The sequence below is a fragment of the Podarcis vaucheri genome, assembly GCF_965113315.1.
Source record: "Podarcis vaucheri genome assembly, chromosome: W".
In the NCBI taxonomy this organism is placed as follows: Eukaryota; Metazoa; Chordata; class Lepidosauria; order Squamata; family Lacertidae; genus Podarcis; species Podarcis vaucheri.
The window spans coordinates 11,440,519-12,017,234 of record NC_138757.1 but is presented as its reverse complement, the minus strand read 5'-3'; the positions used below and the strand labels follow the sequence as shown (position 1 = coordinate 12,017,234).

At 45.5% G+C, this 576,716-nt stretch overlaps 2 protein-coding genes, 1 long non-coding RNA gene and 1 pseudogene across 5 annotated transcripts; 2 read left to right on the top strand and 2 right to left on the bottom strand.

The window, feature by feature from the left end:
- Positions 1-187,094: 187,094 nt before the first annotated feature.
- On the bottom strand, positions 187,095-467,448 carry LOC309523324 (large ribosomal subunit protein mL41 pseudogene; annotated as a pseudogene). Of its 2 annotated transcripts, none has more exons than XR_014224653.1 (2): positions 466,982-467,448; positions 187,095-187,111 (listed from the first exon to the last, which is right to left on the bottom strand). The product of XR_014224653.1 is annotated as a large ribosomal subunit protein mL41 pseudogene (transcript). The 2 variants fall into 2 exon arrangements; XR_014224654.1 differs by lacking the exon at positions 187,095-187,111 and adding an exon at positions 306,644-306,657 and having other exon boundaries at positions 466,982-467,447.
- Positions 231,696-234,901, bottom strand: LOC309523389. Its single transcript, XR_014215340.1, has 3 exons — positions 234,775-234,901; positions 232,222-232,573; positions 231,696-231,796 (listed from the first exon to the last, which is right to left on the bottom strand). It is a non-coding gene; the product is annotated as an uncharacterized lncRNA (long non-coding RNA).
- LOC309523317 (zinc finger MYND domain-containing protein 19) lies at positions 279,536-289,019 on the top strand. Its single transcript, XM_082207118.1, has 6 exons — positions 279,536-279,773; positions 281,087-281,146; positions 284,899-285,005; positions 286,247-286,387; positions 286,901-287,081; positions 288,312-289,019. Exons 1-6 carry the CDS (start codon positions 279,723-279,725, stop codon positions 288,453-288,455), a joined length of 684 nt encoding a protein of 227 aa, XP_082063244.1. The 5' UTR covers positions 279,536-279,722; the 3' UTR covers positions 288,456-289,019.
- Positions 467,449-481,173: 13,725 nt separating the features above from the next.
- On the top strand, positions 481,174-552,532 carry LOC309523279 (patatin-like phospholipase domain-containing protein 7; the record flags this gene model as incomplete). Its single annotated transcript, XM_082207064.1, has 10 exons — positions 481,174-481,300; positions 496,551-496,622; positions 505,292-505,379; positions 506,394-506,476; positions 540,757-540,888; positions 549,982-550,070; positions 550,194-550,334; positions 550,982-551,141; positions 552,289-552,369; positions 552,494-552,532. Exons 1-10 carry the CDS (start codon positions 481,265-481,267, stop codon positions 552,530-552,532), a joined length of 921 nt encoding a protein of 306 aa, XP_082063190.1. The 5' UTR covers positions 481,174-481,264.
- Positions 552,533-576,716: the final 24,184 nt, after the last annotated feature.

Genomic DNA, 576,716 nt, shown 5'->3' with positions numbered 1-576,716 from the left:
CGTGGAGTCATGATGGACTTTGTCTCCCTGGCAGTATCCCAACAACAGGTTTCGGGCCCAGATTCACGGCACTTACAGGAGAGTAAGACTGCGAGAGAGGTATGTGGGGGAAAAGCGTGGAGTCATGATGGACTTTGTCTCCCTGGCAGTATCCCAACATGAACTGTACGGTCATGTTTTTGTACAGCTGTAAAGTCAGAAATAAACTGTAGAAATGTAGACTTTCTGGCTATCTTCTTTCTCCTGCTGGTATGCAAAGGGGGAGAAGGGGGTGTGCATCTTCCACGCTGGGAGATGTCGCCTATCACAATCTTCCTGGACTTGCGGGGATGCCAGCCAGGGCAGATCACCGGTAAACAAGCTCCGGGAACCTGCGAGGGGGGCCCAGTCTCTCCCGAGGGGGCTTGTTTTCCAACAGGTTTATCGCCTTAAACCCACAGAATCTGGAGAACCACAGTACAAGGCTAGGTTAGCTGCCAGAGGGTTCACGCAGCAGAAGGGACTGCATTACACTGAGGTGTATGCTCCTACTTCCAGAAGTGAAGCTCTGTGCATGCTCTTAGCCGTTGCTGCACAAAGAGGTTGGAAAGTGAACCACTTTGATGTGGATGACGCCTACTTGAATTCAGACCTCCAGGAGGAGTTGTGCATGCTTCCTCCTCCAGGGTTTGAGGCCAAGGGGCAAGGCATTGTTTGGAGATTGCATAAATCAATTTATGGTTTACATCAATCTGTCAGAAATTGGAACATGTGTCTGAATGAAGCCTTAGAGCAGTTAAGTTTCAAGAGAAGTGTTGCGGATAGCTGCCTGTACCTTAAAGGGTCAGGAGAGACACAGGAGGAGGTCCTGGTCTTTGTTGACGATCTTCTTTATATGGCCCAGACAGGTAAAAATGTAGAGAAGTATGCCAAAGAGCTTGGTAAATGGTTCAAGCTCAAACATCTGGGAGCGGTTCGGACTTACCTGGGCGTAGAGGTAGCTCGAACCGAAGATGGAAGTTTTTTGTTCTGTCAGAAGGGTAAGATCGAGCTGTTAGTTTCTGTTTCTCACTGTGCAGCTGCTTGCAGTCACAGGACTGTGTTTACATTCCAGCGCTTCCAGACTCTTGGAAGTCTCATGGGTAGGAGACGGGATGTGACGTTAGTGTGGTTTCCTGTTTCCTTTGTTCCTTTGTTCCTTTGTACAGTTGCTCTCTGCTTCTCACAGGGAGAGGATGTATATTTCTTTGCTCTCTGCATAGCTTAGTAATAAAGCATAGCATGTAGCTCATACCTATCTCATCCTTCCACTGTGTTGTTTTTGATGCTCTGCTGGGAGGGCTCAGAGGAAGATGAGCCTTATCAGCTCGGACGAATGGAGCTGCCAACATTTTTGGTTATGGGCCCAGAGGAACGGAATCCAGATGACGAACGGCAGAAGAATGGAACGCAGCTTATCTTCTCTGCGTGTCAAGAAGATTGATGAGAGGTATGTGCTCTTGCCCCGGGAAGCCTAGCCTGCCATTCCCTAATTAATGGCAATAAGGGGTGGACTTTGCACTTTGAAGCAGCAGGAGGAAGGCCTTAAGACGTGTGCTCTTGGAAAGCAGCTCCTGGTAAACAGACAGAGTCTGCTTTAAAGACACAAGATGGCCAGTGCAAGGGTATCAGAGGCTCTTGAAAACACGTTTGGAATTCCAAAGCTCAATAAAACTAATTATCAAAACTGGGAGCAATATGCAGAGGCTCTGCTAAGAAAAGAGGGTCTGTTTAATGTGATAACAGATCCCCACCCCAGCTCCTGTAACTGATGAATGGAAGGCTAAGGATTCCAAAGCAAGGGGAACTCTGACGCTTATTGTGTCCCCTGAAGAGCTATGTCTTTTGCGTGACAAGGCCTCAGCCAAAGAAATGTGGGACAGTTTGCAAGAGTCACATTTAAGAACAGAGGCTGGAGCTTCTTTGTTCTTTTATGCCAAGTTGCATGATATGGCACTTGTTGATGGAGCAGACGTACATGCTCCCCTAATGGAAATGCAGAATCTAAGGCATGAGTTGCAACAGCGTGGAATCACCTTTCCAGAGGCTGTGTATTCCTTCATGATTCTACATTCTTTGGGTTCAAGTTGGGAAGTGATTGCCAGCCAGCTTGCTGTTTTGCCTACTCCTCAGCTAACGGTAGCGCATGTTACTGCTGTGGTGTTAAATGAAGCGGATCGCCGTAGTGCTAGCTGCATCACTAAGGGGGAGTCCTCACAGACGTCATCCCAGAATGCAGTGCAACCACTAGATGGCGTCAAAGCTTTGAAGGCAGTGAAATGCTACTCGTGTGGACGTCTAGGCCACGTGAAAAGGGAGTGCAAACATCCCAAGGCCTAGGCAACAGAGCAGCGCAGCGAAAGCTCAACGCGTGGAAAAGGCAAAGGCAAAGGTCCGATGTCCAGGACAATGCAAAACAAGGCAATGGTCTCACGCTTCACTCCAAAGGTCCAGAAGACGTCTAGATCTTTCTTCATCATCGACTCGGGAGACACCAGACATGTTTGTCGAGACAAGCACCTGTCCATGTCCTTTACTCCGCAGGAAGGTGTGATTCACCAGGCGGATGACCGCACGATCTCCAGTCAAGGCTATGGAACGTGCTTCACAGCTTGGATGCATCGATACGCAACATTCTTTTTGTTCCAGATGCTGCACACAACCAACTGAGTATTTCACAGCTGACTAAACAGGACATAGGCATTTCCTTCAAGAAGGGGAAGTGCACCATCACCAAGAAAGAGGACTTTGTATTGCATGCTGATTATATTGATCGTTTGTTTGTATTGCATTATGATGATTCTGTTGATGTTGTGCAGGAGGAAACTTGTTGTATTGCAGATACTAACAATGTTTTGCATGTATTCATGATTATCACAGGAAATTTGGTCATTTACACTTCGAGGCAGTTTCCAAAATGCCTGCCTTAGTTGAAGGTATGACTATTAAACCCTGCAGGTACCACATGAAGTGTAAGGAATGCGCAGCAAACAAGGTCAAAATGGCTGCAAAAGGTAGGGTGTCTAGTAGACAAGCTACAGAACCATACCAGGTAGTGCATGCTGATGTCGTTGGTCCACTAACACCCTCTTTGGGTCGAGCCAGGTACTTCATGGTCCTCATTGATTCATTTTCCAGGTATATTCATGTGTTCAATCTCAAGCAGAAATCAGAAGCGTTTTCTAGGTTCAAGGAATTCTGTGCTTGGTTGGAAAATTTGCATGGTAAAGGTCAAGTGTTTGTTTATAGATCGAGGGGGAGAATTCACTTCTCAGCAGTTTGAAGCTTTTCTGACTGAGAAAGGAATTCAACATGATTTGTCCATGGATGAATGGACTTTGTGAAAGCGCAAGCCAAACATTGCTTCAAGGCTTGAAGAAGAGTTTGGATTTGATATCCTGCTTTATCACTACCTGAAGGAGTCTCAAAGTGGCTAACATTCTCCTTTCCCTTCCTCCCCCACAACAAACACTCTGTGAGGTGAGTGGGGCTGAGAGACTTCAGAGAAGTGTGACTAGCCCAAGGTAACCCAGCAGCTGCATGTGGAGGAGTGGAGACGCAAACCCGGTTCCCCAGATTACGAGACTACTGCTCTTAACCACTACACCACACTGGCTCTCCAGTGAAAACCTTGCTGCATGATGCCAAGAGAGTTATTGGGCAGAATCGCTCAGCTGTTTTGTTTACACTTATAATCACAGATTATCATCACCGATTGGTTGTACCCCCTATGAAAAGATGTTTGGCAAGAAACCATACATCAAGCACATGAGACTTTTTGGTTCTGACATGTGGGTTCACACACCACAAAGCTCCAAGTTAGGCAAACGTGGTTTGCATGGTATCTTTCTAGGATATCAGAAAGGTTATTACAGAGTAATGATGACTGACTCTAAGACAATTAGGCTTACTAGAAGTGTTGAGTACAATGCCAAGTGGGGGGAGAATGTGGGAATTTTCCAGTGTTATCCTGATGACAGTGAAGAGTCTAAGGATAAACAGCAGCAAAACCCCACACCTACTGATGAAGGTTCTGATTCTGAATCTGTAACTGACTCAGATGATTCAGAGGATTTCAAGAGTGCTAAGGCCTCTCTGTGACCCTCTGAAGGCTCTGATCAAGAATTAGAGCAACCACTGTTCACTATAGGCCACTTTTCTTCTAAGAAAGAAGAGGAGAGCGCTGAAGACTTACGTCTGATTCACAGGTCTGAAAGAGCCACAAAAGGTAGACCTCCAAAGAGATTTGCTGATGAATTTGCTAAAGTAGCTAAAGCTGTAACTGCTGTTAATAGTTCCAAGAAGGTATTTGAACCTTCAAACTTCCAAGAGATCCAGGCTTTGGATTCAAACGATGCTGAGCCATGGTTAACTGCCATGAAGGCTGAGCTTGATTCCTTAGAGAGGAACAAAACATGGGGGCTAGTTCCAGTAGTCCCAGGAATGAGGCTGGTTAGCAGCAAATGGATATTCAAAGCAAAGACAGATCAGAATGGCAAGATAGTCAGACACAAAGCCAGACTGGTAGCCAGAGGTTTTTCACAGGTACCAGGAGAAGACGATCACGAGACCTACTCACCCACTGTGAGATGTGAGAGCATTAGGCTTATGCTCAAACTTGCTGCAGAAGAGAATCTGCACGTTTCTCATCACGATGTGAATACAGCATTTTTGTACGGAACCTTAAGTGAATCACTTTATATGCTTCCACCTGATGGCGTACAGGTAAAACAGGGATTTGTTTGTTCTCTGAAGAAGTCCCTATATGGTCTCAAACAAAGTGCATGATGCTGGCACTCTAAACTCACTGAACGGTTATTTTCTCTAGGTTTTCAGCAAGGTAAAGCTGATCCATGTGTATTTGTCAAAAAGGAAGGGCAAAAGAAGCTGTATTGCTTGTTTTATGTTGATGATATTCTTTACTTTTGGAAGGATGTCAAAATGTACAATAGCGCCCTAGCTCAACTGAAGGAGCACTTTGACATGAAAGATCTTGGTGAGGTATCCAACTACCTATCTCTGGAAATAGAGAGGGACCAACATGGTAATATTTTAGTACACCAGTCACAGAAAATTGCTGATGTGTTAAGCAAACTAAACCTGATGGATGCTAACCCTGTAGACACACCAATGACAACAGGTTATCAGGTAGATGATACTGAAGAAGCATTTTCTGACACTACGCTGTAAAGAAGTGTGCTAGGCAAACTAAACTTCATTGCCAGATGTTCAAGACCTGACATTGCAGTTAGCTGTAACTTGCTAAGTAGACAAGTCAACAATCCTACGGTTAAGGATTGGAAAGCTCTGAAACGCATAGCACGCTATTTGAAAGGCACTATGCATTACAGACTGAGATTTAACAATCAGAAGTCTGGTGGTCTTGAGATATTTGCTGATGCGAGTTTTGGAAGTGACACTACAGACAGGAAAAGCACGTCTGGAGTTTGCTATATGTAGAACCAGGGTCTATTTGATTGGTCGTGCAAGAAGCAAACAACAGTTAGCTTGAGTTCTTGTGAAGCTGAACTGAATGCACTGTCTTATTCACTTGTGGATTGTGAATGGTTGTTACAGTTGTGTAAAGACATGAGAATTCCTGTCAAATATCCAATCCAGGTTTATCAGGACAACAAAGCATGTTTGGCTTTGCTGACTTCTGAAGGTTGTAAGCAAAGCACGAAGCACTTGCAATTGAAGCTGCAACATGCTAGGGAATGTGTTCAGAAAGGACTCGTAACGGTGTCCTACATGCCAGGTAATGAAATTCCTGCTGATTTATTGTCCAAGGTTGTTCCAAAGGATCAACACTGTACCTATGTACAGAAATTGGGTTTGTACTGAGATTGTACTGACACGCTGCCCAGTGGTGTTCACAGAAAGGGGGAGGATGTTAATTTCTGTTTCTCACTGTGCAGCTGCTTGCAGTCACAGGACTGCGTTTACATTCCAGGGCTTCCAGACTCTTGGAAGTCTCACGGGTAGGAGACGGGATGTGACGTTAGTGTGGTTTCCTGTTTCCTTTGTTCCTTTGTACAGTTGCTCTCTGCTTCTCACAGGGAGAGGATTTATATTTCTTTGCTCTCTGCATAGCTTAGTAATAAAGCATAGCATGTAGCTCATACCTATCTCATCCTTCCGCTGTGTTGTTTTTGATGCTCTGCTGGGAGGGCTCGGAGGAAGATGAGCCTTATCAGCTCGGATGAACGGAGCTGCCAGCACGAGCAACTGCTTGAGAAGCTTAGAATGTCTGAGTGTGCAGGAATTAGGACACCCATGGTGACTAGTTACATGAAAGACAGTCAGCAAGTAGAACGTGCTGCGTTCGAAAACGCTGAGCTCTTTCAGTCAGCTCTGGGTAGCCTATTGTATCTATCCCAGTGGAGCAGACCTGACATAGCATTTGCTATCAATCTGCTCAGCCGGGAAGCTTCAAGCCCAAGTGTGCAAGCCTGGAATAGTATCAAACGGGTGCTATGTTACCTACAAGATACCAAAGACTTCTGCCTTAAGCTGTTGGCCACGAGCGACGTCAAGTTGACGTGCTGGGTGGACAGTGATTGGGCGAATCTGGCAGATAGGAAGTCCGTGTCCCGCGTAGTGGTGAAATTCGGGAACTCTTTGGTTGGGTGGAGGTCCCGGAAGCAAAGTCTCATAGCGCTCTCATCCACTGAGGCTGAGTTCAGTGCGCTTTCCGAGATTTGCAGGGAGTTGGAGTTCTATGTGTGTTTGGTTCAAGAGAGAGAGCTGTTTGCCTGTCACTATTTTGGAAGACAATCAGCCCTGTCTGAAGTTGGCAGAATCTGGGCAGTTTAAGGCCAGGACCAAGCACCTAGACATCCGTTTCCAGAATGTGTGTCAGAGTGTTTGGGTGGGATTAGTTGCATTGAAATACTGTCCCTCTGCCCAGACCCTTGCTGACGGTTTTACGAAACCATTGACCTTCCAGCGTCATGGGGAGTTCTGTGAAGGTCTGTGTTTGGGGTAAGTGGTAATGCTTATTCCCCCAGATGCAGGGCAAGAGGGTGTGTGGAGTGTATAGGGTTAAACCTCCTGAATGTCATACATCTGGGGAGGAGCTTCCTACGTAAACAGAAGCTGCAGTTTCTTTGTCTGTGAGACACAGTTTCACTTTTGTTCGAGAGAGAGAGAGAGAGAGAGAGAGAGAGGCAGCATGTGTCCAAGCTCTGGTGGAGTCGTTTGTTATTTTACCTGCTGATGTAAATAAAGTCCATGCAGACTTTTCCTTCTTCTCACACGGAAAGCAATCGTTGCTTGCTCTGCTGCTGCCTAGCAGAATTTATGCACAGAGGAAACGTGCTGAACAGGCAGCCTTTCCAAAATAACGATCCCCCTGTTCTTTTTAATATCTGAAGAAATTAATTCTGTTCCAAGTTTCTTATTACTGTAATACTCTTCTATGTTTTCTGGCCACAAGTGTTTCCTGCAAACAAATTACGTCCCATTTTTTCTTCTTTGGGGTGTGTTCTATTTTATTTCTCTTTATTTTGTTATTTAAACCATTAACATTCCAATAAATAATGTTCAAGTCCATTAAACTTTGTTTATTTTGTAAATATCAAATTTCAGAACAATGCTACAATAATCAGTTTGTTCTTATCTTTCTATATTTACTATACTCTGCCTTCTCCTATTCTCGTTTCCATTTCTTCTCTTTCCAGCACAGCTTCACCTCCCAATTCCTTCTTGTACTTCCTCCAAAATTTATGCGCCTCTTCCACTGATCTAAGGGTTTTCCCTCTGTCTTTGAAGGTGAATTATCCCCTCTGGGAATTCCCATCTAAACCTTATCGATTTGTTCCTTAGGGCATTCACCAGAATTTTATAGTTTTGTCTTTTTTTCAAAATCTCTTAGGTAATTCCTTGGAAATTGATATATTCCTCTCATCAATTAGTAATTTACATTGACTTCTTTTTTGTAGTATTTTATCTTTCAATAGCCTTGAGTTGAGGAATATCAAACAATCTCCCGGACCCTTGTACGTTCTCATTCTTTCAGATCTGATTCTGAAGATTTTATCAATGTCCATTATCAACACTTCATCTTGAGCTCCCAACCATTTTGCCAATTCTTGAATTATTTTGTTTTTGATGTGTTCATCCTGGATTCTGGTACTCCTCGAAGATGCAGTATAAGTTCTCTTTGGTGTATTTCAAGAAGGGCTACCTGGTCCAATGTCTCCTCCTGAGCTTTCTTTAATTCTGTCATTTCATCGGTTATTATGTCCTGGTTTTTTCAGTTCTTTGTTCTCATTTTGAATTTTATTGGTACTTCTTCTTGCTTATTAGACGTGCCTTTATGTTCTTGTACTGATTTATCTAATTCCTTGTTTTCGATGGTCAACTTTTAACTGACCTGAAAGATCCATTATTAGTTTTGATATTATTTAGGGTAAAGATGGCCTCGTTAGTGGTAGCATTGACTTGAGCTCCGCATCAGTTGATGCGGTTTTTATTATTTTTATCAGTCTTTTATTAGCTTTTATCAGCCGCAGTATTTTATCTCTGTCATTTGGCAGCTATTATATTCACAAAGCTTGAGTTAAGGGCTTGAGTTAAAAGTCTTAGAGAAAGTCTTGGAGAAAGCATTAATTAGCTCCAGCTCAACTAAACCTACCAACTACCTATCAGCAGGAGTGGAGATTAAACACCCTATCAAGGGAGGACGCTGAGCTTCCTGATTTACAGCAGAAATTAGTAGCGGCTCTATCTCTGGGAAAATGTCTAGGAAAAAGAAGCGACTGGCCCCATCTCCACAAGTGAGCCCACAGCAGAAGAGCAAGCAGAGTAAAATGGATGATTTTGTAAGAGCACAGTACTCAGAACCTACTACATCAAATAGAACTCATTCCCAGGTAGGTGGGGATGCTTTAATAGGTGGAGATCACCCAGGAGAGAATGCTGAGATGAGCGCTCATGAACTATCCCATGAACTACTATCTGAGGGGGCACCGCTCTATGCAGAAATACTCACGGACCACTGTCTGCTGACTGCAAGAACAGTGGAGGAAATTAACATCAAACTAGAAAAGGTAATGTCTCTCCTGACAGAGTTGGTGCTTCTGGCAGCCAAAAATGGCTCACTCAGTACTAAAGAAACCGGCCACAGTGTTGCCCTCCCTCTAAACCATCGTGTACAGGGGTGTAACCGGTCTGGACTTGATAACCGAGAGACTACAAATAGTAAAAACAACAAAAGTGAAAGTAGGGACCTGATCCTACAAAGCACTCAAGTAGCTCTCGATATATATCCTTTTAATGGTATGCTGCCTTACTGGAAATCAATCGACAGTGTGAAGAGAAACTTTAAGCGTTTACTAAATATCCATTGCAACACTCTGATCGCGATAAACTTGCTTTGCACGGACCCCCAGCACACTAGACTCATGCTGACATTTTCTGACTCAGCTACCCCTAAAATGCTCCTGAAATATAGGGCCCTCTTACAGGACTGTAATATTGAGTTGAGGCACGTTTTTAAATACACAGAATGAAAACAACTACTGCCAAACTTGTCGTATAGCCGGACCAACTCCAAGCAATCAACGCCCTCTCTGCCAAAGGGCTGTCGCCATAGGGCCATGATTCATTTGGAAGGGCCGTCAAGGATGGATATGTGCAGTGAACCCAGCCGTAACACTCCCTTGGAGAGGAAAACTTTAGAGCAAAAAGGCCAAACACAAAAAGAATGCCAGCCCAATCTAGATAATTCAAAGATAGGACACTCCATTATGCCTTTGGCAGATCCAGAATTTCACCACTCTTTACCCCGGCTGGAATCTGATCAACCAATGCCAAGTGACGCTCCTCCCAAGGGAAATGTGACACACAGAAAGCCAGAGACAGATTTAATTGTCTTTGACGAAGACCCCCCGATGGTTCCAGCAATTCAGATAACACCGTCGATGCTGGGAAATCGGGAAAATGCTGCAACTCAACCCCGAGAACAACAACACTGTGCATATCCTAAGAACGGTTGCATCACTACCGAACCAGTGGGAGAGCTGATAACAATTTCCCCACCACAATGAAGCCAAGCCAGTTATGGAACGTGCAGCCTTAACATTATCTCGTGGAACATAGCGGGTTGGGCCAACAAACTAGGGGATGAGCCATTTCGTGAATATATAACGTGTTTTGACATAATAATGCTGCAGGAAACATGGTCAGCTGACAACATAGTTCTTGACGGCTACCACGCCTATTAAATCAAGACCTCTAAACCGCTCGGAAGGGGACGACCGAGGGGGGGCCTAGTAACTCTGGTTTCCACTCAGTTGGCGTCACAGGTTACTGAGTGCTCCGTTTTTGAGCAGCTGGCACTGGGGATCACTTTGCATCTGGAATCCAAGAGTATCATTCTTGTTTCAGCTTATATCCCACCATATACAGTGCAAAGACAGATCGAGAGCACATGGCGTAAATTTCATAGTTTCCTTTATTCCCTACAAATTAAGTACCCCGGATCGCCATTTTACCTAATGGGAGTTATGAATGCCAGAATAGGCTCAAAAGATGATAGCCTGGAAATAAAATTCCTAATATTAAGAGAGCTAAAGGAAAATAGCGTCCTCTTTCTAAACCCACCCCCTCGTAGACATTCGAAAGATTGTCAAATCAACTATGCTGGCTTTTGCCTGGCTTTTTTTACAAATAAGTCTTGACCTTATCATTGCTAATGGGGCGCTCCCCGGGGACAGAGAAGGCGAGTACACATTCATAAATACAAATGGAGCCAGCATAGTAGGCTACTGTCTCACTAACAGAGAGGCCTTCAAATCAATTAAAAAATTCAACATAGATAATAGGACTGAAAGTGACCACCTACCTCTAATCGTCTCCACTACTGGCCAAAATTCAATTCAGCGCTCTTACACAGAACATGAGGAAATAGATAAAGCAAATGATCCAGCATTGCGTAGAAAAAAATGGACACCTGAGATAGCAATTACAGTTGAGAATAGATTGAATTCACAAACTGCAATTAAGTTAAGATCAATTATAATAAACAATTTATCAATAGATTCCTGCCTGATGGCTTACCAAAATCTCATCGAGTCCTTGCAGGATGTGGTCTCTGTCAACATAAACTCAGCTGGCAAGCCACGCACTGCTAAAGGGCGCTGTTCGTTTGACCAAGAGTGCCGCACAAAGAAGGAAGCCTTAAGGAACGCTTATTTGGCCTATAGAAACGCTGGACTAAATTACTTACCTCCATCTTATTTCAAAATCAAAAAAGAGTATAAAGCCCTTTTGGCCTCAAAAAAAGGCAGTCTGAACAAAATTCCTGCTATTGAATGCCTCACTAAACAATGAAACTAAACTCTTTTGGCAACTTGTCTCCGACTCAATGAAAAATAGTTCTTCAGCCCCCAGCTGTGCCATTCCAGCTCAGGTTTAGGAGAACCACTTCAGAAATATATTTATGGAAAATTCAAACCTCCGTTCCAGCTTCCATGATGATGACAGGGCAGAATTGTCACTGCTCCCTCATTGGAGGCCGGTTACTGTGGAGGAAGTCCATACATTAATTGGGAATCTGAAGAGCGGAAAGGCTCCGGGGAAAGACTTTATCCCAGCGGAATTGATTACATCAAACTAGCACTGGTGGGCTCCGCTTCTGGCAGCACTTTTTACGGTAGTAAATAACTCAGGTAAAGTACCATATAGCTGGAAACATGCTATAGCAGTCCCAATCTTTAAGAGAGGCCACCCAAATGTACCCTCCAATTATAGGCCAATTAGCCTGCTTTCAATAATTGGGAAGCTGTATGCCCGATTCCTCAGTAGCAAACTGACAACTTTTCTAAATGAACATAATATACTATCTGAAGCCCAGGCAGCCTTTTGTGAGAACCATTCAACATCAGACCACTGTCTAATGCTGTCCTTCCTAGCTGAGAAGTATACCAGGCCTCTACAGGGTAAACTCTTCATGGCCTTCATGGATCTGAAATCAGCGTTTGACTCCATCCCCAGATCCCAGCTATGGTCCAAATTAAATCTGATTTTGCAGGACAAACGACTCCTCTTTCTTATAAAAGCCCTGTATAATGGAACCAAACTGCAGGTCTGATGCGGTCAGCAGGGACAGTTATCAAACAGTATCGAGATGACTAGGGGGGTGAGACAGGGATGCATTTTAGCCCCCACATTGTTTTGCCTATTCTTAAATGGCCTAGAAGAGAGCTTAATGGACCCAGATGGACACCTTCCAAAAATAGGAATGAGAAGGACCCCCTTGTTGTTATATGCGGATGACGCGGCCATCATCTCAAGTTCCAGACCAGGTTTGAATTATCTGCTGAGGAAAATTTCTGATTACTGTTTTGGAAATGGTTTATCCATTTATTATGAAAAATCTAAAATTTTAGTTTTCAAAAGAAGCTTCTCCCGGTCTAAATGGGTGCTGGATGGCCATAACCTTGAACAGATCAAATACTTCAGTTATCTAGGGCTCACATTCCATCATACAGGATCTTGGAAGCACCACTAGCAAACCTCCCTTCAAAAGGTGGAGATCACAAAGCTAGCCATACTCGGATTCTTTTTCACAAAGGGCGGCAAATGTGTTCCAGCATTCTTAAGGGTTTTCAATGCAAAACCCGTTTCCCAACTCCTGTACGCTGCAGATGTCTGGCATAATGGGGACCTGCCAAAGCTAGATGGCTTTCAGGCAAAATATCTACGATCTCTGCTGCAGGTACCCAACTGTGTCCCCAACTCCATACTTCTGTTAGAAGCTGGTAAATACCCAATTTCTACTAAAGCGTGGTGGGCTGCCCTAAAACATTGGCTCAGGATTTCAGTGTTTGATCTAGGGAAGGGTTTGTACCAACACCTGACCAATGAGGAATTTGTCAGCAAATGGCAGAAAACCATGGCTAAAAAAGCCACCTCTATTGGTCTGTCACCCGCCCCCCCCCCCCAACTGTATTACTTGGGTTATGAAGGTGCCCTAAAGACGTTAAAGCAAAGATTATGGGATAATGCACACAGTGATCACACACAGTCTGTAGTCCGCTGGCAGTAGGAGTACACTATGGGCATGTCTTTAAGTTAACATCTTACATTAAAAACATGACAGTACCAAATTATCGAAGGATTTCAACAAAGCCAGACTGAACGTCTTTCCTTCTGCAGTGTTGGGTGGCAGATTGAGAGGAGCTCCCTACCAGGACAGACTTTGCTTGTGTGCTCAAGACATAGATTCCATAAAACATATTTTGTTGCACTATGCAAAATATGAGCAAGCCAGGGCTGAACTGATATTACCCTTGCTGGCACCTTTCCCAGGAAAATCAGAGGCTCACTATGTCAGGTTCCTATTGGAAGACTGGACAAACGCTAGAACATTAGCAGTGGCAAAGTTTTTATCAGTGGTTGCAAGAACCAATGATCCCTATATTCTGAACAAAATGCTTGTTTAACCTCGAGGTAGACTGTATGAATTGTGTATTGCTTTGTAACGATTTGTTGGATCTCTGGACCGTAATAAAGGTTGATGGTGATGAGTTTTGAATTTTGTTCTATCTTAATGTCCATTGAGTCCAGTTTATAATTTATGGCCATGTGCATTCCAACAATTAATTCTTTCAGGTCAGCATTTGGGTCTATTTCAGCTGTCGACTGTTGCCTTCCTTGTAAACCTGAAGTGGTGGTTATTGTAGATTGTATTTTCTTGGTATTCATTTTAATTTCTTTATTATGTACAAACGTAGTCAGGCTTGTTTAAAATAATTCTATAATTCTATCAATGTAATCTTTTAAATTGGGAGTTGTAATCCAAGGAATTCCTGGTGGGTGTTATAGTTTCTATTACCTCATTTCATAGTTCCACTCTATCTCCTTATTTTAATTTACTTTCCCCCTTTTCTATCAATCTAACCAATATATTCCTCCCTTTCACCTTTCACTGCTAGCTATAATCTATCACTGCTTAGCTATAAGCAACATTGAAAATTGATTTATGAAGTATTTTACTTGTGCAAGATGGGTCTGTTTGACAGAGAATAGTAGAACCTAACAGTTAAAAAAGGAAAGAGGAAAAAATATTAAAAGTGCAACTTCTTTTTCCTCCACCAAGTGGTGCAATGTTCTTATACCTTTCGTTGATGAGATGGGGGTTAGTCTTTCTTTGAGTCTATCAGGGATCTTTTCGGTTGTTGTTCCGTTTTCGTATTTCCGGTTTCTCTTACACAAAGAAGATGATTCAGCTTTTGTTCCCCTCCATCTTAGTTTCCTCTTTCTCCCCTGTTGTTTTCTGTCTTACTTCCTTGTCCCCTCTACACTCTCCTGCTCTTACTCAATTTCTTTTTTTTATTATAAAATTTTTATTGGGTTTTCAGATTTTATACAAGACACGACACAGACACACAAACACAAACATGCATAATTTCAAATCCTTACTTTCTTAACCACTTTCCCTGACTTCCCCGCACCTCCCCCTCATACATCCTAATTCCAATAGTTAACTCAGCAAGTTCTTATCTCCCACCTTTACCTTATTATTATTGTTTTTTTAACTAAATTCATCTTCATTAATCAAATTTAACTTATACCTCAATTTGATTCATAAAACTAATCTTTTACGTCTTTTTCTAAGGTCGACCCAAATTCCCTTCCACAGATTTCCCAATTTTATAATAATTACTAAACATACTAAGAGAGAAAAAACAACATAAAATTATACACCCTTTGGATTCAAAAATTCTCCCCTCCCCTTTCCCGGTTTCAATCCCCAAAATATGTCCATAATATCAGTTCTCAGCCTGGATTCCTCACGTCCGAGGCCTTCAAATCTCTCTCAGTCCCTCTCTGCCGGTTTTGTTGGTAGTCCTTTATGTTGGTCATCAAGTCTCGGAGGAGCTCTATCCCAGCAAAATCCATGTTACTTCCAACCAGTCCTCCATTTTTAAAAGCGGAGCCCAAATCATGTTTCTTAAGTCCAAATGTCCCAAAAGCTCCAGCTTTTATCTTAATCAGATTTGTAATCCATATTTCTTCCGATCTCCCCATGAAGAGATCACTCCATTCTTCATTCTTAATTTCAGTCCAAATTCTCAGTGTCCAAATCTTGTTTTCCTTGTAATTCTTTTTTGTAGGCCTCTGGTTGTCCCTTTCCACCTGCAACACTTTGGCTCCTCCTTCCTGCTCCTCTAAATCTGCAGATATCTCTTCTTTTTTTTTTTGCATTTTTTAAATAAATTTTATTATTTTTTATCATTAATACACATATACAAGCATACAAACATGCATTTCATACAATCTTTAAAAATATTCAAACATACTTACACTCAATCCCACAAATAGTTCCTTTCCCCATCACCATCCACCGACCCTTCACCCCACCTTTGTGTTGACTTCCAATCTACTCAATTACAATATCTTTCCACTTCTATTACTTTCTTTCACACACCTTTACCCTAATTTCATACTTCTTTTTCTATTACACGTTGTTTTCCATCTTATTTGATATTTCAGTATTTGAAACGGAACTTGTTTATTCTAATAGGAGTTCTGATTTTTCGATATGATTTTGCAAGTATCTTTTAAACACTTTCCAGTCCCTATCTATCTTTTCTTTCGAAATCCTTCCAATTTCTTCCATTGTTTTGGATATATTGTAATACTCCAATAATTTGGCAAGCCACTCTGTTTTTGTCGGTATTATACCACTTTTCCAGTTTTTCGCAATCAATAGCCTTGCTGCTACTGTTGCGTATAAATATAAGGTCTTATCTTCTTCCTTTACGCTTCCTGGTACTATTCCCAATAGAAAACCTTCTGGTGTTTTCCTAAATGAGTATCTAAACATTTTTTTCATTTCATTATATATTGTTTCCCAAAATTGTTTGATGTTTAAACAATTCCACCATATATGTATCATAGTACCTTTTCCCGTGTTGCATCGCCAGCAGATATCGCTACAGTTTTTATTCATTTTTGCTATTCTTTCAGGTGTTAAATACCATCTATGTTGCATTTTAAGGTAATTTTCTTTCAGTATATAACACATGGTGAATTTCATATCTTCTTTCCACAATTTTTCCCATTGTTCAAACATAATGTTTTTCCCAATGTCTTGCGCCCATTTAATCATTGATGCTTTAACCAGTTCATCCTTTGTTTCCCACTCTAAAATCAGATTATACAATTTAGATATATTTTTTGATTTTTCTTGTATTAAATATTTATCGAATTTTGATATTTCTTTTTCAAATCCTAACTTTTTGTCTTTTGCTAATCTATACTTAATTTGAATATATTGAAACCAATCACTAATATGAGCTTTAATTTCTGTGTAGTCCTTTAATTCCAATTCCCCGTTTTCTTCCTTTAATACAGTTTTATAGGTAGCCCAATTTTCTTTCATATTTAATTTTTTCACTGCGACAATTTCTGCCGGCGATGCCCACCAGGGAGTTTTCGGTTCTAAAAGTCTTTTGTATTTCTCCCATATTTTATATATAGATTTTCTGATTATATGCCCTAGGAAGCCTTTATGTACTCTCACTTTTTCATCTATTAAATAGGCATGCCATCCAAATCTTGTCTCTACTCCTTCTAAATCCAATACATCCGAGTCATCTAATTTGATCCATTCTTTTATCCAGGTCAGACCCACCGCATCGTGATATAACTCCATATCTGGGAGACCAAATCCTCCTCTCTCCTTCTTATCTATCATTATTTTGTGTTTTATTCTTGGTTTTTTTCCTGACCATATGAATTTAGCCAAATCTCTTTTCCAGTTATTAAAACATTTATCTCCTCCTAGTATTGGGATACTTTGAAATAAAAACATCATCCTTGGTAATATGTTCATCTTTATTACCGATATTTTCCCTAGTAAGGAAAGATTTAATTTTCCCCATACTTTTTATTTCATTCCATGTTTTCCCATAGTTCTCATTACTTAAGTCTATAGTATTTGTTGTTAAATTTATTCCAAGATACCTTATTTTCTTTTTAATTTCCAATCCTGTAATTTCTTGTAATTTCACTTTATCTTTTTCTTCCATATTTTTCACTAGTATTTTGGTTTTCCCATAGTTTAATTTGAATCCTGCTAATCTGCCATATTCGTTTATGCATTCCAATATTCTAGGTGTACATTGTAGGGGATTTTCTGTTGTGATCATAACATCGTCTGCAAAGGCTCTTAACTTATATCTTTTTTCACCAACTGCTATTCCTCTTATTTGGTTGTCCTGCCTTATTTTCTTTAATAGAACCTCTAATACTATTATAAATAACATTGGGGATAGGGGGCATCCTTGTCTTGTACCTTTAAAGATGTTGATTTCTTCTCCAAACTCTCCATTAATAATAATCTTTGCTTTCTGTTGGTTATATATTGCATTTATACCTTTTTGGAATTTTTCACCTAAACACAATTCTTTTAATAGTTTTTTCATAAATTCCCATGAGATTTTGTCGAAAGCCTTCTCCGCGTCGATTGAAATCAGGGCTGCTTGTTTGTCTCTTCTTACTTGTAGATATTCCATTATGTCTATTATATTTCTGATATTATCCTTTATTTGTCTACCTTCCACAAATCCAGCCTGATTTTTATGTACTATTTTCCCTATAATTTTTTTCAACCTATTAGCCAGTAATCCTGTGTAAATTTTATAATCGGAATTTAACAATGAAATGGGTCTATAATTTGAGACCAATTCCAAATCCGTACCTTGTTTTGGCAGAAGCGTTATATACCCTTGAGTCCAAGAGTCTGGAACATTCCCCTTCTCTACTGCTTCCTCTATTACTTCTTTTAGTGGGTCAATTAATTCATTTAACATTTCTTTGTAGTATTCTGCAGATATCTCTTCTAATTCGGCTGCAGAATTCTCTTGAGTCAAGTCGTTAACGCAGTCAACAAATTTGCTTACTTTAAAATTCAAGGTCGTTATGTCTGTAGCCATAGCTGTACTCTGGTCTTGTAACCTTCCCACGAGAAGGAACATTCTTTCCAGCTCTGCCTGTATTTTTCCATCTGTAGCCATTGTAATGTCTCAGAACCCCCTCTAGAGGGATTCTAGTTACTTGGTAATCTTTCTCCAACAATCCAGTTACTTTATTAATTTATCTTCTTTGTTTCCAACAACTTAAGATCCAATGTATCAAATCCAGCCCGCAGAGATAATAAAAAACAACTTTTTCTAGCTTTGACAGCTCGTTTGACAGCTCGTTTGACAGCTGTCAAACTCCTTATGTCTCCTCAACAGGCGCGCTCGCGGATCGCTCCCGGATCCCGGGGGGTTGTACGTCGGCTCCTAAAATTCAGTTCTTATCTTCCAGCACAAAACTTCTAATGCCAAATCGTGAAATTAATAACTTTTATCTCACAAAGATAGAAATAGTCTCTCGACCTTAGTTATCCGATTCTTGCTTTAAGTTGTCTGCAGGACGGGGGGGGGGACTTCCTTTTAGCGCTTCCCCCGATCGTACCGAATTCAAAGAGAAGGAAATTTTTAAGTCCAAATTCCGTACTACTCACGGGTTGTTTCTTTTACAGTCCAAATGTTCAAGGAAAAAAGTCAGCGCTCTCCGGCCATGGCTCGCGGCTTCACTCCATAGAAGAAGCGGTCTACTCACAGCACCACGCCACTCTCCGGCCCCCACTCCGAAGCCTTTAAAAAGGCTTCTTTGCGGGTTGGGGGGCGCAAATGGTGCCTGCCGAGTCACCAGGTCCACAGGCTTCAGCGCCTGTGGTTTCTAAGGGTCCCCGCGTCGCCGCCACGGCAAGACCCGTCCTCCATGGAGCCGATTCCCTCCGGAGCTCGGAGGGAATCCGCCATTAGCCGATCGCGCTAACCCGGAAGTCCGCTTTTACTCAATTTCTAGCCCAATTTTAATCACTCTTGTCTCCTTTTGCCTTACTCCCCCAGATTCCCGATGCGATCCCTCGTCGTCCTGTTTCTCCCGACTCCCAAGTCCTCCCAGTCTCTCTCCGCCACTTGCCGCTGCCTCTGCAGAGCCCCATGTACCTCTTTTTGCATTTGCAAACCTTGGAAAACCTTCACCGCCATTAAACTTCACATATTTGTCTTTCTGCCTTCCGCTTTCCTCTTGATTTCTTTCTCTTTATACTCCGTGCTCTGTCTATTCCGACTGTCCCCTTGTGGGTTAAAATTTTGTATTGTCCTCACCAATATCTAGGCTATTTGATATGCTTTTGCCACTTATTGGTGCTATTTTTCGCAAAGCTTTCCAAACACAACTTTAAAAGCCGCGCAGAGGTGGACTTCCTTTTTCTCTCCCTCGTGCTTCTGTTTTGACATGAGTAAAGTTCACCATTCTTCTTCTTCTGTTGGTAATATTGTAGATTATTAGGAGTATGGGTTAAAATTCCAGTTTTAATTTCAGAGAAACCTGATGCTTTCTCGCTGGGGTCCTAAGGCATCTCACAGTTGGGAATGCCCCCCTTTTTGTGCCGGGATTCTCCCGTCTTCTTTCACTTTTATTGTGCAGGAACGACAGGAAATCCCTTCTCGCGCTGCTTGGTGCCTTTTGGGTTGAGACCTCCTCCCAAACATTTTTTTTTGGGGGGGGGGAGTCAGCGTCGCTCTCGCTCTTCCCCAGTTCCCGTTTACCATGATTGGGTGTGCTCCACTGATGCAGAGCACTTTCCCTTGACCCGCCATTGAGCGCACCATGCCGGAAGTCTCATATATAAAAACATCATAAAACATTTAACTTTTTTAAAAAACTTCCCTATACAGGATTGCCTTCAGATGGCTCAGGGGATGGAGAACTCCATACCCTCCAACCTTGCAAGCAATCCTATTCGGAATAAGGTAATTTCCCTTTAAAAACGGGAGACGTTGACAGCTATGAGACTTTAGCCAGGTGATAGAAACAAAACAGCAGCCAGTAGGCCTGATCTTTCTTGTTGCAACAAGAGTTCCCACTGCCACAAAGACAAAGCAGCCAGAAGCCCCGATCAATGGTTACATCCGTATTTTAAAGTTTTCCATAATACATCTCAGGATGCATAATCAAGACATCATAGATATGTCACAGAAGTAGTGTGGTCTCAGATAGAACATGAGATCCAGGCATACCCCTGTCACACAAATATAGTCTTTCACATTTACTCCCATCCCAGTACAAAGGAAAGTATTTGCAGCTCCTTGGTCCCTGAGTCAAATCAAATACACCCCTTTGTCTTGTCTGGCTTCATCCCACTATGGGGTGGATAGGCATTGTGATTGAGGTGGTTATCTGTCTGACACTCTTAGGGCAGGATATCACTGGTCATGACTCCTTGGAAAGGCCCTGCAGATGTGACTGTACATCTCAGGAATTATGGTGGGCTCACTCACCCCTCCCCTTATACCTCACTTCCCGGGTCCTAAATGCCATTGGAACTGAGAAGATTGATACAATGAGTGATTTCCTATGAATTTCTAAAGTTTTCCCATTGAGCCAGTGCATAAATACATTTATCAGTGAATCGCCAACAGTCCCTTCTTTCCTGCTCCCAAGAGCTGGGACTCATGATTTAACAGTTTTTAAATGGAATTATGTATTGACAAGACACTGGCTTTTTCTGCCATCTATTAATTCCAACTCTGGGGAGTCCAACTTTCCCTCCCACCTACCCTCCACACTTTTTCAATATCATGCTGGAGGAATATGTTGACCTGACTGATATTTTGGGAAATGGTTTGCCCTCTATACAATTGGACAACTCTGTAGGAATAACAGAGGCGCTGGGAGGTTGAATGCAAGTGAGCGGTGCAGGAGCAAGCTGGCAACGTGCTCCAAGCAGGCTGCCAACTAGCTGTGCAGAGGCTCCTTTTATTAACAGAAGTCAACAATTGGAAACAGTAGTGAAACCACTCTGAACATGACGTATTTCCATCTAAGAACATTCCCAGCATTATCATATACATGTGTTAGCAGGTGTTTCCCTAAAATGTTTTCCCCGATACTTGATTACATCTGTGTCCCCGCTCATGTTCCAGCTAAGCGTTATGTCTAGTAACCAAATCTGTGAGAGGACAAACGGTCTGGGGAAAACCCATCTTCTGGCCAAGAGGCTAGAGTTCAGGGAGAGTGGCTGCAAGGCTCCTTGGCACACTGTGGCATGCCGGGTGCGAGGTGTGCCTCAGCACAGGTGGAGCGTCACTCCCACATTTCCCCTTTCCCTAAATATTAAGAGACGGTGTATTTTGAGCCCGAATTGGTAAGGGCCAAAATGTGAGGCCCAAAGCGTGGTTTGCAAAGCTGGAGCAGAGAGGGTCATGACGTGGGGGACAAGGCAAACCTTGCAAAGTTGAAAAATGAGGAAACACATTGTATGAAGCAACATTCTGAGATCAGGCAGATTATGATCAAAATGGTGTAAGCAAAAACTTGTTTAAGCCATGGAAGATCAGGAAGCCAGCTAGTGAGCCAGCTCCACAGTTCGTCAAAGCCTTCATTGGCAAAAGCAGGCATAACATGAAAAGAAACAGCATGGAGTTGGCAGTAAGCTGGCCAAATATATGGCAGCTAATAATGAGCCTAATGCCTCTGGTTGTTCAGGCTCAAGAGGGCTGATGTTGTCCAGTGGCAACAAGGGCTTTGGTGTCACCCTGAGTGACTAGACGTGGTTCTTTCCTGGTCTGCACTTGGCAGCGCCATGTCTCCCTCAGGTGGTGTTTTTCCAGCATCTCCTGTAGGGTTAGCTGGAAGTTTGGAATTGGATTGGTCAGGTCCTGATGCCAGGCCATGCTGGACAGTGGATTGGACTGCTGACCGCACACACCAAATTGGAACTCACAACGGACCTGTAGGGGTAAAAGATAATAGCATAGCCCTGCCCCCAGGTGATCAGGGCCACACCACTCCAGATCTGGTAGCTGTTGACAAAATAGGTTGTTAAGGTCAAGGTCCTTGGATTTGCAGAAATGCCTGTCTGCTGGTGCAGAAACAAGATGGTTAATTGAAAACAACAAAGTGTTTAATTTATACTGAAATTGCTTAGGGTCCTGCACTTCCCCATTTCCTAATTGTTTTTTCCAAAAGGTGCCTTCAGGGAGCATTGACAGGTTTGACCTGTTGAATTCACCATTGCTGCAGTTTCAGATCGCTGGCGGTAGCCCAGATCAAACCAGAGAAGGTATCTATGGTGACTTGAACCGCAGAATTAGGACTTAACATGTGTTACAGACATCACATCCATTTGCCATAACTGCATGAGAGGAGAGGCATTTTGGAACAGTGAGGACAGGTGCGAATTAAAGCCTGTGCAAAGAGCAGTTTGAACTGTTTTGCTAGAACCTTTGCAGATTGATGAAAAAAAAATGTAACGTCCACTTGGTCTAAGTATGAGGAAGTTACAGTTAGCTCTCACAAGGCAGCATCTGCTCGGGCATTTCCTGCTGCTAAGAGCTCAGGCAGATTTGACACGCAAAGAAAGAAAATAAACGCTTGAGAAATTAGCTATACAAAAATGGCTATCTACTATCAGCGCAGACAGAACAGCTGGAAAAAGCTAGAAAGGCTGAGAGCCGAAGAGGGATGTGCTTTACACACCAGCTTGCATTCTCAGAAAGTTTGCAGCCCCTCGTGTTGGACTGCCATTAGTAAAGAGAGTTATGGCATGAGGGATTGGCATTGGCTGACAGAGCTGGCGAACCAGGAGAGGAAAACACTGAGTCACAACTGTTCAAAGATTTTTGGGTGAGTTCTGCATTAAGGTTATTAAAATCAGAATTAGTGAACTGCAGGGCATGAGACCATCCCTTTTAGGGAGGTATTAAAATCAGCTAAGCATGTGCTATGTTTTTCCAGTCATGGAAATGATGTCCGAGGGTTTTAGCAACTCAAAAACTGTAATGGTGCTGTGGGCAACTTATAATGGTTGTGGAACTTCCGGTTGATCACGAAGCTGAAAGCAAGCGGGATTTAACCCTCAGGGGAGAACCCAGCTTTTCAGGGGGGAAAGGGGGCATTTGCATAGGCGCTGCAAGCCCCCAAAAACCTCAGAAGGCAAATTCTGAGGGCAGATTCCCAGCGAGCTGAAGAGCAGTCTCTCCGCCAGCCAAAACACTCCTTTTAGGAGTGAGAGAGTTGCTGAGATTGAGACGCTGGCGTGGGTCACCATATTCCACTCCCGAGAAGCACAGCCTCAAGCTCGCCCAGCACAGTGATCGACTCCAAAGGAAAAGAAATCTGCATTTGAATTGGTGAGAGACAAAAGGCTTTTAAATTTAAAACAATTTGGATGCAGCAGGGTAGTAAAAAGGAGGTCAGCCCCGTCTGGGAATTGCATTGGGATGCAGGACATTCCTACGGAACAGAAAAGGCCTGATGTTCCCTACTGTGGAATTTATTGCTTTAAAGTAAACACATTTGCTGGAAAAGAGGATTATATATAATAAACTTAAAAGAGGTGAAAGCCTCTGTTTGTGGATATTATTGATCTGTCCAGAATCTCTGCTTTGGCAGGAGGAGAACCACCTGAAAACTTTTACTTTCACTTTTAGTAACTGCGTAGCAGAAATTAAAACTTTAAAGTGCAGCCTTTCTTTCTAACTTTAAATGGTCCAAACCACAGAAGCTTGGAGATGCTACTGGGACCAAATTGGAAGTAACTTGGATATTTATTTATTTATTTATTACTTTTTTACTTTTTATTGCGGCTAATTTAGAGAAGCGTGGAGTGGAGAGTAAAACAATAAATCAACCCCTCCTTTCCTTCTTTGTGTGGATTGTTAGAGCTAGAGGACTGGCGTCTAGAGAAAATTTCCTATCCTCCTTTTGATAAATACACTGTCTTCCCTTCTGCTTTCTGGATAATTTTTGGATTATTGGATTGGCATCTTCTTTATTTTCCTCCTCTTTTGACTGGTAGATTATTGGTCTGCGTGTGGAATTAGGCTGACAAGCAGCTGAAGAAGTGTTTTGGTTTATATTTGGTTCTATATTTTCCTTTGTTGGTGGACAAGGGTTGTTTTTTCCCCCTCTCTCATTTTTATTATTAATTATTAATACCACTGACTTCTAAGGATAGGCCAAACAAGAGGCAGAAGGCAACAATTTATATCTATATTTTAACCTTCAACTGGGTGGTTTTGGGGCTCACTCACTGAAATTGTGGATTAGCTATTTAAGAGGCAAGGAAACTGCTGTGGTGATATCTAGTGGTGAAAGGGGGAATTACAATTAAGTAATTTCAATTACAAATTTACAATTAGTTATAAAACTACAATTAAGTAATGGCAGAAAAAAAGAAGGTAGGAGATGGAGGGACACCACTAGAGAGGAGAGCGTCAAAACAAGAAAGTGAGAATAAAAGTGAAATTTTGAAAATGTTTGCAGAAATAAAAAAGAACATAAAACAGTGAAAAAAATATTGAGACAAGACTGCAGCAAATGGATCAAAAATATGATTTGACAGTTGAAGAACTGAAAGGCCAGTTGAAGAAAATAACAAAAAGAACACAAAGTTTGGAGGAAAGAATGAAGCGGATAAAGCAAGAAGTAAGATATATTAAAAAAGAAGAGGAAAAAGTTAAGACAGAAGTTTCAGAAATCAACAAAACACAAGAAGAGTTATGGGATGTGATTGCTATGAATGAACTGAGGCAGAGAGAAACAAATTTGAGATTGATATCTGTACCAGAAACACCAGGAGTAAACATTTTGGAAAAATTAATAACAGAAATTGCACAATGGCTAAATATGGAAGCACAAGATGTGGCAAAAACAATTCAAAACACATTTAGGATTAAAACAAGAACAACAAAGGTAAAAAAATTCCCAGGAGACTGTTTGATTATATTTAAAGATAGAGAAATGAGAAATCTGATTTTGCAGAAGAATAGAGAAAAAAGATTATGTATTGATGGAGTGTTTACAATCATATTTAAAGACGTCCCACTTCGGTTGTTAAAGAAACGCGACCAATTTAGGACATTAACACAGATTTTGAGGAAAAACAGTATTGAATTTAAATGGGGATTTCCAGAAGGAATCTCATTCTACTATAAGGAGAAAAAAAAAATAAATTTAAGAATGTGGATGAGACACACAAATTTCTGAGATGATATAAAGAGTTGGGAAAAGGAGAAGAGGCAGCAGCAGCAGAACTAGAGGGAGAAGACATTAATAAATCAGAAGAAAAGGAAGAAGAAGGAGGAGGAGGAGGAGGAGGAGGAGGAGGACAGGTTTAAGAACCTTAAGAACTTTACTACAAAGGAGGCCCAAATGGCATTGATATTATGGACATGGAATGTAAATGGTATTAACAATAAAAATAAAAGGAGCAGAATTGGACATTTTTTGTTAAAAAAGAATTTGGATATTATCTGCTTACAAGAGATGCATGTAGCTAGAAAACATAGAAGAGTACTGATCAACAAAAAATTGGGAAATGAGTTTACCTCATCTGATAAAAGTAAGAAGAGAGGAGTGGTGATGTATATAAAAAATAAAATAGAGTCTCGACAAATCTTTAAGGATGAAGAAGGCAGAGTGATAGCAGTACAAGTCATCTGGCAAGGTGAAAAAGTGATAATTGTCAGAATCTACGCACCTAATGGTAGTAAGATGGAATTTTACAAAGAGTTGGAAGGAAAACTGTTTGAATTTATGGATCAAAAAATTATAATTATGGGAGACATGAACAGAGTAATCTCATTGGAAATGGATAGAATTAGGAAAAAAGAGAATATGAAAGAAGGGAAGTTACCAAGGACCTTTTTCTCTATGATAGAGAATTGTAATTTAATAGATGTTTGGAGACTGAGACACCCATTAGACAAGCAATTTACATATTTCTCAAAACCAAATCAATCAGCTTCTACAATTGACTACGTATGGCTTTCCAGTGAATTAACACCCAGAGTAACAAAAATAGAAATACAACCAAATATATTTTCGGATCATAATGCAATTAGATGTGAAATAAAAGAATTGGATGTAAAGACCTTTTGATGGAGATTGAATGAAAATTTGTTAGAAGATGAAAAAATTAATGAGAAGGCTCAAAAGATGATAACAGAATATTTTGTAAATAATTGTAATAAAGGAACTAAAATAAGTGTTGTAAAGCGGTTATGTGAGGCTTCTTTATGCAACAAAATAGCATCAGGAATAAATTTAGAGAGAAAGGACAAAAAAGAGATCTTAAATCAGATTATGGAAAATGAGAAAAAAACTAATAAAAAATCCAATAGATTTAAGAATTAATCAAAATATTAAGATGCTACAAAGCCAAATTGCAATGTTAATCAATCAAGAAGTGGAATGGACTATTAAAAGAATGAGAAAAGAATTTTGAACATGCCAACAAATCAGGTAAATGGTTGGCATGGCAAATTAAAAAAAGGAAAACTCAAAGTACAATAAATAAAATAATATTGGATGGAAAAGAAGTAGAAAATCCGAAAGAAATTAGAAAAGGATTTGTTAACTTTTATAAACAACTGTATAAAAAAACTGGAAAGGAAGATGTAAAAAAGACAGAGGAATTCTTGAAACAGAAAGGAGTGCAACAAATTCTGACAGAGAAGAAGGAACGGCTAAATGAAAGAATAGAGGAAGAAGAAATTAAAGAAGCAATAAAGCAACTGATGTGAAGAAAGAACCTTGTGATTATGAGGTTTTAAAGTTACCACACAAGGAAATAGTAATGTGGAAAAATGCAATGAGAGCAGAAATGAAATCTTTAGCAGAGCATAATGTGTTTACTATTGAGCCATTGCCAGAAGGAAAAAAGGCAGTGGACTGTAGATGGGTGTATAAAATAAAGCACTTGGCAGATGGTAGTGTTAAGTACAAAGCTACGCTAGTAGCACGAGGCTTTGCGCAAAGAAAAGGTGAAAGTTTTGATGAAACCTATTCTCCTACTGCAAGGAGTGAAAGTGTACATTTATTGCTAGCTATTGCAGCACAAAGTGGGTTTAAGGTAAATCATTTTGATATTGAAACAGCTTATCTTAACGCAAATCTGCACGAAGAAATTTTTATGTATCAAGCACCAGGTTTTGAGGCAGGCAAACAGAATTCTGTATATAGGTTACACAAAGCAATTTATGGGCTCAAACTATCAGCTAGAAATTGGAACGAATGTCTTGATAATGCTTTAAAAAATCTTGGCTTTAAAAGAAGCTTAGCTGATAACTGCTTGTACACTAAAGGAAAGGGTGATAAACAAGAATTATGTTTGTCTTATGTTGATGATTTGTTTTATTCTACAAAAAATGATAAGCAAGTGGAAAAATTTGCAGAACAACTAAGAAAGGAATTTAAGTAAGAGATTTGGGTCCAGTAAAAAATTATCTCGGTCTAGAAATTCAAGGACAAACAATGGAAGTTTTTTGTTGAGTCAAAAAGATAAAATAATGGAATTACTTGAAAGAAAGAATATGCAAAATAGCAAGGGAGTAAAAACCCCAATGGAAATACGTTTTTTCAAGTATGAAGGAGAATGCACAGAACCAGTAAATCCTGAAATGTACCATTCAATAGTTGGAAGTTTATTATACATTTCATTGTGGAGCAGACCAGATTTGAGTTATGCAGTTGGAATACTGAGTAGACTAGTAAGCTATCCCACAGAAAATGGCTGGAAGGGTTTAAAACGTGTTTTCCAGTATTTAAAACATACACTTGATTATTGTTTAAGATTATCATCTTCAAGGTCTACAAAATTGCAGTGTTACTTTGACAGTGATTGGGCCAACCTGCCTGATAGAAAATCCATTTCTGGCATGGTGTTTCAATTTGGGGATTCCTTGATAGGTTGGAAGTCCAAAAAGCAAGGAATCGTGGCCACATCTTCAACAGAGACTGAATACTATGCTTTATTGGAGTTGTGTAATGAAATAAAATATTACGTTCAAATCCTCAATGACTTAGATATACAATGTGATTATCCAGGTCAATTATGGGAAGACAATCAAGCTGTAATAACTTTGGCTGGGTCTGAGCAGTTTAAAAATAAATCCAAACATTTAGAAATTAAGTATCAAAAAGTAAGTGAATATGTTAAACAAAACCCAATAACGCTAAAATACTGTGAGAGCATGCAAAATGTGGCTGATATATTTACGAAAGCACTAACTTTTGAGAAACATGCACAACTAGTGACAAAATTAGGAATTGTTGTGCATGATGTATAAATATGTTTTGTATATGTTTAAAGTACTGTTTTGCTTTCTGTTTCTGTTTGAATGAGAGGGGGTGTTGGGAGTCATTCTGCAAAGAAACAGTAAAGATGTTTGTACCTTTAAGAACTGTTTATGTGAGCTCTGAACAAATTGGGTACAGCTGGTCATGACTATAAAAGGAGGAAAAGTTGCAGTTTGAACTTTGCCTGCAAGGAAAAACACCCACAAGCTTTGTTGTTTTGTAATAAAACCTTTATTTAATTTGGTTTTATACTAGTCTTGTGGTGTCATAACTTCTGTCATCTGCCACCAGAGGAAAAACCCCCTCTAACAAGACAGGCTTCCAAACCCTATCAGCTAGTCCACTCAGACCTGGGTGGAGCAAGGTACTTCATGGTGTTAATTGATTCTTTTTCCAGGTACATTCTTGTGTTTATGCTCCAGCAGAAGTCAGTGAGGAGATTTCACCCCTCCCATATCCAAGAATCTGCTGATGTGCTCTGCTGATTCTCCAGAGAGGAGGGGCAGTTTCTGCTCTCTACTTATTCCGCTCCAGCCTCACATCAAAGTGTCGGGGAGAGAGAGACTGAGTGTTAGAGAGAGATCGTGTGTATAGATAACGCTGCTGCTAAGAGCAGCTGCAGACACTCAGTGCAGTTCAGCATTTTCGTTTAGACCTCATTTAGCTCTGTATATAGTTGTGTATTATAGTTGTAGATAGAATAAAGAAGATATTCTACAGAGCTGCTCTCAGAGTGGTTTATGCTCTGCTATACTCTGCTGTGCGACAACTGTCTTCTTGTGGCAGTGAATCCGGTGCTCACAACTCTAAGCTGTGAGTCCACAGCACTTTGACCTGTTCCTGTGCAGAAGATGGTCTCTGGAAGTGCTATCCAGCTCGCCTAGCCCAGTCGGGGCTGAAGTGGATGAGTCCAGTTCGTGGCACTGGCTCAAGTGGCGACGCTGACAGTCAGAAGTGTTTCCTAGGTTCAAGGCGTTCTGTGCTTGGTTGGAAAATGCCCACAATAAACGCATTGCTTGTTTATTTTCTGATCGAGGTGGTGAATTCACTTCTCAGCAGTTTGAAGCTTTCCTGCCTGAGAAGGGAATCCAGCACAACCTCTCAAGCCCCAGATCTCCATGGGAGAATGGACTTTGCGAGCGAGCTACCCAAACTTTGCTACAAGGCCTAAAAACCTTGTTGCATGATGCCAATCTCCTTGATCAATATTGGGCTGAAGCTTTATCATGTTTCTTTTATTCGTATAATAGGAGACTGTCATCACCTATTGGTTGTACTCCCTATGAGAAGATGTTTGGTAAGAAACCTTACGTCAAGCACATGAGAATCTTTGGTTCTGACATGTGGGTCCACACCCCACAGAGCAGCAAGGTTGGAAAGCGTGGGGCACATGGTTTGTTCATTGGGTACGAAAAAGGTGCACACAGAGTATTCATGACTGACTCTAAGACCGTGAGGTTCACAAAGAGTGTTGAATACTGTCAGGGTTACTTCCAGATCCTAGCTCACAGAGGATCACGCTAGCCAGCGATCGTTAAATAAAAGTCTTTATTGAGTTACAGTCTCCATTCTCGAGCTGCTGCGTGCAACCCTACGTCTTATGCTTAGATCGGCGAAGCTCCGTCTGAGTCTCCGCCCCTTGCGCACCAACTTAATATCCTAGCCCTGCTCCACCTTTTCCGCCTGACAGTTCTCCTCTGGGTCCCTCTGCCCCCCTGGGTCTCTTCCTTCCGGGATTCTTCTGACGCTGACCCCCCTGACTCTCCTGTCTCCTTGCGCCGGGCTTTAGGACCTGGCTCCCTTTCCGGGCTGCCTACTGCGCCACCTTCCTGTGCATTTGAACTTGGCGCGCGCGCCCAACCTTCCACTTTCCGTCTAACCGTCACTTCGCTCCCCGATGAAGGTGTGGCCACTCCTGACTCGTGCCCTCCCTCCTGTTGCGAGCTGCCAGCGCTTGCTCCCTGGCGCTCTTCCTCTTTCCTACTCTCTGGCGGTGACGTTGGTCCCGATCTCCAACTGCTCCCCTCTGAGTCCCCTCTGGCTCTTTCTTCCTGGGGTGTCCCCCTAGTCTCCCCCCTTGCCCTGGCCACTGGTGCTCCTTTTTGTGAATCTTCTGATTCACTGGAAAGACTCGGAGATCTCGGGTCGTCGTCATCACTCATCCTTTCTTCTGCCTCCTCCCCCTCGCTCTCTGTTTCCTCCCTTGCCCTCGCCTCTGCTCCTGAACCCCTGACATCCATCCCCCCCTCGAAGCCCCCTCTTCCCCCCTCCCCTCCTTCCGGTGCGGGAACTGGGTGCTGCAGTGTCAAGGGGACGAATGTCGGGTACAGTTCGCTTCCCGTGGCGGGCCTCCATCCGAAGTCTTCCGGTTCTTCCTCCCTGCTCTCGTCGACGACGGTCACCTCTGCTTCCATCTCTGTGCCGCCGTGCTCGAGACCCTGGTCGTCCCCGAAAACGTCCATGTCCGTCTCTCCCTCGCTTCCTTCTGGAGGCGTTGCTCGTCCTGGACCCTCCAGCCACTTCCTGCGCCACTGCTCCTCTGGTCGATCATCCCACCAATACGAGGGTTCTGAAGCAGATCCCGAGGGCGACCCCTCCGGGGAACGGGCGTCTCGTGTCGGTTCCTCATCCGAGTCGAACCCCCGGAACGTGCTGGCTGAAAGCGTGGGCGTGAAAAGCCAGTCGTCGAAAAAGTCCGCTGGCATTGGCCTATGGGGGAAGAGGGCATGAAACTCTTCCTTGAGCAGAGGTTCATCTAAAGCGTAGCCCGGCACCCAGCTGTTGGCACTGGCCGGGGTGCCCTCCTTAGCGAGAAGGTATTCTACCCCCTCTTCCCCCCATCTGGAGTCCAAAATCTCCGTGACTTCGTTGAGGCGCACCTCCTGTGCCACTCCCCGTTGCCTGGTTCCCTCTCGGAGCGGACTCGGCGCCGTTCCGGGTTCCTGAAACCTGTGCGGTGCCTTGTAGGGAGTGAGCACCGATCTGTGGAACACCGGATGCATTCTGGAACCCTCCGGAAGCGCCAGCCTGAAGGCCACCGGGTTGACCTGCTCTTCGACTTGGTAGGGCCCCAGTTGCTTATGCCCTAGTTTCTTCTTGGCCAACGACCTGGCCGGCACTGCGTGGGCTGCTAACCAGACCCAGTCTCCCACATGGATCTCTTCGCCAACCCTTCTGTGTTTGTCTGTCTGCACCTTGTATGCGTGTTTGGCCAGCTCCAGGTGCCGCCGCAGCTGATCGTGGACCTCCTGCAACTCCGACGCGAACGCATCTGCTGTCTGCGGCTCCCCCTCCACCAGTCTGTCCAGTCCCGGGAAGGTTCTGGGGTGCCTCCCGTTGTTGGCGAAGAACGGCGTGACCCCCGTGGACACGTGCTTCGTGTTGTTGTAGGCGAACTCGGCGAGCGGCAGGTAATCCACCCACGTCGCAGGCTGTTGATTCGCATAGCATCTCAGGTACTGCTGCATGATGGCATTGACCCGCTCCGCTTGCCCGTTGGTCTGCGGGTGTCTCGCCGACGCCAGGTTGATCTTGACGTTTAGGAAGCCCATCAGCTTCTGCCAGAAATTCGAGATGAACTGCCGCCCGCGGTCGGACAGAATAGACCGTGGCAGACCGTGAACCTTGAACACGTGGTCTATGAACAGTTTGGCGGTTTGTTCCGCCGTGGCCACCTTCGCACACGGGATGAAATGTGCCATCTTGGAGAACAAGTCCACCACCACCAGCACGGCCGTCTTGCCCCTCGAGCTGGGCAGATCCGTGACGAAGTCCAGGGCGACTCTCTCCCATGGCTCGACCGGAGTTTGCAGCGGTTCCAACAGTCCGGCTGGCGGTCTGTGCACTGGTTTGGCCCTCTGGCAGGTGTCGCACCTCGCCACGTAGTCCGCGACCTCCCCTCTCATTCCGGGCCACCAGAAATCCCTGGCGACTAATTCCACCGTCTTCTCCTTGCCAAAGTGCCCGGCAGTGGGCGCGTCGTGCAGCTGATGCAGTACCTTGGCGCGAAGTTCGTCTCCCGGCACGTAGATGGCCCCTTTGCGGATGAGCAATCCATCTCTCAGCTGGAACCCGTCGGTCGCTGCCGTGCCCCTTTGCATCTCTGCCATCTTTGCTTGCGCGAAGGAGTCATTCTGCAACGCTCGTCGCACCGCCTCCAGGTCCACTGTCGCCGCAGCGCACGCCCACACTGTTGGTGCGAAGATGTGCATGGCGGCCGCTGGCGTGGCGTCCTCCAGATACTGTGGCTTACGGGAGAGCGCGTCCGCCATGATGTTGGTGTCCCCCGGGACATACTCTATTCGGAAGTCGAAGTTCGCAAAGAACTCAGCCCAACGTATCTGCCTCTGGTTCAGGAACTGTGCCGTGCGCCAGTGCTCCAGATTCTTGTGGTCCGTGCAGACCTGCACCGTGTGCTTGGCTCCAATCAGGAAGTGCCTCCATGCTTTGAACGCTGCATGAATAGCCAGCAACTCCCTGTCCCAGATGGTGTAGTTCTGTTCGGACTTGCTGAGCTTCCTGGAGTAAAACGCTCCGGGCCTCCAAACCCCCTGCGGGTCCTTCTGCAGCAGGACTGCTCCGACGGCCCTGTCCGAGGCGTCTGTTTCAACTCTCATCGGCCTGCTGGGGTCGACATGAAGCAGCTGTTCCTCCGACGCGAAAAGACGCTTGAGTGCCTGAAAGGACTGCTCCGCCTGCGCTGTCCAGATGAACTTCTTTTTCTTGGAACTGAGCGTGTCCGTGATGGCCGCTGTCTGCATAGCGAAGCCTTTGATGAACTTGCGATAGAAGTTTGCGAAGCCGACAAACCGTTGGACCTCCTTCCGGTTGCGTGGGCTTTTCCAATCCAACACCGCTCGAACCTTGGCGCTGTCCATGGCGAGCCCCTTGTCAGACAACTTGTAGCCCAGGAAATCCACCTCCGTCACGTCGAACTGGCACTTCTCCAGCTTGGCGTAAAGCCTATGTTGCTGTAGCCTGCTCAGCACTTCCCTGACGTGTCTGTCATGCTCCTGCTGCGATTCCGAAAAGATCAGGATGTCATCCAAGAAACAGATGCACGTCTTGTAGAGGAGCCCCGCCAACACGTGATGCATGAAAGCTTGAAAAACGTGGGAGCCATTTTGCAATCCAAAAGGCATAACTCTATATTCGTAGGTGCCCAGGGGCGTGAACATGGCTGTCTTCCACTCATCTCCTTCCCGCATGCGAATGAGGTTGTACGCCCCTCGCAGGTCCAACTTGGTGAACACGCTGCCCTTGCGTACTTTTGCGAGGAGGTCGTCGATTCGGGGCATGGGGAAGTCCGATGGCTTGGTGACACTGTTCAAAATGCGGTAGTCCACTACGAGTCTTTTTTGGGGCGTGTCTCGCTTCTTCACAAAGAATACAGGACTGCCCCCCACTGCCTGGGACTCTCGGATGAAACCGCGCTTCAAATTATGATCTATGAACTCTTTGAGTTCCTGCAGTTCGTCTTCAGACATGGAATACAGCTTCCCTTTGGGCAGCGCCGCCCCCGGCAGCAGGTCAATTTTGCAGTCATATGGTCTGTGGGGGGGTAGCTTGTCTGCCTCCTTCTCGCAGAAAACCTCCAAAAATTCTGCGTACTTGTGGGGAATCGCTTGCAGCGTGCCTAGCAGTAGCTGTGACTCCTCTTGCTCCCCTTCCTGCTGGGGCATGATGCAGTGTTCAGCACAAAAGGAAGAGCCGAAGGTCAGCTGCCTCTGGTACCAAGCCAGCGTCGGGCTGTGCTTGTCCAGCCAACTCATGCCCAATACAATAGGCGTGTCCGAGAGTTGAGTGACGTTGAAGCTGATGATTTCCCTGTGATTTCCAAGCCGCAGCACCATAGGTGGCGTCTGCTTCACCACTTGCCCCCCTAACAGCTCCCTGCCATCCACCGTGACAACCTGCAGGGGCAGCGTGGCAGGCAGCAACTGTATAGCGTGCCGGTCGACAAAGTCCTGCCCTATGAAGTCTGCATTGCTTCCCGAGTCGACGGTGATTGGCACGTCCATGGTGATTCCATTGGGTAGCTGGAGCGATGCGGTGAGCCTCACTACTGGCTTGGGCGGGAGGGGGTCCATGGGCGGTAAAATCTCTGGGGACTGCTTCACTGACACGTCTGGCTGGGCCCCAGTGCCTCTTCCTCCAGCCAGACATCGTCGTTTCCCTGCTGTGGTTCTCCGTGCTGCGTTGCTGCAGTCACCATTGCTGAGGCTGCAGTGTGCTTGTGGAGCCTCCGGGGACACTCTTTCGCCATATGCCCTGGATCCTCGCAGATATAACACTTCCTGTTCCCTCTAGGAGGCTTCGCTTTCACTGGTGCCGGTGCTAGGGCTCTGGCTGCTGACTGAGCCCTTGCACTCCCAACCTCCATCGGTTCCACCCCTCCCCCTGTTGGAGGCGTGGATTGCGCACACGCTGCTTCTCTGGGAAGGAAGGAGGAGCCTCTGGCTGGTTCGCGCCCGCTGCGCCCTTCGTCCCTGCTCCACGGACGTTCTTCCAGCCGCACCCCCACCGCCAGCGCCCTCTGAACGATCTCCTGCGTGGTCCGGGGTCTCTCCCCCCTCGCAATCTCATCTTTAACCGAGTTGTGCAAGCCCTCCCAAAAAAGGTCTCTGACAAATACAATCCTAAGTGGAGGGGAAATGTGGGAATTTCCCAGTCACTCAGAGGATGAAGATGATGATGAGGTTGAAGAGAAAGCTGAGGATGATGATCAGAGTTCGGATTCCAGCTCAGTGGGCAACGCTGCTGCTGTTGTCAGAGACAGTGATGACACAGCAGACTACAAGAGCGCAAAGGCCTCAGTCAGACCATCTGATGCGTCTGACACTGAACTGGAAGAACCACTGTTCACCATTGGCCACTTTTCTCCTAAGAAGGAGGAGCTGAGTGCAGAAGACTTGCATCTAGTGCGCAGATTTGAAAGGGCCACAAAAGGCAAACCTCCAAATAAATTTGCTGATGAGTTTGCTAAGACAGCAACTGCTGTTCTTAGTAGCTCAGAGAAGGTGGGGAGCCATCAAGCTTCAAAGAGGTGCAGGAGTTGACCTCTAAAGAGGCTGAGCCATGGCTTAATGCCATGAAGGCCGAAGTTGATTCCTTGAATAGGAACCAAACCTGGGAGCTAGTCCCAGTAGTCCCAGGAAGGAGGCTGGTTGGCAGCAAATGGATCTTTAAGGCCAAGACAGACCAGCCTGGCAAGGTTGTCAGGCACAAAGCCAGATTGGTCGTCAGAGGTTTTTCACAGGTACCAGGACAGGATTACAACAAGACCTACTCACCCACCATCAAGTATGAGAGCATTAGGCTAATGCTCAAGATTGCTGCAGAAGAGAAACTGCACGTTTCTCCTCACAATGTGAACACAGCTGTTTTGTACGGGATTTTGGGGGAGGAACTGTACATGCTTCCACCTGATGGAGTGCAGGTACAGAAGGGAATGGTCTGTAAACTACGGAAGTCCCTATATGGTCTCAAGCAGAGTGCCAGGTGTTGGAACACAAAACTCACTGAGACATTGCTTTCTCTAGGTTTTCACCAAGGCAAAGCTGATCCATGTGTGTTTGTCAAGGAGAAGGGGCAAAACAAACTGTATTGTTTATGTTTTCTTGATGATCTGCTTCTGTTTTGGAAGAATCAGGCTTTCATAGAATCCTAGAGTTGGAAGAGACCCCAAGGGCCATCGAGTCCAACCCCCTGCCAAGCAGGAAACACCATCAGAGCACTCCTGACATATGGTTGTCAAGCCTCTGCTTGAAGACCTCCAAAGTAGGAGACTCCACCACACTCCTTGGCAGCAAATTCCACTGTCGAACAGCTCTTACTGTCAGGAAGTTCTTCCTAATGTTTAGGTGGAATCTTCTTTCTTGTAGTTTGGATCCATTGCTCCGTGTCCGCTTCTCTGGAGCAGCAGAAAACAACCTTTCTCCCTCCTCTATGTGACATCCTTTTATATATTTGAACATGGCTATCATATCACCCCTTAACCTCCTCTTCTCCAGGCTAAACATGCCCAGCTCCCTTAGCCGTTCCTCATAAGGCATCGTTTCCAGGCCTTTGACCATTTTGGTTGCCCTCCTCTGGACACGTTCGTTTGTCAGTGTCCTTCTTGAACTGTGGTGCCCAGAACTGGACACAGTACTCCAGGTGAGGTCTGACCACAGCAGAATACAGTGGCACTATTACTTCCCTTGATCTAGATGCTATACTCCTATTGATGCAGCCCAGAATTGCATTGGCTTTTTTAGCTGCCGCGTCACACTGTTGGCTCATGTCAAGTTTGTGGTCAACCAAGACTCCTAGATCCTTTTCACATGTACTGCTCTCAAGCCAGGTGTCCCCCATCTTGTATTTGTGCCTCTCATTTTTTTGCCCAAGTGCAATACTTTACATTTCTCCCTGTTAAAATTCATCTTGTTTGTTTTTGCCCAGTTCTCTAATCTGTCAAGGTCGTTTTGAAGTGTGATCCTGTCCTCTGGGGTGTTAGCCACCCCTCCCAGTTTGGTGTCATCTGCAAATTTGATCAGGATGCCCTTGAGTCCATCATCCAAGTCGTTGATAAAGATGTTGAATAAGACTGGGCCCAAGACAGAACCCTGTGGCACCCCACTAGTCACTCTTCTCCAGGATGAAGAGGAACCATTGATGAGCACCCTTTGGGTTCGGTCAGTCAGCCAGTTACAAATCCACCGAGTGGTAGCATAGTCAAGACCGCATTTTACCAGCTGCTTTACAAGAATCTCATGGGGCACCTTGCCTTGCTGAAATCAAGGTAGGCTACATCCACTGCGTTCCCTTCATCTACCAGGCTTGTAATTCTGTCAAAAAACGAGATCATGTTAGTCTGACATGACTTATTTTTCAGAAATCCATGCTGACTATTGGTGATCACAGCATTCCTTTCTAGGTGCTCACAGACTGTTTGCTTAATGATCTGCTCCAGAATCTTCCCTGCTATTGATGTCAGACTGACTGGGCGGTAATTATTTGGGTCCTCTCTTTTCCCCTTTTTGAAAATAGGGACAACATTTGCCCTCCTCCAGTCTGCCGGGACTTCGCCTGTTCTCCAGGAATTCTCAAAGATGACTGCCAGTGGTTCTGAGATCACATCTGCCAGTTCTTTTAATACTCTTGGATGCAGTTCATCTGGCCCTGGAGACTTGAATACATCTAAACTAACCAAATATTCTTGTACTATCTCCTTAGTTATTCTGGGCTGTGTTTCCTTTGCTGAATCATTTGCTCCAAATTCTTCATTGTTTTCTTTATCGGAGAAGACTGAGGCAAAGAAGGCATTGAGGAGTTCAGCCCTTTCTGTGTCCCCTGTTTGCATTTCACCATCTTCTCCTCTGAGTGACCCCACTGTTTCTTTGTTCTTCCTTTTGCTATGAACATACCCATAAAAGCCTTTTTTGTTGCTTTTAACCTCTCTAGCAAGCCTGAGTTCATTCTGTGCTTTAGCTTTTCTGACTTTGTGTCTACACGTGCTGGCTATTTGTTTGAATTCCTCTTTGGTGGTTTCCCCCCTTTTCCATTTTTTGTACATATCAGGGGATGATTAGCTGCTTGTGCTTAAAATGGTGCCCCTTCAGAGTTTGTGCGGCCCCACAAACCTCTGTGTGTGACAGAGCTCCTCAGACATGTCTGCTCTAGTCACTATTAGAGTCCGACAGTGGCTGTTTGCGGAAACGCCTCCAACAAAGAAGTTCCTTAACGGAAACACGTCTCCTGGACTCACGACGTGACAGCTTCCGACGAAGCATGGGTCTCCCTGCAGTTGCTTCTGACACCTCCCCACTATTTTCGCTGGACGTGTCTCTCACCCCTTTCTCTCCCCTGCTTCCTGCCTGCGTTGCTGCGTCTCTCTCAGTATTACTGAGATCCTCCTCCAGAGACCCCGCGCTCCCCCTGCTGGTCCCTGCTTTGGCTGTTGAGTCTCTCCCCGTCTCTGGGAGCCCTATCACCTCCTTTCCCTCTGATGTCAGTTCCCTGACATCCACCTCCCCTCCAGGGCCCCCTTCCCCCCCGCCCCCTCCCTCTCCTCTGGGCGGTGAGGAGCTGAAACCCCGAAACGAATCCTCTTCATCTTCAGACGTCTCGAACATTTCCCTCCATCGGTCTTCGTTCCGACTCGCTGAATCCTCCTCCACCTCGGAATCAGAGAACCCCTCCAACTCCTCTTCTTCGTCGGTGGTGGCGAAGTATTCCCTCCGGAACCTCGCCACTGGCTGGGGTTTACGAGGGAATCTCTGATGAAAAGTTTCAATTAGAACCTCGTCCTCTACATCCTCTGCCCTGACCCAGGTGTTTTCCGACTCCGGTTCCCCTTCCCACATTACCAAATACTCTACTTGCTCTCCCTTCCACCTGGAATCTAGAATCTCCGCTACATGGTAGCTGTGTTCTTTTTCCTCCATCGCTGGTCCCCTATTGACCCTCCCCTCTCTGTCCCCTATATACGGTGACAGCAACGATCTGTGGAACACTGGGTGCAACTTCATGTGGTTCGGTAACCGGAGTCTGAAAGCCACTGGGTTGACCTGTTGCGTGACTTCAAATGGGCCCAGTCTTTTGGGTCTTAACTTCTTACAACCTCCTTTAAATGGTAACCCTTGGGTGGACAGCCACACCTGGTCTCCCACCCTAATGCTTTCCCCTTCCCTTCTGGTTTTGTCTGCCTGCCTCTTATATTCCTCCTTCGCCCGGTTTAAATTAAGTTGGAGTTGGCGATGGATCGCTTCCATTTCTTCAACGAACTGTTCTGCTGCTGGAACGCTCCAGTTCTCCCCCTCCCCCCCTGGGAAGGCTCGGGGATGACACCCGTGATTGGCCAAAAAAGGGCTCATCCCCGTGGACACGTTCTCTGCATTGTTGTAAGCAAATTCTGCCAACGCCAGCTTCTCCACCCAATCATTCTCTCTGTCATTAACATAACACCTCAAATATTGCTGGAGGACACCATTAGCTCTTTCCGCCTGCCCGTTGGTTTCTGGATGACGGGCAGTAGAGAAATTAACCTCTACATGCAGTAAGCTCATGAGCTTCCTCCAGAACCTGGAAGTAAATTGTTTCCCTCGGTCCGAAACCACCCTCAAGGGGGCGCCATGCAACCTAAACACATTTTCCACAAACAATTTGGCGGTTTCTTCTGCTGTGACCGCATGTGAGCAGGCTATAAAGTGGGCCATCTTGGTTAACAGATCTACCACCACCATAATGGCTGTTTTCCCTTTGGACCTGGGCAGATCAGTCATGAAATCTATTGCCACTGCCTCCCACGGTCTTTCCGGCGTGGGTAGTGGTTCTAATAAACCTGCCGGCGCCCGCCTCTCCCCCTTGGCTCGTTGGCATCGGTCACACCCTCTCACATACTCCCGTACATCTTCCCTAACCTTGGGCCACCAGAATTCCCTGGTAACCAGCCACATGGTTTTGTGTTGCCCAAAATGCCCTGCTGTGGGGTTATCGTGCAGTTGCTTGAGTACCTTTTCCCTCAATTCCCCTTCAGGTATGTATAACGCTCCCTTGTAGTACAACGCCCCATTTCTCTCCTCAAAAACCCCGGGTTTGTCTCCCTCCCTCCTAAGACTCCTGAGTTTGTCCTGGGCGTATTCATCCTGCCCCGTTCCCTCTACCAGTTCCCTTTGCCCCACCAATGCCGCCCCACACACCCAGCGGTCCTCGGGAATGACATGGGTCTCTTCGGGTGCACCCTCTCCCTCCAAATATTCAGGTTTGCGTGAGAGAGCGTCCGCCCTAACGTTCTCCGGGCCTGGTACGTAACAAATCTCAAAGTTAAATTTGGAGAACTCCTGGGCCCATCTCAACTGCCGTTGGTTGAGCACTCGCGCAGTTCTCCAATACTCTAGATTCTTATGGTCCGTGCACACTTGCACCTTCTGTTGTGCACCAATTAGTAGGTGCCTCCATCTCCGGAAGGCCTCATAAATTGCAAGAAGTTCCCGGTCGTACACCGTGTAGTTCCTCTCAGACTTGTTCAGCTTTCGCGAAAAGAAGGCACACGGTCGCCACTCTGACCCCTCCTTCCCCGGCTGCAGAAGAAGCACCGCCCCTATGGCTCTGTCCGACGCGTCTGTTTCGACCCTCAGCTTTTTTTGTAAATCCACATGTAGAAGTTGTTCGTCAGAGGCGAAGGCCCTTTTCAGTTCCTCAAACGCTCGCTCCGCCTCCCCCGTCCAAACAAACTTCTTTTTGCTGCTGAGACAGTCCGTGATGGGCGCCGTCAGGTGGGCGAAGTTTCGGATGAACTTACGATAAAAGTTTCCAAACCCTAGGAACCTCTGCACATCCTTCTTGGTCTTGGGTGTTTTCCATTCCAGCACCGCTTGAACCTTGCCGGGGTCCATGGCCAACCCCTTATCTGACAAGCGGTACCCCAGGAATTCCACCTCCTTGGTATGAAACTGACACTTCTCCAGTTTCACCCACAGTCTGTTGGCTTGCAGCCTGCTCAACACTTCTCTGACGTCTCTCACATGTTGCTCCTCATTCTCCGAATACACCAACACGTCATCTAAGAAGGCCACGCAATTCTTGTAGAGCAAAGGCCCCAGTACGTGGTTCATGAAAGCTTGAAAACACGCGGAGCCTGTTTGTAATCCAAAAGGCATAACTAAGTATTCAAATGCCCCCAAAGGGGTGAACATGGTGGTCTTCCATTCATCCCCTTTCCTTATACGTATCAGGTTGTACGCCCCCCTTAGGTCCAGCTTTGTAAAAATCTTTCCCTTCCGCACCCTGGTCAAAATATCATCAATCCTGGGCATAGGAAAAGCCGCCGGCTCGGTCACTGCATTTAAGGCCCGAAAGTCACATACCAGCCTCGGCTTGTCCGTGTGTTTTTTGTCCACAAAAAACACTGGGCTACCCCCCGCTGCCTTGGACTCTCTGATGAAGCCTCTCTTCAGGTTCTTGTCAATGAACGCTCGCAACTCCTGCATTTCCCTGTCTGACATGGCATACAACTTGCCTACAGGAAGCTGTGCTCCGGGGAGTAAATTGATCTGGCAATCAAAGGGTCTATGCGGAGGTAGTTGGTCAGCTTCCTTCTCGCTGAACACGTCGCTGAGATCAGCATACTGTGGTGGCACCTTCCCCTTCTCCATTACTTCAGTCCCTGCCAGGGTGGCTTGGGCCCCTGCTGACCCCTTTTCCCCCCTGCAGTGTTCTAAGCAATGTGCGGAACCGAAGGAAACCACTCTTTGATGCCAGCCCACCAGCGGATCATGTAGGGCTAGCCAGCTCATTCCCAAAATAATGGGAGCACCTCCCAAGGTGGCCACATTAAACGCTATCAGTTCTGTGTGCCTTGCCACCCTCATTATCATTGGGATGGTCTGCAAGCTGACTCCTCCTCCCAACAGTTCCCTGCCATCGATCGTGGTCACCTGCAGGGGGTTGCTTAAAGGGATAGTCTGTATCTGGTGTTCAGCAGCAAACTCCTTGCTCATAAAATTGCAGGAGCTGCCTGAGTCCAACAGTGCCTTTATTTTTAGGGGGTGTCCATTTTGCAGCTCTAGCGACACTTCAATCACTAGAGCAGGTCGAGGAGCTTCTGGCACTGGCACTTGGGGAAGGGGCACTTTCACTGCTCTTTGGCCTGGCTGCAGTGCCCTGATGGCAACCAGGCGTTGGCTTTTACCTGCTCCGTTTCTCCCTGCTCTTCCCCCTCAACAGCTCCCACCATTCCTTGCCATTCCTTCCTCTGGGGGCAGACTCTGGCAAAGTGGCCTGGCTGTTGGCAGAGATAGCATTTCCGGGCTCCCTTTCCCTCCTTCTTCGCCCCCTCACTGGGCTTTGAAACTGCGCGCGCGCGGGCTGTTCCGATTTCCATCGGCTCTGCCGGCGGGAAAGCTGGCTCAGGAATGTCTGGAATGCGTAACTCCTTCCAACGTTCCCCTCTCCCTTCCCGCCTCTCCAAGGCTCTTGCCTCCTGGCGCGCTCCAATGGTCAGCGCAGATTTGGTCAGCTGATCCATAGACACCGCCCTGGGGCTCCTGGCCAGCTCGTCTTTCACAGCTGAAGAAAGACCTTCTTCAAATAGCATCTGAATGGGTGCTGCCGATAAATCCCACCCCAATCTGTGAATCAGCATGGTAAATTCAGTCCAGTACTCACGGACAGATCTGCTTCCCTGCTTGCAAGCCATTAACTGTCTGCGCACCACCCCTTCCTCAATGTCGCTGGAAAACATGATATCCATTGCACGAAAGAATTTCATAGTGTCCTTTAGGATATCGTTGTGCGTTGCCATCAGGGGTCGAACCCAGTCTCGCGCGCCCTTCTCAAGATGCCCAATTACAAAAGCAACTCGAGATTCCTCATCAGGGAACTCATCAAACTGGACATTCAGGGCATATTGCATTTCAGTCCTAAAGGCATGGTAATCCTTGGGGTCCCCCCCAAACTTCTGCACCAATCCTGGTACCTTTCTGGGGAACTGAGTGGTTCTCCCCTTCTTGTCTGCATCTTGAGCCCTCCTCTCCTCGAGCCTCGCCGTCTGCAGCGCCAGTTGGACCTCCAATGCTCGGTATCTTTCTTCCAAGCTTGGATCAGCTCCTCCCCCTGCTACTCCGGCTCCGGCTGGGTCGCTCATGATGCTTTCTCCTGCACAGGCAGCGTACAGAGACTGTCGGACTGCTATCAGGGGATGATTAGCTGCTTGTGCTTAAAATGGTGCCCCTTCAGAGTTTGTGCGGCCCCACAAACCTCTGTGTGTGACAGAGCTCCTCAGACATGTCTGCTCTAGTCACTATTAGAGTCCGACAGTGGCTGTTTGCGGAAACGCCTCCAACAAAGAAGTTCCTTAACGGAAACACGTCTCCTGGACTCACGACGTGACAGCTTCCGACGAAGCATGGGTCTCCCTGCAGTTGCTTCTGACACCTCCCCACTATTTTCGCTGGACGTGTCTCTCACCCCTTTCTCTCCCCTGCTTCCTGCCTGCGTTGCTGCGTCTCTCTCAGTATTACTGAGATCCTCCTCCAGAGACCCCGCGCTCCCCCTGCTGGTCCCTGCTTTGGCTGTTGAGTCTCTCCCCGTCTCTGGGAGCCCTATCACCTCCTTTCCCTCTGATGTCAGTTCCCTGACAGTACACATCCTTTTTTAATCTTAACTCAGTTAAAAGTTCTTTAGATAGCCACCCTGGCTTCTTTAGGCAGCTTCCATGTTTCCGTCTCATTGGTATTGCCTGACGTTGTGCTTTTACTATCTCCCTCTTAACAAACTCCCAGCCATCATGAACTCCCTTTCCTTTTAGTATTGCTGTCCATGGGATCTCACCCAGCACTTCCCTAAGTTTTATGAAGTCGGCTTTCTTAAAGTCAAGAAATTGAGTCCTAGTATGCTTGGCTGCTCCTTTCCGTTGTATAGTAAACTCAGAAGAGCATGATCACTCGCGCCTGATGATCCTCCCACTTCTACCCCACTAACCAGGTCATCAACATTGGTTAGGACCAGATCTAAAATGGCTGTTCCTCTTGTTGCTTCTCCCACTTTCTGGACAATGAAGTTGTCTGCAAGGCCAGTGAGGAATCTGTTTGACCTTATGCTCTTGGCTGAGTTTGACATCCAACAAATATCCGGGCAATTGAAGTCCCCCATTACTACTATCTCCCTTCCTTTTGCATGCTTGGCCATCTGTTCCAGGAAGGCATCATCTATGTCCTCCGTTTGGCTTGGGGATCTATAGTAAACTCCCACAATGAGGTCTCTGTTATTCTTCTCTCCCTTAATTTTGACCCAAATGCTCTCACTTTGGCTTTGAGGTTCTAAATCTTGGATCTCTTCACAGGTATACACATCCCTGACATATAACGCCACTCCTCCTCCTTTCTTGTCTGGTCTGTTTCTCTGAAACAGATTGTATCCCCCCATTTTTACATTCCAATCGTGGGACTTATCCCACCAGGTTTCAGTGATGCCTATTATGTCATATTTAGTTTGCTGTACCAAGAGCTCAAGCTCATCTAGTTTATTTCCCATGCTTTGCGCATTAGTGTACAGACATTGAAGTCCATTAATCATTCCCCCGTGTCTCTTATTTAAGGATTTTTTCCTCCCACCACTAGGTCTGCGTGCTGTTTGCTCCATTTGGTCTATGACATTTGGATGATCATCTTCATCAATTGATAGGCTCCTACCTTCAGGAGCACTGTCTCCCTCCCCCACATTAGTCAGTTTAAAGCCCTCCTGATGAGGATTCTGATATTTTTGGCAAAAACATTTCTCCCAACTGTTGTGAGGTGCAGCCCATCACTTGCCAGCCCATCACTTGCCAGATTGCATAGGTGCAGATGACAATGCAGGCTAATGACACAAAGGGCTTGGTTTTTCCTCTTCGCAGCTGTGCATTGCCAAGTATAACAGCAGCCCTTCTCCTGACTCAGTGTTGTACCAGGATCTTGTTCTCGGAAACAGCCAAGGTGTGGAGCCTGGAGATGTCCTGGAGATCATTTTTATAGGCTGGCAGTTCCGGAACAACCCTCTTGGACATGTGAGACCTGGCAGAGGGGGTGGCTGGGGATGATGGGGGTTGAAGTCTATAGCAGCACTGCATGGTCACAGCTTTCCCACTCCTGGTTTATAGTTTGCATACAGCCCTTTTCTCCCACAACCCCCATCCTTTTGCCTTTCAATAACATTGCAAGGAAATTTCCCCTGAAACAGGAGAGGGACTTGCTGAGGCTCACCCAGCTTGCTTCACAGCTCATTGTGTATTTGACCCCCAACCCCAATGAGCTCTAGCCAGTGCTTTTCAATAGGGGTTGATTGGGTGTTCTCCAGAGGTGGGGCCTTTACCAGCCTTGCAGCCCTTTCTAAACTGGGGTGCCGGGGAGGGTACCCAGGACCTTCTTCATGGGAAGCACATACAGTTAGGCCCTGAGCTACACCTGTCTCCAAGGACTAGATCCTATTTCTCAACCTCATTTCACCCAATCTGCAACATGGGAAACATCGCTAGGTAGGGGATTCAACATAGAAAGCTGCCTGGTTTAAATACTGGAAAATACGTTTTAAACCCTTCCAGGCATTTTCTGTGGGACAGCTTACTAGTCTGCTCAGTATTCCAACTGCATAACTCAAATCTGGTCTGCCCCACAATGAAATGTATAGTAAACTTCCAACTACTGAATGGTACATTTCAGGATTTACAGGTTCTGTGCATTCTCCTTCATTCTTGAAAAAAACTATTTCCATTGGGGTTTTTACTCCCTTGCTGTTTTGCATATTGTTTCTTTCAAGTAACTCCATTATTTTATCTTTTTGACTCAACAAAAAACTTCCATCGTTTGTCCTTTGAATTTCTAGGCAGAGATAATTTTTTACTTGCCCCAAATCTCTTACTTTAAATTCCTTTCTTAGTTGTTCTGCAAATTCTTCCACTTGCTTGTCATTTTTTGTAGAAAAAAGCAAATCATCAACATAAGATAAACATAATTCTTGTTTATCACCCTTTCCTTTAGTGTACAAGCAATTATCAGCTAAGCTTATTTTAAAGCCAAGATTTTTTTAAAGCATTATCAAGACACTCGTTCCAATTTCTAGCTGATTGTTTGAGCCCATAAATTGCTTTGCGTAACCTATATACAGAATTCTGTTCACCTGCCTCAAAACCTGGTGCTTGATTCATAAAAATTTCTTCGTGCAGATTTGCATTAAGGTAAGCTGTTTCACTCACTGGAAGGACAGATTGTGAAGCTGAGGTTCCAATACTTTGGCCACCTCATGAGAAGAGACGACTCCCTGGAAAAGACCCTGATGTTGGGAAAGATGGAGTGCACAAGGAGAAGGGGACGACAGAGGACGAGATGGTTGGATAGTGTTCTCGAAGCTACCAGCATAAGTTTGACCAAACTGCAGGAGGCAGTGGAAGACAGAAGTGCCTGGCGTGCTCTGGTCCATGGGGTCATGAAGAGTCGGACACGACTAAACGACTAAACAACAACAACAACAAGCTGTTTCAATATCAAAATGATTTACCTTAAACCCACGTTGTGCTGCAACAGCTAGCAAAAAATGTACACTTTCGCTCCTTGCAGTAGGAGAAAAGCTTTCATCAAAGCTTTCACCTTTTATTTGCGTAAAGCCTCGTGCTACCGGCCTAGCTTTGTACTTAACACTACCATCTGCTAAGTGTTTTATTTTATACACCCATCTACAGTCCACTGCCTTTTTTCCTTCTGGCAACGGCTCAATAGTAAACACATTATGCTCTGCTAAAGATTTCATTTCTGCTCTTATTGCATTTTTCCACAATACTATTTCCTGGTGTGGTAACTTTAAAACTGCCTCATAATCACAAGGTTCTTTCTTCACATCAACAGTTTTAACTTCTTGTATAGTAAACCTTTCTGGAGGTACCCCCTTATTGCTTCTTTGTGATCTTCTAACTTGAACACTCTCCCCCTCTGAACTATCTTCCCCTTCTGATTCATCTTGCTCAGGAGAAATTGGTTCAGCTTTAGGAGATTGTGTACTGGGACCCTCATTCCCTGATTCCTCATCACTAACACTTTCAGAACTTTCTTTAATTTGTGGCTTTTCTTCCTCAGATTTCACAAATTTATCTGTATCATCTGAAGATAAAACAACTTCTGAATTTCCATGTAAATGAGCCCAACCATCTTGCTCACAAAACTCTGCATGTCTTGATATCACAACTCTGCCACACCCTAGTGCAAAACGATACCCTTTTGACCAACTTTGATAGCCAACAAACCTAAGTTTCTTTGCCTTGGGTTCTCCTTTCCTTCTCTGTCCTTTTGGGATGTGAACCTCAAGCCCAACAACCAAAAGTTTTAAAATGGTCCAAAAAGGGTTTTTTTTTACATAAAGCAAAAAATGAGGGGTATTGTTTATGGTAGAATGAAACAATCTGTTCTGTATGTAGTTAGCACAGAGAATTGCTTCCCCCAAAAACTTCCTGGATAAGCCAGAATCACATAACATAGAATCTAGCATTGTTTGCAAAGATCTTGCGTTCTACAACTTTATCTTGCGTTCTACAACTGAATTTTCTTCAGGTGAAAAAGGACACGATTTACGGTGACTAATACCACGCTTTTTCAACCATACCTGGAGGGCTTCAGACATGAACTCGCCTCCACGGTCACTCTGCAATTGGGTAACTTTGTAGGGAAACTGCCTTTCTATATAGTTGACCCAATTTTTAATCAGTTGACCAGTTTCACTTTTGTGTTTTAACTAGTATACCCAAGTATACTGGCTATAATCATCCACAAGAACCAGAAAAAACTTTGCTCCTCCTTCAGATTCTGCAAATGGCCCACAAAGGTCTGAGGGTACTAAAGCATATGGCTTCTTGCTAATTCTATTACTTTCAGGATAAGACCCCTGCTTACTTTTAGACTCCTTGCAGGTATTGCAGTCCAGAAAAACTGAACATTTTTTCATTTTAATTCCCTTACTTAATTCTGGCATTTTTGCAATACTGCGGAAATTGGCATGCCCCAAACGACGATGCCACAGATGCTGGCACTCATCATGCAAGGCTTTATTACAGGCTTTAACACATGCCCCAGACTCACTTATTAGCTGGTCTTTCAAAACAAACCATTTTTAGTGACGCTGTAACCACTTTTCCAGCTTTCTCTATTTTACAGCCTGAACTAGAGAAGGTTACCTTAAACCCCTGCTTAACAAGACTTGTAACTGAAAGCAAATTATTTTCTAAACTTGGTACACATAAAACACTGGTAAATTTGGTGCTTAAACAGTTAATATTCACACTACCCTTTCCAGCTGACTCATGCACTGTTCCGTCAGCTAGTACTACATTTACAGATTTACAAGGTTGCTTTTCTACAAGGGCTTGTGCAGACTTAACAAAAATGTTTGTCGCTGCTGAGTCTAAAATCCAGTCTTGCTCAACGTCATGACTGGTGCCTCGAACTGCTGCAGAAACATACTGGACTCGACTCTTCCTTTCTCCTCGCTTCCCAGCAAACGCAGGCCGCCCTTTTCTTGTGTTTTCTCCCACAGACACAGTGCACTGTCGTACTAAATGCTTGGTTGACCCACAACGATAGCATCTTCTGACTGTGAAAGCTGCTTCCTCTGCGTGGTCAACAACCTCTTTAGGTTGCCACTCCTCATCAGTTGCATATCTTTTACTGGACTGCCTCCCATTTCCGTAGTTATGGTGAGGGGTTGTTGCCTTCCTCTCATGGCGTCTTTCCTCCTCATCAAGCAAACACCCAGTTAAGAAATGCATTGTTAATTTGCTTTCTGGAATTGCCTCCAGAGTCATCACTAAATTATCCCATAGCTCAGGAAGTGAAGACAGCACAATATAAAGCTTTCTCTGCTCAGAAAAAAGTTCCCCAAGTTCATTTAACTGTGAAAATAAACCACGCATTCTTTGAAGGTGTTTTGAAACACATTCACCTTCACTTAGTCTGGCCCGGTACAGAGCTCTCATTAGAGTAATTTTGCTGCCAGCAGTGTCTCTAATGTGTATCGCTCTCAGTGCTTTCCAAATCTCACTTGCTGTTTCAAGGTCTCGCACATGAGATAACTAAGACTTCTCTAAACTCAAAATTAAATTGGTATAGGCTTTGTCCTCAAGCCTTTGGTCTGCTTCATCTACTTCTTCATCCTCATCTTTTACAGGAGGGTTAACAATAACAGTCCAACATTGTTCTTTCTTTAAAAATGCCTGCATCTGTAAACTCCATGACATATAATTGGACTCTCCCAGTTTCTCTACTGGAAAACATGAAGCTCCCCCTTGAGCTCCAGCTCCAAGTCCAGCCATGGCTCCACCCAGCTTCCAGCTTTCCACTCAGTCTTTACTCACACGTGGCTTGAAGAATTGTTCAGCTCCTGGTCTCAAACAGACACTCCCTGCCCACGCCTTCACACAGCCAGCTGCTTGAGAAAGGCTGAGTTGCTTCCAGTCTCTGGGTTCTTTTCACACTCTCTCTGCCCACTCAGGAATGTGCCCATAACCTGTTAGAGGGGGATTTTGACTGGTGGCAGATGACAGAGACTGTGACTGCATGAGACCGGTGTAAAACCAAACTAAATAAGGACTTTATTTCAAAACAACAAACAGCAAAGCTTCTGGGTGTTTTCCTGCAGGCAGAGTTCAAACTGCAGCTTTTCTCCTTTTGTAGCCATGGCCAACTGCAACCAATTAGCCCAGAGCTCCCAAAAACTGTTCTTAAAGGTACAAACATGTTTCTGTGCAGAATGATTCCCAACACACAGGCCCTTCAGGCTCATGCCCCAGCTCAGCTAGTTCTGGAGGCGGGGAATCCTGTGCAGGCTGGGATCCCTCAGGTTCAGCATCCGAGTCTGAATCCCAGGCCATCACAGCCTCTTTCTTTTATATCTGTAAGTGTCTTATGTTTAATCCTCGGCCTTTTGCCCCCCCCAGACAAACTTAGAAATACCCTTCTGCCATTTTTTGAGGCAATCATCTTTTACCATTACTGGGACTGTCTGAAAAAGAAAGAGCATTTTTGGCAATACAGTCATTTTCATCGTTGCTATTTTTCCTAGTAGGGAAAGGTTAATTCTGCTCCATATTTATAAATTCCTTTTTATCTCAGACCACACTGTTTCATAATTGTCTTTGTAAATACTTATATTTTTTGCTGTTAGCCATATCCCTAAATATTTTACTTTTTTATGAACTTCTATCTTAATACTTTGCATCAACTCTTTTTTTTCTCTTCTTCCTTCAGTTTTATTTCTATTTAATTTAAATCCTGCCACTTCCCCAAATTTTTGAATCTTTTCTATAACTCTAGGGGGAGAGTTTTTTGGATCTTCCACTGTAATTACTAAATCATCAGCATATGCTTTCAATTTAAAATCACTTTTTCCAATTTTTATCCCTGTGATCTCTTTATCTACTCTTATATTTCTTGCAAGTACTTCCAGGACCACAATAAACAACAACGGTGATAGCAGGCATCCTTGTCTGGTTCCTTTTTGTATCTTACATTCATCCATTATCACCTGATTTACAATTAACTTAGCTTTTTGTTCTGAATATATTGCTTGTATTCCCTTTAGAAATTTAGACCCACAATTAATTTCTTCAAGCAATTTTTTCATAAAATCCCAAGAAACATTATCAAAAGCTTTTTCAGCATCTATAAACATCATTGCTGCTTTCTTTTCATTTTTTTACCTCCAGGTATTCTATTACATTCAAAATATTTCTCATATTCTCTTTCATTTGTCCACCTGGAAGGAATCCTACCTGATCTTGATGTACATACTCATTTATTTATTTTTTATTCTGGTAGCTAAAATATTTGCAAATAATTTATAATCATTATTGTCAGGGAACTGCCATCGGCTCAGGGGAGAGAGGGGAAAAGCCGGATGGATTACAGAGAGCCCCCAAAGATCGTGGGAAGCACGATCTGTATGCGCCGGGAGAGACATTGAGGGCCAAAATACTTAGGCAGCTCCATGACAACCCCACAGCCGGGCATTTTGGGCAGCATAAGACCATGCTACTAGTCACCAGACAGTTCTGGTGGCCCAAGGTAAGGGAGGATGTACGAGAATATGTCTGGGGGTGCGACAGGTGCCAGAGGGCCAAAGGGGAAAGAACCGCACCAACGGGATTACTGGAACCCTTACCAACACTGGAGAGGCCCTGGGAGGTGGTGTCCATTGATTTTTTGACAGATCTGCCCAGGTCAAGGGGAAAGACAGCAGTGATGGTGGTGGTCGATCTACTGACCAAAATGTGTCATTTCGTGGCCTGCTCTCATGCGGTGTCAGCAGAGGAGGCAGCCAGGCTGTTTGTGGACCACATTTTTATTTTTATTTAACAATAATTTTTTATTGATTTTCATTAAACATACATACATTATACAAATAAATCCCACATATATCTTTGGCTCTGCTGAGTTTCAGACTTCCCTCCACCCCTTCTGTAAGTATCATACATTTACTTACATTGCATATTCTATTTGTTTATCTGGTTGACCATATGCTGTTAGAGTTAATCTAACCCTGCCAGTGTCTTTAAGGTTTTACAATTGTTTCTTATATACACCAAATATTTACTCCAACTTTCTTGAAACTTCTGTTCATCCTGGTCTCTTAGTTTATTTATTTTCCTGGTCTCTTAGTCCATTAAACATACATACATACATACCTTATACAAATAAATCACATATTTATCTTAAGCTCGGCCGAGCTTCGGACTTCCCTCCATTCCTTCGGTAAGTATCATATAATTTGTAACACCGCACATTTTGTATATTTTACTTTATCTACCATACGTTGTTAGAGTTATTCTAACCCTGCCAGTGTCTTTAAAGTTTTACAGTTGTCTCTTATATACATCAAATATTTACTCCAACTTTCTTGAAACTTCTGTTCATCCTGGTCTCTTAGTTTTCCTGATATTCTGGCCAGTTCTGCATAATTCATCATTTTAACCTGCCATTCCATAATAGTAGGTATAACATTCATTTTCCAATTCTGGGCCAGCATAGTTCTTGCTGCCGTTGTGGCATACAGAAAAAGATTTTTGTTTTTCTTTTCGATTTCCTTCCCTGTCAGTCCCAATAGAAAGGCTTCGGGGTTTGGGGGGAAAGTATACTTGAAAACTTTTTAAAGTTCATTGTAAATTAATTCCCAGAAGCCCTTCACTTTACCACAGGTCCACCACATGTGGTAGAGGTCTCCCTCCGCCTCTCCACATTTCCAACATTTCTTGTTTTTCATTTTGTACATCTTTGCCAATTTTTACCGAAGTACGATGCCACCTGTCAGGGAACTGCCATCGGAGGAACAGGTGGGGAGAGGGCTCACAGAGGCTGGGAGGGACTCAACAGCTGAAGCAGGGACCAGCAGGGGGAGAGATGGGTCTCTGGAGGAAAGTCTCACGAAGGCTGAGAGAGACGCAGCAGCTAAAGCAGGAACTAGCAGGGAAAGGGGAGGATCTCTGAGGGAAAACGAGCAAGAGGGAGGGCTCAGGGACACGTCCAGCGAGAACAGTGGGGAGGTGTCAGAAGCTCCCATAGGGAGACCCATTCCTCGCAGGAAGCTGTCACGCCGCGAGTCCCGAAGACGTGTTTCCGTTAAGGAGCTTTTATGCTGGAAGCGCTTCCGAAAACAACCATTGTCGGAATCTGCAAGTGATTAGAGCAGACATGTCTGAGGAGCTCTGTCACACACAGAGGTTTGTGGAGTTGCACAAACTCTGAGGGACTACGATTTTACGCACAAGCAGCTCATCATCCCATTTCAGCATTCCGACAGTCTTTGTAAGCTGCCTGTGCAGGAGAAGGCATCATGAGTGACCCAGCCGGAACCGGAGAAGCAGGAGTTGGAGCGGGTCGAAGCTTGGAAGAAAGGTACCGAGCGTTGGAAATCCAACTGGCGCTGCAGACGGCGAGGCTTGAGGAGAGAAGGGCTCAGGATGCAGACAAGAAGGGGAGAGCCACCCAGTTCACCAGAAAGGTACCAGGATTGGTGCAGAAGTTTGGGGGGGACCCCAAGGACTACCATGCCTTTAGAACAGAGATGCAATATGCCCTCAATGTGCAGTTTGATGAATTCCCTGACGAGGAATCGCGAGTGGCTTTTGTGATTGGGCATCTTGAAAAAGGGGCGAGGGACTGGGTTAGACCCCTGATGGCAACGCATAATGACGTCCTAAAGGACACCATGAAGTTCTTTCGTGCAATGGATCTCATGTTTTCCAGCGATATTGAGGAGGGAGTGGTGCGCAGACAGCTAATGGCTTGCAAGCAGGGAAGCCGATCTGTCCGTGAGTACTGGACTGAGTTCACCATGCTGGTTCACAGATTGGGGTGGGACTTATCGGCGGCACCCATTCAAATGCTATTTGAAGAAGGCCTTGCTTCGGCTGTGAAAGACGAACTTTCCCGGGGTCCTAGGGCGGATTCTATGGATCAGCTGACTAAATCTGCGCTGACCATAGGAGCGCGCCAGGAGGCGAGAGCTTTGGAGAGGCGGGAAGGGAAGGGGGAACGTTGGAAGGAGTTCCGCATTCCTGACATTCCAGAGACAACTTTCCCGCCGGCAGAGCCGATGGAAATCGGAACAGCGCGCGCGCGCGCAGTTTCAAAGCCCAGTGAGGGGGGAAAGAAGGAGGGAAAAGGCGCCCGGAAATGCTATCTCTGCCAACAGCCAGGTCACTTTGCCAGAGTCTGCCCCCAGAGGAAGGAATGGCAAGGGATGGTGGGAGCTGTTGAGGGAAGAGAGGGGGAAAAACCGGAGCAGGTAAAAGCCAACGCCTGGTTGCCACAGTCGGGGCACAGCAGCCAGGCCAAAGAGCAGTGAAAGTGCCCGTGCCAGAAGCTCCTAAACCTGCCCTAGTGATAGAAGTGTTGCTACAGCTGCAAAATGGACACCCCCTCAAGATAAAGGCGCTGTTGGACTCAGGCAGCTCCTGCAATTTCATGAGCAAAGAGTTTGCAGCTGAACACCAGATACAGACTATCCCTTTAAGCAACCCCCTGCAGGTGACCACGATCGATGGCAGGGAGTTGTTGGGAGGAGAAGTCAGCTTGCAGACCGTCCCAATGATAATGAAGGTGGCAAGGCACACAGAACTGATAGTGTTTAATGTGGCCACCTTGGGAGGAGCTCCTATTATTTTGGGGATGAGCTGGCTAGCGTTACATGATCCGCTGGTGGGCTGGCATCAGAGAGTGGTTTCCTTTGGTTCAGCACATTGCTTAGAACACTGCAAAGGGGAAAAGGGTTCAGCAGGGGCCCAAGCCACCCTAGCAGGGACGGAAGTAATGGAGAAAGTGAAGGTACCACCACAATACGCAGATCTCAGCGACGTGTTCAGCGAGAAGGAAGCTGACCAACTCCCCCCGCATAGGCCCTTTGACTGTCAAATCAATTTACTCCCTGGGGCACAGCTTCCTGTAGGCAAGTTGTATGCCATGTCAGACAGAGAAATGCAGGAGCTAAGAGAGTTTATTGACAAGAACCTGAAGAGAGGCTTCATCAGAGAGTCCAAAGCAGTGGGGGGTAGCCCAGTGTTTTTTGTGGATAAAAAAAACACGGACAAGCCGAGACTTGTGTGTGACTTCAGGGCCTTAAACGCAGTGTCAGAACCCTTGGCTTTCCCTATGCCCAGGATTGACGGCATTTTGACCAGGGTGCGGAAGGGAAAGATTTTTACAAAGCTGGACCTAAGGGGGGCGTACAACCTGATACGTATAAGGAAAGGGGATGAATGGAAAACCACCATGTTCACCCCTTTGGGGGCATTTGAATATCTCGTTATGCCATTTGGCTTACAAGCAGGCTCGGCGTGCTTCCAATCGTTTATGAACCACGTACTGGGGCCTTTGCTTTACAAGAATTGTGTGGCCTTCCTAGATGACGTGTTGGTGTATTCTGAGAATGAGGAGCAGCATGTGAGAGACGTCAGAGAAGTGTTGAGCAGGCTGCAAGCCAACAGGCTGTGGGTGAAACTGGAGAAGTGTCAGTTTCATACCAAGGAGGTGGAATTCCTGGGGTACCGCCTGTCAGACAAGGGATTGGCCATGGATCCCGGCAAGGTCCAGGCAGTACTGGAATGGAAAACACCCAAAACCAAGAAGGATGTGCAGAGGTTCCTAGGGTTTGGGAACTTTTATCGTAAGTTCATCCGAAACTTTGCACACCTGACGGCGCCCATTACGGACTGTCTCAGCAGTAAGAAGAAATTTGTTTGGACTGAGGAGGCGGAGCGAGCTTTTGAGGAACTGAAAAGGGCCTTCGCCTCTGAAGGACAACTTCTGCATGTGGATTTACAAAAAAAGATGAGAGTCGAAACAGACGCATCAGACAGAGCCATAGGGGCGGTGCTTCTTCTGCAGCCAGGGAAGGAGGAGTCAGAGTGGAGACCGTGTGCCTTTTTTTCGCGAAAGCTGAACAAATCCGAGAGGAACTACACGGTGTACGACTGAGAACTTCTTGCTATTCATGAGGCTTTCCGGAGATGGAGGCACCTGCTAATTGGCGCACAACATAAGGTGCAAGTGTGCACTGACCACAAGAACCTAGAGTATTGGAGAACGGCACGAGTGCTCAACCAACGGCAGTTGAGATGGGCCCAGGAGTTCTCCAAATTTAACTTTGAGATTTGTTACGTGCCAGGCCCAGAGAACGTTAGGGCGGACGCTCTCTCACGCAAACCTGAATATTTGGAGGGGGAGGGAGCACCCGAAGAAAGACATGTCATTCCAGAGGACCGCTGGGTGTGTGGGGCGGCATTGGTGGGGCAAAGGGAACTGGTAGAGGGAACGGTGCATGATGAATACGCCCAGGACAAACTCAGGGGTCTCAGGAGGGAGGGAGATAAACCCGGGGGTTTTGAGGAGAGAAACGGGGCGTTGTATTACAAGGGAGCGTTATATATACCTGAAGGTGAATTGAGGGAGAAGGTACTCAAGCAACTGCACGATAGCCCCACAGCGGGGCATTTTGGGCAAAACAAAACCATGTGGCTGGTTACCAGGGAATTTTGGTGGCCCAAGGTCAGGGAAGATGTGCGGGAGTATGTGAGAGGGTTTGACCAATGCCAGCGAGCCAAGGGGGAGAGGCGGGCACCGGCAGGGTTATTAGAACCGCTACCCACACCTGAAAGACCATGGGAAGCAGTGGCAAAAGATTTCATGACTGATCTGCCAAAGTCCAGAGGGAAAACAGCCATCATGGTTGTGGTAGACCTGTTAACCAAAATGGCCCACTTTATAGCCTGCTCACATGCTGTCACGGCAGAAGAAACCGCTAAATTGTTTGTCGAAAATGTGTTTAGGTTGCATGGCACCCCCTTGAGGGTGGTTTCAGACCGAGGGAAACAATTTACTTCCAGGTTCTGGAGGAAGCTCATGAGCTTACTGCATGTAGAGGTCAATTTTTCGACTGCCCGGCATCCTGAAACCAACGGGCAGGCGGAAAGAGCCATTGGCATCCTCCAGCAATATTTGAGGTGTTATGTCAATGACAGAGAGAATGATTGGGTGGAGAAGCTGGCGTTGGCGGAATTTGCCTACAACAATGCGGAGAACGTGTCCACGAGGATGAGCCCCTTTTTGGCTAATTACGGGTGCCATCCCCGGGCTTTCCCAGGGGGGGAAGGGGAGAACTGGAGCGTTCCAGCTGCCGAACAGTTCGTAGAAGAAATGGAAGCGATCCATCGCCAGCTCCAACTTAACTTAGACAGGGCCAAGGAGGAATATAAGAGGCAGGCAGACAAAAACAGAAGAGAAGGTGAAACCATTAGGGTGGGGGACCAGGTGTGGCTGTCAACCCAAGGGTTACCATTCAAAGGGGGTTGTAAGAAGTTAAGACCCAAAAGACTGGGCCCATTTGAAGTCACGCAACAGGTCAACCCAGTGGCTTTCAGACTCCGGTTACCGAACCACATGAAGCTGCACCCAGTTTTCCACAGGTCATTGCTGTCACCGTATAAAGGGGACAGAGAAGGGAGGGTCACTCGGGGACCAGCAATGGAGGAAAGGGAACACAGCTACCATGTAGCGGAGATCCTCGATTCCAGGTGGAAGGGAGATCAAGTAGAGTATTTGGTAATGTGGGAAGGGGAACCGGAGTCGGAAAACACCTGGGTCATGGCAGAGGATGTCAATGACGAGGTTTTAATAGAAGCTTTTCATCTGAGGTTCCCACATAAACCTCAGCCTGTAGCGAGGTTCCGGAGGGAATACTTTGCCACCACCGACGAAGAAGAGGAGTTGGAGGGGTTCACAGATTCCAAGGAGGAGGAGGATTCAGCGAGCCGGAACGGCGACCGATGGAGGGAAATGTTCGAGACGTCTGAAGATGAAGAGGATTCTTTTCGGGGTTTTACCTCCTCACCACCCAGAGGAGAGGGAACGGGAGGGGGTGAAGGGGGCCCTGGAGGGGAGGTGGATGTCAGGGAACTGCCATCGGAGGAACAGGTGGGGAGAGGGCTCACAGAGGCTGGGAGGGACTCAACAGCTGAAGCAGGGACCAGCAGGGGGAGAGATGGGTCTCTGGAGGAAAGTCTCACGAAGGCTGAGAGAGACGCAGCAGCTAAAGCAGGAACTAGCAGGGAAAGGGGAGGATCTCTGAGGGAAAACGAGCAAGAGGGAGGGCTCAGGGACACGTCCAGCGAGAACAGTGGGGAGGTGTCAGAAGCTCCCATAGGGAGACCCATTCCTCGCAGGAAGCTGTCACGCCGCGAGTCCCGAAGACGTGTTTCCGTTAAGGAGCTTTTATGCTGGAAGCGCTTCCGAAAACAACCACTGTCGGAATCTGCAAGTGATTAGAGCAGACATGTCTGAGGAGCTCTGTCACACACAGAGGTTTGTGGAGTTGCACAAACTCTGAGGGACTACGATTTTACGCACAAGCAGCTCATCATCCCATTTCACCACCTATATATCATTTCCCATATATTCTCCTTCAATGCTTTACAGGCTGTAAATTTCAAATTTACATACCATAGTTCACACCACATTTCCAGTTTAATGTTATGTCCAAAATCGATGGCCCACTTAATCATGGCTTCTTTTACCTCCTCATCTTTGGTATATCAGTTCAATAAATCATACATTTTTGACAATAATTTGTTTTTACCTTCTGTAATGTCTATATGAAATTTTGATTTCTTGTCCTCAAATCCCAACCTCTTTTTGTCTTTTTTTAATATCTCATTAACTTGGTGGTACTGTAGCCACCCTGTCAGTAAATTCTCTACTTCTTCATACGTCTTAAGCTTTATACCTTGGTCAGTCTTTCTAATAAACTCTTCATATGTGGCTCTCTTTCCTTCTATGTTAACTTTCTTAATGATTAATACTTCTGTTGGTGATATCCACCAAGGGGTTTTTCTTTCTAACAAATTTTTATTTCTTTCCCATATTTCATACATGGGTCCTCTGATTATATGATTTAAAAAACCCCTGTGGACTTTCGCTTTATCATACCACAGGTGCAAGTGCCACCCATACCTGTTGTTGTATCCTTCTAGCTCCAGAAGGTCTGTGTTTTCTAATTTAATCCAGTCTCTTATCCAGATTAAGCATGCTGCTTCATAATAGATACTCATGTCTGGCAGGGCGAAGCCACCTCTTTCTTTTTTATCAACCAAGATCTTCATTTTTATTCTTGGCCTCTTTCCCTGCCAGACAAATCTTGCCAGTATTTTCTGTCACTCTTTAAATAGTTTTAAGAATAACATTCTAGGTAAAACATTCATTTTAATCACTGATATTCTCCCTAAAAAAGAAAGTATCAGTCTGTCCCATATTTCTAAATCTTTCTTAATAACTCTCCACGTGATTTCATAGTTATCTTTATACAGGTTTATGTTTTTTGCCGTCAACCATATTCCCAGATATTTAACTTTCTTGACCGCTGTGATACCTGTCTCTTGTTGCAGTTCTTCTGTCTCTTCTTTGCTTATGTTTTTGACTAACATTTTGGTTTTGTTCTTGTTGAGTTAGAACCCCGCTACTTTACCAAATCTTCTATTCTTTGCAGAGCTTCTTGTATACTTCTCTTTGGATCTTCTATGAATTATATTTTTATTGGTTTACAAATACAAAAAAAGAAAAAAAAAGTTGTACATTCAAACTTCTTAATTACCTCTTAATTCCATTTTTTGACTTCCCTCAATTTGTCTGAACTTTCTTCATTTTATAACTTTTAACACAATCCTACTTATTGTTATTTATTCTGGTAGCTTCAATTTCATTGTTTATACTTATTATTAGATTTTCACATCACAGAGCTTCCTTAAAACTTACAAACGTAATCTGGTTATCACTTAGTTTTTGCAAATATTGAATAAACTTCTCCCAATCTTCTGTAAATCTTTGATCTCGTTGATTCCGAATCCTTCCTGTCATTCTGTCCAATTCCACATAGTCCATCATTTTGGCTCTCCAATCTTCTATCGTAGGCAGCTCCTCTTGTTTCCATTTCTGGGCCATCAATATTCTTGCTGCAGTCACTGCATATAAAAATAACTTCTTCTCTTTCTTGTTTATCTCATTCCCTGTAATACCTAGTAAAAACGCTTCTGGTTTCTTAGTAAATGTATATTTCAACATTTTCTTCAATTCATTATAAATCATTTCCCAGAAGCATATTACCTTCTTACACTCCCACCACATATGAAAGAAAGTGCCTTCTTTTTCTTTACATTTCCAACATTTGTTACTTATCTTATACATTTTTGCTAACTTTATGGGGGTTATATACCATCGATACATCATCTTCATGACATTTTCTTTTATAGCAGTGCATGCAGTGAATCTTAAACCATCTTTCCAAAGTCTTTCCCATTCCTCCATTTGTATATTATGTCCTATATCTTTGGCCCAATCAATCATCACAGATTTTACCTCCTCATCCTTCGTATACCATTCCAGCAATATCTTATACATTTTTGCTAAGCTCTTACAGTCATTATTTAATATGTCAGTCTGAAATTTGGATTCTTTATCAGCAAAGCCCCTTTCATTTAAATCTTTTCTGAACATCTCATTAATTTGAAACAAATGCAGCCAGTCATTCACATAATTCTTGACTTCTTCAAATGGTCTCATTTTCCATTTTCCTTCACTTTTACATATTAATTTCTCATATGTTACCCAGCCCTCTGTCATATTGACTTTCTTCACGCTCATCGCTTCCAGCGGTGATAACCAATAAGGTGTTTTTTGTTCCAACAGATTTTTGTATATTTCCCATACTTCAATCAAGGACTTTCTTATAATATGATTTTCAAAACCTTTGTGAACCCATTTCTTATCGTACCACAAGTACGTGTGCCACCCAAATCTATTATCAAAACCTTCTAAGTCTAACACATCCGTATCTTGTAATTTTATCCATTCCTTTAACCAACAGAGGCAAGATGCTTCATAATATAATTTCAGGTCTGGCAGGGCGAAGCCTCCTCTTTCTTTTGCATCTGTTAAAATCTTAAATTTTATCCTCGGCTTCTTACCCTGCCAGATATACCTTGAAATTTCTCTTTGCCAGTTTTTAAAAATTGCTGCCCCCTTGATTACTGGAACTGTTTGGAATAGAAATAACATCTTCGGTAGCACATTCATTTTTATCGTTGTAATTCTTCCCCAAAAGGAAAGTTTCATTCTTCCCCATACCTCAAGGTCCCTTTTAATCTTATTCCAAGTTGGAACATAATTGTTCTGAAACAAGTCAATACTCCTGGGGGCTAACCAAACCCCTAAATATTTTACTTTCTTAACCACTTCTATCTCAGTTTGCTGCTGTAATCTATTAACTAACTCCTGATCAATATTTTTTGCAATTGCTTTAGTTTTTTTCTTATTCAACATAAATCCTGCCAATTGTCCAAACTTATCAATTTCTTTCAATACTTCCGATACTGTATTCATAGGATCTTCCAAGGTTAATACCAAATCATCTGCGAAAGCTTTAACCTTATATTCTTTTCTGCCCACCTTTACCCCTTTAATTTGCTCATTACTCCTGATTGCCCTTAAAAACACTTCTAAGACTGCGATGAACAACAATGGTGATAAAGGACATCCCTGTCTTGTGCCCTTGGTTATCTTTATATTTTCCGTCATCACATTATTAACTATCAATTTAGCTCTTTGGTCCGTGTATATAGCCCTAATACCATTTAAAAACATTTGCCCTATTCCCATCATTTCAAATTTTTTTAACATAAATTCCCAAGAGATATTGTCAAAAGCCTTCTCAGTGTCAACAAATATTAACATAGCCTGTTTGTCATTTTTAACATTCAGATATCCCATCACATTAATTATATTTCTAATGTTATCCTTCATTTGTCTGCCTGGCAGGAAACCCGCCTGGTCTTTATGTATTAACTCCTTCAAAACTTTCTTCAATCTGTTTGCTAATATGTTTGCAAATAACTTATAATCATTGTTCAAAAACGAGATTGGTCTGAAATTTTTAACTTGACTTAAATCAGAGTCTTGCTTGGGGATTAGAGTAATGTACGCTTCTTTCCATGTCTCTGGTATTTCTCTATTTGCTAGAATGTTATTCATAACTTCTTTCAAAGGTACAAGTAGGATGTCCCTTAATTCTTTGTAATATCTTACACTCAGTCCATCTGGTCCCGGCATCTTTCCAGTTTTCATATCTTTTATTGCATTTCTAATCTCCACAAATTCAATCTTCTCATTTAAATGATCTCTTTCATTTGTTGGAATTTTCTGCACCCCTTTCTCTTTTAAATATTCCTCTATTTTTTTATATTGACCTTTTCTTTTCTCTTGTATAAATCTTCTATTCTTTGTAGAGCTTCTTGTATACTTCTCTTTGGATCTTCTAGGGTTAAGACTATATCGTCCGCAAATGCTTTTATTTTGAATTTTTTGTATCCAACCTTGATCCCTTTGACTTTTGAAGTTTCTCTCAATGTCTTATTAAGAACCTCCAATACGGTTATAAACAACAGGGGTGACAGAGAGCACCCCTGTCTGGTCCCCTTAGAGATATCAAAGGTTTCCGATACGTTGTTGTTTATAATAAGTTTGGCTGTTTGATTTTGATATATGGCTTCTATACCCTTTGCAAACCTTTCTCCAATTCCTATAATTTTTAAATTCTCTTTCATAAATCGCCAGGATACATTATCAAACGCTTTCTCCGCGTCAATGAAAATCAGTGCCGCTTGTTTATCAATTCTGCTTTCTAGATATTCAATAATGTCTACTACATTTCTGACGTTATCTTTCAGCTGTCTTCCCGGTAAAACACCTGCTTGATCTTTATGAATTATTTTATTTAGAAGCCTTTTTAATCTTTCCACCAATACATCTGCAAATAATTTATAGTCATTATTCAGTAATGAAATAGGTCAATAGTTTTTAACCTCTAAACCATTGGTGTCTTTTGGGGGGATTAAAATAATATAAGCTTCTTTCCACGTACTTGGGATTTCCCCCTCTTTTAAGATACTGTTCATAACATCACATAATACTGGTATTATTTGATCACTTAGGGTTTTATAATATTTGGCTGATATGCCGTCCGGGCCTGGGGCTTTCCCGATCTTCATTTTCTTTATTGCTTTTCTAATTTCTTGTTCTGTAATTGTCTGATTTAGTTGCTCTCTTTCTTCTATTGTGATTTGTTGTAGTTGATGTTTTTGTAAGTAATCCTCTATTCTGTTGTCGGCTTCTTTCTCTTATACAGTGGTACCTCAGGTTAAGTACTTAATTCGTTCCAGAGGTCTGTACTTAAACTGAAACTGTTCTTAACCTGAAACACCACTTTAGCTAATGGTGCCTACTGCTGCCGCTGCGCCGCCAGAGCACGATTTCTGTTCTCATCCTGAAGCAAAGTTCTTAACCTGAGGTAATATTTCTGAGTTAGCGGAGTCTGTAACCTGAAGCATATGTAACCTGAAGCGTATGTAACCCGAGGTACCACTGTATAAGTCTTTGTAGTATTTCTGGAATGCCCTTCTTATCTCTTTGGGGTCTTCTATTATCTTTTCTCCCTCTCTTATTTTACATATTATATTTTGTTTTTGTCTTTCCTTTAATTGCCATGCCAAATATTTTCCTATTTTCTTAGCTGAATCAAAATTCTTTTGTCTCATCATTTTGATTCTCCATTCTACTTCCTGGTTCACCACCATTGAAAACTGAGCTTGCAACATCTTAATATTTTGTTTTATTTTTTCATCTCTTGGCTTGGTTGTTAAAAGTCTCTCGTTCTCCACGAGGTGTGCCAGAATCTCCTCTTTTTTCTTTTCTCTCCCCCTTTTTTGATAACTATTTTTTTGAATTAAGAAGCCTCTCATAACAACTTTACTTGCATCCCATACTGTTTCTATAGGTGTTTCTTTATTCAAGTTCCAATTAAAATATTCTGTAATTGTCTCTTTCGCTTTATTTATTATCTTCTGATCATTGAATAGGCTTTCATTCATTCTCCATCTGAATGATGAAGGATCTTTTCCTCTCACCTCCAGATACACCGGGTTGTGATCAGATAAAGTCCGTGGAAGAATTTCTGATTTAACTGATCTCGGGACTAATTCCTTAGATGGCCAAATGTAATCTATACTACCACAGCTTTGATTTGGATTCGAGAAAAAGGTGAACTATTTTGTTGTGGGGTTTTTAAGTCTCCAAATATCTATTAGTCCCATAGTATCCACCAGGTCAAAAAACGATCTGGGTAATTTACCCTCATTTGTGTCTCTTTTTCTTATTGATCTGTCTTTTCTTATTGATCTGTCCAGATCTGGAATAGCCACACCATTAAGATCTCCCATTAGTATCAGATGTTGATCCAAGAAATCTAACAGTGGAAGTGAGGAACAGGTTTAAGGATTTAGATTTGCTGGACAGAGTGCCTGAAGAACTATGGGTGGAGGCTCGCAACATTATACAGGAGGCAGCAACGAAAACCATCCCAATGAAAAGGAAAGGCAAGAAAGCAAAGTGGCTGTCCAATGAGGCCTTACAAATAGCAGGGGAGAGAAGGCAAGCAAAATGCGAGGGAGATAGTGAAAGATACAGGAAATTGAATGCAGATTTCCAAAAAATAGCAAGGAGAGACAAGAAGGCCTTCTTAAACGAGCAATGCAAAGAAATAGAGGAAAACAACAGAATGGGAAGAACCAGAGATCTGTTCAAGAAAATTGGAGATATGAAAGGAACATTTTGTACAAAGATTACCATAATAAAGGACAAAAGTGGTCAGGACCTAACAGAAGCAGAAGACATCAAGAAGAGGTGGCAAGAATACACAGAGGAATTATACCAGAAAGATATGGATGGCTCGTACACCCCAGGTAGTGTGGTTGCTGACCTTGAGCCAGACATCCTGGAGAGTGAAGTCAAATGGGCCTTAGAAAGCACTGCAAATAACAAGGCCAGTGGAAGTGATGGTATTCCAGCTGAACTATTTAAAATTTTAAAAGATGATGCTGTTAAGGTGCTACACTCAATATGCCAGCAAGTTTGGAAAACTCAGCAGTGGCCAGAGGATTGGAGAAGATCAGTCTACATCCCAATCACAAAGAAGGGCAGTGCCAAAGAATGCTCCAACTACTGCACAATTGCACTCATTTCACACGCTAGCAAAGTTATGCTAAAAGTTCTACAAGGAAGGCTCAAGCAGTATGTGGACTGAGAACTCCCAGAAGTGCAAGCTGGATTTAGAAGAGGCAGAGGAACCAGAGACCAAATTGCAAACATGTGCTGGATTATGGAGAAAGCTAGAGAGTTCCAGAAAGACATCTACTTCTGCTTCATTGACTATGCAAAAGCCTTTGACTGTGTCGACCACAGCAAACTATGGCAAGTTCTTAAAGAAATGGGAGTGCCTGATCACCTCATCTGTCTCCTGAGAAATCTCTATGTGAGAAAAGAAGCTACAGTTAGAACTGGATATGGAACAACTGATTGGTTCAACATTGGGAAAGGAGTACGACAAGGCTGTATATTGTCTCCCTGCTTATTTAACTTATATGCAGAATTCATCATGCGAAAGGCTGGGCTGGATGAATCCCTAGCCGGAATTAAGATTGCCGGAAGAAATATCAACAACCTCAGATATGCAGATGACACAACTTTGATGGCAGAAAGTGAGGAAGAATTAAAGAACCTTTTATTGAGGGTGAAAGAGGAGAGCGCAAAATATGGTCTGAAGCTCAACATAAAAAAACCGAAGATCATGGCCACTGGTCCCATCACCTACTGGCAAATAGAAGGGGAAGAAATGGAGGCAGTGAGAGATTTTACTTTCTTGAGCTCCATGATCACTGCAGATGGTGACAGCAGCCACAAAATTAAAAGACGCCTGCTCCTTGGGAGGAAGGCAATGGCAAACCTAGACAGCGTCTTCAAAAGCAGAGACATCACCTTGCCAACAAAGGTCCGTATAGTAAAAGCTATGGTTTTCCCAGTAGTGATATATGGAAGTGAGAGCTGGACCATAAAGAAGGCTGATCGCCGAAGAATTGATGCTTTTGAATTATGGTGCTGGAGGAGACTCTTGAGAGTCCCATGGACTGCAAGAAGAACAAACCTATCTATTCTTAAGGAAATCAGCCCTGAGTGCTCACTGGAAGGACAGATCCTGAAGCTGAGACTCCAATACTTTGGCCACCTCATGAGAAGAGAAGACTCCCTGGAAAAGACCCTGATGTTGGGAAAGATGGAGGGCACAAGGAGAAGGGGACGACAGAGGACGAGATGGTTGGATAGTGTTCTCGAAGCTACCAGCATGAGTTTGACTAAACTGCGGGAGGCAGTGGAAGACAGAAGTGCCTGGCGTGCTCTGGTTCATGGGGTCACGAAGAGTCGGACACGACTAAACGACTAAACAACAACATCACCTAAGTTTGAGTAAAAGTCCGCTTTTTTATCATAAGGAGCATACACTCCAACTAGAATTATACTTTCCCCTTGAAAAGTTTAGAAATGCGTTAACAAATAGAAATTTTACGAAAGATTGACAGAGAAACTGAGGGAAGTCAAAAACTGAAGAATGAGTGTTAAATTATGTGTTGACTGTATAAAATTGTTTGGAAAATGAATACAAATTATTTTTTAAAAAAGAAAAGTGATTTGCACTATTATCACTCTCCCATCTTCATCTTTATAAATTAATTTTGGGTCATTTTTTTCTTTTATATAGAACACCACTCCTCTTTTTTATTTTTATCTGAAGCAATAAAGGCTTTCCCCAATCTTTTATTACTTAAAATCCTCTTGTGTTTTCTTGCAACATGAGTTTCTTGCAAGCAGATTATGTCAAGATTCCGTTTAATTAACCCATGTTCAATTTGTTTCTTTTATTTTTATTGTTAAGTCCATTAACATTCCATGACAGTATTCTCAGAACCATTTTTATTTAAGTAACAACCAATGTAAAGTCTAGTTTAAATCTGGTGTTCTTTGCTGTCGGTCTCTTCCTCTTGTTCTTTCCCCTCGTCCTTCTCCTTCTCTTCCTCTTCCTCCTCCTTTCTTCCTTTCTCTTCCTCTTGCTGTTCTCCTTCTGGTCTTTTCTTCTCCACCTTTCCCAACTCCTTGTCATATCTTCTGGCAAATTTCTCAAGGTCCTGATGACTAGATAACTTAAATCTCTTTTCTTTGTAATAGAATGAGATCCCTTCCGGGAACGCCCATCTATGTTGAATTCCTTTTTTTTTAAAGCTGGCCCACTAATTGTTTATAATTGTTTATAAATATCTCTTCGAAGAAATCTGGATGGAACCTCCTTAAATCTAATGATTGCCTTCCCGTCAACATACAGGTTTTTGTTATAATTTAATCTCAATATTTCATTCCTCATATCCATAGAATTAAACATAACCAACACACCCCCAGGCAATTTCTTCCCTCTCGCTTTAACAGATTTTACCTTTATATGAAATGCATTTGCTATTGTGTAGCCTATATCCTCTTCTCTCATGTCCAACCAGATCACTAGTTCTTTAATTAGTTTAGCTCTTATATTTTCATTTCTCTCCTCAGGGATCCCCCTAAACTTCAAATTTAATTGTTTCTGCCTCATCTCTAGCATCGCAATATTGTCAAGTATTTCTTCTTGTGTTTTACCTATCTCCTTTACTTCTCCTCTAATCCTGTCTGTCAGGGAACTGCAGGCAGCGAGGGAGGAAAGAATTAGAGGATACAGGGAATGATCTCCACTGCTCAGTACTGAGTCCTCCTCAGAAGACAGAGAAGAGGATAGTGAGTCTGGGGAGGAAGGGGTGCTTCAGAGAGAGGGGGATCCACGTCACAGGGGAAAACGGAAGGGGCTGAGCCGTTGGCTCTGTTGGTCTTGAGGGAGAGGGAAAAGAGAAAATAGTTAGAGCAACGCGTCATGAGAGACGGGTCGCTTTGTTTATTCGGCATGTAATCTTGTCTGAAGAAAATAAAGAAAGGAATTTATGGCTGGCTGCCGGGAGTGTTTTTCTGCTAAGTGCAGCAACGCATGCAGCTGGCTAGCTGACACTGTCTGTCTCCCTTTTACTCTCCTTACTGTTAGTTTCTTTACTTTACCTGTCAATTCTCCCACCACCCCCTCCAGTTTTTTATCTAATGTGTCCTGAACTTCCAATAACTTTTTCTCAATATACTGTTCATTTTGTTTAAATTCCTTCCTAATTTCAACCATCAAAGTTGCTGAGATAAGATGGCGCCCGGCACACTTCCCCTGTGTCAATGGACGCCTGTGCCGATAGAAAAAACCTGAGCTCTCTTTGCAGCTCTTAGCAGAGTTCTGCAGCAGCAGAAAGTGTTGCCTTGTGTGTGGATAATAAATCAGACTGTACGCAGGCTTCTTACTAATCTCTAACAGCCTTTAATGAGAAGAAAAACATCATAAATCAGTCCCGGCGAGAGAGCAGGCATCCTTCTCGCCTCTCAGCCAAAAATGAAAGTAACTCACACACAAAGAAAGATTCCCGTATGTGAACATAACCACGCCTCAGAATGTGAGACGTCACACAGAACTGTTTACCCCTGTAAGTTCTGATTCTCCTCACACAAAGTATCATAGTCTTTAATCTCTTTCCCATTCATGCCATTCTCCTGTCTAGATGGTCTTCTTTCCACTGGTGTTCCCACTCCTTTCTTCATTTTAACACAGTTACTTAATCAGCTATTTTACTAACTAGGGGTCGCAGGTTTAAATATACAGTTTTCCAGTCCAATTGCAGTTCCCCTCTTTCCCCACACAGTGGCAGCAATTTTAATAGTCTTTCCTTAAACAAAGTTACTTTCGATTTCTTTGTTCCTCAAAAGGTATTTCTTCTTTCACGTGGCTGAAAGGCCAGACATGGGAACTGCTATAAAAAAACAGGAAGTCAGACACAGGAAGAGAGGGAGAAAAGCCCCCAAAACGCAAAAAGGGGAAGGGAAAAAAGATACAAAAGAGGAAAAAAAGAAAGGGGGGGGGAAATGAAAACAAAAGACCCCCCCCAAAAAAAAAATAGTTTGAGATGTTATATTCCAAGTTTAGGGTCTTCTTTTTTCCACCAGTTGTCAACTCCAGAGTCTCTCTCCAAGGGACCGATAGTCAGATAAAGTAAGGCGTACTGTCTTTCTTCTCACCAACAACGTGGGGGAGTGAGGAGGGGAGGAAAGGGGCTCAAACGTAACTGAAACAGTCATTCACAGCGACCCCAAAATCTCCCCCTTTAAACTCTCACCAGACGTTTCCGACTTTCCTCAATGCCAATCCGACATGTAACACCACAGAGTCTCTTCTTAAACGCGGCAGAGGAAAAAAGTAAAAAATCTAAATGGTGAGCATTATAGTCCCACCTTCTGACCACTGGCACAAAGCGCTCCGACCGGGACAATACAAAGAAGCTTTTTTTCACCTTCTATATCGTTATCTCCACGCAAATCCTTGCCTCAGAACGTTGTATCCAAGGGCTTTCTGCAACACTCACTTGGTGGCTACTTTCTCACTTTCTCTCCTCTCCCAGCCTTCCGCCATACGCCATTTTCTCCTTACTGCCGGGCGGACTCCCTTTTTTTGCCCCTCAGTGCACCGAATCTTGTTACTTTTCTTCAAGCAATAACTTTCCTCAAGCAATAACTGCTTTAATTGTAATCCAAATTCGTTTCTTCGTTTGGAAGTTGGCCGCTTTCACTCGAAGCATGAGACTGCACAGCGCGGGGTCTGCTGCTTCCCTTCCGTGCCCACAGCTCAATCCCGTCTCCGAGCTTATTGTTTAAAGCCCTGTACTGCTCGAGACCCCCCAGAGGGTTGCCTCGCGCTTCTTTTCATTGCCGCTCTCATGCGGTGTCAGCAGAGGAGACAGCCAGGCTGTTTGTGGACCACATTTTTAGGCTGCATGGGACGCCATTGAGGGTTGTATCCGATCGAGGAAGACAATTTACCTCGCGGTTCTGGTGGAAACTCATGAGCTTGCTGCAGGTAGAGGTGAGCTTCTTGACGGCAAGGCACCCAGAAACCAACGGCCAGGCCGAAAGAGCGAATGGAATATTGCAGCAGTACCTACGCTGTTACGTCAGGGAGAGGCAGAGGTAGAGAAAGGCAGAGGGTAGAGAAATTGGCGCTAGCTGAGTTTGTGTATAATAACGCTGAACACGTGTCCACAGGAATGAGCCCCTTCATGGCCAACTACGGGTGTCACCCCAGGGGCTTCCTAGGGTGCGGAGAGGAGGAATGGAGTGTGCCAGCGGCGGAGCAATTTGCAGAAGAGATAGAGGCTTTGCACCAACAACTCCAGCTAAATTTGGAATGGGCTAAAGAAGTCTACAAAAGGCAGGCAGACAGGCACAGCAGGCCAGGGGAGGACATAGGGGTGGGGGACAGGGTGTGGTCATCCCAGGGTTTGCCCCTAAAGGGAGGTTGCAAAAAATTGTAGCCTAGATGGCTGGGGCCCTTTGAGGTAATACAGCAGGTTAACCCAGTGACCTTCGGACTGAAACTGCTGGACAGCATGAGGATACATCCGGTGTTTCATAGGTCCCTGCTTTCGCGTTACAGGGAGGGGTGGGGCTTCCCAGGGAGGGAGGGAGGGGTGCCCACCCATCCATGGGCAGAGGAGAGGGAACACTGTAATGAAGCAATGGAAATACTCGATTCCGGGTGGAGAGGGCACCAGGTAGAGTACTTGGTGGCCTGGGAGGGAGAACCCAGATCCAAAAACACGTGGGTTCCTGCAGGATCCATCACAGAGGATTATCTGGTGGAAGAATTCCATGGTTTGTTCCCGCATAAGCCTAAACCCCAAGCTAGGTTCTTGGAGGAGGAGTTCGAACCCACTGACGACAAAGGTGACTTCGTAGGTTTCCCTGCCTCTCTCCCTCCTCCCCGGCTCATCCCCCCGGCTTAGCAAGCTGAAAAACTTTGCTGCTATTTAGCAAGCTGAGTGAGGAGGAGGGACAGAGAGCCTGCTTGCTTTAAAGGAGCCAACCCTACAGGAGCCGCTTACACTCGTGTAAGCGGCTCCTCTCCTCTCCCGCTTTGCTCCTTTAAAGCAAGCAGGCTCTGCTTCTCTCCCTCCTCCCCCCGGCTTAGCGAGCTGAAAATCTTTCCTGCTATTTAGCGAGCTGAGTGGGGAGGAGGGAGGGACAGAAAGCCTGCTTGCTTTAAAGGAGCCAACTCGTGTAAGCGGCGCCTCTCCTCTCCCGCTTTGCTCCTTTAAAGAAGCAGGCTCTCTGTCCCTCTCTCCTCCCCACTCAGCGGCTCTTCTCCCGCTTTGCTGTTTCAAAGCGAGCCACGGAGGAGGGAAGCATTCGCTCCGTAACACGCACAGACATTTCCCCTTACTTTCTAGGAGGAAAAAAATGCGTGTTATGGAGCGAAAACTACGGTATATTGCGTTTAGATTTCCAATCTTTCTGCATTAGATATCTTCACGGTTGCTTAAAAAAGAGAGATTACTCTTCCCATATCATGGGATGCATCCAGTAAAACAACCTCTCATACCCTTTCAAAGCCTAACAGTGGGATTTCAAAATGGTGGTGAGGGCTGCCACATCCCCTGGGCAGGATTAAGCCAAGGGGACCAGAGCTCAAGCAAGATCCCCTAAGAGCAAGCAGCTGGTTTGTCCTTCTCTCCCCCGCTCCACTGTGGCTTCCTTTGTGTGCCTGACAATGCATGTCAGATGCTCAGTATTTAGGCCTTAGTTAAGGGCATATCAGCAGAGTTTTTGATCCTTAACCATCACTGCAAATAAAGTACTTCTGCATGAAATGCATAGTAACTGTGGAACTCCCTCCCACAGGAGGCAGTGGTGGCCAGCAACTTGGATAGATTTAAAAGAATATTAGACAAATTCATGGAAGAGAAGGCCATGCATGGCAACTAGCCATGGTGGCTATGCTCTGCCTCCACAGTTGGAGGCAGTAATGCTTTTCGATGCCACAGGAGGACTGAGTGCTCTTATGCTCAGGTCCTACCTGCGGCTGTCCCATTGGGGCATCTGGCTGGCCACTGTGAGAACAGGATGCTGAGCAAAATGGGGCATTGGTCTGATCCAGCAGGGCTCTTCTTAGGTTCTGATGTCAACAGCATGTCTCCCACCCAACCACTTGGCCAACATTTGGGAGTCAGCATCACCGGAAACGTACCTCTAAGAGTTCACATTTGGATATGTCAAGTATATCATCAGCTCCAGCTTCCTTTGCCTGTTGAGAGACAGACAGGTGAGCTGCGTTTGCAAAAATCAGAAATAAGATAGTTGCCGGTCTTATCTTAATTGCTCACTGAATGTAATCAAAGATATATATATATATGTATATTTAGGGAGGGTCATGCGAGTAAGCCCCACTGCGCCCATGTTGCTTACAAGTTTCAAGTTGTCAGAGGTGTGCTCCAAGCCCTGCCAAAAACTTTGAGGAAGGGCTGTAGCTTGGTGGCACAGCATTTCTTTTGTATGCAGAAGGTCCCAGGTTCAATCCGTGGCACCCCCAGGTTGGGTTGGGAGCATCCCTTCTCTGAAAACCCTAGAGAGCCACTGTCATTCAGTGAAGGCAATACAGATGTGGTGTCCCAACAGGGTGAGTCCCAATCAAAGGTGGGTGTCATGCTTCGACAGTGTGACTCCTCATCAGAGAAGAACCAGGAGGCTCCAGCCTTACACCAAGCCCTGGGTCACACTCCATCTGGGGGTGAGGAGTGATGAGGCCTAGGACAGATGACCAGCACCAGGGGTGAGTTTGGCCTCTGGCATTGAGGTTGGACATGCCCTAAGCCCAAGGGAAAACCTTAAACACCAGGTCCATCCCAGTCCATCTGTAGAAGTGCCCAACTACAGGCAAGGTCTCCTTGGGATGTAAAACCATCTTCTCAAGCAGACCCCTGGAACAGGAGGGAGATGATAGGATTCAGCTGAGGTTGGGGTGTGCTTACACCAACTCCAGCTCAAAAATCAGTGCAGGGCTGGAAGAGCTACTAAGAATGTTTATATACCAGCTCAGTGCCCTGCCTGCTAGCCAAGCTTTTGCCCAGGCCAAACCTGATCTTGGAGTGTTCTGACATTGCCTCTCACCTGATCCTTGTTGGGAACTCTGTGTTGGTTTCTGCTCTCTTCACTGTGCAGCGAAGTGCTTGTCACAAGACAATGTTTACATTCCACAGTCAGAGTACTGTTGGGTTTTCCCACGGGAATGGGAAGCTGGATGTGACGTACACTGGTTTCCTGTTTTTCACTGTTCTCTCGGTGTTCTTCTTTCCGAGGAGAAGGACGGTTGCTTCTCTGCTCCAGCAGAGGCAAGATGCATGTTTGTAATTTCTCAACTTTGAACTGAAAATAAAGCAACTTTAAGCATGTGGCACGTACTGTTCATCATTCCGTTGTGCAAAAGGACTCTGCAATAACAACATTTTGGTTATGGGCCCAGAAAGACGTAAATCAACATGAGTCGGAATGCCGGCAGAGGTACAGAGGAACGGATCGCGTTATCTGCTCTGCGCGTCAAGTTTGATTGATGAAGGTATGTGCTCATGCTGCCCGGAGCAGCCTGGCAGCCTGCCAGTTTCTAATTTATGGCTTTATGGCTGGACTTTGTACTTTTAAAGCCGTTTTGCCGCGATACAGTTTAAGGCACAAGCTCAAAGGCTTGGATGGCTGGGGAAAACGAAAGTACTTTTTAAAAGTGCTTTTGGAAGAAGCTGCAGTACTGTGACGCAGCTTGTTTAAAGCAGCAATGATGGCTGATGCAAAGCTGGTTGATGCTTTTGGGATTCCTAAGCTCAATAAGAAAAATTACACGGAGTGGGTACTTTATGCAGAGGCAATTCTGCGGAAAGAAGGTCTGTTTAATGTTATTACAGACAACCCCCCAGCTCCAATTACAGCTCAATGGGCTGCTAAGGATTCCAAAGCGAGGGGAACGCTTACGTTGATAGTATCCCCAGAAGAGCTCTGTCTGTTGCGTGGAAAGACCACAGCCAGAGAAATTTGGGACACTTTGAGAGAAGCTCACTTGAGGACAGAAGCTGGTTCCTCAATGTACTACTATGCCAAGCTGCATGGTATGGCTCTTGCTGAAGGTGGAGATGTGCGTACACACCTGATGGAGATGCAGAATCTGAGACATGAGTTGCAACAGAGAGGACTCAACTTTCCAGAGGCTGTGTATTCCTTTATGATACTACATTCTTTGGGTCCAAGTTGGGAGTCCGTTGCCACTCAGATTGCTGTTCAACCAACTGCTCAGCTCACAGTAGCCTATGTTACTGCCGTGATCCAGAATGAAGCAGATCGCCGGGGTGCTAGCTGCATGGGTAAGGGGGAGTCTTCACAGACGTCATCCCAGAGTGCAGTGGAACCACCAGAGGGCGCCAAAGCTTTGAAGGCAGTGAAATGCTACTCGTGTGGACGTCTAGGCCATATGAAGAGGGAATGCAAATATCCCAGGGCCAAGACAGAGCAGCGCAGCGGAAGCTCATCGCGTGGAAAAGGCCAAAGCAAAGGCAAAGGTCCGGTGTCCAGGACAACGCAGCACAAGGCAATGGTCTCACGCTTTACTCCAAAGGTTGCAAAGGTCCAGAAGACGTCTAGATCTTTCTTCGTTGTTGATTCAGCAGCTACCCACCACATGTGCAACGATAAGAGACTGTTCGTGTCTTTTACACCGCAGGAAGGTGCGATTCACCAGGCGGATGACCACACGATCCCCAGTCAAGGCTACGGAACTGTTGTTCTTCACAGTTTGGACTTAGAGATACATGATGTACTTTATGTTCCAGATGCCACACACAATCTTCTCAGTGTGATGCAGCTGAATGAACGGAACATTGACGTTTCCTTCAAGAACAAGAAATGCACCATCACAAAGAAAGACGATTATGTATTGCATGCTGAATGTGTTGATCGTTTGTTTGTTTTGTATTGTGATGATGTTGTGCAGAATGAGACTTGTTGCATTGCAGGTTCTAACAAAAGTTTGCATGCAGGATGTATTCATGATTTTCACAGGAAATTTGGTCATTTGCATTTTGAGGCAGTATCTAAAATGCCTACCTTGGTTGAAGGTATGACTATTAAACCCTGCAGGTACCACATGAAGTGCAAGGCATGCGCAGCAAACAAGGTGAAAATGGCTGCGAAAGGTAAGGTGTCTAGTAGGCAAGCTACAGAACCATACCAGATTGTTCATGCTGATTTAGTTGGTCCACTATCGCCCTCTTTGGGTGAAAATAGGTTCTTCATGGTTCTCATTGATGCATTTTCCAGGTATATTTACGTGTACAATCTCAAGCAGAAATCAGAGGCTTTTCCAAGGTTTAAGGAATTCTGTGCTTGGTTGGAAAATGTGCATGGTAAGAAGATAAAAATTCTTTTCACAGATCGCGGGGGAGAATTCACTTCTCAGCAGTTTGAAGCTTTTCTGACTGAGAAAGGAATTCAACACGATTTGTCCAGTCCTCGCTCGCCATGGCAGAATGGACTTTGCGAAAGGGCAAATCAAACATTGCTTCAAGGGTTAAAAACCTTGCTGCATGATGCTAATCTTCCAGAGAGTTATTGGGCCGAAGCTCTCTCATGTTTTATTTACAGTTACAATCGCAGGTTATCTTCAGCGATTGGTTGTACCCCCTATGAGAAGATGTTTGGCAAGAAACCGTACATCAAACACATGAAAATTTTTGGTTCTGATATGTGGATTCACTCACCACAAAGCTCCAAGTTAGGCAAACGTGGATTGCATGGTATCTTTCTAGGTTATCAGAAAGGTTCTTACAGAATAATGATGACTGACACTAAGACAATTAAGCTCACAAGAAGTGTTGAGTACAATGCCAAGTGGGGGGAGAACGTGGGAATTTTCCAATGTTATCCTGATGAAAGTGATGAGACTGAGGATAAGCAACAACAACCCACACCCACTGATGAAGGTTCTGATTCTGAGTCTGAAACTGAATCGGATAATTCAGAGGATTTCAAGAGTGCGAAAGCCTCTATGCGACCCTCTGAAAGCTCTGATCAGGAATTGGAAGAACCATTGTTCACAATAGGTCACTTTTCTCCTAAGAAGGAAGAGGAGAGTGTTGAAGACCAAAGGCTGATTCGTAGGTCACAAAGAGCCACAAAAGGCAGACCTCCAAAGAGATTTGCTGATGAATTTGCTAAGACAGCAGTAGCAGCTGTTAAAAGCTCCAAGAAGGTATTTGAACCTTCAAGTTTCCAAGAAATCCAGGATTTGGATTCTAAGGAAGCTGAGCCATGGTTAAACGCAATGAAGGCTGAGCTTGATTCCTTAGAAAAGAACAAAACTTGGGAGCTAGTTCCAGTAGTTCCAGGAATGAAACTGCTTGGGAGCAAATGGGTCTTCAAAGCAAAGACAGATCAAAATGGCAAGATAGTCAGACACAAAGCCAGATTGGTAGCCAGAGGTTTTGCACAGGTACCAGGTGAAGACTATCACGAGACCTACTCACCCACTGTGAGATATGAGAGCATTAGGCTTATGCTCAAGCTAGCTGCAGAGGAGAATCTACACATTAGTCACCACGATGTGAATACAGCGTTTTTGTACGGATCTCTAGGTGAATCACTTTATATGCTTCCACCTGATGGAGTACAGGTAAAACAGGGATTTGTTTGTGCTCTAAAGAAGTCCCTTTATGGTCTCAAACAAAGTGCACGGTGTTGGCACACAAAACTCACTGAAGCATTGTTTTCTCTAGGTTTTCAGCAAGGGAAAGCTGATCCATGTGTATTTGTCAAAGAGGAAGGGCAAAAGAAGCTGTATTGTTTGTTTTATGTTGATGATATTTTATTCTTTTGGAAAGATGTCACAATGTACAATAATGCCCTAGCTCAACTGAAAGAACACTTTGACATGAAAGATCTTGGTGAGGTAAACAACTACCTATCTCTGGAAATAGAGAAAGAGCAAAGTGGTAACATTCTAGTACACCAGTCACGGAAAATTGCTGATGTCTTAAGCAAACTAAACCTGATGGATGCTAACCCTGTAGACACACCGATGACAACAGGTTATATCAGGTAGAAGACACTGAAGAAGCATTTTCTGACACTACACTGTACAGAAGTGTGCTAGGCAAGCTAAACTTCATTGCCAGATGTTCAAGACCTGACATTGCTGTTAGCTGTAATTTGCTAAGCAGACAAGTTAACAATCCTACTGTTAAGGATTGGAAAGCTCTGAAACGCATAGCACGCTATTTGAAAGGCACTATGCATTACAGACTGAGATTTAACAATCAGAAGTCTGGTGGTCTTGAAATTTTTGCAGATGCAAGTTTTGGAAGTGACACTACAGACAGGAAAAGTACTTCTGGAGTTTGCTACATGTACAATCAGAGTCTATTTGATTGGTCATGCAAGAAGCAAACAACAATTAGCTTAAGTACTTGTGAAGCTGAACTAAATGCACTGTCTTATTCACTTAAGGATTGTGAATGGTTGTTACAATTGTGCAAAGACATGAAAATTCCTGTCAAATGTCCAATCCAGGTTTACCAGGACAACAAAGCATGTTTGGCTTTGCTGAATTCGGAAGGTTGTAAGCAAAGCACAAAGCACTTGCAGTTGAAGGTGCAACATGCTAGGGAACATATTCAGAAGGGACTCGTAACGGTGTCCTATATGCCAGGTAATGAAATTCCTGCTGATGTATTGTCTAAGATTGTATCAAGGGATCAACACTGTACCTATGTACAGAAGTTGGGTTTGTACTGATATTGTACGAACACGCTGCCCAGTGATATTCACAGAAAGGGGGAGGATGTTGGTTTCTGCTCTCTTCACTGTGCAGCGAAGTGCTTGTCACAAGACAATGTTTACATTCCACAGTCAGAGTACTGTTGGGTTTTCCCACGGGAATGGGAAGCTGGATGTGACGTACACTGGTTTCCTGTTTTTCATTGTTCTCTCGGTGTTCTTCTTTCCGAGGAGAAGGACGGTTGCTTCTCTGCTCCAGCAGAGGCAAGATGCATGTTTGTAATTTCTCAACTTTGAACTGAAAATAAAGCAACTTTAAGCATGTGGCACGTACTGTTCATCATTCCGTTGTGCAAAAGGACTCTGCAATAACAACACTCTGCTGGTTTGGTTCCCCATTCCTGGTGGAAAGACTCTTCTGCAGAGTTTTCCACCAATAAGGGGCATGTTTTTCTGGGTGTGTGTGTGGAATAGGCACCAGCTGATCCCCTGAGGATCTAGGGTCTAACCCCCTAACACCCCCCCCCAGCTGCATCATCCCAGAGTTGGCATAGTTTTATGAAACAAATTATCACATGGCAGCAGGGCTTTTATACTGTGGATCTGCTACATCCATCCAGCCTGCTTGGGATTCATCTGTAACAAGGGACAGAAAAGACGAGGTGATGACATTCTTTCAAGGTTCCAGAAGATTCCTCAGAAGCCTAGTGGAGCCCCCGCTAGCCTGAAGAGTCCCAGCAGCAGACCTAGCTCTGGCCGACTTGCCAGGCACATTTGGTACTCAAGGCGCTTGCGAGTTTCATTGCTAGGTTTCCTTTTACGGAAGAAGAGCGGCATCTTCCTCTTTTCTTCCCTTTATCCCAATTCAGAGATTGAAAAAGGAAACGAAAGGCAGGAAGGCAACCACAACCTGAGCAACAGGAATTACATCTCTGTCAGTCTGAGAAGAAGCTGCTCATGTAGGACGAGTTCTGCTCAAGGTGCCGCCCTCTGGAGAAGTTGGGGGCGGGTGGTGGGAGACAATAAATCAAAACACATTTATGAATTTTCTTTTTCATAACCCTTCTGTAGTTCAGGGGTGGAGAAGCCTTTTTTGGCTCAAGGGCTACATTCCCTTGTGATGAACCTTCCAGGGGCTGCAGTGGTGGGGTGTAGCCAAACAGATACCACTTGCGAACCTCCATCACATAAAATTGGCCAGGGTGGTGGTGGTGGTGCAGAGAGGCCTGGCTTAAGGGGTATGTGGCCTGGGATGAGTGCAGAGGGCCATACAGACACCTAGAGGGCAGTATTTGGCCCCTCAGTTACACAAGCTGGAACATTTGTATAAGAAAGAGGAGGGCAACCAAAATGGTCAAAGGCCTGGAAACGATGCCTTATGAGGAACAGCTAAGGGAGCTGGGCATGTTTAGCCTGGAGAAGAGGAGGTTAAGGGGTGATATGATAGCCATGTTCAAATATATAAAAGGATGTCACATAGAGGAGGGAGAAAGGTTGTTTTCTGCTGCTCCGGAGAAGCGGACACGGAGCAATGGATCCAAACTACAAGAAAGAAGACCCCAGTCAAGCTTGCTAAGAGATACCATTTGTCTAATAACAAATGTTGGAAGTGTAAGGAGGCTGAAGGGACATTCTTTCACCTCTGGTGGACCTGTCCAAGAGTGAAGGCCTTCTGGGAAATGATCTATAATGAGTTAAAAAGGGTGTTTAAGTACACCTTTCCTAAGAAACCGGAGGCCTTCCTCTTGGGCATTGTCGACCAAAAGGTGTTAAAGAAGGACAGAACGTTCTTTATGTATGCAACCACAGCAGCAAGAATTCTTATCGCTAAACACTGGAAGACTCAAGATTTGCCCACACTGGAAGAGTGGCAAACGCAATTGATGGACTACATGGAATTGGCCGAGATGACTGCCAGTATCCGAGATTTGGGAGAAGAAACAATTGAGGAGGACTGGAAAAAATTTAAGGATTATCTGCAAAAATTTTATAAATTATATGAACTATAAAAATTCGCATGATTTGGAATGGTTAGCTCCAGCAACGAGAGTGATGTTTTATGAAATTAGATAATATCAATGAAAGGTTTAAATGTTTAAAATGATATTATGTTGGTTTGTAAAGTAATTGGATAATAAGTAATTTAAATTTAAAACGTAATATTCGAAAGTACAAAAGAAACACATGAAACAAGGTAATAATTTGCCGATAATTTTTATTGTTGGGAATGCATTGTGTGGGAGATGTGGGGAAGTCCGATATAAGACTGAAATAAGTTTGGAAATAATTGTCTTTTTTCTTTTTCTTCTTTTTCTTTTCTTTTCTTGTTGTTCTTGTTTTTTTGTAAATCTGACTGGTTATCCTTATCTGGAAAAAAATGCAATAAAAAAATTTTATTTAAAAAAAAAAAAACAAACTACAAGAAAGAAGATTCCACCTAAACATTAGGAAGAACTTCCTGACAGTAAGAGCTGTCCGACAGTGGAATTTGCTGCCAAGGAGTGTGGTGGAGTCTCCTTCTTTGGAGGTCTTTAAGCAGAGACTTGACAACCATATGTCAGGAGTGCTCTGATGGTGTTTCCTGCTTGGCAGGGGGTTGGACTCGATGGCCCTTGTGGTCTCTTCCAACTCTATGATTCTATGATTCTATGATTCTATGATTCTATGATTCTATGATTCTATGAAAGGGGTCAGCCACCGATAGCCACTGGACCAAAATGTGCCTGTAATCCTTCCACTCCCAGTATGATAAAGGCAACTAACTCCTGCTGTGTGTGTGAGCTTCCACACACATCCTCACATGCAGGAAAGGAGTGCATAGCTGTCAACATTTCCCTTTTTTTAAGGGAAATTCCCTTATTCCGAATAGGATTCCTCTCAAGAAAAGGGAAAAGTTGACATCTATGGAGATAGTGGCAATGCTGAAGACTGCCATTGTTTTATCAACAGCCTGGTGTTACGGTAAAATCTGGGTGCGAGGCTGCTCTGCCACCCAGCTCATCGGACTAAGTCCGCGGGTCCCTGCGGAGGAAAATGAGCTCAGCCGGAGACAGGAGCAAGATGCAGAAGATCCAAGTTTATTGCGCAACAGGTTCAAGGCGAGATTGAACAGCGAGAAAGGGGTGACATGGACTTTTAAAACTTCCCTCCATGTCCCAGAATACAGTGCAAAATATATCACAGTTACATCATGAATACATTAAGAAGAGGTTGGGTTACACAGATGACATCATGAATACATTAAGAAGAGGTTGGGTTACACAGGATAAACATATGGAGGAGGGAGGGGGGAATATGCAGAGCTGGAGATATGCGCGGATAAGCACATCCTGAGTACCGGTGATGAGAAGACAATGGTCCATGTATGCATAGTCTGCCACCTGGCATTGTCCAGAGGAAAGGCTTGGCAGAGTGATTTGACAGGATTAGAGTCTTCCTGAGAGTATGTGACACCTCGCTTGAGGGATTATGGAGGACAGGGGAGGTGTCATGGAGTCCTAGAGAAACTGAGCCGATTGGCACCAAAAGCAAGAAAATTGGTGTTGTGGTTGATTTTATATGAATTTTAAAAGATTTTAGTCCATTTTATATTGATAATTGAGATCGGAAACAAAATGGATACATTGTAGTGAGATTTGACACTTATACGAGTTCACAAGTTTCGATTCCATTGTTCTCCCAGCAGGGAGCCGTCAGCAGCTTGTCAAGAGGTTAAATGAGGCGTGCAGGAGCTCACTGAGCTAGCTCTGCAAGACGAATGCATGGTTCTGATTGGGTAGAACGCACCCATTCAACAGATAGGAAATACAACTTTATACGGTCTACCCATAGTAGAAATAGAGCAGCAGGGAAGGCATAACATGTTTGGGCTTATTTCGCCCGTAATAGCGGATCATCGTAGGAAAGGGGAGAAGGCACTTTATTTATGGGGGCTTGGGGTAAAGTGTGGTGCTTGTGCAACGGTGTGGGGGCTGAGGGGTCCATGTGGGGCTGGGTGACCTTGAGGTCATCACCTCGGACCCTCTGGTGACCAGCGGAAGGGGTGAAGAAGACATGCCCCCCCTTTCCGTATCACTGGCAAGGTAGTGGGTTAGAAAATCTACTGACAGCTGGAGGAATTGGAGCAGACCTTTAAAATTGGCAGAGCTGAAAAGGAAAAGGGGAAAGAAACTCCATCCGCCCTAGGGGGCGGAGCCTGCACTCACCGCCACAGCTTAAGAGGCCTGAGGGAGGCTTCCGGGACACTGCTGCTGCTCTAGTGAGTGCTGGGTGGGCTGCTCCCTTTCCTGCCAACTCCATCTGGCCTAGGGGGCAGAGCCTGCACTCATCGCCACAGCTTAAGAGGCCTGAGAGAAGCCTCCGGGACACTACTGCTGCTGCCTGCGTGAGTGTTGGGAGGACTGCTCCCTTTCCTGCCACTTCCATCTGGCCTAGGGGGCGGAGCCTGCACTCATCGCCACAGCTTAAGAGGCCCGAGAGAGGCTTCCGGGACGCTGCTGCTGCTCTGGTGAGTGCTGGGTGGACCGCTCCCTTTCCTGGTAACTCCATCTGGCCTAGGGGGCAGAGCCTGCACTCATCGCCACAGCTTGAGGGCCTCCATCAAGGCCTCCGGGACACTGCTGCTGTTGCTGCCTGCGTGAGTGTTGGGAGGACAGCTCCCTCTCCTGCCAATTCCGTCTGGCCTAGGGGGCGGGGCCTGCACTCACCACTACAGTTTAGAGGCCTGAGCAGCTACCTGCAGCAAGTGACAAAATGATTTTAAATGTTTTAAGTGCTTTTAATTTTCTGCACCTTAAATGGTGGTTGTTTTTTATAATTTATAATTTTATTTCTGCTTGCAGTTGGTTAAGTATTTAGTCAGGGTGGGGAATAGTTTAATTTTAGCACTATTGTTTCTTGCTGTGCTTCTATTTTTATTATTCTGTTAAGTTATTATATAGTTTGTATTTTACCTTTTAAGGGGAAGGGTCAGGGCTGCCTGGGAGTGGGCCTCAGCCAATAGAATGGCTGGGGCAGGTTCCACAGGGGGGAATGTATTGGGACACCCGATCTCAGTGATCACGGGCAGGAGGAGGAGCTAAGCTAAGACCAGACCATGTCATTACCGAGGAGGCAGGCTTAGTCGTTGTTTGAGGACTATCCCTGCCTCCAGGTCTGGTCCTGACCGGAAGGATACTGGAATCAACAAGGGAAACCCACATGACCTGAAAGTGTTGCTGTGCAATGCCAGGTCAATGATGAATAAAATCACTGCCATCCACGACCTGATTGTGGATGGAGGATTTGACCTGGCATGTGTGACAGAGACCTGGTTGGATGAAGCAGATGGGCCTGTGCTTGCTGCTACTTGTCCACCAGGTTTCTCTTACGCACAGCAACCCAGGTCATGTGGGCGGGGAGGGGGGGTTGCAGTGATTTTTAGGAAGTCATTAGTCTGCACCAGGCGTCCTATTGGGAAGACCCAGTTCTCTGAGTGCATGTTCTGGAAGTTGGGCAATAGGGGCAGTACAGGATTCCTATTAGTGTACCGACCTCCCCGCTGCACCAAGGATTCCCTGCCTGAGCTGCTTCAGGTCATGGCGGATATGCTCCTGGAGACACCTAGCTTGGTTGTCCTGGGGGATTTTAACATCCATGCCGACACGACCTTACAAGGAGCCGCTCGGGACTTCGTGGAAAGCATGGCCTCCATGGGGCTGTCCCTGAATACGTTTGGCCCAACTCATAGCCGCGGACATGCCTTAGACTTGGTGTTTACCTCTACGGATGTTGGTGATCTGACATAAACTAAAAGCGAAACAAAAGAAGTGCCATGGTCAGATCACTTCCTGGTGCAACTGGACTTCTCCGCAACCCTTCCCCTCTGCAGGGAGGTGGGACCAATTCGGATGGTCCGCCCCCGCCACTTAATGGATCCAATTGGCTTCCAGAGAGTGGTAAGGGATGTTTTATCCAAAGTTGATGGCCTTTCAGCTGATTCCCTGGTGGCCCGCTGGAACGCGGAGTTAACCAGGGCTATTGACTGTTTGGCTCCGAAGCGCCCTCTCCGATTGCATGGAGCCCGGACAGCCCCGTGGTTTCCCCCGGAGTTGAGGGTGATGAAACAATCGTTGAGACGGCTAGAGCGCCGGTGGTGGAAAACTCATTCTGAATCAGACACGGGCTAGAGCTCAACGTCGAGCCTACCAAGTGGCAATGGTGACAGCGAAGAGGGCCTTCTTCGCCGCCTCCATTGCATCTGCAGAAAACAGCATCAGGAGACTTTTTCAGGTGGTTCGCAATCTATCGGAACCACCCGCACCATCGGGGCCTGGTAGGGACCCCAAGATCTCCTGCAATGCTTTTGCAAAGTTTTTTGCAGATAAAGTTGCTCAGATTCAGAAGGAGGTAGACTCCACCGTTGGAGCAGGGCCAGGGCGGGAGAGTGCTAGAGTTCTGTCTAGTCCTGTTACATGGGATCAATTCCAATCTGTTACCTCCGAGGATGTGGACAGGCTGCTTGGACAAGTGAAACAGACCACCTGTCTCCTTGATCCTTGCCCATCCTGGCTGATAAAAGCGAGCCGGGAAGGGCTGGGTGATGGGCTCTGTGGGGTGGTGACTTCAGCCCACATCCAACACTTTCTCCAATGGTGGCTCAGGGAGCCACAAATTCAGTGCTGGTGAAAGGGCATAGTGCCCTCAATGGAAAGTTGTCATTTCCCCTCCAAGGGGAAAAAATTCATTGCATATGCTCAGGGGCGTCAACCATAACATCCTTCTGGACCGTCTAGATGGGCTGGGAGCTGGGGGCACTGTTATACGGTGGTTCCGCTCCTTTTTCCTGGGCCGTGTCCAGAAAGTGGTGGGGGGGATGTGTTCAGACCCCTGGGCTCTCACTTGTGGGGTGCCTCAGGGTTCCGTCCTCTCCCCCATGCTTTTTAATATCTATATGAAGCCGCTGGGAGAGATCATCAGGGGGTTTGGGCTGGGTGTTCATCAGTATGCAGATGACACCCAGCTCTACCTCTCCTTTAAATCAGAACCAGTGAAGGCGGTGAAGGTCCTGTGTGAGTGCCTGGAGGCGGTTGGAGGATGGATGGCGGCTAACAGATTGAGGTTGAATCCTGACAAGACAGAAGTACTGTTTTGGGGGGACAGGGGGCGGGTGGGTATGGGGGGATTCCCTGATCCTGAATGGGGTAACTGTGCCCCTGAAGGACCAGGTGCGCAGCCTGGGAGTCATTTTGGACTCACAGCTGTCCATGGAGGCACAGGTTAATTCTGTGTCCAGGGCAGCTGTCTACCAGTTCCACACAGGCTAAGACCCTACCTGCCCGCAGACTGTCTTGCCAGAGTGGTGCATGCTCTAGTTATCTCCCGCTTGGACTACTGCAACACGCTCTACGTGGGGCTACCTTTGAAGGTGACCCGGAAACTGCAATTAATCCAGAATGCGGCAGCTAGACTGGTGACTGGGAGTGGCCGCCGGGACCACATAACACCGGTTCTGAGAGATCTGCATTGGCTCCCAGTACGTTTCCAAGCAAAATTCAAAGTGTTGGTGCTGACCTTTAAAGCCCTAAACGGCCTCGGTCCTGTATATCTGAAGGAGCGTCTCCACCCCCATCGTTCAGCCCGGACACTGAGATCCAGCGCCGAGGGCCTTCTGGCAGTTCCCTCATTGCGAGAAGTAAGGTTACAGGGAACCAGGCAGAGGGCCTTCTCGGTAGTGGCGCCTGCCCTGTGGAACGCCCTCCCAGCAGATGTCAAGGCAATAAACAACTATTTTACTTTTAAAAGACAACTGAAGGCAGCCCTCTTTAGGGAAGTTTTTAATGTCTGATGCTGTACTGTTTTTAATATTCCGTTGGAAGCCGCCCAGAGTGGCTGGGGAAACCCAGCCAGATGGGCGGGGTATAAATAATAAATTATTACTATTATTATTATTATCCCACTGAGCTGACAGCCACACACAGCACCGCTGCCTCGCACCGTGTATCCAGGCTTCAGCTCCGGGACCCAAGGAACTCAGAATGGCAACCGACAGCAGCTTATCGTCGTTCAACCCAGCATCCAGAGACTGGGAAGCGTAACTAACTAACTAGAGGGCGATATTCTTCAGCATCTGTGGAAAGGAGACATTTGAAATCCCCCAGGCTCTCCTTGCACCTGAAGACGTCGCTACTGTTCCATACAAAACAATAATGGAACGACTGAAGGGGCACTTTTCGCCGCAGTCCTCAGTGGTGGCTTGATGAAATGCCTTCTACGCAAAGCGGCAAGCCTCTGTGGAAACCATAACTGGGTTTTGTAACCTCTCTCCGCCAAGCCGACCGGTTCTGCAACTTCTCAGAGTTGGAGAACATGCTTCGTGACCGCCTCGTCAGTGGCCTGAAGGATGAGAAGCTGCAATGGAGGAGGCCCTGGCAACGGAAGCTGCTGAGAGGTTGATGCAAGAGGCACGGCCGAGCCTGCCGTCCCAACCAAGGGTCCACCACAAAGACCTCACCGACGACTCAGGATCTGACAGGGAGGAGGTGCACCGAGTACAGCAGCGCACTCAAGCAGCGCACAGACCACAGCTGCCTCGACGAGAAGGAGGGAACTGCGCAAGCTGCGGGGAGAGTCACAAGAGGAGGACCTTCAGGGTTGCGGGTAACCGGAGACGGAATGCCACAGGAGAGACTTGGTCTACGATAGGGAACAGGCCGGTGAAGCGGGCGTCCAACTTCCGCGAAGGTCGAGAGGGGTGGAGATGGCGAGTGGAGAGCCAAACCAGGTCACCGACGCGAAGTTCCGGCCCCACCTGGCGGTGGCGGTCGGCCTGGGCTTTGTACGCTTCCTTGGCCTGGTGCAGTTGCTCCACCAAAAGCTGTTGCTGGGACTGGAGCTCTTGAAGCCACTCCGTCACCGCCGGGACCGCGGATGCCGGCAGCACCTCTGGAAACAGCCGTGGATGATAACCATAACTGGCCTGGAACGGGGTTTGCTGGGTGGACGCATTCACCGCGTTGTTATAGGCGAACTCCGCCAACGCCAAGTGATCGACCCAGTCATCCTGCTGGTAGCTGCAGTAACACCGGAGGTACTGCTCCAGCACCGCGTTCGCCCGTTCCGTCTGGCCATCGGTCTGTGGGTGGTAGGCTGACGAGAGGCAGACCTCTGTCCCGAGGGTCTGGTGTAATGCTCGCCAGAACCGGGATGTGAACTGAACTCCCCGGTCGGACACCACGCGCTCAGGTAGTCCATGCAGGCGGAAGACATGCTGAAGGTACAGCTGAGCAGTTTCCTTGGCTGTGGGTACAGATGGACAGGGAGCGCAGTGTACCATCTTGGTAAAATGGTCGGAGAAAACCAGAAGGCAGGTACAGGCACGAGACGAGGGTAAGTCCACTATAAAGTCCAACGAAACCGTGTGCCAAGGGCGCGGTGGAACTGGCAATGGCTGAAGTAGGCCGGGGGGTCGCCCGGTAGGACCCTTGGCGCGACGACAGACATCACAACCAGCAACGTAGCGAGCCACGTCAGCCTTCAGGCGGGGCCACCAAAATTCACGACTGACCAGATGGGTGGTCCGATACCGACCAAAGTGCCCCGTTGCTGGGGCATCATGGGCCATCCGGAGAACCTCCAGCCGTAGTGGCCCTGGCGGGACGTACAGTCGACCGTGGTGCAGCAGAAGGCCCTGATGCAGGACCAGCCCCGGATACTGTGGGCTGGACCCTTCAGCCAGCTCCCGGAGACGATCCTGGGCCCAAGCGTCGACCCGCTGCTGTTCCCGCACCCGAACCTGCAATGGCTGCGCCTCCTGGGTGGCCAGGAATGCAGCCGGAGGTAGGATCGTGGTGGGTTCTGCTTGCTGTACCGTGTCTGCGTTGTCTTCAGGTTTCCGGGACAGGGCATCCGCCTTCTGATTCTGAGAGCTAGGGATGTAGCGGATCCGAAACTGGAACCGGGAAAAGAACAACGCCCACCGGATCTGTCTTTGGTTCAGCTTGCGGGTGGTCTGGAGGTACTCCAGGTTCCGGTGGTCGGTTCTCACCTCCACCGGATGTCGTGCCCCCTCAAGATGATGGCGCCAGACCTCAAAGGCTACCTTGATGGCCAGTAGTTCCCGCTCCCACACAGTATAGTTACGCTCCGCTGGTAGGAGCTGGCGGGAATAGAAGGCACAGGGTAAGAGTGGCGCTTCAGGACCAATCTGTTGAGACAAGACAGCACCGAGAGCCGTACTGGAGGCGTCAGTCTCCACCACAAAGGGTCGAGAGGGGTCAGGATGTTGTAAGATTGGTGCCCTCTGGAAACAGGCCTTCAACCCCTGAAACGCCTCCTCTGCCTCCTTGTCCCAGGAAAACGGCGTCTTTGGGCGCAGTAGCCGGGTCAACGGGGTGGTGCGATGAGCATAATCAGCGATGAAGGTCCGGTAGTAATTGGCGAACCCCAGGAAACGTTGTAGGTCCTTGCGGTTCCGGGGTGCCGCCCATTCTTGAACCGCTGTCACCTTCCCCGGGTCCATTTGCACCCCATCCGGAGAGAGCCGGTGACCAAGGAAGTCCACAGTCCGCTGATGGAACTCGCACTTGCTGAGCTTTGCGTACAAACGGTGCTCACGCAAGCGTTGCAGCACGGTCCGGACATGTCCCTCATGGCGAGCCGGGTCACGGGAGTAAATCAGTATGTCATCCAAATACACCACCACGTACTTGTCTAACAAGTCCTGAAACACGTGGTTGATGTAGCGTTGGAACACAGCAGGCGCGTTGCACAAACCGAACGGCATAACCAAATATTCGAACTGCCCGTACCGGGTCCCAAACGCTGTCTTCCACTCATCCCCGGCTCGGATCCGAATCAAGTTGTAGGCCCCCCGGAGGTCCAGCTTGGTGAACACCTGTGCCCCTTGCACCCGCTCCAGCAGCTCCGAGATCAGGGGCAAGGGGTACCGATCTGGGACGGTAATTTTGTTCAGGGCTCGGTAATCATGGCAAGGGCGGAGTTCCCCACATTTCTTCTTAACGAAAAGCACTGGTGCCGCGGTAGGCGAGGTGGAAGGCCTAATGAACCCACGCTCCAGGTTCTTGCGCAAGAAGTCCTGCAAAGCCTCGCGCTCTGGCTCTGTTAGAGAATATAAGCGACTCACTGGTAAAGGCGCTCCGGGTTGGAGGTCTATGCCGCAGTCAAAAGGCCAATGCGGCGGCAGCTGATCTGCCCCCCGTTCCTCGAACACGTCCTGGTAGTCCTGATACACGGCTGGGAGCGTGGGTGCTGCCTCCTCTGAGGGCGCGGCCGCCAGCGTCCCGGATTGAGCATGGGAACATGGGTCTGGGAAGTGCACGGTCCGTTTGACCCAGTCAATCTGAACGTTGTGGGCCTCCAGCCAGTCCATCCCGAGCACCAGGGGGAAGCGGGGCATAGAGGCAATGTCCACAGTGCGCAACTCCCGGTGCTGCTGGAAACACAGGACCAGGGGCTGGGTCTCCTGAGTAACGGCACCTGAACACAGAAGTCGTCCGTCAATCGCTTCCACCTGGACCGGTACTGGCTTGTTCCAAAGTGGCACCTGATGATGGGCGGCAAAAGCAGCGTCCATATAGGAGCGGGTTGCCCCTGAATCTACCAAAGCATGGGTGTGGATCCAGGGCCCACCTGGAGGGTATAAACGCACCGAAACCATAAGATGTTGCAAGTCCATTGGTGCAGGCCCATTCTGCGCGGTTTGGGACCCCCGGTAGCTAGGGCCATCAGCTACTGGGGTTGGCGGTTTCCCAGCGGCTGGCGTTTCTCAGGGCAAGACCGAGCGAAGTGTCCACTTCCGCCACAGTAAAGACAGAGATTTCCCTCCCGACGCCGCGCCTTCTCGGCGGGGGAAAGGCGTGGCCGCACTGCCCCGAGCTGCATAGGCTCCTCCGTTAAATCAGTTGTGACCGTGGGGCTGCCGGAAAAAGCTGGTGCCGTGAACTGGAAGTGTCGGCGACCCCGGGCCTGACGACGATCCTCCAACCGGTCGTCTATTTGTAGACTCCGTTGAATGAGAGTGTCTAGCGTGGTGGGGCGTTCCATTGTGGCCAACTGATCCAGTACCTCGTCCGAAAGCCCTTCGAGATACTGGTCCCGCAGTGCCGAATCATTCCAGGTCAAGTCCTGTGCCAACAGCCGAAACTCCGTGGTATATGCGGCCACCGTGGACTTGCCCTGTTTCAAACGCCGAATCGCCCGGTTGGCTTGACTCCCTTTCTGGGGGTTGCCGAACGCGGCCTCCAAACGATTGCAAAACCCCGTATAGTCTGCCAGCAAGGGGGAGTCTTGCCTGAGTAACGGCAACGCCCACTTGGCCGCCTGGTCCTTTAACAAACTAATCAAAAAGTGCACCTTGGTGCGGTCGTCAGGAAAGTTCCGGGCTCGCCCCTGAATATACAGCTTGGCCTGGGCCAGGAACATGGGAAAGCTGGCCGGGGCTCCATCAAATTTCTCAGGCAAAGCCACTGGATACTTGCCAGGCGCCGGGGCGTCGGCCCCAGGAGCCGGTAGGGCTTCCAAGCGTTGCTGAAGTGCCACAACCGCGTCACTGAGCTGCTGCACGGTGTGAGTCAAGGCCTGGTTCTCCTGGGCCAAAGTCACCAGTGCAGCCGCCTGGTCAGCCATGGCCTCTGGCTCTTCCCAAACGCACCCCTACGAAGGGGGAGTGCGGGTGTGGTGGGAGCAAACTGTGCTGGTCCCGGGGGTAAGGTACCGTGAGTGTAGCAGAGTCCACACGAAGAGGGGCGAGGTCCGATGCAGAGAGCCGGGCGGGGAACAGGAACGCTGGAACAGAAGGCTGAGCAGGTAACAGGAACGCCGGATGGTCGGGTACAGGAGGCCGAGCAGGGAACAGGAGTACTGGATACTCAGGAACAGGAAGCCGAGCAGGGGACAGGCGTACCGGATAGTCAGGAACAGGAGGCCGAGCAGGGATCAAGAACACAGGAAGGTCCGTAGCCAACAACGACATTGCTCCCGCAACCTGGGGCCGGCCTGACTGGGCTTTTATCCTCTTCCAAGGTCAGGGGCGGTCCCGACCCCCAGGAGCCCCGCCTCCTCTGGCCTTAAGGCGAGCACTCCTCCTGGGGGCAACCAGTTCCCTTCGCCTCTCTGCCCTAAGCCTCTGCAGATCAGGAGAGGCCGAAGGGTTACTGGGCCCTGGAGGAGGCTCACCTGTGGCCACTGAGTCATCAAGCCCCTCTGGGGCCAGAAGGGCTTCACCTGGGGCCAGCTCCTGATGCACTGCCACAGGTGCAGGCTCCTCAGCATCTAGGCCTTGCCCCAGTTCAGCCGGCCCTGGAGGCGGGGACTCCTGTGCAGGCTGGGATTCCTCTGTTTCATCCTCCGAATCGGAATCCCAGGCCATCACATCCATAATCTCGGCAAGGGCCTTAAGGAAACTGTGTCCTAGTGGGGGTCCCAAACTCAGGCTGGCCCCATTCACCCTCCGGGACTTCCAGAAACGTAAGGTCCCCACAATGGGGGTGGGGACCTTCAGGGTGCAATGTCAAGGGCGGACGCGGCAACTGGACTTGTTTGTGGTCAAGGGCCCCCCTACGTTAGCTTACTGGGATTGGCATGGTTTGGACCACTGGGGTTGGCCGTCACCGGGGTGAACTGCTCTAGCTTACAAGTGGACGTGGAAGCCATATGCAAGGAATTTTGGAGGGTTTTCGATGGGAAATTGGGACAGTATACGGAGCCACCCCCATTGCTCTACAGCTTGACCCCGCAGTACGACCTGTCAGGCTCAAGGCCCGCCGGGTCCCATTCACCCTGAAACCCTGTATAGACGAGGAATTGGACCGGCTTGTGGAGCAAGGAGTGCTGGAGCCGGTGCCTAATGCCCCTTGGTAAACCCCGATCATCACACCCGTCAAGCCTAATGGTTTGGTCCACATCTGCACAGACTACAAATGTAGCACAAACAAGGCCCTCACGGCCCATTCATCCCCACTGCCAGTGGTCAGCCATGTCCTTGCCACCCTGGCTGTGTCAAATTTTTTTGGCAAGCTGGACTTGGTCCAAGCATATCAACAGCTGCCGGTAGATGAGGCCACAGCAGAGGCACAGATGATTGTGACGCACAGGGGAGCGTTCAGGGTAAAGCGGCTGCAATTTGGTGTCAGCGTGGCACCAGGCATATTCCAGAATCTAAAGGACTCTCTCCTTAAAGGGATTCCTGGCGTCACCCCCTTCTTCGATGATGTGTTGATTGCTGGGCCCACACCAGAGGAGTTTGAGGACCGCCTCCGCACCGTTCTGCACCGTTTCCAGACGGCGGGTCTCAAGGTGAAGCGGGAAAAATGTCTACTAGGAGTCCCTCAGGTGGACTTTCTGGGATTTATGGTGGACGCAGAAGGGGTCCACCCGACTGGTTACAAGGTACGGGCCAGCGCCCAAGAGCAAGACTGAACTTCAGGCCTTCTTGGGACTATTGAACTTTTACCATTCCTTCCTTCCCCACAAGGCGGTGGTAGCGAAGCCCCTACACAGACTCCTGGACAAGCGGGCCCCTTGGGTGTGGGGCCAGCACCAGGAGGCCGCATTCCAGGCAGTCAAGGACTTGCTCATCTCAAACTCAGTCTTGGCACACTTTGAGAGGCTGCCGGTGGTGCTAGCATGCGACGCCTCGCCCTATGGCATCAGCACTGTCCTGGGACACCAACTCCCGGATGGAAGAGAGGTGCCGGTGGCATACTTTTCCCAGACACTCAACACAACCGAATGGAACTACTCGCAAATCAACAAGGAGGGTCTGGCAATCGTGAAGGGAGTAAAAAAAATCCATGATTTCTTGTACGGGCGGCCCTTTACCGTGGTGACTGACCACAAGCTGTTGCTTGGCTTGTTTGCCCCTGAAAAGCAGACCCCCCAAGTGCTGTCTCCTCGTGTCCTCAGGTGGTCAATTTTCCTTGCCAGCTACCAGTATGCACTGATTCACCGCCCTGGGAAGGCAATGGGTCACGCGGATGCCCTCAGCAGGCTACCACTACCGGAAACAGGCCCCGACCCAGCACCCACGCAAGAGGTTATGAACCTGGAGCTGCTTCCCGACCGCCCCATTCAGGCATAAGAAGTTGCACACCATTCCAAGAAAGATAGGGTCATCTCCCGGGTCCTGGACTGGGTGTGGAGGGGATGGCCCTGTTGTAATATGAGAGCTCACCAGCTGCAAACTAGCAGCACATTGTTTTCATCATGTGATTCTTATGATGTGACTGAGCGTGAGACAGGATGTTCAACGCTCTTCTCAAGGTTGTGTTCTCAGTGTAACTTGAGACCTTCCTGTTGTTGCTGCAAAGGAGTGAGAGAGTTGTACGGAGGTTTCTGAGAAAGCAGACATGTTTTGTACAGTGTACAGTCCGGGAATAAAGTAGAATGAGTCAGACTACTTTCAGACTGTCTTCTTTCTTCTGCTGAGATGCAAGGGGAAAGGGAGTGTGCATCTCTCAAAAGGGAGGTGCCGCTTATGGTTGATCTCCCTGAACTGACTGAAGACCAGCCAGGGGCAGATCACCGGCAACAGGCCCCAGTGCCTGGGAAGAGGAGTCAGTTTTTCCCAAGGGGGCCGATCGCCAACAAGTGGTAGCAGAGGATGGCCGTTGCGATTGCGTCAATGTCTGCCAGTTCCTGATGGATGGCTGCCTGATGAACGCGGATGGAGTGCTTCTCCGGTTCATCGAAGCTGCTGTTTTCCTGCTGTTTGTTTTTGGATTAAAACACAGCGAAAGCCGAGTTCCTACATTCCGGGGGAGAGCTGTTTACCCTGCCGGTAACCGCCAAGGAACTGTGAGTACTCTGTACTGATTTATGGGCTCGTTAAGCCTCTAAGAGAAATGCAAGCCGGAGTTGAGCGGTTAAGGCTCAAAGGCTGTTGCTTGCTGCCAAGATTTACAGCTAGTGGCTGATAGCTGTTAATTGGGATCAAGATGGATGCCAAACTGGGGGCTGGGCTGCCCTATCCACCACCGTTAACAGATGGGAATTATTCCACTTGGTCTCTAAAAATGCAGGCGCTGCTCGAGAGACAGAGAATATTTGGAGTTATTCGAAATCCCATTCCTGCTGCACCAACAAGGGCCTGGAATGACTCTGACATGCAGGCAAGGTCTGCAGTCGTCTTGTGTGTAGGAGACGACCAGTTGGTGCACTTTGCTGATTTGCCTCACGCGAGGGACATGTGGCTTGCTTTGAGATGTATACGTACGCGTGAAGCAGCTGGGACTGCGCTGCTGCATTTTGAAAAGCTCACAAACTTTAGACTGAAGCCAGATGGGGATCTTCAGGCACATCTGAAGCAGATGCAGTTCTTACGCCGACAGATGGCAGAGCGAAATTTTCCACTTGCTGAAGCTATCTTTTGTTTCATGATCACAAACAGCTTGGATCAGAGATTTAAGACTGTTGCAGGTCAGCTGAGTTCACTCCCTGCTCAGGATCTGACAGTGCAGCACATTTGTGCCGTTTTGCTTAATGAGAATGACAGATTAGCTGCCATTGCTGTTGCTGATGGGGTGAGTGAAGCTGCCAGTGCTGCCCCCACTGTTCTTGCTCAGGAGGAGCAGGCTGTAGCCTTAAACGTCATTCGTTGCTACAATTGTGATCAGGCTGGCCATTTACAGAAGAACTGTAAAAAGAGCCGTGTTTCCAAAGGAGCCAAAGGGAGCTCAGGAAAGCCAGAGGCTATAGGCAAGAGTCGTGCCAAGTCTCAGGCGAGGCCTGCCAAAGCTTTGATGTCACCAAAGGCTTCATCATCGATTGGGAATGTTTTTGTAATTGACGCTGGAGCCACAGAGTGTTGAAACATCGCCAGCCCGGGAGCTGTGCCAGCCTGCTGCTAGCCTCCCGTACATTCTCCAAAGGTGAAGCTTCGTGATCATCCCTGGCTGCCGTTCAGGAATCTTCCTCTCAGTCCAGGGCGACCGATCAAATAGGCAGCCTCTCTCTTATGAGGAAGCATACCAATTTCCCTTGTACAGTGACAGAAAGGAAAAAGCAGTTTGTAGTTTCAAAACTACATTTATTTACTGCAAAACAACAACAACACAAAGGACTGCATGTCTGAGCAGCCAAGCTCTGGGTTTTGCAACACAACCCTGCTCTATCTCAAGAGCAGAAGGGAAGAAGAGAAACTCCTCCCAGCATACAGTGAGTCAGGCTGAGAACAGAAGCTGACTTCCTTTCTCACGCTATGAGACAGCACACGTAGAATCATAGAATCATAGAATCATAGAATCATAGAGTTGGAAGAGACCACAAGGGCCATCGAGTCCAACCCCCTGCCAAGCAGGAAACACCATCAGAGCTCCTGCCGTTTCCTGCCAGCGTGGCAGCTGGTGGGTGCTGAAATCCCAACACAAAGCATCTGACAGGACGGCGAAGTTTGTTCTCGACGTATGAGAATCAACGCTTCACTGTGAAGCAAGCCAATGGTCAGGAAATGGAAGCAACTGGAATCGGGACTGTATTCCTGAAAAGTCTGAATTTGACTATAAACAACGTTCACTTTGTCCCAGGTTTGGAGTTCAACTTGCTGAGTGTATCTCAGATGGCAAAGCAAGGATTGGTGATATCCTTTGATGAGAAGAGATGCAGGATCTTCATGTTGGAAAACAGCCCCCTCAGGAGAGGCTGACCTCCCTCTCAGGTTCCCGGGGCTTGTTTACCGGTGATCTACCCTGGCTGGCATCCCCGCAAGTCCAGGGAGATATTGATAGGTGACATCTCCCAGCGTGAAAGATGCACACCCCTCCCTCCCCTTGCATACCAGCAGGAGAAAGAAGAAAGTCAGAAAGTCAGAAAGTCTATTACATTCCTACGGTTTATTTCTAACTTTACAGCTGTACAAAAACATGTCCGATCAGTTCAGTCTCCTCCAAGCAACTCAGTAAGACTTCCTTCACATGCGCAATAGGAAGGTCTGATATTACACTTAGAACAAATCCCTGTGAACCGTCCTGATAAGAACTGCCTGGTACATTCTTTCCCAGGACTAGTCACATCATGTGATGTCAACATCGAACTGCTTGTTTGCAGCTGCGTTGTACTCATATCCCAACATACTCCCCCATATGATTCAACGTTAGCTGCGAACAAAGCTTAATCCAGAGAAGAAAACAAACAGTTGTTATACACGTAACAATCCCCTGTTGTTTCAGTTCCACCTTTGGAACTACCTGCCACTAGTTTCACCAGTGTATCTCTCTGGTTGTCTGTTTTCCAAGGGATGAGTGCTTCTGCATTACCTTGGCTAGGGAAAGTAGTATTACGCTTAGCAACTCCTAGTCGTGTCTTTGTCTCTGACTTAGACATACCTTTAATCTGGCTTGAGTTGTCAACAATAGTAACACATGCAACAGCTGAGTTAGCAAACTCTTGAGAATACCTCTTGGGTGGTATGCCCTTTGTGACTCTCTCAGACCTGCGAATGAGGTGCAGGTCCTCTTTGCTGACTGGTTCATCTTCTGTACTTCTTGGAGAACCACGCCCAACAGTAAACAGTGGTTCAGTTACTTCTAGTTCTGTCTTAACCTGTGAAGGTCTTAGACAGTGTGTGTGAACCCCTCTCAATGACTGTCAGCAGAACTCTATGAGCTCTCTGTGTCACTTTCAGTATCAGAATATTCATCTGAATTGTCATCAGTGGGAAATATGTGGAGAACCTCTCTCTCTTGTCTCGGAGTGCCCTCTAGAAACTTTGTGAGAATCACTTGACCAGATTCAGACAAAATTACTCTGTAGAGACCCTTTTCATAACCCACAAAAATGCCTTTTGCATGCTTAACCCCTTGTGGAGTTTCCGTTCGGACGTGAGATCCAAAAACCTTAAAATGTTTTACAGGAGGTTTCCTGTGGAATAAGGAGAACTTTCCATACCTTTTGAAACCTTTCTCACCCAAGTATAAGAGAATGAACATAAAGACTCAGCCCAGAACTCTTGTGGCAAATGTGAACTAAGCAACTGTGCTCTCATGCCATTCTGCAATTCCTTGTTCACCGTTACACACACACTCTTGTTCCATGAAGCTTCAGATACAGCAACCTTATGCTCTATTCCTTGTTTCTCAAGGAAATCTTGAAAATCTTGTGAAAGAAAAATTGGCTTTTCATCTGTGAAAAGAAAATCAATATTAGCATCATGAACAGTCTTAACCTTGTTAAAAAACTCCTTAAAACTTGCTAAGGTTTCTTTTGGTGATTGCAATACATATATCCATACATATTGAGAATAGTGATCAACAAACACAAGATAGTATTTTGCATTGCCTCTAGAGGGTGCTAAGGGACCAATTACATCAGCATACACTCGCTGAAAAACACTGTTAATCTTTGTTGCCTTTTTATCCTTGCCTCCTTCCGATATACCTGCAAGAGAAAGCATTTTAGATTCACATGCAGTGCACATTCTGTAATCACTCTCATCAAAAGTCAACAGATACAGTCCGTCTTTCTCTCTGGCAGAAAGAGACAGCTCCCCGTCTTTAAAGATTTTGCAACTCTGCTTATCATAGGACAACACCAGTCCTTTCTTTGTCATCTGAGAAACACTCAGCAAATTGAACTTTAAATCAGGAACAAAATAAACATTATTTATAGTCAAGTTCAGACTTTCTAAGTAGACAGTCCTGATTTCTTGACCGTTGGCCTGTTTCACAGTGAAGCGTTGCTTCTCAAATGTAGAAAACAATTCCCTGTGTGACGTGAGGTGCCGGGTAGCGCCCGTGTCCAGAATAAACGCGTTTTCAATCAATGAAGAGGCTTTCGGCGATATTAAAGCCTTTGCTGGTCTTGCCTGCGACTTGGCACGACCTTTGCTTGAAGCCTCAGGCTTTGCAGAGCTCCCTTTGGCTCCTTTTGGCTGACGTAGCTTTTTACAGTTCCTCTGAATATGCCCAGTCTGGCCACAATTGTAACAACGAACAACGTTCAGAGCCACAGCCTGCTCCTCTGAAGCAACAATTGTGGGGGTGCTTGAACTCCGAGCTACACTCCCCCCATCAGCAACAGCTATTGCAGCAAGGCGGTCTCTCTCATTCAGAACCACGGAACAAATCCTCTCCACCGTAAGATCCCAGGCAGGTAGAGAACCAAGTTGACTTGCAACAGTTTTATGATTATTAACAGCTTGAACCGGACTTACAAAACAAAATATTTCTTCCTGAAGAGGAAAGTTTCTTTGCGCCATCTCCTGGCGTAGAAGTTTCATCTCTGTCAAATGCACCTGCACATCTCCATCAGGCGCCAGTCTCATGTTTGTGAGCTTTTCAAAATGCAGCAGTGCGGTGCCAGCGGCATCTCTCTGATGAATTTCCTGTAACGTTTGCCAAACCTCGCGTGCAAATTGCAAATCTGCTATATGCACAAGTTGATCATCCGAAACACATAAAATGATAGCCGATCTGGCTTTCACATTCTGAGCTTCCCAAGCCCTTGTGGGTGCTGCTGGGATGGGATTTTCAATTACTCCAAATATTCTCTGACTCTGTAGCAGGGCTTTCATTTTCACAGACCATGAGGAATAATTGTCATTTGTTAAGGGGGGGGTGGATAAGGCAAACCCGCCCCTTTCTTGGTATCCATCTTGATTCCAAGTTTCAGCTTTCAGCTACGAGCTGAAAAATCCAATAGCCTGCTAGCTGTTTACAAGCTGCAAGTCCTTGGTAGCAAGCTCCGCATGGAAAATTCCTACCAACAGCTCTTAGCAGCAAACAAACGCTGAAAATTCCAACAGCTATTTTCAGCCTCCGAGCCTTGCTTTTGGCTCCGGCTTGCTTCCCTCTTTGCCTTTGAAGCTAACGCGGCCGTAAATCAGCTCAAAGAGTACTCACGATTCCTTGGCAGGCACTTGGCAGGTGACGGCAGTTTTATCACCTCCCCCGGAATGCAAAGAATGTGGTTTTTTCTCGACTGACTTCCGGTCAGCGCCATCGGTTAATGGTGGATTTCCCTCCGAGCTCCGGAGGGAGTCTGCTTTGCGAGTTCGGGTCCTGCCGCTACGGCGAAGCGGGGACCCTCAAAAATTACAGGCGCGGAAGCCTGTAAGCAAGGAGACTCGGTGGGCACCATTGCGCGCCCCCCCGAAATCGCAAGGGAGCCTTTTTAAAGGCTCCGGAACGGCAGCGGGGGTGAAGCGCGGTGCTGAGAGTCGTCACCCAGCTCGTGAAGCGAAGCCGCATCGCCATAGCCGGAGAGCGCCGATTCCTTCCTGACAATTTGGATTACAAATTAAAACCCGTGAGTAGGACTGAAAATCAATTTGGGATTTACAATTATTTCAAAGAATTTTGGCCGGAAACGGGATTGGTTTAAAGCAAGGAAGTCAGCCTTTCCCGGACTGCAAAAGTATACAGCAAAGAAGGTTAAAAGCTGCAACCATTGAAAGATCTTTAAGAACTAAGTGAACTAGACATTGACCTTAGAAATCCCCCTTTAGCTGGCAGGAGCAAAAGGGGGTTGAAATTCAACTTTAAACCTGCGGGAAAAGGGGTTTAAAAACTTTTACCGCTGTGTCAAACTCCCCTGAAACGGACTGCCTAAGTAAGGATGCCGGAAAGAGAACTGTCAGTGAGTTAAACGGCTACTTGGAAAGTTACTTTGTTTTAAACTATTGGGCTCTGGAAAGTTACTAAATTACTGGTCTGCTAAATTTTGAAATTACACTAGGAAATTGTTGCAATTGACTTTCTGGAAAATCTAGGGGGATTGATTAAAAGACATATTGTTTCAGAAGCTTTGGAAACTCCCCCCCCCCTTAGAGGATACTGTTGTAATTGCTGCAAATTGGACTTTAACTATCAAGTTAGTGGAAATTTCCTCTTAAAAACAACTTACAGACGTGAGAACGACCTTGACTGGGACATGAGCGGTGCACCAGAAGAGACAACAACTAGATCTGGCAGAGCATATAAGACAAAAACTTTACAACAGCGTAGAGTTTCGGTTTCAGGCACCCCAGTGGCACCAGCTGCAACTGGACAGACAAAAACAATAATGTCATCAGACCCTGTGACACAAGCTTTAGTCAAAATAAATGAGTCTTTGGAATCTCTGACAAAGCAGGGAGCGGAAAACAGTAAAAAATTGACAGAGCTCTCTATAAAACTTGACCAGAATACACAAAGTGTCAATGAATTAGGGAAAAGAGTGACTTCTAATACAGAGACTATTAATAAAATTCTAGAGGACTCTGCCACTATACGTAAAATTGCAGAAGAAGCCAAAGGTTCTGCTGACGAGGCCAAAGTCTCTGCTGATGCTACCCAGGAAAAAATAGTACCAGTTTGTAAAAAGTTAGAAGACCATGAGTTAGCTCTGTCTATGCTTGAACTGCAAAGGAAGGAAAGGAATTTAAGATTGAGAGCAGTACCTGAAAGTGAGAAAGATAACTTGGCGGACTTCCTTTCTAAAGAATTTTCGGATTTTTGGCAACAGGAGTTGGAGAAGGAAGAAATCAAGATAGTGTCTGTGTTTAGATTGGGCAGAAGCCAAGGCAGAAAGAAGCCAAGGGATTGTCTGATAACCTTAAGATCAAAAGAGGAAAGAGACAAAATACTGAATCTGCATTATCAAAGAACCCTTGAGATTGAAGATTCATTTGTGGAGATTTTTAAAGATATACCAAAACAGATCCTGGATGTAAGAACACAATATAAAGAGTTGGTTGGTCTGCTGAGAAAGAACGAAATACTTTTCAGATGGGAATTCCCTCAAGGCCTATCTTTTAAATTTAAAGGTAGGAAAATCAGAATAAGATCAGTTCAAGACAGAGACCAATTTTTGAACGACAACGGGGAAGACCTCCTGAAAGGAGCAGTGGGAGTGGAATCAACATCAGAGACAAAAGAAGCAACAGACATTTTGAACCTGATGTTTGGACTTAAATCACCAACAGAAGAAGAACTACTCGGAGCGACAGGAGGCAAATAGTTTCAAGATGGCTCTGCAACTTTTAAGTTGGAATTGTAATGGTCTGAACCTCCCTCGAAAGAGAAGAAATGTGTTTTATTTATTGAAAAAAGAACATTTGGACTTGATTTGCTTACAGGAAACCCATGTGACAAGATTGCATAGGAAACTACTCATCAACAAGAGATTAGGTCAAGAATTTATATCATCAGATAAAGTTAAGAAAAGAGGAGTGGTAATCTATGCAAAGGAAAAACTTTCTCCGAAATTGATGTTTAAAGATGAACAAGGAAGATATTTGGCAATTGAAATTCAAGTTCAAGGTGAAAAAAATTTGATATTAGGGATTTATGCACCTAATGAAGGGAAGTCGGAATTTTTTAAGAAGTTGCACGAGACACTATTGGACTATTTGGATTATAACTTAATCATGATGGGAGACATGAATGGAGTAGTATCTACAAATATGGACAAATCACAAAGACAGGTAATCTCCAAAGATGGGAGACTACCAAAGACCTTTTTTGAAATGACTGAAAATATGGACTTGATTGATATTTGGAGAATAAAGAACCCTCTCGAGAGAGAGGGAACTTTCTTTTCTGAAGCTATGATGACCTGGACCAGAATCAACCAGATTTGGATCACTAGTGGGATGGTTCCAAAGATTAAGAAAGTGGAAATCTGCCCAAAGACTTGCTCCGACCATAACGCCATAAAGATGGAGATGAAATTCACAACAGCTGGTTCATTCAGATGGAGGATGAATGACACCTTATTCAGAGATGAGGAGATCTACAAAAAGGTTCAAAAAACATTGAAGGACTATTTCGAAATAAATTTAAAAACAGATGTGGAAAAAAGAGTAATCTGGGACGCAAGTAAAGCTGTGATGCGAGGATTTCTAATACAACAAAATTCAATAAAAAAGAGAAATCAAAATGAAAAGAAGGATAAGATCTTGGAAAAGATAAAAGAAGGAGAGAAGAAATTGAGATCTAAACCAAAGTCCCAGGAGATTCTGAGAGAGATTAAGCTATATCAGACACAATATATGGAATTGATGAATCAAGAAATAGAATGGAAGATTAGACAAATGAGACAAAAGACATTTGAATCTGCAGATAAATGTGGTAAACTTCTGGCTTGGCAATTGAAGAAAAGACAGAAATTGAATACGGTTACAAGCCTAGAAGTTGATGGAAAGAATATTTATAAACCTAATGAGATTAGAAATTGCTTTCAGAGTTACTTTAAAAAATTATACTCACAAGGGCCGCAGAAGGAAGAAGATATAGATGAGTTTCTTAAGAAACATGGATTACAAAAAATCTCTTATCAAAGTAAAGTAGATCTAAACCAGAAAATAACAGAACAAGAGATAGAAGGCGCCATTCAAAACATGCAACTGGGCAAATCTCCAGGACCAGATGGGTTGACTTCCAGATACTATAAAGCTTTGAAGGAGTGGTTGTTACAACCTTTGAAGGAAGTCTGCAATGAGATTTTGGAGGGGAAAAGGGCACCAGAATCGTGGAAAGAAGCGTATATCACACTCATGCCGAAAACAGAGACTGAAAAGACTCAGCTTAAGAACTACCGCCCTATATCATTACTTAATGTGGATTACAAAATTTTTGCAGACATTTTGGCAAAAAGACTGAAAAAAGTATTGGTGGAAGAGATTCATAAGGACCAAGCAGGCTTTCTCCCAAAAAGACATTTATCAGATAATGTGAGGAACATAATAGACATTTTGGAATTACTAGAGGTGAACATAAACACTAAAGCAGTTCTGATATTTGTGGACGCGGAGAAAGCCTTTGACAATATTTCTTGGAGTTTTATGAAAAAGAATCTTCATGGGATGGGGGTAGGCCAAGGATTTGAGAATGGTATGGGTGCAATATACTCTGAACAAAAGGCCAAGTTAATTGTAAATAATGTCATAACTGAAGAATTCAAAATAGAAAAAGGGACACGACAGGGGTGCCCAATCTCCCCATTACTTTTTATATTAGTTCTGGAGGTGTTGCTAAACATGATTAGAGGTGACCAGCTGGTTAAAGGGGTACAGGTCGGAGCTAAACAGTACAAGTTAAGGGCTTTTGCAGATGATCTAGTACTTACTTTACAAGAGCCAGACACTAGTACGAAAAGGGTTTCAGAGTTAATTCAAGAATTTGGTCAAGTTGCCGGATTTAAACTGAACAAACAAAAAACTAAGGTTTTGGAGAAAAATTTAACAGTCATGGAAAGGGAGAAGTTCCAGAATGAAACAGGCTTGACAGTGGTCAAGAAGGTGAAATATTTAGGGGTTCATATGACATCTAATAATCTGAATTTGTTTAAAGATAACTATGAGAAATGTTGGTCAGAAGTTAAAAAGGATCTAGAAATACGGTCAAATTTGAAGCTTTCCATGTTAGGCCGAATTGCAGTTATAAAGATGAATGTATTGCCTAGAATGTTATTTCTGTTTCAAACATTGCAAATTCTTGACAAGATGGACTGTTTCAAGAGGTGGCAGAAGGACATTTCGAAATTTGTCTGGCAGGGCAAAAAGCCCAGAATAAAATTTAAGATTTTAACGGATGCAAAGGAAAGAGGGGGATTTGCCCTGCCGGACCTAAAATTGTATTATGAATCAGCAGCGTTCTGCTGGATGAAAGAGTGGATGCTCCTTGAGAATACAGATATCTTGGACTTAGAAGGTTTTAATAACGTATTTGGATGGCATGCATATCTATGGTATGACAAAGTTAAAGTGCATAAGGCCTTTAAAAATCATATTGTTAGAAAAGCATTATATAATGTCTGGATCAGATATAAAGATTTGATGGAAAACAAAACTCCTAGATGGCTGTTGCCATTGGAGGCTAAAGCTGTGAAAAAACTCAATATGGAGGCCAAATGGCCAAAGTATTGGGAAATTTTGGAACAAGAGGGTGATAAATTGAAACTACAGAGTCATGAGAAATTGAAGACCAAAGTGCGAGATTGGCTCCATTATTACCAAATAATGGAGGTTTATAAACAAGACAGGAAAATTGGCTTCCAGGTGGAGAAATCAAAATTAGAAACAGAATTGTTAGAGCCCAATGCTAAGAATTTGTCTAGAATGTATAATTTGTTGCTGAAATGGAATACACAAGATGAAACAGTCAAGTCAGCTATGATTAAGTGGGCACAGGACATTGGTGATAACATTATGTTTGCAGACTGGGAACAGTTGTGGACCACCGGTATAAAATTTACGGCATGTAATGCCTTAAGAGAGAATATTATGAAAATGATTTACAGGTGGTACATGACCCCAGTCAAGCTAGCAAAAATATACCATTTGCCTGATAATAAGTGTTGGAAATGCAAAGCAACTGAAGGTACCTTTTATCACCTTTGGTGGACGTGCCCGAAGATTAAGGCTTTCTGGGAGATGATATATAATGAAATGAAAAAGGTGCTTAAATGTACTTTCTCTAAGAAACCAGAGGCCTTCCTCTTGGGCATTGTCGGCCAATTGGTGCCAAAGAAAGATAGAACTTTTTTTATGTACGCTACCACAGCAGCAAGAGTACTCATTGCAAAGCACTGGAAGACTCAAGATCTACCCACTCTGGAAGAATGGCGAATGAAGGTGATAGACTATATAGGACTGGCCGAAATGACTGGCAGAATCCGTGACCAGGGGAAAGAGACGGCGGAAGAAGACTGGAAGAAATTTAAAATTTATCTTAAGAAACATTGTAAAATGAATGAAAGCTAAAATGTCGAGGTTTTAGGGGGGGAAAGGGGTTTACAGCTGTAAAAGATTAAGTAAAAGAAAAGAATAAGGGATAAATCTGATAAAATTAAGTGTTAGGATTTGCTGAAATAATTTTGGGAATTGGGATGTAGAAAGGGGAGGTTTGGGGGAGTCGACGAAGTAAGGTTTATGAAAAAAGGATATGAAATTATACATGTTTGTTTCTTTATTTGTTTGTATTGTCTATAAAAAATTCTTGTAAAACCAATAAAAAAATTTTAAAAGAAAGAATGTGTCTTTCTCTGCTTGTTTTAATCCAAAAACAGCAGCCTTTTCAGTGAACCGGAGAACTTTCAATCCGCGTTCATCAAGCAGCCATCAATCAGCAACCGTCAGGGGTCCGTGGAACGTCGTAAATCAGCAAAAACGTCTCCACCGGGTGCTCCAGCCGTCCTTAGCCGTATTATTGTAGCCTCCACCATCTGCGTGCTACCACTTGTTGGAAAAAAGCCCCCTCAGGAGAGGCTGGCCTCCCTCTCAGGTTCCCGGGGCTTGTTTACCGGTGATCTACCCTGGCTGGCATCCCCGCAAGTCCAGGGAGATATTGATAGGTGACATCTCCCAGCGTGAAAGATGCACACACCCTCCCTCCCCTTGCATACCAGCAGGAGAAAGAAGATAGCCAGAAAGTCTATTACATTCCTACGGCTTATTTCTGACTTTACAGCTGTACAAAAACATGTCCGATCAGTTCAGTCTCCTCCAAGCAACTCAGTAAGACTTCTTTCACATGCGCAATAGGAAGGTCTCATATGACACTCAGAACAAATCCCTGTGAACCGTCCTGATAAGAACTGCCTGGTACATTCTTTCCCAGGACTAGTCACATCATGTGATGTCAACATCGAACTGCTTGTTTGCAGCTGCGTTGTACTCATATCCCAACACTTCAAAGACGGAAAGCTGTATCTTTCTGCCAAAGAGGAAGATGGACTGTATCTGTTCTGTTTTAATGTTTCTGATTACAAAGATTGTAATGCATGTAAAACTAAGATGTCTTATTTTACAGGTTTTTCCACAGGTGCCAAAGACAAGATGTCTGCGAAGGTTACCAAAGCTTTTCAGCGGGTGTATGCTGATGTAATTGGTCCTCTACCGCCCTCTAGAGGCAAAGCAAAGTTCTATCTTGTAATTGTTGATCATGTAACTCAATATACATGGATTTATGTATTGCAGAAACCACAGGAAACCTTAGCAAAGTTCAGAGAATTTTGTGATAAGGTTAAGTTTGTTCATGATGCTAATGTTGAAAGTCTTTTCACAGATGAAAAGCCAATTTTTGTTTCACAGGTTTTTCAAGATTTCCTTGAGAAACGTGAGATAGATCACAAGATTGCTGTCTCTGAAGCTTCATGGAAGTGTGTGTGTGTAAAGGTGAACACAGAGTTGCAGAAAGGCGTGAAAGCTCAACTGCTAAGTTCACATTTGCCCCAAGAGTTCTGGGCCGAATCGCTGAACGCATATTCTTACACGTGGGTAAGAAAGGTTTCAGTAGGTATGGAAAGTTCTCCTTTTGAGAAACTGTTTCACAGAAAACCTTCAGTTAAACACTTTAGGGTTTTCGGGTCTCATGTGCGTGTGGATACACCACAGGGAATCAAGGGTGCCAAGGGCATTTTTGTGGATTATGAAAAGGGTTACTACAGAGTAGTACTGCCTGAGTCTGATCAAGTGATTCTCACAAAGTTTGTAGAGAGCACTGGAAGAGAGGTTCTCCACACATTTCCCACTGATGTCAATATAGACGAGTATTCTGATACTGAGAGTGACACAGAGAGCTCAGAGAGTTCTGCTGACACAGTCATTGAGAAGGGTTCACACACAATGTCCAGGCCTTCACAAGTTAAGGGTGAACTGGAATTGACAGAGCCACTGTTTACTGTTGGGCGTGTTTCTCCCAAAAGCTCCAAGGAAGAACCAGCCAGCAAACAGGATCTGCACCTCATTCGCAGATCTGAGAGAGTCACAAAGGGAATACCACCCAAAAGGTACTCTCAGGAGTTTGCTAACTCAGCTGTTGCATGTGTAGCTGTGCTTAACAACTCAAGCCAGGTTCAAGGTTTGTCCAAGACAGAGACAAAGCCACTCCTGGAAGTTGCAAAGGGCAACACAATTCTTCCTAGCCAAGGTAGAGCAGAAGCTCTAGTTCCTTGGAAGACAAGCAACCAGAGGTTTGCACTGGTGGAACCAGTGGTGGGTAGTTTCAAAGGTGGAACTGAAACAACAGGGGAATGTTATGTGTATAACAACTGTTTGTTTTCTTTAGATGCTGCTTTTGTTTTCGCAGCTCGATTTGCCTCATATGGGGGAGGATGTTGTAATATGAGAGAATTCAGAATTCTACTGTAAGCCAATCAGGTTGTGGATTCACTTCTATCTGGAGCAGGATTGGGTGGTTCCTGCCAACCAATCATACTGCTGCATTGTTCTAGGACCAATCAGACTGCTGCATTCTGAATCCTATTGTTCTAGGACCAATCAGACTGCTGCAGTTTGGATCCTATTCAACTCAATACATAACACCCCTCCCCTCTAAGTTCCAGTCCTGCCCGGGAGGTCGCATTCATAGTCCTCAAGGTATGCCGGCGGCCTACGTGTGCGTTGCGGCCTGGGGTGTTCCCTGGTCCGGGCTCCAGGTTCTGGCTCGTGTTCCAAGGATGCTGGCTGTGATGGGGCTGTTTCGTCTGGTGCAACCGGCTTGCTCAGTCGTGGTTCTGGTTCCGGTGTCCTTTCGGCCTCACGGGTCCTTTCTGTAGTTACTGATTCTGCCTCTCCTGCTGGCCCCTCCTGCTCTATGGGCCTCACTGCCCCACTGTTCCCTTGGGACTCCTCTGACCTGTCCTCCTCCTCCTGGTTTTCTCCCGGGAATCATCGCCGTATCTGGTCGCAGTGGCGGCGCCAGCATTGCCCCCCATCTGTTAGCACCTCGTACGACACTGGGCCAGTGACCCTGGTGACTGTGGCGGGTACCCATGCTGGGCCTGCCCCAAAATTCTTTGCGTACACTGGGTCCTGGGCCTCGAAGGTCCGGGGGTTCCTGCCTTCCCCCACCACTACCTCATCCTGAGCTCTATCGGGGTGAAGGCGGTCCAATCTGATTGCAAGGCGCCGACCCATTAGTAGTTCAGCGGGGCTCCGGCCAGTCGTTGCGCTGGGGGTGCTGTGCTGTGCTAGAAGGAATGTGGCAAGGCGGTACTCCCAGTCCCCTTGCGTCATGCGGCGAAGGTTGTCCTTGGTGGTCCGCACCATGCGTTCTGCTTGGCCATTGGTGGCAGGGTGGAACGGCGCAGAATGGATGTGGCGGATGGTGTTCTGCGCTGTGAAGGTTTGGAATTCTCCTGACGTAAATGCAGTCCCGTTGTCTGAGACGAGAGTGTCAGGGAGCCCGTGGGTTGCAAACAGCCTGCGTAGTACCTGGATGGCTGCGGACGTGGAAGTGGACGGTACCAGTGCGAATTCCAGCCATTTGGTGTAGGAGTCCACCACTATGAAGAATGTTTTCCCCTGAAAGGGGCCAGCGAAATCCACATGCAGGCGTGACCATGGAGCTTGGGCGGACTCCCAGGACTGGACCGGGGCCCTTGGGGGATCTGGGCGGGATTCTTGGCAGGTCTGGCAGTGTATGACCCAGGCCTCTATCTCTCCATCGATCCCCGGCCACCACACATAACTCCTGGCAAGGGCCTTCATTCTTACTACCCCTGGATGTGTCTCGTGAGGACCCTTTTGCGGAGGGGCTGGGGAACAACGACTCTGCTTCCCCATAACAGGCACCCCTTGTGGGCTGACAGTTCATGTTTGCGGGTTGTGTAGCCGGCGAATTCTGGCCCGGGGCTGCTGCTGGGCCATCCCCTCCACACCCAGTCCAGGACCCGGGAGATGACCCTATCTTTCTTGGAATGGTGTGCAACTTCTTGCGCCTGAATGGGGCGGTCGGGAAGCAGCTCCAGGCTCATAACCTCTTGTGCAGGTGCTGGGTCAGGGCCTGTTTCCGGTAGTGGTAGCCTGCTGAGGGCGTCCGCATGGCCCATCACCTTCCCAGGTCGGTGAATCAGTGCATACTGGTAGCTGGCAAGGAAAATTGACCACCTGAGGACACGAGGAGACAGCACTTGGGGGGTCTGCTTTTCGGGGGCAAACAAGCCAAGCAACGGATTGTGGTCAGTCACCACGGTGAAGGGCCGCCCGTACAAGAAATCATGGATTTTCTTTACTCCCTTCACGATTGCCAGCCCCTCCTTGTCGATTTGTGAGTAGTTCCGCTCCATTGCGTTGAGTGTCTGGGAAAAGTACGCCACCGGTACCTCTCTTCCATCCGGGAGTTGGTGCCCCAGGACAGCGCCAATGCCATAGGGTGAGGCGTCGCATGCTAGCACCACCGGCAGCCTCTCGTCGAAATGTGCCAAGACCGAGGCCTGGAATGCGGCCTCCTGGCGCTGGCCCCACACCCAAGGGGCCCGCTTGTCCAGGAGTCTGTGTAGGGGCTCCGCTACCGCCGCCTTGTGGGGAAGGAAGGAATGGTAAAAGTTCAATAGTCCCAAGAAGGCCTGAAGTTCAGTCTTGCTCTTGGGCGCTGGGGCATCACAAATGGCCCGTACCTTGTCCCCAGTCGGGTGGACCCCTTCTGCGTCCACCATAAATCCCAGAAAGTCCACCTGAGGGACTCCTAGTAGACATTTTTCCCGCTTCACCTTGAGACCCGCCGTCTGGAAACGGTGCAGAACAGTGCGGAGGCGGTCCTCAAACTCCTCTGGTGTGGGCCCGGCAATCAACACATCATCGAAGAAGGGGGTAACGCCAGGAATCCCTTTAAGGAGAGAGTCCATTAGATTCTGGAATATGCCTGGTGCCACGCTGACCCCGAATTGCAGCCGCTTTACCCTGAACGCTCCTCTGTGCATCACAATCCCCTGTGCCTCTGCTGTGGCCTCATCTACTGGCAGCTGTTGATATGCTTGGGCCAAGTCCAGCTTGCCAAAATTTTTCGACCCAGCCAGGGTGGCAAGGACATGGCTGACCACTGGCACTGGGTATGCGTGGGCCGTGAGGGCCTTGTTTATGGTACATTTGTAGTCTGTGCAGATGCGGACCGAACCATTAGGCTTGACGGGTGTGACGATTGGGGTTTCCCAGGGGGCATTAGGCACCGGCTCCAGCACTCCTTGCTCCACGAGTCGGTCCAATTCCTCGTCTATACGGGGTTTCAAGGCGAATGGGACCCGGCGGGCCTTGAGCCTGACCGGTCGTACTGCGGGGTCAAGCTGTAGCGCAATGGGGGGGCCCGGATACTGTCCCAATTTCCCATCGAAAACCCCCAAAAATTCCTTGCATATGGCTTCCACGTCCACTTGTAAGCTAGTGTGGTTCACCCCGGTGATAGCTAGCCCCAGTGGTCCAAACCATGCCAATCCCAGTAAGCTAATGTAGGGGCCCTTGACCACAAGCAAGTCCAGTTGCCGCGTCCGCCCTCGGTATTGCACCCTGAAGGTCCCCACCCCCATTGTGGGGACCTTACGTTTCTGGAAGTCCCGGAGGGTGAATGGGGCCGGCCTGAGTTTGGGACCCCCAGTAGGACACAGTTTCCTTAAGGTCCTTGTCGAGATTATGGATAGAGTTGAACCCGTGTCAAGCTCCATGCGGCATGGGGCCCCCTCTATCTGTACCTCTACATAAATTTTCTCTATGTTGGGGTGGGGCAACTGGTATACCTGGCAGTCCGTGAGCTCCGTCGAGTTGCCTTGGTGCGTTGGGCCCCGGGACCTGGGGCTCTTGGATTGGTCATCTGATGCCTGGTGTCGGGTGGGCCGAGCCCGACACACCCGGGCGATGTGTCCCGATTTTCTGCACTGCCTGCACTCTGTGTTGCGGAAACGGCAGGTCCTCCTCTCGTGACTCTCCCCGCAGCTTGCGCAGTTTCCTCCTTCTCGTCGAGGCAGCTGTGGTCTGTGCGCTGCTTGAGTGCGCTGCTGTACTCGGTGCACCTCCTCCCTGTCGGATCCTGAGTCGCCGGTAAGGTCTTCGTGGTGGACCCTCGGTTGGGATGGCAGGCTCAGCCGTGCCTCTTGCGTCGACCTCTCGGCGGCTTCCATTGCCAGGGCCTCCTCCAGAGCGACCTGGAACGTTAGGTCCTTCTTAGCGTAGAGGCGTCGTTGCAGCTTCTCATTCTTCAGGCCACCGACGAGGCGGTCACGAAGCATGTTCTCCAGCTCTGAGAAGTGTGGTGGCCGGGGATCGATGAAGAGATAGAGACCTGGGTCAAACACTGCCAGGCCTGCCAAGAATCCCGCCCAGATCCCCCAAGGGCCCCAAGTCCAGTCCTGGGAGTCCGCCCGAGCACCATGGTCACGCCTGCATGTGGACTTCGCTGGCCCCTTTTAGGGGAAAACATTCTTCATAGTGGTGGATTCCTACACCAAATGGCTGGAAGTCTCACTGGTACCGTCCACTTCCACGTCCGCAGCTATCCGGGTACTACGCAGGCTGTTCCACAGCACCTTCCCTCCGCTTTGCTCAGGCTCGGTGTTGAGGCTCTCCCTAACATCTCCTGGTCCCTGCACCTCCTCCCCACTGGAGGCGGGGCTTTCCTCCTCGCCAGAGGAGGAACTGCTTTGCAAGATCTTCGGAGGCTCCCTATAACACAACTGCCCTTCCACCTCTCGCCTCTGAGCTGATGATAGTTCCCTGACAGTTTCTATTGGCTCTACCCAGAGCGAGAAAACACCTCCCTTCTTAAAGTCTCAGCCTGCAAGCATGCTAGCCCTAGGATTTTCCCTACCCTCTGCATTGGAGAAATTGCATCCAATAAGCCATTTTTCTTATGAAGCTCTGCAAATTCATGCAACACTATAAATGAATAGCCTCCTCATCTGTAACAACACACCAAGCGATATTGGTAGATAAAAACAATGAAGTTGTTTGTGGTAGGAAGTACGTAACTCAGACAGAAGAGTTTCTAATCCTAACTAACTAACTAGTCAAGGGGAAACAAAGGCTTGTGCTTTTCTTCTCAGAGGATAGATCCAAGATGGCCTCTAAAAAATGTTGAGAACCTCTTCTGGGGTCTTCTGGGGTCGTGCGACCACCTGGAGCAAAGAAAAGATCATTCAGCTGATGCAGGTTGGGATCTGAATGCTCTGCAAGAAGGCTTCCTGGCTACCCCTGCCCCAAGAGCCTGTCCTCCTGCCCCTATGCTTTTAACACAAGAATGCAAAATCTGTGGTCCTGCATATGTTGTTGGACCACAACTTCCATAATCCATGAGCCTTGGCCATGTTTACTGGGACTGTTGGGAGCGGGAAAACAACCACATCTGGAGGGCCACAGTTTCCCCAGCCCTGGACTATGATGCATGTGTTACATATTTGTACTCCATAAGGCCAGCTTCTGAGGCTCTGCTTGCTTTACCTACCATCACGGTCCCTCAGCTCTATAAGCAGGGCCTTTTTAGTAGTGACCCTGTATTTTTGATCCTAAGAGAAATATGTGATGTTTGCCCTACCATGTTATCTGTTGCTGGTTTTACTGGTTACTTTTAAGCTGATCATGCCATGCAAGAAATACAGTACTTGCTTCTGTCAGTCCTCCTGCAGGGCTCTGCAGATTTGTCTACCCCTCAAGGCAATAGGTATTGCAAGTGTCTAAAATAAGGAAGACAGAGAAGCCCTGAAATTGAGAGACAGTGTGGCACAATCCGAGGCGGAGCAAGGAGGGTGTGGCCCGCCCCAGGTGCCATTCCTTTGGGGGGTGACATTGCCTCCCCGACACTCGCCATGGGCGGCGCCCTCCTAGGACACTCGAGGTGGCCGGCGCCCCCCAGAGCCTTCTGGCAGCTGGCACATCCCATGGGACGTGTGCCCCACCCCCTGGGACACTAGCCCCACCCCCTGGATGCATGCCGCTCTGGGTGCCGGAGCAGCTAGTTCCACCTCTGGGCACAATGGCTAGACCTGCAATGAATAGACTTGCATTCAGAAATCTTCTCAGACATGAAATGCAATGGTTGATCTTTGGTCAGTTACTGTCTCTCAGTCTAATCTACCTTGCAAGGTTGTTGTGAGCTAAAATGTGGATTTTGTTAGTTCAGATTGTTGGCATTTGTCTCAGGAGACTGGAAAAGTGTGCCTTTAGGGATGAAGTGAAACTGTTGAAAGGTTACAATGCCTGCTGTGGCTGTAGAGACCAATACGGGAAAGACAGGTTTTCTTGCTACTGGGGCAGATGAAGGCTTCTAGTTGCCAATTCTACCTTACAGAATTACATTGAGACTGCACTATTGGTTTCCCTATTGGGCACCCACAAACCAATGGGGAGAAAGCCTTGGATTGCTCTTCTCTCTCTCTCTCAGACCTCCTTCCTACTTACTGCTTTGCTTTCTGAACTGAATTTCTGGGAGGAACTGTGCTGAGCTAGTTTCCCTGCTCAGGGGACCCCTGAGAACAAAACACAAACAACAAATGAGGAGAGGCTGTCCCAGCAGCGGGAAATGGAACAAAAAAGTAAATGCCACTACTGGTCCCAGTAGTGGGCGAAATCAGGCATTTGCTGGATCCCACCATTTTATTTAGCTATACTAAAAATAATGAATTAGTGGATATATGGAGATTAAAAAACCCATTAACAAAACAATTCACATATTACTCAGAACCAAACCAAAGCTGGAGCCGGGTAGATCAAATCTGGACATCAAAAGAATTAACCACAAGAGTGGTGAAAGCTGAAATTTTACCAAAGACGTTATCAGATCATAATGCCATTACAATGGAATGGAAGACTAAAGACCCAACAGTTAGGAGGTGGAGAATAAATGACAATTTGTTAGACGATATAGAAATATTAGAAAGAACTAAAAAACATCTAAATACTTACTTTGAACCAAACCTAAATAAAGACACAGACATAAATGTAGTCTGGGATGCAAACAAAGCAGTTATGTGAGGATTCTTTTTGCAACAGAACTGTATTCAAAAGAGGGAAAGGGAAAAGAATAAAGTAGAAATATTAAATAAAATAAAAGATATAGAAAAGCAGTTGGTTAGGAAACCAGAGGACCCAAAATTAAAACAAACAAATAAATTGTTGCAAATGATACTATCTATGATTATAAATCAAGAGGTGGAATGGAAAATTAAACTACTAAAACAGCAAATTTTGAATCAGCAAACAAAACAGTGAAATGGTTAGCTTGGCAACTAAAGAAAAAACAAGGACAGAAGATTATAAATACAATAAAAGACAATAATGAAATAATAGACAATCCCAAAGAAATAAGGAAAGTGTTCCTTAAATTTTACAAAGAATTACCGTATTTTTTGCACCATAACACTCACTTTTTTCCTCCTAAAAAGTAAGGGGAAATGTCTGTGCGTGTTATGGAGGGAATGCCTACGGGTGGCATGCCTACGGATTTTCCTCCTCTAAAAACTACGTGCGTGTTATGGTCAGGTGCGTGTTATAGAGCGAAAAATACGGTATATAAAGCACCCAAAGAAAACGAGAAGATAAGAACTTATATAGGAAAACATAAACTGAGGGCAATTTCCCAAGAAAGAAGAGAACAATTAGAAAAACCAATATCAGAAGAAGAGATTATAGATGCAATTAAGCAAGGTAAGACTGGGAAGGCCCCAGGGCCGGATGGCATACCAATTAAATATTGTAAGAAATTAAGTCAACAATTAGTCTCCACTCTAAAGGAAGTAATGAATAATATAATGGAAAAAGGGCAGATTCCCAAGACATGGGAAGAAGCATTTATTCCCCTAATACCAAAACAAGGAACTGATCTCACAAACGTAAAAAACTTTAGACCGATATCATTGCTTAATAATGATTATAAACTGTTCGCAAATATACTAGCGCAGAGATTAAAAAACATTATGCCGAGACCAGGAAGAAGAAATGGTGGAAGAAGACTGGAAGAAATTTAAAGACTATCTACAGAAATACTGTAAAATTAATGAATGTTAAAATGATGTTGGACTGAAAATAAGTGGTTTTGGTATTAAGGCTAATAAGAATATGTAAATATAGATAGTTATATGGATGAAAATATATAGTTATAATAGGTTAAGAATATAGAGTAAAGATAAATGAAAGAGAGTAAGGATTTGCTGAAAGGACTTTGTAAACGGGAATACAAAAAGGGGAGGTGTGAGGAGGTCAAGGAAATAAGCAAATGAACTTAAAGATAATGAAAAATGGATTATTTCTTTTTAAAGATATTTTTCTCTTCTTTTTCTACTTTTTCAACTACCTGGGTTTTTTTTTTTTTGTATTTTGTATCACACTGTTTTTCTTTTCTTCTTTTCTTCTTTTTCTTTTTAGGTTTCTTTTTTGGTAACTTCCTTGTTAGCTTTCGTTTCTTTTTTCTTTTTTTCTTTTTTGTATGTGTAATTGTTGGTTTAATTATTTTTAATTTTTTAAAAAACCTATGTTCAGTGTAAAATCTCAATAAATATTTTAAAAAAACAAAAAAACATTATGACTTCATATATACACTCGGATCAGGCAGGCTTTTTACCAGGACGGCAGTTAAAAGACAACATAAGAAATATAGAAAATATAATTGAATATTTGGAAACAAAAATAAACAAGCAGGCTGCATTAATCTTCATAGACGCAGAAAAGCCGTTTGGTTTTTATGAAATACAATTTAGAAATGATGGGTTTGGGAACAAAGTTTTTAAGAAGCATAGAAGCAATTTATAAAGATCAGAATGCAAAACTTATTATAATCAATGGAGTAACAGAGAACTTCCATATTACAAAGGGCACAAGACAGGGTTGCCCATTGTCACCCCTATTATTTATTTCAATACTGGAAGTATTACTTCAAAACATAAGAGAAACAGGGGAAATTACAGGGATAAAATGTGGAGAAAAGGAATACAAAGTTAAGGCCTTCGCCGATGACATAGTCCTGACATTACAAGAACCTCAAACTTTGATAGTAGAAGCATTAAAAGTAATAGAAGAATTTGGAGCAATGGCAGGATTTAAAATTAATAAAAGTAAAACAAAAATGATGGTAAAGAACATGAATGAGGAACAACTAGACCAACTACAAAGCAAAACAGAAATAACAACGGTAAAGAAAAATAAAATATTTGGGTGTTTGGCTCTCCCCGAAAAATACAACCCTATTCAAGGATAATTATAAAACAACATGGAAAGAAGTAAAAACGAAATTGGAAATATGGGACAGATTGAAGCTATCCTTCTGTGGAAGGATAGCAGCTATTAAGATGAATGTCCTACCAAAAATGCTCTTTTTATTTCAGACCATTCCAATTATAACAGGACAAGGCCAATTCAATGAGTGGCAAAAAGTGATCTCCAGGTTTGTATGGCAAGGGGAAAAGCCTAGAATAAAATTCAAACTTTTAATGGACAAAAAAGAAAGAGGAGGCTTTTCACTACTGGACCTCAAAATATATTACAAAGCTGCATCTATAATATGGTTAAAAGAGTGGTTTAGTTTGGAAAATACAGATATATTAGATCTGGAAGGTTTCAGAAACAGATATGGGTGGCACGCATACCTTTGGTATGACAAGGTCAGAATACATAGGGACTTTTAAAATCACATCATAAAAAGACCACTATTTGAAGTCTGGAGAAGATATAAAGAGTAGTTCGAAAGAAAGACGCCATGGTGGCTGTCACCCCCAGAGGCTTTTTCACTGAAAAGACAAAATATGAAAGGAAAATGTTTGACCTATAGAGACATGTTATTGGAAGAGAACAATGTAATTAAGATCAAACCATATGAGGAATTGAAAGATAAACTGCAACGTTGGATGGAGTACCATCAAATGGGTGATTATCTTCTTAAAGGATAAGAAAACAAGAGGGTTTGAACAAACAAAATCAATATTAGAAACTGCAGTACTACAAAATAACAAAAAAGCACTGTCTAAGGTCTATGAGTACCGTATTTATTAGAATGGCACACAAAAGACGAAGAAATCAAAAGTGTCATGATTAAGTGGGTAATAGATGTAGGCCACAACATTGAGGATGAAAAGCGGATAAAATTATGGAATATCAGCCTAAAATTTACAGCATGTACATTGTTAAAAGAAAATCTGTTAAAAATGATGTACAGATGGTACCTCACGCCAATTAAATTGTCAAAGATGTATAAAGCAGGAAATAAAAATTGTTGGAAGTGTGGGGTGAAAGAAGGCAGTTTCTTCCACATGTGGTGGACTTGTGACATAGTGAAAACGTATTGGGAAAATATATATAACAAATTAAAGAAGATTTTTAGGTACACGTTTGTGGTAAACTTTCACCCCCAGCCACTCACTCCTCCCTCACCTGCCTTTGCTCTCCGGCCAGACCAGGTTTCTTGAGCAGGGCTGGCAGGCGTGTTTACTTTTTACAGAACAGGACAAAATAACACCGGTAAGGCTGCCACCACTCCCTGTATCCCGGGGAACCCAGAGCCACAACCCAGGGAGAAGGCTGTGCCCCATTGTTGCTGGTTAACCCCCCTCCACAAGCTGTATCCACAGACCTGCAGACAGAAATTCTACGGTGTCGGAGCCAGCCGTTATACAAATGGTGCTTTTTAAGCATAAAATAAAGACACAGAGGCTAGCAATCTTTCCATAGACGGAGGGCAGCTGAATCATGCTTCTTCCCCTTCCTCCAGTCCGTTTATTCTCCTTGTTCCTCTCCAGCCGCATGGCTGCATTCCAAGGTCTCACGTTACCTACATCCGGTCAAGGCTTTAACCCACCCACAAACCATATAGGGTTAGACTGCCCAGAGGAAATACAACTCCGTTTAAGTCAATACATTCCAATGTATTGTAAATCTCAGAGTGCTGGTCAGCCGAGGTCAGGGAGCACCCTGCAATATTACAAGCCTTTACCATGGCTATGACTCCCACATGCCCTCTTTCTTTATTTAATTAATCAGTACCAATACGGTTATATCGAGAGCGATAGGCGACTCATGTGAGACCAGAAGCGGGCCGCGGACTGGAGAACCAGGCAGTACATATAGAGATTATAGAAAGAATACATTGTATACAGCAACACAAAATAATGCAAATAACTACTATAATGATCACTAAAATCAATAAATGTCGAAGCCAACTTCCATCCAGAAGCAAAGAATATAAGAATTCTGATTCCAAGCTGCATGGTAGCTTCCTTTCTAGTTTATTAGCCATGCACTGGTGTCACTTCTATAGCACTGAGATTGGTCACTGTATGTTCCTGCAAGAGAACAAGAGCTATTAAAAGTGAAATTCAATGTATATTGACAGTTTGGATATATGCCCCATGATTCTTTCCCCTCCTTAATTTGAAAATAAATGGGTGCAGGCTCATGGAGGGTCAAGTGTACTGGGGGCCAAAAAGTTTGCTTAGGGGATATAATATTTGTAAATTGAAAAGATCCATTGACAGGCACATCATGAAGCATTATGCCTGAATGACTCTCAAAAGGGGCGGCATGTGCATACATAACCAACATCTAGAAGCATGCAATAAACTGGTAAACATAATCATATCTTGTACAAAAATATTATCCCTCCATATCTTATGATAATTTTCTACCCTAAAAGTCTTATTCAACAATGCTGTTCTTATAGTTCGAAAGTGGCTGAGCCGTGGATGCTGCCAGCCAGAGTAGGATTCAGGCGACAGCTGCTTGCCAGCCAATAAGGTGAAATATGGTGGTTTCAACTGGACTGGGTCGTCTGCTTCTCTTCCTTGTATAATGGTGCAGCAAAGGATGGCAAGGCAAATGGTTAGGAAGGCGCATTCACGGTTAAAGAGGCCCGCCATGGCCGTACGCATCGAGCTGGAACCCACAAAGGCTTGTCCTCGACGTCCACTGCCGTGTACCCTCGTCCCCACGTGATCAGCGGGACAGGTCCATGCAACACAGGATCAGGCAAGCGTCGGTACACCACCAAGGGGCGGGGGAGTGCCTCCTCCTTCCTAAAATGCAATTAAGCGGGGGTATGGGTCCTAAGATGTGGATATAAAAAATGGTTAGGTACACAAAGAACTTGGAGAACAGCCGAAGGGATATCTGCTGTTGGTATGCTTCGGCCGCCAAGCTGTTTAAGCAATAGTGTTTTGAACGTCAGGTGTGCTCTTTCCACCTGCGGAGTTAAAGGGTATGCCATGAGTTAATTTCACATTCCACAACATACAAAAATTCTGAAAATGTTTTAGAAATATATGCTGGACCATTATCAGTTTTGATGCGCGCAGGTTTACCCATGACTGAGAAACAGCGGATAGTGTGCTGAATGACATGCTGAGCTGTTTCCCCCCTCATAGGCGTAGCCCATATGAATCCAGAGTGGGTGTTCACTGTGAGGTGAACCTTGGAGAGTGGAGCCAACACAGGTGTGTGTGTGACATCCATCTGCCAACACGCCAATGCAGACGTGCCCCTAGGATTGACAGCATCAAAAGGAATGGCCAGCTGAGAAGCACATTGGGAAACTATATCCCTTGCTTGGGCCAAGGGAATAGAAAAATGCTTTGCCAATGGTTTCTCAGGAAGGCGAAAGGTGTTATGACATAGTACAGGATCAGAAAAGAGAGAAAAGGTAGAAATGTCCCTCAAAGCTGCATCTGCTCTTGCATTGCCCTCTGCTAAATACCCTGGGTGCGATGTGTGGGAGCGAAGATGTGCAACATAATAAGGGAACTCTCTATGCTGAAGTAAGGCCTGCAGGCCAAGAAACAAGGAAAACAAGTCAGAATCCAAGGAAGGAGTTATATAAGATATTGGTAAAATAGCAAAAAGGCGATATACATACTGAGTATCCACAATAAGATTGAAAGGTTGAGTAGGAAAGGATTGAAAGGTAAGAATCACAGTTGCTAGCTCTGCTCGCTGAGCAGAAGATTGTGGAGGGGAAAATAAACATTTCCATTTTCCTCCCTCCTCCCATGTCACCACCCCCCTACTTTTCGTTCCATCCATGAAGAGGGTCAATGCAGAGGGGAGAGGTGTGAGACACAAGGGGATAGCCAAAACATAGGTGACCTGTGTCAGAAATGTCAAACGGTCATCCTTTGGAGGGTTAAAAATGATGACACCTATAAAATCAGCTAAAGCAATTTGCACGGCAGCATTTGTGATCAAAAAATGCTGCTGTTCAGTCTGTGAAAAAGGTAAATAAATTGAGGTAACATCATAACCGCTTAAGGTTATCGCTTGTGAACGTCCTTTGATAACAATGTCTGATGTGGATTCAACTACGGAATAAATGTTTTTTGGTGGGATGTGAGGTAAATGTAACCATTCTATAATGTGGATTGTCTTCTTATTTTCAGTCTGAGCATATAAAATTCCTGTTGGCAACAACTGTGTAGCAAATACGGCCAGGTGCAGCTTGTGTGCAGAACCTCTAGGTGGCGCATGCGGAAAGGTTTCAATGCTTCACCCACAAAATGTTGACAAAGTGTAGAGGAGTTCCGCATGCCTGCAGGACAATCCACTGATATCATTGTGAATTGTGACATACTGGCAATGTAAAAGCAAACTGTTCCTTGTCTGCTGGAGCCAGTGGGATGAAGATGGTTCAATGTGGCCGAAAGTCAATTGTTCAGAAATAAGCTGTTCAGAAACAAGATGGTGCCATTGCTGCGGATTTTTCCTTTTGGTGGAGGCCACCGTTCTACCCACACTGAGGTATCGGTGATCCTGGTTTGCCATGCTGGAAACGTTGTATCGGTGGCTACAGGCTGGTTTTCATTGAGCGCTGCTGCCAGCAGATGGGCCTTGTGGGTACCTACAGACTGACAAATGCGAAGCATGGCTGCTGTGTCTGTGGCAGGATTGTGTGTTATCGGTCTCAATGCAACTTTACAATCCTCTTTGGCATTTTCCAAGGCCAATTGTTTGATAATTATTTGTTTGGCTTCAGGATTTTCAATTTGATGACTCACTGCTGTATGCAGTCTGTCCATGAAGGAAGAATATGATTCTCTTGCCTCTTGCCTGATTGAACTCCACCTTGATTGAATACTGGTGGGTTCTGGGATTTTTATCATTGCTTGTTTAGCAGCAATAGCAGTATCCCTCAATAAGATCTGCAGCAGTGTGGCTTGTACTGAAGCCTGAGCGAAAGGATCACGCCTCATCATGGCATCTATGATGTCTGCAAGGGTAATATTTGGATTATTTCCCCTGATTTGTTGTAACAAGGCAGGAGCATCTGCATAGCAAGCAGTTTCCCATTCGTGGTCAAACAAAACACCAGCTGATGGGGGTAAAACTGTACGTGCCAAAAGCTTGATGTCATCTGGAACCAAAGGCTGGACTTGAGTTCCTGCTGGAGCACCAGCAGGGGGCATAATAACAGGGAATGCCATAGTATCCTGAATTAAGGAACAGGCAACGACTGCACGTTGAAAATGGGTAGCTGGTCCTGCCTCTGAAAGATTTGGATTATTTCCAGCCAGACCACGGTATTTTTGCAGGATTGGGTCCTCTGGTGAGGAACTGTAGTCCGGAGGTTTGGGATCTGGAGCTGCTGCTGGCAAGGCAAGTGCTGGTAAAGCAAATATCGGAACAAACTCTAACACTGCAGACTCTAACACAGCAGGCTGGATTAAGGAAGCTGGAGGTTGTGATGGCAATGCAGCCAGGGAGATATTTTTTGGTGATAAAGAGCCCATAGCGTAATGAACCTTGCACCATGCATTTAAAATCCGAGTACTGATGCTGGAGAGCCCATGAAAATGTTCACCAATCTTGTCCCAAAGTTTCGATTCCCAAGTCCCATTTGCAATTACACCCAAGTCCCAGGGAGAATGTTCATCAATGGCCAGAATGAGCTGTATCAAATCACCCTCAGGAACTTCCAATTTGTTGGAGGAGAGGAGAATTTGTAAGTCTTTTAAAAATTTCTGTTGGGGAGTAGTCAAAGAGCTGCCCATTTTTCAAAAATCAATATAATAGAAGGGATCAAACTCACCGGGATCTTTTTAAGATGATTAGCGCTTGCAATCCTTGCCGGACGTAGTGAGCCGATGATAACCACTGCTTGGATCGAAAATCCTCTCACAGTTTCTTTTAAAATCCTCTTAGTCTGCCTCAGACTGTTTTCTTTAAGTTTTCTCTTTTCTTTAAGTTGCCTCACACTTTTAAGTTTGCCTCACACGGGGCACCACTTGTCGGAGCCAGCCGTTATACAAATGGTGCTTTTTAAGCATAAAATAAAGACACAGAGGCTAGCAATCTTTCCATAGACGGAGGGCAGCTGAATCATGCTTCTTCCCCTTCCTCCAGTCCGTTTATTCTCCTTGTTCCTCTCCAGCCGCATGGCTGCATTCCAAGGTCTCACGTTACCTACATCCGGTCAAGGCTTTAACCCACCCACAAACCATATAGGGTTACACTGCCCAGAGGAAATACAACTCCGTTTAAGTCAATACATTCCAATGTATTGTAAATCTCAGAGTGCTGGTCAGCCGAGGTCAGGGAGCACCCTGCAATATTACAAGCCTTTACCATGGCTATGACTCCCACACTACGGTAGAGCGTAACCAAGCGTAAGGCTAGGAATTAGCTTTTCCCCCGGAAAGGCACACAAACCAAAAACAGTTTCTTTCTTTAAAATTTATTTTAAAAGAATATAAGAAAACATGCTAAAAAAGCAGGCACTTCTTTAGTAAATTACAGGCAAGAAAATAAGAACATTATAAAGTCTAACTAACTTACATACTCACAAATGAAGCAAAGAGAGAATAGTTAGAGTCCTTTCAAAGTTCCGCATTCAGAGGCTTTCGCAATTCTCCATCACAAAGGATGTAAGGACAGCTACTTAGATGGAACATCAGCAGCCGGGCAATTTGCGGATTGCAGAGCGTGCTTTCTCAGCCATTCCCAAGATCTTTTATCCCCGATTTGCATGTGGCATCGGAACCCCCAAAACCAAGTATAACTCCTGATTATTTTTCAAATTCTCCAATGACCGACTTGCGGGCTAATCAATCTAACTTCTGGCAGCTGGGCCAATTAAGAACCCAGAGCCTAAATCAAAGGGGTTCCTCCCTTCCGTGGGGTTTCTGCAGATACACATTCCCAGGCAATCAAGGCCAGATAACATCACTGAGGGAATGCACATAACTTCGGACCCAGGTGTCAAACCTTCCATTAAATCAGGGGTTTCCTTTCCCATAATAAACCTTTCACACCTTGGGAGCCTGTTAGTCTGGGGTTAAAGGGACAGAACTTATTTCCCATGGTCCTTGTGGCTTGTTGGTTACCCACAAGGCATCACTCTCATTGCTTGACCAAGGAATCGCTTCTACACAAACACTAACTTTCCTACAACGTTTTTGAAAAAAACAGAGTCATTCCTGTTGGGAATGGTGGGAGAAGACATTGGCAAGAATGACCAAAAACTGTTCTTATACACAACAACAGCGGCGAGGTTATTGCTGGCTCAGGTATGGAAACAGCAAAAATTGCCTACAATAGAAGAATGGCAGTACAAGGTTATGGAGTATGCAGAAATAGTCAAATTAACAGCAAAAATTCGACATCGGGGATAAAACATATCAAAAAGAATGGGGAAAATTTATGTTATATATAGAGAAGATGATGTGAAATAGGGAAACCAGTAGAATTAAAATAATATCTCATAACGGGAAAATACAAGAAATTTACTGGATAATAATATCAAAATGAATTAAAAATGTATATTAGGACTATTATTGAACAATATTTGTAAATGATTATAGACAGACAACAAGAATTTTTATATATAGAAAGATTTTTTTGTTTAAGGACTGTAGTGATCAGGTGGGATTGCTATGAGGAATTATAACAAATATAGAGTAAGTCATCTGTGTCAGCAATGAAAGCATTGCGTTGACTGGGTTTAAACTATTTTGATATGATTCTTGATCAATCCACACCACTGCATCCCTGTTCCATTTCTCTTTCTTTACCAGTCACGTACACTGCCAGTTGCTTCGCCAGGCAGGCATCCTGGATCATCAAAGACAGTGGGCAGTTTCTTTGATGTAGCTTTTCTGATATGTTAATCTTAGGATGTTAATCTTAGGGCCAGGAAACAGATCTCACCTGAAGGTGATAATGATCGCTGTCTTCCTGGCCATCCTTCTTATCATGCAACATATTTTTCGCTCTATAGGACGCACCGGACCATAGGAGAGGGAGAACAGGAAAAAAAATATTTCTTGTTCTCCCCCTTTAAAACAAGGTGCGTTCAAGGTGCATTCACCCAAAGCCTCCTGAGCGCAGCGGGAATTACCGCTGCGCTCTGGAGGCTTCAGGCGGCTACCTTGGAAACCTGGAGAGCGAGAGGGGTCGGTGCGCACTGACCCCTCTTGCTCTCCAGGCTTCAGTGAAGGCAATCCGAAGCCTCTGGAGCGTGGCAGGAGTTCCCGCAGGGCTCCGGAGGCTTCAGGTTCCTTTCGACCTGCTCTTTGGTGCTGGCGGGGGGAAGTGCTGCTTTCCCCCACCGCCAGCCTCAAAGATCCCTGAAGCCTTTGGAGCACAGCGGGACCTCGCACTGCGCTCCAAAGGCTTCGGGTTCCTTTAGCTGACCCAAAGCATTTGGAGCGCAGCGCGAGTTCCCGCTGCACTCCAAAGGCTTGAGGCTTCGGGGACAGCGTTTGTAACCTCCGTAAGGCAGCAGGGTGAAGGCACCCCGCTGCCCTGCGGAGGCTTTGCACAGTCATCCCCAAGCTAGAACAGCAAGACGGAGCGCTCCGTCTCTCTGTTCTGGCTTCAGGGACAGCGTTTGTAGCCTCCGCAGGGCAGCGGGGAGAAGGCACCCCACTGCCCTGCGGAGGCTTTGTGCAGCTAACCCCAAGCTAGAACAGCGAGACGGAGCGCTGCGCAGCGCTCCGTCTCCCTGTTCTGGCTTTGGGCTTAGCCGCGCAGCCTGCATTCTCTCTATAGGACGCACACACATTTCCCCTTAATTTTTGGAGGGGGAAAAGTGCGTCCCATAGAGCGAAAAATACGGTATATTGCTTGTTTATCATCTCTGGGGTTGCCAAATGCACTCCTTTGTAGTTCTGTTTTGTTTACCCCAAAAGTATGTGTGCTTAATTAGTTTTGGTAGTTTAACTTTTTCCCCACGTGGGGTTTGTTGAAATGCTCAGAAGAATCCGATTGGTTCTTACGAACACTCTGTAAAAGTTCTTTTGTAAATGGAGCTTCCGGGTAGTCTTTGCTCACAGACAGATGCGTCTCTCCCACTTTGCCAAGGTCGGGAGGTACGCGTTCGTTAGCAGAGCTAGAAGGGGGAGCTAAGGCTAAGCTGACCCCGAAGCCTTGGAAGGAGATTCCAGGGTGATATGGCGTTGCTGCAGCACGAAGAAGAGGACCCCCAGACCATTTTCAAGCTCCTAAAAGCTGCGCAAGAAGGGGGAGAAGGGGGAGAACGTCTTCGGTGCTAGTTCCTGCAACCCTCCGCTGACGAGAAGCCCGAGCCCGTGGGTATGTCTGTGGCTACACTTCTAACAAACTGAAGCAAACCTAAATGATTAGCCTATTTTACTTACTGAACTTGCTAATTTACGATTAAAACAATGCGTTTGAACCTAAAACAAAGTGTTTGAACCTAAATGGCTTTTCGCAACTGACCAAGATTTACTTACAAGCTATATCAGACTGGTTTTTTTTTTTTTTTTAAAGACGTCTATTCCATTAATACCTAAGACGTTTTAGCCATCTTTTCCTGCTGGAGTTATGAACAAAACGAATATCTGTGGCTTCATTATTGTTGCGACAGAAATAAACCAAGAAGTCATGAAGAAGAAATAAAAAAAAGACCTTTCCCAAATGATGAAAATATAAAGAGGTTTCCAAACCCTTCAGTACAAAATTAACTGTTGTTCACAAGTTAGTTTTCAACTGTCTGTTTACGCTGGCAAAAGGAATATAAGAGCCAGAGACTCTCAGAGAACGGTGGTGAATGAGAGGGTGATTGATTACAAAGTTATAAAACTGTCACAAGACTGATAAGCATCGCCTCCCCTCTCCCACAAAGTGTTGCTATCCTTCCTTTCTGGCGGTTTTCTGTTTGTCTTTGGCTGTGGACTGCTATGGACGCTCAATGGAGTATAAATCAATTTAACAACAGCTAAGAGTACTTCTGCTGACTCACGCGCTCCGGCATTTTCTTAGACCGACATTTTCCCGGTTTGAGGAACGGAAATGAATTGTATAAGACTGACATAGACTGACATAGATTGAGAAGGGGGTTGAAAATTGCAGAGAGGGAGCGACTCAAACAGCGACATCAGCTGGTGAATAAAAATTTTGCACTCTTTTGAAAAAGACGTTCCTCTAATAAGACTTATAAGAGCAATTACAGGGATTTTTGCAAGATCTGCAACTAGTGAAGATCCTAAAGCACTGCATCATAATCTGCTGAAAGAGACAAGGTTTCATAAATTTTTATAGACCCTATACCCCATTACTGGAATAGCATTCCTGTTGCCTCTGGAAGAGTAACATCTAGAGAGAACTTAGTAGCACATAATATTATTGCATTGTACATTATTAATTGAAAATACTCCCCAGCTCTTTTCTTATTATTTATATATACTTTTTGTATTTTCTTCCCCTCTTTATTCCTTTACAAATTATAAATTGCATTATTATTATTACTTTCTCTTGCTTTATTTTTCTCTTACCCTCCCATCTTTTCTTTGTTTCTTTCTTTTGTAATTTTCTTTTTGGGTATTTTTGTTTTGTTTTGTTTGTTTTGTTTCTCTGTTTGTTTCATTTTTGTTGTTTTTCTGGTTGAGTTTTTGTGTGGTTTTCTTTTTTTTTTTTAAATTTTTATATATGGAATTTTATTAATAAAAAATACATAATTTACATTATATTACAAATATATTCATACCAGAAAATCCGTCAAAAAGTCAAAGAATAACAGAAAAACACAAAAAAGAAAAACAGGAAAAAAAGAAAAAAGACAAAAGACAAAAGACAAAATTACAAATAACAGAGCTTCCGTCCAACTCGGTCTTGGAGTTACCAAATCTTATATTACTTCTGCAGTACTAATAAAACAATTATACATCGATGATTCTAACTATCGTCTACTGATAAATTATTTATTCCCTGGGTATTTTCAAAATAAATTAAAAACTTATTCCATTCGTCTTTATATTTGCTTGCGTTATTTTGTCTTATTTTTTGTGTTAGTCTCGCTAGTTCAATATATTGATATAACTTCAATTGCCACTCTCCCACCGTAGGTAAATCAGAGGTTTTCCATTTTTGTGCTATTTGGATCCTCGCCGCAGCCAGGGCATATTGGAAAAAAGTTTGATCTATTTTCTTTATTTCTTTACCAGTCAGCCCTAAGAGAAACAACTCTGGAGTTTTGGGGAGGTTATACTTCAGAATTTTTTTCATTTCGTCATGAATTTGCTTCCAGAATTCTTTTATTACATCACAGGTCCACCATATGTGAAAGAAGGTCCCAACCTTGTCTCTACATCTCCAGCAGGTGTTATCAACAGATTTATACATTTTTCCCAGCTTTGCTGGGGTCAGGTACCAACGGTACACCATTTTCTCTAAATTTTCCCGCAGGGTTACACAAGCTGTAAATTTTACACCTTTCGTCCAAAGTGTTCGCCATTTATTATAATCTATGTTATGACCGAGGTCTTTCTCCCATTTTACCATAGCCCCCTTTACCTGATCTTCCTCGGTGTCCCATTCCAATAGTTGTTTATACATTTTTGAGAGGAGTTTATCATTACTTTCTATAATTTCAACCTGAAACCTCGATTTTTTTCCATTCATACCCAATTTCTTGTGCTCACCCCATAAAGCGTTAATCTGATGAAAGAGGAGCCATTCTTTTATTTTGTCTTTCAATTCCTCATAAGGCTTCACCCTCCATCCTATTTCTGTCTTTTCCAAAAGATCCTCATACGTGCATCTTTCGTCCGCCATATTTATTTTTTTTATTTTAATGATATTGGTTGGGGAGAGCCACCAGGGGACACCTTTCTCAATCAGTTTTTTATACCTCCTCCACACTTCCAATAATGGGCCTCTAATTATATGATTAGAAAATCCTCTGTGGGCCTCCCCTTTCTCTTGCCATAGGTAGACATGCCACCCGAATCCAATATTAAAACCCTCCAGATCTAAGAGGTCTGTATTTCTGAGGGTGACCCACTCCTTTATCCAGCAAATACAGGCTGCTTCATAGTACAGCCTAATATTCGGGACTGCGAATCCGCACCTTTCTCTTGAATCTGTTAGATATTTCAACTTTACTCTGGCCCTCTTCCCCTGCCAAATAAACTTGGTCAGGGTTTTTTGCCAGTTCTTAAGGAGGGAGATGCCTTTAATTATCGGAATATTTTGAAAGAGGAATAACAATCTCGGGAGGATGCACATCTTGATAGCCGACATCCTCCCTGTCCATGAGAGTTTTAATCTGTGCCAGGTATCTAGGTCTTTTTTAATATCCTGCCACACCTTATTATAATTATCCTCAACCAGGTTTATATTTTTAGGTGAGAGCCAGATTCCCAGATATTTTACTTTATTCACAGTTTTAATGCCAATCTTTTCCTCCAATTGAATTTTCTCCTGTTCAGTCATATTCTTTGTTAGGATTTTTGTTTTCTTTCTGTTTAATCTGAAACCGGACAGCCTGCCAAAATCCTCCAGGAGTTCCACTACTCTACTTGCACTGTCCACTGGGTTCTCCACAGACAGAACCAGGTCGTCAGCATAGGCCTTTAGCTTAAATTCTTTCTTCCCAATTTTTATCCCCCTCACATTCACTGCCTCCCTTATTCTATTTGCAATTACTTCTAAAACCATTATAAATAGCAGGGGGGACAGTGGGCAACCCTGCCTTGTGCCCTTCTTGATCTTAAACGGTTTCGTGAGATTGTCATTTATAATCAACCTAGCCTGTTGTTCTGAGTATATTGCCCTGATACCTTTCATATAAGGACCTTCAATACCTGCCTTACCCAAGCATTGTATTAAGAACTCCCAAGAGACGTTGTCGAAAGCCTTTTCGGCATCTATAAAGATTAATGCTGCAGGGACATCTATTCTCATATCTAGATATTCAATAATGTTTAGTACGTGGCGGACATTTTCTTTCTGGTGCCTGTTTGGGAGGAAGCCCACTTGATCTTTATGAATATATTTCATTAAAAGCTTCTTAAGTCTGCCAGCCATAATGTCGGCAAAGATCTTGTAATCGTTATTAAGCAAAGAGATTGGCCTGTAGTTTTTTATATCTGTTTTTTCTTTCTCTGTTTTTGGAATCAAGGTTATATAAGCCTCCTTCCACGAGGCCGGGATCTTCCCCCCCTGAAAGATGCTATTGATCACGTCTTTTAAGACCGGGGCTAGGTGTTCTTCTAATGTTTTATAGTATTTTGCGGAGAGACCATCCGGCCCGGGGGCTTTCCCAATCTTCATTCTGCTAATGGCCTCCTTAACCTCATTTACTGTGATCTCCTTATTCAGTTGTATTCTATCCTCTTCTGATATATATTTCTTTTCATTTTGCTCCAGATAGTTTTTGATCTCGTCACTGTTTTCCCCTCCTTTTTCATATAACTTTTCAAAAAATTGGATAAACCTGTTTTCTATTTCCCCTGGGTCTTCTATGATATTATCCTCCAATATTATTTTATTTATCACATTTTGTTTCTTTCTTTTTCTTAGCTGCCAGGCAAGTAACTTCCCCATTTTATTTGCCGACTCGAAATAGTTTTGTTTTGCAAATTTAATTTTCCACTCTATCTCCTGATTTAATACTGCTGAGTATTGAGATTGTAGCACCTTGGCGGCACGATTAGCCGCTTCGTCTGATGGGTTATTAATTAATTTTTTCTCGTAACTTCTCAGTTGGGAGAGGATCTCCTCTTTCTTACGCTCCCTTATCTTTCTCCTGTAATTATTTTGTTGTATTAAGAGACCTCTCAGAACCGCCTTACTGGCGTCCCAGACTACATCTATAGGGGTTTCTTTATTCAGGTTTAAATCTAAGTATTCTTTTAAAGTACCTTTAATTTTTTCCCTCACCTCTTCCCTGTCAAATAGATTCTCACACATCCTCCATCTATATTGTCCCTTCGCTTCATTTTTTATTTCCATATCTAAAGCGCAATGATCTGATAATGTCCTGGGATAAATCTCACATTTCTTAACTCTCATGGAGAGTGTTCTCGTCACCCAGATCTGATCTATTCTACCCCAGCTCTGATGGGGTTCGGAATAATGAGTAAACTGTTTAGAGGTCGGGTTTTGGTATCTCCAGATGTCAATTAGGTCTAAATTTTCTTCCATGTCACTAAAAGATTTCGGCAGTTTTCCTCTGTTCCATTTTCCCTTCTCTGTGCTCCTATCCAAGTTCGGCGCTGGGACGCCATTCATATCCCCAAGCAAAATTAATTTGTGGGTGTCCAGTTCTAATAACATACCTTCAAGTTTCACGAAGAACTCTGCTCTATTTGTATTCGGAGCGTATACCGTCACAACATTAATTTTTTCCCCCCGAAAGTTTAATTGAATCCCTAGAATTCTTCCCTCCTCATCCTTGCAGATCAGAGTCGGTTCCCATTTCTCTCTAACGTATATTACTACTCCTCTTTTTTTCCTAACATCAGAATTAATAAAGTCTACCCCTAATTTTTTATTCACCAGGATATGTTTGTGCTTTTTAGCAATATGGGTTTCCTGAAAGCAGATTACATCGTACCTCTTATTTTTCAAAACTTTCTCAATTTTATTCCTTTTAACTTTCTCGTTCAATCCGTTTACATTCCAAGATAAAAATTTCAATGAGTATGCTATGATTTACCTTTATCTGCTTCCCAACCTTTAACCGTATTCGCAAACTATAATCTCTCTCCTTTGTTTCCTGAGAGCTCCCCCTCTTCTGCCGCCTCCGCTCCCACTGCGGCCTCCTCACCATCTTCATCTGATTCCGCTGCCTCCTCCTCTACACCTCTCTCTTCCTCAAATCTATTCCTTATCTCTCCATCCTCTTTTTCCGATCTATTCCTTAATCTATTCTCTGTCTTCCCCAACTCTTTTTCATATCTTCTCAAAAACTTATCTGCCTCCTGTCTGTCCAGCAATCTAAATTTTTTCTCTTTATAGAAAAAACTAATCCCTTCCGGAAATTCCCATCGGAATGGAATCTCGTTTCTCTTCAGAGCTGCTGCCACTTGTTTATATCCTTCTCTTTTACGAAGTAGCCTAACCGGTATTTCTTTATAAATAATAATAGGCCTTCCATCAATTCTTAGCCTATTGTTGTAGCTCTTTCTCAAAATTAAATTTTTCATTTCCAAAGAATTGAAGATCACCAGGCAGTCCCCCAAGAATTTGCTCACTCTCAGATGATTGGGCCTAGTCATTCTATATACATTATCTACAGTAGCTGCCACCTCTTCTTCCCTTAAGTTTAACCATTTGGAGAGTTCTTTTATCATTTTTCCTCTAATGTCTTCATTTCTTTCCTCTGCTACTCCCCTAAATTTAAGATGGAGCTGTTTTAACCGCATATCAGCCATGGCTAGGTTGTCCCAAATCCTCTCTTGAGAGATGCTTAGTTCTCCCAGTTCTTCTTTTACTGTGTGGTTTTCAACTTGTGTGGTTTTGTCTTGTTTGTTTTTTTGTTTCTGTTTTTTGTTTCTGGTTTTTCCTGTTTTTGTTTGCTTTGCCTTTTGCTATCTATTGGTAGCTAATGCAGCTGATATTAGCATCAGATGTCATTAGCTTTGTTGCAAGGTGAAAGAAAATCCAAATTCTATCAATTCCTGGAAGAAAAAGTCATAGAATATTTAGGGGGGGGGGAATTATATTATTAGGAGATTTTAATGGAGTAGTCAATCCAAACATGGACAGAACAATAAAGAAGAAAGAAAAGAGGCAGAACAAACTCCCAACTACATTTTTCCAATTAATAGAACTCCTGAATTTGTTTGACGCTTAGAGGTTTAAGAATCCAACAGAGAAAGAATTTACACATTATTCAGAGCCACATAAATCGGCGGGACAAATCGACGCAATCTGGACAACAAAGGATTTATTAAATAATATTACAAAAGCAGAAGTCCCTCCAAGGACAATTTCAGATCACAGCGCGGTCTGGGTTAACTTTAAAGGAAAAGAAGAAAAGGTTAAAAGGTGGCAACTTAATGAGAGTATGTTAAACGATGAAAAAACTGTACAGAAGGCCAAGCAAATCTTAGAAGAATATTTTAAGTTTAATTTAAATCAAGGAGTAGATCTAGAGACGGTTTGGGACGCGAGTAAAGCCGTCATAAGAGGCTTCTTTATCCAACAAAACAAATTACAAAGGAAAATAAAGGAGAAGAAGAAAATGGAGATCTGGGAGGAAATCAGAAAAAGGAAAGGATCCTTTTCCAAAAACCAGATGATGAACTAATTAAGCAAAGTATAAAAATTTTACAGATGCAATTCTCCATGATAATAAACGAAGAGATAAAATGGAAGATAAAATGGTTGAGACATAGAAATTTTGAGTTTGCAAATAAACCTGGCAAACTTCTGGCCTGGCAATTAAAGAAGAAAAAGGAAGATAGAATTATCAATAAAATTAAAATTGAAGACAAATGGATTCAAGAACCGAAGGAAATTAGTAAAAATTTTGCTAGTTTTTTCGGAAAACTATATAAAGAAGGTCCAGAGACTCTAGAAAAAATAATTTATTATTTGGCCAAAAATAAACTACCAATAATACCTAAGGAAAAAACTGAAATCTTGAACTCACCAATAACAGCTATGGAGGTGCAACAAGCTATACAGAGATCAAAATTAGGAAAGACACCGGGCCCAGATGGTCTCCCAGCTAAATACTATAAAAAGTTAGAACAAGCATTATTTCTTCCCATGAAAGACCTAATGAATAATATTCTGGCAAATGGAAAGCTACCGAAAACCTGGAAGGACAGCTTTATTACTCTTATCCACAAACAGGGAACAGATGCCTCAAACATGGCCAATTACAGACCCATTGCACTGCTAAATAACGCTTACAATATATTTGCAGACATTCTTGCAAATAGATTAAAAATGGTGCTGAAAGAGATAATTCATAAAGATCAAACCGGATTTCTTCCCGGACGATTTATGCAATCCAATATTATATGTGTGATTAATGTATTAGAATATTTGGATATTAAAATTGATAAACCAGCAGCTATTATGTTGGTGGATGCTGAAAAAGCTTTTGACAACGTGTCCTGGAAGTTTATGAAAAAATTAATGGAAGAAATCGGACTGGGAGAAAATATATGTAAAGGAATAAATGCCATCTATTCGGAACAATATGCAAAATTGATCATCAATGGAAGAATTACTGAGGAGTGCAAAATAAACAAGGAAACCAGACAGGGCTGTCCACTGTCGCCACTGATATTTATCTTGGTGATGGAAGTCTTGAACAATCAGATAAGAAAGGATCAGCTTGTTAAAGGCATCACTCTGGGAAACAAAACATATAAAATTAAAGCTTTTGCGGACGATTTACTTGTTATGACTGAAAACCCTAAAGAAAGTCTGAAAAGAGTGCTGGAATTGATTAAAGAATTTGGAGAAGTGGCAGGCTTTAAGCTGAATATAATAAAAACAAAAATACTTGTTAAAAATGTAACCACAGAAGAAAAGGACGACTTAGAAAAAATATTGGGCCTGAAAATCTCCTCAAAAGCGAAATACTTGGGTATTTGGATCACCCCCAAGAACGTAAACTTATTTCAGGATAATTACACCAAAACTTGGTTAGAGATTAGAAAAAACTTTGTAACCTGGAGTAAATTAAAATTAACATTTCTGGGTAGGATTTCCATTATAAAGATGAATGTGCTTCCAAAATTAATCTTTTTATTTCAAATGATTCCAATACTGGGCGAAGCAGGTTGTCTCAAGATATGGCAAAGAGAAATTTCCAAATTCCTGTGGGAAGGGAAGAACCCTAGGATTAAACACCTGATCTTAATAGACATAAAAGAGAGAGGAGGTTTTCCCTTACCTGACCTAAAACTTTACTACGAGGCAGCCTGTTTCACCTGGTTAAAAGATTGGTACACGTTGCAGGATCCGGACCTCCTGGACCTGGAAGGTTTTGACAACCGTTGGGGATGGCACGCCTACCTGATATATGGAAAAGCAAAAAATCATACAAAATTTTGCCAACCATATAATAAGAAAGTCACTCTTTCCTGTATGGGAAAAATATAAAGACCAGATGGAGCCTAAAGTCCCGTGGTGGACTTCTCCAATAGAAGCCATAGCAGTAAAACGGAAAAATACTCAGGAAAGCTGGTCAACATATAAAACACTTCTAAAAAATGAAGATAACCAAAAAAAATTTAAAAAACTTTGAGGAAATAAGAGAACACATTTCAGACTGGTTCCAATACCATCAGCTATTTGAAAAATTTAAATCTGACAAACAAAAGGGGTTCTCAACAGAAATTTCCCGATTCAAATCTGATCGTGTAAATTCTAAAAGAAAAACTCTTTCCAAAACTTACCGACTCCTCCTTGACTGGACAGTCAAGGAGGAGGAGGTAACAGTGGCAATGGTGAGGTGGTCCCAGGATTGTGGCCATTCAATAACCATGGCCCAATGGGAAAATTTATGGAAGATCAATTGGAAATTCACAAATTGTTACACGATTAGAGAGAACTTTCAAAAAAATGCAGCATCGATGGTATCTAACACCATGGAAATTTTCAAAAATGTATAAAAATGTGTCAAGTAATTGTTGGAGATGCGGAGACTCAGGAACATTCTACCATATGTGGTGGATATGTAAGAAAATACAGGTATTCTCGGAGAGTATACATGCAGAACTGCAAAAAATGCTAAAGAACTCTTTCAATAAAAAACCAGAGGCCTACCTCCTGGGAATAACAGATTTGGATATTCCACAAAAGAGGAAGGGTATCTTTTTATATGCGACGACGGCAGCAAGAGTTTTGATCGCAGCAAAATGGAAGAGTAATGAAATCCCCTCCATACAAGATTTTTTTAAAAAAAAATAATTATTGGGTTTTCACAATTTACACAAACACAAACAATATACAACACAGACATACAAACACAGAAACAAACACATGTAATTTCAAATCCCTAATTTCTTAACCACTTTCCCTGACTTCCCCACACCTCCCCTTCCTGCATCCCAACTCCAATGATTAACTCAGCAAGTTCTTATCTCCAACTTTTACCTTATTAATATTTTACTTACTTCTTCTTAATTAACCAAATTTAGCTTATACACCTCAATTAAACCAAAATACACACCCTTTACATACTTTTCTAAGGTCGACCCAGTTTCCCTTCCATGAATTTCCCAATTTTTATCATATTTACAAAACAAAATAACAAAAAACAACATGTAATTATAGACCCTTTGGGTTCCAAAACTCTCCCCCCCCCTTTTCCGGTTTCAATCCCCAAAGAAAATCCATCAATCCATCAGCTCTCAGCCCGGATCCCTCACATCCGAGGCCCTTAAATCTCTTTCAGTCCCTCTCTGCCGGTTTCGTTGGTAGTCCTTTATAGTAAACATCGAATCTCGGAGAAGCTCTGTCCCAATGGGGTCTACGTTTCTTCCAACCAGACCTCCGTATTCAAAAGTGGAGCCCAAATCATATTTCTTATTCCTTTTAAGTCCAAATGTCCCAAATGTCCCAAAAGCTCCAACTTTCACCTTGATCAAATTTGTAATCCATAGGTCTTCCGATCTCCCCGTGGGGGGATCTCTCCAATCTTCATTCTCAAATTCAAGCCAAATTTTCATCATCCAGGTCTTGTTTCCTTTGTAATCCATTTTTTCAGGCCTCTAGTTGTCTTTTTTCACCTGCGACGTTTCACCTCCTCCTTCCCACTCCTCTGGGTCTGCCCATATCTCTTCTTGTTCAGCTGTAAGATTTTCTTGAGTCAAGTCCTTGGCACCATCAACAAGATTTTTTACTTCAGAATTCAAGGTCATAACATCTGTGGCCTGTAGTTTTTCATCTGCAGCCATTGTAATGTCTCAGAACCCCTTCTAGAGGGGTTCTGGTTACTTAGTGTTCTTTCTCCAACAGTCTGGTTACTTTGTTTTTATTTTTTCTTTATTTTCAAGCGACTTAAAGTCAAATGTATCAAAAATAACCAGCAGAAATGACAAAAAGCAAATTTTTCTAACTTTGACAGCTCGTTTGACAGCTGTCAAAGTCTTTATATCTCCTCAACAGGCTCTCTCACGGATTGCTCCCGGATCCCGGGGGGTTGCACATCAGCTCCTTAAAATCAGATTTTATCCTCCAGCAGAATACTTATAGTGCCAAATCGTGGAATTAAAAACTTTTGTCTCGCAAAGAGAAAGGTGGTCTTTCAACCTTAGTTATCCAATTCTTGCTTTAAGTTGTCTAAAAGACGGGGGGCGGACTTCCTTTTAACGCATCCCCCGGTCGTGCCCTCTATACAAGATTGGATCCAAAAGCTGACAGAATATGCCGAATTAGATGGTTTATCAGAAAAAATAAAGAATAAATCAAAACAGGAATTTGTTTCAAAATGGGTGGTTTTCAAAGAATATCTGAAAAATAAATATAGTAGTTTAAATTCTGTTGCAGCATTTGAGGAACTTCAGTAATAGTTGCAAGGTAGATATAAGAAATTAGATTTATTGAGAATAAGTTTAATTATGATAAAAGTGTGTATTGGCAATCAGTAATATGAATTTGAAATATGGAATAGATGGGAGGTTGGGTCTTTAGTGTTAAGACCAATAGATGTTTTATTGTTTGCTAAGAAAATTATGTGTCTATGGTTATTTTTGTAATTTGTGTGTAATTTGGTATTTGGTGTGTTTTTTTTCTTTTTTCTTGTTGTATAAATAAAAAACTTAATTTTTTTAAAAAAGTTATTTTGTGAATAAAACGACCTGGGCCGAAGGGTGGAGAGACGCAGAGATTATTATACGCACCCCTCCCAGAGTCTTGCTGGTTCAAGCCTCTGTGTGTATTCTTATTAATCAGAGTTCAATCCTTCCTTTGCTTTGAGAACGCCACAGCCAGTGGACCTGACGGAATAATTGCCAAAGTCTTCAAAGTGGGTGGAATTGAACTTACACAACAACTTCACAAGCTCATGGGGGAGAGAGATCCCAGCAGATTTTAAGGATGCCAAAATAATCAGTCTCTTTTAAAAAGGTGACAGAACGGATTGTGGAAACTATTGAGGCATCTCTTTATTAGCTGCAGCCGGCAAAATTCTTGCAAGGATCTTAGCAAAGCATCTCTTAACAATATCTGAAGCTACCCTTCCTGAATCCCAAAATTATTTTAGACCTTCTAGGGGGACAATAGACATGATTTTCACCACTTGACAGCTTCAAGAAAAATTCAGAGAGCAAAGCCAACCTCTGTATATGGCGTTTATTGACCTAAGGCCTTTGACACTGTAAATAGTAATGCCCTGTAGACTGTCCCTCTGAAAATTGGCTGCCCAGATAAATTTGCGAACATCATTCGACTCTTTCATTATAATATGACAGCAACAACTGCAGATAACAATGGCTCTCAAAGTGAACCATTCACAGTGGGATCAGGTGTTAATCAGGGTTGTGTTATTGCCCCAACTCTATTAATTATTTTCATTGCCATGATCCTACACTTTGTCAAAGGGAAACTCCCCACCGGAGTAGAAATCATATATCGATCAGATGGAAAGCTCTTTGAGTAGGCAGAAAGCAAAGCGTAAGGTTACCGTAACTTCTGTCACATTTATTTTTATTATTTTTATTATTTGTTATTATGAATTTTGTGCACTGATTATTTTTATTATGTACCGTATTTTTGCTCTATAAGACGCACCTGATCATAAGACGCACCTAGTTTTAGAGGAGGAGAACAAGAAAAAAAATATTCTCTCCCTCTCTCCTCAGTGCCTCTCCAGCAAAGCGGGAGGAGAAATGGAAAGAGCTCTGTTTCTCCTCCTGCTTTGCTGAAGGGGTGCTGCGCAACTTTCCTTCTCTGTGCAGCGCCCCTTCAGTAAAGTGGCAGGAGAAGTGGAGCCCCTTCCATTTCTCCTCCCACTTCGCTGAAGGGGCACTGTGCAGAGAGGGAAAGCTGTGCAGTGCCTCTCCAGCAAAGTGAAGCCAGGAGAGCAAGAGGGATCGGTGTGCACCGATCCCTCTTGCTCTCCTGGCTTCAGCGAAAGCAACGCGAAGCCTCCTGAGCACAGCGGGAGGCTCCCGCTGCGCTCAGGAGGCTTCGGGCGGCTATCCCTAAAGCCATGAGAGCAAGAAGGATCGGTGCACACCGATCCCTCTTGCTCTTCTGGCTTCAGTGAAAGCTGTGCAGCCTTCATTCGCTCCATAAGACGCACACACATTTTCCCTTACTTTTTAGGGGGGGAATGCATCTTATAGAGCGAAAAATATGGTATTTTGTGCTTCGTATATTGTAAGTTTCCATGCAGTTTTGTGCTACGGCTATGACGTTCAGTAGAGGATCATAACTAACCTCTACTGGGTTGCTGGGAAGATGAAATGGGATAACCCTGTGCAAAGCTGCAAACAAAGCAAAGTGACCTTACCAGTTGCAGTCTATTATGTAATGTGCAATCCAGAAAGCGGTTGTTCCATAATACTCACATGGGCAGCCAGACCACAGGAGCTTTCAGCCAGCATCTTCAGGCATTCCTCCCCCAGCTCCCTGGAGAGGTCGGCTAGCTCTACTGGGTGCATCAGCTCTGTGAGGACATCAGCTTGTCAAGTATGTCACCAGATGCCAAGGAAATAAACAACTATCTGACTTTTAGGAGACATCTGAAGGCAGCCCTGTTTAGGGAAGTTTTTAATGTTTTTGTTTTCTTGCGTTTTTAATACCCTGTTGAAAGCCACCCAGAGTGCCTGGGGAGGCCTGGCCAGATGGCCGGGGTATTATTATTATTATTATTATTATTATTATTATTATTATTATTCTGCATAAGGGAGGGAATCTAGCAGAAACAGCCACTGAACCAAAAGGTCCTACACAAAGGAGAGAATCTTTTCAAAGATCTGAAAAGTCCAACAGTTTTTCTTTTAGCACAGACCCTTCACCATTTTACCTGCAAAACAGTGCTTGGCTGTGATTCAAATCTAAATCCCTCCCTCTCCCTCTGAGCATCACTTGCCATGTCAGAGTCCAAAAGTAGGGATATCCCTCCGAGGCTGAGCTTCCAGACTTGCGGGTGATCATGTTGCAGCCAGGTGAGCAGGTGGTCCAGTGCTTCCTTGCAGGGATAGACCCACATATGGTAGCTAAGCAGCTCAAGAGACCCAGAGAGAAAGAAACTCTCTAAATGGAGGTTTAGACAGGTTCTCGTTTTATCCACCATCTGTAGTCTTACAGCTGGAGAGTTGGATCCAATTATGTTTTGCGCTAAGCAAACCCACTGAAGTGAATGGACCTAAGTTCATCATGTACATCAAATCCAATGGGCCTACTCTGAAGAGAACTAAAACTAGAGACAATTTGGAGGCTCAAAGTAGCCTTGACACGAGCCACAGAATTTTTAAGGTAAACGAGTACATAGTAGGGGTGAGGTCCAAATTCTGAAGGGGGCATGTTGGGGAACCCCCACTGAGGTTGCCGTCTACATTGGGGTGGGCAGCTGTCTGCTATCTGCATCCAGAGGAAAGACTTTAAATGGGGAACTTTGGGAACGATACTTCTTGGAGCCAGCCATAACAATGTTACTGGAAGGCCTTGTGTAGGAGATTACAATTGCCCCTCCACTGGTAAAGATGCCTTTGCTACGTTCTATTGGGCAGAGACCTTGCTTGGCTATACAGTCTCTTCAATGTAGCCAAAGATGACATGACTGTGGCATGGGGATCAAGAATGGGGCCTTGGGGAACTCTCTGCTGTTGGTGGGAAAGTGTCAGAGGCTTAATGCTGGCCAGCTGGCATAGATAAGACTCCGGGCTCCCAGCCAGTTCCAAACTATTTGATTTATTTGACAAAGTTCAAACGTACATCTCCAGCGTTACAATTAACGTCCTTCCCTTGTGCGCAGTTGCTCCCTCTAATCTTACTTCCTCCTTTTCCGCACCCAGCATGCAAGTCTGTGAAAACTCCTCCCCTTACTTCCTCTGTGTACAGCATGACTTGTCCCAGGCTCATCCTCCTCCCCCTCTACGTCAGACTGACTATCAGACGACAAGCTGCTGATAATCTCTTTAGGCTCTCTATAACTGCTGGTTTCTGTCCTTTCATCTTTTCCCGTTTGCCTCTCCCTGACAGAAAGAAAGAGTCAAAACCAAGCAGGGGCCTTCTTGCTCCAGCCATTTTCTCCTGTGTCAGTACCCCACACCAGAACACCAATAACCAAACTGGAAAACCACATTTACAAGGCTTCCCCAGAAGTTGATACTTCCAGAAATTATGAATAATACAGATCTGCCTTGACATGCAAATAGAATCAAATTCCTTCCTCATCCTTGCTACCTAGTAGCCACCTGAAGGATAGTCTCCCTTGGAAAATCAACCTGGACCAGAAAACACCAGAAGCTGAAGGAATTTGTCCCTTGAGGAATTCCTCACTTGAGGAATTCCTGGGCATGCAGGAAGTTGACAGCTATCAGCAGCTGTGGAAAGTAATGGCGCACAGGTACCTTGTATTCATCCATCCTGATGGTGTGCAACAGGTTGGTCAGGTGTTGCTGGAAGAAAAAGAAGTGCAAGTCACTTTCCCTGCTTTTCTGCAGAATACAGAAACCCCTTGATATTACGCTGGGGAGAAGAAGCCAGAAAGCAGGGAATTTGTCCTTACCACAGTGGTGGCAGACTCTGCCAAGGGGGTCTAATGCATTGCACAAAACAAATGAAATACCGTGAAAATCCCTGAAACGAGAAGTAATCAACTAGAAATATTATCTTGTGGAAATAAACTAAGTAATAAAAATCAAAAAGCTTAAGGAAAAAATTAGAAAACCTAAAATAGAACAAAGCCTTAACGGGATGCTGGCTCAGAAGGAAATAGAAAAATCATAAACTTTAAATGACAATTTTTTTTTAAAAAAAAGGGGGGGTAGAACCCTCAAAAATTCTGAAGTATTATAATCCTAGCTTGACCTAGGTAAAGCAAAGCGCAGTAATAAAGGATTGAGGACTCAAAGGTACAGATTCTAATAATGAATTTGCAAAAAAGGTTTGAAAACCTAAAGGGCAAGTTTTAAACAAAGCCCAAATTGAAGAAAGCACAGTAATAAACGGTTGAGGACTCAGCTGTGAAAATTCTAGTGCTGCTTTTACAAAAAGGTTTAAAAACCTAAATGGCACAAATTCAAAGAAAGGAATACAAGATAAGCTGTTTTAGATTTTAAACAAACTCAAGAACATGGCTGAAATGCTCCCATGGTCTAGATGTTACTGCTGATGTTAAAGACTGATACCGGATGTTTCCAATCACAGCTTTATACACTATAGGATGATTTTTATTTTTTTTTAAGGGACAGGCCATCTTGTTAAAACAATGGGCGGGGTTGGTAAAGTTTGGAAAAAATAACAAGAATGATATTGAATGGAGTTGTAGAAAATTATAAAAATGAACTAAAGTCAATATAAGCATTGAGACCTGATGGAATTAAGGAGCCAAATCTAAAAATCCAATAAATTTCTTTCTGTAATAATTTCTTTCTTAAGATATCAGTGTTTGCCTCAGGAGTGTAATGTTTACAAATGATAAACCATCTGAAATCCGTTGCCTTATGTTTAGCCTCTAAGAAGTGAGAAGTAAGCGGTGCTTCCAACACCTTGTTAGAAATACGATTATTATGCTCTAGTATTCTAATTTTAACTGTTCTTGTAGTGCTGCCCATGTACCAACGGTCACAAATACATTGAATTGCATATACCACTCCACAGGAATTACAGTTGGTAAATGCTTCCAGTTTGATAATGCTGTTGGTTCCAGGTATAATAAAATCTTTTGTCTCCATTGTTAAACTACACGCTGCACATCTTCCGCATTTAAAATGTCCCTTTATAGCGCAACCTCACACCCCTTCACAGAACTCCACATGATGCTGGAAGCTCAAGGGTTTAGTAAACCCATCTGTCAGGTTCCCTTGGCTCGAACAGTACTTCAGCCATATTAAACCTGCCTGGACACTCTGACACACATTCTGGAAACGTATTGTCAGGGAACTGACATCGGAGCAGAGGGGAGAGGCGGGGCTTCCCAATTCTGCAGAAGAAGGAACGAGTAAGGGTAGAGAGAGAATGTCATCTGGGGAAGAATGTCCAGGTGACACCAGGAAGAAGGAAGAGGGAGAAAGCATCTCGGAGGATAGGCTCCGAGACTCTGGCACTGAAGGCAGTGAAGAGAGTGGAGGGGCACCACTGGGCACGCCCACTCTGCGCAGAAGGGTTACGCGCAGAGAGGAGAGGCGAAGGTTGTCCGTCAAGGAGCTTTTATGCTGGAGGAAATTTAGGAGACACCCACTCACGGATTCGTCGAGCGACTGAGCAGCAGCAGCACCCAGGCTGCTCAGTCAGGGAAAGACACAACCAACCCCTAAGCAGTTTGGAACAGCTAGAGGTTTACACACAAGCAACCCCAATTCCCGTGACAGCAATCCGTGAGTCCCTTACGTTGCTTGTGTGCAAGAGCACTGGGGAACAGTCATGAGTCAAACAGAAGGAGCAGGCGCAGGAGGGGGAGCCGGAGGCGGACAGAGTCTTGAGGAGAGAAACCGAGACCTGGAGAAGCAACTGGCTCTACTAGCGGCGCAACTGGCTCTACTAGCGGCGCGGCTGGATGAAAGGAGGACACATGATGCCCAGGGGAAGATTACCCCCATTGCAAGAAAGGTACCGAGACTTGCGCAGAAGTTTGGGGGCAACCCCAGAGAATATAACGCTTTTAAGACAGAAGTGCAGTATGCGTTGGAGCTGCAGTACGATGACTTTGCCGACGATGGGGGAAGAGTTGCTTTCGTGGTGGGGCACCTGGAGGGGCGCGCCAGAGATTGGGTTCGACCCTTAATGGCAGCGGAGAACGCTGCCTTAAAGGACCTAGAATCATAGAATCATAGAGTTGGAAGAGACCACAAGGGCCATCGAGTCCAACCCCCTGCCAAGCAGGAAAAGAACCTGAGAAAGTTCTTTTCCGCGATGGACCACATGTTCTCGAGCGATGTGGAACTGAGTGTGACACGCAAAGAACTGATGGGGTGCAAACAAGGGAACCAGTCAGTGAGATAGTACTGGTCGAGATTTGCTATGCTGATCCATAAACTTGGGTGGGATCTGAGTTCGGAACCAATTCAAATGTTGTTTGAGGAGGGCTTATCCCCTTGGGTGAGAGACGAACTTTCCCGCTCGCCCCGCCCGCAATCGATGGACCAGCTGACCAAGTTGGCGCTCGCTGTGGGAGTCAGACAAGAGACGCGCGCTCTGGAAAGGCGGGAAGGGAGAGCTGAGCGTTGGCATGACAACCGGATTCCAGACATGCCAGCGTCGGCAGTGCCGCCCGAGGAGCCAATGGAGATTGGAGGAGTGAGCGCGCGCGGATTTTCAAACTCCAGCGAGGTGCGTAAGAAGGAGGGGGAAACCAATAAGAGGTGTTTCCTATGCCAGCAGCCGGGACATTTTGCCAGAGCATGCCCTCGGAAGAAGGCGTGGCAAGGAATGGTGGGGGCAGTGGGGAGTGAGGAGGAAAAGAAAGAGGAGCCGGGAAACGGCAAGGCTTGGCTGCAGGAAGGAGGGCACAGCAGCCAGGCGAGCAAATAGAGGTGGTGCTAGAGCTCCCAAACGGACACCCCATCAAGGTGAAGGCGCTGCTGGATTCAGGCAGCTCTTGTAACTTCTTTAGCAAGGATTTTGCGCTAGAACACCAGCTCCAAGTGGTGCCTTTAGAACATCCCCTGCAAGTAACCACGATAGATGGGAGAGAACTTTTGGGAGGGGATGTAACCCACCAGACCCCTCCCATGAAAATGACAGTTTCCAGACACACTGAGACCATTGCCTTTCACGTAGCCACCCTAGCAGGACCACCCATCATACTGGGAATGAGTTGGCTGGCACTGCACGACCCAGTAGTAGGGTGGCACCAGCGGACGGTCACCTTTGGGTCAGCTCACTGCGTAGAGCATTGCCACGGAGGGGAAACCTCGAGGATGGCAGTAGCCAGGGTGGCAGGGATGGTGGTGGGGAAAAGGGGAGAGTACCACCTCAGTATGCAGACCTGGAAGAAGTCTTCAGCGAGAGAGAGGCAGATAGACTACCCCCTCACCGGCCCTTTGACTGTCAAATCAACCTACTTCCAGGGGCGCAGTTACCAGTGGGTAAGCTGTATGCCATGTCTGACAGGGAGATGCAGGAGTTGCGGAAGTTCATTGACAAGAATCTGAAGAGGGGCTTTATACGTGAATCAAGGGCGGTGGGGGGCAGTCCAGTGTTCTTTGTGGACAAAAGAGACTCCAAAGAATTACGCTTGGTCGTAGATTACAGGTCCGTAAACCGTGTGTCGGAACCTGTGACCTTCCCTATGCCCAGGATTGATGATATTTTGGCCAGGGTGAGGAAGGGGAAGATTTTTACTAAGCTGGACCTTCGGGGGGCGTACAACTTGATAAGGATGAGGGAGGGGGATGAATGGAAAACCACCATGTTCACCCCTCTGGGAGCCTTTGAGTACTTAGTTATGCCCTTCGGATTACAATCAGGATCCAGCACATTTCAAGCTTTCATGCACCACGTGCTGGGGTCCTTGCTGTACAAGAATTGTGTGGCTTTCCTGGACGACGTACTCATCTACTCAGAGAATGAGGAGCAGCATGTGAAAGATGTCAGAGAAGTGCTGAAAAGGCTGCAGGAGCACCAGCTGTGGGTCAAACTGGAGAAATGCCAATTCCATGCACGAGAGGTGGAGTTCCTGGGCTACAGGTTGTCAGCCAAGGGGCTGGCAATGGACCCAGGCAAGGTGCAGGCCGTGCTAGAATGGCAGCCTCCCAAGAACCGGAAGGATGTGCAGAGGTTCTTGGGGTTTGCAAATTTCTACAGGAAGTTTATCAAGAACTTCGCCCATTTAACAGCAACCATCACGGATTGTCTCAGCAGCAAGAAGAAGTTCGTATGGACGGAGGAGGCCCAAGGTTCCTTTGAAGAGCTTAAGAAGGCATTCGCGTCGGAAGAGCAGCTCCTACACGTGGATCTGCGGAAGCCGATAAGGCTAGAGACGGACGCATCAGACAGAGCGGTAGGGGGAATATTGCTCCAGCAGGCAAATGGGGAGTGGAAACCGTGTGCCTTCTTTTCCAGGAAGCTTAACAAGTCAGAGCAAAACTACACAGTGTACGATCGAGAACTGCTGGCAATTCACGAGGCTTTTCGACGGTGGCGACATTTTCTCATAGGGGCACAGCACAAGGTCCAGGTGTGTACTGACCACAAGAACCTGGAATATTGGAGAACGGCAAGAGTGCTCAACCAACGACAGGTGCGGTGGGCTCAAGAGTTTCCCAAGTTTAATTTTGAAATTAGGTACGTGCCCGGGAAGGAAAATGTCAGAGCGGACGCCCTCTCCCGCAAGCCCGAATACGAGGAAGGGGAGGGAGGGCCAGAAGCACGTCATGTCATTTCCGAGGACAAATGGGTGTGTGGGGGAGTGTTCGTAGGGAGGCAAGAGCTGGCCGGGTTGACGAGGGATGATCAATATGCACAAACCAAAATGCGAGAAATTGGTATCTCTGGGGAAACTCAAGGGGGGTTTGAATTTAAGGACGGAGCATTGTACTATAGGGGGGCATTGTACGTACCTGAGGGGGATTTGAGGAGCAGAATACTCAAGCAACTGCATGACAACCCCACGGCAGGACATTTTGGACAACATAAAACTATGCTACTGGTCACCAGGCAGTTTTGGTGGCCACGGGTGAGAGAGGATGTGAAGCAGTATGTACGAGGGTGCCAGGTTTGCCAGAGAGCGAAGGGGGAGAGGTCGGCACCTGCGGGGTTACTGGAACCCTTACCCACACCAGAGAGACCATGGGAGGTGGTATCAATTGACTTTATGACCGATTTACCCAAAGCCAGGGGGAAAACGGCAGTAATGGTGGTAGTTGATTTGATGACAAAAATGTGCCATTTTATTGCGTGCTCGCATGCGGTGACTGCAGAAGAAATGGCCAAGTTGTTTGTAGAGCATGTTTTCAGGTTGCATGGCGCACCCTTGAGGATTTTATCCGACAGAGGCCGGCAGTTCACGTCCCGATTCTGGAGAAAGCTTATGAGTCTGCTGGACGTGGAGGTGGTTTTCTCAACGGCCCGGCATCCAGAGACCAACGGACAGGCAGAAAGAGCGAACAGCGTGATGCAACAATATCTACGCTGCTACATCAACGAGAGGGAGAAGGATTGGGTGGACAAATTAGCGCTGGCTGAGTTTGCATACAATAACGCAGAACATGTGTCCACAGGGATGAGCCCGTTTATGGCAAATTACGGGTGTCACCCCAGGGCTTTTCCAGGGGCAGGGGAGGGAAGTTGGAGTGTTCCCGCAGCGGAAACGTTTGTGGAAGAGATGCAGGCTTTACATCAACAGCTTAAGTTAAACCTGGAGAGAGCCAAGGAAGTGTACAAGAGGCAGGCAGACCGGCACCGCAGGGAGGGAGAAAACATAAGAGTGGGGGACCAGGTGTGGTTGTCCACCAAAGGGTTACCGTTCAAAGGAGGGTGCAAGAAGCTACGGCCAAAGAGGCTGGGACCGTTCGAAGTAGCCCAGCAAGTTAATCCGGTGGCCTTTAGGCTCAAATTGCCATCTCACATGAAGCTGCACCCTGTGTTTCACAGGTCCTTACTTTCACCGTTCAGGGAAGGGAGGGAATGTCTGGGTCAGCAAAATGAAACACCCCGGTATCCACAGATGGAGGAAAGGGAACTCAGTGGACATGCAGCTGAGATTCTCGATTCCAGGTGGAAAGGGGGGAGTATTTGGTGGCATGGGAGGGGGAGCCAGCTGAGGAAAACACATGGGTCCCAGCAGAAGAAATGAGGGATGAGTACCTGCAGGAGGAGTTTCATAGCAGGTACCCGAGAAAGCCCAAACCACCAGAGAGATTCTGGAGGGAGCAATTTGGCACCACCGATGAGGAGGAAGAGTTTGAGGGTTTTCCCGCCTCCGAAGAGGAGGGAGGGGGTTGGCCCGAAGAAGAATCCGACTGGGAAGGTTGGGAAGAGGGGAGAGACAGCAGCAAATGGAGAGGGGTGTTTGAATCGTCAGATGGAGAGGAGAGTTCTTTCCGAGGGTTTCCTGCGTCACCGTCAGAGGGAAGGACGGGGGGAGGGGAGGGCCCTGGGAGGGAGGTGGATGTCAGGGAACTGACATCGGAGCAGAGGGGAGAGGCGGGGCTTCCCGATTCTGCAGAAGAAGGAACGAGTAAGGGGAGAGAGAGAATGGCATCTGGGGAAGAATGTCCAGGTGACACCAGGAAGAAGGAAGAGGGAGAAAGCATCTCGGAGGATAGGCTCTGAGACTCTGGTACTGATGGCAGTGAAGAGAGTGGAGGGGCACCTCTGGGCACGCCCACTCTGCGCAGAAGGGTTACGCCCAGAGAGGCGAGGCGAAGGTTGTCTATCAAGGAGCTTTTATGCTGGAGGAAATTTAGGAGACACCCACTCACGGATTCGTCGAGCGACTGAGCAGCAGCAGCACCCAGGCTGCTCAGTCAGGGAAAGACACAACCAACCCCTAAGCAGTTTGGAACAGCTAGAGGTTTACACACAAGCAACCCCAATTCCCGTGACACGTATGTCCAAATGTTTGGTTCTGGACTTAAACTGTCCAGACTCTGCCAACTTAAGACAAGGTTGATTGTCTTCCCAAACAGTGATGGGCAAACAACAATCCCCACAGATCTCTTGGACCAAACACCGGTAGAAGTCCAATTCCCTGCCCAAATCAGACAACGCACTGAACTCAGCCTTGGTAGAGGAAAGTGCAATAAGACTTTGCTTCCTGGACTTCCACCCAACCAGAGATTCCCCAAACTTCACTACTAACCTAGACACAGATTTCCTGTCTCCAAGATTTGCCCAGTCGCTGTCTGTCCAGCACGTGAGCCATGTGTTCAGCTGACAACGTGAGGCAAAAATCTTTGGTATCTTGCAAATACCTCAGCACTCTCTTGATGCCAAGCCAGGCACTCACACTGGGCTTTGTAGCCTCCCAGCTGAGCAGATTCACAGCAAACGCTATGTCCAGTCTGCTCCACCGAGAGAGATACAACAGACTCCCTAGCGCTGACTGAAACACCTCCGGGTTTTGGAACTCAGAACGATCCCCAAGTTGACTGTCCTTCACGTAGCTTGTCTCCATGTGCGTTCTGATCCCTGCACAGTCAGACATCCTGAACTTCTCAAGCAACTGCTGAATCTTGCCTTTCTGACTGAGCAAAAACCTTCCATTCTCAGATCTGTCTATCTTAACTCCTAGGTATACCTGTACTGAACCAAGGTTTTTGAGCTTAAAATGCTTTCTCAGCTCTTTGGCAAAACCTTGCACTTGTTTACCTGTCTGTGACGCATATAAGATGTCATCTACAAACACCAAGATCAACTCCTGTGTCTCTCCTGACCCCTTCAGGTACAGGCAGCTGTCTGCAAGACTCCTTTGGAAACCCATGCTTTCCAAAGCATCATTCAGACACATGTTCCAATTTCTGGCCGATTGTCTCAAGCCATAAATGGACTTGTGCAGTTTCCACACTGCATCTGGATTATTGCCCTCAAACCCTGGAGGAGGTAGCATGCACAGATCCTCCTTCAGATCTGAGTTCAAATAAGCCACTCTGAGAAAGATTTATTGCTCGGAGAGATAAAGTCCAGCAGGCTTCCCTGCGCGCAGTACGCATTCCAGACCTCCGAGCAAAGCAGAGTAAACACACAGTGTTCAGGATCTTGGCTTTCTGTCTTCTGTGCATCGGTGTTCATAAATCAGGCTCTCAGGCAGCTTTGCTAAACTAAAAGCAGTTTATTTACAGCGTAGATCAACCATTATCTAGCAATGCACGAAGCATCGCACAAAGCATGTCTGTACCGGACAAAAGCGAAACCAGACTGAACAAAGAACTGAGACCCTCGGAAATGACGCAGGGTCTCTCCGCCCCACAGTAGGGCAGGACGCATACTCTGAGCTGTTTAACCCCGTAGGCTCAGGTTCTCCTCACGCCCCCTCTCGCCCTGCACTACTGGGGGCTAGCAAGTATCACCACTACCCCAACTTCAAACCACCACAGAACTCCCCATGACACTGGAAGCTCAAGGGTTTAGTGAACCCATTCGCCAGGTTATTGTGGCTTGCACAGTACTTCAGCCGTATCAAACCTGACTGGACACTTTGACACACATTTTGGAAACATATGTCTAGATGCTTGGTTCTGGCCTTAAACTGCCCAGATTCTGCCAGCTTCAGACAGGGTTGCTTGTCTTCCCAAACAGTGATGGGCAAGCTACAATCCCCACAGATCTCTTGCACCAGGCATCTATAGAACGCTAGTTCCCAGCACAAATCTGACAGTGCGCTGAATTCAGCCTCAGTAGAGGACAGCGCAATGAGACTTTGCTTCCGGGACTTCCACCCAATAAGAGAATCCCCAAACTTTATTACCATCCCAGATACTGACTTCCTGTCATCCAGATTTGCCCAGTTGCTGTCTGCCCAGCACGTGAGCTTCGTCTCACCTACTACTGACAGTTTGAGACTGAAGTTCTTGGTATCTTGCAGGTAACGCAGTACCCACTTGACACCATGCCAGGCACTTACACTGGGCTTTGTAGCTTCCCTACTAATTAGATTGGTAGCAAATGCAATGTCTGGCCTGCTCCATTGGGACAGATACAACAGACTACCCAGAGCTGACTGAAAGAGCTCAGCGTTCTCGAACTCAGCGCATTCTGCTAGCTGACTGTCTTTCATGTAGCTTGTCTCCATGGGTGTCCTAACTCCAGCACAATCAGACATTCTGAATTTCTGACTGAGCAAGAAGCTTCCATCCTCAAGCCTAACTATCTGCACACCCAGGTAGATCTTTACTGCACCCAGGTTCTTGAGCTGAAAACGTTTTCCAAACTTTTTGGCAAACTTCTGCACCTGTTTGTCTCCCTTTGAGGCAGATATGATGTCATCAACAAACACCAAAACCATTTCCTGTGACTCTCTTGACCCTTTAAGGTACAGGCAGCTGTCAGCAAGACTCTTCCTGAAACCTAGCTTCTCTAAGGCTTCATTCAGGCACAAGTTCCAATTTCTGGCCAATTGTTTTAAACCGTAAATTGACTTGTGCAACCTCCTTACAGTACCTTGCTCATTGCCCTCAAACCCTGGAGGAGGAAGCATGTATAGATCCTCCTGGAGGTCTGAGTTCAAGTAGGCCATATCTACATCAAAGTGATGCACCAGCAAACCTCTTTGTGCAGCAATGGCTAAGAGCACGCACAGAGTTTCACTTCTGGAAGTAGGAGCATATACTTCAGTATAATGCAGCCCCTTCCGCTGCGTGAATCCTCTCGCTACTAGCCTAACCTTGTACTACGGTTCTCCAGTTGCTGTGGGTTTAAGAAGGTAAACCCAGCAGCTACTCACGGCCTGTTTGCCCGCTGGCAACTTCGTGAGGAAGAACACTCCTAGAGACTCCATTGAGCTCATCTCCTTCTGCATTGCCTCATGCCATTTCCTGGCTTTTTCCTGAAGTTTCTGAACATCCTCAAAACTCTCAGGATCACACTGTGCCATACCAACCCACACATTTGTGACTGTAAACCTGTCAGGAGTTTACCTTTTGTTGTCCGAGTTGAACGTCTCAACCCAACTTCAGGTACCCCCTCTGACTCACTAGGGCCAGCTAGAACGTCCTTGGCATCAGAGAGCTCCCCCTCTGGCTTACTGCGCCATCTAAACTTCTCAGCTGAACCTGTGGGAGAGGAAGGAGCACTCCTCTGTTCAAGCTTCACAGCTTTAGGAGAAGTTCTTCCCTCTACCTGCTCTGGGACGGGACTCTGTGCCCCAGCAGCAGGCTCAACCTCTTCCTCTTCTTCATCAGCAGAGTCAAGCAGACTCTCTGAAAGAACATCAGGGTTCCCATGTATGTGTGTCCACCCACTCTGCTCACAGAATTCAGCACTGTTGCTGAGCAGAATCCTGGACTGATCGCCTGTTGGATAGGCAAATCTCCACACCTTGGTCCCTGGCTCATACCTACAGAAAGTCATATTTTGGGACCTAGGGCCACCCTTTCTGCATTTGGCCTTTGGTGTAAGGATCCAAGTCTCGCAGCCAAAGACACGGAAGAAATGCACCTTGGGCTTCTTGCCGTGCAGCAGGAAATAGGGTGTGTCCCCTACAACAGTTAAACGACCTGTTCAAAGTGAAGTTGGCCGTCTTCCAAGATTCCCCCCAAAAGTGCTGGGGAAGCCCGGCATCAAACAGCAGCGCTGCGGACATTTCCTGTAGCGTTCTGTTCCAGCGTTCTGCAATGCCATTCTGTTGGGGACTGTGTGGAACTGTCAACCTGTGTTGTATTCCCTTCTGGCGGAAGAAACTTTGCAGAGCAGACCCGGTGAATTCCACACCCCGGTCACTCTGAAAATTCTGCACCTGTGTGGAAAACTATAGTTCCACTGCCGCAATCCAGTCTCTGATCAGCGGCGCAGCCTCACTCTTGTGTTTAATCAGGAAGACCCACCCATTTCTCGAGAAATAATTTATCAGCATGAGCGCATATTTGGCCCTGCCCAGACTGGCTACTGACATAGGGCCACACAAATCTGCATGCACCACCTGAAAAGGTCTAGTGGTCATCCTTTCAGACCTTGGATAGGTGCACGTTTTTGTGAGATTTTGATCAGCTCTGGCCCATCTTGAGCTGATACAGGCTCGTCTTATCTTGAGCCCAAGCAGAGTGTAGTCCAGCAACGAAAGGATAAGCAGGTATCGTGCTACATGCTAATTGTTTTATTTCTCATCTATACCAAGAACACGCAAACTTACATCTTGCCTCTGTGAGAGCAGAGAAGCAACTCCTCTCGACACAAAGAAACCGAGAGAACAGTGAAAAACAGGAAACCAGTGTACGTCACATCCAGTCTCCCATTCCCGTGGGAACCCAACAGTAACTCTGACTGTGGAATGTAAAAAATTGTCTTGTGACAAGCATTTTTGCTGCTCAGTGAGGGAAATAGAAACCAACATCCTCCCCCTTTCTGTGAACATCACTGGGCAGCATGTTCGTACAATCTCAGTACAAACCCAACTTCTGCACATAGGTACAGTGTTGATTTAGATTTAGATTTAGATTTAGATTTAGATAAATTTATTGTCATTGTCCATATATACACAGTATACACAACAACGAAAATCAAACACCCACCCAAAGACCGGGTTCACATATACATTTGCACGTATCTCCGAACTCTCATCCTATTTAAACATAATCTATAAAACATAACATAATCCAGAATATAGCATGACCTATTAAAAGCATAACATAACCTAAAACCTATCTCATTCCTTCTACTCCCTACTTACTAAACCTTGCAACTGGCCCTGAGATCGTTATTTAGTGCAATCAGAGCTCTTGGATAGAAACTATTCAGAAGGCGTGTGGTTCGTGTTTTCATTGTCCTATATCTTCTGCCCGAAGGCAATAGTTCAAAGAAGTTGTGAGCAGGGTGGGTGGGATCTCTCAGAATATTATGTGACTTCTTCAAGATGCGAGACGTGAAGATCTCATCCAGGGTTGGTAGTCGGAGCCCAATAACGTTCTGGGCAATTTTAATTGTTCGCTGTAAAGCTTTTTTATCCGTTTCAGAGCTGCTCCCATGCCACGATAATATACTATAGGTTAAGACACTCTAGATGGTACTATGATAATAAGACAGAAGTAGGTGCTGGGATAGATTCAGTCCCCTGAGCATTCTCAGGAAATACAACCTCCCCTGCACCTTCCTCACAACCATATTAATATTTGCAGTCCATGAGAGGTCCTCCGAGATACAAATGCCCAGGTATTTAAAACTACCAACCCTCTCCACTTCCTCGCCATTTATGTGCAATGGTAAAAATACACTTTTCTTTCTCCTAAAGTCAATTATGAGTTCTTTGGTTTTTTTGGTGTTAAGCATAAGATTATTTTCTTTACACCATTGAATTAACCCCTGTACTTCTTTCCTATAAGCAGTCTCATCGTTCTCACTGATGAGCCCCACCACTGTTGTATCATCCGCAAATTTGATGATTGTGTTGGACTTATACAGTGGGGTGCAATCAAATGTGTACAGAGAATAGAGAAAGGGACTTAGCACGCATCCCTGAGGGGCTCCTGTGCTTAATACTAGAGTAGAAGAATAGTAAGGTCCCATTCTCACTGTCTGCGGCCTATCAGTCAGGAAATTCCTTACCCACAGACAGATCTTCTGATGTATACCCAAGTTGGTCATTTTAAGAAATAACCTGTCTGGCAGAATTGTATTGAAGGCAGAACTGTAGTCCACAAACAACAGCCTTGCGTAGGTTCCCTGTCGTTCTAGATGACTCAATACAGTATGGACGGCGATGGAAATAGCATCATCAGTAGATCTGTTTCTTCTGTATGCAAACTGGAACGGGTCTAAAGTGGATGGAAGACTAGCCTTAATATAATCTAGCACCAGTCTCTCAAAACATTTCATAACAACAGATGTTAAGGCTATTGGTCTATAATCATTGAGAGATACCACCACTGACTGCTTGGGGACTGGCACTATAATCAATGTCTTCAGGCAGGTAGGGACAAAACCCTGCAACAGGGATAGGTTGAAAATGTCCGTAAATACGCTGGCTAATTCTGCAGCGCAGTCCCTAATAGCCCGTCCCATGATTCCATCCGGTCCAGCTGCCTTCCTGATGTTAATGCTCCAAAAGGCACGTTGTACGTCACAGGTCTGTAATAAAAGTGGTTGTCTATCAGTAGTAGTTTCTGATGATGTGCTGGTGGCCAATGCTGTAGTGACGGTAGTTCCAGTTCCCTCCTCAAAGCGGCTAAAAAATTGATTCAGTTGATCAGCCAGGTGCGCACTGCTGCTAGCCAATTCGTTTTTAGTATTTTGCCCTGTAATTTGTCTCAAGCCTTGCCATACTTGACGAGGGTCGGAGCTCTCAAAATGTTTTTCGAGCCTCCGGCAGTACATAGCTTTGGCGTTCCTAATGCCCTTTTCAATTTGGCTCTAGCTTCTCTATACTGCTGCGCATCACCAGAGTGAAAAGCAGCATTTCTTGCCTTTAACAGAAGATACACATCCCTATTTAGCCAGGGCTTGTTGTTAGGGAACACCCGTATTTGTTTGGTGGTAGTGACAACATCAATGCAGCTTTTAACGTAGAACAGTACTGTTGAAGCATATGTGTCCACATTATTCTCCTCAAAAAGCGACCACTCGGTGCTCCGAAAGCAGTCTTGGAGTTGCTCAGATGCACCTACTGGCCACACTCGTATCTCTCTAGTTGATGGTCTAATTCTGCGTACGAGAGGTCTATATGATGGTATCATAAGTAAGGATATGTGGTCTGACTGCCCCAAATTGGGCAAGGGCTTAGTCTTGTATCCATGCATGATGTTACTATATACTCGGTCCAAAGTATTTCCCCCCCTAGTGGGACAATCAACATACTGGTGGAACTTAGGGAGCACAGTCCTTAGATCGGCTCGGTTGAAATCACCAGCAACCACAAGTGCTCCATCCGGGTGGGCCCGCTGCTGTCTGCTAATAGCAGTTAGCAGGTGGCCCATAGCTGTAGTAGTGTTTGCATCAGGAGGTATATACACCGCTGTTATTATAACAACATTAAACTCACGTGGCAAGTAAAAAGGGCGGCACTTCACCACTAGGTACTCCAAGTCAGGAGAGCAATGCGTGTCCATTTGTTTAATGTCCGAGCTCCCGTTGTTGTTTATATAAACGCAAATTCCTCCTCCTCTGCTCTTCCCGGATTTGGCGGTTCTATCCGCTCTAATTACTGAGCGTCCTTCTAGCTGCAGAAGTCCCTGTGGAAAGGAGGGATCCAACCACGTCTCTAAAAGGACCATAACACAACAGTCCCGGATACTTTTCTGCCGAGAGGTAATAAGTTCCAACTCCTCTACCTTGTTGGGTAAGGATCTCACATTTGATACAAGGAGACTTGGCAATGCAGGCTTGTGGGGATTTTTACCTAGCCTCACTCGTAGTCCAGCCCTGCAACCCCTCTTCTGCTTGCGCCCTCTCCGTTTTCTTTTCTTTCTGGCAAGGAGAGCAAGGGGAGTATCCCAAGAATGTGCAAGATATGGAAGCTCTCTGATAAGCTCAGCTGGAATGTTATAGGTTGAGACCTCCTGGTTGCAACCTTCCCCTCTGCCGATACTTAAGAGCTCTTGACGACTATAAATTACTTGTGCCTGAGTATTCACAGTCCATAGCAGCAATAAGTTGACAAATAAAAATAAAACACAAATCACTGAATACCGGTCTTCGGAGTGCCGAGCCGCTGCAAGTGCTTGCGCCGCCATCTTAGCAAGATCCCTTGATACAATCTTGGACAATGCATCAGCAGGAATTTCATTACCTGGCATATAGGACACCGTTACGAGTCCCTTCTGAATACATTCCCTAGCATGTTGCAGTTTCAATTGCAAGTGCTTCGTGCTTTGCTTACAACCTACAGAATTTAGCAAAGCCAAACATGCTTTGTTGTCTTGATAAACCTGGATTGGACATTTGACAGGAATTTCCATGTCTTTGCACAATTGTAACAGCCATTCACAATCCTTAAGTGAATAAGACAGTGCATTCAGTTCAGCTTCACAAGTACTTAAGCTAACTGTTGTTTGCTTCTTGCATGACCAATCAAATAGACCCTGATTGTACATGTAGCAAACTCCAGACGTACTTTTCCTGTCTGTAGTGTCACTTCCAAAACTTGCATCTGCAAATATCTCAAGACCGCCAGACTTCTGATTGTTAAATCTCAGCCTGTAATGCATAGTGCCATACTTCAGTGAGTTTTGTGTGCCAACACCGTGCACTCTGTTTGAGACCATAAAGGGACTTCTTCAGAGAACAAGCAAATCCCTGTTTTACCTGTAAACCATCAAGTGGAAGCATATAAAGAGATGCACCTAGAGATCCGTACAAAAATGCTGTATTCACGTCATGGTGAGAAACATGATTATCCTCTGCAGCAAGCTTGAGCATAAGCCCGATAATAATAATAATAATAATATATTATTTGTACCCCGCCCATCTGGCTGGGTTTCCCCAGCCACTCTGGGCGGCTTCCATAGAAACCAAAAATACACTAAAATATCACAGATTAAAAACTTCCCGGAACAGGGCTGCCTTAAAATGTCTTCTGAATGTCAGGTAGTTATTTATTGCTTTGCCATCTGATGGGAGGGCATTCCACAGGGCGGGCGCCACTACCGAGAAGGCCCTCTGCCTGGTTCCCTGTAACCTTACTTCTTGCAATGGGGGAACCGCCAGAAGGCCCTCGGCGCTGGATCTCAGCATCCGGGCTGAACGATGGGGGTGGAGACGCTCCTTCAGGTATACTGGGCCAAGGCCGTTTAGGGCTTTAAAGGTCAACAACACCAGCACTTTGAATTGTGCTCGGAAACGTACTGGGAGCCAATGTAGGTCTTTCAAGACCGGTGTTATGTGGTCTCGGTGGTCGCCCCCAGTCACCAGTCTAGCTGCCGCATTCTGGATTAGTTGTAGTTTCCGAGTCACCTTCAAAGGTAGCCCCACGTAGAGCGCATTGCAGTAGTCCAAGCGGGAGATAACTAGAGCATGCACCACTCTGGTGAAACAGTCCACGGGCAGGTAGGTTCTCAGCCTGCGTACCAGATGGAGTTGGTAGACAGCTGCCCTGGATACAGAATTGACCTGCGCCTCCATGGACAGCTGTGAGTCATAGAATCATAGAATCATAGAGTTGGAAGAGACCACAAGGGCCATCGAGTCCAACCCCCTGCCAAGCAGGAAACACCATCAGAGCACTCCTGACATATGGTTGTCAAGCCTCTGCTTAAAGACCTCCAAAGTAGGAGACTCCACCACACTCCTTGGCAGCAAATTCCACTGTCAAACAGCTCTTACTGTCAGGAAGTTCTTCCGAATGTTTAGGTGGAATCTTCTTTCTTGTAGTTTGGATCCATTGCTCCGTGTCCGCTTCTCTGGAGCAGCAGAAAACAACCTTTCTCCCTCCTCTATGTGACATCCTTTTATATATTTGAACATGGCTATCATATCACCCCTTAACCTCCTCTTCTCCAGGCTAAACATGCCCAGCTCCCTTAACCGTTCCTCATAAGGCATCGTTTCCAGGCCTTTGACCATTTTGGTTGCCCTCCTCTGGACACGTTCCAGTTTGTCAGTGTCCTTCTTGAATTGTGGTGCCCAGAACTGGACACAGTACTCCAGGTGAGGTCTGACCAGAGCAGAATACAGTGGCACTATTACTTCCCTTGATCTAGATGCTATACTCCTATTGATGCAGCCCAGAATTGCATTGGCTTTTTTAGCTGCCGTGTCACACTGTTGGCTCATGTCAAGTTTGTGGTCAACCAAGACTCCTATATCCTTTTCACATGTACTGCTCTCAAGCCAGGTGTCACCCATCTTGTATTTGTGCCTTTCATTTTTTTTTGCCCAAGTGCAATACTTTACATTTCTCCCTGTTAAAATTCATCTTGTTTGTTTTGGCCCAGTTCTCTAATCTGTCAAGGTCGTTTTGAAGTGTGATCCTGTCCTCTGGGGTGTTAGCCACCCCTCCCAGTTTGGTGTCATCTGCAAATTTGATCAGGATGCCCTTGAGTCCATCATCCAAGTCGTTGATAAAGATGTTGAATAAGACCGGGCCCAAGACAGAACCCTGTGGCACCCCACTAGTCACTCTTCTCCAGGATGAAGAGGAACCATTGATGAGCACTCTTTGGGTTCGGTCAGTCAGCCAGTTACAAATCCACTGAGTGGTAGCATAGTCAAGACCGCATTTTACCAGTTTCTTTACAAGAATATCATGGGGCACCTTGTCAAATGCCTTGCTGAAATCAAGGTAGGCTACATCCACTGCGTTCCCTTCATCTACCAGGCTTGTAATTCTGTCAAAAAACGAGATCAGGTTAGTCTGACATGACTTATTTTTCAGAAATCCATGCTGACTATTGGTGATCACAGCATTCGTTTCTAGGTGCGCACAGACTGTTTGCTTAATGATCTGCTCCAGAATCTTCCCTGGTATTGATGTCAGACTGACTGGGCGGTAATTATTTGGGTCCTCTCTTTCCCCCTTTTTGAAAATAGGGACAACATTTGCCCTCCTCCAGTCTGCCGGGACTTCGCCTGTTCTCCAGGAATTCTCAAAGATGACTGCCAGTGGTTCTGAGATCACATCTGCCAGTTCTTTTAATACTCTTGGATGCAGTTCATCTGGCCCAGGCTGCGCACCCGGTCCTTCAGGGGCACAGTTACCCTATTCAGGACCAGGGAGTCCTCCACACCAGCCCGCCCCCTGTCCCCAAAAACAGTACTTCTGTCTTGTCAGGATTCAACTTCAATCCATTAGCCGCCATCCATCCTCCAACCGCCTCCAGGCACTCACACAGGACCTTCACCGCCTTCACTGGTTCTGATTTGAAAGAGAGGTAGAGCTGGGTATCATCTGCATATTGATGGACACCCAGTCCAAACCCCCTGATGATCTCTCCCAGCGGCTTCATATAGATGTTAAAAAGCATGGGGGAGAGGACGGAACCCTGAGGCACGCCACAAGTGAGAGCCCAGGGGTCTGAACACTAATCCCCCAACACCACTTTCTGGGCATGGCCCAGGAGGAAGGAGCGAAACCACTGTATAACAGTGCCCCCAGCTCCCAGCCCCTCTAGACGGTCCAGAAGGATGTTATGGTCGATTGTATCAAAGGCCGCTGAGAGATCCAGCAGAACTAGGAAACAACTCTCACCTTTGTCCCTAGCTCGCCGGAGATCATCAACCAGCGCGACCAAGGCAGTTTCAGTCCCATGATGAGGCCTGAATCCCGATTGGAAGGGATCCAAATGGTCCGCATCCTCCAGGCGTGCCTGGAGTTGTTCAGTAACCACACACTCAATCACCTTGCCCAAGAATGGAAGATTTGAGACTGGGCGATAGTTGGCCATCGTGGCCGGGTCTAAAGATGGTTTTTTAAGAAGCGGTTTAATGACCGCCTCTTTCAGCGGATCTGGGAATGTTCCCTCACAGAGGGAAGCATTCACCACCCCGCCCCAGCTCTGCTCCCACGGTGGTGTCTAGCTCCTTCCGAATATGAGTGATTTTATCTGCAAAAAACTTTGCGAAATTGTTGCAGGAGATCTTGGGGTCTTTACAAGGCCCCGGTGGTAAAGGTGGTTCCGTTAAATTGCGAACCACCTGAAAGAGTCTCCTGCTACTATTTTCTGCAGATGCAATAGAGATGCTCTCATACCTCACGGTGGGTGAGTAGGTCTCGTGATAGTCTTCACCTGGTACCTGTAAAAAACCTCTGGCTACCAATCTGGCTTTGTGTCTGACTATCTTGCCATTTTGATCAGTCTTCGCTTTGAAGACCCATTTGCTTCCAAGCAGTTTCATTCCTGGAACTACTGGAACTAGGGCCCATGTTTTTTTCCTCTCTAAGGAATCAAGCTCAGCCTTCATGGCATTTAACCATGGCTCAGCCTCCTTTGAATCCAAATCCTGGATTTCTTGGAAACTTGAAGGTTCAAATACCTTCTTGGAGCTACTAACAGCTGCTACAGCTGTCTTAGCAAATTCATCAGCATATCTCTTTGGAGGTCTGCCTTTAGTGGCTCTTTGTGACCTGCGAATTAGCCGTAAGTCTTCAACACTCTCCTCTTCTTTCTTAGGAGAAAAGTGGCCTATAGTGAACAATGGTTCCTCCAATTCTTGATCAGAGCCTTCAGAGGGTCGCATAGAGGCTTTCGCACTCTTGAAATCCTCTGAATCATCTGATTCAGTCTCTGATTCAGGATCAGGACCTTGATCAGTGGGTGTGGGTTGTTGCGGCAGCTGTGGCTGTTGCTGTGGCTGTTGCCTATCCTCAGCCTCATCACTGTCATCAGGATAACATTGGAAAATTCCCACATTCTCCCCCCACTTGGCATTGTACTCAACACTTCTTGTGAGCCTAATTGTCTTAGAGTCAGTCATCATTATTCTGTAAGAACCTTTCTGATACCCGAGAAAGATACCATGCAAACCACTCTTGCTTAACTTGGAGCTTTGTGGTGTGTGAACCCACATGTCAGAACCAAAAATTCTCATGTGTTTGATGTATGGCTTCTTGCCAAACATCTTTTCATAGGGGGTACAACCAATTGCTGAAGATAATCTGCAATTGTAACTGTAAACAAAACAAGCCAAAGATTCGGCCCAATAACTCTCTGGAAGATTGGCATCATGCAGCAAGGTTTTCAACCCTTGAAGCAATGTCTGATTCGCTCTCTCACAAAGTCCGTTCTGCCATGGCGAGTGAGGACTAGACAAATCGTGCTGAATTCCTTTCTCAGTCAGAAAAGCTTCAAACTGCTGAGAAGTGAATCCCCCCCCCCCCCGTGATCAGTGAAAAGAGTCTTTATCCTCTTACCATGCACATTTTCCAACCAAGCACAGAATTCCTTCAACCTAGGAAATGCCTCTGATTTCTGCTTGAGATTGTACACATAAATATACCTGGAAAATGCATCAATGAGGCGACCCTGGAAACGAAGAAGGAACCCCGTAAGGGGCTCCGGAACGTGGAAGGGGGAGCGGTGCTGTGAGTTCATCGCTCTTTCCGCGGAAGCGAAGCCGCGCGGCTCCTGCTGATGAGCGCTGACCTTTCTTCCTGGAACATCAGACTCTAAACTTCATACTCGTGAGTAAGAATCACAAGATTTTGGGAACTAAAATTATTAAATTCGGCTGAAAACGGGAGACGTAAACAGGAAGTCCGCCTTCCGATTCTGCTTAAAGATCAAAGCAAAGACCCCGACAAGCGGGAAGCGCTGAAAGGGGATTATAAAAGAAGTTGGCTTTATCGTGCAAAGTTTGAACTCGCTATTTAGAAGCAAAAAGGACTAGTTTTGTGCCAATTGATTGGACTTGGATTGGAATTGTTCCTTTTCTTGGTGGATTATAAAAGTCTTGAGAAACCAAATCTACGGGCTGCCAGGATACAAAAGAACTGTCAAATTGCGGAAACTGTTTTCGATGTGGAATGTGCTACTTTTGAGCGTTACTGCTGGATACAAATAAGGAAACTGTTACTTGCACCATTACTGATACTTTGTTTTAACTTGGGGAAAGCTCTGCAAGTTTTAAGGGATATTGAAGGTGCCTCTGCAATTTTTTTTTTCTTTGGACTGCTGGGATTTTAATGGCGGAAAAAGTTTTTTTCTTTTTCTGAAATACAGGGGAGCTCCCCCTAGAGGATTTGGGATTACTTAGTCTCTGGGAACTGCATATTGTTTTGTCTATCTTTTGCCTGGCTGTTTACACTTTGGACTGTCTTTCCCATGGGATTTACAATTTGACCTTGACACATAGACAGCTGTGGAATGAGTGGCTCAGGAAAACCAAGGGCTGCCAAATCAAAAGCAAAACAATCTGTACAGCAATTGTTACAAACAACTTTGACTGTGCAGCCACGTAGATCATCTGTCCCAACTGTTTTAAGCCTGCAAGAAGGAGAAGTTGAGCAGCCAGTCCCAGAGGATATGGCTTCAGGAGGGCTTGACCCAGTCTCAAAAGAAATTCTGGAACAACTGGCAGTTTTAAACAAAAAAGCTGATGAACAGTCGACAAAATTTGATCAAGTTACAGCCACGATCAACAAATTGACTGAGCAAGTCTCTCAAAATACACAATCAAGAGATTGCCTGATCATTTTGAGATCCAGGCAAGAAAGAGACAAAATATTAGGCCTACATTTTGGAAAATCATTAGTAATTCAAGGCAAAAGAGCAGAAATTTACAGAGACATACCGAAACAACTTTTGGATCTCAGAGCTACATATACAGAACTAGCAAGACTATTGAGAAACAACTCAATTCCCTACAGGTGGGAGTTCCCTCAAGGATTATCTTTTAACTTCAAGGGAAAAAAAGTTAAAATTAGAACAGCAGAAGACCAACAAAAGTTTCTCAACGATCACGGAGAGGACCTTCAGAAGGGAGCAGCAGCATCTTGGCCTCCACCTCCGTCTGCACTGTTACCAACACCAGCACCTCTGGGTCCAGACGAAAAAGAAGACACACCACTATAGTACCAACAGATTGATCCAGGATGTCTCTGCAGCTCCTTAGCTGGAACATTAATGGTGGGAATTCCCCGGAAAAAAGAAGAAGAATCTTTCATATATTGAAAAAAGAACAATTGGATATTATTTGCTTGCAGGAAACGCATGTGACCAGGCTCCACAGGAAAGTGTTAATTAACAAAAGACTAGGCCAAGAATTTATTTCATCAGAAAGAGTGAAGAAAAGAGGCGTGGTGATTTATGCAAAGGAGAACCTGTCACCGAAATTTTTATTTAAAGATGAGCAAGGAAGAATTTTGGCAATTGAAATACAAACACAAGGAGAAAAATTTTTGATATTAGGAATTTATGCACCAAATGAGGGGAAATCGGAATTTTATAGGAAGCTGCATGAGACAATGCTGGACTATCTGGACTATACCAACATCATTATGATGGGAGATATGAATGGGGTGGTCTCTACTTACATGGATAAGTCACAAAATCAAAATTTAACTAAAGAAGGCAGACTACCTAAAACTTTCTTTGAACTAACTGACAGTATGGACTTGATTGACATCTGGAGGACAAAGAACCCCCTAGGTAAAGAAGGAACACACTTCTCAGAGGCCCACCTGTCATGGACAAGGATCGACCAAATATGGACAACTAGAGGGCTGGCACCTAAGACCAGAAAAGTGGAAATCTGCCCAAAAACCTGCTCCGACCATAACGCCTTGAAAATGGAACTGAGACTTACTCCAACTGGTTCCTTCAGATGGTAAATGAATGACACCCTACTAAGAGACCAGGAGATTGTGAAGAAGGCCCAAAAAGCTTTAAAAGACTATTTTGAAATTAACTTGAACACTTCGGTGGAAAAGAGAACAATCTGGGACGCAAGTAAAGCAGTCATGAGAGGGTTTCTGATACAACAATTAAGAAAAAACTCTGGAATGGAAAAAAGGATAAGATATTAGAGAAGATAAGAGATGGAGAGAAAAAACTGAGATTAAGACCAAAATCAAAAGAAGTTCTAAGAGAAATTAAATTCAATCAAGCACAATATGCGAAATTGATAAACCAAGAAGTGGAATGGAAAATTAAACAAATGAAATAAATATCATTCGAATCGGCGAACAAATGTGGGAAACTGCTAGCATGGCAGTTGAAAAAGAGACAAAAACTGAACTTTGTTACCAATCTGGAGGTTGAAGGGAGAAATATTCAGAAACCAGAAGAAATTAGAAAGTGTTTCCAGAGATACTTCAAAAAACTTTTTACGCAAGGGCCTCAGGAAGAGACTGAGATACATCAATTTTTAAAAGTTAATGGATTACCAAAACTATCTCAGGAGAAGAGAACAATCTTGAATCACAGAATAACACAACAGGAAATAGAGGGAGCCATTCAGAACATGCAACTAGGCAAATCTCCAGGCCCAGATGGACTTACCTCCAAGTACTATAAGTTATTAAAAGACTATTTGATACAACCACTACTGGAGGTTTGTAACCAGATTATGGAGGGGAAGAAGGCACCCGAAACGTGGAAAGAAGCTTTCATCACATTGATACCTAAACTGGAAACTGAAAAGACTCAACTCAAGAACTACCGTCCCATCTCACTCCTAAATGTGGATTACGAAATTTTTGCAGACATTTTGGCAAGTAGATTCAAAAAAAGTGTTAAATGAAGTAATTCATAAGGACCAGGCAGGCTTTCTCCCAGGCAACACTAGGAACATTATTGACATTTTGGAACTTTTGCAAACTAACATTAATACTAAAGCAGTGTTAATTTTTATTGATGCGGAGAAGGCCTTTGATAACATTTCTTGGAAGTTTATGAAGAAAAATTTGGAAGGGATGGGAGTGGGACGGGGGTTTGAAAATGGAATAGAAGCAATCTATTCAGAGCAAAAAGCTAAATTGATAGTGAACAATGTGGTGACAGAAGAGTTTAAAATTGAAAAAGGAACACGACAGGGGTGCCCTCTCTCCCCTCTTTTATTTATCTCAGTCCTGGAGGTGCTTTTGAATATGATTAGGGAGGACCGGTTGGTGCAAGGAATACAGGTCGGAGTGAAACAATATAAATTGAAAGCTTTTGCAGATGACTTGGTTTTAACATTACAGGAGCCAGAATCTAGTACAAAAAGAGTTTTAGAACTGATTTATGAGTTTGGTCGGGTGGCGGGATGTCAGGGGATGATTAGCTGCTTGTGCTTAAAATTGTGCCCCTTCAGAGTTTGTGCGGCCCCACAAACCTCTGTGTGTGACAGAGCTCCTCAGACATGTCTGCTCTAGTCACTAGTAGAGTCTGACAGTGGCTGCCTGCGGAAGCGCTTCCAGCAAAGAAGTTCCTTAACGGAAACGCGTCTCCTGGACTCACGACGTGGCAGCTTCCGGCGAAGCATGGGTCTCCCTGCAGTTGCTTCTGACACCTCCCCGCTATTTTCGCTGGATGTGTCTCTCACCCCTTTCTCTCCCCTGCTGTTTCCTGCCTGGGCTGCTGCGTCTCTCTCAGCATTACTGAGATCCTCCTCCAGAGACCCCTCGCTCCCCCTCCTTGTCCCTGCTTTGGCTGCTGACTCTCTCCCAGTCTCTGGGAGCCCTACCAACTCCCTTTCCTCTGATGTCAGTTCCCTGACATCCACCTCCCCTCCAGGGCCCCCTTCTCCCCCGCCCCTACTCTCTCCTCTGGGCGGTGAGGAGCTGAAACCCCGAAAAGAATCCTCTTCATCTTCAGACGTCTCGAACATTTCCCTCCATCGGTCTTCGTTCCGACTCGCTGAATCCTCCTCCACCTCGGAATCAGAGAACCCCTCCAACTCTTCTTCTTCGTCGGTGGTGGCGAAGTATTCCCTCCGGAACCTCGCCACTGGCTGGGGTTTACGAGGGAATCTCTGATGAAAAGTTTCAATCAAAACCTCGTCATCTACATCCTCTGCCCTGACCCAGGTGTTTTCCGACTCCGGCTCCCCTTCCCACATTACCAAATACTCTACTTGCTCTCCCTTCCACCTGGAATCGAGAATCTCCGCTACATGGTAGCTGTGTTCTTTTTCCTCCATAGCTGGTCCCCTATTGACCCTCCCCTCTCTGTCCCCTTTATACGGTGACAGCAACGACCTGTGGAACACTGGGTGCAACTTCATGTGGTTCGGTAACCGGAGTCTGAAAGCCACTGGGTTGACCTGTTGCGTGACTTCAAATGGGCCCAACCTTTTGGGTCTTAACTTCTTACAACCTCCTTTGAATGGTAACCCTTGGGTGGACAGCCACACCTGGTCCCCCACCCTAATGCTTTCCCCTTCCCTTCTGGTTTTGTCTGCCTGCCTCTTATATTCCTCCTTCGCCCTGTTTAAATTAAGTTGGAGCTGGCGATGGATCGCTTCCATTTCTTCAACGAACTGTTCTGCGGCTGGAACGCTCCAGTTCTCCCCTTCCCCCCCTGGGAAGGCTCGGGGATGACACCCGTGATTAGCCAAAAAGGGGCTCATCCCCGTGGACACGTTCTCTGCATTGTTGTAGGCAAATTCTGCCAACGCCAGCTTCTCCACCCAATCATTCTCTCTGTCATTCACATAACACCTCAAATATTGCTGGAGGACACCATTAGCTCTTTCCGCCTGCCCGTTGGTTTCTGGATGACGGGCAGTTGAGAAATTCACCTCTACATGCAATAAGCTCATGAGCTTCCTCCAGAACCTGGAAGTAAATTGTTTCCCTCGGTCAGAAACCACCCTCAAGGGGGCGCCATGCAGCCTAAACACATTTTCCACAAACAATTTAGCGGTTTCTTCCGCTGTGACCGCATGTGAGCAGGCTATAAAGTGGGCCATCTTGGTTAACAGGTCTACCACAACCATGATGGCTGTTTTCCCTTTGGACCTGGGCAGATCAGTCATGAAATCTATTGCCACTGCCTCCCATGGCCTTTCCGGCGTGGGTAGTGGTTCTAATAAACCTGCCGGTGCCCGCCTCTCCCCCTTGGCTCGTTGGCATTGGTCACACCCTCTCACATACTCCCGCACATCTTCCCTGACCTTGGGCCACCAGAATTCCCTGGTAACCAGCCACATGGTTTTGTGTTGCCCAAAATGCCCTGCTGTGGGGCTATCGTGCAGTTGCTTGAGTACCTTTTCCCTCAATTCCCCTTCAGGTATGTATAACGCTCCCTTGTAGTACAACGCCCCGTTTCTCTCCTCAAAACCCCCGGGTTTGTCTCCCTCCCTCCTGAGACCCCTGAGTTTGTCCTGGGCGTATTCATCCTGCACCGTTCCCTCTACCAGTTCCCTTTGCCCCACCAATGCCGCCCCACACACCCAGCGGTCCTCGGGAATGACATGGGTCTCTTCGGGTGCACCCTCTCCCTCCAAATATTCAGGTTTGCGTGAGAGAGCGTCCGCCCTAACGTTCTCTGGGCCTGGTACGTAACAAATCTCAAAGTTAAATTTGGAGAACTCCTGGGCCCATCTCAACTGCCGTTGGTTGAGCACTCGCGCAGTTCTCCAATACTCTAGATTCTTATGGTCCGTGCACACTTGCACCTTCTGTTGTGCACCAATTAGCAGGTGCCTCCATCTCCGGAAGGCCTCATGAATCGCAAGAAGTTCCCGGTCGTACACCGTGTAGTTCCTCTCAGATTTGTTCAGCTTTCACGAAAAGAAGGCACACGGTCGCCACTCTGACCCCTCCTTCCCCGGCTGCAGAAGAAGCACCGCCCCTATGGCTCTGTCAGAAGCGTCTGTTTCGACCCTCAGCTTTTTTTGTAAATCCACATGTAGAAGTTGTTCATCAGAAGCGAAGGCCCTTTTCAGTTCCTCAAACGCTCGCTCCGCCTCCCCCGTCCAAACAAACTTCTTTTTACTGCTGAGACAGTCCGTGATGGGCGCCGTCAGGTGGGCGAAGTTTCGGATGAACTTACGATAAAAGTTTCCAAACCCTAGGAACCTCTGCACATCCTTCTTGGTCTTGGGTGTTTTCCATTCCAGCACCGCTTGAACCTTGCCGGGGTCCATGGCCAACCCCTTGTCTGACAAGCGGTACCCCAGGAATTCCACCTCCTTGGTATGAAACTGACACTTCTCCAGTTTCACCCACAGCCTGTTGGCTTGCAGCCTGCTCAACACTTCTCTGACGTCTCTCACATGTTGCTCCTCATTCTCCGAATACACCAACACGTCATCTAAGAAGGCCACGCAATTCTTGTAGAGCAAAGGCCCCAGTACGTGGTTCATGAAGGCTTGAAAACACGCGGAGCCTGTTTGTAATCCAAAAGGCATAACGAGGTATTCAAATGCCCCCAAAGGGGTGAACATGGTGGTCTTCCATTCATCCCCTTTCCTTATACGTATCAGGTTGTACGCCCCCCTTAGGTCCAGCTTTGTAAAAATCTTTCCTTTCCGCACCCTGGTCAAAATATCATCAATCCTGGGCATAGGAAAAGCCGCCGGCTCTGTCACTGCATTTAACCGCCTAAAGTCACATACCAGTCTCGGCTTGTCCGTGTTTTTTTTATCCACAAAAAACACTGGGCTACCCCCCGCTGCCTTGGACTCTCTGATGAAGCCTCTCTTCAGGTTCTTGTCAATGAACGCTCGCAACTCCTGCAATTCCCTGTCTGACATGGCATACAACTTGCCTACAGGAAGCTGTGCTCCAGGGAGTAAATTGATCTGGCAATCAAAGGGCCTATGCGGGGGTAGTTGGTCAGCTTCCTTCTCGCTGAACACGTCGCTGAGATCAGCATACTGTGGTGGCACCTTCCCCTTCCCCATTACTTCAGTCCCTGCCAGGGTGGCTTGGGCCCCTGCTGACCCCTTTTCCCCCCTGCAGTGTTCTAAGCAATGTGCTGAACCGAAGGAAACCACTCTTTGATGCCAGCCCACCAGCGGATCATGTAAGGCTAGCCAGCTCATTCCCAAAATAATGGGAGCGCCTCCCAAGGTGGCCACATTAAACGCTATCAGTTCTGTGTGCCTTGCCACCCTCATTATCATTGGGACGGTCTGCAAGCTAACTCCTCCTCCCAACAGTTCCCTGCCATCGATCGTGGTCACCTGCAGGGGGTTGCTTAAAGGGATAGTCTGTATCTGATGTTCAGCAGCAAACTCCTTGCTCATAAAATTGCAGGAGCTGCCTGAGTCCAACAGCGCCTTTATTTTTAGGGGGTGTCCATTTTGCAGCTCTAGCGACACTTCAATCACTAGAGCAGGTCGAGGAGCTTCTGGCACGGGCACTTTCACTGCTCTTTGGCCTGGCTGCAGTGCCCTGACGGTGGCAACCAGGCGTTGGCTTTTACCTGCTCCGTTTCTCCCTGCTCTCCCCCCTCAACTGCTCCCACCATCCCTTGCCATTCCTTCCTCTGAGGGCAGACTCTGGCAAAGTGGCCTGGCTGTTGGCAGAGATAGCATTTCCGGGCTCCCTTTCCCTCCTTCTTCGCCCCCTCACTGGGCTTTGAAACTGCGCACGCGCGGGCTGTTCCGATTTCCATCGGCTCTGCCGGCGGGAAAGCTGGCTCAGGAATGTCTGGAATGCGTAACTCCTTCCAACGTTCCCCTCTCCCTTCCCGCCTCTCCAAAGCTCTTGCCTCCTGGCGCGCTCCAATGGTCAGCGCAGATTTGGTCAGCTGATCCATAGACACCGCCCTGGGGCTCCTGGACAGCTCGTCCTTCACAGCCGAAGAAAGACCTTCTTCAAATAGCATCTGAATGGGTGCTGCCGATAAATCCCACCCCAATCTGTGAATCAGCATGGTAAATTCAGTCCAGTACTCACGGACAGATCTGCTTCCCTGCTTGCAAGCCATTAGCTGTCTGCGCACCACCCCTTCCTCAATATCGCTGGAAAACATGATATCCATTGCACGAAAGAATTTCATAGTGTCCTTTAGGATATCGTTGTGCGTTGCCATCAGGGGTCGAACCCAGTCCCGCGCCCCCTTCTCAAGATGCCCAATTACGAAAGCAACTCGCGATTCCTCATCAGGGAACTCATCAAACTGCACATTCAGGGCATATTGCATCTCGGTCCTAAAGGCATGGTAATCCTTGGGGTCCCCCCCAAACTTCTGCACCAATCCTGGTACCTTTCTGGGGAACTGAGTGGTTCTCCCCTTTTTGTCAGCATCCTGAGCCCTTCTCTCCTCGAGCCTCGCCGTCTGCAGCGCAAGTTGGACCTCCAGAGCTTGATACCTTTCTTCCAAGCTTGGACCAGCTCCAACCCCTGCCTCTCCGGTTCCGGCTGGGTTGCTCATGATGCTTTCTCCTGCACAGGCAACGTACAAAGACTGTCAGACTGCTGTCAGGGGATGATTAGCTGCTTGTGCTTAAAATTGTGCCCCTTCAGAGTTTGTGCGGCCCCACAAACCTCTGTGTGTGACAGAGCTCCTCAGACATGTCTGCTCTAGTCACTAGTAGAGTCTGACAGTGGCTGCCTGCGGAAGCGCTTCCAGCAAAGAAGTTCCTTAACGGAAACGCGTCTCCTGGACTCACGACGTGGCAGCTTCCGGCGAAGCATGGGTCTCCCTGCAGTTGCTTCTGACACCTCCCCGCTATTTTCGCTGGATGTGTCTCTCACCCCTTTCTCTCCCCTGCTGTTTCCTGCCTGGGCTGCTGCGTCTCTCTCAGCATTACTGAGATCCTCCTCCAGAGACCCCTCGCTCCCCCTCCTTGTCCCTGCTTTGGCTGCTGACTCTCTCCCAGTCTCTGGGAGCCCTACCAACTCCCTTTCCTCTGATGTCAGTTCCCTGACATGGGATTTAAGTTGAATAAGCAAAAAACTAAAGTTTTGGGGGAAAACTTGACACCTTTAGAAACAGATGGGTTTCAGAAGGAAACAGAATTAAATGTGGTTTAAAAAGTGAAATACCTAGGGGTTAACTTGTCTTCCAAAAATTTGAATTTATTTAAAGATAACTATGAAAAATGTTGGTCAGAAGTTAAAAAGGATTTAGAAATTTGGTCAAGATTGAAACTTTCCTTGTTGGGTCGAATTGCAGCTATAAAAATGAATGTATTGCCAAAGATGTTGTTTTTGTTCCAAACCCTACAGATTGTGGACAGAGTGGAATGTTTTGGAAAATGGCAGAAGGATATTTCTAAGTTTGTTTGGCAGGGCAAAAAGCCCAGAATAAAATTTAAAATATTAACTGATTCAAAAGAGAGAGGGGGATTTGCCCTGCCAGACTTAAGGTTATATTATGAAGCTGCAGCCTTCTGCTGGATGAAGGATTGGTTTCTGTTAGAAAACACTGATGTCCTAGATCTGGAAGGGTTTAACAATTCTTTAGGATGGCATGCATATCTGTGGTACGACAAGGTAAAGACTCACAAAATGTTCAAAAACCATATTGTCAGAAAAGCATTATTTATTGTCTGGACTAAATACAAAGACTTATTAGAAAGCAAGACCCCGAGATGGTTGTCACCAATAGAGGCTAAGGCCCGAAAAAAACCCAATATGGAAGCCGTTTGGCCAAAATATTGGGAAATAATAGAAAAAATTGGAGATAATTGGAGGTTGCAGAGCTTTGAAAAATTAAAGAATAGGGTGCAAGATTGGTTTCATTATGCTCAAATTCAAGAGGTCTTTAAACTAGACAAAAAACCAGGATTCCAGGTGGAAAAATCGAAATTAGAGACAGAACTGTTAGAACCAAAGACTAAGGTTCTTGCAAGAATGTATAATTTGCTGCTTAAATGGAATACTCAGGACAAGACGGTCAAATCAGCCATGATAAAATGGGCACAGGATATCGGGCATAACATTATGTTTGAAGACTGGGAAAGGTTATGGACCACCGGTATGAAATTCACGGCATGTAATGCCTTGAAAGAAAATATTATGAAAATGATATATAGGTGGTACATGACCCCAGTCAAGCTCGCAAAGATATATCACCTGTCTGACAACAAATGTTGGAAATGTAAGGAGGCTGAAGGGACATTCTTTCACCTCTGGTGGACCTGTCCAGGGGTGAAGGCCTTCTGGGAAACAATTTACAATGAGTTAAAAAAGGTATTTAAGTATACCTTCCCCAAGAAACCAGAGGCCTTCCTCTTGGGCATTGTCAGCCAGAAAGTGTCAAAGAAGGATAGAGCTTTTTTTATGTATGCAACTACTGCAGCAAGAATTCTCATCGCAAAATACTGGAAGACACAAGTTTTACCCACACTGGAAGAGTGGCAGACGCAATTGATGGACTGTATGGAACTGGCAGAAATGACTGGCAGAATCCGAGATCTGGGAGAAGAAACAATGGAGGAGGATTGGAAAAAATTTAAGGACTATTTACAAAAATACTATAAGCTATATGAATCTTAAGAATTTGCATGATTTGGAAAATTTAGCTTCAACAATTAAGACTTCGTAATATGGGAAACTAAGTTATAACTATGAAAGGACTAAAGTTTAAAGTAACACGGTATTTAATTTAGGACAAAAGTAAACTGATAATAAGCACCTTAGACTTAAAATATATTATTTTAAAAGTACAAAAGAATGCATGAAACAAGGTAATAATTTGCTGATATTTTTATTGTAAAGAATGCAGGGTGAGGGAGACGTGGGGAAGTCCGGTTGGTGATGGAAAAATGTTTCTGAAAGATGGATTTCTTTTTCTTTCTTCTTTATTTTTCTTTCTGTTATTTCTCTTTTTATATCTGACTTTATATCTGTACCTGGAAAGCAATAAAAATATTTAAAAAAAAAAGAAAAGAAAATGCATCAATGAGGACCATGAAGTACCTGTTTTCACCCAAAGAGGGCGATAGTGGACCAACTAAATCAGCATGCACTACCTGGTATGGTTCTGTAGCTTGTCTACTAGACACCTTACCTTTTGCAGCCATTTTCACCTTGTTTGCTGCGCACGCCTTGCACTTCATGTGGTACCTGCAGGGTTTAATAGTCATACCTTCAACCAAGGCAGGCATTTTAGATACTGCCTCAAAATGTAAATGACCAAATTTCCTGTGAAAATCATGAATGCATCCTGCATGCAAAACCTTGTTAGAACCTGCAATGCAACAAGTTTCATCCTGCACAACATCATCACAATACAATACAAACGATCAACATATTCAGCATACAATACATAATCGTTTTTCTTTGTGATGATGCACTTCTTGTTCTTGAAGGAAACGTCAATGTTCCGTTCATTCAGCTGCGCAACGCTGAGTAGATTGTGTGCAGCATCTGGAACGTAGAGAACATCGTGTATCGACAAGTCCAAACTGTGAAGAACAACAGTCCTGTAGCCTTGACTGGAGATCCTGTGGTCATCCGCCTGGTGAATCGCACCTTCCTGCGGTGTAAAAGACACGAACAGTCTTTTGTTGTTGCAAATGTGTCTCGTGGCTCCTGAATCAATTACGAAGAACGATCTAGACGTCTTCTGGACCTTTGCAACCTTTGGAGTGAAGCGTGAGACCATTGCCTTGTGCTGCGTTGTCTTGGACACCGGACCTTTGCCTTTGCCTTTGCTTTTTCCACGCGTTGAGCTTTCGTTGCGCTGCTCTGTTGTCTTGGCCCTGGGATATTTGCATTCCCTCTTCATATGGCATAGACGTCCACACAAGTAGCATTTCACTGCCTTCAAAGCTTTGGCGCCATCTAGTGGTTCCACTGCATTCTGGGATGACGTCTGTGAAGACTCCCCCTTACCGATGCAGCTAGCACTTTGTTGAGCACAACAGCAGTAACATGGGCTACCGTGAGCTGAGCAGTTGGCAGAACAGCAATCTGAGTGGCAACGGACTCCCAACTTGAACCCAAAGAATGTAGTATCATGAAGGAATACACAGCCTCTGGAAAGGTGAGTCCTCTCTGTTGCAGCTCATGTCTCAGATTCTGCATCTCCATCAGATGAGCACGCACATCTGCACCTTCAGCAAGTGCCATATCATGCAGCTTGGCATAGTAGAACAAAGAAGCACGAGCCTCTGTTCTTAAATGAGAATCTCTCAAAGTGTCCCAAATCTCTCTGGCTGAGGCCTTATCACGCAATAGACATAGCTCTTCTGTGGAAACTAGCAATGTAAGAGTTCCCCTTGCTTTGGAATCCTTAACTCTCCATTCATCCGTCATGCACGCTGGGGTGTGTGTGTTTGTAATAACATTAAACAGACCCTATTTTCGCAGCAGTGCTTCTGCGTACAACACCCATTCCGCGTAATTCTTTTTATCGAGCTTTGGAATCCCCAAAGAATCAGCCAGCAGTGCATTAGCCATCTCTGCTGCTTTAATCAAGCTGCGTCTGTGTTTACAACAGCTTCATTCCAAAAGCACTTTCAAAAGCATTTTCTTTTTCAAGCCTCTGCCGAGCAGGCTTAAAAGTTTAAAGTCCAGCCTTAAAGCCATTAAGAAACCAACAGTTTTCACCTTCGCGTGCTTACACGCTCTGCACTCAAGAAATTTAGCACATGACTTCATTTTGCACCCCTCAGTGCACTCTGGGATCTTCTTCACGTAACCCCACGACATGTGAGCCATTCGTCTGTGCCAAAGATATGCACATGCATCATGGACTGGAACGTTGGCACATTGCGCTTGAGCTGCCTCCATGGTACCTGGACCTGCAAGAGAAGCTTCTAGCACACTGACTAGTTGTTGCTCAAATAGAACACATGTTATTCTCAAAACAGACTCTATAACCATCAGCAACAAGAGTGGCGACGGATAGCAGCCCGCAGGACAGTCCAGGAACGACAAAAGCCTGTATCGAGTCCTGTAAGAAAGAGCAAAACAGTGAGCCAGACAGTGTCAGAGCACTTTTAGTCCCATCTGCAAGACAAACAGATTTTCCAGAGACTACAGAGGTGCAATCCCACAAAAAACCACCAGAGGGCACGAGGTGGTGGGAAGTTCCTGAGTCAATTATGAAGGTCAGCACAGCGTCCTGTTTACTGCTCTTGACAGTAGCCATGGAAGCTGCCAAGTGTTTATGTTCAGGGCCATCCCTGCCAGTTGCTTTTGGCTTCAGTTTCCCATGTCTCGCAGCTGTGGAAGCACCTCTAATCTGGTTGCTATGGGAGATGACCTTGGGAACTTCCTGTGCCTCTATCGGGCAGTCTCAAACGAGATGGGAGGGGGAGCCACATCTGTAGCAGCGTCTTGAAGCAAATGCTCTCACAGCATCCCCCCCAGGCCTTCCTGTGTTCCCTGTACCTTTGGGTGCACAGCCTGGGCCTGCATGTGCCCCAGCTCTCTGGCTTCGGGCCTCTGCATCACATGGCCTCCCAGAGATGAAGCAGCAACTCCCAGCTGTAGCTTCAGGAACGTGGCCTCCAGCCCCCACCGGGCCCTTGACTCCCTCTCGGCCCTTGGCTCCCGCTGAGGTTTCACAAAGCCTCTTAAGTGCCTGCCATGCAGCCTGAGCCATCTTGAGACCCTCCAGGTGGGGTAACAGCAAAGCATCCATACTTGCTCTCAGCATACACAGATCTCTCTGCTCTCTCTGCAGAGCAGCCTCCACTTCTGCTTTAGCAGCTCCAGCAGCAGCCTGGATGGGTGGGGCCAGCTCCATCTGAACGCAGCTCCAGAGCCCTGTGGCCAAAAACCACCCCCTTGCTCTTCTTGACCAGATTTCCCAGTTCTGGCTGGTGAGCTTCTCAAACGGGACATTAAAAGTTTCCTGGAGCTCTGCCATCTCCTCCTCCGGGGCTCAGAAGTACTCACACGTACCAGCCGCCTTCCAAGGAGAGGCCTCAAGCTTTTCTCTGCTTGCAGCACACAGCTTGCATCCAGCGAGATCTCAGAGCTGGGCTTCTCTGTAGCAGCTCTTCAGCACACAGCACAGCACCGACATGAAAGCAGGCTTGCCTGACAGTATAAAAGCTTCAGCCATAACCTCTGAGAAAGATTTATTGCTCAGAGAGATAAAGTCCAGCAGGCTTCCCTGCGCGCAGTACGCATTCCAGACCTCCGAGCAAAGCAGAGTAAACACACAGCGTTCAGGATCTTGGCTTTCTGTCTTCTGTGCATCGGTGTGCATAAATCAGGCTCTCAGGCAGCTTTGCTAAACTAAAAGCAGTTTATTTACAGCGTAGATCAACCATTATCTAGCAATGCACGAAGCATCGCACAAAGCATGTCTGTACCGGACAAAAGCGAAACCAGACTGAACAAAGAACTGAGACCCTCGGAAATGACGCAGGGTCTCTCCGCCCCACAGTAGGGCAGGGCGCATACTCTGAGCTGTTTAACCCTGTAAGCTCAGGTTCTCCTCACAGCCACATCTACATCAAAGTGGTGCACTTGGTGCCCTCTTTGTGCAGCTACTGCTAAGAGCATGTGCAGAGTTTCACTCCGGGAAGTAGGAACATACACTTCGGTGTAATGCAGCCCCTTCTGCTGCGTGAACCCTCTGGCTACTAGCCTAACCTTGTACTGTGGTTCTCCAGTCGCTGTGGGCTTAATCCTGTAAACCCAGTGACAGCTCACGGCCTGCTTGCCTGCTGGCAGCTTCATGGTGGAGAACATACCTAAAGACCTCATTGAGTTCAACTCCTTTCCCATTGCCTCTTGCCATTTCCTGGCTTCTGCTTCAGGCAACTGTTGAACTTCCTCAAAACTCTCTGGTTTGCACTGCGCTAAACCAACCCACACACTAGTGACCTCGAACCTCTCAGGAGGTATCCCTTTAGTAGTGTGTGTGTGGAACGTCTGAGCACTACCTCAGGTGCCCTCTCTGACCCACTGGGGCCAGCTAGTGTGTCCTTGTCAACAGAAGACTCCCCCTCTGACTTACTGAGTCTCTTGACCTTCTGCACTGGCCTGATGGGAGATGAAGGTGCACTCTTTGGCTCTCACTTAACAGCCTGTGGAGATGACCTTCCCTGTTCCTGCTCCTGGTCAGAGACCTGCTCCTCAGCAGCAGGTTCAGTGTCTACCTCTCCCTCCTCAGCAGAATCAAACAGACTCTCTGAGAGAATGTCAGGATTCCCATGGATCCGTGTCCATCCACTCTGCTCACAGAACTCAGCACTCCTGCTGACTAGACTCCTTGACTGATCGCCTTCTGGATAGGCAAATCTCCACCCCTTTGTCCCAGGCTCATACCCACAAAAGATCATTTTCTGGGACCTCAGGTCACCCTTTCTGCATTGAGCCTTTGGCACAAGAACCCAAGCCTCACAATTACAAGATCAGAGTGAAGCTTTGGCTACAGAAGTAACGACCTTGAACTCTAAAGTAAATAAACTTGTTGATTGTGCCGAGGACTTGACTCAAGAAGATTCTGCAGCTGAACAAGAGGAGATATGTGCTGATTCAGAGGAGTGGGAAGGAGGAGCTGAAATGCCGCAAGTGGAAAAGATCAACCAGAGGCCTGTAAAAATGGATTACAAGGGAAACAAGACCTGGATGATGAGAATTTGGTATGAATTTGAGAATGAAGATTGGAGAGATCTCTCCAGGGGGAGATCGGAAGATCTATGGATTACAAATTGGATTAAGACGAAAGTTGGAGCTTTTGGGACATTTGGGACATTTGGACTCGAAAGGAATAAGAAACACAATTTGGGCTCCACTCTTGAATATGGAGGTCTGGCTGGAAGAAACATAGACCCTATTGGGACAGAGCTTCTCCGAGACTCGATGTCCAACATAAAGGACTACCAACAAAACCGACAGAGAGGGACTGAGAGAGATTTGAGGGCCTCGGACGTGAGGGATCCAGGCTGAGAACTGATAGACTGATGGATATTCTTTGGGGATCGAAACCGGGAAAGGGGGGGTGAGAGTTTTGGAATCCAAAGGGTGTATAATTATATGTTGTTTTTTGTTATTTTGTTTTGTAATTAATATAAAAATTGGGAAATTTGTGGAAGGGAACTTGGGTCGACCTTAGAAAAGGAGGTAAAAGATGGGTATTGTTGTTTAATGGAGGTTTATAAGTTAAATTTGGTTAACTAAGAAGAATTAAGTAAAATATTAATAAGGTAAAAGGAGGAGATAAGAACTTGCTGAGTTAATTATGGAATTGGGATGCAAGAAGGGGAGGTGTGGGGAAGTCAGGGAAAGTGGTTAAGAAATTAAGGATTGGAAATTATACGTGTTTGTTTTTGTGTCTGTATGTCTGTATCGTGTATTGTGTGTGTTTATATAAATTGTGAAAACCCAACAAAAATTTTATATAAAAAAAGAAGAACCAAAGCCTCACACCCAAACACATGGAAGAAATGCACCTTGGGCTTCTTACCGTGCAGCAGGAAATAGGGTGTGTTCCCTACAACAGAGCTATATGAGCGATTAATCGTGAAGTTGGCCGATTTCCAAGCTTCCCCCCAAAGCGCTGAGGCAGGCCAGCATCAAACAGTAGAGCTTCAGCTGCCTCTTGTAGCGTTCTGTTCCTGCGTTCTGCAATGCTATTTTCCAGGGGAGAATAAGCGACTGTCAACCTGTGACGTATCCCTTTCTGGTGGAATAAACTCTGCAAAGCAGACCCAGTAAATTCTCCACCCTGGTCACTTTGAAAGCTCTGCACCCATTGGAAAAGTGCAGTTCCACTGCCGCAATCCAGTCTCTGATCAGCGGCGCAGCCTCACTCTTGTGTCTCAGTGTAAACAGCCAACCATTTCTAGAGAAATCATCTGTCAGAGCGAGTGCAAATTCGACCCCGCCCAGACTGGCCACTGGCATGGGTCCTCCTAGTTATGTCCATTGAGTCTCTCAAAAGGGACTGTGTAGGACTCTTGGCTGTCTGCCATCTTCTCCCCTGGGGCTTAGCCTACTCACGTTCCAGTAGCTCCTCCTGGCACCCGGTCCTGAAGATGAGGCCTTCTCACCACCGAGCTTCGCTGCCTTAAACCCTAGGCAGGAGCAACAGCTGGCCTTGCTGCACCCCCACACACAGGCATGTTGTGGAAGCATCCATAACCCCTTGTGTTAGAGTGGCGTCCAGCACACTTCCCTGTACCTCTGAGCCTTAAGACTTCTTCCTGGCTCCAAGCAGAGTTTCTCAGCAGCAATGTGTGCCTTGTGTAGGTGAAATAAATCATAGTCCGTACACAAGCTTCTTTCTAATCTAAAGAGGCTTTAATCATGTACAGCATAGCAAAATAAATCAGCTGGGAGATCGAGTGGCCAACCTCCCAGGTTCATCAGCGAAAAGTGAAAGTAACTCACACACAAAGAAAGATTCCCGTATGTGAAATAAACCATGCCTCAGTAGGCAGAGACGTCACACAGAACTGTTTAACCCTGTAAGTTCTGATTCTCCTCACAACATGCACTGCCCATAGCAACTCCCCTAGTTTGTAAATAGAAATCCTCTTGAATTTTTTTTTTAAAAAAGTTCAAAAATGAGACCAAACTAACTACATGAGGAAAAAGGTAGGTGGATGTGGATCATCTCTATCTTGCAGAATATTATCTATAATTGTGCAGGCTTCCTCAAGGGGGATATTAGTATAAAGGGAGGATACGTCCATTGTAACTAAAATGGCTGATATGGGGATATGAAAATGTAGTGGTTGGGAGTTACTCGTGCGTAATCCTGCCCCGTTTGAGCATCGGATTGCCTGGTTAAACCCTCCGGACTGCACAGCCCATCTCAGCGTGGCTGCCCTTAGTCACTCGTAGAATCTGTCTGTGGGCGTTTCTTAAAGCACTGCCAACATAAGAGTTGTTTGACGCCCAATCGCCTCCGCCTCTCACTGCGCGGGAGTCTCCTGCGCAGGGTGGGCGTGGGCAGCGGGGTGCTTGGGCTCTCCTCACTAACTTCCAACGAAGAGTCCTGGAGCCCCTGCACCTCCCTGTCCCGTTGCTCTCCTGGATCCCTGGTGTTACACTCATTCTCTTCCCCTTCTTCCCAGCTGAGTCTCCCCCTAGCGCTGGGACCTTCTCCTGCAGAATCAGAGACCCTCTCCTTCTCCCGTGCCTCTGATGTCAGTTCCCTGACATCCACCTCCCTCCCAGGGCCCCATTCACCCCCCTCCGACCTGTGGGCTCTATTGTAGCCTCTTCTCTGGTCGGTGAGCCAAGGAAACCCCGGAATGAGCTGTCCTCCTCCTCTGTGGGTGCGAAAACCTCTTCCCACCTGCTAAGGTTCCCACCCAAGGAATGACCCTCCCAATCCGATTCTTCTTCGGATTCTGAAAACCCTTCGAAACTCTCTTCCTCCTCTGTGGTACCGAACTGTTCCTCCCAGAATCGCTCTAAGGGCTGGGGTTTATCTGGGAATCGTCGGTAGAACACTTCCACCATATGCTCGTCGCCAACTGCCTCTGCGGGCACCCACGTGTTTTCCGACCAGGGCTCTCCTTCCCACGCCACCAAGTACTCCACTTGCCGACCTCGCCACCTTGAATCAACTATCTCTGCGGCCGAACTTTGGTGTTCCCTTTCTTCTACCTGTGGTGGTGGCGTGACTTCTACCTCCCGCCCCTCGAATTCCCACCCCTCTCTGTGCGGTGAGAGTAAGGACCTGTGGAACACGGGATGTATTTTCATGTTGTCGGGCAACCTGAGCTTGAACGCCACGGGGTTTATCTGTTGTATAACTTCAAATGGCCCCAGTCGTCTGGGCTGCAACTTCTTGCACCCTCCCTTAAAGGGTAACCCTTGAGTGGACAGCCACACGCGATCCCCCACCCTTATGGTTTACCCTTCCCTTCGGTGTTTATCTGCTTGCTTCTTGTAATTGGCTTTGGCCCTTTCTAGGTTCATCTTGAGCTGTTGATGTAACGCTTCCATTTCTTCCACAAACTGTTCAGCTGCGGGCACACTCCAGCTCTGCTCCTCATTACCCGGGAATGCCCTGGGATGACACCCATAATTGGCCAAAAATGGACTCGTTCCTGTGGATACATGTTCAGCGTTATTGTACGCAAATTCTGCTAACGCTAGTTTCTCTACCCAATCATTCTGCCTCTCGCTTACGTAGCAGCATAAGTATTGCTGGAGTACGCTGTTTGCCCTTTCCGCTTGCCCATTGGTTTCTGGGTGTCTCGCTATCGAGAAGCTGACCTCGACTTGCAGTAGGCTCATGAGCTTCCTCCAGAACCGGGAAGTAAATTGTTTTCCGCGGTCTGAGAGAACCCTCAAGGGGGCGCCATGCAGCCTGAAAATGTGTTCTACAAACAACCGTGCCATTTCTTCCGCTGTCACCGCATGTGAGCAGGCGATGAAATGGCACATTTTGGTTAGCAAGTCGACTACTACCATCACTGCTGTTTTCCCCCTCGATTTGGGCAAATCCGTCATGAAATCAATTGACACCACCTCCCAGGGTTTGTTGGGTGTGGGTAAGGGTTCCAGCAAACCCGCTGGTACCGTGCGTTCCCCTTTGGCCCTCTGGCAGCGATCACACCCTCTTACATATTCGCGTACATCTTCCCTCACCCGTGGCCACCAAAATTGTCGAGTCACCAGCATCATGGTTTTGTGTTGCCCAAAATGCCCCGCTGTGGGGGTGTCATGTAGTTGCTTGAGTACCCTTCTTCTTAGAGCCTCCCCCGGTACGTACATCGCCCCCCTGTAGTACAAAACCCCTTCCTTCTCTTCGAACCCCTCTGGTGCTCCCCTCCCCTCTTGGAGTTCCCTGATTTTTGTTCGTGCGAATTCATCGTCCCTAATGAGCCCTGCCAGTTCTCTCGTGCCCACTAGAGTACCCCCACACACCCATCAGTCCTCAGGTATGACGTGTCGGGTCTCCGGTGGCCCCTCTCCTTCGAAGTACTCTGGTTTCCGTGAGAGAGCGTATGCTCGCACGTTTTGCTCTCCTGGCACATACTGGATTTCAAAGGAAAACTTGGGAAACTCCTGCGGCCAGCGAATCTGTCTCTGGTTGAGCACCCGTGCTGTCCGCCAATATTCCAAGTTCTTGTGATCTGTGCAGACCTGGATCTTGCGCTGCGCCCCTATCAGCAAATGGCGCCACCGACGAAAGGCGGCGTAAATCGCTAGCAGTTCTCGGTCGTACACGGTGTAGTTTTGTTCCGACTTGCTCAGCTTCCTCGAGAAAAAGGCACACGGTTTCCATTATTGCTTGTTCAGTCCTGGCTGCAACAGAACCGCCCCGATGGCTCTGTCTGACGCGTCCGTCTCCAACCTCAGTGGTTTCTCCAAATCCACATGTAGTAATTGTTCTTCCGACACGAACGCCTTCTTCAATCTTTCAAAGGATTGCTGGGCTTCCTCCGTCCATACAAACTTTCTTTTACTACTGAGACAGTCCGTGATTGGGGCTGTCAAGTGTGCAAAGTTCTTGATGAACTTCCTGTAGAAATTGCCAAAACCTAGGAACCTCTGCACATCCTTTCGTGTCTTTGGGGTTTTCCACTCCAATACTGCTTGCACCTTGCTTGGGTCCATCGCTAAGCCTTTGTCAGATAACTTGTACCCCAGGAACTCCACCTCTCGGGCATGAAACTGACATTTCGCTAGTTTGACCCACAACTGGTGTTTCTGCAAGCGTTGTAGCACTTCCCTGACATCTCTCACATGTTGCTCCTCATTTTCTGAATATATCAAGACGTCGTCCAGGAATGCTACACAGTTCTTGTAAAGCAGAGACCCCAACACGTGGTGCATGAACGCTTGAAAACAGGCGGAGCCTGACTGTAATCCGAAAGGCATAACGAGATATTCAAAGGCCCCCAGGGGTGTGAACATGGTGGTCTTCCATTCATCTCCCTCTCTCATTCGGATTAAGTTGTAAGCCCCCCTAAGGTCTAGCTTGGTGAAAATCTTTCCCTTCCTCACTCTCGTCAGAATGTCGTCAATTCTGGGCATTGGGAAAGTCACAGGTTCTGACACCAAATTTACCGCCTTGAAGTCCACTATCAGCCTCGGTTTATCAGTGTCCTTTTTGTCCACAAAAAATACTGGACTGCCCCCCACTGCCTTTGACTCTCTTATAAACCCTCTCTTTAGGTTCTTGTCGATAAAGTCCCGTAACTCCTTCATCCCCCTGTCTGACATAGCATACAGCTTACCCACAGGCAGCTGCGCCCCAGGGAGCAAATTGATCTGGCAATCGAACGGCCTGTGGGGTGGCAGTCTATCTGCCTCCTTTTCACTAAAAACCTCCTTCAGATCAGCATATTGTGGTGGCACCTTCCCTTTACCCTCCACTGCAGTGCTTGCCACTCTGGCTACGCTCATCCTTGGCATTTCCCCGCCTAGGCAGTGCTGCAGGCAGTAGTCAGACCCAAAGCTGACGGTCCTCTGATGCCACGCCACCACCGGATCATGTTGCGCTAGCCAGCTCATCCCTAATATTATTGGGGAACCCGCTAATGAGGCAACGTGGAAGGCGATTGTCTCTGAGTGCCTAGACACTCTCATTCTCATCGGTGGGGTCTGGTGGGTAACTTCCCCCCCAATCAGTTCCCTCCCATCAATGGTGGTGACTTGCAGAGGTGCATCCAAAGGTAGCAGGTGAAGCTGATGCTCTAAGGCAAAGTCCCTGCTAAAAAAGTTGCATGAGCTTCCTGAGTACAGCATACCCTGAACCTTCACTGGGTGCCCATTTGGGAGTTCAAGCACCCCCTCAATGGCAATTGCTGCTCTTGGAGAATCTGGTTTGGGCACATTCATTGGTTGTTGGCTCGGCTGCTGTGCCCGCTGATTGGCAGCCAAGCCTTTCCGTTTCCCTGCTCCGGAGTCTGGGGTTCCTCTTCCTCGCCCCCCACGGCCCCCACCATTCCTTGCGAGGCCTTTCTTTGTGGGCAGACTCTGGCAAAATGTTCTGGCCGTTGGCAAAGGAAACATTTCTGTTCTAAACGCCCCATACTCTTGAGGCTTTCCCCCAAACTTGTGCACCAGTCCCGGTACCTTCCTCGCTATGGGGGTGGGTTTCCCCTGAGCATCCAGCGACTGTCGTTCGTCCAGCCTTGCCGTCAGGATGGCTATGTGCTCTTCCAAGTCGCGGTTTCTCTCCTCCAGCGATTGGCCTCCAGCCACCCCTCTCGTGGCTCCGACTTCTCCGGTCTTACTCATGATGCCCCACTCTGCTTGTTGCGCACGAGCAACTTTCAGTGACAGACAGATTGCTGTAGTGGTTGGGAGTTACTCGTGCGTAATCCTGCCCCGTTTGAGCATCGGATTGCCTGGTTAAACCCTCCGGATTGCACAGCCCATCTCAGCGTGGCTGCCCTTAGTCACTCGTAGAATCTGTCTGTGGGCGTTTCTTAAAGCTCTGCCAACATAAGAGTTGTTTGACGCCCAATCGTCTCCACCTCTCACTGCGCAGGAGTCTCCTGCGCAGGGTGGGCGTGGGCAGCGGGGTGCTTGGGCTCTCTTCACTAATTTCCAACGAAGAGTCCTGGAGCCCCTGCACCTCCCTGTCCCGTTGCTCTCCTGGATCCCTGGTGTTACACTCATTCTCTTCCCCTTCTTCCCAGCTGAGTCTCCCCCTAGCGCTGGGACCTTCTCCTGCAGAATCAGAGACCCTCTCCTTCTCCCGTGCCTCTGATGTCAGTTCCCTGACAGAAAACCTTCAACCTTTTTAATGAAGTCCCTAGTGTCATGCAAGTAAGACTGTAATCTAACCACATGAGGATTCAGAAATGAGTCCAGGTACTTAGATAGAGGTTTCAACATAGAATTAGTTCCTGATACTATAGGTCTACCAGGTGGCAGAAATCCTTCTTTATGGATCTTGGGCAAAATATAAAATAAAGGTATACACGGATTATTATTGGAAAGAAACTGCTTTAAGGACAAATCGATGAATCCCATTATTTCAGCCTCTTCAACCATGATGTTAATCTAGCAATATGTTTAGATGGGTCAGAGGGAAATTTCTTATAGTAAGAGGTATCATTCAATTGGCGTAGTACCTCTTGACAATAATCACTTTTATTCATAATAACTATAGCCCCACCTTTGTCTGCTGGTTTAACAACAATACTTTTATCAGACAAAAGGTTCTTTAAAGTTATGTGTTCTTCTCTGGTTAAATTAGACCAATTGTATTTAGATTGCTCTTCCAGTCTAGCTATATCCTTTGTGACTACTTGTTCAAAAACTGTGATACGGGGATCTACTATATCAGGGCAAAAATTGGACTTATTTCTAAACATATTAGTAGGCATGGGGCAGGAAGTATTGTGGAATAATTTTTTCTTTTTTTCTTTTTTATTTTCAAGTCTGTAGATTTTATTTCCAATATGCACCATTTTAAAATCACAAACATACCACAAAAGAAAAAATAGACAAAGTTAAACAATAAAACATCCAGACATAGGTACATTTCTCCAAAAGTACTGATTATCATATCATCATTCTAACTTCCCTCCACCACGATTTGAGCTGTATCACATTATTAACTTTCTTGCATTTCCTTCTTTCAACCTTTATCCTTACTTCGCAGATTCTATAATTCACCTACTGTTATTTTAATATTATCTAAGTTTTTTTCCATGTATAATATAAATTTATTCCAATCATTAATAAAGTTTTTGTTACTCTGGTGCCTAATCTTCTGTGTCATTTTTGCTAACTCAGAGTACTCAAATAGCTTGTTTTGCCATTCACTAATAGTTGGGATCTTAGATGATTTCCAAATTTGTGCCAACAGTATCCTGGCTGCTGCCATTGCATACTGGAAGATGGTTTGATCTTCTTTCCTAATCTCCTCACCGACCATTCCCAGAAGGAATGCCTCTGGTTTTTTAGGAAATGTATATTTCAGAATCTTTTTCAATTCGTCATAGATAGAACCCCAAAACCTTTTCACTTCTTCACATGACCACCACATATGATGGAAGTCGCCCTCTTTTTTTTTACACTTCCAACATCTTTTGTCTCCAGTTTTATACATTTTCCCCAGCATAACAGGTGTAATGTGTCAGCGATACATCATTTTTTCCATATTTTCTCGGAGGCTAACACATGCTGTAAATTTCATATCCTTAGTCCAAAGTTTCACCCATCTCTCATATTCTAAATTGTATCCCAAATCTATGGCCCACTTTATCATGACCTCCTTCACCTCCTCGTCTTTAGTATCCCATTCCAGTAGTTGATTGTACATTTTAGATAAAAGTTTACTTTTTCCTTCTAATATTTCCACCTGGAATTTTGATTTTTTCTCGTTCATCCCTATTTTTTTATGTTCAATCCATAGGGCATTAATTTGGTGTACCTGTAGCCACCCTATTGACTTATCCTTTAATTCTTCATATGACTTAATTCTCCACCCTTTATCCGATTTAATCAAGAGGTCTTCGTAGGTCCATCTTTGGTTTTCCGTATTTAAGTTTTTGATTGATGAGATATTAACTGGTGATAACCACCAAGGTATGCCCTTTTCCAACAGTCTTTTAGTTCTATTCCATACCTCTAACAACGCTCCTCTAACAATATGATGGGAGAATCCCTTATGCACCCTTTCTTTATCCTGCCATAAATAAGCGTGCCATCCAAAACTAGCATCAAATCCTTCCAGGTCTAACACATCCAGATTCTCCAACACTATCCAATCCTTAATCCAGCACAAGCATGCAGCCTCATAATAAAGTTGCAAATTCGGGACGGCAAACCCCCCTCTTTCTCTCCTATCTGTAAGCAGTTTAAACTTGATTCTTGCTCTCTTCCCCTGCCAAATAAACCTGGACAGGATCTTCTGCCAGTTCTTAAACATTGTCGTGCCTCTGATTACTGGAATATTCTGAAATAAGAATAGTATTTTTGGAAGGATGTTCATTTTTATGGCAGCCATTCGCCCCTCCCAGGAGAGTGTTAATCTACTCCAGCTGTCTAAATCTTTTTTAATCTCATTCCAGGTTCTATTGTAATTATTTTCCACTAAATTTATATTTTTTGTGGTTACCCAAATGCCCAAATACTTCACCTTTTTCACTACCTTGATCCCTGTTTGTTGTTCTAATTGAGTTCTTAAGTCATCAGCCAAATTCTTTGTCAGTATTTTTGTCTTAATTTTATTTAACTTAAACCCAGATAGTTTTCCAAACTCCTCGAGCAGCTCTAGAACTTTTCCCACACCTTTTAATGGTTCTTCTAGTGTTATTACTAAATCGTCGGCATATGCCTTTAATTTATATTCTTTCACTCCAAGTTTAATTCCTCTTATTTCTGGTGTTTCCCTTATTTTATTTGTAATTATCTCCAGTACCATAATAAACAGAAGGGGGGACAGAGGGCACCCCTGCCTTGTACCTTTTGAAATCATAAAGGAATCTGTTAAGTTATTATTAATGATTAATTTAGCTCTTTGGCTCGAATAGATTGCTTTGATACCCTCCAAGAAGGGCCCTTCTATCCCTACCCTTTCCATGCACTTTAAGAGAAAACACCAAGATACATTGTCGAAAGCCTTTTCGGCGTCAACAAATACCAGAGCCGCAGGAATTTCATTTTTAAACTCTAAATATTCAATGATGTTAATTATATGTCTTATATTCTCCTTCAGCTGTCTGCCTGGCAAGAATCCGGCTTGATCTTTATGAATTGATTTCATCAGATATTTTTTCAATCTTTTTGCCATTATTTCAACAAAAATTTTATAATCATTATTAAGTAGTGATATCGGCCTATAATTTTTTATTTCAAGTTTATCCGCATCTGGTTTTGGTATTAGAGTGATATGGGCCTCTCTCCACGAGTCCGGTATCCTCCCTCCCTGCAAAATGTTGTTAAATACATCACATAGAACAGGTGTTACATATTCCTCCAAGACCTTATAATATTTTTGCGACAGACCGTCTGGACCTGGGGCTTTCCCTGGTTTCATTTTTTTGATAGCTTCCTTAACCTCATCCGTCGTTATTGGTTTGTTTAGATGGGATATTTCGTCTTCTGTCAGCCTCTCACCCCCATTTTTCTCCAAATATCTTCCTATTTCTGCTATATCTTCATCCTCTTTTCTTTTGTACAAGGTTTCATAAAACTGAAGAAACTTTCCCTTTATTTCATTTGGGTCTTCTATTATATGTTCCTCTGTTTTGATCTTATTAATCACCATTTGTTTTTTCCTTTTCCTTAGCTGCCATGCCAGTAATTTCCCGGTCTTATTTGCAGACTCAAAGTATTTTTGTTTCATTGATTTTATCCCCCATTCTACCTCTTGCCCTATTAATGTTGAGTATTGTATTTGCAGCACTTTAGATATTTGTTTCATCTTTTCATCCTCGGGATTTGTTATTAGTTTTTCCTCACACTCTTTCAGTTGTTTCACTATTTCTTCCTTTTTTAATTCTCTTAACTTCCTTCTATAACTAGTCTGTTGAATCAGAAATCCCCTGAGAACTGCCTTACTTGCTTCCCAGACTATATCAATTTTGGTTTCTTTGTTTAAATTCCACTCAAAATACTCTTTCAGAGTATTTTTGGCTTTCTCAATAATCTCTTCGATTTCTAATAGGTAATCGTTCATTCTCCACCTATAGTGTCCCAATGATTTACATTTTATTTCCAAACTAATTGGATTATGGTCGGAAAGTGTTCTGGGTTCTATCTCACACTTCCTTGTTCTTAATGAGAGCTCTCTTGAGGTCCAAATCTGGTCGATTCTTCCCCAACTTTGATGTGATTCTGAAAAGTGTGTAAATTGTTTTATTATTGGGTTTTTATACCTCCAAATGTCAATCAGATCTAGATTTTCCTGTAAGTCTTTAAAGGATTTTGGAAGTTTCCCTTGGTTCGTTTTTTCTCCTTTTTTCACTCCTATCCATTCCTGGGTCGGGGACTCCATTTAAGTCCCCTAATAAAATTAAATTATGATTCTCTAATTCTAGCAACATTTGTTCCAATTTTTTATAGAATTCCGCTTTTTTTGTGTTGGGGGCATAAACCGTTATTACATTAAATTTTTCTCCTTGATGATTAATTTGAACTCCCAAAATTCTTCCCTCCTCATCCTTACATATTAACGTCGGTTCCCATTTCTCTCTAACATAAATCACCAGCCCTCTTTTTTTACTGACATCTGAATTAATAAATTCCACCCCCAACCTTTTGTTAATCAATACATGTTTATGTTTTTTAGCTATATGAGTCTCTTGGCAGCATATCACATCATAGTTTTTGTTCCTCAAACCTTTCGTTATTTTATTCCTTTTGGATTTTTCATTTACACCATTTACATTCCAAGACAAAAACTTCAAAGACATTAATAAAACTAATTTCTAATTGCTCCTCGTTCTCTTTCTAACCTTCTTCTTCCGCTTCTTCTCCGCTTTCTAGTCCTTCTTCGTTCTCCCCCCCTCACCCCCCCTCCCCTCACCCCCGCGGCCTCTCCCCCTCCCCCCTCCCCTCCTCCACCCCCATATCCTTCTCTATCTCTTGTTCTGTCTTCAACCTTGCCAAGTTCCTTCTCATATCTCCTCATAATTTTTTCAACTTCCTGTTGGTCTGTCAGCTTAAATTTCTTGTCCTTAAAAAAGAAGGTGATTCCTTCGGGAAATTCCCATCTATATCGTATCCTATTTCTTTTCAGAACCACTACTATTTGTCTATATCCTTCCCTTTTGCGTAAAATTCTGACTGGAATTTCCTTAAGAACAATTATTGGCCTACCACCAATTATTAATTTTTTATGGTAACTCATTTTTAATATTAAATTTTTCATCTCAATTGAATTAAATATTACTAAACAGTCTCCAAGAGGTCTTTTGGTTCTATTTTGGAATACTCTCATTCTTATTCTGAAGGAGTTTTCAATTGTATATGCAACATCTTCTTCTTTCAGTTCTAACCATTTTGCTAATTCTCTAATCATCTTTTCCTTTATATTCTCATTTGTCTCTTCCTCTATCCCTCTAAATTTTAAATGTAATTGTTTTTGTCGCATTTCTGTCATAGCAATATTATCCCAGATTTGTTCCTGCCTTTTGTTCACCTCTCTCATCTCTTCCTTTATTTTTTCAGTCTCTTTTTTCTGTTCTCTCATATCTTTTTGCAATTTTTTGTTAGTTTCCTCAAATGCTTTTGATTTAACGGATAATTCCTGGGTTTTTGTGGACAGTTCTCCCACCGCTCCTTCTATCCTCCTATCTATCATTTCTTGCATTTCTTCTAATTTACTTTCTAAATGACTTTCATTTTGCTTAAACTCCTCTTTAATTTTAAGCCATAAAAAATCAAGATCTTTAATTTCCTCTTGTCTAGATGTTTTCCTATCAACTGGCGTTCCTCCCACCTTTTCCCCATTTTCCCCCGACATTTTAAACCTTCTATCTTCTATTTGTGGTGTCACTAAATCTCTCCCTGTTAGGGGCTCACAATCTCTTTCTCTTCAAATAGTCAAACTATGCCTTCTTAAACATATATATACACTAGAGGGGATAATTATACACTGGGCTAGGAACAGCAAGTTATTGTATCTTCTACTTAGCCTTAACGGCTTTAGGTTAGTTAGTCCAGTTTTCTCTTTTTCAATAAACAGTTAAAAGTCTCAAAACATCTTTCAAAGTTTGTTTATACTCCTTACTTCATTCTAATCAGTCCGGCTTATTTCCTCCAAACTTCAGCCACTTGCTGGCCTAATCCAATGTAAAAAAGAGGTGGTGTAAATCTTAATGATGGCTCTCAGAAGAAGTACTTAATCCGTTGTTATAATAATCCACTTGAACAAATAATAAGCAATTGAGGTCCTTGCAAAAGGGGGTGTAAGTAATTGAAACTATTAAGTTCGTTCCAATGAGGTGAGAGTCAATATACCTATTAAGGTGAGGGACAGTTTTACATTAGCAGTTTAACCAGTATTATCGTGTTAGAAGACTGTTTTTCCTCCAGTTTAAGCAACCATACCACTCTTTGACTTTACCTTCCAGTTCTATTTCCTCAGCAAAGTAAAAATCATACAGGAAAAGGCGTCACCAAACTGTTCATTGCTTTAATTAAACATAATAAAGAGAGTATAAAAAAGAAGGGCAGGGAAGACAAAGGGGAGGAGAAGGGAAAGCCAGCAGGGGGATTAATGCTATGAAGGCTGAGTAAGTCCAACTATGGAGGAAATAAGCGGGGGAGCGAAACCCCAGCGTATGAATCCCTTTAGCGTATATCACTTTTCGCTTTGTTTAATTCCTCCATTCCTCCCTCGGAGCTCCTGTAAAAGTGACCTCCTTTATCTCCTTATCTCTCTATACCGGTTTTTAGTCTCCTTCTCTCAACTTTAATATCCAAAGTCTCTTTGCAGCTTAAACAATATATTTGTCGAAAGTTAAAAAAGAAAACCCCATCCAACAAGCTTTTCTTCCAACTGGCACCTTCTAATGTCACTTTGTATCTCCAATTTGGGCCAACTTTATAACCAATAATTTTTTCCTGTTGTCCAAAGTTGCCACAACATTCAGTACTCACTCAGTCCGGCCGTTTTGTAAATATTACCCTTTTAAACTGTCTGCGATATAGTTGCCTGCGCCATTTTCAGCTCACCGTCGGGTGTGTTCCTTTGTAAATCCTTAAAACATCCCGGATTCATTCAACTTAAGTTCCAATTTCTCTGAATATCTCGACATCTCACACATTGAGGAATCCTTTCTTATCTGACGAAGGTTTGTCGCACTTCTCGGCAGAAGCTGGAGGCATTACAGCACGGAGTCGGTGCTCTCCCGTTTTTGCGCTCGCGGCTCCACCCTGGGCGTCTTTCCGCCGTAGCGAAAAAACTCCAAGCTGTGCAAAAGCCGCTCCCACGCTGCCGGGAAGCCTATCCCCCAGAGTTTCCCCCCTGGGATTTTTGGGGGCGCAGTGCCTTTGCAGCTCCCCCAAGCCCCCGAGCTGCTCAGAAAGCCCTTTACGAGGCTTTCCGCGCTTCCTCGCCGTCTGCGATCCAAACCGGAAGTTGCTTAAACTGGAGGAAAAACAGTCTTCTGTGGAATAATTTTTTCAATTTAATAAGTCTTACCAGTTTAAACAAATCAACCCTGGTATTGAATGCATTATATCGTGGTGTAGGCACAAAGCCCAGCCCAATGTTCAGTACTTTCTTTTCAAGGTTATTTAGTGGACGAGTAGATAAATTAACAATTAAGTCCTTTGTCTGTTCTGTCTGGGATGCGATTGAGAAAAATTATGTTTATAAGAGTTGTTCCTAGCTCTATACCTAGATCTCAAGGAATATCCAAATGTATTTGTCTTCACCCGAAGTGGTAATAGACTCGGAGCTCTCTCCTTCGGTGGTATCCAGATCTGACTGTGTTTCTACCGGTCGGGCCCAAGTAACCTTCTTTCTATTATTACCAGAATCCAACCACCAATTGTAAACTCTACCTGTGTCATAGTCCCTTTGGTCTCTATTAAATTTCTTATTTTTTATCTCTTTTAAATTGTTTTCAAACTCTTTAATGCTAGTCTCCAACTCACGAATTTTATTATTATTATTTTTAAATATTTTTATTGTGTTTTTTCTAGATACAGATACTCAGTCAGATATATAAAGAAATAACAGAAAAGAAAAAGAAAAAGAAAGAGAGAATCGTCTTTCCAAAACCATTTTTCCATAACCAACCGGACTTCCCCACGTCTCCCTCACCCTGCATTCTTTACAATAAATATATCAGCAAATTATCACCTTGTTTCATGCATTTTTTTGTTCTTTCAAATAATTATATTTTGAGTTTAAAATACTTATTGTCCATTTGCTTTTGCTCTGAAACAAATGTAGTGTTATTTTAAACGTTAGTCCTTTCATTAATATAACTAAATTTCCCATACCATCAACTCTTATTGCTGAAGCTAGATTTTCCAAATCATGCAAATTCTTAACTTTCATATAGCTTATAAAATTTTTGTAAATAGTCCTTAAATTTTTTCCAATCTTCCTCCATTGTTTCTTCTCCCAAATCTCGGATTCTGCCAGTCATTTCAGCCAGTTCCATATAATCCATCAATTGCGTCTGCCACTCTTCCAGCGTGGGTAAATCTTGTGTCTTCCAATATTTTGCGATGAGAATTCTTGCTGCTGTAGTTGCATACATAAAAAAAGTTCTGTCCTTCTTTAACACCTTCTGGCCGACAATGCCCAGAAGAAAGGCCTCTGGTTTCTTAAGGAAGGTGTACTTAAACACCTTTTTTAACTCATTATAGATCGTTTCCCAAAAGGCCTTCACTTTTGGACAAGTCCACCAGAGGTGAAAGAATGTCCCTTCAGCCTCCTTACATTTCCAACATTTATTATCAGACAGATGATATATCTTAGCAAGCTTGACTGGGGTCATGTACCACCTATATATCATTTTCATAATATTTTCTTTCAAGGCATTACGTGCCGTGAATTTCATACCAGTGGTCCATAACCTTTCCCAGTCTTCAAACATAATGTTGTACCCAATGTCCTGAGCCCATTTTATCATGGCTGATTTGACTGTCTCATCCTGAGTGTTCCATTTAAGCAGCAAGTTATACATTCTCAAAAGTACCTTAGTCTTTGGCTCTAACAGTTCTGTCTCTAGTTTCAATTTTTCCACCTGGAATCCTGTTTTTTTATCCAACTTAAAAACCTCTTGAATTTGAGCATAATGAAACCAGTCTTGCACCTTACCCTTTAGTTTCTCATAGCTCTGCAACCTCCAGTTATCACCATTTTTTTCTATTATTTCCCCATATTTCAGCCAGCCGGCCTCCATCTTGGTTTTTTTTCGAGCCTTGGCCTCCACCGGTGATAACCACCTCGGGGTCTTACCTTCTAGTAAGTCTTTGTATTTTATCCAGACCATAAAAATTGCTTTTCTGACAATATGGTTTTTGAACATTTTATGAGTCTTTACCTTGTCGTACCACAAATATGCATGCAATCCCAAAGAATTATTAAACCCTTCCAGATCTAGGACATCAGTGTTCTCCAAAAGTAACCAATCCTTCATCCAGCAGAAGGCTGCAGCTTCATAATATAACCTTAAGTCTGGCAGGGCAAACCCCCCTCTTTCTTTTGCATCAGTTAGTATTTTAAATTTTATTCTGGGCTTTTTGCCCTGCCAAACAAACTTAGAAATATCCTTCTGCCATTTACCAAAACATTCCACTCTGTCCACAATCTGTAGGGTTTGAAACAAAAACAACATCTTTGGCAATACATTCATCTTTATAGCTGCAATTCGACCCAACAAGGAAAGTTTCAGTCTTGACCAAGTTTCTAAGTCCTTTTTAACTTCTGACCAACATTTTTCGTAATTATCTTTAAATAAATTCAAGTTTTTGGAGGACAAATTAACCCCTAGGTATTTCACTTTTTTAACCACATTTAATTCTGTTTCCTTCTGAAACCCATCTGTTTCTAAAGGTGTCAAGTTTTCCCCCAAAACTTTAGTTTTTTGCTTATTCAACTTGAAACCCGCCACCCGACCAAACTCATGAATCAGTTCCAAAACTCTTTTTGTACTGGGTTCTGGCTCCTGTAATGTTAAAACCAAGTCATCTGCAAAAGCTTTCAGCTTATATTGTTTCACTCCGACCTGTATTCCTTGCACCAACTGGTCCTCCCTAATCATATTCAAAAGCACCTCCAGGACTGAAATAAATAAAAGGGGAGAGAGAGGGCACCCCTGACGTGTTCCTTTTTCAATTTTAAACTCTTCTGTCACCACATTGTTCACTATCAATTTAGCTTTTTGCTCTGAATAGATTGCTTCTATACCATTTTCAAACCCCCGTCCCACTCCCATCCCTTCCAAATTTTTCTTCATAAACTTCCAAGAGATGTTGTCAAAGGCCTTCTCCGCATCAATGAAAATTAGCACTGCTTTAGTGTTAATGTTAGTCTGCAAAAGTTCCAAAATGTCAATAATGTTCCTGGTATTATCAAACAAATGTCTACCTGGGAGAAAGCCTGCCTGGTCTTTGTGAATTACTTCATTTAACACTTTTTTAAGTCTACTTGCCAAAATATCTGCAAAGATTTTGTAATCCACATTTAGGAGTGAGATGGGACGGTAGTTTTTAAGTTGAGTCTTTTCAGTTTCCAGTTTAGGTATCAATGTGATGAAAGCTTCTTTCCACGTATCCGGTGCCCTCCTCCCTTCCATAATCTGATTACAAACCTCCGTTAGTGGTTGTATCAAATAGTCTTTTAATATCTTATAATACTTGGAGGTAAGTCCATCTGGGCCTGGAGATTTGCCTAGTTGCATATTCTGAATGGCACCCTCGATTTCCTGTTGTGTTATTCTGTAATTCAAGATTGATCTTTTTTCCTGAGATAATTTTGGTAATCCATTGGCTTTTAAAAATTGGTCTATCTCAGTCACTTCCTGAGGCCCTTGAGTATAAAGTTTCTTGAAATATCTCTGGAAACACTTTCTAATTTCTTCTGGTTTCTGGATATTTCTCCCTTCAACCTCCAGATTGGTAACAAAGTTCAATTTTTGTCTCTTTTTCAACTGCCATGCTAGCAGTTTTCCACATTTGTTTGCAGATTCAAATGATCTTTGTTTCATTTGTTTAATTTTCCATTCCACTTCTTGGTTTATCAATTTCGCATATTGTGCTTGATGGAATTTAATTTCTCTCAAAACTTCTATTGATTTTGGTTTTAATCTCAATTTTTTCTCTCCATCTCTTATCTTCTCTAATATCTTGTCCTTTTTACCATTCCAGAGTTTTTTCTTGATCGTATTCTGTTGTATCAGAAACCCTCTCATAACTGCTTTACTTGCGTCCCAGACTGTTCTCTTTTCCACCGAGGTGTTCAAGTTAATTTCAAAATAGTCTTTTAAAGTTTTTTGGGCCTTCTTAACAATCTCCTGATCTCTTAGTAGGGCATCATTCATTTTCCATCTGAAGGAACCAGTTGGAGTAAGTCTCAGTTCCACTTTCAAGGCGTTATGGTCGGAGCAAGTTTTTGGGCAGCTATCCCAGAACTTGAACAAGAAGATTTGATTGGTTATTTGACATCAGAATTTTCAAAGTTCTGGGGTATAGAAGAAGATAAGGACTTTAAAATTGTTACTGCTTTCAGACTGGGAAGAGTGGTGAGGAAAGACAGATCAAGAGATTGCCTGATCATCTTGAGATCTAGGCAAGAAAGAGACAAAATATTAGGCCTACATTTTGGAAAATCATTGGTAATTCAAGGCAAAAGAACAGAAATTTACAGAGACATACCGAAACAACTTTTGGATCTCAGAGCCACATATACAGAACTAGCAGGACTATTGAGAAATAAATCAATTCCCTATAGGTGGGAGTTCCCTCAGGGATTATCCTTTAACTTCAAAGGAAAGAAAGTTAAAATTAGAACAGCAGAAGACCAACAAAAGTTTTTGAACGATCACGGAGAGGACCTTCAGAAGGGAGCAGCAGCATCTTGGCCACCACCTCTGCCGGCACCGTTACCAACACCAGCACCTCTGGGTTCAGACAAAAAAGAAGACACATCACTATAGTACTAACAGACAGATCCAGAATGTCTCTGCATCTCTTTAGCTGGAACATTAATGGCGGGAATTCCCCGGAAAAAAGAAGAAGAATCTTTCACATATTGAAAAAAGAACAATTGGACATTATTTGCTTGCAGGAAACGCATGTGACTAGGCTCCACAGAAAAGTGCTAATTAACAAAAGACTAGGTCAAGAATTTATTTCATCGGACAGAGTCAAAAAAAGAGGAGTGGTGATTTATGCAAAGGAGAACCTGTCACCAAAGTTTCTTTTTAAAGATGAGCAAGGAAGAATTTTGGCAATTGAAATACAAACACAAGGAGAAAAATTTCTGATATTAGGAATTTATGCACCAAATGAGGGGAAATCGGAATTTTACAAGAAGCTGCACGAGACAATGCTGGACTATCTGGACTATACCAACATCATTATGATGGGAGACATGAATGGGGTGGTCTCTACCCACATGGATAAGTCACAAAATCAAAATTTAACTAAAGACGGCAGACTACCGAAAACTTTCTTTGAACTAACTGACAGTATGGACTTGATTGACATCTGGAGGACAAAGAACCCCTTAGGCAAAGAAGGAACATTCTTCTCTGAGGCCCACCTGTCATGGACAAGGATCGACCAAATATGGACAACTAGAGGGCTGGCACCTAAGACTAGAAAGACGAATTTTATTATTAAAGGAGCTGTTTGTCTCTTTACTGTTCAGACTATGCTTAAGTTTCAGACTCTCCTCTTGAGTCTTAGAGACCTCTTGTTTGGATCTGTCTATAATGAGGAGCATAAGATCTAAAGAGCATTTATTAAGAATCAATGCTTTTACTGCACTGGAGTCTGGGTCTTGAAGTGTCAACACCAAATCATCAGCAAAGGCTTTTAATTTGTACTGTTTGGATCCTACTACTAGAGAATAAAGTAATTTGTCCCATTCATTACTGGTGGTGCCCTGATTCGGCACTCAACATCAACGGCAAGTCCGACAATATGTGATCTTTATCCTCCTCTGAAAAGGCAAAACCACCATCCCATTTATTCATTTTAAATATAGTTATTATGAATAAAAGTGGTTATTATCAAAAGGTACTACGCCAATTGAATGATACCTCTTACTAATTTATTCATGGGAAAGCTTGAGGAAGATTTCTTTTATAACTGAATGGATAATCCTTATTTTGATGAAATACTCATATACAAGAGATTTGTGGATGACCTTTTCTTAATATTTAGGAACGTCAGTAATATCAATAATTTTTTTATATGGTGTCAGAACATTCATCCTAACATTAAGTTTACAACTCACTTTCATAGTCAACAAATAATATTTTTGGACACAATTGTATATCGTGATGGGGCAAATAATCTAGCAGTTCGGCCGTTTAAGAAACCAACGGACAGGCCATCATATCTTCATTATAAATCATTTCACCCCCTTCACCTCAAACAAAATTTACCCTACGGCCAATTCCTAAGAATAAGCGTAACTATACCACGCATCATGACTATACCAAAAATTGTGCACAAATGGCACGTGACTTTGCTGGTAGAGGTTATCCACAACAAGTGATAAAAACAGCACAGATTAGAGCACATAACAGGCCTCGCCATACCCTTCTGGAAAAACAATCTAAACTTGAAGATAACCATCTGACCTGGGCTCTAGACTACACCCAGTTATCCAATTTGATTGTTAAGACAATCAGAAAACATTGGCACCTGATACAAGATGTACCAATGTACCAGGTTGCCCTTCTTTTTTTTTTAAGAATAATTTTTTATTAACAGACCAATCACATCAAATCAAACCAAATTACACAAATTCCAAATTACACAGCCGAATTTTAAATTTTTGTTGGGGGTACCCATATTTCAAGTTCCGAAGGGGATCCAATCAACTTCTTGCTTCTTACTGCTGTTTTAATGTCCACAAATCTAACCTTATGATGTTCACAGTACTATCCAGTCCTTTCTTATTGTTTTTCCACATCTCTTGTTGTTATTTTCATATATTTTTCCTTTCTCTTTGTGACCTCTCATAGTCTCCACAAGCTGGTTAGAACAGTTTGTAATCCTGCGTGGATATTTTTTTTATTATCCAGTAGCCATATCCAGACGTTTTCCATATAACATCACTTCCATACATCAAAACAGTCTTAGCGTCATTAATCTTCACCAATCTGCCTCCTTTCTCAAAACCTCTGAGGAGATTCACCAGAAATGCAGTCTGAAAACAGGTCCGTTCCTCCTCCCGGCTATAAATCCTTTGGCAAGATGGCGACTCCGAATTAATTGCTGCGCCATTCCAAAAGCTCTTATTGCTTCTCGATCTCCATAAAGCATACTTTTGGTTAAAGTTTATCTCCACACAAACCTTAATCATCCTGCTTGAGTCAGTTCAACCGATGATTCTAATGAGGAGGGGTTCTTGTAAATCACATAGAAGGAAAGTAAAAAAGTGTCCCCCCCCCATTCAGTCCCGTTGTCAACATACCCAGCCTTTGGTGTATCTTCATCGTAAAACATTCCTGTTTCTCCAACCCGTCGTCTTCTTTCGCAGAGGTCACTTTTCGCAGAGGCATGCTTGTACACGCAAATATAACGGATAAGAACCAGCCGCGAGGTTGCGATATAAAGGGACATTTTAAATGCAGAAGATGTGCAGCGTGTAGTTTAACAATTGAGACAAAAGATTTTATTATACCTGGAACCAACAGCATTATCTTTTTTTAAAAAAAATATTTTTATTAAGTTTTCCATTATACAAATTCACCAAATCAAACAATTTTCACAAATTTCAACTTTTTGTACTTCCATCAGCTTCTCTGCCAATCATCCATATTTTCCCATTTTTACACATTTTCTAAATTTAGTATTGCATTTTAATATTACTCTTACTATCCTATTTCTGTTTAACAATACTCCTCTAACTTTCACAAAGCCTCTTTAAATCCCACTAGTGTTGTTTGTTCGTCACATATACTTTTCAGATATTCTACAAATTTTCCCCAGTCCTCGGTGAACTTGTGGTCCCGTTGATATCTTATCTTCCCAGTTAGTTTATCCAATTCTGCATAGTCTATAAGTTTCATCCTCCATTCTTCAAGAGTCGGTAGTTCCTCCTGTTTCCATTTTTGGGCCATTAATATTCTTGCTGTTACTGCGTATTGAAAAGGTTTATAGTCACTTCTGTTTATCCCTCTTCCTGTTATTCCTAACAGAAAGGCTTCTGATTTCTTTACAAATGTATATTTCAACATCTTCTTCAACTCATTATACACCATTTCCCAGAAACCCTTCACTTTCTTACACTCCCACCACATATGATAAAATGATCCTTTTTCTTTACATTTCCAGCACTTATTACATGTTTTAAACATTTTTGCTAACTTAACCGGTGTAATATACCATCTATATACCATTTTCATAATATTTTCCTTTAACATAGTACATGCTGTAAATTTTATATTTTCATTCCATACTTTCTGCCAATCATCCAATTGTATATTATATCCAAAATCTCTGACCCAGTGTATCATAACCGACTTTACTTCCTCATCCATCGTTTGCCATTCCAACAACATTTTATACATTTTTGACAATATTTTATAATCATTGTTTATTATCTCTGTTTGAAATTTCGATTCTTTTTCTGTGTATCCACTCCCTTTAAAATCCTTTTTAAACATTTCATTTACCTGAAAATAGTGCAACCAATCAAACACATATTCTTTTACTTGTTCATATGGCTTCATTTTCCATTTTCCTCCTTCTTTAATTATTAATTCTCCATATGTAATCCAATTCCCTCTCATATTAATTTTCTTTACACTCATAACCTCTAATGGAGACAACCAGTGTGGGACTTTTGGTTCTAATACATTTTTATAACTATCCCATATTTCTATTAAAGATCTCCGGAAGATATGATTCTCAAAACCCTTATGACTTTTCTTCTTCTCCAACCATAAATACGCGTGCCATCCAAATCTGTTATCAATTCCTTCTAGCTCTAACAGTTTGTTATTTTTTAATTTTATCCATGCCTTCAACCAACAGAGACAAGACGCTTCGTAGTATAATTTCAAGTCTGGCAGGGCAAAGCCTCCTCTTTCCTTCGCATCTGTTAATAACTTAAATTGTATTCTTGGCTTTTTGCCCTGCCAAATATATCTTGAAATCACTCTTTGCCACTCTTTAAAGATCATAGTCCCTTTGATTATAGGAATCATTTGAAATAAGAATAACATCTTTGGAAGTACGCTCATTTTGATCGTTGAGATTCTACCCCAAAAAGAGAGTTTCATCCTTCCCCATACCTCCAGATCTTTTTTAATTCTATTCCACACCGGTGTATAATTATTTTGAAACAAATCAATATTTTTTGAAGTTAACCATATTCCCAAATATTTTACCTTCTTTGCCACTTCAATCCCTGTTTCTTGTTGCATTGTTTCTATTGCATTGTGGTCCATATTTTTTACAATTACTTTAGTTTTTTTCTTATTTAATATAAACCCAGCCACCTTACCAAATTGATCAATCTCCTCCAGCACTTCATTTAAACTTTTTAATGGATCTTCTATCGTTATTACCAGATCATCAGCAAAGGCTTTAACTTTATATTCATTCTGACCTACTGTCACGCCTTTTATTAGTTCATTTTGCCTAATTGAACTCAAAAGGACTTCCAGGACCATTATGAAAACAGTGGAGAAAGAGGGCATCCCTGTCTTGTACCTTTCAATATCTTCACTTCTTCCGTAATTACATTGTTCACAATCAATTTTGCTCTCTGTTCTGTATAAATCGCCCTTATTCCATTATAAAAGTCTTTTCCTACGTCCATGTACTCTAACTTTTTTAACATAAATTCCCAAGATATATTATCAAAGGCCTTTTCCGCATCTACAAACATCAATATAGCTTGTTTCTCATTCCTGGCAGTGAGATACTCCAAAGTATTAATTATATTTCTAACATTATCTTTCATCTGTCTGCCAGGAAGGAAACCCGCTTGATCTTCATGAATAAATTCTTGCAAAACCTGTAGCCTTATTGGAGTTCACCGATTTGGTCTGCGTTGCTCCGTGACAGGAGGAAGGAAGTCAAAATGACACCGAGTTGGTTCAAAGAAAGAGTTTATTCTGCTCTCCGGATAGCAGAAGGCACTTGCGTGGTGAGTCCACAGCAAGTCCAAAGAAATGACAAGTTTCATGCAGTATATATATCCTCCAGGCACCCTCTCCCTCCTTCCAACCACGTCAGCTTGTATACGTAGGTTGACATCACATATGTTCCTGCTCTGGTACTCTCAACCATAAAAGGGATTTCCTTCCTGCACTCCTGACCATAAAAGGATATTCCTGTTCCTACTCCTATCTTGGAGCAAGAGGTCACTACTTCCGAGAACATGCTCTGGCGTTAGTCCCAGACTTGGGTCTCTGCGTCATTTGTGGTCAGGACATAAGATATGTCTGTGTCTGTTCTACTGGTAAAGTCAAGGCCAGTCTTGCCGTCAAACTGATAAGGGAGAGAGCTGTGTTCTTGTTTTGCATTTGCTCAACGGCTAAAGTTTATGCATTTTAGCTAAGGAGAAATGGGGATTTTGGTGCAGTTTAAAAACTGCCTGCACAGTCAGTTTTGGGTTTTGGAAACCCATTCCTTCAAACCTTTTTGAATCTTTTTGCTAATATTCCAGAGAAAATCTTATAGTCTGTATTCAACAATGAAATCAGCCTGTAATTCTTGACTTGTGTTAAATCGGAGTCTTGCTTGGGAATAAGTGTAATAAAGGCTTCTTTCCAAGTTTCCGGAATGTCCTTTTCCTTCAAAATATTATTCATAACTTCTTTCAGTGGTACCGTCAGGATATGCCTCAATTCTTTGTAGTAACTGGATGTAAATCTATCTGGTCCTGGAGCCTTTCCTTTTTAAAAATCTTTTATGGCTTCTATTATTTCCTCAATCTCAATTGGGGCGTTCAGTCTGTCTTTCTTTTCTGTCGGGATCTTTTGCACCTTTTTATTTTTAAAATATCTTTCTATTTTCTTCATATTATTCTTTTCCCTGTTCCTATACAAATGACTGTAAAAGTCCAAGAATCCTTTTCTGATACCTTTTGGGTTTTCTATCTCTTCTCCATCTATAATAATTTTACTGATTGTATTTTGTTCCTTTCTTTTCTTGATTTGCCACGCAAGCCATTTGCCTGATTTGTTAGCAAACTCAAAGTTCCTTTGTCTTAACTTTTTAATATTCCACTCCACCTCCTTGTTTATTATCATTGCGAATTGTGTTTGCAAAACTTTAATGTGTTGTTTTATTTTTGAATTATTAGGTTTCGTAATTAATTTTTGTTCATTGTCCATTATTTATTTTAAGATTTCCTTCTTTCCTTTCTCTCTCTGCTTGTTTTTGATTGCATTCTGTTGAATGAAGAATCCTCTCATTACCACCTTGGTTGCGTCCCAAACTGTACTCATCTTTGTACCCTTATTACAATTGTCCGTAAAATAGTCCAACAACTTATTTTGTGCTTCTTGTATGATTTTTTGATCATCTAAAAGGTAATCATTGATTCTCCATCTGAATGATCTTTCTTCATAACCTTTAATCTCCAATTTTATTGGACTGTGATCTGAAATTACTCTTGGTTGGATTTCAATCTGAAGAATTCTTGGAGTTAATTCATTTGAGACCCATATTTGATCTATTCTTGACATTGACTCATTTGGATCCGAATAAAATGTGAACTGTTTCTCCAATGGATGTCTAAGTCTCCAAATATCAATTAAATTACAATTCTTCATCAACGAAAAAAAAGTCTTAGGTAGTTTCCCTTCTTTGCTAACTTCTTTATCTCTTAATCTATCCATTTCCATTGAAACTACTCCATTCATGTCTCCCATTACTATAATTTTTTGGTCCATATATTCAAACAGTCTTTCTTCCAAATTTTTGTAAAAATCAGTCTTGTTTCCATTAGGTGCATAGATCCCGACAATTATTAATTTTTCGCCTTGCCATTTGATCTGGACAGCAATAATTCTTCCTTCTTCATCCTTAAAGATTTGCTGGGCTTCAATTTTTTTCTTTATGTATAAGACAATCCCTCTCTTTCCCCCTTTGTCAGAAGATATAATTTCATTTCCTAGTCTGTTATTGATCAAAAATTTTTATGTTTTCTTGCCACATGTGTCTCTTGCAGACAGATAATGTCCAATTTTTTCTTTTTTAAATATTGTTGAATTTTATTTCGTTTTTTCCTATCATTCATTCCATTAATATTCCAGCTCCACAATTTCAACGCCATAATGACTTCCTGATTAAAAATTAATTTAAGTAATTATTTTTTTATGAAATATCAACTTCTTGTTCTTTTTCCTCTTCTTGTTCCTTGTCTGTCTTTTCTCCATTCTCTTCCTCCTTCTCCTCCAAAACCTCCCCCCCCCAAGGGGACCGACTCCTCCAACTGCTCCTTTTTCTTCTTCCTCTTCTACTATTAATTCCTTGTATCTTCTCGGGAATTTGCCTGTTTCCTCTGGGCTGGTAAGTCTGTGTTTTTTGCTTTTATAAACAAAGGAAATCCCCTCCGGGAATTCCCAGTTGAATTCAATCTTGTTCTTCTTTAGAATTTGAACAAGTGGTTTGTATGGGTCTCTTCGTTTCAACAATCTGATTGGGATGTCTTTAAAAATAATTATATAACTCCCATCAATATTTAGTCTTTTTTCTCTATTTTTTTGGAGTATCAAATTTCTCATTTCTCTATCTTTGAAGGTAATTAAACAATCTCCTGGAACTTTCCTTGGTTTAGTTGTTCTTACTCTCATCCTGAATGCGTTCTGTACTGTTCTCGCAACCTCTTCATTTTATAGCTCCAACCATTGTGTTATTAATTTCTCTCTGATATTCTCACCTTGAACCTCAGGCACAGCTCTCAGCCTGAGGTTCACTTCCCTCTGTCTCAGTTCATTCATGGCAATTGCATCCCATATCTCCTCCTGTGACTTGTTGACTTCCGATAGCCCCGCTTTAATTTTCTCTTCCTCACGCTTCACTTCCTTCATTTCAATTCTTGTCTTCTTCATCCCTTCTTCCAGAGATTGTGTTCTTTTAGATACCTCTTTGATTTGTCCTTTCAATTCATTTACTGTCTCATCAATTTTTTTATCCATTTTTCCTATTCTCGTATCTACTTGTTCAATTCTCGTATCCACTTGTTCTAATTTTTCTTCCAAATTCTTTTCACTTTGTCTGATTTCTGCAAACATTTTTAATATTTCTCCTTTAAAATCTGATTCTTGCTTTGATCCTCTTCTATCTGCTGGTGTTCCCCCCTCACCTCCTTTCTTCGGTTGGTGAGACATTTCCACAATAAACTTTAAACACTTACCACGTAGTAATCCAAATTAAATTATGAAGATAAATTCCCACCACCACTTACAAAAGCTTATATATACCTATCCCAGAACACAAATATATCCAATTGCATCCAAATTCAATAGTCTATATATTATTAAATTTGTGATTTAGTCTTTTATTTGTTCCAATTTTGAATCTCCTCTTTCAAACTCTAAATCTCTTCAGCCCAGTCGGAACCTTGAACTTGAGAAAAGTAAAGGTTAAAGACACAAATCAAATGTGTAGATTCTTCTTGCCACCAATTAGGCTATTCCTTTTGAAAATCACGATATCCTATGTATAATCCAATTGTAATCCAATTTTGTTCCAATTGTATCATCAACAAAATTTACTCTTATCCAAAGAATAATCCAAAATTTAAAATCTTATGCCACTGATTAGGCTAATCCTTTGCGATCCTTAATCCAATTGTACTTTAATTTGTAATCCAATTTTAATTTTGCAATCCAATTTTAATTGTAATCCAAAAAATCTCCCCCCAAAATTATATCCAAATAAAAAATGATGTAATCCTTCTTAAAGTTAGGCCTCACATATGTCCAAATAGGAAAAACATCCATTAGATACTTCACAAAAGCCCATTGATGAGGAAAAAAGAAAAAACCAGAAACGTCCAATCCCTACTGGGGGAGTAAAAAAAAAGGGGGGGAATCAAAACAGAACAAAGCCAAAGAGAACAAAGAAAATCAGATGAAAAAACAAGTTGTAGTTTCTCTTCTGTCCACAGGGGGCCTGAACTCAAAAGGGAAAAATTTTGAGAGAAGTCTGAAAGTCAAACTTTATTTAAAAGTTTCTGATTAAAAAACAAAACCCCAATGGTAATAGTGGCCAATAAAAGTGAGTAAATCCATCTAAATCTCAATCCCCCACAAGAAAAAAAGATAAGCAGAAATGCCCCAAATTATACGAAAATAAGTCCTTTCCACAATTGCCAAGGACAAACAAAGGGCAGACAATGGAGTCGGAAGCTCTTCTTCCGTTGCGTAGTTTTTTTAAAAAATGAAACTGGGAACGTTTCTTCTTTCTCTTCCCTTTTCTCTCACAGTTGCAAAGAGGACCCTCTAATTCCAATTTTAATCCTCTGTCTCCCCCTTTTAACTTAGTTTCTCCTTAAGTTACTCTGTATCTTCTCAAAAAAGTTATTTCTTTACAAATCAAAAGGGGAAAAGAAACAATAGCCACTAATGGCAACTCACTTCCCCTTCTCCGGCTTGCTGTGAATGGTGCGTCTGAACTGATTGCAGATGACAGCTGATCTCCGTATTTATTTATTTCTTCTCCAAATCCTTCCTAATGTTAAAATCCACTTCTTTTTAGTCAATTTAGGACCGAATTTCTTGCGTTCGAGAATTAAGCGCTTCCCCTGCAAGCTTGGGGCTTCGTTTTCCGGAGGTAGCTATGGCTTCCCTTTAGCCCGCTTCTCCCCCCCCCCCCGCCGCACTCTTCGCTCCCTAGCGGGAGTTACCTGGAGGCCGGGCGGTCTGCGTTTCGGCTTCTGCAGGAACCTGAGTATCTGGACACCCTCCAGGTACTACTTCTGGGGTCCATTGCGCCCTGTGGCACCCCTAATTCGTCCGAAAAACCTGGGTCCGGTCCGAAGAATCCCCGCTTGCGACGGGATCGCGCTCAACCGGAAGTGGAAACCGGAGCCAACAGCATTATCAAACTGGAAGCATTTACCAACTGTAATTCCCGTGGAGTGGTATATGCAATTCAATGTATTTGTGACCGTTGGTACATGGGCAGCACTACAAGAACAGTTAAAATTAGAATACTAGAGCATAAGAATCGTATTTCTAACAAGGTTTTCAATTCAATTCAATTTCTTTATTCGACCGATAGTCAGAATTAAAACATTACACAATAATTATAAACTATAACATCATAGGAGGTACATAAGTAAGGTAGGGCCACAGTACTAGACCTCTCACAGATAACCCACGTCAAAGCATTCAGTTATACGTTTCCGACACTTGAGTACCAGGAAAAGAAATTTAGCCACTGACAAGGTTGTTTTCCCAGAAGACTTATTTAGCAGATATGCTGTCTGCTTTCCTCTTTGTCGGGAACTGAGCTGGGGCAAGTATGGAGTTATAAGATACTGTCTTAAATCGTTGTAGAAGGGACAGCTCAATAAAATGTGCTCTGTGGATTCTACCTCACCCAATGCACAGTGGCATAATCTTTGGTCATATGGGACTCCTCCATATCTTCCCTTCAGGACCGCCGAGTCAAGAACATTCAGTCTAGCCGCAGTAAATAGTCTGCGGTATTCCACGTAGTGGATATCCGCCAGGTAGCGAGCTGGAGCAGCCCGATACAACTGCTCCCCCAGAAACAACCCAGGTTTCACACGGGCTATGTCCTCCTGTCTGGCAATATCCCTTAATCTTTGTGCGATCACCGCCTTTGCGTGGCTATACGTCATGGATTCTATATAAAGGGAGGACAACCCACACTTCTGCACTTCCTCCACTATCTCCCCTTCCCATGGAGATTTAAAGTTATCCCTCAGAATCAAGGGGGCCAAACCCACCGGTCTGAAACAGAGCTTGAGCCATAGCCATAGCTTCGCTTTCAGGGCCACATACCTAAAGGCTTGGCAACCGGTTTCCAATCTCATGATCGCGCCTGCCATGGAGGGGGGGATCCTGAGTATGGCCCTGAGGAATTGGGTTTGGATAGATTCCAATTTTTCAAAATCCCTACGTGAGCCCAAGGCAATGCCCACCAGCAGAAGAGGGAGGACTTTCATTTTAAAGAGACGTAAGGCAACATTGACAGTTTGTGCCTGTTTCTTGGAGTACAGGGTTCTAATCACCAGGGCTGCTTTGGATGCGTTCGAGGCTATGTATTCTCTGTGCGCCAGGAAGGACCTATTTGATTTTACAACCTGACCCAGGTACTTGAAGCAACTGACCTGCTCTAAAGGAATACCATTAATTGACCATAAATTAGGTTTCAGTTGAGCAGCAAAGACCATTATTTTGGTCTTGGCATAATTTAATTGGAGCTCGTGTTGGGTCTCATATTCATGAAGAGCTCGAAGCATCCTCCTTAATCTGATGGGGGAGGTAGCTAATAGGGCGGCATCGTCCGCATACAGTAGGACATTCAAGGCTCGTCCTGCCAGTTTTGGTGGATGGAAATCAGCATTTGCCATATGCACCACTAGCGAATTAATATAGAAGTTAAACAGAGCAGGGGCAAGCAAACAGCCCTGTCTTACCCCCCTAGTGGTGGCAACCGAATTGGAGACTAGCCCCTTACTATCTATCCTAATCCTCAAGAGGGTATTTGTATGCAAATTAATAATCAGCAAGAGAAGGCGGCGGTCGATAGATGTCGCTGCCAATTTTGTCCATAGCTGGTTCCTGGGAATTAGATCAAAGGCCTGCTTAAAGTCTATAAAGGCGACATGGAGGGCTTTTAGGCCATTGCCAGCGTACTTGGTGGCCAAGTGATTTAGGATTAAGATTTGGTCTGTTGTTGATCTTCCGGGGCGGAAACCCGCCTGTTCCTCTGCGATGATATTGTTGCTTTCCATCCAGGTCGTTAATTTGTTAAGTAGAAATCTTGAATAGATCTTCCCGATAACATTTAGCAGGCTAATTGGTCTAAAATTTCTAACAAGGTGTTTGAAGCACCTCTTACATCTCATTTCTTAGAGGCTAAACATAAGGCAACAGATTTCAGATGGTTTATCATTTATAAACTTTACACTCCTGAGGCAAACATGGATATCTTAAGAAAGAAATTATTACAGAAAGAAATGTATTGGATTTTTAGATTTGGCTCCTTAATTCCATCAGGTCTCAATGCTTATATTGACTTTAGTTCATTTTTATAATTTTCTACAACTCCATTCAATATCATTCTTGTTATTTTTTCCAAACTTTACCAACCCCGCCCATTGTTTTAACAAGATGGCCTGTCCCTTTTAAAAAAAAAAAATTGCCCTATAGTGTATAAAGCTGTGATTGGAAACATCTGGTATCAGTCTTTAACATCAGCAGTAACATCTAGACCATGGGAGCATTTCTTTTTTTTTATCATACATTTTTATTAGTTTTAAATATAATCATACAATTTTATCCAAATTTTACCTAATTTTAACAAAATACAAATTTTGACTTCCTTCAACTTCTCTGGTAATCATCCATTTTTACCCTTCAATACGCATTCCTTTAGTTGCATTGCCATTTGTCTTCCCTCCCCTTCTATTTTCTTTCAGCAATACCTCTTAGAGTTTTACAGTGCTTCTTGAAACCCCACTAGAGTTGTTTGTGTTGTTATTGCAGAGTCCTTTGCACAACGGAATGACGAACAGTACGTCCCACATGCTTAAAGTTGCTTTATTTTCAGTTCATTGTTGAGAAATTACAAACATGCATCTTGCCTCTGCTGGAGCAGAGAAGCAACCGTCCTTCTCCTCGGAAATGAAGAACACCGAGAGAACAGTGAAAAACAGGAAACCAGTGTACGTCACATCCAGCTTCCCATTCCCGTGGGAAAACCCAACAGTACTCTGACTGTGGAATGTAAACATTGTCTTGTGACAAGCACTTCGCTGCACAGTGAAGAGAGCAGAAACCAACATCCTCCCCCTTTCTGTGAACATCACTGGGCAGCGTGTTCGTACAATATCAGTACAAACCCAACTTCTGTACATAGGTACAGTGTTGATCCCTTGATACAATCTTGGACAATACATCAGCAGGAATTTCATTACCTGGCATATAGGACACCGTTACGAGTCCCTTCTGAATATGTTCCCTAGCATGTTGCACCTTCAACTGCAAGTGCTTCGTGCTTTGCTTACAACCTTCCGAATTCAGCAAAGCCAAACATGCTTTGTTGTCCTGGTAAACCTGGATTGGACATTTGACAGGAATTTTCATGTCTTTGCACAATTGTAACAACCATTCACAATCCTTAAGTGAATAAGACAGTGCATTCAGTTCAGCTTCACAAGTACTTAAGCTAATTGTTGTTTGCTTCTTGCATGACCAATCAAATAGACCCTGATTGTACATGTAGCAAACTCCAGACGTACTTTTCCTGTCTGTAGTGTCACTTCCAAAACTTGCATCTGCAAAAATCTCAAGACCACCAGACTTCTGATTGTTAAATCTCAGTCTGTAATGCATAGTGCCTTTCAAATAGCGTGCTATGCGTTTCAGAGCTTTCCAATCCTTAACAGTAGGATTGTTAACTTGTCTGCTTAGCAAATTACAGCTAACAGCAATGTCAGGTCTTGAACATCTGGCAATGAAGTTTAGCTTGCCTAGCACACTTCTGTACAGTGTAGTGTCAGAAAATGCTTCTTCAGTGTCCTCTACCTGATAACCTGTTGTCATCGGTGTGTCTACAGGGTTAGCATCCATCAGGTTCAGTTTGCTTAACACATCAGCAATTTTCCGTGACTGGTGTACTAGAATGTTACCACTTTGATCTCTCTCTATTTCCAGAGATAGGTAGTTGTTTACCTCACCAAGATCTTTCATGTCAAAGTGCTCTTTCAGTTGAGCTAGGGCGTTATTGTACATTGTGACATCTTTCCAAAAGAATAAGATATCATCAACATAAAACAAACAATACAGCCTCTTTTGCCCCTCCTCTTTGACAAACACACATGGATCAGCTTTCCCTTGCTGAAAACCTAGAGAAAACAATGCTTCAGTGAGTTTTGTGTGCCAACACCGTGCACTTTGTTTGAGACCATAAAGGGACTTTTTCAGAGCACAAACAAATCCCTGTTTTACCTGTACGCCATCAGGTGGAAGCATATAAAGTGATTCACCTAGAGATCCGTACAAAAACGCTGTATTCACATCGTGGTGACTAATGTGTAGATTCTCCTCTGCAGCTAGCTTGAGCATAAGCCTAATGCTCTCATATCTCACTGTGGGTGAGTAGGTCTCGTGATAGTCTTCACCTGGTACCTGTGCAAAACCTCTGGCTACCAATCTGGCTTTGTGTCTGACTATCTTGCCATTTTGATCAGTCTTTGCTTTGAAGACCCATTTGCTTCCAAGCAGTTTCATTCCTGGAACTACTGGAACTAGCTCCCAAGTTTTGTTCTTTTCTAAGGAATCAAGCTCAGCCTTCATAGCATTTAACCATGGCTCAGCTTCCTTAGAATCCAAATCCTGGATTTCTTGGAAACTTGAAGGTTCAAATACCTTCTTGGAGCTTTTAACAGCTGCTACTGCTGTCTTAGCAAATTCATCAGCAAATCTCTTTGGAGGTCTGCCTTTTGTGGCTCTTTGTGACCTGCGAATTAGCCTTTGGACTTCAACACTCTCCTCTTCCTTCTTAGGAGAAAAGTGACCTATTGTGAACAATGGTTCTTCCAATTCCTGATCAGAGCTTTCAGAGGGTCGCATAGAGGCTTTCGCACTCTTGAAATCCTCTGAATTATCCGATTCAGTCTCAGACTCAGAATCAGAACCTTCATCAGTGGGTGTGGGTTGCTGTTGCTTATCCTCAGTCTCATCACTGTCATCAGGATAACATTGGAAAATTCCCACGTTCTCCCCCCACTTGGCATTGTACTCAACACTTCTTGTGAGCTTAATTGTTTTAGAGTCAGTCATCATTATTCTGTAAGAACCTTTCTGATAACCGAGAAAGATACCATGCAAACCACGTTTGCCTAACTTGGAGCTTTGTGGTGAATGAATCCACATGTCAGAACCAAAAATTTTCATGTGTTTGATGTATGGTTTCTTGCCAAACATCTTCTCATACGGGGTACAACCAATCGCTGAAGATAATCTGCGATTGTAACTGTAAATAAAACACGAGAGAGCTTCGGCCCAATAACTCTCTGGAAGATTGGCATCATGCAGCAAGGTTTTTAACCCTTGAAGCAATGTTTGATTTGCCCTTTCGCAAAGCCCATTCTGCCATGGCGAGCGAGGACTGGACAAATCGTCCACGTAAATACACCTGGAAAATGCATCAATGAGGACTTCCGGTTGGTGCCAGCGCTTAATGGCGGTCCTACCTCCGAGCTCCGGAGAAGGACTGCTCCGCAAGTTTGGGTCTTACCCGCTACGGCGAGCGGGGGACCCCTAAAATCTCAGGCGCTGAAGCCTGAGAGCAAGGAGATTCGGTGGGTACCTTTGCGCCCCCCGGTACTGCGAAAGAGCCTTTTTAAAGGCTACGGAGCGGCATCGGGAGTGAGCGCGGTGCTGAGAGTCGTCACCCAGCCTGCGGAGTGAAGCCGCGTCGCCATAAGCGGAGAGCGCCGATTCCTTCCTGAAATAAAATTTGGACTGAATTCCCGTGAGTAGGAACTGAAAACAATTGGGACCCCTCAAATTCTGAAAATTGGACTAAAAGCGGGGAGGTTAAATCAAGGAAGTCGCCCTCCCCCCGACTGCATGAAAATGAAAGCAACGGAACTCTAAATCTGCATCCGTTGAAACTCGCTTTTATATAACTAAACCGGACACTCAGACCTTAGATCTCCCCTCTAGCTAGCAGGGCAGAGGGGAGGTGAAAGAGACTTTAGTAACTGCACGACCTATTTACAGTAAAAATCCTCTGCTGCCTCAGCTAATAAAAGTATGAAACGGTCTGCCTTTTAGGACAATAGAACACTGAACTGACTTTCTCCTGCAAAAGTGATACTGCGATACAAAGTTTATACAGTGCCTGGCTACAGTATATTACAAGATGAAACAGTATATATTGGGAAACTGTGGCAATTTGTAGCTATAAGCCTCCAGTTATACTTGCTTTAACTGCGTTAAAAAACTTTTCTTTTTACATCCTTGGATATTCTCCTTTGTCTTTGTACTTGGACATTTTATTTTTAGCCATTTTGATTTGCTCCCTCTAGAGGGTAAAGTAAAACTTGGCACAGCTTGGGACAGTGGAATTTTCCAACGGGGAATAGCTCCTGTGGGAAACGACCTTGACATGAGTGGCTCACAAGAAGAGATAGTCACAAGAGCCAAGACCAAGCAACAACAACAACAGCAGCTGCAGCAACAGACAAAGAAAAGAGGCTCAATTTCAGGCGTAACTATTGGATCTGCAGGAACAACAGGACAAGAAAAAGGGACGGCTGCCTCTATGGATGCCGTGACAGAAGCCCTGCTTAAAATAAATCAATCTTTGGAGTCTCTGACAAAACAGACTTCAGAAAATACACAAAAATTAACAGAAATATCAGTAAGACTAAACCAGAATACAGAATCAATAAATAAATTGGTGGAGGAAAATGCTACTACGCGTAAAATTGCTGAAGATGCCAAAGTTACTGCTGCAGGGACACAAGAGAAATTAGAGCCGATCGCTAAGAAGGTTTATGAACACGACGCAACTTTGGCCCTGTGGGAGTTACAGAGAAAAGAAAGAAACTTAAAATTAAGACTGATTCCAGAGAATGAAGGAGACAATCTCGCAGAATATCTGACACGGGAGTTTGCTGACTGCTGGGATCTTGAAGAAGACGAATTCAAAATTACAACAGCTTTCAGACTGGGCAAAAAGCAGGATAGAAAGACCCCGAGAGATTGCCTGATTACATTCAGATCCAAGGACGAAAGAGACAAAATATTAGGACTACACTTTGGAAAGGCCTTGCAAATCGGAAATTCAGCTATACAGATTTTTAAAGATATCCCAAAATATATTCTGGATTTAAGAAACTTCTACAAAGATTTGACTCTTCTGCTGAAGAAAAACTCTATCCGCTTTAGGTGGGAATTCCCACAAGGACTGTCATTTGATTACAGGGGAAAGAAGGTGAAGATAAAGACTATTCAAGACAAGGACAAATTTTTAGCAAGAAATCAGGAGGACCTACAGAAGGGGACAGTGGACGTACTTGCAGAACAGAGGAGAGTACTAGATATCTTGAATCTCTCGTTTGGACAAAAACCACCACCATCAGAAGAAGAGCAACAACTTGGAGCTGTTGGAGGAGTTTCAGAAAAATAATAAGATGGCCTTGCAATTCCTTAGCTGGAATTGTAATGGACTGAATGGGCCTTTGAAGAGAAGACAAGTGTTTCATATTTTGAACAGAGAACAACTGGACTTGATATGTCTACAAGAAACTCACATAACTAGAGCCCATAGAAGACTACTTATAAATAAAAGACTAGGACAAGAATTTATTGCATCAGATAAAGTCAAGAAAAGAGGAGTTGTAATATACGTGAAAGAGAAATCTGCCCCAAAAATGATATTTAAAGATGAACAAGGGAGATATCTGGCTGTGGAGATACAGATACAAGGAGAAAAACTTTTAGTTGTGGGAATTTATGCACCAAATGAAGGTAAATCTGACTTCTTTAAGAGACTTCATGAAACTCTGATGGACTATCTGGATTACAATATGATAATCATGGGAGACATGAATGGTGTGGTCTCCACTAACATGGACAAGGCACAAAGACTAACAGTTAGCAAGGAAGGGAGACTTCCTAAGACTTTCTTCGAAATGACGGAAAACATGGATTTGATAGATATATGGAGAACAAGGAACCCTCTGGAGAGAGAGGGAACTTTTTTCTCTCAAGCAATGATGACCTGGACCAGAATCGATCAAATATGGATTACTAGTGGTATGGCTCCAAAGGTTAAGAAGGTGGAAATCTGCCCAAAAACTTGCTCCGACCATAATGCCGTGAGGATGGAGATGAAACTTACAACAACTGGTCAATTCAGATGGAGAATGAATGACACCCTCTTTCGAGATAAGGAGATCCTTATGAAGGCCCAAAAAACTTTAAAAGACTATTTTGAAATAAATTTGAGGACCGACGTGGAAAAGAGAGTGATCTGGGACGCAAGTAAAGCAGTGATGAGAGGCTTTTTGATTCAACAAAATTCAATAAAGAGGAAAAAACAAAATGAGAAAAAAGAAAAGATTTTGGAAAAGATAAAAGAAGGAGAGAAAAAATTAAGAACAAAACCAAAGTCCCAGGAGATTCTAAGAGAGATCAAGCTATATCAAATACAATATATGGAATTGATGAACCAAGAGATTGAATGGAAGATAAAACAAATGAAACAAAAGACATTTGAATCAGCAAATAAATGTGGCAAACTTCTGGCATGGCAATTGAAGAAAAGGCAGAAATTGAATACGGTTACAAGCCTAGAAGTGGATGGAAAGAATATATCTAAACCTAATGAAATTAGAAACTGTTTTTTGAGTTATTTTAAAAAGCTATATACTCAAGGTTCGCAAAATGAAGAAGATATAGACAAATTCCTTGATAAATATGGATTACAAAAAATCTCTCATCAAAGTAAGATGGATCTGAACCAGAGAATATCAGAACAAGAGATAGAGGCTGCCATTCAGAACATGCAACTGGGCAAATCTCCAGGACCAGATGGACTGACTTCTAGATATTACAAATCGTTGAAGGAATGGTTGACTCAACCATTAAAAGAAGTCTGCAATGAGATCCTTGAGGGAAAGAAGGCACCTGAATCGTGGAAAGAAGCATATATTTCACTCATACCAAAGACAGAGACTGAAAAGACTCAACTAAAGAACTACCGCCCAATATCACTACTTAATGTGGATTATAAAATTTTCGCGGACATTTTGGCAAAAAGATTTAAAAGAGTGTTGATGGAAAGGATTCATAAGAACCAAGCAGGCTTTCTCCCTAAAAGACACCTGGCAGATAATGTAAGGAATGTAATAGACATTTTGGAAAAGCTAGAGGTGAATATAAACACTAAAGCAGTATTGATTTTTGTGGATGCGGAGAAAGCCTTTGATAACATTTCTTGGAGCTTTATGATGAAGAACCTTCATGGGATGGGGGTAGGTCAAGGTTTTGAGAATGGTATGGCTGCAGTATATTCTGAACAAAAGGCTAAATTGATTGTAAACAACGTAGTGACTGAGGAGCTTAAGATAGAAAAAGGAACACGACAGGGGTGCCCAATTTCCCCATTACTTTTTATTTCAGTTCTGGAGGTGTTGCTGAATATGATAAGGAATGACCAGCAGGTTAAAGGAGTGCAGGTCGGAGCTAAACATTACAAGTTAAGAGCGTTTGCAGATGACTTAGTTTTGACTTTACAAGAGCCAATCACTAGTACGAAAAAGGTTTTAGAAATAATACAACAGTTTGGCCAGGTAGCTGGATTTAAGTTGAATAAACAAAAAACCAAAGTTTTAGGAAAAAACTTAACAGATATGGAAAAGGAGAAATTCCAAGAAGAGACAGGGCTGACAGTGGTTAAGAAGGTCAAATACTTAGGGGTTTATTTGACATCTAAAAATGTGAACTTGTATAAGGACAACTATGAAAAATGTTGGTCAGAAATCAAAAAAGATCTAGAAATATGGTCAAATTTGAAATTGTCAATGTTAGGCCGAATTGCTGTGATCAAAATGAATGTATTGCCTAGAATGTTATTTTTGTTTCAGACCTTGCAGATTCTTGACAAGTTGGAATGTTTTAAGAGGTGGCAGAAAGATATTTCGAAATTCGTCTGGCAGGGCAAAAAGCCCAGAATTAAATTTAAAATATTGACAGATGCAAAAGAAAGAGGGGGTTTTGCCCTGCCGGACTTAAAATTGTACTATGAGGCAGCTGCTTTTTGCTGGCTGAAAGAATGGATGCTCCTCGAGAATACGGACATTTTGGATCTGGAGGGTTTCAACAATGCTTTTGGTTGGCATGCATATTTATGGTACGATAAAGCTAATAGCGCTTTTAAAAATCATATTGTTAGGAAAGCACTATATAATGTTTGGACAAGATATAAAGATTTATTGGAAAACAAAACCCCTAGATGGGTCTCACCAGTGGAGGCTAAAGCAGTGAAGAAACTCAATATGGAGGTCGGATGGCCGAAGTATTGGGAAATTTTGGAACAGGATGGAGATAAGTTTAAACTACAAAGCCAGGAGAAACTGAAACATAAAGTACAAAATTGGTTTCAATACCGTCAAATAATGGAGTTTTTCAAACAGGATAGGAAAATTGGCTTCCAGGTGGAAAAATCAAAACTAGAAACTGAACTACTAGAACCCAATACTAAGATTTTATCTAGAATGTATAACTTGTTGCTGAAATGGAATACACAGGACGAAACAGTTAAATCGGTTATGATCAAGTGGGCACAGGACGTTGGGCACAATATTATGTCAGCTGACTGGGAATGGTTATGGAACACTGGTATTAAATTCACGGCATGTAATGCCCTAAAGGAAAATATTATGAAAATGGTTTACAGGTGGTACATGACTCCAGTCAAGCTGGCAAAAATTTACCATTTGCCCGATAATAAATGTTGGAAATGTAGAGAGACTGAAGGTACCTTTTATCACCTCTGGTGGACGTGCCCGAAGATTAAGGCTTTCTGGGAAATGATCTATAATGAAATGAAAAAGGTACTTAAATGTACTTTTCCTAAAAAGCCAGAGGCCTTTCTCTTGGGCATTGTCGGCCAATTGGTGTCAAAAGGGGATAGAACTTTTTTTATGTATGCTACAACAGCAGCAAGAATACTTGGAAGACACAAGATCTACCCACGCTGGAAGAATGGCAGATGAAAGTGATGGACTATATGACATTGGCTGAGATGACAGGCAGAATCCGTGACCAACGAAAGGAGACGGTGGAAGAAGATTGGAGAAAATTTAAAAGCTACCTTAAGGACTATTATAAACTTAATGAATGTTAAAGTGTTGTGGTTTTCAGAGACAAAGGGATACAGTGATATAAGGCCAGAAAATAGAGAAGACTAAGATGACAGAGGTTGGAAGTAATAATTGGGAGTTGCTAAAAATTATGGACATTGGGATGCAGAAAGGGGGGGGGGAGGGGAAGTCCAAGAAAAGAGGTTTATGAAAATATGGTATGAAACTATACGTGTATGTTTGTCTTTTTAAGTGTTTGTTTGTTATTTAAAAACTTTGTAAAACCAATAAAAATTTTATATAAAAAAAAAAGGAAAATGCATCAATGAGAACCATGAAGAACCTATTGCCACCCAAAGAGGGCGATAGTGGACCAACTAAATCAGCATGAACAATCTGGTATGGTTCTGTAGCTTGCCTACTAGACACCTTACCTTTCGCAGCCATTTTCACCTTGTTTGCTGCGCATGCCTTGCACTTCATGTGGTACCTGCAGGGTTTAATAGTCATACCTTCAACCAAGGAAGGCATTTTAGATACTGCCTCAAAATGCAAATGACCAAATTTCCTGTGAAAATCATGAATACATCCTGCATGCAAACTTTTGTTAGAACCTGCAATGCAACAAGTATCATTCTGCACAACATCATCATAATACAAAACAAACAAACGATCAACACATTCAGCATGCAATACATAATCGTCTTTCTTTGTTATGGTGCATTTCTTGTTCTTGAAGGAAACGTCAATGTTCCGTTCATTCAGCTGCATCACACTTAGAAGATTGTGTGTGGCATCTGGAACGTAAAGTACATCCTGTATCTCTAAGTCCAAACTGTGAAGAACAACAGTTCCGTAGCCTCGACTGGGGATCGTGTGGTCATCCGCCTGGTGAATCGCACCTTCCTGCGGTGTAAAAGACACGAACAGTCTCTTATCGTTGCACATGTGGTGGGTAGCTGCTGAATCAACAACGAAGAAAGATCTAGACGTCTTCTGGACCTTTGCGACGTTTGGAGTGAAGCGTGAGACCATTGCCTTGTGCTGCGTTGTCCTGGACACCGGACCTTTGCCTTTGCTTTGGCCTTTTCCACGCGATGAGCTTCCGCTGCGCTGCTCTGTCTTGGCCTTGGGATATCTGCATTCCCTCTTCATATGGCCTAGACGTCCACACGAGTAGCATTTCACTGCCTTCAAAGCTTTGGCGCCCTCTGGTGGTTCCACTGCACTCTGGGATGACGTCTGTGAAGACTCCCCCTTATCCATGCAGCTAGCACCCCGGCGATCTGCTTCATTCTGGATCACGGCAGTAACATAGGCTACTGTGAGCTGAGCAGTTGGTTGAACAGCAATCTGAGTGGCAACGGACTCCCAACTTGGACCCAAAGAATGTAGTATCATGAAGGAATACACAGCCTCTGGAAAGTTGAGTCCTCTCTGTTGCAGCTCATGTCTCAGATTCTGCATCTCCATCAGATGTGTACGCACATCTCCACCTTCAGCAAGAGCCATACCATGCAGCTTGGCATAGTAGTACATTGAGGAACCTGCTTCTGTCCTCAAGTGCGCTTCTCTTAAAGAGTTCCAAATTTCTCTGGCTGTGGTCTTTCCACGCAACAGACAGAGCTCTTCTGGGGATACTATCAATGTAAGCGTTCCCCTTGCTTTGGAATCCTTAGCTGCCCATTGAGCTGTAATTGGAGCTGGGGGGTTGTCTGTAATAACATTAAACAGACCTTCTTTCCGCAGAATTGCCTCTGCATAAAGTACCCACTCCGTGTAATTTTTCTTATTGAGCTTAGGAATCCCAAAAGCTTCAACCAGCTTTGCTTCAGCCATCATTGCTGCTTTAAACGAGCTGCGTCACAGTCCTGCAGCTTCTTCCAAAAGCACTTTTAAAAAGTACTTTCGCTTTCTCAGCCATTGCCTGTATCGCGGCAAAACGGCTTTAAAAGTACAAAGTCCAGCCATTAAAGCCATAAACTAGAAACTGGCAGGCTGCTCCGGGCAGCATGAGCACATACCTTCATCAATCAAACTTGACGCACAGAGCAGATAACGCGATCCGTTTCTCTGTACCTCTGCCGGCATTCTTCAGTTTGATTTACGTCTTTCTGGGCCCGATAACCAAAATGTTGTTATTGCAGAGTCCTTTGCACAACGGAATGACGAACAGTACGTGCCACATGCTTAAAGTTGCTTTATTTTCAGTTCATTGTTGAGAAATTACAAACATGCATCTTGCCTCTGCGGGAGCAGAGAAGCAACCGTCCTTCTCCTCGGAAATGAAGAACACCGAGAGAACAGTGAAAAACAGGAAACCAGTGTACGTCACATCCAGCTTCCCATTCCCGTGGGAAAACCCAACAGTACTCTGACTGTGGAATGTAAACATTGTCTTGTGACAAGCACTTCGCTGCACAGTGAAGAGAGCAGAAACCAACAGTTTGTACCTCACATATATTTTTCAGATAAGCTACAAATATTCCCCAATCCTCGATGAACTTTTGGTTTCGGGCATATCTTATTTTCCCGGTCAGTTTATCCAGTTCCGCATAATCAGTCAATTTCATTCTCCATTCTTGAATCGTCGGTATTTCCTCTTGTTTCCATTTCTGAGCCAATAGAATTCTTGCTGCTGTAACTGCATACTGGAAAAGCTTACAGTATTTCCTTCGAATGTCTTTGCCTGTAATCCCTACAAGAAAGGCTTATTACAAGAAAGGCTTATTACAAAGTGTATTTTAACATGTTTTTCAATTCATTATATATTGCTTCCCAGAAACTCTTTACTTTCTTACATTCCCACCACATATGGTAGAATGTTCCCTCTTTTCCTTTACATTTCCAACACTTAATAATTTATATTTTATTCTTGGCTTCTTGCCCTGCCAGATATACCTTGAAATCATTCTTTGCCACTCTTTAAAAATCCCTACCCCCTTAATAACGGGGATAGTCTGAAATAAAAATAACATCTTTGGGAGCACATTCATCTTTATTGTAGATATTCTGCCCCAAAAGGACAGCTTCATTCTACCCCACACCTCCAAGTCGTTCTTAATTCCTTTCCACATCTGAACATAATTATTCTGGAACAGGTCCATATTTTTAGGAGTTAACCAAATTCCTAGGTATTTTACTTTCTTTACCACCTCTATCTCTGTCTGTTGTTGCAACATTTCTATCTTATTAAACTCCATATTTTTCACCATTATTTTAGTTTTTTTCTTATTCAATCTGAATCCGGCCACTTTTCCAAATTGTTCAATCTCCTCTAATACTTTTTTGACACTCTCCCCTGGTTCCTCCATCGTTATAACCAAATCGTCGGCAAAGGCTTTTACTTTATATTCGTTCTGACCAACTGACACCCCTTTGATTTATGTATTTTGTCTAATCATATTTAACAAGACCTCCAGTACCGTTATAAATAACAATGGCGAGAGTGGACAGCCCTGCCTTGTTTCTTTGGTTATTTTTATATCTTCTGTAACCACGTTGTTAACTATCAGTTTAGCTTTCTGTTCTGTATATATTGCCTTGATTCCATTAAAAAAGTCTTTCCCAACTTCCATATACTCTAAATTTTTCAACATAAAATCCCATACAATATTATCAAAAGCTTTTTCAGCATCCACAAACATCAATATCGCTTGCTTCTCATTTCTGGCAGTCAAATATTCCAAAATATTAATTATATTCCTTACATTATCTTTCATTTGTCTGCCTGGCAGAAAACCTGCTTGATCTTTGTGGATAATATTTGTTAAAATCTTTTTCAGTCTCTTCGCCAAAATTCCTGCAAATATTTTGTAGTCCGTATTCAGTAAAGAGATGGGCCTATAATTTTTAACTTGAGTCAAATCAGAGTCTTGTTTCGGAATCAAAGTAATAAATGCTTCCTTCCACGTTTCTGGGATTTCTCTTAATTTTATTTTATTTTTTTTAAAAAAATATTTATTAAAGGTTTTAAACAGTATATCACCAAACACATAAAACACCATCACCAACATAAAACAAACCAAAAAGAAAACATCAAAAAGTTGACATACAATAAATAAAAATACAACATAATTAATTTCCAAAAAAGACCATACTTCCATAACCTTCTTTTGGGACTTCCTCACATCTCCCTTATCTGCGTTCCCGATTATCAAGTTAAGTCAGCAATGCTTCACCTTCTTTCAGCCATTACTTTGTAGTTTTCAAATATTATGTCTCCAATTTTAATTTCTATTTTCACATACTTAAATATTTAAGTTTGACATAATATTAAATAAAATTTCATCCTTGTTCTTATGAGTCACTCATTGTCATACCTCTTTCAACTAAAGTTACTGGTGCCAAGTTATTTTCTATCCTGCATCATCTTAGCATTCATACAATTTACAATGTTTTTGCAAATAGTCCTTAAACTTTTTCCAGTCCTCTTCCTCCGTCTCTTCTCCCAGGTCCCGGATTCTGCCAGTCATTTCCGCCAATTCCATATAGTCTATCAGTTGCATCTGCCATTCTTCCAGAGTGGGTAAATCTTGAGTCTTCCAATGCTTTGCAATAAGTATTCTTACTGCTGTTGTCGCATACATAAAGAAAGTTCGGTCCTTCTTTAACACCCTCTGGCCGACAATGCCCAAAAGAAAGGCCTCTGGTTTCTTAGGGAAGGTATATTTAAATACCTTTTTTAGCTCATTGTAGATCGTTTCCCAGAAGGCCTTAACCCTTGGGCAAGTCCACCACAGGTGAAAGAATGTTCCTTCAGTTTCCTTACATTTCCAACATTTGTTGTCTGGCAAATGGTAAACTTTTGCAAGCTTGACTGGGGTCATGTACCACCTATATATCATTTTCATAATATTTTCTTTCAAGGCACTACATGCCGTGAACCTCACACCGGTGGTCCATAACCTTTCCCAGTCAGCAAACATAATGTTGTAACCAATGTCCTGTGCCCATTTTATCATAGCTGATTTAACCGTTTCATCCTGAGTGTTCCATTTTAACAGCAAGTTATACATTTTTGAAAGTACCTTAGTTTTTGGTTCTAACAGTTCTGTTTCTAGTTTCGATTTTTCCACCTGGAAACCTGTTTTTTTGTCCATATTAAAAGTCTCCCTGATCTGAGCATAGTGTAGCCAATCTCGCACTTTATCCTTTAGGTTCTCAAAACTCTGCAATCTCCAAATATCTCCATCTTTTTCTAATATTTCCCAATATTTCGGCCATTTGGCCTCCATATTGAGTCTTTTCCGAGCCTTAGCTTCCATTGGTGACAGCCACCTTGGGGTCTTATTTTCTAGTAAGTCTTTGTATTTTGTCCAGACGTTAAACATGTCACGGCTAAAATGGCCGCTGTTTCTTTAATGCGAATAAAGCTGGGTCAGCATCACTCAGCGGTCTGCACCAAGTTGTATATATAAGTGAGAAATGTTAGTTTGGGCTGTGGCTGGTGTTTGGGTTGGTTGGTGCTGGTGTGTATAGTTATTCAGTCGTGTTTTGCACAAAGACTTTTAAGAATAAAACTCTGCAAGGATAGTCTCGTGGACTCTTTTTGTGCCGACAAGGAGACTGAGGAGACAAAGGGAGGTCAGAACCCTTTCCTTCTTTTTTTGCTTTTTACAAACACTGGCAGGATATGGGCCCAGTGTTTCTGAGCATGTGCAGAGTGCAAAACGACTAACAGCATTTCAGCAAGGAGCTGGTGAGTCCTGGTGGTGTACGGAGACAGTGGCTGGGCGTTGGAGCAGTTGGTGGCAAGCTTTAACTGTCTGCAGCGACGCTGGAGCGGCTAGGATCTGAGGATCAGGAAAGCACTCAGCGTCGGCTACTGGAACAGTTTGAACTGCCAGAGGACCACAGTAGGCGACTCACAGAGCGGCTACACCAGTTGCAGAGCCAGGCGGGACCTGAGGGTCAACAGAGGCAGCAGCTAGAAGCCGGTGAGTGCCAGCCAGGACCATCCGGTTGGACTCTAAAGAGAGAGTCAGGAGAGATTGCTGGAGACCCCACAGATGGGGCTCAGCAAGCACCAGCAGAGATGGCAGATTTCCAGTCTTCCCAAGTTGTAAATATTGGGGGAGGCATCCCTTTTGAACTTCTCTCAGAGAGCAACTGGCTGAGTTGGTCAATTAAAATGCAGCAGTTGTTAAGGAGAGATGGACTATGGGACTGTGTTGAAACTGAGGTTTTGAGACGGGACTCTGCTGACAAAAAACGGCTGGATGAAAGGGCCCGTACCCAAATTATGCTGTGTTTGAGCAACTCTCAGTTATTGCATGTAGCAAATGCCAGCACAGCATTTGAGTGCTGGAATTTATTAAGGGCAATGCATGTCAGAGAAACTGCTGGAACTATCATTTCTCTGACCAGAAGGCTGTTCAGGACTGTTATGAAAGAAGGTGAGAGTTTGGCAACTCATCTTCAAACGCTGAAATCTCTGTTTCTTCAACTACAACAGAGAGGTAAGCGTTATGATGAGACTGACCAAACCTACATTATCCTTTCAAGTTTGCCTGAAAGCTGGTTGCCTGTGATTAACAGCATGGAGAGTATGCGTCCCCGAGATCTGACCCTTGAGTATGTGGTTGGAAGATTGACCGAAGAAGCAGAAAGAAGGTCAGATAGACAGGCTGAACTCCAAGAGCGGAGGAGTTACAGCAAAGGGGGTCAGCAGCAGAATCTGCCAATGGAGCAACGCCAAGGTTTGGACTTGGCCATGGCGGTGAGGAGGTGCTATAGATGTAACCAACCCGGGCATCTCCAACGTCAATGCAGGGCAAGACTTCCAGGAGACGACATGGAGCAGAGACAGCAATCGACACAGAAACGTAAGCAGAAGGGGTTCTCTTCAGGGAAGAAGAACACGCGTTCTGCTCAGTTTGTGTCTGCATTTTCTCGGGAGGAGAGAAAGATACCTCGGGGAACATGGTTGCTGGACTCTGGCAGCAGCAGGATTATCTGCAATAGTCGGGAGGACTTTAAGACCCTGGAGAAGCCAGCTGATGGAAAAGACTCAATTTATCTTGCTGATGGTCGTAGAAGCAAGATTGATGGCCAGGGAACATGTTTCCTGCAGTGCTTGAACACTATTCTACCAGAGACTCTGTTTGTCAGCAGTTTGGACTATTGTCTACTGTCTGTAAGCTGTTTGATTAATGCAGGGTATAGTGTTAAGTTCACGCAGGATGGCTGTCTGATAAAGAATGGAACTCAGGTATGTGGCCATGCAAAGTTGGAAAATGGGTTATATGTAATGCAGGACAAGCCAGTTAAAGCAGCCCAGGTGGTTCAGGATAATTTGCCAGTTCATAAGGGGTGTGTACATCAACTGCACAGAAAACTGGGTCACGCCAATTTCCGTGTGCTTTCAGAGATGCAAAAGGTGTGCAAGAACCTAAAAGTAAATAGCTGTAACTGTTTCCTAGATTGCAATGTATGTAAAATGGCCAAATCTAAGAGGAAGCCTGTGGCTTCTAAAAGTGACAGAGTATCTAAAGAGGTTTTAGAACTTGTCCATTGTGACGTGATAGGCCCTTTTCCACAGAAGACTGAAGGGGGCGCCAGATATGCTTTTCTGGTAATAGATGACAAATCACGTTTTAGTTGGCTATTTTTGTTAAAGCAGAAATCTGAGTGTTTCCCCACATTCAGAGAATGGGTTGCCCAAGCTGAAAAGCTCTTCGCTCGGCCTGTTGTGCAGCTGCAAACAGATAGGGGTGGAGAATTTCTGAACAAACAATTTGGGGCATGGTTGCGACGTAAGGGGATCACTCACCGCTTGACTAACCCTTATAGCCCTGCTGAAAATGGTCTGTGTGAAAGACGTGGGGCTGTGATACAGTCAGTAAAGGACTGCCTGCTAGTGGATGCAGGATTGGGCCACAACCATAGGCTGTGGGGCGAGGCTTTTCTGACCGCGAACTTTTTGATTAATAGAACCTGGTCTAGCTCTATAAAAGATATTCCATATCGTGTGTTGTTTGGGAAAGAACCAGAGTGGACAATGCTCCATAATTGGGGTTCTTGGGCACATGTAAACATTCCCAAAGCTCAGCACCAGAAAGGGGGCGCTAGAGTGCAGAAACTGCGGTTTGTGGGATATCAGTCCTATGGCAAAGGGTGGCGTTTCAATTTACGCCCAGGACGCGTGGTTCTGTCGCGAAGTGCAGACTTCGCTGACCAGGACAGATGGACTGCGATCCATGCCAACCCTGATTGCCTACTGCCCCTGCAAGTAAGAGAAGAGGCTTCTTCTCAGCCATTGGCAACACAGGAGCAGAATGAGGAGGAGGCACAGATTTCCCCAAAAGATGTGGCAATAGATAATACTTCTCCAGAGGAAGAGGAAGAAGAGCCAGAGATAAGGGGGGAAGAAGAAGTAGTTGTGCCTAGGTGCTCCCAGCGTTCAAACAAGGGTGTACCTCCTCAGCGTTTGACCCTAGGAGGAGTGAGAGTATGCAATGTGAGTTGTGTGGAACCACAAAGTTATAATGAAGTCTTAGACTTACCCCCTGGGGAACGTGCTTTGTGGGAACAAGCTATGAAAGAAGAAATGGACTCTTTTAAACGTAACGAAGTGTTTGAGGTCATAATGACGCCACCTGGTGGCAGAGTGGTGTCATGCAAGTGGGTTTACAAAAGAAAAACCCTTGCATCTGGGGAACCACGTTTTCGAGCCAGATTAGTAGCCAGAGGGTTCACTCAGATTAAAGGGGAGAGTTATGATGAAGTGTTTTCTCCCACGGTAAAGAGTGAAACTTTCCGTTTAATGCTTTCCATTGCTGCTGTAAAACAACTAGCAGTGCACCATTTTGATGTTGATGCTGCATATCTGCATGCAAATTTAGACCATGAAGTGTTAATGAGACAACCCCCTGGGTTTGAAGAGGAGAATGGTGCAGTCTGGCGTTTGAGAAAGGCTGTTTACGTTCTCAAACAAAGTGGAAGGTGTTGGAACCAGTGTTTAAATGAAGCCCTTGTAAAACTTGGTTTTAAAAGGAGTGTGGCTGATCCATGCTTGTACACCAAGGGGACAGGCAACAAATATCTAATGCTCTTAGGTTTTGTTGATGATTTGCTTGTGGCAGGGAGTTCCACAGATGAGATCCAGAAGCTCACAAGTCAACTAGAAAAGAGGTTTAAGCTTAAAGCCTTAGGGCCTGTGAGCAATTACTTGGGAGTAGAAGTAAGGCAGAAAGCAGATGGAAGCTTCCTATTGAGCCAGAAAGAGAAAATTCTTCATTTAATAGAGCAGTTTGGCATGGAAAACTGCAAGCCAGTTCAGACTCCCATGACACCAGATTTCCCAAAGACACTGTGTGATGATGAATTTGATCAGCCTGAGTTGTATCACTCAAAAATAGGATCACTGTTGTATTTAAGCCAGTGGACAAGGCCAGACATTGCATGTGCTACAAATGTTCTGAGCCAACGTGTATCTAAACCCAGTACTGCCAATTGGTGTGCTTTGAAAAGGCTTATCAGATATCTAAAGGGGACATTAAATGTATGTTTGAAGATCTCTAGTACACAAGATGAAAAACTAGAAGTATTTGTTGATGCGGACTGGGGAAGCTGTGTAGCTACTAGAAAATCTACAAGTGGAATGGTTATGATGTTTGCCAATTCCATAATTGGATGGAGGTCAAAGAAACAAGGATTTGTTGCGACCTCATCCTGTGAGGCAGAATATGGGAGCCTATCGCTAGCATGCAATGAAATCATGTGGTTTATATAGATACTAAAAGATCTAGATTGTAAAGTAGATTTGCCTATCCAAGTGTATGAAGATAGCCAATCGTGCATTGCATTAGCGGGCTCGGAAATAATGAAATCCGCATTAAAACATATTGCTATCCGTCATGCGAATGTGAGAGATTGTGTACAGAATGGGGTAATCAAACTGGAGTATTGTCAGTCACAAGATAATAATGCTGATTTGTTTACCAAGCCTTTGCCAGCAACATGCCATAATGAATTGATGACAAAACTGGGTTTATGTATATAATGTATTGTTGTATTGTTGTAATGTATTGTTTCTGTTGGGGTTTTTCGCATTTAAGAAACAGAAGGGGTGTCACGGCTAAAATGGCCGCTGTTTCTTTAATGCGAATAAAGCTGGGTCAGCATGACTCAGCGGTCTGCACCAAGTTGTATATATAAGTGAGAAATGTTAGTTTGGGCTGTGGCTGGTGTTTGGGTTGGTTGGTGCTGGTGTGTATAGTTATTCAGTCGTGTTTTGCACAAAGACTTTTAAGAATAAAACTCTGCAAGGATAGTCTCGTGGACTCTTTTTGTGCCGACAAGGAGACTGAGGAGACAAAGGGAGGTCAGAACCCTTTCCTTCTTTTTTTGCTTTTTACAAACACTGACAAAACACTGCTTTCCTGACAATATGGTTCTTGAAAGCTCTATGAACTTTTACCTTGTCATACCACAAGTATGCATGCCATCCAAAAGCATTGTTAAACCCTTCCAAATCCAAAATATCAGTGTTCTCCAGAAGCAGCCAGTCTTTCAACCAGCAGAAAGCTGCTGATTCATAATACAACCTTAAGTCTGGCAGGGCAAACCCCCCTCTTTCCTTAGCATCAGTTAATATTTTAAATTTTATTCTGGGCTTTTTGCCCTGCCAGACAAATTTGGAAATAATTTTAAGATATTATTCATAACCTCTTTCAATGGGAATAACAAGGCATTTCTCATTTCTTTATAGTATCCTGATGTAAATCCATCCAGTCCCAGGGCTTTGCCTCTCTTCAATTCTTTTATCACCTCTTTAATCTCTTCCACTTCTATTGGGGTATTCAGCTGGGCTTTTTGTTCTGTCGAGATCTTCTGCACCTTTTTATCTTTAAGAAATTTTTCTATTCTCCTTAAGTTATTTCTCTCTTTATTGTTATATAATTGACTGTAAAAGTCCAAGAATCCTTTTCTGATTCCTTTCGGGTTAACAATCTCATCACCATTTACAATAATTCTGTTAATCGTGTTCTGTTCTTTTCTCTTTTTGATTTGCCATGCAAGTAGTTTCCCTGATTTGTTAGCGAACTCAAATTTTTTCTGTTGTAGTCTCTTTATATTCCATTCTACTTCTTGATTTATCATCATTGCAAATTGGGTTTGTAGAGTCTTAATTTCTTGTTTAATTTTAACATTGTTTGGTTTTTTAATTAATTTCTGCTCATTGTCCATAATCTGCTTCAAGATTTCCTTTTTCCCTTTTTCTCTGTATTTATTCTTTAATGAGTTCTGTTGTATAAAAAATCCTCTCATAACTGCTTTGCTTGCATCCCAAACAGTGTTCATCTTTGTACCTTTGTTGATGTTATCCATAAAATATTCCGATAGTTTCTTTTGTGCTTTTTCCACAATATTCTGATCGTCCAACAAGTAGTCATTAATTCTCCATCTAAAGGTTCTTTCTTCAAAACCCTTTATTTCTAGTTTTATTGGATTATGGTCTGAAATCACTTTAGGTTGTATTTCTACTTGCTGGATTCTTGGAGTCAGTTCATTTGAGACCCATGTTTGGTCGATTCTAGACATTGACTGATTCGGCTCTGAATAGTAAGTGAATTGCTTCTCCAATGGATGTCTAAGTCTCCAGATATCAACCAAATTACAATTCTTAATCATCGAGAAAAAAGTTTTTGGTAATTTCCCTTCTTTATTTGTTCCTTCTCTTAGTCTGTCCATTTCCAATGACACCACCCTAGTCATATCTCCCATTATTACGATTTTCTGGTCCAAATATTCAAATAATTTTTCTTCCAATACTTTGTAAAAATCAGTCTTATTTCCATTAGGTGCATAGATCCCGACAATTATTAAATTTTCGCCCTGCCATTTGATTTGGACTGCTATAATTCTTCCTTCCTCATCTTTGAAAATTTGTTTAGCATCAATTTTGTTTTTGATATATAACACAACTCCCCCTTTTTTCTCCTTGTCCAAAGATACAAATTCATTCCCTAATCTTTTATTAATCAAAATTTTCCTGTGTCTTCTTGCCACATGTGTTTCTTGTAAACAAATGATATCCAAATTTTTCTTCCTTAAGAATTGTTCAATTTTATTTCGTTTCCTTTTATCATTCATCCCATTAATATTCCAGCTCCAAAGTTTTAAAGCCATCGTCGGATCAAATTAAATAAATTTAATTTAAGTTTAGTTATAACCTAGCTTCTTTTGTTCCTTCTTCTTCTTCTACTTCTTCTTCTTCAGATCTCATTCCTTGGTCTTCTTCCTCTTCTGCTGATTCTGACTCATCCTTGGGTCCCGCTCCTCCTCCTGCTCCTTTTTCTTCTTCTTCTTCCACTTGCAGTTCTTTGTATCTTCTCGTGAATTTCCCTATTTCTTCTGGGCTTGTCAATCTGTGTTTCTTAGTTTTGTAGAAGAATGAAATTCCTTCTGGATATTCCCATCTAACGTCAATCTTATTTCTCTTCAGAATCTGTACCAGTGGCTTGTAAGGGTCTCTTCGTTTCAACAGCCGAATTGGTATATCTTTAAAGATGATTATGTAGCTCCCATCAATGTTTAATCTTTTCTCTCTATTCTTTTGTAATATCAAATTTCTCATCTCTCGATCTCTGAACGTAATTAAACAATCCCCAGGAAACTTCTTTGCCTTTGTTGTTCTTACTCTCATTCTGAATGCATTTTGTACTGTTTTTCCAACTTCCTCTATTGGCATCTCCAGCCACTGCACAATTTCTGTTATCAGTCTATCTTTAATGTTTTCATTCTGTATTTCCGGTACTGATCTCAGCCTCAGATTAACTTCCCTCTGTCTCAATTCATTCATAGCAATTGCATCTTTAATTTCTTCCTGGGATTTATTTATTTCATTCATCTCCACCTTCAATTTTTCTTCCTCTCGCTTCACTTTCCTCATTTCCGATTTTGTCTTTTTCAACCCCTCTTCTACTGATTGTGTTCTTTTAGAAACCTCTTTTATTTGTCCTCTCAGTTCATTAACTGTCTCATCATTTTTTTTATCCATTTTCCCAATTTTATTATCTACTTGTTCCATTTTGTTATCTACTTGTTCCATTTTTTATTCTAAATTCTTTTGGCTTTGTTTAATATCTGCAAACATCTTCAATATTTCTGTTCTGAAATCCGACTCTTGCTTAGATGCCCTCCTGTCAATTGGCTTCCCCCCTTCCACCCCTTTCTTTTGTTCCATTTCCCAAGTCTCTTATCACTTCCTCCTAATCAAATCACAAATATATTTAATTTACAAATTTCAGTTCAAAAAACACACACAACACAATTGAATAATCAGGGAAATGACAAAAGTATCTTATCCAAGTCTTTTGCTAATGAGGATAACTTATAATACCACCAAAAGTCAAATACCAAAGTACTTAATCCCTCATTAATTTCTGGGAGATGGGGGACATACCACCACCATATAATGATAATCTTCTTGCCCCCAAATGGGCTAATCCTTAATTGGAGTCTTCCCTTTAATTTTATATTTGTAATCCAAATACGTTTGTAATCCCAATATAATCCAAGTGAGATTGTAATCCAGATGAAAAATCCCAATGAGTTGAATCTAGTAAAAACCAATAAAGTTTTATTCCAAAGGAGACATCCAAGCAAAAATTGGGTCCAGATAAATTTGCAGACCAATAAAAGAGGGAAGAGGAAGAGACATAAAAAAATAGTGAACCTAATTCCAAATTCAAATTAGACTTCTTTTAAACTGCCCAGGATTGGTAATATATTATTAATAGAACATCAGCCATTGCTGTCCATAAATATCCCAAAGGGTAAAATCCACCGAGAGTGAAACAAAGAACCAAGTAGGAGCCAAGGTCACTTTAGAAAAAATTTCCACCAACTTAGAAGGAAACTCAGAAAAACAAATTGTAGTGGCACAGTCCCACCACTGGGGAATTTATATCCAAATTTAAAGGGGCAAAAAAGGGGAAAAAATAGAGTTATTTAATCCAAATTCCCAAATTCCATCTGTTATTTTATTATGTCCAAAGTTTATATCCAATTTGGAAAAATATAAAAATTGAAGAATGGAAAAACAGGAGGTATATGCCAAATTGTTATAACTGTAGCCTTTGCAAAATGCACTTTGTCTTTAAAAGTGAAAGCGGTGTAGCGGTAAACTTCGTTCTTTGATTATCCTCCGTATCATCGCAGATCTTTATACACCCCTTTAGTTACATTCTGTTCCCCTAATAATCCAGTTACTCCTTTGCATTCTTCCAAGTTACACAAACTTACTTTTAACTTCTTTATCTTGTTTCTAAAAGTTACGGGGAAACGGAAACAATAGCCACTAATGGCGACTTACTTTCATTTTCCAGCTCTGCATACGTTGCTGCGTCAAAAGTGATTCCAGATGACAGTTGAACTCGGAAAATAAAATCTTACTTTATCTGGAGCCTTCCTTGGATCACACCTTCAAATTAGCACTTAAATTGAGTCCAAATTTCCTTAGTTTTGAGAGCGGAGCGCTGTTCTTCGCAAGCTCGGGGCTTCGCTATTCGGATGCAGCAATGGCTTCCCGATAGCCCACTAACCCATTCCGCTGTACTTTTTGCCCTTTTTAGGGTTACCTGACGGCCGGACGAGTAGTTTTCGGGCACTGCCGAGAACCTGATATCCTGGACACCTTCCAGAGACTTTCTGGGGAGCTACTGCGCCCTGTAGCCCCCCTTTTCCATCCGAAATAGCTGGGATCTCTCGCTCCGAGAAATCCCTCGCTTGCGGCAAGATCGCGCGCCACCGGAAGTCCTGACCATGGGAGCATTTCAGCCATGTTCTTGAGTTTGTTTAAAATCTAAAACAGCTTATCTTGTATTCCTTTCTTTGAATTTGTGCCATTTAGGTTTTAAAACCTTTTTGTAAAAGCAGCACTAGAATTTTCACAGCTGAGTCCTCAACCCTTTATTACTGTGCTTTCTTCAAGTTGGGCTTTCTTTAAAACTTGCCATTTAGGTTTTCAAACCTTTTTTGTAAATTCAGTATTAGAATCTGTACTTTTGGGTCCTCAATGCTTTATTACTGCACTTTGCTTTACCTAGGTCGAGCTAGGATTATAATACTTCAGAATTTTGGGGGGTTCTACCCCTTTTTTTGAATTTTGGTCATTTAAAGTTTATGATTTTTCTATTTCCTTTTGAGGAAACTGAACAGTTCAGTGAAACGAGGTTTGTAGCCAGCATCCAGTTAAGGCTTTGTTCTATTTTAGGTTTTTCTATTTTTTTCCTTAAGCTTTTTGATTTTTATTATTTAGTTTATTGTCACAAGATAATATTTCTAGTCGATTACTTCTCGTTTCAGGGATTTTCATGGTATTTCATTTGTTTTGTGCAATTTCTCAGTTCCGTGACTGTCTTTTTTCTATTGGTTTCTAAAGGGGCTCTGATGCAGCTGCTCGGCCATCAGATGGAGTAGTTGTTGGTCAGCCAAAACCTCCTGCCATATTCTCTTGCAGGCACAGCAACAGTCAGATCTCTTGGCTCAGGGAACGCCACATTATTGCATGGAGGGGACCATTTGGTTCTCTGGGCAGTGGTGCGGGGGCCAGAAAGGCACTTTGCCTCAAAACCTGAGCCATCCACAGGTGGTCCAGCTCCATCAGGAACTCTACTGCTTGCTGCCATGCCACAGAGAGGAAATGGCTTGGTCTTCCCTGGTCTCCTGCACTCCAGAAGGATCCCTCAGTGATCTGGATCAGCCCCTCTGTGCTGCTGCATCTCTGCAGATGGCAAAAAGAGAGGGGAAACTTGCACCAGTCTCACCCCTTGCTACCTCACCTAGAGGATAGAGGCCTGTCCCTGCCTTCTCAGCTTCTGCTCTGTTGCTCTTCCTGCTAAAGGACCTAATCCTGGCTATGGTGCCACGGTGGGAGCCCTCCAAATCCTCTGTCTGTTGCCATGAGGCAGCAAATCAGCTGGGAATCCAGAGAGAGGAAGAGATTTGGAGACTGGCTGCTGACACTGTGGGAAGCGGGTTCTCCAGCTGTCTGGCCTCCCCCCTCAGGGAGAGAGTTACTTTCTGAGCAAGCCCTGGAGATTCCCAACATCTCTCTTAGGCCAGTAGAAGCTTGAGTGCCCCATACATGAAAGGAAACTGGAGGAGGTATTCAACCACTTTCTCCAGGAGATGTTAAGGTAAGATGGAGAAAGCACAGACGGCCACTTCTCTGCCCTCCATTGTAGACCTCGGAGTGATCTTATGGAAGGCCTCCAGCAACACCTCCACCAGTCAGAGATAAAGGAGAGGGTCACTCAGATGGTACCAGGAAGTGGGGCTGTTTCAGGACCCTTGGGCTGAAGTTCTTGTTCTGACATTGTGAGGTCCCTCCCAACAAACATATGTCATGGCCACCCAATGGCATGAGGTGGACTCTCCTACTTCAAGGCAGAGCTTCTTCTCTCCTACCCTGGCAGCATCCTACCTCCACTGCTTTGCTGCAGCAAGTGGGAGACGTCCAAGGGCTCGAAGGTGCTCTCAACAGCAAGGACACTGGCCAAGAAACACTTGGCCTCCAAGAGCTGCTCTGCAGGAAGGAAGGTGACCTGAAACAAGAGATGAAGGTCAGAGATGTCCACAGGGAGAACTCATTCATTCATTCATTCAGAGCATTTGTACTCTTCAGCCAAAAAGACTCTCAGAGAGGCTTATATGAAATATGTTTTTTCCCTTTCCCTTTCAAACAACAGTACAAAGTTAGTATCCATTATGTAGAAATATCAGTTAACCCTTTCCCAGATTTACATAATATTTCTTTAATGCCAAACAGCATATAGAATGCTATTTAAAATAAGATTCAACCAACTACAATATAGATGACTAAATTTTCCTTTACAGCATTCATTCTCCCCTTCTAAAATATTTGCCCCAAAAGTTTCCTTTGACCTTTGATAGCTATTTGCCAAACTTGATGGTACCATTATTCTACATCCTAAAGCTAAGTCCCCTGGAAATGCCAACTTTCACCTACCTCCAGGAGTCTTTGAAATGCCATATTCTAATCCAAATAAGCAAGGGTCACTACAGCAAACCTCTGCCAACTTCTCCACACTGAGGATGCCAGAACCTCAATTCATATAGTCACAGCCTCTGTTGCTTGGTGACATGGAACGCATGGCCACAATGCCAAGATTCCAGGAGAGTCCATGTGGCCTAGTGGTTAGAGTGTTGGGCTTGGACCTGGGAGAGCAGGGTTCAATTTCCTGCTCAGCCATGAGACGCACTGGGTGATCTTGGGCTAGCCACTCCCTGTCAGCCTAACCAGCCTCTCAGGGTTGTTGTGAGAAGATGGGGAGAAGGATAAATATGGACATCACCTTGAGCTGTTTGGAAGAAAGGAGGAATATTCTGTAAATGTCATAAACAGAGCCATAAAATACCAATTGTGAAAAGCTGACCCATACTAGTTGCACAGTATTTCTTCTTTTTTTTAATAATTTTTTTTATTAAGTTTTAACAATGCACAATATAAAAGAAAAAATACAAAGACAAGGACAAGAGAAATATAAAAACAGAGCATACATACTGCAAAATACAACAATACAAACATTAAGCACAAAAATACAAAAATACATACATTAAAAAACTAATAATAAAAAAGAAAAAACACATATAGGAAAAACACAAAAATTCCCTCTTTCTTAATTTTATATCTTAAATTCACATATTTTCCTGACTTCCTCACATCCCCCGTTCTTGTATCCCTTTTAAAAGTTGGTTCAGCAAGTTAATAGCCCTTAGTTTGTCTATTGTTAGTTTAATCTTAAATTTTATCTTGTTGCTAGAGCCCCCACAGTTCATTTCAATGTCATCAGCATTCAAAAATGTTTCTGCAAATAGATTTTAAATTTCCCCCAATCTTCTTCCACTTGCTCTTCTCCCTGGTCTCGAATTCTGCCAGTCATCTCCGCCATCTCCATGTAGTCAATTAGTTGCATCTGCCAGTCTTCCACGGTGGGTAGATCTTCTGTCTCCCAATGTTTTGCTATAAGAATTCTTGCTGCTGCTGTAGCGTACATAAAGAAAGTTCTATCTGTTAAATTTCTTCCAGTCTTCATCCGCCGTCTCTTTCCCCTGGTCACGGATTCTGCCAGTCATTTCAGCCAGTCCCATGTAGTCAATCACCTTCATCTGCCATTCTTCCAGAGTGGGTAGATCTTGTGTCTTCCAATACTTTGCGATGAGTATTCTTGCTGCTGTTGTAGCATACATAAAAAAAATCTGCCTTTCTTTGACACCAATTGGCCGACAATGCCCAAGAGAAAGGCCTCTGGTTTCTTAGGGAAAGTACATTTAAGTACCTTTTTCATTTCATTATATATCGTTTCCCAGAAAGCCTTAATCTTCGGGCACGTCCACCAAAGGTGAAAAAAAGTACCTTCTGTTTCTTTACATTTCCAACGCTTATTATCAGGCAAATGATAGATTTTTGCAAGCTTGACTGGGGTCATGTACCACCTATAAATCATTTTCCTAATATTCTCTCTTAAGGCATTACATGCCGTGAATTTTATACCGGTGGTCCACAACTGTTCCCAGTCAGCAAACATAATGTTATGACCAATGTCTTGTGCCCACTTAATCATAGCTGATTTAACTGTTTCATCCTGTGTATTCCATTTCAGCAACAAGTTATACATTCTTGACAGATTTTTAGCATTGGGTTCTAACAGCTCTGTTTCTAGTTTTGATTTCTCCACCTGGAAGCCAATTTTCCTGTCCTCCTTTTCAGTTCATTATAAATCATTTCCCAGAAAGCCTTAATCCTTGGGCACGTCCACCAAAGGTGAAAGAAAGTACCTTCAATTTCTTTACACTTCCAACATTTATTATCAGGCAAATGATATATCTTTGCAAGCTTGACTGGGGTCATGTACCACCTATATATCATTTTCATAATATTCTCTCTTAAGGCATTACATGCTGTGAATTTAATTCCGGTGGTCCACAACTTCTCCCAGTCAGCGAACGTAATGTTATGGCCTATGTCTTGTGCCCATTTTATCATTGCCGATTTTATTGTTTCTTCCTCAGTATTCCATTTCAACAGCAAATTATACATTCTCGAAAGTGTCTTTACATTGGGTTCTAACAATTCTGTTTCTAACTTTGATTTTTCCACCTGGAAACCATTTTTTTTGTCCAAGTTATAAACCTCTCTTATTTGAAAATAATGTAGCCAGTCTCGCACCTTCTCCTTAAGCTTGTCATAACTCTGCAATTTCAGTTTGTCACCTTCCTGTTCTAGAATTTTCCAGTATTTTGGCCATTTAGCCTCCATGTAGTTGCACAGTATTTCTTCAACGGGATTTTGTACTTGTTTCCTACGCTAGACGGAGAAGATCACTTCTAACTTGCCTGCATTTGGACTCAGCCGCAAGATAGAATAGCCGCAAGAAGAATAGTAAAAAATAAGTGAGTAATAATAGAAAAGGTGTAAAAGTGAATAAAAAATAATGTTATGAGTGAAAAAAGGGGTTTGTGTATATAATTAAAGAATGTATTGGTAGTAATTTTGACTCACAGGCCATTTTAATTTCACTGGTTGTCAGGTCTCTGGGTAAGGGCTAAGGCGGTATTCCCTTCTATGGTTCAGGCCTCCTGCAAGGATGCCATTACAGTTCTTCACAGAAAAAGAAAGAAGAAAAAGAAGAAATTATTTTTTAAAAAAACCAGCATAATTATTATAAAAAAGAAAAAGAAATAAAAAGAAATATATATAACAGCTGGGGAGGGCCCATGCTGTGTATGTTTTTCCCCGTGGTGGCCTCTGGCGTGCAGTTTCACCCTGAGCCCCGGGCTACTCTTGTCATGCCAGCTGCCAGAAAGTTAGGCCCAGGTCGGGTCTAGGCTATGCCAAGCAATTCTTTGTAGCCTCCCTGGCCCTCCTGGTAATTTCCTTTGTCCTTTTGGTGTCGGTGGCGGCAGCGGCAGAGGTAAGCTGGTGTTCAGCTGGTGAGGGACTCTTTTTTTCTTTCTGCTTTGTTTTCTGTTCAGCTCCAGTCCCAGCACAGTCCCAGCACAGCCAAGGTCACGGGGGGGGGGCTGGGGGCGGCTTTCCTGGCTGACACACCAGATGTCCCCTGCTCCCCTCCGGCAGCGGTGGTGGTTTGGGCAGCTTGGGGACCAGCCAGGCAGCGCAGTTGGTGTTGGCTGTCCTCAGGAGCTCCACACACCCCTGGCGCCTGCCATCTTGCCCCGCCTGTGATGGCCTGGGATTCGGATTCGGATGCTGAACCTGAGGAGTCCCAGCCTGCAGAGGATTCCCTGCCTCCAGAACCAGCTGAGCCGGGGCTGGGGCATGAGCCTGAAGGGTCCTCACCTGTGCTGGATTCCTCAGGTGCAGGCACCAGCTGAGTCTGCTCTGGCTCCTGATGGGGTGCAGGACCCATTGCCTGCAGGTGCTCCACTCTCAGCCCCGTCAAGGGAAGCTGAGGTTGCCTCTGGGTCCAGCAACCCTCCAGCTTCTCCTGAGCTGCAGAGATGCAGGGCAGAGAGGCGGAGGGAACTAAGTTCCCGCAGGAGGAGTGCTCACCTTCAGGCCAGAAGAGGCGAGTCACCTGAGGATCGGGACCGCCCTGTGCCTTGCGGCAGATAAAAGCCAGCCAGCCTCAGTCCCAAGTTGCGCGAGCAACTTCGTTGGTTGTCAGTTCCTGCCTCAACCCTGTCCTGCTATCCTGCCGGAGCTCCTGACCTCACCCGACTACCTGCCCTGCATCCAGCTTCAACTTTTACGGACTGTCTCCATACTGCACCTTCGACCTCGGACTGTGTGATGGCCTGGGAATCTGATTCAGAGGCTGAACCGGAGGAATCCCAGCCTGCACAGGAGTCCCCGCCTCCAGGGCCGGCTGAGCCGGGGCAGGGCCTTGAATCTGAAGGGCCCGCACCTGTGCCGGATCCTCAGGAGCAGACACCAAATGAATCCACTCTGGCTCCGGGGGTGATTGAGGACCCATTGCCTGCAGGTGCTCCTCTCCCAGCCCTGTCAGGGGAAGGTGAGGCAGCCTCTGGGTTCAGTAACCCTCCAGCCTCTCCTGCGCTGCAGAGGCTCAGGGCAGAGAGGCAGAGGGAACTAAGTTCTATCAGGAGGAGTGCTCGCCTTAAGGCCAGGAGAGGCGAGTCACCTGTGGGCCGGGACCGCCCTAGGCCCCAGAGGAGATAAAGGCCAGTCATCCCAGTCCCAGGTTGCGGGAGCAACATCGTTGGAAACCTGTTTCTGCCAGCACCCAGACCTGTTTTTCCAGAGTTCCCGACCACGATTCTTGCTTTGGACCCCGCTTCGCCCTTGGTGGACAGTCTCCAGACCCTCGACCAAGGACCGGACTCTGACCACGCCTCACGGTAACACACCCCCCCCCCCGGGGACCAGCACAGACTGGACTCGGACCCCGCCTCTTGGTTAGCCCACGGGACCAGCACACCGGCAGAAGTCCTTCAAATATTTTCAGATATACTTGATAGTTTCCTACGCTACACGGAGAAGATCACTTCCAACTTGACTGCATTTGGAGTCAGTCACAAGATTGAAAGCATCTGCTTTACAGTAAATTAACCACATCCTAGTATGGGAACAAGCCAGCTTGTTTCAACAAACGCTACCACCCTCCATACCCTCCAACATTTCTCAGATGAAAACAGGGACATCCTATTATACATGGGTGGGTGTCTACCCCAGCCCACGCCCCCTATGTGTTTCATCAAACTGCTGGTGGAATATGGGAGAAAGAGCAGGGCTAGCTGAGCTGCCCCAGTGGGACTTACTTTTAAGTAAGCTTCAAAGCCTGGTTCAAAGTTTGAACTTCAAACTGTGCATTGTTCAAGCTGTAGGCTACACCAAGTTCAAATGCAAGCGTGCTCATGTCTGAAATCTTGTCCCATTCAAGTCAGTGAGAGAACACAAAAGGATCTGCAACCCTTTTAAACAGTTAAAAGTGGGAATTTAAAAATCCACAGGCTTCCAAGGAATAACACTCAAAATGCTGGTTCTGACCTCCTGAATTTCTGCTTGTCACACTTCAGTTAAAGGGACACTAACTCTGCCAGTGCATCAGGGTGGGGATGGAGGGTGGGGAGAGGAGCCAGTCTATACCCTCAAGGTTACCTTTGCATATGTATACACACCATAATGGCACACATACACACATGCCAGAAGGGGATTAACACGGGCAACATGCCTACAGTTCAGTTGCCATGCCTGCTTCCTATCAACTGAACTCAGCCAGACAACACACACACACACACGCTTCTGAATCTGTTACATGCTCACAGCGTTGTGTTAGCACTTTCAAAGACTAACACAAATATTTATTTGCAGCCTCAAAGGGGGTTAATTGAAAACCTCAAGACACTTATTCCCAACACCAGCCCAACAGAGATTATGCAATGGCCAGTCTTTTAAAGACCCACAAAACGTAGAATCATAGAATCGTAAAGTTGGAAGGGGCCCTGGGGGTCATCTAGTCCAACCCCCTGAAATGCTCAAAGAGCTGCAGTTCTGCAGCAAGCAGGGAAACCAGAAATCAAATCCCCACTCAGCCATAGTGGTCACTAAGAGATCTTGGGCCACTCACCAACTCTCAGATGAACCTCCTTCACAGGCTTGTTGGAAGGATAACAGGGCAGGAGAAAGCTATAGATGTCCCCCTGAGTTCCTTGGAGTTTAAGGAGGAGCATAGGAAGTTGCAGTGTTTGTGGCAAATATGAAAGCAGCACAAAAAGGAGACCAATACGGTGCATGGATCAAACGTGGTGTTGTATAGTGGGAAAGATGGGCAACAGACAGCTCTTTTAAGCAACAGCTCTTTATTACAGCAGTTAGCACTGCTCTAAGTCTCTCTGAACAACAATGAAGCTGGTTGCCTTATATAATGCTCAATAACTTGTAACAGTAACAAATTGCAACTAACTACCAAATTGGTGAAAGCAACTCTCAATCCTTCATTTGCATACTGGTGGCCCAGAGTGAGAACTGCAGCCAGTCTGAATACATAACACCCCTCCCCACCTAGATAGGGTGTTAGGTCTCAATCCATAATAGTTGCTACCATGCACCATAGTTGAATGTTGCTATAATATTTGACTGAGGGGACGTGGGTGGCGCTGTGGGTTAAACCACAGAGCCTAGGACTTGCTGATCAGAAGGTGGGCGGTTCGAATCCCCGTGATGGGGTGAGCTCTCATTCTTTGGTCCCAGCTCCTGACAACCTAGCAGTTCAAAAGCATGTCAAAGTGCAAGTAGATAAATAGGTACCGCTCCGGTGGGGAGGTAAATGACGTTTCCATGCGCTGCTCTGGTTCGCCAGAAGCGGCTTAATCATGCTGACCACATGACCCGGAAGCTGTACACCGGCTCCCTCGGCCAATAAAGCAAGATGAACGGCGCAACCCCAGAGTCGGCCACGACTGGACCTAATGGTCAGGGGTCCCTTTATCTTTACCTTTATAATATTCGACAAACATATGATTCCACTATACACTAGTACAAGCTTAGTCAACTTCCCGAAACAGTACTGTACATAAGACCGCATAATCCCTTAGGAAGGCTGGGCAAGTACGGATCCAGTTAGACCAGTGAGGTCCCTCTGGGGAAACAGCCTGGCTGCCAAGACCTGAGGACATGCCCGCCAGAGACACAGGTGGGTGGCTCAACGTGGATGGATGGCTCGGCTCTGAGGTTTCTGTGTCTGATACAGTGGTGGCGGCTTCGGACTGTGGTTGTACAGGAGACTCCGGCAAGGGTGCAGGGACAGATGGGCTGTGTGCCGGAGAGTCTTCCCCAGTCTCGCTTAGTTGATCCTCAGCAGTACTCGGTGGTTGGCCAATTTCTGCCGGGGCCGTCGGAGGCACTGTCTCTGTGACCAAATCTCCAGCCTGGCGGCACAGCTGGTCAATGTTCCAACACCATATTTGTCCGCAATCCAAAGCCACCTGATATGACTTTGGCTCGGTAACCCCAACAACTACAGCTGGCACCCAGAGAATCTCCACCGCATAGTTCCGGGCAAACACCATTTCCCCTGGGATGAAAGATCGCGGCACGTTAGCACAGCCTGGGGGATCTGCCACTGCAAAATCTGGGTGCAGCCGGTCGAGAGGAGATCGCAGGCGGCGGCCCATCAAAAGTTCGGCTGGGCTCTGCCCTGTCGCTGTACATGGAGTTGTAGCCTTATTGGAGTTCACCGATTGGGTCTGCGTTGCACCGAGACAGGAAGAAGGAAGTCAAATGACACCAAGTTGGTTCAAAGAAAGAGTTTATTCTGCTCTCCGGATAGCAGAAGGCACTTGTGTTGTGAGTCCACAGCAAGTCCAACGAAATGACAAGTTTCATGCAGTATATATACCCTCCAGGCACCCTCTCCCTCCTCCCCTAGGAGCCCAACCACGTCAGCCTATGTACGGAGGTTGACATCACATATGTTCCTGCTCTGGTACTCTCAACCATAAAAGGATCTTCCTTCCTGTACTTCTGACCATAAAAGGATCTTCCTCTTCCTACTCTACATAAGATAAGGCACACATGCATCATCCCTGCTATACTGGAACTTGGCAAGGTCACTCATTACCGCCACGGACTGATAAGGGAGAGAGCTTTGTTCTTGTTATGGATTTGCTCAACGGCTCAACTTTATGCATTTTAGCTCAGGAAAAATAGGGATTTTGGTGCAGTTTAAAACTGCCTGCACAGTCAGTTTTTGGGTTTTGGGAAACCCATTCCTTCATTCCCTCTTCTTTTGGACAGCCTTACGGCTCATCCCAAGGCACTGGCTGGTATTCTCGTGTCAGTGCTATAATCTGGGGCCGAATCATTCGTGACATCATTTTACGCATCATATTTTGCAAGCATTGCATTAAGCAGGGTATACAGCAGCAGAAAAGAAGCAAGATTAGCAAGGGGCCTATCAACATCATTAAAAGTCCTCTAAGCCACCCAAGGTTCGGAAGCCACTCAGTCAACCAAGACATGTCCCATCCGTTCCAGGTTGGGACAGGAACATGGGCCACTTTTTCTATTTTCTGCTGCCAGGTGTCGAATAGCTTCACCATGGTCAGAGATGTTAAAGCAACAGGCTCCTTCTGTCAAAATTTAGCGCGGCACAAAATCCGGCAGAACCCAAATTCGGGGCCGTAACTGAGGACTCATTCCAAGGCACAGGGAGGATGGGTATTTTAATGTATGATATTTTAGTGTTTTTTGGTTTCTATGGAAGCCGCCCAGAGTGGCTGGGGAAACCCAGCCAGATGGGCGGGGTACAAATAATAAATTATTATTATTATTATTATTATTATTATTATTATTATTATTATTATTATTCCTCCCAAAGCATCTGTAGGTCACAGAGTGCAGACCTTTTATTGTACGTGTTGCGGGCACCCCATTCTCTCATTAGCCACTAGGTTACCTTAAGTGGTGTGTGCGCGGCGATGGCCAGAAATAAGAAGACCACCATCCTGGCCAAAACCATGTCCCCCCACAGCCCTACCTGCATCATTTGGGCACAGGGATATATCTATTTCCTAATACCTTCTTCTTCTAATACCTGGGGTACCTCCCACAAAGCATATATACAAAGCTATATATTCAAAGTGAAAGAAAAGAAAATGTCCTCTTTTAGTCCACGCTGGATTCTTCTGCCGTGCGTAGAGCTGCCAGTTTCCAGGGGTGGCACCAGCAGGGCGGTTGTCTGGTGGGTGCCGAGCCGATGCGGTGAGGAGAAGTGTGAGGTGGCGTAGATCAGTCGTAGTAGTCCAATCTGATACTGCCTGGGGTTGGCTTCATTCTTCAAATCAGGCCTGCTGGAATATATGCAGTCAGGTGTTGGAGGCCCATCCTCTCCCATAGGTGGTAGACTCAGTAACTCAAAGCTGCAACTGCGGGTGCATGAGCAGTGCTTGGCAAAGGGGGATAGAAAAATAAGTTCCTTTCATGTCCAACAATGCTGGCACAGCATGAGGAGTGACGCACGTGGTTTCTTGTCCAAAGGTGAACCTGTCAGTTCTCTTTTAGTCAGAGTGGCAGCCGCCACTACTGTTCGCATGCAGGGAGGCAAACCTTGTTCCGTAGTGGTTAATTTTTCAGACAAATAGGCTATGGGTTGGTCATCATCAGGGTCTAACAATTACCTTGATAAAATTACCTTGATAAAAACATATTTCGTCATGTGCAAATGGCTTTAGATACCTACTAGGTCCACAAATCACCATATAGCATATATTCAACACACACACAAAATGACAATTTGAGCCCAATAAAGGACTGCTGGACATCCAAAGGGCCCCATTAATGCCTTCTGTTTCTTCAGCCAATTCCCATCCCTGTACTCTGCTGCCCTCAGGACCAAAGGTGCTACGCCCACTTGATCGCTATATGATCTTATATAATGAAACACACTTTTGTACTGTCCTTTTGTCCACTTCACCTCCTTTTCTTAAGTCCTTTCTAAATTCTTCAATCCCAACATCATTGTAGTGGTTTGGAGTTACTCGTGCATAAACTGTCCCCGTTTGGAAGCTTAACGGCCTGGGTTAAACCGTCTTGTCTGCACAGCCCATCTCCGCGCGGCTGCCTCAGTCGCTAGCAGAATCTGTCTGTGGGCGTTTCTTAAACCTTTGCCAGCATAAAAGCTGTTTGACACCCAGTCGTCTCCGCCTCTCATTGCGCGGGAGTCTTCTGCGCAGGGAGGGCGTGGGTAGTGGAGGACCAGTGCTCTCTTCACTGACGTCCAGGGAAGAATCCCGGAGCCCTTTCCCCTCTTCCCCCATTTGCTCTCCTGGATCCTTGGTGTTACGCTGATTTCCTTCCCCCTCTATCAAGCTGCGTCTCCCCCTTGTGCTGGTACCTTCTCCTGCAGAATCGGAGAGCCTCTCCTTCTCCCGTTGCTCCGATGTCAGTTTCCTGACAATCATTATTATTTTTTTCCTTCTCATCCTCTCTCTCTCTTTCTTTTTGTGACACTGACACAAAGATGAAGTACATTAACAAGGTAGCACAGGTGATAATCTGGCATCTGAAATCATTCACACAAACAGAAAGCTTAAAAACACATAAAAAAACATGTACCAGATGCTGGCTCTTCTCCAGGGTTAAATGTGATTGTAGAATATACACACACAAATTGCAAGCAGAGAGGGTAGCATATTACTGTGATTATCCTACCTTTGCCTCTTAAGATACGCTTCTGTTTTAAATTCTTTCTGCAGAATATTCACTGCGAAAGCGTGTTCTGTTGGGCTGCATTTGACCTTTTAAATAAACTGTAGGACAGTCCTTCCCAGTTTCCCTCTATTATTATTTATTATTTATCTTCAAATAATTTAATTCTTGATATACATATTCACGTACTTAATTGACTTGGGACAGAGGTTCAGTTAAATTAGGGTACAGCAATAGGTTAAGTGCTACCTGCTATGTGGCTGAATTTTCTTATAAGAAAGCATCTGATAACAGTTTGAAAGGGTGTAACTCAACTTTTAACACCATTTTTTTTTTGCATATCTGTTCTATTCAATCCTATATAGAGCAGATGCGGGGGGGGGGGGGTTGAGAGAGCAGGTACCAAGACACCATTTAGGGGAAAGGTTCCTGCTTGTTCCTTTTCATAATGTGAAACTAAATATCTGACCTAGAGCACTAGGAACATTTTAGGGAACACCACTCAGAAGGCTACGGCAGAAGGATATGACACAAGCAGCCCTGATAAGAGGTGCATGACAGCTTCCATATCTGAAACCACAAAGAAAGGCACAAACCACAAATGATTACAGGCAGTGAGGCCTTCACCTACTTCAAAATGTGACATCTGATTCCTCATGCATTTTGGGTCCTGCTTGCGTATGCTACAGAGAGTGTAAGCAAACCTTACACTAGAGAAAAGTTCACCAGTTTTGTACACTGTATCACTGTAGCTTTGTGTACACTGCATCTTAAGTGTATTCCGCTGAAGGACAAAGCTTGCTTGGTATTATTTGCTTTATGAATTAAGGTCCCAGTTTCCCAATACACACACTTGCTATTCACCCCAACACGCTTCCTAATGTGAACAGGGAAATAAAAGTTATTTTGCCTAAGACCTCTCCTGGCATGTACACTTAGAAATCAAAAAGGGCCATCTCAATTTTTAATTAATAGATATCCAAGGAGTGTCTTTCATGGGAGGGACATACTAAAAAGAGCACAAACAATATTCCAGGTCCCTACTCTTGCTGTTAATTTATGGATGGTTAGCTGTCCAGCCAGCCAAAAAGAGGGCTGCTCCATAATATATTATATTCTTAATTCTTAATTCAGAATTCTTTAAAAGCTGGTTTTTACTCATGAAAACCTCAACCAATAATCTGAGTGCATTTTAACAGCACATGCAAGACTTTGACTAAGTGTGTCGCTGGTCACACACAGCCTTTATGCAATTCAGCTTTTACTATATTTAGTAAACTCTCTCTCAATAATAGCATCTTAATATATTAATTTCATTAATACTAATCAGCATAAACACTCAACCGCCTTTACAGCCCATTACCCAACTTTTCTCCTGTTCCAACATTCTCACTTCTCTACCCTCTACCTCTCACCTTCTTTTCTACTTCCCCCTACCTTCTCCAGCCCAGACCACTACTTCACCTTCTTCATACAATTGTTCATCCCTTTTACAAATAAAAATTATACGCATTTCAAAAATATATCAGAAGAAAGGTAGTGCAAAAATCAATTTTGGTATCAAATAGTGTGCTATTCCTTATTTTAAACTGAGCTGAGATTTATAATAAAATCTAACTTGCACGCCCCTTTAAGTTTTAAAACACAGGTCTGCAAATATTGCAAATTCCCTTTTGCTGCTACTTGTAAAAGTATGTCAAATTTACAGAACCACCTTTATGATAACAAAAAGATGTCATATGTTTAAATGACACAGGTACTCTTGCTCATGCTCTGGGGGCTGGCATGCCATGCAATATTTAGTAATTTTGTAATTTTTCTGAGTGTTCTTTGGCCCCATTTTCTGTGGGGGGGGGGACAATTTACTGCCTTGTCTCCCCATAACCCGGGACACTCCAACCAGGGAGTTGGTGCTTAAGGCGCTTCTTAAGGCGGTGTGTGCGCCGATGGTCAGAAGAGGAATACTCTCCTCATCTGTATGAACATGGGATTTAAAATCCTATCCCTTTTGACAACACTACTTTTTCCCATACATTTGTACATTTTTACTTTTGATCAACATTTAACAAGTGGTTTCTAAATCACCCAGGGTACCTATGCAACAGAGTCAATAAGAAACAAACTTTTAACAAAAATATTAAGATACCAGGTAGCTCAAAGCACAGTGAATTGATGACATTCAAATTCTGAAACCAGTACATGATTACATGATTGTATTAGTAATTGAAACCTTCCCGCCTTTAACATGAAAATATAAAATTTGACCTCATGAGCAACTCATGTCACTTTTAATGTTAAAGACCAAATAATCCTTTTTTATACTTGTACTCTGCAAGATTCTAGGTGTTTTAAGGTCTGTTTCCCAACCCCCTAAGATGCAGCACAGTAGATGTAGCAGAATTGGGAACCCCTTCATGCAGGGTTCTATTCCTGGCGCCTCTTGCGCGTCGGCAGAGCACATATCTCTTTTTCCTGGACCCCACGTGTTGGCAATACAACACAAGCCAACTGGACGCACCTATGCTGGTCACCGCCAGAATACAGAAAGGAGCTTACAAGGGTTTTCAACTGTAGCTTGACATTTCCAATTGTCCCCAAAATAAAACACTGCAAGGGGGTTGGTTTTTTTTCTTTTTTTTCTCCCCCCCCAACCCCTGGGACACTTCGTCCACCTAACATTGTTTCTCACTCAGTCACCTTTCTCCACGTCCTGTCAGTGGCCTAGACGGACTCGCGTCGCTAGGAAACGTACCTCAAGGACCACACTTCGCTTCGCCAGTGGCTTCTGAGCCTCGATGTCTCATCCACTCAAAACATTCACTGGAGTGTCCCCACACACAACTAAATGCACATACATACAAATCCCCATACACATACAAACCCCATGCACCTCCCCAATCCCCTTTACCCATGAACTTCCCAAAGCCGGTGGCACTTTTACTGCTCTTCTACTGGCAAACCAGCGGCACACTACTGCTCTCTACTGGTCAAACCCAGCGGCACTTTACTGCTCCTACTGGGCGGGGCTTGATCAGACCCCTGGCTCCCACAAAATAAACTGTGGAGCTTACCTTCCTTTCCCTTGGGCACCCTTTTCCCCGTGCAGCTGCTGTCTCTTTCTTCCGTCTCTGCTGCGTCTCCACTCAGGTACGGCGTGGGGGCTCCCCCTAGAAATGGCAGGGTGCGTGCTTGGAGCCACCAACGCCGACCCAGCTGTTCGCTTAGCAGTGACGTCTCGGTCCTTCGTCCTTGTCCTCGGAGAATGCGGATTCCCGGCCAATGCACATAGAAATGTAGCCTTATTGGAGTTCACCGATTGGGTCTGCGTTGCTCCAGGACAGGAGGAGGGAAGTCAAATGACACCGAGTTGGTTCAAAGAAAGAGTTTATTCTGCTCTCTGGATAGCAGAAGGCACTTGCGTTGTGAGTCCACAGCAAGTCCAAAGAAATGACAAGTTTCATGCAGTATATATATCCTCCAGGATATATATCTCCCTCTCCCTCCTCCCCTAGGAGCCCAACCACGTCAGCCTATGTACGGAGGTTGACATCACATATGTTCCTGCTCTGGTACTCTCAACCATAAAAGGATCTTCCTTCCTGCACTTCTGACCATAAAAGGATCTTCCTCTTCCTACTCTTATCTTGGGAAGAGGTCATCATCTCCGGGAACACACTTTTGCGTTTTTCCCGGACATGGCCTGCGCATATTTTGTGGTCAGCACATAAGATAAGGCACACATGCATCATCCCTGCTGTACTGGAACTTGGCAAGGTCACTCATTGCCGCCACGGACTGATAAGGGAGAGAGCTTTGTTCTTGTTACGGATTTGCTCAACAGCTCAAGTTTATGCATTTTAGCTCAGAAAAAATAGGGATTTTGGTGCAGTTTAAAACTTCCTGCACAGTCGGTTTTGGGGTTTTGGGAAACCCATTCCTTCAGAGTGATGCGTTGTACAAATAAGTACTCAGCTACCCATTTGTTTGACACCTGCCATGAGCGCCAGTGCCTCCATGTCAAGCTGGCTATAATTCCTCTCTGCTGATGACAATGTTCTTGAAAAGTACGCAATGGGGGCCTCCCGACCGTCAGGGAAACTATGGCTGAGGATGGCCCCAACACCGAAAGGCGAAGCGTCGTGGACTAGGACGAGAGGACATTCCTCTTTGTACTGGACAAGGACGGAATCTGACACTAATAATGTCTTTACGGCTGCAAATGCGGTGACCTCCTGGTGGCCCCACGTCCATGGTGCCTTTTTGTCCAGAAGCCAATGGAGAGGCTCAGTGACGGTCGCTTTGTGTGGCAGGAACATGTTGTAGAAGTTCAGTAGACCTAAGTGGACCTAAGAAAGCCTGAAGATCTTTCTTGTTCTTTGTTGTGGGGTGGGTGCCAGAGCTGTCAACCAGGTATCCCAGGAACTCAACCTGTGGTACCGCGATCTGGCATTTTTCTTTCTTCATCTTGAGACCTGCTTCTTGGAACCTGGTCAGGACAACCCGAAGCCAATCCAATAGCTGTTGTGTTGTTTCTGCTGAGATGAGCACATCGTCGAAATAGGGCACAACGCCTGGCAGACCCTGTAGGAGTTGCTCCATCAAGCTCTGGAAAATTCCCGGTGCTACTCTGACTCCAAACTGCAGCCTGCGACAGCGGAAGGTTCCACGGTGGGTGACGGTTGTGTGTGCCTCGGCAGTGGTGTCGTCCACCGGCAGCTGTTGGTATGCTTGCGCAAGGTAGAATTTTGCAAAACTTTGCCTTCTCCCAGCGAGTGCAGCAAGTGTTGGACGACAGGGACGGGGTATGCATGCTGTTGAAGAGCCTTGTTTATCTCAGTCTCAGTCTCAGTCAGTTTTATTGCACATAGCCAAAGGCTGCTGCAATGTACACAGAATTATTTGACAATTAAAAGAAAATATACTGAATTGATAAAAAAAGACTTAAAACATTTATATTATTAAAACATTACGTACTCTAAACAAAGCTATAAAAGTACCCCAATGTACAAATAAAAACATTAAACGATAAAATTCATAAGCTAAAATCATCACATGGATCAAATAAATTCATCTCCTTTACAGTTAATGGCTACCTCGGCTATATAATTTGCTCTAATTTTCCTAGCAGCAGTTGCAAAAAGTGCTACCCGCCAGGTCACATACTTATCTGTGGCTGCAAGGAGATATAAAATAATGTCAAGGGGGTTCTGGCCAGGGGACCCTGTCATTATAGGTACCAAAAATCTTTTTCTTGCATCATTATATAACGGACAGTGCAAGATATAATGCATAAGGTCCTCTACTTCAGAACATCCCCTAATGCAAACACGTTTGTTTTTTGGTATGCCTCTGTGTCTCCCACCTCTATAAGCAGAGCTTATTGTATTTAGTCGTAGCTCTATAAAAGCTTTTCGAAGCTGTGCAAAAGTCAATTCATTAAAATAAGATATGTGTTCATTGACCTCTCTAAGTTTAAAATACAATGGGGCGCATGTAGATGTGTACATAGAGTTTAGATCATTTTTAGTTGCCACTGCCCTTATAGTTCGTTTAAAAATATTTTTCTGTGAATATAAGGGGAGTTCTTTAATCTCAGTCACTGAGAGGTCATATTTGCCCATCAGTTGGGCAGCATGATGTACCCAGTTTTTAAGGGGTAATCCATTTGAACCAAGATCCAAGATGGCGACGGCTTAGCAAGCAGGCTTCGGAGCTCCACAGATAACAGGACTGTAATTAGCATTGACTGCCACCCAGGGAAGTAATTTTTCCTTTTTTACTTCTCTACTTTTAAACTTACCAACCTACTGAGATTCTAACAGCACCTTCTTGTCTATGCTACGAGAAACATCTTGGGCAAGCTCTGTGAAGCATCCTGGGCAGGCCGCCAGCTGCTAGCTATTAACCGCCAACTCCCTTCTACACTTTGTTCCTGAAACTCCTGGCAGTCTCCACACAGAGAAGCTCTTAAATTGAACAAACTGAGCACTTTCTATTTTTTCTCTCTTTTTTGGTTGGGGAGACCTCTCCTTGTTTACTCCCCACGGTGACGCTATGCCTGCTAGTAAACGCCACAGGGACCCAGAGGATGTAGCTCTCTCACCGGCTTCCAAACAATCTAAAATAGAGGACTTTTTAAACAAATCTGCTTTTATAGTTCCAACAAAAAAACGGTTTTCTCCTCTTGAAGATGATTGTGAGTGTGGGGAGTGTATTCAAGGTGAGAGCGTGGAACTGGACGCAGCAATGGAGCAAGTTGATCCTGTGCCAGTCAGAGAGGAAGGAATAACAAGTAGGGAGAGGACCCAATTAACTCTAATTGCAAGAACAGTTGAGCATATCTTCCAACAAATTAGAGGTATTGCCTCTCAAATAACCCAGTTATCCAAAGAGGTCCACAGTTTATCAGTTAATAACAAGCAGGCATTAACAGAACACCATAGTACCAAAGGGAATTGGCGACAACAAGAGCAGACCCCTAAGCCCAACACAGAACGCGCAGAGGCTCTTAAAACAAATTCTTCTTATTTAATCTTCCAACCAAAAAAGATCTGCATGACAATTTGTGGAAGGCCAGATCAAACTCCTAGCTGGAAAGGTGCCCAGCGTTCCAAACGACATTTATCAGACTTACTTGGTATTGGACTTACAGAGATCGACCTCGTTAGAACTGAACTCTTGAATAAAGGTAAAGGTAAAGGTACCCCTGCCTGTGCGGGCCAGTCGTGTCCGACTCTAGGGTTGTGCGCTCATCTCACTTAAGAGGCCGGGAGCCAGCGCTGTCCGGAGACACTTCCGGGTCACGTGGCCAGCGTGACGAAGCTGCTCTGGCAAGCCAGCACCAGCGCAGCACACGGAAACGCCGTTTACCTTCCCGCTATAAAGCGGTACCTATTTATCTACTTGCACTTAGGGGTGCTTTTGAACTGCTAGGTGGACAGGAACTGGGACCGAAAGATGGGAGCTCACCCCGCCGCGGGGATTCGAACCGCCGACCATACGATCGGCAAGTCCTAGGCACTGAGGTTTTACCCACAGCGCCCCCCGCATCCCCTGAACTCTTGAATACCACAAATCAAATTCAAAAAATTATGTTAACTTTTTCCTCTACTAGATTGCCCTCACTGATTCACAAGCTGAAATTCAGATTGTCAAGCAGAGGAGTTTTTCCAACCCGGGTATTTCGCAATTCTATTGTTGCACCCTTACGTAAGATGAGGACTGGTGCTTCAGAGGGGCTCACAAAACCAAAGCCTGGATCCCCAATGGAAGTAATGACAACACAAAAAAACTTGACAGGTGGGGAGGAAACAGACATGCCTGAGTTGAATTCGCAGGATCATGCCCAACATCAAAATAACCAGGAGAGCCAAAAGAAACAGCCGATTCCTCTAGATAATCATCTTCAGGAATCTGAGAGCTCTGTAAATCCTTTGGAAGAGGATTTTCTCAGCTCCTTTAGGAATTTCCCTCAGGAAGAGCAACAAACAGTTATCAAGAGGCTTGATCTTATGAGCCAGACATTGAAAGAGATTAAAGAACTGGAGGCAGTGACTGACAATAGACCCAGTGGCCACAACAGAATGATAACTATAGAACCACTGGAGTACTGGACAAAGATGAGATATTTAGAAGAGGAGGAGTCAGGAAATATACCCAAGGAATCCCCGTTGGCAAACAATTTGCAAAGAAAAGGCCCAGTGATTACAAATGTGAGTATTTTATGTACGACGACTGAAATAATCGAACATCTGGATTATTCCACTAGCATTAGCAATAACCTGTTGCCTCAAAAACTGGTAAATTCCGAGAGCACATCGGCCAACAATTGACTAAGAGTAAATCATTGACTAAGAGTAAATCATCATTAAACTTCTCTCATGGAATGTAACAGGGTGGACGAACAAGATCCAAGACAGTGATTTCTGTTCTTATCTACAAACACATGTGTCAGGGGTTCAGGAGCAGAGGCAAGGGCAAGGGAGGAAACAGAGAGCGAGGGGGAGGAGGCAGAAGAAAGGATGAGTGATGACGACGACCCGAGATCTCCGAGTCTTTCCAGTGAATCAGAAGATTCACAGAAAGGAGCACCAGTGGCCAGGGCAAGGGGGGAGCCTAGGGGGACACCCCAGGAGGAAAGGGCCAGAGGGGGCTCAGAGGGGAGCAGTTGGAAATCGGGACCAGCGTCACCAACAGAGAGCAGGGGAGAGGAAGGGCGTCAGGTATCAAGCGCTGGCAGCTCACAACAGGAGGGAGGGCACGAGTCAGGAGTGGCCACACCTCCATCGGGGAGCGAAGAAACGGTCAGACGGAAAGTGGAAGGTTGGGCGCGCGCGCCAAGTTCAAATGCACAGGAAGGTGGTGCAGTAAGCAGCCCGGAAAGGGAGCCAGGTCCTAAAGCCCGGCGCAAGGAGGCAGGAGGGTCCGGGGGGTCGACGTCAGAAGAATCCAGGAAGGAAGAGACCCCGGGGGGCAGAGGGACCCAGAGAAGAACAGTCAGGCAGAAAAGGTGGAGTAAGGCTAGGATATTAAGTTGGTGTACAAGGGGCGGAGACTCAGACGGAGCTTCGCCGGTCTAACCCATAAGACGTAGAGTTGCACGCAGCAGCTGGAGAATGGAAACTGTAACTCAATAAAGACTTTTACAAAGTGATTGCTGGCTAGCGTGATCCTCTGTGAGCTAGGATCTGGAAGCAGCTCTGACAGTAAGCTCCGTCTCTAGTTGTGGGCATCTACAGCCTCGCGGACAGAGGAGAAGGAGGGTGCCTGCGACTCAGCTCACGAACGGCAGACAATATGACGGCCGAACAGCAGATAGGAGAACTCAGAGAAGCAGTGACACGTCTGAATGCCGAAATACTTGCATCCAGGAAGAGAGAGGAGGACGCAGCTGCCGCCTACAGGGATCTCCAGGTCAGGTTGGAAGTGCTTACGAAGCAAGGGGAACTGACACCCAAACGGGAGGGGATTGGATTGGGAAGAAGAACAGGCGGTTTAGTCTCTCACTTCGATGGGAATTTACAGATGTACCCCAACTTTAAAGCAGATGTACAGTGTGCACTGCAACTGCTGGACAAAGACTTTAGAGATGAGCAAGAGAAAGTGGGATTTATCATGTCCCATTTGCATGGAGATGCTAAAGCATGGCTGCGCAATTTGTGGAGGGATAAGGATCCAGCGCTCCAAACCGCGGATGCCTTTATTAAAGCGATGGATGGGTGTTTTTTATCAAGCATTGACGTGGATCTTGCCCGGAAGGAGGTGCATGGGCTGAAGCAAGGGAGGGCCAGCGTAAGACAGTACCATGCCCGCTTTTTTGCATTAGTCAGTGCCTTGGAATGGGACAGAGATTCAGCTCCAGTCAGAGATCTATTTTGGGAAGGCTTGAACAGTGCAGTTAAAGATGAAATTGCAAGGGGGGAGAGACCCCGGACCACGCAGGAGGTCGTTCAGAGGGCGCTGGCGGTGGGAGTGCGGCTGGAGGAACGTCCATGGAGCAGGGACGAAGGACGTGGAGGGCGCGAACCAGCGAGAGGGTTCTCCTTCGTTCCCAGGGAAGCTGCGCATGCGCAATCCACACCTCCGCCAGGAGGGGGAGCGGAACCTATGGAGGTTGGCGGTGCCAGGGCTCAGTCAGCAACCAGAGCCACAGCACCGGGAGCAGTCAAGGCGAAGACTCCTAGAGGGAACAGGAAGTGTTACATCTGCGAAAGTCCACAGCACCTGGTGAAAGAGTGTCCCCAGAGGCTCCACAAGCACACTGCAGCCTCAGCAATGGTAACTGCAGCAACTCAGCAAGGGGAACCACAGCAGGGAAACGACGGAGTCTGGCTGGAGAGAGAGGCACTGGGGCCCAGCCAGACGTGTCAGTGAAGCAGTCCCCAGAGATTTTGCAGCCCACAGACCCCCTCCCACCCAAACCAGTGGTGAGGCTCACCGCATCGCTCCAGCTACCCAATGGCCTCACCATGGACGTGCCAATCACCATTGACTCAGGAAGCAATGCGGACTTTATAGGGCAGGACTTTGTTGATAAGCACGCTATACAGCTGCTGCCTGCCACGCTGCCCCTGCAGGTCGTCACAGTGGATGGCAGGGAGCTGCTAGGGGGGCAGGTGGTGAAGCAAACGCCACCAATGGTGATGCGACTTGGAAATCTCAGGGAAATCATCAGTTTTAATGTCACCAGACTGTCGGACACGCCTATTGTCTTGGGCATGAGTTGGCTGGACAGACACAGTCCGACGTTGGCTTGGTACCAGCGGCAGCTAGTCTTTGGCTCCTCATACTGCGCTGAACACTGCATCCTGCCCCGGCAGGAGGGAGAGGAGGAGGAGGCGCAGCTGCAGCTGGGGACGCTGCAAGCAATCCCCCACAAATACGCGGGATTTTTGGAGGTCTTCTGCGAGAAGGAAGCGGATAAGCTACCCCCCCCCCCCACAGATCATATGACTGCAAGATTGACTTACTGCCAGGGGCGGCGCTGCCCAAAGGGAAGCTGTATTCCATGTCTGAGGACGAACTACAGGAACTCAAGGAATTCATAGATCATAATTTGGAGCGCGGCTTCATCCGGGAGTCCAAGGCGGTGGGAGGCAGTCCTGTATTCTTTGTTAAGAAGAAGGACACGCCCCAAAAAAGACTTGTAGTGGACTATCGGATCTTGAACAGTGTGACCAAGCCATCGGACTTCCCCATGCCCAGGATCGACGACCTCCTCGCGACGGTACGCAAGGGTCGCGTGTTCACCAAGTTGGACCTGCGTGGGGCGTACAACCTCATTCGCATGCGGGAGGGTGATGTGTGGAAGACAGCCATGTTCACGCCCCTGGGCACCTACGAATACAGAGTTATGCCTTTTGGATTGCAAAATGGCTCTCACTGTTTTCAAGCTTTCATGCACCACGTGCTGGCGGGGCTCCTCTACAAAACGTGCGTCTGCTTCTTGGATGACATCCTGATCTTTTCTGAGTCCCAGCAGGATCACGACAGACACGTCAGGGAAGTGCTGAGCAGACTGCAGCAGCATAGGCTTTACGCCAAGCTGGAAAAGTGCCAGTTCGACGTGACGGAGGTGGATTTCCTGGGCTACAGATTGTCGGACAAGGGGCTCGCCATGGACAGCGCCAAGGTTCGTGCCGTGTTGGACTGGAAGAGCCCGCGCAACCGGAAGGAGGTCCAGCGGTTTGTTGGCTTTGCGAACTTCTATCGCAAGTTTATCAAGGGGTTCGCTATGCAAACGGCGGCCATCACAGACACGCTCAGTTCCAAGAAGAAGAAGTTCATCTGGACGGAGCAGGCGGAGCAGTCCTTTCAGGCACTCAAGCGTCTCTTCGCGTCGGAAGAGCAGCTACTGCATGTCAACCCCAGCAGGCCCATGAGGGTGGAGACGGACGCATCAGACAGAGCCGTGGGAGCAGTCCTGTTGCAGCAAGACCCGCAGGGGGTCTGGAGGCCGGGAGCGTTTTACTCCAGGAAGCTCAGCAAGTCTGAACAGAACTACACCATCTGGGACAGGGAGTTGCTTGCCATTCATGCAGCTTTCAAGGCGTGGAGGCACTTCCTGATCGGCGCCAAGCACACGGTGCAGGTCTGCACGGACCACAAGAATCTGGAGCACTGGCGCACGGCGCAATTCCTGAACCAGAGGCAAATACGTTGGGCCGAATTCTTTGCGAACTTCGACTTCCGAATAGAGTATGTCCCGGGGGACACCAACGTCATGGCGGATGCCCTATCCCGTAAACCACAGTACCTGGAGGAGGCGACGCCAGCGGCTGCCATGCACATCTTCGCACCGACGGTGTGGGCGTGCGCTTCGGCGACAGTTGACCTGGATGCGGTGAGGAGGGCGCTGCAGGACGACACCTTCGCGCGAGCCAAAATGGCAGAGGCGCAAAGGGGCGCGGCGGCGACCGGCGAGTTCCAAGTTCGCGATGGATTACTCCTCCATAAAGGGGCCATCTACGTGCCGGGGGACGATCTTCGCGCCAAGGTACTGCAGCAGCTGCACGACGCACCCACTGCCGGGCACTTTGGCAAGGAGAAGACGATAGAATTAGTCGCCAGGGACTTCTGGTGGCCCAGAATGAGAGGGGAGGTCGCGGACTACGTGGCGAGGTGCGACACCTGCCAGAGGGCCAAACCAGTACACAGACCGCCGGCGGGACTGCTGGAACCGCTGCAAACCCCGTTCGAACCGTGGGAGAGAGTGGCCCTGGACTTTGTCACGGATCTGCCCAGCTCGAGGGGCAAGACGGCAGTGCTAGTGGTGGTGGACTTGTTCTCCAAGATGGCACATTTCATCCCGTGTGCGAAGGTGGCCACAGCGGAACAAACCGCCAAACTGTTCATAGATCACGTGTTCAGGGTTCACGGTCTGCCGCGGTCCATACTGTCCGACCGGGGGCGGCAGTTCATCTCGAATTTCTGGCAGAAGCTGATGAGCTTCCTGAACGTCAAGATCAACCTGGCGTCGGCTAGACACCCGCAGACCAACGGGCAAGCGGAGCGGGTCAATGCCATCATGCAGCAGTACCTGAGATGTTATGCGAATCAACAGCCTGCGACGTGGGTGGATTACCTGCCTCTCGCCGAGTTCGCCTACAACAACACGAAGCACGTGTCCACGGGGGTCACGCCGTTCTTCGCCAACAACGGGAGGCACCCCAGAACCTTCCCGGGACTGGAAAGAATGGGGGAGGGGGAGCCGCAGACAGCAGATGCGTTCGCGTCGAAGTTGCAGGAGGTCCACGATCAGCTTCGGCGGCACCTGGAGCTGGCTAAGCACGCATACAAGGTACAAGCGGACAAACACAGGAGGGTTGGCGAAGAGATCCATGTGGGAGACTGGGTCTGGTTAGCAGCCCACGCAGTGCCGGCCAGGTCATTGGCGAAGAAGAAACTAGGGCATAAACAACTGGGGCCCTACCAAGTCGAAGAACAGGTCAACCCGGTGGCTTTCAGGCTGGCGCTTCCGGAGGGTTCCAGGATGCATCCGGTGTTCCACAGATCGGTGCTCACTCCCTACAAGGCACCTCACAGATTTCAGGAACCAGGAACGGCACCAAGTCCGCTCCGAGAGAGAACCGAGCAAGGGGGAGGGGCACAGGAGGAGCGCATCAACGAAGTCACAGAGATTTTGGACTCTAGATGGGGGGAAGAGGGGGTAGAATACCTTCTCGCCAAGGAGGGCACCCCGGCCAGTGCCAACAGCTGGGTGCCGGGCTACGCTTTAGACGAACCTCTGCTCAAAGAAGAGTTTCATGCCCTCTTCCCACACAGGCCCATGCCAGCTGATTTTTTCGACGACTGGCTTTTCACGCCCACGCTTTCAGCCAGCACGTTCCGGGGGTTCGACTCGGACGAGGAACCGACACGCGACGCACGTTCCCCGGAGGGGTCACCCTCGGGATCTGCCTCAGAACCCTCGTATTGGTGGGACGATAGACCAGAGGAGCAGTGGCGCAGAAAGTGGCTGGAGGGTCCAGGACGAGCGACGCCCACAGAAGGAAGCGAGGGAGAGACGGACATGGACGTATTCGGGGACGACCCGGGTTTCGAGCACGGCGGCACAGAGATGGAAGCGGAGGTGACCGTCGTCGACGAGAGCAGGGAGGAAGAACCGGAAGACTTCGGATGGAGGCCCGCCACGGGAAGCGAACTGTATCCAACATTCGTCCCCCTGACACGGCAGCACCCAGCTCCCGCACCGGAAGGAGGGGAGGGGGGAAGAGGGGGCTTCGAGGGGGGATGGATGTCAGGGGTTCAGGAGCAGAGGCAAGGGCAAGGGAGGAAACAGAGAGCGAGGGGGAGGAGGCAGAAGAAAGGATGAGTGATGACGACGACCCGAGATCTCCGAGTCTTTCCAGTGAATCAGAAGATTCACAGAAAGGAGCACCAGTGGCCAGGGCAAGGGGGGAGCCTAGGGGGACACCCCAGGAGGAAAGGGCCAGAGGGGGCTCAGAGGGGAGCAGTTGGAAATCGGGACCAGCGTCACCAACAGAGAGCAGGGGAGAGGAAGGGCGTCAGGTATCAAGCGCTGGCAGCTCACAACAGGAGGGAGGGCACGAGTCAGGAGTGGCCACACCTCCATCGGGGAGCGAAGAAACGGTCAGACGGAAAGTGGAAGGTTGGGCACGCGCGCCAAGTTCAAATGCACAGGAAGGTGGCGCAGTAAGCAGCCCGGAAAGGGAGCCAGGTCCTAAAGCCCGGCGCAAGGAGGCAGGAGGGTCCGGGGGGTCGGCGTCAGAAGAATCCAGGAAGGAAGAGACCCCGGGGGGCAGAGGGACCCAGAGAAGAACAGTCAGGCAGAAAAGGTGGAGTAAGGCTAGGATATTAAGTTGGTGTACAAGGGGCGGAGACTCAGACGGAGCTTCGCCGGTCTAACCCATAAGACGTAGAGTTGCACGCAGCAGCTGGAGAATGGAAACTGTAACTCAATAAAGACTTTTACAAAGTGATTGCTGGCTAGCGTGATCCTCTGTGAGCTAGGATCTGGAAGCAGCTCTGACAACATGATATCATTTTTCTTCAAGAAACCTGGGCAAAAGAGGGCACTATGGTTGAATTACAGGGTTTTACAAGTTACACTCAACCAGCTCTTAAAACTGTAAAGTATGGAAGGCCTAGTGGGGGGCTGGCGGTGCTGGTGTCAACCTCTCTTAATGTATCAATTCAACAGTGCCCCTCATTGACCACCCCTAATTTTTCAGTGTTGTCCCTTTCTGATAGTCTCCTGAGAAATACTTATTTCATCTGCGTGTACATACCTCCAGTAAAGTCTTGTGGGGAACTGAGATCATATTGGGGAGAACTTGACCAACTACTTGAAAGTATAGACTCTCTGTCACCTCTGTCTTGGGAGGTGACTTCAATGCCCGGATCGGACTTGTTTCCCCACAAAATACAATATTATCTGAACTAAACTTGGAGGACGAACCTGAAATCTGTCAGAGGGCAGCAATGGACGCCTTGTTTATCGTACACTTATAATCAGCACAGATGCGTACTGACCCATCAGGCTTGATGGGCATCACATTAGGAGTTTCCTGCTTAGCCTTGTCCACTGGCTCCAGACCCCCCTGTGCTTATCTAATTGTTCGTCCACTTTGGGCTTGAGTGCAAACGGCACGTGTCGAGGCTTCATCCGGATGGGTGAAACCAGTGGGTCGAGGCTAAAAGATATGGGGGACCCCACATACTGTCCCAAGGTTCCATCGAAAACTTCTGAGAACTCCGCGACGATAGCGTCCGACTGTGAGACACTGTGGATGCCTGTGATTCCCAACCCCAGGGACGCAAACCAGTCCAGTCCTAGCAGGTTGGGGCGATTCCCATTGACCACAACTAGCTAAAGCGTCCCCAAAAAACCCTTGAAAGCTATTTTGAACTTACCCACACCTACAACCGGAATGCTGTTTCCTTGGTAGTCTCTCAAATGTAAGTGGTGGGACTCAAGTTGTCTCTTGGATACCTTGGGAATCAATCTTTTGATGGTACTCCAAGATACGATAGACATGGCAGAGCCCGTGTCGACTTCCATGTCGCATGGTTTGCCCTCAATTGTCACAGTTACATAAATTTTCCAGTGGTCAGACCTGTCAGCCCAGCCAACAGTCTGCTCAGCCAAACAGCCACAGTTGGTGACGGAGTGGCAGTCCTCGTTGGCAGACCTTGTCATTGACTTTTTGTTTCCCGATGCCAATAGTGTGTCTGCTGGTGTAGACGAGCAACAAACCCTTGCAATATGTCCCTTACAGGAACAACGCCGACAGATGGCATCCTTGAAACGGCATTTGGACCGCGGGTGATTGCCACCACAACCCGCACAGTCTGATTGGTTTGTTGTTCGCTGCTTGACTATTCCACGTTCCTGTTTGATGTGACAGACGTCATCCTCGTTATCTGAACAACTCTCGGATTTGCTGATCTCCTCAAGGTAAACCGTAGTCGGTTTCTTTGGAATCGTAGGGCTGTAGGCCTTGCAGATCTCTGCTGTTGAATGTTTTGCTGCCTCCATGGCCTGGGCTTCCTCGATGGCTTGTTTGAGAGTGAGGTCATATTTGGCAAGGAACCGGCACTGTAGCTTTTCATCCCTCACACCGCACACAATTCGATCAAGCAAAGCATCGTCCAAGTCCCCGGAATTCACAGTGGTATGCAGCCTTCCTGAGGGCCACCAGGAATTCGCTGATTGTCTCCCCCTCCAGTTGTATCCGGTGATGGAAAACGTGGCGAACAGCGATTCTTGAGATTTTAGGTGCGTAGTGCCCCTTGAGTTTCTCAATCAATGTATCCCAAAGCACAGATTGCACAGCAAGTGGTGCGACGAGGGCCCGAGCCATCTCGAAAACTTCTGAACCACAGACAGTGAGGAAGAGAGCTCTCTTTCGATTGTCTGTCAAGTCTGTGAAAGCATTTGCCTTAAGGTAGCATTCAAAATGGGCAAGAAAAGACTGCCAGGACTCAGTTGCTGGAGAATATGAGGGTAGAGGCAGTAGCAACGCCATGATTCCTTGACGCTGACTGAATGGTGAAGGACAGGATGCTAGCCTCAGCAATATCTCTTGAGTTCTCAGCTTAGTAGTTCAGCTCTGGCTGTGTCTTGTTTCATCCCGATCCCACCTTCGTCGCCAGTGTTGTATAGTGGGAAAGATGGGCGACAGACACAGCTCTTTTAAGCAACAGCTCTTTATTACAGCAGTTAGCACTGCTCTAAGTCTCTCTGAACAACAGTGAAGCTGGTTGCCTTATATAATGCTCAATAACTTGTAACAGTAACGAATTGCAACTAACTACCCAATTGGTGAAAGCAACTCTCAATCCTTCATTTGCATACTGGTGGCCCAGAGTGAGAACTGCAGCCAGTCTGAATACATAACACTTGGGACTTTTTGCATGCAAAGCAGGTGTTCTGCCATCAAGCTTTGCTCTTTCTTCAAATACACGGAGCCTGTGCAGTTTTCCATTTTGGTTGGAAGAGACCCAGAATGTCATCTAGTCCAACCCCCTGCAATGCAAGCCTCAATGTATTCAATATGTGTTTCTTAAATACAGTGGTACCTTGGTTTAAGAACAGTCCTGTTTAATAACGATTCAGTTTACGGACTCCGCAAAAGCGGAAGTAGTCTCCCAGTTTGCAAACTTTACCTCAGTCTAAGAACGGAATCCGAATGGTGGAAGGGCACCGGCGGCGGGAGGCCTCATTAGGGAAAGCACGCCTCGGTTTAAGAACAGTTTCGGTTTAAGAATGGACTTCCACAACGGATTAAGTTCGTAAACCGAGGTACCACTGTATGCATATTTTAACTGCTCATTTTATTAATGTTTTGGTTCTTTTATGTCTATTTGTTTTCAACTTCTGGCTTCTTATTGATTATTTAAATGTATTTATTTTATTTTATGCAGATAAGGCGTGCTATTTACAATATAAATTCAGCACAACTAACTAAATAAAAGGTAAATGTAAGCAGCATTACAGTTCTGCCAAACATTAGCTTTCTTAGAATGTGTAATCCACAGTTAAGACTTTTAAAATGTGCTGATCTGTACAATGATACGGAAAGGGGGGGCATGTCTTCTCCACCCCTTTCCGCCGGTCACCAGAGGGTTCAAGGCGATGACCTCAAGGGGCACACGACCCCACAGGAACCCCAGTCCCCTCACTGTTACACAAGCACCACACTCAACCCCAAGCCCCATGAATAAAGTGCCTTTTTCCCTTCCTATGCCCGTTCGTTATCATGAATAGACCGGGCGAAATAAGCCCGAGCGCCTTATCCCCCCTCCCGCTCAATTGTTTCCATTGGTAGACCGTACAAAGTTGTATTTTGTATCTTATGAATGAACTCGCCTATCTGCGTACTGGAGCGTTCTACCCAATCAGAACAATGCATTCGCCTTGCAGAGCTAGCTCAGCTCCAGCTGTTGCACGCCTCGTTTAACCTTTGACAAGCTGCTGGCGGCTCCCCGCTGGGAGAACAATGGAATTGAAACTCGTAAACTTGTAAACCTGTCAAATCTTGCTACAATGTATCTAGTTATTTCCAAATTCGACTGTCACTACCTAAATGGACAAAAATACATAAAAACTCATAGAAAATCAACCGTAGCACCGATTCTCTCGCTTTCGATGCCAATCTGCTCAATTTCTCTACGACTTCAAGACTCCTCAGGTGTCCTCCATAATTCCCCAAGCGAGATGTCACGTACACTCAGGAAGACCCTAATCCTGTCAAATCACCCTGCCAAGCCTTTCCTCCAGGCAGTGCCAGGTGACAGACTTTGCAAACCTGGACTCTATTGTTCCCTCATCAGGATGTACTTATCTGTGCATATCCCCAACTCTGCATATTCCCCCCTCCCTCCTCCATATGTTAATCCTGTGTAACCCAACCCTTTCTAAATGTATTCATGATGTAACCATGATGTATTGATGATGCTTCTGCACTGTATCATGGGAAATGGAGGGAAGTTTTAAAAGTTCATGTCACCCCATCCTCGGGGTTCAATCTCGCCTTGAAACTGTTGCGCAATAAACATGGATCTTCTGCATCTTCTAAACTAAGCTAAGCTGAGCTGAGCTGGTAGTGTTGGTGTGTATAGTTGGTCAGTCGCTTTTGCACAAAGACTTTTAAGAATAAAACTCTGCAAGGATACTTTTCTTGTGGACTCTTTTATGCCGACAAGGGTCCGAGGACCAGGCTGAGGCGACAAAGGGAGGTCAGAACCCTTTCTTTTTTTTTACAAACACTGACAGGAGCTTCTCACTTGGCAGCAGATGCATATTTTCTACTTAATGTATATCTCACATTTACTTCTTGCATATGCTCTACTGTTTCATTGAAATTTGATTCCGAGGAAGCAGACTGCAACTTTAAAAAAGTAAAGGTAAAGGACCCCTGACAGTTAAGTCCAGTTGTGAACGACTCTGGGGTTGCGGTGCTCATCTCGCTTTACTGGCCAAGGGAGCTGACGTTTGTCCGCAGACAGTTTTTCCGGGTCATGTGGCCAGCATGACTAAGCTGCTTCTTGCGAAACCAGAGCAGCGCACGGAAATGCCATTTACCTTCCTGGCCTTACCTTCCTGGATTCTCTGCTGGATGGGAATGTGCCTGAGGCCTCATCAAAGGCTCAGGTCGTTATTATTGTCAGGAGGCGATTCCGAAGGCTCGGCTGGAGGAGGATGAGCTTTATCAGCTTGGCCGAGCGGAGATCCTGACACGCTGGAGCGGTACCTATTTATCTACTTGCACTTTGACGTGCTTTCAAACTGCTAGGCTAAATGCAAAATAGATCTTCCTGAACTTCCTGACAGTAAGAGCTGTTCGACAGTGGAATTTGCTGCCAAGGAGTGTGGTGGAATCTCCTTCTTTGGAGGTCTTTAAGCAGAGGCTTGACAACCATATGTCAGGAGTGCTCTGATGGTGTTTCCTGCTTGGCAGGGGGTTGGACTCGATGGCCCTTGTGGTCTCTTCCAACTCTATGATTCTATGATTCTAAATGAGAAACCACACAGATTCCAGAACAAACTTTGTTTCTGAAACTTCAGAGTGAAGTGCTGGCTAGGTTACACTTTTAAGAAAACGAAGATGCAAGAACTATTCTAACAAATAAGATTAAACGGCTTACTGAAAACGTTACAACTGGCTGGGGAATTTTCCATCTAGAATCAGCCTGGAAAAGTCCCATAGCAAGGCTGTGGGAGTGATCTTGACTTCCAGATAAAGTGCCATGGATGAAAAGTCAACAAAATCGGAGGAAAAGACAACGAGATCAGGCAAGGTTAGATATCCACAGACCAGCACAATACTGCATCAACGCAGGGCTTCCGCATCTGGCCCTCCTGTATCACAAGGGGAAGACCCAGTGCAAGCTGGGTCAAAAGGGATGACAGAAGAAGGATTCACCTCTGTTTTAAGCAAGATTTATGAAACTTTGGATAAATTAAGTAAACAAGTTACTGAGGCAACAAATAAAATTGACCAAAACACTACAAGTATTAACAATTTGAGCCAGAAGGTGAATTCAAATACAGATTCAATCGAAAAATTATTGCAACAGTCAGCATCAAATCAAAAGACGGCTCAGGAAGCAAAATAAAAATCAGCTGCTGTAGAAGAAAAGATAACGCCGATAAGTAAACAGCTTGGGGATCAGCAGGTACGGCTTGGGGCCCACCAGGAACTTCTGTCTATGATTGAATTGAAGGAGAAACAGACCAACTTGAGGGTCAGGGCGGTACCTGAACTTGAGAAAGATAGTTTAACCGACTTTTTGACACAGGAATTTGCAGACTTTTGGAAACTGGATGACAAGCAAGACTTCAAAATAACAAACGCTTTTAGACTTGGAAGAGGAGGGAGAAAGAACAGAGTGAGAGACTGTTTGATTACTCTTCGATCCAAAGAGGAGCGAGATAAAATACTAAGCCTACATTACCAGAATACCTTGATAATACACGAGTCAAAAGTAGAAATATTCAAGGACATTCCGAAACATCTTTTGGATCTTAGGTCCAATTACGGAGACTTGGTGACTTTGCTGAGAGGAAACAGAACTATCTTTAGGTGGGAATTCCCTCAAGGCCTATCTTTTAGTTTTAAAGGTAAGAAGTTTAAAATAAGATCAGTGGAGGAGAAAGAAATTTTTTTGAGAGACCACGAAGAAGACCTGCAAAAAGGTGTGGAAGGAGAGCCAGGAGCCTTACTACCAGGAATATCAGACAAAGTACTACCACTTTTGGGAGTGGACAAGACAAAGAAAGTGATACCACCGTCAGAAGAAGAGGAATTATTGGGAGCAGTTGGAGGAGAGTAAATTTAAATACATCACGTCTCTGCAACTATTAAGCTGGAACATTCACGGACTTAATTCCCCGGAGAAAAGGAAAAAAGTCTTTCACATACTCAAAAAGGAACAATTGGACTTAATTTGTTTACAGGAAACACATGTGACAAGGCTACACAGGAAAATATTGATTAACAAGAGGTTGGGCCAAGAATTTATTTCATCGGACAAGGTTAAAAAGCGAGGAGTGGTCATTTATGCAAAAGAGAGCCTGTCACTGAAATTTGTTTTTAAAGATGATCAAGGAAGATTCATCGCAATTGAAATCCAAACACAAGGAGAAAAATTCTTGATAGTAGGTGTATACGCACCGAATGAGGGGAAATCTACATTCTACATGATGTTGCATGAGACTCTATTGGACTATATGGACTACAACATCGTTTTGATGGGAGACATGAATGGGGTGGTATCTACAAACATGGACAAGTCGCAGAGACAGGTAGTTACCAAAGATGGTAGACTACCAAAAACTTTTTTTGAACTGACTGACAATATGGACTTGATTGACATTTGGAGGACCAGGAATCCCCTGGGTAGAGAGGGAACCTTCTTTTCTGAAGCCCAAAAGACATGGACAAGAATTGACCAAATCTGGATAACTAGAGGACTGGCACCCAAGATCAGGAAGGTAGAGATCTGCCCTAAGACGTGCTCCGACCATAATGCCGTGAAAATGGAGATGAGACTAACACCAACCGGCTCCTTCAGATGGAGAATGAATGACACCCTGTTTAGAGATCAAGAAGTGACCAAGAAGGCCCAAAAAACCCTGAGAGACTATTTCGAGTTAAATTTGAATACTAGTGTGGAAAAAAGAGTAATCTGGGATGCAAGTAAAGCAGTTATGAGGGGGTTTCTGATCCAACAGAATTCATTAAAGAAGAGAGCTCAAAACGTGAAAAAAGAAAAAATTCTGGATAAAATAAAAGAGGGCGAGAAAAAACTGAGGTTGAAACCCAACTCACAAGAGATTCTGAGAGAAAAAAAGTTACATCAAGTGCAATACATGAAGATGATGAATCAGGAAATTGAATGGAAAATTAAACAAATGAGACAAAGGACTTTTGAATCAGCAAATAAATGTGGGAAACTGCTAGCTTGGCAGATGAAGAAAAGACAAAAACTCAATACTATTACTAATTTGGAAGTGGAAGGAAAAAACATTCAGAATCCTGTGGAAATCAGAAAATGCTTTCAGGGGTATTTTAAACAACTATATACACAAGGGCCCCAGAAAGAGTTTGATATAGACCAGTTTTTGAAAACAAATGGATTACAAAAAATTTCGCAAGAAAATAAGATAATGCTGAACTATAAAATTACAGAACAGGAGGTGGTAGAAGGTGCCATTCAGAATATGCAGTTGGGAAAATCTCCAAGGCCGGACGGTTTAACCTAAAAATACTATAGAACTTTGAAGGACTGGATAATTCAACCACTAAAGGAGGTTTGCAATGAAATTTTGGAGGGGGAAAAGGCACCAGAGTCGTGGAAAGAAGCATATATTACACTTATACCGAAAATGGAGTCTGAAAAGACACAACTTAAGAACTACCGACCCATATCCTTGTTAAATGTGGATTACAATTTTTTTGCTGATATTTTGGCTAAGAGGTTAAAAAAAGTATTAAAGGAAGAGATACATAAAGACCAAGCTGGCTTTCTTCCAGGCAGACACTTGTCTGACAATACGAGGAATATAATTAACATTTTGGAGAAGTTGCAAGAGGATATCAATACTAAAGCAGTTTTAATTTTTGTGGATGCCGAGAAAGCCTTTGACAATATTTCTTGGAGTTTTATGAAGAAAAATCTTCAGGGGATGGGGGTCGGTCAAGGGTTTGAAAATGGTATAGGTGCACTTTATTCAGAACAAAAGGCCAAATTAATAGTTAATAACGTGGTAACAGAGGAATTTAAGATAGAGAAAGGGACACGACAAGGTTGCCCAATTTCCCCATTACTTTTTATTTCCGTCCTGGAGGTTTTGTTAAACATGATAAGAAGGGACCATCTGATCAAAGGTATAACGGTCGGAGCTAAACAATATAAATTGAAAGCTTTTGCAGATGACCTAGTTCTGACATTACAGGAGCCAGAATCTAGCACTAAAAGAGTATTAGAACTGATCCAGGAGTTTGGTCATGTGGCAGGATTTAAATTGAATAAGTTAAAAACTAAAGTTCTTGAGAAAAATTTAACAATGACTGAAAGAGAGAGGTTTCAGAATGAGACAGGTTTAACAGTGGTTAAGAGGGTGAAATATTTGGGGATTAACATGACAGCTAAAAACGGGAACTTATTTAAGGACAACTACGAAAAATGTTGGTTGGACGTTAAAAAGGACTTAGAAATATGGTCAAACTTGAAGCTTTCCTTGTTGGGCCGAATTGCTGTTATTAAGATGAATGTATTGCCAAGAATGCTGTTTTTGTTTCAATCGTTACAAATTTTGGATAAAATGGACTGTTTCAAGAAGTGGCAGAAAGACATTTCCAAATTTGTCTGGCAGGGCAAGAAACCCAGAATAAAATTTAAAATATTAACCGATGCAAAAGAAAGAGGGTGATTTGCCCTGCCAGACCTTAAACTCTATTATGAATCAGCAGCTTTCTGCTGGTTGAAGGACTGGCTGCTTCTTGAGAACACAGACATTTTGGATTTAGAAGGTTTCAACAATGTTTTTGGGTGGCATGCTGTCAGGGCCTCAGAAACAGAGGCACAGGGGAGAGAGGAAATGGAGAGCGAAGGGGAAGAATCGGAGGGCAGCGTAGGGGGGTATAGCAGTGACCCGAGAGATTCCATGAGCTCCTCCAGCGAATCAGAAGATTCCCAGAAGGAGGCGCCGATGGTCAGGGCAAGGGGGGCCAGCGGGGACTCCCAAAGCAGCAGCTGGAGATCAGGGCCAGCTTCCCCACCAGAGCATAGTGGGGGGGGAGGAGTCCCAGGTGTCAGAGCCAGCGTCTCCTCCAGCAGGGAGAGAAGAGGAGTCGAGACTGACCACACCTCCACTGGGGAGTGGGGGAACGGAGGGGAGGTCAAGTACAGCTAGCCTCCCCGAAGGGGGAAGCAGTGACAGGAGCAGTGTAACGGTCAGGAGGAAGGTTGCCGGCTGGGCGCACGAGCCAAGTTCAAATGTACAGGCGCGCGGGACAGCAGAAAGCCCGGATCGGGAACCAGGTCCTAAAGCCCGCCGGAGGCAGGGGAAGACTCAGGGGACTCAGCGTCAGAAGAGTCTAGGAAGGGCGAGACCCCAGCTGACAGGAGGACCCAGAGGAGGAAAGAGCAAAGGAAGAGGTGGAGCAAGGCTAGGGTCTTAAACTGGTGTATGGGGGGAGGAGACTCAGACGGAGTTTCAGCGGTCTAAAGTTTCAGACGTAGAGCTGCACGCCGCGGCTGTAAAAACGAAAATGAACTTCAATAAAGACTTTTATATATAACAACGAACTGGCGTTGGTCCTTTGTGAGCTGGGACCTAGGGCAGCTCTGACAGTAAGCTCCGTCTCTCAAAAAAAAAAAAAATTTGCAAGCTCAGGAAGATCGGCAAAAATGACTACAGAGGAGAAGGTGACAGAACTGCAAGAAGCAGTCACGAGGCTTTGCGCAGAAGTAGCAGTTTCCAGAAAGAGAGAAGAAGCAGCAGCAGCGCTCTGCCGGGATCTGCAAGCCAGGTGGGAACGTTTGGGCACAGAGGGGCTGCCAGGACCCAAGCCGGAGGGAGTTGGCCTCGGGAAGAGGGGGGGCAGCGTCGTAGCCCACTTCGACAGGAGCCTGCAGCGGTATCCTAACTTCAGAGCAGACATGGTTTACGCGCTCAATTTGCTTCGGAAAGACTTTAGAGATGAGGAGGAGAAAGTAGGCTTCATAATAACTCATCTGCATGGGGAAGCTAAATTGTGGCTGCGCAATTTATGGCACGATGATGATCCCGCCCTCCATGATTCAAATGCATTTATCAAGGCGATGGACGCTTGTTTTAAATCAACGGTGGATGTGGATGTGGCCAGGAGGGAAATGCATGGGCTGCAGCAGGGCAAAGCCACGGTGAGACAATATCACTCCCGCTTTTTTGCATTAGTTAATGTGCTGGGCTGGGAGAAGGACTCCGCTGCCGTAAGGGATCTGTTCTGGGAGGGGCTGAATGGGGCCGTGAAAGATGAGCTGGCGAGGGGGGAGAGACCCAACAGCACCACAGAAGTCGTCCAAAGAGCGCTGGTGTGATGGCCTGGGATTCCGAGTCTGAGAGTGAACCGGAGGAATCCCAGCCGGCACAGGAGTCCCCGCCTCCAGGGCCGGCTGAACTGGGGCAAGGCCTAGATGCTGAGGAGCCTGCACCTGTGCCAGATCCTCAGGGGCAGGCACCAGGTGAGACCATTCTGGCCCCAGAGGTGCTGGAGGACTCAGTGGCTACAGGTGAGCCTCCCCCGGGGCCCAGTAACCCTTCGGCCTCTCCTGAACTGCAGAGGCTTAGGGCAGAGAGGCGAAGGGAACTGGTCTCTCCCAGGAGGAGTGCTCACCTTAAGGCCAGGAGAGGCGGGGCTCCTGGGGGCCGGGACCGCCCCCAGCCTTAGAAGAAGATAAAGGTCAGGCAGCCCGGTCCCAGGTTGCGGGAGCAATGTCGTTGTGGAGTACCTGCTTTACCCAGACCTAGATCTGCACTCCCGGTGTGCCTGTTCCTCACCCGGCTTCCTGCTCCTGACTCTCCGGTGTTCCTGTTCCTCGCCCGGCTGCCCGCTGCTGACCCACCAGTGTTCCTGTTCCCCGCCTGGCTCCCTGCTTCTGCTCTACCAGTGTTCCTGTTACCCGCCTGGCTTCCTGCTGCTGCCCTACCAGCGTTCCTGCTCCCCCGCCCGGCTCCCTGTTTTGGACCTCGCGTCTACCCGGCTAGTGACTCTGGACTGAACTTCGGCTACGGTATTAGTACCTTTCCCCCCCGGGACCAGCACAGCTGGCAGTAGGGGTGCGCCTGGAAGAACGCCCTTGGAGCAGGGATGAGGGACGTATGGCACGCACACCGGCCCACCTGTGGCAATGCTTGCAACATTCAATAAAATAGGCTCCCAGGGCCCGCCCTGACAGACGCCTCATGTTACACCTGCCTCTCTCGTCTCCGTGATTTTTCATTCCTACAGCTGGGGCCAGCTGGAGCTCTGGAGCTGTTTCTTTGAGGCTGGAAGGAGCTCGCTGGGGAGGACCGGTCTGCCGGAGCCGGGAGGCGGAGGAAGCTACTGCTGAGGCGTGAGTACGCTTAGCCCCCAGGGGAGGAGATGGCAGACGATCGTGAATCATTCTCCGTTCCCTTTGAAAAATTAAACGGACCAAATTGGGCCGAATGGAGCCGGAAGCTAAAGGCCTGGCTGGTAGCCAAGGGGCTGTGGGAGGCAACCCAGGGGCCCCCTCTACAGGCTGCAGCAGGTGCGACGGCTGCGGAGATTGCTGCTGCTCACGCGTCGCAGAGGAAAAATCAGAAAGCCCTGGGAGCAATAGTGCTCAGTTTGGAGGGCTCCCAACTACCCCTGGTTGAAGGGCTTGAAAATGCTCAGGAGGCCTACCAAGCTCTTGAGAGGGTGCACCACAGAACCACGGCTGGTGCAAAGATCCACACCACCAGGCGCTTGTTTGAGATGAAGCTGCGTCCCGGTGGGAACATCAGACAGCATGTTACTGAGATGCTCTCTGTTTTCAATGAGTTGAGGCTGTTGCAAGTAAACTTCTCAGAGGAGCTGAAGGTTTATATTTTGCTCAGCTCTCTGGACAAAAGTTATGACAATTTGTGTCTGTCTATGGAATCCATGAGTCCACAGGATTTGACTCTCTCGTACGTGACGGGACGTCTTTCGGACGAACAGGAAAGGCGTGTCAGAGAGGGCAGGTCTGGCGCAGGCAGCTCCACCGGTTGCAGAGGGGGGGCCAAGCCAGATGAGAGCTCTGTTCAGGCTTTTTCCACTCGTCGGTGCTACCTCTGTGGGTCCAACAGCCACTTTAAACGGGCTTGTCCGCAGAGGAGCAGAGAGGCCGGGCAGGATGTCTCCAAGGTCGTTTCCCATGGGAACCAGTCTCGGAGAGGAGGCCAGCGTGGGAACGCGAAGGAAGGACGTGACTCAGAGAAGGGAGACTGTTATCATCTCACGGCTTCTCTGGCAACTTTGAAAAACAATTCCAGCAGGGACACAGCTGTGAAATGGGTGGTGGATTCGGGTGCCAGTCATCACCTCATTGGAACGACACCTGCTGGGGAGCTGCGGAATTGCAGGGCTGTTTCAGCTGGAACGACTGTTACGTTAGCTGATGGGACACAAAAGCCAGTTTATAATGTTGCTGATATTTATGTTTCTGTTTTGCAGGCGGAGCTGGAGTGCTTCATTGTACCAGGGATGAATTGTTGCCTGTTATCTGTACCTGCTCTTATGACACAAGGGTACAAAATTTGTTTTGAAAATGATGCCTGTTCCATTTTCAGAGGGGGGAGACAACTTGTCAACGTGGCATGCAAGAACAATCTCTTTGTTCTGGAAACACCTCTGGAGGGTGGGGGGAATGCCGGAAAAGCACAGGCGCAGTGTGCTAGTGTTCCCAGCCATGATTCATGTGTTCATATATGGCACAAGAGAATGTCTCATGCTTGTCTGGAAGATGTTAAGAGGTTGCCCAGCTGCACCAAGGGTTGCAAGATCACGCCATGTGAGGGATCCCTAGAGTGCAGGGCATGCAGGAAGGTTCAAAGGTGCGGTTTTCCCGGGGTAAAGAGGGTAACCACAAAACCTTTTGAGCTGGTTCACACAGACCTTGCAGGACCCATGAAGTGTGAGAGTCTGGGTGGGGCCAGGTTTTTGCTAACGGTGGCAGATGATTTTTCTCAGAATTTATGGTGTTTCTCTCTCAAAACGCAGAGGGAGGCGGCGCAACTTATCCAGGATTGGGTTGCCGAGGTGGAACTAAGGTTCTCCACCAAAGTGCAAGAGTTCAGGAGCGACCGTGGGTCACAGTTCACTGGGTCTGCTCTGCTCTGAAGGAGTTCTTCAAACAAAAGGGAATTCATCACCAGGTGACGGGTGCAAAGTCTCCTCAAGAGAGAGGCGTGGCAGAGCACAGGAGTGAAACACTGGCTGAAGCTGTCAGGGTTTTGCTGTGTGACTCTGGGCTGCCTCAGAGCTTTTGGAGTGAAGCGTGGAAATTTGCCAGCTTTGTTTTTAACAGGCCCTACAATCACGATGTAGGTGACACACCGTTTTTTCTGTTGCACAAGAGGAAGCCACAGGTGCATTTCTTCCGTTCGTTTGGTTCAAGGGCTTCAGTGCCAATACCAACAGCGCAACGGAAGGAGGGTGGTCCAAGGTACCAGGAAATGATCTTCTGTGGGTATGATCCTGCAACAAATGGGTGGAAGTTTGCATACCCAGAGGGTGATCAGACCAAGCTGCTGGTCAGCAAGCATGCTGAGTTCTTTGAGCAGGGTGGTTGGTCACGGCCTAGGGATGGTTCTGATTTTCTCTCAGAATGCTTGTCCGATTCTGAGGGGGAGGAAGAAAGGGAGGAAGGAGAGAAAGAGGCGGAGCCTGTTGCTGAAGACCAGGTTGCTCATGATGGTCAAGCACAGGGGTGGGTTTCTCCACAGGTTATAGAGGGAACCCAAGAGCGAGCCTTCATCTCCTGTAAGCCAAGTGCAGAAGGCCCGAAGACGCAGCAAGTCAGAGGGGGAGTCTTCTGAGCTTTCTGGAGACACACTTGCTGATCCCAGTGGGTCAGGAGGAGCGCCCGAGGTTGTGCTCCGGCGGTCAACTCGCACCACAAAGGGGGTTCCACCTGAGAGGTTTCAGGTCACCAGTGCGTGGGTTGGTTTCGCACAGTGTGATTCTGGGAGTGTGGAAGGGATTCAACAATTGCCTGGGGTAGATGCCAGTGGGAGGCAAAAGGCAATGGGAGGTGAGTTGAACTCAAAGAGGTCTGTAAATAGGGGTTCACAGTTTCCCTCAAGATGCAAGACGAGAGGGGGTGTTATTGGTTTCAGAACTCACAGGGTTAAGGAGTTCTGTGTGACGTCTTTTTCCTGAGGCGTGGTTACAAACACTTACGGGAGTGGTTTGACTCTGAGTGTTTCAGTCTGCTCTCCGGTACGCTATGCGAGAGGGAGGATGGCCGAGCTTTCGCCAGGTCTGAATTTATGCTGTTAAACTTCATGATTAAAGGCTAAGAAGATAAGGAACGCCTTTGTGTCTGTTCTGAATTTATTACCCACACGCTGCAATTGCTTCTAACTGCTGCGATCGCTCTGCTACCGGCCAGAGGAGAGGCAGAGAGGACTTTTGGATCGGCACGGACAGCCAGCAGAGTTGCGCAAGGGAAGCGTGCCAGGCTCCATGTTTAGCCTCTCTTGGCACTCTTGGCCGGCATATTGGCATAGTACATGACCCCAGTCAAGATTGCAAAAATCTATCACTCGCCCGATAATAAATGTTGGAAATGTAAAGAAACTGAAGGTACATTCTTTCACCTTTGGTGAACGTGCCCAAGGATTAAGGCTTTCTGGGAAATGATATATAATGAACTGAAAAAGGTATTTAAGTATACCTTCCTGAAGAAACCAGAGGCCTTCCTCCTGGGCATAGTCGGCCAATTGGTGCCAAAGAAGGATAGAATTTTTTTTATGTATGCTACAACAGCAGCAAGAATTCTCATTGCAAAGTATTGGAAGACACAGGATCTACCCACACTGGAAGAATGGCAGATGAAAGTGATGGACTACATGGAAATGGCAGAAATGACTGGCAGAACTGTCGGATCTCAAGCCTTATCAGAGGAACTGGCCACTCTCCAGGCACCCGGCTTGATCTCCTTGTTGACCTCCCTGTCTGCATTCCCGGCAGGATACAGGCTAGGTCACTATCGGCGATCCTCCTCAAGCGTGAGGAGAACACACCACTCTTCCCTGCTCCCTGCCTCCCCCAGGGAGGGGAAAGAGATAGAGAGAAATGTATTTACATGCCTTTATTTCTGTCTTTGCAGCATTACAGAGAAACGCGTCTGCTCTCTTCAGACACCAACAGCAGAGAGACAAACTCCACCTCCTGTACTTCCTGTACAGGTCAAATGACACTCTGAGCTAACATCCGGTGCTCAGCACAGTGAATAGACTGCCCCTTTGTTCTCACGGTACAGTCCCAAACATTCACATCCTGTTTTGCTTTCCAGCCAGCTGCAGCTCGCTGCTGCATTGCTCCTTTTCCGTAACATACTCCCCCAAAAGAATCAATGTGCGTTGCGAGCAAAGCGTGATCCAGAGAAGAAAACAAACAGTTGTTATACATATAACACTCCCCTGTTGTTTCAGTTCCACCCTTGGAACTACCCGCCACTGGTTTATCCAGTGTACCTCTCTGGTTGTCTGACTTCCAAGGAATGAGTGCATCTGCATTACCTTGGCTAGGGAATGTAGTGTTACACTTAGCAACTCCCTGTTGTGTCTTTGTCTCTGACTTAGACACAGCTTCAACCTGTTTTGGGTTGTTAACAATAGTAACACATGCAACAGCTAAGTTAGCAAACTCTTTTGAATACCTCTTGGGTGGTACACCCTTTGTACCTCTCTCAGACCTGCGTATGAGGTGCTGATCCTCTCTGCTCACTGGTTCAGTCTCAGGACTCTTTGGAGAACCAGTACCAATAGTAAACAGTGGTTCATCCTTCATCTGTGAAGGCCTATCCATTGTGTGAGATTTCCTCTCCATGACTGTGTCAACTGAGCTCTGTGAGCTATCACTGTCATTTTCAGTACCACTGTAATCAGTAAAATCATCATCATCATCTGAATTGTCCTCTGTGGGAAATGTGTGAACAATTACTCTCTCCTGTTCAGGAGCACTCTCTAGAAATTTTGTGAGAATCACCTGACCAGATTCAGACAAAATTACTCTGTAGAGACCCTTTTCATATCCCACAAAAATGCCTCTGGCATTCTTTACTCCACCTGGAGCTTCTGTCCTCACATGAGACCCAAAAACCTTAAAATGGGCAACAGAAGGTTTTATATGGAACAGCTTCTCAAAAGGAGAGCTTCCCAAATCTTTTGAAACCTTTCTCAACCACGTGTGACAATAAGACATTAACGACTCCGCCCAAAACTCATGTGGCAAATGTGAACTCAGCAATTGCGCATTCATCCCCTTTTGCAATTCTTTGTTCACCCATACACAGACACCTCTGTTCCACGCTTCCGCTGAAACAGCAACCCTGTGCCTTATCCCTTTCTTATCCAGGAACTCCTGAAAATGCTGTAAAAGAAAAACTGGCTTTTCATCTGTGAAAAGACAATCAATGTTAGCATCATGAACATTCTTAACCTTGTCACAAAACTCTTTAAACCTTTCTAAGGCTTCTTGTGGTTTCTCTAACACAAATACCCAGACATAATGAGAGAAAGAATCCACACACACAAGATAATATCTTGCATTGCCTCTAGATGGTGCTAGAGGACCAATCACATCAGCATACACCCGCTGAAATGCGCTGTCAACCCTGGTCATCTTCCTGGCGTCCTTCGTTACACCTGCGAGAGAAATCATGTTCGAATCAGATGAATTACATTTCATGTAATCACTTTGATCAAAAGTCAACAAATACAGTCCATCTTTCTCTCTGGCAGAAAGATACAACTCTCCATCTTTGAAGATCTTGCAGCTTTCACTATCATAGGACAATTTCAGTCCTTTCTTTGCAATCTGCGAAACACTCAGCAGATTGAACTTTAACTCAGGAACCAAGTACACATTGTCTATAGTCAAGTTTAGACTCTCAAGATACACAGTTCCAAACCCGGTCGCTTCCAGCTCCTGACCGTTGGCTTGCTTCACAGTGAAGCTTTGCTCCTTAAACGTCGAAAACAGACTTCTGTGTGGCGTCATGTGTTTCGTGCAACCCGTGTCAATGACAAACGTGTTCTCCACTTCTGGTGTGGTTCCTTTCGACATCAAAGCTTTTGCAGGTTTCACCTGGGACTTGGTACGACTTTTCCCTGACGCCTCAGGCTTTGCAGAGCTCCCCTTAGCTCCTTTCTGCTCACAAGGCTTCTTACAGTTCCGCTGAAGATGCCCAGTCTGTCCACAATTGTAACATTGGACAGCGCTCAAAGCTACAGCCTGCTCTTCAGTAGCAACAGCAGTGGGGGAGTCAGAACTCCGTGCTTCTTTCACATCCAGTGCAGCAAGTCTGTCTTGTTCGTTCAGAACCACTGCGCACACTCTCTCCGCCGTGAGGTCCGTGGCCGGTAGGGAACCAAGCTGACTAGCAACCGTTTTATAAGTCCGATTTAGGCTGTTTATAATCATGAAGCAGAATATCTCCTCCTGTAGAGGGAAATTGCGTTCCGCCATCTCCTGGCGCAGGAACTTCATCTCTGTCAAATGCGCTTGTACATCTCCATCAGGCGCAAGCCTCAGATTGGTCAGCTTTTCAAAATGCAGCAACGCTGAAGAACCAGCATCTCTCTGATGTGTTCTACGCAGCGTCTCCCAAATCTCTCGCGCGTTAACTAAATCCTGGATATGCACGAGTTGGTCATCCGAGACACACAGAATTATAGCCGTCCTGGCTTTCACATTCTGTGAATTCCAACCTGGCGTTGGTGCTGCAGGGATGGGGTTCTCAATCACCCCAAAAATCCTCTGATTCTGAAGCAGGGCTTTCATCTTTATAGACCAAGATGAATAATTGTCATTAGTCAGTGGAGGTGGGAAAGGTAAGCCTCCCCCCTTCATGGCATCCATTTTGAATCCAAGCCTCAGCTCTCACTCTCGAGCCTGTAAATTCCAAGAGTCACTCTTGGTTGTTTACTGCCTTCTCCACTTGGCAGTTAAACCGCAAGCTGCTTGAAAGTCTTTTCAAAGAACAGCGAAGTAGACAAAACACACTTCGTGTTCCAGCCCCTAGTCAGTAAGTTTCCACTTCACTGACTACTCGTTGCTTAGCAACTGTGCATACCAGTCTTATCTCGGTATGCAAGGTATGCGGCTGTCTTCCCAGTGCTGGTTTCAGCCAAACGCAGACACTTCAGTGAACCGAAGATTGCTTCTTTACGCGTTCACTTTTCACAGCCATAAATCACCATACCTTTGGGGCTCCGTTGCTCGGCATTCACCTTCTCTCGATGCCCAGCCGTCTGTGTAGCTTCCAGCTGCACGTAGCTTTATCTTCCTTCCCTTGGTGCAGAGGATGAAGAACGATCCATCAACCTCTCATGCAGATTTGCATGGATCAGAACCAACGGCGATTGCTACCAGATGTCGGATCTCAAGCCTTATCAGAGGAACTGGCCACTCTCCAGGCACCCGGCTTGATCTCCTTGTTGACCTCCCTGTCTGCATTCCCGGCAGGATACAGGCTAGGTCACTATCGGCGATCCTCCTCAAGCGTGAGGAGAACACACCACTCTTCCCTGCTCCCTGCCTCCCCCAGGGAGGGGAAAGAGATAGAGAGAAATGTATTTACATGCCTTTATTTCTGTCTTTGCAGCATTACAGAGAAACGCGTCTGCTCTCTTCAGACACCAACAGCAGAGAGACAAACTCCACCTCCTGTACTTCCTGTACAGGTCAAATGACACTCTGAGCTAACATCCGGTGCTCAGCACAGTGAATAGACTGCCCCTTTGTTCTCACGGTACAGTCCCAAACATTCACATCCTGTTTTGCTTTCCAGCCAGCTGCAGCTCGCTGCTGCATTGCTCCTTTTCAATAACAAGAATTTGTGACCAGGGAGAAGAGTTGGTGGAAGAAGATTGGAAGAAATTTAAAGAGTACTTGCAGAAATACTGTAAAATTAAGGAATGTTAAAACGATGTCTGATGGAAAATAAATGGTATTGGTACAAAGATTTCTAAGAAAATGTAAATAGGGTTTGTCAATTGGAAAATTGATATTTATAATAGGTTAATATCTTGAGTGAGGATAAATGCTATAGGGTAAGGACTTGCTGAATTAAATATCTGAACTGGAATACAAAAAGGGAGGTGTGAGGAGGTCAAGAAACTAGTGAATGAAGTATAAGATATGAAAATACTAACCTATTTTCTGTTTTGCTTTTTGGTTTTTCTTTTCTTCCCTTTTTTCTTTTCTTCTTTTGTTAGCTGTTTTTAGTGTGTTATTTTATGTGTTTTGTTTTTGTATTTTTCCATTTTTGTAGTTTTTCTTATGTTTAATCTTTGAAACTTTTTATTGTTTGTGAAACTTTAATAAACATTATTTTAAAAAAATAAATAAACGGGTACCTTAGTGCATTACATTTACATATCATTGGGTGCTATCACAACTGAGCAGAAAGAGTGAATGAAAGTCAGCCTTATTCTCAAAGCACTCGTTCAGGATTCTCTTTAACACAGGAAGTGTAGAGATTTGTATTCCAAAAGATGACAAGGAAAGGCTGAAAGGTAACTTCAGCATAGTGGTAGATTTAAAATTGGTTAGAGTTAAATGGGAAAGAAAAGGAGGGGAGGTGAAACATATTATTTTATGCAGTGTGCATGTGGAGTTTTTTGTCAGCATCAACTGGGTAGGTTCACTTTCTATTCGCTTATTACGTTTCCTTGGTAGTGAGAGGGACTGGGGGTGCATTTCTTAATTTTGAAGTAAAAAAATTCCTTCCAGTAGCACCTTAACGACCAACAAAGTTAGTAACTTGGAGACAAAAGTAGATAAATTAGAAAAATTAAGAGAGTAGGTCACAGAAGTAAGGGAGGAACAAAAAGGGATGTTAGGATTGGTACAAGGGGTTCAAGAGAAACAGAGTGATTTAGAAGATCAGGTTTTACTTCTGCAATTACGAGAACGGGACAGGACGATCAGAATCAGAGGGCTACCAGACTCTGACTCTGAGCCAGTCCTAGAGACATATGTGACACAGATAATTTCAGAGTGGATTAACATGAATTCTGGAATGGAAACAAGAGTTATTTGGGACACAAGTAAGGCAGTGATGAGAGGATTTCTCATTCAACAAAATTCATTTAAGAGGAAGATACAGAATGAAAAGAAAGATAAAATTTTGGACCAGTTAAAAGACAAGGAGAAGAATTTGAGAAGTAATCCAAAGAATTTGCAGATACAAAAGTTCCAGTTACAGATAGGTAGCCGTGTTGGTCTGCCATAGTCAAAATAAAAAATTCCTTCCAGTAGCACCTTAAAGACCAACTAAGTTAGTTCTTGGTATGAGCTTTCGTGTGCATGCACACTTCTTCAGATACACTGAAACAGAAGTTGCCAGACCCTTCTATATAGTGAGAAGGTGGGGAGGGGTATTACTCAGAAGGGTGGTTTGAATGGGAGATTGGCAGATAGCTGAGATGAGCCTGTTGACGACTCTTAACGACAGTAATAGGTCTTACAGGAAAAGGCAAGGGGTGAGAAGGTGAGAAATGGCTTAGTCATGTATAATGAGATAGGAATCCAATGTCTCTGTTCAGACCAGGTCTCTCCATGGTTTTAAGTTTGGTAATGAGTTGCAATTCAGCAGCTTCTCTTTCCAGTCTATTTCTGAAATTCCTTTGTAGTAAAACAGCTACTTTGAGATCTTGTATAGAATGTCCTGGGAGATTGAAGTGTTCTCCTACTGGTTTCTCTGTTTTGTGATTCTTGATGTCAGATTTATGTCCGTTTATTCTTTGGCGTAAGGTTTGGCCTGTTTGTCCAATATAGAGAGCTGAAGGACACTGTTGGCATTTGATGGCATACACAATGTTAGACGATGAGCAATTAAATAGTCCCGAGATGGTATGTGTGATGTTGTTGGGGCCAGTGATGGTGTTGTCCGGGTATATGTGGCAGCAAAGTTGGCATCTGGGTTTATTGCAGGCTCTGGTGCCAGTGTCCGTGTTAAGTCTGGTTGTAGTATTATTGTGGGTTAGGAGTTGTTTAAGATTGGGTGGCTGTCTGTAGGCAATGAAAGGTCTTCCTCCCAGAGCTTGAGAAAGAGAACTGTCATTGTCCAGGAGAGGTTGTAGATCTCTGATGATGCGTTGTACTGTTTTAACTTGGGAGCTGTATGTGATGACTAGAGGTGTTCTGTTATTTTCTTTTTTGGGTCTGTCTTGCAGCAAGTTCTCTCTGGGTATCAGTCTGGCTCTGTTGATCTGTTGTCTAACGTCATCTGCTGGGTATTTTAGTTCTAAAAAGGTTTGCTGTAGATCTCTTAGGTGAGAGTCTCTGTCTGTAGAATTGGAACAGATGCGGCTGTAATGTAGTGCCTGGCTATATACAATGGACTGTTTGGTATGTTTGGGAGGGTAGCTAGAGGCATGTAGATATGTTTGTCGGTCAGTTGGTTTACGGTATAAGGTGGTGTCTATGCGCCCATCCTGTATTTTTATAGTAGTGTCCAAAAAATGTATTTCTTGCATGGATTGATTCATTGTTAGGTTGATTGTGGGGTGAAAATCATTAAATTTCTGGTGAAAGGTGTCCAGGGTCTGTTGACCATGTGTCCAGATGATAAAAATATCATCAATGTATCGCAGGTACAAGAGAGGTTTGAGTGGGTAGGAGTTTAGGAAACGTTCTAAATCTGCCATGAAGATGTTGGCATACTGTGGGGCCATGCGGGTGCCCATTGCTGTGCCGCTGATCTGAAGGAACAGGTCATCACCGAATTTGAAGTTGTTGTGGGTAAGGACAAATTGGCAGAGTTTGGTGGCAAGGTCCGCTGTGGTTTCATCTGAAATGGTGTTCCTTATAGTTTGTAAACCATCGTTGTGTGTTAATTTTGAAGGACAGCGACTAGCTTTCTGTGGAGTGTGGTCCATAATGTGTGTATAAAATTATTATAACAATGTCACAATATATTTTATCGGTGCACACTAAGGTACTTTATATGGCGTAAATTTTATTTTTTATAGACACGCAGTAATATGTACAGGATTTATATAGACAGACAAAGCTAAAATATACTATACGTGCACGAGAGCATTATGTGCGTGGTGGGGTATTTAGCTTTGTCTGTTTATATAAATCCTGTACATATTACTGCGTGTCTATATATATATGGGACGTGCCCTTTATAAGACGGAGGAGGGAGGTTCTCATCGCGTGCTCAGCCGTGCTCATTCGTCGGACGGGAGTGAGAAAGAATTCCTGCGAGCGCGATGTGCGTCATCGGCCGCCGCCGGCGGACACGTGATGCGGTGTATCGGTCGCGCCGGGCGGCCCTCGGGCGGCTATCAATGACGCGTCGCCGCGGCTAGCACGCTGATTGGCGGGCCGCGGCTTCAGGTTGGAGGGGGAGGGGGGAGGAGTTGGTGGCGGCGGCAGAAGAGAGGGGCAGCATCAGCGGTGGCGGCGCGCGTTGCCCCGCCCCCCGCTTCCCATCCTCCTGCGCGAGGCGGCGGCGCGTGGCATCGGGGTCTCCCTCCGGCCCGCGCCTCTTCTTTCTCCTCCTCCCGCTTTCCCCTTTCCCACCTCCTCTCCGCTCCCTGCCAGGCCAAGGCCATGACCGACTTCAAGTTGGGCATCGTGCGGCTCGGCCGGGTGGCCGGCAAGGTGCGCGTGGGGCTCCGTGGGGCGGCGCGGAGTGGGGGAAATAGGATTTGCGCGTCTGTATGCGGTGTGCGTGTGTTTCCGTGCCCGCGCGTGTTCTATGTTGGGAGATCCGCGCCCCTTCTTCTATCACATCACCGTCCCCTCGCGCGTCTGACCTGCTCCGTTACGTCACACAGGACCCCTCTGTGACGTCACTGGGGTCATTGGGGTTCCATGATATTATTATTATTATTATTATTATTATTATTATTATTATTATTATTATTATTATTATTATTATTTTATTATTATTTTATTATTATTATTATTTATTTTTAAAGGTAGAAGGATGCGGGAGGCTGGTTTTCGTTTAGGTCTTTTTTCTCTGTTTTACTCTCTCTTTGCATCTCTCCCTGTAGAGGGGTAATGAGCTGTTGTGTGGAGCACTTCCCGTTGGTGGACCTCAAATGGGGAGATTTATTTCTTTTTATATCCTTCGTATTCAGGCTATAAAGGGGTCCATAGCTCACTGGCAGAGCACATGGGTGGCATCTGCAGTTTCAAAGGGTTACATAGCAAGTGATCTGACAGGCTTCTTTCTGCTTTGGAGTGTGCCTACTGGTTAGACTAGGTGATACTGACGGATTTATAGTCTGACCTGATCCTAAGTAGCTTCCTATTTTCTTGTGCAGATTTGATACATATTTATTGATACATATTTGTTGTAACTTTCCTTTGTTGTTGTGCTTTTCTTTTTTTGTTTTTTGGAATAATCAACATGGACCACAAAGGATGTGTACTTGGTGCAGTGTCTTGCTTTACAGGTTGTTTGGGTTAAGTTTTGTATGTTAATCTGTTATAGCAAAAACTGAAACACAAAACTGCTCTTTAAAGACTAACTGATTTGTGTGGTATAATTATATTGGGCCAGAGCTGCCCCTCTCAGTTGCAGATTTTGGTCTCTGAGCAAGAACTTACATTTTACGGTTCTTTCTTCCTCTCCTCTCCTACTTCCAAAGGCAAGAGAAAGGCAGTACACTCCTTTCTGGCATTTGGACTTCCTAGAAGGCTTGTGGACACAATGGTAGGTAGAGAGCCCAGAATGCTCAAGGCTAACCCTGGAGCAGCTTTCCCCTGGTTTAGACAAGTGTGTGACGTATGCGCGGTCAGATGAATGACCTATTTAAGGTGTAAAACTTCTCTTTTCAGTGTAAGATGTGCCCTGGAATAGCTTAAAGTGTTGTTGTGCTGAAATGAACAAAGAGTGCCTTGCTAGGGATTGGAAAAGTATCCACAATATAAAGTATTTAATTATCCTTCCTTTTTTATTCCAGACAAAGTACACACTGATTGATGAGCAAGACATTCCACTTGTGGAGAGTTACTCTTTTGAGGTAAGAACCATGTTATCTACCTTATTTCCACATTCCAAGTGTTGAATTCAAACTCCCATCAGGTCCAGTCAGCATATCCAATGGTCGGAAGAGCATTGGGAGGACCACATGTCAGCTATTATTCCTCTTGATCAGGGATGGGGAACCTGTGGCTCTCCATATGAACCCTGACCTGACATGGCCAGTAATTAGGGTAGATCAAAAACAGGCAGGTTGACTGTCTAATGAACCTGCTTTAAGCAAACTCATGAAAGCCAGTGGTCTCATATACAGTAATGACTATCTGAATAAGTTGGCAGAGAGAGAAGAGGAGGCATTTTCCCTTGAAACAGCATGTGGGTCATAAAAGGACTTGGCCCGATCCAGACATCTGGGTTTGGACTTGAGGACTTGTATGAAAAGTACCAAGTTCTCCAAAGACTCAAACTGTTCTCTGAAGTAGGATAACTAGGCAAGTTGTCCTTCACTTGCAGAATCAGGAGTAGCTTTACTTTAGAATGCATTTTCTTTTACAGGTGAAACTCAAAAAATTAGAATATTGTGGAAAAGTTCATTTATTTCAGTAATTCAACTTAAAAGGTGAAACTAATATATGAGATTGACTCATGACAAGCAAAGCAAGATATGTCAAGCCTTTATTTTTTATCATCGTGATGATACAGCTGATGAAAACCCCAAATTAACAATCTCAGAAAATTAGAATATTGTGAAAAGGTGCAGTAGCTATTCAATCCATAACATCTGCAATGGGTTCCTGAGCCTTTAAATGGTCTCTCAGTCTGGTTCAGTAGGAAGCACAATCATGGGGAAGTCTGCTGATGTTCTTTGGGATGTTCCCAAAGTGCTGTATCGAAGCACATTAATGGAAAGTTATGCGGAAGGGGAAAGTGTGGAAGAAAAAGGTGCACAAGCAGCAGGGATGACCACAGCCTGGAGAGGATTGTCAGGAAAAGACCATTCAAACGTGTTGGGGACTTTCACAAGGAGTGGACTGAGGCTGGAGTTAGTGCATCAAGAGCCACCACGCACAGACGGATCCTGGAAATGGGCTTCAAATGTCGTATTCCTCTTGTCAAGCCGCTCCTGAACAAGAAACAACGTCAGAAGCGTCTTACCTGGGCTAAAAAAAAAAAAAAGAACTGGTCTGTTGCTCACTGGTCCCAAGTCCTCTTTTCTGATGAGAGCAACTTTTGCATCTCATTTGGAAACCAAGGACCCAGAGTCTGGAGGAAGAATGGGGTGGCACACAATGCCAGATGCTTGAAGTCCAGTGTGAAGTGTTGATTTGGGGAGCCATGCCATCAGCTGGTGTTGGTCCACTGTGCTTCATTAAGTCCAGGGTCAACGCAGCCATCTACCAGGAGATTTTGGAGCACTTCATGCTTCCTTCTTCAGGCGAGCTTTATGGGGATGCTGACTTCATTTTCCAGCAGGACCTGGCACCTGCCCACACTGCCAAAAGTACCAAAACCTGGTTCAGTGCCCATGATATTACTGTGCTTGATTGGCCAGCAAACTTGCCTGACCTGAACCCCATAGAGAATCTATGGGACATTGCCAAGAGAAAGATGAGAGACATGAGACCGAGCAATGCAGAAGAGATGAAGGCTGATATTGAAGCATCCTGGTCTTCCATAACACCTCAGCAGTGCCATAGGCTGATAGCATCCATGCCACGCCGCATTGAGGCAGTAATTGATGCAAAAGGGGCCCAAACCAAGTACTGAGTACATATGCATGCTTCTACTTCTCAGACGTCCAATGTTGCTCTATTTGCAATCCTTGTTTTGCTGATTTCATTTACTATTCTAATTTACGAGATTGTTAATTTGGGGTTTTCATCAGCTGTACGCCATAATGTCACAATTATAACAAATGAAGGCTTGACATATCTTGCTTTGCATGTCGTGAGTTTATCTCATATATTAGTTTCACCTTTTAAGTTGAATTACTGAAATTATCATAGAAAAGTTATTCTAATTTTTCGAGTTTCACCTGTATATAGGCTTCATGTATTTTTAGATTGGAGTTTGGGGAGCTTCATAGAAAATGTATTGCTCTTGGAAAAGGGGCAGATTTGAAATACCGTATTTTTCGCTCTATAACACGCACCTGACCATAACACGCACATCATTTTAGAGGAGGAAAACAAGGGAAAAAACATTCTGAATGAAACAGTGGATGTATCATTTTTGTGCTTCATGCTGTGGCCACAGACATGTGATCTGATGGTGAATTTGGGCTGACCCAATGCAAAGATCCTGAGGATCCATGTGGATCCATGCTTTTTAACCACATTTTTGCACCATTGCAGCCCCAGGCAACAGTGGGTGCGTGATTTGGAGGGGGCAGGCTGTAGCCATGGACATGCTATGTTCTCTGGTGGTGAATTTAGGGGTGACCCAATGCAAAGATCCACGTGGATCCATGCTTTTTAATCACATTTTTGCACCATTGCAGCCCCAGGCAACAGTGGGTGCATGATTTTTGGGGGGCAGGCTGTAGCCATGGACATGCTATGTGCTCTGATGGTGAATTTGGGGTGACCCAGTGCAAAAATCCTGAGGATCCATGTGGATCCATGCTTTTTAACCACATTTTAAGTGGGGAGGGAAGGAAAAACACAGAAGGGCTAAGAATGCAGGAGTGGGGTATAACGAGAGGGAGGAAAGGAAGGCAAAAGTTTCCCCCACGCACCCACCCAAGCCAGCCAGCCAGCTCTCTCTCTCTCTCTCTCTCTCTCTCTCTCTCTCTCTCCCACCTGCATTTTTTCAGCAGCACTGGAGCACAGAGAGGAAGGAACGGCACTCTGCTTTCCCCTCTTCTTGCCTGGAGGGGAGGGGCTTTCCCTGCTCTTTGTTCCGTTTGAGCAAACACAGCAACGAAACAGAAGAGGGTGGGCAGTAAGACCCTGAGGCAGAATGCAGGAAAGCACCCACTTCCTCTTTTCAGGTTTCCCTTCTCCGTGAAGCACGGTTTGATTTTAGCCTAATTTTTCGGCTCCAGGGACCACACATTCGCTCAATAACACGCACAGACATTTCCCCTTCCTTTTTAGGAGAAAAAATCTGCGTGTTATAGAGAGAAAAATACGGTACACTGACATTACACTTTCACCCATTCATTTACCTCATATCAACAGGTTCTGCACAGGCTTTTGAGATGTCTGGGGGAAAATTAGAGACTCATCATGGTTTATATATATCCTCAGGCTCACTGAACAAGAAGGCTCTGATCTTATATAGAGTCTGTTAACTCAAGCACATAAATTGGGTTCCTGAGGCAGAGTTTGCATCTCATCTGACATTTCCCATGTCCATTATTGACCCACTTTCTCTCGTCTGATATAGACCTGACTGATTTTGAACTTTAGAGGCTCTACTCAGAGTGCCTCTGCCTTCAGATGTTAGGAGAGTGTTGACTGGGAACAGAGTCCCTTGTCTGGTGGCACCCTTTTCCTGAAACATTTTCCCTAGTCATAATATGCATAGCACCATCATTTAATATTTTTATGTGACAAGAGAAAACTTTTATTAACCCAAGTGTTTAATATTTTGCTATTTCTTTTTTTATTAACATTTCTGTTACTTGGTTTGCAGTTTTCCGTTTTAATGACCATTACGTTTCTGTCTATTAATAGTTTTACTTACATTTTACTTTGTTTCGTATTTGAAGCTGCTATGATGTTTAGATGAGCGTACAAATATTTTAAACAAAATGCATGAAGAGATGTGTTCTCTGTCTTTGGCCAGGCTCGGATGGAGGTCGACGCAGATGGAAATGGTGCTAGAATATTTGCCTTTGCATTTGACAAAAACCGAGGAAGAGGGTTCGGACGCCTGCTGCATGAGTTACTGTGGTAGGTATCATTATGCAGGGGGTAACATAGCTGCAGGTTTCCAGACTGCTGAGGCATGTGTATGTACAGTCTTTGGAGATGGGCACTATAATGGCAACTCTCACGTGTCAGGGTAAGCCATAAGCCGTGGTTTGCTGTGCATGAGCAGATAGCGTCTGTATTACCTCTCCCCATTCATGGTGGGAAGAAACAAACCACAATCCCTGGCTTAGCATTGTGTCCAAACCAAGGGGTTGTGGTTTGATTTTCTCCTGACAACCCACAGTGTGTAGCCAATGTTTGTTTTTAGCTTTCTGATTGTGATTTGTTGGAGGTGAAACAAACCATAGTCCCTACTTTGGACACATCTTCTAAGCTCAAGGGATCATGGTTTGTTTTCTTCTAGTATGAGCAGAGGGGAGACAAATACATTCACAGTAAATCATTAGCTAAGGTTTACTGTGATGTACAAACTGAGCCGTCATGTAAAAGGAAAGTGGGCTGTGTTGTGTGTTAAAGTATCTTTTCCTCCTCCATTTTTCTCTCTAATTTGAACATACAAAACTGCCATATATTTAGAAGGAGGTTGATCCATCTAGCTCTGTACTGTCTATGCTGACTGACAGCAGCAGCAGCTTTCCTGGGTTTCAGGCAGGGGACATTCCTAGTTCTACTTGGAAATCTTGGAGGTTGAACATGGGACCTTCTGCATGCAAAATGTGCCAACCCATCCAAGTGCCACAGGGCTACCCACAACTTGAAGCCAGGGTTCCTACATCCAGAGACTCTACTGCTGAGCTATGATCCTTTCCCTTTAACAGCTTGGGTGACTTAAAAGAAAAAAGAATTTGCCTGCTACCTAGAAGATGCCAGGTGTATTTCTAAGGCATTTCCCCTGATCACCACCCAATTTATCTCTTAACTGCAGGGATGCCTGCAGAAGGTCATCAGCAGAAGATCTTAAGAACTGGACAGGGGGGTGGGTGTCCTTTATGCCTTGGGTCCTATGCCGTGTAAGGTTTTAAATTTTCAGACCCAGCACCTTGAAGTCAAGTAAGCTTGTTAAGCTCTTTTGCATCCATTGAGATGTGTTGTCTCCAATGACCTGCCCCGGTTAGAACCCTGATAGTAGCTCTTTGAGCATGTTGGAGTTTCCATACTGCCTTCAAGGGCAGCCCATGATGTATTATAGGAGTCCAAGCAACAAGAAGCATCTGAATGCTTCCTTTCAGGAATTGCAGGTGGCTTGTCTTCTCTTTCAGGGAGAGGCATAGGGGGGGCATCGCCCCTGGCTTTCAAGTCGTGCATCTGAATGCAGTGACAGTGGACAATCGTCTAGACAACCTGCGATTGGTTCCATGGGGATGGAGGCCCAAAGCCGAAGAAATCTCTAGTAAACAAAGGTAAACTCTCAATAACAGTGTCACAGGCAAGAGGGACAAAAGGGGCTGGAAGTCAAACAACTCCAGAACGTGTTTCTTTGCATAGCCCCTTGATGATTTTTTATGTGTGTTTCTTTGCATCTGAAGAAACTGTGGTGCTAAGTTCTCTCTGGCCTGGCCCTAGATGGGAGGATATGTCTCCCACCCTAGGTTATTTATTCCACTCAAACAGCAACAATTTTCAAGAGTTCCCTTGAATGAGGAATCAGTTGTTAAACTACTCTGTTAATTGTATGTCTGCTAGCAAGAACAGGGGCCTTATAATAACTTTCAGCACCCTTAACAAGATAAAGTTTCCATAATTCTTTAGGGGAAGACATAACCGTTTAAGGCTGTATCAGAGTCCTTTAAAGGTATGTTGTGATTGTGGCTACTGTCAACTCTCTGCTTTGAGAGGGATGGAGTTTTAACATGTTGCAATGGTGCAGCACAAGCTTGCTGCGGAAATGTTTAATTTGCTGTTTTTTCTTGAAGGGAACAAAGCTTATACTGGCTGGCGATCCAGCAGCTTCCCACAGACCCCATAGAGGAACAGTTTCCGGTGCTGAATGTGACGCGCTATTATAACGCTAATGGGGATGTTGTGGAAGAAGAGGAGAGTTCGTGCACATACTATGAATGTCACTACCCTCCCTGCACAGTGATTGAGAAACAGGTGCGTTCAGAACCAGAAGCAAGTCATGGATAAGACCGTCCCTGTTCTAGGCTGGCTGCTGCAAGTTCACCCTCTTCAGTGTGGTTGCTTCTTTTTAAAAAACCAAAAAGTCCTTAGGCACAGCTAGTGTGTTCTTTGTACCCCCTGCAAGGAATTTCTCTGCACCGTTTTAGCCTAAATAGTTATCCTGGCCAGCGGCTTCCAAGCTTCAGACACATCTCTCTCTCAGTGGTGTTCTGTGAAGTACAACTGACTGTGCTACCATTCTATTTGGATAACCCTTCATCCTACCTCTCGGTGTGGAAAAGTCAGTGTTGCGCATAGGCCCAACCCCCCTTTTCCTAGCCCACTTTTTCTTAGGACAGGGTCATGGGGAAACAAGATCAGAATGAACAGCTCTGGTTTTAAACCTCACTGAAGTAACTTTGTTGTATAGAAGGATGGATAGAAGTCACCCGAAAAGATAACCTGTACAAAGGGAATCTGTTCCTCTGATGACAGTTTTGGATGCTTTGTGGAGGAAAATATGTAAATAGGTCTGTGGATATAGAAGCGTTCTCGAACTCAGCAGGAGAGCATCGGTTTTGAGTCCTAGGTTCAGTCTCTTACTAGAGCTGTGAAAGACCACTGCTCGAAACTTTGGAGCACTGCTTCTGTGCAACATAGGCAGTACACTGAACTGGGCCATACTAGTCTGATTTGGTGTAAGGTAGTGTTCTATGTTCCAAAGCCATAGTTATAAACCCAGGGGTGGGGAACTGCAGCTTGAAACTCCCTCAGCCCCATTCAACCTGGCCAATGCAGGAGGTGGGGGTGGCGAGCAACACAGCTCCCTATCCTTGTTGTAGACCATGAGGGAAAGAAATTGAGAGTGCAGTCCTGTACGTGTTTACTCAGTCCCATTGAATTCAGAATGTGTAAGATTGGGTGGGGGTGCAGAAGAAGAAGAAGACACTCATAATGAGACCTTCAGGTTCATAAACAAGAGAAATGCACCAGTGGGGGCTGGATAATATTTTATCCACAATGAAAACCAAGGCAGCATTTTGTAGGGTTCCCAGGCTGTTCTACTCAGATCCTGACCAGGCCTGCTTTAGTTCCTACAAAGATTGCACTGGGACTGGCCACCTTAGGACCCTTTTGGTTGGCTTTTTTTTTTGGGGGGGGGGGTTCTTTCTCTAGGGGCCCTGAAAAGGGATACTGATTTTTGTCCCGTACTCCTCTCTCCAGTTACGTGAATTTAACATCTGTGGGCGGTGCCAGGTCGCACGGTACTGCGGCTCGCAGTGCCAGCAGAAAGACTGGCCAGCCCACAAGAAGCACTGTCGGGAGAAGAAGCGAGTCTTTCAGCAAGAGCTTGGACCAGAACGATGACCAGCTGGCTGAGGCCTTAGCCCCACAGGGCACCTTCCCAGAAGGTTAAGGAGGAGGTGCCCACTTTGCACGGACTGCTCACTTGAAGCCAGAGGCACTGACAAAAAGGAGAGAGAGAGGAGAGAGATTTTTATATATATATAAAAAGACAAACCAATCCCTGTGATGCTTGAGGAAAGGTACTGACTCTTCCCTTCCAGTGTTAAAAAAAGAAAACGTCTGAAGAAAAAAGAAAAAAAAGACTACTGGGGAAGCGATCCTGCTTGGAAGCTTTCTGTTATTTATATGTTAATACGTTTGTAAAGTTATGTACAGAGGTTTTGTTTTGTTTTGTTTTTTTGTTAGAATGTCTCTTACATAGGACTCATTTACTGTAATGTTCAAGTGAGAACACATTGTTGGTTGAAATAACTGTCCAGTAGCAAAAAGAGAAACAAACAAAAAAAAGCTTTTCCTCCCCCTGTGGCTAGGAGAAGGCCTGGGGAGCTGGCTCAGAACATCAGCAGTTAAATCTGAACAACTCTGCATGGAACATTGTGTTTGCAAGTAAAGGATTGGAATGGATTGGCTGCCTTTTTTGCTCTTTTAAAAACTTGAGCAGCTGTGAATGATTGTCCACCACCATCAACAGCATGTTGCTGATCTGTCCCCCCCACCCCCATGAATGACACTTTCCTCTGAAGATTGCAAAAGCCGCTGAGCTGCTTAGCTGCTTCCCATCACTGTTCTTCCCCATCTGTTTGTAGAGGCAATCATGCCCCCCCCATCCTGGTTATCATAGTTCCTAATGATATTTCCACCACTCCACAAGGAACCATGGGCAGTAAGGTGAAGGTGCAAGCAGGCTTCCATGAGCAGAGGTTCGGGATTGGTGACTGATGACCCTCTTTCTCATTGAAAGGCGTACAGTCATAGGAAATTCTATATTGGCATGTCACTGTTGAATTTAGGCCAGTACAGCATTATTGTTAGTCCTCCCCTGCCCTTTTGTCCTGCTGTAATCTTTTAAGATGAACAGGGAATAGTTTCTTATTGTAGCATCTATGTGCCAAACCAGGACTCTCTGCCGTACTCTTGCATACCTACTTGGTGGCTGCCCCTCCACATCGCTCCTCTGTCCCCCCACCTACCCCGAGTTTAGGGATAGGGAATCTGCCCTTCCAGATGTAGTTGGACTCATCAGCTTCAATCAGCATAGTTGGGGATGATGGGAGTTGTAGCCCAACAACGTTTGGAAGGCAACAGATTGCTCATTCCTGCCTCTGGAGACCTAAACCTTTTAAAAGTAGTGTAAGACTTTTTTAAAAAGGCAAACTTGCTTTGAGTAGTTTAAGTAGGTAGAATAATAAGTTGTGTATTCTCTGAGACAGGCCAGTGGTCCAGTGAAGGGATGCCACTACATTTCTCAAAGCAAGGTATTTTAAAGTTGCAAAAACTAAGTGACTCTGCACGTATCTATGTGTGGAACTCCATGAGACACTTGACTTAAAACCAGGTGTCTGTGTGACAGGTTCTATTTATGCCCATACCAATATATGGCTCAGAATTGGAGATGGGTGGAAGAATGTAATTGTTTACCACCATCAGCAGTAAGTGGAAACAGACCTGATATTTGACCCTTAGTGTAAGGTGGGCTTGATTTCTTGTGTGCAAACATAGAAGACCCCATCCATGCAAATCATGGGGAGAGCATGGTTCCTGTTGAGACTACCTCTACCCAGCCACAATGAGCCCATGTGTTGCTGATTGATATCTGGATCCAAGGCAGGTAAGTCCAGGTAGGCCATTTTCTAAGTCCAGAGTAGGAACCTATTCTTTTCATCTATCTATAGTGTGGGGATCAGTAACTGAAACGCCTGTCACCAATTCAGTCTCCATGAACTGTACCTTGTGGCCCTCCTAGCAGCAACATGGATGTTAGACGTGGCTGCAGTAACAACTAGGAGGGTTTTTGGCATTTCACTGTGGGCTGGGGTGGTGGTGGCATAGACGTGTGACCCACCAATAAAAGTACAGTGGTACCTTGGGTTAAGAACTTAATTCGTTCCGGAGGTCTGTTCTTAACCTGAAACTGTTCTTAACCTGAGGTACCACTTTAGCTAATGGGGCCTCCTGCTGCCGCCGTGGCCCAATTTCTGTTCTCATCCTGAAGCTGTTTCTGGGTTAGCGGAGTCTGTAACCTGAAGCGTCTGTAACCCAAGGTACCACTGTAGCTGCTGGGCAGGCCTGTACTGCAACCTTAGCAGAGTGGTTTATAGGCAGCTTTCCATGATTATTCATCTTCTAGCCGTTTTGGACTAGAGCTGAAATCAACTGAGCCCTGCCAGCTGGGGCTGATGAGTGTTGTAGTCCAAAGCAGCTGGAGGGTACGAGATTAAGAGCATAGGAAGAGACTGCTGGATCAGGCCAATGACCCATCTGCTCCATCATCCTGTTCTCACAGTGGCCAACCTGATGCAAGCCGGACTCAAATACAAAAGCACTCTACCCACCTTTGGTTTCCACCCGCTGGTATTCAGAAGCCTTCCCGCCTTTGACAGCAGGCAGAGCATAGAGGCATTGTGGCTAGTAGCCATCAATGGCTGCCTCTGTGAATTTGTCTCTAATCCTTTTTTTTTTTTTTTTTACACATTAAATTGGTGGCCATCACTGTCTTCTGTAGAAGCAATGTTGTGGAATGCTAGTTTAGGCTCTCCTGACAGTGGCCAATGTTTCTCTACCCTGAAGTGCCCCCAATTTGAGCCTGTTTTTCAAGACTTATCAGTCAAAGGAAATCATTGCTTCTTGGGTATACTTTAATCTGGCCACTTATTTCTGTGTTTTGCCTGTAGCTATATTGAACAAGGGAAATGTGTCACTTTTCTCTCCCACCCTTTATCAAAGGGATACTTGAGTGGCTAACAGGAAGAGCAGGATAAGCAGAGAAAAGAATAGCTGCAGCTATCAAAACTCAAAATACGTACAAGAGAGTTCTGAAGTCAATACCTTTTTGTTTTCAGTGCATCCTCCCATAGTTTGTAAACATCGTGGTCTCTTCCATCTCATTTTAAAATTGTTCCACATAGGCTTTGTGCCTTCCCCCGCAGATGCCTTCATATCTACACTTCCAAGCAGCAGTAGTTGCTCCACCTCATATGTACATAAGTCAATCTTTATTGATTGACCAACTTACTGTACTTCAGTCACCCTGAAATCCATGAGAAAGAGACTTTAAAACTCCCCTTCTTTCAACGCACTCCTTACACAGCAGAGCCTAACACAATTTTATTTTTACTTATGACATTTCTAGACTGCCCTTCATCTGAGGAACACACAGCACTTTTGCAATATTAAAACACAAAAATACATAACATGGTAACAAACAAACTTTAACACACACACACACACCCCACACACACTAGACATCAAGAAAGCCCCACATAAGGTGGGGGGGGCGTCTCTTAATCCTCCACCCCGTTTCCCTCCCACACACAAAGAAACATCATGCAGGCTATCCGTGGGTCAAGGGTGAAGAAGCCCCTCTCAGCCTCCCCATCAGCACCACAGCACGCCCCACCTCAGGCCCCCCACGGCCGTCCCGATTCCCGACGGAGGCGAGGTGGAAACGCGGCAGCCACCCCACAATCTTCTCCCCGTCTTTGAGGGGAGTGAATGAGACGAGGTCGCGGCTGGGAAGGGAAGACGAGGCTGGGCCAGGACGATCGCTCGCTCGCTACCGCTGCCCCCCCCCCTCGGCCTTTCCCTCCTCCTCTCCAGGCCCGAGACAACCTGAAGCGTCTCCTTCTCCTCTCCCTCGCTCTAGGAAGATGGCCATTGTGGGGAGGGCTCACTCGCCCGGCTACTTGGGCCACCTTTCTCTCCACCATCTTCACCACCACCGCCGTTGTTTGTTGCGTCCCAAAAGCAAGGAAGGATTGGACTCTGATTAATAAAAATACACACAAGGCTTGACCAGCAAAGCTCTGGGAGGAAGTGCCAATAATAATCCTGTCCACCCCTTTGGTCCAGGTCGTTTTATTCAAAAAAGAACTTTTTATACAGTGTTTGTAAGAACCAATCAGATATCCTCTGAGCATTTAAAAAAAACCCACATGGGACAAAGTCAGATCAGAAGAAAACCTTTTAACTACAAAAGACTACATTGAGCATGCATACATATCTGAGAGTAAATAAAACAGGACTAAAGGAGGAATGCATTCAGCAAAACCCCGGAGGTCATAAACAGGCAGGAAAGGAAGGAAGGAAGGGTATTTACCATCTCCTTGTGAACTCTCTTCCTGGCCCTTAAGATCTACCTAAAGATTAACAAACTACATCAAAGCTACCTTCTATCTTTATGACCCAGGATGCTTGGTGAAGCAACTGGCCTGTGTATTTAGAATGCTTATACGTGCCTGTCAGGCGTAGAGAAAGCAAATGGCAGAGGTGCAGAGGCTTGTGGGCTTTGATCATAAATTATTGTCAATCAAGCCCAGTCAATGCAATGCTTTCATTGCGGACACAATGGCTTGCTCCATATTTCATAATTCCTCATAGCAATCCCACCTGACCCCCACACTCTGGATATTTGCACCCCCACTGTTGTTGTTGTTATTTTCCGTCCTTAACCCTAAGGTCCCTAGGGCAGGTTTCAACATTTAAAACAATATTTTTTTATATCTTTTGTTTTGTTTTATTGTTTGTTTGTTTGTTTGTTTTTTAAATAAAATTGAATGCAACACCTGATTGTGTTGTCGTTTTTTTACACAAAAATAATCCCTCAAAGCAGTTTGCAAAAAGGTGAAACGGCAGAGAATCGAGAAAAACAATCCCTGGCTTCCTGTTTCCGGCGGTGGAAAATGGCGGATCCCACACGATCAGACCTCAGCCGTTCCGATAATTCAGGGCTGATATGGGGGTAATTAGCCCTGGCAGCCTCCCCAGGCCAGGGGAGGACTGTCTTGATGACCCGCGGTTTGCTCCAGATTGCCGATGTGGCAGACGGCAGGGGCACTGGGTCACGGAGCAAGGGACGGACTGACACTCCTGCGACGCCACCCCATAGCCGGACGTATCTGTTTGGGAAAATATAAAGATTTGTAAAACAAACAGACACGCTCTGAATTGAAGAAGCTGGGGAAAAACCTGCAGTATGTACAGTCTCTGGTGCAAAAGATTGAACTTCAAAGAGATCCTCATCATGATGTTTGGAATCTGGAGGGGCTTGGTATGGTTTTTTTTATAATATTTTATTAGGTTTTATCAATAAAGAGATTCAAAAGAATACAAAAACAGAAAAATACAAAATTACAAAATACAAAAATACAAACACTGAACACAAAAAAAGACAGGAAAAAAAGGAAAAAAAACACATAAAAAAGAAAACAAAACTCCCTCTTTTTAAATTTCTCTTTAGTTAACTTATTTTCCTGACTTCCTCACGCCTCCCTTTTTTGTATCCCTTTTCTTAAAATTTAGTTCAGCAAATTCATATCCAGTTTAACTTGTCTATTATCAATCCCATCTTACATTTTACCTTGGTGCTAGAACCCCATCAGTTCATTTCAACGTCATCAGCATTCAAAAATTTTACAATGTTTCTGTAAATAATTTTTAAATTTCCTCCAATCTTCCTCCACAAGCTCTTCTCCCTGATCTCGAATTCTGCCAGTCATTTCCGCCATTTCCATACAGTCTATTAGTTGCATTTGCCATTCTTCCAGGGTGGGTAGATCTTGTGTCTTCCAATGCTTTGGAATGAGAATTCTTGCTGCTGCTGTAGCGTACATAAAGAAAGTTCTATCCTTCTTTAACACTGATTGGCCAACTATGCCCAGGAGAAAGGCCTCTGGTTTCTTCAGAAAGGTATATTTAAATACCTTTTTCATTTCATTATAGATCATTTCCCAGAAAGCCTTAATCCTTGGGCACGTCCACCAAAGGTGAAAGAATGTACCTTCAGTTTCTTTACATTTCCAACATTTATTATCGGGTAAATGATATATTTTTGCAAGCTTGACTGGGGTCATGTACCACCTGTACATCATTTTCATAATATTCTCTCTTAAGGCATTACATGCTGTGAATTTAATCCCGGTGGTCCACAACATCTCCCAGTCAGCAAACATAATATTGTATCCTACATCCTGTGCCCATTTTATCATTGCAGATTTTACCGTTTCTTCCTCAGTATTCAATTTCAACAGCAGATTGTACATTCTTGACAGTATCTTAGCATTGGGTTCTAACAATTCTGTTTCTAACTTTGATTTTTCCACCTGGAAACCAATTTTTTTAATCCAAGTTATAAACCTCTCTTATTTGAAAATAATGTAACCAGTCTCGCACCTTCTCTTTAAGTTTGTCATAACTCTGCAATTTCAATTTGTCACCTTCCTGTTCTAAGATTTCCCAATATTTTGGCCATTTGGCCTCCATGTTGAGTTTTTTCAAAGCTTTCGCTTCCATAGGTGATAGCCACCTTGAGGTTTTACTCTCCAGAAAATCTTTGTACCTTATCCAGACATTGAACAATGCTTTCCTGACAATATGGTTTTTAAATGCCCTATGTGCTTTAACCTTGCCATACCACAAATATGCATGCCACCCAAATATGTTGTCAAACCCTTCGAGATCCAAAACATCTGTATTCTCAAGAAGTAGCCATTCCTTCAGCCAGCAAAAGGCTGCTGCCTCATAATAAAGTTTAAGGTCTGGCAGGGCAAACCCCCCTCTGTCTTTAGCATCAGTAAGTATCTTAAATTTTATTCTGGGCTTTTTGCCCTGCCAGACAAATCTAGATATATCTCTTTGCCACTTCTTGAAACAATCCATCTTGTCAATAATTTGCAATGATTGAAACAAAAATAACATTCTCGGCAGTACATTCATCTTAATAACAGCAATTCGACTCAGCAAGGAAAGCTTCAAATTCGACCAAATTTCTAGATCTTTTTTCACTTCTGACCAGCATTTCTCATAATTGTCTTTAAATAAGTTCACATTCCTTTTTTTAAAATTAAATATTTATTAAGTTTTCACAAATTTTTAAAAACACATACAATACACAGTACAAAAATATACATACAATAACAAACAAACACGTATAATTTCAACTCCTTTTTTCTTAAACTTACTTTAACGACTTCCCCATACCTCCCCTTTCTGCATTCCAATTCCCAAAATTATTTCAGCAAATCCTTCCCCTTAATTTTATCCAATTTTTCCCTTTTCTTTTCTTTTACTTAATCTTTTATAGCTGTAATCCCTTACTTTATGTAACCACAACATTTTAACATTCATTATAAGTTCACATTCTTAGATGTCATATTCACCCCCAGGTATTTTACCTTCTTTACTAATGTTAAATCTGTCTCTTTCTGAAACCTCTCTTTCTCTATCGGCATCAATTTTTTTTCCAAGACCTTAGTTTTTGATTTGTTCAATTTAAAGCCTGCCACTTGACCAAAATCCTGGATTACTTCTAAAGCCCTCTTACTACTGGATATCGGTTCCTGTAATGTCAAGACAAGGTCATCTGCAAAAGCTTTAAGTTTGTATTGTTTAACTCCGACCTGGATACCTTGAATCAGGTGGTCCCTTCTAATCATGTTTAGCAAAACCTCCAGGACCGAAATAAAAAGCAATGGGGAAATTGGACAGCCTTGTCGTGTCCCTTTCTCTATTTTAAACCCTTCTGTAACCACATTATTTACTATCAATTTAGCTTTTTGTTCAGAATAAATCGCACCTATACCATTTTCAAAGTTTTGTCCAACCCCCATCCCCTGAAGATTTTTCTTCATAAAACTCCAGGAAATGTTGTCAAAGGCTTTCTCCGCATCTACGAAAATCAAGACTGCTTTTGTGTTAATGTTCACCTGCAGCTTTTCTAAAATGTTAATTATATTCCTCGTATTGTCCGATAGATGTCTTCCAGGGAGAAAGCCGGCCTGGTCTTTATGTATCACCTCTGCCAAAACTTTTTTCTGTCTTCTAGCCAAAATGTCTGCAAAGATTTTGTAATCCACATTAAGTAGGGATATGGGGCGATAGTTTTTGGTATAAGTGTGATATAAGCTTCTTTCCACGTCTCCGGCGCCTTTTCCCCCTCCATAATTTCATTACAAACTTCCTTTAATGGTTGAATTAAATAGTCTTTCAAAGTTCTATAATACTTGGAGGTTAGTCCATCAGGCCCTGGAGATTTACCCAGTTGCATATTCTGAATCGCGCCTTCCACCTCTTGTTCAGTTATTTTATGATTCAATAATACTTTGTTTTCTTAAGAATTTTTTTGTAATCCATTGATCAATTTTTAACTCAGTCTGCAGCCCTTGTGTATAGAGTTGTTTAAAGTATCTCTGGAAGCAGCTTCTGATCTCCTGTGGATTCTGAATATTCTTTCCGTCCACTTCAAGATTGGTAACCGTGTTTAGCTTTTGTCTCTTCTTCAGATGCCATGCTAACAGCTTCCCACATTTGTTAGCTGATTCGAAGGTCTTTTGTCTCATCTGTTTAACTTTCCATTCAATGTCCTGATTTATCATTTTCATATATTGTACTTGATATAACTTAATTTCTCTCAAAATCTCTTGTGATTTTGGTTTAGCTCTAAGTTTTTTCTCTCCTTCTCTTATTTTCTCCAAAATCTTCTCTTTTTTCTCATTTTGAGTTCTCCTTTTTATTGCATTTTGCTGTATCAAAAACCCTCTCATTACGGCTTTGCTTGCGTCCCAGATTGTTCTTTTTTCCACTGTGGTCTTCAAATTTATCTCAAAATAGTCTTTTATAATTTTTTGGGCCTTCTTGGTAATTTCTGGATCTCTAAACAAGGCGTCGTTCATCCTCCATCTGAAGGAACCAGTCAATGTTGGTTTCATTTCCATTTTCCCAGGATTATGGTCGGAGCAAGTTTTTGGGCAAATTTCCACTTTTCGAATCTTAGGAGCCATTCCTCTGGTTATCCAGATTTGGTCAATCCTTGTCCAAGTCTTTTGGGCTTCAGAAAAGAATGTCCCCTCTCTACCTAGGGGGTTCTTAGTTCTCCAGATATCAATTAAATCCATATTGTCTGTCATTTCAAAAAACGTTTTCGGTAGTCTTCCGTCTTTTGTCACCACTTGTCTTTCTGACTTGTCCATATTTGTCGATACCACTCCATTCATATCTCCAAACATAATAATGTTAAAGTCCATAAAGTCCAGCAATGTCTCATGCAGTTTCTTATAAAATTCTGATTTCCCCTCATTTGGTGCATATATCCCTACTATCAAGAATTTCTCTCCTTGAAATTGTATTTCAATAGCCACAAATCTTCCTTGGTCATCTTTAAAGACAAATTTAGGTGATAAACTTTCTTTTGCGTAAATCACCACTCCTCTCTTTTTAACTTTGTCTGATGAAATAAATTCTTGTCCTAATCTTTTATTAATTAATACTTTCCTGTGTGTTCTAGTCATATGAGTTTCTTGCAAACATATCAAGTCCAATTTTTCCTTTTCCAATAGATGAAAAATTCTTTTCCTCTTATCGGGGGAGTTCAGGCCTCGAATATTCCAACTTAATACCTGCAGAGACATTGTATGGTTATTCTGCTTCCCCTCCGACTGCTCCCAATGCTTGTTCTTGATCTGTGGGTGGTATCACTTCTGGTTTGTCCCATCCCAGTGGTAGCTTTGCTAGGTCCAAAACTCCTGGTTTTAACTTTGGTTCTTTTCCCTCTGCCTCTTTTTGTAAATCTTCCTTGTGAGCCTTCAGGAATCTCACTTTATCCTCCTCTGATCTTATCTTCATCTTTTCCCCTCTGTAAGTAAAAGACAGCCCCTGGGGAAATTCCCACCTGAAGATGACACTGCTTCTTCTTAACAAGTTCACCAGGTCTCCGTAGTTAGCTCTGAGGTCCAATAGATATTTTGGAATATCTTTAAAAATTTCTATCCTCGAATCCTCTATTTCCAATGATTTCTGATAATGTAGACCCAGTATTTTGTCCCTCTCTTCTTTAGATCTGAGTGTGATCAAACAATCTCTTACCTTGTTCTTTCTTCCCACTTTCTTCCCTTTGCCAAGTCTGAAGGCTGTCACTATCTTAAAATCTTTCTCTGGATCAAGGCCCCAGAATTCTTTAAATTCCTGTGTAAGAAAGTCACTCAATTTGCCTTCTTCCAATTCCGGTACCGCCCTGATCCTTAAATTAGCCTGTTTGTCTTTCAATTCAATTAAGGACAGTTGTACCTTATGGTCCTCTAACTGTTTATTAATTGGCTGTAATTTTCCTTCTACCGTCAGCACCTTTTCTTTTGCTTCTTCGGCAATTTTCCTTGTCAATTTAGATTCCTGCAACAATCGATCAATGGCCTGAGTATTGGAGCTGATAGTTGTAGTGTTTAAGTCAATTTTAGCTGACAATTTTCCCAAAGCTCCAAATATTTTGTCTAATGATGCATTTAATGTCTCTTCAGAGCCCGTACTTTTTGCTCCAGGCTGCCCGGTATCTTCTTTTTCTAGGACAGGAGGTGCTACTATTGATTGTCTTCGTTGCTGCTGTCTGGTTTTTATCCTTGAAGGCTGGGGTTTTTCCTGATCCATTACTTTATCTTTAAAATTCAAGGTCACTCACACAGTTCAAATTTCTTTTCTGGTGGGAAAGTTTCCAGGCCAGCTGTAATGGAAAATCCCCAGCTATATCCCAGGCCTCCTCTAGGGGAGCACCTTGGCAACAATGTTGCTTTCAGGGCAACTTTTTCCAAAAGCAGTCCTGCCCTTTTTAACTTTCACTTTTCCAATAAAAGGCAACAGTTACAAAGAGTCCTTTCCAGTTCAAATGCAGAGCATTCACATTCAGTTACAAATGTTTATAAACGGTGCAACACTTTCTTACTGTCTCTGGCAGACCAATATCAGGGATTAAGCAGTGGTCTTTTTCCTCACTTTCTTATCCTCAAGTCCAAAATTTCCTTCTCCCCCTCACTCGAAGAGGGAGTTCTTGTATCTGGCATTAAAATTTAACTCCTCTTAATTCTGCTTCTCCAGCTCTAGCTTCAAAAGTCTTTGCTTTAGTCCTGTTTACAAAACCGGAAGACGGACTTCCTTTTTGCGCCTTCCCGCTTCAGTGCCAAATTCAAGTTCGTTGCATCGATCAAAGGCAAGCCAATCCTTTGATCTCCCGATTCTTAGAAAGTCTTACTCACAGGTTGTAGTTTGAAAGCCGAAATTTCAAAGGAAAAAGGTCAGCGCTCTCCGGCATCAGCTGTGCAGCTTCACTCCGCAGAAGTAGCGATCAACTCTCAGCACCGCGCCACACACCCCGTCTCACTCCGGAGCTCTTTGCCGAGCTCCTTTACAAAACGGGGGGGGCGCAAAAGGTGCCCGCCGAGTCCCACGGTTGCAGGCTTCCCTCACCTGCGGTTTTCGGTAGGGTCCCCGCTTCACTGTAGCAGGAAGACCCGATTTCTGCAGAGCTTCTCCCTCCGACTCAGAGGGATTCCGCCATTGCCGATGGCGCTGCCTCCGGAAGTCTTGGTATTTTTTTCCTTCTTCCTCTAACATTAACAATTCGTATTGCATGCCAAGCCTCATTAAGAACCTAAATTGCTCTTCAAAAAGTGAGTACAGATGGACTTTCATATATAATTGGGACCTATTCGCAGCCGCTTTTCTTCTAAGATTTGAAATGCCTGTTAAAGACGAAAACAAAGAACAAAGGACAAAATGGCTTCGACCCACCACACACTTATGGAATATCTGAAATACTTCCCTGATTAAGAGAAACAGGAGCTAACTGGTGGTTGGTCATAAAGACTGGAAACAATATTATATATACAACTGTTTGCAAAAAGAAGTTTTTTATTATGAGTGAGAGAGAGGGCTAAATGGATGTCTGGCAGCCCCCCTCTAGGGCCCAGAGGGGGGATTGGGTGGATTCCAAAGGCCAATTGTTAACTGTCTGATATATGGCTACATTGCAAACAGTCTGCTTAAGAATAAAGAAGGAGGTTTCTCTCTGTTTCTTTGATAACACCTGGACGGGAAAGATCAATGATTTGGGAGCTGCCAAAATAACAATTCTCTCTCTCTCTCTTTTTAAAAATATTTTATTAAGTTTCCAAACACAAAATAAAAAGTAAACACACAAAATCCCTTCACCAAAAAGATAACACACAAAGAAATAAGTACAAGTCTACCAACAAACGACATAGATAACAGAAAATAAAGAATGTAACCAACTGGACTTCCTCACATCTCCCTTACCCTGCATTATTTATAATAAAAAATACCAGTAAATTATTACCTTGTTTCATGCCTTATTTTGTACTTTTCAAATGTTACATTTCTAAATTTAAAGTAGTTTTTGTCAATTATTTGTACCTTAAATTAAACATAATATTACTTTAAATTTCGACCTTTTCTTACTTATAACTTAGTTTTCTGTATCTCACAATTAAATTACTGGAGCCATATTTTTCTAAATCGTGCAGTTTCTTAACATTCATACAACTTGTAATGTTTTTGTAAATAGTCCTTGAATTTTTTCCAGTCCTCTTCCATTATTTCTTCTCCCAAATCTCGGATTCTGCCAGTCATTTCGGCCAATTCCATATAGTCCATCAATTGCGTCTGCCACTCTTCCAGCGTGGACAAATCTTGTGTCTTCCAATATTTTGCCATAAGTATTCTTGCTGCTGTAGTCGCATACATAAAAAATGTTCTGTCCTTTTTTAACACTTTCTGGCCGACGATGCCCAAGAGGAAGGCCTCTGGTTTCTTGGTAAAGGTATATTTAAATACCTTTTTTAGCTCATTATAAATCATTTCCCAGAAGGCCTTCACCTTTGGACAGGTCCACCAGAGGTGAAAAAATGTCCCTTCAGCCTCCTTACATTTCCAACATTTATTATCAGACAGGTGATATATCTTTGCGAGTTTGACTGGGGTCATGTACCACCTATATATCATTTTCATAATATTTTCCTTCAAGGCATTACATGCCGTGAATTTCATTCCGGTGGTCCATAACCTTTCCCAGTCCTCAAACATAATGTTATACCCAATGTCCTGTGCCCATTTTATCATGGCTGATTTGACTGTCTCATCCTGAGTGTTCCATTTAAGCAGCAAGTTGTACATTCTTGAAAGTACCTTAGTCTTTGGTTCTAACAATTCTGTCTCTAACTTTGATTTTTCCACCTGGAATCCTATCTTTTTGTCCAATTTAAATACCTCTTGAATTTGAGCGTAGTGTAACCAGTCTCGCACCTTGTTCTTTAATTTCTCCAAGCTCTGCAACCTCCAATTGTCTCCAATTTTTTCTATTATTTCCCAATATTTCGGCCAACCGGCCTCCATATTGAGTCTTTTTCGGGCCTTAGCCTCCATTGGTGATAACCATCTTGGGGTCTTGTTTTCTAGTAAGTCTTTGTATTTTGTCCAGACAATAAATATTGCTTTTCTGACAATATGGTTTTTGAACCCTTTATGAACCTTAACCTTGTCGTACCACAAATATGCATACCATCCAAAAGCATTATTAAACCCTTCCAGATCTAGGACATCAGTGTTCTCTAAAAGTAACCAATCCTTCATCCAACAGAAGGCTGCAGCTTCATAATATAACCTTAAGTCCGGCAGGGCAAATCCCCCTCTTTCCTTTGCATCAGTTAGAATTTTAAATTTTATTCTGGGCTTTTTGCCCTGCCAGACAAACTTAGAAATATCTTTCTGCCACTTTCCAAAACATTCCACTCTGTCCACAATCTGTAGGGTTTGAAACAAAAACAACATCTTTGGCAATACATTCATCTTTATAGCTGCAATTCGACCCAACAAGGAAAGTTTCAATCTTGACCAAGTTTCTAGATCCTTTTTAATTTCTAACCAACATTTTTCATAATTGTCCTTAAATAAGTTCAGGTTTTTAGCAGTCAAGTTTACCCCTAGGTATTTCACCTTCTTTACAATTTTTAGATCTGTCTCTTTCTGAAACCTTTCTGATTCCCCGGTTGTCAATTTTTTCCCCAAAACCTTAGTTTTTTGCTTGTTCAGTTTAAATCCTGCCACCCGACCAAACTCATGAATTAATTCTAAAACTCTTTTCGTACTAGATTCTGGCTCCTGTAATGTTAAAACCAAGTCATCTGCAAAAGCTTTCAGTTTGTATTGTTTCACTCCGACCTGTATTCCTTGCACCAACCGGTCCTCCCTAATCATGTTCAAGAGCACCTCCAGGACGGAGATAAATAACAAAGGGGATATGGGGCAACCTTGTCGTGTTCCTTTTTCAATTTTAAACTCTTCTGTCACCACATTATTAACTATCAGTTTAGCTTTTTGCTCTGAGTAAATTGCCTCTATTCCATTTTCAAACCCCCGTCCCACTCCCATCCCTTCAAGGTTTTTCTTCATGAATTTCCAAGAAATGTTGTCAAAGGCCTTCTCTGCATCAATAAAAATTAACACTGCTTTTGTGTTTAAGTTGGTTTGCAAAAGTTCCAAAATGTCAATAATGTTCCTAGTGTTATCAAACAGATGTCTACCTGGGAGAAAGCCTGCCTGGTCTTTATGAATTACTTCATTTAACACTTTTTAAAGTCTATTTGCCAAGATATCTGCAAAAAATTTGGAATCCACATTTAGGAGTGAGATGGGACGGTAGTTCTTAAGTTGAGTCTTTTCAGTTTCCAATTTAGGTATCAATGTGATGAAAGCTTCTTTCCACATTTCCGGCGCCTTCTTCCCCTCCATGATCTGATTACAAACCTCCAATAGTGGTTGTATCAAAAAATCTTTCAATGTTTTATAATACTTGGAGGTAAGACCATCTGGCCCTGGAGATTTGCCTAGTTGCATATTCTGAATGGCACCCTCGATTTCATGTTGTGTTATCTTATAGTTCAGGATTGTTCTCTTTTCCTGGGACAATTTCGGTAGCCCATTAATTTTTATAAATTGGTCTATCTCCGTCTCATTTTGCGGCCCTTGTGTATAAAGTTGTTTGAAGTATCTCTGGAAACACTTTCTAATTTCCTCTGGTTTCTGGATATTTTTCCCTTCAGTCTCTAGGTTTGTAACCGTATTCAATTTTTGTCTCTTCTTCAACTGCCATGCTAGCAGTTTCCCACACTTATTCGCTGATTCAAATGATTTTTGTTTCATTTGTTTAATTTTCCACTCAACTTCTTGATTTATCAATTTAGCATATTGTGCTTGGTGGAATTTGATTTCTCTCAGAACCTCCTGTGATTTTGGTTTTGATCTCAATTTTTTCTCACCATCTCTTATCTTCTCTAAGATCTTATCCTTTTTTCCATTCCAAAGTCTTTTCTTTATCGTGTTCTGTTGTATCAAAAACCCTCTCATAACGGCTTTACTTGCGTCCCAGATTACTCTTTTTTCCACCGTGGTATTCAAATTTATTTCGAAGTAATCTTTCAAAGTTTTTTGGGCCTTCTCCACAATCTCCTGGTCTCTTAATAGGGTGTCATTCATTTTCCATCTGAAGGAACCGATTGGAGTAAGTCTCATTTCCATTTTCATCGCGTTATGGTCGGAGCAGGTTTTGGGGCAGATTTCCACTTTTCTGGTCTTAGGTGCCAGCCCTCTAGTTATCCATATTTGGTCGACTCTTGTCCAAGACAGATGGGCTTCAGAAAAGAATGTTCCTTCTTTACCTAGGGGGTTCTTTGTCCTCCAGATGTCAATCAAGTCCATATTGTCAGTTAATTCAAAAAAGGTCTTAGGTAGTCTGCCGTCTTTTGTTAAATTTTGATTTTGTGACTTGTCCATATTTGTGGAGACCACCCCATTCATGACTCCCATCATAATGATGTTGGTATAGTCCAAATAGTCCAGCATTGTCTCATGCAGTTTCTTATAAAATTCTGATTTCCCCTCATTCGGTGCATAGATTCCTAAAATTAAAAACTTTTCTCCTTGAGTCTGTATCTCAATAGCCAAAGTTCTTCCTTGCTCATCTTTAAATAAAAATTTTGGTGACAGGCTCTCCTTTGCATAAATCACCACTCCTCTTTTCTTAACTCTATCCGATGAAATAAATTCTTGGCCTAGTCTTTTATTGATTAACACTTTCCTATGGAGCCTGGTCACATGCGTTTCCTGCAAGCAAATAATGTCCAATTGTTCTTTTTTCAATATATGAAATATTCTTCTTCTTTTTTCCGGGGAATTCCCACCATTAATGTTCCAACTAAGAAGCTGCAGAGACATCCTGGATCAATCTGTTAATCCTTTGGTGGTGGCGTCTCTTCCTTTGAATCCTCTGGTCCCGAGGGTGCAGGTGTAGGTGCAGGTCCCAGCGGAGGTGGTGGCCAGGATGCTATTGCTCCTTTCTGAAGGTCCTCTTCATGGTCGTTCAAAAACTTTTGTTGGTCTTCTGCTGTTTTAATTTTGACTTTCTTTCCTTTGAAGTTGAAGGATAGTCCTTGAGGAAATTCCCACCTAAAAGGAATTGAGTTGCCTTTCAGTAGTTTTGTTAATTCCGTATATGTTGCTCTCAGGTCCAAGAGTTGTTTCGGGATGTCTTTGTAAATTTCTGCTCTGTTGCCTTGAATATCCAGTGATTTTCCAAAGTGAAGACCTAATATTTTATCTCTCTCTTGCTTGGATCTCAGGATGATCAAACAGTCTCTGGATCTGTCCTTCCTCACCACTCTTCCCAATCTAAAAGCACTTACAATTTTAAAGTCCTTGTCTTCTTCTATACCCCAGAACTTTGAGAATTCTGATGTCAAATAGCCAATCATGTCTCTCTGTTCAAGTTCTGGGATAGCTCTCAGTCTGAGATTACTTTCCCTATTTCTCAGTTCAACCATAGACAGGTAGGCCTGCTGTTCACTGATCTGTTTGTGCAAAGGCTTTACCTCCACTTTTATTGCCTCGGCCTTCTGATTGGCTTCCTCAGCCAGTTTACGATTTTCTGCAGTCGCTTCCTGGAGATTCCCAATTGCTTGTGTATGTTGAGCAACTTGATCAGTCAGTTTGCTAATAGTGGCTGTGGCTTGGTCAATTTTGGACGAATGCTCATCCGCTTTTTTTGTTTAAAATTGCCAGTTGTTCCAAAATTTGATTTAAAACTGTTTCAGATCCTCCTGCAGCCATATCCTCTGATGGTGTCTGCTCAACTTCCCCTTCTTGTGTCCCTAAAACAGCTGGGACAGATGATCTGCGTGGCTGAGAAGTCAAAGTTGTTTGTACCAATTGTTTAGCTTTCGTTTTAGCCAACCTTGCTTTCCCTGTGCCACTCATTCCAATCCTGACTACGTGCCAAGGTCAGACTATATGCAGTCCCATGGGAAAGACAATTCCAGAGAGTAAACAACAAGGCAGCAAAGAATCAAAACAAAATGCAGTTCCCAGACAGTTGTAAATCCAAAGTCCTCTAGGGGGAGTGCAACTGTACTTCAGAAGAGAGAAAGAGTTATTCCGCCATTAAAGTCCCAGCAGTTAAAAACAGATTTAAAGGGAGCCTTCTAATTCCTTTTGGCATATAGAACTTTTCCCCAAGTTAAAACAAAGTCTCAAGAAAGGTGCAAGAAACAGTTTCCCTATTTGTATCCAAACTGTAACGCTCGCATGTAGCACTTTCAGAATTAAAAACAGTTTCCGCAGTTTGACAGTTCTTTTTTGCCCTGGCAGTCCGTGACTTTGGGCTACTCAGTCATTTGTAAATCCACAAAGGAGAGGAAAAGTCCAATCAAAAGCCAGCAAAAATAAAGCAAGATTGTCTCTTTTAAATTCTTAAAAGCAAGTTCAATTGTTGCACGAAAATCCACACTTTTCACAGCCCTTTTTAAAGTGCTTCCAGCTTGTCAAAATCTTTACTTTGATCTTTTAAGCACAATCGGGAGACGGACTTCCTGGTTGCGTCTCCCGTTTTCAGCCAAATTCAATCGCTTTAGTCCTGAAATTTTCAAATTTTTAAATTCCCCTACTCACGGGTTTGTAGTCTGATGTTCCAAGAAGAAAGGTCAGCGCTCATCGGCAGCAGCCGCGCGGCTTCACTTCCGCAGAAAGAGTGATGAACTCACAGCACCGCTCCCCCTTCCATTTTCCGGAGCCCCTTACGGGGTTCCTTCCTCGTTTCTGGGGGGGCTTCTGGCGCCCGCCGAGTCCCACGGCCACAGGCTCACTCTGCCTGTGGTTTTTCTTGATGGGTCTCCGCTTTGCCGTAGTGGACGACCATTTTCTGCGGAGCCCCTCTTCACAGCTCGAAGAGGACCACTATTGCCGTTTCGCGCCGCCTCCGGAAGTGCAAAATAACAATTCTCAAAGAGCTGGACAGAACTTTGAAATTGGATGCAATTAAATGAAGCGGTGCGATGAAAAAACAAAAACAGCTGAAAGAGTACAATATACGGACAAATCTGCACTCCATACAAAAAAAAAAGTATCTGTTTTCTGACATGAATGAGGATCACAGAACCAGAGTCAAAACGTGGAGGAAAAAATTGGATATGGAATTATGAAAAACATTGAGGATGATGAGAGGCAGGACTATGATGTTGAAAGCGCTTCGGAATTCAGACCATGGGAAGCCAAAACAAAAATTATTACAATTTAGAAGACAATTGGACTTTTTATTTTATTTTTTTTGGATTTGATTTGATATGTTAATTGGATGTTTTTATTGGAAAATTAATAAACACTTAAAAATAATATCACAATCCTAGTTAACGCAGACAAGAGTGCAACACGTTAAAAACTCCCGCCAACTTTTTAAGAGACTGGGGAAGGTATTGCCTCAACAGGGGGAGTCCAAGATGGCGTCGGCTTGGCAGGCAGGCTTTGGAACTCCGCTGATAACAGGACTGTAGTTGGCGTTGACTGCCACCCAGGGAAGTAGTTTTTCCTTTTTTACTTCTCTACTTTTTAACTTACTGAGATTCTGGCAGCACCAGACATCCTGGGCAAGTTCTGTGAAGCGTCCTGGGCAGGCCACCAGCTGCTAGCTATTAACCGCCAACTCCCTTCTACACTTTGTTCCTGAAACTCCTGGCAGCCTCCACACAGAGAAGCTCTTAAATTGAACAAACTGAGCGCTTTCTATTCTTTTCTCTCTTTTTTGGTTGGGGAAACCTCTCCTTGTTTACTCCCCACGGTGACGCTATGCCTGCTAGTAAACACCACAGGGACCCAGAGGATGTAGCTCCCTCACCAGTTCCCAAACAATCTAAAATAGAGGACTTTTTTAACAAATCTGCTTTTACAGTTCCAACAAAAAAAACAACAAACGGTTTTCTCCTCTTGAAGATGATTGTGAGTGTGGGGAGAGTATTCAAGGTGAGAGCGTGGAACTGGATCCAGCAATGGGGCAAGCTGATCCTGTGCTCCTCAGAGAGGAAGGAATAACAAGTAGGGAGAGCACCCAATTAACTCTAATTGCAAGAACGGTTGAGCATATCTTCCAACAAATTAGAGGTATTGCCTCTCAAATAACCCAGTTATCCAAAGAGGTCCACAGTTTATCAGTTAATAACAAGCAGGCATCAACAGAACACCATAGTACCAAAGGAAATTGGCGACAACAAGAGCAGACCCCTAAGCTCAACATAGAACGTGCAGAGGCTCTTAAAACAAACTCTTCTTATTTAATCTTCCAACCAAAAAAGATCTGCATGACAATTTGTGGAAGGCCAGATCAAACTCCTAGCTGGAAAGGTGCCCAGCGTCCCAAACGACATTTATCAGACTTACTTGGCGTGGGACTTACAGAGATCGACCTCGTTAAGACTGAACTCTTGAGTACCACAAATCAAAGCCAAAAAATTATGTTAACTTTTTCCTCTACTAGACTGCCCTCACTGATTCACAAGCTGAAATTCAGATTGTCAAGCAGAGGAGTTTTTCCAACCCGGGTATTTCGCAATTCTATTGTTGCACCCTTATGTAAGATGAGGACTGGTGCTTCAGAGGGGTTCACAAAACCAAAGCCTGGACCCCCAATGGAAGTAATAACATCACAAAAAAACCTGGCAGGTGGGGAGGAAACAGACATGCCTGAGTTGAATCCGCAGGATCATGCCCAACATCAAAATAACCAGGTGAGTCAAAAGGAACAGCCGATTCCTCTAGACAATCATCTTCAGGAATCTGAGCACTCTGTAAATCCTTTGGAAGAGTATTTTCTCAGCTCCTTTAGGAATCTCCCTCAGGAAGAGCAACAAACAGTTATCAAGAGGCTTGATCTTATGAGCCAGACATTGAAAGAGATTAAAGAACCGGAGGCAGAGATTGATAATAGATCCAATGGCCTCAACAGAATGATAACTCTAGAACCACCGGAGTATTGGACAAAGATGAGATATTTAGAAGAGGAGGAGTCAGGAAATACACCCAAGGAATCCCCATTGGCAAACAATTTGCAAAGAAAAGGCCCAGTGATCACAAATGTGAGCACTTTATGTACGACGACTGAAATAATCGAACATCTGGATTATTCCACTAGCATTAGCAATAACCTGTTGCCTCAAAAACTGGTAAATTCCGAGAGCACATCGGCCAACAATTGACTAAGAGTAAATCATTGTAAAACAATTAAACTTCTCTCATGGAATGTAACAGGGTGGACGAACAAGATCCAAGACAGTGATTTCTGTTCTTATCTACAAACACATGATATCATTTTTCTTCAAGAAACCTGGGCAAAAGAGGGCACAATGGTTGAATTACAGGGTTTTACAAGTTACACTCAACCAGCTCTTAAAACTGTAAAGTATGGAAGGCCTAGTGGGGGGCTGGTGGTGCTGGTGTCAACCTCTCTTAATGTATCAATTCAACAGTGTCCCTCGTTGGCCACTCCTAATTTTTTAGTGTTGTCCCTTTCTGATAGTCTCCTGAGAAATACTGATTGCATATGCGTGTAAAGTCTTGTGGGGAACTGAGATCAGATTGGGATAAACTTGACCAACTACTCGAAAGTATAGACTCTCTGTCACCTAACCCTCGGTTTATCTTGGGAGGTGACTTCAATGCCCAGATCGGCCTTGTTTCCCCACAAAATACAATATTATCTGGTCTAAACTTGGAGGACGAACCTGAAATCTGCCAGAGGGCAGCAATGGACACCATCCCTAATCGCGCTGGGAAACATCTTTGTGAACTTATAATAAAGCATAACCTTTTGTTATGCAATGGGCACGGTCAAGGGGATCAAGAGGGTTATTTTACTTTTATCTCCCCCAGAGGATTTACTAGCACCATAGATTATATCCTAACATCTAATAATGTGCCAGTTAACCGAGATACCCTCAGGATAATTCCCAGAGCTGAAAGTGACCACTTTCCACTTGAGTTATCTCTGACATTATTCTTTTCTCCCGCCTTTCCTAAATTATTGGATGAAACAGAATATCTGATACTTGGTAATAGAAGGTTAAAATGGAATGCACAGGTCCAAGAAAAAATGATTCAGATCCTGGATTCCCATGAATTTGCTCTATTAAAGGGGGAAATGTTGTTAGAAACAGGAAACGTAATTGGACTTTATGAGAACATAATCAACCGAATGCGCCCACTGATGACCACAGCTAGCGTGATAAAAAACAAAAAGTTTAAGAGACAGACTTGGTTTGATAAGGAATGTCAGAATAGCAAAAAATTCCTAGCTAGGGTACTTAGAAAATTGAAGTTAAAACAGGATAAGCACAATCTTGCCCTACAAGCTGAGGTAGCCCAGTTACGAAACAACTATAAATTATTACTTAAAAGCAAGAAACAAATATATTATGAACAACAGTGGAAAGAATTGGGAGATGCAGCACTTCAGAAGGACTCATGGAAATTTTGGCATCTGGTTGCCCAAGGCACCAATGGGCTGGGCTACTCATTAGAAGCATCTGTCCAAGGAAAGGATTGGGTGACATATTTTACAGAAATATATCGCCCCTGTCCTGACCTACCCCCACAAGTTTACTATACTCAGTTATCAGAACTGCCAGAATGGCCAGACGTCACGCCCAATCAGATTAAGAGGCTAATCGCAAGCCAACTAGCTAATAAAGCTCCAGGAGAAGACATGATCCCAATGGAGATCTATAAGATAAGACCTGATTTCTGGTCACCAATTTTTGCAAAATTGTTTTCATACATTAACAGCTCAGGTCATATACCTGAAGGGTGGAAGTTGAGTATAATTGCCCCAATATATAAAAAGGGCGATAAGAAAAACCCTGCCAATTATAGACCCATTAGTTTGTTAGATGTAGCCTCCAAACTATATGCCAGGCTCCTTCTTGGGAGACTAGAAGAATGGGCAGATACAAATAAGGTGATATCTGAAGTCCAGGCAGGTTTCCAAAGAGAAATCCACATTGGACCAGTGCTTTGTGCTGAACTTTCTGCTATGTACCGTATTTTTCGCTCTATAACACGCACCCGACCATAACACGCACGTAGTTTTTAGAGGAGGAAAATCCATAGGCATGCCACCCGTAGGCATTCCCTCCATAACACGCACAGACATTTCCCCTTACTTTTTAGGAGGAAAAAAGTGAGTGTTATGGTGCAAAAAATACGGTAAATATATTCATAATTTGAAGCAAAAATTATATGTTGCTTTTATCGATCTAAAGTCAGCTTTTGATACGGTCCCAAGACACGCATTGTGGCAAAAATTGGAAAAGACAAATATAGACCTCCGTCTATTATTTCTCATCAAAACATTATATACTGACACATCAATACAAGTAAAGGTGGATCTGGCTGGCCATCTCACCACTAGAATTAAGACCACTACTGGAGTCAAACAGGGATGCATTTTGGCACCTTTCCTGTTCAATTTTTATATTAATGACATGGTTAAAGAACTGGAGGGCCTACAGTTTGCCCCTGTCACAATTCTCGACCAAAAACTCTCAGTTTTAATGTATGCTGATGACCTAGTACTTGTATCTAGAACCCAGGTGGGCCTGAGACAGCTGCTTGCAAAATTAAGTTCATATTGCATGAGGAATGCTTTATCTATAAACTATGATAAGACGCAGGTCATTGTATTTGGGAAGCGTTCTAAAAAGCATGTTTGGCACCTGGATGAACACATCATAAACCAAGTAAATACGTTTAAATATCTGGGATTGATTTATTCAGAAACGGCATCTTGGAATACACAGCTATCCAATATTAAATTGCAAGCCTTTAAATCAGCAAAAGCCATTCTGAAATTCGCTGCATGTAAAGGTGGAAATCTGGTCAACCCAGCTCTATCTGTGTATAAAGCAAAAACAATGGCCCAGATTTTATATGGTGCAGAGGTTTGGGGTACCTCAAAGGTCTCCGGTCTGGAACCCCCACAGAATTATTTTTTAAGAGTTCTTTTAGGTCTACCCAAAGACGTGCAATCTGCCATGGTCAGGTTGGAAACTCGCATGTTGAGCATAGAGAGCCAAATAGATAAAAGAATTCTCTGTTACTGGTTTAGAGTTCAACAGATGGACAACACTAGGCTACCAAAGAAATGCCTGATTGAGCTCTCAAATGGATTACCCTTTAAAAACTGGGTACATCATGCTGCCCAACTGATGGGCAAATATGACCTCTCAGTGACTGAGATTAAAGAACTCCCCTTATATTCACAGAAAAATATTTTTAAATGAACCATAAGGGCAGTGGCAACTAAAAACGATCTAAACTCTATGTGCACATCTACATGCGCCCCATTGTATTTTAAACTTAGAGAGGTCAATGAACACATATCTTATTTTAATGAATTGACTTTTGCACAGCTTCGAAAAGCTTTTACAGAGCTACGACTAAATACAATAAGCTCTGCTTATAGAGATGGGAGACATAGAGGCATACCAAAAAATGAATGTGTTTGCATTAGGGGATGTTCTGAAGTAGAGGACCTTATGCATTATATCTTGCACTGTCCGTTATATAATGATGCAAGAAAAAGATTTTTGGTACCTATAATGACAGGGTCCCCTGGCCAGAACCCCCTTGACATGATGTTCTATCTCCTTGCAGCCACAGATAAGTATGTGACCTGGTGGGTAGCACTTTTTGCAACTGCTGCTAGGAAAATTAGAGCAAATTATATAGCCAAGGTAGCCATTAACTGTAAAGGAGATGAATTTATTTGATCCTATCTGTCTACCTCAGGCTATGCTCTATCTTTGTCACCAAACTCTGAGTATAAATTGCACACTGTATTAATTGATATTGTTTTTAACATTAGTGACCATGTGATGATTTTAGCTTATGAATTTTATCGTTTAATGTTTTTATTTGTACATTGGGGTACTTTTATAGCTTTGTTTAGAGTATGTAATGTTTTAATAATATAAATGCTTTAAGTCTTTTTTTACCAATTCAGTATATTTTCTTTTAATTGTCAAATAATTCTGTGTACATTGCGGCAGCCTTTGGCTATGTGCAATAAAACTGACTGAGACTGAGACTGAGCCTCAACAGGGAGAGGCGCCAAAGAAAAGGGAAGAGTGAAGGTTGCCTGATCTCAAAAGGCAGAAAGTTCCCCAAGTGATGGCGCTGCCCGCCTGAAGCGATCAAGTACTAAGCAAATGTGGGAAATGGGTATGATGTGGCACCTGGAGCACCGCCAGTCAGCTTGGTCAGAGAGCGGCCCTTTTATTGAGACAACCCTCAAACATGGCACAGTGAAGTGTGGGGAATAACCCTATTGGAAGAATACTTGCCTGTTTAAGGAGTAGGAGGAGGACAAAAGGACACATTTTTTTGTGTCATATGGCAGGATGTCAAATTTCTCGGAACTCCGTTCGACCAAGCTGATAAGGCTCATCTTCAGAATCGCCTCCCGACAGTTAAGTCACGACTTGATCCTTTGATAAGGCCTCAGGCACGTCGTCCCAGCAGAGCATCAAAACAGCATGTGGAAGTGATGAGATTTATGGCTACATTGCTATGCTTTATTTTTTAGCTACGCAGAGAGCAAAGAAATATACATCCTCTCCCTGTGAGAGCAGAGAGCAACTGAACAAAGGAACAAAGGAAACAGGAAACCAGTAACGTCACATCCGTCTCTAGTCTCCCGTGAGACTTCCAATAGCCTGGACTGTTTCTGGAACGTAAACACAGTCCTGTGACTCCAAGTAGCTGCTCAGTGAGAAACAGAAACTAACAAAATTAAGTGTACAGAATGAAAAACAGATGACTCGCCCGACTTCCGGACTGCTGCGGACGAAAATGTCGGTGTGCTAAGTGTTGTCTGTGACACGGAGCCGGCAGAGAGGCTTTGAGGGCAGCGCCAGAGCTCAGCACACTCCCAAAAAACCCTCACAGGAGTGTGGGGACCCAAGGGTTCCTGCAGAGCAAAAATTCTTGCCCCCCCGGAACCCCCCCGGCTGCTGTTTAGCACACGGGAGGAAAGGGGGAGAGGCTTGGGGACGCTCCAGGCAACATCGCAGCCTCCTGCCAAAGCTACGATCCGACACCAGAAGCAGCAGACCTTCCTAATTAGAGGTAAAAGCCAATAAAACAATTTAAAGGCGCAATTAGACAATAAAACTTCAATTTGGCGAAATGGAAACAAAAGAGGAAGTCAGTTTCCGATCTTTGCGGACAGGCTCTGCAAGGGAACTTCTTTGTGAATGGGACTCAGACTTTGTTTATTGCTGTGGAGAATTGCTACAGCTAACTTTGACTGGAAGGATGGTTACATTCTAATGGCTTGCAACTTTAATTGTATCCAGTTACCCAGTGAGATATAAGTGAAAATCTACACAGCTGGAGGTTTAACCAACTTTATAAAAATTTGGAGGAGCTAAAGAAGAAAGGGGGAAGTAAAGACAGGAAGCCTGCAGGGAACTCTTGCATATTTGGGGGGGGCAACCTCCAAAATAAAAGTGGAAAAGAGCCTGGAACAGCTTCCCAAGTATTCTAAAGTACCCCAAAAAGAAAATGGAGAGCTCTCCAAATAAGATTTGTTAAAGCCTCAGCTGCTTGCGAATTGGAACTTTAGTTGCCTGTGAATTTACGATTTGGAAAACAAGACTACGGTCATGGGATAAGAACCAACTAAAAGGACCTACAAGTTCTGGAAATATTGCAAATCACCACCATTTGAGAGACTATAAGTAGATAAGTATAATTTAAAGAATAATCTCTTCTCTGCTGGTTTTTTTAAAAATTTGTTTTGTGCATTCCTTTTGCTCCAAGACAATATCGGAAATTGGAAATTGGACTGACCTAATATATTTTTTAATTGTACCTCCCTTGTTCTTGGAATATTAACTGGTTCCCCCCCTTATTTTTAAATATTGCATTGTATGTTTATATACTCTATGTTACATGCTTTATTGAAAGTTTCCCCCTTTTGTTTCTTTTTCTTTTTATATCTTCCTTTGCCTAGGGGATAAAAGTGAATGTGAAAGTGTGACGGGGAGAGAGATAGCTGACAAAAGGGAAAGGGAAACCGGGAGAAAGGTGGGGGGGGATAGCTGTACAGCCGAACAGACTCAGAGCTGGCAGGTGTGACCTTGAACAACTCATATAATACTGGGAACCAACAGATAAGAAATGTCGGGGCCAGACAGAATAACAACACGGAAAACAGCAGCTTCGGTTGCTGCAGCAGCTGCAAGACAGGCCAGTGTACAGGGTGATAATGGGGGGAAAGGCGACAAAGAACAGACAGACCCTTTTGCACTGCAGCTTTTAGAATTCAGGAAAGAGATGATGAAATCAATGCAAGAATTTACACAACTGGTCCGTAGTGACATAGAAAAATCTAATTTATCATTGAAGGAACAAGTACATAGAGATATTGAGAACTCAAACAAAGTTCTAAAAGAACAGTTTGGGATATTGGGAGACAAAGTTAGTAACTTGGAGACAAAAGTAGATAAATTAGAAAAATTAAGAGAGTAGGTCACAGAAGTAAGGGAGGAACAAAAAGGGATGTTAGGATTGGTACAAGGGGTTCAAGAGAAACAGAGTGATTTAGAAGATCAGGTTTTACTTCTGCAATTACGAGAACGGGACAGGACGATCAGAATCAGAGGGCTACCAGACTCTGACTCTGAGCCAGTCCTAGAGACATATGCGACACAGATAATTTCAGAGTGGATTAACATGAATTCTGGAATGGAAACAAGAGTTATTTGGGACACAAGTAAGGCAGTGATGAGAGGATTTCTCATTCAACAAAATTCATTTAAGAGGAAGATACAGAATGAAAAGAAAGATAAAATTTTGGACCAGTTAAAAGACAAGGAGAAGAATTTGAGAAGTAATCCAAAGAATTTGCAGATACAAAAGTTCCAGTTACAGATAGGTAGCCGTGTTGGTCTGCCATAGTCAAAATAAAAAATTCCTTCCAGTAGCACCTTAAAGACCAACTAAGTTAGTTCTTGGTATGAGCTTTCGTGTGCATGCACACTTCTTCAGATACACTGAAACAGAAGTTGCCAGACCCTTCTATATAGTGAGAAGGTGGGGAGGGGTATTACTCAGAAGGGTGGTTTGAATGGGAGATTGGCAGATAGCTGAGATGAGCCTGTTGACGACTCTTAACGACAGTAATAGGTCTTACAGGAAAAGGCAAGGGGTGAGAAGGTGAGAAATGGCTTAGTCATGTATAATGAGATAGGAATCCAATGTCTCTGCTCAGACCAGGTCTCTCCATGGTTTTAAGTTTGGTAATGAGTTGCAATTCAGCAGCTTCTCTTTCCAGTCTATTTCTGAAATTCCTTTGTAGTAAAACAGCTACTTTGAGATCTTGTATAGAATGTCCTGGGAGATTGAAGTGTTCTCCTACTGGTTTCTCTGTTTTGTGATTCTTGATGTCAGATTTATGTCCGTTTATTCTTTGGCGTAAGGTTTGGCCTGTTTGTCCAATATAGAGAGCTGAAGGACACTGTTGGCATTTGATGGCATACACAATGTTAGACGATGAGCAATTAAATAGTCCCGAGATGGTATGTGTGATGTTGTTGGGGCCAGTGATGGTGTTGTCCGGGTATATGTGGCAGCAAAGTTGGCATCTGGGTTTATTGCAGGCTCTGGTGCCAGTGTCCGTGTTAAGTCTGGTTGTAGTATTATTGTGGGTTAGGAGTTGTTTAAGATTGGGTGGCTGTCTGTAGGCAATGAAAGGTCTTCCTCCCAGAGCTTGAGAAAGAGAACTGTCATTGTCCAGGAGAGGTTGTAGATCTCTGATGATGCGTTGTACTGTTTTAACTTGGGAGCTGTATGTGATGACTAGAGGTGTTCTGTTATTTTCTTTTTTGGGTCTGTCTTGCAGCAAGTTCTCTCTGGGTATCAGTCTGGCTCTGTTGATCTGTTGTCTAACGTCATCTGCTGGGTATTGTAGTTCTAAAAAGGTTTGCTGTAGATCTCTTAGGTGAGAGTCTCTGTCTGTAGAATTGGAACAGATGCGGCTGTAACATTAGTGAATGAGATAGGAATCCAATGTCTCTGTTCAGACCAGGTCTCTCCATTGTTAATGAGATAGGAATCCAATGTCTCTGTTCAGACCAGGTCTCTCCATTGTTATCAACCTTACAATGAATCAATCTATGCAAGAAATACATTTTTTGGACACTACTATAAAAATACAGGATGGGCGCATAGACACCACCTTATACCGTAAACCAACTGACCGACAAACATATCTACATGCCTCTAGCTACCATCCCAAACATACCAAACAGTCCATTGTATATAGCCAGGCACTACGTTACAGCCGCATCTGTTCCAATTCTACAGATTCTCCAGGATGAAGAGGAACCATTGATGAGCACTCTTTGGGTTCGGTCAGTCAGCCAGTTACAAATCCACTGAGTGGTAGCAGAGTCAAGACCGCATTTTACCAGTTTCTTTACAAGAATATCATGGGGCACCTTGTCAAATGCCTTGCTGAAATCAAGGTAGGCTACATCCACTGCGTTCCCTTCATCTACCAGGCTTGTAATTCTGTCAAAAAACGAGATCAGGTTAGTCTGACATGACTTATTTTTCAGAAATCCATGCTGACTATTGGTGATCACAGCATTCCTTTCTAGGTGCGCACAGACTGTTTGCTTAATGATCTGCTCCAGAATCTTCCCTGGTATTGATGTCAGACTGACTGGGCGGTAATTATTTGGGTCCTCTCTTTTCCCCTTTTTGAAAATAGGGACAACATTTGCCCTCCTCCAGTCTGCCGGGACTTCGCCTGTTCTCCAGGAATTCTCAAAGATGACTGCCAGTGGTTCTGAGATCACATCTGCCAGTTCTTTTATTACTCTTGGATGCAGTTCAACTGGCCCTGGAGACTTGAATACATCTAAACTAGCCAAGTATTCTTGTACTATCTCCTTAGTTATTCTGGGCTGTGTTTCCTTTGCTGAATCATTTGCTCCAATTTTTTCAGGTCGGGCATTGTTTTCCTTATCGGAGAAGACTAAGGCAAAGAAGGCATTGAGGAGTTCAGCCCTTTCTGTGTCCCCTGTTTGCATTTCACCATCTTCTCCTCTGAGTGACCCCACTGTTTCTTTGTTCTTCCTTTTGCTACGAACATACCCATAAAAGCCTTTTTTTGTTGCTTTTAACCTCTCTAGCAAGCCTGAGTTCATTCTGTGCTTTAGCTTTTCTGACTTTGTGTCTACACGTGCTGGCTATTTGTTTGAATTCCTCTTTGGTGGTTTCCCCCCTTTTCCATTTTTTGTACACATCCTTTTTAAATCTTAACTCAGTTAAAAGTTCTTTAGATAGCCACCCTGGCTTCTTTAGGCACCTTCCATGTTTCCGTCTCATTGGTATCGCCTGACGTTGTGCTTTTAGTATCTCCCTCTTAACAAACTCCCAGCCATCATGAACTCCCTTTCCTTTTAGTATTACTGTCCATGGGATCTCACCCAGCACTTCCCTAAGTTTTATGAAGCCGGCTTTCTTAAAGTCAAGAAATTGAGACCTAGTATGCTTGGCTGCTCCTTTCCGCTGTATAGTAAACTTCAGAAGAGCATGATCACTCGCGCCTAATGATCCTTCCACTTCTACCCCACTAACCAGATCATCAACATTGGTTAGGACCAGATCTAAAATGGCTGTTCCTCTTGTTGCTTCTCCCACTTTCTGGACAATGAAGTTGTCTGCAAGGCCAGTGAGGAATCTGTTTGACCTTATGCTCTTGGCTGAGTTTGACATCCAACAAATATCCGGGTAATTGAAGTCCCCCATCACTACTATCTCCCTTCCTTTTGCATGCTTGGCCATCTGTTCCAGGAAGGTATCATCTATGTCCTCCGTTTGGCTTGGGGATCTAGAGTAAACTCCCACAATGAGGTCACTGTTATTCTTCTCTCCCTTAATTTTGACCCAAATGCTCTCACTTTGGCTTTGAGGTTCTAAATCTTGGATCTCTTCACAGGTATACACATCCCTGACATATAACGCCACTCCTCCTCCTTTCTTGTCTGGTCTGTTTCTCTGAAATAGATTGTATCCCCCCATTATTACATTCCAATCGTGGGACTTATCCCACCAGGTTTCAGTGATGCCTATTATGTCATATTTAGTTTGCTGTACCAAGAGCTCAAGCTCATCTTGTTTATTTCCCATGCTTTGCGCATTAGTGTACAGACATTGAAGTCCATTAATCATTCCCCCGTGTCTCTTATTTAAGGATTTTTTCCTCCCACCACTAGGTCTGCGTGCTGTTTGCTCCATTTGGTCTATGACATTTGGATGATCATCTTCATCAATTGATAGGCTCCTACCTTCAGGAGCACTGTCTCCCTCCCCCACATTAGTCAGTTTAAAGCCCTCCTGATGAGGTTTCTGAGATTTTTGGCAAAAAACATTTCTCCCAACCGTTGTGAGGTGCAGCCCATCGCTTGCCAGAAGTCCATCTTCAAGAAACTGCAGTCCGTAATCTAAGAATCCAAACCGTTCCTGTTTACACCATCTGCGAAGCCAACTGTTCACTTCCACTATTTTTCCCTCTCTCCCTGGGCCACGTCGTTCAACTGGGAGGAGAGATGAGATGACAATTTGTGCATTTAGTTGCTTCAATTTCCTGCCGAGAGCCTCGTAGTCTCTTTTGATCTTCTGGAGGCTATTGCTTGCAGTGTCATTGGTTCCCACATGAACCAAGAGGAAGGGGTATTTGTCAGTGGGTTTTATGATTCCTTGCAGTTGTTCAGTTACATCTTGGATCTTAGCCCCGGGGAGACAGCACACTTCCCGAGACATCTTGTCAGGCCCACAAATCACTGCTTCTGTTCCCCTCAGTAGGGAATCCCCTATCACCACTACACGCCTCCTCTTAGGTTTGGTCGGGGTTCTTCCATGAGCTGTCCGTTCCAAGGTCACCTGCACATTCCCTGAGGACTGACTTTGCTGCTCGTCTTCATTTACCTGATCGACTGAAATGAGGGAGAGATCCTCAAATGGAGTCTGCTCTTCGTCTTCCATGCTAGGGGAGAGGACCTCAAAGTGATTGTGTATTTCTAAACAATCAGAACGAACCCTGGGCCTCCTACTTCTCTGAGTCACGTTTCTCCATATATATTTCACATGTCCCAAGGTGAAAGACTTCTGGGAAAAGATTTATAATGAATTGGAAAAAATGTTGAAATATACATTTATTAAGAAACCAGAAGCCTTTCTACTTAGAATAATAGGTTTGGAATTGCCCAAGAAAGATGTTAGATTGTTTTTGTATGCCACAACTGCAGCTAGAATTTTGCTGGCCAAAAATTGGAAACCACAAGAAGTACCAACAGTGGAGGAATGGCAGGTGAAGATGATGGACTTTTTGGAGCTAGCCGACCGGACCAGAAGAGTCTGCGACCAGAAGGAGAAGGATTATCAAGAGGAATGGAAGCAATTTAAAGATTTTTTAGTTAAATAAGTTAAGATTACTTAAATAGAATTACTTGTGAGTAACAGATTGGCCTAGGATTTAAATATGTGATATTGTAGAATACTATGGATAGAAGTCAAAATGAATAGAAAGAAAGATGTAAATTGACTAAGTAAATTTTATATGAAAATAGTGTTGGAAAACTGCTACAATGAGCCATATGGAAACTCAGCTAGGGGGATTTGAGGACGTCACCCAACAATGATAACAAAAGTGGGATTATAACAGTTAGGATAAATGTTTGTTTGTTTGTTTTTTGATATTATTATGTTTTTCTTGTTTGTTGCTATGTTTATTATAAATTTGGAAAACCAATAATTTTTTTTGGAAAAAAATGTAAAAAACAAAGGCAACCTCTCAATAAATTTGTTTTATTATTCTCTAATGTGTTTCTCTCATATTTCTCTCCGGGCGTCCTTGGTCACACCTGCGAGAGAAATTTCGTTAGAATCAAATGCATTACATTTCATGTAATCACTTTGATCAAAAGTCAACAAATACAGTCCATCTTTCTCTCTGGCAGAAAGATACAACTCTCCATCTTTGAAGATCTTGCAGCTTTCATCATCATAGGACAGTTTCAGTCCTCTCTTTGCAATCTGCGAAACACTCAGCAGATTGAACTTCAACTCAGGAACCAAGTACACATTGTCTATAGTCAAGTTTAGACTCTCAAGATACACAGTTCCAACCCCGGTCGCTTCCAGCTCCTGACCGTTGGCCTGCTTCACAGTGAAGCTTTGCTTCTTAAACGTTGAAAACAGACTTCTGTGTGGGGTCATGTGTTTAGTGGCTCCAGTGTCAATCACAAACGTGTTCTCCACCTCTGGTGTGGTTCCTTTCGACATCAAAGCCTTTGCAGGTTTCACCTGGGACTTGGTACGACTTTTGCCTGACGCCTCAGGCTTTGCAGAGCTCCCCTTGGCTCCTTTCTGCTGACGTGGCTTCTTACAGTTCCGCTGAAGATGCCCAGTCTGTCCACAATTGTAACATCGGACAGCGCTCAAAGCTACAGCCTGCTCTCCTGTAGCAACAGCAGTGGGGGAGTCAGAACCCTGTGCTACTCTCCCCCTGTCCTTCACATCCAGTGCAGCAAGGCGATCGTATTCATTCAGAACAACGGCACACACTCTCTCCGCGGTCAGGTCCGCGGCCGGTAGGGAACCAAGCTGACTGGCAACCGTTTTATAAGTCCGATTAAGGCTGTTTATAATCATGAAACAGAAGACCTCCTCTTGTAGAGGGAAATTGTGTTCCGCCATCTGCTGGCGCAGGAACTTCATCTCCGTCAAATGCGCTTGTACATCTCCATCAGGCGCAAGCCTCAGATTGGTCAGCTTTTCAAAATGCAGCAACGCTGAAGAACCAGCATCTCTCTGATGTGTTCTACGCAGCGCTTCCCAAATCTCTCGCGCGTTGTCTAAATTCCGGATATGCACGAGCTGCTCATCTGAGACACACAGAATAATAGCCGTCCTGGCTTTCACATTCTGTGAATTCCAACCTGGCGTTGGTGCTGCAGGGATGGGGTTCTCAATCACCCCAAAAATCCTCTGATTCTGAAGCAGGGCTTTCATCTTTATAGACCAAGATGAATAATTGTCATTAGTCAGGGGAGGTGGGTAACGTAAGCCTCCCCCCTTCTTGGCATCCATTTTGAATCCAAGCCTCAGCTCTCACTCTCGAGCCTGTAAAATTCCAAGAGTTACTCTTGGTTGTTTTTCTGCCTTCTTCACTTGGCAGACAAACCGCAACCACTGACTGAAACTGGGTTGTTATATTGTTCTTTTATAGATTCTGAGGTGCAAGCCTTTTTGGTTCCAGAGCTTGCACATTCTCTTTTACGTGTATCAGAACTTATGGCTGCTGGTTTTGATGTTCTGTTCTCTAACGATCTGTGTTCCTTCTACAGGGATGGGAAGAAGATTGTTGAGAGGAAAGACAGGCTCTTTCTGGTGGAGATGCAAAGGGACTTCCGGTGCAGCGCGATCTCGTTACAAGCGGGGGTTTCACCGAGAGGGAAACCCCGGGCTATTTTGGAGGATTAGGGGGTGCTTCAGGGCGCGGAGGCCCCCCGAAAACATCTCTGGAGGGTGTCCAGAGAACCTGGTTCCCGCAGCGACTGGAAGCGACCAGCTCAGCCGTCAGGTAGCTTCAAACGAAGCGAAGAGTACGGCGGGGCTGTTCAGCGGGTCGAGGGAAGCCATTGCCGACCTCCATATAGCGAAGCCCCGAGCTTGTTGTGAAAGCGCTGCGCTCTCACACTAAAGAACTCCGACTTCAAAAACTGCTAATTTTGTGACAATACCAACAAGGAAGTCGGGAAGCAAACTAAGGAATAAACGGAGTTCAGTTTGGAAACGGAATCTGCTTGACGCAGCGCGACTCCAGTGCTGGGAAAGTGAAAGTGAGTTACCTTGGCGGATACTTTGTTTCCTCCTTGTTTATCTCCCTTTTAAAAGTAACTTTTGTGCAGAGACTTAATATCAGAAGGCTTGTGGGAGGAAAAGGGAGACCAGGGACAAATTGTTGCAAATGAGAATCCTTGAGAAAACGGAGGCTTGAGATAGACAAAAGGAGTACTTCTCCCTCTTTTGAATTTAAAGAACGCAAAGAGAAGGGGAACCGGAAGAGAAGGCTCCGTCGCCATTAAAAACTTTGGAGCGTGGTGGACTGAGAAAAAGAATAAGGAGAAAGGAAGGAAAAGAAAAAGAATATAACTACATCCATTCCTGTGGTGGGGAAAATATATATACTCTGGACTCACTGCAAATGTACTTCCCCCCCCCCATCTGCTCTTCGAGATTTTTGATATGTAGGAGAGACTGAACGTTTGTGAAACAAGTTATTGCTACATCCCGGGAAACAACGCTATTCTGAAGAGACTTGGTGACCCCTTGTGGCGAGATTAAGAATAACTGATCTACAATTTTTTCTCCCCCCCCCCGCTCTTCTGTCTTCCTTCCTTTTTATCTCACTCTACCCTTGTCCCTACCAACTTTAGTCTGTGTGCCTATTTGACTGGTGGAGTACTCAGAGTGGTAAAAAGGCTCCGCTGTGAGAACCATATACTGAATGATTGGTAAATATTTTGGTGGGGAACAGTAACTCTACGCAGTATAAATAGTAAAAAGGGAATTGGAGGAGGGAGGTATAAGTGAAGGTGTTATATGAAAATGGGGGGAACGGGGAAAACATAAGAATATAAGATGTCACATACGGTTAAGAAAGGTACGAATGGGGGGACTCCCGGAGAAAGGAGGGGGTCTAAACAAGAGACAGATTCTAAGGCAGATATTGTGAAGATGTTAGTGGAAATCAAACAGAGTCAAAACAACTTAGAGCATAAGCTAGAACAAGTGGATAATAAAATTGGAAATATGGATAAAAAGATCGATGAAACAGTTAATGAACTTAAAGGCCAGATAAAAGAAGTATTTAGGAGAACGCAAAATGTAGAGGAAGGGATAAAGAAGACAAGATTGGAATTGAAGGATATCAAACGGGATAAGGAAAGGATTAAAGCTGAAATGTTGGATTTAAATAAAGCACAAGAGGAGATAAAAGATGTTATAGCAATGAATGAACTCCGACAGAGAGAGACGAATCTTAGGTTGAGAGCCGTTCCGGAGATACAAGGTGAAAATATTAAGGAAAGATTGATAAAAGAGTTAGCGGACTGGATGGACGTGCCAGTAGAAGAAATGACTAAAAATGTGCAGAATGCATTTAGAATGCGCGTAAAAACAACAAAAGCCAAAAAATTCACAGGTGACTGTTTGATTACATTTAGGGATAAGGAAGTGAGAAATAGGATTCTACAACAGAATAGGGAAAAGAGGCTGAATATAGGGGGAAATTACATAATCATCTTTAAAGATATCCCAATTAGATTACTTAAACGAAGAGACTCTTATAAACCACTAGCACAGACATTGAAGAGGAACAGAATTGAATTTAGATGGGAGTTCCCCGAAGGAATATCATTCGAGTACAGAGGCAAAAGACATAGGTTACTAAACCCAGAAGAAACTGGGAAATTTCTGAGGAAATATAAGGAGCTAAAATCTGAGGAGGGCGGAACAAAAGAAGCAGAGGGAGGATCACCAAGAGATATAAGAACAGAGGACGAATAAGAAGCGAACGGAAGTAGATCGGACGAAGAAGAAGAAGGGGAGGAAGGAAGCACAGAGAACTTATAAGGGAAAAGAGAGAGGAAAAGAAGGGAGGAAAGAAGAGAAAAGTTAGGTGAATGCCAGGCACTATGGGGTTAAAAATTCTGAGTTGGAATATTAACGGAATGAACGAGAAAAAAAAGAGGAATAAAATTGAACAATTCTTGAAAAAGAAAAACCTGGATATCATTTGTCTCCAAGAGACGCGTGTGGCTAAAAGACACAAAAAACTGTTAATTAATAAAAGACTGGGAATTGAATTTGAATCCTCTGATAGAGAAAAGAAAAGAGGGGTGGTGCTGTATATTAAAAAAAAAGATTGAAGCCAAACAAATATTTAAAGATGAGGAGGGGAGGATGGTAGCAGCCCGAATCAATTGGCAAGGAGAGAATTTGGTTGTGATTGGGATTTATGCGCCAAATGGTAATAAGACGGACTTTTTCAAAAACCTTGAAGGGAAAATTTTGGAATATATGGATCAGAAAATCATTTTAATGGGGGACATGAATGGTGTGGTTTCCCTAGAAGCGGATAAACTCAGGGAAGGAGTAAGTAAAGAAGGGAAATTACCAAAGTCCTTTTTTTCAATGGTGAAAAACTGCAACTTGATAGACATTTGGCGTCTTAGACATCCATTGGATAAACAGTATACATTTCACTCTGAACCACACCATTCGATGTCACGGATAGATCAGGTTTGGATATCGAGCGAATTATGCCCTAGGATTAAACAAGTAGAAATAAAACCGAGAGTAATTTCTGATCACAGTCCGATAGAATGTGAACTGGAGAGTTTCGAGAGAAGAACTTTTAGATGGAGGCTAAAGGAATACCTCTTAGATGATCAAGAAATTGTAGAAAATGCGCATAAAAAGCTGACAGACTACTTTGTGGATAACTGTGATAAAGGTACAAACATCAATACAGTTTGGGATGCGAGTAAAGCTGTAATAAGAGGATACTTTATTCAACAGAATGCAATCAAAAATAAGAATAGAGAGAAAGGAAAAGAGAGAATTTTAAGGCAGATCATGGACAATGAACAAAAATTAATCCGGAAACCTAACTGTCAGGAAATAAAAGAAAATATCAAAATTTTGCAAGCCCAATTTGCCACAATAATAAATAGAGAAGTAGAGTGGAATATAAAGAAGCTAAGACAAAAGAACTTTGAATTTTCAAACAAATCTGGCAAGTGGCTTGCATGGCAAATTAAGAAAAGGAAAGAACAAGGTACAATAAATAGAATTATAATAGAGGGAGAAGAAGTAATTGACCCAAAAGGAATTAGGAAGGAGTTTCTGGATTACTATAGAAGCCTTTATAAAAATAAAGAGAGAAATAATTCAAGGAGGATAGAGAGATTTTTGAAGGAGAAAAGGGTGCAGAAAATTCCAATGGACAAGAAACAACGATTAAACGAGCCAATCGAAATAGAAGAGATAGAGGAGGTAATTAAAGATTTAAAGAGAGGGAAGGCTCCGGGTCCTGATGGATTCACAGCGGGCTATTACAAAGAGATGAAATCTGTTTTGGTGAATCCTTTGAAGGAGATTATGAATAACATTCTAAGAAAAGGGGAAATTCCGGAGACCTGGAAAGAGGCATATATTACCTTTATCCCAAAGCAAGATGCAGATCTGACACAGGTTAAAAACTACAGGCCGATCTCGCTGCTAAATACGGACTATAAAATCTTTGCAGGAATTCTGGCGAGAAGACTGAAGTCTCTACTGGTAGAAATTATCCACAAAGATCAGGCTGGTTTCCTTCCCGGCAGGTATATGAGGGATAATATAAGAAATATAATCAACATGTTAGAATTCCTATCTGTCAGGACGGATAAACAGGCAATAATGATGTTTGTGGACGCAGAAAAAGCGTTTGATAATGTGGTCTGGGACTTCATGTTGAAGAATCTGGAGTATATGGAAGTGGGCAAAGATTTCTTTAATGGTGTGAGTGCAATATACACAGAGCAAAAAGCCAAATTGATCATAAATAACATCGTAACAGAAGAAATAAAGATACAGAAAGGTACAAGACAGGGATGTCCACTCTCCCCGCTGCTATTTATAATGGTATTAGAAGTACTTCTGAATTCAATTAGGCAAAATGAAAAAAATTAAAGGAGTAACAATTGGACAAAATGCCTATAAGACCAAAGCATTTGCAGACGACCTAGTAATAATGACGGAAGACCCAATAATCACAATAGAGGAAATCTTAAAGGAAATAGACCAATTCGGGGAAATAGCAGGCTTTAAACTAAACAAGAGAAAAATGAAGATGATGGTTAAGAACGTGGATCAAAGTGTAATTGAAACAATCCAACACCAATCACAGATAGAGGTGGCTAAGAAAGTGAAATATCTTGGGATTTGGCTTACGTCCAAGAATATAGATCTATTTAAAAATAATTACGAGTCGGTGTGGAGAGAAATAAGAAAGGATTTGGAAGTATGGGGAGGACTGAGATTGTCCTTTTGGGGAAAGATTAACGCTATCAAGATGAATGCACTACCGAGGGTACTATTTCTATTCCAGACTATCCCTATAATTAAGGGGAGCCGAACGTTTAAAGAATGGCAAAGAGTGCTTTCAAGATTCATCTGGCAGGGCAAAAAACCTAGGATAAAATTTAAATTGTTGACAGACAGTAGGGAAAGGGGAGGTTTCGCTATGCCAGACTTGAGACTATATTATGAGGCATCATGCCTTTGCTGGATAAAAGATTGGGTTAAATTAGTGAATAAAGAGCTACTCGATTTAGAGGGCTTCGACAACAGGTTCGGCTGGCATGCCTACCTATGGTGTGGCAAAAGGAAAGTACATAGGGGGTTTGAAAACCATATTTTTAGAGGTCCACTTATTGAAATATGGGAAAGGTATAAAAATATATTAGAACCTAAAGTCCCACACTGGCTCTCACCCCTTGAAGTGATGAGTGTTAAGAAAATTAATATGAGAAGTGACTGGGCAACATATGGTCAATTGCTAACGAAAGAAGATGGGAAATGGAAACTAAAGCCATATGAGCAGGTTAAGGAGTATGTGTACGACTGGTTACATCACTTCCAAGTTAATGAGATGTTTAAAAAAGAGATCAAAGATAGAGGGTATGCAGATAAAGATTCAAAATTCCAGACGGAAATCATAAACAATGATGTGAAAATAATATCTAAAATGTATAAGATGCTGCTAGATTGGAACTTGGGAGATGAGGAAGTTAAAACAGTAATAATTCGATGGGCTAGAGATGTGGGCCACACCATACAATTTGAGGACTGGGAGAATCTATGGAAAGAAGGTCTGGACTTTACGGCGTGTATAACGGTGAAAGAGAATGTCATGAAGATGTTTTACAGGTGGTACATAACACCTGTGAAGCTATCGAAAATGTATAAAGTAGGCAGCAAATGTTGGAAATGTGAAGAGAAGGAGGGCTCCTTTTACTACATGTGGTGGTGTAGCACCCTGCTTGTGGTTAACGCTTAGCTGGAATGAAATATTCAACGCAGCAATAGAGAAATTAAAATAATAATTTATTTGTCAGACAAATAAATGAGAGGCACAGTGGTATATGGTTACCAAGCTCTGGCCTGGGCTCCTGCCATTATGGCCAGCACTTATATTCCCTCAGCCCAGGCCCCTTGCTCCTCCTTTGGCTGCCTCTGTCCAATCAGCCTGGTTGAATTTCCTATTGGCTGATTGCTATAACCAATCCTAAAAGATACACCCATTTCCTATTGCCTTTTATGGGATACAAAAAGCTATATATTCTTCTATCTATAAATGACAAATAAGTAGTCATATATCTTACATTTGTCTCAACAAGGAACCTTAATTACCAGCTCACCTCTTGCCCTCCTTGCCCTATTGCCCTCCAAAACAGATGGTTAATAGTTTTAAATTTTTATCTTAGACAGATGTCAGGGATCTTGGGTTCACATTCTCATGTATCATCAATGAAAGATCTCCTTTTTGGAGGTCTTTAAACAATGGCCTGACAACCATATATCAGGAGTGCTTGATGGCGTCTCCTGTCTGGCAGGGGGCTGGGCTCGTTTGCCCCTCTGGTCTCCTACAGCAATATGACTCTATGAAATAAGAATTTAACATTTCTTTCTTTCTAGATCCTTTGCATAATTATATTTAAGCCAGTATATTTCATACATTATCATAGATAGCTTTTTAGAAGAATAAACCTTCTCAAAGGAAAGGAAGGACCAGTTTACAGCCTCAAAATAAAATAGGGGGGAAAAGCCCTTCTCCAGCCAGTTGCTTTCTTTTCCATTTGCTCTTGGCCTTTAACCTTAGGAAGATATGGCTCAAGTTTAATGGAGGCACATGGTTTTATTTTACTATTTACCAAACTCTTAATTATGTAGGGTCAGTGTAACCTTGCCTGTAATTCCCTTTTTACGACTTTGAGAATTGTTTTCTGCTATAAATCAGGGGGCCCCCTTGTCCAGGAGGATAAACATCTTGCCAAAGTACTTAGGCAGCTGGTCTTCTGCCTGGCATAAAACATTTGAAAATCTTTAAGCTCATTTTAAAATACAGACCCTAATCAAACTATAAGCCTTGATAAAAATGCAGGCTATGATTAGATGCCTCAGTGGGAGTGTGGGAGAGTGAGAGAATTCTGGGAAAAAGTATACATTGAGTTAAAGAAGGTGTTAAAGTACACGTTTGTTAAAAAACCTGAAATCTTCCTGCTAGGGATACTAGGGAATGAAATTAAAAAGAAAGACCATAAATTTGTATATTATGCAGTTACAGCAGCTAGGATAGTTCTTGCCCAGAAGTGGAAAAAACAGGAAATGCCAACAATAGAGGAATGGAGATTAAAGTTACTAGACTACGCGGATTTGGACAGATTGACGAGGAAGATAAGACACCTAAGAGACCAAAAGTTTATCAAGGAATGGGGAAAATATGTAGATTACCTGGAACATATTAGTAAAGGACAAATAACGTTAAGGGGATTCAGAGAAGCACTGTGAAAGATTAAGAGTTATTGTTTAATGAAAATGGAGGAATAAGAAATGTATAATGACAGTACAAACTAGGTAATGTGTAATTTTGATTTTTATTACGGAAGATTTACGGACCAGCTGAAGGAAGCCCAAAAGAGACGAGAATGTAAATTTGTAGGTGAAGACTTTTTTGTTGTGAATATTGTTCACTTGTTTTGTGTTTTGTTGTTGTTTTTCTTTGTTCTTTTGTCTGTTGTGTGTGGTTTTTTTTTCTTTTTCTTTGGAAAATTAATAAACATCTATCTGCAAAAAAAAAAAGTCCTTGCAAAGAACAGCGAAGTAGACAAAACACACTCCGTGTTCCAGCCCTCAGTCAGTAAGTTTCCACTCAACTTCACTTCACTGACTTCTCGTTGCTTAGCAACTGTGCATTCCAACCTTATCTCGGTATGCAATGGTATGCGGCTGTTTTCCCCAGTGCTGGCTTTTCTCAAACGCAGACACACAGTGAACCGAAGATTTTCTCTCTTAACGCGTTCACTTTACAGCCATAAATTTTCCATACCTTGGGGCTCCGTCTCTTGGCACTCACTTCGTCTCGATGCCCAGCCGTCTGTGTAGCTTCCAGCTGCACGCAGACTTTATCTTCCTCCCCTTGGTGCAGAGGATGAAGAACGATCCATCAACCTCTCATGCAGATTTCCATGGATCAAAACCACCGGCAATGCTACCAGATGTCGGATTCTTAAGCCTTATCAGAGGGAAACTGGCCACTCTCCAGGCACTCGGCTTAAGATCCTTGTTGACCTCCCCATCTGCGTCTCCCGGCAGGATACAGACTAGGTCACTATCAGCGATCCTCCTCAAGCGTGAGAAGAACACACCACTCTGCCCTCCTCCCTGCCTCCCCAGGGAGGGGAAAGAGTCAGACAGAAATGTATTTACATCGCTTTATTTCTGTCCTTGCAGCAGTACAGAGAAACACGTCTGCACTCATCAGACTCCAAACAGTAGAGAGAAAAACTCCACCCCTGTACTTCCAGTACAGGTCAGATGACACTCTGAGCTAACATCCGGTGCTCAGTACAGTGAATAGACTGTCCCTTTGTTCCCATGGTACAGTCCCAAACATCAACATCCTGTTTTGCTTTGCAGCCACCTGCAGCTCGCTCCCGCATTGCTGCTTTTCCGTAACAGGTTTTCCTTAAGTTATAGTGGGGGGGGGGGTCTTCATTTTCCCATTGTTGTGGAAATCAATGTGCTGATGTTTTAGAGCCACATGTCCCACTTGTTTCAATGGGTCTTGTTTATTTTGGACAGTTTCGGCATCTCGGCTTCTTTAGCCCATCCGCAAAATGTTTCAGGAGGAGTCCACTCCCCGTTAATTTCAACTAATGTTGCAGACAATTTAATTTCATTGATTGCATTTATACTCCCCCCCCCCTTTCTCCAAGGAGCTCAAGGTAGTGTACATGGTTTTCCCCTTCTTCATTTAATCCCCATGCAGCAACCCTGTGAGATAAATCACCCCAGTGTGAGCTTTATGACTGAGTGGGGATTTGAACCCTGGTCCGGGTTTAGTCTGACACTCTAACCACACTGGCACTGTGTAAATATGGTGAATAGGTAAATATTCACATTGTTGTGTGTGATGCAAATCAGATCAAAAGTGGATCAGGACAATGCCTTCTTTGCATGAGCACATATTTATTTCCATATTGTACTTACTGTGTTCACCTGAATTGCTCACAGTGGTTTGCTTGTGGCTTCTATAATTGTATTGCATTTATATCCCACCTTTTCTCCAAGGAGCGAAGGGTGGCATTACATGGCTTTCCTTTTCTTCCTTTAATCACCACACAACCACCCTGTGAGGTAGATTAGCTGAGAGGCAGTGACTGTGACATCCACTGTGGGGATTTCAACCCTGGTCTCCCAGGTCCTAGCCCAACACTCTACCCACTATACCACACTGGCCACAAATCCTAAAAATTTAGAGGAGCCGTGGGGGCACGGGGAGAGCAATCCTATGAACCAAAGCCATAAAAAGCATGTTACAAGGTGGAGCTACTTTCACACTTAACTAGAACATGCATGCAAAAAAATTCCTAAATCTATTGTGTGAGGAAGCAGTCCCATGGGAACATTCTTTGGATGGGAAGAATTCAGGAATTCAGGCAGCAGAACTGTCGAAACTAAACAAGGCAAGTGTGAGTGCTTAGTAGATTTGTAGCAGTGGTGGTTGTAGGTGCTTTAAAATACACATGCAAAAGGAGAAACCCATTCCCTACCCACCCACAACAGGCATGGGGTAGAAATACGGTGATGTACAGGTTCTGCAAGGAGCACAGGTAAAGACCAATCAGCCTTTGCAAACCTGGTGCCCTCTAAGTACATTTTGGACTACAACTCCCAGGTTGGCAAAGGTTGCATTAAATACACCAGTTCACTAATGCAGAAATGCCACACCCTTAATACAGACCTCTGTTCAGTCTCTTTAACACAAAATTCAACAACCATACTGTAGTTGTGTGTCTATGTGTGTGAAGGATTAAGGAGTTTGTGTGTGTGTGGTCCCCCCCGCTTCATACCCATTATCTGTGATGATTTCTGGACTACCAGCATGCTTCCTTTGCGCCTCTGGACTTCACAGCTTCTAGCAGAGTATCGGGAACAGCGGTGTGTGCCTTGTGTGGGTGCAGAAATAACAGTCCATACACAGCTTCTTCCTAAACTAAGAAGCGTTTTATTTACAGCAGAGAAATAAATCATCCGGGATGACTGACTCCCTTGGACCAAAAACGAAAGTAACTTGGCTCACACACAAAGAACAGTGGGCAGGACAACACATAGAGCTATTAGCCCTGTAAGCTCTGATTCTCCTCACATCCCCTCTTGTCCTGTACACTGGGGAAACTGTAAGTATATCCACTTACCCCAGACACAAACTTTCACAGAACTCCCCATTTCTTTGGAAGCTCAAAGGTTTAGTGAACCCATCAGCTAGGTTCTCCTGACTGGGACAGTACTTTAGATTCACCAAGCCTGTCTGGACACTCTGACACACATTTTGGAAACATATGTCTAAATGTTTGGTTCTGGACTTGAACTGACCAGACTCTGCCAACTTCAAACAGGGTTGATTGTCTTCCCACACAGTGATGGGCAAACAACAATCCCCACAGATCTATTGGACCAAACACCTGTAGAACTCTAGCTCTCTACATAGTTCTGACAACGCACTGAACTCAGCTTCAGTAGAGGAAAGCGCAATGAGACTTTGCTTTTGGGACTCCCACCCAACCAATTGTCATCAGTCCAGCATGTGAACTGTGCGTCACCCTCAGCTGACAGTTCAAGGCAAAAATCTTTGGTATCCTGCAGATACCTCATCACTCTCTTAATGCCATTCCAGGCATTCACACTGGGCTTTGTAGCCTCCCTGCTGAGCAGATTTACAGCAAACGCTATGTCTGGTCTGCTCCACTGGGAAAGATACAAAAAACTCCCTAGAGAGGACTGAAAAACCTTAGGGTTTGAGAACTCGGCACGTTCCCCGAGCTGACTGTCCTTCATGTAGCTTGTCTCCATGGGTGTTCTGACCCCTGCACACTCAGCTATTCTGAACTTCTCAAGCAACTGCTCAATCTTGCTTTTCTGACTGAGCAAGAAACTGCCGTCCTCAGTTCTATCAACTTGGACGCCTAGGTAACCCTTTACCGGACCTAGGTACTTGAGCTTAAAATGCTTTCCAAGCTCTTTGGCAAACTCTTGCATCTGTTTACTGTTGGTTTCTGCTCTCTTCACTGTGCAGCGAAGTGCTTGTCACAAGACAATGTTTACATTCCACAGTCAGAGTACTGTTGGGTTTTTCCCACGGGAATGGGAAGCTGGATGTGACGTACACTGGTTTCCTGTTTTTCACTGTTCCCTCTCGGTGTTCTTCGTTCCGAGGAGGAGGACGGTTGCTTCTCTGCTCCAGCAGAGGCAAGATGCATGTTTGTAATTTCTCTACATAGAACTGAAAATAAAGCAACATAAAGCATGTGGCACGTACTGTTCATCATTCCGTTGTGCACAGGACTCTGCATTAACAACATTTTGGTTATGGGCCCAGAAAGACGTAAATCAAGCTGAGTCGGAATGCCGGCAGAGGTACAGAGGAACGGATCGCGTTATCTGCTCTGCGCGTCAAGTTTGATTGATGAAGGTATGTGCTCATGCTGCCCGGAACAGCCTGGCAGCCTGCTCATCGCGTGGAAAAGGCCAAAGCAAAGGCAAAGGTCCAGTGTCCAGGACAACGCAGCACAAGGCAATGGTCTCACGCTTCACTCCAAAGGTTGCAAAGGTCCAGAAGACGTCTAGATCTTTCTTCGTTGTTGATTCAGCAGCTACCCACCACATGTGCAACGATAAGAGACTGTTCGTGTCTTTTACACCGCAGGAAGGTGCGATTCACCAGGCGGATGACCACACGATCCCCAGTCAAGGCTACGGAACTGTTGTTCTTCACAGTTTAGACTTAGAGATACATGATGTACTGTATGTTCCAGATGCCACACACAATCTTCTAAGTGTGATGCAGCTGAATGAACGGAACATTGACGTTTCCTTCAAGAACAAGAAATGCACCATCACAAAGAAAGACGATTATGTATTGCATGCTGAATGTGTTGATCGTTTGTTTGTTTTGTATTATGATGATGTTGTGCAGAATGATACTTGTTGCATTGCAGGTTCAAACAAAAGTTTGCATGCAGGATGTATTCATGATTTTCACAGGAAATTTGGTCATTTGCATTTTGAGGCAGTATCTAAAATGCCTGCCTTGGTTGAAGGTATGACTATTAAACCCTGCAGGTACCACATGAAGTGCAAAGCATGCGCAGCAAACAAGGTGAAAATGGCTGCGAAAGGTAAGGTGTCTAGTAGGCAAGCTACAGAACCATACCAGATTGTTCATGCTGATTTAGTTGGTCCACTATCGCCCTCTTTGGGTGGCAATAGGTTCTTCATGGTTCTCATTGATGCATTTTCCAGGTATATTTACGTGTACAATCTCAAGCAGAAATCAGAGGCTTTTCCAAGGTTCAAGGAATTCTGTGCTTGGTTGGAAAATGTGCATGATAAGAAGATAAAAATTCTTTTCACAGATCGCGGGGGAGAATTCACTTCTCAGCAGTTTGAAGCTTTTCTGACTGAGAAAGGAATTCAACACGATTTGTCCAGTCCTCGCTCGCCATGGCAGAATGGGCTTTGCGAAAGGGCAAATCAAACATTGCTTCAAGGGTTAAAAACCTTGCTGCATGATGCCAATCTTCCAGAGAGTTATTGGGCCGAAGCTCTCTCGTGTTTTGTTTACAGTTACAATCGCAGGTTATCTTCAGCGATTGGTTGTACCCCCTATGAGAAGATGTTTGGCAAGAAACCATACATCAAACACATGAAAATATTTGGTTCTGACATGTGGATTCACTCACCACAAAGCTCCAAGTTAGGCAAGCGTGGATTGCATGGTATCTTTCTAGGTTATCAGAAAGGTTCTTACAGAATAATGATGACTGACTCTAAGACAATTAGGCTCACAAGAAGTGTTAAGTACAATGCCAAGTGGGGGGAGAATGTGGGAATTTTCCAATGTTATCCTGATGACAGTGATGAGACTGAGGATAAGAAACAGCAACCCACACCCACTGATGAAGGTTCTGATTCTGGTTCTGAGTCTGAAACTGAATCGGATAATTCAGAGGATTTCAAGAGTGCGAAAGCCTCTATGCGACCCTCTGAAAGCTCTGATCAGGAATTGGAAGAACCATTGTTCACAATAGGTCATTTTTCTCCTAAGAAGGAAGAGGAGAGTGTTGAAGACCAAAGGCTAATTCGTAGGTCACAAAGAGCCACAAAAGGCAGACCTCCAAAGAGATTTGCTGATGAATTTGCTAAGACAGCAGTAGCAGCTGTTAAAAGCTCCAAGAAGGTATTTGAACCTTCAAGTTTCCAAGAAATCCAGGATTTGGATTCTAAGGAAGCTGAGCCATGGTTAAATGCAATGAAGGCTGAGCTTGATTCCTTGGAAAGGAACAAAACTTGGGAGCTAGTTCCAGTAGTTCCAGGAATGAAACTGCTTGGAAGCAAATGGGTCTTCAAAGCGAAGACTGATCAAAATGGCAAGATAGTCAGACACAAAGCCAGATTGGTAGCCAGAGGTTTTGCACAGGTACCGGGTGAAAACTATCACGAGACCTACTCACCCACTGTGAGATATGAGAGCATTAGGCTTATGCTCAAACTAGCTGCAGAGGAGAATCTACACATTAGTCACCACGATGTAAATACAGCATTTTTGTACGGATCTTTAGGTGAATCACTTTATATGCTTCCACCTGATGGCGTACAGGTAAAACAGGGATTTGTTTGTGCTCTGAAAAAGTCCCTTTATGGTCTCAAACAAAGTGCACGGTGTTGGCACACTAAACTCACTGAAGCATTGTTTTCTCTAGGTTTTCAGCAAGGGAAAGCTGATCCATGTGTATTTGTCAAAGAGGAGGGGCAAAAGAAGCTGTACTGTTTGTTTTATGTTGATGATATTTTATTCTTTTGGAAAGATGTCACGATGTACAATAACGCCCTAGCTCAACTGAAAGAGCACTTTGACATGAAAGATCTTGGTGAGGTAAACAACTACCTATCTCTGGAAATAGAGAGAGATCAAAGTGGTAACATTCTAGTACACCAGTCACGGAAAATTGCTGATGTGTTAAGCAAACTAAACCTGATGGATGCTAACCCTGTAGACACACCGATGACAACAGGTTATCAGGTAGAAGACACTGAAGAAGCATTTTCTGACACTACACTGTACAGAAGTGTTCTAGGCAAGCTAAACTTCATTGCCAGATGTTCAAGACCTGACATTGCTGTTAGCTGTAATTTGCTAAGCAGACAAGTCAACAATCCTACTGTTAAGGATTGGAAAGCTCTGAAACGCATAGCACGCTATTTGAAAGGCACTATGCATTACAGACTGAGATTTAACAATCAGAAGTCTGGTGGTCTTGAGATTTTTGCAGATGCAAGTTTTGGAAGTGACACTGCAGACAGGAAAAGTACGTCTGGAGTTTGCTACATGTACAATCAGGGTCTATTTGATTGGTCATGCAAGAAGCAAACAACAATTAGCTTAAGTACTTGTGAAGCTGAACTGAATGCACTGTCGTATTCACTTAAGGATTGTGAATGGTTGTTACAATTGTGCAAAGACATGAAAATTCCTGTCAAATGTCCAATCCAGGTTTACCAGGACAACAAAGCATGTTTGGCTTTGCTGAATTCGGAAGGTTGTGAGCAAAGCACGAAGCACTTGCAATTGAAGTTGCAACATGCTAGGGAACATATTCAGAAGGGACTCGTAACGGTGTCCTATATGCCAGGTAATGAAATTCCTGCTGATGTATTGTCCAAGATTGTATCAAGGGATCAACACTGTACCTATGTACAGAAGTTGGGTTTGTACTGATATTGTACGAACACGCTGCCCAGTGATGTTCACAGAAAGGGGGAGGATGTTGGTTTCTGCTCTCTTCACTGTGCAGCGAAGTGCTTGTCACAAGACAATGTTTACATTCCACAGTCAGAGTACTGTTGGGTTTTTCCCACGGGAATGGGAAGCTGGATGTGACGTACACTGGTTTCCTGTTTTTCACTGTTCCCTCTCGGTGTTCTTCGTTCCGAGGAGGAGGACGGTTGCTTCTCTGCTCCAGCAGAGGCAAGATGCATGTTTGTAATTTCTCTACATAGAACTGAAAATAAAGCAACATAAAGCATGTGGCACGTACTGTTCATCATTCCGTTGTGCACAGGACTCTGCATTAACAACATTTACCTGTCTTAGCCAAGTGTATGATGTCATCAACAAACACCAACACCAGCTCCTGTGTCTCTCCTGACCCTCCCAGGTACAGGCAGCTATCAGCAAGACTCCTCTTGAATCCCATGTTTTCCAAGGCTTCATTCAGACACAAGTTCCAGTTCCTGGCCGATTGCTTCAAGCTATAAATGGACTTGTGCAACTTCCAGACTGCATCTGGATTATTGCCCCCAAACCCTGGAGGAGGTACCATGTACAGATCCTCCTTAAGGTCTGAGTTCAAATAGGCAACATCCGCATCAAAATGACGCACCTGATAACCTCTTTGGGCAGCTACGGCTAAGAGCATGCACAGAGTTTCACTTCTGGAAGTAGGAGCATACACTTCAGTGTAATGCAGCCCCTTCCGCTGCGTGAAACCTCTGGCTACTAGCCTATCCTTGTATTGCGGTTCTCCAGTCGCTGTGGGTTTAAGCCTGGAAACCCAATGACAGCTCACAGCCTGCTTGCCTGCTTGCCTGCTGGCAGCGTTGCGATGGAGAACACACCTAAGGACCTTATTGAGTTCAACTCTTTCTCCATTGCCCCTTGCCACTTCCTGGCTTCTGCTTCAGGCAACTCTTGAACTTCCTCAAAACCCTCTGGTTCGCATTGCGCCAAACCAACCCATACACTAGTGACTTCAAACCTCTCGGGTGGTTTCCCATTTGTGATGTGTGTGGAACACCTTGGAACCACGTCAGAAACCCCCTCTGACCCACTGGGGCCAGCTAGTGTGTCCTTTTCAACAGAAGACTCCCCCTCTGGCTTACTGCATCTTCTGGACTTCTCAACTGGACTGGTGGGCGATGAAGGTGCACTCCTTTGCTCTAGCTTTACCGCCTTTGGAGATGCCCTTTCCTGTTCCTGCTCCTGGTCAGGGACCTGATCCTCAGCAGCAGGTTCAGTTTCTACCTCTCCCTCCTCAGCAGAGTCAAGCAAACTCTCTGAGAGAATGTCAGCATTCCCAGGAATGCGTGTCCACCCAATTTGTTCACAGAACTCAGCACTCCTGCTGACTAGACTCCTTGACTGATTGCCTTCTGGATAGGCAAATCTCCAACCCTTGGCTCATATCCACAAAACATCATTTTTCGGGACCTGGGACCACCCTTCCTGCATTTGGCTTTTGGAACAAGGACCCAAGCCTCGCATCCAAACACGCGGAAGAAATGCACCTTGGGCTTCTTACCATGCGGCAGAAAATAGGGTGTGTCCCCTACAACAGAATTGAATGAACGGTTCAGAGTGAAATTTGCCGTTTCCCAAGCTTCCGCCCAGAAGTGCTGTGGTAAGCCTGTGTCAAAGGACATGGCTTCTTGAAGTCTTCGGTTCCTCCTTTCTGCCACCCCATTTTCCTGTAGTGAGTGTGCAACTGTCAGCCTGTGACGTTGTAAGTAACCCTGCAATGCAGACCCAGTGAATTCCCTGTGGAGTTTGGAACTGACAGGGTTAAAACTCCGTGGTGTCCTGTATCTGGGAGGAACCTGACGCAGGGAAGTGCGTCAGAGTCTGTGCTGTTGTGCAGACTTGCTTTCGATTCTGCCTGAGACGCAGTTCAGCTGGAGAGAGACTGTGTGTGCTTTTGAGCACAGAGATGCCGGAATGTTCTGATGGATTTATTGCTTTGTAAATAAATGCTTCTAGAGATAAGAACCGAACTGTCTTTGGACTTGATTTATCCCTCATCTCACACGGGCGCAGGACCGCTGCGACTCTGCTCCCTGCCAGGTCAGCCTCAGCTCCCGAACAGAGCTGCACAGGGGAAGCGCTGACTGGACGCAGGATTAATTTCCCCAAAGGTTATGGGGGTTCCGCGTTTCCTGACATGTGTGAGGAGGGAGGAAGTTTGCCAGCTTTGAGCTGCTTTGAGCTCCTGCCAGGAAGGGCAGTGGGAGAGGAATGCTGGAGAGCAGAGCCAAGAGCCAAGAGGAGGCTGCTGCTTCGGAGGTCCAGCTAGCTGGCAAACGTGTGAGTACGTTTAAGCCCCGGTGGGTGGAAGATGGCTGCTGCCCAGGCACAGCAGGGCCATGAGAGCTTCAACATCCCCTTCGAAAGACTGAATGGGGCCAATTGGGAGGATTGAAGTAAGCACATGTACTACTGGCTGGCAGAAAGGAAGCTATGGGACTGTACCCAAGCCGGTCCAGTTTTTGCCCAGCCCAGTGAGAGGTCTGCAGGAGCAGTGGGTGCTTGTGACGCAGACGTGGCTGATGCTCTGGAGAGAGAGCAAAGGGTGCTAGCCATTTTAAGGGCCAGCGTTGATGCTTGGCTGTTGCCAAACCTTCAAGGGAAGACGCCCTGGGTCGCGTGGCAGGCACTGAAGACGGCATGTCAAGCCGCAGTGGGAGCCAGACCAGAGGGGCTAAGAGACGCCCAGAGAAAGCGTCAAGCCCAGAGGGGGCTGGGGCTGTTTTGGGAAGCTGTTTCTATGCTTCAACACGTCTGTGTGATGGTCCGGGAGAGAGGCTGAGAGCTGGGAAGAGGAAGGCAGTTGCAGTCTGTTCTTCAGGCCGTTGGGCACCCAGTGGGGGTGCAGGCCGTTCCAAGAGCTCTGGGAAAGCCAAAGTCTCCAAGAGTTGTTTGTGCTTTGAGGCGACGTCCAACAGCAAAGGGCATTGTTCTGCAGAGGCCCAGGAAGGCAAGGACACTGGCCAGCGTGGAATGTCAACAAAGCAGGTTCCCAGGGCCGGTTCCCAGCAGATACGTGGGAAAGCAACAGGCCAGGAGAAAAACAAAGACAAGGCGTCTTATCACCTCACAGCTGCGATGGTGTCTCTGGGAAGCTGCGAAAGCCTTAGTCGGGGGGAGGCTGTGGCCATGGCAACCAGTGGGGGTGCGAGCAACGCCATGGCAGCTTTGGAAAACAGCCAGAGAGACACTTTATCTCTTGTTGTCGATTCGGGAGCTTCTCATTGCCTCGTGAACTCCAGAGGACTCCTGAGGAACTGCAAGACAGTTAACACTGGACGCTACGTCACATTAGCAGATGGATCTCAGAGACCACTGACTGAAACTGGGTTTTTACATTGTTCTTTTCTAGGTTGTGAAGTGCAAGCCTTTTTGGTTCCAGAGCTTGCACATTCTCTTTTAAGTGTATCAGAACTTATGGCTGCTGGTTTTGATGTTCTGTTCTCTAACGATCTGTGTTCCTTCTACAGGGATGGGAAGAAGATCTACAGTGTTGAGAGGAAAGACAGGCTCTTTCTGGTGGAGATGCCCATTGAAAATGGGGCTGTTGGTAAAATGGGGCTGGTGGAAAATGGGGCTAGGGGAAAGTCCATTAAAGACGCCCAAGTGCAGTGTGCAAATGTCCCACCACGCCATGATTGTTTACATCTCTGGCACAGACGCTTAGGGCATGTAGCGTGGTCGTATGTACGAAGAGCCGCAGAGAACACAATTGGTTGTAGGTTCAAGGCATGTGACAGATACCTAGATTGTCAAGCCTGTAAGCAATCAAAGGTCACAACATGCACATACCCCAGGTCAGAGAGGAGAACCAGTAAACCTTTTGAACTTGTGCATGCAGATTTGTCAGGACCCATGCCAACACCTTCTTTAGCTGGGTCTAAATGGGTTCTGGTTCTGATTGATGATTTTTCAAGGCATTCTTGGGTTTTTTCGCTTAGACACAAGTCAGAAGCAGCTGCACTGATCAGGGAATGGATCACAGCGGTAGAGCTGCGTTTCTCTACCAGGGTGATTTCCTTTCAATCTAATCGCGGGGGGGGGGGGGAGTTCACAGGTTCTGCGCTGCAATCGTTTTTCAGGCAGAAAGGTATCAGTCATCGTTTGACTGCCCCCTATTCTCCGCAACAGAATGGAATTGCAGAGAGAAAACTTCGGACCCTACAGGAATCAGCGAACGCTATGTTGGCAGACTCGGGTTTGCCACAGCGCTTTTGGGCTGAGAGTTATAAGACAGCATGTTTTTTGCAGAACAGGGTGTTCAATTCAAGTGTGGGAGACACACCGTATTTTCTGCTTCATGGGAAGAAACCGAAAACGAACTTTCTGCGAGTGTTTGGCTGTGAGGCTTGGGTCCTCATTCCAAAGGCTATGCGCAGAAAGGGTGAGCCAAGATCTAGGAAGATGATCTTTGTAGGCTATGAGCCGAGTTCAAAGGCGTGGTGTTTCACATACCCTACTGGCAACCAGTCTAAGCGGCTTATTAGCGGCAGTGCTGAGTTTTGCGAGCAGAGTGGGTGGAAATGTCTACACGGGAACCCGGATGTTCTGTTAGACTCAGATGAGGAAGAGGGGGAGGACGAGTCTGAACCTGTTGCTGAGGTGCACAGTCCACAGCCACAGAGTCCAGAGGCTCCGAACCTCTCCAAAAGGGAGTCCCAAGACCCCTCCACAGGTCTCTGTCAAGTCTGAGCCAAGGAGTGAGCCATCCTCGCCACCAGACCCAGCTGTGCGGCCAAAAAGGCGCAGCAGGATGCAAAGGAAAATTTATCACCTAAATTTGTATTTAAAGACGATCAAGGAAGATATGTAGCCATTGAAATACAATTCCAAGGTGAGAAATTTTTGATAATAGGGATATATGCACCAAATGAGGGGAAATCAGAATTTTACAAGAAATTGCATGAGACATTGTTGGACTATATGGACTTAAACATTATTATGCTTGGAGATATGAATGGAGTGGTATCCACAAATATGGATAAGTCAGAAAGGCAAGTGGTGACAAAAGACAGAAGACTACCGAAAACTTTTTTTGAAATGACAGACAATATGGACTTAATTGACATTTGGAGAACTAAGGACCCCCTAGGAAAAGAAGGGACTTTCTTTTCTGAAGCCCAAAAGACTTGGACAAGAATTGACCAAATCTGGATAACTAGAGGAATGGCTCCCAAGATTCGTAAAACGGAAATCTGCCCAAAAACATGCTCCGACCACAACCCTGTAAAGATGGAAATGAAACTAACAGTGACTGGATCCTTCAGATGGAGAATGAATGACGCCTTGTTCAGAGATCCAGAAATCATCAAGAAGGCCCAAAAAACTATAAAAGATTATTTTGAGATAAATTTGAAGACCACAGTGGAAAAAAGAACAATCTGGGACGCAAGTAAAGCTGTGATGAGAGGGTTTTTGATACAACAAAATGCAATAAAGAGGAAAACTCAAAATGAAAAAAAAGGAGAAGATTTTGGAGAAAATAAGAGAAGGAGAGAAAAAACTTAGGACTAAACCAAAATCCCAAGAGATCCTGAGAGAAATTAAGTTACATCAAGTACAATATATGAAATTGATAAATCAGGACATTGAATGGAAAGTTAAACAGATGAGACAAAAAACCTTCGAATCAGCTAACAAATGTGGGAAATTGTTAGCATGGCAACTGAAGAAGAGACAAAAACTAAATACTGTAACTAACCTTGAAGTGGATGGAAAAAACATTCAGAAGCCACAGGAGATTAGAAGCTGCTTCCAGAGATATTTTAAAGAGCTTTATACACAAGGGCCGCAGATGGAGTCGGAAATTGACCAATTTTTGAATACTAATGGATTACAAAAAATTTCCCAAGAAAATAAAGACTTTTTGAACCATAAAATATCCAAACAAGAGGTGGAAGGCGCAATTCAAAATATGCAACTGGGCAAATCTCCAGGACCTGATGGACTTACCTCCAAGTACTACAGAACTTTGAAAGACTGGCTAGTTCAACCTTTGAAGGAGGTTTGTAACGAAATCATGGAAGGGAAAAAGGCACCTGAGACGTGGAAAGAAGCTTACATCACACTTATACCGAAAACTGAGTCAGAAAAGACACAACTTAAGAACTACCGCCCCATATCCCTGCTTAATGTGGATTACAAAATTTTTGCTGATATTTTGGCTAGAAGATTGAAAAAAGTTTTGGCAGAGATAATACATAAAGACCAGGCTGGCTTTCTCCCTGGAAGACACTTATCGGACAACACGAGGAATATTATTAATATTCTAGAAAAGTTGCAGGTGAACATCAACACTAAAGCAGTTTTGATTTTTGTAGATGCGGAGAAAGCCTTTGACAACATTTCTTGGAGTTTTATGAAGAAAAATCTTCAGGGGATGGGGGTTGGACAGTACTTTGGAAACGGTATAGGTGCAATATATTCTGAACAAAAAGCCAAATTGATAGTAAATAACATGGTTACTGAAGAGTTCAAAATAGAGAAAGGGACACGACAAGGTTGCCCAATTTCCCCATTGCTTTTTATTTCAGTCATGGAGGTTCTTCTAAACATGATTAGAAGGGACCAGTTGATCCAGGGTATTCAGGTCGGAGTTAAACAATATAAACTTAAAGCTTTTGCAGATGACCTTGTTATGACACTACAGGAGCTGATACCTAGTACCAAGAGGGCCTTAGAAGTAATCCAGGAATTTGGCCAAGTGGCAGGTTTTAAATTGAATAAGCTCAAAACTAAGGTTTTGGAGAAAAATTTGACACCGATAGAAAGAGAAAGGTTTCAGAATGAGACAGATTTAACAATAGTAAAGAAGGTAAAATACCTGGGGGTGAATATGACATCTAAGAATGTAAATCTTTTTAAAGACAATTATGAGAAATGCTGGTCAGAGGTGAAAAAAGATTTAGAAATTTGGACGAACTTGAAGCTTTCTTTGCTGGGTCGAATTGCTGTTATTAAGATGAATGTATTGCCCAGGATGTTATTTTTATTCCAATCACTGCAAATTGTTGATAAGATGGACTGTTTCAAGAAGTGGCAAAGAGACATATCTAGATTTGTCTGGCAGGGCAAAAAGCCCAGAATAAAATTTAAAATTCTTACTGATGTTAAAGACAGAGGGGGGTTTGCCCTGCCAGACTTAAAACTTTATTATGAGGCAGCAGCTTTCTGCTGGCTGAAAGAATGGCTACTTCTGGAGAACACAGATGTTTTGGATCTTGAAGGGAATGACAATGTATTTGGGTGGCATGCATATCTTTGGTACGGCAAGGTAAAAGCGCATAAGGCATTTAAAAACCATATTGTCAGAAAATCACTGTTTAATGTCTGGATAAGGTACAAAGACTTTTTGGAGAGTAAAACTCCAAGGTGGCTATCACCTATGGAGGCGAAGGCCTTGAAAAAACTCAACATGGAAGCTAATTGGCCAAAATACTGGGAAATTTTAGAACAGGAAGGTGATAAATTGAAATTGCAGAGTTATGACAAACTGAAAGAGAAGGTGCGAGACTGGTTACACTATTTTCAAATAAGAGAGGTTTATAATTTGGATAAAAAAATTGGTTTCCAGGTGGAAAAATCAAAGTTGGAAACAGAACAGTTAGAACCCAATGTAAAGACACTTTCGAGAATGTATAATCTGCTGTTGAAATGGAATACTGAGGAAGAAACAATAAAATCGGCAATGATAAAATGGGCACAAGACATAGGCCATAACATTATGTTTGCTGACTGGGAGAAGTTGTGGACCACCGGGATTAAATTTACGGCATGTAATGCCTTAAGATAGAATATTATGAAAATGATGTATAGGTGGTACATGACCCCAGTCAAGCTTGCAAAAATATATCATTTGCCCGATAATAAATGTTGGAAATGCAAAGAGATGGAAGGTACATTCTTTTACCTTTGGTGGACGTGCCCAAGGATCAAGGTCTTCTGGGAAATGATATAAAATGAGCTGAAAAAGGTATTTAAATATACTTTCCCGAAGAAACCAGAGGCCTTCCTTCTGGGCATAGTGGACCAATTGGTGTTAAAGAAGGATAGAACTTTTTTTATGTATGCTACAGCAGCAGCAAGAATTCTCATCGCAAAGCATTGGAAGACACAAGATCTACCCACCTTGGAAGATTGGCAGATGCAGCTAATAGACTATATGGAGATGGCGGAAATGACTGGCAGAATCCGAGACCAGGGAGAGGAGTCGGTGGAGGAAGATTGGAAGAAATTTAAAATTTATTTGCAGAAATATTGTAAAATTTTTGAATGTTAAGGACACTGAAATGAGTTGCAGGGGCTCTAGCAACAAAGTAAAATGTAAGATTGGATTAACAACAGATAAATTAAATAGGATGTGAATTTGCTGAATTAATTTTTAAAAAAGGGATACAAGAACGGGAGACGTGAGGAAGTCGGGAAAATAAGTTAATTGAAGATGAGAAACTAAGAAAGAGGGAATTTTTGTTCTTTGTTACTATATGTGTTTTTATCTCTCTTTTTTTCTTTTGATGTGTTCAATGTTTGTATTTTTGTATTGTACTGTTTTTTGTGATGTTGTATTTTCTTTTTTTTGTATGCTTTTTTATTGTGAAAACTTAATAAAATATTTATTAAAAAAAAGCCGCAGCAGGTCAGAGGGGGAAGTTTCTGACACAAGGGATGGTAGGGTTGATCCAGGTGAATCAGGCGCAGTTCCAGAGTTCACGCTGAGGAGGTCAGCAAGGTCAACCAAGGGTAAGCCTCCTGAAAGGTATGAAGCCACTAGTGTCTGGGTTGGTGTGGCTAGATGTGAGCCTGAATCCTTTGAGGATGTTCAGAAGTTGCCTCAGGAAGAAGCTAGTAAATGGCATGAGGCGATGCAGAAGGAGATGAACTCAATGGAGTCTCTTGGTGTGTTCTCACTCACTCAGCTGCCGGCTGGAAAGCAAGCTGTGAGTTGCAGGTGGGTTTACCGACTTAAACCCACAGAAGCTGGAGAACCACAGTATAAAGCGAGGTTAGTGGCCCAAGGATTCACACAGAGGAAGGGTGTCCACTTCACGGAGGTCTATTCGCCGACCTCGAGAGCAGAGACTTTGAGAACGCTTTTGGCGATAGCAGCACAGAGAGGTTGGAAGGTGAACCATTTTGATGTAGATATCGCCTACCTGAACTCAGATCTCCAGGAGGAGTTGTACATGCTTCCTCCTCCAGGGTTTGAAGTCAGTGAGCCAGGCGTCATGCGGCGGTTGCACAAATCCATCTATGGATTACGCCAATCTGCCAGGAATTGGAATATGTGCCTACATGAAGCCTTAGAAGAGCTAGGTTTTAAGAGATCTCTTGCAGACAGTTGCCTGTACCTGAAGGGGTCAGGAGAGACACAGGAAGCGATTCTGGTGTTTGTTGATGATATCTTGATCATGGCACAGACAAGTAAACAGGTGGAGAAGTTTGCTAAGGAGCTTGGAAAGCGGTTCAAGCTCAAGCAGCTTGGAGATGTCAAATCGTATTTAGGCTTAGAGATCACAAGAGCAAGTGATAATAATAATAATAATAATAATAAATTTTATTTATATCCCGCCCTCCCCAGCTGAGCCGGGCTCAGGGCGGCTAACAACAATCAAATAAACAATCAAATAATCATACATTCTAAAAATATTTCATTATAAAATTAGTTAAAATCAAATTGATGGCAACCGATTAAGCAAGATTTTGTGCGGTTGCCAGAGGGGGGAGTCAGGCTGCGCCCTGACCAAAGGCCTGGCGGAACAACTCTGTCTTGCAGGCCCTGCGGAAAGATGTCAGGTCCCGCAGGGCCCTAGTCTCTTGTGACAGAGCATTCCACCAGGTTGGAGCCGCAGCCGAGAAGGCCCTGGCTCTAGTTGAGGCCAGCCTAACCTCTCTGAGGCCTGGGACCTTGAGGATGTTATTATTTGCAGACCGTAGGTTTCTCTGTGGGGCATACCAGGAGAGGCGGTCCCGTAGGTACGAGGGTCCTAAGCCGTATAGGGCTTTAAAGGTTAAAACCAGCACCTTAAACCTGATCCTGTACTCCACCGGGAGCCAGTGCAGCTGGTACAGCACCGGAAGAATGTGATCTCGCAGCGAAGAACTCTTAACGGACGGTGCTGGCACTAATTGCACCCCCGCAAGAGATGGGAGTTGCCCCCTCGATCCCATATCGTCCCGACCCAGCCAGAGGACCTCTGTCTTCGAAGGATTTAACTTCAACCGGCTCCCACGTAACCATCCAGCCACAGCTTCCAGACATCTGGTCAGTGTGTCTGGGGCCGAGTTAGGATGGCCATCCATCAACAGATAGAGTTGGGTGTCATCAGCATACTGATGGCAACCCAGCCCAAAACTCCGGACAAGCTGGGCGAGGGGGCGCATAAAGATGTTAAAAAGCATCGGGGAGAGAATCGCACCCTGAGGCACTCCACACACCAAGGAGTGACGCGATGACAATTCCCCCCCAAGCGCCACCCTCTGTCCCCGATCAGAGAGAAACGAGCGCAGCCATTGAAGGACTGTGCCCTGGATCCCCACGTCGGCAAGGCGGTGGTCCAGGAGTTCGTGATCGACCATGTCAAAGGCTGCTGACAGGTCTAGAAGAATCAGCAGCCCCGACCCGCCTCGATCCAGCTGCCTGCGGAGATCATCTGTTAGGGCGACCAGAGCCGTCTCGGTCCCATGACCAGCACGGAAGCCGGACTGGAATGGATCCAAAGCAGAAGCTTTTTGCTTCGCCAGAAAGGTAAGATTGAACAGTTGCCAAAACACCCATGGAGGCCGGTTACGTGAAAGAATGTCAGCAAGTAGAACGTGTTGTGTTCGAAAATACTGAACTCTTTCAGTCAGCTCTGGGTAGTCTGTTGTATCTGTCACAGTGGAGCAGACCAGACATTGCGTTTGCTGTCAATCTGCTCAGTAGAGAGGCTTCAAGTCCTAGTGTGCAGGCCTGGAATGGTATTAAACGGGTGCTACGTTACCTGCAAGATACCAAAGACTTTTGCCTCAAGATGTCAGCTGAGGGCGGTGTCAAGTTGACCGCCTGGGTGGATTCGGATTGGGCTAACCTTGAGGACCGCAAATCAGTGTCAGGCCTAGTGGTGAAATTTGGGGACTCAGTGATTGGATGGAGGTCCCGGAAGCAAAGTCTCATAGCGCTTTCGTCTACTGAAGCTGAGTTCAGTGCGCTATCTGAGGTTTGCAGAGAGCTGGAGTTCTATGTGTGTTTGGTCGAAGAAATCTGTGGAGAGAATTGTCTACCCGTTGTGGTGCATGAAGACAATCAACCGTGCCTCAAATTGGCCGAGACGGGGCAATTCAAGGCGAGGACCAAATATTTGGACATACGTTTCCAGAATGTATGTCAGAGCGTTCATGAGGGGCTAGTTGCTCTGAAATACTGTCCCTCAATCAAGAACCTCGCTGATGGTTTCACAAAACCATTAACCTTCCAGAAGCACGAGGAGTTCTGTGAGGGTCTGTATATGGGGAAAGCATTGTTGGCTATTGTCCCCAGATGCAGGACAAGAGGGGGTGTGGAGTTTGGAACTGACAGGGTTAAAACTCCGTGGTGTCCTGTATCTGGGAGGAACCTGACGCAGGGAAGTGCGTCAGAGTCTGTGCTGTTGTGCAGACTTGCTTTCGATTCTGCCTGAGACGCAGTTCAGCTGGAGAGAGACTGTGTGTGCTTTTGAGCACAGAGATGCCGGAATGTTCTGATGGATTTATTGCTTTGTAAATAAATGCTTCTAGAGATAAGAACCGAACTGTCTTTGGACTTGATTTATCCCTCATCTCACACGGGCGCAGGACCGCTGCGACTCTGCTCCCTGCCAGGTCAGCCTCAGCTCCCGAACAGAGCTGCACAGGGGAAGCGCTGACTGGACGCAGGATTAATTTCCCCAAATTCCCCACCGCAATGTGATTGGAAACTGCAAACTTTCAGTGAGAATTGCAGCTACACTGCAGTAACCCACTCCTTTACCATGTTGGCAGCCTCTCCCTTATCCTTCAGCGTTATCACCCAACCATTTCTAGAGTAATCATCTATCAGAGTCAGAACATATCTAGCCCCACCCAGACTTGCAACTGGCATAGGGCCACATATGTCTGCATGAACCAACTCAAAAGGTTTTGTGGTTACCCTGTCAGACCTAGGATAACTGCACGTTTTTACCATTGCCTTCTCGCAGGCTCTGCAATCCAGGAACTTGTCACATGCCTTTATTTTGCATCCCTCAGTGCATTCTGGAAGCTTTTTCACATAAGCCCAATTGCTGTGGGACATCATCCTGTGCCACAGATGCTGACACAAATTGTGAGTGGGAACATTAGCACACTGTGCTTGTGCTGTCTCAGTGTTACCTTTACCTGCTTGAGGTGTTTTCAGGACAAAGAGCCTGTTCTGATATTCAACACTGACCAGTTGCTTCGCACCCCTGGTAATAGAACACACATTATTCTCAAAGCAAACCTTAAACCCATCTCTGACAAGAGAAGATACAGACAGTAAACAACATTGCATTCCTGGCACAACAAATCCTTCCATTTCAGCCTGTAAAAAAGAAACCTAAACATTGCCAGAAGTGGTCAGTTGACGCTTGGATCCATCGGCAAGTGTCACAGCTTTCCCTTCGCAAACAGCTCTGCAGTTCCGCATTTGTCCACTAGATGGAATCAGATGATGACTGGCACCACTGTTGATGATCCAACGCAGCATGCTGACCTCATCGCTGTTGTCTTTCACCATTGCCATGGACGCAGCAAGATGGTGCGATGTGTTGTCTCTGTCACTTCCTTTTGAACCTCTCCTTGCATTCTCACCCTGGGCTGCCCCTCTTATCTGGTTGCCATGGGGAACGGTCTTGGAGCCATCCTCTTCCTTGGCTTCCTTCGGGCATTGTTTATGTAGGTGGGTTTTGGAACCACAAAGATAACAACGACGTGTAGAAAAAGCTTTCACTGTGTCTTCTGCCTTTATTGCCCCCCCCCTCTTGGAAGCAGCTCTCCTTAAGGCTGTCCTGCTTCTGATGACGTGGCCCTTGGCTCCCGCTGTGGTTCCATGATGAACCCTCTCCAGCACCTGCCAGACTGCCTGGGCCATCTCAAGACCCTCAATAATTGGCAACTGTAAGCCACCCACACTGAGCACTATAGATCCCATGGCTCTCTGATCTCTCCTCTGTGAGGCAGTGGAGGCTGCAACTGCTGCTGCACCAGCTCCGTCTGCAGCCTGAAGAGGAGCTGCCTGGGTGCTCTCCCTTAACTCTTCGGGACCATTCCTTCCAGTTATGTCCATTGAGTCTCTCAAAAGGGACAGTGTAGGACTCCTGGCCTTCTGCTATCTTCCTCCCCTGGGGCTTAGCTTATTCACGTTCCAGTAGCTCCTGGCACCCAGTCCTGAAGATGAGTCCTTCACCAGTGAATTCAACTGCCTTCAGGCAGGTCCTCCAGCCGGGCTTGCTACACACACAGGCACAACGTGGCTGAAATCCATAAACTGTGATGATTTCTAGACGTCCGGCACGCTTCCTTTGCACCTCTGAACTTTGCAGCTTCTAGCCGAGTATCGCAAACAGCGGTGTGTGCCTTGTGTGGGTGCAGGAATAATAGTCCGTACACAGCTTCTTCCTAAACTAAGAAGCGTTTTATTTACAGCAGAGAAATAAATCATCCTGGAGAACAAGCCGGCATGACTGACTCCCTCGGACCAAAAATGAAAGTAACTTGGCTCACACACAAAGAACAATCCTCGTATGTGAACACACACACCCCAGTGGGCAGGACGACACATAGAGCTATTAACCATGTAAGCTCTGATTCTCCTCACATTATCCATGGGACTTTATTTATTCATAGCATAGGGTTCTGCTGTGCTAGGGTGGATTAGGAGAGGGACTTTGCAAGTCCTTGTGGATTTGAGGGCGACTGTCAAGTAGTTTACATGAGTGTGTGTGGTATTAATAAGGGGACCCCCCCTTCCAAACACAACTTCCCCACTCAAAATATTTCAAGCTTCTTTATGCCCAACAGATGGGGGTTTGCTGTGTGGAGGTAGGTTAAAATAGGGAGATTGTAAATCCTCACGTCCTCCAGGAGATGGCTTTGAGGGTGACTGTGAGGTAGTTTGTGAGGTGGGGGAGTCTTAATTTTCTTTTGCTGGGGGGGGGGTAGGAATGTTCAGAAGGGGACAGAGCTTCCTTCTGAGTGCCTCTTCTCCCAAACATACTCATATAACTTCACAGTTGCCCTCAATCTATTTTCTGCAGGGTGTGGAGCATACATAGGTGGGGGGTGAGGAGATTTCACCCCTCCCATTCCAAGAATCTGCTGATGTTCTCTGCTGATTCTCCAAAGAGGAGGGGGGCGGTTTCTGCTCACTACTTATTCCGCTCCAGCCTCATCTCAAAGAGAGAGAGACTGAGTGTTAGAGAGAGAGTGAGTGTGTTATCTCTGTGTTGATAAGGTTGCTGCTAAGAGCAGCTGCAGACACTCAGTGCAGTTCAGCTTCTCCATTTAGCTCTGTATATAGTTTGTATGATAGTTTGTAGATAGAATAAAATAGTTATTCTACAGAGCTGTTCTCCGAGTGGTTTATGCTCTGCTGTACTCTGCTGCGCAACAACTGTCTTCGGAGTGAATCTGGTGCTCACAACTCTGAGTTGTGAGTCCACAGCACTTAGACCTGTTCCTGTGCAGAAGGTGGTCTCTGGAAGTGCTACCCCAGCTCGCCTGGCCCAGTCGGGGCTGAAGTGGATGAGTCCAGTCGGTGGCACTGGCTCAAGGGGGGGGGGCTCCCTCTTTTAACCTGTTGCTGTTGGGGATAGAATGAGTTAAAAAGAGGGACTTCTCCCAACCACCTGGAGATAGATCATATGGAATTAAGTGTGAAGTTGATGCATGATGTATGGGTCTTAATTCAGAATCTCAGGGTTGCTGACTCTGCTTTTCTTGTGCTTCATAGAATCATAGAATCATAGAGTTGGAAGAGACCACAAGGGCCATCGAGTCCAACCCCCTGCCAAGCAGGAAACACCATCAGAGCACTCCTGACATATGGTTGTCAAGCCTCTGCTTAAAGACCTCCAAAGAAGGAGACTCCACCACACTCCTTGGCAGCAAATTCCACTGTCGAACAGCTCTTACTGTCAGGAAGTTCTTCCTAATGTTTAGGTGGAATCTTCTTTCTTGTAGTTTGGATCCATTGCTCCGTGTCCGCTTCTCTGGAGCAGCAGAAAACAACCTTTCTCCCTCCTCTATGTGACATCCTTTTATATATTTGAACATGGCTATCATATCACCCCTTAACCTCCTCTTCTCCAGGCTAAACATGCCCAGCTCCCTTAGCCGTTCCTCATAAGGCATCGTTTCCAGGCCTTTGACCATTTTGGTTGCCCTCCTCTGGACACGTTCCAGTTTGTCAGTGTCCTTCTTGAATTGTGGTGCCCAGAACTGGACACAGTACTCCAGGTCAGGTCTGACCAGAGCAGAATACAGTGGCACTATTACTTCCCTTGATCTAGATGCTATACTCCTATTGATGCAGCCCAGAATTGCATTGGCTTTTTTAGCTGCCGCGTCACACTGTTGGCTCATGTCAAGTTTGTGGTCAACCAAGACTCCTAGATCCTTTTCACATGTACTGCTCTCAAGCCAGGTGTCCCCCATCTTGTATTTGTGCCTCTCATTTTTTTTGCCCAAGTGCAATACTTTACATTTCTCCCTGTTAAAATTCATCTTGTTTGTTTTTGCCCAGTTCTCTAATTTGTCAAGGTCGTTTTGAAGTGTGATCCTGTCCTCTGGGGTGTTAGCCACCCCTCCCAGTTTGGTGTCCTCTGCAAATTTGATCAGGATGCCCTTGAGTCCATCATCCAAGTCGTTGATAAAGATGTTGAATAAGACCGGGCCCAAGACAGAACCCTGTGGCACCCTACTAGTCACTCTTCTCCAGGATGAAGAGGAACCATTGATGAGCACCCTTTGGGTTCGGTCAGTCAGCCAGTTACAAATCCACTGAGTGGTAGCATAGTCAAGACCACATTTTACCAGCTTCTTTACAAGAATATCATGGGGCACCTTGTCAAATGCCTTGCTGAAATCAAGGTAGGCTACATCCACTGCATTCCCTTCATCTACCAGGCTTGTAATTCTGTCAAAAAACGAGATCAGGTTAGTCTGACATGACTTATTTTTCAGAAATCCATGCTGACTATTGGTGATCACAGCATTCCTTTCTAGGTGCGCACAGACTGTTTGCTTAATGATCTGCTCCAGAATCTTCCCTGGTATTGATGTCAGACTGACTGGGCGGTAATTATTTGGGTCCTCTCTTCCCCCCCTTTTGAAAATAGGGACAACATTTGCCCTCCTCCAGTCTGCCGGGACTTCGCCTGTTCTCCAGGAATTCTCAAAGATGACTGCCAGTGGTTCTGAGATCACATCTGCCAGTTCTTTTAATACTCTTGGATGCAGTTCATCTGGCCCTGGAGACTTGAATACATCTAAACTAGCCAAGTATTCTTGTACTATCTCCTTAGTTATTCTGGGCTGTGTTTCCTTTGCTGAATCATTTGCTCCAAATTCTTCAGGTTGGGCTTCCCTTCCTTCCAGACCAGGATGAGTGTCCACTAATATGGCTCTGCAGTGTAAGATTCAGACCTTGTAGGTGGTTGACATATAATACAGTCCTGATGCTGTAGAGTGGTGCCCTGTGAAGGGCTGGCACAGCATCCTGGTATATGTCACCTTCCAACTCAAGAAACCTGACAGCAGTGTGAGTGGCACTTCTTTCTGGTGTTGCCTATCTGAAGATTTATTGCTCAGAGAGATGAAGTCCAGCTGGCTTCCCTGCATGCAGCACGCATTTCCAGACCTCTGAGCAAAGCACAGTAAACACACAGTGATCAGGTCCTTTGCTTTCTGTCTTCTGTGCAGCAGTATGCATAAATCAAGACCTCACACAGCTTTACTAAGCTAAAAGCAATTTATTTTACAGCAGCGTAGATCAGCCATTGTCTAACACACAAAGCATGACTACATCGGACAAAAGCGAAACTAGAATGAACAAAGAAACAGACCATCAGAAATGACGCAGGGTCTCTCCGCCCCCTCAGTAGGCAGAACACACTCTCTGAGCTGTTTAACCCTATAAGCTCAGGTTCTCCTCACAGCCTATGCAGTAAAAAGAGCTCCAGCAGTTTCAAGTTATCAGTTCCTTGAAGCATATTTTGGGGGTTGTTGTTAAGGTGCTTTGATGTTGTTGTTTTGTTAGAGTGTTTATTAATTTTCCAATAAAAAACATCCAATTAACATATCAAATCATGATCCAATAAAAATAAGAAACTAAAATTAAAAAAATCCAATTGTCTTCCGAATTTAATTCTGATTTTGCGACTTCCCACGTTCTGAACGTCAAAGAAACTCCAAGTCTCAATCCTGCCTCTCACAATATTTCCATATTTCCATATCCGATTTTATCTCTCCAAGCTTCTTTGCCTCTGGCTCTACGATCCTCAATCATGTCAAGAAACACAGATAACCTTTCATCCATTGAATGCATTCTTGTTTGTATAATGTACCCTTTCAGCTGGTTTTTTTCTTCTTCCTCGTGCCGCTTCATCTGACTCCATCCAGTCCAGGCCTTTGTCCAGTTCTCTGAAGTTTGATATTTTGGCAGCTCCCAAATCATTATTCTTTCCGGTCTGGCTGTTGTCAAAACCTTCCTTTTACGATTTAGAAATGCAGTGTCTTACACCTTATTGAGTTGTCCCTAAGCAGACTGTTTGCTGTGTTGTAATATATCAGTCATTTGACAATCGATCAGCCTTCCTGGAAGCCACCCAGTCCCCCCTCCGGGCCCTAGAGGGGGGCTGCTAGACATCAATTTAGCCTTTTCTCTCGCTCATAATGAACAAAGATGTTTTGCAAACAGCTGCACTGAATGAATGAATAAATTTATTACGGTCATAGACCAGAAGAAAGGAAAAAAAAAAAACATAAAAGGCAGCAATAATTTACAAGGGAATGGTGGTGTCAGTTAAAAATTGTAAAATTATGCATAAAAACAATGCACATATACACACCCACACACACCCACACACACATATACATACTCATGTATGCACTACAGTATATGTATGGGCTTAAAAAGGGGGGGGCTTATCCAGGGGTCAGATCTTTTACTTTTTTACAGCTAATGCCCTCCGCTTGATCGCGGCCGCAGAAAACTTGGCCACTTTCAATGTTACTTCTGGGTTTTTGTCTCCTAGTAGGATTTTCAGCCGCTGAGATTCAGATCGACCTGGAAATTTCTGAACGATAGGGGAGATAAACAGTAACCTGATATCCCCGTAAAGGTCGCAGTGTGACAGCACATGTGAAGCCGTTTCCACCTCCTTCAGACCACATGGGCAAACTCGTTCAGCATAGGGTGTGCCCTCGTATCTGCCCTTTAGTAAGGCAGATGGCAATACATCAAATCTAGTAAGGGTAAACGCCCGCCTATATTTTGCGATTTGTAGGTCCATCAAATATGGGGTTAGGTTAAACCCTTTTCCATAATCTTGGATAGCTGGATATTTATCTATCTTGCTCATATGGTCCTGAAGCTCTACATCTCCTATTCGCTGGCTCACCATCATTTTAGCCTTTTCAAAGCCTGAGGCTATAAGTTCTTGTGAGGAAAGCCCCAGGCCCCTCAGTTTTTCATAGAGCGACAATCTCCATTTAGACTGGAACGGGTCTAGTAGAGTCAATGGAGCCACTCCCACTGGGAAAAATATGAGTTTTAGCCAGAAATGAATCTTCAGGATCCATATCCTGGCATTAATAGGGAGTTGAACAGCTGCACTGTATATTATCCAAAACATTGTCTCAAACCATTGTAGTCAGCCGGCAATTAATTCCTTTTTATCTTAATCAGAGAGGGATTCCAAATTTTCCATAACTGCGTAGTAAGGAAGCGCCATCTTAGTCCTTTGTTCTCCTCTTTAACAAGCATTTCAAGTCTTAAATAAAAAGAACTGAGCATGAGTCCCAATTATAAATAAAAGTCCATCTGCATTCATTTATTTTTTTAAAAGCAATTTAAGTTCCTAATGAGGCTTGGCATGAAAAACCAATTGTTGATCTTAAAGAAGGAAAAGAAGAAAAGCATACCAATCACCTCTGCATTCCACACACCATGATGAAGATCTCTTTGAAGTCCAAGCTCATACACCAGAGACTGTATATTCTGCAGGGTTTTTCCCCCAGCTTCTTCGATTCAGTTTTCTAAATCTATATATTTTCCCAAACAGATGTGACCAGCTATGGGAGTGGCATTGGAGAGTGCCAGCCATTACCGGGCTCTTTTGACCCAGTGTCCTGCCAGCTGCACCTTAATGCACGCCGGCAATCTCGGACAATCTGCGGGTCTTCGAGACAGTCCTCCCCTACCCTGGGGAGGCTGCCACGGCTAATTACCCCCATATCAGCCCTGAATTATCAGCACGGCCGGGGTCCGGTCTAATGGGAGTCAACCATTTCCCACCACCGGAAAAAAGAAGTCCAAGGTACTTTGATGTTAAGGCTTAGGCTGGATTGTCTATAACTTGTTTTCTCATTCTTCCCACTTTTGGCTCATCCACCTCAACTCCATGCAGGATGAAAAGCTGATTTTACTTGCATACAGCAGTATTGGGGAACCTTTGGCTCTCTGATATGTTGGTGAACTGCAGATTCCAGCAGCCCTAAAAAGTGTGGCCAGGGATAATGGGAACTGCAGTTCAGCAACATTTGGTGGGCCAGATATTTCCTATGTCTGGGATACTGTTCTTCTGATTCAAAACTTGCTTTGGTCAAAACCCCATTTACATATCTTCATTTATAATCCAACACTACTAAATAGTCCAACAAGAACATCAGATATTACAGTATTAAACTAACTTACCTGCTGCTGTATTGTTTTAAACAGGATCCAACTAGATAAAATACTGTAATATCGAAGATAACCAACCACTAAAAACACATTAAGATTGTAGCATAAGGTGCTTTTAAGCAAACCATTCTTCTTTCATCCCCTCTTGAATAAGAGTATGTGTGATATTGAAGTTTCTGTTACAGGGATTAATGAGATAATATAAGTTTTAATCATTTTGACAGGAAGTGTATAGCAGTAGTAGTTTTTATTCAGGCTAGAATAAAATCAGTTTTCCATCTCAATTGGTTTTCCATCTCTTGGCTTGTCCCAAATAACTCCCAAATCCATTTAAGTGAGCTGTTCAGCTCTCCTTCCCATCTGGGTGTGACAGTGGCCTATGTCTTCTTTAGCAGAGGTGACAAGAGCAATGGGGCAAACTTCCTGAAGGGATGGATGTACAGGAATCTCTTATGTTCTCTAGCTGTGCAATTGATGGGCACTTCAGGGATGGCAGGTAGTTGAATGTGGGAGAGAGGAAGAGATGGGGTGAGGCAATGTCTCAAAGTGATAGTTTTTGATTTTGTTTCCCATTGCAGCCTGGTGAGAGCCCTGAAGGGAACAATAAACCCCATATGTGCCTGTGCCACCTCTACCTGTATTACTTTGGAGAACAAATTTCCACACCACTGACTGAGATCCAAAGGCTGGAAATGGCTGCCCTGCTGGACATTAAATGGTAATGCTGGAGATAGAGGTCCAGCACCTAAGCAGTTCTTCCGCATGTTGTTTGGTAGCATATGTAGGGCCGTCTTAAGCATATCCAGCGCTGTGGTGCAAAGCTCCCTCCGGCGCCTCCCCATTTCCCAGAGTTTTTTAGGGAGGACGGCGCTGCAGGCGGGGCTGGAGGAGGCAGGCAGCGGCTGGAGGGCGGCTCCTCCGGCGGGGAAGAGGTGGAGGCTGGACACGGTGCCTCTCAGCTCAGCTGGCCGCTTCGTGCCGTGGTGGCCACAGCAGATGGAGGCTCCAGGCGTGGCGCTGCTTTGGCGCGGCATGGCGGAGGCGGATGAGGGCGGCAAGCTGATGCTGGGTGTTAGTTTCTGTTTGCCACTGAGCAGCTGCTTGGAGTCACAGGACTCTGTTTACATTCCAGAGACCCTCCAGGCTGTTGGCAGTCTCACGGGAGACAGGATGTGACGTTAGTGGTTTCCTGTTTCCTTTGTTCCTTTGTTTTCTGTTGCTCTCTGCTCTCACATAAATCTCATCACTTCCGCGTGTTGTTTTGGATTCTCTGCTGAATGGGGGAACGTGCCTTGGAGCTTCATCAAAGGCTCAGGTCGTTAATTATTTGTCAGGAGGGCGATTCCGGAAGATGAGCTTTATCAGCTTGGCCGAGCGGAGATCCCGACATTTTTGGTTATGTGCCCAGAAGAACGGAATGCAGCTTATCTTCTCTGTGTGTCAAGAAGATTGATGAGAAGTATGTGCTCAAGCCCCGGGAAGCCTGCCAGTCCCTAATTAATGGCATTAAGGGGTGGACTTTGGACTTTTAGCCAAAGCTCTGACCGGTTGTAGCAGAAGCTCAGGAGCATGCAAAGGCCTCAAGAAGGGTGCTTTTGGAATGCAGCTCCTGGTAAAAATACAGAGTCTGCTTTAAAGACACAGACATGGCTGCTGCTAAAGTGACAGAGGCTCTTGAATGTGCGTTGGGAATTCCAAAGCTCCCAAAAAATAATTATCAGAACTGGGTGCAGTATGCAGAGGTTCTGCTAAGAAAAGAGGGTCTGTTTAATGTGATATCAGACGCCCCCCCCCCCAGCTCCAGTAACCGAAGAATGGGAGGCTAAGGATTCCAAAGCAAGGGGAACTCTGACGCTTATTGTGTCTCCTGAAGAGTTATGTCTTTTGCGTGACAAGGCCTCAGCCAGAGAGATGTAGGACAGTCTCCAAGAGTCACATTTAAGAACAGAGGCGGGCGCTTCTTTGTTCTTCTATGCCAAGTTGCATGATATGGCACTTGCTGATGGAGCAGATGTACGTGCTCACCTCATGGAAATGCAGAATCTAAGGCATGAGTTGCAACAGTGTGGAATCACCTTTCCAGAGGCTGTGTATTCCTTCATGATTCTACATTCTTTGGGTTCAAGTTGGGAAGCGATTGCCAGCCAGCTTGCTGTTTTGCCTACTGCTCAGCTCAAGGTAGCACATGTCACTGCTGTGGTGTTAAATGAAGCGGATCGGCGTAGTGCTAGCTGCATCACCAAGGGGGAGTCCTCACACACGTCATCCCAGAATGCAGTGCAACCACTAGATGGCGCCAAACCTTTGAAGACAGTGAAATGCTACTCGTGTGGACGTCTAGGCCACATGAAGAGGGATTGCAAACATCCCAAGGCCAAGGCAACAGAGCAGTGCAGCGACAGCTCAACGCGTGGAAAAGGCAAAGGCAAAGGTCAAAAGTCCAAGACAACGCAGCACAAGGCAATGGTCTCACACTTCACTCCAAAGGTCCAGAAGACGTCTAGATCTTTCTTCATCGTCGACTCGGGAGCAACCAGGCACATAATAATAATAATAATAATAATAATAATAATAATAATAATAATAAATAAATAATTTATTATTTGTACCCCGCCCATCTGGCTGGGTTTCCCCAGCCACTCTGGGCGGCTCCCATAGAAACAAAAATACAGTAAAATATCACACATTAAAAACTTTCCTGAACAGGGCTGCCTTAAGATGTCTTCTGAATGTCAGGTAGTTGTTTATCGCTTTGACATCTGCAAAGACAAACACCTGTTCATGTCTTTTACTCCGCAGGAAGGTGTGATTCACCAAGCGGATGACCATACGATCTCCAGTCAAGGCTACGGAACGGTTGTTCTTCACAGCTTGGATGCATCGATACGCAACGTTCTTTTTGTTCCAGATGCTGCACACAATCTATTGAGCGTCTCGCAGCTGACTGAGCAGGACATAGATGTTTCCTTCAAGAAGAGGAAGTGCACCATCACCAAGAAAGAGGACTTTGTATTGCATGCTGATTATATTGATCGTTTGTTTGTATTGCATTATGATGATTCTGTTGATGTTGTGCAGGATGAAACTTGTTGTATTGCAGATACTAACAAGGTTTTGCATGCAGGAAACTTGGTCATTTAAACTTCAAGGCAGTTTCCAAAATGCCTGCCTTAGTTGAAGGTATGACTATTAAACCCTGCAGGTACCACATGAAGTGTAATGCATACACAGCAAACAAGGTCAAAATGGCTGCAAAAGGTAAGGTGTCTAGTAGACAAGCTACAGAACCATACCAGGTAGTGTATGCTGATCTTGTTGGTCCACTAGCACCCTCTTTGGGTGGAGCCAGGTACTTCATGGTTCTCATTGATTCATTTTCCAGATATATTCATGTGTTCAATCTCAAGCAGAAATCAGAAGCGTTTCATAGGTTCAAGTAATTCTGTGCTTGGTTGCAAAATGTGCATGGTAAACAAGTGAAATGTTTGTTTACAGATCAAGGGGGAGAATTCACTTCTCAGTAGTTTGAAGCTTTTCTGACCTGAGAAAGGAATTCAAGCTGACCTTTCAAGTCCACGGTCTCCTTCATTCAGCTATTCATCAAGCACATGAGAATGTGCCATTCATCAAGCACATGAAAATTTTTGTTTCTGACATGTGGGTTCACACACCACAAAGCTCCAAGTTAGGCAAACGTGGTTTCCATGGTATCTTTCTAGGGTATCAGAAAGGTTCTTACAGAGTAATGATGACTGACACTAATACAGTTAGGCTCACTAGAAGTGTTGAGTACAATGCCAAGTGGGAGGAGAATGTGGGAATTTTCCAGTGTTATCCTGATGTCAGGGAACTGGGGGCTGAGAAGGGGGAAATGATGGGAAAATACAGACATAAGCCTCCGATCGTAAGTAGTTGCACCTCATCAGAGGGGGAGGATGACGAAGGGATGTCAGGAAGCAATGAATCAGGGAGGGGGGAGCAATTTCCTGGGCTTAGGTCTTCACGTAAAAGAGGAAGGAAAAGGGGAGGGCTCCGGAAGTGGCTGTGCTGGGGGAAATGAAAGCAACATTCAGTCTCTGCATCTGATACCGAATGAGCCGGACGTGTTCTGAGTGCTCTGTGTGTAAATAGGAAAATGGACCTAATAAACCTGTAAAACTGGCTGGAGGCCCAGACGCTTATCTCTTCTAGCACCCACCAATCATCCCTGACACCTGATGACAGTGAAGAGTCTGAGGATAAATAGCAGCAAAACCCCACACCCACTGATGAAGGTTCTGATTCTGAATCTGAAACTGACTCAGATGGTTCAGAGGATTTCAAGAGTGCTAAGGCTTCTCTGAGACCCTCTGAAGAATCTGATCTTGAATTGGCTCCAAGAAGGTATCTGAGCCTTCAAGTTTCCAAGAAATCCAGGATTTGGACTCGAAGGATGCTGAGCCATGGTTAACTGCCATGAAGGCTGAGCTTGATTCCTTACAGAGGAACAAAACATGGGAGCCAGTTCCAACAGTTCCAGGGATGAAATTGCTTGACAGCAAATGGGTCTTCAAAGCAAAGAAAGATCAAAATGCCAAGGTAGTCAGACACAAAGCCAGATTGGTAGCCAGAGGTTTTTTACAGGTACCAGGAGAAGACTCTCACGAGACCTACTCACCCACCATGAGATATGAGAGCATTAGGCTTATGCTCAAACTTGCTGCAGAAGAGAATCTACACGTTTCTCATCACGATGTGAATACAGCATTTTTGTACGGAACCTTAGGTGAATCACTTTATATGCTTCCACCTGATGGCATACAGGTAAAACAGGGATTTGTTTGTTCTCTGAAGAAGTCCCTATATGGTCTCAAGCAAAGTGCACGATGCTGGCACTCCAAACTCACTGAAGTGTTGTTTTCTCTAGGTTTTCAGCAAGGTAAAGCTGATCCACGTGTATTTGTCAAAAAGGAAGGGCAAAATAAGCTGTATTGCTTGTTTTATGTTGATGATATACTTTTCTTTTGGAAGGATGTCAAGATGTACAATAGTGCCCTAGCTCAACTGAAGGAGCACTTTGACATGAAAGATCTTGGTGAGGTTGAAGCACGTGAACGTAAGCGGGTACTCGCTTGGTGTTAAATAAGGATCAGGCAGACTCAGTATTGGAGAATAAGAAGGTAAGGTTTATTGCCAGGCAATAAGGACCCAGTTTGGAATCTCTTCTAAAAGGAACTGGGACCCCGATTGACAGAAATCCAGAGGTCTTTATACCTGAGCAAATCACCTCTCCTGGGATCCACGACCATATCTTTTCCCAGGGATTCTGAGTGGGTGTGTTGTCAGCTACCAAAGACTGCAGTTTTTGCAGTTGGTCTTCGATTGTCTTGTTGAGGTCGTGGAATTTAACCTGGCATTGACCTTTTGGGACAATTTTACAAAAACTGCCTGAATGTGCAAGGAGGTAGTCCAAAACCAATCTACGGGTCATCGTCAGTTGGTTCAAATCCTCAACCTCTGCCTGCAGGGAGCGCAAGACACGGGTGGTGGCATTGATAGTTTTCTCCAGCCTGCATGTAAGAGCAAACAGCGCCTCTCTATTTTGCTCAGAAACTATTCCTGGGTAAATTCCCATTGAGAGGAATCCTATAAATCCTCTCCCAACGCTCCCTACAGAATTTGACAGAAAAATTTCATCTTCACAGTGTTCGCCTAGGGCTGCCCTTTTCCGTCTGCTTCCAAGGTGGGGTACCTGGCGATTGACCTCCACCGTAACCGGAAAGGTAAATGCCCCACGCCGACACACTGGAAATTTCCTGGGTGGAAATTTGTTGCCAATCCATCATATAGAAACCAAAGGTTAGGATCTTTAATCATCCAGCCAGAACAAATGGACCCTTGTCCAGTGAAATTAACCGAATACTGAGGAAAGTATGGGTACAAATCTGAAGAGGTAGTATTGCCCTGGTAGGAGGCATTGTGGGAACCCCAAAGCCAAAATTTATCAGAGCATTGGGTATAATTTCCCAGCCATCCTTTGTCAATGTGGTACTTAACTTGGGGCCAATACTTCCATTTGGAATTCCATACTCCAGTGGAATGACAACAAAAACATAGACCTTTTGTGGTTCTGGTATATCGGATGTATCGGTAGGGGATGTCATTCATTTCAGAAGGTGGGGCTGCAAAGAGGCCACTCTGATTGTAAAGCAGGCCTGTCAAAACAACATCAGGATCCTTGATTAAACCTGGTATAAGGGACATGTCTGCTACCTTCCTTGGGTGTTCATAATATAGGGTAGCATTCTCCCCATATATTTGGAACATGTGTTCAGCATGTTTAATAAAGGCATTACCCACTACCATTGGGCCTCTCTGGAGCCACAAGCACATGAAGATCAACAGAAGCTTCATTTTCATTTCCCCCCTGTAGGCCTTCAAGGTTGAACCTTATCAGTTCTGGCTCTAGGTTGATGTCAATACTGTGATCCTTCTTATATATACAGAATAGAATGATCAAGACCAGAAGGAGTGAAGTTGCAACAATTATATAAGGTAGCAGGTACCAGAACATACCTTTTGGCGAGATATAGCCTCCCGCTCGGCCGCACCCAGTGGACTTATTAGTGGTCCCCAGGTTCTGGTCGAGCTGGTGAGGTCAACTCACACTGTATACACTCTGCAACTGCTACCTTGAAGGGACCTGTGGGTGGTGGAGGAAAAAAAGCTACAGTGACCAGTACAGCACAGGGAAATGCTCCTTGGGGAGGTGGGTAGGACAAGCTGCGTATGGCTCTCCTTGGTTCCCCTGGCATGTACTCTTCCCCTTGTATGTGAACTATTGTCTTGGACCTGCTTGTGCCCAATCTGGTATGTAGAATTCCCAAAGAAAGAAAGGGATGTAACAACCGTATGCAGTTACCCAATCCACCCACTTGTCACGAATGTCCCACCCTTTGTCTACCCTTGTTATTGTTATTTGTACTAAGGGTTTATATGCAAACTCTGGCTGAAATCTGGGATTGACTGAAATTTTAACTGGTAGGGGTCCTCCCATACGCTGGTGCAGCTCCCAAATCTTCCGGTGTGCGTAGACTCACTGGCTTCCAGGTGCAGTGAGAGCAGACCTGTAGTCCCGTTGCCCGTGCTCCTGCCCGCTTCCGGAGGGGCTAGGTGCAGGGGTTCCTGGTGAGCTTCAACTTCAGAGGGTCCGACGGGTTCAGCTTACAGTTCCAATGACCCTCAGACCGCTTCAGACGAGAATGATGAATCCACGGGGTTACTTCCGCTACCTTTACCGCTGTAGGCGTGGCCAGCAGAACCGTGTAGTGGTTCGCTTTTCCACTCTCGCACCCAAACTTGGTCTCCCGGCTGAAAGGGATGGACTGGATCGGCCAAGCTGATGGGAGTGCGTTCGAGACACCACCTGTTTAAATCAAGAGAAATACGACAAAGAGTCTGGATTTGCTCTGCTGTTATCTGTCCCCCCACCTGAGTCAAATCTGCTGTTTTTCCCGTGGCTATTGGAGGGGGTCTCCCATACAAAAGTTTGAACGGGGAAAGTTTCAGTCTCTTTGTTGGTGAACATCAGATCCTAAATAAAGCTATAGGCAACAAGTCTACCCATTTACAATGAGTTTCCTGGCACAATTTTGCTAACTGTGTTTTGAGAGTCCGATTCATCCTTTCTGTTTTTCCTGAGCGTTGAGGTCTATAGGCCGCATGTAGTTTCCATTGTATTTGCAAGGCTTTGCATACACCATCCACTATTGATGCAACGAAAGCTGGACCATTGTCACTGCCTATACATCTTGGTAGACCAAACCTTGGAATGATTTCTGTTAGGAGGCGTTTTACAACTTCCTGGGCTTTTTCTGTTCTAGCGGGATAAATTTCAGGCCAGCCTGTGAGAGAGCATGTGAAGACCAAAAGCGCCTTAAACCCTTTTGCCTTAGGCATTTCTGTGAAATCCACTATTAAATTCTCCATTGGCATTAAGCCTGTTTGCTGTATTCCTGGTGGAGGTACTGGGCCTTGCTTGGGGTTGTTTTTTGTACACAGAAGGCATGCACGTGATACTGCTTCGGCCAGCTGGGATATCCTAGTTATGTAAAATGTCTATTCAGGCTTTCCCGCAATGCTGTGGCCCCATAGTGAGTGGACTCATGATATTGTTTTACTATGTCCCTGCCTAAGGCTTCTGGGACAAACACTCGCTGGTCTGGTAGGATAAACCATCCATCCTGTGGTGGCATTCTGTACCCCCCTTCTTGTGGGGCCCATTTTTCTTCTGCCTCCGTGTAAATGGGTTTTATTTGCTCTACATCAACTGCTGTAGGAAAGAGAGATGCTGTTATAGAGGCAGGTGGCGGTGGTAATAGAGCAGCCCGTTTTGCAGCTAGATCTGCAAATTGATTTCCCTTTGCTGTTTTTGTGGTTTCCTTGCTGTGGCCTCGGCAATGTATGACCGCAACCTTTCTTGGAGCCCATACAGCTTCCCAAAGCGCTTCTAATTCCGGGCCATATTTCAGCGTTTTCCCTTCTGCCCCAATGAGCCCCCTTCCCCTCCACAAGGCTCCGTGGGCATGTAAAGTTAAAAAAGCAAACTTTGAGTCTGTGTAGATGTTTACGCTACAGCCAGCTGCTAGCTGAAGAGCTCTGGTTAAAGCCACAAGTTCTGCTTTCTGCGCTGAGGATGAAATTGGCAGAGGTTGTGCTTCAATGACATCAGTTTGAGTAACCACAGAATATCCAGCCCTCCTTTGCCCTTCCTTTACGAAGCTGCTTCCATCTGTGAAATATTCCACATCTGGGTCTTTTAAAGGCTCATCCTGCAAATCTGGACGGCTAGAGTAAATTGCGTCCATTACTTGAATGCAATCATGAGGTTCATGGTCCACTGACTCGGGAAGGGGTAACAAAGAAGCGGGGTTCAAGGTGTTCACAACTTGCAAATGTACTTGTGGGTTACCACATAAAAGCCCTTGGTATTTTGCCATGCGCTCGTTGGAAAGCCAATAACTTCCTTTGTATTCCATTAATGTTAAAACAGCATGAGGCACATTCACATAAATTTCCTGTCCAAAGGTGAATTTAAATGCCTTTTTGACCAGTAAGGCTGTTGCAGCTACTGATCTCATACAAGGTGGCCATCCTTTTCCCACTGCGTCCAGTTGCTCTGACAAATAAGCTACAGGTCTTTTCCAACTTCCCAATACTTGAGTCAAGACCCCTGCTGCAACTCCCGATCTCTCATGTACGTAAAGATGGAAGGCTTTATCTGGATTTGGCAAGGCTAAGGCTGGTGCCTGCATCAGTTTAGACTTTAACGTATTGAAAGCTTTCCTTTGCTCTGCATGCCACTCGAAATGAGCATTTTCTCTGCCTTTTGTGCTTTCATAAAGAGGCTTTGCTAGGGTGCTAAAATCAGGGATCCAAATACGGCAAAAGCTTGCTGCACCCAAAAACCCTCACAATTGCCTGCGGCTTGTGGGTTCCTTAATGATACATATGGCTTCCTTCCTTTCGGATCCCAACGCCCTCTGCTGCTGAGAAATGTGAAAACCCAAATATTTCACTGTCTCTTGGCAAATTTGAGCCTTTTTCCGAGACACCTTGTATCCTGCCTCCCAAAGGAGATAAAGCAAATCCTCTGTGGCCTTTTTACAAGTCTCATAGCTATCACACTCAAGCAATAAATCATCCAGAAATTGTAGAAGAATCGTTTTCCCAGGTACTGAAGGGAATTTTGACAAATCCTGGGCTAGGGCTGTTCCAAAAAGTGTTGGCGAATTCTTGAATCCCTGAGGTAACCTGGTCCACGTTAACTGGGTTTTTGTCCCCTTGTAAGGATCCTCCCATTGAAATGCAAATATTGGCTGGCTCTGAATGCAACACGGCAACAGAAAAATGCATCTTTTAAGTCCAACACTGTAAACACCGTTGCCTCTGATGGAATCAATCCTAGGAGATTATAAGGATTGGGCAAACAGGGATGCAGAGTCTGTATTAAATTATTAATCCTTTTCAGATCTTGGACTGGGCGAAACTGATCAGAATTAGGCTTACGTACTGGAAAAAGTGGAGAGTTCCAGCTGGACTGGCACTTTACCAAAAGTCCATATTGCAAAAACTTGTCTATATGCATCTGCATTCCCTCTGCTGCTTGTCTTGGGATAGGGTATTGCCGAGTTGCTATTGGCTTTGCCCCTGGCTTTAGGTTTATTATGAATGGTGCTATGTTCTTTGCCATGCCTGGTGGGTTGTCCTCTGCCCATACTCCAGGTGGGGCTCTCAGATTTTTAGGAATCTGTGAATTTTCCTTTTGGGAGTCTTTACTTGATAAAGCCACCATCATTTTCCAGGCCTGTTCCCTAGGCACCTCTACTGTAACAATTCCTGTAGCAGCCTGGGGTAATTTCATTTCTGCCCCTTTTGGTGTGAAGGTAATTTGGGCTTGAACCTTTGACAGAAAGTCACGTCCCAGCAAGGGGATGGGGCATTCAGGCACACACAGAAATTGATGTGTAAGGGTTTTCCCTCCAATCTGGCATTCTTGAGGTTGCAGAAACGGTTTAAGGACCCTGTTGCCCGTGGCCCCCACAATTGTCACTGCTTGGTTGCTTTTTGCTTTTAACGGCTTCGTGAGCACCGAAAATTGCGCTCCCGTGTCAATCATGAAATTTACTAAGCGGCTCCCCAGTTTGACCGAGACCATGGGCTCTTGGGAGCCTAAAGAAAGAGTTGAGCCCGGTCTGTCCTATGCATTCTCATTCTCATATTCCTCCAATTGCGCTAATCCAACAAAATCTCTGCTACTTCCTCTGTTCCTCACATATCTTCCTGCTTGCATCCTTCCTCACTGCGATCCCCATCCACATCCTCGTTCCCTGAATCCACCTTCTCCCTCTGTTTCCCTTGCATCAGGGCACTCCTGTTTCCAATGACCTTCCTTCCTGCAAATTGCACATTGATTCCTTCCCAATGGCAGTCCCCTTTCTCTTCCTCTTCCATGTGCCCTATTTGAACCTCTCCCTTGGGCACCTGCATCTAATGCTGAGCCTTGGCTGATGGCTGCAGCCAAAAACACTGCCTTTTGCTTCATTTCCCGAACTCTGTCCTTCTTAACCTCATTTTCCCTGTTCAAGAAAACCTTTTGAGCGATTGCTAGGAGCTGTTCCATTTGCAATGTTTCAAAGGCTTCTAACTTTTGTAATTTCCTCTTTATGTCCGAAGCACTCTGAGCCACAAATGCCGCATTTACCATTTGCTTACTTTCTGGGGCTTCTGGATCAAAAGGGGTATAAATCCTATATGCCTCCATTAAGCGTTCCAAAAAATTGGAGGGAGATTCATCACTAAGTTGAACAATTTCAGAGACTTTAGAAATATTTGTAGGCTTCCTGGCAGCACCCTTTATAGCTTTTAAAACTTCCTGCCGATAATTGTCCAAGGCGTCCTTATCCCTTTCAGGGTCCCACCCTGGATCTGAAAGTGGATATCTGGCACGAACCCAAACATCCGGATTATTTTCAGAATTTGGCACCTGGGCTTTGAGATTGTTGTCTGCAGTGGTATCTATTCTTCTCCTTTCCTCAGAGGTGAAAAGGGTCATCAAAAGATACCTGCAATCTTGCCATGTAGGCAGATGGGTTACCATAATGGAAGCAACTAAATCCAGCATGGCCTGAGGTTTTTCCGAAAAGGGTACCGTATGTGTTTTCCAATTCAATAAATCTGTTGTTGTAAAAGGGACATATTGGAGTGTGACTGTTCTTACAGGCCAAGGTCCAGTTGGTCTGCCATTTGCATCTACAGGCCGTGGCTCTTGGGGCCCTAAGATTGCCCTTAGAGGAAGCATCGGCGCTGGTGCCCCTTTGTTATTTCGTAAGTAATATCCTCCCTTAGAAAACCTAGGCGAGGCCGGGCTTTGAGATGTACTAGGCAAATCAGTTTCTCTCATTTTCAGGACCAATTTCTGTCCAGAATCTGTAATAGCATCCATCAGTTTCCATAATTTTGAACTGCCATGGCTTTCTGGGGTTTTCAATGAATTAATTTGTTCTCCCCATGCTCCAGACATTTGAAATGTGCTGGTTCCTCCTTCCGCTCCCTCTGTATGTGTCTGCCAGGCTGACATGTCCTGGTTGAATTTTTCCTCGGAAGGGGAGGGTAACGTGCTTTGATCTAAAGCTGCAGTTTGTTTTGGCTGGGAAGGCAAATCTGGAAGGCTAGGCACATCCAGCGATGCTTGAGAAGGTGGGGCAGCCTGCAAAGCACTATTTGTGGCTTGCAGAGAGTTATTCATAGCTGGCTGAGATTGGCTGGGCATAGGGATCTGTTGGGTTTATCCTGCCCGTATATTTTGACTTGGCAATACTAGCCCTGAAGGCGGCTGTATCGCTTGATTTCTGTTGCTATAGTTATATGGCGGGGGAAGGATTCCCTCCTCCTCTGGAGGTGCAACATAAATTTTCCTGTCAGTTGCAGAAGAATTTGTGGGTTTCCTGGCTTCCTGCCTTACAGCGAAAATCTCACAGCTGCTACCACTTCCCCTTTTCATCCTGAGCCAGTCCGGATTTTTTAAACATATTGCAATCCATTTATTGATATAATAATACTGCTCCTTATATAGATCCGGTCTTTGCATTATTGAGTCCATAACTGCTCGACATAATTCTATTTTGAAGGTTCCCTCTTGTGGCCAGTTTTTAACCTGGACAGGCCAAACCTGTTGGCAATATTTCTTTAAAACCTCCTTACTCGGTCTGACCTCTCCTGGTTCTTCTGGAAAAACTCTTTTAAAATTCTCTATCATACATTCTAGGGGTGTACAGGCTTGAACGTTTTTTGAACATTTCCCCCCCCATTGTTTTTTGCAAAAAGCTTTCCCTTTTCACGAGGCAAAACTGAGTTAAGATTAAAAGATGTGTACAAAAAATGGAAAAGGGGGGAAACCACCAAAGAGGAATTCAAAGAAATAGCCAGCACGTGTAGACACAAAGTCAGAAAAGCTAAAGCACAGAATGAACTCAGGCTTGCTAGAGAGGTTAAAAGCAACAAAAAAGGCTTTTATGGGTATGTTCGTAGCAAAAGGAAGAACAAAGAAACAGTGGGGTCACTCAGAGGAGAAGATGGTGAAATGCAAACAGGGGACACAGAAAGGGCTGAACTCCTCAATGCCTTCTTTGCCTCAGTCTTCTCCGATAAAGAAAACAATGCCCGACCTGAAAAAATTGGAGCAAATGATTCAGCAAAGGAAACACAGCCCAGAATAACTAAGGAGATAGTACAAGAATACTTGGCTAGTTTAGATGTATTCAAGTCTCCAGGGCCAGATGAACTGCATCCAAGAGTATTAAAAGAACTGGCAGATGTGATCTCCGAACCACTGGCAGTCATCTTTGAGAATTCCTGGAGAACAGGCGAAGTCCTGGCAGACTGGAGGAGGGCAAATGTTGTCCCTATTTTCAAAAAGGGGAAAAGAGAGGACCCAAATAATTACCGCCCAGTCAGTCTGACATCAATACCAGGGAAGATTCTGGAGGAGATCATTAAGCAAACAGTCTGTGAGCACCTAGAAAGGAATGCTGTGATCACCAATAGTCAGCATGGATTTCTGAAAAATAAGTCATGTCAAACTAACCTGATCTCGTTTTTTTGACAGAATTACAAGCTTGGTAGATGAAGGGAACACAGTGGATGTAGCCTACCTTGATTTCAGCAAGGCATTTGACAAGGTGCCCCATGATATTCTTGTAAAGAAGCTGGTAAAATGCGGTCTTGACTATGCTACCACTCAGTGGATTTGTAACTGGCTGACTGACCGAACCCAAAGGGTGCTCATCAATGGTTCCTCTTCATCCTGGAGAAGAGTGACTAGTGGGGTGCCACAGGGTTCTGTCTTGGGCCCAGTCTTATTCAACATCTTTATCAACGACTTGGATGATGGACTCAAGGGCATCCTGATCAAATTTGCAGATGACACCAAACTGGGAGGGGTGGCTAACACCCCAGAGGACAGGATCACACTTCAAAACGACCTTGACAGATTAGAGAACTGGGCAAAAACAAACAAGATGAATTTTAACAGGGAGAAAGTATTGCACTTGGGCAAAAAAAATGAGAGGCACAAATACAAGATGGGGGACACCTGGCTTGAGAGCAGTACATGTGAAAAGGATCTAGGAGTCTTGGTTGACCACAAACTTGACATGAGCCAACAGTGTGACGCGGCAGCTAAAAAAGCCAATGCAATTCTGGGCTGCATCAATAGGAGTATAGCATCTAGATCAAGGGAAGTAATAGTGCCACTGTATTCTGCTCTGGTCAGACCTGACCTGGAGTACTGTGTCCAGTTCTGGGCACCACAATTCAAGAAGGACACTGACAAACTGGAACGTGTCCAGAGGAGGGCAACCAAAATGGTCAAAGGCCTGGAAACGATGCCTTATGAGGAACGGCTAAGGGAGCTGGGCATGTTTAGCCTGGAGAAGAGGAGGTTAAGGGGTGATATGATAGCCATGTTCAAATATATAAAAGGATGTCACATAGAGGAGGGAGAAAGGTTGTTTTCTGCTGCTCCAGAGAAGCGGACACGGAGCAATGGATCCAAACTACAAGAAAGAAGATTCCACCTAAACATTAGGAAGAACTTCCTGACAGTAAGAGCTGTTCGACAGTGGAATTTGCTGCCAAGGAGTGTGGTGGAGTCTCCTTCTTTGGAGGTCTTTAAGCAGAGGCTTGACAACCATATGTCAGGAGTGCTCTGATGGTGTTTCCTGCTTGGCAGGGGGTTGGACCCGATGGCCCTTGTGGTCTCTTCCAACTCTATGATTCTATGATTCTATGATTCTATGATTCTAAAACGCTTTCAGCCAGGCAGTTTTCAAAAATAGGACAAGGAAAAAGCACAGCACACTTCCCCTTCACTTTCCTAAAGCCCTTCTCCACTTACTCACAATCCTTTTTTCTTCAAACACTCTTCCTTTTTAACGCAGTCCTTACTCATTCAACCACAAGTCCCGGGACGCTCTTTCGTTCCGGCATACACACACAGCCCTTTTCGCCCCCCTTTGCCTGCAGCAAAACAACTTGGCAAAGAATCACACACACACACACACACACACACACACACACACACAGTGTTTTTGTTTTTTTCTCCCTCACCCCCACAGCTGTTTTTTTCTCCCACCCTTTTCCTGCAGAAACCTTTTTCCCCCCTATCCCTTGGCTGACCCAGCTTCTCCTCCCTTTCCCCTTTTGGGAATCCTTTTCCCTTTAACGGGAGGTTACTAGTGGGTCGCTCAGAGTGGTGATCAAGCACTCATTATTATCTCAACTCACCGTGGGTTCCTTTCGTGGCGCGCCTTTCCTGTTGGCTCACATTCAGATTCTCCCTCGGTCGTTGCCTCCGTCTTGCCAGGAGTCCACACCAAAGGCGATTGCCCCCCTCCTTCGGAAATGATGTCCGATTGGCGCCTGGAGTGAAACAAGGTCCCCCGACGTGTTCCCCCACCAAGAACCGGGCAAGGCTCTTTTTGGGTAAAAATTATACCCTACTGGCCTGTATGATGCGAATCACGGCACAAAATGAAGCACGTGAACGTAAGCGGGTACTCGCTTGGTGTTAAATAAGGATCAGGCAGACTCAGTATTGGAGAATAAGAAGGTAAGGTTTATTGCCAGGCAATAAGGACCCAGTTTGGAATCTCTTCCAAAAGGAACTGGGACCCCGATTGACAGAAATCCAGAGGTCTTTATACCTGAGCAAATCACAGCAAATCATAGATCATGAGACAAGCATGAGGGATTCACGATATTGTCAGCAAGAATCAGCCAATAAGCAAGCTATTGTCACGCTACCAGCTCCTGGTCAAGCACTGGTCAAGCACAGAGTTCTAGTTCTGCTTTCCGATGCTTGCAGTGACGCTCTGTCTAACCTCTCCCCTAGTTATGACAGGACAGGGAGTTTGCAGATTTTGTGGTTTTGCTCTTCCTGTTCTGTGGATTAATTTAGCCTGTATCTGAGGGGATTTTGTATCAGAATCTCTGATTCACGTCTTCCCCTTGTCCAGGGTACACGGATGTTTGTAGGGGAAAGGTCGGCTCCTAACTTTGATGTTCCAAGCAGTTTGCAGTTAGCTAAGGCACAGCTTCCCTTTGATTCAAAATGGATTATAAAATACTGTAAGCCTTGATTATGTGTAAGCATATATGAATATATATTGAATATATTGATTACTGATAACTGATTATATGGATAGCATAGGGGTAGCCCTTCTTCCTTGCCTCAAGGTAACCAACTATCTATCTCTGGAAATAGAGAGAGACGAAGATGGCCAATGTACTCTCAGAGTTTACCAGTTTTTGAGGCAACAGAGTATTGCTAATGCTAGTGGAATAATCCAGATGTTCGATTATTTCAGTCGTTGTACATAAAGTACTCACATTTGTAATCACTGGGCCTTTTCTTTGCAAATTGCTCACCAACGGGGATTCCTTGGGTATATTTCCTGACTCCTCCTCTTCTAAATATCTCATCTTTGTCCAATACTCCAGTGGTTCTATAGTTATCATTCTGTTGTGGCCATTGGGTCTATTGTCAGTCACTGCCTCCAGTTCTTTAATCTCTTTCAATGTCTGGCTCATAAGATCAAGCCTCTTGATAACTGTTTGTTGCTCTTCCTGAGGGAGATTCCTAAAGGAGCTGAGAAAATCCTCTTCCAAAGGATTTACAGAGTGCTCATATTCCTGAAGATGATTGTCTAGAGGAATCGGCTGTTCCTTTTGGCTCACCTGGTTATTTTGATGTTGGGCATGATCCTGCGAATTCAACTCAGGCATGTCTGTTTCCTCCCCTCCTGTCAAGTTTTTTTGTGATGTCATTACTTCCATTGGGGAGCCATTACTTCCATTTTGTGATGTTATTACTTCCACTGGGGATCCAAGCTTTGGTTTTGTGGGCCCCTCTGAAGCACCAGTCCTCATCTTACATAAGGGTGCAACAATAGAATTGCGAAATACCCGGGTTGGAAAAACTCCTCTGCTTGACAATCTGAATTTCAGCTTGTGAATCAGTGAGGGCAATCTAGTAGAGGAAAAAGTTAACATAATTTTTTGGGTTTGATTTGTGGTATTCAAGAGTTCAGTCCTAACGAGGTCGATCTCTGTAAGTCCAATGTCAAGTAAGTCTGATAAATGTTGTTTGGAACGCTGGGCACCTTTCCAGCTAGGAGTTTGATCTGGCCTTCCACAAATTGTCATGCAGATCTTTTTTGGTTGGAAGATTAAATAAGAAGAATTTGTTTTAAGAGCCTCTGCGCGTTCTGTGTTGGGCTTAGGGGTCTGCTCTTGTTGTTGCCAATTCCCTTTGGTACTATGGTGTTCTGTTAATGCCTGCTTGTTATTAACTGATAATCTGTGGACCTCTTTGGATAATTGGGTTATTTGAGAGGCAATACCTCTAATTTGTTGGAAGATATGCTCAACCGTTCTTGCAATTAGAGTTAATTGGGTGCTCTCCCTACTTGTTATTCCTTCCTCTCTGAGCGGCACAGGATCAACTTGCTCCATTGCTGTATCCAGTTCCACGCTCTCACCTTGAATACTCTCCCCACACTCACAATCATCTTCAAGGGGAGAAAACCTTTTTTTGTTGGAACTATAAAAGCAGATTTGTTTAAAAAGTCCTCTATTTTAGATTGTTTGGAAACCGGTGAGAGAGCTACATCCTCTGGGTCCCTGTAGCGTTTACTAGCAGGCATAGCATTGCCGTGGGAAGTAAACAAGGAGAGGTTTCCCCGTCCAAAAAAGAGAAAAAATAGAAAGTGCTCAGTTTGTTCAATTTAAGAGCTTCTCCGTGTGGAGACTGCCAGGAGTTTCAGGAACAAAGTATAGAAGGGAGTTGGCAGTTAATAGCTAGCAGCTGGCGGCCTGCCCAGGATGCTTCACAGAACTTGCCCAAGATGTTTCTCATAGCATAGACAAGAAGGTGCTGTTAGAATCTCAGTAGGTTGGTAAGTTTAAAAGTAGAGAAGTAAAAAAGGAAAAATTACTTCCCTGGGTGGCAGTCAATGCTAATTACAGTCCTGTTATCTGCAGAGCTCCGAAGCCTGCTTGCTAAGCCGTCGCCATCTTGGGTCTTATTTCAACCAAGATGGTAATATTTTAGTACACCAGTCACAGAAAATCGCTGATGTGTTAACCAAACTAAACCTGATGGATGCTAACCCTGTAGGCACACCAATGACAACAGGTTATCAGGTAGATAATACTAAAGAAGCATTTTCTGACACTACACTATACAGAAGTGTGCTAGGCAAACTAAACTTCATTGCCAGATTTTCAAGACCGGACATTGCAGTTAGCATGAATTTGCTAAGCAGACACGTCAACAATCCTACTGTTAAGGATTGGAAAGCTCTCAAATGCATAGCAAGCTATTTGAAAGGCACTATGCGCTACAGACTGAGATTTAACAATCAGAAGTCTGGTGGTCTTGAGATATTTGCTGATGCGAGTTTTGGAAGTGACACTACAGACAGGAAAAGCACGTCTGGAGTTTGCTATATGTACAACCAGGGTCTATTTGATTGGTCGTGCAAGAAGCAAACAAGAGTAAGCTTAAGTTCTTGTGAAGCTGAACTGAATGTACTGTCTTATTGTGAATGGTTGTTACAATTGTGTAAAGACATGAGAATTCCTTTCAAATGTCCAATCCAGGTTTATCCGGTCAGCGCCAGCGATTAATGGCGGATTCCCCTCCGAGCTCCGGAGGGAGTCTGCTTCACGAGTTCGGGTCCTGCCGCTACGGCGAAGCGGGGACCCCTAAAAATCACAGGCGCGGAAGCCTGTGAACAAGAAGACACGGCGGGCACCTTTGCGCCCCCCCAAAACCGAGAAGGAGCCTTTTTAAAGGCTCCGAAATGGTAGCGGGTGTGTGGCGCGGTGCTGAGAGTCGTCATTCAAGCCCGTGGAGCGAAGCCGCGTCGCCATTGTCAGAGAGCGCTGATTCCTTCCTGAAATTCGGATCGAAAATAACTACCCGTGAGTAGGACCTAAAGATCTATTGGGATTTACAAATTACTTAAAGACAATTTGGCCGGAAACGGGAAAGGCATAAAATAAGGAAGTCTGCCTTTCCGGACTGCAGAAAGTTTAAAGCAAAGGAAGTGTAAAGCTGTAATTTGAGAAGATTATTTGGGAACGAGCAAACTTGACATTGAAGTTGAAATCCCCCTCTTGCAGGTAGGAGCAGAGGGGGAAGAAGGTGGACTTTTTGAGTACCTGTATGAAAGGAACTATTGAGAAATTTTGTCAGCTGTCTTAAAACCCTGGGAATGGACTGCCTGGATAGTGGAAACAGAGCTGTCACTTTGTTAAAAGAAACTCCTTTGGTTGGATACTTAATTTGACTTTGGGAAAGTTACAATTTCCTGGACTGTTAAGTGAAACAAATTTGGAAACTGTTATACTAAATTTCTTTTTTTGAGGATGTTGGGACTTTATTAGTGGGACAGTTTGCTGCAAGAGCCTTGGAGACTTCTCCCTCTAGAGGAGGCTATTGAAACAGTTGCAACTTGGACTACAATAACTGAGTACAGGAAATTTCCACTTGAAAACAATCTACGAGTATGGGAACGTCCTTGGCTGGATGTGAGAGTGTTATGGCTACTACTAGATCTGGTAAACAATATACGACTAGCACCTCACACCAGCAAAGGGCTTCGGTTTCAGGCACAGTAACAGTTGCAGCTGGACAGACAAAAGCAAAAATAATGTCATCTGACCCTGTGACACAAGCTTTAGTTAAGATAAATGAGTCTTTGGAATCCCTGACAAAGCAAGGTGCGGAAAATAGTAGACAATTGGCAGAGGTCTCAGCAAAGCTTGATCTGAATACGCAAAGTGTTAACGAACTGGGGAAGAGGGTGACCTCAAATACAGAGACTATTAATAAACTTTTAGAGGACTCTGCTACAACTCGAAAGATTGCAGAAGAAGCTAAGGTTACTGCAGATGCTACTCAGGAAAAGATAATACCAGTCTGTAAAAAGTTAGAAGATCTTGAGTTGGCTTTGTCTATGCTCGAATTGCAAAGAAAGGAGAGAAATTTGAGATTAAGAGCAGTGCCCGAAAGTGAGAAAGATAACTTGGTGGACTTCCTTACAAAATAATTTTTTGATTTTTGGCAGCAGGAGTCAGAGAAGGAAGAATTTAAGATAGTGGCTGCTTTTAGACTGGGCAGAAGACAAAATAGAAAAAAGCCAAGGGACTGTTTGATAACTTTAAGATCCAAAGAAGAAAGAGATAAAATACTGAATTTGCACTTCCAAAGAACCTTGGAAATTGAAAATTCCTTTGTGGAGATTTTTAAGGACATACCTAAGCATATTTTGGATGCAAGAACTTACTACAAGGACCTGGTTGATCTACTGAAAAAGAACAGAATACTCTTCAGGTGGGAATTTCCTCAAGGCCTATCTTTCAAATACAAGGGAAGGAAAACAAAAATAAGATCTGTGCAAGACAAAGAGCAATTCTTACGAGATAACGAGGAAGATCTTCTGAAGGAGGTGGTTGAAGTGGAACCAACCCTAGCAGTAAAGGAAGTAACAGACATCCTAAATTTAACATTTGGACTGAAATCACTTCCGGTCGGCGCAATCAGATAATGGCGGATCTCCCTCCGAGCTCCGGAGGGGGTCTGCTTTTCGAGTTCGGGTCTTGCCGCTACGGCGAAGCGGGGACCCCTACAAATTACAGGTGCTGAAGCCTGTAAACAAGGAGACTCGGTGGGCACCTTTGCGCCCCCCTGGAATCGCGAACGAGCCTTTTTAAAGGCTCCGGAACGGCAGCGGGGGTGAAACGCGGTGCTGAGAGTCGCTACCCTGCTCGTGAAGCGAAGCCGCATCGCCATAGCTGGAGAGCGCCGATTCCTTCCTGAAATTTGGATTACAAATTAAAACTCGTGAGTAAGACTGAATTTATATCTGGAACTTACAACTATTTTAAAGAATTTTAAAGAAGTTTAAAGAATTTTAAAGAATCTGGCTGAAAACGGGACTGGATTTAAAGTAAGGAAGTCAGCCTTTCCCGAACTGCAAAAGTATAAAGCAATGAAAGTCAAAAGCTGCAACCTTTGACAGATCTTTATGAATTAAGCGAACCAGACATTGGATTTAAAAATCTCCCTTTTTGGCTGGCAGGAACCGAAGGGGAGCTGAATTTTGGACTTAACCTGCTGCGAAAGAGTCTTTTTAAAATTTTGTACCGCTGTGTTAATCTCCTGTGAAACAGACTGTCTAAGCGAGGATGCCGGCAGGGAACTGTCAGTGAGCTAAGTAACGATTGGGAAAGCTACTTTGTTATAAAGTTACTGGACTCAGGAAAGTTACAGAATTGATGTTTGACTGAACTCCAGAAATACAAGAAACTGTTGCGAATTGATTCTTAGGAACTCTGGGGGATGGACTATAAGACATTTTGTTGCTGAAGTTGTGGAAAGTTTGACCCCCTAGAGGACATCTTGGTAATTGTAACAATTTGGATTGCAACTTGCAAGGCAGTGGAAATTTCCTTTTAAAAACAAGACAGACGTGAGAGTGACCTTGGCTAGGCAATGAGCGAAGAGACAACAACAAGGTCTGGTAGACAATACAAGACAAAATCTTCACACCAGCGTAGAGTTTCAGCTTCAGGCATTCCTACAGCACCAGCTGCAACTGGCCAGATAAAAACAACAATGACATCCGATGCAGTTGCACAAGCTCTTGTTAAAATAAATGAGTCTTTGGAATCTCTGACAAAGCAGGGACTGGAAAATAGCAAAAAGCTGACAGAACTCTCAACAAAATTGGATCAGAATACACAAAGTGTGAATGAATTAGGGAAAAGAGTGACATCTAACACAGAATCTATTAATAAAATACTAGAGGATTCTGCCAACATACGCAAAATTGCAGAAGAAGCTAAGGTCTCTGCTGAGGAGGCCAAAGCCTCTGTGGATGACACACAAGGAAAAATAGAGCCAGTGTGCAAAAAATTAGAAGAGCACACATTAGCCTTGTCAATGCTGGATTTGCAGAGGAAGGAAAGGAATTTGAGATTGAGAGCAGTACCTGAAAGTGAAGGAGACAACTTGGTGGACTTCCTTTCAAAAGAATTTTCAGATTTTTGGCAAGTGGAGTTGGAGAAGGAAGAAGTCAAGATACTGACTGCTTTCCGACTGGGCAGAAGGCAAGGCAGGAAAAAGCCAAGGGATTGCCTGATACCTTTGAGATCAAGAGAAGAAAGAGATAAAATACTGAGTTTGCATTTTCAAAGAACTCTTGAGATTGAGAATTCTTTTGTGGAGATTTTTAAAGACATACCAAAAGAGATCCTGGACGCAAGAGCACTATATAAAGAGCTAGTGGGCCTGCTGAAGAAGAACGAAATACCTTTCAGGTGGGAATTCCCTCAAGGCCTATCCTTTAGATTTAAAGGAAGGAAAATCAGGATAAGAACAGTTCAAGATCGAGACCAATTTTTGAAAGACTACAGGGAAGACCTTGTGAAAGGGACAGTGGAAGCGGAACCAACATCAGAGATAAAAGACCTAACAGATATCTCAAATTTATCATTTGGACTTAAACTACCGACAGACGAAGAACAACTACTCGGAGCGACAGGAGGCAATTAATTTCAATATGGCTCTGCAACTTTTAAGCTGGAATATTAACGGTTTGAACCTTCCTCGTAAGAGAAAATCTGTATTTCATCTACTGAAAAAGGAACATTTGGACTTGATTTGTCTACAGGAAACTCATGTGACAAGATTGCATAGGAAGCTACTCATCAATAAAAGATTAGGTCAAGAATTTATTTCATCAGACAAGGTTAAAAAAAGAGGAGTGGTGATCTATGCAAAGGAAAAATTTTATCCGAAATTTATGTTTAAAGATGACCAAGGAAGATATTTGGCAATTGAAATTCAAGTCCAAGGTGAAATTTTTTTGATTTTAGGGATTTATGCACCTAATGAAGGGAAGTCAGAATTTTTTAAGAAGCTGCATGAGACATTATTGGATTATTTGGACTACAACTTAATTATGATGGGAGACATGAATGGAGTAGTATCTACAAATATGGACAAGGCTCAAAGACAAACAATTTCTGAAGATGGCAGACTACCAAAGACTTTTTTTGAAATGACTGAAAATATGGACTTGATTGATATTTGGAGGACTAGGAACCCTCTCGAGAGAGAGGGAACCTTCTTCTCTGAAGCTATGATGACCTGGACCAGAATTGACCAAATTTGGATTACTAGCGGGATGGCTCCAAAAATTAAGAAAGTGGAAATCTGCCCAAAGACTTGCTCCGACCATAACGCCTTAATGATGGAGATGAAATTTACAACAGCTGGTTCATTTAGATGGAGGATGAATGACACCCTATTTCGAGATGAGGAGATTCACAAAAAGGCCCAAAAAACTATAAAGGACTATTCTGAAATAAATTTAAAAACAGATGTGGAAAAAAGAGTAATCTGGGATGCAAGTAAAGCTGTGATGCGAGGATTTTTAATACAACAAAATTCAATAAAGAAGAAAAATCAAAATGAAAAGAAGGATAAGATCCTGGAAAAGATAAAAGAAGGAGAGAAGAAACTGAGATCTAAACCAAAGTCCCAGGAGATTCTGAGAGAGATTAAGTTATATCAGACACAATATATGGAATTGACGAATCAAGAGATTGAGTGGAAGATTAAACAAATGAGACAGAAGACATTCGAATCTGCAGACAAATGTGGCAAACGTCTGGCTTGGCAAATGAAGAAAAGACAAAAATTAAACACGGTCACAAGTCTAGAAGTTGATGGAAAGAATATATATAAACCTAATGAGATCAGGAATTGTTTTCTGAGTTACTTCAAAAAATTATATGCACAAGGGCCGCAGAAGGAAGGAGATATAGACGAGTTTCTTAAGAGATATGGACTACAAAAAATCTCTCATCAAAGTAAAGTGGATCTAAATCAGAAGATAACAGAACAAGAGATAGCGGGGGCCATTCAAAACATGCAGCTGGGCAAATCTCCAGGACCAGATGGGCTGACTTCCAGATACTACAAAGCTCTGAAGGAGTGGATAGTACAACCACTAAAGGAAGTCTGCAATGAAATTTTGGAGGGGAAAAGGGCACCAGAATCGTGGAAAGAAGCATACATTACACTCATACCAAAGACAGAGACTGAAAAGACTCAACTTAAGAACTACCGCCCTATATCATTACTTAATGTGGATTACAAAATTTTTGCAGACATTTTAGCAAAAAGACTGAAAAGAGTGTTGATGGATGAGATTCATATGGACCAAGCGGGCTTTCTTCCAAAAAGACATTTGTCAGATAATGTGAGGAACATAATAGACATTTTGGAACTACTAGAGGTGAATATAAACACCAAAGCAGTTTTGATTTTTGTGGATGCGGAGAAAGCCTTTGACAATATTTCTTGGAGTTTCATGAAAAAGAATCTCCATGGGATGGGGGTAGGCCAAAGTTTTGAGAATGGAATGGGTGCAATATATTCAGAACAAAAAGCAAAGTTGATTGTAAATAATGTGATAACTGAAGAATTTAAAATAGAAAAAGGGACACGACAGGGGTGCCCAATCTCCCCATTACTTTTTATATCAGTCCTGGAGGTGTTGTTAAATATGATTAGAAGTGACCAGCTGGTTAAGGGGGTGCAGGTCGGAGCTAAACAGTACAAGTTAAGGGCATTTGCAGATGACTTAGTACTTACATTACAAGAGCCAGAAGCTAGTACAAAAAGGGTGCTAGACATAATTCAAGAATTTGGTCAAGTGGCTGAGTTCAAGTTGAACAAACAAAAGACCAAGGTTTTGGGGAAAAAAATTATCAGACATGGAAAAGGAGAAGTTCCAGACTGAAACAGGTTTGAGGGTGGTCAAGAAGGTGAAATACTTAGGGGTTTACATGACATCAAAGAATTTGAATTTATTTAAGGATAATTATGAGAAATGTTGGTTGGAGGTTAAAAAGGATTTGGACATTTGGTCAAATTTGAAGCTTTCAATGTTGGGCTGAATTGCAGTTATAAAAATGAATGTATTGCCTAGAATGTTATTTTTATTTCAAACATTGCAAATTATTGACAAGATGGACTGTTTCAAGAGGTGGCAGAAGGATATTTCAAAATTTGTTTGGCAGGGCAAAAAGCCCAGAATAAAATTTAAAATACTAACGGATGCTGAGGAAAGAGGGGGATTTGCCCTGCCGGACTTAAAATTGTACTATGAAGCAGCAGCGTTCTGCTGGATGAAAGAGTGGATGCTCCTTGAGAATACAGATATCTTGGACTTGGAAGGTTTTAATAATGCATTTGGATGGCATGCATATCTGTGGTATGACAAAGTTAAAGTGCATAGGGCCTTTAAAAATCATATTGTTAGAAAAGCATTATATAATGTTTGGACTAGATATAAGGACTTGCTGGAAAACAAAACCCCTAGATGGTTGTCACCTTTGGAAGCTAAAGCGGTGAAAAAACTCAATATGGAGGTCAAATGGCCAAAGTATTGGGAAATTTTGGAACAAGATGGAGATAAATTGAAACTACAGAGTCATGAGAAATTAAAAACAAAAGTACGAGATTGGCTCCATTATCTTCAAATAATGGAGGTATACAAACAAGACAGGAAAATTGGCTTCCAGGTGGAGAAATCAAAATTAGAAACTGAACTGTTAGAACCCAATGTTAAGAATTTGTCAAGAATGTACAACTTGTTGCTTAAGTGGAATACACAAGACGAAACAGTCAAATCGGTCATGATTAAGTGGGCACAGGATATTGGTCATAATATTATGTTTGCTGACTGGGAATGGTTATGGAACACTGGTATAAAATTTATGGCATGTAATGCCTTAAAGGAAAATATTATGAAAATGATTTACAGGTGGTACATGACCCCAGTCAAGCTAGCAAAAATCTATCACGTGCCAGATAATAAGTGTTGGAAGTGTAAAGAAACTGAAGGTACTTTCTACCACCTTTGGTGGACGTGCCCGAAGATTAAGGCTTTCTGGGAGATGATATATAATGAAATGAAAAAGGTGCTAAAATGCACTTTCCCTAAGAAACCAGAGGCCTTTCTCTTGGGCATTAGTAACCAATTGGTGTCGAAGAAAGATAGAAACTTCTTCATGTATGCTACTACAGCAGCAAGAATACTCGTCGCCAAACATTGGAAGACTCAAGATCTACCCACCTTGGAAGAATGGCAGATGAAGGTAATAGACTATATGACATTGGCTGAAATGACTGACAGAATCCGTGAACAGGGGAAAGAGACGGCGGACGAAGACTGGAAGAAATTTAAAACCTATCTTAAGAAATATTACAAAATCAATGAATGCTAAAATGTTGAGGTTCTTGAAAAGGAGATTACAGCGACAAAAGACTAAGTAAATGAAAAGAACAAATAAGGAACTAAATTTGTTAAAAATTTAATTTAGGACTTGCTGAATTTTTTTTCTTTTGGAATTGGGATGTAGAAAGGGGAGGTTTGGGGGAGTCAATGAAAAGAAGTTTATGAAATAAGGAGATGAACTTATACATGTTTGTTTTGTCTTTTTATTTGTGTGTATTGTTTATAAAAATGTAAAATCAATAAAAAAAAATTTAAAAAGAAAAAAGAAATCACCGACGGAAGACGAACAACTACTTGGAGCAGTTGGAGGGGAAAGTAAATAACGGCAAGATGGCTCTGCAACTTCTAAGCTGGAATTGTAATGGTTTGAACCTTCCCCGAAAAAGGAGAAATGTTTTTCATATATTGAAAAAAGAGCAATTGGACTTGATTTGTTTACAAGAAACACATGTGACAAGGTTGCATAGGAAATTACTCATCAATAAAAGATTAGGACAGGAATTTATTTCATCTGACAAAGTTAAGAAAAGAGGAGTGGTAATCTATGCAAAGGAAAAATTATCTCCGAAATTGATGTTTAAAGATGAACAAGGAAGATTTTTGGCAATTGAAATTCAAGTTCAAGGAGAAAAAAAATTGATATTAGGAATTTACGCACCAAATGAAGGTAAGTCGGAATTCTTTAAGAAGTTGCATGAGATCTTACTGGACTATTTGGATTACAATTTAATCTTGATGGGAGACATGAATGGAGTAGTATCTACAAATATGGACAAAGCACAAAGACAGGTAGCCTCCAAAGATGGGAGACTACCAAAGACTTTCTTTGAAATGACTGAAAACATGGACTTGATTGACATTTGGAGAACAAAGAACCCTCTCTCGAGAGAGGGAACTTTCTTTTCTGAAGCTATGATGACATGGACTAGAATTGACCAAATATGGGTTACTAGTGGGATGGCTCCAAAGATAAAGAAAGTGGAAATCTGCCCAAAGACTTGCTCCGACCACAATGCCGTAAAGATTGAGATGAAGTTAACAACAGCTGGCTCCTTCAGATGGAGGATGAATGACACCTTATTTAGAGATGAAGAGGTCTACAAAAAGGCCCAAAAAACTTTAAGAGACTATTTTGAAATAAATTTAAAAACGGATGTTGAAAAAAGAGTAATCTGGGACGCAAGTAAAGCTGTGATGCGAGGATTTTTAATACAACAAAACTCAATAAAGAAGAGAAACCAAAATGAGAAGAAGGATAAGATCTTGAAAAGATAAAAGAAGGAGAAAAGAAATTGAGATCCAAACCAAAGTCCCAGGAGATTTTGAGAGAAATTAAGTTATATCAGACGCAATATATGGAATTGATGAATCAAGAAATAGAATGGAAGATTAAACAAATGAGACAAAGGACATTTGAATCTGCAGATAAATGTGGTAAACATCTGGCTTGGCAACTGAAGAAAAGACAAAAATTAAATACGGTCACAAGCCTAGAGGTTGAAGGAAAGAACATTTATAAGCCAAATGAGATTAGAAACTGCTTCCAGAGTTATTTCAAAAAACTATACTCAATAGGGCCGGAGAATGAAGGGGACATAGATGAGTTTCTTAAGAAATATGGCTTACAAAAAAATCTCTCAGCAAAGTAAAATAGATCTGAATCAGAAAATAACTGAACAAGAGTTAGAAGGTGCCATTCAAAACATGCAACTGGGCAAATCTCCAGGACCAGATGGGTTGACTTCCATATACTATAAAGCTTTGAAGGAGTGGTTGTTACAACCTTTGAAGGAAGTCTGTAATGAAATTTTAGAGGGGAAAAAGGCGCCAGAATCGTGGAAAGAAGCTTATATTACACTCATACCGAAAACAGAGACTGAAAAGGCTCAGCTCAAGAAAGACTCTCCTCCCTGAAAGGGAGGGGAGGGGTTGTGGTCGGGGCCCGAGCTCCGGCTAGCAGGGGGCGTGGCCCCCTGCCGCCCGCTCACCTGGCTGGCACTCACGCCCCCTCGGTGGCTATCCAACCAGGGGCCACGGAGGGGGCGTGTTCAGCAGCATTTTGCTGCAGTGCCAGCCTTCCCCGGCCTCATTCTTCCTTCCTTCGCCCCTCGCGAGTCAGCAGCAGCTCATTTCTCATCCGTGATCAGCAGCAGCGACCACGTGGAGCTGGACACGACTCGGACTTTTTACCAGGGCTTTTAGATCTTTTATAGATGAATACGAACAATGCTTCCCCGACGCGAACCCCAGTCCCCCCTCTTCTCCTGATGTCATCCCGGATACTCAGGAGTTCCCAGAGAGTTCACAAGCTTCCCAATGGGATGAACTGCCTAGTACTTCGGCCGCCCTCTTTAATGATACTCATGTGCCGGGGTCGGCTGCGATTTCCAACCCACAACCGGTTCGGACTAGGTCCCAGTCACGGGCTTCGGCATCCGGGTCTCGGGCGCGGGGGGGGGGGGGAAGCGACTTCTAAGTCTATCCGCAATAACAATCCTGCTGCCCCTAGCTCTTCTGATCGCTCACAGGACAAGCGGCCCAGGGTCCAGTCGCCTGATTCTGCGGCTTCATCGGAGGATGAAGACGCGCAACAGGAGGAGGAGAGCACCACCGCCGCTGCGCCAGTGGAGAAGCCTTCGGGTAAGAGGCGCGAAAAGAAGAAGCATGTGTGTAGGAAGAGCAGGTCCCGGAGGGAGGATACGGATGATGATACAGGTACCTCTTCTTCTGAGTATGACAGCGACGCGTCCCTAGGTTCCTATTGGGGGAAAGGGGAGGAAGTGTCTGGTCTTCCGGACTGGGCACTGTCAAGGAGGGACAATTGCCATCGCAAAAAGTTCGGGGGGACCCAGGAGTGGAAGGATGGGGCTCTGGTAAAGGATGCAACCATATCCACCTACTCAACCTCAGATGTTATACCAGACAATCATCTAGCTCCTAAATTACGAGCAAAAATCTTAAATGGTGAGTTTGTTGACATGTTTAAGTTAGTGCCCCCAGGAGAGGAGTTAGGAAGGGGAGAAAAGGCCCTCTCATGGTAAGAGAAAGAGCAAGTACCCTTCCGTGCCTAGGACATTTGAAAATTGGCTCGATGGTTTTCAGGCCTTTATGGTGACGATTGTCGCTGCTTACCCCAAGCGTGCGGTTCACCTTGTTGCTTACCTTTCACATATTTGCACGGCCTGTGCCCTTTCGGGGGAGGCTGCAGCCATAAGCTATGACAAGAAGTTCCGAAGGAAGGCGTTCAGGATCCCATTAGCACGCTGGGATCAGATTGAGAATGGAATCTGGTCTGTGGCTGTTGGTCCGTATGTGGAGAAGAGACCAGCCGACTCATATAGGTCGGCCAGGAGTGACCAAAGGAAAGATTTTAAGCGTCGGGTATGCTGGGAGTACAATAAAGGGTTCTGCCAAAGGCCATCTTGTAAATTCACGCATGAATGCGAAAGATGCGCCGGGGCTCATCCTGTTACATCCTGCTTAAAAGGGGGGAAGCAGCCCTTTCGGGGAGGCCGGGGGTTCCATCATCCCAGTTCCAGGGGGGCCCCCGCAGCAGGGAACAGAAGGTGAGGTAGTCTTGGAATTGGCCTTTTCCCCTATCAAGCTCGTCCCCCTTTGCAACCTTCTGTCTCTTTACTTGGATAAGGATGCAGCTTCCTACCTCCGGGAAGGTTTTTCCTGCGGGTTTCGTATTCCCATAGCGGGTTCTTTGATTGCAAAAGATTCACCCAATCAAAAATCAGTCAGAGAGAGACCGGAAGTTGCTGAAAGAAAGATAGCAAAGGAGGTGAGCGCGGGCAGGGTAGCAGGCCCGTTCGATAGTCCCCCCATCCCAAATTTACACATATCTCCATTAGGCATTGTGCCCAAGAAACCCCCCGGTGAATTTAGGCTCATTCACAACCTGTCCTTTCCAAAGGGTGGCTCGGTCAACGATGCCATCCCGCCCGAGTTATGTACGGTTAAATATGCCACCTTCGACCAGGCAGTTAAGTTAATCCGTAGTTTCGGTCCCGAGGCGTTGTTGGCAAAGTGTGATATCGAATCGGCCTTCCGCCTCTTGCCAGTACACCCTGATGATTTTCGGCTTCTGGGTTTCAAATTTCAAGGAAAATACTACGTTGACAGGGCCATGCCAATGGGCTGCGCAGTGGCCTGTTCCGCATTCGAAGCCTTCAGCACGTTCTTGGACTGGGCCCTCCGATTCAGGACAAATACCATTGGGGTCACACATTACCTGGATGATTTTCTTTTCGTGGGTAGAGCCAACACGGGGGAATGCGCCTCTTTGCTCGAGGCCTTCTCAGCCCTGGCCGAGGACCTTGGGGTTCCTTTTGCCGCTGAGAAAACAGAGGGACCAGCCACGCGCCTAACTTACCTGGGCATCGAGCTGGATACAGTAGCCCAGTCATCCCGTTTACCTGCGGAAAAGATTGATGCCCTTAAAGAACTAATTCAGGACACTCTTAGGCTTAGGAAGATCACCCTTAGGCAAATTCAAGCTGTATTGGGCCATTTTAACTTCGCGTGCAGAGTGGTGTCCCCTGGACGCCTCTTTTGTGCCCGCCTTGCCAGATTGTCAGTTGGCCTGAAACACCCTCTCCACAGGGTCCGCCTCCCCAGGTCGGTCAAGGCGGATCTCGAGGTATGGACAGCCTTTTTGGAGAAATATAATGGGGTTTCTCTTTGGCAGGATGTCTTGAATCTGTCATCAGATTTTCAGGTCCAATCGGACGCAGCAGGGTCTTTAGGCTTCGGCTTGTACTTCAAAGGGCGCTGGTGCGCGCAACGTTGGCCGGCGGCATGGCAGGGTCAGGCCATCACGCGGGACCTCACCTTTCTTGAGTTCTTTCCAATAGTGGTGGCCGTTCACATCTGGACGGAAGAGTTCCGAGATCACCGTGTGTGCTTCAGGACCGACAACCTGGCAGTGGTGAACATTCTTGCCAGGCAGTCATCTCGGTCTGCGAGGGTCTCCTCCCTTCTTCGGGCGTTCGTCCTCCGTTGCCTTGAGTATAATATTGTATTTTCAGCCAAATTCGTACCCGGAGCCAATAATGATATAGCCGACGCCTTATCTCGATTCCAGATACCTCGCTTCCGGTCGCTCGCACCTGGAGCACAACCGTTGCCCGAACCCTTTCCGGAGTACCTGTGGAACGTTGGAGACGCAAAGTGATACAGGGAGTATTAGCGTCTGTGGCACCTTCCACGCTCAGGTCCTATAAGAAGGCCTGGAGTGTTTTCCTGGGTTTCAGGTTTGGGTTATCTGGGCTGTCACATAACATACCTCCCTCTACTGACGATGTCCTGCAGTACCTGTCCCATCTGGATGATCTCGGACGTGCTACGAAAACTTTAAAAATTCACGTAGCAGCCATCAGCTTCTTTTCGAAGGCGACTTTTGCGCAAGACCCATGTAGCGATTTCCTGATTCGTAGAGCCATAGAGGGTTGGGGCAGGTTGCAACCGCCTAGGGCTGTTGGCCGTAAGCCGATCTCTTATGGATTGCTATCCCAGATACGCCTAAAACTCAGGACAATTTGCTGGTCCAGGTTTGAGGCTCGGCTCTTCTCTGCAGCATACGCTATAGCCTTTTTTGGTGCGCTCAGAGTTGGTGAGGTGTGTGTGAAGCCAGTGCGCGGGGTTTAACTCGCGGCCTCCTGTGGGAGGACGTACAGCTATCCGAATCTGCTGTGTCAGTACTTGTACGTCAGTCCAAGACTGATCAGGCTGGCAAGGGTGTCCTGCTCAAGCTCACGGCGTCGGCCCAGCAGGGCCCATGTCCGGTAAAGGACACAAGGCGGTACCTCTGCCTTAGACCAGCCGTACCGGGACCGTTTCTGATCCACGAGGATGGGTCGCCCCTGTTGAGGTACCAATTCACTAATAATAATAATAATAATAATAATAAATTTTATTTATATCCCGCCCTCCCCAGCCAAAGCCGGGCTCAGGGCGGCTAACAACAATCAAATAATCAGTCAAATAATCACACAATCTAAAATATTTCATTATAATTGTGCAAGGCTATTGAGGCTTGTGGCCTACCCTCCCAGGAGTACGCTGCACATTCTTTCAGGATCGGAGCCGCTACCACGGCCGCGCACCTGGGGTTACCGGCAGAAAGGATAAAAGAGTTGGGCCGGTGGAAATCCAATGTTTATAAGTCATATATTCGCAACCTTGCGCCTACTCCTTAGTCTGCTTACCCTTCCTTTTGTCTATCTTTATCCCCAGCTATGCCCGGAAGAAGCGTGTGGATTTGCGGCCACAGTATAGTCCATTGGGCCCGCGTGCGAGCGGTGAGCTGCGGCCTGGCACCCAATCTTGGTCTGCCACGTGATGTTCGAGTTTCCTGGTTTTCGAGAAGAGGCATGCGTTGAGAAGAACTGATGCCTTTGCTGTGGGAGAAAATAGCCAAGCTCGGCCCTCCCGACATCCTGGTGATTCATTTGGGGGAGAATGACCTCGTAAACAAAAGGAGTGTGGACTTGTTGTCGAGCATAAAAGGAGACTTGAATGCATTCGCAGCCTTGTGTCCCAGAACGACGGTGTTCTGGTCCTCCTTCCTGAAAAGAACTGTGTGGCGCGGTGTGCAAAGCTGTATGGCCATTGAAAGAACCAGGAAACTCGTAAATCGGGCGGTAGCCCGTTGGGTGCGCTTTATGGATGGCCGAGTGATTTATCATGACCGTATCCGGATTAGTGACAAAGCTTTATACCGGGATGACGGTGTCCACCTATCGGATCTGGGGAATGACTTTTGGTTAGCTAGTGTCATTAAAAACATCTGGGATTGGTTGCAGCTTTGAGGGTATTGGCGGCGAGCCTTTGGCTCGGGTGGTGGTTAGGCATTGGAATAATGTGTTGCGCTGTGTGGAAGTGCTAGGTGTGGCCATCGCCTATGCCTTCAATTTTTAGGGGTATTCCGTTAAAGGAATCTGGGGGTCGTGTATTCCGTCCGATGCCTGCTTGGCGGGAGGCCTTGGCACGACCTTCGGTGACAGCAGGGGTGAGCCTTTAGTTGGATTAGCATCAACAGGCTCCACCTACTGGTGAAGAACCCACTTGTTTCGATCCAATGCCTAAGCCAATACCTTTTCAATTGCTGTAACCAATAAAGTTGTGGCCTTTTCTAGCCCATTAACCTTATATCACGTGTCCATGTGTCTTCATTTCACTTCGCCCGGGTCGGGTCCTCGAACCACAATTATCGCTCTATATCATTACTCAATGTGGATTATAAAATTTTTGCAGACATTTTGGCAAAAAGATTGAAAAAAGTATTGGTGGAAGAGATTCATAAGGGCCAAGCAGGCTTTCTCCCAGGAAGACATTTGTCAAACAGTGTGAGGAATATAGACATTATGGAATTATTAGAAGTGAACATAAACACTAAAGCAGTATTGATATTTGTGGATGCAGAGAAAGCTTTTGACAACATTTCTTGGAGTTTTATGAAGAAGAATCTACATGGGATGGGGGTAGGCCAAGGATTTGAGAATGGTATGGGTGCAATATATTCTGAACAAAAGGCTAAGTTAATTGTAAATAATGTGGTTACGGAAGAATTTAAGATAGAAAAAGGGACACGACAGGGGTGCCCAATTTCCCCATTACTTTTTATATCAGTCCTGGAGGTTTTGCTAAATATGATTAGAAGGGACCAGCTGGTTAAAGGGGTACAGGTCGGAGCTAAACAGTACAAATTGAGGGCCTTTGCAGATGACTTGGTACTTACTTTACAAGAGCCAGACACTAGTACGAAAAGGGTTTTAGAACTAATTCAAGCATTTGGTCAAGTTGCAGGATTTAAGTTGAACAAACAAAAAACTAAGGTATTGGAGAAAAACTTAACAGTTACTGAAAGGGAGCGGTTCCAGAATGAAACAGGATTAACTGTGGCAAAGAAGGTGAAATACTTGGGGATTAATATGACATCTAAGAATGTGAATCTATTTAAAGATAATTATGAGAAATGCTGGACAGAAGTAAAAAAAGATCTAGAAATATGGTCAAATTTGAAGCTTTCCTTGTTAGGCCAAATTGCTGTTATTAAGATGAATGTTTTGCCTAGAATGTTGTTTTTATTCCAAATATTGCAAATTGTGGACAAGATGGATTGTTTCAAGAGGTGGCAGAAAGATATTTTGAAGTTTGTCTGGCAGGGCAAAAAACCCAGAATAAAATTTAAGATTTTAACTGATGCAAAGGAAAGAGGGGGATTTGCCCTGCCGGACTTAAAACTGTACTATGAATCAGCAGCTTTCTGCTGGTTGAAAGACTGGCTACTTCTTGAGAACACAGATATCTTAGATTTGGAAGGGTTTAACAATGTTTTCGGATGGCATGCATATATATGGTATGACAAGGTGAAAGCTCATAAAGCTTTTAAAAATCACATTGTTAGGAAAGCATTATATAATGTTTGGATTAGATATAAAGATTTGTTGGAAAATAAAACCCCAAGGTGGTTGTCGCCAATGGAGGCTAAAGCCGTGAAAAAGCTTAACATGGAGGCCAAATGGCCAAAATATTGGGAAATTTTGGAACAAGAGGGTGATAAACTGAAATTACAGAGTTATGAGAAATTGAAGCCTAAAGTACGAGATTGGCTCCATTATTATCAAATAATGGAGGTGTGTAAACAGGAAAGGAAAATTGGCTTCCAGGTGGAGAAATCAAAACTAGAAACAGAACTGTTAGAACCCAATACTAAGAATTTGTCAAGAATGTATAACTTGTTGCTGAAATGGAATACACAAGATGAAACAGTTAAATCAGCCATGATTAAGTGGGCACAAGATATTGGTCATAATATTATGTTTGCTGACTGGGAACAGTTGTGGACCACCGGTATAAAATTTACGGCATGTAATGCCTTAAGAGAGAATATTATGAAAATGATTTACAGGTGGTACATGACCCCAGTCAAGCTAGCAAAAATCTACCATTTGCCTGATAATAAGTGTTGGAAATGTAAAGAAACTGAAGGTACTTTTTATCACCTTTGGTGGACGTGCCCGAAGATTAAGGCTTTCTGGGAAATGATATATAATGAAATGAAAAAGGTACTGAAATGTACTTTCCCTAAGAAACCAGAAGCCTTTCTCTTGGGCATTGTCGGCCAATTGGTGCCAAAGAAAGACAGGACTTTTTTTATGTATGCTACTACAGCAGCAAGAATTCTCATCGCAAAGTATTGGAAGACACAGGATCTACCCACTCTGGAAGAATGGCAGATGAAGGTGATAGACTATATGGGACTGGCTGAAATGACTGGCAGAATCCGAGACCAGGGGAAAGAGACGGCGGAAGAAGATTGGAAGAAATTCAAAATTTATCTTAAGAAATATTACAAAATCAATGAATGCTAAAATGTTGAGGTTATAGAAAAAAGGGAATTACAGCTGTAAAAGATTAAGTAAAAGAAAAAAACAAGGGAAAATTAGATAAATTCAAGGGAGAGGATTTGCTGAAACAAATTTGGAAATTGGGATGCAGAAAGGGGAGGTACGGGGAAGTCGGTGAAGTAAGGTTTAAGAAAAAAGGATTTGAAATTATACATGTTTGTTTATGTGTTTGTTTGTTTGTATTGTGTATTGTTTGTGTTTATATAAATTGTGAAAAACCAATAAATTTTTTTATAAAAATAAATAAATATATGTACAACCAGGGTCTATTTGATTGGTCATGCAAGAAGCAAACAAGAGTAAGCTTAAGTTCTTGTGAAGCTGAACTGAATGTACTGTCTTATTCACTTGTGGATTGTGAATGGTTGTTACAATTGTGTAAAGACATGAGAATTCCCGTCAAATGTCCAATCCAGGTTTATCAGGACAACAAAGCATGTTGTAAGCAAAGCATGAAGCACTTGCAATTGAAGCTGCAACATGCTAGAGAATGTGTTCAGAAAGGACTCGTAATTGTGTCCTACATGCCAGGTAATGAAATTCCTGCTGATTTATTGTCCAAGGTTGCTCTGAAGGATCAACACTGTACCTATGTACAGAAACTGTGTTTGTACTGAGATTGTACTGACACACCGCCCAGTGGTGTTCATAGAAAGGGGGAGGATGTTAGTTTCTGTTTGCCACTGAGCAGCTGCTTGGAGTCACAGGACTCTGTTTACATTCCAGAGACCTTCCAGGCTGTTGGAAGTCTCATGGGAGACGTGATGTGATGTTAGTGGTTTCCTGTTTCCTTTGTTCCTTTGTTTTCTGTTGCTCTCTGCTCTCACAGGGAGAGGATGTATTTTTCTGTCTGCGTAGTAAGAAATAAAGCATAACGATGTAGCCATATATCTCATCACTTCTGCGTGCTGTTTTGGATTCTCTGCTGAATGGGGGAACATGCCTTGGAGCCTCATCAAAGGCTCAGGCCGTTATTCATCGGGAGGGCGATTCCGGAAGATGAGCTTTATCAGCTTGGCCGAGCGGAGATAAGTAAGACGCCCCTGAGCATATGCAATGAGGTTTTTTCCCTTGGAGGGGAAATGACAACTTTCCATTGAGGGCACTATGCCCTTTCACCAGCACTGAATTTGTGGCTCCCTGAGCCACCATTGGAGAAAGTGTTGGATGTGGGCTGAAGTCTTGCTTCTCTCATAGACTTTAGCTTATGGCCTTGGTCATGTCATCCTAGTTTGGTTCCCCATCTATAAAATGGGAAGAGCAGTGTCCAACCTTGCAGTATCGTTGTGAGGGCAAGCCTGTGGCTAAATCAAAGTAGCCCTTTCTATTGAACCCATGTCATCACTACACAGTGCTTTTTAACATCCATGCCGACACGACCTTACAAGGGGCCGCTCGGGACTTCGTGGAAAGCATGGTCTCCATGGGGCTGTCCCTGAATAAGTTTGGCCCACTCATAGCCGCGGACATGCCTTAGACTTGGTGTTTACCTCTACGGATGTTGGTGATCTGATACTAACTAAAAGCGAAACAAAATAAGTGCCATGGTCAGATCACTTCCTGGTGCAACTGGACTTCTCCGCAACCCCCCTCTGCAGGGAGGTGGGACTGATTCGGATGGTCCGCCCCCGCCACTTAATGGATCCAATTGGCTTCCAGAGAGTGGTAGGGGATGTTTTATCCCAAGTTGATGGCCTTTCAGCTGATTCCCTGGTGGCATGCTGGAATGCGGAGTTAACCAGGGCTATTGACTGTCTGGCTCCGAAGCGCCCTCTCCGAATGCATGGAGCCCGGACAGCCCCGTGGTTTTCCCCGGAGCTGAGGGCGATGAAACAATTGTTGAGATGGCTAGAGTGCCGGTGGTGGAAAACACATTCTGAGCTAGAGCTCAGCGTCGAGCCTACCAAGTGGCAATGGTGACGGCGAAGAGGACCTTCTTTGCCGCCTCCATTGCATCTGCAGATAACAGCAGCAGGAGACTTTTTCAGGTGGTTCGCAATCTATCAGAACCACCCGCACCACCGGGGCCTGGTAGGGACCCCACGATCTCCTGCAATGCTTTTGCAAAGTTTTTTGCAGATAAAATCGCTCAGATTCAGGAGGTAGACTCCACCGGGGGAGCAGGGCCAGGGCGGTAGAGTGCTAGAGTTCTGTCTAGTCCTGTTACATGGGATCAATTCCAATCTGTTACCTCTGAGGATGTGGACAGGCTGCTTGGACAAGTGAAACCGACCACCTGTCTCCTTGATCCTTGCCCATCCTGGCTGATAAAAGCGAGCCGGGAAGGGCTGGGCGATGGGCTCTGCGGGGTGGTGAATGTTTCCCTCTGTGAGGGAGCCTTCCCAGACTTGCTGAACGAGGTGGTCATTAAACTGCTTCTTAAAAAAACATCTTTAGACCCGGCCAATTTGGCCAACTATCGCCCAGTCTCAAATCTACCATTCTTGGGCAAGGTGATTGAGCGGGTGGTTGCCGAACAACTCCAAGCATGCCTGGAGGATGTGGACCATTTGGATCCCTTCCAATCGGGATTCAGGCCTCACCATGGGACTGAAACTGCCTTGGTCGCGCTGGTTGATGATCTCTGGCGGGCTAGGGACAAAGGTGAGAGCTGTTTCCTAGTTCTGCTGGATCTCTCAGCGGCCTTTGACACCATTGACCATAACATCCTTCTGGACCGTCTAGAGGGGCTGGGAGCTGGGGGCACTGTTATACGGTGGTTCCGCTCCTTTCTCCTGGGCCGTGTCCAGAAAGTGGTGTTGGGTGATGAGTGTTCAGACCCCTGGGCTCTCACTTGTGTGGTGCCTCAGGGTTCCGTCCTCTCCCCGGTGCTTTTTAATATCTATATGAAGCCGCTGCGAGAGATCATCAGGGGGTTTGGACTGGGTATTCATCAGTCTGCAGATGACACCCAGCTCTACCTCTCCTTTAAATCAGAACCAGTGAATGCGGTGAAGGTCCTGTGTGAGTGCCTGGAGGCAGTTGGAGGATGGATGGCGGCTAACAGATTGAGGTTGAATCCTGACAAGACAGAAGTACTGTTTTGGGGGGATTCCCTGGTCCTGAATGGGGTAACTGTGCCCCTGAAGGACCAGGTGCAGAGCCTGGGAGTCATTTTGGACTCACAGCTGTCCATGGAGGCGCAGGTTAACTCTGTGTCCAGGGCAGCTGCCTACCAGCTCCACCTGGTAGGCAGGCTAAGACCCTACTTGCCCGCGGACTGTCTCGCCAGAGTGGTGCATGCTCTAGTTATCTCCCGCTTGGACTACTGCAATGCGCTCTACGTGGGGCTACCTTTGAAGGTGACCCGGAAACTGCAATTAATCCAGAATGCGGCAGCTAGACTGGTGACTGGGAGTGGCCACCGGGACCACATAACACCGGTTCTGAGAGATCTGCATTGGCTCCCAGTATGTTTCCGAGCACGATTCAAAGTGTTGGTGCTGACCTTTAAAGCCCTAAACGGCCTCGGTCCAGTATAACTGAAGGAGCGTCTCCACCCCCATTGTTCAGCCTGGACACCTGGGTCCATCTCCAAGGGCCTTCTGGCGGTTCCCTCATTGTGAGAAGTGAGGCTACAGGGAACCAGACAGAGGGCCTTCTCAATAGTGGCGCCCGCCCTGTGGAACGCCTTCCCATCAGATGTCAAATACATAAACAACTACCTGGCATTCAGAAGATATCTTAAGGCAGCCCTGTTCAGGGAAGTTTTTAATATGTAACGCTGTATTGTTTTTAGCACTTGATTGGGAGCCGCCCAGAGTGGCTGGGGAAACTCAGCCAGATGGGCGGGGTATTAATAATAATAATAATAATAATAATAATAATAATAATAATAATAATTATTATTAAATAAAAATTTAAAAGGTGCCAGTATTCACCATGAAGTTGTTACAGTAAGTGCTACACTTTTAACATTTTGGGGGAAAGGTGCCAGCACTGCATACCCTTGAGTACCCTCAGAAAAAAAGCACTGCTGCTACACCTTAACAGTGATGCAGATCGGTGGTCTTTTTCAGCCTATTTGCTCAGTATCATATCTACTGAGCTCAGGACATGAAAAATTACCACAATCCAATACAACTGATCATAAATATTACACTACAATATGAATATTATATAGGCAGGTTACAAAAATTAAAATAAGTACGATTCATAATAAAACAGACGGAACAAGAAGCTAGACAAAAAAGTAAAAAAATTAATGTATTACCGTATTTTTCCATGTATAAGATGAGGCAACGCCCCTTAAAAAAGGCTTAACAACTCTGGGCAATTTCCCTCCATTTCCTCAATTTTGAGTCCTCCAAAATAGGAGTTGTCTTATAGTTGTTGGTGGTGGGTTGGTGTTATACATGGTATATGTTGTGTCCGGCACACTTCCCTGTGTTCCATTCAGCTTTCTGGACTTGTAGCAGAACGTGCACAGCGCTAGCCGTTTGGTGCGTAAGCTTGCAGAAAACAGAGTCCACACGCTGTTGTTCTAAACTAACAGCTTTATTGTATTTACAGCGAAACAGCAAAAATAAACAGACCATCCGACACAGCAGACATCGTGTCTTGCTTGCTCGGCAGCAAAGCGAAAGTCAGATAGACAAAGAAACATTTCCCCGGAAGTGGAGATAGTTCCACCCAGCAGGCAGTGCGATGGATTCTGAGCTGTTACCCTGTAAGCTCTGATTCCCCATCACACCCCCTCTCATCCTGCACTGCTGGGGGCTCATAAGTTTCGTCACTTACCCCAAACACAGACCTTTACAGAACTCCCCATGACGCTGGAAGCTCAAAGGTTTCTTGAACCCATCTGCCAGGTTCTTCTGGCTTGGACAGTACTGCAACTTCACCAAGCCTAACTGGATACTCTGACACACATTCTGGAAACGGATGTCTAGGTGTTTGGTTCTGGCCTTAAACTGCCCAGACTCTGCCAACTTCAGACAGGGTTGATTGTCCTCCCACCCCGTGACGGGCAAACAACAATCCTTGCAGATTTCCTGAACCAAACAAACATAGAACTCCAATTCCTGACAAAGCTCAGACAGCACACTGAATTCAGCTTCAGTAGAGGAAAACGCAACAAGACTTTGCTTCCGGGACTTCCACCCAACCAGAGAGTCCCCAAACTTAATTACCATCCCAGACACGGACTTCCTGTCATCCAGATTCGCCCAATCACTGCCTGTCCAGCACATCAGCTTGATGTCACCCTTAGCTGACAGCTTGAGACAGAAATCCTTGGTATCCTATAGGTAACTCAGCACCCTCTTGATACCATTCCAGGCACTCACACTCAGGTTTGTAGCTTCCCTGCTGAGCAGATTGGTAGCAAAAGCTATGTCAGGTCTGCTCCACAGGGACAGATGCAACAGACTACCCAGAGCTGACTGAAAGAGCTCAGCATTTTCGAGCTTGTTCTACTTGCTGACTGTCTTTCACGTAGCTTGTCTCCATGGGTGTCCTGACCCCTGCACATTCAGACATTCTGAACTTCTCAAGCAACTGCTCAATCTTGCCTTTCTGACTGAGCAGGAAGCTCCCGTCTTCAGACCTCCCTATCTGCACCCCTAGGTAAACTTTCACTGAACCTAGGTTCTTGAATTGGAACCCTTTCCCAAGCTTTGTGGCAAAGCCTTGAACCTGCTTCTCTGTTCTTGCCATGTAAATTATATCGTCCACAAAAATCAAGACCAGTTCTTGTGACTCCCCTGACCCATTCAGGTACAGGCAGCTGTCAGCAAGACTCCTCTTGAAACCTAAACTCTCTAAGGCTTCATTCTGACACAAGTTCCAATTCCTGGCCGACTATTTCAGACCATAAATGGGCTTGTGAAGTTTCCACACTGAATCTGGCCTATTGCCCTCAAACCCTGGAGGAGGAAGCATGTACAGATCCTCCTGGAGGTTTGAGTTTAAGTAGGCTACATCCACATCAAAGTGATGCACCAGCAAACCTCTTTGTGCAGCAATGGCTAAGAGCATGTGCAGAGTTTCACTTCTGGAAGTAGGAGCATACACCTCTGGCTACTAGCCTAGCCTTGTACTGTGGTTCTCCAGTTGCTGTGGGTTTAAGACAATAAACTCAGCGGCTGCTCACGGCTTGCTTGCCAGCTGGCAGCATCATGATGGAGAACACCCCTAGAGACTCCATTGAGTTCATCTCCTTCTGCATTGCCTCTTCCTGGCTTCTGCTTCAGGCAGTTTCTGAACATCCTCAAAACTCTCAGGTTCACACTGAGCTACACCAACCCACACATTTGTGACCTCAAAACTGTCGGGTGGTATACCTTTAGAGGCACGAGTTGAATGCCTTAGTGCAACTTCAGGTACTCCCTCTGACCCACTAGGGCCAGCTGGATCATCCTTGGTGTCAGAGAGCTCCCCCTCTGATTTGCTGCGCCTCCTGGACTTCTCAACTGGACTTGTGGGTGAGGACAGTGCACTCTTTTGCTCTTACTTGATAGCTTTAGGAGATGCCCTTGGCTGTTCCTGCTCTGGCTCTGGACTCTGTGCCTCAGCAGGAGGATAAGTTTCCAGCTCTCCCTCATCAGCAGAGTCAAGCAGACTCTCTGAAAGAACATCAGGGTTCCCATGTATGTGTGTCCACCCACTCTGCTCACAGAACTCAGCACTCCTGCTGACTAGAACCCTGGACTGATTGCCTTCTGGATAGGCAAATCTCCACCCCTTGGTTCCTGGCTCATACCCACAGAAGATCATCTTTCGGAACCTGGTTCCACCCTTTCTGTGTTTGGCCTTTGGCACAAGGACCCAAGCCTCACAGCCAAATACAAGGAAGAAGTGCACCTTGGGCTTCTTACTGTGCAGCAGAAAATAGGGTGTGTCCCCTATAACAGAACTGTATGAATGGTTCAGAGTGAACAAAGCGGCCCGCCATGCTTCCCCCCAAAACCTCTGGGGGAGCCCAGCATAAAAAAGCATCGCTTCCGTCATCTCCTGAAGCGTTCTGTTCCTGCGTTCTGCAATTCCGTTCTCCTAGGGGCTGTGTGCAACAGTCAGCCTGTGGCATATCCCTTTCTGGCAGAAGAAACTCTGCAGCGCAGACCCAGTGAACTCTCCACCACGATTTGATTGAAAGCTCTTAACACGCAGTGAGAACTCTAACTCAACTGCAGTTATCCAGTCTTTCAATAATGCTGCAGCTTCTCCCTTGTGCTTCAGTGTAAAGACCCAGCCATTCCGTGAAAAATCATCCACAAGCGAAAGAATGAATTTGGCCCTGCCCAGACTAGTAACTGGCATAGGGCCACACAAATCTGCATGGACTAGCTGAAAAGGTTTGGTGGTTACCCTGTCAGACCTGGGATAACTACACATCTGAACCTTAGCTTTTTTACAAGCCCTGCAATCAAGGTATTTGTCACATACCTTCATTTTGCACCCCTCAGTGCACCCTGGGACCTTCTTCACGTATCTCCAGTTCACGTGTGCCATTCTTCTGTGCCAAAGATGCTGACAGCCATCATGGATTGGAAGAAGAAGAAGAAGAGTTTGGATTTGATATCCCGCCTTTCACTCCCTTTCAGGAGTCTCAAAGCGGCTAACAATCTCCTTTCCCTTCCTCCCCCACAACAAACACTCTGTGAGGTGAGTGGGGCTGAGAGACTTCACAGAAGTGTGACTGGCCCAAGGTCACCCAGCAGCTGCATGTGGAGGAGCGGAGACACGAACCCGGTTTCCCAGATTACATGACTACCGCTCTTAACCACTACACCACACTGGCTCTCAATGTTGGCACACTGTGCTTGTGCTGACTCAGTGGGACTTTTACCTGCAATAGGCGTTTCTAGCACAAACAGCCTGTCTTTGCATTCAACACTGACCAGTTGACGCCCACCCCTGGAAATGAGACACATGTTATTCTCAAAACACACTCTGAAACCGTCAACAACAAGAGCAGAAACAGATAGCAAACAACAGGACATCTCTGGGATGACATAAGCTTGAATCTTTGCCTGTAAGAAAGAACAATACAGAGAGCCAGACATGGTGAGAGCACGTTTGGAGCCATCTGCAAGGGAAACAGAGCAACCAGTTTTCACAGCCTTGCAGTTCCACAGCAAACCACCAGAGGGCACTAGGTGATGCTAAGCTCCACTGTCAATCACCCAGCTCAGCACGTTGCTATGGTTGCAGCTGGTCTCTGTTGCCATGCTAGCCGCCAGATGATGTAAGGACGTGTCTCTGCCGCCAGTTCCCTTGGGACTCTTGCAAGGCTTCCCATGCTTGGTCCCAGCCGATATCTGGTTGCTACAGGAGATGGCCTTGAAGCCTTCCAGAGCTTCCACTGGACAGTCCCTCACTAAGTGGGAACTAGAGCCGCATCTGTAACATTGTCTGGAGGAAAAAGCTTTCACTGTTTCTTCGCTTCTCCCTGCATCCCCACTCCTGGGTGCAGCACAGCCTGGGCCTGCTCGCCCCCCAGCTTTCTACCTCCTCTGCTCCTCATCACAAAGTCGGCCCACAATATAGTCCCGATCAAGCTGCACCATCGGCATCGTTTCCAGGGTTAGAACTAAATTCTCATAGCTCTTGTCCAAAGAACTCAGCAGAATGTAGACCTTAAGCTCCTCAGAGAGAGGTACATTCAGCTGTCGGAGCCTATTGAAAGTGGCCAGCATCTGCGTGATGTGGTCTCTCACAGACCCCCCGAAGCCAGCCTCATCTCAAAAAGACTCCGCATCACGTGAATTTTGGCTCCAGCCATTGTGCATAGGTGCACACGTTCCAGAGCCTCCCACACTGCTTTGGACATCGTTAATCCATCAACATGAGGCAACTGGGAAGAGTCTAGGGCAAGCACTATATGAGCCATTGCTCTCTGGTCCCTCCTTACTGTGGAAGCAGCCGCCACTCTTGCTGCCTGGTCTGCCCCTGCAGCTGCTGGCATGGGCTCATTATGCGTACAGTCCCAAAGCACCTTGCCTATAAGCCAGTACTTTACTCTTCATGATCAGTCCTCCCAGTTGTGCCCATTAAGTCTCTCAAAAGGGACAGTGAAGGTTTCCTGAGCCTCTGCCATCTTCCCTCGGGGCTAAGCCTTACTCACACTTTCTGCCAGCCGGTTCCTTTGAAGATGCCTCTTCCAGCAGGCTCTTTCCTTCACCAGCGAGTTCAACCACCTCTGCTCTTTGCACACAGCAGCAGGCAGGATCTCAAAGCTGGACTGCAACTCTGCAGCTCTTCACACACACAGTACAAACGTGGCTGCTTCCATAACCTGTTGTGTCCGGCACACTTCCCTGTGTTCCATTCAGCTTTCTGGACTTGTAGCAGAGCGTGCACAGCACTAGCCGTTTGGTGCGTAAGCTTGCAGAAAACAGAGTCCACACGCTGTTGTTCTAAACTAACAGCTTTATTGTATTCACAGCGAAACAGCAAAAATAAACAGACCATCCGACACAGCAAACATCGTGTCTTGCTTGCTCGGCAGCAAAGTGAAAGTCAGACAGACAAAGAAAGACTTCTCCGGAAGTGGAGATAGCTCCACCCAGCAGGCAGGGCGATGGATTCTGAGCTGTTAACCCTGTAAGCTCTGATTCCCCATCACAGTATATACCATATTGACCTGAAAATAAGCCACACTTTCCCCCCAAATTTTGGCCGTGAAAAGTTAAAGTGCGGCTTAAATTTGCGACCTTACAAAAATTGGCTTTTACTATATCACTGCTGAAACAGACATATGGTAAAATGGAACAAAAATGTTTTATTGCCAATTTGCAAGCTTGAGACTGTTGTGATGAAGTGAAGGCACGAGACAGGTGTTGATCATCAGGTGAGCTGTGCGGAAGCAAGCTGCCAGCTAAGCCCACAGAGGCTCCTTTTATTGACACAATATGCAAAACCAGGCAGATACATTTTGGACTGTGACCTTTACACATCTTCCAGTCCCGAGATCGAGGGGTGGTACAGGTTATTTTGGCACCTGTTTCCACCGCGTCACTTTCCCCTTGCGCAATGTTTACTCGAAGGTGACAAAGGTCACAGACAGGGCACGGCAGACTACTAAGACTGCAAAAGGTTAGACATAGGGCAAAATGTTCAGACAGCTGTGGCTTTATCTGTGAGGGGGAGCGTGCTCCGCACCCCAAGGTCACACTTTCAGGCAGCTGAGGCTGCCCACGGGCGGGGAGTGTGCTACCCAACCCAGCGATCATTCCTACATCTCCCCTTTTCTATCTATCTGAGCGTAGGTCCCGAGTCTGCCTGTGCGCTGTGTGTCAAGCTGGGCATACTCCGAATTGGAGGAGTTCATAATGCCAGGAGCAAGGCATCAAAGCCAAATGTGATTGGAAGCAGAGAGGGCTATGACACGGGGACCAGAGCAAACTTTGCAGAGTTGTAAAATGGAGGGAATGCATTGCATACAACAACAACAACAACAGCAAAGAGCCAGTGTGGTGTAGTGGTTAAGAGCGGTAGACTCCTAATCTGGGGAACCGGGTTCGCGTCTCCGCTCCTCCACCTGCAGCTGCTGGGTGACCTTGGGCCAGTCACACTTCTGTGAAGTCTCTCAGCCCCACTCACCTCACAGAGTGTTTGTTGTGGGGGAGGAAGGGAAAGGAGAATGTTAGCCGCTTTGAGACTCCTGAAGGGGAGTGAAAGGCGGGATATCAAATCCAAACTCTTCTTCTTCTTCTTCTTCAAATTAGGCAGGCTGTAAACATGACGGCATAGGCAAAGATCTGTTTGAGCCATACGAGGTTGGGAAGCCAACTGGTGAGCCAGTTCCACAGTCCATCAAAGCCTTTATCACGGGTAATATGCGCAGTGAGGTTTGCGAGTTCTCTCAGGTGTCTGCCAATGGAGTGGCTATTGTCAGTCAGATTGAAACAGCACATGTGTTGGATGGTTTCACAACCTAAGTTATGCTTTAACAGAAGGTAATCAATAGAGGCACGGTTATCAAGAATAGCAGAACGCAGTTCCTGTTGTTCAGCATTAAGTAAAGCAATAGCTCAAGAAGTGGCATTAATTGTCTTTGCAGCATAGCAGGCTAAGTCAGATAACATTTGCGCGTTGCACACTGAAAGACCGGGCACTCCTACCAAGGAGCCAGCAAGAGACATATATTCAGCTTTGTTCAACAGGTATACATTAGCATCGCATTGCTCCATCAGACAGACAGCTCTGGGAAAACGCGAGTGTGGTGCTTTGGGTTAAAACAAGAGCAAGATGACTGAGGCAGCATTCAGTGCCATCGCTCATATTTGCTGCTATGTAATTAAAAGTACGGCTCCCACAAGAGAAGAACCAGCCTTGGGGCAGCATGATGTGAGCGTAATTGAAGGTAACATTCACTGTCTTCTTGCAATTCAGCTTTGGCCCTTGCTGGGCTAGGCAGCCATGAGGCACCTTATCAATTCAACAATTAAAAAAGGTTACACAGGTGACATTGCAGCACTGGCTGGATAAGGGGTGTAGAGAGAAAAAGCAGAAGCAGGAAGGGTCTTTGCAATTGCTCCCCAGTGTGCCATGGAGGGATAGGCGACTGTCAAATTCTCATAAATGTGTGGACTAGTATCTTTGCCTACCCTTTCTGGGTGATGACACACTGGGATAAGACAAGTTCCTAGAAGCTCTCCAGCCTTAACTGAATTACTGAGGGAGAAGTGAGAGACCTTGACTTCCGGTTGGTTGCCCTGTAATGGCAGACGGAAGCTCTTTTGGCTGAAAGAGCCCCAGCACACTGAAGCAAGGGGAGGCCGCAAGAGCGACACGGTCCCTCGGGAAAAACCTCAGATCGAGCATTCTGAGGACCTGGTGATCCGGTGGGTGCCTTTTGGTGACTCCTCCACTCCCCGGTAAGCTTGTAAAGAGCCCTGAGAGCAAGTGGGGTTGGAGACGCGGCACAGCGGAAACGATTGCTTCCTTCACAGTGCGAAGCTCCGAGTCTGGCGATCGTGAGCGGCCAATTCCTAAAAAAAAAAAAGGACTAAAAATTCGGAACTGTGAGTAAAGGACAAAGCTTAAATTTTACGAATATTGGGAGAGAAAGGGATTTAAAAACGGAGGTCGATCCCTTTCGCTGAAATAAAGGAGAGTCGGTAACCAAGGACCGAAGCCCTAAGAGAGAAAAGACTGTTTTAAAGTTTGCAAGTTAAGTTTAAAGCCCCCCTTCTGCAGGAGGAAGGGGGGGAATTATTTGAAGTTTTAAAAACCCTGCGAGACTGTGTATTAACACTAAGAAGCTCCTTCATTTTGCAGTGGACCTCCTGGTAGGGAAAGACTAGACTCCATTGTGATGTCACAATGGAAGATAAAACATTCAACTTTCGTTTCCATTGACTATGTTATATTGTATCCTGCTGCTGTCTGGACTTGTTTTAAAGTAGCTAAAAGTATCTGCTACCTCCAGGACTGCCTTTTAAATACCAAAAGGGATTTAGGGGAAAAAAATCACAGCCTGCCTTTTAGCAATAAGGAGATGGGGGGCTGCTGGCTGCCTGAAACTGACACCTGTGGGGTTGTGGTGGTGGGAATCTGTTTTCCTCTTCTTCTCCGCTTACTGTGGGGTTGACCTTGAAATTCCTGAGTAACTATGAGTGCTGATAAACCAGACAAGGGAACTGGAAGACGTTGCTCTAAAAGTGCAGCAGCTTTTGAGGACTCTGTAATGCAACTGTTGTCTGAGATTAAAGACAACACAAATCGTAACTCAGAGGGTATAGAAAAACTAAATAAAAAGCTTGAAGATTTGAGTGTGGAACTGAAAGAGGTTAAGACTGAGGTTGCAACACATGAGACAAGGTTGACACAACTAGAGACAGTTAGAGTTACTGTCAGGGGTTCAGGAGCAGAGGCGAGGGCAAGGGAGGAAACAGAGAGCGAGGGGGAGGAGGCAGAAGAAAGGATGAGTGATGACGACGACCCGAGATCTCCGAGTCTTTCCAGTGAATCAGAAGATTCACAAAAAGGAGCACCAGTGGCCAGGGCAAGGGGGGAGACTAGGGGGACACCCCAGGAAGAAAGAGCCAGAGGGGACTCAGAGGGGAGCAGTTGGAGATCGGGACCAACGTCACCGCCAGAGAGTAGGAAAGAGGAAGAGCGCCAGGGAGCAAACGCTGGCAGCTCGCAACAGGAGGGAGGGCACGAGTCAGGAGTGGCCACACCTTCATCGGGGAGCGAAGTGACGGTTAGACGGAAAGTGGAAGGTTGGGCGCGCGCGCCAAGTTCAAATGCACAGGAAGGTGGCGCAGTAGGCAGCCCGGAAAGGGAGCCAGGTCCTAAAGCCCGTCGCAAGGAGACAGGAGAGTCAGGGGGGTCAGCGTCAGAAGAATCCCGGAAGGAAGAGACCCAGGGGGGCAGAGGGACCCAGAGGAGAACTGTCAGGCGGAAAAGGTGGAGCAGGGCTAGGATATTAAGTTGGTGCGCAAGGGGCGGAGACTCAGACGGAGCTTCGCCGATCTAAGCATAAGACGTAGGGTTGCACGCAGCAGCTCGAGAATGGAGACTGTAACTCAATAAAGACTTTTATTTAACGATCGCTGGCTAGCGTGATCCTCTGTGAGCTAGGATCTGGAAGTAACCCTGACAGTTACTGATTTGGAAAGATTACAATATGAAAATTCAAATTCGATTGCATTTCTTCAGATGAAGGAACAAGAATCTCATCTAAGATTGACAGGTGTCCCTCAACAGGAAGAAGAGCAACTCAAGGAGTGGTTGGCAGATCAATTTGTGGCATGGTGGGACTTGAAAAAAGAAGAAGTTGACTTGTGGATAGAAAAGGCTTATAGATTTGGCCCTAAAAAGGATTCAAAAATTACCTACAATTGTATAGTGGTCTTTAAGACCAAAGAACAAAGAGATACCATTCTGGGACTGCATTACAAAAAAGGCCTAAAAATTCAGGATAAACCCATCATTCTTTTAAAAGAGATTCCTAGACACATCTTGAGCCTGAGATCCAACTTCACACATTTGGCAAACATTTTGAGGGGGGGAAATATCTTCTTCAGGTGGGAATTCCCAGAGGGTCTCTCCTTCAAATTTGGAGGAAGAAAGCAAAGAATCAAGACTGTTGGAGAGAAAGACAGATTTCTGCAAAAGTACTCGGTGGAACTTGGATTGGAAAGCCCACAGGTGCCAGGGGCAGGAGCAGCGACCCCCTAATTTATCATCATGGCTTTGAGAATTTATTCTTGGAATGTTAATGGCTTAAATTCTCCACAGAAAAGGAGGCAGGTTTACCATGTTTTGGCAAAGCAGATTTTGGAAGTAATTTGTTTACAGGAAACACATATTACAAGATTACATAGAAAATTTTTATCAAATAAGAAACTTGGTCAAGAATTTATTTCTTCAGACAAAGTGAAAAAAAGAGGAATGGTTTTCTATGTTAAAGCAAAATGGAATCCAAAATTGATCTTTAAAGATGAGGAGGGAAGATACATTGCAGTGGAAATTACAGCACAAGGAGAAAAATATTTGTTATTGGGAATCTATGCACCCAATGATGGCAAAGCAGAATTTTTTAAGAAACTGGAAACAAGTCTTCTGGAACATTTGGATTATAAATTAATTTTAATTGTAGATTTGAATGGAGTAGAACTCAGAGACAAAAAATACTGAATGCTGGCAGATTACCTAAGACTTTCTTCGAAATAACTGATAAATTTGATCTGTCAGATATATGGAGAGTTAGAAATCCAACTGAAAAAGCCTTCACATTTTATTCAGATGCAAACCAATCATTTTCGATAATTGATTATTTATGGATATCCAGGGACTTGGTTCCTAAAGTATTGGAAACGGAAATTTGTCCTAAAACTTGCACAGATCATAACACAGTTTTTATGGAAATGAAAATATTTCTACAGGGATCCTTCAGATGGAGAATGAATGATGATTTACTGAGGAATGACCAAATTGTAAATACAGCCCAAAAAGCCCTAAAGAACTATTTTGAAATTAATATGAACCAGGGAGTGGTAACAAGGGTTATTTGGGACGCCAGTAAAGCAGTAATGAGGGGATTCCACATTCAACAAAATTCAATCAGGAGAAAGATTCAGAATGAGAAAAAAGTTTAACAGTGGTTAAGAAAGTGAAATACCTGGGGATTAACATGACAGCAAAAAATGGGAATTTATTTAAAGACAACTATGAAAAATGCTGGGCAGAAGTGAAAAGAGATTTAGAAATTTGGTCAAATTTGAAGCTTTCACTGCTGGGTCGTATTGCTGCGATAAAAATGAATGTATTGCCTAGAATGTTGTCTTTGTTTCAAACATTGCAAATTCTGGACAAAATGGACTGTTTCAAGAAGTGGCAAAGAGATATTTCTAGATTTGTCTGGCAGGGCAAGAAGCCTAGAATAAAATTTAAAATACTAATAGATGCAAAGGAAAGAGGTGGATTTGCCCTGCCAGACTTTAAACTTTACTATGAATCAGCAACTTTCTGCTGGTTGAAAGAATGGCTGCTTCTGGAAAACACAGACATTTTGGATTTAGAAGGTTTTAACAATGTATTTGGATGGCATGCATATCTGTGGTATGATAAGGTTAAAGCACATAAAGCATTTAAGAATCATATTGTCAGGAAAGCATTGTTTAATGTCTGGATAAGATATAAGGATTTATTGGAAAACAAAACCCCAAGGTGGTTGTCACCGATGGAAGCAAAAGCACAGAAAAAGCTCAATATGGAGGCCAAGTGGCCAAAATATTGGGAAATTCTGGAACAAGAGGGAGATAGACTGAAATTGCAGAGTTTTGAGAAACTAAAAAACAAAGTGCGAGATTGGCTTCATTATTATCAGATAATGGAGGCATATTATTTGGACAAGAAAATTGGTTTCCAGGTGGAAAAATCAAAATTAGAAACAGAACTGTTAGAACCCAAAACTAAGATTTTGTCAAGGATGTACAACCTGCTGTTGAAATGGAATACTCAGGATGAAACGGTGAAATCTGCTATGATTAAATGGGCACAAGATGTTGGACATAATATTATGATGGCTGACTGGGAACAGCTATGGACCACGGGTATGACGTTTACGGCATGTAATGCCTTAAGAGAGAATATTATGAAAATGATATACAGGTGGTACATGACCCCAGTCAAGCTTGCAAAAATTTATCATTTGCCCGATAATAAATGTTGGAAATGTAAAGAAACTGAAGGTACATTCTTTCACCTTTGGTGGACGTGCCCAAGGATTAAGGCTTTCTGGGAGATGATCTATAATGAATTGAAAAAGGTATTTAAATATACCTTCTTGAAGAAACCAGAGGCCTTTCTCCTAGGCATAGTCGGCCAATTGGTGCCAAAGAAGGATAGAACTTTTTTTATGTATGCCACAACAGCAGCAAGAATACTCATTGCAAAGTATTGGAAGACACAACATCTACCCACTCTGGAAGAATGGCAGATGAAGGTGATTGACTATATGGAACTGGCGGAAATGACTGGCAGAATCCGAGACCAGGGAGAAGAGTCGGTGGAAGAAGATTGGAAGAAATTTAAAGACTATTTACAGAAATATTGTAAAATTAATGAATGTTAGAACGATGCTGGATAGAAACTAAGGGGTTTTTAGCTGCAATGCTATAAGGGAATATGAAAAATGGATTATTAATAGGTGTCAGGGAACTGACATCAGAGGAAAGGGAGGTGGTAGGGCTCCCAGAGACTGGGAGAGAGTCAGCAGCTAAAGCAAGGACAAGGAGGGGGAGCGAGGGGTCTCTGGAGGAGGATCTCAGTAATGCTGAGAGAGACGCAGCAGCCCAGGCAGGAAACAGCAGGGGAGAGAAAGGGGTGAGAGACACTTCCAGCGAAAATAGCGGGGAGGTGTCAGAAGCAACTGCAGGGAGACCCATGCTTCGCCGGAAGCTGCCACGTCGTGAGTCCAGGAGACGCGTTTCCGTTAAGGAACTTCTTTGCTGGAAGCGCTTCCGCAGGCAGCCACTGTCAGACTCTACTAGTGACTAGAGCAGACATGTCTGAGGAGCTCTGTCACACACAGAGGTTTGTGGGGCCGCACAAACTCTGAAGGGGCACAATTTTAAGCACAAGCAGCTAATCATCCCCTGACAGCAGTCTGACAGTCTCTGTACGCTGCCTGTGCAGGAGAAAGCATCATGAGCAACCCAGCCGGAACCGGAGAGGCAGGGGTTGGAGCTGGTCCAAGCTTGGAAGAAAGGTATCAAGCTCTGGAGGTCCAACTTGCGCTGCAGACGGCGAGGCTCGAGGAGAGAAGGGCTCAGGATGCTGACAAAAAGGGGAGAACCACTCAGTTCCCCAGAAAGGTACCAGGATTGGTGCAGAAGTTTGGGGGGGACCCCAAGGATTACCATGCCTTTAGGACTGAGATGCAATATGCCCTGAATGTGCAGTTTGATGAGTTCCCTGATGAGGAATCGCGAGTTGCTTTCGTAATTGGGCATCTTGAGAGGGGGGCGCGGGACTGGGTTCGACCCCTGATGGCAACGCACAACGATATCCTAAAGGACACTATGAAATTCTTTCGTGCAATGGATATCATGTTTTCCAGCGATATTGAGGAAGGGGTGGTGCGCAGACAGCTAATGGCTTGCAAGCAGGGAAGCAGATCTGTCCGTGAGTACTGGACTGAATTTACCATGCTGATTCACAGATTGGGGTGGGATTTATCGGCAGCACCCATTCAGATGCTATTTGAAGAAGGTCTTTCTTCAGCTGTGAAAGACGAGCTGGCCAGGAGCCCCAGGGCGGTGTCTATGGATCAGCTGACCAAATCTGCGCTGACCATTGGAGCGCGCCAGGAGGCAAGAGCCTTGGAGAGGCGGGAAGGGAGAGGGGAACGTTGGAAGGAGTTACGCATTCCAGACATTCCTGAGCCAGCTTTCCCGCCGGCAGAGCCGATGGAAATCGGAACAGCCCGCGCGCGCGCAGTTTCAAAGCCCAGTGAGGGGGCGAAGAAGGAGGGAAAGGGAGCCCGGAAATGCTATCTCTGCCAACAGCCAGGCCACTTTGCCAGAGTCTGCCCCCAGAGGAAGGAATGGCAAGGGATGGTAGGAGCAGTTGAGGGGGGAGAGCAGGGAGAAACGGAGCAGGTAAAAGCCAACGCCTGGTTGCCAACGTCAGGGCACTGCAGCCAGGCCAAAGAGCAGTGAAAGTGCCCGTGCCAGAAGCTCCTCGACCTGCTCTAGTGATTGAAGTGTCGCTAGAGCTGCAAAATGGACACCCCCTAAAAATAAAGGCGCTGTTGGACTCAGGCAGCTCCTGCAATTTTATGAGCAAGGAGTTTGCTGCTGAACATCAGATACAGACTATCCCTTTAAGCAACCCACTGCAGGTGACCACGATCGATGGCAGGGAACTGTTGGGAGGAGGAGTTAGTTTGCAGACCGTCCCAATGATAATGAGGGTGGCAAGGCACACAGAACTGATAGCGTTTAATGTGGCCACCTTGGGAGGCGCTCCCATTATTTTGGGAATGAGCTGGCTAGCCTTACATGATCCGCTGGTGGGCTGGCATCAAAGAGTGGTTTCCTTCGGTTCAGCACATTGCTTAGAACACTGCAGGGGGGAAAAGGGGTCAGCAGGGGCCCAAGCCACCCTAGCAGGGACTGAAGTAATGGAGAAGGTGAAGGTGCCACCACAGTATGCAGATCTCAGCGACGTGTTCAGCGAGAAGGAAGCTGACCAACTACCCCCGCATAGGCCCTTTGATTGCCAGATCAATTTACTCCCTGGAGCACAGCTTCCTGTAGGCAAGTTGTATGCCATGTCAGACAGGGAAATGCAGGAGTTGCGAGCGTTCATTGACAAGAACCTGAAGAGAGGCTTCATCAGAGAGTCCAAGGCAGCGGGGGGTAGCCCAGTGTTTTTTGTGGATAAAAAAAACACGGACAAGCCGAGGCTGGTATGTGACTTTCGGCGCCTAAATGCAGTGACAGAGCCGGCGGCTTTTCCTATGCCCAGGATTGATGATATTTTGACCAGGGTGCGGAAAGGAAAGATTTTTACAAAGCTGGACCTAAGGGGGGCGTACAACCTGATACGTATAAGGAAAGGGGATGAATGGAAGACCACCATGTTCACCCCTTTGGGGGCATTTGAATACCTCGTTATGCCTTTTGGATTACAAACAGGCTCCGCTTGTTTTCAAGCCTTCATGAACCACGTACTGGGGCCTTTGCTCTACAAGAATTGCGTGGCCTTCTTAGATGACGTGTTGGTGTATTCGGAGAATGAGGAGCAACATGTGAGAGACGTCAGAGAAGTGTTGAGCAGGCTGCAAGCCAACAGACTGTGGGTGAAACTGGAGAAGTGTCAGTTTCATACCAAGGAGGTGGAATTCCTGGGGTACCGCTTGTCAGACAAGGGGTTGGCCATGGACCCCGGCAAGGTTCAAGCGGTGCTGGAATGGAAAACACCCAAGACCAAGAAGGATGTGCAGAGGTTCCTAGGGTTTGGAAACTTTTATCGTAAGTTCATCCGAAACTTCGCCCACCTGACGGCGCCCATCACGGACTGTCTCAGCAGTAAAAAGAAGTTTGTTTGGACGGGGGAGGCGGAGCGAGCGTTTGAGGAACTGAAAAGGGCCTTCGCCTCTGATGAACAACTTCTACATGTGGATTTACAAAAAAAGCTGAGGGTCGAAACAGACGCTTCTGACAGAGCCATAGGGGCGGTGCTTCTTCTGCAGCCGGGGAAGGAGGGGTCAGAGTGGCGACCGTGTGCCTTCTTTTCGCGAAAGCTGAACAAATCTGAGAGGAACTACACGGTGTACGACCGGGAACTTCTTGCGATTCATGAGGCCTTCCGGAGATGGAGGCACCTGCTAATTGGTGCACAACAGAAGGTGCAAGTGTGCACGGACCATAAGAATCTAGAGTATTGGAGAACTGCGCGAGTGCTCAACCAACGGCAGTTGAGATGGGCCCAGGAGTTCTCCAAATTTAACTTTGAGATTTGTTACGTACCAGGCCCGGAGAACGTTAGGGCGGACGCTCTCTCACGCAAACCTGAATATTTGGAGGGAGAGGGTGCACCCGAAGAGACCCATGTCATTCCCGAGGACCGCTGGGTGTGTGGGGCGGCATTGGTGGGGCAAAGGGAACTGGTAGAGGGAACGGTGCAGGATGAATACGCCCAGGACAAACTCAGGGGTCTCAGGAGGGAGGGAGACAAACCCGGGGGTTTTGAGGAGAGAAATGGGGCGTTGTACTACAAGGGAGCGTTATACATACCTGAAGGGGAATTGAGGGAAAAGGTACTCAAGCAACTGCACGATAGCCCCACAGCAGGGCATTTTGGGCAACACAAAACCATGTGGCTGGTTACCAGGGAATTCTGGTGGCCCAAGGTCAGGGAAGATGTGCGGGAATATGTGAGAGGGTGTGACCGATGCCAACGAGCCAAGGGGGAGAGGCGGGCACCGGCAGGTTTATTAGAACCACTACCCACGCCGGAAAGGCCATGGGAGGCAGTGGCAATAGATTTCATGACTGATCTGCCCAGGTCCAAAGGGAAAACAGCCATTATGGTTGTGGTAGACCTGTTAACCAAGATGGCCCACTTTATAGCCTGCTCACATGCGGTCACAGCGGAAGAAACCGCTAAATTGTTTGTGGAAAATGTGTTTAGGCTGCATGGCGCCCCCTTGAGGGTGGTTTCTGACCGAGGGAAACAATTTACTTCCAGGTTCTGGAGGAAGCTCATGAGCTTATTGCATGTAGAGGTGAATTTCTCTACTGCCCGTCATCCAGAAACCAACGGACAGGCGGAAAGAGCTAATGGTGTCCTCCAGCAATATTTGAGGTGTTATGTGAATGACAGAGAGAATGATTGGGTGGAGAAGCTGGCGTTGGCAGAATTTGCCTACAACAATGCAGAGAACGTGTCCACGGGGATGAGCCCTTTTTTGGCTAATCACGGGTGTCATCCCCGAGCCTTCCCAGGGGGGGGAAGGGGAGAACTGGAGCGTTCCAGCCGCAGAACAGTTCGTTGAAGAAATGGAAGCGATCCATCGCCAGCTCCAACTTAATTTAAACAGGGCGAAGGAGGAATATAAGAGGCAGGCAGACAAAACCAGAAGGGAGGGGGAAAGCATTAGGGTGGGGGACCAGGTGTGGCTGTCCACCCAAGGGTTACCATTTAAAGGAGGTTGTAAGAAGTTAAGACCCAAAAGACTGGGCCCATTTGAAGTCACGCAACAGGTCAACCCAGTGGCTTTCAGACTCCGGTTACCGAACCACATGAAGTTGCACCCAGTGTTCCACAGGTCGTTGCTGTCACCGTATATAGGGGACAGAGAGGGGAGGGTCAATAGGGGACCAGCTATGGAGGAAAAAGAACACAGCTACCATGTAGCGGAGATTCTCGATTCCAGGTGGAAGGGAGAGCAAGTAGAGTATTTGGTAATGTGGGAAGGGGAGCCGGAGTCGGAAAACACCTGGGTCAGGGCAGAGGATGTAGATGACGAGGTTTTGATTGAAACTTTTCATCAGAGATTCCCTCGAAAACCCCAGCCAGTGGCGAGGTTCCGGAGGGAATACTTCGCCACCACCGACGAAGAAGAAGAGTTGGAGGGGTTCTCTGATTCCGAGGTGGAGGAGGATTCAGCGAGTCGGAACGAAGACCGATGGAGGGAAATGTTCGAGACGTCTGAAGATGAAGAGGATTCTTTTCGGGGTTTCAGCTCCTCACCGCCCAGAGGAGAGAGTAGGGGCGGGGGAGAAGGGGACCCTGGAGGGGAGGTGGATGTCAGGGAACTGACATCAGAGGAAAGGGAGGTGGTAGGGCTCCCAGAGACTGGGAGAGAGTCAGCAGCTAAAGCAAGGACAAGGAGGGGGAGCGAGGGGTCTCTGGAGGAGGATCTCAGTAATGCTGAGAGAGACGCAGCAGCCCAGGCAGGAAACAGCAGGGGAGAGAAAGGGGTGAGAGACACTTCCAGCGAAAATAGCGGGGAGGTGTCAGAAGCAACTGCAGGGAGACCCATGCTTCGCCGGAAGCTGCCACGTCGTGAGTCCAGGAGACGCGTTTCCGTTAAGGAACTTCTTTGCTGGAAGCGCTTCCGCAGGCAGCCACTGTCAGACTCTACTAGTGACTAGAGCAGACATGTCTGAGGAGCTCTGTCACACACAGAGGTTTGTGGGGCCGCACAAACTCTGAAGGGGCACAATTTTAAGCACAAGCAGCTAATCATCCCCTGACAATAGGTTACGATTTAATGTTATAATATTTTAAGTTTAAGATTAGGATAAACAAAGAGGGGAAGGATTTGCTGAACCAACGAACTAAATTGGAATACAAAAAAGGGAGGCGTGAGGAGGTCCGGGAAACAAGCTAATGGAAAATAAGTAATGGAAAGATTGAGTTATTTTTAATTATTTTTATTTTGTATTTTTCTTTTTTCTATTTCTATTTTGTAATACTTTGAAAATCTTAATAAATATCTTACCAAAAAAAAAAAAAACAAACCAGAATGAGAAAAAAGATAAAATTTTGGAACAACTAAAAGATAAAGAGAAGATCCTTAGAGGTAACCCAAAGAATTTGCAGACACAAAAGGAAATCAAAGCTCTACAGATTCAATATTCACAGATTATTTATCAAAAAATAGAATGGAAAATAAGGAGGATGAGACAAAGGAACTTTGAATCTGCAAATAAATGTGGGAAACTTTTAGCTTGGCAGTTAAAAAAGAGGCAAAAACAAAGCACTGTCACAAGTATCGTTGCAGAAGGAAAGTCTGTGGAGAACCCTGTGGACATAAGATGTTTTCAGAAATACTATAAACAACTGTATAAAAAGAATAAAGATGATTTTGCTAAAATTGAGCATTTTATTAGAATCAATGGTTTGCAGAAGATTCCCAATGGTAAAAGGATCCTACTAAATGGACTAATTACAAGACAGGAGGTGGAAAATGCAATAAACTTAATGCAACTTGGCAAGGCCCCGGGACCAGATGGTTTATCAGCAAAATATTACAAGACACTGAAGGACTGGCTTATTCAGCCACTGCTAGAAGTTTGCAACAAGATCATAGGAGGGGGTAGAGCACCTGAAACCTGGAAGGAAGCTTATATTACTCTGATTCCCAAACAAGACCAAGATAGGTCTAATGTAAAAAATTATAGACCAATCTCTCTACTTAATGTGGATTACAAAATTTTTGCTAATATATTGGCCAACAGGCTGAAGAAGGTTATGTCAGAATATATCCATAAGAACCAGGCAGGTTTTCTGCCTGGAAGACATATGAAAGATAATATTAGGAATATAGTAGATATTTTGGAAAAGTTGGAAGCAAGAAAAAATTGTAAAGCAATGTTAATGTTTCTTGATGTGGAGAAGGCCTTTGACAATGTATCTTGGAGTTTTATGATACATAATTTAGAAAGTATTGGGGTGGATCAAGAATTTTTAAATGTGATCTATTATTTCCAGATCTATCATGAACAAAAAGCTAAAATTATAGTAAACAATGTGGTATCGGAGGAAATTAGAATTGAGAAGGGTACCAGGCAAGGGTGCCCACTTTCCCCTCTGCTGCTTATCTCGGTCTTTGAGGTCTTGTTAAGTATGATAAGGAAAGATGAACAAATTAAAGGTATTGTAATAGGATCCAAACAGTACAAATTAAAAGCCTTTGCAAATGGCTTGGTGTTGACACTACAAGACCCAGACTCCAGTGCAGTGAAAGTTCGGACAGGTAGCAGGATTTAAGCTAAATAAGAGCAAAACCAACGTATTAGAGAAAAATGTGGATAACGAGGAAAGGGAATTATTACAAGAAAAGATGGGCTTACTTTTTGTGAAAAAGGTTAAATACCTTGGGTGGTTAGCTTGTCGGTGAAAAATTTGAATTTATATAAAGATAATTATGAGAAATTACGGCAGAAGAAGAAGAGTTTGGATTTGATATCCCGCTTTATCACTACCCTAAGGAGTCTCAAAGTGGCTAACATTCTCCTTTCCCTTCCTCCCCCACAACAAACACTGTGAGGTGAGTGGGGCTGAGAGACTTCAGAGAAGTGTGACTGGCCCAAGGTCACCCAGCAACTGCATGTGGAGGAGCGGAGACGTGAACCTGGTTCCCCAGATTGCAAGACTACCACTCTTAACCACTACACCACACTGGCTCTCATTTCATTCACTGGAATGAAATTAAGAGAGACTTAGAGAGTTGGTTGAATTTAAAATTATCATTAATGGGCTGGATTTCTGTGGTTAAGATGAATGTATTGCCAAAGATGCTGTTTTTGTTTCAAGCCCTTCCAATTAATGACAATGTGAAATGTTTTAAAGAATGACAGAAAGTTCTAGCTAGATTTATCTGGCAGGGGGAAAACCCCAGAATTAAGTATAAATTACTAATGGATTCAAAAGATAGAGGAGGATTCTCCTTGCCAGATTTGAAGATCTGTTTTGAAGCAGCAGCTCTTTGCTGGATTAAGGAATGGATGCAACTAGAGGATGCCGATGTTTTAGATTTGGAGGGATTTGACAATGTGTTTGGATGGCATGCATATTTATGGCATGACAAGGTAAAGGCCCATAACGGTTTTAAAAACCATGTAATTAGGAAATCTCTATATAATGTTTGGATGAAATACAAATATATTTTAGATAGGAAAACACCCAGATGGCTTTCGCCAATGGAGGCAAAGGCCCAGAAAAAAATAAATATGGAGACCAAGTGGTTGAGATATGCAGACCTGTTATTGGAAGATAAAGAAGGATTTAAATTAAAACCATTTGATCAAATTAAAGATAAAATAGATTGGCTACATTAACACCAGATTAATGAATTGTATAAATTAGATAAGAAAAATGGTTTTGCTTCGGAAAAAACTAAGTTGGAAACGGAGTTGTTGGACTCTAAAGTTAAAAATCTGTCTAAAATGTATAATTTATTGTTGGAATGGCATACAAAGGATGAGGAAGTTAAATCAGTGATGATAGATTGGGCAAGAGATGTGGGACACAACATAATGTTTGAAGACTGGGAAAGGTTGTGGAGGAAGGGGGTCAAGTTCACTGCATGTACGGTGTTAAAGGAAAATATTATGAAAACGATGTATAGATGGTACTTAACCCCAGTAAAATTGTCAAAGATATAATAACTTCCGCAGGAGCCTTTGCTCCTCTCAGCAAGTCAAACAGTGGCTGCAACTGTGTGGTGGATAATTTATAATATGGTCTGATCCAGTTAATGTGTCCTAGAATCTGCTGTAAGCTTGCCAGTGTTAGTGGCTGAGGAAATTCCAACTGAGGGCGAACAGGGGCAGAGTAGGTAGAGAGGATTTTGTGTCCTAGATTCAAATAAGGATACTGGTGTTGGGCTTTTTCGGGTGCAATAAATAATCCACTGTGCCCTAGGATCTGGGAAAGACCCTCTATATGTGATTCTGCCCCAACCTTTCCCCCAATAAGCAAAACATCTGGGAAATGATAGACTAACAGCTCAGGGTATTTGTCCTGGAAAGGTTGCAGGGTTTGATCTACAAAGCACTGGCACAAGGTCGGACTGTTAAACATACCCTGTGGCAGTACCTTCCACTGATATATTTTTGCTGGGCGTTCATTGTTTAGCACAGGAATGGTGAAAGCAAACTTTTCCCTGTCAGTGCTGGCTAGCAGTATGGTGAAAAAACAATCTTTTAAATCTACAATGCACAACTGATATGAGGAAGGGATCAAGTTGGGATTAGGCAAGCCAAATTGCAGAGGACCCATAGGTTGTATGCATTGATTGATGCTCCTAAGGTCGTGCAGAAGCCTCCAATGCCCAGAGTGTTTTTTAATGACGAAAACTGGAGAATTCCAAGCACTAACGGAGACCTCTATATGCTGGGAAGCAAGTTGCTCCACCACCAGGGCATGCAAAATTTCTAATTTCTCCACTGATAGCGGCCACTGCTCAGCCCAGACAGGTTCAGATGTTAGCCACCTTAAAGGCAGCAGTGTGTGTGTGTGTGTGTGTGTGTGTGTGTCATTAATTTCAAGTGTTGCGTCCAACTTTTGCAACAAATCTCTGCCCCAGATGTTCAAATGCACAGGGAGTACAAAAGGACGTATAGTTGTGTTAACGGAAAATTCGAGGGTCCTCTTGGGCAAATGAAGACACCAACCAGAGCAAAATAGAGCAAAACAGCAGCCAGTAGGCTCGGTCTTTATTTAGAAAAGACTGTCGCGACAGGACTCCCACCGCCCACAAGGTGAAGCAAAATGGAAGCCCCGAACAAAGGGAGACCCTAACTTTTATTAGTTGCTAATCCCCTTAGCTACACCCTCAGAATTACATCATATTTACATCATGATTATATTAAAAATAGGAGGAGTCGGGGAGGGGCTGCACAGGTAACCCGAGTGTCCTGACACCTGGCCGAAGCCTCCTTCCCCCTCCCCGCATGAGTCATACGCGAAAACAAAGGAGAAAGACGAAGTTTCCTGCCCCCTGAGGGGAATCCGGCCACAGCTCCTTTGTGAAAGTCCGTGCGGAATACACTAAAGTATACAGTCCATTGTGTCCTTGATAGCCTTCTGTCTGAACCCATCACGATGGCTATCAAGGTTGTCACGTCTACCTGGAGGGAGCGCAGGGTACGTGACTGCTCGGTCAAAGGATTATGGCCGCTTGATATCAGGCCACCCCCCTTTGATAGTCTTTGTAATATCCAGCAGAATAAAAGCGGTCCGGTGAAAATCCGAAGTACGGTTGATTTTTAGTGAATTTATAAAGAATATTGTCCTTGAAGTTCAAAGCACTTTCGCCTTCAGGAAGTGGCTTGCTACATTTTGATTAAATCAGTCACGGTCAATTGAACTCGGAAACTTTGTATTGAGAGCTGTCAAAGGCAAGGGAAGAGAGCGGCAGTAGCCTGCAGTACCTGCGTGGCCGCCGCAAGGGGCGCTGTTCGGTAACACTGATTGGTTGAGGCGGCCGCCGATTGACAGCAGAGCTCGGTCGGCCGGTCTACTCGCAATAAAGATAGGACTATGCGGAGCGCTATAGCGGGAAGCTGTCAAGCCAGCGCTTCCTTATTTACGGAAGGCTTTAAGGGATGGCCCTCTAAAAGGGACATCTCCAGGGTCTGGAAGGGGAGATATGTGCGTGTGTGAGTGTGGTGCTTGTGTAACACGTGTCAGTGAGTTGGGGGGGGGGGGTTTCCGGCGACAGTTCCCCCCTTCGGAGATAAGATTGCGAAGGTAGGGAAACCGCGCAATCCTTCTCTCCGCATAAATCAATAAAAATTTGACATGTCGTACCTAGAGTCCTGGGTTTGGAAGTCCTTCAAGGGCCCCATTTCGATGGGGGTCGGTGGAATTCCTGGTATCGGTGATCTGTAGGTGGTGGTCGATCGCGGGTGAAGGGTGGGAAGACAAGAGCCGCAAGTTTGACAGCACATCGGGAAGCAGTGGATTGCGCAGCAGAAGAAAGCAATGCAGATGGCAACAGTGATTAGTATTAAAAGGCCATTTCCTAAAAGTTGTTTTATCCAAGCAGACCCGGGTAGCCAGCTCCAGAACTGTGTGTCTGACAGCCCCTCATGCTGGATGTTTCGCAGTCCTTCCGTTAGTTTATGAATGTTATTGAGATGACCCGTGATGTTCAATGTCTGGTCTGAGACGTGTGTGCAGCATTCTGTTCCGACAAGAGCACATACGCCTCCAGTCGACGCGAGGACATAGTCCAAAGCAAGGCGGTTCTGTATCGAATTTTGCCTGACCTCTGTCAGTTCCGTCAGAATAGATTGGGTGGCTGCATTGGATTCTTCCATAAAGTTCAGTAATATGTCTGTTAATTTGAGGATGTCGACGTGGTTGGAGCCTGCTCCGTACGCGGGGAAAAGAGCTCGCCCGTAGGTTTCTCCATTGGCTGCCACATCGGAAAGTTCTGACAAGTCTTTTGCCCTCTTATTGCGCCTCCTTCCCGGGGGGAGTTCTTGGGTTACCCGGATCCCCGGAAGAATTAGTCCAAGGTAGCAGGTGCCACGGGAGTGGGGGCTGGCCCATACATAGCCGCGGTGGCCGCAGATCCAGAACAACCCCTGCAGGCACGAGTCTATACGACCAGTGAGGAAGGTGCGGAAGAAACATCGGGAAGTTGGGGAAGGGTCCCAGGGGTCGGGTAAACCCATTACACGCTTCCATGCAGACAGTAGGTTGGGATGGGAGGAGGGGTTGCCTTGGTGCCATAGGGTAATTTTGCCGGTCAAGGTAATGTCAATGGTGTACTTACAGGTGCTCTCGCCGATGACCTTGTCAGTGCCGCTGAACTTCCGGCAAAGATCGCCTGTTGTGGGTCCAGTTAGGTAGATGTACTGGTGGGTCAGGTTGACGGCAGTCAGGTTCCAAGACTGTACATCGGCGGAGAGATGTTGTTGAAGGGTAAGGGGCACTCCGAGGAATGGTAGGCCACTGTGGAGGTGAGCGGGAGCATTGGCACAGATCCAGCATTCATTGGCGGTTGTTTGTTTTGCGATCTGAGAGATTAGTTTCACGTAGGTGTTGGAGTGCCAGGTGGACAAAACGTCATTATTTGTGGGGTTACTGGATGTCGACAGTTCCCCCCTTTGTCGAGGTGCAGTGCCGGCGGGGTGCAGGGGATCTTGGTGAAGCAGATAGGTGAGGTTTGTGGTGAGACCCCCGCAACGCTGAGGTCCGATGGTGTCCCATTCGGTTGGGGGTGTGACGGAATAATGCCAGCCTTCTAGGTACGCCTTGCCGTCCCAGTTGGAGGCTTGTCCTATATCCCAAACGCAGCAGTACCTTCGGAGGCAAACTCCTTGTAAGATTGTTCGGCGGGGGGCGGAGTCTACTCTTTGGCAGTAGAATCCGTGGATTAGGCGGTCCGTGGGGTGGTTCTGGTCAGTATAAACTGAGTCACCGCCACCATTGTCAAGGAGAGTCCAGTTCAGTGTTTGTTGCGGTGTACCATCAGAGAAAAGTACGTAGGAGCAGTTGAGCCAATGGGCCCGGTTCCAAGGGCCGTCTCTGCTGAGAATGAGTTTGCCTAGAGGGGTGTAAGAGGGTGAGCGAATGAAAAGTTCCCAGGCTTGGTGTGCGGCAAGGGTCGGTGATATGGAGTGTCGAAGGAGGACGCGGGTCTCAGGCAAGCAGAAGTCGAAATCTCCAAGGCGATCTAATGTTCCTCTTTTTACCATATCCACAATCCCAAAGTCCAGGTATTTGTATTCAATTTGTAATCCAGGGCAAGAAGAATGTGTGATTGTGGTGTTTTTGGAAAGGGTGTTGGCAATAAGGAGGAGGAGCAGGGTGGGTATGGCGGTAGTCATCATAATAGCGGAGGCGGTGGAGCTGTCAAACTGCAGAGCTGTCAAACGGGAGCGGTGGAGCTGTCAAACTGCAGAGCTGTCAAACGGGAGCGGTGGAGCTGTCAAAGTAGAGAGCTGTCAAATGGGGAGTGGTGGAGCTTTGCGGAGTTTTAGGCGGATGGGGGGTTGGTCGTGCTGGTCGGCTGCTGTGATGATTTCGGAGGTCCAGTGGGCTGATGAATGTGGTTGTTCTGGTCCGGTCTGTTGGGCCCGATTCGTGCCCCGATCTGGTCCGGTCTGTTGGGCCCGATCCGTGCCCCGATCTGGTCCGGTCTGTTGGGCCCGATTCGTGCCCCGATCTGGTCCGGTCTGTTGGGCTCGATTCGTGCCCCGATCTGGTCCGGTCTGTTGGGCGTCCTCTGTGTCGGTGTCGTCGTCTGCCGGCCGGCTAGGGATGGAGTAGGGTGTGTCGTCGGAGGCAGGTTCGGGTGCGGAAGCAGGTTTGCAGCGGGTGTGGTGTAACCAGGCCGTCTTTTCAGCTACCTTAATGGAAGTTGGAGTGGTTAAAAGTACTTGATAGGGACCCTCCCAAGAGGGTTGTAAGGGTACCTTATGGTATGTTTTCGCTAGTATCCAGTCCCCTGGTTGGTATGGGTGGACGTTCTCATCTAAGGGAATGTTTTGGCCTGCAGCAGCGTATCTGTGGAGAAGAATGAGCTGCTTCTGGAGCTGTATTATGTATTTCGTTAATTCTGACTCACCAACCTCTAATTCGGAAGTAGGAAATTGAGTATTATATACCGGGGAAGGCCTTCCAAATAATAATTCATAAGGAGAGAGTTTAAGGTTTCCTCGGGGGCAAGCTCTTAGATTATGTAGAACTAATGGAAGGGCGTTAACCCATTTGATGCTGGAGTCTTTACAGAGTTTCCCTAGCTGAGATTTAAGCTGCTGGTTTATCCTCTCGACTTGGCCAGAGGAAGGGGGATGATAAGGGGTGTGTAGCTTCCATTTGACCCCTAGAGCGTTAGCCACATGTTGGATTATGTCCGAAGTGAAGTGTGAACCCCTGTCGCTGTCTATGCGCCTGGGAATACCGAACCGTGGTATAATCTCTTGTAACAGAGTCTTTGTGACAACTTGGGCAGTTGCCCTGCGGGTAGGGAAACACTCCACCCACCCTGTCAACTGATCTATGATAACTAGAGCATGTTTGTAGCCTTGGCAAGGGGGTAGGTCTATAAAGTCAACTTGGAGGCTTTCGAACGGGACGAAAGCCCATGGTCTAGCTCCTGGTGGACACCTGGCGGCATGTTTTGGATTGAAGGTCTGGCAAGTGTGACAGTTCTTCACAGCAGCCTTTGCAGCGAGAGCAAGGCCTGGAGCATACCAGGAGCGTTGCATTGCATCGACGAGTTTGTCTCTTCCCCAGTGAGTGCTTTGATGGAGGACCCTCAAATGTTTAGGTACCCATAATCTGGGCATTATGAGCCTTCCATCTGGAAAATACCAAACTCCCTGTTCTAGATAGGCACCTTGTTCTTTCCACCCCTCGACTTCCTCTGGGGTTGCTGTCTCGTACATCTGGGTAAAATTCACATCAGATGGAAGTTGGGGTCCCTGAAATTCATTGTCCGCAGAGAGGGGCTGAAGGGCTGCTTCTTGTGCCGCGCGGTCAGCACATCTATTCCCTGTGGAGACCGGGTCCCTCCCCTTTGTATGGGCTTTACAATGGACTACTGCGATAGCTTCAGGAAGGTGGATAGAGTCCATGAGACGTTGTACCAGGGGTGCGTGTGCAATTTGGGTACCGGCCGCAGTCAAGAAGCCCCTCTGTAGCCAGATTTGTCCAGTAGCATGCACTAACCCGAAGCAATACTTCGAGTCTGTGTAGATAGTGATTCTCTGGTTCACCCCTAATTTGCAGGCTCTGATCAGGGCGATAAGCTCTGCGGCTTGAGCGCTGTATTTTGCATTGACAGGTCGTGCCTCTAGGATTTCGTTATCAGTAACTATGGCGTATCCAGTTTTCCGTTGCCCTCCCACAACTTTGGAGCTCCCATCAGTGTATAGGATGAGGTCAGGGTTCGTTAAAGGGAGATAATCGAGGTCTTCCCTGGGTTTTTCGAGGTGGCGAACTATTTGGGAGCAGTCATGATGCGGGGTGCCATCGTCGGGGAGGGGAAGAAGGGTCGCGGGATTCAGGGAGTTTACTCTCTTTATGGTGACATTTGACGGACTGAGTAGAATGGCTTCATATTTATTCAGGCGTTGTATAGTGAAACGTTGGCAGCCTTGTAGGCTAAGCAAGGTAGCCACAGCGTGGGGAACGTTCACGGTTAAGTCGTGTCCCAGGACTGTTTCTTGCGCTTTTTCTAGAAGCAGGGCTGCCGCGGCTACAGCCCTAAGACATCCCACGTTTCCTAGTACCGTAGTGTCAAGTTGGAGGCTGTAATAAGCCACAGGCCTGTTCCTTCCCTGGAACGGTTGGGTAAGGACACCAGAAGCTACTCCCTTGTTCTCATGTACATACAAAGAAAAGGGTAGTCTATAGTCTGGGAGTCCAAGGGCGAGTGAAGATCTTAGTTCTCTTTTAATAGATTCAAAGGCTTCTAGTGCCTCAGCGGACCATTGTAGTTGGTCTGGGGAGTTATCATGTGTCATTGCTGTAAGGGGGCGGGTGAATTCTCCATAGCGAGGGACCCACGCTCGGCAGAATCCGCTCATCCCTATGAATCCTCGGAGCTGCCTTTTAGTCTTAGGTAGGGGTAGTTTTGTTATTGCTTCAATCCGATCCGTAGTTAGGGCGCGGCTGCCCTCTCCCAGGATGTGGCCAAGGTATTTGACCTCCTTTTTGCAATACTGTATCTTTTTTGGGGATACTTTATGTCCCTTGTGTGCTAGTATGTTTAGAAGAGCTACGGTGTCATTTTTGCAGGATTCTAGGTCACGCCCACAGAGTAGGATATCGTCTACATAGAGCCTCAGAGCAGAGCCTCCTGGCAGGGTCACATCTGCTAAATCTTGATGTAGTATGGACGAGAAAATTGCTGGGGATTCTACATATCCTTGGGGTAACCGAGTCCACGTTAGTTGCCCTGTCTGCCAGGTGAAGGCAAAGAGGAATTGGCTTTCGGGATGTACAGGGATGCTGAAGAAGGCAGAGCATAGATCTATGACAGAGTACACCACAGTTCCCTCCGGAATGGTGCTTAGAAGGTGGTGGGGGTTGGCAACAACAGCATGCCTTGGGATAACAAAAGAGTTAATGAGTCGAAGGTCCTGGACCAAGCGCCATTTGACTGGATTGGTATTAGGTTTCTTGACGGGAAGTAGAGGGGTATTGCAGGGGGAGGCACATGGGACTAGAACTCCCATTCTCAAAAATTTGTCGATCATCGGGGTGAGTCCTTCTATCGCCTCAGGGGGAAGCGGGTATTGTTTAGTGCAAGGGGAAGGTACATCGTGTTTGTAGTTTACTTTGACCGGAGTTGCAGATTTTAAGAGTCCCACCGAGGTTGATTCGGTTCCCCATAAGGAAGGGGAAACATTATTTAGGAGTTCTGGTGGAAGATCAATGTTGGTATTTTGGGCTTCTTGTAGAACCCCTTGGAAATTAAAGATAGACTCATTCGGCATGTGTAAGTAAATGCCTTCTTGACCACATTGTATAGTGGCGTTCAATTTGCAGAGCAGATCCCTCCCCAAGAGATTGACGGGGCTAGAGGTTAACAGGAAAGTGTGTTTTACGGATAGAGGTCCAACGGAAACGTTTGCAGGTTTAGATAGAGGACAATTCCGAGGAATTCCGTCCAGTCCCATTACAGTTCTGGTCTCGTCTCCAGGGGTTAGGTGGCTGTTTGTGAGGGTGGAGTAGGTAGCCCCGGTATCCAAAAGGCAATTATAAGATTGCCCATCAATTTGCATGGTGCAGATGGGGTCGGAAGAGGACAGTTGTAAGATCGGGCAGAGGAAAGAAAAGGAGGCGGGATCTGCTTCTAATTGTCAATGTGGCTGATATTCTTCCATTACCATTTCATGAGTTGGGTCTGTAGGGCGACTTCCCTGTTTGTAGGGGTTGATAGTGCCATGAGGTTGACTGCGAGGTCGAGGCTGTGGTAATGATGGGTCAGCGCGGGGTTGTATTTGGTTTGGAAACTGGCTGGGACCGTGTGTAGGGCAGGCTCTCTGTATCGGAGGTGTGTGGTCTCTCTATAATCCGGGTTGTAGGGTCGGGAGTCTTTATATTCAGTTCGCTTGGTTCCTATCCGGACGGAGCAATTTCTCCGGATGTGTCCTATTTCCCCACAGTTATAACAGACACGGTCATCTAATAGTTCAGATCCCCTTGGGTTAAACCTTTCTTTGGAGGTTGATACCCCGGCTGCATAAGCTAACACTCTCGGGGAGTCGGGTTTTTGGTCCTTCCTTTTCCGTTCATCTCTTGAGTTAAAAACGGATTTTGCGATGGAAAGAATTTCGCTTATGGTTTTTCCATCATATCCTAAATGAGAATTTAAAGCCTTCCGAATGTCGGCAGTGGCTTGGTCCTTAAAGAATCCTTTGACTATTACCGCGTGTTGCGGGCTTTCCGGATCTATCCCACCCCAGGTTTTAATGGCGGAGACTAGCCTTGAATAATAGTCAGATGGATGCTCATCGGGTCCCTGGAGGACGGCTTGGACTTTGGTCCAGTTCACGGTCCGCTGTCCCGCTGCCTTAATGCCATCCAAGATTGCCTTTTTGAAAATTTTTAGACCCCACATCCCGTTGTCCGTGTTATAGTCCCAGTCAGGGTTGTTTAGCAAGGTCTGCGCGGTTAGGGGGGCCATCGAGGCGGGTCGGTTCGGTTGATAATCTTCCCGAGTTAGGGCTTCTCCCGCCTTTGCTAATATTTCCCTTTTTTCTGCCTCGTTAAAAAGGGCCCCGAGCAACATATGTACATCGGCCCAAGTAGGGTTGTGTGTGGAGAAGATGGTGGCTACTTGGTGATGGCATTTGTCCGGGTCGTCCCGTAGGGAGGGCATTTTGTCGGACCAATTCATTAAATCAGAAGTGAGAAAGGGTTGATGAGTAAAGACCATGCGGGGCGGGTCTCCTGCTCTGGCTGGGGGAATAGGTAATGCCCTTAAGGGAAAAGCACCTTCTATTTCCCCGTTCGGTAAGTTGTCCCTATTTCGCGTTCTACTGGAGAGGGGTCCCTCCCGTTCTCCGTTTAGCAACTGGCCGGCGAGTAGGGGTCCTAAACTCAAGTCCGATTGACCTCCTTCCGAGTTGGAAGTATTCGGGGAGGGGTCGGGTGGTGGTGTTGTTGTATTTTGAGAGGGGGCGGCAGTGGCCTGATTTGTTGATTCTGTCCCGGGTCCCGCACCCCCCGCACCAGTTCCTGCTCTGTTTTCTGGCCGAGGTTCCGGTCGTTGTGGAGCCCGTGGTTCGGGGTAATAGAAGGGAATGAGAGTTCTATCTAATTGTTCCTCCTGAGCTCTAATTTCATCATATGGGGGAGGTCTGGTCGTCTTTAGAACAGCCATTTGTCAGACGATTTGGGTTTGCTGCCGTTGAAATAATTCGCGGGCTTCGACGAAGGCATTCAGATAATACAACTGCCGGGGTTTCTCGTCGGCCAGATATGATCTAAGTGCTTGCATCCTTACAAGGTTAAACGAGCCATGAGGTGGCCATTGCGAGGCCGGCTCTAGGTGGTGGGTGAAAGCGACCCACGCGGCGTTGCAAAGGTCTCTCAATTTGGATTTTGAGAGTCCTTTCCTCCCTCTCAGCTCCTTCCAGTTTGAGAGGACAAATTGGAGAGGGGTATCGGAATCCTCCTTCTGGCGGGAAGGCTTCGCGAAAGCCTTATCGCCTGGAGGAGTCCAGTCAGAATATTTAGAAGCCTGGGTTCCCATTCTTCCTACGTTAAAGATAGAGGGGGTAGAGACACACACGAGGGAAAGAGAGGGGGTGGGAAGAAAAGGGGAAAGGGAAAAATATCCTTTCAATATTTAGAATGTACCTATCTTTAGAATACAATTTTGTTTTCAGAAAACCTCATGAATGAGCTTAAACTTCAGCCACGGGACGCCTTGGCCCGAGAAAGTTTCAGTCACGGGACACCTTGGCCCGTCTGCCACGGGACACCCTGGCCCGAGAAAGTTTCAGTCACGGGACACCTTGGCCCGTCTGCCACGGGACACCTTGGCCCGAGAAAGTTTCAGTCACGGGACACCTTGGCCCGTCTGCCACGGGACACCTTGGCCTGAGAAAGTTTCAGTAATTTTTTTTTGTTCACTACCTCAGCGCTGTTCACAAGACTAATCCTAGTGTGGGGCCCCAATTTGTGAACCACCCCTTCTACCTTCCACGACAGCCTCCTGCCTAACCTTCGAGACTAGGTTCGGAACTCCCTACTGAACGCTTGCGTAGTGCAATGCCAGATCGGGGTCCGAGAAGAACCAAAGTTTGAAAGGAAGCAAACGACCTTGCGTTCTCACGTACCCGGGTCATCCCTAACAAAGGTCGCCAGGCAGGAGGGGCGGCTTCGTTTGCATAGTTAGGGTAGGGAAGAGTAAGAGAATATTTGAAAGACGCCTCTGGACGACTCCGAGAGAGGGACGTCAGGGAAAATAGTAGAAGAGCCACGCTTTCCCGGACTCAGTTCCAAGACGGAAAACGGGGGAGAAAAGGAGAGAGGAAGAGATGAAGACGTTCCTGGACGACTCCGAGAGGTAACGTCGGAAAAAACAGTAAAAGTACCACGATTTCCTTGGCCCCTTTCCGAAGGGGAAAATCGGGGGAGAAAAGGAAAAGTTTAGAAACGTTCCCGGCCGACTCCGAAGGGTAACGTCAGAAATGAAAGAAGAAAGTCTAGCTGTCGTGGAGATATTCCCTTTCCAACCCCCCTCCCTCTGTATTTACTTCAGACCATACTCACGTTCGCAGATGTCCCCCGCAGATCCCGGGATCCTTTTCTTTAGCCGGCTTTACCTCGCCTTTGCTCTCTCTGGTTGGGCTTCTGGTGACGGTTGATTACCGCCCGCAAAGAGGAGGCAGGGAGAGGAAGAAGGATCCCTGGGCTAAGGTTGCCCAGTGGCGCCCGATCCCTTTTATCTCCCCTCTCACCTTTACAGGAGAACCAAGTGTCCCTGAGCGCGGTCGCCAACTGTTAACGGAAAATTCGAGGGTCCTCTTGGGCAAATGAAGACACCAACCAGAGCAAAATAGAGCAAAACAGCAGCCAGTAGGCTCGGTCTTTATTTAGAAAAGACTGTCGCGACAGGACTCCCACCGCCCACAAGGTGAAGCAAAATGGAAGCCCCGAACAAAGGGAGACCCTAACTTTTATTAGTTGCTAATCCCCTTAGCTACACCCTCAGAATTACATCATATTTACATCATGATTATATTAAAAATAGGAGGAGTCGGGGAGGGGCTGCACAGGTAACCCGAGTGTCCTGACACCTGGCCGAAGCCTCCTTCCCCCTCCCCGCATGAGTCATACGCGAAAACAAAGGAGAAAGACGAAGTTTCCTGCCCCCTGAGGGGAATCCGGCCACAGCTCCTTTGTGAAAGTCCGTGCGGAATACACTAAAGTATACAGTCCATTGTGTCCTTGATAGCCTTCTGTCTGAACCCATCACGATGGCTATCAAGGTTGTCACGTCTACCTGGAGGGAGCGCAGGGTACGTGACTGCTCGGTCAAAGGATTATGGCCGCTTGATATCAGGCCACCCCCCTTTGATAGTCTTTGTAATATCCAGCAGAATAAAAGCGGTCCGGTGAAAATCCGAAGTACGGTTGATTTTTAGTGAATTTATAAAGAATATTGTCCTTGAAGTTCAAAGCACTTTCGCCTTCAGGAAGTGGCTTGCTACATTTTGATTAAATCAGTCACGGTCAATTGAACTCGGAAACTTTGTATTGAGAGCTGTCAAAGGCAAGGGAAGAGAGCGGCAGTAGCCTGCAGTACCTGCGTGGCCGCCGCAAGGGGTGCTGTTCGGTAACACTGATTGGTTGAGGCGGCCGCCGATTGACAGCAGAGCTCGGTCGGCCGGTCTACTCGCAATAAAGATAGGACTATGCGGAGCGCTATAGCGGGAAGCTGTCAAGCCAGCGCTTCCTTATTTACGGAAGGCTTTAAGGGATGGCCCTCTAAAAGGGACATCTCCAGGGTCTGGAAGGGGAGATATGTGCGTGTGTGAGTGTGGTGCTTGTGTAACACGTGTCAGTGAGTTGGGGGGGGTTTCCGGCGACAGTTGCAATTTTGCAACCGTCTTGTGTACGTATTGTGACCCAAGACAAGCTCTGTCACCCTGGCTGGCTTCCCCCCACGCCCCAAAGCTCCTTGTTAAGAGCGGTTGTTGGCCAGGTGGGTGGCCACTCTGCTGCAGAGATCACGTCTGCACCCGTATCCAAAAGCCCTGAAAAGCAATTCCATTCAGGGTCAGCTCTAGCTTGGGCTTTTCTTGCATGATAGGTATTGCCAGAGCAACCAAGGGAGAATCAGGGAGGATGGAGTTAATCTCTCCCTCAGCGCAGCATGTGTTTGCTGCGGCAGACGTAGCAACAGGAAGTAAAACTAGCTGTGCCACAGCCTGTCCTTTAGACAGAGACTGAGGAAGCCGAGTCCAGATTTGCACATTAAGATCTTCTCTGCACTCAGCTTCAATCAGATCAGGAATCACAAAGAATCCCTGCTTCCCTGCCTGGGACTTTGGGAGAATTAAACCCACTGTCCCTGCAGGTAAGGGTCCTTTGACTTGAGTGGGGACATTATGGACTTCTCCTGGCAAATGGAACACTGTGTCTTTCTGCACAACCAGATCCAGCCCTGCCCTGTCTTTGGAGGCAGCTGTGGGACTGCCTGCACAGGAAACACCCCCTTTTTGTCCTGGGCTTGGGGACAGCCCAATTGGAAGTTTCCCGGGCTTCGGCACTGACTTGCCCAGTGGTACCCCTTGTTGCAAATGGGGCATTTCTTTGAAAGGCGCACAGCTGTGTGCTTTGAGGACCTACATTCTCTCTGGAAATGTCCAAATTTTCTGCATTTGAAACAGGCTTTATTGGTCTTATCTGGGGGGCACAGGGCAGTGGCTAAAACAGTAGCCTTATGGGCCTGTGTGCCGATATATTGACAAGCTCTTAACATGTCAGACAGGTTTAAGTCGTTGGACGCTTGGGCTGCCCACAGTGCTTGTTTGCAATCTGCGTTTGCATGCTCCACTGCCATCTTAAGTAAGATTTCATTGGCAGCGTCAGGGTTGTCAATTTGCATTGAGATGGCCTCCTGTAATCTATTTGTGAAATCCAGAAAGGAGTCAGATGCGCCTTGTCTGATACTAGCAAAGCTCTTTGAGGGCTTGCCAGATTCAGGAACTTTCTTAAAGGCTTGGTATATGACTTGTTGGTGTTGGGAGGGAGAAGGCTGGGGAAAGGGAAACTGTAAGGAAGTTGGGAGGGGAAAATTCCTCACGGTGGGATAGAGCTGTTACTCGCAGGTGTGACCTTGAACAACTTGAACAGTACTGGGAACCAAATGATAAGACATGGAGGGAACAACAACGAGGAGGGGGGCAGTGGCTGCTGCTGCTGCGGCTGCTAGAAGGGATAGTGGACGGGAGATAAGGAGTAGACAGATCTCATTGCTCTGCAACTTTCTGAATTCAGGAAAGAAAGGATTCAATCAGTGCAAGATTTTACTCAACAGATTCGCAGTGATATGGGAAAATCTAATCAAACATTGATTGAACAAGTGCATAAGGACATTGAAAATTCTAATAGAGTTTTGAAAGAGCAATTTGGGATACTGGGAGACAAGGTTAACAAACTGGAAACTAAGGTAGATAAACTGGAAAAAGCCAGAGAGGAGGTAGGAAAATTGAGAAAGGAACAAAAAGAGATGACGGAAACTGTGGAAGGGGTTCAAGGGAAACAGAATGAATTGGAGGATCAGATCCTCTTTCTGCAGTTGAGGGAAAGAGACAGGACACTACGCATAAGGGGATTTCCAGAATCTGACACACAGCCTAACCTGGAAACATATATTTTACAGACAATCTCGGAGTGGATGGGAGAAAGCAAAGATTGGTTGGACGGGCTTTCTCAGAGCTGTTTTAGAATTAGGTCATGCAAAAAACAAGAACAAAGGCAGCCAGGAGATACTTTATTAACGTTAAAAAGGTAAAGGTACCCCTGCCCGTACGGGCCAGTCGTGTCCGACTCTGGGGTTGCATGCCCATCTCGCTTAAGAGGCCGGGGGCCAGCGCTGTCCAAAGACACTTCCGGGTCATGTGGCCAGCGTGACAAGCTGCATCTGGCGAGCCAGCACAGCACACGGAAACGCCGTTTACCTTCCCGCTAGTAAGCAGTCCCTATTTATCTACTTGCACCTGGGGGTGCTTTCGAACTGCTAGGTTGGCAGGCGCTGGGACCGAGCAACGGGAGTGCACCCCGCCGCAGGGATTCGAACCGCCGACCTGACGATCGGCAAGTCCTAGGCGCTGAGGTTTTACCCACAGCGCCACCCGCGTCCCTTTATTAACGTTACTATGTAAAAAAATGAAGGATGCAATTCTTCAAAACAGTTTTGAAAAAAATCTTGTGGTTGCCGGACAGAAAGTGGATATTTTTAGAGAGATTCCATTGAAATTGAGACTTAGAAGGTCAAATTACAGGTTCTTAACAACAGCACTCAGGAGAGTTGACATCAGGTACAAGAGGGAATGTCCAGAGGGAATCTCCTTCACATTCTTGAAAAAAAAGGTTTAGGTTAACATCAGTATCCCAAGCAAGAGTTTTTTGACAAACACAGGGAGACTTAGAACCCAAACATGATGGGGGGGGGACCCCCTAGCGGAACAGAAAAAGGCTCTGGAGCGGTTAGCACTGGAAAGTGCAACACCAGAAAAAAAAACAGATATTGTAACTGACTGACAATGGCCAATCTTAAAATTTTGAGCTGGAACGGGAATGGTTTGAAATGTAAAGCTAAACGTAATCAGATTCAACATGTAATAGCCAAACAAAAGTTAGATATAATTTGCCTTCAAGAGACACATATTGCCAAAAAGCATAATAGGGTCCTAATTAACAAAAAAATAGGTATGGACTTCATCTCATCAGATAAAACAAAAAAGAGAGGAGTAGTCTTTTACATTAATCCAAATTGATTCAAAAGGACGAGAAAGGTAGAATCTTAATAATACAGATTAAAATTCAGGGAGAGAAAGTGATTCTGGTTGATATTTATGCACCCAATGATAAAAAAGCAATAAAAAAAAAAATAGAAACAGAACTACTCCAATTTGCAGATCAGAAGTTGATATTGATGGGAGACTTAAATGGAGTTCTTTCTTTAGATAAAGACAGAACAGCTAGGAAAAAGGAGACGAAAGAAGACTTTTTTTTACATGACTCAAAATTTAAATATGATAGATATATGGAAAACAAAGCATATGTTTGATAAAGAGTTCACTTACTACAGTCATGTTCACGACAGCAGTTCAAGAATAGATTCCCTATGGATCTCAAAAGAATTGGAGATAAGAGTTAAAAAAATTGAAATCAACCCCAGAACTTTCTCAGATAATAATTCCTTGATTATGGAATTACAAAAAGGAAGTCAAATTTCCTTCAGATGGAGACTAAATGACGACTTACTTGATGATCAAAAATTTATGAAAAAAAACAAAAAAGTCCTGACTGACTATTTTGAAATAAATAGTCAAGGACAGACAAAATTACAGATAATCTGGGATGCAAGTAAGGCAGTAATGAGAGGACTCTTTATACAACAAAACTCATATAAAAGGAAGTTGAGAGAGAAAAAGAGAAAGGATATTCTAGCAGAAATTACAGGAAAGGAGAAACAGCTGCCAAACAAAGCAAATAAAGAGGCAGTGAAACAGGTAATTAAAACTTTACAAACTCAATACTCAATGATAGTCAATGAGGAAATCAGCTAGAAAATAAAAAGAGTGAAGCAAAAATATTTTGAGCATGCAAACAAACCAGGGAAATTGCTAGCCTGGCAGTTAAAAAAAAGCGAACAAAGGAACTCCATAAACAAAATTAATCTAAATGGGAAGATCACAGACAAATTGAAAGAAATAAGAGTAGGATTTGTAAAATATTTTTCAGATCTGTATAGGCAAGGGAAAGAAAAACTTTTAAGATAGAAGAGTGTGAGATATTGCTCAGGGTAAAGGTCCGGCAGGCTTCCAATGCTCATATCTCTGCTTTCTTCGGAACTCTGAGCACAGCAGAGTAAACACAGTGTATTTAGCCTTTTAGCCTTCTGCCCTCTGTGCTTGCCTTTAGTGTGCATAAATCAGGAGTCCAGTCAGCTTCTTTAATCTATAAGCGCTTATTTACAGCAGTATAATCATCACCCAGTGTCCGGTAAAAAGCACATCTCCATTCCGTACAAAAACGAAACCAGAATAACAGAACAAAGAAAACAGATTCTGGATGTCTTACATAGGATCTCTCCACCCCCTCAGAAGGCAGGTTGTACAAACTGAGCTGTTTAACCCTGTAAGCTCAGGTTCACCTCACAAACAGTACATCAGAAACAGTAAGTTATCACATATAAAAGATGAACAAATGAAGATACTTAATACTCAGATAACAGCCAAGAATTGCTAGAGGCAATAAAAAATTCCAAAAGTGGCAAGTCACCAGGCCCGGATGGACTTATAGCAAAGTTAAATGAACAATTATTGAACCCATTGAAAGATGTCATGAATGAAATACTGAATACAAGCGAAATCCCGTGTAGTGGTTTGGAGTTACTCGTGCGTAAACTGTCCCCGTTTGGGAGCTTAACAGCCTGGGTTAAACCGTCTTGACTGCACAGCCCATCTCCGCGCGGCTGCCTCAGTCACTAGCAGAATCTGTCTGTGGGCGTTTCTTAAACCTTTGCCAGCATAAAAGCTGTTTGACACCCAATCGTCTCCGCCTCTCATTGCGCGGGAGTCTTCTGTGCAGGGAGGGTGTGGGTAGTGGAGGACCAGTGCTCTCTTTACTGACGTCCAGGGAAGAATCCCGGAGCCCTTTCCCCTCTTCCCCCATTTGCTCTCCTGGATCCTTGGTGTTACGCTGATTTTCTTCCCCCTCTATCAAGCTGCGTCTCCCCCTTGTGCTGGTACCTTCTCCTGCAGAATCGGAGAGCCTCTCCTTCTCCCGTTGCTCCGCTGTCAGTTTCCTGACATCCCGGAAACTTACATTACAGTAATTCCAAAACAAGATGCAGACTTACTGCAAATTAAAAACTATAGGCCTATCTCTCTTTTAAACAATTATTATAAATTGTTTGCAAACATACTAGCTAACAGATTAAAAAAATATACTGAATGAGTATAAACACCAAGATCAGGCAGGATTCCTTCAAGGTAGACAAATGAAGGAGAATATAAGGAATATTTTGAATATAATAGAATACCTGGAGGTTAAAAACAAAAAGAAAGTGGCAATGATGTTTATAGACGCTGAAAAAGCCTTTGACAATGTCTCTTGGAAATTCATAACAAAGCTGTTAGACGTAATTAAATGTGGACCCAATTTTTTAAAAGGAATATCAGCAATTTATTCAGAGCAAAAAGCAAAATTAATTATAAATCAGGTAATAATGGACGAGTGTAAGATACAAAAGGGAACCAGACAAGGATGTCCATTCTCACCACTGTTGTTCATCCTGGTACTGGAAGTGCTTGCAAAAAACATAAGAGAAGATAAAGAGATTACAGGTGTAAAAACAGGGAAAGGTGAATTTAAATTAAAAGCATATGCTGATGATTTATTGATAACAGTGGAAGACCCAAAAATCTCACTCCCCAAAGTAATAGAAAAGATTCAGAAATTTAGGGAAGTGGCGGGATTCAAGCTAAACAGGAATAAAACTAAATTATTAGTTAAAAATTTGAAGGAAGAGGAGAAAAAAAATTTACAAGAAGATATTGAGATAGAAGTCCATAAAAAGGTAAAATAGGGATATGGCTAACATCAAAGAATATAAGTTTATATAAAAACAATTATGAAAAAATTTGGCTTGAGGTTAAAAGGAATCTAGAAATTTGGAGTAGAATGAATCTCTCATTGTTAGGGAAAATAGCAGCGATTAAAATGAATGTGCTGCCAAAAATGTTATTCCTGTTCCAGTCAATTCCAGTAATCCTGAAGGATGAATGTTTTAAAAAAACGGCAGAATGAGATTTCTAAATTCATCGGGGGGGGGGGGCAAGGATAAAATACAAAATACTTACAGAAATAAAAGATAGAGGCGGGTTTGCCCTCCCAGACTTTAAACTACAGTGGTGCCTCGCAAGACGAAATTAATTCGTTCCGCAAGTTTTTTCTTCTTGCGAGTTCCTAGGGAAACCGCCTTCAGACCAGGTCCGGGGAAAGGCTGTTCTGAAGGCTGGCGGTGGGAAGAAAAGCCCTTCTTCCCACCTCCCGCCCCGCAAGCTCCGGGGACAGGAGGGCTTTGCTGCCGACCGCCAGCATTTTAAAAGCCCCTGCTGTCCCGGGGCGATTTTAAAATGCTGGCGGGCGGGAGCAAAGCCTCCGCTGTCCCGGGGAGATTTTAAAATGCTGGGGGTCGGCAGTGAACGCTTTGCTCCCGCCCGCCAGCATTTTAAGATCGCCCAGCATTTTAAAATCTCCCCGGGACAGCAGAGAAGTCTCCGCTGCCCCGGGCGATCTTAAAATGCTGGCGGGCGGGAGCGAAGCGTTCGCTGCCGACCCCCAGCATTTTAAAATCTCCCCGGGACTTCTCTGCTGTCCCGGGGAGATTTTAAAATGCTGGCGGGCGGGAGCGAAGCGTTCGCTGCCGACCCCCCGCTGCCGACGCTTCGCTCCCGCCCGCCAGCATTTTAAGATCGCCCGGGGCAGCGGAGACTTCTCTGCTGTCCCGGGGAGATTTTAAAATGCTGGGGGTCGGCAGCGAACGCTTCGCTCCCGCCCGCCAGCATTTTAAGATCGCCTGGGGCAGCGGAGAAGTCTCCGCTGTCCCGGGAAGGCAGGCGGGGGGAGCAAAGACTTTTGCCCCCCGCCGGCCTTCAGAAGAGGTCCAGGACCTCTTCTGAAGGCCGGCTGTGGGCGAAAGTCTTTGCTCCCGACTGCCAGCAATTTAAAACAGGCATTCGTCTTGCGGGGTAGCACTGTATACTATGAAGCTGCTTGTTTGGTATGGATCAGGGAATAGATGAAACTGGAGAAACAGGAAGCATTAGAATTGGAAGGACACGATAATAGATTTGGGTGGCACACATATTTATGGTATGAGAAAGGGAAGATACACAGAAGTTTTTATAATCATATAATTAGGAAATCATTAGTGAGAGTATGGGAGAGATATAAAGATCTATTAGAACAAAAGACCCCCTTGGTGGCTTTCACCACATGAAGCTTTACTGCTCAAACCACTTGGAAAGAAAGGAAAGTGGCTCACATATGCTGATTTGTTAAAAGACCAAGATGGAAAATGGAAATTAATAGAATATGAAGAAATAAAAGACCATTTTCAGAGTTGGTTACATTACCGACAACTACATGAAACATACAAAGAAGACAATAAGAAAGGATTTAGCTATACAACATCCAGATTCCAAAAAGAAGTAGTAGAAGGGAAAGTAAAATTGCTGAAAGGTGCATACAGTATTTTGTTAGAATGGGAGGCAAAAGATGAAGAGGTGAAATCAGTTATGATTAAATGGGAACAAGATATAGGTCATAACATTATGTTGGAAGATTGGGAAAGGTTATGGAAAACTGATCTGAAATTCACAGATTGCGACCAAAATAAAGTCATCCAAGTAATGCCCCACCCCTTCGGAGCCAGTTTTAAATTTAATAGCCCATTCCAGGAAGGTACTGAAGGTCTCGAAGGCGGCACAGGCAATCGAGCACCCCATAGGCATCGCCTTATCAATGAAGTAGGCGTCCTGAAATCTAAAACCTAACCAACGAAAGTCCTCTGGGTGAACTGGAAGAAGGCGAAATGCCGACTCGATGTCGCATTTTGCCATAAAAGCGCCCCTACCAAATCCCCATACCAACTTCACTGCTTGATCAAAAGATGTATACTTCACTGTGCACATTTCTTGGGGTATAGCATCGTTAACCGAAGCTCCCTTGGGGTACGAAAGATTGTGTATCATTCGGAATTCCCCCGGGGCCTTCTTTGGGACAATACCCAGCGGCGAAATATGCAGCCGATCAATGGGCGGTTCTGGGAATGGACCAGCCACTCTCCCGGCTGCAATTTCTTTCTGGATCTTTTTGGACACAATGTCTGGTCTCTCTAATACGGATTTCTGATTCGGTGGGCAAGCAGAATTTGGAGTGAAGACAACCGGAATTCTGAACCCTTGGGAAAACCCCTCCCTGAGAAGAATGGCTGCTTGTCTATTGGGGTATAGGTTCAACAGTGACCTTAGGGGTTGTAGCTTAATTGGAGAGTAGGCTAGGCTGAGGGAGAAATTAGAAGCGGTTCCCTGTTGACCCATGGGCGGGACCTGAGGAGCCTGAGGGGGCACCCCGGTTCCCCTGATGGAGGTGACCCCTGCCGCCTCGAAAGGGCTGTTGTTTCCCCTTGAAGCAATTGATGGCCGGGTGGCTGCCTAGACATTTATCGCATTCATGCAAGTACTTACATGCGGCGCGCTGGCATGCCCCCCTGTTGAAATCCCAGCATTGTCTACGACGTTTGGCGTCCACCTTACCGGGTTTTGTCTGGTCATGCGTTTTCTTTTCGATGTTAGGCCCCACATACTCCATCCAGCAGTTATTGTCCCTCTGATCCCAGCGCGTCGAGGACAAAAGCGAGGCATTCCTACAAAACTCCTCATCGTACGATATGGCGGCATTGTCTCCCGCTAGTTCCCGTGCCCTTCTCACATGGGCCAGGTAAGATGCAAGGTGCATCCCACGTTTTGGATAGCCTCCCAAAACTATCCCCATAAAAACCTGATAGCCATTGAGCCAATTCTCAAATGTACGCTCTGCCCGAGGGGTCCTGTATCTTTTCTTACCATAGTACCTCCTCTTCTCCCCTTTACCTTTTACCTGTGCTGGCGGGAGCAGCATGAACATATCTACATAATCCCCGTTCAGTATCTTATCCCTTTTCCTCTTAGAGAGGTGGTTTCCCAAAATAAAATCGGTTGCTGAGTGGGTCGAAACTTTTACATCCTCGACAAGCGCTCCATCCTTCCACTCAAGGGTCCCGTTAAAAGTTTTACGGTGCGAATTGGCACACCTCTCGTGGACCCATAAAGGGGCACCCGTCTCCTCGCCCTCCCCCCAGTACATCTCCATGGGAGCATCACTGTCACTCTCAGAAGAAGTACCTGTCTCATCCTCGGAGTAAGATGGGTCCCTTCTCCTGCTCTTCTTGGAGGTGTGCTTCCTCTTCGCTTTCCGCTTCCCTCCTCGGGAGGTGTTGTCTCGAGGGGCTGGGTCACCCGAGGTGGATGGTGCCTGCTGGGGAGGCAACTCATCATCCGAAGATGACCCTTCCGAAAGGCTGGGTTGGGCTGGAGCATCCTGAAAAACACTAGGAACATATATTGCCTCCTGCCTAGCGCTGGAGGTGGCGGCTCTTGTTGGCCTGGACCTTTGCGTGCTAGCTTTAGTCTTCTGCGAGCCGGCCTTGGCCTTCTGGGCATTAGACTTAGCTTTCTGTGCACGTGTGGTCTGCAAGCGTGTCTGGGGCCGACTGGTACCTTGGCGCGCCGTGCTAGACGCCGCCGTAGAAGGACCCGCCAGGCCCTGTTGGCTGGGGGGGGGGTGTCAGGTATGCAGTCCTGGGGTAACTCCACTATGGAAGACGTTGAGGCTGCCGGGAGCCCACATTGTGTGTAAAAGGCTTGTATTGCCATGACCAATTGCACTATAGCTTGTGGATTACCAACGGGCACCAGAGCACCGCCCGACTGAGATGCCTGAGCGTTGCCCCTGCTTGCCATGATAGCCCTTGATTATGCCGGAGTGTATGTATGGGCCCGATTAGAGTGTCTATCTATTGCTCGCTACTGATTATTATTATATTAATTATTTATTTATTTATTTATTTATTTATTTATTTATTTATTTATTATTTTATTATTATTATTATTATTATTATTATTTATTTATTTCAAACTATTATTATTGTTATTATTGTTGTTGTTATTATTACTAAAAATTATTAACTACTAATTTACTATTCGCCTAATTATTAAGTAACTAAGTAGGTAGAATTGCCAGGCAGCAGCCCGGAATAGGTAGCGATAACAACAGCAGGAATTGCGGTCAATGGGGCAAGCTAATCCTTGCAGGCAAAGTAAGATATTCTGTATTTATATTTAGCAGCCAAAAGAATTGATAGCCGGATTGGGGATAGACTTATAAACCAACAAATATCCTTTAATACCCCGTATAAAAGCTTATCAAATTATAAATCAGTTCAAACTAATTTAAAATGCCAATCAATGCCTTCCTTAGGCAAGGTTAAGCCCCCTGGGGCACCTTCGCACTTTTGCTACAACTGCCAATTAAATATGAAATGCAGGGAAATCAGCCGGATAGCCGGATTGGGTATAGCCTTATAAACCTAAAATATACTTTATACCCTGTATAAAAGCTTATCAAATTATAAATCGGTTCAAACTAATTTAAACGCCAATCAATGCCTTCCTCAGGCAAGGCTAAGCCTCCTGGGGCACCTTCGCGCTTTTGCTACAATAGCCAATTAAATATATAATGCAGGAGAATATGAAGCCTTAGCCCAACTGCAATTGAGACTCCCCCGCCCTTCACAATACTATAATTAAGTTTAACCAAAACTCCTTGCTAAGGCCTTCTAATCTCCAAGGCCTCCAATCGCTTAAATCGACCAAATTAGTTTTAATATCAAACGTATATGACTTTAAGTACAGTCCTAGCAAACAACGAACTAATGCTCCCTGCCCTGAATTGCCGACGCGTTTTAAAAGGCTGCCTGCCTTGCTACGGGGGGGGGGAGAGACTTCCCACGCTTGTTTGCCCCTTGCAAGATGGCGGCCGCCTTAAGGCCACGTGGGTGATTGCAAATGGCAGCCGGAGGCGGGCTCGTAGCTAGGCAACTGCAATGCCGCGCGCTGAGCGCTCAGACCAAACAAAATTATTTATGCCCTGCAGAGCAGCGGACCGCAACCGGCTGCTGAGGAAGTAAGACAGCTGCAGAGCCCTCGAAGCGACTGTAAAGTCAAACGCCCCCCGCCACCAGCCTCCCCGCAAAAGAAAACCAAACGTCCTTCTCGGCCTGCACAGACCCCCCCTTTTTCCGCCCCAAAACAAAGCACCCCTGCAGCCCGACAAAACACCCACCGCCGCTGCTCGAGCCCCCTAGGCCGCCAAAACGCTGCCTTGAAATCCACGGGTAAAATCAAACAACACTCCCTTGCTGCCACGAAAATCCCCAGCCCCCTTCGCCGAGCACCGCGTCAAAATAAAGGTAAAATCCCGACCCCTAACAGAAAAACCTGATTAAATGATGCGCTGTAACCTCCGGATGGCTGCAGGAAAGCCGGCGTCAGCAGCAGCCGGCTCAGCTGGTGAGCGGCGAACGACGGGAGGGAAGCCGATCTGGTCCTCTCCGGTTGCCGAAAACACAGGGGGCTCAGAGGAACGAAGCTAGCAGGGCACGAAAGAGGGGCCGACAGGGGCGCAGGAGAGGGGGTCCGATCCGCGGCAACTTAAACACGACGCTCCCGGGAAGAGAAGAAACCGCGGCTGCTGCAAAGGGGGAAAAGGGGCGAGACCGGGCTGACCTGACCTTATGTGCCCTCAGTCAGCCCCGCCCCCAGCGGCAGCCCATTGGCTGGTGCTGCCGGTAATGAATATGGATGTGATGTGGACCCTGAGTTCCCGCGGGGCTGGCGCCAGCCCCACGAGAGTGTGAATGGGGGCGTGCGCCCGCAACCCCCCCCTCCGTAGATCGGGAGTGGCTTTGTCCTGAACATTGTGTCAGTGCTAATTAAAGTTGTGGTATGCCTGCCTTTTTCAGTAGCAGGCCTTTTTAGTACTAGGGTTTGAAAGACAGATATAGATTTTTGGTAGGAAGGCCCTGATGGAGTTCCTATCACCTCTTCTATATCAGATTTCCAGCTTTATTCCTGGGAGTCTTTCATCGCTCTGAGAGCTTTGAAGACTCCTCAGACACTTCAGGGATGTGTTCTCTCCCTTCTCCATCCATTTTATTCCTTGCTGCAGAAATAAGATTATTATGTTGAAGCAAATGCTGTAAAAAAGAAGAACATGATAGGAGAATGGATAACATATAATGCTTTATTGTTGGAAGAGGACGGCCAAATTAAATTTAGAAAATATGAGGAGATAAAAGACCAGCTTTCTGGTTGGTTGGAATAACATCAAATATACGAAATATTTAAACAAGATAAAAAGATTGGATTTGATAATCAGCCCTCTAAACTCGAAACAGAATTAATAAATAATAAAATCAGGGTAATTTCGAGAATATATCTATCGACTGCTCCTGGAATGGGAAGTTAAGGAGGAGGAGGTTAAGGCAACAATGATTAGATGGGCACAGGACATTGGACGTCCAATAATGATGGCCAAATGGGAAGAGCTTTGGAGAGCAAATATGAAATTTACGGCGTATTATAACATTAAAGAAAATATGTTAAAGATGCAGCACAGATGGTATCTCACTCCCTCAAGACTATCAAAGATGTATAAAAATTTAGTGAATACTTGTTGGAGGTGTGGTGGGAGTAATGGGGACATGTATCATATGTGGTGGACATGTAGGAAGATCAAAGTGTTCTGGGGCTTAATTTACGAGGAGTTGAAAAAAATGTTTGGAATAACAGAGGCATTTCTGTTAAGCATTGTTGGCAGGGACATCCCGAAGGCATTTAGGGAGGTATTCTTATATGCAATGGCCGCAGCTCGGACTTTGGTGGCAAAAGGGTGGAAGGAAAAAGAAGTCCTGACAATAATGGACTGGCATTACAAGCTACAAGAATTTGCTGAAATGACACAGTTAACAAATACCCTGAGAGGCAATTCAAAACAAAAAATTATGAAAAAGTGGGATAGATATAAAACATATGTTCAAAAATACAGTAAAGTTTCGCTATCTATGCTAGCATTTGATTGACGTTGGAGTGAGACTGAGTTGAGAAATAAGACTAAGAGCACATATTGATATAGGAATGTATTAGATAATATGTAAAGAAATATACAATAATAAGAGTACATTCATTTGTAAAAAAGCAATATACAATAGGAAAGACAGGAAGTCTAGTGTGTTGGTATATATATGATTTTTCGAAAAAAATATTCTTGTTGTTGTTTTATTTGTTCTTTCTTTGTTCGTTTTTCATTTTCTTTCTAGGTATATAACATTTGTATATAATATTTGTATACATGTTGGAAATTATATTATAGTAAGTCCTGTAATGTAATATGACAATGTTTACCGATGTAATATAAGAATGTTAATAAATAAAATGCAAAAAAAAGAAAAAAGATTATTACACTGATGAAGTTCTCTTATTCCACTGTATATTCTACAGACAGCAGTTCCTCTTAGTATGGGGTTAATTAAGGTTTTCCATATTTCAAAAAGTGAGAACCCACACAGAAACGTTGTTGAGCTTTCTTTCGGCCAAAGTTGTTGAGCTACTTTTAAGGGAAATGACCAAAAACAACACTGCCAACCTGGGTTGCCATACGTCTGATTTTCCAGTGCGTTTAAGCAATTTCCACCTGGACACCGTTTCTGATGGCCAATTACCGTCTATGTCTAGGAAATTCCGGATGTATGGCAACCCTAGTTAAGGTCTCTCTCCCTATGTGATCAAGGAGATCTGAGGATGAGCAAAAAAAGTTATGCTACCAGCTATTCTCTCCTATTTTTCCAGTGAAGTAAACTTGACTTGCTATCTATTATGCAGCAAGGAAAAGCTATTCCATACTACTTTGCCCCTCTTGGGGTAAACACATCCAGGCTTCTTTTCTCTCGACACCAGCTGAAAATAAGTGGCAGCATGTGTGTGTCTCTTATTTTGCCTCATTGTTCAGTAGCCATCTAAATGGAGAACTCTTCTCAGTTAAGAACTTGAGGAGGAGGGAGGGGAAATTCTAAAATACAGAACAGCACTTGTTTCATGCTTCTATTGTCTACCTCCCCCTCACAGGAAAGGCAAAGTATCACTCTGGCTTTATGCTTCATGTTTGGTTGAATATGTTACTGGGAACACCTAAGCTAAGGGGAAAAGGGATGCAAGTTACTCATGCATTTCCATATCACAGAAGTGAACAACACCAGCAACAATCAGTGCTAAGAGTGGGGTACTTGCCTGAAACCCTGATATGGCCCTTGCAAGTTCCTCAATGCCGCATAAATTCATGCTGAAGGAGACTTATAATTTGAGACACTACAATGTAGGGTATTTATGTATAAATATGCACATCAGTATTGTAAACAAAATTAAAATATATTTTTGATCTTTTTAAAATAAAGTGTTATGTCTTTTGTTGGTTACAACCTTCCAATTGTTCATTGTTTTAGTCTTTGGGTGTAGGACCTAAGTTACTGTGAGTGTTGGGGATATGTTTGTATTGTTGCTTGCCACATGATGCCTTAAAAGGTAAAGGGACCCCTGACCATTAGGTCCAGTCGCGGATAGCTCTGGGGCTGTGGCGCTCATCTCGCTTTATTGGCAGAGGGAGCCGGCGTACAGCTTCTGGGTCATGTGGCCAGCATGACTAACCCACTTCTGGCAAACCAGAGTCAAATTAATGCTATAATTTTTATTTTATACATTTACATATTGCCTTTATTCCATTATAAAACCCAAGGTGGCATACTTATTTCCACTCCTTCAGGCCCTCACCAAAGTCTTGTGTGCTTTCAGACAACGTCTCATGTGAGGCATTAGCCTGCAAAGTAGTTCCTTGCTGCTGCAGAAGCAGACTGGCCCTTTCCTCCCTAATGGAGCATAACAGTAATAATGGACTCCCATGAATTATTTTCAGGAACACTGCTTCTAGAGCAGGATTATCCCATTGTTAAGTAGATTGTGTCACTTCAATCAATTCAGTGGTCAGGAAGACATACCTTGAAGGGCTTTCCTGAATAGGCAGCTTACCTAGTTGAAAGTTTATTGCCTGCTATGCAGCAAAACAAAGGTTTAGAGCCTATACAGCCATTTTGTGCAGAGAAAGAGAATGAGCCTCCACATTTTATAAACTATTTAAACAAAAAGATGATCAGTGTTTACTGCCTGCTTCCTCAGCCTCTTTAATATCTATCCATGATAGGAGGCCTAGATTCACCAGCTATACATGCCAACTTCCAAACAATCCAGTAAAATTGTTCCATTGAGTAGCATTTCCAAAAACATAACGCAAACGAAAACCACCAACACTTGGGACTTGCATAAATTCTTCCTGCTCTGCTTGCATGACTGCGTCCACAAGATTTGGTATATGAGTTGTCAGGGATGATTGGTGAGTGCTAGCAGGGAAGAGTCCGGGAATCCAGCCATATTTACAAGATTTATTGGTTTCTTCTTGCTATTACAAAGAGCTCTGAGAGTCAGCCTGCATCATGGTGAGTCAGTTGCAGAGTCTGAATCAGCTTTCGATTTCTTCCAGCATATCCACTTCCTGAACCCAACCCCCTTCCTTCCTCTGTTACGAGTGTGGCTGGGCCCCGGAAGTGGCTCCCCCCTCTCTGATTCATTGCTTCCTGACAGCCCGTTGTCACCCTCCTCGTCTGAGGAAGTACAACTGCTAAGTAACGGAGGCTTAACTCTGCAAGTCCCCCTTCTCTCCCCCTTCTCTGCCTCCAATTCCCTGACATCCACCCCCTCCCCAAAGGCCCCCCTCTCCTCCTCAGGAGAGACAGCTGTTCCCGTTTCACCCATATCAGGAGTCGGAGGAGGGAAACCCAGGAAAATGTCATCCTCATCTTCTGTATCCTCAAAAACATCCCCCCAGCCCTCCCACAAACCCACAGTTTCCCGGCGATCCTTGAGATGTCCTTTTTCCCGTGCCGTTTCCACCGACTTCTTCTGGTCCACCCCCCTCATCGTCCGATGGTAGGAAACCCTCGAAGTCCTCTTCATCATCCGTCGGCCCAAACACCTGTTTAAAGAACTTACCCGGGGGTCTTGGTTTGTCGGGAAATAAATCGTGGAACTCCTCCACCAGATACTCCTCAGTGATGCAACCTTCCAGAACCCATGTGTTTTCTGAACTGGGCGCCCCTTCCCAAGCCACTAGATATTCTAGTTGCTCCCCGTTCCAACGCGAGTCCAGTATTTCAGTCACCTCATTGCATTGCTCCCTTTCCTCTATTTCAGGTGGTGGAACCTCCCCTTCCCCTCTACCCTGCCGGATGCCCCCTTCCCTGTATGGTGGCAGCAGTGACCTGTGGAAGATGGGATGAATCCTCATGCTCTCAGGCAGCCTTAACTTAAATGCCACTGGATTGATCTGCTGTAGGACCTCAAAAGGCCCCACCCGTCTGGGCTTGAGTTTCTTGCACCCCCCCTTTCCAGGCCAACCCTTGCGTCAACAACCACACTCTGTCCCCAACCCGGATGACCTCCCCTGGTCTCCTATGCTTGTCTGCCTCCCTTTTGTATACTTCTTTGTGTTGGGACACTGCCAGGGAGATATAGTCCATCATGGCCCCAAGTCGGCTGCCGGACGATCCATCGATCCCTGTAGTCACGCAGCTTCTAGTGACACGAGTTTTCTGGAAATTCCTTGCCACATTCCAGGGCTCGTGCACACTCTTTATCAGCAGATAAAACACAGCGAAAAGTTGCACAGCAGGAGAGCATATTTACAGACTTTATTTAGCGTTGATCAGAACAAAGAAAAACATGACTGTTCTGAGTCAGTGTCTCCGACCGACTAAGAAATCGAAAGCAACAGCAAAACATAAACATCCTGTGAACAGGAAATGCGCAGACTCTGTGACTCACAAAGCCTGCTCCCTTTTAAGGTGGAACGGAAATATCCTAACAACCTCCCCCTTTCCGTGTAACCTGTAGTACCTGTGGTTCACCCAATTGCAACCTTTGTACGTAAACCTTAAGTTGTTCTCTGTTAACAACCTTAGACAACAGATCAGCAGGAATTTCATTTCCTGGCATGTAGGACACCTGTATGAGTCCTTTCTGAATACACTCCCTTGCACAATGTAGCTTAATCTGCAAGTACTTGGTTCTTTGCTTGCAACTCTCTGAGTTCAGCAAAGCCAAACACGATCTATTGTCTTTATACATTTGTACAGGACATTTTACAGACACTCTGATGTCCTTAAACAGTTGCACCAACCATTCACAATCCATGAGTGAAAATGACAGAGCATTGAGTTCTGCTTCACAGGAACTTAGGCTCACTGTCGTCTGCTTCTTGCACAACCAGTCAAACAGGCAGTGGTTGCACATGTAGCATACTCCAGAAGTGCTTGTACTATCCGTGGTGTCACTTCCAAAACTTGCATCTGCAAAGATTTCAAGACCTCCAGTCTTCTGACTGGTGAACCTCAGCCTGTAGTACATAGTCCCTTTCAAATAGCGGGCTATGCGCTTCAGAGCTTTCCAATCCTGAACTGTAGGATTGTTGGCATGTCTGCTAAGCAGATTACAGCTTACAGCTATGTCAGGTCTTGAACATCTGGCAATGAAATTCAACTTGCCTAGAATGCATCTGTACAGCGTTGTGTCAGAAAACGCTTCAGCAGTACTGTCTACCTGGTTACCTGTCACCATCGGTGTGTCTGCTGGGTTTGCATCAACCAAATTCAGCCTGGTTAATACATCAGCAATTTTCTGTGTTTGGTGTACCAGAAAATTACCTGCTTGGTCCCTCTCCACCTGCAGAGAAAGATAGTTGGATACTTCACCAAGATCCTTCATGTCAAAGTGCTCCTTCAGCTGAGCTAGGGTGCTTTGATAAAAAGCCTGATTCTTCCAAAACATCAGAAGATCATCAACAAAACATAAACAATACAGTTTGTTTTGCCCCTCCTCCTTGACAAACACACATGGATCAGCTTTGCCCTGGTGAAAACCTAGAGAAAGCAATGTCTCAGTGAGTTTTGTGTTCCAACACCTGGCACTCTGCTTGAGACCATATAAGGATTTCCGCAGTTTACAGACCATTCCCTTCTGTATCTGCACCCCATCAGGTGGAAGCATGTACAGCTCCTCCCCCAAAACCCCGTACAAAAAAGCTGTATTAATGTCATGGTGGGAAACATGCAGTTTCTCCTCCGCAGCAATCTTGAGCATCAGCCGAATGCTCTCATATTTGACTGTGGGTGAGTAGGTCTCGTGGTAATCCTGTCCTGGTACCTGTGAAAAACCTCTGGCAACCAATCTGGCTTTGTTTCTGACTACCTTGCCATTCTGGTCTGTCTTGGCCTTGAAGACCCATTTGCTGCCAACCAGTCTCATTCCTGGGACTATCGGTACCAGCTCCCAAGTTTGGTTCCTTTTCAAGGAATCAACTTCAGCCTTCATGGCATTAAGCCAAGGCTCAGCATCTTTAGATGTTAACTCTTGAACCTCTTTGAAGCTTGAAGGTTCCCACACCTTCTCTGAGCTACTAAGAACAGCAGTTGCTGTCTTAGCAAACTCATCAGCATATCTCTTTGGAGGTCTGCCCTTCGTGGCTCACTCAGATCTGCGTACTAGACGCAAGTCTTCTTGACTCATCTCCTCTTTCTTAGGAGAAAAGTGACCAATGGTGAACAGTGGTTCTTCCAGTTCATTCTCAGACGCATCAGATGGTCTGACTGAAGCCTTTGCGCTCTTGGAGTCTGCTGTGTCATCACTGTCACTGACACCAGCAGCAGCGCTGCCCACTGAACTGGAATCCGAACTCTCATCCTCATCATCCTCAGCAGCTTCCTCAGCTTTAGCTGCTTGCTTGACATCACCTTCATCCTCCTCTGGGTAACTCTGGAAAATTTCCACATTTTCCCCCCACTTAGGATTGTACTCAACACTCCTTGTGAACTTAATGGACTTAGAGTTAGTCACCCATACCCTGTATGCACCTTTTTCGTACCCCATGAACAAACCATGTGCCCCACGCTTCCCAAGCTTGTTGCTTTGTTGGGTGTGTACCCACATGTCAGAACCAAAGATTCTCATGTGCTTGATGTTGGGTTTCTTACCAAACATCTTCTCATAGGGGGTACAACCAATAGGTGATGACAATCTGCGATTAAAGGTGTAAACAAAATTGCACAGAGCTTCCCCCCAAAACCTATCAGGAAGATTGGCATCATGCAACAAGGTTTTCATTCCTTGCAGCAATGTTTGATTTGCTCGCTCCGCAAGCCCATTCATCCATGGCGATCTGGGCGTTGACATGTCATGCTGGATTCCCTTCTCAGTCAGGAAAGCTTCAAACTGCTGAGAAGTAAACTCCCCGCCCCGATCTGTAAACAGACAGCCGATACGTTTACCATGAACATTCTCCAACCAAACACAGAATGCCTTAAACTTCGGAAACGCTTGCGATTTCTGCTCGAGCATAAACACATGAATGTACCTGGAAAAAGAATCAATTAGAACCATGAAGTACCTTGCTCCCCCCAAAGAGGGCGCAAGTGGACCAACCAGGTCTGCATGCACTAGCTGGTAGGGTTTGGAAGCCTGCCTGCTAGACTCCTTGCCTTTTGGAGCAACCTTCACCTTGTTCTCTGCACAAGATACACATTTCATGTGAAATTTACAGGGTTTGATGTTCAAACCTTCAACCACCTCTGGCATCTTGGCCAGTGCCTTCCAAGAGAGGTGACAAAACCTTCGATGTGCATCGTGAATGCAACCTGCATGAAGAATTTTGTTAGTTTGTGCAACACAACAAGAATCAGCATTAGACACAACAGCACTAGTGTCGTCATAAGTTATATGGAACAAACCATCCATAAACTTTGCAAGCAAATAGTAATAATAATAATAATAATAATAATAATAATAATAATAATAATAATAATAATAATTTATTATTTATACCCCGCCCATCTGGCTGGGCCTCCCCAGCCACTCTGGGCGGCTTCCATAAAAACCAAAAATACAATAAAATATTACACGTTAAAAACTTCCCTGAACAGGGCTGCCTTAAGATGTCTCCTGAATGTCAGGTAGTTGTTTATCGCTTTGACATCTGCTGGAAGGGCGTTCCACAGGGCGGGCGCCACTACCGAGAAGGCCCTCTGCCTGGTTCCCTGTAGCTTTGCTTCTCGCAATGAGGGAACCGCCAGAAGGCCCTCGGCGCTGGACCTCAGCTTCCGGGCAGAATGATGGGGGTGGAGACGCTCCTTCAGGTATACTGGACCGAGGCCGTTTAGGGCTTTAAAGGTCAGCACCAACACTTTGAATTGTGCTCGGAAACGTACTGGGAGCCAATGCAGGTCTTTCAAGACCGGTGTTATATGGTCTCGGCGGCCGCTCCCAGTCACCAGTCTAGCTGCCGCATTCTGGATTAGTTGTAGTTTCCGAGTCACCTTCAAAGGTAGCCCCACGTAGAGTGCATTTCAGTAGTCCAAGCGGGAGATAACCAGAGCATGCACCACTCTGGCGAGACAGTCCGCAGGCAGATAGGGTCTCAGCCTACGTACCAGATGGAGCTGGTAAACAGCTGCCCTGGACACAGATTTGACCTGTGCCTCCATGGACAGCTGTGAGTCCAAAATGACTCCCAGGCTGCGCACCTGGTCCTTCAGGGGCACAGTTACCCCATTCAGGACCAGGGAATCCTCCACACCTGCCCGCCTCCTGTCCCCCCAAAACAGTACTTCTGTCTTGTCAGGATTCAACATCAATCTGTTAGCCGCTGTCAGGCACAGGAAAGGGAGGAAACAGAGAGCGAGGGGGAGGAATCCGAAGGAAATATGAGCGATGACAGCGGCCCGAGATCTCTGAGTCTTTCCAGTGAATCGGAAGATTCACAGAAGGGGGCGCCAGTGGTCAGAGCAATTATTAAGTATTAAGTTGGTGTACAGGAGGCGGAGACTCAGACGGAGCTTCGCCGGTCTAGTTTCTAAGACGTGGAGCTGCGCGCTGCGGCTTGAAAATGGAAATTGTAACTCAATAAAGACTTTTGTACAGTGTTGCCGGCTAGCGTGGTCCTCTGTGAGCTGGGACCTGGAAGCAGCTCTGACAGTAAGCTCCGTCTCCACTTTCTGCACCAAAAGTCTCGCAGCGTGAGTGGGCGCAGCGAGGGGTGAAGATTGGTGCTTCGCGAGCTCATGAAAGTCGGACGAGATGACTACGGAACAGCAGATAGCAGCCCTGCAAAATGCAGTGACACAACTAAACGCCGAGATACTCGCATCCAGGAAGAGGGAGGAGGAAGCAGCTGCCGCCTACAAGGATCTCCAAGTCAGGTTGGAAGTGCTTACAAAGCAGGGGCAACCGGGACCCAAATCGGAGGGAATTGGGCTGGGGAGAAGAGGAGGCAGCCTTGTATCTCATTTCGATGGGAATTTACAGCAGTACCCCAACTTCCGAGCAGATGTGCAGTTTGCGCTGCAACTGCTGGACAAAGACTTTAGAGATGAGCAAGAGAAGGTGGGGTTTATTCTATCCCATTTGCATGGAGACGCTAAAGCGTGGCTGCGCAATCTGTGGAGAGATAAGGATCCGGCGCTCCGAAGTGCGGATGCCTTCATTAAAGCGATGGATGCATGTTTTTTATCAAATATAGACGTTGATATCGCCAGAAAAGAGATACATGGGCTGAAACAAGGGAGGGCCAGTGTGAGGCAGTATCATTCCCGCTTTTTTGCACTGGTCAGTGCCCTGGAATGGGACAAAGATTCAACTCCAGTCAGAGACCTTTTCTGGGAAGGGTTGAACAGTGCGGTAAAAGACGAAATTGCGAGGGGGGAGAGACCCCGGAGCACTCAGGAGATCGTGCAGAGGGCGCTGACGATTGGGGTGCGTCTAGAAGAACGCCCATGGAGCAGAGACGAAGGGCGTGGAGGACGTGAGTCGGCAAGAGTGCCTTCCTTCTTTCCCAGGGATGCAGCGCATGCGCAATCCACGCCTCCGCCAGGAGGAGGAGGGGAACCTATGGAGGTTGGAGGTGCCAGGGCTCAGTCAGCAACCAGAGCCCTAGCACCGGGAGCAGTCAAAGCGAAGCCTCCTAGAGGGAACAGGAAGTGCTACCTCTGTGACAGTCCTCAGCACATGGCGAAAGAGTGTCCCCAGAGGCTCCACAAGCACACTGCAGCCTCCGTGACGGTAACAGAAGCAACTCAGCAGAGAGAACCACCGCAGGGAAACGACGGAGTCTGGCTGGAAACAGACGCACTGGGGCCCAGCCAGACAAATCAGTGAAGCAGTCCCCAGAGATTTTGCAGCCCACAGACCCCCTCCCGCCCAAACCAGTAGTGCAGCTCACCGCATCGCTCCAGCTACCCAATGGACTCACGATGGAACTGCCAATTACCATTGACTCGGGCAGCAACGCGGACTTTATAGGGCAGGATTTCATAGAGCGGCACAATATAACGCTACTGCCAGCCACGCTGCCCCTGAAGGTTGTCACGGTGGATGGCAGGGAATTGCTAGGGGGGCAGGTGGTGAAGCAAACACCACCGATGGTGATGCAAATTGGAAATCACAGGGAAGTCATCAGCTTTAATGTCACCCAACTGTCGGACACGCCTGTAGTATTGGGCATGAGTTGGCTGGACAGGCACAGTCCAACGTTGGCGTGGTACCAGCGGCAACTAACCTTCGGCTCCTCTTACTGTGCAGAACACTGCATCCTGCCCAGACCAGAGGGGGAGGAAGAGGACACACGGCTGCAGTTAGGCACGCTGCAAGCAGTGCCCCACAAGTACGCAGAATTTTTGGAGGTTTTCTGCGAGAAGGAGGCGGACAGGCTGCCTCCCCACAGGCCCTATGACTGCAAGATTGACCTCCTGCCAGGGGCGACGCTGCCGACAGGGAAACTGTATTCCATGTCTGAAGATGAGCTACAGGAACTCAGGGAGTTCATAGATCATAATTTGGAGCGCGGGTTCATCCGCGAGTCCAAGGCAGTGGGGGGCAGTCCCGTATTCTTTGTGAAGAAAAAGGACACGCTCCAAAAAAGACTTGTGGTGGACTATCGCATTTTAAACTCGAAAACCAAGCCCACGGCTTTCCCCATGCCCAAGATCGACGACCTCCTCGCGACGGTGCGCAAGGGACGCGTGTTCACCAAGTTGGACCTGCGAGGGGCGTACAACCTTATTCGCATACGGGAGGGCGACGAGTGGAAGACGGCCATGTTCACGCCCCTGGGCACCTACGAATACAGAGTTATGCCGTTTGGATTACAAAATGGCTCCCACTGTTTTCAAGCTTTCATGCATCACGTGTTAGCAGGGCTCCTCTACAAGAAGTGTGTCTGCTTCCTGGACGACATCCTGATATTTTCAGAATCGCAGCAGGCTCACGACAGAGACGTCAAGGAAGTTCTGCAACGACTACAGGAGCATAGACTGTACGCCAAGCTGGAGAAGTGCCAGTTCGACATGACGGAGGTGGATTTCCTGGGCTACAAATTGTCGGACAAGGGGCTCGCCATGGACAGTGCCAAGGTTCGCGCAGTGTTGGACTGGAAGAGCCCGCGCAACCGGAAGGAGGTCCAGCGGTTTGTCGGCTTTGCTAACTTCTATCGCAAGTTCATCAAGGGGTTCGCGATGCAGACGGCGGCCATTACCGACACGCTCAGCTCCAAGAAGAAGAAGTTCATCTGGACGGAGCAGGCGGAGCAGTCCTTTCAGAAACTCAAGCGTCTCTTCTCGTCCGAAGAGCAGCTACTGCATGTAAATCCCAGCAAACCGATGAGGGTTGAAACAGACGCCTCAGACAGGGCCGTGGGTGCAGTCCTGTTGCAGCAAGACCCGCAGGGGGATTGGAGGCCGTGCGCCTTCTACTCCAGGAAGCTCAGCAAGTCGGAGCAGAACTACACCATCTGGGACAGGGAGTTGCTCGCCATTCATGCAGCATTCAAGGCGTGGAGGCACTTCCTGATCGGAGCCAAGCACACAGTGCAGGTCCGCACGGACCATAAGAATCTGGAGTACTGGCGCACGGCGAGGTTCCTGAACCAGAGGCACATACGTTGGGCGGAGTTCTTTGCGGACTTCGACTTCAGGATAGAGTATGTCCCTGGTGACAACAACGTCATGGCGGATGCACTGTCCAGGAAGCCACAATACCTCGAGGAGGCGACGCCAGCAGCGGCCAAGCACATTTTCGCACCAGAAGCGTGGGCGTGCGCTTCGGCAACCGTGGACCTGGACTCCTTCGCACGAGCAAAAATGGAGGAGGTGCGCAGAGGCACGGCGAAGAGCGACGACTTCCAGGTGCGCGAAGGGTTGCTCATCCGCAAAGGGGCCCTCTACGTGCCGGGAGACGAACTCCGCGCTAAGGTGCTGCAGCAGTTGCACGACGCACCCACCGCCGGGCACTTTGGCACAGAGAAGACGATAGAATTAGTCGCCAGGGACTTCTGGTGGCCCAAGATGCGGGGGGAAGTCGCGGACTACGTTGCGAGGTGCGACACCTGCCAGAGGGCTAAGCCAGTGCATAAACCGCCGGCGGGACTGCTGGAACCGCTGCAAACTCCGCTCGAACCGTGGGAGAGGGTGGCCCTGGATTTTGTCACGGATCTGCCCAGCTCAAGGGGCAAGACAGCAGTGCTAGTGGTAGTGGACTTGTTAACCAAAATGGCACATTTCATTCCGTGTGCGAAGGTGGCCACGGTGGAACAGACCGCCAAACTGTTCATAGATCAAGTGTTCAAGGTTCACGGTCTGCCGCGGTCCATACTGTCCGACCGGGGGCGACAGTTCATCTCGAACTTCTGGCAGAAGCTGATGGGCATCCTGAACATCAAGATCAACCTAGCGTCGGCGAGACACCCGCAGACCAACGGACAAGCGGAGCGGGTCGACGCCATCATGCAGCAGTACCTGAGATGTTACGCAAATCAGCAGCCTGCAACGTGGGTGGACTACCTGCCACTCGCCGAATTCGCCTACAACAACACGAAGCACGTGTCCACGGGGGTGACGCCGTTCTTCGCCAACAATGGGAGGCATCCCAGAACCTTCCCGGGATTAGAGAGGGTAGGGGAGGGGGAGCCAAAGGCAGCGGACACATTCGCGTCAGAGTTGCAGGAGGTCCACGAACAGCTTCGAAGGCAGTTAGAGCTAGCTAAGCACGCATACAAACTGCAGGCTGACAGACACAGGAGGGTTGGGGAAGACATACAGGTGGGAGACTGGGTTTGGTTGGCAGCCCAGGCAGTGCCGGCCAGATCGTTAGCGAAAAAGAAGCTCGGGCATAAGCAGCTAGGGCCCTACCAAGTCGAGGCACAGGTCAATCCGGTGGCTTTCCGGCTGACACTTCCGGAGGGATCCAGGATGCATTCAGTATTCCATAGATCAGTGCTCACTCCCTACAAGGCACCTCACAGATTTCAGGAGCCAGGGACGGCACCGAGCCCGCTCGGGGAAAGGGCCACGCAGGGGGGGTCGCCAGAGGGGGAGCCCGTCAACGAGGTCACAGAGATTTTAGACTCAAGATGGGGGGAAGAGGGGGTAGAATACCTTCTCGCCAGAGAGGACACCCCAGCCAGTGCCAACAGCTGGGTGCCGGGCTACGCTTTGGAGGAACCTCTGCTCAAAGACGAGTTTCATGCCCTCTTCCCACACAGGCCCATGCCAGCCGAGTTTTTCGACGACTGGCTTTTCACACCCACGCTTTCAGCCAGCACGTTCCTGGGGTTCGACTCGGACAAGGAACCGACACTGGACACACGTTCCCCGGAGGGGTCACCCTCGGGATCTGCCTCAGAACCCTCGTATTGGTGGGATGATCGACCAGAGGAGCAGTGGCGCAGGAAGTGGCTGGAGGGTCCCGGGCGAGCACCGTACCCAGAAGAGACCGAGGGGGAGACGGACATGGACGTGTTCGGGGAGGACCTTGGGTTCGAGCACGGCGGCACAGAGATGGAAGCAGAGGAGATCAACGCCGGCGAGTGCAAGGAGGAAGAGCCGGACTTATCCAGTTGGATGCACGCCACGGGAAATGAACTGTATCCGGCACTCACCCCCATAACAATGGAGCACCCAGCACCCACACCTGAAGGAGGGGAGGGGGAAGGGGGGGCTTCGAGGGGGGATGGATGTCAGGGGTTCAGGAGCAGAGGCACAGGAAAGGGAGGAAACAGAGAGCGAGGGGGAGGAATCCGAAGGAAATATGAGCGATGACAGCGGCCCGAGATCTCTGAGTCTTTCCAGTGAATCGGAAGATTCACAGAAGGGGGCGCCAGTGGTCAGAGCAAGGGGGGCGCCTAGGGGGACACCCCAGGAAGAAGGGACCAGAGGGGACTCAGAGAGCAGCAGTTGGAAATCGGGGCCAGCTTCCCCACCAGAGCACAGTAGGGAGGAGGGGTCCCAGGTATCGGGATCAGAAGGCTCGCCGCAAGCGGGAGGGCATGAGTCAGGATTGGCCACACCCCCATCGGGGAGCGAGGAAACGGTCAAGAGGAAAGTTGAAGGTTGGGCGCGCGCGCCAAGTTCAAATCCACAGGAAGGCGGCACAGTAAGCAGCCCGGATAGGGAGCCAGGTCCTAAAGCCCGCCGCAAGGAGGGAGAAGAGTCCGGGGGGTCAGTGTCAGAAGAGTCCAGGAAGGAAGAGACCACGGGGGGCAGAGGGACCCAGAGGAGGAAGGAAAGACGTAAGAGGTGGAGTAAGGCTAGAGTATTAAGTTGGTGTACAGGAGGCGGAGACTCAGACGGAGCTTCGCCGGTCTAGTTTCTAAGACGTGGAGCTGCGCGCTGCGGCTTGAAAATGGAAATTGTAACTCAATAAAGACTTTTGTACAGTGTTGCCGGCTAGCGTGGTCCTCTGTGAGCTGGGACCTGGAAGCAGCTCTGACAGCCGCCATCCATCCTCCAACCGCCTCCAGACACTCACACAGGACCTTCACTGGTTCTGATTTAAAAGAGAGGTAGAGCTGGGTATCATCCGCATACTGATGAACACCCAGCCCAAACCTCCTGATGATCTCTCCCAGCGGCCGCATGTAAATGTTGAAAAGCATGGGGGAGAGGACAGAACCCTGAGGCACCCCACAAGTGAGAGCCCAGGGGTCTGAACACTCATCCCCCACCACCACTTTCTGAACACGGCCCAGGAGGAAGGAGCAGAACCACTGTATAACAGTGCCCCCAGCTCCCAGCCCCTCAAGACGGTCCAGAAGGATGCTATGGTCGATGGTATCAAACGCCGCTGAGAGATCCAGCAGAACTAGGAAACAGCTCTCACCTTTGTACCTAGCCTGCCGGAGATCATCAACCAGTGCGACCAAGGCAGTTTCAGTCCCATGATGAGGCCTGAATCCCGACTGGAAGGGATCCAAATGGTCCGCTTCTTCCAGGCGTGCCTGGAGTTGTTCGGCAACCGCTCGCTCAATCACCTTGCCCAGGAATGGAAGATTTGAGACTGGGCGATAGTTGGCCATCGTGGCCGCATCTAAAGATGGTTTTTTAAGAAGCGGTTTAATAACCGCCTCTTTCAGCGGGTCTGGGAAGGCTCCCTCACGGAGGGAAGCATTCACCACCCCACGAAGCCCATTGCCCAGTCCTTACCGGCTAGCTTTTATAAGCCAGGATGGGCAAGGATCCAGGAGACAGGTGGTTGGTTTCACTCGTCCAAGCAGCCTGTCCACATCCTCGGAGGTAACAGATTGGAATTGATCCCACTCAACTTGACTAGACAGAACTCTAGCACTCTCCCGCCCCGGCCCTGCTCCCACGGTGGAGTCTACTTCTTCCCGAATCTGAGCGATTTTATCTGCAAAAAACTTTGCAAAATCATTGCAGGGCCCGTACTGGGCCCCAATGTTGCAGGTGGTTCCGCTAAATTGTGAACCACCTGAAAAAGTCTCCTGCTGCTGTTTTCTGCAGATGCAATAGAGGCAGTGAAGAAATTCTTCTTCGCCGTCGCTATCGCCACTTGGTAGGCTCGATGTTGAGCTCTAACCTGTGTCCGGTCAGATTCGGAATGAGTTATCCGCCACCGGCGCTCTAGCCGTCTCAACGATTGTTTCATTGCCCTCAGATCCGTGGAAAACCACGGGGCTGTCCGGGCTCCATGCAATCGGAGACGGCGCTTCGGAGCCAAACAGTCAATAGCCCTGGTTAACTCCACATTCCAGCGGGCCACCAGGGAATCAGCTGAAAGGCCATCAACATGGGATAAAGCATCCCCTACCACTCTCTGGAGACCATTTGGATCCATTAAGTGGCGGGGGTGGACAATCCGAATTGGTCCCACCTCCCTGCAGAGGGGATGGGTCGCAGAGAAGTCCAGTTGCACCAGGAAGTGATCTGACCATGGCACTTCTTTCGTTTCGCTTTTACTTAGTGTCAGATCACCAACATCCATAGAGGTAAACACCAGGTCCAAGGCATGTCCACGGCTATGGGTTGGGCCAGACATATTCAGGGACAGCCCCATGGAGGCCATGCTTTCCACGAAGTCCTGAGTGGCCCCTTGTAAGGTCGTGTCGGCATGGATGTTAAAATCCCCTAGGACGACCAAGCTAGGTGTCTCCAGGAGAACATCCGCCACGACCTGAAGCAGCTCGGGCAGGGAATCCTTGGTGCAGCGGGGAGGTCGGTACACCAAAAGGAATCCTGTACTGCCCCTATTGCCCAACTTCCAGAACATGCACTCAGAAAACTGGGTCTTCCCAATAGGACGCCTGGTGCAAACTAATGACTTCCTAAAGATCACTGCAACCCCCCCTCCCCGCCCACATGACCTGGGTTGCTGTGCGTAAGAGAAACCTGGTGGACAAGCAGCGGCAAGGACAGGCCCATCTGCTTCATCCAACCAAGTCTCTGTTACACATGCCAAGTCAAATCCTCCATCCATGATCAAGTCATGGATGGCAGTGGTCTTATGAATCATTGACCTGGCATTGCACAGCAGCACCTTCAGGTCATGTGGGTATCCCTTGCTGATTCTAGTATCCATCCGGTCAGGACCAGACCCAGAGGCAGGGATAGTCCTCAGACAACGACTAAACCTGCCTCCTCTGTAATGACATGGTCTGGTCTTAGCGTAACTCCTCCTCCTACCCGTGATCACCGAGATCGGTTGTCCCAGTGCATCCCCCCCTGTGGAACATGCCCCAGCAGGGCCCTCAAGCACTCACTCAGGGAGTCTTCCTGGGCAGCAGGCCGCAAGCAGCACACAGTCCTTATGAGGCCCCAGGCCCCGCCCCAGGCCAGATGGTAAGTGGCAGGAAGGAGCAGGGCCCTCAAGCACTCACTCAGGGAGTCTTCCTGGGCAGCAGGCCGCAAGCAGCACGCAGTCCTTATGAGGCCCCAGGCCCTGCCCCAGGCCAGATGGTAAGTGGCAAGAGCAGGGCCCTCAGGCACTCACTCAGGGAGTCTTCCTGGGCAGCAGGCCGCAAGCAGCACACAGTCCTTATGAGGCCCCAGGCCCCGCCCCAGGCCAGATGGTAAGTGGCAGGGAGGAGCAGGGCCCTCAAGCACTCACTCAGGGAGTCTTCCTGGGCAGCAGGCCGCAAGCAGCACACAGTCCTTATGAGGCTTCAGGCCCCGCCCCAGGCCAGATGGTAAGTGGCAGGAAGGAGCAGGGCCCTCAAGCACTCACTCAGGGAGTCTTCCTGGGCAGCAGGCCGCAAGCAGCACACAGTCCTTATGAGGCCCCAGGCCCCGCCCCAGGCCAGATGGTAAGTGGCAAGAGCAGGGCCCTCAAGCACTCACTCAGGGAGTCTTCCTGGGCAGTCCTCTTTGCCTTTTCTGATGACACAGACGCTCCTCTTGAAGGAAATCTGAAAACCACGCCCAGTAAGCTGTGGGACACTGAGCAAGTTGCTTGCAGCTCCCGGAACATAAAGTACACCTTTGATGGTAGTGTGCAGACTTGCCAGTTTCACAGTCCCTTCTCCTGCGATTTGCAACGTCCTTCCGTCAGCCAGGTGGATCTCACCTTCTTGAGGTGTGAAGGAGATAAACAGGTGGCGATCCTTCAATATATGGCGCGTACAGCCTGAATCAACAACAAAGCTGCCTTTGGCTGTTGGAGCAGTCTTTACAGCAAGCAAACCCTTGTTTTCCACCGGCGTGGGCTTTTGCAGCTTGCCCCCCTGCTGCTCCTGGCCACCAGATGTGCCTTTAGCCTTTGGTGAGGCTGTGCCAGCAAACATATCCTTGTTTTCCACTGGCATGGGCTTTTGCAGCTTGCCCCCCTGCTCCTGGCCAGCAGACGTGCCTTTAGCCTTTGGTGAAGCTGTGCCAGCAAACAAAACCTTGTTTTCCACTGGTGTGGGCTCTTCACCCTCCCTCTGCTTCTGGCCATCTGCAGGCGCCTGCCTCTGTTTACCTTTGCCTTTCCGGCCTCTGCAAAGGCGATGGCCTTGGTTCCCACAAGAAACAGAGCTCTCAGCTGCCGACTCCTTGGCTCCCCCTGGAGGCTGGAATGCTGCCTGGGATGACGTGTCAATCAGCTCCCCCTGCAGCCTGCAACCAGTGCCCTCAGCATCCCTGCATTCACTCGCATTCTGGGAAACAGCCAGGAGCTCCGATGCAGTCAAACTATCCCAGACTGGCTGGTGGGCTATCTTCAAAGCATTCCACATATTACGTGCAGTGGTGTTGCCAGCAAGCGTCTTAATTTCCTCAAGAGAGACGGACAGGACTATTACGTCAATGGCCCTCAAATTCTGGCGTTTCCATTTCTCTGTCAGAGGAACCGGAGGGGCCTCAAACACAGTATGCCACACTCCAAACTGACGCAGCAAACTTTCACACCCCTTTGCCCAGGTTTTATAGTTTTGCCCATTTAACTTTGGGCACTCAGTAGCTTGGAAAAACTCCATTTCCAGCTTTTCCTTTGAGCCGTGAGTCTTTTTGCCTTCAAAGACTTCTTATCTTAGCAGCTCATTAATCACGAAGCCTTTGGCGCAGCTCCCAGATCCATTAATCTGCCGGAGTTCAAAGGCTCTTTCCACGGTAAACAGAAACGCCTGACTTTTGCTTTTCCCACATACCTTCCAAACGCAGTCTGTCGCAGTCTTACTCCCCTGTAAGTGCTGTGAATCTGGGCCCGAAACCTGTTGTTGGGACACTGCCAGGGAGATATAGTCCATCATGGCCCCAAGCCGGCTGCCGGACGATCCATTGATCCCTGTAGTCACGCAGCTTCTAGTGACACGAGTTTTCTGGAAATTCCTTGCCACATTCCAGGGCTCGTGCACACTCTTTATCAGCAGATAAAACACAGCCAAAAGTTGCACAGCAGGAGAGCATATTTACAGACTTTATTTAGCGTTGATCATGAAGGAACATTCTTTCACCTCTGGTGGACTTCCCCGAGAGTGAAGGCCTTCTGGGAAATGATTTATAATGAGCTAAAAAAGGTATTCAAGTATACCTTTCCTAAGAAACCAGAGGCCTTCCTTTTAGGCATTGTTGGCCAGAAGGTGTTAAAGAAAGATAGAATTTTATTTATGTACGCAACAATGGCAGCAAGAATACTCATCGCCAAGTATTGGAAGACACAAGATTTGCCCACACTGGAAGAATGGCAGACGCAACTGAAAGACTACATGGAGTTGGCCGAAATGACTGGCAGAATCCGAGACCTGGGAGAAGAGACAGTGGAAGAGGATTGGAAAAAGTTTAAAGACTATTTACAAAAACATTATAAGCTGTATGAATGTTAAGAAAGTGCACAAAAGGAAATAACATGGCATCAGCAATTTAGTTGAAAGATATTCGAGAATAAGTGGAATGTAATGTTTAAGATGAAAATTGAAATAATGTTATGCCTAAACCAAGCAGTCAGGCATTTGATAAAAATACTTAAAGTCTGAGGCATAACATATGAGAATTAGAAAATAAGAATTAAAAAAAGGTAATAAATTGCTGTCTATAATTTTATTACGAAGAACGCAGGAAAGGAAGATGTGAGGAAGTCCAAATAGTTATGAAAAAATGATATATGAACGGTTATGACATTGTGCATTCTATTTTTATGTTTTTCTCTATTTATGTTTCTTTTGTGTATTTATTTTGTGTGTTATCTTTTGGTGAAGGTATTGTATGTGACTGGTGATTTTCTTTGCTTACAATTTGCAATAAAAATATTTTTTTAAAAAAAATATTTAGCGTTGATCAGAACAAAGAAAAACATGACCGTTCTGAGTCAGTGTCTCCGACCGACTGAGAAATCGAAAGCAACAGCAAAACATAAACATCCTGTGAACAGGACATGCGCAGACTCTGTGACTCACAAAGCCTGCTCCCTTTTAAGGTGGAACGGAAATATCCTAACATCTTGGCCCTTTCCAAGTTCAACTGGAGCTGTTGGTGAATCGCCTCCATTTCCTCCGCAAACTATTCTGCGGCAGGCACACTCCATGTCTCCTCCCCCCTTCCCGGGAAAGCCCTAGGGTGACACCTGTGATTGGCAAAGAAAGGAGTCATCCCTGTGGATACGTTCTCCGCGTTATTGTAAGCAAATTCTGCCAGTGCTAATTTGTCCACCCAGTCATTCTGTCTCTGACTGACATAACACTCTCTCCGCCTGCCCATTGGTTTTGGGGTGCCTCGCTGTCGTGAAGCTCACCTCTACTTGCAGCAAACTCATGAGCTTGCGCCAAAACCGTGAGGTGAATTGGGTCCCCCTGTCCGAAATCACCTTAGAAGGGACCCCATGCAATCTAAACACATGCTCTACGAACACTTGGCTGTTTCCTCCGCCGTCACTGCATGTGAGCATGCCACAAAATGACACATCTTGGTTAGGAGATCCACCACCACCATGCCTGCTGCTTTCCCCTTAGACCTGGGCAGGTCAGTGATGAAATCTACCGATACCACCTCCCATGGCCTCCCTGGTGTGGGCAAAGGCTCCAATAACCCTGCTGGAGCAGCCCTCTCCCCTTTGGCCCTCTGGCAGGTGTCACACCCTCTTACATATTCCCTCACGTCCTTCCTCACTTTAGGCCACCAAAATTCCCTAGTAACCAGCAACATGGTTTTGTGTTGCCCAAAATGTTCTGCCGTGGAGCTGTCGTGAAGTTGCTTGAGGACTCTGGCCCTTAGGGATTCACCTGGAATATACAATGCCCCCAATAGAACAGAAGCCCCCCTTTTCCCTCAAAACCTCCCTCAGCTCCCCCTTTTTCCTTAGCTCGTCCATCTTCCACCGTGCAAAGGCATCGTCTCTGATCAATTGCATCAGTTCATCGTCCTTCACCAATGCCCTCCCACAAGTCCACCTTTTCTCGGGAAACATGAGCCTGGCTACAGGAGGTCCTTCTTCTGCCAGGTACTCTGGTTTGCGAGATAGCGCATCTGCCCTCACGTTCTGCTCCCCTGGCACATACTGAATCCTAAAGTTGAAGTTGGCAAAAAAACTCCGCCCAGCGTATCTGCCTTTGGCACAGCACACGTGCTGTGCGCCAGTACTCCAGGTTCTTGTGATCCATGCACACCTGTATCTGGTGCCTCGCACCAATCAAGAAGTGTCTCCATTGCTTGAACGCAGCCACAATAGCAAGCAATTCTTTGTCGTAAATACCGTAGTTTGGCTCCGACTTCTTCAGCTTCCAGGAGAAAAAGGCACACAGCTGCCAATCCCCCTTGCCATCTTGCTGCATCAGTACCGCTCCGATGGCCCGGTCAGACGCATCAGTTTCCACCCGCAGCGGCAGGTCGGGGTTGACGTGCAGTAGCTGCTCCTCGGATGCAAAAATCTTCTTAAGCCTCTCAAATCCCTCTTGCGCCGCTTCAGTCCACATAAACTTCTTCTTCCCACTAAGGCAGTCCGTTATGGGCACCGTCAACTGTGCAAAGTTTTTGATCAACTTCCTGTAGAAGTTGCTGAAACCCAGGAATCGTTGAACATCCTTCCTGGTCTTTGGGCTTTTCCATTCCACCACAGCCTTCACCTTCTCAGGATCCATCGCCAGACCCTTATCTGACTACCTGTAGCCCAGGAACTCGACCTCCTTCGTGTGGAACTGGCACTTCTCCAGCTTCAACCACAGGCGATGCTCCTTTAGCTTGCTCAGGACTTCACGCACGTCCTTCACGTGCTGCCTTTCGTTGTCAGAAAATACCAGAATATCATCCAAAAAACAAACGCAGTTACGATACAGCAGCACGTGGTGCATGAAAGCCTGGAAGCACGGGCTTCCACATTGCAAGCCGAAAGGCATGACAAGATATTCGAACACCCCCAGTGGGGTAAACATGGTGGTTTTCCACTCGTTGCCCTCTCGCACCCTGATGAGATTCTACGTCCCCCGGAGGTCCAGCTTAGTAAAAAATTCCCCCTTCCGCACTCTCGCCAAAACGTCGCCGATTCTCGGCATGGGGAAGGCCACGGGTTACGTCAAGGAGTTGAGAATTCTGAAATCCACTACAAGTCTCTTCTCGCTCGTAGCTTTCTTGTCCACAAAGAACACCAGGCTGCCACCCACAGCTTTGGATTCCCTGATGAATCCCCTTTTAAAGTTTTTGTCGATAAAGTCTTTCAACTCCCTCATCTCTTGATCAGACATGGAATACAGCTTCCCCACTGGCAGCTTGGCCCCCGGGACCAGGTTAATCTGGCAATCGTATGGCCGGTGCGGCGGTAATGTGTTGGCCTCCCTCTCATTGAACACTTCCTCCAAGTCTCGGTATTGCGGAGGGATTCCGCCTTTCCTTCCTATGCACGTTGCCGCCATCTTGGCCCCCTGACTCAAGGTTCCCCTACTCCCAGGCAATTCTCTAAACAGTGTGCCAACCCGAAAGTCAGGGACCGCTGGTGCCAGGAAACCACCGGATCATGTAAGGCCAACCAACTCATACCCAGAATAATGGGCAGACCAGCCAACGTGGGTACGTGGAAAGCGATGGTCTTGGAGTGCGTGGAAATCCGCATCCTCATGGGAGGAGTCTGATGGGTTAATTCCCCTCCCAAAAGTTCCCTTCCATCAATAGTGGTCACTTGCAGAGGAAAATCCAAACGCCGAAGGTGCAATTGGTGCTGCGCAGCAAAATCCCTGCTGAAGAAAATTGGCACTGGCTCCTGAGTCCACTAGAGCGTGGACCTCCATTGTGTGGCCATTTGGGAGCTCCAGCAACACCCTCACCACTATGCCCGGTTTGGAGTGCCCTGGTCGGGGCTCTTCGCTGCTGCTGCTGCCTGGCTGTTGCCCCCGTTCACCACCAGCCAGGCCCTCCCGTTTCCCTGCACCTGGGGCACTTCCTCTTCTCCCTGTGGCGTAGCCCCCACCATTCCCTGCCAGTTACGACGCTCTGGACACACTCTGGCAAATAGTCCTGGCTTCTGGCATAAAAAACATTTCTTGGCCGCCTGCCAGTCCTTTCCCTCCTTCTTGCTCGGCAGTTGGGCCTTTGAATGTTCCTGCGCGCGGGCTGAGTCAATTTCCATGGGCTCTGGCTGACTCTGACCTTCAGTAGCCTCTGCCGGCATCTCAAGAATGCGATCTCCATGGAAACGCCGCCCTCTGCTCTGCCTTCTCTCCAGCAAATGGGCTTCCTGTCTGAGACCCACTGCTAAAGCAGCCTTGGTTAGCGCGTCCATATCTTGGGGTTGAGGCCCTCTGGCAAGCTCATCTTTCACTTCAGAATTCAGCCCGGCCTTAAACAGAGCCTGCGCTGGTTCTGAACTCAAATCCCACCCCAGTTTGTGGACCAGCATTGCGAACTGGGACCAGTAACTGCGCACAGTCAAATTGCCTTGCTTCAAAGCCAAGAGCTCCTGCTGAGTCATATCAACTTGACTCTCATGTGTAAACATGACGTCCATTGCCTCAAAGAACTTTGACAAGTCCTGAAGAGCATTGTTATTAGCTGCTATCAGTGGCCTGACCCAATCTCTAGCCGGGCCCGATAAGTAGCTAATTAGAAAAGCAACTTTCTGCGCATCGTTAGCAAAATCAGCCCCCTGCAGTTCTAGGGCATATTTCATCTCCGTTTTAAATCCCAAATATTCCTGAGGATCCCCGTTAAATTTACCCACCAGCGTAGGCAATTTTCTTCCCAGCAGGTCCCCTCTCGCTTCTCTTTGATGCGCTCGACTCTCCTCCAATCTGACACGCAGTTCCTCTGCCCGAGCCTCCAGACCGGCGTTGCGTTGCTGTAAATCAGCCAGTTGCTTCTCCATTGCTCTTATCTGCTCTCTCCTACTAGCACCCGGCATATGAGTCTCTGCAAGCTGTCAGGGATGACTGGTGAGTGCTAGCAGAGATAAGAGTCCAGGAATCCAGCCATATTTACAAGATTTATTGGTTTCTTCTTGCTATTTACAAAGAGCTCTGAGAGTCAGCCTGCACCATGGTGAGTCAGTTGCAGAGACTGAATCAGCTTTCGATTTCTTCCAGCATATCCACTTCCTGAACCCAACCCCCTTCCTTCCTCTGTTACGAGAGTGGCTGGGTCCCGGAAGTGGCTCCCCCCTCTCTGATTCATTGCTTCCTGACAGCCCTTTGTCACCCTCCTCGTCCAAGGAAGTACAGCTGCTAGGTAACGAAGGCTTAACTCTGTAAGTCTCCATTCTCTCCCCCTTCTCTGCCTCCAATTCCCTGACATGTGTGATGTATCCCTTATAGTTTTACAACACAGCAGCTGGCAAAATTGCGGTGCTCCTCTGGCTTTCTACATTCCTTGCTTGCTCACCCAGCCCTCTGAGATGACTCAAGCATCAATGAAAAGAAAGCAGGAACTTTTTGAAGATACCCCAGAGTTTCCACTTAGTTCCAATCCTTTGGCGTCTTGCTCCTTTTAAGAGCTGAAATGTTTTGCGAAGAGTGAATATTTCGTGCTTTTTAAAAACTTTTCTTAATTTTTTTGTTGCTTAATAAATGTGTGGAAGTCACACCAGCTTTCCTTCCACTTGCAAGGCCATCCTAGCGCACAAAGTTCTTGGGGAAGAGCTGAAAGAGTTTGCCTTCCTGGGTCGGCTCGAAGCCGTACTTCTCCAGCTGCTGCAGGCTGAAGGTACAAGCCTTGACGTCCTTCTCAATCTTGGAGGCGACCATCTGTTGGAAGTGGGCGCGGGCCGTGAGGGGCTGCTCACTGCCGGCGGGGGCCTGGTAGGAAACGTAAGGCCTCAGCTTGAAGCCGCTCAGGCCCGGCACCACCAGGCATGGCACCTTCTCCGGCACCAGCTTAAACTTCTGGCTGCACGTTAGGTAGCCCAAGGGGTGTGCACCGCAGCTCTTGTAGAAACTGTGCAGGCCCCGCTTGCTCATCCAGGCGGCCAGGTGGCCTGTGCCACGCACCAGGCCCCGCGTCACTTCGCTTAACAGCCCCATGAATAGATAGGCGTGTGCTTGCTAAGGAGAAATGAAAGGACCTGAGCCTTGTTCATCTCTGGCCTACTTTACCTCACAGCACTACTCCCCCTTCTCTCAGGCACACAATGCCGCTTGTTCTCATTGGCTAATAATCGCTGTCTTCCATATTTTCATTTCACCAATTAGAGGATTGGAGGGGAGGTCCAATTCTCTGGCAGATTATTGGAGGGGAGGCTCGGGACCAATCAGAGTCAAAATTTACTTAAAAGGGTCTCGGTCTGGAGGTTTCTAGGAGGGAGGGGACACGCAAGGATTATAACCTTAAGGATGATCGCCATTTTGATTGGCCAATGTGACTACTCTACTTGGGCTGATGGGAAATGTAGTCCAAAAAAAGTCAGAGAGTGCACAAGCTTGGGAAAGGTACCGTATTTTTCGCCCTATAGGACGCACCGGCCCATAGGACGCACCTAGTTTTTTTGGGGGGAAATCAAGGGGAAATTTTTTATTTCCCCCCCAGGTTTGCGCAGCCATCCCCAAGCTAGAAGAGGGAGACGGAGCGCTCCGTCTCCCTCTTCTGCCTTCAGGGACAGCCTCCCTAGCCTCTGTGGGGCAGCGCACTCCGCTTCCCTGCAGAGGCTTTGCGCAGCCATCCCCAAGCTAGAAGAGGGAGACAGAGCGCTCCGTCTCCCTCTTCTGCCTTCAGGGACAGCCTCTCTAGCATCAGTGGGGAAGCGGCTTGCCCCGCTGTTCCCCGAGCTTATGGGGCTAGCGATGGGGAGAAGCAAGCTTGCTTCTCCCCCCCCCCCGCCAGCCTTCAGATCAGGTCGGGGAATAGCGGGGTGGCGGTGCTCCGCCTCCCCACTATCCCCTGAGATTGTGGGCTGCAGGCTGCTGCCCGCAAGCCTTGTGAGCCCGCGGGACCTCCCGCCGGGCTTGCAAGGTTTGCGGATAGCTTCCTGAAGCCTGGAGAGCGAGAGGGGTCGGTGCGCACCGACCCCTCTCGCTCTCCAGGCTTCAGTGAAAGCCTGCATTCACCCCATAGGACGCACACACATTTCCCCTTCATTTTTGGAGGGGAAAAAGTGCATCCTATAGGGCGAAAAATACAGTAACTGTAGTATGAAACCTTCTAGACGGAAATGACGTTAAAACCACCAAACGGAAGTTACCTCCGAGGATGTGGACAGGCTGCTTGGACGAGTGAAGCCAACCATCTGCCTCCTGGATCCTTGCCCATCCTGGCTTATAAAAGCTAGCCGGGAAGGACTGGGCGATGGGCTTCGTGGGGTGGTGAACGCTTCCCTCCGTGAGGGAGCCTTCCCAGACCCGCTGAAAGAGACGGTTATTAAACCGCTTCTTAAAAAAACATCTTTAGATGCGGTCACGATGGCCAATTATCGCCCAGTCTCAAATCTTCCATTCTTGGGCAAGGTGACTGAGCGAGTGGTTCCTGAACAACTCCAGGCACGCCTGGAAGAAGCGGACCATTTGGATCCCTTCCAGTTGGGATTCAGGGCTCATCATGGGACTGAAACTGCCTTGGTCGCTGTTATGTACTGAGTTGAATAGGATCCAAACTGCAGCAGTCTGATTGGTCCTAGAACAATAGGATCCAAATTGCAGCAGTCTGATTGGTCCTAGAGCAATAGGATTCAGAATGCAGCAGTCTGATTGGTCCAAGAACAATGCAGCAGTATGATTGGTTGGCAGGAACCACCCAATCATGCTCCAGATATAAGTGAATCCACAACCTGATTGGCTTACAGTAGAATTCCAGAATTAACCAATCATGTGTAGCCCATTGTGTAAATAATGTATATAAAGCAGATACTTTGAGGGGACTTTCATTCATTCCTCCTCGCCACTATGAGCTGGATAAAGAGCATGAAATCACTTTGCGACTCTGAGTATATTTCACTGGCGACGAAGATGGGATCCCGCTGAGCTGACTGCCACACACAGCACCGCAGCACCGCCACCTGCCGCACCACTGCCTCGCACCGTGTATCCAGGCTTCAGCTCCGGGACACAAGGAACTCAGAATGGCAACCGACAGCAGCTTCTCGCCGTTCAACCCAGCATCTGGAGACTGGGAAGCGTACGCCTCCCATTTCACCTTCCTTCTAGAAGCCAAAGGGGTCACTAATGAAGAAGACGCCAAGAAGAGGGCGATATTCTTCAGCATCTGCGGAGAGGAGACATTTGAAATCGCCCGGGCTCTCCTTGCACCTGAAGACGTCGCTACTGTTCCATACAAAACAATAATGGAACAGCTGAAGGGGCACTTTTCGCCGCAGCCCTCAGTGGTGGCTCGTCGAAATGCCTTCTACGAAAAGCGGCAAGCCCCTGGGGAAACCATAACTGGGTTTGTGACCTCTCTCCGCCAAGCTGCCCGGTTCTGCAACTTCTCAGAGCTGGAGAACATGTTTCGTGACCGCCTCGTCGGTGGCCTGAAGGATGAGAAGCTGCAACGACGCCTCTACGCCAAGAAGGACCTAACGTTCCAGGTCGCTCTGGAGGAGGCCCTGGCAACGGAAGCTGCCAAGAGGTCGACGCAAGAGGCACGGCCGAGCCTGCCACCCCAACCGAGGGTCCACCATGAAGACCTCACCGACGACTCAGGATCTGACAGGGAGGAGGTGCACTGAGTACAGCAGCGCACTCAAGCAGCCCACATACCACAGCTGCCTCGACGAGAAGGAGGGTACTGCGCAAGCTGCGGGGAAAGTCACGAGAGGAGGACCTGCTGTTTCCGCAACGCAGAGTATAGGCAGTGCAGAAAATTGGGACACATCGCCCGGGCGTGTCGAGCTCGGCCCACCCGACGCCAGGCATCAGATGACCAATCCAAGAGCCCCAGGTCCCGGGGCCCAAACGCACCAAGGCAACTCTAGGGAGCTCACGGACTTCCAGGTATACCAGTTGCCCCACCCCAACGTAGAGAAAATTTATGTAGAGGTACAGATAGAGGGGGCCCCATGCCGCATGGAGCTTGACACGGGTTCAACTCTATACATAATCTCGGCAAGGACCTTAAGGAAACTGTGTCCTAGTGGGGGTCCCAAACTTAGGCCGGCCCCATTCACCCTCCGGGACTTCCAGAAACGTAAGGTCCCCACAATGGGGGTGGGTACCTTCAGGGTGCAATACCGAGGGCGGATGCGGCAACTGGACTTGCTCGTGGTCAAGGGCCCCTACATTAGCTTACTGGGATTGGCATGGTTTGGACCACTGGGGCTAGCCATCACCGGGGTGAACCACACAACCTTACAAGTGGACGTGGACGCCATCTGCAAGGAATTTCCAGGGGGTTTCGATGGGAAATTGAGACAGTATACGCCCCCCCCCATTGCTCTACAGCTTGACCCCGCAGTACGACCGGTCAGGCTCAAGGCCCGCCGGGTCCCGTTCGCCCTGAAACCCCGTATAAACGAGGAATTGGACCGGCTCGTGGAGCAAGGAGTGCTGGAGCCGGTGCCTAATGCCCCCTGGGAAACCCCAATCGTCACACCCGTCAAGCCCAATGGTTCGGTCCGCATCTGCGCAGACTACAAATGTACCATAAACAAGGCCCTCACGGCCCACGCATACCCAGTGCCAGTGGTCAGCCATGTCCTTGCCACCCTGGCTGGGTCGAAAATTTTTGGCAAGCTGGACTTGGCCCAAGCATATCAACAGCTGCCAGTAGATGAGGCCACAGCAGAGGCACAGGGGATTGTGACGCACAGAGGAGCGTTCAGGGTAAAGCGGCTGCAATTCGGGGTCAGTGTGGCACCAGGCATATTCCAGAATCTAATGGACTCTCTCCTTAAAGGGATTCCTGGTGTCACCCCCTTCTTCGATGATGTGTTGATTGCCGGGCCCACAACAGAGGAGTTTGAGGACCGCCTCCGCACCGTTCTGCACCATTTCCAGAGGGCGGGTCTCAAGGTGAAGCGGGAAAAATGTCTACTAGGAGTGCCTCAGGTGGACTTTCTGGGATTTATGGTGGACGCAGAAGGCGTCCACCCGACTGGGGACAAGGTACGGGCCATCTGTGATGCCCCAGCACCCAAGAGCAAGACTGAACTTCAGGCCTTCTTGGGACTATTGAACTTTTACCACTCCTTCCTTCCCCACAAGGCGGCGGTAGCAGAGCCCCTACACAGACTCCTGGACAAGCGGGCCCCTTGGGTGTGGGGCCAGCGCCAGGAGGCTGCATTCCAGGCAGTCAAGAACTTGCTTGTCTCAAACTCGGTCTTGGCACACTTCGACGAGAGGCTGCCGGTGGTGCTAGCATGCGACGCCTCGCCCTATGGCATTGGCGCTCTCCTGGGACACCAACTCCCGGATGGAAGAGAGGTACCGGTTGCATACTTTTCCCAGACACAAGACGCAACTGAGCGGAACTACTCGCAAATAGACAAGGAGGGTCTGGCAATCGTGAAGGGAGTAAAAAAAATCCATGATTTCTTGTACGGGCGGCCCTTCACCGTGGTGACTGACCACAAGCCGTTGCTTGGCTTGTTTGCCCCCGAAAAGCAGACCCCCCAAGTGCTGTCTCCTCGCGTCCCCAGGTGGTCAATTTTCCTTGCCAGCTACCAGTATGCACTGATTCACCGCCCGGGGAAGGCAATGGGCCATGCGGACGCCCTCAGCAGGCTACCACTACCGGAAACAGGCCCCGACCCAGCACCTGCACAAGAGGTTATGAGCCTGGAGCTACTTCACGACCGCCCCATTCAGGCACAAGAAGTTGCACACCATTCCAAGAAAGATAGGGTCATCTCCCGGGTCCTGGACTGGGTATGGAGGAAATGGCCCAGCAGCAGCCCTGGGCCAGAATTCACTGGCTACATAACCCGCAAACATGAACTGTCGGTCCACAAGGGGTGCCTGTTATGGGGAAGCAGGGTCGTTGTTCCCCAGCCCCTCCGCAAAAGGGTCCTCACAGCCCTACACGAGACACACCCAGGGGTAGTAAGAATGAAGGCCCTTGCCAGGAGTTATGTGTGGTGGCCAGGGATCGACGGAGAGATAGAGGCCTGGGTCAAACACTGCCAGGCCTGCCAAGAATCCCGCCCAGACCCCCCAAGGGCCCCGGTCCAGTCCTGGGAGTCCGCCCGAGCACCATGGTCACGCCTGCATGTGGACTTCGCTGGCCCCTTTCAGGGGAAAACATTCTTCATAGCGGTGGACTCCTACACCAAATGGCTGGAAGTCGCACTGGTACCATCCACTTCCACGTCCGCAGCCATCCGGGTACTACGCAGGCTGTTTGCAACCCATGGGCTCCCTGACACTCTCGTCTCAGACAACGGGACTGCATTTACGTCAGGAGAATTCCAAACCTTCACAGCGCAGAACGCCATCCGCCACATCCGTTCGGCGCCATTCCACCCTGCCACCAATGGCCAAGCAGAACGCATGGTGCGTGTTGGGATATTTCCATTCCACCTTAAAAGGGAGCAGGCTTTGTGAGTCACAGAGTCTGCGCATGTCCTGTTCACAGGATGTTTATGTTCTGCTGTTCCTTTCGATTTTGTCAGTCGGTCGAAGACACTGACTCAGAACGGTCATGTTTTTCTTTGTTCTGTTCAACGCTAAATAAAGTCTGTAAAATATGCTCTTCTGCGGTGCAAGCTTTCTGCCTGTGTTTCTGCTGATAAAGAGGAGTGTGCACGAGCCCTGGAATGTGGCTTCGTGTCGCTAACTGCTGGATCTGCCTGTCTACGGGAGATTGATGGACGTCCGGCAGCCGGCTTGGGGCTATGATGGACTATATCTCCCTGGCAGTTTCCCAACAGTGCGGACCACCAAGGACACCCTTCGCTGCATGACGCAAGGGGATTGGGAGTACCGCCTTGCCACATTCCTTCTAGCACAGCACAGCACCCCCAGCTCAACGACTGGCCGGAGCCCTGCTGAACTACTAATGGGTCGGCGCCTTGCAATCAGATTGGACCGCCTTCACCCCGATAGAGCTCAGGATGAGGTAGTGGTGGGGGAAGGCAGGAACCCCCGGACCTTCGAGGCCCAGGACCCAGTGTACGCAAAGAATTTTGGGGCAGGCCCAGCATGGGTAACCGCCAGTCACCAGGGTCACTGGCCCCGTGTCATACGAGGTGCTAACAGATGGGGGGCAATGCTGGCGCCGCCACTGCGACCAGATACGGCGACGATTCCCAGGAGAAAAGCAGGAGGAGGAAAGGTCAGAGGAGTCCCAAGGGAACAGAGGGGCAGTGAGGCCCATAGACCAGGAGGGGCCAGCAGGAGAGGCAGAATCAGTAAATACAGAGGCCGAAAGGACACCGGAACCAGAACCACGACTGAGCGAGCCGGTTGCGCCAGACCAAACAGGCCCATCACAGCCAGCATCCTTGGAACACGAGCCAGAACCTGAACCCCAGACCAGGGAACACCACAGGCCGCAACGCACACGTAGGCTGCCGGCGTACCTCGAGGACTATGAATGCGACCTCCCGGGCAGGACTGGAACTTAGAGGGGAGGGGTGTTATGTACTGAGTTGAATAGGATCCAAACTGCAGCAGTCTGATTGGTCCTAGAACAATAGGATCCAAATTGCAGCAGTCTGATTGGTCCTAGAACAATAGGATTCAGAATGCAGCAGTCTGATTGGTCCAAGAACAATGCAGCAGTATGATTGGTTGGCAGGAACCACCCAATCATGCTCCAGATATAAGTGAATCCACAACCTGATTGGCTTACAGTAGAATTCCAGAATTAACCAATCATGTGCAGCCCATTGTGTAAATAATGTATATAAAGCAGATACTTTGAGGGGACTTTCATTCATTCCTCCTCACCACTTTGAGCTGAATAAAGAGCATGAAATCACTTTGCGACTCTGAGTATATTTCAGTCGCACTGGTTGATGATCTCCGGCGGGCTAGGGACAAAGTGAGAGCTGTTTCCTAGTTCTGCTGGATCTCTCAGCGGCGTTTGATACCATCGACCATAACATCCTTCTGGACCGTCTTGAGGGGCTGGGAGCTGGGGGCACTGTCATACAGTGGTTCCGCTCCTTCCTCCTGGGCCGTGTTCAGAAAGTGGTGGTGGGGGATGAGTGCTCAGACCCCTGGGCTCTCACTTGTGGGGTGCCTCAGGGTTCTGTCCTCTCCCCCATGCTTTTCAACATTTACATGCAGCTACTGGGAGAGATCATCAGGAGGTTTGGGCTGGGTGTTTATCAGTATGCGGATGATACCCAGCTCTACCTCTCTTTTAAATCAGAACCAGTGAAGGTGGTGAAGGTCCTGTGTGAGTGTCTGGAGGCGGTTGGAGGATGGATGGTGGCTAACAGATTGATGTTGAATCCTGACAAGACAGAAGTACTGTTTTTGGGGGACAGGAGGCGGGCAGGTGTGGAGGATTCCCTGGTCCTGAATGGGGTAACTGTGCCCCTGAAGGACCAGATGCACAGCCTGGGAGTCATTTTGGACTCACAGCTGTCCATGGAGGCACAGGTCAAATCTGTATCCAGGGCAGTTGTTTACCAGCTCCATCTGGTACGTAGGCTGAGACCCTATCTGCCTGCAGACTGTCACGCCAGAGTGGTGCATGCTCTGGTTATCTCCCGCTTGGACTACTGCAATGCACTCTACGTGGGGCTACCTTTGAAGGTGACCCAGTAACTACAACTAATCCAGAATGCGGCAGCTAGACTGGTGACTGGGAGCGGCCGCCGAGACCATATAACACCGGTCTTGAAAGACCTACATTGGCTCCCAGTACGTTTCCGAGCACAATTCAAAGTGTTGGTGCTGACCTTTAAAGCCCTAAACGGCCTCGGTCCAGTATAGCTGAAGGAGCGTCTCCTCCCCCATCGTTCTGCCCGGACACTGAGGTCCAGCTCTGAGGGCCTTCTGGCGGTTCCCTCACTGCGAGAGGCCATGTTACAGGGAACCAGGCAGAGGGCCTTCTCGGTAGTGGCGCCCTCCCTGTGGAACGCCCTCCCATCAGATGTCAAAGCGATAAACTGTTACCATAAAGCACCAATGCTGCAGCAAGCAAAGGCTCCAGCAGCTCAGTCAGCTGCTTGTGGCTGGAAAGCCAGACAGGATGTTTGTGACTGTTGCCATGGAAACAAAGGGGCAGTCCATTCTGTACTGAGCACCGGATGTTAGCTCAGTGTGTGTGTCATATGACCCGTACTGGAAGTACATGGGTGGAGTTTCTTCTTGCTGTTGTCGAGTGCAGACGTGTTTCTCTGTACTGATATGAGAGACAGAAATAAAAGATGTAAATAGTTTTCTGTCTGCTTCTTTCCCCTCCCTGGGGGACACCAAAGGGGAGAGAGGAAGAAGGGTGAGTTCCTCTCACACATCTGAGATGAATCGCCGGGACCTCGCCTGCTTATCAGCAGAGTGGAGACGCGGGGAGGTCGACAGGAATATCTGCCGGTGCCTACGCTGTGGCACATTCCTCTGACCCAGGCAGAATTCAACAGTGGTAGCAGAGGATGGTTGCTGTCCATCGGACATCTGAATGAGAGGCTGGTGAATTGTCCTCCTCTGCTCCATGGAAGCCTGATTTGAGAGGCTGATTCTCTGCAGCCAGTAGCTGACCAGAAGAAGCTGACAGCCAAGCCGATGCTCAAGGTATGAGACTTTTAAGGGCTTAAAAGCGTGAATGCAGAATGATTCATTCTCTGCTTCACGGAGAGCGTGTGTGGGAAAGCAGCTCCAACTTAGAAGAGGCCTGCATACCAGGCATTTTTGTGGTTTCCTGTCCGAGGAAAGGAATGTGCTGCTGCTAAGCAACGTCCTTCAGAAGGCTGTGCCTCAGAGAGGAGAAATGGAAAGTTACTCGAGAGGGCTGGACAGTCAGTCTGTGCTTCAGAGAGGCGAAAACAAAGTTTGTTATGACTAGGTCCTCACGAACTGCTGGAAGGGACTTTCCAACGCAGCCAGTGTCAGAGTTGCCAGGTGTCAAGAGTGTAAACAAGCCAGCTATTGGATTTTAGAGGCTTGTGTTTTAGAGTCGATGCAAGGAGTCAAAATGGATGCCAAGAAGGGGGGAGGCTTGCCTTCTCCACCCCTCCTGACCAATGACAATTATTCATCTTGGTCTGTAAAGATGAAGGCTATGCTGCAGAATCAGAGACTGTTTGGGGTGATTGAGAATCCCATCCCAGCAGCACCAACGCGTGCTTGGGAGTCACAGAATGTGAAGGCTAGGACTGCTATAATTCTGTGTGTCTCAGATGAGCAGCTTGTGCATATACAGCATTTGGAATTTGCGCAAGAGGTTTGGAACACGCTGCGTACAACGCATCAGAGAGATGCTGGTTCTTCAGCGTTGCTGTATTTTGAGAAGTTAACCAATCTGAGATTAGCGCCTGATGGAGATGTTCAAGCGCACCTGACAGAGATGAAGTTCCTGCGTCAACAGATGGTGGAACGCAATTTCCGTCTACAGGAGGAAGTGTTTTGCTTCATGATGATAAACAGCCTGAACCGGACTTACAAGGTTGTTGCCAGTCAGCTTGGTTCGCTACCTGCTCAGCAGCTAACCGCGGAAAGAGTGTGTGCCGTCGTCCTGAACGAACACGACAGACTTGCTGCACTGGAAGTGAAAGACAGAGGGAGGCAAGAACAGAGTTCAAATCTTCCCACTGCTGATGCTACTGGAGAGCATGCCATAGCATTGAGTGTCGTCCGATGCTATAATTGTGGACAGACTGGGCATCTACAGTGAAACTGTAAAAAGCCGCGACAGTCAAAAGGAGCCAAGAACAGCTCTACGAAGCCTGAGGCGTCAAGCAAAAGCCGTACCAACTGCCAGATGAAACCTGCAAAGGCTATGATGGCGAAAGGAACCACGCCAGATGTTGGGAACGCATTCATAATCGATACGGGCGCCACGAAGCATCTCTGCCCACACAGAGGACTGTTTTCGACGTTGAAGAAGCAAAGCTTCACTGTGAAACAAGCCAACGGTCAAGAACTGGAAGCGACCGGAATTGGAACTGTGTATCTTGAGAGTCTGAACTTGACTATAAGCGATGTTTACCTGGTTCCAGAACTGAAATTTAGTCTGCTGAGTGCTTCGCAGATTGCAAAGAAGGGACTAAAACTGTACTATGATGCTAAAAGATGCAAGATCTACAAAGATGGAGAACTGTTTCTTACTGCCAAAGAGAAAGATGGACTGTATTTGTTGACTTTTGATCAAAGTGATTACATGAAATGTAATACTTCTGATTCTAACGAATTTTCTCTTACAGGTGTGACCAGTGTGAACACCAAGAAGGTGGCCAAGAAGGTCCACAGAGCTTTTCAGCGGGTGTATGCTGATGTGATTGGTCCTCTAGAACCATCTAGAGGCGGTGCAAAATATTACCTTGTGTGTGTTGATTGTTACACAAATTATTCTTGGGTTTACTTGATGAAGAAACCGCAGGAAACTTTAGAAGAAGAAGAAGAAGAAGAAGAAGAGTTTGGATTTGATATCCCGCCTTTCACTCCCCTTCAGGAGTCTCAAAGCGGCTAACATTCTCCTTTCCCTTCCTCCCCCACAACAAACACTCTGTGAGGTGAGTGAGGCTGAGAGACTTCACAGAAGTGTGACTGGCCCAAGGTCACCCAGCAGCTGCATGTGGAGGAGCGGAGACACGAACCCGGTCTCCCAGATTACGTGACTACTGCTCTTAACCACTACACCACACTGGTTAAAAGTATGCATGATGCTACCATTGATTGTCTTTTCACAGATGACAAGCCAGTTTTTCTTTTACAGGATTTCCAGAGGTTCCTGGATGAGAAAGGGATAAGACACAAACTTGCTACTTCCGAAGAAGCATGGAAGAAATGTGTCTGTGTTAGAGTGAACAAAGAATTGCAAAAGGGAATGCATGCACAATTGCTGAGTTCACATTTGCCACATGATTATTGGGCCGAATCTCTAGCGTCCTATCTTCATGTGTGGTTGAGAAAAGTCTCAACAGAGTTGGGATGTTCTCCTTTTGAGAAGCTGTTTAATAGAAAACCTTCTGTTGCCTATTTCAAGGTTTTCGGGTCTCATGTGAGAACAGAAGCTCCAAGTGGGGTAAAGAATGCCAAAGGCATCTTTGTAGGTTATGAAAAAGGTCTCTACAGAGTAATTTTGTCTGAATCTGGTCAGGTGATTCTCACAAAGTTTCTAGAGAGTGCTCCTGAACAGGAGAGAGTAATTGTTCCCACTTTTTCCACAGATGATTCTGATGATGATGATGATGAGTTTGATCTTATTGAGTTCAGTGGTACTGATGATGATGACAGCGAAAGCTCAGACAGCTCAGTTGTCACAGTCATTGAGAGGAAATCTCAAATAATGACTAGACCCTCAGAAGAGGAAGATAAACCACTAATTAAGCTTAATACTGGTTCTCCAGAGAGTTCAGAGGCTGAACCAGAAAGCAGAGAAGAGCAGCAGCTCTTACGTAGGTCTGAGAGAGCAACGAAGGGTGTACCACCCAAGAGGTATTCAGAGGAGTTTGCTAACCTTGCATATGTTGCTGTTGTAAACGACCAAGGACAAATTGAAGCTGTGTCTGAGTCAGAGACAAAGGCACAACAGAGAGTTGTTAACCAAGGAAATGTGAAGTCACACAACCAGAGAGGTACATTGGTAAAACCAGTGGCGGGTAGTTCCAAGGGTGGAACTGAAACAACAGGGGAATGTTATAAGTATAACAACTGTTTGTTTTCTTCTCTGGATGACGCTTTGCTCGCAGCACACATTGATACTTTAGGGGGAGTAAAAGGTAAAGGTAAAGGTACCCCTGCCCGAACGGGCCAGTCTTGCCAGACTCTGGGGTTTGTGCACCCATCTCACATCTATTGGCCGGGGGCCAGCGCTGTCCGGAGACACTTCCGGGTCACGTGGCCAGCGTGACAACGCTGCTCTGGCGAGCCAGCGCAGCACACGGAACGCCGTTTACCTTCCCGCTGGTAAGCGGTACCTATTTATCTACTTGCCCCGGGGGGTGCTTTCGAACTGCTAGGTGGGCAGGCGCTGGGACCGAGCAGCGGGAGCGCACCCCGCCGCGGGGATTCGAACCGCCGACCTTTCGATCAGCAAGCCCTAGGCGCTGAGGCTTTAGCCCACAGCGCCACCCGCGTCCCAACATACTAGGGGGAGTATGTTACCATAAAGCACCAATGCTGCAGCAAGCAAAGGCTCCAGCAGCTCAGTCAGCTGCTTGTGGCTGGAAAGCCAGACAGGATGTTTGTGACTGTTGCCATGGAAACAAAGGGGCAGTCCATTCTGTACTGAGCACCGGATGTTAGCTCAGTGTGTGTGTCATATGACCCGTACTGGAAGTACATGGGTGGAGTTTCTTCTTGCTGTTGTCGAGTGCAGACGTGTTTCTCTGTACTGATATGAGAGACAGAAATAAAAGATGTAAATAGTTTTCTGTCTGCTTCTTTCCCCTCCCTGGGGGACACCAAAGGGGAGAGAGGAAGAAGGGTGAGTTCCTCTCACACATCTGAGATGAATCGCCGGGACCTCGCCTGCTTATCAGCAGAGTGGAGACGCGGGGAGGTCGACAGGAATATCTGCCGGTGCCTACGCTGTGGCACATTCCTCTGACCCAGGCAGAATTCAACATAAACAACTACCTGACATTCAGAAGACATCTGAAGGCAGCCCTGTTCAGGGAAGTTTTTAATAAGTGACATAGAATCATAGAATCATAGAGTTGGAAGAGACCACAAGGGCCATCGAGTCCAACCCCCTGCCAAGCAGGAAACACCATCAGAGCACTCCTGACATATGGTTGTCAAGCCTCTGCTTAAAGACCTCCAAAGTAGGAGACTCCACCACACTCCTTGGCAGCAAATTCCACTGTCGAACAGCTCTTACTGTCAGGAAGTTCTTCCTAATGTTTAGGTGGAATCTTCTTTCTTGTAGTTTGGATCCATTGCTCCGTGTCCGCTTCTCCGGAGCAGCAGAAAACAACCTTTCTCCCTCCTCTATGTGACATCCTTTTATATATTTGAACATGGCTATCATATCACCCCTTAACCTCCTCTTCTCCAGGCTAAACATGCCCAGCTCCCTTAGCCGCTCCTCATAAGGCATCGTTTCCAGGCCTTTGACCATTTTGGTTGCCCTCCTCTGGATACGTTCCAGTTTGTCAGTGTCCTTCTTGAATTGTGGTGCCCAGAACTGGACACAGTACTCCAGGTGTGGTCTGACCAGAGCAGAATACAGTGGCGCTATTACTTCCCTTGATCTAGATGCTATACTCCTATTGATGCAGCCCAGAATTGCATTGGCTTTTTTAGCTGCCACGTCACACTGCTGGCTCATGTCAAGTTTGTGGTCAACCAAGACTCCTAGATCCTTTTCACATGTACTGCTCTCAAGCCAGGTGTCACCCATCTTGTATTTGTGCCTCTCATTTTTTTTGCCCAAGTGCAATACTTTACATTTCTCCCTGTTAAAATTCATCTTGTTTATTTTTGCCCAGTTCTCTAATCTGTCAAGGTCGTTTTGAAGTGTGATTCTGTCCTCTGGGGTGTTAGCCACCCCTCCCAGTTTGGTGTCATCTGCAAATTTGATCAGGATGCCCTTGAGTCCATCATTTTAGTGTATTTTTCATCTTTGTTGGAAGCCACCCAGAGTGGCTGGGGAAACCCAGCCAGATGGGCCGGGTACAAATAAATTATTATTATTATTATTATTATTATTATTATTATTATTATTATTAACCCCTCCTGACCTCCCCTGTGAACTTTGCCCCTTGACACCACCCCCGCCTGCAGGGTTCTCTCCTCAGGGAAAAGAACCGTTAGCACCTCCTCCCCTTACCCCCCACCTTTCCATTCTCCCCTCCCCGGAGGCTGCCTTGGCTGCCTGTGGAGACCCGGCCATGGAGAGCGATGACATCTGCTCCTCCCCTCCGCAGGTACGTGGCCTCCTCCCTCAGCGTGGCGCCCTTGTAAGGGCTTCGTTTCCCTTCTCGGGCTTCCTCCCACCCTCTGCCCCTGCACAGCTTTAAAGGGCACCCTTGAGAGAGCAGAGGGGGGCAGCCGTCATTGAGATTGTGGTAGTTGTTATTTAAGAGCATTGGACCGGGGAAAATCTGTGTTCAAATCCTCACTCAGCCGTAGCCGCTCAATTGGGTGTCCTTTGGCCAGTAGTTCTCTTTTAGCCTACCTCACAGTGTTTTTGTGCGGATAAAGTGTGCATGTGTTTGTTGGCTGAAAGGTGAGGGGAGATCACTAGTCATGGAAGTTATGTTTTTGTTGCTCCATTCATATCCTGCTTATTTCACAAGATTTGTTTGTAGTAAAATGAATGAGGCAATATTATTATCAGTTAAAACATTTAAAATGACTGTTTAAAAGCATTGAAAAGATAATTGAAAACCATGGTAAGTTAAAAGGCAGATATCATTCCCTTCCTTTCAAGGAGTCCATGGTGACAGACACATCAATTAAAAGTTATGAAAACAGTTAAAAATATTCTCTGAACTAGTGATGTTTGGGTTGCTATGAATAACATCATTCAGCCATAGGCAGTTAGCTACAGTACAAGGGAGACAGAAGCACCTCACCAGAGAAGGCATTCCACAAATAGGGAACTGCCACAGAGAAGGCCCTGCTATGGATCAATGCCAACCAGGCAGTCCCCAGTGGCAGTATAGTACACCTACAACTTATGCACATTTAACTTGTGCACATTCAGCTTTACATGTGTGGCAAAAAATTTTTTTGAATACGGCATGGTGTTCCGCGAAAAATGACTTTGGCAATCCTGCCTGCTGTTGAACCCAATTTACAATTTTGGCTTTAGGCGAGATCGCTGGAACTAACTCCTATGTAAGATGCGGGCTTACTATACTACTGTATACAGTTTTCAGATTAAGAGACTTAATGCAATTTACTGAATTGCTACTTAACGCAAGTTAATGAAGAGAAGCAGGAAAGGAAATTGCTTTCAGGTCCTGCTTTAAGATTTTCCTGGAGGCAAGTGCCCTAACTTAGTGCTATAAGAATAATAATATGCTGTTAAGAAATACAGATTTGTTGGATTTGGAAGGTTATGACAATAGATTTGGTTGGCACGCATCTCTATGGTATAATAAAACAAAAATCCATAAAGGATTTGGTAATCACATATTTTGAAGATCTTTATATTTCAAAATTTGAAATAGAAATATTAAACAATGAATGTAAAACAATGTCTAAAATGTATAAAATACTGTTGGAATGGCATTTGAAAGATGAGGAAGTGAAATCGGTAATGATACATTGGGCAAAAGACTTTGGATATAATATACAGCTTGAAGAATGGGAAAGGTTGTGGAATGAAAGGATAAAATTTACAGCCTGTAATGCTTTGAAAGAGAATATGATGAAAATGATGTGTAGATGGTATATTACACCAGTGAAATTAGCTAAAATGTATAAGACAAATAATAAATGTTGGAAATGTAAAGAAAAAGAAGGAACATTTTATCATATGTGGTGGGAATGTAAAAAAGTAAAGAACTTCTGGGAAATGATATATAATGAGATGAAAAAGATGTTGAAATATACATTCTTAAAAAAACCAGAAGCATTTTTACTTGGTATTATAGGTCAGGACATTAATAGGCAAGATGTTAAATTGTTTTTATATGCAACAACTGTGGCAAGAGTATTGTTAGCCCAGAAATGTAAACAAGAAGAAATTCTGACGAAAGAAGAATGGCAGACGAAATTAATGGACTATGCAGAATTGGACAAAATGACAGGAAGGATTCGAAACCTGTGGGACCAGAGATTTACAGAAGATTGGAAGAAGTATATTAATTATTTGAAGAGCAACTGTAATCAACAAATTACGCTAGTAGGACTACAAGAAGTTTTGTAAGGAGAAATATACGAAGTGTTACAAAGTAGAAAATGATAGAGATATTGGTTATGAGTTTGAAATGTAATAAGGAAGATAAGAAATGCATACTGAGAGATTAGATTGGAAAATTTTCAGACAGGATTGATGGAAGTCAAAAATTTGATTAAGATGTAAAAGTATGTTTAATTACTGTTGAAAACGATATGTTTAAAAAACTAATAAAAATTATATATATATAAAATATAATAATAATAATAATAATAATAATAATAATAATAATAATAATAATAATAATAATTTTTATTTATATCCCACCCTCCCCAGTCAAAGCTGGGCTCAGAGAATGTGTGTTATATCCAATATTGCTTCTGTTCAGAATAGGTTCATTGAAATTGATGGGCATGACTAATGTAAGCATATTGATTTCAGTGGGTTCACTCTGAGTGGCTAGTTACAACCTTGTTGTTTGGTAGCAGAAGGTCTTAGGTTCAATCCTTGGAATTTCCAGTTAGACTGAGAAGGTCTTTGGTCTGAAACTCCAGAGATTTGTTGCCACTTAGTGTAGACACTACTGAGCTGGGTGGACAGATGGCCTGACCTGGTGTAAGGAAGTTTTTCATGTCTCTGTGGACTTTAGATCTGATTCATGATTCTCTTAGGTCCTTAAAGGGTGGCTCTATCAGCTCCCATTAGCCATGATTGCTAAATAAACCTCCATGTTTCATGATGGTCTAACATGGAGTAGTTCAACTCAGAGTACTTGATCCTGGGGGCATAAAACTGGGCATTCAATCCTTGCTTGTGAACGTCATTGAAAGCATTTGTATGGTCTCTGTTAGAAGAAAGCTGGTGCTCTAGTTGAAATTTGGATCTCATACAGCCAGAAAGTTTTCACTTCCCAGGAAGTTCTTGTTTATTTCTACATTATGATAATCTTTATTAAGTTTTCAAAAGGTTACAAACAGCAGAACAAAAGAAAAAAAGGAAAAAAAGAAGAAAAAGTAAAACCAAAAAAGAACACAAAAAACAACAAAAAATTCCACCTTTTAACACTCATTTTCAATAACTTCTTTTCATGACTTCCCCACGTCTCCCCTTATTGTATTCCAACTCCAATTGTTTGTTCAAACAAGTTTTTCCCTTAATATCCTAAGCATAGTTTATTAAATTACTTAGCCCTAATTTATTAAAATAATTCTTTGCAATAGATTTAAACCTTAGTTCGTTATTATACCTTAATTTAGTTTAGTTAGCAATTTTAGAAATACAGTGGTGCCTCGCAAGACGAAATTAATTCGTTCCGCAAGTCTCTTCGTCTTGCGGTTTTTTCGTCTTGCGATGCACGGTTTCCCATAGGAATGCATTGAAAATCAATTAATGCGTTCCTAGGGAAACCGCCTTCAGATCAGGTCCGGGGACAGTCTGTCCCCCGACCTCTTCTGAAGGCTGGGGGGGGGGGGACAAGGGCTTTTCTTCCCACCCCCAGCCTTCAGAAGGCTGTTCTGAAGGCTGGTGGTGGGAAGAAAAGCCCTTCTTCCCACCTCCCGCCCCGCAAGCTCCGGGGACAGGAGGGCTTTGCTGCCGACCGCCAGCATTTTAAAAGCCCCTGCTGTCCCGGGGTGATTTTAAAATGCTGGTGAGCGGGAGCGAAGTCTCTGCTGTCCCGGGGAGATTTTAAAATGCTGGGGGTCGGGAGCGAACGCTTCGCTGCTGACCCCCAGCATTTTAAAATCTCCCCGGGACAGAAGAGAAGTCTCTGCTGTCCCGGGGAGATTTTAAAATGCTGGCGGGCTCCTGCCATAGGCGCGCGTCACCTCTCCAGCCAGGAGAGGGTCGCAGGGGGCTGCTTTAGCCCCGCACGCGCTTTCCCAGCTGGAGAGGTGACCCGCGCCTATGGAGGCTCCTGCCATAGGCGCGCGTCACCTCTCCAGCCGGGAGAGGGTTGCAGGGGGCTGCTTTCGCCCCCCGTGCGCTCTCGCAGCTGGAGAGGTGACCCGCGCCTATGGAGGCTCCAGCCATAGGCGCGCGTCACCTCTCCAGCTGGGGGAGGGTCGCGGGGAGCTGCTTTAGCCCTGCGCGCGCTCTCCCGGCTGGAGAGGTGACACGCGGCTATAGCGGCTCCTGCCATAGCCCCGCGTTACCTCTCCAGCCGGGAGAGGGTTGCAGGGGGCTGCTTTAGCCCCGCGCGCCCTCTCCCAGCTGGATAGGTGACGCGCGCCTATGGAGGCTCCTGCCATAGGCGCGCGTCACCTCTCCAGCCGGGGGAGGGTCGCGGGGAGCTGCTTTAGCCCCGCGCGCGCTCTCCCAGCTGGAGAGGTGACCCGCGCCTATGGAGGCTCCTGCCATAGGCGCGCGTCACCTCTCCAGCCGGGGGAGGGTCGCAGGGGGCTGCTTTAGCCCCGCGCGCACTCTCCCAGCTGGAGAGGTGACCCGCGCCTATGGAGGCTCCTGCCATAGGCGCGCGTCACCTCTCCAGCCGGGGGAGGGTCGCAGGGGGCTGCTTCTCTGCTGTCTCCCGGGAAGGCAGGCAGGGGGGAGCAAAGACTTTCGCCCCCCCGCCGGCCTTCGGAAGAGGTCCTGGACCTCTTCTGAAGGCGGGCGGGGGGCGAAAGTCTCCCCCCTACCCGCCTGCCTTCAAAAGCCGTCGGGAACAGCGGAGAAAGGCGCTGCCTTTCTCCGCTCTCCCGGGAAGGCAGGCAGGGGGTGAGCAAAGACTTTCGCCCCCCGCCGGCCTTCAGAAGAGGTCCTGGACCTCTTCTGAAGGCCGGCGGGGGGCGAAAGTCTTTGCTCCCCCCGCCTGCCTTCAAAAGCCGTCCGCGATAGCGGGAAGCGCTTCCCTGCTATGCCGGACTGCTTTTAAAATGCTTGCGGTGGGGAGCAAAGCCTTTCGGCCCCCGCCGGCCTTCCTGGACCTCTTATGAAGGCCGGAGGGGGGGAAAGGCTTTGCTCCCCACCACCAGCATTTAAAAGAGGTCCCCGGAGATTTCCCTATGGGCTTTCGTCTTGCGAAGCAAGCCCATAGGGAAATTCGTCTTGCGAAGCGCCTCCAAAACAGAAAACCCTTTCGTCTTGCGGGTTTTCCGTCTTGCGAGGCATTCGTCTTGCGGGGTACCACTGTATATACCTTAACCTTATATAAAGAGAGAAAAGAGAGATATAGAAACAAAATTAAAAAAAATAAAATACCTTTCCTAAGGTTGCCACTATTTCCCATCCACGGATTCCCCATTCTTATAATAATAAAAAACATATAGTTTTTACACTGCAAATACAAAAATCAGACCCCCTTTGGACTTCTAAACCCCACCCCTCTCTCCCCGGTTTCAATCCCAAACCAAAATCCAGTTAATCCATCTTTTTAGCCTGGTGACCTTACGTCCGAGGCTCTCAAATCACTCTCAGTCCCTTTCAGCCGGTTTCTTCGAAAGTCTCTCATACTAAACACCCAAGATCGAAGAAGTACTTTCCCAAAGCTGACCATGGTTCTTCCAGCAAGGCCTACTTGTTTAAAGGTGGAGCTCCAGCTCTGTTTCTTAAGTCTATATGTCCCAAATAGTCCAGCTTTCACCTTTGTCGAATTAGAGTTCCTCTTGGCAGGTCTCCGGCTCTCTTTTTTCTTCTGTAACGTTTCAGCCATCCCTTCTTTCCGCTCCTCCTGTTTAGCAGGTGTCTTTTCCTCCTCAATCTTTGGTTCCTTTTCTTGTCCAGTTGCCTGTGTTTTGAGCACCAAGTCCCTTTCCAATTCAGTAGATATGTTTTCTGTTAACTTCGGGTTTGTAGGGCTCATAGACAAAACATGGCCTTTCTCGTTCATCTCTCGCAGCTTTCCCACGAGAAAAATCAGCTCTTTCAATCCAGCTCGTATTTCCTGTATTCCCTGTTTTAGTTCCATTCTTGTAATGTCCAAGAATCCCCTCTAGAGGGATTCTGGTTACTTAATGTTCTTTTCCCTTCCGATCCAAAAGTCAGATTAATTTGTATCAGTCTTTCTTTACTTTCAATATTTTGTAACAATAACCGATTAGAGTTTAAGCTTTCGGTTTTTCCAACTTTGACAGCTAATTTGACAGCTGTCAAAAGTTTTCTGTAGATCCTCAGCAGGCTCTTTTCGCGGGTTACTCCCGGGCTTGAGAAAAGTGGTAATTAATCCAAACAAAGTAAACTCTTGTCCTCCAGCACATTAACTTAGTCCTTTAAAACCGTGGAATTTATATCCTTATCCAATCACAACAATTCTTCCCGCAACCTTAGTTGACAGATCCTTGCTTTAAGCTGTTTACAATAGGGGAGAGATGGACTTCCCTTTTTTTTTTTCACCTCCCCCGCTCGTGCCAAATCCAAAACTGAAGTATTTGTAATCCAATTTCCAAATTACTCACGGGTTGTTGTTCTTGATTTTAAGTCCGAATTTTAGTAGGAAGAAGTCAGCGCTGTCCGACAAATGGCATGCGGCTTCGCTCGGCAGGGAAAGCAGAAGACTCACAGCACCACGCCGCTCCCCGGCACCCGTTCCGTAGCCTTTAAAAAGGCTCCTTCACGAGTCGGGAGGGCGCTTACGGTGCCCGCCAAGTCACCATGTCCACGGGCTCCATGCCCGTGGTTTTTAAGGGTCCCCGTGTCGCCGGCACGGCAAGACCCAGCCCCCTGTCAAGCCGATTCCCTCCGGAGCTCGGAGGGAATCCGCCATTAGCCGGTCGCGCCAACCCGGAAGTCCTGGAACGTGCGGAATCCTTGTTTATTTCTATAACACTGCTTAATATACCAATTCCTTTGCAATTACATCACTTATCCTGAGGCACCCACACTTGGCTGCCCATTCACCATTGTGAGAGCATAGAGAGTAACCCCTGTCTTCTGTTCTCACATTTGAATACTGTCCAGAGGCATTTCTGCTGTCCAGGTGTGCTTAGAGCAGGGATAGGGAACCTGTGGCTCTCCAGATGTTGTTAAACTCTTAACTCCCACTAGCCCCTATCAGTATGACCAGTGGTCAGGGATGATGTGGGCAATAGGCCCAACATCATTGGAGGGCCACAGCTTCCCCATCCCTTGCTTATTGGTTCCACTGTTGATATCCCTGTTTTGGTTCTTGTTCCCCTCTTGCTTCCACCCACCTTTCAGATGGTCCTATTTTTTTTGCTCTTGTATTTTAATATATCAAATGTCCCGTGTTTCATCTGTTAGGGACTACTTTTGTTTACACTGAAAATGCTCCCCCTATGCTGTATGAGCCTACTTCTGATGTGTATCACATATTGTCAGAGCTGCTACCAGGTCCCAGCTCACATAGGACCACGCCACACAGCGTCCACTTTAAAAGAGTCTTTATTGAGTTACAGGTTTCATTTCCGAACTGCAGCGTGCAGCTCTACACCTTCTGCCCTAGGTCGGCGAATACCCATCTGAGTCCCCGCCTCTTGCACACCAGCTTAATACCCTAGCCTTGCTCCACCTCCTTCGCCTCTCCCTACGTCTCTGGGTCCTTCTGCCCCCCTGGGACTCCTCCCTTCTACTCTCCTCTGACGCTGACCCCCCTGATCCTTCCGCTTCCTTTCGGCGGGCTTTGGGACCTGGCTCACTCTCCGGGCTGCTTACTGCTCCAGCTTCCGCTGCATTTGAACTTGGCGCGCGCGCCCAACTCTCTACTTTCCTCTTGACCGTTGCCTCGCTCTCTGAGGAGGGCGTGACCACCCCTGACTCGTGCCCTCCCTCCTGCTGACGGCCTCCGGAACCCGATGCCTGGCTGCCTTCCTCCCTGCTGCTCTCAGTCTTGAGCGTGGGTCCCGACTTCCAGCTGCTGCTCTCTGAATCTCCTCTGTTCCCTTCCTCCTGGGGTGTCCCCCCGGATCCCCCCCTTGCTCTGCTCACTGGGGCTCCCTTTTGGGAGTCCTCTGACTCACTGCTTAGGCTTGGAGATCTCGGGTCGTCATCATCACTCATTCTCCCTTCGGCTTCCTCCCCCTCGCTCTCTGTTTCCACCCTTCTCTGCGTCTCTGCTTCTGAACCCCTGACATCCATCCCCCCCTCGAAGCCCCCCCTTCCCCCCTCCCCGCTGTCAGGTGTGGGTGCTGGGTGCTCCCTCATCATGGGAGGGAATGCTGGATACAGGTCGCTCCCCGTGGGTGGCCGCCAACTGAAGACCTCCGAGTCTTCCCCCTCGCGGTCGTCGACGTTGACTTGTTGCTCTTCCATCTCTGTACCGCCGTGCTCGAACCCGAGGTCCTCCCCGAACACGTCCATGTCAGTCTCTGCGTCGGTCGCTCGACCTGGCATCTCCAGCCACTTCCTGCGCCATTGCTCCTCTGGTCGATCGTCCCACCAATACGAGTTGCCTGATGCCGAACCTGCCGGTGAACCTTCTGGGGAACGGGTGCTCCGTGCGGGTTCCCCTTCTGAGTCGAATCCATGGAACGTGCTGGAAGAAAGTGTGGGTGTGAACAACCAGTCGTCGAAGAAGCTCGCTGGCATGGGTTTGTGTGGGAAGAGGGCATGAAACTCGTCCTTGAGCAGGGGTTCCTCCAAAGCGTAGTCTGGTACCCAGCTATTGGCGCTGGCCCGGGTGCCCTCTCTGGCTAAGAGGTATTCGACTCCCTCTTCCCCCCATCTGGAGTCCAAAATCTCCGTGACCTCGTTGATGTGGTCCTGGTGCTTCACCTCCCGCGTCTCCGTCCGTTCCCTGAGCGGACTTGGCGCCGTCCCTGGCTCCTGGAACCTGTGAGGTGCCTTGTAGGGAGTGAGCACCGACCTGTGGAACACCGGATGCATTCTGGAACCCTCCGGCAGCGCCAGTCGGAAGGCTACCGGGTTGATCTGCGCTTCGACTTGGTACGGACCGATCTGCTTGTGCCCCAACTTCTTCTTGGCAAGTGACCTGGTCGGCACTGCGTGGGCTGCCAACCAGACCCAGTCTCCCACTTGGATCACTTCGCCAACCCGCCTGTGCTTGTCAGCTTGCACCTTGTAGGCGTGCTTAGCTAGCTCCAGCTGCCGTCTGAGTTGATCGTGGACCGCCTGCAGCTCTGACGCGAACGCGTCCGCCGTCTGTGGTTCTCCTTCCCCCACTCTCTCCAGTCCCGGGAAGGTTCTGGGATTCCTCCCATTGTTGGCAAAGAACGGCGTCACTCCTGTGGACACGTGCTTCGTGTTGTTGTAAGCGAACTCGGCTAGCGGCAGGTAATCCACCCACGTCGCAGGCTGTTGATTGGCATAGCATCTCAGGTACTGCTGCATGATGGCATTGACCCTCTCTGCTTGCCCGTTGGTCTGCGGGTGTCTTGCTGATGCCAGATTGACCTTGACATTTAGAAAACCCATCAGCTTCTGCCAGAAAGACGAGATGAACTGGCGTCCGCGGTCGGACAGTATAGACCGTGGCAGGCCATGCACTTTGAACACGTGATCTATGAACAGTTTGGCGGTTTGTTCCGCCGTGGCCACCTTCGCACACGGAATGAAATGTGCCATCTTGGTGAACAAGTCCACCACCACTAGCACAGCTGTCTTGCCTCTCGAGCTGGGTAAATCCGTCACAAAGTCCAGGGCCACCCTCTCCCACGGTTCAAACGGTGTTTGCAGCGGTTCTAACAGTCCCGCCGGTGGTCTGTGTACCGGCTTGGCCCTCTGGCAGGTGTCGCACCTCGCGACGTAGTCCGCGACCTCCCCTCTCAGCCTGGGCCACCAGAAGTCTCTCGCGACTAATTCCATCGTTTTCTCTGTGCCAAAGTGACCGGCCGTGGGTGCGTCGTGCAACTGTTGCAGTACCTTGGCGCGAAGGTCGTCTCCTGGTACATAGACAGCCCCTTTGCGTAGGAGCAAGCCGTCCCGCACCTGGAACTCGTCCGTGGTAGCCGTGCCTCTGAGCAGTTCCGCCATCTTGTCTTGCGCGAATGAGTCGTCCCGCAATGCACGTCGCACCGCATCCAGGTCTACTGTAGCTGAGGCACACGCCCACGCCGTCGGTGCGAAGATGTGCATGGCCGCCGCTGGCGTCACCTCTTCTAGGTATTGCGGTTTTCGGGACAGTGCATCCGCCATGATGTTGGTGTCGCCGGGGACGTACTCTATTCGGAAATTGAAGTCAGCAAAGAACTCCGCCCAACGTATTTGCCTCTGGTTCAGGAACTGAGCCGTGCGCCAGTGCTCCAGATTCTTGTGGTCCGTGCAGACCTGCACCGTGTGCTTGGCGCCGATTAGGAAGTGCCTCCACGCCTTGAAAGCTGCATGAATGGCCAGCAACTCCCTGTCCCAGATGGTGTAGTTCTGCTCCGACTTGCTGAGCTTTCTGGAGTAGAACGCTCCCGGCCGCCACACCCCCTGCGGGTCTCGCTGCAGCAGGACAGCTCCCACGGCTCTGTCTGACGCGTCTGTCTCTACCCTCAACGGTTTACTGGGGTCGATATGCAGCAGTTGCTTCTCCGATGCGAAGAGATGCTTGAGCGCTTGAAAGGACTGTTCCGCCTGCTCCGTCCAGATGAATTTCTTTTTTTTGGAGCTGAGCGTGTCCGTAATTGCTGCCGTCTGCATCGCGAACCCCTTGATAAACTTGCGATAGAAGTTGGCGAAGCCGACAAACCGCTGGACCTCCTTCCGGTTGCGCGGGCTCTTCCAATCCAATACCGCACGAACCTTGGTGCTGTCCATGGCTATCCCCTTGTCCGACAACTTGTATCCCAGGAAATCCACCTCCGTCGTGTCGAACTGGCACTTCTCCAGCTTGGCGTACAGTCTATGTTGTTGCAACCTGCTGAGCACCTCCCTCACGTCTCGGTCGTGAGCTTGCTGCGAGTCAGAGAAAATCAGGATGTCATCCAGGAAGCAGACGCATGTCTTGTAGAGGAGTCCCTCCAACACGTGATGCATAAAAGCTTGAAAACAGTGAGAGCCATTTTGTAATCCAAAGGGCATAACTCTGTATTCGTAGGTGCCCAGCGGTGTGAACATGGCCGTCTTCCACTCATCGCCCTCCCGCATGCGGATGAGATTGTACGCCCCTCGCAGGTCCAACTTGGTGAACACGCGTCCCTTGCGCACCGTCGCGAGGAGGTCGTCAATCCTGGGCATGGGGTAATCAGACGGTTTGGTCATCTGGTTCAAAAGGCGGTAGTCTACAACGAGTCTTTTTTGGGGCGTGTCTTTCTTTTTCACGAAGAAAACGGGACTGCCCCCCACTGCCTTGGACTCTCTGATGAAGCCACGCTCCAGATTATGCTCGATGAACTGTTTGAGTTCCTGCATTTCATCTTCAGACATGGAGTATAGCCGCCCCTTCGGCAGCGTCGCCCCCGGTAGGAGGTCAATCTTGCAGTCATATGGCCGGTGAGGGGGTAGCTTGTCCGCCTCCTTCTCGCAGAAGACCTCCAAAAAGCTCGCGTATTTGTGGGGGACCGCTTGCAACGTTCCCAACTGCAGTTGTGATTCCTCCTCCTCTCCCTCCCGTCGGGGCAGGATGCAGTGTTCTGCGCAATAAGAGGAGCCGAAGATCAGTTGTCTCTGGTACCAAGCCAGTGTCGGACTGTGCCTGTCCAGCCAACTCATGCCCAACACAATGGGCGTGTCCGACAGTTGGGTGACATTAAAACTGATGACTTCCCTGTGGTTGCCAAGGCGCATCACCATCGGTGGCGTCTGCTTCACCACCTGCCCCCCTAGCAACTCTCTGCCATCCACTGTGACGACTTGCAGGGGCAGAGTGGCAGGCAATAGCTGTATAGCGTGCTGCTCCACAAAGCTCTGCGCTATAAAGTCTGCGTTGCTTCCAGAATCCACAGAAAGCGGCACTTCGATAGTGACGCCGTCGGGTAGCTGGAGAGATGCTGTGAGCTGCACTACTGGTTTGGGTGGGAGGGGATCCGTGGGTTGCAATATCGCTGGGGACTGCTTCACAGATGCGTCTGGCTGGGCCCCAGTGCCTCCGTCTCCAGCCAGACATCGTCGTTTCCCTGCTGTGGTTCTCCTTGCTGCGTTGCTGCAGTCACCATTGCTGAGGCTGCAGTGTGCTTGTGGAGCCTCCGGGGACACTCCTTCGCCAAATGGCCTGGATCCTCGCAGATGTAACACTTCCTGTTCCCTCTAGGAGGCTTCGCTTTCACTGCTGCCGGTGCTAGGGCTCTGGCTGCTGACTGAGCCCTTGCACCTCCAACCTCCATCGGTTCCCCTCCCCCTCCTGGCGGAGGTGTGGATTGCGCACGCGCTGCTTCCCTCGGAACGAAAGAGAAACTTCTCGCTGCTTCGCGCCCTCCACGTCCTTCATCTCTGCACCATGGACGTTCTTCCAGCCTCACCCCCACAGTCAGCGCCCTTTGGACCACCTCCTGCGTGCTTCGGGGCCTCTCCCCCCTTGCAATTTCATCCTTAACCGCAGAACTTAGACCCTCCCAGAAGAGGTCTCTGACAGGGGGCGAATCCCGATCCCATTCTAAAGCACTGACCAGCGCAAAAAATCGGGCGTGATACTGCCGGACGCTCGCCCTCCCTTGTTTTAGTCCATGAATCTCCCGTCTGGCAAGATCCACATCAATAGTAGACAAAAAACACGCATCCATCGCTTTGATAAAGGCATCTGCATTCTGAAGCGCCGGATCTTTATCCCTCCACAAATTGCGCAGCCAGGCTTTGGCATCCCCATGCAAATGGGACAATATGAACCCCACCTTCTCTTCCTCATCTCTAAAGTCTTTTGCCAGCAGTTGCAGTGCGCACATTACGTCTGCTCTAAAATTAGGGTACTGTTGCAAAGTCCCATCGAAGTGAGCCACAAGCCCTCCTGCTCTCCGTGCCAATCCCACGCCCTCCGGTCTGGGTCCCGGTTGCCCTTGCTTAACAAGCATTTCAAACCTGGCGTGTAGGTCTCTGTAGGCGGCTGTAGTCTCCTCCTCCCGTTTCTTGGAAGCCAATACCTCTGAGGACAACTGGGTCACTGCCTCTTGCAGCGCGGAGATCCTCTGTTCTTCCGTCATCTTGCTAACCTTTGTGAGCTTGCTTACAGACACCCCTCTTCCTCCCCTAGCGGCTTCTGCTCCCGCTGCGAGGTTTCAGGTTTCTGAAGCTTTGATGAGATGGGTCTTACTGTCAGAGCTGCTACCAGGTCCCAGCTCACATAGGACCACGCCACACAGCGTCCACTTTAAAAGAGTCTTTATTGAGTTACAGGTTTCATTTCCGAACTGCAGCGTGCAGCTCTACACCTTCTGCCCTAGGTCGGCGAATACCCATCTGAGTCCCCGCCTCTTGCACACCAGCTTAATACCCTAGCCTTGCTCCACCTCCTTCGCCTCTCCCTACGTCTCTGGGTCCTTCTGCCCCCCTGGGACTCCTCCCTTCTACTCTCCTCTGACGCTGACCCCCCTGATCCTTCCGCTTCCTTTCGGCGGGCTTTGGGACCTGGCTCACTCTCCGGGCTGCTTACTGCTCCAGCTTCCGCTGCATTTGAACTTGGCGCGCGCGCCCAACTCTCTACTTTCCTCTTGACCGTTGCCTCGCTCTCTGAGGAGGGCGTGACCACCCCTGACTCGTGCCCTCCCTCCTGCTGACGGCCTCCGGAACCCGATGCCTGGCTGCCTTCCTCCCTGCTGCTCTCAGTCTTGAGCGTGGGTCCCGACTTCCAGCTGCTGCTCTCTGAATCTCCTCTGTTCCCTTCCTCCTGGGGTGTCCCCCCGGATCCCCCCCTTGCTCTGCTCACTGGGGCTCCCTTTTGGGAGTCCTCTGACTCACTGCTTAGGCTTGGAGATCTCGGGTCGTCATCATCACTCATTCTCCCTTCGGCTTCCTCCCCCTCGCTCTCTGTTTCCACCCTTCTCTGCGTCTCTGCTTCTGAACCCCTGACACATATGAACCTAAAACTGAAGATTGCTTTCTAACTGTCCTGGTGTGATGGCCACAATGCCTTGCCATCCAGGAAAGTGGAACTCATAACTTTGCTTACTGATGGTTTGCTTACTCATGTTACTCAAACAACTGTACTTGCCCCTTTAGTGCTCTTTGGAATTGTCTTTGAGAATGCCTCTGACTGACCAATCTCTTACCTTTTTCATATTCCTCCTCAAAACCCACTTCTGTGAAGAATTTGGTATTTACCTGCTAGTTCTCATACTATGCCTTATGCCTGCTAAACCTAAGTGCATGTAACTTCAATATTTGCTTATTCTTCCCTTGTATTGTATACATGCAACTGGAATAATTGCCTATTCTTTCCTGGTTCAACGCTGCTTCCATTTCCCCCTCCCCCCTGCCTCTGTTGTCTCCTTTGTGTGACTTTACAGATTTGTAAGCCCTTTAATTTAATAAAGTGCCATGCAGAGAGGTGATATTGTATGATAATAAAACATACAAATGGTGTGAGTGTGTTTTCTGAGTGTCATCTTTTAGATCCAACTTACTGCTTGAGGAATATTTGATTTCTAAATAAACATCCTGATAAAATATTGAGGCTTTTCTCCCTCCCCCAACTACTTGCTGTTTGCCATCTTTTAGATGAACTTGAAGCTGTTCACTCTGTTCACTCTATACACATTGAGGGTTAGTGTGTGTATTGATCATGCTAATTTGTACCAAGTCTTTGGGTGGTTCTAAAATAGCTATTTAGATCTTGTCCCAGGTCTCCATGCTGGAAGGGAAGGAGAGAACATCTGAAACTCGCCAACCTCCTTGTTCCAGAATCCAATCACTTCCTCATTTTTGATGAGGCATCCTTGGTATAGAGCATAGCATAATAATAATACCACAGTGACTGTTCTAAACTCCAAGCCAGCTGAGTACCAGCCATCATTATTTTTTTTCATCCTGGCTCCAGCATGAGAGGGGGACAACATCATTTAAGGCAGATGATTCCCTTCTCTCCCTCCCTAACACAACATTAAGGCAACTATGAAAGTATTAGCACAGGGTCTGATTTTCCAACTACAGTCACACCTCATGTTACGTCTGTTTCATGTTACGTTCTTTCAGGATACGTCCTGCGGCGACCTGGAAGTACCGGAAAGGGTTACGTCCGGGTTTCGCCGCTCGTGCATGTGCAGACGCGCAAAATGATGTCACGCGCATGCGCAGAAGTGGCGAATTACAGCCCTCATGTGCACAGACACACCGCTGTGGGTTGCGCTCTTTTCATGTTGCGAACGGGCCTCCAGAACGGATCCCGTTCGCTACCAGAGGTACCACTGTACTTGGATTCTTTTACTCTCAGGGAATGGTTCTAGTTCTCTTTAACTAGAGAGCTCAGCCAACATGTGCTTTGTAAACTCTCATTTAGACACATCTCTGGGGGATGGGGAGCTGTTGCCTTCAATCTGTGTTATACCCTTGGTGTTCTTGTCCTTTAGGTCAACTCCTCAAGTTCAGACCTAAGAACACAAGTTCTTCAGTTCGTACAAGATCAAATGCAGACTACTATGGTAATGTTTAAGCCTGTGTGTTTGTTTAATTTGGATTGAAGGAATGGGTTTCTGTTCGGTCAGTTTGAAACTGACCCAAAATCCCCATTTTTCCTTCTCCAAGGGAGCATTTCTAAAATGCATTAACTTGAGCTCTTGAGTCAATGCATAAACAGAAAGCCAGCTGTATAAACAAGTCCTCAAAGCCCTCTCCCTTATCAGTCCGTGACGGCAATGAGTGGCCATGCCAGTTCCAGTAGAGCAGGGATGGCGCGTCTGAGTCTTATCTTACATCCTGACCACAAAAGACACACAGACCTTGTCAAGTCTGACAAGAGACCCGGGAACGGTGCCACGAGCGTTCTTAGAGTTAGTGACCTCCTGCCCCAAGATAAGAGTATAGGAAGAGGAACAACCTTTTATGGTCAAGAGTGCCGGAACAGGAATAACTGTTTATGGTCATGGATGTCAACTTACGTGTATAAGCTGACGTGCTTGAATTCCTGGGGTGTCATTTGACCTCGGTGTCATTTGACTTCCTTCCTCCCTCCTGGGAGCAACGCAAACCCCAGCAGTTGGTAAAGTCTAATAAGGCTACAGGATGCTTCTGAAAGGCACCAAAGAGCTTAACTGGGTCTTGATCTGGCTTCAGGTTTCTTTTATGCAGTGTCTTGTACTCCCCATTTTTTGTGCCATCTTACGTATTAAGGTAGCTATGTTGCTTTTGTGTCTCCTCAGTGGTGTAGTGGTGGCTGGTGCCCATTGGTACTGGTAGAGCAGAAGGCAAGGAGCCCAATAGTAGGTGGAGCCAGAGCCAATGAGACACAGAGCCAACCAATTCTAGTTTTGTCCTCCTCCTCCTGAATCGGTTCTAAAAGGGCAACACTGAGACTTAGGAGGATGGGATAGCTGACAGGCAGTGCCATCCCCTGGACTGGTTGTAAGTAAGAAGGCAGGGCACGTGAGGGCTGTCTGGGCAGACTGAGGTTCATGAGGCTGTGCCTCATTTGTGTCGGGACCTGCGTTCAACCGAGCTCCTCCGGAATCGCCCTCCGACCTGATTAACGACCTGAGCCTCTGATAAGGCTCCAAGCACGTTCCCATTCAGCAGAGTTTCAAAGCAGCAGAAGTGATGAGAATTATGTGCTACATCGCAAGGTTTTATTTGTTGGGAAACTGCCAGGGAGATAACGTCCATCATGGCCCCCAAGCCGGAGTTCGGAGGTTCCATCTGCCTCCCGTAGTCACGCAGATCAAACAGTTAGGGGCACAAAGCCTTAGAAATTCCTAGCCACATTCCTAGGCTGGTGCACCCTCTTTCAGCAGAAAGCACAGTCAAAAGCTTGCACCGCAGAAGAGCAGAAGAGCATATTTACAGACTTTATTTAGAACATGAACAGAACAAAAGAAAACACGTCCATTCTCAGTCAGCGTCTCTGGCCAACTGAAATCGAAAGGAATATCAGAACATAAACATCCTGTCAACAGGACATGCGCAGACTCTGTGACTCCCCAAAGCCTGCTCCCTTTTAAGGTGGAACGGAAATATCCTAACATCCTCCCCCTTTCCGTGTAACCTGTTGTACCTGTGGTTCACCCAATTGCAACCTTTGTACATAAACCTTAAGTTGTTCTTTGTTAACAACCTTAGACAACAGATCAGCAGGAATTTCATTTCCTGGCATGTAGGACACCTGAATCAGTCCTTTCTGAATACACTCTCTTGCACGATGTAGCTTAATCTGCAAGTACTTGGTTCTCTGCTTGCAACTCTCGGAGTTCAGCAAAGCCAAACACGATCTATTGGCTTGATACACTTGTATAGGACATTTCACAGACACTCTGATGTCCTTAAACAGTTGCATCAACCATTCACAATATATGAGTGAAAATGACAGAGCATTGAGTTCTGCTTCACAGGAACTTAGGCTCACTGTTGTCTGCTTCTTGCACAACCAGTCAAACAGGCAGTGGTTGTACATGTAGCATACTCCAGAAGTGCTTGTACCATCCGTGGTGTCACTTCCAAAACTAGCATCTGCAAAGATTTCAAGACCTCCAGTCTTCTGACTGGTGAACCTCAGCCTGTAGTGCATAGTCCCTTTCAAATAGCGGGCTATGCGCTTCAGAGCTTTCCAATCCTGAACCGTAGGATTGTTGGCATGTCTGCTAAGCAGATTACAGCTTACAGCTATGTCAGGTCTTGAACATCTGGCAATGAAATTCAGCTTGCCTAGAATGCATCTGTATAGCGTTGTGTCAGAAAACGCTTCAGCAGTACTGTCTACCTGGTAACCTGTCACCATCGGTATGTCTGCTGGGTTTGCATCAACCAAATTCAACCTGGTTAACACATCAGCAATTTTCTGTGTTTGATGTACCAGAAAATTACCTGCTTGGTCCCTCTCCACCTGCAGAGAAAGATAGTTGGACACCTCACCAAGATCCTTCATGTCAAAGTGCTCCTTTAGCTGAGCTAGGGTGCTTTGGTAGAAAGCCTGATTGTTCCAAAACATCAGAAGATCATCAACAAAACATAAACAATACAGTTTGTTTTGTCCCTCCTCCTTGACAAACACACATGGATCAGCTTTGCCCTGGTGAAAACCTAGAGAAAGCAATGTCTCAGTGAGTTTTGTGTTCCAACACCTGGCACTCTGCTTGAGACCATATAAGGATTTCCGCAGTTTACAGACCATTCCCTTCTGTATCTGCATCCCATCAGGTGGAAGCATGAACAGCTCCTCCCCCAAAATCCCGTACAAAAAAGCTGTATTAATGTCATGATGGGTAACATGCAGTTTCTCCTCCGCAGCGACCTTGAGCATCAGCCGAATGCTCTCATATTTGACTGTGGGAGAGTAGGTCTCGTGGTAATCCTGTCCTGGTACCTGTGAAAAACCTCTGGCAACCAATCTGGCTTTGTGTCTGACTACCTTGCCATTCTGGTCTGCCTTGGCCTTGAAGACTCATTTGCTGCCAACCATTCTCATTCCTGGGACTACCGGTACCAATTCCCAAGTTTGGTTCCTGTTCAAGGAATCAACTTCAGCCTTCATGGCATTAAGCCAAGGCTCAGCATCTTTAGAGGTCAACTCCTGAACCTCTTTGAAGCTTGAAGGTTCCCATACCTTCTCTGAGCTACTAAGAACAGCAGTTGCTGTCTTAGCAAACTCATCAGCATACCTCTTTGGAGGTCTGCCCTTGGTCGCCCTTTCAGATCTGCGTACTAGACGCAAGTCTTCTGGACTCATCTCCTCTTTCTTAGGAGAAAAATGACCAATGGTGAACAGTGGTTCTTCCAGTTCATTGTCAGACGCATCAGATGGTCTGACTGAGGCCTGTGCGCTCTTGTAGTCTGCTGTGTCATCACTGTCACTGACACCGGCAGCAGCGCCGCCCACTGAACTGGAATCCGAACTCTGATCATCATCCTCATCATCATCCTCATCATCATCCTCATCATCAGCAGCTTTCTCATCTTTAGCTGCTTGCTTGACATCACCTTCGTCCTCCTCTGGGTAACTCTGGAAAATTCCCACATTTTCCCCCCACTTAGGATTGTACTCAACACTCCTTGTGAACTTAATGGACTTAGAGTCAGTCATCCATACCCTGTATGCACCTTTTTCGTACCCCATGAACAAACCATGTGCCCCACGCTTCCCAAGCTTGTTGGTTTGTTGTGTGCGTATCCACATGTCAGAACCAAAGATCTTCAGGTGTTTGGTGTTGGGTTTCTTGCCAAACATCTTCTCATAGGGGGTACAACCAATGGGGGGGTGACAATCTGCGATTATAGGAGTAAACCAAATTCCCCAGAGCCTCCCCCCAAAACTTATCAGGGAGATTGGCATCATGCAACAAGGTTTTTATTCCTTGCAGCAATGTTTGATTTGCTCTCTCCGCAAGACCATTCATCCATGGCGATCTGGGCGTTGACATGTCATGCTGGATTCCCTTCTCAGTCAGGAAAGCTTCAAACTGCTGAGAAGTAAACTCCCCGCCCCGATCAGTAAACAAGCAAGAAATACGTTTACCGTGCACATTTTCCAACCAAGCACAGAATTCCCTAAACTTCGGAAACGCTTGCGATTTCTGTTCGAGCAAATACACATGAATGTACCTGGAAAAAGAATCAATCAGAATCATGAAGTACCTTGCTCCTCCTAAAGAGGGCGCTAGTGGTCCAACCAGGTCTGCATGCACTAGCTGGTAGGGTTTGGAAGCCTGCCTGCTAGACTCCTTGCCTTTTGGAGCAACCTTCACCTTGTTCTCTGCACAGGATACACACTTCATGTGAAATTTACAGGGTTTGATGTTCAAACCCTCAACCACCTCTGGCATCTTGGCCAGTGCCTTCCAAGAGAGGTGACAAAACCTTCGATGCGCATCATGAATGCAACCTGCATGAAGAACTTTGTTAGTTTGTGCAACACAACAAGAATCAGCATTTGACACAACAGCAGTGTCTTCATAAGTTATATGGAACAAACCATCCATAAACTTTGCATGCAAATAGTCCTCTTTGCCTTTACTGATGACACAGACGCTCCTCTTGAAGGAAATCTGAAAACCACGCCCAGTAAGCTGTGGGACGCTCAACAAGTTGCTCGCAGCTCCTGGAACATAAAGTACATTACTGATGGTAGTGTGCAGACTTGCAAGTTTCACAGTCCCTTCTCCAGCAATTTGCAACGTCCTTCCATCAGCCAGGTGGATCTCACCTTCCTGAGGCTTGAAGGAGATAAAGAGATGGCGATCCTTCGAAATGTGGCGCGTACAGCCTGAATCAACAACAAAGCTGCCTTTGGCTGTTGGAGCAGTCCTTACAGCAAGCAAACCCTTGTTTTGCAGCTTGCCCCCCTGCTCCTGGCCAGCAGACTTGCCTTTAGCCTTTGGTGAAGCTGTGCCAGCAAACAATGCTTTGTTTTTCCCTTGCGCGGGCTCTTCACCCTCCCTCTGCTCCTGGCCATCTGCAGGTGTCTGCCTGTGGCTCTGTTTACCTTTGCCTTTCCGGCCTCTGCAAAGGCGATGGCCTTGGTTCCCATGAGAAACAGAGCTCTCAGCTGCCGACTCCTTGGCTCCCCCTGGAGGCTGGAATGCTGCCTGGGATGACGTGATGGTCAGCTCCCCCTGCAGCTTGCAACCGGTGCCCTCAGCATCCCTGCATTCACTCGCATTCTGGGAAACAGCCAGGACCTCCGATGCAGTCAAACTCTGGGCTGGGATTATTGGCTTGTGAGCTTTCATCAAAGCAGTCCACATTCCACGTGCAGTGGTGTTGCCAGCAAGCGTCTTAATTTCCTCAAGAGATACGGATAGGACTATTACGTCTATCGCTTTCGAATGAGCGGCTTTCCATCTCTCTGTCAGAGGAACTGGGGGGGCTTCAAATACAGTATGCCAGACCCCAAACTGACGCAGCAAACTCTCACACCATTTTGCCCAGGTTTCATAATTCTGCCCATCCAACTTAGGGCATTCAGCATTTGCCTTTGGGCACCGAGTGGCCTCTGAAGCTTCAAAAGCGTGGAAATACCCCATTCCAACTTTTATCTTGAGCCGTGAGCCTTATGCCTTCAAAGACACCTTATCTTGGCAGCTATTAATCACGAAGCCTTTTTGGCGCAGCTCCCAGGCCAATTAAGCCTTGCCGGAGATCAAAAGCTCCTTGCCGAGGTAAAACAGAAAAGCGTCCCTTTCTTTCGCTTTTCCCCCCTTCATACCTCTCAAACGCAGTCTGTTGCAGCTTTACTCTCCTGTAGGTGCCGTGAATCTGGGCCCGAAACCTTGTTGTTGGGAAACTGCCAGGGAGATAACGTCCATCATGGCCCCCAAGCCGGAGTTCGGAGGTTCCATCTGCCTCCCGTAGTCACGCAGATCCAACAGTTAGGGGCACAAAGCCTTAGAAATTCCTAGCCACATTCCTAGGCTGGTGCACCCTCTTTCAGCAGAAAGCACAGTCAAAAGCTTGCACCGCAGAAGAGCAGAAGAGCATATTTACAGACTTTATTTAGAATATGAACAGAACAAAAGAAAACACGTCCATTCTCAGTCAGCGTCTCTGGCCAACTGAAATCGAAAGGAATATCAGAACATAAACATCCTGTCAACAGGACATGCGCAGACTCTGTGACTCCCCAAAGCCTGCTCCCTTTTAAGGTGGAACGGAAATATCCTAACATTATTTTCTAGCGACGCAGACAGAAAAGAAACACATCCCCTCTCTGTGAAAGCAGAGAGCAACTGAACAACAAAGGAACAGGAAACCAGTAACATCACATCTGTCTCCCGTGAGACTTCCAACAGTATGGAATCTCTGGAATGTAAACAGAGTCTTGTGACTCCAAGCACTGCACAGTGGCAACACACAGAAACCAACAATTTGCTCTAATGGACCAGCCTTTACTATGGTGTATCCTATACAGGTGTATCAAGACAACAGGTCCTGTTTGGCTTTTCTAGCCTCAGAGAGTTGCAAGCAAAGGACCAAGTACTTGCAGATTAAGTTACATCGTGCAAGGGAGTCCAGAAAGGACTCATTCAGGTGTCCTACATGCCAGGAAACAAAATTCCTGCAGATCTGTTGTCTAAGGTTGTTAACAGAGAACAACTTAAGGTTTATGTACAGCGGTTGCAGTTGGGTTGAAATACTGCGACACAGGTGACACAGGTTACACGGAAAGGGGGAGGATGTTAGAATATTCCGTTCTACCTTTAGGAGCAGGCATGACTGTTGTGCATCACATGCCTATTTACACTCCAGCACAGCTTGCTGGGAACTTCCATTTGTGTATAGCTATGGCTTTTAGCTGTTCTTGCTTTGGAAGTGAAGGAGAGAAGATATGTTTCCTTTGTCCTAACATATTCTGAATAAACTGCTTGTAAATATGCTCACACAGCCTCTCCCTGCCCTTCTGTTGCAAAGCGTTTTACTCTGCTGGCTTGCGTGCTCAGATTCTGAAGGCATCTGAAGCTCGGGTCGCAGTTTCATGCTGATCCAAGGACTGGAGATCGCCTGGCACACCGGCCAGTGGGCTGGGGCCAGCTGGGGGCCTGCCAATTGCCCCTGGTTCCTTGGCTGCATCCCAACAGTGCCATCCCCTGGACTTGTTGTAAGAAGGCAGGACACGTGAGGGCTGTCTGGGCAGACTGAGGTTCATGAGGCTGTGCCTCATTTGCTTTAATGGACCAGCCTTTACTATGGTAACCTAATCAGAAGTTCTTTTGTGGGAAAACTGAGGAGTGTTATAACTTACTCTTTTTTTTTGTGGCCCACATTGTAACTGGGCTTGGTGGCCAACTCAAAATGTTTAAGTCATGACATTCTACCAAGAGGAGGCTTATGTGTGGCCTTCAAGCTGGGGCTTTCAAAATGTAGCACAGGGTCAGGGACAGTCCCCTGAATCACATTCAGAACTAACCTAAGAAAATTGCTGGATCACACCAAAGGCCCATCTAGGTCAGGATTCTATTCTCATTATGTTCAGAGGCCTGTGGGAAGCCCGCAAGCAGCTTATGGGTAGCAGTGCCCTCCTGCTGCAGTGTACCCCAATCATAAATATTTAGAGGCATGCTGCTTCTGATCATGGTGGTGACACACAACCATCATGGCTAGTAGCCATTTCTAGCCTTATTCTTCATAAATTTGTCTAATCATAAGAACATTACATGAATCTGCAGCCGGAATAGGCCATTGGTCTGTCTAGTCCAACATCCTGTTCTTCCAGTGGCCAGCCAGATGCCTGTGGGGAATCCCACGAGCAGGACCTGAGGAAAAGAGCAATCTCCCCTTCTGCAGTTTCTAGCGAGTAGTGTGCAGAAGCATACTGCCTCTTACTGTGGAGGCAAAACATACCGATCATGGCTAGTAGCCATTGATAGAATTATCCTCCATGAATTTGTCCAATCCTCTTTTAAAGCCATCCAGGTTTGTGGCCTTTGCCACCTCCAGCAGGAGCACATTTCATAGTTTAATTATACATTGCACGAAGAAGTACTTTCTTGTATCTGCCCTGAATGTCCTAACATTCATCTTTATTGAATATCCACGAGTTATAGTGTTATGAGAGGAGAAAAAAATTCTCTGTCCCCTCTTAAAGCTATCTCAAATTGGCATCTTGTGGTTATGAAGGCCATAATTTCACACTGTGTGAAGAAGTGCTTCTTATTTTCTGTCCTGAGTAAACCAACATCCCTGCCCTGCCCTCCAGTTCCAAAGCTGAGGAGGATGGCTGAAACTTGTCACACTCACCAAAGCACAACAGCACAGTCAAATCTGACAGTCAGTTATGATATGGTATTTAGAGGGGAACCACAAAACTCAAGATGACAATACAATAAATATATGGTTGTATCCAATAATGGTCTAAGTGTAGCATGTCACTGGCATTTGACCCCCAGAAGGTTGCCCAAAAGGGAATGCAGCCCTCTGGGTGAAAAATGTTATCCACCATGTTTCAGAAAGACAGATGTGTAAATGACCCTGGCATCTCTCTTGATGAAGGATGGTTTGGAAATCACACTTTAAATAAATGGAACAAATAATAATTAGTTGTTTGGTTGACTTTGCCAGCTGCAACAGATGTTTTCCTCCCCAGAAATGTGTCCCTAGTACGGCTTGAGGAAAGGGTTAGGTGGAGAAGAATGTCAATGCCTAAGACTCCTCTTGTCTCTTCTTCCCACAGTTAACTGGAATAATCATTGGTGCAACAGTTGCCCTGCTGCTCATTGGGATCGTTGTGTATTTTGTTTACAGGAAGGTGAAGCAATCAAGTAAGTCTGATCACTTTGGTTGAGAGCTGACGTGCTGTCATAGAATTTGGAGGGTTCCTTTGCAGTGTGATCCCATATTAATGCTCAAAAGAGCATGTAAATAAAGCACGGAGCTCCACCATCCACTTGTTGAGTTAGTGTGGGATTGAGCCCAGCTTCTCTTCAGGCCAGAGGAGATTTCAGTACTCCCCTCCAGTGCTTTTTATCTATTCAACTTGTGCAGCTAACAAAAACATGCTGTGAAATCTTACTATAGCGGTAACATAAAAAAGCAAACAGCATACTACTTCTTACTTTCTTGTTTTCTTATCTACTCTCCCTTTAAGATTAAAAATAGAGGTGGGGAACTTGTAGCCCTCCAGATGTTGTTGAACTACATCTCCCATCATCCCTGACCATTAGCCATTCTGGCTGGGGCTGCTGGGATTTGGAGTTCATACCTCTGGAGGTAGCATTAAAAACCATCCTATTAGGAGCATGCCCTGGAAATGTGCTTTCATCATAAACTCTGGAAACATGGTAGTAGGGTCTTGCCTCATTGGGCACCTGGAGCTTGGGTCATGACTCCTCCATGCTGGTCCTCCTTTACCTTGCTGATGGCACCTGTTCACCCGCCCTTCTCTGAGCATGTAGGTGGTGACAAGAGCGAGGAAACAGCACCCTCCATTTGCCTTGGTCTCTCCATCTGGGCAGTTTTATGAATTGGGTCCAGAGGAAACAAGCAAGCAAATGTATGGTAATGACAGTGGTGAGGAGGATGTCTACTGAGGGCATCTTGTCAGAAGCCCCACCACCACCACCCAAATGTTGGAGCCTACAAACATCTCAAAACATAAATGGGCCTCCCAACATTCTGCCCCAGGGGGAGAGGTTAGAGTGTATTGGCCTGATATTTCTCTCCATCCAGGGCAGTGGCTTAGCTGTACAGGGGTAAGTGGGCAAGCTGCGCTTGTGTGTTTTAGGCTCTCACTCTTCACAAAGGAGCTACAGGATGATGAGCCTTCTCTCTTTCAGAGCAACCTCAGCCACATGTGCCTCAGTACATGTTTTGCAAGAGAGACAAAGTCATGTTCTACAACCGCAAGATCACGCACAAGGTAAGGTTGCTGGTGACCAGCTGGAGGCTAGCAGCAAGCTCAGACTGATGGCACTCTTGTCTTGACATGGGCTGGCCTTGGCTGGGTTAATCATGCATGTTTCTGTCCCTGCCCCATATCTCTTCTAGATGTAAAAAAATGTTGAAAGATTGGCTTTGTGTCTGTGTGCTGTTGTCATGGTACTGCCAGAGAATGCATGGGAGGAGTAGGAACAGGCAGAGGGAGGTGAGCAGGAAGTGGAGATTGAGGAAAGAGGGGAAAGCCAGGAGGCGGAAAGGCTCTCAGATGTTGAACCAGAGCCTCAACACCGCACAGGAAGTTCTGGCAGAGATAGTGAGACAATGCCTATTCCGTCTGCCAGGGAAAGGAGGGAGTTAAAGAGGAGGGGGGAGAGGCATCACATGAAACTTCCCCGCCTTTTCTGTTGGAGGAGAAGCCGGTGTAGGCCACTCCCAGAATCTGAACCGGAGGATTCAGATGCATGATTGTAATGTGCTGTCTGTACATATGTAAAATAAAGACTGTATATATATCTCTGAGTGAGCAGAGGTACTTATTGCAAAGAGCATTCACAAGGCATCACAGCATTCTGGGAGTCTCCATTCTCTTCGCAAAGGCAGAGGGCAGCTGAGCCATGAAAGACCCATCAAAAGCCAAAAAAGGAACGTCCGAACAGCTGAAGGGAGCAGCTGGGGGAGCCGGAGGAGGGTTATTGATGGAGATGGTCTGGCAGCAGAACCTCTTGTTGCAGGCGCAAGACAAAGAACTTGCAGGCAAGCTGGAGACACAGCTTGCACTATTGGAAGCAGAGAGAGCGAACAATGCTATCAGGACTATCCCCTTGCACCTCAGTAAATTTGATGGTAACAGCCAGCGATACTCTAGCTTCAGAACTGAGATGATATATGTGCTGGAACTGAGAAGGAAAGACTTTAGATCGGATGAGGAGAAAGTTGCCTTTATAACCACTCATTTAGAAGGAAATGCTAAAGAGTGGGTGGTTCCTTTGATGGCTGGAAATCATGCAGCGCTAAGGAATGTGAAGGAGTTCACAGATATGATGGACACTGTGTTTCTAAGTGCCTTACATACTAAGGTTACTGTGGGTCCGGTATGTTTCCACAGGAACAGAATTCCCAGACTTGCAGCAGAGCAGCACAGCGAGTGCTTTTTATGTGAGTGAGCTTGCAGAAGAGAGAGTCCACACGCTGTTGTTCCTCTAACTTACAGCTTTATTTACATCAGAACAATAAAATAACAAACAGACCATCGGAGACGGCAGGCATGGTGTCTCTCCGTCTCTCTCGGCAGAAAAATGAAAGTAACTCACAAAGAACTCAGCTTTCCTGGATGTAGAGAAAAGCTCCTCCCCAGATGCAGGACACACACAGAGCTGTTAACCCTGTAAGCTCCAAACATCACACCCCCTCTTGTCCTGCACTGGGGGCGTGTAAGTGTGACCACTTACCCCAAACACAGACCTTCACAGAACTCCCCATGATGCTGGAAGGTCAGCGGTTTCGTGAACCCATCTGCCAGGTTCTTCAAACTGGGACAGTACTTCAGTTGCACCAATCCCAACTGAACACTCTGAAACACATTTTGGAAATGGATGTCTAGGTGTTTGGTTCTGGCCTTAAACTGCCCAGACTCTGCCAACTTCAGACAGGGTTGATTGTCCTCCCAAACCGTGACGGGCAAGCAACACTCTCCGTAGATCTCTTGAACCAAGCATACATAGAACTCCAATTCCCTACAAATCTCAGACAGTGCACTGAACTCAGCCTCAGTAGAGGAGAGCGCTATGAGACTTTGCTTTCGGGACTTCCACCCAACCAAAGAGTCCCCGAGCTTCTCCACCATACCAGATACAGACTTCCTGTCCTCCAGGTTCGCCCAATCGCTGTCTGCCCAGCACGTCAATTTGACGTCACCTTTGGCTGACAGCTTGAGACAGAAGTCTTTGGTATCTTGCAGGTAACGCAGTACCCGCTTGATACCATTCCAGGCCTGTACACTTGGGTTTGTAGCTTCCCGGCTGAGCAGATTGGTAGCAAAAGCTATCTCAGGTCTGCTCCACTGGGACAGATACAACAGACTACCCAGAGCTGACTGAAAGAGCTCAGTATTTTCGAACACAGCGCGTTCTACTTGCTGACTGTCTTTCATGTAGCTTGTCTCCATGGGTGTCCTGACCTCTGCACATTCAGACATTCTGAACTTCTCAAGCAACTGCTCAGTCTTGCCTTTCTGACTGAGCAAGAAACTGTTGGGAAACTGCCAGGGAGATATAGTCCATCATGGCCCCAAGCCGGCTGCCGGACGTCCATCGATCTCCCGTAGACAGGCAGATCCAGCAGTTAGAGACACGAAGCCTCAGAGATAGATAGGCTGCATTCCGGGGCTCGTGCACACTGTTTATCAGCAGAAAACACAGCCAGAAAGCTTGCACCGCAGAAGAGCATAATTTACAAACTTTATTTAGCGTTGAACAGAACAAAGGAAAACATGACCGTTCTGAGTCAGCGTCTCTGACCGACTGAGAAATCGAAAGGAACAGCAGAACATAAACATCCTGTGAACAGGACATGCGCAGACTCTGTGACTCACAAAGCCTGCTCCCTTTTAAGGTGGAACGGAAATATCCCAACATCCTCCCCCTTTCCGTGTAACCTGTAGTACCTGTGGTTCAACCCAATTGCAACCTTTGTACATAAACCTTAAGTTGTTCTCTGTTAACAACCTTAGACAACAGATCAGCAGGAATTTCATTTCCTGGCATGTAGGACACCTGAATGAGTCCTTTCTGAATACACTCTCTTGCATGATGTAGCTTAATCTGCAAGTACTTGGTTCTTTGCTTGCAACTCTCGGAGTTCAGCAAAGCCAAACACGATCTATTGTCTTGATACACTTGTACAGGACATTTCACAGACACTCTGATGTCCTTAAACAGTTGCATCAACCATTCACAATCCATGAGTGAAAATGACAGAGCATTGAGTTCTGCTTCACAGGAACTTAGGCTCACTGTTGTTTGCTTCTTGCACAACCAGTCAAACAGGCAGTGGTTGTACATGTAGCATACTCCAGAAGTGCTTGTACCATCCGTGGTGTCACTTCCAAAACTTGCATCTGCAAAAATTTCAAGACCTCCAGTCTTTTGACTGGTGAACCTCAGCCTGTAGTGCATAGTCAATCAATCAATCAATTTCTTTATTCGACCGATAGTCAGAATTAAAACATTACACAATAATTATAAACTATAACATCATAGGAGATACATAAGTAAGGTAGGGCCACAGAACTAGACCTCTCACAGATAACCCACATCAAAGCATTCAGTTATACGTTTCCGACACTTGAGTGCCAGGAAAAGAAATTTAGCCACTGACAAGGTTGTTTTCCCAGAAGACTTATTTAGCAGATATGCTGTCTGCTTTCCTCTTTGTCGGGAACTGAGCTGGGGTAAGTATGGAGTTATAAGATACTGTCTTAAATCGTTGTAGAAGGGACAGCTCAATAAAATGTGCTCTGTGGATTCTACCTCACCCAATGCACAGTGGCATAATCTCTGGTCATATGGAACTCCTCCATATCTTCCCTTCAGGACCGCCGAGTCAAGAACATTCAGTCTAGCCGCAGTAAATAGTCTGCGGTATTCCACGTAGTGGATATCCGCCAGGTAGCGAGCTGGAGCAGCCCGATACAACTGCTCCCCCAGAAACAACCCAGGTTTCACACGGGCTATGTCCTCCTGTCTGGCAATATCCCTTAATCTTTGCGCGATCACCGCCTTTGCGTGGCTATACGTCATGGACTCTATATAAAGGGAGGACAACCCACACTTCTGCACTTCCTCCACTATCTCCCCTTCCCATGGAGATTTAAAGTTATCCCTCAGAATCAAGGGGGCCAAACCCACCGGTCTGAAACAGAGCTTGAGCCATAGCCATAGCTTCGCTTTCAGGGCCACATACCTAAAGGCTTGGCAACCGGTTTCCAATCTCATGATCGCGCCTGCCACGGAGGGGGGGATCCTGAGTATGGCCCTGAGGAATTGGGTTTGGAGAGATTCCAATTTTTCAAAATCCCTACGTGAGCCCAAGGCAATGCCCACCAGCAGAAGAGGGAGGACTTTCATTTTAAAGAGACGTAAGGCAACATTGACAGTTTGTGCCTGTTTCTTGGAGTACAGGGTTCTAATCACCAGGGCTGCTTTGGATGCGTTCAAGGCTATGTATTCTCTGTGCGCCAGGAAGGACCTATTTGATCTTACAACCTGACCCAGGTACTTGAAGCAACTGGCCTGCTCTAAAGGAATACCATTAATTGACCATAAATTAGGTTTTGGTCGAGCAGCAAAGACCATTATTTTGGTCTTGGCATAATTTAATTGGAGCTCGTGTTGGGTCTCATATTCATGAAGAGCTCGAAGCATCCTCCTTAATCCGATGGGGGAGGTAGCTAATAGGGCGGCATCATCCGCATACAGTAGGACATTTAAGGCTCGTCCTGCCAGTTTTGGTGGATGGAAATCATCATTTGCCATATGTACCACTAGCGAATTAATATAGAAGTTAAACAGAGCAGGGGCAAGCAAACAGCCCTGTCTTACCCCCCTAGTGGTGGCAACCGGATTGGAGACTAGCCCCTTACTATCTATCCTAATCCTCAAGAGGGTATTTGTATGCAAATTAATAATCAGCAAGAGAAGGCGGCGGTCGATAGATGTCGCTGCCAATTTTGTCCATAGCTGGTTCCTGGGAATTAGATCAAAGGCCTGCTTAAAGTCTATAAAGGCGACGTGGAGGGCTTTTAGACCATTGCCAGCATACTTGGTGGCCAAGTGATTTAGGATTAAGATTTGGTCTGTTGTTGATCTTCCGGGGCGGAAACCCGCCTGCTCCTCTGCGATGATATTGTTGCTTTCCATCCAGGTCGTTAATTTGTTAAGTAGAAATCTTGAATAGATCTTACCAATAACATTTAGCAGGCTAATTGGTCTAAAATTGGCCGGGTCTGTGCGCGGCCCTTTCTTGTGAATTAACACAATCAGTGCAGAGTTCCAGCTTGGAGGAAATTGTGCTGTTTTGTTTATATAAGTAAAAAGAGCTGCTAGGGGTGGACACCACCAATCCTTATTGGCTTTAATAACATCTATGGAAATGAGATCGTCTCCGGGTGCCTTGCCCCCCTCAAATTGGCCTATAAGTGTTTCCACTTCAGAGCAGGTAACAGGATCCCACTCTGGCAAGGGGGCCAAATCTAACCTTACTCCGCTGGCTGCGTGAGCTGCATATAAAGCGGAGAAGAAGCTTTCCCAGGTGTCAGCTGAAATTTGGGGTTCTATCCTTGACAACGGTCTACCCAGGTATCTGGAAATTTGGTGCCAAAAGGAGGAGGGATTTCTATTTTCTGCAGCTTTTAGAAGGTTCTTCCAATCATTTCTTTCTGCCGCAAGCTTCTTTTCCTTTAATAGTGCTTTATACCTTCTCTTGAGGTTCATAAGGTGACTGCTAGGTGCGGAGTCATTTGATGCCCTATATGCCAAGAATTCATTATATAGGTTGTTCTTGAAGTGCCTACATTCCTCATCAAACCACTTTTTATGAGAGAAATGGTTACTATTCATTACCGGGGTCTTAGCCAACGAAGGTTTTAGCAGTTCTACTAAATTGTCATATATTGGCAGTGGCTCAACTGCCTGGATAAGGGAGTCCCTTGTCTCTTGCAGTTGGTCAGACCAAAGGAGTTCATTTATCCGTTGAGCCATATTGTTGGTCCATTTTAAGGCAGTGGGCCTCATCTGAAGCTGGTTATTTGTAATAGGCACACAGGAATAGGTAGCCAATTCTCCATCCAGGGTCAGAGAAAGTTCTAATGGAAAATGGTCACTTTCCAGCCTCGTTACCACCCTAAAGTTGGAAATTTTGGGAATTAGGTCTACTGATGTCCAAATAAAGTCTATGGTAGAGGCTCGGGAGCCTGACCAGAAAGTAAATTCGGCAGGGTAATCAGAACTGAGAGCTCCGTTTAAAAGGTGAAAATTAAGAGCCATCAAGGTTTGTCTACATTTAAAACCTGCATATGTAGCAACACTGTCTTTAAAATTCCTGGGTAAAAGGTCTGAGGTTAAAATGGGTAGTGAGGGATATTTATTATACTTAGCAAATAATGATTTATCAGAGTGAGACAATCGGCCATTGAAATCTCCTGCAACTAGGAAGGTGGCTTCAGGATATTTCTCTAGGAGAGTTTCAAGAGTCTGTTGAATTTCCCTCCATCTTTGGTCCACCAGGTTTTTCTTATAGATTGGGTGCAAATAAACATTAATCACCACAAACACTTCCTCCGCTGTTTGTAGCTTTACACCCAGCATGGATGATGACTGGATGTCGATTTGTTCCACCTGCAGGTTTAAGGCCAAAGAAACTAGGGTAGCCAACCCACCTTGTGGTCTGCCAGATGATAGTAAATTCTGTTGTGCATTCAGGTAGAAGCCCTTATACCCTGATAGGGAGAAGCCCTCACAAGCCCAGGTCTCTTGCAGCAAAAGAATATGACTGCCTTTTATGTAGGCGACAAAGGATGGATCCATCAGCTTAGGTTTAATGCCAGCTACATTCCAGGATAAGAAAGTAAGTGATCTCCTGGTCACCCCTTCGAGTCATGCTGTGCCTTGCGGAACCAGCACGGCAGAATCCGCCTGGGAATGCATGCGGCGAGGGGGGACAATAGGCTGGAAGAAGGAAGTAATTGTAGCTTGCTTACCAGGCAATTTCCGAGCACCACTTACCGAAGCAGCAGCCATGGTTTGAGGCTTAATTATTGGTAGCTGCAGGGATGGATTCTGGTGCACAGGAGTATCACTTAACGACAGGTCCATAGACCCTACATTTAAAGTATGCTCTAAGATTGAGGGGGGTGGGCCTTTTGGATCTGCGGATGCTGTAGGGAACATGCAGTGTAAGGCAGGTGGAAGACATCCTTTTCGGTTTGCCTCCAAAAGAGCATCCAGTCTTGCCACAGCTTCCGAGTTTGACCAGAGGGTTGTCGAATCTTCCACTGTATCCTGCCCGGGCTTGACATCCCGAGGCCGTGTACAGCCAGGTTGCAGATCAAAGGTCGTTAAAGCAGGTACCACTTGGGCTTGTGTAGACTGATCTACAATTGGTGAGGAATTCATCTTATTTACATGAGCATGATCTTCTGAGTTACGGAGACAGAGTAGCAACTCGTCCAATCTGTCTGCTATCTCTGTCCGCTCCAGTTTTGGCAATTGGGAGAAGGATAGAAGTAACTCACGCTCCGTAGAATTCTCCAGATGTGTAGCCTTTGTCAGTGGAGGCAGGGGGGCGTCAATCCAGCTGATTAGATCTGCGGCCAGGGGAGTTGGGGTCGTGGCAATTGGCGGACCCTCAGACTTATCTGCTTTCTTTTTGAACAAGCAGTTTGGTAAGAGGGGGCAGATCTTGGTATTGGTAAAGACTCTTGTAGCAAGGATTCCATAGTTAATTAGAAGGCTTCTTGAGGACATAATAAGTGCAGGGAGCTTTTTGGTTTTAAAGGAGAGCAGCACTCTCTGCCTCTGAGGTCTGCTGCTAATATGATCAATATGCCTCAGGTCAATAGAGCTAGGGATTACCCTCAGAAGCTCCGCTAGGTGTCTCCTTATATCACTCTTATAATGCCAGTTTATTACCTTGCCTCTAAAGGGGCAAACCGTTAGGCAGATTTTGGTGGCTTGCAGCAGCAGTTTGTGAGGAGGTGCAGACTGTTGTTCCTTCTTATTTTGCTCACCTTGCTCACTTTTCTGATTGCCAGCAGCTTGAGGAATTATACAGGAGGTATGAGGTAAAACGGGTGCTCTGAGCATTTGTAAGGGCTTCATCTCAGGTGGTACATCAGGGGAACTGTCTTTACCTGTTAGGGATACAAGCGAGATAATCTTCTCCAAGGATCCTCGGATGTCTTTTATGTATTTAAAGATATAGTCCACTGTTCTAGCAACCAGGTCTAAAGTAGTTGAGTGTTCAAATAGTATCTCATCAATGCAGCTTTCACGGGCTCTGGTGCAAACATTCGAGTGGATGCCAGTATTATTATTGCTTGAAGGTTTAGTAGGCAGGTTATCAAAAGGTTCTTTCACACTGGTTTCCTCGTCATTCATCTCTGCTAGCAGTGTGAAAGAGTTTGAAACCGGGATATTAAAAATATCCTTTGTACCTTCAGATTCGCTAATTTTTGTTTGTTTAGCAAGAGGCAGGCATCTCAGTTCCTCTGTGTCGTCTAAATCTCTGGAATCTCTGGTACGTTTCCCAGTTCCTCTCCCACAAGCAGGGCTGTATAGTTGCTTAGTCATTTCTCTCTCCATGCAACCGCCCCAGTTTCAAGGTTAATGGTTGTCTCCCCGATAGAAAAAGGCGTCCTCCTACTTACTAATTTAAAACTAAGACTAAAAACTAAAAACTAAAGTTAAAAGTTAAAAAGTTAAAAGGTTTCTATGCTCATTAAAACAATGTTAAAAGATAAATCAGGAGCTCTCACTCACGCTGACTAAGTGCCGTTCGCCATCTTGACTCCTCGGCCAACATCTGTAGTGCATAGTCCCTTTCAAATAGCGGGCTATGCGCTTCAGAGCTTTCCAATCCTGAACCATAGGATTGTTGGCATGTCTGCTAAGCAGATTACAGCTTACAGCTATGTCAGGTCTTGAACATCTGGCAATGAAATTCAACTTGCCTAGAATGCATCTATACAGTGTTGTGTCAGAAAACGCTTCAGCAGTACTATCTACCTGGTAACCTGTCACCATCGGTGTGTCTGCTGGGTTTGCATCAACCAAATTCAACCTGGTTAACACATCAGCAATTTTCTGTCTTTGGTGTACCAGAAAATTATCTGCTTGGTCCTTCTCCACCTGCAGAGAAAGATAGTTGGATACTTCACCAAGATCCTTCATGTCAAAGTGCTCCTTCAGCTGAGCTAGGGTGCTTTGATAAAAAGCCTGATTCTTCCAAAACATCAGAAGATCATCAACAAAACATAAACAATACAGTTTGTTTTGTCCCTCCTCCTTGACAAACACACATGGATCAGCTTTGCCCTGGTGAAAACCTAGAGAAAGCAATGTCTCAGTGAGTTTTGTGTTCCAACACCTGGCACTCTGCTTGAGACCATATAAGGATTTCCGCAGTTTACAGACCATTCCCTTCTGTATCTCCATCCCATCAGGTGGAAGCATGAACAGCTCTTCATTCAAAATCCAGTACAAAAAAGCTGTATTAATGTCATGATGGGAAACATGCAGTTTCTCCTCCGCAGCGATCTTGAGCATCAGCCGAATGCTCCCATATTTGACTGTGGGAGAGAAGGTCTCGTGGTAATCCTGTCCTGGTACCTGTGAAAAACCTCTGTCAACCAATCTGGCTTTGTGTCTGACTACCTTGCCATTCTGGTCTGTCTTGGCCTTGAAGACCCATTTGCTGCCAACCAGTCTCATTCCTGGGACTACCGGTACCAGTTCCCAAGTTTGGTTCCTGTTCAAGGAATCAACTTCAGCCTTCATGGCATTAAGCCAAGGCTCAGCATCTTTAGAGGTTAACTCCTAAACCTCTTTGAAGCTTGAAGGTTCCCACACCTTCTCTGAGCTACTAAGAACAGCAGTTGCTGTCTTAGCAAACTCATCAGCATACCTCTTTGGAGGTTTGCCCTTCGTGGCTCTCTCAGATCTGCGTAATATACGCAAGTCTTCTTGACTCATCTCCTCTTTCTTAGGAGAAAAGCGACCAATGGTGAACAGTGGTTCTTCCAGTTCATTGTCAGACACATCAGATGGTCTGACTGAGGCCTTTGCGCTCTTGTAGTCTGCTGTGTCATCACTGTCACTAACAGCAGCAGCAGCGCCGCCCACTGAACTGGAATCCGAACTCTCATCATCATCATCATCATCCTCATCATCATCATCATCCTCAGCAGCTTCCTCAGCTTTAGCTGCTTGCTTGACATCACCTCCATCCTTCTCTGGGTAACTCTGGAAAATTCCCACATTTCCCCCCCACTTAGGATTGTACTCAACACTCCTTGTGAACTTAATGGACTTAGAGTTAGTCATCCATACCCTGTATGCACCTTTTTCGTACCCCATGAACAAACCATGTGCCCCACGCTTCCCAAGCTTGTTGGTTTGTGGGGTGCGTACCCACATGTCAGAACCAAAGATTCTCATGTGCTTGATGTTGGGTTTCTTGCCAAACATCTTCTCATAGGGGGTACAGCCAATGGGTGATGACAATCTGCGATTAAAGGAGTAAACAAAATTCCCCAGAGCTTCCCCCCACAACTTATCAGGGAGATTGGCATCATGCAACAAGGTTTTGATTCCTTGCAGCAATGTCTGATTTGCTCGCTCCGCAAGCCCATTCATCCATGGCGATCTGGGCGTTGACATGTCATGCTGGATTCCCTTCTCAGTCAGGAAAGCTTCAAACTGCTGAGAAGTGAACTCCCCGCCTCGATCGGTAAACAAACAGGCAATACGTTTACCGTGCACATTCTCCAACCAAGCACAGAATGCCTTAAACTTCGGAAACGCTTGCGATTTCTGTTCGAGCAGAAACACATGAATGTACCTGGAAAAAGAATCAATTAGAACCATGAAGTACCTTGCTCCTCCTAAAGAGGGCGCAAGTGGCCCAACCAGGTCTGCATGCACTAGCTGGTAGGGTTTGGAAGCCTGCCTGCTAGACTCCTTGCCTTTTGGAGCAACCTTCACCTTGTTCTCTGCACAAGATACACATTTCATGTGAAATTTACAGGGTTTGATGTTCAAACCCTCAACCACCTCTGGCATCTTGGCCAGTGCCTTCCAAGAGAGGTGACAAAATCTTCGATGTGCATCGTGAATGCAACCTGCATGAAGAACTTTGTTAGTTTGTGCAACACAACAAGAATCAGCATTTGATACAACAGCAGTGTCGTCATAAGTTATATGGAACAAACCATCCATAAACTTTGCATGCAAATAGTCCTCTTTGCCTTTACTGATGACACAGACGCTCCTCTTGAAGGAAATCTGAAAACCACGCCCAGTAAGCTGTGGGACACTGAGCAAGTTGCTTGCAGCTCCTGGAACAAAAAGTACATTACTGATGGTAGTATGCAGACTTGCAAGTTTCACAGTCCCTTCTCCTGCAATTTGCAGCGTCCTTCCGTCAGCCAGGTGGATCTCACCTTCTTGAGGCTTGAAGGAGATAAAGAGATGGCGGTCCTTCGTGAGGTGGCGGCTCGCACCTGAATCAACAACAAATCTGCCTTTGGCTGTTGGAGCAGTCTTTACAGCAAGCAAACCCTTGTTTTCCACCGGTGTGGGCTTTTGCAGCTTGCCCCCCTGCTCCTGGCCAGCAGACGTGCCTTTAGCCTTTGGTGAAGCTGTGCCAGCAAACATAGCCTTGTGTTTCCCTGGCGCGGGCTCTTCACCCTCCCTCTGCTTCTGGCCATCTGCAGACGTCTGCCTCTGTTTACCTTTGCCTTTCCGGCCTCTGCAAAGACGATGGCCTTGGTTCCCACGAGAAACAGAGCTCTCAGCTGCCGATTCCTCGGCTCCCCCTGGAGGCTGGAATGCTGCCTGGGATGACGTGACGGTCAGCTCCCCCTGCAGCTTGCAACCGGTGCCCTCAGCATCCCTGCATTCACTCGCATTCTGGGAAACAGCTAGGACCTCCGATGCAGTCAAACTCTGGGCTGGGATGACTGGCTGGTGAGCAGCTTTCAAAGCATTCCACATCCCATGTGCAGTGGTGTTGCCAGCAAGCGTCTTAATTTCCTCAAGAGAGACGGATAAGACTATTACGTCAATGGCCTTCGAATTTTGGCCTTTCCATTTCTCTGTCAGAGGAACCGGGGGGGGGCTCAGATACGGTATGCCACACCCCAAACTGACGCAACAAGCTCTCACACCATTTTGCCCAGGTTTTATAATTCTGCCCATCCAACTTCGGGCACACAGGGGCCTCAGAAGCTTGGAAAAACTCCATTTCCAGCTTTTTGCTTTAGCCGTGAGTCTTTTTAACTTCAGAGACTCCTTATCTTGGCAGCTCATTAATCACGAACTCTCTGGCTCGGCTCCCAGGCCAATTAAGCCCTGCCGGAGATCAAAGACTCCTTCCGAGGTAAAACAGAAAAGCCTCCCTTTCTTTCGCTTTTCCCACATCATACCTCTCAAACGCAGTCTGTTGCAGTTTTACTCTCCTGTAGGTGCTGTGAATCTGGGCCCGAAACCTTGTTGTTGGGAAACTGCCAGGGAGATATAGTCCATCATGGCCCCAAGCCGGCTGCCGGACGTCCATCGATCTCCCGTAGACAGGCAGATCCAGCAGTTAGTGACACGAAGCCTCAGAGATAGATAGGCTGCATTCCGGGGCTCGTGCACACTGTTTAGCAGCAGAAAACACAGCCAGAAAGCTTGCACCGCAGAAGAGCATAATTTACAGACTTTATTTAGCATTGAACAGAACAAAGGAAAACATGACCGTTCTGAGTCAGCGTCTCTGACCGACTGAGTAATTGAAAGGAACAGCAGAACATAAACATCCTGTGAACAGGACATGCGCAGACTCTGTGACTCACAAAGCCTGCTCCCTTTTAAGGTGGAACGGAAATATCCCAACATCAACTTCCATCTTCAGTCCTGTCTATCTGCACACCTAGGTAGATCTTTACTGCACCTAGGTTCTTGAGCTGAAAACGTTTTCCAAGCTCTTTGGCAAACGTTTCCACCTGTTTATTTGCCTTTGAGACATATACAATGTCGTCGACAAAAACTAAGATCATTTCCTGTGACTCTCCTGACCCTTTCAGGTACAGGCAGCTGTCAGCAAGACTCCTCTTGAAACCTAGCTTCTCTAAGGCTTCATTCAGACACAAGTTCCAATTCCTGGCAGATTGTTTTAGCTCGTAAATTGACTTGTGCAATTTCCACACAATGCCTTGCCTATTGCCCTCAGACCCTGGAGGAGGAAGCATGTACAGCTCCTCCTGGAGGTCTGAGTTCAAGTAGGCTACATCCACATCAAAGTGATGCACCAGCAAACCTCTTTGTGCAGCAATGGCTAAGAGCATGCGCAGAGTTTCACTTCGGGAAGTAGGAGCATACGCCTCAATGTAATGCAGCCCCTTCCGCTGCGTGAACCCTGTGGCTACTAACCTAGCCTTGTACTGTGGTTCTCCAGTTGCAGGGGCGCCGACTTATAAAAAATATTGGGGGGCCCATACCGGGGTCCTGCCCCGGGAAGTTTTCTAAATTTTAGATGAAAATTAGTGAGTTTTAAAGTTTTTAAAAAGTATTTTAGAGTCATATGATCAACATTAGAACCCCGAAAACTCGACTCTCTATAACTCCACACTCCGGGAAACTCGACAAGCCTGAAACACTTTTTGGCTTTGAAAAAAGAAACAAAACATAAACACGCACGGTATTTTATTTTATAAAGATTTTTAATATTGCTCGAAATACCATTATTAGGGCTAGAGTGTCTTTAGAAAGGTGCAAATGTCGACCGTCTGACTGGATTACTGAATATGAAGTCGTTGATGACTGGTCGGATATCCAATTCATCCAAAACATCTCGATGGGCTTGAAGAACAGCCAAGTTGTTCAATCGCTTCTGTCCCATTGTTGATCGGAGATATGACTTCAGACGTCTAAGGGCGCTAAATGACCGTTCTGCTGTTGCTGTCGTGATTGGAACTACTTGGAGAAGCTTAATGCACTTCACTACTTCACATAACATTTCTCCAACTGCAGGCTCTTGTGTAATGTACTTTCTCACATCACGCATGTTTTTTAAGACCAGTTGTTTTTTATTAGCGATATCGGCTAACATATTCAAGTGTAAGCGCAGTCTCTCAATGTCTAGGTCATTTTTGAAAAACTCAGTTGATTTTTCAAAATTTGTTTCACCTCTGTTTACTAAAAGCAAGCACTCTTGTTCAACTGCAATGACCTGTGTGAATCCAGTTGATGCAAACCGCTCAGTAATGCAAGATTGCACCGTTTCACAAACTTCAATGTAAATAGCTTTGTAGTATTCCTTTGGGGTTTTGAAAGTGTGCGGTGAGCTGGCTTCGTTGTTTTCATACTTCTTTGGTATACGTCGATTCCGAGGAAGCGAAGGATCATCAACTTGTGAAGGTTTTTCTTTTAAACACAATTCCCCAAAGTGTTCAAAACTATCACGCCTTCCATTCAATATACAAATCAAGCCCTCATATATTTTTTCCAGATCAGCAACACTTAGATGAGGGCATTGAATTTTTTCATTGACATCCTCTACTGGGTTCATTGCATGGCAATAAAGACGTAAAAAGAAATAAGTTTTGAATTGTAACATTGACTCAAGGTAGCCTGCACATTTATAACCTGCCTCTGTTTTGTCCTCCGCAGAAAATGTTTCAAAAAACTCTAGAAGTTCTTTAAAGTTTTTCAATATTCTCAAGATACTAGAAGCTCGCATAGTCCATCGAGTCGGGCAAAGGGGTCGTAGACCAGCTTGGTCGTTGGCGCTCTCACAGCGTATGCTTCTGAAAAGTTCCATCCTTTCGTTGGATTCCCTTACGGTGTTTATTAAGTCCTTGGCTAAGGCCATAATATCCCTCATAGACATAAGATGGCGGAGACTGTCTACAACTGCCAAGTTTAAACTGTGAGCAGTGCAGTGCACATAACGTGCTTTTGGTTGTATATCCAAAACTAACTTTTTTAGTCCTTTGAACTTGCCTCTCATATTCGAGGCACCATCATAGCACTGTCCTCTTAAGTTATCCATTGACAAATCAAGACGAGCAAATACGTCTTTTAAAATACTAAACAGAGTTTGTGATTCAGTGTTGGGGGTCTCGTATAAGCCAATAAAGTCTTCGTTGATAATTAAGGAATCATCATCGACAGTACGAATACAAAATGACACTTGTTCGTGAAGCGAAGAATCACTTGTTTCGTCAACCATAATAGAAAAATGTTTAGTCTTCTTGATTGAAGCCAATACTTTTCTCAACACAGACTTTCCTAGTAGATCAATGATCTCGTTTTGAATATCGTGGGACGTCCACTTATACCCCGAACGCCCTAACCAATCTTTTAACTCAGGTACGTCATTCTTTCGGAGTTCCAACAATTGAAAAAAATTTGAGTTTACATCTTCGCGCCCTCTAATTGCTAGTCCTTGTCGGCATAAAAATAGCACGGTAGTAAAAATTGCCTCAAGAGCTAAACGGCCTTTCTTCATATCACTATGTAACTGTTCATTCAATTGGGAGGCCACACTTCGGTTATTGATGGAATTTAGTTTCAGAACACCTTCTTTATGCGTAAACGTATTTTCATGAAGACAGAATTTTTCCAAAGCCTTTTTCCAGTTAGAAAACCCTACGGAAATAAATGCATCTTCTTTTTTTGAAGAAAATTGTAATAGATTTTTAGCATCTGCCTCTTTGCAGGTTTTGCAAAAAACTTTTTTGGTACATGCTTCATATTCTAGCCATGTATATTTGATCAACCAAGACTTCTGAAATGATCTTCCCTTACCGGATTGTCCAGGTTTCGGCTGTGAACGGTTCTCGCATGAAGACAACGAAGCAATTGACGACACAATTATTGTCGGAGGTTGACTTGCAGTATCATCAACTTCCAAGCGCGCCTTTTTGGTAACAAATTTATCCATTGCAAACTTAATTCACAATACACTAAGAGACTAAAGTAAACGAATAAAATATAGGGGACGGGGACGGCCACAACGTAGAAGCTGGCTAGGCTGGATGGCCAAGCTCAGTATTATCTACACTGACCCACTGTTCCTAAACTGTGGCACCGGCCAAGTCAGCTCAGAATTGTCAGCACTGGGTAAGGTTCCACTTAAAATTAAAATTGCTGGCTGTGACAGCTGAGTCAATCTCGCCCTGACTTAGCTGTAACCTTACTCTTTAGGATTAAACAGCGCCTATTCCAATAAAACGTACCCCGGTAGCTGTGACTCAAATCCCGTTAACGCTAGCTCAGGCCCAGATTTATTATTTTTTTATTATTATTATTTATGAATATGCTATTATTAGTTCTCTAACTATATCTAGAATTGTGTTTCTATCCAAAAGGCTCAACTTAAAATTTCCCCAAATCAATTAATGAAGGCAACAAATTCCTAGTGAAAGAGAACCCTTATTTGTTAATTAAGGCAACAAATTCCCAGTGAAAGAACCCTTATTTGCTTGCAAGCTATAATTTTTTAGCTAGAGGGAGGAATGAGAGGCTTAGTAGCCAGTGCCAAGAATCACCGCTAAACCAGGCACTGTGCCCCCTCAGCAAAATTCACGTAGAGTTATTTACAGCATTCAAATTGCAGTCCCAAACCTCCACTCTACTCGGCACTGAGGCAAAGCAGGACAAATTCCGCCAATAAGAACCACGAAAGCGAATTAATTGCAATAATCTATATGGCCTCTACCTTATGCAGAACCTTATGCAATTAAAATCCCCAGCAATTAAATCACTTATGCACTTAAATCCCTTGATTCCTTCTGAAATTAAATCCAACTAGCAAAATTGAAACACTCGTTAAATCACTAATGAATTACCTCTGTGCTAAATTAGAATTAAATTAGAATATTATTTAAAAGGAACAGAGCTGGCTTGTCTGAGTTGAATTAAAATATTATTTAAAGGAACAGGGAGATGAGGTGCCTTGTGAATGAATTGACGAAAAAATTATATCTCCCAACCAATTACTTTAAATAAATTGTCTTCCCCAAGTCAAGCACTTTAAATAGCACTATCGCTTAATTACATTTCCTGTTTAAACGTGGTAGCACAGTAGACGTAATTCTTGTTGCTCTATAATAACAGGCTGTTGCTCTATAGCAACGGAGCTAGCAGAGGCCACCCTTCTCCCGAAGCCTTGCCTGCTTTAAAATGGCGTCCGCCTCAGCCCCTGTGGGGAAATTTAATGGCGGCCGCGGATGAACTACCGCCACTGAAAACTATCCCCTCGATAAAAGGGGTGCCTACTGTGGGAGGGGGTACCAAAGTGCGGCTACCAAGCAGTCAACTCCCAAACTCCGCAACTTTGCTTATTTAAAACAATGAATTTAAACCAAGGCTTATTTCCCACGTGGCTTGCCTCTCCTAAAATGGCCGCCGCCAAAAAGCCACGTGGTCATCCAAAATGGCTGCTGCAAAGCTATCCCGTTGCCTAGCGACGGCGCTAAATCTCCCAGTGGTAGCCGTTTGCTGCGAAAACCAGCAACCCCAAAGCAACCGCTCCCAAAGCAAAACGAGCCCGTGCCCTGAATGCTAGTGCTGAATCAGGGACCCCCCCAGGAATGGACGCAACAGCAGGGAGAGGACCCACGCACCCCTAAGACTTGCAGGCTTGACCCCCGGTAAGCTCCACGGCAATACGACCTGATCGAAGAGGTGAGGACTCCTCCTCCCGGAATCTCAGCAGAGCCGCGTGGCTGAAGAGGTGAAGCGATTCGGAGAGGTGATGCTGTTCCTGCGTGAAGTAGCGATGTGCCGGGCAAAGGAGCCTCTCAGTGGCTTCGAGGGTGGGCGGTCAGCTCCCTTAAGCAAGGCAATAGCAGCAGCAAGCAGAAGGCGCTCAAACCGCTGAGTATGCCCTGCAGCCTTGACTATTTAATCCAATTCCCCCGGCTGCGCAGCGAAGCGGCACGAGGTGATCCGCCGACGATCCGTCAACAGAGACGGCGGTTTGGTGGGCAGGGATTCCCTGCAGCAGAAGCAGAGCGGTCGGGGCGAAACAGCAACCGAAGACCGACCTGCAAAAGAAACGTGGAAGAGAAACCTAGAAACCCAGCGCAGCAGATAGGATCTCCGACAACAGGAACAGCTGATATGCGGGAAACGTGGGGCTAGCCGGAGAAGAGGGGGTGAGCCCCCTCCGCTCCGGCCCTAAATAGGGCAAGCCACGCCCCCCAGCCAGCCGATTGGCTGGCTGGGAGGCGTGGCCGGTCGGGATTCCCCTGTTCTCGCGGGGGCTGAAACGGCCAGGAGGAAGGAAATTCCCCCCGGCAGTGCCTTGGGAGTGGTGGTGGTGCTGCGAAGCAGCGAGGCAGGAGCCCCGCCCCCGGGGATTCCCTAATCTCGCGGGAGACGGCCGGGGCTCTCCGACTAGGGCGTGCGGCTGGCTGGCTGGCGAGGGAACAGGTGGGGAGGAGGCGGGGACGGCGGCGGCGCTCTGCTGGAGGGGTGCCCGAGATTATTGGGGGGGGCAGAGCCCCCCAATAAAATTTTTGAGGGGGCTCGAGCCCCCTCAGGCCCCATGGAGTCAGCGCCTATGTCCAGTTGCTGTGGGTTTAAGACAATAAATCCACCTGTTGCTCACAGCCTGTTTGCCAGCTGGCAACGTTGTGAGGGAGAACACACCTAGAGACTCCATTGAGCTCATCTCCTTCTGCATTGCCTTTTGCCATTTGCTGGCTTCTTCCTGAGGCAGTTTCTGAACATCCTCAAAACTTTTAGGTTCACACTGAGCCACTCCAACCCATACACTTGTGGCCTCAAACTTGTCAGGTGGTTTACCTTTAGTGGCCCCAGTTGAACGCCTCAGCGTGAGCTCAGGTACCCCCTCTGATCCACCAGGCCCAGCTAGATCGTCCTTGGCGTCAGAGAGCTCCCCCTCTGATTTGCTGCGCCTTTCGAACTTCTCAACTGGACCTGTGGGCAAGGACGGTGCACTTTCTGGTTCTGACTTGACAGCTTTAGTAGAGGCTCTAGGCTGCTTCTGCTCTGGACTCTGTTCCTCAGCAGCAGGATCAGGCTCCACCTCTTCCTCATCAGCTGAGTCAAGAAGATTCTCTGACAGTATATCTGGGTTCCCATGTGTGAATGAATGAATGAATGAATGAATGAATGAATGAATGAATGAATGAATGAATAAATTTATTACGGTCATAGACCAGAAGAAAGGGAAAAAAAACAAAACATAAAAGGCAGCAATAATTACAAGGGAATGATGGTGTCAGTTAAAAGTTGTAAAATTGTACATAAAAACAATACACATATACACCCACACCCACACCCACACACATATACAAACTCATATATGCACTACAGTATATGTATGGGCTTAAAAAGGGGGGGGGCTTATCCAGGGGTCAGATCTTTTACTTTTTTACAGCTAATGCCCTCCGCTTGATCGCAGCCGCAGAAAACTTGGCCACTTTCAATGTTACTTCTGGGTTTTTGTCTCCTAGTAGGATTTTCAGCCGCTGAGATTCAGATCGACCTGGAAATTTCTGAACGATAGGGGAGATAAACAGTAACCTGATATCCCCGTAAAGGTCGCAGTGTAACAGCACATGTGAAGCCGTTTCCACCTCCTTCAGACTACATGGGCAAACTCGTTCAGCATAGGGTGTGCCCTCGTATCTGCCCTTTAGTAAGGCAGATGGCAATACATCAAATCTAGTAAGGGTAAACGCCCGCCTATATTTTGGGATTTGTAGGTCCATCAAATATGGGGTTAGATTAAACCCTTTTCCATAATCTTGGATAGCTGGGTATTTATCTATCTTGCTCATATGGTCCTGAAGCTCTACATCTCCTATTCGCTGGCTCACCATCATTTTAGCCTTTTCAAAGCCTGAGGCTATGAGTTCTTGTGAAGAAAGCCCCAGGCCCCTCAATTTTTCATAAAGCGACAACCTCCATTTAGACTGGAACGGGTCTAGTAGAGTCAATGGAGCCACTCCCACTGGGAAAAATATGAGTTTTAGCCAGAAGTGAATCTTCAGGATCCATATCCTGGCATTAATAGGGAGTTGGCCAACCTCCAGCCTAACGGCAGTGTTAGAGACACAGGTAGGTAACTGTCAGGGGATGATTAGCTGCTTGTGCTTAAAATAGTGCCCCTTCAGAGTTTGTGCGGCCCCACAAACCTCTGTGTGTGACAGAGCTCCTCAGACATGTCTGCTCTAGTCACTAGTAGAGTCTGACAGTGGCTGCCTGCGGAAGCGCTTCCAGCAAAGAAGTTCCTTAACGGAAACGCGTCTCCTGGACTCACGACGTGGCAGCTTCCTGCGAAGCAAGGGTCTCCCTGCAGTTGCTTCTGACACCTCCCCGCTATTTTCGCTGGACGTGTCTCTCACCCCTTTCTCTCCCCTGCTGTTTCCTGCCTGGGCTGCTGCGTCTCTCTCAGCATTACTGAGATCCTCCTCCAGAGACCCCTCGCTCCCCCTCCTTGTCCCTGCTTTAGCTGCTGACTCTCTCCCAGTCTTTGGGAGCCCTACCACCTCCCTTTCCTCTGATGTCAGTTCCCTGACATCCACCTCCCCTCCAGGGCCCCCTTCTCCCCCGCCCCTACTCTCTCCTCTGGGCGGTGAGGAGCTGAAACCCCGAAAAGAATCCTCTTCATCTTCAGACGTCTCGAACATTTCCCTCCATCGGTCTTCGTTCCGACTCGCTGAATCCTCCTCCACCTCGGAATCAGAGAACCCCTCCAACTCTTCTTCTTCGTCGGTGGTGGCGAAGTATTCCCTCCGGAACCTCGCCACTGGCTGGGGTTTACGAGGGAATCTCTGATGAAAAGTTTCAATCAAAACCTCGTCATCTACATCCTCTGCCCTGACCCAGGTGTTTTCCGACTCCGGCTCCCCTTCCCACATTACCAAATACTCTACTTGCTCTCCCTTCCACCTGGAATCGAGAATCTCCGCTACATGGTAGCTGTGTTCTTTTTCCTCCATAGCTGGTCCCCTATTGACCCTCCCCTCTCTGTCCCCTATATACGGTGACAGCAACGACCTGTGGAACACTGGGTGCAACTTCATGTGGTTCGGTAACCGGAGTCTGAAAGCCACTGGGTTGACCTGTTGCGTGACTTCAAATGGGCCCAGTCTTTTGGGTCTTAACTTCTTACAACCTCCTTTAAATGGTAACCCTTGGGTTGACAGCCACACCTGGTCCCCCACCCTAATGCTTTCCCCTTCCCTTCTGGTTTTGTCTGCCTGCCTCTTATATTCCTCCTTCGCCCTGTTTAAATTAAGTTGGAGCTGGCGATGGATCGCTTCCATTTCTTCAACGAACTGTTCTGCGGCTGGAACGCTCCAGTTCTCCCCTTCCCCCCCTGGGAAGGCTCGGGGATGACACCCGTGATTAGCCAAAAAAGGGCTCATCCCCGTGGACACGTTCTCTGCATTGTTGTAGGCAAATTCTGCCAACGCCAGCTTCTCCACCCAATCATTCTCTCTGTCATTCACATAACACCTCAAATATTGCTGGAGGACACCATTAGCTCTTTCCGCCTGCTCGTTGGTTTCTGGATGACGGGCAGTAGAAAAATTCACCTCTACATGCAATAAGCTCATGAGCTTCCTCCAGAACCTGGAAGTAAATTGTTTCCCTCGGTCAGAAACCACCCTCAAGGGGGCGCCATGCAGCCTAAACACATTTTCCACAAACAATTTAGCTGTTTCTTCCGCTGTGACCGCATGTGAGCAGGCTATAAAGTGGGCCATCTTGGTTAACAGGTCTACCACAACCATGATGGCTGTTTTCCCTTTGGACCTGGGCAGATCAGTCATGAAATCTATTGCCACTGCCTCCCATGGCCTTTCCGGCGTGGGTAGTGGTTCTAATAAACCTGCCGGTGCCCGCCTCTCCCCCTTGGCTCGTTGGCATCGGTCACACCCTCTCACATATTCCCGCACATCTTCCCTGACCTTGGGCCACCAGAATTCCCTGGTAACCAGCCACATGGTTTTGTGTTGCCCAAAATGCCCTGCTGTGGGGCTATCGTGCAGTTGCTTGAGTACCTTTTCCCTCAATTCCCCTTCAGGTATGTATAACGCTCCCTTGTAGTACAACGCCCCATTTCTCTCCTCAAAACCCCCGGGTTTGTCTCCCTCCCTCCTGAGACCCCTGAGTTTGTCCTGGGCGTATTCATCCTGCACCGTTCCCTCTACCAGTTCCCTTTGCCCCACCAATGCCGCCCCACACACCCAGCGGTCCTCGGGAATGACATGGGTCTCTTCGGGTGCACCCTCTCCCTCCAAATATTCAGGTTTGCGTGAGAGAGCGTCCGCCCTAACGTTCTCCGGGCCTGGTACGTAACAAATCTCAAAGTTAAATTTGGAGAACTCCTGGGCCCATCTCAACTGCCGTTGGTTGAGCACTCGCGCAGTTCTCCAATACTCTAGATTCTTATGGTCCGTGCACACTTGCACCTTCTGTTGTGCACCAATTAGCAGGTGCCTCCATCTCCGGAAGGCCTCATAAATCGCAAGAAGTTCCCGGTCGTACACCGTGTAGTTCCTCTCGGATTTGTTCAGCTTTCGCGAAAAGAAGGCACACGGTCGCCACTCTGACCCCTCCTTCCCTGGCTGCAGAAGAAGCACCGCCCCTATGGCTCTGTCAGAAGCGTCTGTTTCGACCCTCAGCTTTTTTTGTAAATCCACATGTAGAAGTTGTTCATCCGAGGCGAAGGCCCTTTTCAGTTCCTCAAACGCTCGCTCCGCCTCCCCCGTCCAAACAAACTTCTTTTTACTGCTGAGACAGTCCGTGATGGGCGCCGTCAGGTGGGCGAAGTTTCGGATGAACTTACGATAAAAGTTTCCAAACCCTAGGAACCTCTGCACATCCTTCTTGGTCTTGGGTGTTTTCCATTCCAGCACCGCTTGAACCTTGCCGGGGTCCATGGCCAACCCCTTGTCTGACAAGCGGTACCCCAGGAATTCCACCTCCTTGGTATGAAACTGACACTTCTCCAGTTTCACCCACAGTCTGTTGGCTTGCAGCCTGCTCAACACTTCTCTGACGTCTCTCACATGTTGCTCCTCATTCTCCGAATACACCAACACGTCATCTAAGAAGGCCACGCAATTCTTGTAGAGCAAAGGCCCCAGTACGTGGTTCATGAAGGCTTGAAAACACGCGGAGCCTGTTTGTAATCCAAAAGGCATAACGAGGTATTCAAATGCCCCCAAAGGGGTGAACATGGTGGTCTTCCATTCATCCCCTTTCCTTATACGTATCAGGTTGTACGCCCCCCTTAGGTCCAGCTTTGTAAAAATCTTTCCTTTTCGCACCCTGGTCAAAATATCATCAATCCTGGGCATAGGAAAAGCCGCCGGCTCTGTCACTGCATTTAGGCGCCGAAAGTCACATACCAGCCTCGGCTTGTCCGTGTTTTTTTTATCCACAAAAAACACTGGGCTACCCCCCGCTGCCTTGGACTCTCTGATGAAGCCTCTCTTCAGGTTCTTGTCAATGAACGCTCGCAACTCCTGCATTTCCCTGTCTGACATGGCATACAACTTGCCTACAGGAAGCTGTGCTCCAGGGAGTAAATTGATCTGGCAATCAAAGGGCCTATGCGGGGGTAGTTGGTCAGCTTCCTTCTCGCTGAACACGTCGCTGAGATCAGCATACTGTGGTGGCACCTTCCCCTTCTCCATTACTTCAGTCCCTGCTAGGGTGGCTTGGGCCCCTGCTGACCCCTTTTCCCCCCTGCAGTGTTCTAAGCAATGTGCTGAACCGAAGGAAACCACTCTTTGATGCCAGCCCACCAGCGGATCATGTAAGGCTAGCCAGCTCATTCCCAAAATAATGGGAGCGCCTCCCAAGGTGGCCACATTAAACGCTATCAGTTCTGTGTGCCTTGCCACCCTCATTATCATTGGGACGGTCTGCAAGCTGACTCCTCCTCCCAACAGTTCCCTGCCATCGATCGTGGTCACCTGCAGGGGGTTGCTTAAAGGGATAGTCTGTATCTGATGTTCAGCAGCAAACTCCTTGCTCATAAAATTGCAGGAGCTGCCTGAGTCCAACAGCGCCTTTATTTTTAGGGGGTGTCCATTTTGCAGCTCTAGCGACACTTCAATCACTAGAGCAGGTCGAGGAGCTTCTGGCACGGGCACTTTCACTGCTCTTTGGCCTGGCTGCAGTGCCCTGACTCTGGCAACCAGGCGTTGGCTTTTACCTGCTCCGTTTCTCCCTGCTCTTCCCCCTCAACTGCTCCCACCATCCCTTGCCATTCCTTCCTCTGGGGGCAGACTCTGGCAAAGTGGCCTGGCTGTTGGCAGAGATAGCATTTCCGGGCTCCCTTTCCCTCCTTCTTCGCCCCCTCACTGGGCTTTGAAACTGCGCGCGCGCGGGCTGTTCCGATTTCCATCGGCTCTGCCGGCGGGAAAGCTGGCTCAGGAATGTCTGGAATGCGTAACTCCTTCCAACGTTCCCCTCTCCCTTCCCGCCTCTCCAAGGCTCTTGCCTCCTGGCGCGCTCCAATGGTCAGCGCAGATTTGGTCAGCTGATCCATAGACACCGCCCTGGGGCTCCTGGCCAGCTCGTCCTTCACAGCTGAAGAAAGACCTTCTTCAAATAGCATCTGAATTGGTGCTGCCGATAAATCCCACCCCAATCTGTGAATCAGCATGGTAAATTCAGTCCAGTACTCACGGACAGATCTGCTTCCCTGCTTGCAAGCCATTAGCTGTCTGCGCACCACCCCTTCCTCAATATCGCTGGAAAACATGATATCCATTGCACGAAAGAATTTCATAGTGTCCTTTAGGATATCGTTGTGCGTTGCCATCAGGGGTCGAACCCAGTCCCGCGCCCCCTTCTCAAGATGCCCAATTACGAAAGCAACTCGCGATTCCTCATCAGGGAACTCATCAAACTGCACATTCAGGGCATATTGCATCTCAGTCCTAAAGGCATGGTAATCCTTGGGGTCCCCCCCAAACTTCTGCACCAATCCTGGTACCTTTCTGGGGAACTGAGTGGTTCTCCCCTTTTTGTCAGCATCCTGAGCCCTTCTCTCCTCGAGCCTCGCCGTCTGCAGCGCAAGTTGGACCTCCAACGCTCGGTATCTTTCTTCCAAGCTTGGACCAGCTCCACCCCCTGCTCCTCCGGCTCCGTCTCCGGCTGGGTCGCTCATGATGCTTTCTCCTGCACAGGCAGCGTACAGAGACTGTCAGACTGCTGTCAGGGGATGATTAGCTGCTTGTGCTTAAAATAGTGCCCCTTCAGAGTTTGTGCGGCCCCACAAACCTCTGTGTGTGACAGAGCTCCTCAGACATGTCTGCTCTAGTCACTAGTAGAGTCTGACAGTGGCTGCCTGCGGAAGCGCTTCCAGCAAAGAAGTTCCTTAACGGAAACGCGTCTCCTGGACTCACGACGTGGCAGCTTCCGGCGAAGCAAGGGTCTCCCTGCAGTTGCTTCTGACACCTCCCCGCTATTTTCGCTGGACGTGTCTCTCACCCCTTTCTCTCCCCTGCTGTTTCCTGCCTGGGCTGCTGCGTCTCTCTCAGCATTACTGAGATCCTCCTCCAGAGACCCCTCGCTCCCCCTCCTTGTCCCTGCTTTAGCTGCTGACTCTCTCCCAGTCTTTGGGAGCCCTACCACCTCCCTTTCCTCTGATGTCAGTTCCCTGACAGTAACCCTAGTAGGGAACGATAAAATTTAGTTTGTACAGATTCCAGGGACTTGAGTTTTTGACAATTAAATATCTGGGTGCCATACGTCAATTGTGGAAGTATTTTTGCAACAAAGACCTGGGAGGCAGCAGGAACATATTGACCTCCTTTTCTGTAGAAGAATCTTGTGATAGCTCTGGAAGATCTTTGCGCATTTACAATGGAGTTCTTAATCTGATGGCACCAAGATCCCTTCTCATCAAAAATTATTCCAAGATATCTAAAAGATGTTACTTGCTCAATAGGTTGGTTATTAATTTTCCATTTATGTCGGAGTTTTCTCTTGGAGAACACCATAATTTTTGATTTGGCGTAGTTTATTATTAGGTGTTCAGCTTCGCAATACTCTGTAAGAGCTCGTAAAAGTTTTCTTAGACCCACACAAGAGAAGGAAATAAGTGCCGCATCATCCGCGTACAAAAGGACCGGGATTGGTGTATTATTTAGATTTGGGGAATGAGTACTTGCTTCCTCCATCTTTCCGACTAAGGAGTTTATATAGAAGTTAAAAAGAATAGGGGCAAGAACACAGCCTTGCTTGACACCATGGGAACTTTGGATTTCCTTTGATAGGTTCCCATAACGGTCACATCTAACACGGATCCGAGTATTTTCATGTAGTCTACGGATAAGAAGCAAAAGACGTCTATCGATATTTGTGACATTTAGTTTTTCCCAAAGTCTGTGCCGGGGTATCGAGTCGAAGGCTGATTTGAAATCTATAAAGGCTACATAGAGAGAGCCTCCTTTCTTTGAGGTGTATTTCTCCACTAGATGTTGCAATACCAATCCTTGGTCTAGAGTTGATCTATGTGCCCTGAAACCAGCCTGGGCTTCCTTTAGGATGTGCTCCTGTTCCAGCCAGTCCGCAAACTTTTCACGTAAGTGAGTTGCATAAAGTTTGCTGATGATGCTTAAGAGACTGATTGGTCTGTAATTGGCTGGATCAAGTTTACAGCCTTTCTTAAATATGGGAACAATGATTGCCAATCCCCAGTCCTCTGGTATTATTGCTGTTTGATCTATGCTGGTGAAAAGGGTGGCAAGGACTGGGGCCCACCAGTCAATATTGGCTTTGAGAAGTTCAGGAGAGATGTTATCTGCTCCCGGGGCTTTTCTGTGTTTGAGTGCCTGAATAAGCCTCCTAATCTCCGCGACCGACACCGGAGGCCACTCATCAGCTGCCGCACACTGTATTAGTGGCTGTGTCAAAGGCAGAGCTGAATATGAAGATTGGAAAAATGCCTCCCAAGTCCCTGCAGGTATAGTATACTCCACTTCTGAGGAAGTAGGTCGCACTCCATTTGCTACCAGTTTCCAGAAGGTGGCCGAATCTCTCTCTCTGGATGCATCTATTAGGCATTTCCATTCTCTTTTCTGTGCCAGGAGTTTTTTGTTTTTGATCAAAATTTTATAATTCCGTTTATCTTCAAACCAGCCCGTGGGGAGTTGGGGTAAATTGGCAGATCTATAATTCTTGTATTTTTTCAGTAAATTTTTCTTCATATCCTGACATTCTTGATCGAACCAGGGTTTGGAGTTTTTATATACTGAGGATTGCCTGCTTGGCCTGTTCCTTTTTTCCTTCAGGGGATCTTGAAGGAGTAAAATTAGCTCCTGAAATAAATTTATCTTTAATTCATGGCTTGAGGAAGTTATAAGGTTTTCTCTCTTAATGAGGAATTCCTTTGAGCATAGCCTACTTGAAATTTCCTTATGCAGTTCATCTGTCCATCTAATGCGCGAATATCTGAGCTCCAAAGCTGTAGGGCTCGAATGCTCGATTTTTTCAGCGCAGGATAAATCCTTTCCCGCAGCTACAAGTGCACTTAATGGCAGATGATCACTGTCTAAGCGCTCCTCCACTTTGCATTCCAGAACTTTGTTTTGAAGATCATACGACACGATTATATAATCAATTGTGGAGGCGCCATTGTTAGATATAAATGTGAATTCTCCGACCTTCTCCCCCTCTGTGCGGCCATTTAATATAACCAGGTCCAACTTATTGACCAAGTGTAGTAGGCATAAGCCGGCATAATTGCAGCCTTTATCCTTTGAGATTCTAGCTGGTATTGGGTGGGTTTCCTCTATAATGGGGACTGTTTCGTGGAAATGGGCACACAAAGCCTCATCAGATTGTCCAGTTCTGGCATTTAGGTCACCTGCCACCACTACAGAGGCATCAGGAAATTGATTTAGTAGTTTGTCAAGATACTGTTCTAACTGAGCCCAAGTATTTCTTATCAATCTTTTCTCTCTTTGTGGAGGTAGGTATACATTAATCAGCAGCCAGCTGTGGGTTCTCCACTGTACTTGCACAGCTGTGGCCAGATGGTCTAGTGGGTCTAGTTTTTTAAATGTGGCCCTTAGCCTTGTTGAGATTAAAGTAACTAACCCACCTTTAACTCGCCCCCCTCTAGTACTTGAAAGACCTGGGAGGGAGAACGCAGAAAAACCATTTAACTCCACTTCACTTGTGCTCCAGGTCTCCTGGAGAAACGCAATGTCATGTCTCTGGATATATTTAGCAAAGGATTGGTCAGAACGCCTCTTTTGCCAACCTGCAATATTCCAAGTTAGCAAGGCAAGGTTGCACGTTGTCTTGCCAAAAATTGATCTTAGTCAATTTGCCTTTGAAAGATTTTTGGGGCCTATCTTTTTATCTGTTAGTTGGATTTCATTCATTTTGGCAATGTCCATAGATGTATTATCGCCCAGGTACTCAATGGAATCAGTTGAAGGGTGCAGCGTGCTAACGTTGGTGATCAGTACTCCTTTTTTTGGCGAGTCTACCTTGAGGTGTTCTATTTGACTGGTGCCAAGTTCATCCTCATCCAGGTATCTCATGCTGGTCCAAGAGCGCGTTGTGGTTGTCATAGGGGTGGTTTCCTTCTTAGATGGTAGGTTGTTGCTGTCCCTTACGCACTGTGTTAGATCTGTTGTTGTCAGGTTTATCTCTGCAGCTGCAGAGGTAATATAAGGGTAGTCTTTCGTGGTTGCCATAGGGATGGTTTCCTTCTTAGATGGTAGATTGTTTCTGTCCCTTACGCACTGTGTTGGATCTGTTGTTAACAGGTTTATCTCCGCAATTGTAGAGGTATTATAAAAGTAATCTTTCATGAGGTCTGTCTTAGCTTTTTCAGAGAGGTTCTCTTTCTTCAATTGGTCCGTTGCCGGTTCTTTCTCTCTTACTTTTTCCTGAGCATTCATCTCTGTTAACTTATTTCTAAGGGTCTCCAATCTTCTCAAGATCTCAGATTGGGCAAAGAAGGGCAACAATCCAAACTGGTTTATTAATGCCTTTTCTTCAGGATAGAAGTTATCCATCCCCTCATTAGGCAATCTCATCTCCTGTCTTAGTTTCAAGGGCCCTTGCTCAGTATGTTCCAGTTTGTCTTTTGAGTGTCCTCTCTCCTCCTTTGGTTTACAAGTAAATCTTATCTCAGCTGTCGTAAACTCATCAGGGAACAATTTCAAACATGTGCTGTTTTCGAAAAATCTTGTTACCGTTATCCTTTTCTTTGACAGCAGATGTCTTGATCTATATATCTATTTAGCCAAGTTTTGATCTTTGAAGGAGGCAATCACTCGCAGAGAATATCCATTGTAGAATATGAAATCTACTGAGGTAATGTCATTTAATTTTATTTTCCCTGGCAGCATATCATCTAAAATATTCACAAAATGCACCGAGCGTTCTTCCTGTGTGAGGAAGCCCTTTGGCTTCGGGTAGTTAAGAAAAGCTAACTTCCTATCTGCCAACATCAATTTCCATCCTTTATCCTGGGGCAAGTCTTGCCCTGCTACTGGCTCATCTTGAAATCTGCCATAATCAATAGTGTGGGGTAAGTCTTCTTTAATGTTTATGGATCCTTGGGGTTTCAGCATAGAGCACCCGGGTAGTGATTCCGTTTCCTCACTTGTTTTATTAGGCAGCAATGATGTTTCTTTCAAAGACTTCAGCTGGATCTTTTTTCCTGGATCCACACTGTTGTTCTCTCTGCTGCCATGTGTAGCAGGTTTGTTAGAGTTTGTTTTTGATTTTGTTGGAATCAGCTTATATAGTCTTTTCCAGCATACTTTGCATGCACGTCGGTTTGTAACAGATTTCCTTGCAGTTTTTATGTTCTTACTTTTCTTTTTAATTTCAACTTTCTTCTTATGGGATCTCTTACTAATGCCTCGCTTCTTTTGATTTACTTCGATAGGAAATTCAGTTTTAGGGGCAGATACATACAGCCCTATGTCCTTTCCTTGGTGTAAATGATTTTCCGCTGTTGATCCTTGTGTGCACTTGCTGGTTGCTGGTTGCTTTGTATATTCTGGCTCTTGAGGGGTGGTTTGTGGATCAACACCATGAGGTTCTGAGCCTTTAGCTTGGAGGGGATAATTTTCCACTAATGTCAGGAGCAGCCCATTTGTTATTGTTAAGTATTTTTTCATAGCTGCCAGATCCAGATTTATAGAGAGCAGCCAGTCCTGAGGATAGCAGTCATTGTTTTCCGTCTGGGAGCCCATAGATGAAGTCTGGGGTTTCTGGGAGTTTCGGGTTTCTTCCTGTAACTCTGAAGATAATATCTCAGCCAAGACTATTTCATGGGCCAGGCTCATTGTATTTCTATTTTGGTTGTTATTCTCTGTGTCCTGTATTCCTCTAGGGAAGGTTGAGTGATCTTGAGCAGCAGAGGGAAAAGGAAGAGCCTCATCCTGCTTCAACTCAGCCATCTCAGCCATCTTTTGCTCATTTCCATTTCCATTTCCATTTTCGTTGTCCCTTGTGTGTAAAAAGTATTGCGTGATTTTACTCTGTTTCTCATAACACTCCTGGAACAATGGACTTGTCACTATCCCCAGGTCCCTACGTTTCTTTCTAGTAAGTACCATTTGTAAATCTTTGTCCACCCAGCTATGGGCTAAGGTCCAAAATGAGGCAAGATTTGGGATAGCTGTTTGTGATTTGTAATTTGATAGCTTATAGTTCAGAGCGTAACACGGAGTTGGCAATAAATCAGCTGTCACCCGTTTTCCTTGTTGTCGGTCAGACTTGAGGGGCGTGGCATCGCAGGGAGCAAAACCCTCCGGACATCAAGATAACAAGGTAACAAGGTAGCAAAGCTCTTTTTTTTTTAGAAGCAGCAAGCTAAAAGGACTACTAAACTACTTAAAAAAACTCTGGAGGAGTTAAAATATATTATAAAGGGAGTTTCAAAGGTTGACTCGGTGTCGAGCCTGTTTAAAAAGCAGATTTAGAACTTGCCTCAGATAACCTCCAGAACTCTGCAGCTAGTTTGGCGGCCATCTTGCTCCTCCCCCGGGATGTGTGCGTGTCCACCCACTTTGCTCGCAGAACTCAGCACTTCTGCTGACTAGAAGCCTGGACTGATTGCCTTCTGGATAGGCAAATCTCCACCCCTTGGTCCCTGGTTCATACCCACAGAAGATCATCTTCCTGGACCTTGGTCCACTCTTTCTGTGTTTGGCCTTTGACACAAGAACCCAAGCCTCACAACCAAAAACATGGAAGAAATGCACCTTGGGCTTATTTCCATGCAGCAGAAAAGAGAGTGTGGCCCCTACAACAGAACAAAATGAGTGATTCTGAGAAAAAGAAGCACACTTCCAGGCTTCGGCCCCAAAGCATTTGGGGGGAGCCCAGAATCAAAGGGCATAGATGCAACAGCCTCTTGAAGTGTTCTGTTCTTGTGTTCAGCAATGCCATTTTGTTGGGTACTGTGTGGCACTGTCAGCCTGTGGCGTATTCCCTTCTGGCGGAAGAAACTCTGCAGCGCAGACCCGGTGAACTCTGCACCACGATCAGACTGAAAGCTCTGGACCTTTGAAGAGAATTGCAGTTCTACAGCAGAGATCCAGTCTTTCACCAATGCTGCAGCTTTACCTTTGTTTTTAATCATGAAGACCCAGGAATTCCTCGAAAAACCATCCACAATTGAGAGTATGTATTTGGCCCCACCCAGACAGGCTACTGGCATAGGGCCGCACAAGTCTGCATGCACTAGCTCAAAAGGCCTGGTTGTCACTCCGTTAGACCTAGTGTAAGAGCACGTTTTTACCTTGGATTGCTTACAAGCTCTGCGATCTAAAAACTTATCACATGCCTTCATCTTGCACCCCTCAGTGCACCCCAGGACCTTCTTAACATGTGCCATACGTCTGTGCCATAAATGCTGACAGCCATCATGTGTTGGAACATTGGCACACTGCATGTGTGCTGACTCAATGGGACTGTTACCTGCAATAGGCGTTTCTACCACAAACAGCCTGTCTTTGCATTCAACACTGAACAGTTGACACCCACCCCTGGAAAAAGAACACATATTATTCTCAAAACAAATGCTAAAACCATCGGCAACAAGGGCAGCCACGGATAGAAGCCAGCTAGACATCTCTGGAACGACAAAAGCCTCAATCTCGTGCTGTAAAAAAGAACAATACAGTGAGCCAGACATAGTCAAAGCACGTCTGCTTCCATCTGCTAGTGTAACAGTTTGTCCACTTTTTACAGCCTTGCAGTTCCTCAGAAGACCACTAGAGGGCACGAGTTTGTGAGTAGCTCCACTGTCCACCACCCAGCTCAGCACGTTGCTATGGGTAGAGCTGGTCTCTGTTGTCATGCTCGCCGCAAGATGATACTGTGAAGACTTGTCCTTGCTTTCAGTTCCCTTGGAACTTTTGTGAGCTTTCCCACGTCTCGCCGCTGAGCTAATCTGGTTGCTACGCGAGACGACCTTGGATTCCTCTACCGGCCAGTCTCTCACGAGATGGGAGGGGGACCCACATCTGTAGCAACATCTTGAAGCAAAAGCTTTCACAGATTCATCATTGCTTTTCGCTGCACCCCCACTCCTGGGGGCACAGCTCCTGGGGGCACAGCCAGTGCCTGCTCGCCCCCCCAGCTTTCTGCCTCTTCTGTTCTGCATCACAAAGTCTCCCTGTGGTATAATCCAGACTAAGATGCTCAGGTGGCATAGTTTCCAAGGTCAAAACTAAATTCTCATAGCTCCTGTCCAAACTGCTCAACAGGATGTAAGCCTTGAGCTCATCAGGGAGAGGTACATTCAGCTGCCACAGCTTAGTAAAAATAGACAGCATCTGTGTAATGTGCTCTCGTACTGATTCCCCTGGAGACAGCCTCATCTGAAAAAGGGAGCGTGTCACATGAATCTTGGCACCAGCCGTGGTTCTTTGGTGTACCCTGACCAATGAGTCCCAGACCCCCTTGCAAGTCAATAATCCATCAATGTGGGGCAGCTGAGAAGCCTCCAGGGCAAGTACTATATGGGGCATTGCTTTCTGGTCTTTCTTGACTGCAGCCATAACTCTGGCAACCTCAGCAGCATTTGCCCCAGCAGCTGCTACTGGCGGCTCATTTTGGGTGCAATCCCAAAGCTGTTTGCCCGAAAGCCAATACTTCACTCTTCTTGACCAGTCCTCCCAATTGCACCCATTAAGCCTCTTAAAAGGAATGGTGAAAGTCTCGTGAGCCTGGCCTCTGCCATCTTCCCGGGGCTGTAAGCTTACTCACGCTTTCTGCCAGCTGGTTGCTTCAAAGATGTCTCCTCCAGCAGGCTCCTGCTTTCACCAGCGAGATCAGACTGCCTCTGCTTTTTCCACAACAGCAGACAGGATCTAAGAGCTGGACTTCTCCTTTCCTCACACTCAACACAAACGTGGCTGGAAAACTTCCATAACATGTGGGTCCGGTACGTTTCCACAGCAACAGAAATCCCGGACTTGCAGCAGAGCGGCACAGCGAGTGCTTCTTGTGTGAATGAGCTTGCAGAAGAGAGAGTCCACACACTGTTGTTCCTCTAACAGCTTTATTTACATCAGAACAGTAAAATAACAAATAGACCATCAGAGACGGCAGGCATGGTGTCTCTCCGTCTCTCGGCAGAAAAGTGAAAGTAACTCACAGACAAAGAACTCAGCTTTCCTGGATGTAGAGAAAAGCTCCTCCCCAGAGGCAGGACAGTTACATCGCAACAGTTCCTGGGCCTGAAACAGGATAGCAGCCCAGTGAGAGTTTTCTGGGCACAATTTGCTACATTAATACACCAGCTACAGTGGTCTGTGGATTCTCCACTGGTGGAAGCAATTTTTAGGGGAGGTTTGAACACAGAGGTTCAAGACCAGCTGGCCAGAATGCCAGAATCCTCTAACTTTGATGAACTTGTGAGGGTTTGCCTTCAGATTGGGTTGAGAGAGGAAACTCGGGCAGCAGAAAGAAAGAGCACAGCAGGGAAACATTGGCGCGAAAATCGCATTCCTGAAATTCCAGAACGTAAAGCTGGCAGCGGGCCCAGAAAGGATGAGGAGGAGGCAATGGAATTGGGTGCTGTGCGTGCCAAAACCACCTTGACCATTGGCACAGCAATCAAGGAGGAGAGGAGGGGCTGGAAAGAGACCAGAAAGTGTTTCCTATGCAACCAGCCAGGGCATATTGCCAAGCAATGCCCAAAACGACGAGCCTGGGAGTCACTGTCAGGAGCAGAGGTGAAGGAAGGTGACGGAGCACAAGGGCAGGAGCAGGGAAACGGGAAAGCCTGGCTGGAAGTGGAGGCCCACGGCCAGGGAGAGAAGAACTGAGAAGTCTCCAAGCCGGTGCTCGAGTCCCTGGAATCACTCTGGCAGTGAAACTACAACTCCCAAACGGGCACCACCTCAGTGTTCATGCCTTGGTTGAGTCTGGAGCTTCTACGGATTTCATGGACATAGACTTGGCACTGGAACAATGGATGGCACTAATCCCTTTAGATTTTCCCTTACAGGTCCAGACGATTGATGGACGACCCCTAGTGGCAGGGGATGTCTCTCACCAGACCCCGCCCATGAGGATGGAGGTGGATCACCATGCAGAAACGCTGTCTTTCCATGTGACCAAGCTGAGTGGACACCCAGTGGTACTGGGCATGAGTTGGTTGGCCAAACATGACCCTGCTATAGCTTGGCACCAGAGATCACACACTTTTGTTTCGGCACATTGCGTCCAACATTGTTTTGGGGAGAAGCAAGGCAAACCAGTAGGAGCAAGGGGGGCAAATGTGGAAAGGGAAAGGGTCCACAAGGTGGAAGTAAGCATACCCCATCACTATGCTGCCTATAGCGATGTTTTTAGTGAACAAGAGGCATATAAGTTACCTCCCCCCACACACAGAGTATGGTTGCAAGATAGACCTGGTGCCAGGGGCCAAATTACCCCCTGGAAAGCTTTATTCTATGTCAGAGACAGAGACACAAGCACTGAAGGAGTTCTTGGACAAGAACCTGAAAAAGGGTTTCATTAGGGAATCCACTGCAGCAGGAGGTTCCCCAGTTTTATTTGTAGGTAAGGAAAACACTGATCAACTTTGCTTGGTTTGTGACTATAGACGTTTAAATTCCGTGACTGTACCTATAGCCTAACCCTAACCAAAGATAGGAGATCTATTGGCGAGGGTTAGGACTGGTAAGATATTCACTAAATTGGATTTGAGGGGAGCGTATAATCTGATCAGAATCTGAGAGGGAGATGAGTGGAAAACCACCTTTTATACCCTTTTTGGATCATATGAGTTCCTTGTTATGCCCTATGGCTTACAAGCGGGCACACCCACGTTCCAATCCTTTATACAGCACGTGTTGGGGTCACTGCTGTACAAAAATTGCGTGTGTGTTTTGGATGACGTGCTGATCTACTCAGAAACGGAAGAGGAGCATGTGAAGCATGTAAAAGAGGTATTGGAGAGGTTTAAAAAGCATAAGTTGTATGCCAAGTTAGAGAAATGCCAGTTCCATGTACAAGAAGTGGAATTTTTGGGCTACCGCCTCTCAGCAAAAGGTGTGCACATGGAAAGAGGGAAGGTGAAAAGTGTGCTAGAGTGGCAGCAGCCCAAAACAAAGAAAGATGTTCAAAGGTTCATAGGCTTCAGTAATTACTATAGAAATTTTATACCCAATTACGCACACATCACTGCCCACACTGCTCACAGATTGCTTGAGAGGAAATAAGGCTTTCTGTTGGACTTCTTGAGGCACAGGCGGCCTTCAAAAAATTGAAGAAGGTGTTTGTCTCAGAAGAGTATCTGATACATGTAGAGCCACAAAAACCCATGAGGGTTCAGACAGATGCATCAGACAGGACCATAGGGGCAGTGTTGCTGCAGCAGGATAGGGAAGGGAAGCTGAGCCGCTCTGAGCAGAATTACACGATCTGGGACAAAGAGCTTTTGGCCATTTATGATGCTTTTAAAATTTGGAAGCATTTCTTAGCAGGGGCACAGCAACAGGTGCAGGTATATACAGACCACAAAAACCTGGAGTGCTGGAGGACGGTTAGACTTCTTAATCAAAGACAGATAAGATGGTCACAGTTCTTTTTGGGATTCAACTTCAAGATAGGGTATGTGCCAGGAGTGCAGAATGCGAGGGCAGATGCGCTATCTAGGAAGCCAGAATATATGGAAGAGCAACAGGCTCCAACGGAGAGGTATGTGTTTGAACCTGAGCAATGGCAATGCGCAGCCACCGTAGTAAGGGAGCAGGAGCTGCACGCACTCACAGAAAGGGATGAGTATGCACAAAGGAAACTGTCAGAAGTAAGACAGAATGAAGGCAGAGAGGGGGTTTTTGAAGAAAGAGAGGGTTTGCTTTACTACAAGGGGGCACTGTATGTGCCAGATGGAGAGCTGAGAGCAAGAATTCTCAGGCAACATCATGACAATCCGACAGCGGGGCATTTTGGGCATAATAAGACTCTGTACTTGATTACCAAGGAATTCTGGTGGCCCAAAATTAAGGAGGAAGTAGCAGAGTACTTCAGGGGTTGTGCAGTTTGCCAAAGGGAAAAAGGGGAAAGGGCAGCATCTGCAGTGTTGCTCCAGCCTTTGCCCACACCTAGCAAACCGTGGATTTTATCACAGACCTGCCGGTATCTCAGGGGAAAACAGTGATTCTAGTGGTAGTGGACATGCTGACGAAAATGGCGCATTTCATACCCTGCACCAAGATACCTTCTGCTCAGGAAACAGCCAGGCTGTTTATGGACAACGTATTCAGGTTGCATGGGATGGCCTCTAGGCTAATTATGTTGTATTTGCAGAGTCCTGTACTCAGCGGAATGACGAGCAGTACGTGCCACATGCTTAACTTTGCTTTATTTTCAGTTCAATGTTGAGAAATTACAAACATGCATCTTGCCTCTGCGGGAGCAGAGAAGCAACCGTCCTTCTCCCCGGAACAAAGAACTCCGAGAGAGGAGTGAAAAACAGGAAACCAGTGTACGTCACATCCAGTCTCCCATTCCCGTGGGAAAACCCAACAGTACTCTGACTGTGGAATGTAAACATTGTCTTGTGACATGCACTTCGCTGCACAGTGAAGAGAGCAGAAACCAACATCCTCCCCCTTTCTGTGAACATCACTGGGCAGCGTGTTCGTACAATATCAGTACAAACCCAACTTCTGTACATAGGTACAGTGTTGATCCCTTGATACAATCTTGGACAGTACATCAGCAGGAATTTCATTACCTGGCATATAGGACACCGTTACGAGTCCCTTCTGAATATGTTCCCTAGCATGTTGCAACTTCAATTGCAAGTGCTTCGTGCTTTGCTTACAACCTTCAGAAGTCAGCAAAGCCAAACATGCTTTGTTGTCCTGGTAAACCTGGATTGGACATTTGACAGGAATTTTCATGTCTTTGCACAATTGTAACAACCATTCACAATCCTTAAGTGAATAAGACAGTGCATTCAGTTCAGCTTCACAAGTACTTAAGCTAATTGTTGTTTGCTTCTTGCATGACCAATCAAATAGACCCTGATTGTACATGTAGCAAACTCCAGATGTACTTTTCCTGTCTGCAGTGTCACTTCCAAAACTTGCATCTGCAAAAATCTCAAGACCACCAGACTTCTGATTGTTAAATCTTAGTCTGTAATGCATAGTGCCTTTCAAATAGCGTGCTATGCGTTTCAGAGCTTTCCAATCATTAACAGTGGGATTGTTAACTTGTCTGCTTAGCAAATTACAGCTAACAGCAATGTCAGGTCTTGAACATCTGGCAATGAAGTTTAGCTTGCCTAGCACACTTCTGTACAGTGTAGTGTCAGAAAATGCTTCTTCAGTGTCTTCTACCTGATAACATGTTGCCATCGGTGTGTCTATAGGGTTAGCATCCATCAGGTTCAGTTTGCTTAACACATCAGCAATTTTCAGTGACTGGTGTACTAGAATGTTACCACTTTGATCTCTTTCTATTTCCAGAGATAGGTAGTTGTTTACCTCACCAAGATCATTCATGTCAAAGTGCTCTTTCAGTTGAGCTAGGGCGTTATTGTACATTGTGACATCTTTCCAAAAGAATAAAATATCATCAACATAAAACAAACAATACAGCTTCTTTTGCCCCTCCTCTTTGACAAATACACATGGATCAGCTTTCCCTTGCTGAAAACCTAGAGAAAACAATGCTTCAGTGAGTTTTGTGTGCCAACACCGTGCACTTTGTTTGAGACCATAAAGGGACTTCTTTAGAGCACAAACAAATCCTTGTTTTACCTGTACGCCATCAGGTGGAAGCATATAAAGTGATTCACCTAGAGATCCGTACAAAAATGCTGTATTCACATCGTGGTGACTAATGTGTAGATTCTCTTATGCAGCAAGTTTGAGCATAAGCCTAATGCTCTCATATCTCACTGTGGGTGAGTAGGTCTCGTGATAGTCTTCACCTGGTACCTGTGCAAAACCTCTGGCTACCAATCTGGCTTTGTGTCTGACTATCTTGCCATTTTGATCAGTCTTCGCTTTGAAGACCCATTTGCTTCCAAGCAGTTTCATTCCTGGAACTACTGGAACTAGCTCCCAAGTTTTGTTCTTTTCTAAGGAATCAAGCTCAGCCTTCATGGCATTTAACCATGGCTCAGCTTCCTTAGAATCCAAATCCTGGATTTCTTGGAAACTTGAAGGTTCAAATACCTTCTTGGAGCTTTTAACACCTGCTACTGCTATCTTAGCAAATTCATCAGCAAATCTCTTTGGAGGTCTGCCTTTTGTGGCTCTTTGTGACCTGTGAATTATCCTTTGGTCTTCAACACTCTCCTCTTCCTTCTTAGGAGAAAAGTGACCTATTGTGAACAAAGGTTCCTCCAATTCTTGATCAGAGCTTTCAGAGGGTCGCATAGAGGCTTTCGCACTCTTGAAATCCTCTGAATTATCCGATTCAGTTTCAGACTCAGAATCAGTACCTTCATCAGTGGGTGTTGGTCGTTGCGGCTGCTTTTGCTGTTGCTTATCCTCAGTTTCATCACTGTCATCAGGATAACATTGGAAAATTCCCACATTCTCCCCCCACTTGGCATTGTACTCAACACTTCTTGTGAGCTTAATTGTCTTAGAGTCAGTCATCATTATTCTGTAAGAACCTTTCTGATAACCTAGAAAGATACCATGCAATCCACGCTTTCCTAATTTGGAGCTTTGTGGTGTGTGAACCCACATGTCAGAACCAAAAATTCTTATGTGTTTGATGTACGGTTTCTTGCCAAACATCTTCTCATAGGGGGTACAACCAATCGCTGAAGATAACCTGCGATTGTAACTGTAAACAAAACACAAGAGAGATTCGGCCCAATAACTCTCTGGAAGATTGGCATCATGCAGCAAGGTTTTTAACCCTTGAAGCAATGTCTGAGTTGCCCTTTCGCAAAGTCCATTCTGCCATGGCGAGCGAGGACTGGACAAATCGCGTTGAATTCCTTTCTCAGTCAGAAAAGCTTCAAACTGCTGAGAAGTGAATTCTCCCCCGCGATCAGTGAAAAGAGTCTTTATCTTTTTACCATGCACATTTTCCAACCAAGCACAGAATTCCTTAAACCTTGGAAAAGCCTCTGATTTCTGCTTGAGATTGTACACATAAATATACCTGGAAAATGCATCAATGAGAACCATGAAGTACCTATTGCCACCCAAAGAGGGTGATAGTGGACCAACTAAATCAGCATGAACAACCTGGTATGGTTCTGTAGCTTGCCTACTAGACACCTTACCTTTCGCAGCCATTTTCACCTTGTTTGCTGCGCACGCCTTGCACTTCATGTGGTACCTGCAGGGTTTAATAGTCATACCTTCAACCAAGGCAGGCATTTTAAATACTGCCTCAAAATGCAAACGACCAAATTTCCTGTGAAAATCGTGAATACATCCTGCATGCAAACTTTTGTTAGAACCTGCAATGCAACAAGTTTCATTCTGCACAACATCATCATAATACAGAACAAACAAACGATCAACACATTCAGCATGCAATACATAATCGTCTTTCTTTGTGATGGTGCATTTCTTGTTCTTGAAGGAAACGTCAATGTTCCGTTCATTCAGCTGCATAACACTGAGTAGATTGTGTGTGGCATCTGGTACGTAAAGCACATCTTGTATCGATAAGTCCAAACTGTGAAGAACAACAGTTCCGTAGCCTTGACTGGGGATCGTGTGGTCATCCGCCTGGTGAATCGCACCTTCCTGCGGTGTAAAAGACACGAACAGTCGCTTATCGTTGCACATGTGGTGGGTAGCTGCTGAATCAACAACGAAGAAAGATCTAGACGTCTTCTGGACCTTTTCGACCTTTGGAGTGAAGCGTGAGACCATTGCCTTGTGCTGCGTTGTCCTGGAGACTGGACCTTTTCCTTTGCTTTGGCCTTTTCCACGCGATGAGCTTCCGCTGCGTTGCTCTGTCTTGGCCCTGGGAGATCTGCATTCCCTCTTCATATGGCCTAGACGTCCACACGAGTAGCATTTCACTGCCTTCAAAGCTTTGGCGCCCTCTGGTGGTTCCACTGCACTCTGGGATGACGTCTGTGAAGACTCCCCCTTACCCATGCAGCTAGCACCCCGGCGATCTGCTTCATTCTGGATCACAGCAGTAACATAAGCTACTGTGAGCTGAGCAGTTGGCTGAACAGCAATCTGAGTGGCAACGGACTCCCAACTTGGACCCAAAGAATGTAGTATCATGAAGGAATACACAGCCTCTGGAAAGGTGAGTCCTCTCTGTTGCAGCTCATGTCTCAGATTTTGCATCTTCATCAGATGTGTACGCACATCTCCACCTTCAGCAAGAGCCATACCATGCAGCTTGGCATAGTAATACATTGAGGAACCAGCTTCTGTCCTCAAGTGAGCCTCTCTTAAAGTGTCCCAAATTTCTCTGGCTGTGGTCTTACCACGCAGCAGACAGAGCTCTTCTGGGGATACTATCAATGTAAGTGTTCCCCTTGCTTTGGAATCCTTAGTAGCCCATTCATCTGTAATTGGAGCTGGGGGGTTGTCTGTAATAACATTAAACAGACCTTCTTTCCGCAGAACAGCCTCTGCATAGAGTACCCAGTCCGCGTAGTTTTTCTTATTGAGCTTAGGAATCCCAAAAGCATCAGCCAGCTTTGCATTAGCCATCATTGCTGCTTTAAACAAGCTGCGTCTGTGTACAGCTGCTTCCAAAAGCACTTGTAAAAGTACTTTCGGTTTTCAAGCCTCCCAAGCCTGTGAGCTTGTGCCTTAGAGCCTTTGCCTGTATCGCGGCAAAACGGCTTTAAAAGTTCAAAGTCCAGCCATAAAGCCATAAACTAGAAACTGGCAGGCTGCCCGGAGCATGAGCACATACCTCTCATCAATCAAACTCGACGCGCAGAGCAGATAACGCCGATCCGTTCCTCTGTCCCTCTGCCGGCATTCCATCCTTCAGTTTGACTGCGTCTTTCTGGGCCCATAACCAAAAATGTTGTATTTGCAGAGTCCTGTACTCAGCGGAATGATGAGCAGTACATGCCACATGCTTAACTTTGCTTTATTTTCAGTTCAATGTTGAGAAATTACAAACATGCATCTTGCCTCTGCGGGAGCAGAGAAGCAACCGTCCTTCTCCTCGGAACAAAGAACTCCGAGAGAGGAGTGAAAAACAGGAAACCAGTGTACGTCACATCCAGTCTCCCATTCCCGTGGGAAAACCCAACAGTACTCTGACTGTGGAATGTAAACATTGTCTTGTGACATGCACTTCGCTGCACAGTGAAGAGAGCAGAAACCAACAAATTATGGATCAAGGAAGTCAGTTTACTTCACGCTTCTAGAGAAAGTTAATGGAGCTGCTGGAGGTGGAAGTAAACTTCACCTCAGCTAGACATCCCCAGACGAATGGGCAATCAGAAAGGGTGAATGTTATCTTGCAGCAATACTTGAGATGTTATGTGAGTCATCAGCAAAACAACTGGGCAGAGAAATTAAGTTTGGCTGAATTTGCAGATAATAATGCAGTGCACACCTCTACAGGGGTGTCGCCCTTCATGCCAAACTATGGGAGGCATCCCAGGGCCTTCCCTGGGAGGGAAGAAAGATTGTTGGTACCTGCAGCTGAAGAGTTTGTAGAAGAAGTGGAGTTTCTGCATAGGATGCTGATGGAAAACTTGGAAAGGTCAAAGTTAGAATACAAGCGGACGGCGGATGCTCGGAGGAGAGAGGGAAAAAGGAGGGTGGGGAGAGTCTTTTGAGTTTATGTTCAGCCCTTGTAACTTAACTAGGGAAAGCATCAAAGAGAACTCTTAGAATTATGAAGGGGAGGGAGTTTGTAGTTGCTAAGTAACCAGCAACATTATTAATTTGATTGCACACATACAGTGGCACAGGGGAGAATACAGGAGGATCATGCACAGACGTGTATCCCTGGGATTCTCATGAGTTCCCAGGCCCTCTGAATGCAGAATCTGATGGAACTCAAATTGGCAGCTAGAGGGAATGACGGCTGCTTCAACTACTAAATCCCCAAAGTTCTTAAATCTGGGAGCTCAGCAGTCAACCATGAAGCGCTTCTGAAATCCACATCAGTGTTTTTATTGGTAATCTTTTTTATTAGGGCAGAATGAGCCTGGGAAAATAGGTTAGTAGATCTGCCATGGCAGCCTGCTTTCATTTGCAGTACACATGGCACTCTAATAGATGGTGCTCAATATATTGCCATTGTTGCAGTTCCAAGCAGATGCCCTTGGTTGTGAAAGGACCCCCTTCGCAGATAACGGTTTGCCAACATGCTGCTGAAATATCATCTATCAATAATGTACACGAAGGAGAAACGTCCTGTAATGCTGGAAACTCAGTTATGCCTCCAAAGCATTGTTTGGGAGGAACATGTCAAAATCAAACACACTGCAAATATAACGCCTTAATCAGCCTTGGTCAGCCTGGTACTCTCCAGAGGTTTGGGATTACAACTCCCAGCAGCCACAGCATTCACCAGGGAGTTATTTCTTGAATTACCACAGCTATAAAACTTTTACCATTCCGTCGCTAGGCTTCTCATTCTTTGGGGAAGGGCTGTACCTCAGTGGTAGAGCATCTACCTTGCATGCATGAGGCCCCAGTTCAATCCTTAGCGGCATCTCCAGCTAGGATTTGGATTAGACTTCGCACCCGAAACCCTGGGGAGTTGTTGCCAAGTCAGTATAGACAATACTGAGCAAGATCTACTGGTAGTCTGACTGGCAGCTTCCTATGTTCATTCTTCCAGTTTGCTCTACCATCTCTTCTTTCTGCAGTTTTCTGCCATCTCCTTTTTCCTCTTTCTGTTATAACTTGGGCCAGGTTGTGCATATCTCAGTTAGGTCCATTCCTTTTCGTGAGTCTACTCTGAGTAGAATTGAGTTGGATGCATTTCTCTGTCTGGAACTTTAGATCAAGGAAGTGTCCTGTTTTCCGTTTTTTGCTACCACCATTGTTTCAGTCCTTTATTTGTACCAGGGACAAGCTGAGGCTCTAATGCCTTAGGGTTGACTCCAATTAAGTTCTACTTGTGGTAGACACATTAAAATGAATGGATCTCAGTTAGGCCTACTTAGGGTAGATTTATTGAAACTAACACTGAATAGAACCCGTAGTAAAATCCCAGCTTGGTTTCCTTTTTCCTGTATGTTCCTCTGTGAGTTGAGATTTCTTTCCTTCAGGAAACCTTTCTTCCTTTCCAGGTTGCAACTCTACCAAACTCTGTGGTTGGAAACACGGTCCCGCAGCAGCGGATGAGGAAGAAGGCCAAAGTATTGTCCTTGGCAAAGAGGTATTGGGGGATGCAGGGACCTGTGGGTTGTCTGAGTTTAAATGGGGAGGAAGAAGATGAAGGGACCACTTTTCCCCGATTGCCATGTTGTGAGGTGAACCAGTTCTGCTTTATTCCCTATAGGATCCTGAACTTCAAGAAGGAGTCCCCCACCCTGCAGCCAAAGGAGCCTCCACCCTCTCTGCTCGAGGCAGATTTAACAGAGTTTGACGTGAAGAATTCCCACTTGCCCTCCGAAGTCCTTTACATGCTTAAAAATGTCAGGTAAGGGCAAATGTGATGAGAGAGCTGGGCCGGTGGGGGCTGAAGAGTAGCAACTTCCCTACCATTAAAGAGTTTGCATAAAGATTGGATTTGACATGTCCTCAGTTTGAGGAGAATAAGGATTGACACACTGGGACCATTTGACCAGCTTGTCATGTTTACCAGCAATGAGCAGGCCAGCCCCTCTAAGAAGTTCATTAGTGAGGCACAGTGGCAGCAATGTTTGCATCTTAACCCCTTGCATCTGGTTTTCTCCTTCTAAAAATGGGCTTTGGGCTGCTCTCTAACTTAGACTAATCGAGGTTGCCGGTGAATCCTTCTGCTTTTGCCCCTGCTACAGGCAACTCTCTGTTTGCACAGGGGTTGCGATTTGGGTTATCACACATGTTGGCAAAGCTTGTGTAAGCCCGCCCCACCCTTCCCTGCCCTGTACTGCTCCTGCCCCCTCTGGGGTTAAAAATAGTGCATGCATTGGCGGTCACTCGCCAATCAAAACACGTGCAAAATGGTCACCACCTGTACTTTCAAAGTAGCAGCTGCGGCAACCTCCTGTAGCAGTGAGTTTCCCCCTTTCTGGACTCATTGCTGTTTTAGGCCAGGAGCAGGATGCCTGGTGTGCAAGCTCCTTCTCATCTCTTTCCCTGCAGGGTCCTTGGCCACTTTGAGAAGCCTCTCTTCCTGGAGCTCTGCAAGCATATGGTTTTTGTCCAACTGCACGAAGGGGAGTACATCTTCCTCCCGGGGCAGCTGGACAACAGCATCTATGTGGAGCAGGATGGAAAGCTGGAAGTCTGCATCCAAGAAAGTGTAAGGATAGCTGACAGGTCATCAACATCCATGGCCAAACACTGCCAGTTAAAACAGTATTGAGCAGTAAAGCATATAGAATAAGGAGCAAATAATAACAAAGTCCCTCCCCTCTTTGCTTGGCAGAGTCAGAGTAGACACTACTGGGCTGTAGCAGGTGGAGGCATGCTCTGAAACTTCTAATTTTTCTGTTGAGAGGCCTGCTGGCTGTATGCTCAGTAGCTACCTAAGTTCTGCCTGTCTTGGCTTAGATCTCATATAACCCCTGTTTTAAAACAGCTGCACTGATTGCTAGTTCATTTCTAGGCCCAATTCAAGGTATTTAGGTTAGTGTTTAAAGCCCTAAATGACTCAGGCCCCAAATACCTGAAAGGCCGCCTTCTTCACTACAGACCCTCTCGGGTGATAAGATCAACAGAGATTACTCCCTTAGTTGCTCTTTAGTTGTGGCCTGCAAGAGGGTATTCTCTGTGGCAGCCTTCCCACAGAGATGTGCCTGGCACCTTCATTATATAGCTTTTGGCAAAGACTAATAAGAATGAGGGCACGCGGGTGGCGCTGTGGGTTAAACCACACAGCCTAGGACTTGCCGATCAGAAGGTCGGCGGTTCGAATCCCCGCAACGGGCTGAGCTCCCATTGCTCAGTCCCTGCTCCTGCCAACCTAGCAGTTCGAAAGCAAGTCAAAGTGCAAGTAGATAAATAGGTACCACTCTGGCGGGAAGGTAAACGGCGTTTCTGTGTGCTGCTCTGGTTTGCCAGAAATGGCCACATGACCCGGAAGCTGCACGTCGGCTCCCTCGGCCAATAAAGCGAGATGAGCGCCGCAACCCCAGAGTCAGTCACGACTGGACCTTTACCTTTAATAAGAATGAGGCGTCTTCCCATCCTTGGGGTGGTGGTTATGCCTCCTAGGTCCTGCAGAGTGTGGGTGGTGGGAGCAAGTCTCATAAGCGTATGCCAAGCTGAGCTTTGTGTTGAAAGTTGCCTCAGCCACAGAGTTTGTGTCTGCCTTATTTCTTCTGCTTATTTATTACTTGCTTTTCAAGGCCAGTCACTCCCAGAGACACACACAGAGGTCTTTGAACTTAGCTTGTAATTGTGTAGCTGAAATGTGGTCTCATTATCCCCCCCCCCATCCACAATAGGATAGCACAGAGATGGTGGTCAAAGACGTCTTGGCAGGAGACAGTGTCCACAGCCTCCTCAGCATATTGGATGTCAGCACGGTAAGCCAAAGCCCATGACTCTGGCTCCTGGATGTCTTTATCCTTTGATACAAAGGTGGGGAACTGTAGGCCTAGGAGCTGAATATGGCCTTCTAAATCTCGCTGGTTCTGGGGACTGTTTCAGGCCACATCCCTCACCAGCCTTGTGTTACCCTCTCCTTGAGCGTCTTTGCCTGCTCCTGCTTTTCATTTGCTTGGACGGAGTCTAGAGAGGGGTGTGTTTGTGAGTGAACTTTAGGCTTGTTGAATTTTTTTCCTCCTTTTCCTTCCTTCTCCACCTGGATCACTTAGGAGGTTTATTTTGACTTTGTGTGTTAATTTGCAAAAAATGTTAGACCACTGAATGTTTTTATTTCGTAGATGTAGCCATTGGGTCATTTGTGGCTCCTTTTCAACTTGAAAGGGAGAACACGTACCCAGTTTCTTTCATTGTGTGCATTTCCCCCTCATAAATTTGCCAGAAAGCAAGCCTGGACTCGCCATAGGCAAGTGATGCTCTTCTAGGCTACATCACATAGCCCAAATGTCTTCCTGGTGTGTTTAAGATAAGTGCATTATTCTAGGCAGCCCTCTGCAAGCCAGAGTCTTTCACCTCTTTCTTCCTTTGGAGCTGCCAGCAGGGCTTAAAAACTAAGCCTCCCAAGTGCCTCCCCTGGGTTGCGCTTTTTAAAAAACAAACAAAAAAACAACCCTTCTGTAATTAAGAATCGATCAGCCAGCTGGGAGCTCAGCAGGATTACTCAACTGGATTACTTTTTGTTTCCCTCCACTAGCTGTGGGAAGAATGTGCTCTGAAGAGTTTATTCTTGGTGTGGGGTGTGATGCTAGGGGATTCAGGGGTTAGATGCTAGGAATGTCTGGTGATATAGTGAGGGCAGAAAGGAGAGAGGGCTTACAAATACAGTGGTACCTCGGGTTACATTCGCTTCAGGTTACATACGCTTCAGGTTACAGACTCCGCTAACCCAGAAATATTACCTCGGGTTAAGAACTTTGCTTCAGGATGAGAACAGAAATTGTGCTCCAGTGGCACGGCAGCAGCAGGAGGCCCCATTAGCTAAAGTGGTGCTTCAGGTTAAGAACAATTTCAGGTTAAGAACGGACCTCCGGAACGAATTAAGTACTTAACCCGAGCTACCACTGTAAGTACAAAGGAAGTTGCTTTCAAGTAGTGCCAGCTGGATTACAGTTTTTGGGTTGGGGAAGGGATGTTGCTATTATTTGTATTGTTATTTTGTTCCTTATTAATTTATATACTGTTTATATACCAAAATGGCTTCTACGCAGGTTTGTTTGTTGTTGTTTTTTTACAACTATAGTATCAATTAAAATACATGATAATAATTCCATTGAGGGCACTAAAACTTCCTTAATTTAACATACACAAGAAAACAAACTATTTAAAAAGTTTGTTTGTTTGTTTATGACATTTATATCCCACCTTTTCCCTCCAAGAATCTCAAGGTGGTATGCTGTTAGTTTCTGTTTCTCACTGTGCAGCTGCTGGGAGTCACGGGACTCTGTTTACATTCCAGAGACAGTCCAGACACTTGGAAGTCTCACGGGAGGGGAGATGGGATGTGACGTTAGTGGTTTCCTGTTTCCTTTGTTCCTTTGTTTCTGTTGCTCTCTGCTTTCATAGAGAGAGGATGTCTTTTCTGTTCTGCGTAGCTAGAAAATAAAACTCTTTACAATGTAGCTCATACTGTCTCATCCTTTCCTGTGCTGGGAACTCTGCTGATTGAAGAATGTGCCTTGGAGCCTTATCAAAGGCTTGAGGTCATTAATTATTCGTCGGAGGCAATTTCAAAGGCTCGGCAGAAGAACGGAGTTCCGACATATACATGGTTCTCTCCCTCCTCATTTAATCCCCACAACAGCCCTGTATCTCCCAGGTCCTATTCTGACGCTCTGAGCACTGCACAACACCAGCTCTCAAAATCCATTCCTCGATACATAGACTCCACATGGACTGGTGGCAGCCCTCTAGAGTTTCATGCAAAGCAGATCCTGTACCACTGAACTATGACCCCTCCCCAGTTATTTCAATAATGATAATTATGATAACAACAATTAAAGGTAAAGGGACCCCTGACCGTTAAGTCCAGTTGCGGACGACTCTGGGGTTGCGGCGCTCATCTCGCTTTACTGCATTTGTCCGCAGACAGTTTTTCCGGGTCATGTGGCCAGCATGATTAAACTGCTTCTGGCGAAGCCAGAGCAGCGCACGGAAACGCCGTTTACCTTCCCGCCGGAGTGGTACCTATTTATCTACTTGCACTTTGACGTGCTTTTGAACTGCTAGGTTGGCAGGAGCAGGGTCCGAGCAACGGGAGTGCACCCTGTCGAACCACCGACCTTCTGATTGGCAAGCCCTAAGCTCTGTGGTTTAGACCACAGCGCCACCCGCATCCCATAACAACAATTACACCAGTTGAAAAACATATAGTTAAAACAATAAAATCAAGATGTTTAGGTCAGGAGAACAGTTGCCTTAAACAGGTGTGTCTTCAGGAGCCAGCAGAATGACACCATCGATGGGAGCTCTTCTATTTCAGCAGGGAGGACATTCCACAACACCGGTGTCACCAGTGGGAAAAGCCCACTTCCCCTCATGCTGATGTGAGAGAGGCAGTGTGGTATAACAGTTAGTGTGTTGCCACTAGGACCTAAGAGGCAAAGATTTACACATGTCACTCAGTCATGAAGCTCACTAGGTGACCTTGGGTTGGTCATTGTCTCTGAGCCTGAGCTACCTACCTCACATGGTTGTGAGGAAAAAATGGGGATGGGGAAAGCCACATAGGCTAGCTTGAGCTTCTTGAAGGCGAAGGTGAGATGTAACTGCAATAATAAAAGTAAATAAAACAATAGTCTTTTGAGGTGTGGGCATTTAATTTCAGCCTACAAGGACTGCCTGAAGAATTTTTTTTCTACTTTTATTTATGATTTCAAGGAATGGTTTTAATGTTAATGCTCTGATGTTTTAAAGCTTACAGTCGAACCTCTACTTACCACCGCCTCTTCTTACGGTCATTCCAAGTCGTGACCGAAGTAACCGGTGGGTTTGCTGCCGTTTGCGCATGTGCAGGAGCAGCGTTTGCTGTTTGTGCAGGAGCAGCAATTGCCGTTCGCACATGCGCAGAAACAGGCAATCGCCACCTGCTCACAACGACGCCTCTCCCAGCAACCCGTTTCGACCTCTGGACAGACCTCCGGAACGGATTATGGTCACAAATAGAGGTTCCACTGTATTTCCTTTTTGTCGATAATTGTAATGTATATTGTATGTTATTTGTAAATGTTTTATTTACAATTAAGCAGCATGCACATTTTGTCAATAAATAAAAATACAAAATTATTGCATAAATATTTTTTGTTAACGTTCGATTTAAATGGTACTGAACCTGTTTCCCAGATTTAGCAAAGTGTTAAGTGGAATACTTGTTAAGGGAATACTGCATTTTAATTAGAGTTCTCTCAAAGTCCTGGAAGGGCAAGGCATAAACTTTGACATGAAATGTCTTCCTTGTTAGGGTCATCCTGCCCCGTATAAAACAGTTTCTGCTCGGACGGCAATGCCTTCAACGATCTTGTGCCTCCCAGCCAATGCATTCCAGGACGTCTTCCAGAAATATCCTGAGACCCTTGTTAGAGAGTTGTGCAGGTGAGGCTGGTGCTGTTACGGGAGGGAGTCCTCTTAGCTTTAAGGCAGGTATGGGGAACCTTTGGCCCTCCCATCATTGTTGCTTAATTGCTGCTCTCATCAACCCCAGCAAACATAGCCAATGGGATGAAGGGAATTGTACTTTACTAACATTTGAAGGGCCACAGGTTTTCCACACCTGCTTTAAAACAATGGGTGTGGAAATGGCCTGAGGGTGAGGCAAGGTGTCCGCCATAGGTGTCTGGATTGGAGGCAACGACCCAAAGATGTACCCGTATTTTTCCGTGTATAAGACACCCCCACGTATATTTTGGGGGATTCCAGTTTAAGAAAATGGGGGGAGATGGCCCAGAGTTGTTCAACTTTTGGGGGGGAGGGTTGTACAGAGCTGCATGCTAAGGGTCTGCCCGATCGCCACCAACAGCCGGCAAACGCACACACAATTGCCACAGTGGAAGCCAATACACAGCAGCCCTTGCTGCAGGCACCAATCACCAACCTAATTGACAAAGAAGCAGCCTATCCAAAGCAGTCCTTGCCGCAGCCACAAATCATCCACACAATCGCTGCTGACAACCTACTGCTTGCGGCTGCAACCATTCACCCATCTGCACTATCCATGTATAAGACGAGCCCTGATTTTGAAGATTATTTTGAAGTAAAAAACCATTGTCTTATACATGGGAAAGTACGGTAAGTTCCTTGGGAAGTTCTATCCCCTTTTCCTATTGGGGGCAGGGAGATGAGACATGAAAATGCCCATGTGCTCTTCTGAGCATCCATCTCAATTCCTCTTTCCAGGAACAAACTTTGAACCTAACTATAGTCAGGGTTGTCCTTGAGTCCAGGTGTGGCTAACCATTTGTCTGCGCAACTTTCTTTTAGGGAGGGGTGGAGGGAGGAAAGTGGAGAAGGTGGAATCTACATCAGATAGCAGCCTGTGTAGCTTCTTTGGGGGTGGGGTGCAGAGAGAAAAGGGGAGAAGGTGGGATCTAAATCGGATAGCAGCCGGCGTAGCTATCTTTGGGGGTTGAAGAGTGGAAAGGGAAGAAGTTGGGATCTACATCGGATAGCTGCCTGCACAGCTTTTTTTTAGGGTGGGGTGGAGGGAGGAAAAGGGAGAAGGTGGGATCTACATCGGATAGCAGCCTGCGTAGCTTTCTTTGGGGGTAGGGTGGCGGGAGGTAAGGAGAGATGGCCTTATCTAGATCGGATAACAGACTGCTTGTCTTTCTTTGGGGGGGGGTGTTATGTACTGAGTGAATAGGATCCAAAATGCAGCAGTCTGATAGGTCCTAGAACAATAGGATCCAAAATGCAGCAGTCTGATTGGTCCTAGAACAATGCAGCAGTATGATTGGTCTGCAGGAGCCACCCAATCCGGCTCCAGGTGTAAGTGAATCCACAACCTGATTGGCCTACAGGAGAATTCCGGAATTAGCCAATCACGTGCAGCTCATTGTGTAAATAATGTATATAAAGCAGATACTTTGAGGGGACATCCACTCCTCCTCACCTCTATGAGCTGAATAAAGAGCATGAAATCCACTCTCGACTCAGAGTATATTTCACTGGCGACAAGGATGGGATTCCGCTGAGCTGACAGCCACACACAGCAACGCAGCACCGCCACCTGCCGCACCGCTGCCTCACACCGTGTATCCAGGCTTCAGCTCCGGGACCCAAGGAACTCAGAATGGCAACCGACAGCAGCTTCTCGCCGTTCAACCCAGCATCCGGAGACTGGGAAGCGTACGCCTCCCGTTTCACCTTCCTCCTAGAAGCCAAAGGGGTCACCGACAAAGAAGACGCCAGGAAGAGGGCAATATTCTTCAGCGTCTGCGGAGAGGAGACGTTTGAAATCGCCCGGGCTCTTCTTGCACCTGAAAACGTCACTACTGTTCCATACAAAACAATAATGGAACGGCTGAAGGGGCACTTTTCGCCGCAGCCCTCAGTGGTGGCTCATCAAAATGCCTTCTACGCAAAGCGGCAAGCCCCTGGAGAAACCATAACTGGGGTTGTGACCTCTCTCCGCCAAGCCGCCCAGTTCTGCAACTTCTCAGAGTTGGAGAACATGCTTCGTGACCGCCTCGTCGGTAGCTTGAAGGATGAGAAGCTGCAACAACGCCTCTACGCTAAGAAGGACTTAACGTTCCAGGTTGCTCTGGAGGAGGCCCTGGCAACAGAAGCTGCCGAGAGGTCGACACAAGAGGCACGGCCGAGCTTGCCGTCCCAACCGAGGGTCCACCACGAAGACCTCACCGACGACTCAGGATCTGACAGGGAGGAGGTGCACCGAGTACAGCAGCGCACTCAAGCAGCCCACATACCACAGCTGCCTCAACGAGAAGGAGGGAACTGCGCAAGCTGCAGGGAAAGTCACGAGAGGAGGACCTGCCGTTTCCGCAACGCAGAGTGCAGGCAGTGCAGAAAATCGGGACACATCACCCAGGTGTGTCGGGCTCGGCCCACCCGACATCAGACATCCGATGACCGATCCAAGAGCCCCAGGTCCCGGGGCCCAACGCACCAAGGCAACTCGACGGAGCTCACGGACTTCCAGGTATACCAGCTGTCCCACCCCAACGTAGAGAAAATTTATGTAGAGGTACTGATAGTGGGGGCCCCGTGCCGCATGGAGCTTGACACGGGTTCCACTCTATCCATAATCTCGGCAAGGACCTTAAGGAAACTGTGTCCTATTGGGGGTCCCAAACTCAGGCCGGCCCCATTCACCCTCCGGGACTTCCAGAAACGTAAGGTCCCCACAATGGGGGTGGGGACCTTCAGGGTGAAATATCGAGGGCGAACACGGCAACTGGACTTGCTTGTGGTCAAGGGCCCCTACATTAGCTTATTGGGATTGGCATGGTTTGGACCACTGGTTTGGACCAGCTTACAAGTGGACGTGGACACCATATGCAAGGAATTTCTAGGGGTTTTCGATGGGAAATTGGGACAGTATACGGAGCCCCCCCCCCCATTGCTCTACAGCTTGACCCCACAGTACGACCTGTCAGGCTCAAGACCCGCCGGGTCCCGTTCGCCCTGAAACCCCGTATAGACGAGGAATTGGACCGGCTCGTGGAGCAAGGAGTGCTGGAGCCTGTGCCTAATGCCCCCTGGGAAACCCCGATCGTCACACCCGTCAAGCCAAATGGTTCAGTCTGTATCTGCGCAGACTACAAATGTACCATAAACAAGGCCCTCACGACCCACGCATACCCAGTGCCAGTGGTCAGCCATGTCATTGCCACCCTGGCTGGGTCAAAAAATTTTGGTAAGCTGGACTTGGCCCAAGCATATCAACAGCTGCCAGTAGATGAGGCCACAGCAGAGGCACAGATGATTCTGACACACAGGGGAGCATTCAGGGTAAAGTGGCTGCAATTCGGTGTCAGCGTGGCACCAGGCATATTCCAGAATCTAATGGACTCTCTCCTTAAAGGGATTCCTGGCGTCACCCCCTTCTTCGATGATGTGTTGATTGCCGGGCCCACACCAGAGGAGTTTGAGGACTGCCTCCGCACCGTTCTGCACCGTTTCCAGACGGTGGGTCTCAAGGTGAAGCGGAAAAAATGTCTACTAGGAGTGCCTCAGGTGGACTTTCTGGGATTTATGGTGGACGCAGAAGGGGTCCACCTGACTGGGGACAAGGTACGGGCCAGTGCCCAAGAGCAAGACTGAACTTCAGGCCTTCTTGGGACTATTGAACTTTTACCATTCCTTCCTTCCCCACAAGGCGGCGGTAACGGAGCCCCTACACAGACTCCTGAACAAGCGGGCCCCTTGGGTGTGGGGCCAGCGCCAGGAGGCCGCATTCCAGGCAGTCAAGGACTTGCTTGTCTCAAACTCGGTCTTGGCACACTTCGACGACAGGCTGCCGATGGTGCTAGCATGCGATGCCTCGCCCTATGGCATCGGTGATGTCCTGGGACACCAACTCCTGGATGGAAGAGAGGTGCCGGTGGCATACTTTTCCCAGACATTCAACGCAACCGAGCGGAATGTTCAGTTTCTGTTAATTGATTCTCATGGGAACTTACAGATTCTGGCTTCACACAATTAACTTAAGGCAGTGTCAATTTACTCTTGGCAGAAAGCCAAGGTCTGCTTGACCTAGAAACTACTTACTCTGATTGGTTAACAACCAGCACTCAACTCTGTTATCTAGAAATGCTAGCACAGTTTGGTGTTAGGTGTGTTAGGAGTAGGAGTAGAAGTGCTGTGTTTTGTATGCAGAAACTCTGCTGGTTTTATTTTTCCTTTTAATAAATCCTGTAAATAGTTATTCTGAGTCTAGCTGACTAGTCATTTCCACCTCGACTAGCTTCTTCGCTGTGCAGGAAAACTCTGCTACGTTTGGGCTAAAGCCATTAGGGCTATGCCTGACACTTCAAAGTTCCATGACGGAACTACTTGCAAATCGACAAGGAAGGTCTAGCAATCGTGAAGGGAGTAAAAGAATTCCATGATTTCTTGTACGGGCGGCCCTTTACCGTGGTGACTGACCACAAGCCGTTGCTTGGCTTGTTTGCCCTCGAAAAACAGACCCCCCCCAAGTGCTGTCTCCTCGAGTCCTCAAGTGGTCAATTTTCCTTGCCAGCTACCAGTATGCACTGATTCACCGCCCTGGGAAGGCGATGGGCCACGCAGACACCCTCAGCAGGCTACCACTACCGGAAACAGGCACCAACCCAGCACCTGCACAAGAGGTTATGAACCTGCAGCTGCTTCCCGAACGCCCCATTCAGGTACAAGAAGTTGCACACCATTCCAAGAAAGATAGGGTCATCTCCCGGGTCCTGGACTGGGTGTGGAGGGGATGGCCCAGCAGCAGCCCCGGGACAGAATTCGCCGGCTACACAACCCGCAAACATGAACTGTCGGCCCACAAGGGGTGCCTGTTATGGGGAAGCAGGGTCGTTGTTTCCCAGCCCCTCCATAAAAGGGTCCTCACAGCACTACACGAGACACACCCAGGGGTAGTGAGAATGAAGGCCCTTGCCAGGAGTTATGTGTGGTGGCCGGGGATCGACGGAGAGATAGAGGCCTGGGTCAAACACTGCCAGGCCTGCCAAGAATCCCGCCCAGATCCCCCAAGGGCCCCAGTCCAGTGTGGTGTAGTGGTTAAGAGCGGTAGTCACGTAATCTGGGTAACTGGGTTCGCGTCTCCGCTCCTCCACATGCAGCTGCTGGGTGACCTTGGGCCAGTCACACTTCTGTGAAGTCTCTCAGCCCCACTCACCTCACAGAGTGTTTGTTGTGGGGGAGGAAGGGAAAGGAGAATGTTAGCCGCTTTGAGACTCCTGAAGGGGAGTGAAAGGCGGGATATCAAATCCAAACTCTTCTTCTTCTTCTTCAGTCCAGTCCTGGGAGTCCGCCCGAGCACCATGGTCACACCTGCATGTGGACTTCGCTGGCCCCTTTCAGGGGAAAACATTCTTCATAGTGGTGGACTCCTACACCAAATGGCTGGAGGTCACACTGGTACCGTCCACTTCCACGTCCGCAGCCATCCGGGTACTACGCAGGCTGTTTGCAACCCATGGGCTCCCTGACACTCTCGTCTCAGACAACGGAACCTCATTTACGTCAGCAGAATTCCAAACCTTCACAGCGCAGAACGCCATCCGCCACATCCGCTTGGCGCCCTTCCACCCTGCCACCAATGGCCAAGCAGAACGCATGGTGCGGACCACCAAGGGCACCCTTCGCCGCATGACGCAAGGGGATTGGGAGTACCGCCTTGCCACATTCCTTCTAGCACAGCACCCCCAGCTCAGCGACTGGCCGGGGCCCCGATGAACTACTAATGGGTCGGTGCCTTGCAATCAGATTGGACCGCCTTCACCCCGATAGAGCTCAGGATGAGGTAGTGGTAGGGGAAGGCAGGAACCCCCGGACCTTCGTGGCCCAGGACCCAGTGTACGCAAAGAATTTTGGGGCAGGCCCAGCATGGGTACCTGCCACAGTCACCAGGGTCACTGGCCCCGTGTCGTATGAGGTGCTAACGGATGGGGGGCAATGCTGGCGCCGCCACTGCGACCAGATATGGACATGATTCCCGGGAGAAAACCAGGAGGGGGACAGGTCAGAGGAGTCCCAAGGGAACAGTGGGGCAGTGAGGCCCGTAAAACAGGAGGGGCCAGCAGGAGAGGCAGAATCAGTAAATACAGAGAGGACCCGCGAGGCTGAAAGGACACCAGAACCAGAACCACGACTGAGCGAGCCGGTTGCGCCAGACCAAACGGCCCCATCACAGCCAGCATCCTTGGAACACGAGCCAGAACCTGAACCCCGGATCAGGGAACACCCCAGGCCGCAACACACACGTAGGCCACTGGCATACCTTGAGGACTATGAATGCGACCTCCCGGGCAGGACTGGAACTTAGAGGGGAGGGGTGTTATGTACTGAGTGAATAGGATCCAAAATGCAGCAGTCTGATTGGTCCTAGAACAATAGGATCCAAAATGCAGCAGTCTGATTGGTCCTAGAACAATGCAGCAGTATGATTGGTCTGCAGGAGCCACCCAATCCGGCTCCAGATGGAAGTGAATCCACAACCTGATTGGCCTACAGGAGAATTCCGGAATTACCAGATCACGTGCAGCTCATTGTGTAAATAATGTATATAAAGCAGATACTGTGAGGGGACATCCACTCCTCCTCACCTCTATGAGCTGAATAAAGAGCATGAAATCCACTCTCGACTCAGAGTATATTTCAGGTGGGATGGAGGGAGGAAAGGGGAGAAGGCGGGATCTGCATCAGATAGCAGCCTGCGCGGCTTTCTTTTAGGGAGGGGTGGAGTGGGGAAAGGGGAGAAGGTGGGATATACATTGGATAGCAGCCTGCGTAGATTTCTTTGAAGCGGGGTGGAGTGAGGACAGGGCAGAAGGTGGGATCTACATCCGATATCACCCTGCGAAGCTTTCTTTTCTAGAGGGGTGGAGGGAGGAAAGGGGAGAAGGCGGAATCTACTTTGGATAGCAGCCTTTGTAGTTTTTTATTATTATTAAAATAAATCAACATTAATACATACATATTACGAATATACAAACAAACATACATTTCATACAATCCTTAAAAATAGTCATACATACCCACACTCAGTCTCACAGATACTTCCTTTTCCCACCACCATCCCTTACCCCTCACCCCACCCTTGTGTTAGACTTCCAATCTACTCAATTGCAATATCTTTCCACTTCTCTTACTTTCTTTCACACACTTTTAAACCAACTTTTCTACTTCTTTTTCTGTTACACATTGTTATCCATCTTATTTAGTATTTCAGTGTTTATAACAGAACTTATTTATTCTAATAGGAGTTCTGATTTTTCAATATGATTTTGATTTCTTTGTTTCCTTACTTGCCAGGCAAGGACCTTGCCTGGTTTATTTGCCCATTCAAATTTTTTATATTTCCAGAATTTTAATTTGTTGTTCTACCTCCTGTTCTATAATTTTATTATATTCTACTCTCAGTAATTTAATTTCTTGATTTACTCTCTCTTTATTTTTGCTTGCATAGGCCAATTTTTCCTTTCTTTTAATTTCTTCTAAAAGCTCCCTTTTCTTTTTTTCTTTATTCTTATATGCTATTGAGTTTTGTTGTATGAAATATCCCCTAACAACTGCCTTCCCAGCATCCCACACTGTTTTTACATCTGTCCCTTTCCTCCAATTGCTTTCAAAATATTCCTCCATCAACTTTCTGGTTCCTTATATTACTCTTTGTTTTTTTAATAAGAAAACATTCATTCTCCACCTCCCCCCCCCTTTCTCCTCTTTTCCTTTAAGAATGAATGTTACTGGATTATGATCTGTAAGTGTTTTTGGTAATATTTCAGCTTTCTCTGCTTTGATTGCCATCTCCTTAGTGATTACTGTCGATTCGGCTATGCGAATTATTTGGTTTTGAAAAATAAGTGAACTCCTTTTCGACAAGATATTTATATCTCCATATATCAACCAAATCAAAAATCCTCACCATTTCCACAAAACTTTTTGGCAGCTTACCTTCATTTCCCCCTCTCTTCTTCTGGGATCTGTCTAATTCTGGTTCCATTACTCCATTTAAATCCCCTAACACAACAATTATTATATCTATATACTCCATTAATAATGATCTTACTTTTACATAGAATTCTGATTTTCTTTTGTTTGATCCATAGATTCCAGCTACTACAATTGGTTCCCCCTCTAGCAATATTCTGACTATTACAATCCTCCCCTCTTTAACTTCATATAGCAATTCTGGTTTGTATTTGCTTTTAACATACATTACAACCCCCCTCTTTTTTCTTACATCAGATGCGATGAATTCTTCCCCTAACTTTGGATTTACCAATAATCTTTTATGGTTAATATTAACATGGGTTTCTTGTAAACAAGCAAGATCCCATTTCTGCCTCTCTAAGATACGCCCTATTTTCTGCCTTTTACTCCTATCGTTTAAACCATTCACGTTCCAAGATAACAATTTAAATTTCATGCTTTATTAATTAAAATTTGTAAAGTTAGTAGAAAGAGTTTAAGTTATCTGTGGTGGTAAAAGAGAAGAGTTTTATAGTAGTTGTTGGTCTGATTATTACCACTGGCGTAGTTCTTTATCCTTCCACCCTTTGCTGGGCTATTTCTTCTTCTTCTGCCTTGTCTGATAGCTCTCCCTTTTTTCCTTCCTCATTTCTTACTTACTTTTCCTTCCTCCTAATTCTCCTCGGTACTTCCTCCAAAACATATCTGCTTCCTCAGATGTCTCAAATCGTCTTCTTTTTCCTTTGAAATTGAAGGAAATCCCCACTGGGTATTCCCATCTGAAGGATATTGATTTGGCCTTTAATGCTTTTGTTAGAAATTGGAATTGCTGTCTCTTTTTTATTAACCTTGGTGGGATTTCTCTCAGAATTATTATTTCTTTTCCATCTATGGTTAACTTGTTCTTACTCTTTCTTTGGAGGATCTTATCTTTCATCCAGTTCAATGTAAATACAATGATGCAATCCGCCGGCCATTTGTTCATTTTTGCCTTTCTTTAGTTCACTCTGAAGATTTTCTCCGTCTGTTCTATTATGTCTTTTTCCTGTAAATGTAGCCATGTTGCTAAAATTTTGATCATCTTCTTCCAGATATCCTCCCTCTTCTCTTCTGGAATATTTCTGAATCTCAAGGCCTTCTCTTTAATCTGCATCTGTATCATTGCTAGTGCGTCCCCAGTAGCTTCCTGGATTGCTTTTTGTTGCTCCATCTACTTTTTCGATCTGTCCATTTCTTTTCTTTGTTCCCTTTGTTCTTTGCTAATTTTCTTCACCACCTCTTCCATTTGTTGATTTTTATTCTTTATTTCTTGTACTTTCTTATCTGTCTCCTTCATTCCTTCTAAGACTTCTATTAATTTTTTCTTTATTTCTTTATTTCTTCTTCATTTTTTCCCATTGAGTTTTCTATTTTTTCATCAATTGTATTGATTTTTTCCTCCAGATCTTTTCTCATTCCTCCAATGTCCCCCTTGAAACTTATGATAAGCTCTCACAAATCCATTTCCTGTTCTAAGCCTGAGTTTCTTCTTAATTGTTGCTGTTGACTTCCAGTTCCAATTGTCTGTTTTTTAATTGCATGAGACATTTTGCATTCTCTTTCTCAACCACCAGATGTCCTTCTGTCGCTTGAATTTTCCTTTACTGCTGCTTTTCCTACTTTGTCTAGTGGGTGTCGCTGTGTTCTTATTTACTCAGTCCGCCAGCGTCTGTCCTCCTTTAAACATCACTTTCACTCTTTGTCTTTGTCACTTCCTTCTTCTCAGTGAGTACTCAACATCTTCAGACCCTTGTCGCCATCTTATTTATTAAGTTCCCTTCCTTTTCCCCCACAGTGTTCCCTATTCCTTTGTCTTTGTCTTTCCTTCAAGGACCTTTGTTTTCAAAACGGCTGCTTCACTCTACCCAGCCCCAATCACAGGCTGCCTCCACCTCTCTGCTCTTTTCTAGTAAGTCCATTTCAGATAGTATGCTTTTCAAATAGTTTAATTGGAATATGAGTGATTTCTTTACACTCTCTATATATTTCTTCTGTTCTTCTGTCTTCGCTTTGCTTTTGTGGTAGCGTTGTCCCCGCCCCCCCTATTTTTACTCTTTATTTTGCTTTGGGTTTACTCACTCCACGAAGGGTTTCTTTTCCCCTGAATTCCCCCTTTCTTTTTCTTTTTTTAAATATATATTTTTATTGTTTTTAAAATACAAAATTATAAAACATACCACACAATTTATCACAAATACACTCTTATTGGACTTCCATCAGCACCTCTGATAATCCTCCGTCTTATTCACTTCTTACGCATTTCCTAACTTAATATTGCCTTTACTTTCTTAACATATCCCATCTCCTTCTTCATTTTTGCAATATTTCTAATATTATTCCTCACAGAGCTTCTTGCAAACCTACAAACGTTATCTGGTCATCGCAAATACCTTTCAAATAATCCGTAAATTTACTCCAGTCCTCGGTAAACTTCTGGTCCCGCCGGTTTCGGATCCTTCCTGTTAGTTTATCAAGTTCCGCATAGTCCATTAATTTCATTCTCCATTCTTCCATCGTTGGTAATTCTTCTTGCTTCCATTTTTGGGCCAATAGCATTCTTGCTGCTGTTACTGCATATAGAAATGCTTACATTCCTTTTTATTTATATCGTTTCCAGCAATACCCAAGAGAAATGCTTCTGGTTTCTTTATAAATGTATATTTTAACATTTTTTTCAATTCATTATGTTGGGATACTGCCAGGGAGATAAAGTCCATCATGGCCCCCAAGCCGGCTGCCGGACGATCCATCGAGCTCCCGTAGTCACGCAGTATGAGCTATTAGCGACACGAGTTTCCTGGAAATACCTTGCCACGTTCCAGGGCTCATGCACACTCTTATCAGCAGATAATGCACAGCAAAAGTCGCACCCAGGAAAGCATTATTTACAAGCTTTTATTCAGCGTTGATCATAACAAAGAAAGACATGACTGTTCTGCGGCAGTGTCTTCGACACAGAGAGAAACGAAAGCAATAGCAAACATAAACATCCTGTGAACAGGACATGCGCAGACTCTGTGACTCACAAAGCCTGCTCCCTTTTAAGGTGGAACGGAAATATCCTAACACATTATACCGTATTTTTCGCCCTATAGGACGCACCGGCCCATAGGACGCACCTAGTTTTTTGGGGGGAAATCAAGGGGGAAAAAATTTATTCCCCCCCAGGTTTGCGCAGGCACCCCCAAGCTAGAAGAGGGAGACGGAGCGCCGCGTCTCCCTCTTCTGCCTTCAGGAACAGCCTCTCTAGCCTTCGTAGGGCAGCGGCTTGCCCCGCTGTCCCCCGAGCTTGTGGGGCTGGCGATGGGGAGAAGCAAGTTTGCTTCTCCCCACAGCCCGCCTCCAAACCAGGTCGGGGAATAGCGGGGTGGCGGCGCTCCACCTCCCCGCTGTCCCCCGAGCTTGTGGGGCTGGCGATGGGGAGAAGCAAGCTTGCTTCTCCCCCCTGCCAGCCTCCAAACCAGGTCGGGGAATAGCGGGGTGGCAGCGCTGCACCTCCCCGCTGTCCCCTGAACTTGTGGGGCTGGCGATGGGGAGAAGCAAGCTTGCTTCTCCCCCCCGCCAGCCTCCAGACCAGGTCGGGGAATAGCGGGGTGGTGGCGCTGCGCTTCCCCGCTGTCCCCCGAACTTGTGGGGCTGGCGATGGGGAGAAGCAAGTTGTGAGACTCTGGGACTGACCTTGAATCTTTTAAGTGTTATGGCAAATGGAAAGGAAAAAACAGACCAGTCAACTGCTAAAAAAACATTAAGGTCTGGGAGGACTTGGCAGCAACCCAGGAGAGGCTGAGCACCAGGCCTCCCTGCTTCTTCTTCTGCTGCTTCTGCACCAGTACACTCAAAACCAAGAGGAATGTCGACAGAAGAGGTCTTAGTGGTTGCATTAAATAAGATAAATGATTCACTGGAACAGCTTAACAAGAAAACAGACGCGATAAATTCGAAAGTGGATGCTGCAACTATTAAAATCGACTTAAATACAGAAAGTATAAATAATCTGGGACGAAAGGTGAATACCAATAGAGAAACCATCCAGAAATTGATACAGGAATCTACTTTGATACGGCAAACTGCGGAGGAAGCCAGGGAGAAAGTCGTTGCTGCTGAATGTAAAGTAACACAACTGGAGAGAGAGAGAGTCCCAGCCCTACAGAGGCAACCTGATGAACATAAGTTGACACTTGCTATGATTGAACTTAAAGAAAAACAGATGAATCTGAGGATCAGAGCCCTACCTGAATTGGAGAAGGAAAACTTGACAGACTTTCTCACACAGGAATTTGCTGACTTCTGGGACTTGGACTTGGGTCAAGAAGAGTTTAGAATTGTGAGGGCCTTCAGACTTGGAAGAGGAGGGAAAAAAGAGAAGAATAGAATAAGAGACTGCTTGATCACCCTTCGAACTAAAGAAGAGAGAGATAGAATCTTGGGTTGGCACTACCAGAAGAACCTAGAAGTACAACAGTCAAGAGTGGAAATTTTTAAAGACGTCCCAAAATATCTTTTGGATCTTAGGCCTAACTACGGAGATATTGTTTCCCTGCTGACAAGGAATAAAATCATCTTTAGGTGGGAGTTTCCCCAAGGTCTATCTTTCAGTTTCAAAGGAAGGAAAATAAAAATAAGATCAGTAGAAGATAAAGTAAAGTTTTTGTATAAATACGAAGAAGATCTGCAGAAGGGACTTGGAAAAGAGCCAAGAGCATCGGATAGAAGATCACCTGATAGAGGACTAGAGCAAAGAGCATCGGATAGAAGATCACCAAACAGGGGAATATTGGATATATCAGCATTATCCTTTGGATTGGATCTCCCAGTGAATGTGTCAACACCATCACCAACAGAAGAAGAGTAAGCATTGGGTGCAGTTGGAGGAATATCAGCGTAATTATATGATGGTGTTGCAGGTTTCGAGCTGGACTGTGGAGACAAGACTAACATTGGTCAAGAAAGTGAAATATTTAGGGGTTAACAAGACTGCCAAAAATGTGAATGTTGGATTGAAGTGAAAAAGGATTTAGAAGTATGGACAAATCTGAAGTTATCATTGTTAAGCCGAATTGCTGTGATAAAAATGAATGTGCTGCCAAGGATGTTGTTTTTGTTTCAAACATTGTAAATTTTGGATAAGATGGATTGTTTCAAGAAGTGGCAGAAAGATATTTCTAGATTTGTTTGGCAGGGCAAGAAGCCTCGAAAAAAAATTAAGATATTAACTGATGCCAAAGAAAGAGGTGGATTTGCCCTGCCAGACCTTAAACTTTATTATGAATCAGCTGCTTTTTGCTGGCTGAGAGAATGGCTGCTTCTAGAAAACACTGAAGTGTTGGATCTAGAAGGCTTCAATAATGCATTTGCCTGGCATGCATATCTGTAAAAGCACATAAAGCGTTTAAAAATCATATTGTTAGAAAAGCATTGTTTAATGTTTGGATAAGATATAAGGAATTGTTAGAAAAGAAAACCCCAAGATGGTTGTCACCAATGGAAGCGAAGGCACAGAAAAAACTCAATATGGAGGCCAAATGGCCGAAATATTGGGAAATTCTGGAACAAGATGGAGACAGAATAAAATTGCAGAGTTTTGAAAAATTGAAAAATAAAGTGCGAGATTGGCTCCATTATTACCAAATAATGGAGGCATACAATTTGGACAAAAAAGTTGGCTTCCAGGTGGAAAAATCAAAATTGGAAACAGAATTGTTAGACCCAAAAATCAAGAATTTGTCAAGAATGTATAACTTGCTTTTGAAATGGAACACTCAGGATGAAATGGTGAAATCAACTATGATTAAATGGGCACAAGATGTTGGACATAACATAATGATGGCTGACTGGGAACAGTTATGGACCACAGGTATGAAATTCACGGCATGTAATGCCCTAAGAGAAAATTTAATGAAAATGATTTATAGGTGGTACATGACACCAGTCAAGCTTGAAGAAATTTATCATTTGCCCGATAATAAATGTTGGAAATGTAATGAGACTGAAGGTACATTCTTTCACCTTTGGTGGACATGCCCAAGGATTAAGACATTCTGGGAGATGATATATAACGAAATGAAAAAGGTATTCAAATATACCTTCCTGAAGAAACCAGAGGCCTTTCTTCTGGGCATGGTCGGCCAATTGGTGCTAAAGAAGGATAGAACTTTTTTTTATGCATGCATCAACAGCAGCAAGAATACTCATCGCGAAGTATTGGAAGACACAAGATTTACCCACACAGGAAGAATGGCAGATGAAGTTGATGGACTATATGGAACTGGCGGAAATGACTGGCAGAATCCGAGACCAGGGAGAAGAGTCGGTGGAAGAAGACTGGAAAAAGTTTAAAGACTATTTACAGAAATATTGTAAAATTAAGGAATGCTAGAAGAATGTTGGAATGAAGTGATATGGCTTTAGTAGAAATGTTATAAGGAATTATGTCTAAATAGATTAATAGAATATTAATGGAAAAATAAGGTTAGAATGTGTTAAGATAATTATAGGATAGAAAACAGAGGAAGATGGAAAGGAATTGCTGAAACAATTAACAGAAGTGGAATACAAAAAGGGAGGTGTGAGGAGGTCGTTGAAATATGTGAATGAAAGATAAGATATTGAAATTGTTTGATGTGTTTTAAACTGTTTTTGTTTGGTTTTGTTAGTTTAATGTGTTAGTGTTATGTAGTGTTTTTGTATTGTATTGTATTGTCTGTCTTTTTTTGGTAGTGTTTAAATTGCTGGAAAAGTAATAAATATCATTTTCAAAAAAAAGAAGAAGAAGAAGAAGCAAGCTTGCTTCTCCCCACCACCCGCCTCCAAACCAGGTCGGGGAATAGCGGGGTGGCGGCGCTCCGCCTCCCCACTATCCCCTGAGCTTGTGGGGCTGGCGATGGGGAGAAGCAAGCTTGCTTCTCCCCTCCCCCCCACCAGCCTCCAGACCAGGTCGGGGAATAGCGGGCTGGCGGCGCTGCGCCTCCCCGCTGTCCCCCGAGCTTGTGGGCTGCAGGCTGCTGCCCGCAAGCCTTGCGAGCCTGTGGGACCTCCCGCCGGGCTTGCAAGGCTTGCGGATAGCTTCCTGAAGCCTGGAGAGCGAGAGGGGTCGGTGCGCACCGACCCCTCTCGCTCTCCAGGCTTCAGCGAAAGCCTGCATTCGCCCCATAGGACGCACACACATTTCCCCTTCATTTTTGGAGGGGGAAAAGTGCATCCTATAGGGCGAAAAATACGGTATATCATCTCCGCATTTCACCTTTTTACATTCCCACCACATGTGATAAAATGTTCCCTCTTTTTCCTTACATTTCCAACATTTGTTACTTACTTTATACATTTTTGCTAACTTTACTGGTGTGATGTACCATCTATACATCATTTTCATCACATTTTCTTTTAGCGCATTACATGCAGTGAATTTTAAACCTTCCTTCCATAATTTTATCCAATCACTCAACTGTATATTATACCCAAAGTCTTTGGCCCAATGAATCATAACCGACTTAACCTCATCTTTCTTATGCCATTCAAGCATAAATTTATACATTTTAGACAAAATTTTTGAATCATTATTCAATATTTCTTGTTGAAACTTCGATTCTTTTTCAAAAAAAACCTTTTTCTTTAACATCTTGTTTAAACGTTTCATTAACCTGATGATAATGTAACCAGTCGTTAACATATTCTTTCACTTCTTCATATGGTTTCAATTTCCATTTTCCCCCTTCTCTAATTATTAAATTTCCGTATGTTATCCACCTCCCACTCATATTGACCTTTTTTACACTTATCGCTTCTAAAGGAGATAACCAATGTAGTGTTTTTTGTTCCAATAGGTTTTTGTACCTATCCCAAATTTCTATGAGAGATCTTCGAAATATGTGGTTTCCAAATCCTTTATGGACTTTTTTCTTATAATACCATAGATATGCATGCCAACCAAATCTATTATCGTAACCTTCCAAGTCTAACAATTCCGTATTTTCTATTTTCATCCATTCCTTCAACCAACAGAGGCACAATGCTTCATAATACAATTTCAAGTCCAGCAGGGCGAAGCCTCCTCTTTCTTTAGCATCAGTTAATAACTTAAATTGTATTCTTGGCTTCTTACCTTGCCAGATATACCTTGAAATTATCTTTTGCCATTCTTTAAATATTGCTGCCCCTTTGATTATTGGAATTGTCTGAAACAAAAATAACATCTTTGGTAGCACATTCATCTTTATCGTTGAAATCCTTCCCCAAAATGATAACTTCAACCTTCCCCATACCTCTAGATCTCTTTTAATACTATTCCACATTTGGGAGTTAACCAAATTCCTAAATATTTAACTTTCTTAACCACTTCTATACCTGTTTGTTGCCACAATGTTTCAACCAATTCCTGTTCCATATTTTTTAGCAATTATCTTAGTTTTCTTTTTATTCAGTTTAAAACCTGCCACTTGACCGAACTGTTCTATTTCCTCTTTACTTCTTTAATACTTAATGATGGTTCTTCAATTGTTAATACCAAGTCATCAGCAAAGGCTTTTACCTTATATTCCTTTCGACCGACTGTCACACCCTTTATTAACTCATTTCTTCTTATTGATCTTAAAAAACCTTCCAGTACTGATATGAATAGTAATGGTGAAAGGGGACACCCTTGTCTTGTGCCTTTAGTAATTGCAATATTCTCTGTTATATTATTTACAATCAATCTTGCTCTTTGCTCTGTATGTATGGCTTTTAGTCCATTTAGGAAGAATTGACCCATACCCATAAATTCCAAATTTTTTAACATAAATTCCCAAGATATATTATCAAAGGCCTTTTCCACATCCACAAAAATTAGCATTGCTTGTTTATCATTCCTGGCTGTCAGATATTCAATTATATTAACTATATTTTATTGGACTTCTGCCTGTCCAGTGCGCTTCCCTGCGCCAAAAACACTGCTTTCTCTCACTGCAATCTTCTGGGTAAAACTTCAGCTGAGGCAGAAGTAGTAGCAGAAATGCAGCGGTGTTGTCGTCACGGGAGAATAGAGAGTGAAACAGTCCAGAGACAGATTCTTCTTATCTAGAGGCTTTATTATCTACAAACTGTAAATTATACCGTCAGAGCTAGCACAAATCTTTTCTCAAAGCTCAAACACACTCTGACTCAACTCTGACTGAAAACGAAAGTAGACTTTATACAGATCAAAGAAAAACAGGGACGTGACAAACTGACTGTCTTCCCTTAGAAACCCTCCCTCAGACACGAAGCACCAAGCTCTATAAGTTAACCCTATAATTTCCAGAATGAAACAGGTTTAACTGTGGTTAAGAAAGTGAAGTACTTGGGTATTAACATGACAGCTAAAAATGTGAACTTATTTAAAGACAATTATGAGAAATGCTGGATGGAAGTAAAAAAGGATTTAGAAATATGGTCAAATTTGAAGCTTTCATTGTTAGGCCGTATTGCTGTGATCAAAATGAATGTATTGCCCAGAATGTTGTTTTTATTTCAAACATTGCAAATTGTGGACAAGATGGATTGTTTCAAGAAGTGGCAGAAAGATATTTCGAAATTTGTCTGGCAGGGCAAGAAACCCAGAATAAAATTTAAGATTTTAACTGATGCAAAAGAAAGAGGGGGATTTGCCCTGCTAGACTTTAAACTCTACTATGAATCAGCAGCTTTCTGCTGGTTGAAAGACTGGCTGCTTCTTGAGAACACAGACATTTTGGATCTGGAAGGTTTTAACAATATTTTTGGGTGGCATGCATATTTATGGTATGACAAGGTTAAGGCCCATAAAGCTTTTAAAAATCATATTGTTAGGAAAGCTTTATATAATGTCTGGATTAGATATAAAGACCTGTTGGAAAATAAAACCCCGAGGTGGTTGTCGCCAATGGAAGCTAAGGCTGTGAGAAAACTCAATATGGAGGCCAAATGGCCGAAATATTGGGAAATTTTGGAACAAGAGGGGGATAAAATGAAATTGCAGAGTTTTGAGAAGTTAAAGGACAAAGTGCGAGATTGGCTCCATTACTATCAAATAATGGAGGTTTTTAAGTTGGACAGGAAAATTGGCTTCCATGTGGAAAAATCAAAATTAGAAACAGAACTGATAGAACCCAATACTAAGAACTTGTCAAGAATGTATAACTTGCTGACTTCCGGGTTGGCGCCATCGCCGAATGGCGGATTCCCTCCGAGCTCCGGAGGGAGTCTGCTCGACAGGGGTCGGGTTCTGCCGCGCCAGCGACGCGGGGACCCTCAAAAACCACGGGCGCAGATGCCCGTGGACCTGGTGACTCGGCGGGCACCATTAGCGCCCTCCCGACCCGCGAAGGAGCCTTTTTAAAGGCTACGGAACGGGGGACGGGGAGCGGCGCGGTGCTGTGAGTCTACTGCTTCCCCTGCCGAGTGAAGCCGCATGCCATTCGTCGGAGAGCGCTGACTTCTTCCTTTGAAAATTTGGACTAAAAACCAAGAACAACAACCCGTGAGTAATTTGGAAACTGGATTAAAAATTTTCCTTTTTTGTGGATTCGGCACGAGCGGGAGAGGTGCAAAGAGGAAGTCCGCCCCCCCCCATTGTAAACATTCTAAAGCAAGGATTTGACAGCTAAGGTCGAGAGAAGAGTCTTTTTTTCCTTTTTGGATAAAAGTTATTAATTCCACGGATTTAAAAGTATAAGTTACTGTGCTGGAGGATAAGAGCTTATTTTCTGATCAAGTGCCACCCTTCCCGGGACCGGGAGTGATCCGCGAGAGGAGCCTGCTGAGGAGATATAGAAGATTTTGACAGCTGTCAAATTAGCTGTCAAAATCGGAAAAAGTAGAAAGCTTTGGTTTAGCCGGTTATATTGTTACAAGTTGTTGAAAATAAAGAAGGACTGAAACAAATTAACTTGACTTTTGGATTGGAAGTGAAAGGAATACTAAATAACCAGAATCCCTCTAGAGGGGGTTCAGGGACATTACAAGAATGGAAATAGGTCGGAAAATACTGGCTGACTTGGATGAGGTTGTTTTTCTCATGGGAAAGCTGCGAAAGATGTACGAGCAAGGTCATGTTTTGTCTACAAATGCTACAAATTTGAAGTCAACAGCAAATATATCTATTGAGCTGGAAAAGGACTTGACGTACAAAACCCAGGCAGCTGGACAAGAAAAGAAACTAGAGACTGAGGAAGAGGAGGAAGAGATATACGCCGAACAGGAGGAGCAGAAAGGAGGGGCTGAAATGTTACAGAAGGCAAATGAGAGCCGGAGGCCTGTCAAGATGGATATTAATTTGATCAAGGTGGAAGCTGGAGCTCTTGGGACATTTGGATCTAAGAAACAGGATTTAAGCTCCACCTTTAAACAAGGAGGCCCGGCTGGAAGGAACATGGATATTATAGAGAGAGTGCCCCTTCGAGACTGGGTGTTAAACACAAGGGACTTTCAAAGAAGCCGGCAGAAAGGGTCTGAGAGAGATTTAAGAGCCTCGGACGTGAGGTTGCCAGGCTGATAATAGATGGACTAATGGACTATGGTCTTGGGATTGAAACCGGGGAAGGGAGGGTGGGGTTTGGAAATCCCAAGGGGGCTTGATCTTTTCTATTCTGTGTTTAATTTTGTGTTGCTATTAGTATAAGAATGGGGAATTCGTGGAAGGGAAACAGGGTCGACCTTAGAAAAAGCTTTTTATAAATGATTGAGGTATATAAGTTAAAAGTTGATATATAAAGAGATAAGAACTTGTTGGATAAATATTTGGACTTGGAATACAAGAAGGGGAGGTGAGGGGAAGTCGCGGAAAAAAGTTATTGAAAATGGGATTGTAAAAGATGAATTTTTTTTCTTTTTATTTTTTTCTTTTTCTTTTTTGTATTATTCGAAACTCTAATAAATATTACTTTTTAAAAAAGAAAATAATGTATAACTTGCTGTTGAAATGGAATACACAAGATGAAACTGTGAAATCAGCTATGATAAAGTGGGCACAAGATATTGGCCATAACATTATGTTTGCTGACTGGGAACAGTTGTATGTAATTTACGGCATGTAATGCCTTAAAGGAAAATATTATGAAAATGATCTATAGGTGGTACATGACCCCAGTCAAGCTTGTAAAAATTTACCACTTGTCTGACAATAAATGTTGGAAATGTAAAGAAATTGAAGGTACTTTTTTTCACCTTTGGTGGACGTGCCCAAGGATTAAGGCTTTCTGGGAAATGATATATAATGAAATGAAAAAGGTATTTAAATATACCTTCCCTAAGAAACCAGAGGCCTTTCTCCTGGGCATTGTCGGCCAATTGGTGCAAAAGAAAGACAGAACATTTTTTATGTATGCTACAACAGCAGCAAGAATACTCATCGCAAAGTATTGGAAGACACAGGATCTACCCACCTTGGAAGAATGGCAGATGAAGGTGATAGACTACATGGGACTAGCAGAAATGACTGACAGAATCCGAGACCAGGGAAAAGAGTCGGCGAAAGAAAATTGGAAGAAATTTAAGAATTATCTTAAGAAATATTGTAAAATTCATGAATCTTAGAATGATGTGGTTTTCAAAATCAAATGGAGTACAGCTGTAAAGATTAAGTGAAAGGAAAGTAAGGATG

What these genes read in the sequence shown, in the direction of transcription:
- LOC309523317 (XM_082207118.1), top strand. Translation starts at nt 279,723, where the DNA reads ATGACCGACTTCAAGTTGGGCATCGTGCGGCTCGGCCGGGTGGCCGGC. An exon ending in TCGGCCGGGTGGCCGGCAAG is followed by an intron (nt 279,774 to 281,086) that starts GTGCGCGTGGGG and finishes TTTTTATTCCAG; the next exon opens with ACAAAGTACACACTGATTGA. An exon ending in TGGAGAGTTACTCTTTTGAG is followed by an intron (nt 281,147 to 284,898) that starts GTAAGAACCATG and finishes GTCTTTGGCCAG; the next exon opens with GCTCGGATGGAGGTCGACGC.